The sequence below is a fragment of the Agelaius phoeniceus genome, chromosome Z (genome assembly GCF_051311805.1).
Source record: "Agelaius phoeniceus isolate bAgePho1 chromosome Z, bAgePho1.hap1, whole genome shotgun sequence".
Taxonomy (NCBI): domain Eukaryota; kingdom Metazoa; phylum Chordata; class Aves; order Passeriformes; family Icteridae; genus Agelaius; species Agelaius phoeniceus.
Genome location: NC_135303.1, coordinates 83,551,666 through 84,084,029, shown reverse-complemented (window position 1 = coordinate 84,084,029; position 532,364 = coordinate 83,551,666). Strand labels below are relative to the sequence as shown.

Genomic DNA, 532,364 nt, shown 5'->3' with positions numbered 1-532,364 from the left:
GCTGTGCTGGTTGTGTCAGAGATAAAAGACTGTTTTCTGTGAGGACTGACCACTCTGACAAATCAACAATAAATTACTCAGAAATAGGCTCTGGCACATTCATTGCAGGAAAATGAATCTCCAGGCACCCTCCATGATTACCAGAGAATGCTTCTTAATTCTATGGATGGCTGTGTGAAATGTACACGAAATTATCTAAATCTTTCAGTGTTTATTTCATGATTAATGGTACTGCTTCTGGCCTGATCCCTGCAGTGGATGGCCAGAGACTAAGGAGTTTAAGGCAGTGGTGTGGGACAGTTGCAGGGGAGAAAATCTATGACGAAAAAGAATTGTAAAAATCTCTTATTTTGAGCTTGTAAAGTGCTGAATTTCTGTTTTCAGTGATGAATGTGGGAGATTTCAGAGTCTGTCATGAACAGGCAGGAAGCAAACTGAGCATGTTGGGAAAGATAATTTTCCTGCCAGAAAAGGGGAAAATCCACATTCAGATGTCCATTTATTGAGGTGTTAATTGTTAGGATAAATACAGAATTTTGCCTTGAGAAGAACCTTTCTCTCCAAAACAAGCAATTTACATCTGGTTTGACTTCAGGCTAAAAGAGTCCTAATCCTTGCCTGTCACTGCGTGGCTGATTTGCCACAAGGAAAAATTGTGCATGCTTTACACCAATGAATCTGAGATACATTCTTTCCACATTTACCCTTTTGCAGGTCCTTTAGTACTACAAGCAGGCAGGGCTTGATCTCCTGCATCTTGCAAGAAGGTCACACAAAATGTCTGGCAGTGCCCAGTGATTCATGATGTGCATGTTCCAGGTGTCCTCAAGGAAATACACAGTGAGGTCTCTAAGGGCTTGGGGCACTGTGATAGCAGCGATCCAAGTTCTTGTGAAAGAAAAAATAAATCAATCAGGTCTATGAAAGTGCTTTACAATGTTCAGTGTCTCTCAGCAGCGGTCTGAAAGGACCAAAACACTGGAGAATTAAGTTACACTTTTCTTGTAACTCCACATGCTCTTTTGCAGTCAGAATACTGTATTTCAAAATTGTGTTTCTCTTTTTTTAACACATATCAAGCAATAGCTTTTTTCAGGTCTGTATTTCAGTCAAAAAAACCCAAAAACAAAAACAAAAAACCAAGACAAACAACAAAACCCAAAAAGCAAAAAAGGCATACATACAGAGAAAAAAAAGTATCTGTGGAGTGGTATTTGTTTAGTTTGATTTCTTAAAGAGGTGAGGGAGATCTCAATACTCCATAAAATTATGTTTCTGTATTATACCTCTGGCAGCCATTACTTACCAAAGTTAGAAAATCTATTTTTCTGTCTAAAAAATAATGGCCAGAAAAAAAGAGCAAGCAAAGGAACAATAATAATAGTAACTCATTTCCACTGAACAACAGGGGAAATTAGCAATGCATACCTTGGCACTTAGCTGAACCAAGCTGCTTTTCCTAACTGACTCTTCTTTCAGGCGTCCTGTCAAAATATTTCCTTGAAATATGTTCCTAGTGTGTGCAGGAGCTATTTATAATCTACAACACTTATTTTTGGATTAAATACATGTAGGTGGCTAGTTGCCATGAGAGCAAAGGGGGGTTCAATGAATTACAAGAATGTGTACGAAATATTACCCCTGGGACAACGCCTTTCCAAGCTGAGCAGCCCGTACAAGCAATCAGACTGTCAGACATGGTGTCAGAGCAGGCACAGCTCAGAAACTGGCCGAGGGATGCATCAGCATGGCCTCGCCCCACTGCTGCTTTCTGCCTCTCTTCCTGAGGCAACCCTCCAGATCCTGTCCCGGGTTTCAGGCCAGCACTAAGGAGCAGCCAAGGAGCAGCTCAGGAGGGTTCCTGTTTGTTCAGTACCTGCCCTGATTTTAGTCAGTGTGTCCATCAGCTGAGGTCAGGCCCATCACCAGCCCAGCGCCTCTGTAGAGGAGAAGAAATGTTTGAGGAGTGTCTGTCTGAAGACTCCCACGTGGCCTGGACAGGACAACCCTGGCCTCTATGCCATTCATTGCTGGCTTGCTGCCTTCTCCTCCAAGCATTTTTCCTCTCTGTCTTTCAACACACCCATCCATCCTAGAATTCCCACTCCCTCCCTGAGTTGGCGTGGGTGACTCTTTGTCCCCAGCAGCACTGGTTTGGAGCTGGGGTGACATTCCCCTGAGGTGTCAAGCTCCCACTCCAGGGACTGTGGCATCAGCCCCTCCACAGTGGGTATGATTAATGTGTAACCCTAACAGCACCTTCCCCCCTCAGTAGTTTAGTCAGAACAGAAGGGAAAACATCCGTTGGCTAATGGTTAGATACACCAGCTGTGCTGCTTGTGCTGTTCTCTAATGAAGAGTGGGTAATCATTAATAGCATAATGCACTGGCAAACTAGTTCATATGTGGTTACTCTTCAGTCACCCCTGATTTACTGCAGCCTTTACCAATTTCAGTAAAATAATTTGGCATTCAGCATGTATTGGGCAATCCAAGCTTGTGCTGAGAGAGCCCTTGGTGTATTTGACACTCAGATGCTGCCAAAGCCCTGGTGAGCCCTTCACAACTGAAATACAGAGCAGCAAATATGCTTTTCTGGATATGAAAGAAGCATGACACTGGTGATGAATTATCCTTCTGTCTGTCTATCTATCTATATCTATCTATCTATCTATCTATCTATCTATCTATCTATCTATCTATCTATCTATCGCTATCTACTGTCTTGGCCCAGTCACAATCACTGCTCTTAATGCTCCAGATTGTCTCATACTAGGGTTTTCATGAGAATTGGGTCTCTCTTTGCTCTGTGGACAAATTTACCTGCAAATTGGCATTTAGTAAAAGGTTTGAGCTAACCTTTGGACCCAAAGGTTGTGTGGGTGTCAGAGAAATACATCATATTCTCATACAAAACAGCCATCATTAGTGCAGCAAAGCAGCAAATATTCCTAAGGATCAATAAACTAGACTTGATTCAAGCCCACTTTTCCTCCCTCTGTATTTCTGTCATCAAAGAAAATCATTGAGGGTGAATAAGGTCAAAATAAGGCAAAAAGAGCCATAAATAGAAAATGTCCAGCTGAATTTAAGGATTTTGTTGCTTTGAAAAATTAGTTCTAAGGCTGTAAGTGAGTAGGTGAAGGGAAAAGTACAAAAAGACAGCTTTTAGTATCAGCTGCCTGCTAGAGGCTCTGGGAAGCTGCCTGCTCCCATGGATGTGGGTCAGGGGCTCAGCATAGCAGTGAGAGCCTAAACCCCTGGCTAGTCACAGCCAAGCCAAGAAGGCTGAAGGGAGGACCAAGACCAAAAGAGGACTTCCAAGATACCTGTTCAACTATGTAATATGGTGGAGTATAAAAACCTGCCCTTGTGTGAAGACTGCCTTGCAAGAACAACCAGACTGACATTGCAGCAGAGTTTTCTAAGTGTTATTTTTTGAGCAAATTACAAGAATGTGTAACCCAAAGCTTTCTTATTCAAAATATTTTGGATCCATGCAAGTGTCTGGGATGTACATATTGGTTTGAGCTGCAGAGAGCAAAGTTGGAGCAGAGGAGAGAAAGGGAAATACCAGAAACCTGTGCATGACAAAATTACTGCATGAGGATGAAACATGCAGACTTAACTGGGCACAATGGCAGTGGAAAACTGCTCATTGTATTCCAGTGTTTCTGAGGACAACAAGCCATGTAAATTAAGGGAAATATGTCTCCAAAGTGTCTTCTGTAACCCCAGCAAACAAAAATGGGAATAAACGACAAAAAGCAATAAATTAGGACTGAATACAAGAAGGATATTTTCCCCCTCCACAACTCTATAAAAATATCAGTTTAACAACTGTGAATTCTTAAGCTACATTCTCTCAGCATCCTGCCCACTTCTGTAGAGCTCTAAGTCTGAAAATCTCTATGGTAATACTATCCCTTCTTTTGCCCCTTCAGCCACTGGGGGTTGCAAATGAGCTGCTGGTGATATCTGGCCTCATCTACAGGTGGTGGCCCAAGGGAAGTGAGCATCTGCAGCTCCATGGTGAGGAAAACACCACATGGAAAACTATCTCCTCTAGAGGACCTTCAAAGCAGTTGCTTGTAACTAGGGAGGAGACACGGCCTCCTATCCCTACAGCTCATCCCACACCAGTGTATCCCAGTAGCTCAACTTTCCACCCAAACCCCTTTTCACTCCCACGCCCGTCACCATAAACACTTCAATCCTCCAAGTGCAGCGGTGGGAAGGAGAGCTCTGCTTTCAGAGTTCACAGCCCATCAGCTTCGGACAACGACCAAAACAGAACCAAAAGCTCTGCCAACTTTCTGACCCAGCTTGCTTTCTGGCTGTGAGATGTTGCTGGCCTGATTTCAGAAAGGCTCCAATGACAAAAACCACAGGGTCTTTCTCACAGGGCCTTTTTTACCCCAGAAGCATCCCAGGTTTTGCAGAAGCTCTCCTCATCTTTTCCTCACACTCATAACTTTTTACTGACCTGCCCCATTGGTGCATTGCTAAGGAGGGCCAGTTGCCAGAAACAAACAGCTGAGAGGAAGATGATGACCTAATTTCATCGCACGTGGATTTTAACAGCATTCCAGCCTCTAAATGCAATGGGAAGGGAGAGAATGGAAAAGAGAGATGAAGACCCCATTACAGGCACTCAAGCCCCAAAGGCAGGAGTAGCTCAGATAATGTGAAAAACATGATCAAGGTAAGATGAGCCCAAATAGATGAACAAATTTTTTTCCAAAAGGGACACAGAGGTTAAACTGAGGTGAGCTTAGCTTTAGCCTAGCTGCCTGAGCAAGGACACCCTTTCTTCTTCTCCCTCTGCTGGTTCTCTGCCAAGAACAGCCAAGGGCTATGCTTGGGCCACCAACCTACTAAAACCATTACTAATAATTTGTTAATCAACTCAGGACATCAGTACTGTAAGATTTAGCAAGTGCCCACAGCTTTGCTGACACTTTTGTAGTGTGTGGGCGAGAACCAAGCACACAGGATGTGGTAAGAGCCAGCAGCTGTGTGTGAATCCAGAAGAGGCTGTTGAGAACTGATCCTTTTGAGTTGTAAGCACAAGTTTTGATGATTTTTGCTGAATGGAGATTTTGCTGCTGTCTGCAGTGACTCTCACACATCACACATCTGTTGAGTGAGGAAATGGTTTTATGCAGATGGGAGCACTAAGCCTGATTGCAGGAGAGGTTTATGTATCACCTCAGGAAAGACAGAAAATTACACCAAGGGAGTAACAACATTCACCAGTAGGAAAATGTAGAGTTCCCAACTCCATTGCATTAAATTACACTTGGGTTCAAATCCATCAATCCAAATGAGCTGCTAAATTGTGAAAAGGGCAGGCAGGTAGGTAACATCACTTTTTGTTTAGTTGAGATGAAGATTTTTAAAATAATTCCTGCTGACTCACATCTGCAATGTATACAGAAAAGCTATTTGTCCCATCTTTTGCTGTCCCTTTTGTACTGGAAAAATCCCCTTGCTCTTCCTCCTGAACTGACTGCTGTTGTACTGTACAAGTACTTTAGGACATAACAAAAAACCTAATTACCAAAACAGTTACTGCATTTGAACAGCAACACTGTTCTTGCTGGAATCGGCTCAGAGGAAGACCAACCCAAAAGCAATTGAAGATCCTGCTTTAAAGTTCATCTTAGGCCAAATGCATTAAACCCTAACTGATAGCTTCCTTTACAAACACTCAGTTTAAACTACTTCCTCTGATCTCCTGTTGGCAACTGACATTTCATACAAAATGATCAAAGTTATGTGAGATTTAACTGAACTTCCTCCCTAGTAATTTCGATGCTCAAGTGAAAAATTGAATTTCCCACTTGTGTGCGCACCATCCAACACAGGGACAGAGAGCTCATTTGGGTGTAGGAGGATAAATCATTCCTAAAACAACATTGTGACCATTGGGCATGCAGGGCCTAAGCCAAAGTGACCTTGGGTGCAAATTAATTAGGACCAGGGGTGATCCTCCGTCAGGATTACCCAACTGCAAGCTTGAGGAAGCTGGAAAGAAACATGTAGGTGTAATATTGCCAGAAGCCTCCTGTCCTAGGATTTAGCCTAGGGCTCAGGCAAGCAGGCTGGTAAGAAGAGGTCATGCCTAAGAAGTTGTTTCAGCTCACTCTTTACTGGAAACCTTGCACACACTAACAAACTTCAGTCTGCGCTTCTTGTTCACTGGTCCTCTTACTGCAGAGAAGAAAACTCTCCCTTTGACCCATAACCCTTTTTTACATGCTTTCCCCAGAGCAGAGAAGAGTTTTCTTTACTATATATAACTTCCCTGTGCATATTTCCAAAGTGACTTTTTTACTGCCAGCAGTTATTTCTTTGAAGGGTGGGCAGGGTTTTGTTTCCCTAGAGGAACAAGTCCATAGCACTGATCAGTCCTGAGTCTGTAGCATTAATCAGGGATGCAGTCTATTGAACACTGACAGAGTGAACTTCAAATACTTTGAGAGTTTCCCTTGTTTCATTAAAATCATTTGTACTCACAGAGGCCGTCCTGTGCACAGTTAACCTTAGCACAATGTTATCTGTTTTCTTTAAAGAAAAGGCTTTGAATAAATATGTGAACTGTTTATATCAGAGAGTTTGAATGTGAATTTAAGTTTTCAAATCTTGAGGGAATTAAGCAAGTTAATCTCATAGCTAGACCATTTACCCAGTTGGGCCATTTCAAACATGCCTATTTCTGTAACTATTGCATTTTTAGGCAGTCATACCCTTCCCATACCCTTTTACTTAAGCCTGAGATGTGAACCATAGTAGAAGAGATACACACAGTTTTTTAAGATCATCTTTAATATATGCTTTCTGGATATCAGACATGTACACAGGTCTGCCACTGACTAGATGCAGCAGGAAAGAGAAGTTATTATTCTCTTCTTCTCCTGAAGTCATCAAGGGGAAGACAAGAAGATTATAAAGCTGCAAAGTGACCGCACAGTAGGACAGTGTGCTAGACACTTCATAGTCCACAGGGCTGCAGAGGGATTTCCAAGGAGAGGGGTTAGCATATAATCATCACTTTAAATTGATCAAGGAACAAGTCAAAAAGTGGGACCATTTCCTGGGTGGTGCAAATCTGACCAAAAAACCCCACTGCAATAATGTTTCTGTTGCAGGGCTTCTTCTACCAAGATCTCCCTTTGTGCATGGCCAGCCACACACACACACAACAGCCCGTGTGCTCTGAGTGTGCTCCTGGGATGGCGGGGTACCAACAAGGTGCATTCAGAGCATGGCTTGAGCCAGGGACACACAGACAGGGAGAAAGAGGTCAGGGGAACTGAACACACATCCAGTGAGAGAAACAGGGTGTGTAAGTGTGTTCAAAGCATCTCCACAAAGTTCTGGATGGTGCAGAAACAGAGCCAGAGCTGGGGCTGCAGAGGCCAGGGAAGACTTCTCACTGTTAACCATTTACCATTTTCCTGATCAGCTACAGAAGTAACAATCATTTTCTTGTACATAACTCAGGCAGAACTGTGCCTCCCTTTCTGTGGGATTTCCCAGGCAGGATTGTCAGAAGACTACCTTGAACAGCAGCTGTTTTGCTGACTCTGGCCAGCAGCTCATGGCTCTTAAGGCTTTACACATGGCTAAATAGCTTTTGCTGCTAATGGCAGCAAAAAGAAATCTCTTTGCTTGGTAGAAATATTTGAAGACTTGCTGGGAGCTCGTATTTTTTCTGCACTTAGAAGAAATCATGGCAAAATGCATCAGGAAGGTGGTTCTCAGCAGAGGAGGTGAGAGACATGCTGACAAACTCCCTTTTTTTCAGAGTGCCACAGGCTGCATTTATTTATTCTCTTTTACCACTAAGAGAGGTCAAGCTACTGCCAAAGGAAGACTTCTCTGAAACTGGAATGCAAAATTGTTGAACTTCTCTTTTAAGAAGCACCATTAAGTTTAATGACACAGAGTCAAGAATGTTTCAAGTTATGTGCCAGTAAAATACAAATATGGCCCTCTACTTACTTACTGATTCCTGTGACAGAACAGAGCAGGGATATGAAACACCGCAGCACCTCAAACAGTCAAAAATAGCCAAGTCTGCACACATTCTCTTCAGCATTGTAATTTAAATACACTTTTCCACATGGTAACTGAAAACCTTTTACCTTCTCTCTGAATCTAATAGGAGCCAAGCTTACTCTTGATTTCCTTTACTGTCAGCAAAGCCATTAGGTGGCAGTACATCCCAAATTATTCTTAGCCATGCCACGGTATTTTGGTGGTGCTACAATACATTTACCATCTGTTGATGGTGTCATTTGAACATCACAAACATTTAGTATGATTCATAGAAACCATTTGTCCAGATAACAGCAAATAGAATGTGAATGTCTAACAACCAACAAACAAAAGCAACCAACAAAACACATGAAAAAGGAAAGAGAAAAAAAGAAGAATTTGATCAGAAGCAGGTTTATGATAGGAACTGTGCCCTTCAGTCTGAAAATGGAATGTAGAAAACATCCAGGCTTAAAAAAAACCCAACAAACAAAAAACCCACAGTAAAGCCAAACCAATATAGAATAGACCACTTGTCACAGATATTTACTAGTGTTGCCACAGAGTCTTTGAGAAGCAATCTTGTATCAGGACACCTATTGCATGAAGGAATTTTCTAGCACAGGGTGAAGGGGCCAGAAAGCAGGAGCAGGTCCTGCCCCACAGCTGGAGCCAGTGTCTGTGCAGACAGCATCCCAGCACCGCTCCCACGGGAACCCCCAGGACCACTGCCTCGCACTCATCTGTGCTTCAGGCACATTTCATCACCAGCTACACCAATGTAAATTACCAGGATGTTTATTGCATTGCAGGGAGGAAACATTTGACCGGCAGATTTATACCACAGTGTTATCATAATTCTGTGGGAGATCACCGCAAGTTAAGCAGTCTGCCTTCTTAACCTATCCTTACAAAACATACAGTGGTGTTCATCACATTTTATGTCCATAAAAATCCCCTAAGGAGTTACTAATCATGACAAAAATGTTCCCATCCTGCCAGGCTATGAAAAGTCACTGCTAAATGTAGATTTGGTTTAGGATGTCCAGAATCCAGGAAAAAGAGACCCTTGGTCTGTTCCTGGTGCCACTGACTCTGGGGTCAATTGCAAAACTACTAATGTCAGAGAGGGAAAGGACATGGGAGACAGGACAGGGTCTTTCTCCAACTTTTCAACAGGATACACACAGACATTTCCTTGATAAGCTATTTTGTCCCTGAAAACTGTAGTTTTAATTCATCTGAAATGATTCCTAAGTTTAAGCTGTATTTTATACTTCACAGTTGAGCCAGTAAATTCATCTTTACAGAAAGAAAGAAAGAAAGAAAGAAAGAAAGAAAGAAAGAAAGAAAGAAAGAAAGAAAGAAAGAAAGAAAGAAAGAAAGAATGAATACTTTAGGTATCAATATTGAAAACACAAGCTACTGAATTCTCTAAGCTGGAGAAAGAATACTTCTCAGTGGGAGATTGGAGTCCTAGTTCTTGAAAACCTCATCGCATCTTTTATTAAAAATGCCTTCCTTCTCCCATATCCTAGATTCAGACTGAGCAGCTATTCACTTTTAAATCTTCTTATAGACTACCAATTGTTTATGATATCTCTACTTATATTAATCTGAAGGGAAACTGAAAAACCTCCTTATGGAAACTGACAAAGTGGTGTCTTATCAGCACAACCAGCCACCAGCAACAGGACTTGACCCAAGTCACTGCTACTGTGTGAAGGCAAAATTTTTGGTACAAGCTGTCCCTTTTGGTTTTTCCCCAGGTGCACAGTAGACAGGTGTGCTTTCACACACATTTAGAAAAATATCAGTGTTCAGTAAGAATACTTCATTAATATGCTAAATCACAAGGTCCATGTAGTTTATTATTGCATTAATTGGTATAAGAATGTAGGGAGTGTTTGCATTTGAGACTATATCTAAAAATGCATTAGCAAACAATGTATCACATGAATTAGGATCTCTATTACTGTAAAGATATCATACCTTTAAAATGCAGGAGGCATTTAATAATGTACTATTGTACATTAAGGAATATGCTATTACTTTGGCAAGGCTTTGGAAAGCCCATCTACTTGGTGTCATTCCAAAAATATGACATACAGACCCACATTCATCCATGTAAGTTGGGACTTTATTGCCATGCCCTTTAATTCAACATTTCCTTGCCATTTTAAAATCACGAATCTCTGAGCAAAAGCTATGTGACAAGCATCTTGAAATGCAATGCAAAGGCCAGGAAAGTCTCCATCTTGAGTTGGCTTCTAGGGGTAGATGCACTGAAAGTCAGATTTCATAGAGACAAGGCATCTGCTTATACTTTGATCTTTTCATACTTGGAACTGTGCCCCATTTTAAACTTAACCTCATTAATTAACCTTGGAAGGGGTGAAAACTCTCAGGGGCTAAGCAAGACAGCAGGGATTTGAGCAGAGACTGTGCCAGAGATGCCGGACAAGATCTAGGCATGAAACAGAATTTATAAAAAGATAAATAGATGTAAAAGACATTTTAAAGGGTGAGGTTTGGAAAGAACAGCTGATGAAAGGGGTTTTCTGAATTCTGTGAAACCCTTGAAATTCGATGCTATTTTTGTGACAATGTTTCTGTGCTGTAGAGAGCTGAGAGTTCTCCTTTGAGCTCATGCAAGGAGAGCTGCAGTGCCTAGTGCCAGACAAGGAGGGGAACAGAACCCACTGCAAGAGGCCTCCAAGGGATGCTGACAGTATCCCATCCTGCAGTTCAATGCTGAGCTTCTTCCAGCAGAAGAATTAGCTCCAGAGGAAGTTGAGAAGAATCATCCCATCCTTGACCTTATGTTACCCACCCAGCATGGCCAGTACAGAGGAGGGTTTTATGCTGCATGCCCTGCTGCTGCTGAATCACAGGGGTGATTTGCTGCCCCACGGGTGCTGTGTGCCAGGCAGGATACACAGGAGCTGCACAGTACCAGACCAGCCTGTAAAAAATTCGGTAAAGCAAACACTGACAGATCAGACTTATTTTTACATCTTAAGCCATCTCCAAACTAACAGCAATAGCAGGAAGCTAGGGGGATTTGCATTTCCCATGCAAGGTTCTCTCCTCTCCTTCTAGCACAGTATTTAACATGTGGGGATGACAGACCTTAACCCCTGTGCCAGCCCTGGGTGGAACAGCAACACGAGCACACATTTCCATAGCAGAGTCATGAAACATCCAAATCAGCTGAAATGTCACTGGCCAGAAAGCTGGGAGCCCTGTGCACAGAAATGAAAAACCACTTTTTCTTTTTCACCCAAACAGGAAAACATTTAATTCTGAGATTGCCCAATTTGGCTGAGCAGTTTGTCACTCTGCCTGCAGCCCATGTAACCTTAAACCATTATTGTATCAATGATGAACTCACCCTACCTTCACAGTCTCCTGGTAAGACCACCACCAAGAGCCATATTCATGTTTGGGCTGGTGACAACAGCTGATGAAACAGGAAAAGTGGCAAAACTGCTTATGGGAGAAATAACTGTTTTTCCTAACTGGGCACCATAGTAGGTAGATCCTGCTTGCCTACTTCTGCTTGTTACCCTACACCAATGCAGAGAGCGTGTGTAACTAACAGGAACTGCAGGCCACTAAGCAGCAGGAAAGCTATGACATAGCCATGGAAATGTGGTGGGATGACTCTCATGGCTGGAGAGCTGCAGTAGGTGGCAACAAGGTCTTCAGAAGGGACAGGGGAGCAAGGACAGGCAGTGGGGTTACTCTGTGTTTCAGGGAGTGTTTTGGCTGTAGAGCACTCAGGGATAGTGATGATGGGTAGGAATTAAGGGAAAGACTAGCAAGGCAGATATGCTGGCAGGGGGTGGTTATGGACCCTCCACCCAGGGTGAAGAGGAAGATGAACTATTCTGTAAGTGCCTGATTGATGTTTCACATTGATAGCCCTCCTTCTTGTGGGAGGCTAGGACTTGCCAGATATCTGCTGGAAACTTACAAGAGACAGGAGGGGGTCTAGGAAATTCCTGGAGAGTGTGAAAGAACTCCCTGACACAGCTGGTAAGTGAGCCTACCTGGGATGGTGACCCACTAGATCTTGAAGTTGAACATCAGGAAGAATTTGTTCACAGCAAGGGTTGTTAAATGTTGGAATGGGCTGCCCAGGGAGGTGGTGGAGTCACCATTCCTGGGGGTATTCAAGAAACCACCGGATGTGCCAGTCAGTGCCATAGTCTACTTTACAGTGTGGTGTTCAGTCAAGGGTTGGACTCAGTGATTTCAGAGGTCTGTTCTAAATGATTCTGTGATTCTGAAAACTGCCTCTTGTCACTCTTGCTCTCCAGGAACTGCACATGCCCAATAAAATCCCAGGATGTCATTCCCATTTCCCAGCCCTGTGCAAGAGATGTAGCCAGTTGGCTCATTTTCTGAGCTCCTGATGGCAGCTGCAGAGAGAAGGGAAGGCAGAGCCTATGCTGCAAAAGCAAAGACATATTTCATACACTGCTCAGCCACAGCTTTGCCCTATGGCTCATGTCCAGCCACTCACCAAGGTCCAGCTCTCTTCCAGAGAAAAGGCAGTGCTGAGACCCTCCACAGAGCCTTGACATCTTGAAAATGTTGGTACGGATAGGGAGGCCAAGGGATGCTTGAATTTGGCACATCCCCTGATCAAGTACTGCCAAGAATTCTTCTAAGGTCCTCCTGCTGGCAATTAAAGCTGTTAATTCACACAAAGGAGCTACCTGTGGAAACATGGCATAAAGCCCATCTTTTCTTGAAAGCAAATCTCCTGCCTAGCAAGGGTCTCCTTGGCAAAAGCAGATATTGTTGACACATAGGAAATTAAGCCAGGCTTGGATTTAAATGCTTTTTTCCCCCCTCCTTTTTTTATAAGTAATAGTAATAATATTGTAAGTATATGCATTCATTTGGAAAGTTTTAAGCTTAAAAAGCACTACCCAGCATTCTGAGATATCTGTGTCTGGGTATTCAGGACCGAGTCAGGCCTTATTCACAGTGTTGACATGGATCCCTGCAATATAATGTACCAGGTGACTGCTTAGAGCACTGAGAAGGCAAAGGGAATGATTTGTTTTAGTTCCTGGTGGGCTTGTTCGTGAGCTTGCCTAGCGCTTTTGAAACAAGATGAATCTTGCAGACCCACTTGCATTGAAGGCAACAGTGATTATGTGTTCCCTCATTTATTGCCAGGAAGCATCTGAATAACAAACACGTAGAAAGTATGCATGAAAAAGCAAATACAGCATTAAAAGCTATCAGCTTATTACTTGAGAATGGACAATAGGATATCCAGTCGCAATAAGGTCCAATAATAACATAAAGCTGAGGTCAAGATTTTTGGATGTCAGCTATGTTGGCATTTGTTCCTGCAAGGAAGAAGGGGGAAAAAAATGTTAAGTGAGGTTCCCACAGACCTTAAAAAGCAGAAACATCTGTTGCTGTTATGAGCAGCTCAGATGCTGAGTTCAGCAGGAGAAAGTCCAGCAGCTAGGCCAGGTCTCTACTTACCACCACATGCCTCTGTGCTCAATGGGAAATGATCAGAGACAGTTTCAAGGGACATATCAATAATTCAAAACAGCCCAAACTAGCATAAACAAATAAGAATTAGTGCTCTCTTCTTTCTCCAGCCAGCACGACTGGAAGATGTTACTGATGCCTTAAATGTGCGGTCTCAAGCACTGTTGTCAGAGCTGTCCCCAAGTGATGAGTCGCTCCACATTGTGCATTTATTTCATTTTTTTAACAAACAAGTTTGAGCTGAAACACTGAGTAGAAATTCCGAAGAAGTGAGTCTTGTTCTCAGGAATACAATCTTCTGTAGGGCTGATGGAAATGGCAAGTTCTTATGGACTCAGCTTTTCTGTTGGAGTAACTAACCCCCATTCCAATGATCCATTATTTGCTCTTTCTAAACAGATCTTCATATCTTGGGTTTATTATTTTCAGTTTACACAATAAACATATCTTCTAACATAAGGTGACATGCAAATGTCAGAGATGCTGTTTTGATAGTGTGCCGATGCAAACTGTGCTCTATGAAACTCCTTAATCAGAACCTCTTTTCTAAGCAAAACCTTTTGGCAAACTGCTCTCAGCATTTGCCCAGCAAGTAGCATGGGTAAATATTCACAAAAACAACATTGCTTCTACTCGGAAAACATCAAACTGCATCAAGGCTGTAGAGACCATGAGTACTGAAGGAAAATGCTGATGACTTGGCATTTTGTACTGCCTAATCTCTTAAATATTGCATGTGGAAGCCTCACAGAAGTAAAGTCCTGTCAAAGGAAAGAACTTCTGTATGCCAGATTTCTATGTAAAAACAGATTTCCAAACACAGTGCCATATTTTGCTTTATGGTCTTACATAAAAAAAACTTCCAGTGCTGTGCACAGCTCAAAAGCAAAGGGAAACAAAGTCAAGACCTCTGGACTTGAAGGAGTGAATCTTGGCCCTGCTTTCTCTTCACTCATGTGCTGGCATTGACCTGGAGATCTGCCTCCTTTCAACTGCCTGCACAAAGAAACCCTTCCCCAATTTCCAGGGAGAAGGGACTTAAGAGACTGCAAGATGGGGAGTTTAAAGGAGCACAGTCTTTGGAGCATGGATTTATTCCTTAATTTAGTTATTGATGTTATGGAAATACACTAGCCTGTAAGCAGACAGATTTTTTGTTTTATTAACACATTGAAGGAATGAACTTAAAGATAAGAATACGATGACCTGCAGTTTAGATTTGTGCCATAACATTTGTCAGGACATAGGGTTAAAGACAAATATGCCAAGAAATAGAGCTAACCAGATATATAGTTTGACAGTGAGACATGTATTTCTTTTGGCAACAATGACACTGTAAAAAAAAACCAACCTTTTTCCTCCTTTGCTCCCAAACCACCACCCCTTTTTGTTGTTGTTGTTGTTTAAGAGCCCCTTGCATGAACACCAGGTCAAACACATCACCACATGCAGCACCTGGTGTGGTAAAACACAGCATATCTGAGGACATCAGATGCCAGAACTGAGGAGCCAACAGAAGGCAAAGGCTGGTTCAGCCATTGCTGCAGAAAACCCAAGTTTATAAAAATTGGTTGGGGCTTCATTTTTAAGTCTTTTCCAGAAAGTGACTTCCACATTATACCAAATCTGAGATAATTCAAAGAAAACATGTCCTATGCCTGCCTACAGACCTGGCCTCCTGACAGCATCATCTCTTGCAGTACCTTCCATCTCCACCTGGTCCAAGGATGAAGAAGACAGTATATTTTAATTTTTGCAGAGCAGCTGCAAAAAGAGCAACTCCAAGAGAGCAGCCCACCTACACTCCTGTGCTCAGCACTGTTTGACAACTCTGTCTTTGCACAGCTTTGAAAGCAAGTGAAGAATCACAGGCTCTGCCAAGTGGTCTGGAGGCACTTATGTTCACACGTCTTGGGACTAGCCCTCTCAGAAGCAGATTGACATGTTGATTTCTGAGCAGTTGCTTTCCTTTGGGAAACATATGATATTCCACTTGCTCTAAACCAACTGGCTGGGGTAGTTTGGAGTGGGAAGAGAAAGACGGATAAAAAGGAGGGTCACTTAAGCATCTGAATTTAAGCATCTGAACGCAGACTAACAAGGCTGTGTTATAGCCCACCAGTGTGCTGTTTTTACTGTAAGTTATGGTTAGATGTTGCATGCATGGCTAACAGTACTGAGCCAGCAGTGTCCTGGGGGCATCAGGCACAGCATCACCAGCTGGGCAAGGGAGGGGATTGTCCTGCTCTGCTCTGCACTGGAGCGACCTCACCTCGAGTGCTGGGGGCAGTTTTGGGTGCCACAATAGAAAAAAGGTATTAACTTGTAAGACAGTGTCCAAAGGAAGGCCATAAGGATAGTGAAGAGCCTGGGGGGAAGCCATGTGAGGAGTGGCTGAGGAAATTTGGTCTGTTCAGCCAGGAGGAGACTGAGGGAGACGTCACTGTGGCCTTCAACACCCTCACAAGTGGAAACAAAGGGCCAGGCACTGATCTCTGCTCTGTGGGGACAGTGACAGGACCTGAGGGAATGGCCTAAAGTTGTGTCAGGGGAGGTTTAGGTTTGATATCAGCAAAAGGTTTTTCCCCCAGAGGGTGGCTGGGCACTGGAACTGCTCCCCAGGGAAGTGGTGACAGTACCAGCCTGGCAGAGCTCAAGAAGTGTTTGGGCAATGCTCTCGGGCCCATGATGAGACTCTTGGGGTGTCCTGTGTAGGGCCAGGACAGCCCCAAAATGAACAACCTAAACATGTTCTGACACAGCTTCATGTTGTAAATGTAACATTTTCTTTACACATATTTGCCAATCCTGGAATAGAATTGACTAAGAAATGGGAAGTCACTGCCTAGAGATCTCAGCTCAATATCAATGCAAGGTTCTCAGAAAACAACTCTATTCTAGGTAAAAAACTTCAATTAGAGACCAAAGGGGAAGACAAAATTCTCGCACCCTTTCCCCAGATCCCACTGCAGCAGGGAGCCTTGCTTTGTCCAAAATTAGCAACACACAGAGTCAGAAGTCCTGGGTAAGTTTAGACTCTTTACTTGATGTGATGCAGATACACTAGCCTCCTCTGAGAGGGTCTCTCAATCTGATCAATATAGTATCTTCTGTCCATTCCCTTTCCAAGGGGAATAGAGACATGAAGGAGTAGGGTACATCCACTTTGTTCTTCACTACAGGGACAGCAGAGACACTCACCAGCTACTGTAGCCTCCTTTACAGATGCAAGTGAATTTTGCCAAACAAGAAGAAAAAACCCCATAAAACCCAAACGAAAAATAAAATAAAAACAAAACAAAACCAAACCAAAAAATCCAAAAGAAAAACAAAACACCCAAACAACTAAGAAGAAACAAACAAGGAAGAACAGCAAAAGCGACAACTGTTTATGAGTTGATCACATGAGGAACCATTGCAGTGAGACTGCTAAACTGAAGACTGCAGATTAATCAATTATAGATCTAAGGGATGAAACTTAAGGAACTTCCCAGAATGGTCTCCCTCAGTGCTTCCAACTTTCACAGTTTCTTATTCAACTTATCAGATTTAGTGTTTCTCAAGGACCCACCTCCTGAAGGCAAATGATCTGAAATGAGAAGAGCAGGATGAAATGCTCTAAGATAGTCCATCTGTTTTAATTTCAGAGAGACACAAGATATTGTGATCTGAGCACTACCAGATGGGAACTCTCTCAAATAAGTTTTTTTTTTCCTGTTTGGAAATGCTGACTTGCTAAAATTTAAACCCATCACAAAACTCTAACAGTTTTGACAAAAGTTCTCAGATCCAGATTAGAATCATTGGTCATCAGATAAAAGGGATTCCAGAAGCAAGTAATTTGGAAAAGTTGCTTTGAGGCATGCATCTGTGGGTACAAGTTTAGACAGCCTGTAAGACCAAGATCCACCAGCACATGTCAGTTACTTGAGTTCATCAAAAAGCAAAGGAAGAACTGTAGCCCATTCATCCTTCTGGACTGGGGCTATTTTTCCATGTCAGGCTTTAGCCTGAGGCTAGCAGATAATGTTTATTTTTGAGAAAAACCTAACACACTGGGGCTGTGACTGAAACTCAACAGAAAAATAAAGTGATCATGGGGACTTTTGCATAACTAGTTTCACTTTAAAATACTTCACTTCTCTCATTTCCCTCCTTAACTTCCTCTAAAGTTCACCCACTGCCAAAATTTCTTATTTCTGGCAAGTGTCAAAGTGTTTTCCAGGAGAACTTGTTGACATACTAGTTGTGCTCCATTTTAAATTCCTCTGGTTGTTTCAATATACATGACTCCCACTTGATCTAGGCCTCTTTCTTTAGCTAATTTTTGCCCCTATGAAAATGCATATTCTGGCTTTCTCTGTTAGAACAAAGGTCACTGAAAGAGAGGGGGAAAGATTCAAAAGAAAAAAGGGTGAAAAAAAGCACTTCTAAGAAATCAAGCACTAGGAAATTAGCACTAAGAAATTAGTCACCTTCCAACATTTAACACATACAGCCTTGCCAAGCCAGAAAATGAACAAAATATTAGAGTAAAGGTCAGAAGACAGAAAAGGGGTATTCCTTTCTCTCTTGGTGCTATATTTTCTAAAACCATTATGATTAAGTGGTGTAATATTTGCTGGTTAACAGAATCACTCAGACTAATAGACTTGCAGGAATGTGTTGAGAAATCATTCTTAGAAGTTTTATAATTTGCCAGATACAGGGAAGAGACACATTTCTGCAGTAGAAAGTAGTGTCGAGCATCCCATTCTTGATCAGACCGTAATAATTATTTGTGTGATGGTTGGTATCTCAGAGGTGGAAGTAGTCATTTCGGTGAAAAAAATTCCCTTTTAAGTCTCAACTTGCCAAAGAAGTACTCAACCAAAACCAACACTACATGTGAACACCACTGGAAGCACATAGACTCCCACTATGATGCCATCAGCATCAGTCAGCATTTTTATAACTCTGGTGTCCAGACCATTTGCAGACACACAAAGTCTAGCATCAATTTAAATGGCACCAGTATTATTCTCCTGTCAAGTATTGCTTAAAAAACCCATGTAAAAAGCATGATGTATTGACTGAGACATAGACTGAAATTTGAAATTTCAGCAGGTTGTCAAAGTGGCATCAAGAAAACAAGAATTACCTTTTTGTGTGTGTGAAAGGATCAGGACAAATAAAAGGTGACTCTCAGGAGTTCATCGTCTCCTAGAGTTATGCCTTTTTGGCCAGCTGAAATAAGTAATAATGTCATATTTGGGCTGAACAGCCATGAGGAAGCCTCAGAGAATAGAAAGAGCTGGTACAAAGGAATTGGTCAGATATGATCAGGAATACTTGGGTGTAGAAAGTCTTAGGAATCTTTGTGGAAGTGGAAAGGAGGGGGCTAAAAGTAAAGTAGACATGCAGTCACAGTTTTATGAAATCAGTACAAAAAATGCTCTTCTCCCAGTGCCCCAAAAAAGGAATATTTTCTGCATACTGGCATACAGATCTCCAGAAGATCTTTATTCACTGAACAGACTTCAAGCACACAACACACATACAGCTGCAATCCCACAGTCATACTAGTATTTTAAATCCACAGCACCTAGTATAAACCAGGCTATTTAAAAATAAGCCATTACACCCCCGAGACAGTCAAAGGCACACAGCTGCCATGGGAGTGCTCTTGCAAGCAAGCAAGAGTGATCTCATTTCATTCCCATGAATTTGACTTTTTACATGAAAATAGCTTTTGCACATACACATTCAGAACTCTGAAGAGTTTCATATTGATTTCTTGTTTTAAACAAATTTATTCTGTACTCATATAGTAGAACGGCTACTGTGCTTTTTAAAGTTATTGTGAAATCTTTCAGCATCAGCTATGTTAATCTGTAACATACACTATGCAGCTTGTCACTGATAAATCAGACATGAGAATCAAACATTTTGCTCACATAAATGTGGCAATTACTGCCATGGAGATGGCAGATATTGTGAAGGAGACAGATGTCACTCATTACGTCATTACATGCACTTCTTTTCATAGAACTGCATTATTGCTTTGTGTGCTGCAGACAAGTTTGGCAACATTTCTCAGTCAATGTGGTTTGCCCATGCATAAAAACTGGGGAAAATTTCTTATTGCAGATTATCTCATTATGTAGATTTTTAACATCAGACCAAAAATAACTCCTAGGCTAGAACTGCTATTCCATATGTGAAAGATTTCTCAATACAAGTCCAGCACAATTTTCCCTTCTCACTGCCCTGGCTTTGTACTTATTTGAGGCACTAAGCTTGATCCATGCCAAGCTATGGAGCAGTCCCAAATGAAGGAATCAAAACTAACTCTGTCCCCCTGAATTTAAGAAAGGTGCAGAGATCATTTAAGATGAGCATCTACCCTAACCTTGATCTTGCTGCACCAAATCACTCCAAGAACTCTCCATCTGCAGTTGGTTGTGCTTGTAATGACCATCAAATCAACATCAAAGTGCTCATCAGTGACTGCAAGTCAATCTTTGATTCTTATATCCTAACAGAAATTAACAGCAATGATATTTTAAAGAGCCAAACAATTATTAGAGGAGAGAGTAGCAAAATCTGGCTTTTGGCAGAGTAGAAATTAATCCCTCCTACAGCTGCAGGTATATAATTTATTACCATGAAAACATGATGAGGAAATGATTTTTGGTACTCTTCTTCAGAGGTGCAAATTAGAAAAAAAGGATGAAATGACCCAATCAGTGACACACAAAGACTCTTTAGCAGATCCATGTATTGAATATCTTTTCAGCCCTTATGCAGGACTATAAAATTATTTCAGGATAAGAAGCAACATTGTAAAGACTCAAAACATCTCACTGAGTTTTTGAGAACCTTTTCATATCAGAAAAATTCTTAAGAATACAGATTATTCTGTGTAGATTTGGTGTGCATTTGATACTCCTGAGATCTAAGATACTACTTGTAGAACAGGTGTTGAAGAGCAGAGATATTTAACACAAAGGGAATTATCTATAGGTATGGAACAGAAAAAAGTTTTACCTTTTCACTGAAAAACCATATTGCAGAGGGCTGAAAATGTTACATCACGTAACAAAAAGACACCTCACTCCCCCATTGGTTGTTTTTTGGCCTTCCCTTCCCTTCCCTTCCCTTCCCTTCCCTTCCCTTCCCTTCCCTTCCCTTCCCTTCCCTTCCCTTCCCTTCCCTTCCCTTCCCTTCCCTTTCCTTTCCTTTCCTTTCCTTTCCTTTCCTTTCCTTTCCTTTCCTTTCCTTTCCTTTCCTTTCCTTTCCTTTCCTTTCCTTTCCTTTCCTTTCCTTTCCTTTCCTTTCCTTTCCTTTCCTTTCCTTTCCTTTCCTTTCCTTTCCTTTCCTTTCCTTTCCTTTCCTTTCCTTTCCTTTCCTTTCCTTTCTTTCCCTTTCCTTTCCTTTTTCTTCTTTTATTTTATTTTAATTTTTTTCTTTTCTTTTTTCTTTCCTTTCCTTTTCTTTTTCTTTTCCTGTATGATTTTCATGGTAGTTCAGGTTTAAATCAGACACCAGCCTTTTTGTTTACTTCTTAATTGGAAAACAAAAATATTACATCACAATTATACAGTCATGCTTTTTTAATTACAAAGTGGTAAAAGGCCTTGTGAAAGACAAAGTGGGAACTTTGTGTCTCTGGCAGCTCCAGTTCTCCACTCAGGGGACTTATATCTTAAGTTCAGATTCCCTACTGTGAGCAAGAGTACAGGACAGGGCATGCTCAAGGAGCACCCACGATATCTTCAAGGCAAAGGTTCACTTTCAGTCACTCCTATCTACAAAATAGCAAAAATCTGTTTGCATGTTATGCAAAATAAGCCATGGGCATCAGTGTCTGGAGATGTGAGTCTGCACACATAGTGTTGTCCCACTAAGACAGCATGCATTAAAGTTATTCAGATGAATATTTAGAATATCTGTCAGGTGGATGAGAAAACTACCAGTGTCTGTCTCTCAGTGAGAAAGTTCAAACTTTTTGCAATGAAACCCTCCCTGTCTTTCTGAAGCCTGGATGATTTGTCACCAGGTCCTGACACACAGGAAGTAGCTTACATGACAGCTTCCACAGCTCTCTCTTTCACTGATGAGCAGACACATCTGTAAGCTGCTGGTTAGCTAAGAGATCAGTGCCTCTGTGTTCCAGATGTGCATTTAGAAACACAGCCCGACCTGCCAGCCCAGGCTCTGTAAGTGTCTGATACAGAGGCTTTTGGAAGCTGTTCACTGTGCTTGTGAAAGTATGAGAAGACAGTGTGGGAACTACTCAGAAACTCAGATTTATTACAACTTGATATCCCCCAGTCAGAGAGTATCCTCCAGAAAACACACATGTTCATCTCTTGCATTCACCAATGTCTCCTACATAAGTAGAAATTAAGGCAGGGCATCCCAATCTGCTTTCTAATGAAGCCACAATCTTTTTGTGTTACCACAAATGTATCCTATAATTGAATTCCCTGTCATGATTTCTTGAAAAGATTACTGTAACACCAAGAAAAAAGCATGGGTCATTAAATTCCACACATTTATTCACAAACCACAAGAACATCTTTCTCTCTTTCTGGGACACAAGCTCTGATGTAGGCTAAGGCTACCCTCTAGTAACCATATTCTTTTTTGTCCTCCCCAAAAACCCTCTACAGAAGCAGAAAAAGGAATATAAGACACAAATGAAGAACACATGTTAAAAAAATAAAAATAAAGAAAGGGAGACCATAACCGTCATTCCTATCATCCATCTACCAGTTCAATGAATGACCCAAGATCAACCTCCTGAATTAGCCACACAACAGCACACAAAATGTTCCCCCCACAAAAATGTGCTTGAAATGAAAACATGCGGTGGAAGAGTCATTAAACCTGAATAAACTGACCCAGAGTTCAATAAACAAGCTTTAAGACATTGGTGATAAGAAGTGAAAACATCCAGTACAAACACGAATATCACTGCACAGCAAAACCCCTGAGCTACATGTACACAGCTCCTCAGCACACAGAAACACAGCAACTATTCTTCAAAAATATTTGCTGTTTATTCCCACTTATCTCATGTTCAGGTACAATACACTTATGTCATAGGGATAGTCTGACACATACATTGAGTTCTTGACATGTTCCTGATTATACAAAGATTTTGATTACAGATCTACACTGCTGCACTCTAGTCAAGGCCTCTCATTAACTCCTCTTGGCATTAATCAGTGCTGAACATCCTCAAGTAGAAACCAAATACAGTGCATTTCCAATTTTTATCTCCTAGGGGATATAAAAGTTTTCACAGCAGCTGCTTTCTAGTAGGTCTAACAGTTGAGATCGTACAGCAGTGTGCAGAGTTCAGGCTCTGAATGGACACAGCCCCAGAGAGGCATCAAAGCACAGGAACACAAACCAGAGATTAGTAGCAGAATTAGGACAGAGCATTTCCAGGGAGACCTGGGTTCTGGAGGTCCCCATTGAGGCTTCTGGTTCTACATTTTTAACCCCTTTCTGTTTTTCCCTTGTCATCCAGTGCTCCTTACAGAGTTCTTTTCCTTTATTTTCAGATGGGAAAGAAGTCCTGAAGGATGAGCCATGCAAGGCTGCAAGAGTAAGGGATCTTTCTGCTCCAAAGCACATGCATGAGTTGAACAACACAGCAGGCACTTACACCTGCTGCTATTAATCTGCAACCACAAAAATTAGGTGTGGGTGGTGTCGTGCACAGCTCAGCCCATTCCCAAGCAATGTTTCCCATTTATTTAACAAATTGAATTCATTCAGTAAGGCTGATAGTCACAGGGAGAGAGGAGGAACATCAGTTCAGACTCTTCCTTGCAGGTTTTTGCAGTGGGGCTGTACCTGTGGCCTAGAAGAGCAAGGGGGAAGAGGGTGGAGAATACCATGCCCTGTACCTCAGACGGTCACTGCTGCATGTTATGGCCTGAGAACAGTGGTTGTACAGTTTGGCTGTCTTGATGCTTCCTCAAATGACTTGATACAGCAACTTCCCATCAGCCAAGGCTGTGCAATTGAACTTCATCCTGCTGTACAAAGTGAACCCTGAGGGACCCCTTCAGGGCTGAATTTGAAATCTCTCATTTTTGTAAATCTCAATATCCCCACAGTTACTGGGGACAATTTCTGTCCCAAAGGACAGAATCCAGTACATATCAAGTGTCTCTTAGGCTGCACCACAACATCAAGACATTTTGAGAAGCAGACCTCTTCACTGACATGATGGTGATTGTCATGGGAGGAAGGAGTCTCACAGGGACATGACAGGGGACAACACCTTTTTCTACAGGACCACCAGTTTCCTAATCCACCTGCACAGCACCTAGATATTACTCCTGTGTTAGTCTAAATGTGATTTGACTGGGTTTGAGTAGCTCAATATCCCATTCAACATATGCCTTTCCAGAGACCAAGACAGAGGCAAACACCATCTTAGGAGGGTTCCTGTTACATCTGTTACAGAGCTTCCACACTAAGGGTCTCCACACTCTCCCACTGCTTTTCCCTTTACTTCTGAGGATCTTTAATGCTTCCATTTCCTGATAAATAAATCATTTCCTGATTTATGTCTAACTGGAGCAGTTGCTCTGTGGCTGCCTCCTGGCAGAGCACATGATGGGCTGTGTGCCCTGCGGAGCCCAGCCCAGGATCAGCTGCCACCCCTCTCCAGTCTCGCTTCCTATCTGATACCTCACAACGTGAAGTCTTGTGACTTCAGGCTTTTTTCTTCCTTCTCCTCCCTCCAGGTGCCTATTTTTGCGTTGTGTTTTATTGCTTTCCTGAGCTCTACCTACCAGCACCAGTTGTCCTATACATTAAGAAGGCCAGGAGTACTGTATTTCCTGCAAAAAAAAAGGAGAGCCCTTAGCTCTCTCCCTGCTCCCTAGCTGATCAGCAACAACCTTGAAGAGATCGGGATGCATTTTTTTCTCCTCTTTCTTGCAGTAACAGCACCACCTTTTGGTTCCCGGCGCAAAGCTGTGATTTCACGTCAGTAGCACAGCGATGCCTCTGCAGAACGCTGACGTATCCCCCCAAAAACCTTGTGTGCCTTAACTGTGCTCATATTTCATCTGTAGTAACCATTGCCTGGGGAAGAGAGGATCCCGCAAACCACTGGAGTGAGGAGTCATCCCCTCATCCAAACACACACCACCTGAGTACTACTTCTCCTAGCTCAATGCCTTTCAGATAAGATAACTGGGTAGCAAGGAAATCAATCTCCACCCAGCTCTGATCTCAACAAAGCAGGTAGTGGCACGGCTCACAGCACACAGACCTTTTCAGCTCTGAACGTGGATTAACATACCAATCCTTAACCCTTCCAAAACTGGCCTCCAAACATGAAGTAATCAAATGGAGAGTGCTTATAAACCCAGCTCTTGGAAACAATCAAGATGTAGTTGCCTGTCTGGGGCTGGTGGTGCATTTTGGAGAGGAAAAAATACTGGGAAGTTTTGGGGGGGGGGCAAGGCAGTAAGAATCTGACATGATAGGAGGGAAATGACAACACATATGCATTTAAAGTAAAGGCTCAAATTCAATGTTCAATGTTCATCCTGAAACCCTGGGTGTTCACCTCCTTTAGTGGTGATATCAGTCCTACAGTTACAACACAAAAACTGCCATGGATTGAAGTAACTGCTCTAACACAGTCTTCAGTCACCCACAAAATTCCCCTTTCCCTTCCAGCTCTGATAAATCAATCTGACTTTACTGAGTCCCTCCAGCTGGGCTCTGATTCTCCTGTTTGCCTTCAGGGTTAGCAACAGCAGCAGAGGTGAGGCTCTCCTAATCAGGGGTAAAGCAGAACAGATGCACCTCTTTAACGGTGTAAATTCAAACCAGTTCCAGAAAGGAAAGTGTTTTGCTCAGAATTCAGCAGAATCTGCTTTATTTCAGGGATTAACCTTTCCTCTACACTCTCTTGTAAATCCCATCCCACAGCCCCATTGCCTGTGACACCAGAACTAAACCACTTAAAGATCAATCAATAAATGCACCTGCAGCTGTCTGATGATGCAGAGCAGGTTACTGCTGTCCCTGAACTCTGAGATGAAAAACAATTATAGGTTGACTTATGTTTTCTTGGACTATGACTGTGCGTCTTGAGCTCTGCAGTGGTAAGGTAAGTAGTAGTCATATTCAAAGATAAGTAGTCAGTCATATTCAAAGATATACTCACAACTATCTACATTCTGATTTATGATGTGCTCCAGTATCTTTGAATTACATTTAGTATTTTTAAATCAAATTAATATTCATTTGCAAGACTTTTCAAAATCAAAGCATAACTATCCAGTAATTTTCCTTAGCTACTTCTCATTAGAATTCTCATCTGAATTAGAATTAATGATTCCAATATGCATTATTTTGTGTTACTTTTCTCTGATTAAGCTGAGGATCCTGATTCCACAGGAGTAACATTAAAGATAAAGCACCAGGGAATGCAGACACCATCATAAACTTGATGTGTCTATTGCCTGGGCTCAAATGCTATCAGTCTCGACAAAACTGGTACAAATGTAGATAAAAAGTCTTGTACACTTTTATCTTTCCCAATTCATCTGTTCCAATGCATCTCTCAGTGGTTTTGCAGGGTCATGGTTTTGCTAATCAACAGCCATCTCTGGAATGAAAACTAGGTTGAAATGAGTATATTAGCCTTCCTATGAGTGTACCTAATCTGAATCCAAATGAAAAATAAATATTAAAAGACCAGAACGATGTTTGTCTGTTAAACCAATCTAGATGGCCACAACATAGGAAGGAAATAGCAAAGAGTCCTGGTATACACAATAAAGTTGGCACAGCTTTTTTCATGGTCTCTCCCACCTACAAAGCTGTACCTGGACAGGAAATTTCTAAATATCCTGCACTGCTAAAACAGCAGCTCCTGAAGAAAAAAGAGAACTTTTGCAAAGGCCATTGCTAATTGTTGTCAAAAGTTTTCCTTTTGCTTCACTTACATGCGGATCCCAAACTCCTTGAGCTTATAGAAAGAGTCACATTACCTACTTTAGTCTTTCATATGGATGTAAGTCCTACTTTTCTAATGGGGCTGATATTAAAAAAAAGGGGGAGCAAATCAATGTGTCCTTTGTTTAGCACCTAATGAAGGATTTGAGTCTTGATCGTAGAATCACAGAATGGTTGAAAGGGACCTCAGAGATCATCTGGTTCCAACCACACTGCTATGAGCAGGGACAACTTTCAGCAGACCAGGTTGCTCAGAGGCCCACCCAACTTGGCTCCAGGGATGGGGCATCCACAGCTTCTCTGACAAACATAGTCTATGCTGGACTTCAAACCAGCTGGTCTTGTTCTGGGGCAAGGGAAGTTCTTAGTAAGTTTTGATCTTATTACAATACAACCAGAAAGTAACCGAGAGTGTATTTTGCACACAAACCCAACAGCATGTCAAGATTTCTCTGCTGATAGCTTGTTTTTGCCAGCAACCAGCAGCCTGAAAACTTGTGCTGACTGAACTCTTGGTTGTTCCAGCTGGAGCTGGCAGAGACCATTCAGTTCCAAAGCAGTTTAATGTATTTTATTATCTTAACTTAGTGAACAGAGTTCACTTAAAGCAGCTCTGAAATACTGATTGTTCCAATTCATCCACAGCAGAAGTGAGGCTAATAAACCAACTCACTTCAAATGCCCTGGAGGTACCTTTGATAAGATACCTAGTGGCACAGAGTCATCAGTAGTTTGTTTTCAGCCTGCAGTGGGAAGTACAACGTGATCATGAGAAGGGAAAGCCATCCCTGAATGAAAACAGAAAACCAGCAAGGCTGATAAGGAAACCAGCAAGAAAATGTTAATAGGTAGGCTAACTATCCATTAGGAGCAAACAACTCTCCTAGCAATAAGAAGTGCAAATTTACATTGTTCTTTAATTTTATATCCCGCTGCTGTTTAAGCAGTGGGAAGAAAATTAAGATCTTCCCATAAGAAACTGGAAATGTCAATCTCCCGTGAAGAAACTGAGTTACTGTGAATGTTGGCAGGGGTCTCTCTGACCCCTGCCTTGCATGACTTGTGCTGGTGAAGCTGCTGGGGGCTTGGACACCACCAGCAGAAATACAGCAAATAAATAAAAGCCAGGCACATTCTGACACAATATCTCCTGTAATTTTTATTAACTGAGAGCCCCCTTTGATTTCCCTGAAAAGCCCATCCAAATCCTTCTGTCTCAGACCAGCTCACACACACAGCAGAGGGAGCCAAGCTACTAGAAAATATCTCATGGCTGAGAAATAGGGTATATACCATGGTCAGTTCACAGGCCTAAATCTCCAATTATTCACTATAGAAGTTCCAGTGTGGTGAGGTCCTCACTTCCAACCCAAACACCCCCTGGATACACAGCTGGCAGTCAGCAGTGCATACACAGTGCTTCTGACTGCATCTCTCTGATTCTTCCCTTTTTCCAGGCATTATTTTATTTTTAGGATTTTTTATTTTTCAGATTTTCTTTTTTAAGGATTTTTTGCTTTCATCAATATGTTTTGTTCTATGGGTTGTATATAAATTCCAGTACTTTAAGGCATTGCAGCAACATTAAAAACTTTTCCTTTCTGCAGTCACTCTAACCCAGCTCCAGATTCCCTTTATCTGGCAGCAAGCCATGGAACTCTCCTGTGAATCTGTCCTCATGTGGTGCTGATCTTGACCCTATCCTAGCCTTGGTCACACCTCTCAGACACAGGAATATCATGTCATAAACCCACAATCACTGGTACTCATGGGGCAGGATGATTTGTGGAACAGCCTTATTACCACTACACTGTGTTGCAAAAAACTTCTGGATAATCTTGCAGCACTGAAAAGCAATGACACGGCAGATTTAATTAAAAGACAGGCAACTATAAAGGAGTAGACTGGGGGAGTGGGGGGAAAGAGTCCCCTGAAAAACAATTCAGCATCTGTCTCAGATGGCCAAGCCAGTTCCCCAGACAATTATCCTCTCTTTGACCCTACACAGTACTTTCTAAAAAAGCCAAGTTCCCCTAGATAATGAATATGCTTTCAGTTTCTGTCTAAGAGCCCCATGAGAACTATGAAAACACAGAAGGTATAACCCTCTTCTGTCAGCACCCCCTCTAACACCAGCAAATCCACTGCTCCTCAGTAGGTGAGCAGAGTTATTCCTATCTGAGCCTGTCTGAATGTCCCCACCAGGAGTCAGTTGTGAAGACCAAAAGGAGGCCTTAAACCCAACAACTTAACCTGAAGAGCCACATGTTGTATTAAAGGCAGTGGCATCTTGCACACCCTGCATAGCCCAAGTGGTGTTGGCCTTGACATAGTCACCTGTATAAGGACCTTCAGCCCAAAGGCCACCTACAGCAGGACAGCACCTTTGTTCCTTGTTAGTTTGGGCCCCAGAACCAACATCTGTCGGGGTAAAAAATTACCATTTATGTACCCTGTGTCAGATCAAGTTGCTTTTGTATCAGAATAGTTTGGGATGATGAACTTTTGCCTGTATGAAAATAGATATCTTGCCTTTTCCACCTCCACCTCTTAAATGTTAATCCACAGAGTCACAGAATATTAGAAAAGTTTGTATTGAAAGGAAACTTTAAAGGTTATGAGCAGAGCCATCTTCAACTCCATCAGGTGGGTCAAAACCCCATGAGCCTGACCTTGAGTGTTTCCAGGGATGGGGCATTTACCAACTCTCTCAGCAACTTGTTCTATCTAATGTTTCACCACCCTCATTATAAAACTTTTTTTCCTTTTAACTATCTGAATCTACTCGCTTTTACTTTAAAACCATTACCCCTTGTCCTATTACAACAGGTCCTGATAAAATAATCTGTTCCTGTCTTTTTTATTAAATATTAATAATTGAAAGGCCACAATAAGTTCTACCCAGAGCCTTCTCTTTCCCAGGCTGAAAAATCACAGCTCTCTCAGTCACAGCAGATCTGCTCCATCCCTCTGATCACCTTGGTGGCTCCTCTGGGCTCACCCCAGCAGGTCCCTGTCCCTCCTGTGCTGGGAGCCCAGGGCTGGATGCAGTGCTCCAGGTGGGTCTCAGCAGAGCAGAGCAGAGGGGCAGAATCCCCTCCCTGCCCTGCTGCCCACGGGGCTCTGGATGCAGCCCAGGACACGTTTGGCTCTCTGGGCTGTGAGTGCCATGGCTGGGCCATGTGCAGCCTCTCACCCACAGCACCCCCAAGCCCTTCTGGGCAGGGCTGCTCTGGGGCTGTTCATGCCCAGCCTGTGCTGATGCTTGGGATTGCCCTGACTCAGGTGCAGCACCAGCACTTGGCCTTCAAACTCATGATTTTTCTCATGGACCTCTCCACAAGCTTGTCTGAATCCCTCTGGATGACATCCTGTCCTTCAGGTGTGTCAAACCACCTCAGCTTGGTGTCACCTGCAAACTTGGTGAGGGTGCACTTGATCTCACTGACTTTTCATTGATGAGTAGTCCTGGTCTCTGTACAGACCACTGAGGGTGACGAGTGATGAGGGACCACCTGTCACTGACCTCCATCTGGACATTAAGCCATTGACCAAAACATTCTAGATGCACTCATCCAGCCAGTTTCTTATCCAGCAAATAATCCATCCATAAAATTCATGTCTTTCCAATTTAAAGACAAGGATGTTGTTGGGGACCATGTCAAAGGCTTCACAGAAATCCAGACAAATGAAACAACCCTTGTCCACTGATGTGGTCACTCTGTCATAGAAGGCCACTGGATTTGTCAAGCCAGACTTGCCCTTGGTGAAACTTTGCTGGTTGTTTCAAATCACCTCTTTGTCCTTCATGTGCCTTAGCAAAGCTTCTAGGAGGATCTGTTCCATGACATTCCCAGGCAGAGGGGTGAGGCTGACAGGTTGGTAGTTACCAAGTTGCTCCTTTCTACCCTTTTTAAAATGCTTGCCATAAAGGTGTAATTAGAAGTTTTAAACAATAAGGAGTTTTAATAATTCTTCAGCTTTAGAACATAATTCAAGTACTGAACAATATGGTCTTGATGCAGCAGGGAAGAAACCACAGGACTTCCACTATTTATGGTCAAGGGAACTGAATCACAGAAACAGTGCAATATTTTCCTGAGAAATGTTAGCCTTGCCCTTAGATGTCCTGAGTTTGAACTCACTTTGCTATAAATACAACAATGCTCCACAACCCTATTAGAGAACAGAAGTACTTGGGCTCTCAAGACCCCAAAATAGCACAGTCATTGCAGTAATTTGTTTTAAAAGACCTGTTTTCAGATTTGTACATCTGCTGTAGATGGTACCCAGGTGTGTCCAGTAGGTGTCATTCCTGTCTACCCTTGCTTGCTTTACTAAAGGTAAATGGCAGTCAGAGGTATCATTGCTTTCCTGTTTTGGAGAGAAAACTATGGCATGTGCAGAAATGATATGTTTGACCTCCAGGCTGAACAAGAGTGCTCAGAATCTGTTTGATGCCAAATTATTTCTGGATTGAAATAAAACCTGGACAGGCAGGTCCAGATTTTGCTTAAAGTCCAGTTCTGCAACATTTGGCATTTTGAAATAACTATGACCCTGTCCTTTCCATTTCTACATGTCCTCAGCCATGGTAAGCCACAGCAAACCCTCTTGGTACCTTTCCCTGCACTGCTGGGATATGAGATACACAGACCATCTACAAGGAATTTCTGGTGAAAAATGTCTTACCTCTTTCCCTGGCTACAAAGAAAACCATAAAGCACTGAAAGATAAACTTGTGCACAGGGAAGTTAGGCCATGGCTGCCAGGAATTGGAGTGAACCAGCCAGAAATGGTTTCCTGTCTGTCAGATATGCCATTTCTGTATTGCACAAACACCTGGAACAGGACATCAAGCACCAATCTCTATCATCACCCAGCATCAGGTCAACAGCCTTGACATGCAAAATCTGGCATGGCTCACTGAGGGAAAGCATAAGACATTTTATTAATTTCATTTTTTTTTTGGTAACTTCTATTAATTGTTCCCTTTGTCTGCATTCAGGAAACTTCCATCCCACAGGACAGCAAGTTAAGGAAACACATGCTTCCCAGGGACACTTTACAGCCAAGTCTGGCACTGACTGCCATAGAAACCTAGACTGGGGGTCTCAGCACTGGCTGGAGATGCTGGACCTCCAGGCAGATATGAGTCTACCTTTTACCTTTTGACTGACCCGATGGTAACCTCTGCCAAAGGGACACAGCAGCTGTGGCTGCTCCCTGATCCCAAGGGAGAACACATACAGACATGTGGGAATCAACACCCACGTGCAGGAGAACTCCTTGCTGCCTCCCACGAGGCTCGCAGATGGCGTGAAGCCCAGACACGAGATTAAATCTGCAGCAGCCACAGAGCTGCAGCTGTGTGAGGCCAGGAGAGCTGAACCCATCTGCTTCTCGTGGGCAGCTGGGGCCAGAGCTGGGGCTTGGCTGCCATGGGGACTGTGCCAACACACAGGTGCCAGGCATGTTCCTCCTCTCAGTCCCTGGCCTGCTTGGAACACCACAGCTGTGAAAACTTCACCCTGATGCTGTGAATTACTCAAGTGAGGGCAAATGACCCCCCAAATAGGCCATTTTGCATCTACTGTCCTTTCTGGTGAAGTCAGAAAATTCGTCCCTGAGTAAGCTGCAAACTACAACCATACATCTGAAATTTCCACTCAGGCACATTCATGATGTTGAAGGAGAACTTGCAGCAGTGTTGCTTTCATGCAAAATGAAACCAGTTGTCTCCAGCTCCCCACAGCTGTCCCCAGCTTCTCTACAAAGAATTGGCATCAAAAGCAAGAATTTAATTTGTTATTCTCCAATAATTGAAATTATTTCTCTTACTAAAGAATATCTGACTAAAATTAATGCCCTCTTCCATGAGCCCACACTAGCCATAAGCCATCATTTTATGCTAGGCAACAGGGAAGCAGCCAGAAAATGTAATTTTGATAGACTTAACCAGTTTCTCTGGTCAAGAAGTATCCCTAAATACAAAATCCTACTCTAAAATCAGTTTTTGAAATTCAAACATTAAAAGGCTGCTGTTGCTCCTCTCTTCTCTTGCCGAGATAAAATGCAGCTGTTTGCAAACTGCTGACCGGAATTTTTCTTTGCCTGTCTAATAGGGTGTTGCGCCTTCCTCCAAACTGAAGGAATTTTTGCTACAGTGTGAGTTTCGAAAATGTAATATTAAATTATTCATCAGGAAATACTTCTGTGAAGGGGTAAGCTGAATCTGAAGACCTCACACAGTCACACTGCAACTCAGTTTTCCAAGGTGGGATCCAGCCCCTCAAGTTATGTTGCTCAGACTCCAAGAAATGTGCTAAGCTTCTGAAGGAACCTGCTGCTTTCTCATAACTGGCTTGGAGCCCCTTCTTTCAGAGCACTTTTTTTCTCAGTAGCTGCCATTAAGTAAAAGCCTGGGTCCTGAGGCAGGCAAAACTCACCTACTCCTTGCTTTTTCAACCTGCCAGCAATGATAAAGCAAGATAAAAGACATCTGGAGAGGTCCAGACAAAGGACAGTGTTTCTTTTCAGCAGCTCATTCAGTCACATACACTCCTGACAGCAAAGGCCTTCGTAATCAGACTGCAGTGATCTTTGATTACAGCACACAATAACTATGGAAAGGAACTGCTCAGCCCACTGTACCCAGAGGAATCTGTTAGTGTAGCTGGTCAGAGAAAACAGATTTATCACCAGTCAGACAGGGCTGAACTGCAAGGTGAAGAAAACCTCAGACATCAGCAATCACATTTAATTCAAGAAGATACCTACTATGGGAAGGCTTCAAGGTGAGGGCTGAGGTTTTTCACAAAGTTATAAATAGAAGGGATTTATGTACTAGGCTTTGGGGACCTTTCAAGATATGTATTTACAGAAGCATGATATAACCTGCCAGAGGGACACAGCAGGGTGACCCATTTCACTGTGACCCATTTCACTGTGCTTTAAAGCAGGGACTTCTCAGGATTAAGCCTTTCAACCCACAAGTAATATCTGAAAACTCATCACATAGTCCAAGAATTTCAATATTAATTTTCACCCAGACTTGAAAGATTGTGTGCTTTTTTTTTTTTTTTTTTGTTGGTTTTGAGTCAGTAACTTAGGGTTTGCTTTGTAAAATGAGGCAACCGGATACACAACTCAAGCAAACCTGGAAAAAAGGTAATGAATTTTACCGGGCTGAGGGCTGCTTCAGGGGATGACTCACAGCTCTGCTGGGTGACTTCTGGCAGGCAGTGATGTGCCCACTCATGCGGAATAATAAATTAACCCCCTGCTGAAATGATGCAATACCTATTTTCTAGGTTTTACAGATTCCCTCTGAATTGTCTACTGCAAAGCTTTCATTTTCTCAGGATTTTTGTAATGCTTGGTGCAGTCTCGTCCTGTGGCCACTGGAGCTGACGGGGCCGGCTCTGGCTGACCCATATAAAATACACAATGTTACAGCTTGCGTTTTTGTTTCCATTATTTTTCCTTTCTGCAGAACAGGTCTGTGTCTCCATTCCAAGAACACAGAACAGCCCTTTCCTGGGAACTAGCCCGGGAAAATCTTTGGTAACAGCTTCCTGCTGTTGCACTGAGCTCTCTGCATCTCCTACAGATTTTGCTTTCCTAGCTGTAAGAGAGTAAGAGACCATTCAGGTTTTCATATTTCTGTTACTGCTTCCATAGGCATTGACCCCAACACATGTAAACACTTTTATCCATTACCATTTTAGCTCACACTTCTATCCTTTACCATCTCTTATACTTTTCCCTTTCACTCATTGTTTTTTCCTCCTTCATCTCGAAGCAGCTTGAAAGGCTCTGGTAACCTCAAAACTTTCAAAACTTCAAAACCACCACCCTACCCTACCTGAATCCTTCTTCATGGCGTCTTTCACTCCTAAGTGCCCAGGAAACCTACGCAGGCAGCATAACAATGGAGGTGCTACATGGCATATTCACGGGTTTCTCGGGACTGAACTGAAAAACAACCTCAGTAAGCACCCATTCTCCATCGGTTTTGAATGGTGGAAAGGGGTTTTGAGGGACTATGCTCAAGTTAAATAGAGACCACTTGTCTCCCTTCCTTCATCTGGAACCTATATAAAGGTGTCTAAACAAAGGCTGTTCGGAAACTTGTTGCACCAACATCACTGCATCAGCATTTGTCTATGCAAAGTCTGCTCACATTCCTCTGAAAATCAAGCTGTTTTCTGCCTCTTGTTAATTTCCCTTTTTAAAAATAAATGCTTTTATGTAAGCATGACTGATAATTATTATGGTCTAGCTAGTACAAGGAAGGAAACTGATTAAATTAGTTTTACCATGCAGAGGCCAAAACACAGAATTTTAAAGCCTTTTCAAGGCACTCCTTACTTACAGTGCCTTTGCTGCCCTGTTGAACAGGTTGTTCACAGTCATGAGGGTATCTTCCTCAAAAATGGGGTCAAATACGGACCATGAGTCATTTCAGGTCCTCTTTGAGTAAACCTGAATATCAGGCTTTTCAGGCCACCTCAGTGAGCAAATTATTGAAATTTTGCCAAAAGCTGTCATCTGCAGCTCCCCCATCCTGGGTCACACTGCAAACATTTTTTTGCAGATATCTAAGCAGTCCTACAATGCAAAATTATGAGGTTTTAAAAGGTAGTATACAAATATGTCATCTCCCAAAAGAAGAAAACAAAGAGAAAGGGGGGGAAAAAAAAAAAGTATGGAAGGGAGAAAGAAGGAGGAAAAAAAATGAAGAACAGAAGAAATCAAACTGGCCGTGTAGTGAAGCCTATTGCTCATGAAACTGCAACACAGAGAATTGCAACACCACTGAGAGTTCCTGTGATTATTTCACTTTCCTGCGGCTGGAGGCAGAAGCCACCGCAGAGGGTAATCCACTTCTCTGAGCAAGCAGCAATGTTTACCACCCCACCCCTCCGGGCATGCACACACACACACACAGGCACACACACGCAGGGTGGGATCTCTCAGTGCAGCTTCACTCCAGTGCCTGTTATCCCAGAAATTCGGATGGGGATTCAAGGGATCTGCGAACCAGCAGCAGAGGAGGAGGAGATGCTGCAACAGGACCAAATTACTGTGGTCATGCAGGTGGCCCACTGGAGCAGCTCTTTGAGGATATGCAGCAGTATTTTAAGTCCAGGGGAGAGCACTGGGGGAAAGGATGGTAATCAAATGATGCGAGTGTTAAACTGGGTAATTGGGTTTGTTATACTGAGGCAACAAAGGAGAAGATGATTTATCCCATTCCCTGCTCATGCATTCTTGTCACAGTGCCATGAGCCTGACTCAGTTACCAGTTCTGTGGGACAAAGATAAGAACTTAGGGAAAGGGTACAATTATTTATCTGATGATTATGTCCTTCCCTGGGGTGGCCTCTCCTTCAATTTTTGTCTTCTGCACTAATAGCTTGAAAAAAACCCCAAAACTCCCATATATATTTTGTAAAATAAATGCCAAAGGAATAAAAGAATGAGAAAATATTACCTTTTGGGGATTTCCACTGAATGGCTGTGGTTAGGCTAAAGCTCCATGACACAATGGAGAGTAGAAATTATCAACATTAAACAAAGACTAACCTTCCAGCATGCTATCTACCAATTTAGTAATGAGCAGAGCTTCTGACCCCACACAACAAGAAGTGGCTACTCCCCTGGTGTCTGTAGGAGGGAGAGAGGTAAATATAATGATTCCCATAAGGAGTCCTTGGGGGCCTTTTCCTCTTTCCCTTTTTCCCCCCAGGTTTTACATTTTAAGACTCTCTGAGAACATAATTTAATGGTCTTAATTGAGTGCAGCTTTCCCCACGGTCTTGTTCATATATATGCTTCATCAACTGTAAATATGTAAAGATTGTCCTCCCTCTAAAACTTTAAATTTATTCTTTTAAAATTGTCCCTTTTCCCGGTCACGAACATTGCCTTCAGCTAGTCTACACACAGAAGTAAAAATTCCTGATAATTCAGTGCTAAACAATCAGAGAAACACTATAAAAGGGGATTGTGGAGAGGCCCTTTTCTCTCTAACAGAGATTACTGAAGTGTGGAAACATAAATTAAGGCTAAAGCAAAGAGAAATGAATATAGATTTTAATTGTGTTGGGTACTGGCTGAAACATGTTTTAAACATGTAGTTTGAAGTTGTTCCGTTTCCTCTGTTTCAGTAAATATAAGATCTGTATAGTCCATAATTACATGGACAAGTTTTGATGATTGCTTTCCTCCTTTGCAAAACAGTTTTTCTCAGTTTTGTTCTTAAAGAGGCCCTCCCATCAGCTGATTTTTCATGCCAATGGGCATAAATGAAACAGACTAACCAAATATCCTCAGAGACAGAGCAGGCTTGGCCTAGGTTTATTTTTGTGAACATGTCTCATCATTCCTGGATTTCTGAAAGTTTACTATAGTTATCCAGCTCATGTGTCTTGCAAATGTTGTAAATCACAAATGAGTAATACTGGCAGAGCTAGAGAAAAACAATTAGGTGATAAATCAGAGCTAGAGTAACCAGGTTGCAGGTTGCTAACTCCTGTGCAGAATTTAGCCAGACAGCCAAACAGCAGAGTCCAAGTCAAAAGTGCAAACAGATTCAGAAGAAAATTTCCTCTTCTAGGATTCAATATCATTATATTTATTTAAAAAGTAGTTCTTAAACATATTAGCTGAATAAAGGAGTCCCTACTTTTCTAAATTACAAGAAACTGGTAGAATAAAATAAAAGAAATATTTCTTCATGCCCATTTTGCTTTCAGTGGTCCAAACATCTTCTTTCTAAGATGTCCCATAGCCACCACTACCAGCATGTTTGAGCTGCACCTGCCTGGCAATGCTTAATGTGCTGTGCTGATTCTCTCTCAAGCCTACAGCATGTGCTTAAATACTTTGCAACCACAGGAAAATGTACTGACCCAACTATCCCAGAGAACACAGTGACTCTGATCCTCCACACCAGTAACATTACTGTCAAATACTCCTCGACTTACTTTGAGAATTTTCTTCCCTCACATTTCACAGAATGGGTCAGGTTGGAGAGGACCACACAGGCCCATGGGGTCCAACTTCCCTGCTCAAGCAGGGCCATTCTAGGACACACTGCCAAGGATTGCATCCAGAGGGTTTTTCAATATCTCCAGTGAGGGAAACTCCACAGCCTCTCTGGGCATGTGTTCCAAAGTTCTGTAACCCCCACAGTGGTTCTTCCTCATGTTCAGGTGGAACTTTCCATGCCTCAGTTCCTGCTCATTGTCCCTTGTCCTGTTGCTCAGCACCACTGAGGAGGGCCTGGTCCCTGCTCTGACCCCTCCCTGCAGACACTGACAGACATTATGAGGTCCCCTCAGTCACCTCTTTAGAGGCTGAACATGCCCAACCCTCTCAGCCTTTCCTCATCAGAGAGATGCTCCAGGCCCTTGATCACCTTTGTAGCTCTCTGCTGGACTCACTCCAGGAGCTCCATGGTTTTTTTACTGAGGAGCCCGGAACTGGGCACAGCTCTCCAGACGCGGCCTCACCTGGGCTGAGCACAGGGGCAGGATCTCCTCCCTTGGCCTGCTGCCAGCGCTCTTCCCAGTGCATCCCAGGACACCTTTGGCCCTCCTGGCCACAAGGGCGCTGCTGGCTCATGGACAGCTTGTTGTCCACCAGAGGCCCCAGGTCCTTGTCCTTCTGCTTTCCAGCAGGTTGGGCCCAGCCTGTACCAGTGCCAGGGGTTGTTCCTCCCCGGGTGCAGGACACTGCACTTGCCTTTGTTGAACTTCAGACAATTCCTCTCTGCCCATCTCTCCAGCCTGTCCAGGTCCCTCTGAAGGGCTGCAGAGCCTCTGTGGTGTCAGCCACTCCTCAGCCTTGTGTCATCAGTGAACACCCTGAGGGGGCCTCTGCCCCTTCCTCCAAGTCGCTGAGCAGTAAAGTAAACAGTACTAGGCCCAGTAGTGAGCCTTGGGTGACACCACTAGCGACAGGCCTCCAGCTAGACCCTGTGCCACTGATCCTTTGGGATCTCCCACTCAGCCAGTTCTCAATCTGTGTCACTGCCCACTCATCCAGTCCACACTGCCTGCGTTTGCCTAGAGGATGTTGTGAGACACAGTGCTGAAGGCCTTGCCACTGGGTGTGACCATACACTGGTTGTTGGTGGGGATGGAAGAGCAGCCAGATGCATCCAGCTGGAATGACCTTAACTATTAAGAGAAGGGCACCAGAAAGTCTCTCTCCATGGCTGAGAGCATAGTGTTTCAGCAGGAGGCTGCCTTGAGCACTCCCTCAAAAAAACTCTGTTCTGAAACATGCCTTAGCACCAAATCCCTGGGACTGTGGATGAGAGCTAAGTAGACAAAAATAATATGGCAGGTAGAAAATACCTTTTTGTATGATGACTGCAATGCCTAGAGGTTTTGCTTTTATGAAACTTGCCCATTTTCTTACTCTATAGACAGCACACCATGTTCTGCTCCTGGGAGAAGTCTGTAACCATCAAGGTCTTGGTGTCTTGGTACATGGGAGGTCACTGAACAGACTCCATTTCCTGGCTGCCAATGGCTCCATTTCTCAGTTCGCATTTTTCCCGTGCCCGAGGTTTACAATCTGTTGAATTTATAGGGTCTTATGCTGTTGGTAAAATATAAAAAATAATTGAAAAATGAAATCATAGAATGGTTTGGGTTGGAAGAGACCTTAAAGATTGTCTTATTCCAAATCCCTTGCCATTGGCAGGGACACCTTCTATCAGGTTGCTCAGAGCCCCATCCAGACTTGCCTTGAACACCGTCAGGGATGGGGCACCCACAGCTTCTCTGGGCAGCCTCTGCCGGTGCCTCATCGCCCTTACAGAAAGAATTTCTTTCTAATGTCTAGTCTAACCTATTTTCTTTCAGTTTAAAGGCATCATCCCCTGTCTTATTACTACATGCCCTTGTAAAAAGTCCCTCTCCAGCTCTCTTGTGGCCCATTTAGGTACTGGAAGGTGCTAGAAGATCTGCCCAGAGACCTCTTTTCTCCAGGGTGAAGAACCCCAACTCTCTCAAGCTGTTTTCACGGAGTCATCTTCCTGACCTCCTGTGGACTGTTCCAACAGGTCCATGTCCTTATTGTGGTGGGGGTCCCAAAATTGGATACAGTACTCCAGGTGGGATCAGATTAGAATGAATGCAGGAAATCACAGTTGAGGATGTTTGCAATCTATCTCTAGGTATGAACCCTGTACTGATGAAAGAGAAGTAATACTGTTGCTCTGGTTTTAGGGGGAAGCTGGCCCTTAGAGGTTTTCAGCTTGCAGGTCACTTTGCCTATGCATCTATGAAAAAGTGCAATCTTCCTTTAAGCCCTTGTAAGTGTCGGGTGAAATGCATCAATTGGGTGATGTATACCTCACATGTATACCTACATGAATATCTCACATTTCCAAACATTATGTTATAAATTATCTGTAAATTAGTAGTGCAATTTTTCACACATTAATGAGCTTAATAATAATAATAATAATAATAATAATATCAATTTGGTGTCATGAACCAATAACCCTCACCTCAAATATCTTACAACCTAGGATAGCTAGACCAAAAATAACAACAAAAAAATTAGAAGATCAGTATGGTTACTGTTTACCAGAAGTGCTTAAATGCAATTTTTTGCTTTAATTTTTGGATGCAGTTGGTTTTTAGGATATCATTCAGAAGAAAGAGACAAACTACTGTTCAAAACCCAGAACTACTGCTCAAAACACATTACAAATTAAAAAAAATAGTTAAAAAAAGAAAAGAAGAACTTCTTCTGAAGTAAGAAAATCAGAAACAGACACTGTGAAGGATATCATGGATAGATGCAATGATTTTTAGAGATGCCAATTCAGTGTGTTGCTTATTGTACATGCATCATCATTTGGGGGATAAATTCACAAAGAGGGCTTCTAGAGATTCTCTGTGCTACCCAGAACTGAAATGGGTCATTGACTGATGGCTCTTGTGAGTCTGTTTTCACGTATACATTGTGAAGACATTTTTAACTGAGGCTTTTAAAAGCCTGACAAGATATTTCATTTGTTGTTTTGAGGGATGATGTCATTTTCCAATTTTTGACAATCACTGAGTTACCACAAAAAAGGTGGTTTTCGCAGTGAGTCAGCCCTTAGCCAAAACTGAAAGTTTACCCTATTTAATTCGACTGAGCATCCAGACTTCTGTGGGTATTTCTCATCTGAGCCTCCTGGGTTTTTAGACTTGATACTATCACTGCAAATTTTTTTTGGCCAGATCTGCAGTTCTGTGAGCCTGTGAACTCCTGGGTGGAGACCCAGATACCACAATTGCTACATATCTTGTGATTTCTGTTTCATGTGGCCTCTGCTGGGCAGCAGAAATATGCAACTCAGGGTGCAATGATACATTGCTAGTCCTGAAGCCAACTGGTCCCACGCTGTGGGACTTCAGGTAGGCTTCTCCACCTCTCACCCCTTCTCCAAGGTCCTTTGTCTCCTCCTCAGCACAGAATTTCCCTCACCTCTTCCTTTCCATCACCATGCTCTGCCATAACCACAGCAGCTTCTCCCCTGCTGGACACCTGAAAACACCTGACAAGAAAATTGCCCTGTGTTAAAACCAAAACAACACACAGAATAAAGAAGGAAACAAAACCAAAAAAAAATCCAAACAAAACAAAAAAACAAAAAAAAACCATCAAAAAACCAAAACAAAACCAAAAAGCAAAAAACACCCCCACAAAAACAAACAAAAACCCAAAACAAAAAACAAACAACCCCCCCCCAAAAAAAAGCAAAAAAAAAAAAAAGACCAACCAGAAAACCTTAAAACAACCAAACAAAAAAGAAATAACAAAAGAAACTCTGACTTCCTGTGTCTTTGCAGATTGAGAGCTCCTTCCAGATTCACAGCCTGTGTGCACTTTTCTGCAGTTGCACACACCATAGCCCACCACAAGATGATGAAATAGGCAGGGTGGATGGCATCATGACCACAAAACAGGATGCAGCCCAAGATGCTGTCATGTGAGGTCAGCTCCTACACCTGTGCCTGTGGGACACAACCCCCACTCTTGGTAAGACTGTCCCCCTTCTGTTTTCTCCTTCTGGGCACCCACACTCCTCCACTCCTCACCTGCACATGTGGAAAAGTTGGGAATGGTGACAGCCCTGACAAGGCACAGGGCACATACACACAACACCCAAACCCACAAGGGAGGCATGGAGCAGCTGGCAAAAGTCTTTCCCATAGCAATAGGGTTCAGAGAATATAAACAGGTTGTAAAGTACAAAAAATAGTTTGTTGTTAAGTGCAACCCTCTTTTTTCTGTTTCCCCTATTTACTTCTCCTTTATTCTCTTTGGAGTCAGCCGGTGCATCTGCAGAGAGGTCTCTGGTGAGGAAGAACACGGTGTCCTTACCCTTGAAGGGAGACTTGTTATTTCTCACTTTTTTGTTTGCACTCTTAATGCCAAAGGTCATCCTCCCAGCTTTGCCTCTCACACCAGAACCAACATCCCTCAGCAGCACAACCCCAGCCAAAGTGGTCACGCTGTGAGGAGACACACCTCCCACAACACAAAGTTATGGATGCATGGCAGAAGTTGGTCCCCATGTTCAGAGCCATCATGGACACGAAAAATCAGCTCTGGGCTGGTTTTGCATTCCATGATGCCACCTGGAAAAAAACACGAAGCAGGATCTCAAATGCAGGGTTCACTTAGCAAAGAGGGGATTATGCAGCTGATGGTGCTACATGGAGCTGCTCCCCCATACCAGGGCTCTCCCGAAGCCAAGATGCAGATGGATCCAATGGCTAGGTCAGCATGGTAACAGGAGCTCAGGGAGGACAGCACTCCTCTCTGCATCTGACCACCCTGTCCAACCACATCCACCATCACCCCCTCTTCTCTGAGGGCTGCTCCCACTCACAGAGAAAGCACTGGGAGCCCAAAGGGACTCCTTTCTGACAGGAAGGGACAAGCTTCCTTCCATTTCTGTGCAAGGTCATTGCCATCGACACATTTTTTCTTGCAACCCTTCATGCCCAAGGCTCCTGGGGCTTGTCTGCAGAGCAGCTGCAGGGGACTACCCATCTCCTGAGAGGCTTTTGTCTCCCGTTCAGAAAAGGCAGCAAAAGTCAGCCTCTTCTCCTCTGTGTGTGTCTGTAAAAGTAGAAACGGAAATGAGCTCATTTCAGTGCTATCAGTCATGAAGTTTAAAAGTGAAACTACCTCACAACATGGGATGTTGTCAGCACTCTCATAACTGAATTTGTTTTTAGACTAGTGATGATTCAAGTGGTCCCTCTGCCTTCACAGTTGGTTGCCACCCTATCAGCTTTCAGCAAGACACAGTTTCAGCCTGTGCCACTTCTCTACCAGCACAAGCCACAAAAGGACCTTTCGTGTAGAGGTTTCACACTGGCACAATGCAGCATGCCGACCCTGAAATGGAAATGGTCCAGGCTCCCCCAGCAATGTTCTGGTGGCAGGAGGCTTCTAGAATTCCCTGCAACCCCCTAAAATGTATCCTAAAATGGATACATAACAACAGCAGGTGTGTGTGTGTGTGTGTGTGTGTGTGTGTGTGTGTGTGTGTGCATGTTTGGAGCAGGGGAACAACCTGCTCCTATGGTTCTGCCAGATCATGAGGTCTGGACTGTGATGATCTACTCATAATAAAGTCTCATACTTTTCATTGTGCCTTTTTTTTTTCCTAAGTAGACATTTTGAAGGGAAACCTAAATCATATTTTCTTTTTTTTTACTTTACTATAGCAAGGACATGGCCTCAGGATGCACCAAACACACCTAATTCACATAAATCACAGACAATTCAAATGGTAGAGGAGATCCTATACTTATTATATTGAACATACCACCTACCTTATTCAAATGTATAGTTCTAATCTTCAGAGTGAATGAAATACCAAAACAGTTTTTAAAGCCCTAAAAATTTCAAGGGAATTTTGCTTCACAAATGATAATATATTCCACCTTGGTTCAGTCCCTGCATTCTCTTTTTAAATCTTTTTCTCTTTTGCTCTAAGTTCACAGAATCATAGAAAGGCTTGGGTTGGAAGGGACCTTAAAGATCTTTTTCCAATCCCTCTGCCATGGACAGGAACACCTCCCACCAGAGCAGATTGCTCAGAATCCCATTCAAGTTGGTCTTGAACATTTCCAGGGACGGGGCATCCGCAGCTTCTCTGGGCAGCCTGTTCCAGTTCCTCACCACCCTCACAGTAAAGAATTTCTTCCTAATATCTCATCCAAACCCACTCTCTTTCAGTCTGAAGCCATTCCCCCTTGTCCTGTTGCTACATGCCCTTATAAAAAGTCCCTTTCCGTTGTTCTTGTCAGCTCCCTTCAGCTACTGGAAGGTCAAAGTTAGGTCACTCCTAAGCCTTCTCTGCTCCACACTGAACAATTCCATCTCTCTCAGCCTTTCCTCAAAGGAGAGGTGCTCCATTTAAAACCTTTTCCACTTCATGTCTGTTTTGTAGGATTTAGGCACACTAAGGAGTTCTTTATCCAAACAGAGATTGTTCAAAAGAGGCACTTCCAAAACCCAGCTCACCCAGCTCAAAGAAATCATTGCTCACAACAGTCTGAAAATATGACCATGCAAAATAGCACCTGTCCCATCTGGAGAGCATTGGAAAGGTACAGGGGAGACACTGCAGCACTGGGGCACTGGCGCTGTGTTACACTGGGAATCCCAGATCACCATGCTGATGTCCAGAAAAGCTTGCTTGGATTCTCTAATTCTCCTGTTAGACTTCACTTTAGATTCACAGCAAGTCAGCAATAATGAGCCCTGTGGGGGTTACCAGGTTGCTGCCTCAGCTGCAAGGCAGTGGCATGCCAGCAAAGCAGCAACTGTCTCACAAATGAGATTTCCCTTTTTTTTCAACCCCACGCCTGCTGCATTGACTATATACAAAAATTATGACAAAATGCGGGGGAGGTGCAGGAAACAAGGGAACCAGAAGAACAAGGGAGCCAGAACCCGAAAAAGATCTGGTAGAGCAGGAAGCAATAAAGAATTTCAGAAATGGAGCACATTCACATTCTCAGCAAAGATAGCAAGACAGAAAACAGCCGCAGTCACGGTCCAAGGGAGGACCTCTGCAAAAACCCAGCAGTAATGGCACAGCTGTGCTAACACTATGCCTGGCGTTTGCACAGACACCTACACACATGGAGGAGAGCTCTTCAGCAAATACCAGCCTCATAAACAGTGATCAACGCCAATATTTACTTTACTAACTCCTACCTCTGGATAGCAGTCGAAAAGACTGGCTTTGAGGGTGTTGTCAGCTCCACAGGTGCTAAAACCCACTTAACAAAGTACCTTGTGAATCTTTCCATCTCTTACAACCTTTTTAGAAAGCTAGAAACCTTTTTGGTGACTACTAAGAGGATGAATTGGGAATGACTTTACAAGGAGCCACCTGCAGGAGCTCTGCTTTCTGCTTTTACAGAACATTCAGTTCACCAGATAATCTGCTCCACCTAATTTAAAACTGATCTTAGCCTAAGACCAGGAAAATTATGGCAACAAAAGTTCCTTAAAAATACTTCTTGATTAAAGAGCATAAAATATAAACTTTCTTACACTCCATCTATATCAAGGAGTCTCTCTGCTATTCAATCCCATCCTCAACCAAAAGTTACTGCTCTCAGCAGGAGTACTGGCTGGCCCATTCTGGCTTGGATGGGCACCAGATCAGACACATGTGAGTAATTCTTCAGTAGCATTTTGCAAGTAATGAATTAGTGCTGCCTGCTTTGCACAGAGGTGGTTACAGAGGACAAGGTGTGTATTTAACCCTCTGTCAGTGACAGAGCGCTGTAATATATGAGCAACTATGCAGTTCACTTTTTACTAAAAAAATTACACATTTAAGCTTTCAAGGGAAGCAGGCAAGAGAGAACAGCGTAGGAGGGAGAGTCTAAGATTAAATTGTGGGGCATTAGGTAAGATTTAAACAGCACATGAGACTTGTGCAAGTAGGGTTATATCCCAGCAGTGGATGTGCTGTTCTTCTTAGTTTCTTTTCCTGGGTGGTACGGAATCACATTGTCAAAACAAAGTCAAATTAGCTGGAGTACTTCACTTAACTACTGAAAGCTGCATTCACCTTTTCCCTCACCACAGCTGAGGTGTCAGCAGCAGTAGCTGCTGGAGGCAAAACTTAGCTGCAGTTGCCACCAGAATATTATTAACACAGAGCAAGGCCATTTCTTTGAAAAGAGAAGTTGGGATTAATGCCTAAGGCTGGAGGATTTAGGAAGCTTTACTTGTAACAGTGAGAGATCCCTGGAGGAAAGGTGCCTGAGAAGAGCAAACCAGAGAATTAGAATGATTTATGAAAAAAACTGTGGCAAAAAAACCCCCAAAAACTAAACAACCAGCAACAACAAAAACACAACAAAAGCAAAAAAAAAAAACCAAACAAAAAACCCCCCAAAAAAACCAACAACAACAACAACAAAAAAAAAACCAAAAAAACAAACAAAAAAAACCCAACCAAAAAAAAAAAAAAAAACCAAAAAAACCCAAAACCCAAAGCCAACCAAAACCACCACAAAAACAAACAAACAAAAACTTATCCATGGCTCTCATCACCCTCTCAGCATGGCCCATGGCCACATGCCACTGCACTTTCCTGAAATGACCTTGGTTTGTACTCCTGACAATAGAGCCAAGTTTCCTTGATCGGGTGCAGAGACACACACGGATCAACAGGAACTGTCGACTCTGCAGTCTGCAGAAACGGGAAAAGGGAGACAGAAAAACAAACAGCTTCTCAGTTAACACAAGAGCTGTCAACACCAGTCTTGAGAAGATGAGAAGATAAACTCCAATGATGAAGCAGTATCAGAGATTTATTTAAGATCTTAGAGGAAGGTGCAGAAACAGCTTGAAAATGATTCAGCACAAATAACTGAGTTCAGAGAAAAAAACACCTAGTTTCCTTTCTCCCTCACTCTTGATTTCGTTTCTGCAACATTCGATTTCCTTCCAGCAAGCCTGCCCACTGTTGTCATGTGTGGTGAGAATATGTCACATGCTGTCTTTTATGGACACGTTCCCGATAAAACCACATCACCCACACCAGTGAAGCTTGGGGCACATTATCTAAATATGACTTTCTTTTCTCAGCTGTGTAATTGCAATAATGGGACTAAGCAGAAATAAACTGAACAGCAGCTCCAGCAGGGCAGTGCTCCTTGGGCTGCTGCTTTGCTCCCTGCCATGGCTGTGCCCAGCTGGTGACCTGTGGTCCTGCTCAGTGTGGCTCCAGCAAGAAACAACTTTTGTGGCTGCTGGTAGAGCAGATTCCCAAGGGTCTGTGCTTTCCACATTTACACTTCTTTATTCAGGGGAATCAAAACAAGAAAACGTCAGAACTTGCCAGTGGCTTTTGAAACCACAATCTACTTCTTTTCGCTGAGCCCTATTGCACAATCCTATAATTAGCAGCAGCCCTAATGTGTTCTGTTCCTGCCAAAATGGACTGTGATTTACACATCAGTAACTCCCTCATACACCAGGAAAACCCTGCAAGGATGTGGGTGAGATCTGGAAATTGAGGCAATTCCCCTCTAAACAGCAGTGGTCTCCCTGCATTACACCACTGCACTCAGATACATGGCTCTGACTGCAGCAAGAGGGAGACAAGCAAACTTGAGGGAGGGACTTGGGCTCACAGGTTGGTCCATTAACCCATTTTGCACACTGAAGTGTGCCCTTTTTTATTACCTTTTATCCTTCTGTATTACGTTGTATCCTTTATTACCTATTATCCCATTTTTATTTAACACTACTTTAAAATAAAACAAAGAAAATAAATTAATGCTCTCAACTCAACTATCCCACTGGTTTGTGCCCAGCTGCCCTGCTAGGAAAGAATCTCTCCCGCATACACCCAAAAGAAGGGCCCATCTCTTTGTGTGGCTGCAGGAGTATAGAGGCAAGCTGCCCTTTAAGCTTATCTGCCTTCAGGGTGAGGAAGTGTTGCTGAGCAGGACAGGATTGAGGTTAATTTGGTTTTGGCTTCACTAGGAGAAGAGTAATTTAAATAATTTGCCCAAGGATTTCATCTGTCTCCAGATTCACAAAGAAGAGCAAGCCTCAGGTCATACCTGGCTCTGTCTAAACATGCAAAATAAATGTGCAAAGTCACACACACGTGCCAGCAGCACAAGAGACCAGTATGACCTCATGGCTTGAGTCTGTGGGTGCTTTGCCTGCGCTGGTCACTGCTGAGCACTGAGTAGGGCAGGTGGGGCACGTGGGGTGCCCCTTAGTAAGGGGGCAGTCCCAATAAGGCCCCAGCTCCTTGTGCTCACATTCTGGAGAGGCTTCCATGATTTGTGGAGCAGCTGTTGGAGTGTGGCTATGAGATGTAGCCCCAGGCATTGCATGCTGCAGACCACCACACCTCCTCCATGACGGATGACGCATCATGCAAACATCCTCCTGACCTGTTTACCTGCCTTGCCAGCTCCTAAAACCCAACAAACTTGTTTTGAAGACACAGTTTCTTATATAACAGAAATGATTGTCAAAGGCCAGCTCTGCCTGAACATGGCTGAGTTACTAACAGCAGTGTTCATACAGCTGAAGGGACCCCGAGCACATCGGGTCAAGGAAATTAGCCCACGTGCCATATAGGTTTTATACCAGCTGAGAGACAAAGGCAATACATCCTCAAAAACATTAGAAACTTCTCTGTGGCCAACCTGAGCTGCTCTGACACCAGGTCACAATCTGGCAGGGTGCACTGTGTGGTGCTGACAGAGCCAGTTTACTGTTTTGGCCTTGCAAAAGCCTCATCCAGCTATAGCTTTCATGTAGACATCTCACCCTGAGAAATGCCCTCTCCGTGAGCTCGCACCGCTGCCCCTCGCACATGCCACCCCTGCAGCAACACTGTGCCAGCTGCCTCCTGTCGGGCACCAAGGGGGCTAAGGTTTCCTACACAGGGAGAGAAATCAGCTGTGTTTCATGTGTGCCATCATTCTGGGAAATAGCAGGGAAAAGGTTGTCTGCACTGAGCTGATGACGATTCCCCTTTTAATGGAACTTCAAAGTCACAAGCATTTCTAGACACTTGACACAGGCTCCTATCCCAGAGAATGGAGCCTCTCAACATCCTGTTGTGGGTCTGTATAACACTGTGACATTTTGAGTTGTGTTTTGATGGGAGAGGTAGTAATTCACTGACTTTCAGCCACAAATCAGTCCTTTGTTATGTCTGACCCATCTGTGCTTTCTTTACATCAAGCAGTTTTAATTTTCCCCTAAAAGCAGAAGTCCATGGCATGTGTCACAACATGAAATATCACCTCTCTGAGAGAAGGGAGGCAGATGAGAGATCCACGTATCACTGGCAGCTCTCCCAACATTCTGCAACAATCACAAAGACTTGAGGGTGACATTTTTCCAGCTCTTGCTTCTTGCAAAAAGCAAGAGCATCTAAAATTAGCCAGCACAGGTAAGTGTGCCTGGGCATGTGTCAGCCAGAGCCATGCCATGCAGACCCTGCCCTTCCACAGGGAAGATCCAGCAGTGGCTGGGGGGGGTGGCCCCAAGCTGTTTCAAATGGTACATGAGTATGGGCTAGCTTGTTTCCCCGTGCTTGGTTTGAGGGCAAGGTCACCATCACTTTGGATTGAAAGAAGGTTTAGAGATTGGGGTTGCTCAGCCTGGTCAAAAGGAGGCTCTGGGGATTCTTTATTGCAGCCTTCCAGTACCTGGAGGAGGCCTATAAGAAAATCTGGGACAGGTATTTTAGAAGGGCCTTTTGCAATAGGACAAAGGGTAATGGTTTAAACTAGTAGTGCATTGATTAGATTAACTATAAGGAAGAAGTTTTGCATTTGTATGGTGAAGTACCAGCACAGGTTGTCCAGAGAGGTGGTGTAGGTTCCATCCTGGGAAACATCGAGGATTAGGTTGAATGGGGCTTAGAGCAACCTGATCTAGTTGAAGATCTTTCTGTCTTTGTGGCTACAAGCAGCAAAATACAATGGGGCTGATCTAGACAACCTTTAAGAAATTCCTTCCAAATCAAACTATTCTAAACTTCTGTGATAATAACACACCCTATCTGTTTCTTCTGCTTGTTCCAGCACTCTTCATCCTTCCACCTCTTCTTCCTCAGCATCATCATTGCAACCCTGTCAATCTTTCCAGAACCACCACAAGCACAGCCCACCCTCCCATCTCTCTTTGCCTAGAGCAAGGCCACCTCGCTCCTCTGCCTCTTCTTACCCAGATGACGCAAACCCCACCGTTCATCTCCCCTGACCCACCTCAAGCCCACCCCACACCTCCATCCCCTTTTCCCTTAGCACTCCCCATCCCTCCACCTCGCCAGCCCCGAGCACAGCCCATCCTCCCATCTCCTCCTGCCCCGCACACCGCATCCCTCCAGCCCTTTCCGGGCCGGCAGCGTGGGCGGTGTCCCGGCCGTGGCCCCGCGCCGCCCGGGCACGCCACCGCCTGCCCGCCGGGCGCGGGGGGAGGGATCCCCGCGCCTTTTCGCTACGTCAGGGCCGAGGGAAATCCCCGCTGGACTCGCAGCCGCCCTTTTAGGGCCGCGCTCCGCCCCCGTGCCGGCAGAGCGCTGCTGCCACCGGACCGAGAGCAGCTCGAGCGCTCCGTGCCCCGCCGAACCGGGCCGGAGCCCTCCGCGTCCCGCCGAGCCTGGGCGCTCCGTGCCCCGCCGAACCGAGCCTGGGCGCCCCGTGCCGAACCTCGCCGAGCCCCGGAGCCTCCGTGCCCCGCCGAGCCCCGTCCCGCCGCCGCGATGATGCCTGGCCGGACCCCGCGCAAAGCCGCGCCGCCTGCCGCTCCTGCAGGTACCGCAGGGTGAAGGGAAGGAGGGGGGATGGGACGGCATGGCATGGGACAGGGACGCGACAGAGCAGGGACAGAGCAGGGACAGAGCAGGGACAGCGGCAGGGACAGGGACGGGACAGAGCAGGGACAGAGCAGGGACAGGGACGGGACAGGGACGGGACAGGGACGGGACAGAGCAGGGACAGGGACGGGACAGAGCAGGGACAGGGACGGGACAGAGCAGGGACAGAGCAGGGACAGGGACGGGACAGAGCAGGGACAGGGACGGGACAGAGCAGGGACAGGGACGGGACAGGGACGGGACAGAGCAGGGACGCACCGTCCTGCGCCCGGGCGCTGCTGCCCGGCTCCAGCACCGGGTGGGCGGCCAGCGCCCGGCGCGGCTGCGGGAGCCCGTGTGGAGGCGAGAGGGATCCAGCTGCTGCTCCCAGCGAGTGGGGGGCAGAAAGGGTGCGGGGTGGGGTGTGCTTCGTGATAAGGAAAAAGTAAAACATTGGGCAAAAAGGTACCGCGCTGTGGGGATCTCATGAAAGCGCTAAGCAGGCGCGTTTCCGCAGGGCGAGAGGCGGCGGCGGAGTGCGCCCTGGAGCTGACCCGCATCGGCGACAGGTGGGACCTGCGGCAGAGGCTCCTGAACCTGCTGGCCAAGCTCTTCTGCCCCGGAACGTGGGCTGCCCGCGGACACAGCGAGCGGAACGGAGGAGGACCTTGGCTTTGTGGGTTCGGAAGAAGAGGCTCCACAGACATTGGGAGATGAAGAAACCTCAAATCTCGCTGCGCTGTATTTGGGTGACTGCAGCTGCTCGAGGATGGCTATCACATGTTTTCTCTGAAGAATGTTACAGCAATTCTGGCGTATGAATGCCAGGTGGGGAAAAAAGATAATCATGGGCTGAGCCCCTAAACTGTGCAGTGTTGACTTGGGGCGAGCTGGTGACGTGGGGAGATTTGGGACAAGACTGAACTTGCCCTTCACCGTGGTCTGAGAACGCTTTCAGGGACCCGGTTTCCCCAGTCACCCTCGGGTCCTCATGTCCCATAGCCATGTTTCACCAAGGAGCTCAGCCCACCTACAGGATGACGCAAAAAAAAAAAAGTGTCAGTCTGTTGGAACTTGGGATGAAATACCACACAGAAGAAGAAGAAGCCAGTTGCTGACCTTTGACTGCTCCTCTTCTCTGAAGTGATCTCCAGATCCTGCTGGACAGGGATCTAGTGGTGTTTATTAAAATCCGTTAAAGACAACCGCTATCTTTATTGTTACAGGATGTTGTTTTGCAGACTAAAAGTCGTAATTCTATTAATTAATACAGCGTTGCATAGTTCTAGTCTATAGTATAAATATATAGTATAAGTTTATATATATATAGTATGTATACATAAAATATAAATGTGTGCACTGCTAGTGCATGTCATGAATATTTAATAGAACTATTCACCAAAAACTGTTTGATTAATCTCAAAACACAGTATGAAAAAATGTTCAAAACATGACAAAACTAAATATAAAACGGTATTATATAAACAAAAAAAAAAGGATAATATTTTCGGATGATAAAGGAAATAAGTCATGCTTCAGAGAGGGAAGCATACTTTGGCATTATATCAGATATGTATCTGAATATATATTACACATACACAGATACATAGGTAATTGTGGAAGGATTCTTTCAATATTACAAAGAATTTCTTGATAACAGTACAATTCTGCTGTGTCTTTATAAGTAACAAAATAACTTCAATAGAAGTAGATACTAACGTTGAATCTGAAGTTTTGCTGAGAATGTTATTTATTCAAAGAAAGCAACTACCTCTCTTTGAAGAAATAATATCAATAGAATTGAGCATTTCCATTATACAAGAAAGTAGCCTTAGATTTTTGAATGTTTAATTATACTTATGGACAAAGGTTCTTACCTTGTACTTTCTTTCCATTTCATTTCATGGCCTCCTCATCTCAGTTCCAGAATGGTGGAGCTGAGGCAGCACATCCAGTGGATGGTGATGCATCATCACCACTGAGGGCTTTCGTGGGAATGACCCATCTCACTGAGGGGATATTACCTTTGGCTGGCTTCAGAGGAGCTGAATTAAACATGTTCCTTTAATTGCTGTGAAGGCAAACAGTAACTTTGCTACTCCATTCATGTCAGGCTCCATCCTAAACAGTACTTTTCATGGGTGCAAGATAGCAAGAAAAAGGCTGAAGCTGTTTCATAACTACCTCTAAGGTCACTGGTGAGAGTTCCTTCTCTTAACTACCCTTGTATATAAGCACATTTGAATTTTTAAGGCTTTATAGTTACACTTTGTTATTTGTGTCTATTCAAATTACGTCTTCTCCTGTCTTGTGGTGAATTCTTGTTTGTATTTATAATTTATTTTTCTATTATATCTTCTTAATCTGCCTTTGCAAAGTTGTCATTTTGTAACTCTGGTCACTCTCACAACCAGCTGTGCAGGGGCTGTTATATTGACACTGACTTCTGTCACTGAGCAGAAGCTGACTGACTTTGCCTTCTTTCCACGTGGAAGACTTAACCCCATCCATCCCAGTGGCATTACAGGGAGATTTGCTCTTGGCTTGAGCCACATGCATGGTTCCCTTCTCCTCTAAGCTAGCCAGTACCTTTTCAGGGAGAATACAATATTTCAAAAATAGTTGTTATTTATCTCATACTGCAAAGCAGTGCATTTTACTGACATGTACATAGGTCAGTTTTTCAGGTACTAAAAAATAAAGGCAAAGAGTTTCAGACCAGCAGAACACCAGCTCCCAGACTAGCACTGCATCCAGCTGGGCAAAACTTCATCAAAGACAGCTTCAGCTTCATAAGAAGGGTTGCTGTTGTGTATCCTGCGCTTGGTGGAGTCTTGGAATCTTCATCAAGGACACTGAACAATGACCATGCCTGTCTGGAACTCAGGAGAATTCAGCATTAGCATTCACATTAGTAGCTGAAAAGTATGTGAATAAAACTGTTCTGTTCAATGCATGCTACTTGCAAAGTCAACAGGAAATGAGGTGTGGAGTTGTAGAACCTACCCCGTTCTTCAGGCTGTAGCACATATAAATATTACCAAAAAAATATGCTCATAAATGCATTGTCATGGGGATATTCAAGTTTACTGTTAGCACAGTATTTGTCTGCCTGGTTATGCAAAGACTATTTGTTTTTTTTTGAAATGTTTTAGGTTTTTCTATGCATTGTTAAGAATGGCAGTGTTCAACAGGAACTCAGGAAAAAGGCACAGATGCAAGAGGTCAGTGCCAGTATATGACCAAGTGCTTGCTGATGTCCACCCTAGATTTCTTTTGTTACTTCTGCAAAGGATCTGCTTTTGACTTTATCAACATGAGTTTGTTTTCCTTAAGGCCTGTTTTGGATGCGTGCCAGATGTGCTGCTGTATGCCTCACACATGTATGTCTTGAGTTCTTGCTAAGATAATAAATACAAAGTGTTTACAAGAAAAATGAGTCACAAAGGTTGCTGTCACTTGGGTTTTCTTTTGTGGATTGTGAAAGCATGGGTTTATTATGCAAATTCCTTCCATGCTTCCATGTCAGCAGGCAGAAGCAGGAGGGCAAGAGCAGAGTGCCAGCAGGTATGCTTTGGTAGATTAGGCTTTGCCTTCTGCCTTTAAGAGGGAAAAAAGAAAACCATACCCATGACCTTGAACTTCAAAATGAGACACCTATTCCAGTATTTTTTGTTAACTACTGGCTGCAGAATATTTGGGTGGCACTGGGGGCCCATTACTTCTACCAGAGTAGCTGCAGCTTTGTGAAGGAGTGTTCCTTGTAAAGGATAGACATCCAAGTTAGGGGTTTTGTCCAAGATGCAGGCAGAAAGGAATACAGCATTTTGTCAGGCAAAGTTTTACTTTCTCCACAGTTCGAAGCTGGAGTTTGGGAAGAGTGGGAAATGATGCTGCTTATCACAAGAGAATTACAGGGGGATATTGCAGAGCACATTCTTCTTCCCCAATGCTGGGACCCAAAGATGTGTCTCTGCAGAGGAGAGCCTGAGGTCCTCTCCTGCTATGCCAAGCACATCAGCAGGCTCCCTGCTCACTCACTGTGCTGCTTTTTCCCAGCTTCACAGGCAAGGAGCACATCCCTGTAGCTCATGTTCAAGGAGGATTAAGAACTTCTGGGCCAAACGGACTTGTTTCTAAAAACCAGAAAAAAATCCCAAAGAGATGCAACTCCCTGTTCTTTCCCACTTAGTCACCAGCAGAAGCCAGGAAGATTTTTATTTTGGAGGGCATCAGTCCGGTGAAAAGTGCTAGCGTAGGGGCTGCACAGAGGTCTGGTTTTGCAAAGTTTCACCAGAAAATCATACTTGCATGACTGATCAGACTTGTGAAAACATTCAGACACTCTCACTTGCTTCCCAATGGAATCTGGCCCCTCTCCAGCCCTCCAGAGCAGTGTCCAGTCACCCACATAGTATGATGCTTGTGACCTGCTCCTCCCTAAAGGTCAGGGGGAAAAAAAATCCTATCACTGGGGCATGGCATTGCAATCTAAATGCACTTGACTCACCCACAAGCATCTGATATCAAAAAAGCAAAACAAACCCACCTGGCGAGCAAACTGACAGAATTGCCACCCTATAACACTCTCCATTTACCAAAGCACCTGACTGGAGTGCAGCCCTGGGTGGTGTTTGCACTGTGGTCCCCCAAGTGAAAACCAGCTTGGCCCCCTCAGCCCGCTCATGCCTTCACACATGAGACTGGATGCACAAGTGGTATTTACCAAACAAAGTGCCAGACAAGGAGATACTTCCTCTTCCCCTCATGAAATGTTTTTGCAAATCAGCTGAAAAACAATGTCTCATATGCTGCTCATTATTTTTAGTAGACACTGCTGGATTGGACTAAGTTGAATCACTTTCCTCCCATTAACACAAGAGGGTGTGAGGGCATGATGTGCATCCACAGAGGCGTAAGGAGGCCGGGCAGGAAGAGCTGGGGATATAATGCATTGCCTTTCAGTCTGGCAGGGTTTCCCCTGAAGCAGGTGACTGTCTGATGGTGGGGCTGTCAGTGAGCAATAGTCCCAAAATCTGTTACAGCTGTAAACAAGGGTCCTCACCCAAGTGCGTCAGGACATTGTCTGGCCCATGTAACAAACAGGCCACACCAAGGCTGCCCTGCCTTCTCACGCATGGGCTCTTTGCAATGCAATTCTCACCAGCCCACTGAAAGCGTGGAGGTTGGTGTAACTCCTTCAGCAACAGGAGATATCCCATGAAATAAATAAATAAATAAGTAAATAAATAAATAAATAAATCCGTTTCAGCTATTTCATCTTCAGCCATTTCATTTTTGGTGGCTTTGGTGTCATTCCCTCATCCCCATGGAAGGACGGTGGGAGCACCATGAGGTTCAGAAGCTCAGCTCCTTCATGACATGGTCATCACTTGAAGGGGCAAGGAACACTTTGAAGTGGACAGGTCAGCTTGCAAATCTGAGAAAAAAAATTACTTTCAGCAGCACCCCTGAATAAGGCCAATAATAGGATACTGGCACTACCTCTCTCAGCTCCTGGGTCCAAGCTGGGATTCCAGACCCCCACTGCATGGCAGAAATTAAGGGGAGCATTCTGCTTCCCACCTTCCCCTTTGTGCTCCTGACAGGGATGTGATGAAGCTGCAAGAAAGGCAGGAGGCCACAGTCATGTCTGCCCTGCTTGGGATCAGGAATTAGGGGGAAATTCTTGACAAGAGCAGCCGGACACTGGACATTATCCAGCACCACCATAGCACATCAAGGAAATTACTTTGGTATGTAGGGAAAAATCCAAGAAACTTCAGAACCAGGTAACTTGTTTGCTCAGTGCAACGGTATCAGACTGATTCAGCTGCACAGAGGGGTGAGGCCAGCACATATGCAACTATCAGTGGAAATGCAGGAAATTCTGCATTTAATATTGACTAACTTCACAAAATACCCTGACTGACACAAAATATCCACTTAGTCACAGCTTTACACTCTGTGGGATGGAAGGGCAACTCCTTGTTTTAGGGAATGATATTCATTTGCATGAAATGTTCTTTCATATCATCATTAAAAGTGGGGGGTTTTGTAAAGGAAAGGAACTTAATCATTGCAATCATTATTAATTTGTGAAGTCTTTTAGCTGGGTCAAGTGCTTTAATAAACAGAGCTACATGAAAGAGGAAGTCATGACTGGCTTTCCCTATAAACAGAGTCCAAAACGGGCTTTTACTAAAGGCTGATCGAGACAGTCTAGTATCAGCCATGCTCCTGGGAAGAAGAAACAACTCATTTAACAGAAGTGGTGGGGAATCAGTCCTAGATAATGCAGATAATTCGCTCCCCAGGCATCTATTGGTAAGAGGCTGCTTGACACAGGAAGGGACTGCAAAAGCAGTTACACAACCCAGTATTGCATAGAAAGGAAAAAATCAAGCACCCAAACGCTGGACCAAAAATCTCCCAGCACCAAAAATCTCCCAGCACCAGGCATGGGCCAGGCACTGGCAGCACAGAGGCAGCAGCGTGGACATGCCACCTGTGCAGCTATGGCTGGCTCTGTGCTGACCCTGCATGGCCATGGGCACCACAAAATGAGGCCGGGGCCATGGTCTGGGAAGATTTTACTTCTTTTTGTCATTTTGTCAGTGACGTGCTGCCCTGTGGCATCACTTCTCTGTGTGTGCTCATGGGCGTCATACCAGCCACCACCTGCCCTGGTCCTGGCCAGCCACAGACTCCAGGGTGGCCTGTGGGAACCTTCTCCCCAAGGGCTCTCCATTATAGCATCCCAGCCTGGGGACAGTGACCATTAGCATCTGGCCAAATGTGGTAAAGTGGCATTTTTGATACATTCCTGGAAATAGAGATGAAGGAACAGATACACCCGAATCACACACCCTATTCAGATTGCATTCAGTGATGCCAACAGGGAGCAGGAGAGCAGCAAAGCTGTAAAAAAAAGAGAAATGAAATGCAACTTTTTAGGTAGAATCATGTTTCAAGTTCCTCATTTTCCTGTGCCCTAAGGCTTTCACATCTGAGAGAAGTAAAAATTTTCTAGTACTTCACAAGTCTTGGTGGATAAATGAAGTCACATGTACTAATCCATTTACAGGTAAGTTCATTGCGTCTTCTTGCTTTTGTATTCCTCTTTACTTAGCTACTGACTTTTGCAATTAAGATTTCAATTAAAGATAATAAAGACTAATCTGACAAGATTATTAATATTAAAGAGGCAGGATGCTTGGAGGTTTGAGCCCTGCTGACCCCATCTCATGCCATGTGTTGGAGAAGTCAGGACAGACAGGAAGATGGATAAGGGGGAGTCAGTGAAAGAGAGGAGAGGAGCTGGGCTGGCCCAGCACTGGTGACAGCAGGGGGAGCGGAAAGGCAGAGGAAATCATGACTGAAAATATCTTCTTCCTTTTCACCGTGCGGCACTGGGGGAAGAAGCCAGGCTCCAGCTGGGGACAGACGTGCTGAACCAAGCTTGAGGGGACTGCACACACCATCCCACAGCTTCCCATCCATCTCCTTCCCAACCTGCTGGTTTTATGCCTTGCACACTTTCACTACACAACAGCACATCCTTCATCATCATGGCTGTGTGCAAGGGAGAGGGAGAGGGAAAAAATGGTCCCAAGGCAAATGGAAAACTGGTATACCACAGGGCTCCTCCTCTTCCCCTCCAGCCCAGGAAAGAGCCCACGTGCCCAGAGGGCAGGCTGGGAGCCAGCCACACTGGCCTTTCCCACAGGATGAGTCAGCAGAAGCTACGGGCTTATCCCTCCTCACGAGGTCCTTGCTCGCTTGCACCCTCGCAGCGTGGCACCCAGAGAAGGAAACCGAAAGCAAACCCAGCGGCTTCTGGGGCACAAACCTGGGCACGAGGGAAATGCCCTCTGCACCACTGGCATAGGAGGGCAAATGCCTTCCTTCCCCTCGCACAAAACCGCACCTGGCCCTTCCAGGCAGCACCGTGCACATTTCCTGGTGAGGCTTGCCAGGCCTGGCACAAGGTGCAGGCGAGTGCCATGGGTACAGCAGGGAAAGGTCAGGACTGCCCTGTGCCATGTGGGAGTGCTGCTGCAAGCACCCAACCCAGCAGGCAAACACAGAGCAATGCACACAGGCCTGCAGTGCAGATAGAAACACTCCAACTCACCAGGCCCTTCCTCCAGCCCAGCCTTCCCCGCAGCAACCAGCTGACGTGTCTGTGTGCTGCCAGGCAGCCGTAACCATTTGGGGCACCTCCGGCATTCCACACATCAGGGCGGCTGAGAGGAGAACTTTCTGGGCTGGCTCATCTTTCCGTGAGGAAGGCTTGCTTCTACCTGCCTGTGAAGTGACTGTGAAGTGACTTGTGTCCAAGAGTGGCCCACTTGATGCAAACCTCCCCAGTCTGGAGGCTGTGATCTCCACCTCCCACTATGAGCTCCACTTCAGCTCCACTCCATCCAGAGAGTGTCTCCAGCCCAGCCTGTTCCACCACCAGCTCACTGTGGCTTTGAAGGGAACTTTATCCCCAGAGTAGGTGGGAAACTAGAACAAATTCCAGGTTAGGCCTAGCTTTATAAAATCATTCTCTACACATAGAATCCATTCTCTTACAGCCCAGGGTCTGGGCAGGAGGTACAGTTTATAGGCAGCATGCTCCAGGGACTGCTGCTTTGATGGAAACTCCACATTTTCCTGGAACAGGGGCAGGAAAAAACAAGATACCGAAGCAGGTTTTATAAAACATCTCATACCACTTCTTAGATGCTTCAATCCTCTTCACACTGGCAGTTTTTAAGAGGGTACTATTTTCGTTCTAGCTTAGATGCACACCTGGATAGCATTTACATAGTCTTTCACTGCTTTCCCTGACATGCTTGTCCCTGTGATGCCAGTTCCAACTGTGGACCAGAAAGAGTCTGGCATAACAAATTAAATACCTAGAGGAATACTAAGGATACAATTTATTTTCAAAATCACTAAAAAACCCAAGCAAAACAGCTAATGGCAATACAGATAGACATAGAAGGGACAGAAATCAAAAAATGTACAATCTATTTCATGTTACTGCACTTACTTTTTTGTAATATACAAGACATATTAAACAGTTTTAATTAAAAGAAGTTTTATTTATATAAATAAAAGTGTAAATATACAATATTATACAATAAGTGTATCAGACTAACACACAAAATCTACCTACAGTGGGATCCCCATTTCTCTCATGAGCTAGTCTACTCTTCATCAATATTTTCACTTGTACATTTACATAACCTAAACATAGAAACAGGTAAACATTCCCATCTGGGAATACTTCCTTCAGAATTTGACAAGAACCACTGCAGAACATTTATCAGGGTTAATTTTAAGTGAGGGTCATTAGGAAATATGAATCACTTAACAATTTCTTAATATTTATCTGTCCTTCTATTGTTTTGTTTTTTTTAGCGAGAAAATGATCAAATGTTTTTCCCTCCCTAATCTCAGAGCTTTCAGTACAGATGCAGTCCCTAGAGAAGCTGGAAAGAGCTTCCAGGTACAAAAGGTTGCAGAATATGCAATGGCAGTATCTCACTGCTCTCATATCCATGATGTGCCCCTTCAGCTGCCCCAGGCCTGGATGCACCAAAGCCCTAAACCTTCTCCATCTAGGAGCAAACTCCCCTTGTCTGGAATGCCTTCAGCTCCCTGGTGAAGAAGTGCATAATTTCATCTCGATCTTTTGGTCTTCTAGGATGTAGCTGCCAAGTCACTGCTCTCCTAGAGTTTGCCCAACACTCCAGCAGGGTGAAGGATCACCATGGGAACTGATATGCAAACAGCAAGGCCAAAAATGGTTGTGATCCTACTGAATACTGATGAACTAATGCAACGTCCTCCATCATTTTAGTGCAACCAGGCTCTCAGAAAAAGAACATTTACTTTGCTAGGTGTGTAACCAAAACTTTACTACATCTGCTTGGTCTAAACATCTTGTCTGCAATAAAGCAGACACCCATACTGCATAAATCCTGGAGCTTTTTCAGGGCATGTCACCCCAAGAGAGATGTCAGGAAATGCTACTGTAATCATACCAACATCAGTGAAGATGTTGTTCTTCCACAAGGAAAAAAAAAAAGGTATTTTCAGGAACAGAAACAATCAGGGTTAAATACAATTCTTCTGCTTGCTCTAATGTTAGTAGAGAAGTGTTATCTTTCTACCCATAGTAACTATTATCAGATTTAAAACATTAAACTATCTTTTAAATTATAGCTACTACTGAATCACACACAAAAATCCCCATTTCTGTTTGCTGTTACTCAGCCAACACTTATCTACGTGCATGTAAAATAAAATACTGAACAGTATCTGATTACTGAAAAAAAAGCCTTCTAAATCACTCACAATGAACAGTACCTGCAAATAAGCATCTGAAAATACCACCACGTATCATCTTAAGACACCTCAAAGTAACTTTAATTTACAAAATGAAGACTACCTTTGAGCTCACACTGGTTTAGGAGTGAGGGAGATATATGCCTCCCTGCGATGGAACCTTCGGAATTCTAGACTGTGGACTGAAAAAAATGCCATTGCCTAAAACACAACTGTGATTTACCACATTAAAGTAGCGAAAAGTCAGTACTGCACTGCACGTATTATACGTATACAGGTATGCATTCACTACGCTGCATTAAATTCCACATGCATTTTATGTATCTATTATACACTCTATTACAGTCGGATTTTGGTCATTCCTGAACAAGGCCTCACCATTCAGCTGTCCCTGCTGAATTATCTTCTCCCTGTTTTTCAGCAAATATGCAGGGGTAACCTCTTCTATCCCATCACAGGCCTGGAATTTGTGTGGTCCTCCAGCCCTAAGAGCTGCATCCTCCTGAAGCCTCTCCCACCACAGAGGTGACTGGAGGCATGGACCAGTCCCGACAGAGTGGCTGAGCTTTGGGTTCACAGGGGACCCAACTCCACAGACATCTCACAGCACTGAACCTGAATTAGTTTCAGCAGAAATCCTGCAGGCAAAGTAGCTGTAGGAGTACATACAGTATTGCCTTTCCTGTAACCAAAAGCTGCATCTCTCCCTGGATTCACATGCTAATACGTCACTGAAAAAGAATTAAACCTATTTGTTCATTTTTAGGCAAACATTGCACAGCTTTTCTATTCATCTGGTCTCAGGTTGACTTGCAGAAAACTGAATTTTCTTCTGCTCATCATGAGCTGAAGTCTAATGAAGCTGTCACAGAGATGAACCCAAGCGAGTGCTCTACTAACCTGGAAGCAATTGCTTCAAGCACTGCTGAATAAATGTAAATAAACTGAACTACAGTATGATCTTGGGGAAGGGCCAAGTGACAAGCCCAGACCTTTTTCTAACAGCTATGCAGTGTCTTGGCTCACTGAAAACAGAGGCAGCACTTCAGACTTGGACTGGTTCCAGGCCGAGGACTCTTCACCTTGGGGATGTTGGCTGCAAGCAGTCTCCAGCCTAATGTGATGTACAACCTGAGCACTGTGGAACAAACAACTTGTTCTCAGCTGATAAGGACACTGGCCTATTTCCTCCTGTATGCATTTTATGTTGTTTAGCTATCCCAGATGTAGGAAGAGAAATAACAGAGTCTAATCTCTTGCACCCATACACTCTCCTCCCAGCACAGCAGACTAAGCAGCATGGCCCACTACTGATACCTCTTCTATGAGTAGAGGTGAGAAAATCCTAACTAAGCTCCTGTGGCATTGCAACCCTTTCTCTTTTGCTGTGCCCAACACCGTGGTTTCTCCCATCTACACAAACAGTTTTCAGTTTCACCACCAGAACCCTCAGTATCAGCCCAGTCCTGACGCAGTTGGGTGTACTTGCATCATCCACACACATATCCTCAACCCACTCTCACACAAGCAAAAATAAATACTGGACAGGAGAAACAAAAAAGACCAATTAAAAGCCACCACAAATATGGCCAGCTCAGATTTAATCTGTTATAATCCCCATTTTTAGATCACCACTTTTCAGCTTGGGTCTTTCAAGTTGGGCAGCCTTATACCTCTTGAAGATAAATAAAAGCAGCCCAACTTGAAGACGTTCTTGGCGGTCACTGAAGTGATCTGTTAGTGGGATCTGTAAGTGCTCAGCACCTGAAATTATCCCCCTTTTAAAAATATATATATTTTAAAGGTGCCTAACATTAGAAGCCTAAATTTGAAAATTCAGACCCCAGTTTTTTATCGCCCCCATTTTAATCATAACTATCAACTCAGTATACACCTTGGTGGACAATCACCTATTATATGGACATGATTTTCTTACAGACTTCTAATGCATTAACACCAAATGCCTTCAGATACAAGTTGCACCTAGAAGTAGATTCAGTTGTGGTGGATGCTGAGTTAGTTCATTAATTTTAAGAGGATTTTTCAGCTTTGCAATAAAATGCTTGTATTTTAGGCATACAAGTTGTGCAAAATTATACTCTTTTGTCATGCACTTTTAGCAAAACTGCACTTAGAAGAATAAAGTGAGATTGTTCCAGACATTCTCTTATTACAACAAAAAAAAAGGACCAGACCCTAAGGAAGTGTCCTTAAGTCTTATTACAGCTAAGTGATATAGTACAATCTAAAATCCACCCTTGTCAACAGGATGGCAACCAACAAGTTCTACTACCAACACTCTGCAAGATACTAAAAATATCAGGGACAGGCACAGTGTTATTTATCTCAGTCAAAATACTTTAAATCAAACCCAGGAGAGGTCTCGAAGTTCCAATAAAACTGCCACATAATACAAAATTGTCTCTAACTTTTGGCTTCCTTCATCCCCAATCATTAGGTGAGATCTTTGAAGCTCATCACACGCTTGCTCAGTGGTTCTCCAAGGCTCTTAGCACCTCTCTGTAAAGCATTAAGACACTTCTGTGTGGCTTTATAAACAAAGACAGCTTTTAGACAGTTATAAATGGTTTGTCTTAGCAAGTGTGATTAGACGTAGTGCTTCCATCATACTGCAGTTCGGTGTTTTCTGATTAGCAATTGAACAGGCCCCTCTGGCACAGATTTAATGATGTTCCAGGCATCATAATGCATGAGCCCAATTAATGACTTCCCACTAACAGCAAGAATTTCATCTCCAGTTTCTATGTTTCCAGATTGCTCCGCAGCACCACCTAGAAGCAAAAGTGGGGAAAACTCAGTGTTAAAAGAAGAAGTGAGCCCACAAAAATCTGCTTTCTACTGGGATGCAATAAACCATTTTTTCCAACTTCATCCAATTTCAATACAAGTCACTAATGTTCACACCAGCTCTAGCAAGCTACTCCATGCTGCATCTCACAGAAAATGTTGTTTTAACCAAGATAGTCTTGTTCTCAGAAAAGATGTCTGGTTTTGAAAGAAACAACATAAGTGTATGAAATATGGTGAATGTTATCTCTGTAGTTGTAAGAAAACCTGTTTGATAAAATAACCATGAAGGTTATATGTGGCATGGATGCACTTTCTCAACTTTAACAGGGTAATAGGCAAATAATGCAGCGGACTGTAAAACTTGAGATGAACAAACCAAACCCTGATAGCAAACTTTGGCCAAACACCACTCACAGAAAGCTTCTAGAGAGAGGCATACCCTTTACCGCTGATGAAAGTATCTTCTCTTTAATGATAATTAAACTAGCATGAGCCATCACAGGGAGGGGAAAAGGACTGTTTGTAAGGATGTAAAAGAATAAGCTCAAAAACTCAACATGCCCTTTACCCTAAGAAGCACTTTCTAGGGAGGGAAAAAACACACACACACACACACACACAAACTGATAAGTAATTCAGTAAATACGTGTTTGATTTTTTTTATCTTGATGAAGGAGTTATCACTGAAAAATAATTCTGTAAAAATTGTAAAAATGCTGTGCACATGTAGTTTCATCCAGAGTTTTCAGCCACCTTCAGAAAGGGTCTTACTTTTCACTAAACTGACACGTGACATATGAAAGTCACAGCATAGTTCTGGGATTTGTTTTCTTTCTATGTGTGTTCATGTAAGTTTAACTACCTGCTGACAAACAAAGCACTCACGACCGGCAATTTCTGACTACAGATATCCCATACTCTTAGCAAAGCCCAATAATAACACTTTAAAAGAAAACAAAAAGACAGAAATATGGTAAAATTCATAACTGGGCATAATGCAGGGTGGTGCTTCAGTACCACGCTGATTATATGCACTATGCATTTCTTAGAAAAGAGAACTGGATAATGCATGAATGTCTCAGACCACTGTATAGATGATTGCTGCTGTAGTCTAATGTCTAGAATAGTGGACCCATACTTAGCAAAGCAGATTGCTCCACACTTACTAGCAGATGCAATCCCCAGCCATTCCCGGGAGCGTTTTTCTTTTAATGACCACTTTGGCCTAGTAAGTGGCAATAAATGAGAGCCACAAAACCCACCCTTGCTTCAAAAAAATGCTGAGCACAGTAATTGAAATGTCTGTACAATGCACAGACAAAAGGAAAACTGGGATAACATCCATTGCATGCATGTAGTACCTTTAAATATCCTTTTTACAAGCAAGGGCTTATCTCCAGCAATGGAAGCTTTTCCACCATCGAGACTGAATCCCAAACCAGCAGAGGTTTTCAATAATTCAACGCAGATGACATCATTCATGTCCAGGTTTGGATCTGCAATTGAACATGCACAGCATCTTGTTATGCAGATAACAGTAAATAGCAAGTTGTGTTTGGTTGGTTTTTGCTTTTGGTGCAGTGTCAGGACAATTGAGAGTTCAGTTATTCAGACTAGGAGATGACACCAAGTTTCTCAGAAGGGAAGGTATTCTATTGTAGCTGTGAATGGGAGACAGTACAGAATGCATTTACACACAGGGACATTTTAATTTTACATGTTCAACAAAAACCTGCCAAGGCATCTTTTTTTTGGCAAAATTATAGCTAGCAAATTTAGCAAATACTCTAAATATCAACAAAATCACTGAAAAATTACAAAAATAGGGAGTAGAGAGCATTTCTTTTTCTTTCATTTGCTCCCTTTGCTTATTTAATGAACTATATCTTTTTAAGTAACAGGAATGAATGAAATGTTTATTTAAGCAAACATGTTCCATTCTCTTAAGCAAAAATCTGTAATCACTTACTAGGGGGAAAAATTGTTTCTTGTCTCCTGTCTGTGTATTTAATTATAATTAACTGTAGTTGTACCATGCCTCCTACATAGCAGATATTTCTGAAGTGAAATATTGCTGTAGCTGACTTAAAACATGATTTTGCTTAGGAGGAAATAAATCTGCAGTTTTGGAAAACAGGATCCTCTTTGCCCTGTGTGAATGTAATAATTATGTAGTCTGTGTTATCACAAATTACTGCTACTGTTATCTTGGACAACTTTAAACGTTATCTAAAACATCTGGTGATGTCCTTCACCTGGAAGGGTGGAAAGACTTTCTGAATAACCCAACACTATTTTGTTTATGAGATAATGTTGCCCCCTAGTGCCTGGACTCAGTAGATATTCTGAATTTGTCAGGGTGCAGGATGTAGGGAGTTTAGGGCAGAGAGGGATTCTGAAGTAATTACACAGATTATATCCATGGGAGCAATTCCAGAAAGGCTGATCCATTAATTAACAGAGTGCTTTTTTCTTTTATTTTTTTTAATAAGCTGTGTTACAAAGTCGCACCATAAAACCCAGTGTAAGCACAAAACAAAAGAAACTGCTACAGAAAAAGAATCCCCGTGAGAACAGTAATGATTACATCCAACAGATTAAAAAGAATTGAGTGGCAGCTCCGTGTCCTTGTTTTGGGGTGGACAGAGCTGAGTGCCTTGTGTTGCCCTGGAGGGGGAGGCCCCTGGTCTTCCCCTGCTCTCAAGCAGCACCATCCAGAGAGGTGCTCAAGGGGTTTGGGTCTTAAAAAAAAAATTTCAGAGGTCTCTTCCTAACACCCCAGGTGCAGCCTTGACACCAAATGCTGTCTTGTTCCCAAACAGGAACCTAATATTCCACTAATACATTTCCACTTAAACCATTTGTCCCTACTTTCCTATGGGATGGCTGACTTCAATAGGCTTACTTCCCTTTACTGCAACATAAAAATATTTTTTCTGTGTTTCTAGTAGAAACAGTATGAAATCTGCTTTTACAAAGAACAAGCTCAGTCCCTACACTTAATCAATGGCACGGCATGGGACTTTCTTTTTAACAGTTTTAAAAATTATTTCTGGTTGTTTTCTGTCTTGCATTGACTACTGTTATTACTTAAAAGGAGTTTATCCTGGATTGGAAGAATATGTGGAACCACTTACCTAAGTAGAAATTAGATTCAGCCCTAAATTAGGTCTTCTAAGTTTGTGCCTTGTTACAATAATTAAAAAAAAGACCAACACAAACAACCAAACCCCAAACTGTATTTAGGTTCCAAAGAGAACAAATAAAATTTAAAGGTAATTTCATTTTTTCCCTTCAATCACATAAGGCACAGACGCTCTTAATCTAAAACACATTGACATTTTTCCCTTCAGTCTGCTCTGCAAAGGAATCCTTCCAACTATTCTTGGACAAAGATCATACCTGTTCCTATTTCCATGGAAACATCCTTTCCAGACCCCACACATTTTCTGCCAGTAGCTGATATCTCAAGTCTGGAGGAATTGTTTGTTTTGTCTTTTTCCTTCTGGATGACAATGACTGCATATTTGTACAGCCTTGCCTGATGAAGAGTATTCAGGACATCCCCATGGACTGAGCTTGCCAGAGATTTGCCATTGATTGACAGAACAAGATCTCCTCGATGGATAGTCCCTTCTTGAGATGCCACTCCCTTTGAAAACACTCTGTGGACCTACAAGAAAGGTAATTTTAATAAGGACATTTTAACCTCATGACCACACACAGCGTTCTACAGGCCACACTGAACAGAGACACTCTACCAAAATTTGCAGCCAGTGTCCACTACCTGGTTACCAAGCATACAGCATTTGCACACCCTCAAAGTGACCAGACAGATCTCCATTTGGGGATGGGGGAATTCGGAGATGCTATTATAGAATGGTCATTTCTAAGACAAAGATGACCAAAGCCAGCTAGGGAATGTAATATCAAAAATCACTTATGATCTCACTAAACTCCTCACAGGCCTTCAGTTAACATATTTCAAGTGACACAGAGGTTAAATCCACGTCTGTGCCACAGCAACCACCAAGAACACTGTGGTGTGCAACACCCACTCCCCTAGTTCCCACTGGCTGGGACATGCATCCTGTGCTGTTTTCAAATGCACGTTTCTAAACATCTGTGCACAGAAAGGCTCTGACTTACTGCAGCTGTACAAGTATTTAATTGTTTGCCTCAATATGGCTGATCAAATATCATGCAAATAGATGGAAAGGGATGATTTAGCAGCTTGAAATGCATTTTTCTTGAGAAAAAAATACTCTATTCAGGGTGGATTAAACTTTGAGAAAACTTCCATCAAGTTTAGATGTGTATCATTTACAAAAGGGAACAGACTAAAAGACTCAAGACCCAGTATTTAAGGACTTGCCTATTAGGCACTCTAATTTTAGCAGCCAGAATATGGTTTCCCATGGAGACAGTACTAGGTCTGCCAAGCAAATGTTCAAGGCAGCAAATCTGTGGACACATTTCTGCATTATCTTTAGGAATTTATCCTAATATCCAGACGAGCAGCAAGGCATCAGAAGCCTTTTGGCTCCTATTCCATCTCATTGCAGGGCCATGCTGAGATGGGCACCTGTTACAACCCCACAGATCCAATGAGATAAATTTCCAGCCAGTCTAAGCCAGCATTCAAAGCTGGAATAACAGCCTCAATAACAGATGAAGGCATGCAAATGCAAGTGGAATACAGGGGTCATGCCCAAAAATCTGCTGCCTTCCCTTAGTTGCTCACCTCCTCAGTACCTTGAAGCTCATTAGGCATTTCCATTTCTTCACCCAAGTGTGGCTATAACAGCCCATCTAAGCAGCTCAGCACCCTCAAATCTAGCTAGGACCAAGAATCCCAGTAGGTCAAGAACATGATTAAGATCCCTTTACACCCTCTGAACAAAAAGCATCAGGAAAGAGCAGGAACTGAGACTCATTTGGTCCCATGCCTAGCAGAATTCAGGAAAAGGACGTCATCAATCCCTCGGTCTGAGAGAACTCAAGATCTTGTTTTTTAGGTAAAGTCACAGTCTCTAGGTAAGGAATTATCTAAGGGACGCTCTTGGGGGGACACTGTGGAGCCGTCCTCTTGCTCAGAGCTGCCACTGTTTGGAAACAGGGACAGGGAACGACTTCTATACTGAGAGAAGTAGAAGCCTGCACTCTAGATTTTGACCATATTCTAACTTAATGACACTTTAATATAAAATACATTTATTTATATGGGTCTTGTCTAAATGCAAAACCCAGAAGATTCCTGCCAGGGCTTCTGTGGGCCCCAAAATGGAGGACATACCCTTCTTTTAACCTTAGCATTTAATGGATCTCTCAGGGCAGAATTTAAATATATATTTTGTGTTAAAAAAAACATCACACAGGACATGAAGTTTTCTTGGATTTTTCTGTCTCACTGATCTGTTTTTGAATGGTCACTTTTTACATACCAGTATCTTAATAGGATGCTATCTTTGGTTCAGAACACTCCTTAAGACTTAAAAAACCCTAACCAGACAACAACCCTCATTTACTGACCACCCACACATCTTACTAACTCAAAACAAACTTGTGACATGAAATCCATAATGTTTGCTGAGGTCTGCAACAATTAGTCTTGTGATCTGAAAAATCCTTCAAAAACTTTGCTGCACAGAGTTTCCTTTCAAGGGCTGGAAATTAAGTCTCCCCTAAAATGCTGTGTGCACTGCAGCTGCATGCAGAATTTTATTTACATGCATAGATAGGATTTAGATCTAGCCCACCCCATCCAGTAACAGATTTTTAAAGCCTGAAAGCATAATTGTTATCCATCTCCAATAATAAAAATTATACTTCCCAGACACTCTGATTTCAGTAGCAGATGGTAAACTGCTGCTTCTGAGAGACACTGTGAATGACTTGCAGTGAGTCTTGATAAATGAGCACTTGATCTAATCACCAGCCTGCTTTAAAGTGAGCTTTGTAGAAAAATGACTTGCAGCCATCACTTACTGTGACTGATTTCTGTTCCAAGTCTATTCCTCCAGCAACACTAAATCCCAGGCCAGCTCCTTCTTCTTTGTGCAAGACTACAAAGTATGTGTCCTCTTTGCTCTAGCAGAAAAATGGAGGAAGGGGAAGAAAAAAACACAAAACCAAATATTAAGACCAAGTACCCACATAAATGACAAATTCCCAGTACCCACAAATTATGGCAGGTGAAAAGAGACAACTCAAGGAATCAAAACCGAGACATTAAATGCATTTCCCTTCATGTTACAGATGAAGCAGCCATCTAGGAGAACTCAGGTGACAAGGAAGGTTTCTTCAGTCAGTCCAAGGCTAGCAAACAAAGTCAAAATTAGGTAGTGAAATGGCATTAAACCTTGGGCAACCTAATTTTTACAGGTTGTAGTCAGTTTTGCATTGTTCAACATTTTGCAGTCAAAATTCAATATTTCCTACACCTTTCTGGACCAAGCACTGTACTCTTCAGCGTATTACTAATACTTTTGTTATCCAATTTCATCTTCTTTGAAGGAGTAACATAGATATAGTGCAGGGCAGTTGCATCACCCTCTTCTCAGCAAGGCTGGACAATCCTGCAAGGGGGAGTGGCTGCACTACTGAAGCTTGGGAAGGTCAGATAGGACAGCAGAAAAACCTGTTTCTCTTGGGAGATGAAAGTAAGGAGCGTGTTAGTGACCTAATCACAACTGAGCTGAGCTGTTGTAGAAATGGGAGCATCCTGCACAGGAAAAAGATTGGTGCAGGTTTGCATCCAACAAGTCTGACACTGTCACAGAGATTGCATTTTGTAGTGTAAGGGGACCTATAGAAAGGAATTTGGTGGAGCAGGCACATAGTACTTATTTGTGGGGCAGAGCATCAGATGTGGGAAGTAGAAAGCAGGTTTCTTAGTTTTTCCCCAGGATCCAATCTAACACCAGTTATTTCCAGAAATTGCCAATACTCAAAGTAACAGCAAATCATTAGAATCCAATCTCTTAATCTATTTAGCATTAAATTATATATTTAGTTCACTAAACTCAACATATTAATTCAGCATTTGCCTTTTGTTTCAGACAGCACAGGGAGCCACAGATCATTAGATTTTATGGTGAAACAACAGTCAAATTCTTGGTCTCACGGCATGTTTCTCTGCCACATAGTGTCTGTGGAAGATTTCCTACACTAGAGGCATTCCTGCAATGTCAGAAACTGATGTCATCCTGCTCCACATTACTGACCCATCAGCACTCAAGGAGAGAGGAGCAGTGAGGGCAGAATATTTTGTCCACAGTGTTTTGTAAGACCTGGCTCACCTGTACTCAAGTGAGAACAGCTTTATGTCTGTCTAGAAATAATAAAGTCAGTTAAGTAACTAGACTAGCCCCTTTCCAAGCAATGGAAGCACACATATCTTTGACTGTTAAGTACTGCAGAAGCCCTTTTTCTTCAAGAGATCAGGCTCTTCCCAACCCATGATATCTCAATTAAATTTGTTTATACTGGTGAAGGAAGGAAAGTCAGAAGTTCAGATGTTAAAAGAGTTATCCAAGGATCAGATGTGTTGGGCCAGTCAACAACACAGTCTGGATACTGGCTTCCCATTCCCAAGGTGCATTCCCTTCCTCCCCAGCCCTCAAAGCTGCTCCTTGCCAGCAGACATAATATTGGGCAGAAACCTGGCTGTAGATGCTTACTGCTTTACTTGGACACACAAAGGACCCACCAGGCCTCCAGTAATCACCTCTGTTTAGACTCTTAGCCAAAGATACCAGTCATAGAGACCTAAATAAAATTACCGTTTTTAAATTAATAGTAGTAGCATTTATTAAATGCTAGTAACAGTAAATTCAGCACTGTTTAATGCAAAGGATGGTGACAAACTCTTCCCAGAGAACCTCTCAGTCCAAATCAGGCAGTCCGTCTCATTTTTCAGCAACTGGATAACTATGAAGAACTGTTCTATTGTACATTCAAAATCCATCATTTGAATAGCATAAAATTTTCCAGAGAATGTGCCACACTGGGCTTAAATATGGATAAGAAACTATGCAGACAAGGAGTGCATTCCAAAAAGCATTCAGCTTTATAAATATTTGAGCTCTCAGGCTTTGAAAAGTGGCATAAATAAATAATCTCTCCAAAAACACATGCAAAATACTTTAGAGAACACTTAATTACCTCTGTCCAGTTGTGCAATCCAATCCTAATTTTATCAGTAAACCTAACTAGCCCTCTTGGCTCACCAAACTTTTGAGACTTGCATTCTTTAGCTATGCTGTCCCCTGGAAGGAGATAAAGCTGGATATTTTGGGGAGGTCCTTTTCCCCCCAGCCTGTTCTATGTTTGAAATTGCAATCTTTGTGAACAAAACTCAAGAACACTCTAGATGCAGCTCAGCCAGCAGTTATGCAGACCAGATGGCAGTTTCCCTTCCAGCACCGTCATTATTTTATCAACTTCTGTTCTGATTTAAAAAGGATGTGGATGTATCCCACAAACAGAAACACCAAAAGCAGGGAAGTAATGCTCTGGCAGGCACTTCACTTTGGAAGCCTTCTTTAAACACCTACATAATGAAGCAGGTTATCTTGATACAAAAACCAGTTTCCACAAAAGAGAACAAGAAAGGTCACAGAAGTCTCTAATAAACACTTCAGCAGCCGCATTCTGGTGTTCAAGTTCAGCACTGAACAATATAAATTCAATTTCTTGATTGCAGCTTCTAGCAAAAGGCACCAGCACAAAGAGGAGCAGATTCAGTTTCCCCTGCACATTGGGGAAACTGAGTCTGACCCAGATGGCTGGTGGAAAGCTAAATTCTGATATGCAGTTACTGGGGAGCCCAGATGGAGGAATCCTTTTCCACTTAAAATAGGTCTATTTATTGTGACTCACAAATGCTTTTGAACTTCCTTATACAAAAAGCCATTCAAAATTATCATAGATTTATAGCAGGCATTTAAAAACAGCATTGGTAAAAATAACATCAACTGCAGTTGATAGTAAAAGCCTGTCATGTGCCTACTGGAGGAGCCCTGAAACAGTTTGGAAAAGATTTTATCTGCCTTTAAGAAAACCCTCATAAATCCACCAATAACCCAGTTTTATCTTGTGGTTTTTACCTTTACTTGTGCTTTGACTTCTTGGAGCATAGCAGCAACATCACATTTTGGTACTACCACTGACAAAACAGATTGCAGTTTTTGCTGGTCCAGGCTTGAGATGAGCAGCTGATCCAAGCTAAAATAAACATAAAAAGACAGAAGAGCTCTATATTTCCCAATTTTGTAGAGATACATTTCATGTATACAGTATAGGCTTTATTACGATAAATGACAAAGAAGGAGTCTCAAAAACTGGTAAGAAACGGTGTATGCTGGGAAAATAGGAAGGGGCAGAGAAGATTATTTAAGAATAACTCTGAAAGTCAGTCCCTGTTCTGTTCCCCTCATCTTTCCCTAATGGTTTTAGCAACAGACATTAACAGGAGACAGCTACATCTGAAGACTACTTCTGGCAGGACAACAAGCTCGCTTGTCACCACAGGCTGTGCTGGCAGGCAGTGCTGTGCAGCCTCCTCACCACCACTACTGCTGTGCTGTAACATGGCCAAAAACTGACCAAAACCAGCTAGAGGGGCCGCAGAAAAGGAGCCCTGCCATTCCAGGATAAAATGTTTAATTCTGTACTGAAGCCAAGACACAGCAGCATGGCAGCTCCAAGGCATCAAGGTCATGAATGGCAGCCCCAGACTGTGAGGGGACAGCAGGCTGAAACGTGCTTTGGGACAGACCTGCAGCACAGTGGAAGCTTTGCCTTGGGCAGGGATGAAACAATAACAGCAAAGCTGACACCAACCTGATAGACCAGCTGTTTCCCCCATCCAGAGATCTGCCATGGGGCATGTCATCATCTGAGGCAGAACCCGGCGTCCCTGAGCCGCTGTCCCAGGGGCTGCAGGCTCTCATTCCCATCCCACCCAGCTCTGCTGGGCTGCAGCGGGCTGCTGGAGCTGCCCCGCTCTGGGCAGGTGTGCCAAGGACTCGGCGGGGCGTGATTTCCAGCTCTGTCTTGAAGCAGGCAGGCTGTGGGGGCTCTGAGAAGCCCTCTCCACACAGCTTGTCCAGGTCGGGCATACTGAGGGCTCTCAGCTCCCGCAGCCTGGAGCGGGACAGCGGCGGCCGCCCCAGGCCCCGGCTGCGGCGCACCTGCGAGGCCGAGGTGGGGAAGGCGGCCATGTCTGCCCCAGCACTGTCCTCCTCGCTCCTCTGGGGCTTTCCATCCCCTTTGCCACCCTCGGTCATACACACAGGCTCTGTGCCAAGGGGAGACTTGGCCATGGTGCTCGCTGGGCTGGGACTGCCACCGTAGGAGCTCAAGCTGCGCCGCAGTGCCCACGGAGACTCAGCAGAGCTGGATGTGGTGGCCAAGCCACCACACGACCTCCTGGCAAGGGGCAACCTTGCAGCCGAGCATATATCAATGGCCTTCACAAAGGGCCGGTCAAAATTTGCCAGGTTTTCAAAGGATTTGATCCTCTGTTTCACAGAGAAGGATGAAATCGGCTCATGGGGCCAGTTCAGCTCATAGTAATAGTAATTCCGCCTGAAGCTTCTCAGTTTATCAGCAGTGGGGTAGCTAATGTCACTGGCTGAGGAGGACACATCATGGACCTTCTGGGTACTTTTGGAGGTGTAAGCCTGCTCCTTTCCACTCTGGCTGTTAGGCAGATTCAGGTGAACCATCTTTAACACCCCCATTGCTGCCTGTGGGTATTTCTCCTCTGCAGTTTGGCCCTGAGGGCCTTGCACAGGGTGAACCTCTGTAACATGGCAGTCCTCCCTCAAGTGACCTGATAACTGGGATGGCATCGAGTAGGTCCTCGTCACAGGTTTTGATAAGCCACAGAGACGTCTGTCTCCAGCAGTATGTCCTCTTGAGAAATACTGCATGGTCCCCATCTCCTCAGTCAGCCGAGGCACTTCTGCATTCACCTCTTCTGCTTTCTCCAGCAATGGCAGCCGCAAAAATGATGCTGGTGAGGACGAGGCAGAGGAGGAGGAGGAAGGGGATGATGAGGAGGAAAGCTTCACCTCAATGAAAGTGCGTTGGATCTCCTGCCCTTCCAGCTGCTCCTGCTGAACTGAGGGGGACCCTAATGAAGAAGAGCAGACTCCAGCAGCCATTCCTACGTTTTGCAGACCTAATTGCCTAAGGTCATCTGCACTATGGATGCTTTTGATTGTGTTCAGGTCTCCTCCGGGGTTATCAGTCCTCCCTTTCACATATTCAGGTTTTGGCATCCCCTGAGGAGGTGAGGTGACTATGGACTGACTATCTCTGGCTCTGAAATCATCCACCTTAGCATCCTTACCCTGACACACCACAGCCTGCATGGAAACTTGCTTCTCTTTTGGCTTTCCCCATGATAGCTCCCCACAGCCACATTTCACTTCACCACTCATGGTTGGACTGCTGCTGCCATTCAGGAGAGGCAGAAGTGAATCTTCAGAAATCACCAGAGATGATTTATTTTCTAGCTCTGATTTCAGAGTCTTTGAGGCTGCTGAAATGCTCTTTCCAGGATCTGAGTTTGTAGGTGAGTTACGGGACAATGGTGTTTTCTTTCCCAGGAGTTTGGGGGATAGTTGTGGAGAAACAGAAGCCCTTTTCTGATCAGCTCCATTGACTTTGGTAGGAGTAACGCCAGAAGAATCTGAATTTGTCTTTGCTTTGCTTTTGATGGTGAACCCTTTTAGCTTTGGTCCTGCTTTAGATTTCTGATTATTTAAAAGGGTGTCCATTATACTTTTTTGTGCCATTGCCTTAGACTCCTGACAGGATTTTTTCTGTGAGGATGGGCTGTGCGGTACTGCAGCTCCTTTGCAGTGATTTGTGCCTGAGCTTTGGACTTTTCCATTTGAAGTCCTTCCTGAAGTCACAGAGTTAATTTTCTCATTTTTTCCTGGCAATTCATGAATTGCATTAGCCTTTGGATCTTTAGATCTAGTAGGAAAGGGTGACCTGAGTGATATTCCTCTTGTTGATGATGCATTCACATGATTGCTGTCTGTTTTAGACAAGGTGGACAAACTGTTGGTTTCTTTCTTCACTGAGCAATAATCAACAGCATGATTACAGTCATCAACTGCCATTTCACTTTCAGATTTGGATCTCTGCTCATCATGACATCCTTCTTTCTCAAACAAGCTGTTCTCCAAGACATTGACATTTCTAGCAGAGCAAAAGCTTGTCTTTTTGCAGTGCAGAGATCCTTTCTCTTCAGTGGATTCACAGCATTTCTTATGTTCATTACTGTTCCCCAAATCTATCTGTTCTTCTGTACGTAAGGCACCATTGTTACAGAAAGAGTAAACTTCAGGGATACTGACTGAATTCTTTAGGATGTCTTCTTCTGGCAGGAGAACTGAGGAAGGAGAACACAAGGATGCAGAGGACACATCTGGACACTGTGAAGGACATGGAGTGGGACCACCATGATCTTCCAAATCTAGTTTGTTGATGCTTGTCTCCAGTGACCCACACATTGCACAGCCGTCACTCTGCAAAGCTTTGCCACTGTACGGGTGCAGCAGGGACAGTGAGGATGAGCTTGTTCCAGAGATGCAATGCTGCTCCTGTGCGGGCTTCTGCGGCTCGTCGTTCATGCAACAAATCTCAATTTGCTCCTCATCTGACTCTGTTACAGTAGAGCCTGTGGGGGCATTAGCAGCAGCACATTGCCCAAGCAACACCTCACTAGCACTGTCAAAGGCTTCTGTGACAGACTCTGCATCCGAGTGAGAATCCTCCGCAGCCCCATACATTGACTTTGGAAATGGGTCACTTCTCTTCCTTTCCAGAGAGTTTGCTGCAGGTAACTCATCCTCATTTAAACTGCTAAAATTCCTAGAATAGTTATTTAGAGAGTTTTTATTCACAGTAAAAAGTTTGCCTGTGTTGATGGAGTCCAACACAGACAGCCCCAAAACCCCTTGTGCATTAGCTCCACAATTCACAGTTTTTTCCAGCAGCTCCTCCTTGGGTGCTCGTGGCTCAGAGCCGGGGCAGCCTTCGTCAGTGCCACAGCAGCACATGGTGGTGTACTCGTCCCGGAGGGGACTTTCTGCGCGCGACGGGGTGCGCGAGGCCCTGCCCTCGGGGGCACCCATCTGGCTGAGCAGGTCATCGATGTCAGTGACAGGGATGGCAGCGCAGTCCTCCTCACGGCTGGCCCTCGGGCTGCCTCTGTGCACGTCCCTGCTCGGGGCATCGGGCGGCAGTGTTGCTCTCTCCGCCGCGCAGCTGCCGACAGCAGTCTGCAGACCTGCTCTTTCTCGCTTCCCAGAGCTCTGTTCTTCCTCTGCTGTGAGGATGCTGTTGACATTGGCCTGATTTTGAGTGTCTATCCCTGGAGACAGGATGAGGTTTGTAAATCTGCTGACAGCTGCATCATGATTAAAAAAAAAAAAAAAAAAAGAAAAAAGAAAAAAAAGGCAAAATCCTGTCAAATATAAGAAGTGATATAGAAAACACCAGGTTTTATTACAAAAATAGACACCCACATAGACTACATGTTTTCATTTTGATCTGCACTCCTCCTCCTCTGTAATGATGTTTACAACAACTCAAATTAATCATAACCATGTGTATTTGAGTAGTGCACAGAAGGGAGCAATCCACTTATCCAAGGTGAGCAGTCATGATCTGTTTAACTCTCATCTTTGAAATTACAGCAGTCAAGCAGCCAACTACCAAAGCGTCAGCATGCAGTAAGTCACGCTGAGCAGCACTGCTTCTCATCACTTGTTTCATCTCTGAAGTCTCCCACAGAGACCCCAGGGAGCACAGAAAGCCCTGACATAGCAAAGGTGACCAGATAACACAGTGACAGTCTGTGCATAAATAACTTGGCTCTGACCCCTCAGCACTTTTGCAGGTGTTCAATGTGACATGCATGGGTGACGTTATGCATGCATTAAGCACATGGGCTTTACTGCATTTCTGGCACAGACCTCTCCTGGCTTCCAGAACATGTTTAACCCACTCCTGGGCAGCACACCGAGCTCTCTGTCACTGCTGCACTCTGACATATTCCTGCTGACCCATTTCTCCACATCTTCAGCTTCCAGCACTTCACTCTATGCACCAGATTCCACCTCTCTACACTGCTTCTGAGACATGCATCCCCATTCAAGCTGCCTTCCAGAGGCCAGTTACTATGACATGGAGCCCAGAAAGTGTATGAAGAAGGAGAGGCTATTCAGTATCAATGTCCTGTCCTGCTCATTTAAAGGTGCCTGCAGATCTCTGTACTTCTCACACAAACCTGCAGGATCATCCACATCACTTAACTTAGGTATCCATGTTAAGAAGTAGTGATTTCTCCTGGAGTCAACAAGGGAAAAACACCTCAGGAGGGCAATCTCAAGCAGCCAGATTAGAATTTGAAGTATTCCCTGCTTCAGCATGGTGGATTACCACCTTTTTTGACAGTGAGATAGGACAAGGGGAAGGGTAAAGTGCCTTACGAAGTGCTACCAATGTGTCCTTGCCCCAGTGCTATTGGTTTGAAAAGCCACAGCAATCTAAGGAAACAAGAACAAGATCCTGGAATTCATTGAAGAACAACTGGAAGTCAAGCATCTGGAAGCACTTTAGGTTCCCAGGTACACAAAAGTACACAGAGAGGATCATAAGCTAGAACAAAGCAAAATATTATGTTCTTCCTGAATTTGAAAAGTATGCTTTTCTTTTTCAAACACCCATTTCCACACCACATAATTTGTACAGTCTGTGGGGATTCATATCTTGCTGTAGAAGCATAAATCAGCCCTGAGCAGAAAGCAAGAAGGTATCAAGTATTTCAACTCACACTAGATAACTTTCTGTAATGAAACATAAAAATAAACGTTTTTGTAAGATTTTAGTTTTCTGTTTCATCTTCCTGCACTTTAGAGAATTCTGACATAATAAAAGGGAAGGAAAGAAAAAAAGAAAGGAAAGAGGTTGTTAGTGTCATAAAAACATTACTAGAACTTCAGATTTAAGAGAGACAGATTTGATTATAAGGGGCCTATATATTTAATGAACAGGAACAGCAATAAAATGAGTTGTCAGGATAAGAGTCACTGCCATTTTAGTTCCAGGACTGCATCAAATGACTCAGGCCTCTGCAAACACTGGCAGAAGGGACCTACTCTATGTGGGAACTTTGAATACTTCACAGAGGAGTAGGTTTTCTCCCCTTATCATGGTGCCAGACAGGACCCTGAAGCTTGACTTGGCGATGAAGTGCTTTGCTTGGCTCACCAATGCAGATACAATGTCCCACCGTCCTCTTCTCTGAATCCATGTGGAAAGCTAGGACAGCAGGTCAGGCCCAGCAGATCCAAGGACGTTTTGTTCACTTGTAGCCAGAATAAATGGTACAAAAGCAAAACTGCTTTCTCACCTGACGCTGTCTTCTGGATCTCCAGGGTTACGGATGTGGGAAGACACTGCATAAGCAAACAGATTTCCTCGTACATCATCTTGCTGACAGGGATGCTGTTGATAGTGGTAATCTCATCTCCTACAGCCATCTTGCCCATTGATCCCTGATGCAAAGAGAGATTCAAGGAAATTATAAATACACATCAGAAGCCCTGCAGAGTTTGTAGGGAAGCATTTAATAGCTTATGAGCAACATCCTCTGTTTCACGTCACTGCAGAGCACAGGTACCACTGCTGCCAGTTTGCCAGCACATAAATAAAGAACAGACTGTGTTTCTGCCAGGACGAGAATTAGAGATCAATCTAAAACAGGAAGGTCAAAAGATCTGCTGTTTTTTCCAGGAGATGAGTATCATGATGGAGGACATAGTCCTCTTAGTTAAATGAAATGGCATGGATCAGCCCTAGCTTCTTCAGGACTGGAACACTGTGTGTCATTTTTTAATTCCATGCACTTCTCAGGTGAACAGACATGATCTGAGCTCTTAAGGTAAAGGTTTGTTTCTAAATACTGCAAAAGAAATCTGAGAAAAAGGCAGGAAAAAACCCCAAATCCCCAGATCTCACAGCCCTATTCAAACTGCTATGCCATATCCCCTCTTATCCTAGCGGCCGCTAATGAGATTAAAAATGCTACAAGCCAGGTTTGTACACCAGAGTATTATTCTTCTTTCTGGACTTCTGCATCTAGCAATTCCACAACCAGCGTGAAGCACATATCCATACTGGTATGGGCATGTATGAGATGCAGAAGAGCAATGTGTTACTGGTTCTACTCCAGTTCTTGGCAAACCTGGCCAGCCCCTAAAGCCTCTTGGTTCCAGATTCCTGTCATAGGGGGACATGCGCATATAAAATAGTAAAGCATAATATACATTTGTTACCACCATCCTCTGCCACCAGGATTTACTTATTTTGTCTTTACCCACAGTTAGAACATAAATACAAAAATTGCATTCCCTCAAAATTGCAATTGCAAGAAGGGATGAGGCCATCTCAGTGGATCCGTGTCCTGCCTCTCTTAGTTTCAAATTAGCCTGGGTGCCCCTCTGAATCAGAAACAAATTATTTAGCAGCAGCTCCAGAACAACATGGGGTGGGACATTTTGCCCAGCAAAGAAAAACACCTCAGTTGTGCTTACTCTCAACAGACCACTTGCTTAATAATAACCATGAAAATAATAACAATCAGCCCCACACTGGGAAAGCACATCACTATAAGGCACTCAAATTACAAATTACCATTTCTGCTGGTCCCCCTGGCCGCATCCCTGTGACGACAACCTTTAAGGGCATGGCTTGGATTTCCAGATCCAGGCCGAATGACTCGTGCTCATTGCGAACCAGAGTGACGACTTCCACCTGGCCCTGCCCGACCACATCAGGGGCTTCACACTTCCTGCTGTGAGGGAGCATCCTGGCAACAGGCTTGTTGTAAGAGCCATGCTCCTCTGTCCTATGTCTCTGAAGGCTTCGGCACTCAGTGCTCATCATGCTTTTCACTCTGGTGACTGCTCTGTGCTCAAGTTTTGGCGATCTCTTGGATTCAAGCTGTGCTTCCCGGAGCTCCCTCAAGCTCAGGCTGCCAAGACGAACTTCAGGCACACTTGAGTAATCAAATGCTATGATGGGGAAAAAAGAAGATTCAACTTGCTCCAGCGTGCTGTCTGCAGACTCTACAGAGTTGCTGAAGACAGGGGAAGATGTCTCCATGCCACTGTATCTCGATGACTCACTGTCCTGGCTCTCATCATCGATTTCTACAGATGAGGTTGTAATGACAATGCCAGCATCCTCCTGGCTCTTGGCCCTCTGGCTTCTGTGCAAGTGGGAACTTTCATCGTCATCACTGGCGTCACCATCATAGAAAACAACCCGCCTCTGTCGGTGAAAGGGGCTGCGGGCAGATTTGGGGCTGTCGCTGAGGATGCCAGGTCGGACAGACTCCACATGCTTGTTGTGATGGCCAGATGACCTCCCACTAGCTGGAGAAGCCAAACCATTTGCTTTTGTCACTCCTGCGTCTCTAGCAGCTAGGGAAAAAAAGAGTTATACTTTAACTGTACTTACAGATGATCTTTAACACCGGGCATCTCACTGCAGCAGAATACATGTGGTCTGTTTACAGAGAAAGCTTAACTCTTCCTCACAAAGCAAAAAGCAGGCTTTTCATGTCCTCCCTCTAACTACAGTAAACATCAAGAGGACTGCAGATAACACTACAATTTATGGGTAATTCCCAAAATCAGTTCATTAGCATGTCTAGTTCTGTTTTCAGTTTACTTCTAAATTATGACTATGACTCAAAGAAGAAAGGGATGCAAATTCAAATGTGTACTTTAGTTTAAACAACAGATTTTCTATCACATTTTCCCTGAATCTAAGCTCAGGACTCCTGCATTAACTCACAGAGAGTAAAAATTGCTTTCTTGAACCAAGACTGAAATGCAAAAATCAAGTTCAAATTAGCAAGCAACAAACCCAAGAACCCTTCCCATGTTCTCCTTAGAAAAAACTGCATCTCACTTTGTGGGAAGTTAATTTGTTTTGCTTTTTTTGGTGGCTAGTCAGAAATGTAAAAATACATTTAAACATTAAATAATTTCCACAGAAAATAAGATGAGACAAAGAAATTACTTGAGAAACACAGGAAAGGGAGAACAAATTAATCCTTTGAATTTGTGATCAGGTGCACATCAGTAAGGACACACAAGCTTCTTTCAGTCAGTTATCATGGGGAGAAATATACACAAGCAAAATATCTGATATAAAATTGCACATTTGTTTGTTTTTATATGTATATTGACCTTCTCAAAGTTTCTGAGATAGCTATGAACAGTCTCCACAAATGTAATAAATAAGATGATTTGAAAAAAAAACCCAAGCTCTGCAATGCTATCAATCTAGTTTCATCCAAACCAATCAAAGTCATTTTCACACTATCAGAACAGTGTCTTGAACAAAATATCACGGAAACAGGCATTTCTGTGGATTGTTGTAAATTCCTTCAATTTTCCAGAACTCCATGAGATCAACAATGGCTTATAATACACTGCCTGGCATTTCTTCCCAGCACAGGGACCACCACAGCTCTCCTGACAGGAACCCAGCCCTCAGTGACTCTGCCCACCAGCCCAATGACCAGACACATTTGCATCACTTACTCAGGCTGCCAGGGAGAAGAGAGCCATCGTCCAGCCAGCTGTGCCTGTTCTTCTGACGGAGCTGCTCCTCATCACACGAGCCAGGGACAGCATCAGAGAAGGGGAGATGGCTCGAACCATCATGGGAGAAGTACTGGGAAAGCTCTGCCTCGGAGCTGACGGATCCCTGCTGAAGAGAAGTGACCCTGGTGACCTGCTGTCCTCGATGTATAAAGCCCCTGCCTGCATGTGAGCTCCACACAGACCAATTGCATTGCTGTATCAATAAAGTTTAAATCCTATTTTTAAAATAGAGGACTTGTCAGTATACTGAGAGCCAAACTGTTGAAATTGGATGTCTGAAACACTGCACACCAACACATTTTTAGCCAATACAATAAATAAAAAATGATTCCAAATCCCACTGCTTTACAGGGGTGGTTCAGTGCAGAAACAAGGGATGAAACTATTCAATTTTGCAGTTCCCTTTGTTCTACACTGAGAGAAGGGAAGGCTTTGTACCTCCAGACACAGTATCAATGGCTTCCATGGCTTTACCAGGAAAAACAGATTCTTCCCTGCAATGGCTATATAAAGGGACTTAGTCTCAGCCTTCTGCCCACAGGCTCAGATCCCTCCTGCTAACTTTGTGTCCCACAGAGCAGGGGTACCTTGGAGGTGGCAGGAGGTGGGACCCCATGTCCTTCTCTGCCATGCTCTGCACATCACTCCCAAAGGCTACAGTCACACAGAAAAAGAGAAGCTTGCTGCTGTCACAATTTAAATGTGTGTGACACAAGAAACAAACCCTTTTATGGAGCTCATGTGACAGGGAAGGAGCATGCAGGTTTGGTTTTGAACCCCTTGACCAAGTAAGAGCTTCAGTAAAAGCTGAATTTGAAGCAGGCTCTATTTTTATTGCCTCTAATCCTTTTACCCGGCTTGCTGGCTCCAAGAAGCGTTTCATAGTCCAGCTGAGGGGAGATGAGGTCTCTCCTTGTTTGGCCTTCACACTAGGAGATGGACTTTTTTGCACAGCTCCTGTTAAACACAGATTAGTTAGATGCCAAAAATTAAAGTTGTAGTCCATATAATCAAACAGGCTTTTCATTCATCTTCTGAGCTGGTGGCTGCATTTAATCCCACTTATTTAGTATCTAAATTGCTTTCCTAAACTGAGATTTATTCAGCATTTCATGAACTCCCCCTCAGATCAGATGGAATGTTACCACCAGCCAGGCCCAGGGCAGTGCTATGAACAAGAGAGGAGCAGGAGATGGTCTTCCCATCTGTTGGAGCACGCTGCTGACTAGGGGCAACCTCAGAAGACAAATCAGCAGCCACTGGCAAGGTCAACTTCAAAGAAGATCTTAGCTGACACACAAAAAAGGGGATCATAACAAATCTAACATTTCTGTCTGAACATCACCTTACTGGTCACTGCCATTGCCAAAAGTTTGCTTTCATCTGCCAGACTTTGGGAAATGCTGGAGTTCAAACACATCACAGATGCCAGAGTACACATCTTGACATGACTTTAAAGATCAAAATGGTGTTAAAACATATAGTCCAGTATGCAACACCTGGACTTTTTCAAATGGTCAAAATACTTTTTGGGGTTTTTTTGCCATTAAGGCCATACATGGATGGAGTAGACCCCTCTCCTGCTCTTTCCCTACTGGAACATTGTGCTTCCCCTCATCTTGAAAAAAGTTCAGAACCACCACCTCTTGATAACCCTACATTCAGGTCATGGCAGGCCAGTGAACAAAAGCAAGTTACATAAGCTGCAAAGCACAAACTGGATGTTTGTGCTAAAATTTCTGCAGTGGACAGAATGATGATACTTCCTACACTGTTCTGCTGTCTTGAGGGCTCTCAAAATATTAATGCTGGGGAACTTCAGAGCATGCCCTTAAATACTCCTGCATCTGTGAGAGAACAGGCTCTAGAGAAGAGAACATGTTGCTACCTGTGACGTGAGAGGAGCTGGAGTCCTTGCTCTCTCGGTGGGTAGTACGTGCAATTGCTTCATCCATTTCCTGCTCTGAAACCTGAAGTGGGGTGGAAGACAAAGCTCAAACAGGGTACAAGAAATTACAAGAGTCTTACCACTTATCACAAGTACATGATCCATCATATAAGCCACTATTTTTAAAGATGCAATAAAGAAGACCTAGTTGAGTGCTCCTAAGCCCTTGTCCCCCCTGACTCAGACTCTCTCGGTGCCACTTTCCTGCAAAAGCCAGGAAGCAGAAGCTTGCCAGCTGCATGAAGACTGCATCCAAGTGACACAAAATAGAAACAAATAAAACAGTCCCAGACTTAAAGAAATCAAATGAAGCTATTAGAGCCCAGTTTAAACTCAATTAAAAGCTGTGTACTGATTTGTTGAGAAAATGTGACTTTAAAATAGACAAAGACTGCTTTATGCAAGCACACATCAGAAACTTAAGCTATTCTACACTTAACCCACCGGAAGAATACCAGACTTCCCATAATATTAGCTGTCTTTTTAATTTTCTTTTCTCCTCGCTTTTCAAAAGAAAACCTAAATCAGTAATTGGAAATTAATGTTTCTCTGGTTTAAGAATAAATACTGGTTTACCATATTTGCTAATTTAGCCCATAATTACTGCCATACGTTTAATTCTTATTACTGGAAAACATATGATTTTATACAAGAACAACTAGTCTGCAGGAATATATATTTAAGAACAGAAAGCAAATTAATTCTGTCAAAAATACTTTCTATGCACATTGATTTACATGAATTAAAATTCAGCATAAATAGAGACTACAAACTTGAGTCTTCCTGAACCATGAAGATTTAAGAGATTCTGAAGCAAACTCAGCAGTTTAAACACAGCATAAATGCCATATTCAGTCAGAATAACAAGCAGAAAGAAAATTTTGTGGTATTTCTTTTGGAAGTACATGAAAACACCAAAGCAAACATACTCAGCAGCAAAATGTACTGTGGATCTTTTGTGTTATAAAATAAGAAATTAAGTATAAAAATGTTCGAAACAACATGAACCTTTGTAAAAACACATCTCTATTTCCAGCCGGTGTCATGAACTTATATCAAACCAAAAGTCCCTGGGCTCCTGGGGCACAGGGAGTTCCTGCAGAACATGGACCAGATCCTTAGACTATGATCCATCGCCTTAACACAAACCTTTGGGTAAAACATATCCCAAGAATTAAAACAGGTCCCAGGCACACTGCAGTGCATTTTTTAAGTTAACCAAAAATCCATGCTTCTGCAAACTCTGCCAGCTTTGATGTTTAGCATCCTTTATGCTCAGGCAGTTCAAAATGGAAAGGGACAAGTTAATTCTTAACTCTAATCTGCATGCTGGGGTACTATTATAAGCAAATGAAAAATAAAATAAAATAAAATACCCACACTTATTTATCAATCCCCCAGTGCTTTCAGAAAATGGGTAACAGTAACATAACAATAAATATGGGTTCCTATAGGGACACTCCTCCAGAGATCCAGCCATGAGAGATTATGGATTCAATACTGCCAGAATTATGGATTCAGTACTGGAAAAATGCTTTAGGGTCTCTCCAGCTCAACTTTTAGCTTTTCATACATTTCTTGGCAAAGGATTTGTTGTCATCTTAAATATCACTTATGGAAAACTGTAATAGGAGCCACTTAATAGTTTCCCTCTGTTACTGAGTAATACCAAGCAATTAGCTTAACTCAGTTCATCCTTTCAGCAGACACCAGGTTAGGTCACTCATCAGCTTTCAAGACCCCACCACAACAAGAAGAAGGACAGATGAGAAAGGGCAGGCTCTACAGCACGGCATTTTTATTTCATGCTTCTTACAGACAATCCAAAAAGTCTGTAAGCCTTAATAATGCAATCACATTGAACCATTGTTTTGGTTCAGCACAGCACACAGACTCACCAGAAATACTGCTATCTTAGGCTATAACCCCAATTCTTACCCTCGCCATGTTCACCTTTAATAGAAGCACAACCTCTTTCTTTCCAGCAGCACAAGGCCTTCCAACAAAGATAATAAACTCTGCAAAGCAGGCCCCTGTTTGTTGACTGTATATTTGATTTAGCAGAAAATACACTAATAATTACAAAATAAGAAACCTGAGTTCTCCTAGATATGGCTTTCTTGAGGCCATTTGTAGTTATGAGTTCAAAAGTCAGAGCTTTCTGGACCCACTAATGCAAATATTTTTACAGCTTCATTCCTGTTTAAACAGGAAGGTTTTGTACACTCATGAAATTCTTTGAAATACTGAAATAAAAGAAGCTGTTATTCCCTATAGCTTGGCTAATAGGCTTTCATCTTCTATCATCAATTTTTAAAAAATGCTTGAGAACACTTACTTTGTAAATACAGCCTTATTTCCAAACTGACCTTGCACGGATTCAGTATCAGTGTGCTCCATATTCTCTCACGTTTTAATTCCTGAAGGAAAACTTTGATCTTTGGATAGATTTTACTTTATTACAGTTGATCAATTCAAGTTGTTGATACATATATTCCTAGCCCTAAATTATATTCTACTCAAAGACAAAGTAACTGCAAAATAGCTTTTAGGAGGAAGAGGTCTTGTGCTGTATTTGCGTTGCTACTTCATCCAAGTACCAAGAAAGATGGGAACACTTCATTCAAGCAGTTCCAGGAAAATGCAATTGATCAGTGGGTGACTAAGTGAAAAGCACCAGGAACAGTCCAACATTGCTATGACTTACAAAACTGGGAAGCATCATTACAATCCTGACATCTTGCACAATACATGCCATAGCAAGAAAAAGCCATTTTCTTCATTTTCTGCTTTTCTGACAGCAAGACTCAAATTACAGTGCCAGATGAAAACAATCCAGATACACTTACTCATTTTCTCCTCACCTTTGGGTTAGGATGACGACTAATGATTAGGCTGACTGGTCCTGGTCCACACTCACTGAGGATTGCGTAGGCTTCGCTTAGTGCTGCATGACGCAGGCTCACAGAATCCGCCTCCAGAATCTGGTCACCCCGGCTGCACAGAGACACAGAGTCACCTAATCACAACCACCTTCCACGCAAAAAAAATTGTGCTTTCAACTGATGGCCCAGCTTTTTCAAAGACCTAAGTGTTCTGGAAAATACGTGACTTTCAAAGAAGGTGCTGCTAACAGTGATGTGAATGGTTTAAGTCCTCTTGAGTTCACAATGGAGGCTCAGAGATCCCTTCTGCACTTACTGTCAGTGCAAAAAAATCTCTATTGAATCAACCAAGAAAACTGCATTCAGATCAGGGTGAAAGCAAGCTTCAGTTCCAGTTCTGCATTCAGATATTTATTGAGCACAGAAGAGGAAAAATGGGATTCAGATGGGCTGTTCTCTTCACACCATACTGAATTACTTAGCAGAAACACTGATAAGAAATTCATTATTTAGATATGAGTTTATGAAATTACCCCAGGAAAAAATTGAGCCTGGTAAGCTTGTATTTGTTAAAAATTATCATAGAGAACGCATTAAAAAGGAAAAAGAAAAAACAAAACAAAACTCTCCTGAAAGAAAAACACACTGTGTGATTTAAAAGGGCATGTAGTGATACTACAAGGGAGTATGGCTTCAAACTGAAAGAGGGCAGGATTAGATCAGGTGTTAGGAAGAAATTCTTTACTGTCAGGGTAGAGAGGCACTGGAACAGGTTGCCAAGAGAAGCTCTGGAAGTGTTTGAGACCAGGACGGATGGAGCTTTGAGTAACCTGACCTAGTGGAAGATTCCCTGCCCATGGCAGGGGATTTGAAACAAGATGATCTTTAACATCTCTTCCAACCCAAACCATTTCATGATTCTATGATTGTTTAGCTCTGTTTTCTCAGTTTTGTAACTCTTGCTTATGGTGCTCAGGCATCTGGAACTATTCAAAAGAAGATATCATCAACTAGGAATATCATTAAAGCATTCTCCATAATTCCTGAAACATTTGCTTTGAACAGACCCTCTCAAGGAATCTACTACTGCCAGCTTGTGTTGGGCTACTTGTGACAATGACATTGTCGTGTGTGACACTATGAGTACACACAACAAAGGCAAAATAACAATTGCAATTCAGTAACCTGCACTTCTGGTACAGGCTCAGGAAAGTAAAGAGCGACTTATCAGTTCTGCAATCATCTCACTGCTCTGCCTATTCCTTTAGACTTGCACAAATGGAGTCACTTACACAGCCACATGACTGAGAGAGGAAGCTCAGATACAGAAGAGCTGGATTTAAACCTCCCCTGGCATTGCAAAGCCAACATTTGATTAACAATGTTTTCCAAAAATCAAAACCACCCTGTAAGTCTTGGCCTATGAAGCCATAAATCGCTGATGGGACAACAGAAGCAACGTCTCAAAGAAGCAAGCTAAAAATCTGGGAAGCATGCCTGGATATAATCAATCACATAAACCTAATAAACAATGCAGCTGTTACATACAGACATAACCAGCACTGCAATGTTTTCCAAAGGGGCCTGCAAGAAAGCAAGTTACCATTAAATGCTGTCTCCTGTAGACATTTCTATATTATAGGAACTTTCAAGGGTTTTGGCAGCAATGCCACCATAAAATTATCTTCTTCCCTTATTCCAAGAAATCAAATTTCTATTGCAGAAATTTTCCTGGTGAGCCAGGAAACAGAAGGCACTCTCTAGCAAGGCATTTGCTCAGCCTCTCTGCACCAGTGCTCACATCACACACTCAAAGAGGATCACACAGTCCCAGCACCTCTTCAGCACAATTTCCCCTCTGGAGCCATGCTCCCAGCACCCACCAACATTTATGGAGGAATGCAGAAAGTGGCAAGGTTTCCTCCAATGGTTTTCAAAAATGAAGCCTCCACAAGAGGAAAAGCAAGTTTCTGTCACTTAATCCAATGTAGGCACAAGGGAATCCTGGGAATGACTGCTTCCTAAACACATCCCTGCTCCATGACAGCGTGCTGCTGGTCAGCCTGCAGCAATCCCACCAGACTGAGAGTAAGGGCCTAACCCATGGGCACAGGCAGCAGCAGGAACATTTATCCCAGCTCTTTTGAGGAGAGTTTCAGGTGACTGAGCTTTTAGCAGAGCTCTGCAAATTTCCTCTCAGTCTGGGGTCTCTGGCTGCAGCTCTCACAAAAAAGCATGAGGCTGCACTTCTTGCTGCTCCCCTTTTTCAAAGGGTGCTATTAAGCTCAGCTTTCTGTATAGAGAATTAAAAAAAAACCAACCAAACAACCCAGACCTTAATGATCGTGCTGTTTCCAGAACAAAGAATAATGTTTCCAGGGCATTTAATACTACTTTGGAATGTCTTAACATAAATGTTTTCTTTTTGGTGAACTCTTAAATATAAATTTCCTCCCTGCTACATCAACCAATTGGTGAAAACAAAATCTCAATCGATTTTATTGTAAAACCACTCCCGCATGTTTCTGCTTTAACCAACCTTAATCTGCCATCCATTTTAGCCACTGATCCTGGGGCCAGGCTGTGAATGTATATCCCGGGTGAACTGTTTTCCAGCGTGAGACAACAGGCACCAATGCCAAGCCCGACCCCTGGCTCTGTGAAAAACAAGAAGTACAAAGAAATGTGGCAGATTGTAATCGCAAAGGACACACAAGTGTTTGTGTTCCCACATCCCATCTGAGTTCAGGACTCGTGTCATTGTTTCAGGGCTGGCCTTAGGTGCAGTCAGTCAGGAAGCTAAGACCAACAAGTGGAAATCAGGACTGAAAATAGCTGATCCTGGCTGTTTTCTGAGATTGATGTATCTCAGAAAATACTCTGGGCACCGTGGGAACCTCTTGGAAAGGTCTGATCTGGTCCAAGGCACAAAGGAGGAGAGGCAGCAATCCAATCAAGATTTCATCTAAAATTACTGCAGAAAACATGAGCACAGAAGATGCTGCCAGTTGTATTGCTCTCTTTTGTTAGATATCTGTATGGAATTCCTCAGCAAAGAAGCACTAAGGAAGGTGAGGCATTATCTCTGGTTCAATGGTCACCTCTGTCCACTTTCACCTCCACTTTCCTTCAGGTAACAACATCCCTGTTTTAGGGATCTGGACATCTTACATTCTCTCTCAAAATTTTGAATCCAACCTTTAAAATCACTGTATTATGAGTCTTAAAAATAGGCATATTTGTCTACCACATATAACATATGCTTTAAGTTTATAATGAGCAATTATTAATGAGAGCAACCCTCATGGAGGAGTTCAAACAGATTATCGGGGAGCTTTTCAACACTGTGCAGCTTTGCCTTCCCTGGAGACGCTCTTTAAGAGAAAGGCACAGCCTCCTGGGCTGCCAGGAAGTTGCCTGCTATCTCACAGCCTCCTTCTTTCAGCAGCATGGACACTGCTACCCATAAGAGGCTTCTGATTCTGGACTCTTATGACTGCTACCCATAAGAGGCTTCTGATTCTGGAAAAGCAAAATGGAGGAAGGGGAACTGTTCAGAAGTTTTTGCATTAGAGGGTACTTTTCCCCCCTCGTCCTGTGGTTCCATGTCAAATGGGCATACTTGGGTATACCAGGCATAAGAATCTCTAACCTATTCCCAAAAACTCCCTGAAGAAGCAGAGATTTGTTCTCCCGGACCGTTACGATGGACGCTCACCTTTATTGAGTGTCACATCCATGACGATCCTGTCCTTGGGGCCAGGTCCCTTGCGGCTGGAGGAGGAGCCCTCGGGCTCCTCGAGGCCGGGGACGGGCGTGGTGCCGCTGGTGCTGGGGGAGCTGGAGCGGCTCAGCAGGGTGGGGGTGACGCAGGGCGTGAGGCTGGGGCTGCGCAGCCGCGTGCGCACCGTCAGCGTCACCACGCCCTTCTTGAGTTGCTGCAGAGACAGCACAGAACCACCACCGTGAGGTGACCAACATTTGCCACTGAACCTGCACTCGGCAACTCGTGGCAGTGCAGGAGTATCAAGCTGAGGGTAGCAGGTGGCAATAAGTGAAGAGGAGCGCGAAGCTCTTCAGTGCTATATCCATGTTACCTTAAACCTCTGGATGGCCTCCTGATGGGTCAGTCCTTGCAGAGACTCTCCATTAACTTCCAGGATTTCATCCCCTGGTAAATAGATACAAAAAATGAGGTCAGCAATATAAAGACTAAAAAGATTTAAAACATCCTTCCTGAACATGAGGTGATCTACTACTATAAGGATTTCAGTTAACTATCCAATAAAAAGCCTTTTATTGTTCTCAATTTATTTCCACTTGTACTAATGTCTCTACAAGTTACTAGTGATGGATTACTAAAGCAAAAACTGTTCTCCAGCAGAGATTCTGAACTTGGCATTCCCATTCCCACAAACAAGCTGCAAATGCTGTGGATTTTAACTGAAGTCTGAAAATTATTATGACATGAAGTCCAAAGGTACTATAAAACTGCCTTTCTTTTGTAAGCTTTAACAGGAGAAATGAGGAACTAAGTGAAACACTACAGCACATCACTTCAAAGCCTGTCCGAGAAAATGAACCTTGCATCCACGTGCAGAAAGCAAATGCCTTCCCTTACTAAATGCCTGCAGACAGAGAAGCATGTAGTAGCCCACACGCTGTGACAACAAATGCCTTTTTCACCTCAAGGAACATGTCCTGTCAGATTTCTACCAGCTTCCAGGCTCTAGGTCTTACTACTTACATCCAGCTGAGCTATCTACCTTCATTTTATTAAAAAGAGGGTCAGCATGATTCAGATCCACTTCCTGTAATTTTACTTGCATCTATGCAAAATGACATGGGGCAATACTGTCAGCTAAGTCTACCCCTCCTCTCCTTTCCTAGTTTCAGTCAAGAAAAAAAAAGAAGAATTTTCAAGCTATGAATAGCCTGCAAATGATTCCTGGGTTTACGGGACAGCTGCTACTTATTGGCTTCCCACGGCAAGTGCACAACCTATGATGCAGGGATGCGAGCTTCCCTCTGGCAGCAAGTGTGAGAGTTGGCACCAAAAGCAGCCTCAAATACAACAAGTGTGATAAGACAGAAAGAGGGGAATGATGATATGAGGAGAGAAGTAACACAGGAGCAGCTTGAGAGAAGTAACACAGGAGCAGCTTTCCATAGAAGCAAAGTAACACAACCCCTGTAGAAGGGTTGTAAACCACCACTCTGAACTCATGGTCACTTTGTACTTTCAACACTAAAGAGTCTGTCTGTCAGAATGCTGTGTCACAGCACTCAGACCATGGTGCAGCACACACAGAGCAGGCTATGCATTCAGCTCAGATACTAAGATTGGAAAAGCAGTAATAAAATCTGGCTATATCTCCTTCTCTAACTAGAGCAATCTTACTGCCAATCCCATCTTTTTTTTTTTTTTTTTTTTTTTTTTGTGGTTATGATTCTTGCCCTGTCAAAATCATACCAGGAGGTTTAGAGAGTACAAGGGCTCAAAAGAGCCTCTCCCAGACTCCACGTCCCTATATATAATGCCTTCTCAGTCCAGCATCTTTAAGCCAGGTGTTGTTGGCTATCTATATTCCCCTGCTGTCACTGACCCTCTCCAACTGGAGAATTACAGCTTGCTGTTTGGGCAAATAAAGTTCATGAAAGAGAAAGGGGAAAAACAAAGCAGCCACGACTATTCTGTAGTTCCCCCTTCTCAATATGAAATACAGTCAGGTTAATTGCCATGAATGATCTTCCACAGGATGAACAAACAGGGCATTTTACATTTTCCATAGCCTATTGGTGCTGGCCAGGTGCCTAAACATAGCTGTACTTGAATTTTCCTCCTGGACTGAAATAATATCCCACTGTGGTTGTTTATGTGAGGTTGGATTCTCTCTACCATACCTTCTTTAAGCCTTCCATCAGCAGCCGCTGCTCCATTTGGGAATATAGTCTTCACAAAAATCCCCATGCGTCCACGAGCAGAATCCTGACCTCCCACAATGCTGAATCCAAGACCCTATAGAAAGAAGATATTTGAAGAGATTTTCTCTTTTCCTACAGAAAAGAGAGGAGAAGACACACAGCTGGCCCCTTACTCTGTTATCATCTGTGTGAGAAAGACTGCCAGTAATGTACAAGACAAGGGAAAGATGAAAACCTAAAATCTTCTGATGAATTGCTTGGCCAACTTACTCTCTCATCCCATTTCTCATTTACTTTCACTCCATTATCAACACACTCATCAGCCCAAAATATAGCAGCAGGCACCCTAAGCTGATATAGCAAAAACTCCGAGAATATTTTGTGTTTTGTCAAAACATGGGGTCAATAGATTTCCCAGTTTAAAAACAGTAACACATTCATTCTGAATTAACAGACAGTCAATTCCTACCCCTGAGATCTATAACCAGGATTAACTATAGGTTTCTCTTATGTCACAGATCCTACATTTCCTCAGGAAGAAGAAAAGCTTCAGAACATGACATAAGGTCAGTGCTGCAATGTAAGGAATGTAGCTGAAAGGAGAATGGCATGTGGGGGCTACCACTCACATGTACATTTTTAATTATTCTGCAGACATATATCACATTGTATTTAAATAAATCTAGATCACTAGATTCCCCAGGGCTCCATCCATTAGCTGTTACCCCTGCACTACCCCAGCAGGCTATGGGACCATCTTGCAAAGCTGACCTGAGAACTGATGAACACAGCAGAATGAACCTCTCCCCCTTCTACTGAGTTATTTCCCAGACAAATTGATTCCTTGGTCCACAACCCTTTCCCATATTTCCCCTCTTGTCACTGCTGTTCATGAATGTTAGAGAATAAAGGGAAAAGTCACCGACCAGGTGGACAAAGGATGTGGGGAACTGTTGTGCTTTAGTGATCTGAAGCCATGGACATTATTACTGCCTTGGGCAGCACTCTCCAGCTGAGGGATGCTGCCAGGGCAAGCACGGAGTTTACAATCCAACACAACAATCAGATCTTTTGTTTCACTACATGAACACAGAGCAGGCCACCACAAGTCTAGTAACTTACCAAGTCCAGTAACTTGGTACGACATTACTGATTTCTGGACAGGCAGCAACTTAGCTCCCTTGTGCAGAACAAAGTAACTCCGGTAAGTGTTCAACCCTGTGCAATTATCAACTGCAAATCAACCTACAGAAGGCAGGAGGCTCCTGGCACCCCCATGCCTGGACACAGCAGGTCTCCCCACAGCTCCATGGGAGGGTTGGGAGAAATATGTCTGCAAAGTACAGCAGTTCCTACACTAGCCCACGTTCCCAGACAAGCGCTGCCACTCCACAGCAGGAAACCACCCCTTGCAGATCTGGATGCAAACCTAAAGGCAAACCCTTGGCTCCCTGCCACCAACACTGCAACTCTGCAGAGAAATATTTCAAGTCCCAGGTCTGCACAGGGATAATAAACTGAGCACTATTGCACAAACTGTACAAGGTGCAATCCCTAACAGAGGAGATCATGAGGTGGGTGGAAGGCACATAGAATGGCAGCTGCCTTAGGTGGTTCATGATCTCTAGGGTCTGCATTCTCCCAGCTGCTTCCTAAAACCTTGGAGCTAAATGCAAAAAGGCAGGAGAGGGTGGCTTATCCCAGGGGGAGAAATAATCTAATTTAATGAGAAAAACAGAGTAAAAAAATAAGAGAAGTGAAGAAATATTTGCTCATCATAAAAGACCCACAGCTCCTAAACCAAGGGAAGTTAAAGCAACTGTGAGCCAGTCTATCCATAGAAGTAACTATTTCTAACTCTTTTTCTAACATAAAGCATAACAAGGAATTAGTTTTGTATTTGAGCTTGAAAGTCAAAACAAATCTTCTTAGTCCAAAACAAATTCATCTGATGACTTTGAAGACTATTTCACAAAAGGACATGCATATTTTTAGCATATTTAAATGACAGCTCCAATACTAGTGTGGATTTGATTAGGGAAAACAATGTATACCTGGGTTAATGCTTATCTATTTGTTCTTAGCATTCAGCCAACTGGTATCTAGCAAGTGTGTAAACACATTATTGAGGGAGAGAAGATGACTCTTTGACCCATGGAATTCAGTGCTCTCTGAGAAGCAATCAGCCAGTAACCTGTCTTCAGGTTCAATGCTTAATTTGCAGTAATTTATTTTTTTTAAAAATGCATCCAGATTCCACAGAGGGAAAATATGCTTGTCCATAAATATACATGTGAACAGGTACTGTTTTGTAGCTGCGCTGACTTTGCATAAACATACATATTTAGAGATCCATTATAAATATTTGATATCTCAGTAATGGCGAGATGCACCAAACCAGAATGAAAGCCACCCGGTGTCAAGTGGACAACATGAACATCACATCTCCTGAATTTTGCAGGTTTTACTTTGGCATTTATGTTTGGAAATGGGATTTGTTTATCATTAGCACAATTACCAGCTACCTTGGGAGCAGCTGGAAGTGCAGGAGACACCTCTTAAATGCCAGCTCTCACTACATGTGAGAAACATGCAGAAATCCTCACCTTGCCTTGCCCTTTCATCAGGACGATGTTGGAAATAATGGATGGCTGGGTCAGTCTCCATGGAGATTCCACCTGGGCAGCACTGAAGGAACGGGTGGATTTCTTCACAATATGGTAGTCCTAACATCAACAAACAAGGATAATCGCTCTGATTGCTTGGCAAAGATACTGCAGATGTCATACCGGGAAAATTGCATGTGTCAAGGAAGAGGGATACAGTATCTTAGAGATATATTCAGAGAAATGTTCAAGGGATGAAACCCCAGCTCACTACAATCAAAGTGAATCTTGCCACAGTAATTTTCCCACATTTTGCACAGTAGAATCATTTTGAAATGTATCAGTCATGATTTAGATTAAAAGGATTAAAGATATCCTCATGATATAATCAAGTCTTTATTTGCTAAAAAAAAAATGGAGAAAGGAAAGGAGAAGGAAAATGCGTACATTTTAAAATAATTGAAATAAAAAGCATTAGGGAGTTTATAAAATTATTTCTTTTAAGTCTTCAGATCTCTAGAACTGCAACTCCTAAGACGAATAGCCTTAGGACCTTGTGGCCACAAGCAAGCAGTACTCTCCTTCACAACACTCAAAGAAGCTCTTCACAGGTGGCAACACATCCCAGTTTGGTGTCCATGCCTGGTTTCAGTCCCATGATGTACCCATGTGATCCTGTTTCATGACCCTTGCCCATTTCTATGAGCTTCAGGCAGATGCCACAGGACTGAGCACCATGAGGTGCTCACAGCCAGCTCTGCCCTCCTGCTCACCTGTCTGGCTCCTGCTGACTCCAGCTGCTGGGGCAGAGAGTGCTTTCTTCCACCCCGGGAATATTTCACTGCTATTTCATAATTTGATTCACCATTTTCCACTGTCAGCTCATCGTCTTCTCCCACAGACTCCAAGCGGGATCCAGCACCTAAGAAAAACCACAGAAACACATCCTTCAACATCTGAGAGCTGCTTTAGCCTCTCTCACCAGCAGGCAATAACTACCCCCTGCAAATCCCAAATTAAAGTGCCTTAAAACAATACTACCCAGTTACCAGACAGGCAGTTGGAAACCAGTTTTGATCACACTCAACCAAGAACTTTTCCTGCTGTCATAGGTTTTCTGCAATCTTTCATTGATACTGAACTCATGGTATTAAGGAAAAGCAGAAGATAATTGAGTCGGTAGCTCAGGGACAGGAAAGAAATTCATCTGTTCACACCCAATGGCACTTGCCAGTGCACTAAGCTCTCAGGCTTCATGTATTTAAAATTAAAAGACCCGACACTGCAGCAGTATTCATTTCTGGAGGTGTCATGTCACTTTGAAGGAATTTTTTTCTGGAATGGAAAAAGTAAAAATGTGCCAAAAAATGCTATTTTCTTTCCTTTTGGCAACAATTCTCAGTTTCTTCTGTAGATCTGTCTTAAAGAGAGGAGTGCAGAGTTCATGTAAGAAACAGAATTATTTGTCTTGAAGGACATCCTGTAATTAGCCACAGAGTACCCTACTCCTCGCAACAGGGCTCCTCCAATTCTCATTTTCTCCAAGGTCCCTGCAGAATCCCCAGTCACAGCAGTTCCCGGACATTTATCCTTGTCATTTCCACACCACACCTATTTTACAGATGAAAACCCAAGACACAAGCCAAATTTGCACAAGCTGGATTTCATGATGAGGATTTCAGATTACTTTAAACCAGACTTCTGTTGGAGCTGCCACAGAGAGCAACTGACTTCCTTTCATCCTCACTGTCTGTACCCCAGGAACAGGGAGTCATGGTCTGAGGGAGATGCACTGAAAATTTGCCCAGGAGAGCCCCAAACAAATTTTCTGCCACCTCCTTCCTGCCTGGAGGCTGTGTGAGCACTGCTGCCAGTGCTAGGGAGGGATGGAGCACAGAGCTGGGGCAGCTGCTTTTTTTCACTCAGCATGAAAGCAATTCTGCTGATGCATCCATAGGCAGAATTTGTACCCACTGCCCAGAGTGCAATTTAAACCTGCTCCCTGCTTTGGGATCTGAAATTGGAATCTCTGCTTTTCAACTCCCCTTCCCCCGGCACACAGGCTGCTGCTGCTGCACACAGACAGGATAGCAATCTTGGCAGGACCAGCATCCTGGCATTCTTTCATTCCCTGGCACCTACAACTAACCCTTTCCCATCAGTTCTCCCTCTCTTCTGGAGAACAGTTGTAATTCTGTATTTTCTGCCCATCTCCCAATGCATCTTCCTTTCTCATGCTGCAGTCCAGGCTGGCGGATGCTCCAGGCTCACCCACAGCCCAAGGGCATCAGCACTCACAGCAACAGGGTCTGGATCCCCAGTGACCACCAACTCACAGCCTCAGGAACCACAGGCAGAGGACCCCCCTGAGGTATCCTAAAAATACCTTAGTAATTGGAAATTAGGGTGAACACAGGAGGGAGGGAGCCTCAGAAAGCATTAGGGTTGAGAACATGATCAAGATCTGCACACAGGTTACTGTTAAGACTTGGGGACACAGCAACACAAAATCTGGGGATAAGTCACTGTAATTGGCATTTTGATCAGAGCACACTGAAATATACAGACAATGCAAACAGTAAAAAAAAAAAAAGGAAAGAAATGCACAAACAAACAAGACACTTCTAAAATTTGCGTAATATTTCTGTTCCTACAATAGCTCAGCTCAGGAGGCTGAATGCAACTATCCTATGGATGGGATTTTTCTTCCAAAATCAACTAATATGATTTCAAAGAAATCCTATCTCACTTTTAGACAGTTAAAATAAATACACTACAATGAAAAAATCTACAGTTGCTATCTTCTATCAGTCCAGCTTTACCTTGAGATCGACTTCTGTATTTCAGTATGCCACTTGCCAGAGTTGAACTCTGATTGTTTCCTTTGGACACTTCTGCACAAGCGGGATCTTGAGACTTCTCGGTTTCCATCACCTAAAAGAAATTAAAAAAAAAAAAAAAAAGTTCTTGTAAACCAGAGATATTGATGACATTTTTTCCATTGTCTTATGGGACAGAAAATTCCATTGCATGTCATCTTTGCTTCCAAAACATGTCATTGTATTAAGTATTTTCTGTAAGTAATTTTTTGCAACACCTTCAGACATTATGGTCACGCATCCTCTGCAAGACACCACACTTATGCATCCAGCACTCTGTGGCACCTCACTTACTTGCTTCCTCATGTATTTGAACAAAATTCTAGCTTTTATTTCCATTTGTGCTGCTCTGCAGGCTTCCAGAGACATCACATCTTTACAGAGAAAACTACTTTTAAAAAGCATTATTTTACTGTTAGTGTCTGCTCTGAGCACCAATGCAAAGCTTGAGGATGAAAAGCTTATTTAACAGAAAGTTATTACAGCTAAGCACTTTAAAAGCCTGGAAATGAGCAATTAAAGTTTACAGGTGGAATCGCAACCCCACAACCCTGAGTAAATGCATCAGGACAGGAGGAGTCTCTTTACCGACTGTGTTTGCCCGGACGCCAAGTAACAAGGTAAGCAGCACGGCCACATGTCCTCTGCCTCCTGCTCTCCTGTGCTCAGGGACAAGCAGAGCTGCCCATGGGCAGGCTCTGCCCAGCCCCTGCATTTTGGAAGGTGCTGGTGAACTGCTGGAAGTCAGTTGTAAAAAAACCCCACCCAAGTAGCCAAACGCTTTCCTGTAAAAATAATTTCTGCTTCTGCTATTCAATCTTAAAAACGTCAGTCTTTCCCACAACCTGCCTCCCATCCCCCAGTCCCTCCTCCACCCAAGCCAACAAAGCCAAAGTTTATCTTTTGTGCAAAGTCTAGACTTCGTGATTTTAGTTTGAACAGTAGAAACTTCAGGAAAACATGAAACTGGCAGAAACAGGAAGCTGGAATGGGAACTGCTTTTTATTCCTTCCCCTTCAACAGGAACAGCTACACTTAATTTACACAGGGTTTGTACATCCTAGCTAGTAGTTGTTGATCTTTCAGGGCACTGCAGCAACTACTTTAGAGTCCACTTCCAGCACCAAATGCTTTGCAGCTCATAGCTCTGTGTAAATTTAGAACCATTAGATTCATTCATCAGTTTGAAAAAAAAACAGCACTCGTGATTTGGTCAACCTGAAAAGGGCCTGATTCCAGAAGATATGTAAGACATCAGATTCAAAACCCCACCTAAAAAACCCAAACCTATTCAGCACATCTTATGCCTCTACTACACGGGGTTTGAGTTTGTTTGTTGCTGATATATTGGGGTTTTTGCTGATTTTTATTTTGACTGTGCCACAGGAGAAAAGCACCAGTGCATTCTGCAACCACATACATTTTCATCTAGCGTGGTGGGAAATAAAACAGGACACAATTTCCACTTGTATTAAAACTATGCACCCCAAGCTACCTTCCCCTCATGGCAATCCTGGAGCCTGTGAGCCTACAGACAGCAAACCCCCAAACCCCATGTATGGTCCACAGAAGGTCACATGTGTGCAAACACCAATGCTAGCGAAAGCCTCAAGACATTCTCAACAGCTTCCTGAAATTAGAGTTTATCCAAATAGGCTTCAGACTACAATTAGGAAGCAAAACCATGTAAATTATCTGTGTCATTAAAAACATTTAAATTATATGTGTTTGGGTTTTCTTTTTTATTTTAGCAGAAGTATTTTTCTGACACTAGTTATAAACACATAGGGGAAGATACTAACATTTGCAATGAAGCAGATATTGTTTAAGTTGTTGAGCTTGCCTAATAAATCATCAGGAGTTTTATCCTACTCAGAAAATACTTAGAAATCTGATCTACAAAGCTTGCAAGAACTCCCCAAAGGCATGTATCTGTAATTTTTGGCTCTCTCATAACCTAGACAAGAAGAAAAACCCAGCTCCACCTTATCCTTCTGGCCATGAACATATCGCTTTACCGTCTCGAGGTGGCTGCCCAGATTTAACCATGCCATTTTAATTTTCCTCACCTTCAAGGAAATGAAGCTTATTATTTCAGTCCTGTAGGTCTCTTATTAAACTAAACCAATAAATCCCTCCCAATGCTGTCCCAGTGTTAAGGACAAGGGGAGCTTTAACACACACAGTAGTTTAAAGGGAGATCTAAAAATAGAGCCCATTTTGCCAGTTCATTAAGTAGCTCTGGGATCAAGTGACGGTGACATCTCAATTGATTTCGAAGGAAACGGCACTATCAGGGACACGCGGTCCTGGCACTGCACCAGAGCGAACAACTGCCCTCCGAGCCCTCGCCTCGGCAAAGCTCCAGCGTGACCAGGCTCTTAATTAGGCAAGATGAGGAGCAGGATTATGACAGTCTGCACTGTTTAACCGCAAACAGCTTGGCAATCCCTTGCCGATCTACAAAAACAAGGCGGCACACAGAGGTTGATACAATTTAATAAGCAAACTGCTTTTCTGCTGCCCTTGCAGAGCTCCTCAGCTGCTGCCTTTCCCCACCCAATTCCCCACGGCACAGCCTGGCTGGCTCTGACGAGGAGCGCTAGCTAGCAGCATGCAGACCAGTTTACCCTGGTGGCTTGGGAATGAAGCAGTGAGAACCGGGCTGAGAAGTCTGCAGCATGACAAATTCTGTCCTACCTGCACTGGCGAAGCGAGTCCACCAACAAGACCAGTGCCCTTCTTCAGAACAGCCACGTGAAAGAGGAACGGCTGTGCACCTGTGCAAGCTCAATGGGAAAATTCCACATCTTCTCTGGTCCCATTCACTCTGTCCTGGTCTTTGGCCATGACAACTTTTCCTCAAGCAGCACAACCCCAAACATTCAATCATTAATTGCCCCAACACCACTGTCTGTGAGGCAGCCTTCAGGAGGAACCCAAGAGGCCTCCACAAGGAGCCAGCAGAGACTCTTGAGAGCAATGCCCCAAACACCCAATGCAAACCTTCACCTGTTCCCTGCACAAAGACTTTCTTCCTAGTCCCTCGAGACAAGCTGATGCCTTAAAGCCTTTAACCTTTCAAAAAATTTTCAAGATTTTTTTTCCACAATCTGGTATAATTCTAGCTGTTTCAGTTATTTGTGCAATTACTTATTGCTTTATGGGGCACAGCATGCTTTAAGCCTTAAATGTATCTGCTAGGCAGGGAACTCCACATGCCCCTTTGCCTTGCACAGAAAATAAAATACCTTCACTTTTAAATTAGCTCTTTTTCACTTTAATTGAATCCATCTCACAGACAAATTACAAACTGCAGCACTATAATTTACGAGAATTAACATTGCAAGTGATGCAGAGGACATGGATTTTCTAATCTTGGACAGCACTGAGTTTCCCATGCCTTACTGCTTTGTTTGAGGGCATGTACAAATCTGCACAGATCCTAGAAGGAGGCTGATGAGCAGGGACACACTGCATCAGGGGCTGCAGTACCCAGGGACATTTTTCCAAAACACAGTATATCCCAAAGCCCAGGGAGCTCTCTAAACTGAGCCACGGGACTCACAAGAAGTCCAAACTAAATCCAGATGTAGCAATTTTTGGTGCAAGCTAGAGGACTAGCTTGCTCCCCTCTTCCAAGAAAGAAGCTCCCCTCTTCCAAAGGGTGCTTGCATTGCTGCTCCTCTCTTTCATGACACAGAAGCAGAGAACCACTTGGAGACAGGGATGGAGGAAAAGAGAAAGAACATCACCTTCAGGTCAGCACTAATTCAGGGTCTTGAACTGGCACCTCTATAAAAAACAGTGCCCTGGTTGCTCCCCTGGTGCAAAGCTGACAAGGCAGACAATAGTTCTGTACTTTTACCAGAGAGGCCTCGGGAGGGCTCAGATTTGGGCTGTGTTTGGCAGCACTGGTGAAACAAAGCTTCCACAACCTTCCCCAGAAGCTCACCTGGGAAATACACATGCTGGTAACACCAGGGCAACTCATACTTCCTCCTGCCCAGCCAAAGGGAACGGGAACCCAAGCCCTCCTTAACTTAATTTTAAAGAAAGTGTTGGAAAACTCTTGGTTCATGTGCAGCAAGAGATCAGGAAATCTGATAAACAGTCAAGAACTGGAGCTGCCCAGCTCTCTGAATAGGTGGAAATGCCAAATAAACAAAACAAAAGCTTTTAAAGTGGTGTCTAGTCTGCCACTTTACTAAATGCCTGCACTCAAAAGCAACCCTAAGCCTTCAGTACAATGCAGTAGTTGCTAGACAGGGAATTGCTATTCACTTCAGTAGGCACAAATTCCCAGCAGTTATTTTTGTGTCTTTTCTCAAAATCTACAGAGTAGATACACAAGAGTAGAGACAGAGTAGATATACAAGAGTAGATTCAGAGTCATACACAAACCCGCACAAGAAACAAAACCTGTCATTAACCAGCACAAAGACAGCAGCAATATCTGCCTATGCCCACTCTATAAACAGACTGGAAATGCACTGTGGCAGAGCTGAGCTACTCTCATCTTCAGTAATGTTATATTTATTTTTTACAAGACTCTCCAAAACCCTCTTGAATGTGTTTGACACCAGGAGCCACCATGTGTTGGCCACTGTTCAGAGGATGCTGGCAGGTTCTTTCTTGATGAAGCAGGGTCCCAGCTGTGCTGGCTCCAATGACTCACTGGTCAGAGCTGCAGCTAAGCAAAGCACACTCCATTTTCAGATATCCAAAGAGTCACTAAAATTATTCATAATGTTTCAAAGAGAAAAAAATTCTAAAAAATATCCTTTTAAATATGAAGAAAAGCAGGAAACGGCTAACGCAGCTACGTTTTCCAAGAAACACATATCGCAGACAACACATGCCTTGGAAACAGTAAGATGCTCCCAGCAAAACAGTTCCCAATCCTTTTTGGACAAGATTACTCTTCTTCTGCAGTATATTATGATTTTCCATTAGAAACAGCTTTTGAGCTAAAGGAAATCAAATGCACACAAACAGATCCCTGCTGTTCTCTTTTTTATGCTTTATCCTTTTTCCCCCCCAAAACATAAAAAACAAGCAGGACACATGCTTTCCATGCAGTTTAGTCACTGCCCACGAGATGTCTCTATGTGCTGCAGAGAGATCCCAGAAGACCAGTCTTAGTAAACAGCAAAGACCTAAGGGATTCCATGAGTGTATGACAAACATGGAACTCAAGCAGTGTGAAAGCTGGTTCAGCTACTCCATTATTTTGTTTAATACATGCTCAGTTCATGGCTTACCACAAATCTGGAGCCTTTACATCATAACAAACAATAAATAGCTTATCTTTTCTTCTTTCCTTTTCTTTTTTTTTAATGACAATCTTTTAATTCCCAGTGAAGGACAAAATATGCAATAATCACTCCTCAAAATAAACAGCTCTCCTGAGAATGAAACAAGACCTTAATATACTGATGTCAACCAACAGCTGCAGAGAGTGTTCCCATGACACCACTGGTGGGAGCTTTGGGTTTCAGCTGCAAACTGGCATTTTTTACCATCCTAAGTATACAAGAAGATATGGAATATGTAAGAATTGTCTTTCATACCTGGATGACGTGTCTTTCTTACCTGCATCTTCAAGGATCTGAAATCTCATACATTATGGATGCTGCACAGCACATCTCAAATTATTTTTACGTGGTTCCAACCAAGACTGGACAGTGCACACAGTCAAAAATTTGCAGATGTGGTTCTGAGACATTCACACTAACTCAAAAATTCTCGAGTGTGTATCATCCTTCTGCTAATGTATGTGAACTGCATGGCTGTGACAGCATTTCTCTTGTTCCAGTGCCATGAGGGTGTTATTTTTAGCTTGTTAAAGGCAGTTCATCTCCTTCAAAACTGGGCAGTTATCCAAACAGCCAAACGAGAGACAGGCTGTACTGTATCTGATGCTTTATGGGAAAAGCCCTCATTCACAAAAACAAAGACCATGCAGAACCTGTACCGTAGATAAACTTGTGTTTCTATTACTCTGCTGACTCGGCTTTCAAATATATCACATGGGAAGAGCAAAAATTGTAACTCTGGGCATTGTCCACGCTGTTATTTATGGTCAAGTAAGAAAGGTTATGTTCCACCAGCCCAAGCAACAGGAGGTATTCATGATTTGGAGATAGCATCACATCTACAGAGAACCCTTCAAGTACTGGACCCTGGGTGAAAGAGTGTTTTCTGGTCTTTGCCTTTAAGATGGAAACAGTAGGAAAAGGCCCAGAAAGGTTGGGAGCCAGGCAGTGGGAACGATAGGAGTGCTCCGAGGAGCTCCCTCCTGACATGAAGAACGCACTCATGTTAATGTCTCCTTGACAGGTGAATTTTACAATGTGTGAAAAACAGTAATCCAGTGATGCTGCACCCCTGGAGGCCTTTCAGCACTCTTCCTGCTCCCCCAGCTCAAGTGACACCTTCCCCCAGCCCTGACCAGTGTCACACCACCACAGCCAGCCCACTGCTGAGCAACCCCCTCTACAGCAAGTCCAACTGCAATTGCTTATTTTAATGTGATAGGGCTTCTAGAAACACTAGAAGCCCTAACACTGCGTGAACAAGATTTGGTCTCCAAGCATTTTGTCATTTTCTCTTGCCCAAATTCCTAATTACATTTACTCTGAAAACTTGCTTCTGGTGTCACTGTAGGACCCAGTGTGTCTCATCAGCCACAGCATGAAGGAAGGGCACTGCATGGGCACAGAGCCCATCGATATGCTGGACACATACTGTACCTCAGAAAGGTACAGTACAGCCAGACTTTCAACAAATTCAGCATTTACAGCTGAGCAGCAGCTGTGAGCCATGCCAAGGTACAGCTGGACCCTGCCCTTGCCTGCCCCTTCCAAGAGAGATGGGGCACAGGGCAGGATCTGCAAACATTGCCAGTCATCACCACAAAGAGGAAAAGAGTTGTTGATCCCTTCCCAGTACATAAAAAAGCCTCACACCAGGCTCTTCAATTTCTTCCCCTTCCCCTCACCCCTAAGTAAAGCCTCTCATTGCTAAGCAAATTTCTGCCAGGAAAATATTTTTCTTGCTTTTCTCTCAGCCATGCAGCGCGGTTTGAGGAGTGAGCTGTGTTTCTGCAGTCTGTGTTGAGACTGCAGTGCCCTAATGGGAACAAACACTCCAGTACTCCAAGTAACAAGGGCCCCTCTCCACGCCCTGAACACATTTAATTGTTGAGTTATGCTTCCTGTTCCTTCTCAATGCTAATGCTTTCTCTGAAATTCTCTCTCAGTGTTTCCAGAAGAACTTTTGACCCCAAGACTGTTTTTTAAAGTTATGGCATTGTTATCCTGTTCTTCATTATGCTTGCATGGCTACAGGTAATTATGTGTGGATTCCCTGGTAAGACAGAAAGGCTCATGGCAGAAAACAACTAGTCAGTCCTACAGCACAGGAAAAAAAATATGAACTGAGAGGGAGCAGAGTTAAACAAATGCAATTCTTCACACTCACCAAACAGGTTTATTTATCCCCTTTCAGCTACATGTCTTGCATGAAAACCACAAGTGGGCTTTGGCAGGGATCAGGTAACCTGGATCACACAGGGAACCTCTAGCAGCAGCCATCCTGTTTCTGTTGCTGGTAGGAGGGTGAAGACCTTGCAGGGTCATGGACGTCTCCGCATGCAACATGCCTGGCACTGACGTGAAGGCACACATCCCACACTTGAGGTCATCTCAAAATGATTAAATATGAGCAGAAAGGCCTTGATACCCCACAGCAGAGGGTCAGGCAGCTGGGGGTACTGCCAGAGGTGGTGTCCCCAGGGATTGCCTGCATGGTGAGCCTGGGCTCAGGGAGGCAAATTCCTTTCCCAGCGCCCCCTCAAAAGGAAGAGATGAGGGTGAGCTCCTTTTCTCTTTTTACAGTTCTATTCTGCATGGAACAGACTCAGCTCAGGGTCCTGCCTCCAGCATCAGGAATAGCAGATTTAAGAATCTGGGAAGAGCACAAGATTTAAGTACAGAGGAGCAGTCCCCAGTCTCCCATCCCTGCCTCCAGCAACTACAGATCCAAACCTTCTGAGGCAGACACCCTCTTGCTGTGTTTTACAAATATCTAGAAATTTCAAGCCATTAATATAAAGCTGGTCACTGAAGCTGAACATTTAAAAAATATTCAGACCATCAGATATTGAACCACACAAAGGCAAGTAACTTTTGAAGGAACTACAAATGGCACATGCTTCTGTCTAGGGACCAAAAATCCCCAAATTCATTGGACACTTTGTAAATGCTTGGCAGATGAGCCTTCTCTTTAGAGTTCACTTCCCAGGTTCATCCACCAGCCAGCAATGCAATGTCAGGTTCAATTTCAAGCAACAGAAACATTAGTAAAAGTGAACTAAAATTAAAAATAAATCATGCAACGAAAATACTATCATATTATCCTATTTTGCACTTGGACATAAATAGTGGCATTTTAGAATAGCAGTGTCAACTGCACATGGCAAAATATGGATTGGGGTGGAGGAGTTAAAAAGCCCCGAAATGTCTCGGGACTGTTCAGGATAACACAACTCTCTGGCCAGTGCTTCATATCTGAATTTAAGGAACATTTTGGACAAACTACTCCTGAAAGAATTGCACTTTAAGGACATTAATGTAATCCTTTTTCTGCCTGGCAGCACAAGTCTTAATGAAGTTAAAACTTTAAGGCATGCTTCATGTTAAACAGGGCTTTACATAAGACTGTAAAAGCAGAACTCCATTTAAATTGTATTATGTGATTTTTATTAATGAAACTTAACAAGTGGACTTTCAAGTAAGACTTAAAGTGATACTTCTCTTAAATGACAGTTTTCAAGTGTCACTAAACTCTTCTGCTGTGTTCTGCAGAAGCTGACTAGCTCAGACTCTGTTTTCCTGTCCAAAAATGCTGGAGCAGAACTTAAAAGACTTGAAAACAAATGTTCATGGGGAATTTTTTTCACGACCAGCATCTAGAAAAGATAACTATAATTTTAACTATTTTTTTCCACAGATTTTTAAAATAAGCCAGGTTGGAAGGGATCCTGGGGGGGTGTCCCATTTCGAAACAGTGACAACTTATGTCACTTTCCTTAAGAGCCTGGTCCAGCTGAGTTCTAGGTAGCTAAAAGGATGAATATTTGAATACAAACCTTCATTCCAAGTGACTGCTTTTTCTGCCTGGTTCAGACTTTAGGTAATCAGGTGCTAAAACACAAGTCCATCAGGTCTATTAATTATGGCTCTGAACACTCAGCAGTGAATTATATTCACAGAGAAGTTAATGACATAATACCTCTGACAAACCTAGAAGCTCCTGCAAGTTTTTAGTATCTTTTAGACTTTTTAAAGAATTAGATAGACATTGTTCTAGGTCAGAAAAGGGACAGTGAAGCCTCAGCTGACAATAAAACACTCTGAATTACTCATTATGACATAAGCACCTGACAGCACCCCTTTAAGTCCCTCCAGAGCCCTACAGAGTGAATAAGAAAATCCATTAACCACTTGTCAGAGGTGAGAAAGGTTAACTCCTGGACAGGGCTGAGTTGAGAGTCAGCTTCAAATCTAAGACTGACTCTTAGACTGAGATCACAGTCTCACTTACCTGGTGCAGACCTTGAGTACCACCCATCCTGAAAGTCTAATACAATTACATGTGCACTGATTAAAAATAGCCCAGCTTAGTTCCTGCTTTAATCCTCAGCCACACTGTCATCCCTTATCTACAGTACAGATATAATGGAATATATGTGAGAGAAAGAGAAGACACATGAATATCATCAAAAGCGTGAGAGCAGCACAGAGCAGTGATTTCCAGAGCAATTGTGCAATAATAAATGGGACTATACATTCATATAAATTTAAAAATAAAATTTTGTGATGCTTTGATTTCATACTGGCCTTTAAATCATCTTCTAAGCTTTGCTATGAAAAATCCCCCCCAGTCTTGCCAGGTGGAAAAAAGCCACATGAATTTTATCTTTTCCATACATTTACCTTCCTCTATGGTATGCACTATTTGCACAGCCCAGCCCAGCTCAGGCTGCCCAGACCTGAGTGGGATGGATGAGGATAAAGGTAAAAATGAGAAGTTTACACAGTACAGACTCTGCCCACCCCAAGCTGCAGAGAGGCCTGTCTGCACTCTGAGGCTGACACAGCAATTGCAAGGGGAACACAAACATATTCTGTGCTTTGGATCAGAAAAGCAATGATTTCATCTGCAGATCAAGCAAAAACAGAAGAGGTCCTGAAAGTCACTAATAACTTATTACATTTCTTTAAATTACATCCTTTCAACAAAAGAAATTACTAGAAGCAGAAAAGACAATGAAAAGAAAAAAACCCCTGCTACTACTCTTCTAAAGTGTTTATTGTACCCATATTTCTGTGATTTTCCCTCAACCTTCCAGTGATGTATTCTGAAAGCCAAGAGCTATTGCCATCAGGGGTGAGAGCGCCTGACAGGCAGGCAAATCCAGCTGGCTCTGAGTTAGTGGCCACCACCACTGCCAGCTGCAGTGGCACACGATGGACATCAGGGCAGGCTCTAAACTCAAGTCCAAGCAGAAGGGCTCTGGGAGGCTCATGCAGCTGTGTCCTCATGGTCACAAGCACCTCAACCATCTTGAGCTTCCCTGAGCACTACATTAATCCGGAAAGGAAACACTTGATGAAAAAGCCATCACTGGCAACCAGGCAGAGCCTTGCTGGAATAGACATGAGCAAACCAAGTGACAGATAACTCCCAGTGTGTGCTGAAAGAGTCAGTGGAATGCCAGGGAGCTCAATCCTGAAGCCACACATAATTAAATTTTGTCAAAATTGATTTTTATATTTAAGTGCTGCCAAGCCATAGCCTTATTAGAAATTACCAGAATAGAAAGCATGGTATATAGAAGAATTCAAAGTATTTTGATAGTTGAAAGAATGCTTAGATGCCCACTCAAGTTCACACACAAACACTACACCATCATCAGCATGCTAAGCGTCCCACATTTATTTGTTTTTCCCTTCATCCCCAAAAAAGGCACCCTCGCACATAGAAGAGAAGACAGTGAAGAAATAACAAAATTTGTCGGAGTATTAAGATGTGTGAGAGTGTTATAAACATTAACTCGAAGTAAGTCAGAGATGACAGGCATGTAGGAAGTAAACACCAGCATCATGAGACTCATTCTGGGGAACAGCCTTTTTGCTCAGGTGTAAGTGTAAAAATATAAAATCAGAACAAATCACCAAACCAATATCATATCAAAAGGTTTAACTGATTTATTTTAACAGAAAAGAGTGTGAGGGGAAGACAAGAAGGGAAAATAAGAAGTAGATAAAACCTTCAAGTGAATCCACCTGCCTTCCCTTGTCGGGAAACCAGTCCACAAGCTCTTTAGATTTAGAAACATAATTTTATTTTTTGTCTGCACCATACAAAAAAGGCCCAGAAGACCTATGAAGTTTCATAGAGCTGCTGCATTACAAATAAATAACAATAACCCACTTAATCTCTTCTTAATGCAGCCCTGAAGGGAATGCAAGTGAGATTATCAACCAGCAGCATTTATTCAGAACTTCAACTATGGTTCACCGCCAGAAATTCCTATCCCTCCTCCAAAATGTCTGTTGGCTTTGACAGAGCAAATACAAACTTCAAGACTTGGATCATAAACTGTAAAAGAAGTTTTGTTACAAAAGGAGGGGAAAGAAGAGCATGTAACTGCGTAAGCATGGCAAGAGACTTTGCATCAGATCCAACAAAAGCAGTAGAAGTGGGTGGAAAACAATCGAAGAGAAAAACAAAACCATGATTGCAACATAGGCTGGAGGCCTCAAGAGCTCCTGTTCCCTGTGCTGCTGCCTTGCTGCAGCTCAGAGGTGGCAGGGGCTGTGGTAAATGCCATCCCCTTTCCAGCTTCTCCCCCACATCCCGTGCAGAGAAGGGCTGGGTGGGATGGGATTGTCCGGTCCCAAGGATGTGCTCCTTGTCAGGCTGTAGAAGAATGTGACAGATGCAAATGGGCTTTGAGAGAGAGAGAGTAAAAATGTCACACCAAAACCACACTTACAGCAACCAGTTTTTCAGGAGACACATTCACTGCTTTCAAATCTTCCTCTTCCGGCTCTTCGTTTTCCTTATTGTCAGTGCAAGAGACAGAGTCTTGGACTGAGCAAGTGCTAAGCAAGTCTGGCAAACTGGTAGATGGATACTTCAGAAGATCCCCTTCAGAAGATTCCTACCCGAGAGACAACACAATATATTACATCACGTGCAGGAAAACACCAGTGCCACAGTAAAACTGCCCCATCTCACCTGCCCAGGGTGAGCTCCCTGGTAATCCTCCCTGTGTTACACACTTCCACATACTCAAACTTTTAATGGTCTGGTTATAAAAAGCAGGCTTGGTTTTAAAGTGTATATATAATAAACATAGGCCAATACATGCTTAAAGTATTTAGATTTCATAAAGAAGAATTTAAAATAAATGCTTCTTCGGCAGCCTGTTCCTCCCCACTTTGGATTTAGTAAATGTGAACTGAGAGTTGACAGACCTCATTACTCATTCCATTGAAACCCAAATCACACCCTGTGCTCCTGTTCCCTCCCTAAGGATGTTCCCTTTACATGTTTATCTACCTAGAGACATAAGAATAATACACTGACAATGCTAGTTAGGAAAATACAATGAAAACTGACCCACCAATCCTCTACCAACTCATTCCCGATGCTCAAGCATCTGCTTCCAGTCTTTGCCATGTTTTCTGGCAGGCAAACATGTGCCTCTGCCAAAAGCAGTGGCCAGACAGACTCACTGCTTTCAGAACAAATTCTGTGTTACTGATCACCAGACCAAAAGGCAAAGCTACATTCCTATACTAACAAATAATGAATGTCCAGAGGGAGCTACTAGGGAACACTTCACCTATCTACACCTTTTCTGGGGCTGCCAGAAATACTGGACAGGCTGTATTCCCTACTGCTTGCCTTTCCAAGTCCCCCTTCCAGGGACATGAAAACTGTCCAAGTGCACAGAGCCCAGGACAAGCAGATTCACAGCCTGATCAGGAGAGTGAAGTTTTATGCCCTAAGTTTATGCATGATGATTATTTTGATGAGGTCACCATAGGAACAAGCACTTAATTTTAAGGAGAAATAATGCAGTCTACTGCAGTGTGCTTTGGCAGAATCCAGCTGTCTAAAGGAAACACAAAATGTACCTACTTCAGGATAAAGTGTGGTGTTTCCAGAATAAACACTTGTGGGGTTAATGCCAGACTGTGACTCTGAAGAAGGTCTGCAATGAACTTCAATGTCTAACAGAAATGTTAGAGAAGTCACAGGCTCTTCACTTTGGATATGGTGGAATAGAGACTCTTCTTGAAAAACATGTGCATGCAGCATCCAGGGAAGCCTTAAGAGCATCCAGACATTAAAGTCACAGAAACCTGCTTTGGGGTGGCTGGGGAAATCTGAAGGTGAAGCTAAGAAAAAGATTTAAAATTCTGACACAGTGGCTTGCTGACACCCTGGAAATGCAGGTATATGAGTGCTCTGTTTGGGCCAAGATGTTCCTGTCACCACCTCAAAGGCCCTGGTGACCCTCACATTGCAGTCAGGTCCTAATTTGAGATACCTGGGTGCTTTTGGGAGTTGGTTGGCCATGCACCAAACACCTGCAGCAACCCAGGTCCAGGGGCAGCAGGATATGCTCCATGGAGAAGAGCAAATGGAGGTGAGCAGGATTTTCTTAAACAAAGAAGCAAAATATTATGTAATATCCCCTCAACCTCTTCTGTGATAAAGGCAGAACGAAGAGTCCAACTGATAAATGAGTTCCACTCTCATTTCCCTGAATTTTCATGTTCCTTTATCTGTAAGAGCTCCATTCCATGCTATTAACAAGGACAAAATAAGGAACTCAAACAAAGAGATAATTTTCAAGAAATCTCAGGCACACAGGACAGAGATGAGAGGTACAAAGGCTGTGCAGGCAGGAAGCAGAAGAGGCTCAGAACAGCCTGCTTTATTCAGCACGTAATTTTAAGAAAATGGTTTTGGCCAAAACTTAGGTAACGTGTGCATGAATAAATACTCATCTGCACAATGAGTGACAGTGACAGTACAAGCAAATCATTAATTTGGTCTATACTGTGCTGATTTGCCACAGATTTATGGCAGCTACTGATATATTTCCCCTCGCTGTGCATTAAATTTAGAGCAGCAAAAGCGCACACGTGATTCCCTATGGAAAATATGCCCTTTTCACGCAGCACTTGCCTAAACACTTGTGGATGTACGTTAGAGAGACCACCCAGATGTCTGTACCTTGCTAGAGACCACCAGCTGCACCAGGCCAGCGGCCGAGCGGAGGAGGGCCACGGCGTCCTGGTGGGAGAGCCCCACCAGCGACTGCCCGTTGATCATGAGGAGCTCATCGCCGGCCATCAGCCTGCCATCCCTGCAGAAACACAGTGGGAACACGGAGCTGCAGGGTGGTCCTACCACAGTGCCCAGCTCCGCTGGAACGTGGTGGGATGCGGAGGCACGGACAACGTATGATCTCACTGTGCTGAGCTTGCACTGGTCAGTGCAGTATTACTTTCTAGGAAAAGGGGCTCAAGAAAGGTGCCCACCTGAAATCATTGTTATAACCAGGGGAATTTCACCCTCTTTGCAGGGCTGAGACTCCACAAGTCCTCTCTTGCCCCACTGGATTAGGTAAGGGAACAGTAGCAAGCCCCATCTCCACCCCATCAGGAACACCAGGGCAGTCAGCAAGCACCCTGGGACTGCACAACTGATCCCATGGGAAAGGCACATCTTCCAAAAATGGACTTGGGGGAAAAGCCAAACAAGCCATCAGGCTCCTAGGTTTTCCCTCCACCACCAAGGAAGTGTTTGATCTGTCTACACTTTGGACAAAACCTTCTAGAAGAAGCTTCAGTGATCAAACACAAAAATAAATTTTTAGTCTGACAATGCCATATTCTCACCCTCACACCACGGGAGGGCAAAACCCCAAACTCCTCTCATGAACCCAGATAATAGTGATGGCTGTGGCTACCCCATCACATCCATCACCATGAAGACACCACTGTCACCTCACCTGTGTGCAGAGCCGCCTTCCTCCACGTGGGTGACGATGATGCTGTGAGGGGATCGCTTTGACCCTCTGCCTCCCGTTATCTGGATTCCCAGCCCGTCCGTCCCCTTCAGGATGTGCATCTTCCATATGCGGCAACCTTCTCGCTGAGAGAAAACGTGCAGAAAGTCCTTCAATTTGGATTTGGAACACCAGGAGAGGGCTGGGAGGGTATGGGAGGGAGCTCTTTAGCACCTTGCTGCCCATCACCACACACATGTATAGCCCAAGCTATACTGGTGTTTCTGCTGAGCTTTGCTATGTTAGCTGTGGTCCAAGCGAAGGAGGTAGAAAGGAGGAAGCAGCACAGAGCAGGGTCAGCACGTAGAAGTTTCCTTGCAGGGGTGTTTGCAGCTTTTCTGAGCCACGCAGAGGCACTGCTCTCAATGCCCTGGTCCTTCCCGGAGCAACCAGTGGCCTCAAACCCCTTTGCCAAAACTCAAGGATGAGCCATGCAGGGCTGCAGAGGACCAAGATGTGGTTCAAGGGGGACCTTGAACATCAGGTGGTGCAGCTGCTGTTGCAGCAGGGACCAGACTTGCATCACACAGCAGTGCTTCCCTCTCCAGAGGGGTTTGCAGGATTTGATATACAGGAAAAAAACCACCAACTTCAAATTATCAGCTGCCAATCAAGTATTTCTTACTGGGCAGCTGTGGCACAGATTGTAAATAATAAATTTACCCACTGTGGAGAATAATTTTCAGTATAAGCAAGGTAATAAGCAATGTTCAGGACACCTTTATTGGTTTTGGTTATTTTTAATTGCTGTAAAGATTTACCCAAAAAGCAGTTTACAAACTTCAGAGCAATATGAAATGCAAACCAGAAACTAGCTCCCATGAGTCCTACTGGCAGGACTGGGCACAAGGAAACACAAGTGTGACAGTATCAGCAGAGCAAAAAAGGAAAGAGAAAAACAAGCAAGCAAGATAAGTAAGGCAGTTGCCAGGATGCTGTCAGAGAGGGGAAGAACCAGGACTACAGGATTATGAAAAACCCTTGGAAGTTTTCAAGCTTGTAAGACAGCAAAATGCACAATTCGGAGGCAATTTTTAAGCCATGTGTTGTAGTCACCAGGCACCAGGTCAGCTATTTCTGACTGGGTGTGTTATGCACACAAGTAACATTCTCGCACTACCCAAACGCCCAAGTAGCAAAGATGATTAAAATTTCATAGCAAACTGTGAAGAGCATGCACAAATTGCTGCTTGTTTCTGAGAAGGAGAACTGCTAAATATATCGGCAAACCCAAGGGCTGAGGCAGCAACCTGCAGATTTTAGGCCACTTTTGTTTGTCAGAGTATTAAGTGAAAAAAATGTGGTTTTTTTTTTCACTTGATCCCTGAAATTTTTAAAATATTACTTTTTCAGAAAAAGGAACAAAGAGGTCAGTAGCTACAACAATATCTTAAGAATAAAGTGAAAAATAACAAGAATAATTAATTATTACCAATACTAACATTACTAATGTTAACATGAATATTAATAATAACAACATCTATGATATTAATGAATCCTAGCCCTTAGACCACAGGTAGGAGAAACAGAAAAACCAAACCAGGTTCTCTAAGAGGTGACCCAAAAGTTTGAGCCTGAAAACATACACCTGTGGGTAATTTGTTAACTTGAAAGCCTTGCAGATGGGCAATATCCCAGCAGGCTTAACTGGGATCTTCAATGCCTTTATAAAGGGCCAGTCTCCTGCTGAATAACAGGACGTGTCAGGACAGAGGATGCTTTAAAATAAATTAAAGTGACACATGAGACACTGTGTTAAATGCAGGGGCAAGAGTCAACTATATTTATCTAGCTAAAAACCAGAACTGAACTACAGCATGAAAATGCTCCAGAGAAGTTTTATTGCTGTGAAGTACCTTGCACACATAATGAAGACAGTACAGCAGAGAAATACAATCTCTCTACCTCCCCCAGCCAAGCCCAGGCTGAAAGGATGATCATCCATTCTCCTCATAAGATGCCATTTTGAATGTGCCTTTGTTAAACCCAGTTTGGAAGCAATAAAATTTAACAATGCAGTCATAAAATTGCTTTTAATGACTTGGAAAAGCTTTTTGGAACGTAAGTTACACCAAGGCCCACAATGTGCCTGGATTGCACTCCTTAGCGCTCTTCTCTATCACATATTTTATTGCAAAAATTCCCAAATTTATTCTTAACTGACCAACTCTCAAATATTCATATACATAGCACTTAATAATAGCAAATGGCAAGACTACTGCTCTTGATGCAAGTACCAATCTCATTCCTTTTGAATGCCCACTAAAATCGAAAGCTATTGCAAAGTAATCAAAAGCACTTGAGAAGTAAAGCAGTGCTCAGTGCAAACATGGGCAGAAAAACACATCCACAAAGACAACAAAACCACCTGGCACATGCCCAAACATGTATTTCTTTCACTCATTTTCAAATGCCACTGCCACCAAGTCCTGTGTAAGAAAACACTGTCCTTTCAGTCCTCGGTCAGCTGCAGGGATTTCACTGGGAATAAACAACTCAGCGTCGTCAGCTGGAAATCAGAACCCCTCACTGTTCTTTCCCTTTCCTTCATAAAACATTCATAGCTCTTCACTTAACCATGCACTGAAAGCAAACGCCCCCCACCAACACACACCTACCTCTGAGGGATGTCACTCCCAGATTTTGAAAGCTATGTATGAAGAGCAGACTGCCAGCCTTTCCTTGAGGCCTCTGGAGAAAGGGGGTGCCCAGCAGAACCCCCCTTCCCTCCCCATGAAGCTGCTCTGTTCTCTGTACAGAGCAGCATGGGATACTTCACAGCTGGCTAAAAATGGTGCTGCTTTGAACATGCATCTTAAGTGAGTCCATCACAGGAAAGCCTTAAAAGTAAAGCTCTGTGCCAATTCTAGGAATTTATAAATGCATTTAAATTTTACTTAAAGCTGGTTTTGTTGAGTTATTGGGGACTCCCAGGTTAAACTTCACAAAGCTTAAATGCTTTAAAAAATAAGAAAAGAAAAAAAAAAGTAGTAATGAATGTGTTTATTTTTGAAAATTATGAAGTATCCTATTTTCAAGCTTTCCTTCATGAACAAAAAGGCTTCAAGCTCACTTAGTGTTTAAATGAAAGCTAGGATTCTGGTGCATTCACTCCACTCCAGAGACTTGCAATACCCAAAGGAAACTTCAAGGGCAGTTAGTTTTGGCATTTTGCAGGTCTGATGTCACTGCCCTTGGAGCCTGTTTAATCCCTGCCCAGAGGATGAGTTCAAATGCCGACCGTTCTTCTTTGATCGTCTGCATGATGCCGGTTGCTGCTCAGCTGCTGTCAGTTCCAAATTTCTATTAACATCTGAATTTTCCCATCCTCTCAGAATAATTCTCACAGCTTCACTTTTAAATAACTCAGAATAACATCCCCCCAGCTTTGTTCACCAGAGACACAGGAAATCTGTACATGTGACCTCACAGCTCTTGGTGCAAAAACACTTGAAAGCACAAAGCACAGATGCGCTGATGCCAGCTCAGTCTCAAACTCCAGAAACCCTCATCAAGGACAGAGTGCAAGGTGCTAATAGCCCCTACCACAGCCAGGGACCAGGTGATATCCACCCTTGCTTACTCCTTAGGAGACTGAACTACATTCCTTAGCCTAAGGGAGGTCACAAGCACCCGGTGCAGCACATGAGGATAGGCTCATGACATAACAGGATGTTACCATCTGCTATGCAACAGTTGGCTTTTGCTACTATGTATATGCTTTTGCAAATTATTATAAATTGTAACTACTTCTGTAGATAAAGTGCAATCGTAATTGCTTTTGTGAACAGTGTAAGTGAAACTGCGCCTAAAGCAAGGCTATCACAAGATGTAAGCGTGCTTGCAAAGGATGTATCACAAGATATAACCGCTCTTGAAAACCGTATAACCAAGACAGCACAGGCAGAGAACAAAATACCATAAAAGGAGTCTAAAGTGGCATCAGAAGACCACCCTGGACTGTCCCCCGACGGACCCTTGGAGACTGTAGCTGTTGACTTACGCAATGCTGTGGCAACCAAAGGCGGAGCTGCAGTAAACTGGCTCCGAAAACATGCAAAGTCACTTGAGAAAGTAATGCAACTGCAACAGTATAAAGGATTGCTGGCTAAAAAAATTGAGTGAGCCTCTGGCTGCTGCCATGCACTCAGAGCTGCTACTTTCGCTTTATTGATCTATCCCTTATTATCCCTTATTAAACTCTTCAAATTTTGTGGAGTGTGCTTTGTTTCTCACCATGACATAAATACTTGTATAAGACAATCCCAAGAATGCCATGCAATTCACCTGAGATTTGGCGAAGATGGACATTCAGAAAGACACACTTGCTTTGAGAGTTTCAAAGCAATAAGAAGCAAAAAATTGTCAGGGACTTGAACAAACCTTAACTCTGCCCAGATGCACCCCACGGACTTTGCCTGTAATCCCAGGCAGCAGCAGCCCTGCCTACATGGATTCCTCCCAGCAAAGGATTTCATGGACATGATGAACCAACATTTGTCAAAGTCAGTCTCAGAGGATGAGATGAGATTGGGTCATCTCTTGAAATCCCTTCCAGACTTGCATTTTTTTACTTCCCTCACACAGCAAGCAGAAACACAAATGGTCAAGTCAGGCTGCAGCTGGACTAATGGCTAATTTCTGTTCTCCACAGTTACATCACTCTTAGTGACTCAACTTTCCTCCCAACTTGGCTCTTTCAAGCAGGCAGTCCTTTGGACCACAACATCATGCCTCCTCCCGCTTGAATCTGATCAACTTCAAAGTGCCTAGGTTACAAATAATTAAAATGTTTTAAAAGACAGTATGAATATTCTACTTGGATTAATTGCGAAGTGGGGGGCCCACAGGGGAAGGGTCATCTTATGTAACAGACCACAAGTGAGAATAGAGAATACAACTGGCAGCTTCCAGTGGGTCCCCACAGGCCGTTTTTTTCTCCACCATGAAGCCATTGTACATCAGGCAGCCTCTGCTGAGAGCGAGCCTACATCTGGAATAAACTAAGAGAGCTGCAGATCAGAAAGGGAGCGTGCTGCCAGCGCGACGTGGGGAAGCTCGCCTTCCGCCTGCTCCAAGTGCACACCATCAAACACTCCATTTCATAAGCACATCATTAATAAAACAAAAAGGAACGTTTTTCCTCTGAGTGTTGAGGAAAATAAATAAATAAATGAGCAAAAGACACTGGAGCCATTCTTTCCCCTGCTTCCCCTTCACTAGCTAATTGCAGGGGATTTAAAAGGGGTTTGACTTATTTTGACTGTGCTGTGTTCAAGAAGCTGCAAATCTGTATATACAAAAGAAAAAAAATTGCTTTGAAATCTTTCATAAAAGACAAACTTGGCAGGAGCAAGGTGTAAACAAATGGAAAACAGAAACACCGTAAGTAGTTAAAAAGCCAGACAGTAAAATGGAAAATGTAAAATAGTTGTCTATGAAAAAACACTTTCTGTCACAGCAGCAATTCAGACGAAGCTGATGCAAATACGTAACAATTTTAAAACAAAAATAGAGATAAGCCCTGATAAGAATATCAATAACCATGCAAAGTCTGTACGCACACACCGACTGACTGATATGGACCTGAATGCAGCCCATGGGATGACTCCCACCCTCAATTCAACGTGGATTTTTACTGTATGTCTGCAGGGACCAGTTCCCAGGGTCTCCCATTAGGAGCAGCAGAAGCAAGCAGTGAGATCTGCTTCACCAGCCACAAAGCTGCTCTGGAAACATGACACTGAACAGAAAGTTCCAAGTTCCATGCATTACAAAAATTTACTTCGATAAGCTTCACAGCAGCTGGCAACCAGCATGGTGATCACAAGAGCTGAAAACCAGCACAAAATGTCCCAAACAGAAACGCATTATATTAGACCTGTAGTGCAACAAACCCTCTCTACATGAACAGGGAGAACATTGGGATGGCCCCAGCCCACGCCACTGCCCAGCATCCTTCACTGATGTGAGACCAATTAAAAGCACTACTCCCAGCTCACCGCCCCACCTTGGATCACATCATGCCTCCTCCTCCCACTATTCCTCATTCCCCAGCAGGCAGGTGGGACAGACAGATGGGTAGCTGGGGAATTAACTTGCACCATCACATACCAGGTGAGCAGCTTGAATGCATCAGTCTTAAGATACAGTCAAAAGCCATCACTCTTCACATCTCAGATATTAATGTGAATGACTCAGCACCAGAAAATCATGCCAAAATCTGATTTTTGCAGATTCATAACAAAACAATTATTTCATTAGTGGATAATGAGTGTATTTTTCATCTGATCTTAGCCATGTTATTTTTAAGGCTGATCTGAAAGCAGGACCCCTGTTTTCATCTACTACCCTGAGTTTTGTTTTCTTTGTTGCACAAGCAAGCTAAACAACTTCAAGATAAATCAAAAGCAGGGGAGGGAAATAATCTTAAATTTCTTTATCAATAAATTATTCTAAGACTGGAGTTCTTTGTCCATCCTTACTGCCTATGAAAGTTTCTTAATGCTGAACCACTGAAGCCTTTGGCTTCTGCCTCTGGGTGATGCAAGCCATACAGTGTGTCTCCTACACTACTTAAAAGATGGGGGGGAATCCCCAAACCCAACAGGAATCACACAGTATTGACAATATAAATTCTCCATGTCCTCAAAGCCAGAAGCACAGACACAGCTGTGATTTCATTCAAGTGTTCATTTCTGATCTCACAAGTCCCCTTGTTTGGACAAACAGCCGCCAGACATTTGGCATCTTTTTACAAAAATCTGAGTACTTTCCCCATGAAAAGAGAAGTGTCCTAGGGGATGAAGTCTGGGGAACAGTAAAAAGCAAAAACATACCCCCTCTCCCCCCCCCCAAACAAAAACACATAATTAAAATACACAAAACAGGCAGCACAGCAGAGTGGATGAAAATTTCACTACTTTAAGCAAGACTGTCGCCCAGGGATCCATCTCCCGAGACAGACTGCTTGTTGACATCATTTCCTTGGCAAGGGCTTTAAACATTTTATCAGCCAGTGCAAGCACCTGAACTATACCATCACCCCTCACAAAAACCTGCTGGAATCATTTGTCATCCTGAACCACCACCATCTGGATTGCACCCCTCTGAACTGTTCCACTCTTGCCATCAGCTGAATCATTATTGAGAGATCAGACAAAGCATTTTCTCCTCTGTCTCTGACCCTAGGGGGTTTCTGCCTGGCAATTGCCCCTGAGGAGGCTCAGGTTTTTAAGGGCTACAGGTGTTTGCACTCAACTGGGTACTGAGTACCCAGTCTCGTGCTCTTGGTGGGCTTTTGGGAATGGCTGGTTGCTTAGTCTGAAGTTTCTCAGAAAACACCCTTGCAGCCTGCAGCAGATTAAAGCCCAGCCTAGGGTAGGTCACCACACACTGATGTCAGCTAAAGAGGGGTATCTCACGGGGACTGGTATTACATCTGCCCACAGCAGGAATCTTTAGGATTTGCTCAGTGCTTTCAGCACTCTGCCTCAAAAATTAAGTGTATGTAGCTTTATAATTCCAACAAATGCCTGAAACATTGCAGCACCTAAGCAGACAACAAACCCTTATTTTTAGGCATATCCACTTGGTTTCAACTACTCGCACTTAATGATTAAAACATAAAATGGTGTGAACTTGAATTTCAGCTAAAGCTAGTCATTTGCATTTCAGTTCTGGGTTTGCTGTCTTTCTAATATGGCACACAAAATATTAAGAGAAAAGGCCCAAACAGCCGCTTTCTCTGTGGGTGGGAAATGCTTTCATAGGAGGGTTTTCACCTATGGTTTATGATAGCTGAGTATGGCTGAGCCCTCCTGCAACAGAACCTCAAACATTCCTGCGCTGCCTTTGGGGATAGCTCATTTCCAAGAGTGAAGACCTCGTTTCAAGGTGACAGAGTAAAACCAACACATTGTAACTTATCCATTACCAGACTATCTCTACATCCAAGCACCCTTGGAAAATTCAGTACAAAAACAAGATAAAAGGACAGGTCGCTATTCAAAATTAAAGTCTACAGCACAACAGCTGCAGCTATCACTTAAATCACAGAAAAGGCAGGCAGAATCTTAAGTCAGTTGAAAAAATTTGGCAGCAAGTGACTTAACCCCAGAAAATCGGGATGCTTGTTGTTTTATGGCAAGGTGGAACATAACTAGCAGCAAAAAATATTAACTGTAATTTCACTGCTAGTTACATCAAAGCACTTCTTAAAACCCCAAGCAAAAACAAGGCCAAGTTTTGTCAGTGCTGTACAGCTGCAATTAAAAGACAGCCCTTGTCCCTAAGAGAGTTTACAACCCAAAACAGACAACAAAGAGGAAAGACATGCTTATCACTGTGCACATTAAAACTTCAAGACAGTAGATAGCCCCAGGATCCATGTTAATGAAAGTTGGAAGAAAACACAACAGATAAAAAGATGTTAAGAACTGAATCAGATTCTGAGGAAGGCCTTTACATGACTAAAAGTATCTACATTAACACCTAAACCCAGTGTTATTTATGTCTAAACTGTGCATCACAAGAATCCCATAAAAGCCTTGATGAAACAGTAATTACTGCTTAGGCTGCCAAAAAAAATTGATGTAAAGCAACTTAGCTTCAGTAGCTTCACTGGACTACCTTGCTCACAGCAAGCTATAAACTTTGGTACAGCAAAAGGGTGAGATTTTTTTTTTCCCATCAAGTTTAACAAAATAGTAAAATGCTTAAAGCCATTACATTATCTCAAGCCTCATGTTTTGATTCCTGTAATGTGCTATTAGCCTTCCTCTTCTGCTTGGCAAGATAAGGAACATTTTCCACTAACCAAAAGTCAAGGTAATGCTGGCATTTACCAACACTAATTGGCAAGTACTGCTGTAGAATGGCTGTCAGCCTTCCCTAACTGCAAAGTAAAATGCAATTCAAAAGCATTCATTCCTACCCAAGATGAGCCACGTCAGTAAGAAAGCAATAATGGGCCCGAAGAATGAAAAGAGCTGCTGATAAAATGTACCGTGCAGTACAAAAGCAAGTCCTGGCTGGTTCTCTACATACAGACACGTCTGTGTGCACCTGGATATGGGCTGACACGTCTGGAGAGGGTTGTGGTCCATGCAAGCTGGGCTCAGCTGGGCTGTAAGGGCAAAGCTGGCCAGGCAGGCACACTGCTCTGGGGACTGAGACCAGAGCAATGGGGTAAACAGCATGGAGCCAAGATCCTCAACTACTGCTACAACCCAGACCTGCCCAAAAATCTCTAGGAGGCAAAGCATTAACATTTCCTTGCCTTCCCCTTTCTCTCCTTTTGTTAATAGATGGCACGCTGACTTCAGAAAAGCATCGTGCACAGTTTGCAGAACCACCAGATGCTAATCTGTTTCCATTCTGGAAAGGAATCCCACCACAGCCCCACCCCACAGTGCCACCACCACCCAGGACACCCTGAACTCCTCCTGTGCCATGTATCTTTGGCACTGGAGAAATACTGAAATGCACAGCCCCAGCTCCTCTCACCTGCCTCCCTTAACTATTAGAGCATTTTCATGCTGCCTAATGTCCTTCACACAGTTTCCACTAGTCACTGATAAATTTGGATCTGGATTTCAAGACCTTAATAATTTGGATGCTTATAAAGAAGAGAATTCAAGGCCGTTCTGGGGGTGTCTTGTCTTTGCTCTTAACAGCTGGGTTTTTCAGGGCTTTCAGAGCATCCAGCTGAGGATGGAGGAAGCCAAGGTGGCTAGTCTGTTCTGGTATAACTCATCTTTGTCCAAGCTTCCTCTGGCTTCATCAGTGAAAGCCAAACCTGGCCAAACCTGAAAGCCAAACTTCTCATCATGCCAGCAAAACCTGGATCAGTTTAAGTCCCCTCTGACAAACAGACTCCAGCCCCTCATACTCCTAATCTGGTTTTTGCAAACCCCAGTCCTACTTCTAATCCCTGCCCATGTCAGCTGTATCTGGCCATCTCTGGGCACTCCTTAGGGGGCTGAAAAACAACAGAAAGCAGTCCACAGAGTCTTCTAAAAAGACCAGAACAGAGAAACTGAGAACAAAACTGAGGATTCTGTCCTACCAGTCAAGACAGCGAAACCACAGGACTGGTATATTGAGTGGAAAGTTCACAGTTTCCTTTTCTTTATAATTTTTAGTGGGCCCCAGCAGCCCCTTCCCATACTTCTCTTCCATCTGTGCCTGTATAATCACCCTGCAAAACTACACCCTGTCTCAGGCCACTGAATAGAAGAGGTAAACTTTGATATCTGCGTTTACGCTCCCAATCTTCACAGGATATGATGGGTCATTACTCCAGCACAGAGGCTGCCTAATCTTAAATCACTGCCCTTGACTCCCACTGCTGCTAGCCTGGGTCCTCTCCAAGGTCAGGTCTGCTTTCCAGATCTTAGAGATCTTGCTGTCAGGCAGATACACAGCTTTGCTGCTTTGAATCCCCACATTTTTAAAAGTCATTTAGGTTCATCCTAAAAACATTGCAGCATAACTTAACCACCTGTAAACATTAAATGCTGCCTACTAATTGACAGGTACAATATTTACTGAGGGTTACGTACCAGCAGACAGCCTAGCAGATTTGTTTATACACAGTGATAGCAATGCCAAGTGCAAGGAGAGACAGATCAAGATCTGAGAGATGAAAGCAAGCCTGAAGAAGGGGACTGGCACATGCACACAAACCAGTAACACAGGAATCTCCTGGCAGGTTCACTCGACAAACAGTATTCATCTCGCCTGTCGCCTCATGATCCAGCATTGCTGTTATGAGCAGCATGCACAGAGAAAATGGGAGACAAAATGGCAGAACAACCCCATGCTTGTGGGAGAAGCACCCTGAAAGCAAAAGGCATTGAAATGGAGCCTCAAAGGCTCTCCCAGCACAACATCCCCAACATCCCCTAGGCACTGGCCATGAGCTAGCCACTGGGATCAGCACAGCAGTGGCTGAAGACATGCAGATCAACCCAACCTCTTCTCCCCTATTTCGGTTACAACTTCATTACAACTTCATTACAACTTCCTCATTTCCTACAGAGAGGAAAAAAAAGGAATTTTCCTGGATTCCACATTTCAGTTTCAGTAAAGCTCCAATCTGCCTCCTGGGGTGGGAAAAGAGCAGTGTAGAGGAGGACCAGGGAGGTCCTCCCACATTCATGCTGGTCCCTGAATGGCTTTTCAAAGCCTTTCCTCCCACCTGCAGCCATCTAGTCTGCCGCAGGCTGGGTCTCCTCCGACCCAAATAGCTCCCCAGGGGCACAGGGCTGACAGCTGTGGATATTCAATTAACCAACATGTGGAGGAGATGGTGAGCATGGGGCAGGCAGCAGGGATGGAGCTGCTTTCCCCACGGAAAGGGTGCCCTGCCAATGCACCCTGTCCCTGCTCGGGAGGAGATAACTCATCCTGAGGCTACGGGAGGTTTGGCTTGTGCTTTGAAGCCTGGAAGGAGGCTGCAACTTCTGACAGGACATCCTGGATGCTGTTTTCAAAAGGGTCCTGACACAACTGGATCTCACATGATAGTACCAGGTCATGCTTTGAAAATGGAGCTGGAAGTGAGATCTGAGGCTCCCAAGTGTATTCCTCACCTTTTTTCTTTATTTTAACAGGAAACAAATAATTTTAAAAATTTTATTCACTGCCCCTATTCAATACTTAAGAAACTTAATTAGGCCACTCATTACTCTGATAGCAGCTACCCCACAGATGTTGTAAGTGATGGGCCTCTATAAGTCCCCCTTGTCATTAAAAAGCAAAGGATGAGCTAGGCGTGCTATTCAGGCTCCAGATATTCACATTTCTCCTCATTCAAATGTCAGGAAAATGTAATTAGTACTGACACAGACGGAGGTCATATATCCAAGCAAAATATTAGGGGGGAAGGAAATAAAAAAAAAAAAAAAAAAGAGAAGCAATTTTACTAAATGACACTAGACCACAACTGAACAGATTACAGCTCTTGAATTTTTCCAGTGCCTCAGCTATGTTTTTACATTTCACAAAGCCATCCTGTATGTGCTTTGCATTAAAAAATTATTTATTGCTCACATTGATTCATATATGTTCTGAATTTAACAATTTACTCCTCAGACCAAAATGATTCAAAATATCAAGGTAGCACTAGCACGAGATGGCTCTGGATCAAGAGTTTCTCTTTTTTTACACATATATTTTTGGCTTTCCACTTCAAAAAAAAGTCTGATCAATTTCATTTATAACATGTGTTTAGACATCTTCAGAACAGATTCAAGAAGCCTTTATACGGACCAGAACTTTCAAAATGCCAAATGATTCATTTATTTATTTTTAAGCTTTTAATGTTTTCTTTCAGAATGACTACAGTTATGAGGCTTGCAAGAAGACACACACAAACACCCTACCCTTTCTGTGGCACCATAGAATCCAGCATGTCTCACTGATGCAAAGAGCAAGCTTTTGCAATTACACTTCTTTTAAAACCAGAGGTTTTTTAAATTGCTTTTAGCTCCTACAAAGTACTTTAAATTAAATTACTGTAACTTTACAACCACAATCACCACTACCCTGGAGTAGTGCTGAGGAGCACTGATTCAGAGGGTACGTTTAATTCTCTGCTTTTCTCAACAGAATTTAGTGATGAGATGTCCACTCGCAGTGCTTTGTTACCAGCTTTGAAGTCTTAAAACCAAAACCAGCTGCTGCAGCCAGCCCCAAGCCCAGCAAAAGCAGCCTTCATCTGTTTATACTATCAGTGCCTCTGGAAAGATTGGCAGACAGCGCTTCTGGTGATAGATGCATACTGAAACCTGATCAAGGCTTGGGTTATTTTACTCCATCCAGCAATGCTGCAATTCCAGACAGGCAACCCAAGATCTCCATTAGGACAAAGAGAGAAGCAATGAAAGCCCCGATCCCACTGTCGTCCCAAACATTAACAAATTGTCTATCTCATCAACTCTGAGCAAAATCCACAATTTCTTTCATGTGGTTCCCAGACACTGGCCAAACAAGTTTCGTATCACAAATACATGCAATGTGGTCTGGTGCATCAAAAAGGGAAGCTTCAATGCCAATGTTAACATGAATTGTAAGGTGACATTAAGTCCAGGCAGAGCTAAACATGAAGCTCCAAAGGACAAAAATTACCATCTTCTACTGACATCTCCTGCTCCAGTGTTATAGGGTCATCAGTTGTCTCAACAAAAAATCCTGAGGCCAACCCTGACAGGTCAAGAGATTAAAGGACCTACCCACCATCAGAGATGGAGTATGACAGAGGTTTCCAACAATTACTATTTAACTCTCCAATCCTCCTGCTCCCCTGTTTTAGATGCCATCCCACAGCCGGGTGCCCTGACAGCTTGTCTTGTCACCTACAGGCTCAGCCCAAGGTCAGAGCATTGAAACCAGAGAATTGCTTGAGAAATCAACCCAATTTGCTTGCATACCTGCTGCTTTCTCCTCTAGAAGAATCAAATCAAACATACCTGGGCAGCCTGGTCCCCAATGTCTGGCATGCCATCATCTGACAGCCGGCCCCGGTACGGCGCCCCGGTGCCCTGGTGCTGCTCCTCCCCATTGCTCTCTGCTTCGGAGGTCTCTGGCTGAGCAACCTCCACCTCCATCGGGGTGCAGTGCCCGTTCCCGTGCTCTGAGCCCAGCTTCTCCTTGCTGTCCTTGCTGCCCGGTGTCCTGGTGATGACCCCGAACTTCCTGGTCCTTTTCCCATTTTGAGCAGCTCTGTCTCCAGGCTCAGGGCTGGGCTTGGCTTTGGGGTCGCAGCTGTTGCTGTTGTTGCCGTTGGAGGGAGGCAGAGGCGCTTTGCGCTTGATGCGGCGCAACATGATCAGGTAGACAAAGCCGCCATTCCAGCACTGCTCGGCCAGGTAACTGCAAGGAAAGGGATGTGTGAGAACCACGGACCACTCACCCTGCAGTGCCCACATCCCACCCCAACATCCCAACTTGCTGCCCTGTGATGTTCATGCACTGTCTCAGCCAGCTGATTACCTGGTGTATGGACAGGTTAGGATAACGCAAGGAATTGGCAAATACTCTTTCCTCAGTATCAGAAGAAAATACCGGGAATAATTAACAGTCCTACCAGCCACCCAGGCTGATCCCACCACAGCATAACATGACAGCTGATAAATGCCACTAGTTCACACGCCCTGACCTCCATATCTGCAGCGCAGCAACATGTAAAGGTGAAGTAAGGAAAGGAGAGCAGAGAATGTTCCCAGCAGAGTATTAAAATAAATATTTTCTAAAAAAAAATTGAAAATCAGGCAGAATTCATTTGTGCAGAAGCCCATAGAGCATCTGCATCTGAAATGAGCTTCCTTAATGAAACTAATCTTCTGCTTCAGCATATGTACATGCTTTGAAGGCCACTGGGAAAATAAAAAAATCAGCCACTAGGGTAAGCAGGCACAGCACCAATGGCCCCAGTACAGCAAGGCACAGCACTACAAGGCATCCCAGATGCTTTATAGGGATGTGGAAATCAGGTGGCTTTCCTTCATAAAAGCATATTCTAATCAAAACAGGGGCCAAGTCATCTCAGTTGTGCAAGGAGCAGCCCCCAGGTTCTCCTACCAGAGCAAAGCATCACTTCCCCTCCCAAAGTCTTGGGACATGCCTTGGAGGAATTAACATTTCTGCTTCAAACAAACCCTCTGTGACCTTACAGAAACTGCACCCACTGATGCAAAAGGGGAATCCAACTTCATGCTTCTTTTAGAAAAGGATATACCTCAACCCAAATTCTTCAAATATTTGGGTTCTGAGCCAAGGGTGTAACCAACTGAGAGTACAAACAAGCTGGAATTTGTATGTAGCAGGTTTGTATGTGCCCTTTCACACTAATTTAGGCCCCAAAACTATATTGCCTTTCTCACTAGTGAAGGTAGCATGAATTTCCCACAGCATTAAATAAGCCTGTGCTGCAGCTGCAATGAAATGAACTCTTTACTAATACAGACTAGTTGCTGAACCTACAGCTTTTAGAGGAGATGAGAAACTAGGTGTGGAGTTGAACCGCAGATCATAAGAGAAAATAGCACAGCAGACAGAGGAGGAACCACTAAGGAGTCTGCCACCAGTTTTTTCCCTCCCTGCTGCTTGTAGGCTAATTTTCCGTTTCCCTTTCTTAAAAGTTGTTTGGCCATAAAATAAATCCTTCAAACTTAATCCTGCACAGAGGTGACTTAATGGCAAAACAGGAAAAGCAGCTATGATAACCCCTGAAGCAAAGGAGTGAGGAAAGCACCCTCAACTACTTCAAGTAAGCCAGACCAGCCTGGCAGTGGCTGGAAGTAATATGATGGGTGTGTATTTCTGTCCAGGGACAAGGACTGGTATTTTCACTCTACTTCTTTGTCCCCCACAGACAACATCGGCATTCAAATCACTTATATTTAATTAGGAAGACTGATGTTTAAATGAATACCACAACTAAACCTTAAAAGCAGCCCTGGAGCCACAGATGGAAGGACAAGTATGCTTGCTGTGCCAAAGTTCCCAATGAATACAAATTGAACTTCAACTCCCTGGACAGTCCTTTCAGTTTTCACCAGGCAATCCTTTTTTTCCCCCCTTTCCCCAGACATAAAGAATATTTAAATAAAGCCCTAAACCCATATTTTTCCAAATGGCTGAAAGCAGACAGCCAACAAGCCCTGCCAGTTGGGAAGTCTCTGCAGCAAAGGTCAGCTGTCTGGGTGGCCACAAGGTGACACTTGGCTCTGGGAGACACGTGAAGCAGGCAGGACCTGAAGGGTTAGCATAGAAAAAAAATCCTTAGCTAACATGGAATTATTTCTGATTATCAAGTTAAAAGAAGAATTCTTTTAATCAACTGAAAAGGGGCAATTCTGTTCCAGAAACAATATGGGCTGCCTGTTTTTCACATTTATCTTTCAACTCAAATTTCAAGGCAGCCAGTAAAGTTGATTAAAATTCATGACTTTTGCTTGCAGCAATACCAGTGCACTCTGATCCATCACACATAAGCCTGATAGCACTGCTTCTCTTGGCACATGGAAACAGGAAAGCAGCTCCTCTTCCCATAGTCGTGTGCCTTATGTGGGTGCTGCCCACTCTGTCTTTATGCAGTGTCAACTCTGCCTGATTTGTTTCTGTGCAGGTGCATGTATATGGGGCTTTTTGAAACACCAATCTCTGAACTAATTACTGATGTATTTTTTAATGCCAGCAACCAAGTACATGCATATCAACTACTTGATTTAGGAAGTACGACAAACAAGAGGGAACTTCACATATGTCCAAATAAAGTAATTCTAAAGAGGCAAAAATAATTTACTATTTCACCTCCACTCATGGCCCATTTATTCTGTTCATAAAGTGTAAAGATGTAAGAAAAAAGGGAGGGTTTTTTTCCTATCCACTCTTCATACACAATCATCCCTCCAGTCTGGAGCAGGGTTACAGCAAGTGGTTATAGATGCAGCTGCACTGAAGTCAGCAGAGCTGTGTTGATTTACTCCACATGTTGAGATGGCCTGCATGTTCCATGCCTGCAGCCTGTAGTAACTCATGGGCTTATGTCTTGAGTACTTCTCAGCAGTTCAAAGAATACAGTAAGTCTCCACATACACACAAAAAAGTGTTCTCTGGGTCAGTGAGCAGTTACCTTTGCATGGCACCAAGTCACTGCATACACTGGATCATGTCAGGTATTTCCAGACAGGCTAAGTCCTGCTGGGAGCAGGGATGCAGTAAGTGGCACCATTATCTCAAGAGTTTCTTTCAAACCAAACACCAGGAAAACTAGCACTGATAGAACACTAAACTCATAACACAAGATAGGAGACAGGTCGAAAATAATATACTAAGAAATTGTGGTCATTTTATTGTATTGCCCTTCCAAGGTGGGGATGACAACCAAGGAGCCTGATCCACCTGCAATTTCTGCTAAGTACATGCCAGCTACTTGGCTGGATTCCTTTTCCTTCACCATTTCTTTCCTGTTTAAGTAAAAAGCAAAAAAATAAACCACAAGGGAAGCACAGCAAGCACTCAACACTGTGCAAAGAACAGGTAAGGTTGCATTAAATGAGTGAGAACCTTCATATTTTAAATTGTTTTCTATCATTCCAGGAGCATCCCATGCCAGAAGGGGGTAGTGGGACAGACTCAATAAAATGTAATTATACAGTCTCTGGACAGCAGAAAACTGCAAAAATATGGAAAGTACCTCAAATCCCCCTTCTCAAGGGGTTTGAAGTGTGCAATGCACAATGCAAGAAAGCCTTTTTTTTTTAGATTTGGTCCCTGTAGAGCACTTGCAGAGATTTTTGCAATCAATACACCAACAGTGTCTCAGGCAGGGCAGGATCAGAGCTGATGAGCATACACAACAGCTCTCAACACAGATGTGGGGAATCAACAGCAACTTCCCAGTTGTCGCTGAGTTTGAACATAGACCTCAGCTTGGATGGAGAAGGTGTGTGGACAAAAAGCATCCCTAATTCAGGTTTGATTTATATAAATTTATTGGAAAATGAGATTCTCTGTTCTCACGTTGGTTTGCAGAGGCTTTGGTGAAAGCTTTGGATCTCAAATACCAGCTAAGAAACCTTGAGCTGCCACCAAATCACAACATATAACAAATCCTATTATCACTGATTTTAAGAAGAGATTTTACTAGCTGACCATACATCTGTCAGTATCAGTTACCAAACCAGAAGAGGAGATGCAAGAGATTTTACTAGCTGACCATACATCTGTCAGAATCAGTTACCAAACCAAAACATTTTACCAGCAGAACACCCATCCACACTTTCTGTATTTTCCACTCTTTGCAAGGTAGTGTCAAATCTCCCCGGCAGAGCTGGGAGTCCCCTCAGACACTGCAGCATCATCTCCACAAACAGGATCTAAAAAAAATCACTGAAATATTGGCTTGGAAACATTTCCCACTGGCATGCTCAGAAGGAAGGACCACCCAGCTGCTCCAGCTGCTTTGATCTCACCCTGGCACCAGCGCCGGTAAAACCCCAACCCATATAAGATGTAACCCTTAAGCAGTGGGGAAGACTAGTTCTTCTCTCTAGTAGAGAAACCATGAAAATGTTAATAATCCTTAAAACCAGAAAAAAATTGTTTTAGACTTGAAACAGAGCTGGAAAGTTACCTCTTGCAAAGCTTAACCACAGGCTGGAAAATGCAACCTGTAGCTGGTATCAAGGGACATTTAATACCCTTTTTGTATCAGAGCTATAAAGACAGAGACACACATTCACTTCCTTGGGAGACTATTTTGAGTTATTCAGGCAAATCCCATTTCTCCCCTACACAGCTGAACTGACTGCTGTGATCATAAAAACTGATAAACTCACTGAGTTTATTCCAACCTCCCTGGCACACATGTGAAGTGTCAGACTCAGAAATAGTGTCTTCGACTAAGACAGTAATTTTGTCCTTTTATATATATATATATATTAAAAAAAAAAAAATATATATATATATTCGAGTGTATGCATGTATAAATATAAAGGTTTTCTGACTTGACAAGAGCATGCTGTGACAAGCTCTCTGTCACATCCTATCGCACTTTAACAAATACAGACAACCACACTTAGCCATGGAAAAATCAAAGCAGATCCAGCATCTGGAAAGAAAGCATCTGGATCCACTTTAGGGTCAGAAATATTGAAGTATGTTTATTTTACACTAATAACACTATTTAGCATTTCTCCAGAAACCTTCATCCTGACAGATCAGAAAGTGCTTTGGAAATGATACACACAGAGTATCACTGACATCTTGCCAGCCACCCCATCATGCAGCTCACCAAGACAGAAACTGAGGCAGAAACTGAGCAGAAACGACCACTTTCAGAGCCCCTGCCTAGCCCTCCCGGGACCTATAATGTCCTTTGCAGGGCAGACAGACCCTTTTTATGCTCTTCTCTAAAGGACTTTGGCGTGGTAAAATGTCTTGAAACTCAATCTTCTTCAGGCTGGAAAGATGAAGGGCAGTGCAGATCCTCGCAGAACTGAAACCTCCAGACCCAAGGGGGATTTTAAAAGCTAAACTTAACATTTCTCCATGATGTCTGCAAAGGAGCAAACTTGCTTTTCAGGTAAGGCAAATTAATGACTAACAGATAGTGACTGATGATCCTGATGAAACCCTCACCTCCCTGCTGTCACTGTGCAAGAACATCCGTCCCACTAAGGACTGATTTTGGCAAGCACCAATGGGAATTTTCCACAGATTGCCACGTCTTCAGCCAGGAGTCAGGCTTGTCTTAATGTCTGCAGGCAAAAGGGAACACCAACCCACAAAGACCAGGGCAAACCTTGCTACATATCCAAGCTTGCAAGAGGTTCCACTTCCGGAGAGCTGCAAGGACGCCTGATGACCAGCCCTCTCATGGACCTCCTTGGAGGATTAAGCTCTCCAGCCATAATTTATTTTAGCAGAAAGCAACAGTGTTGGCAAACCTGGCTGTTACTTCAACATAGTCTTGGGCACAGAACTGAAGCACACCAGGAATGAGCTTGATCCAATATCTCATCACCAGCAAGCCCTTTCCTGCCCCAGGCTCTGCAGGCAATGGCACAAACAAGGGACACAATGTTCTCTGCCTCCCTTAATAAACTTGAGGAAAGGCAGAAAGGGCAAAGGAGAAGTCAGCCATGGAGCTCAGCTACTAATCACACCCAGGGGGAGCATTCAAACAGCACAGAGAACACAGAAGGTGCTCCCATCTCCCTTTTCAGGATGAGCAACCCTCAACCCTCAGCTTGTGGCTAAGGTTAAGCAGCAACAGCCCTAAGTCTCACAGCAGCCATGGCTCTCTGTGGCACACTGTGTTTTTCTCAGGATAGCCTAATTGGCAGCTTTCTGAAAAACAAAACTGAATCCAGTGTGTCTATGGCGTGTTTTTCACAATTAAAATTATAGCACAGAATGCAACTAGATTTAGCACAATTTTGAAGAAAAAAACAACTTTGGAATATAAATTTCAAGGTATATTTAATAAGCAGGAGGCCTTAGGCACAACCTCCTTGCTCACTCTGAAATCCTGAACTCTGAGGAATGGTGGAAAGGGAGTGGAGGGAGGATTGCTGCTGTACTTCCATGGACTCCGTGTCTGTCTACAGTTTTTCCTGGAAGATGGAATTGTGACACAGAACCAAGATAAATTCTGGTGAGACACCTCACTCCACCTGGTATCAATGCAATGATGTGGCTTTGAATTTGGGAAGACTGAATTCCTTTCCTCTTCCTGTACTCTACATCCCTGACAGCAGCCCAGGCAAGTCTTTCCATGGAAAGATAGGGCCAACAACATGGCATTCCACAGAGTTACTGTAAGGTCTGAGGTGGTGAAGCCACTGGATTTAAATACTGCAGTTTCACAATCAACTTATATCTGGGATCAGCCTACACCAAATACTACTACAGCTTTCCTCCCACCCCATATCCTGCCTCTCAGGTGCTGGCAGAGTCATGTGGGCAACAGTACAAATGAACCCAAGGAGGAGAACAATCCAGCTTGAAAATAACCCAACCACAGCAAACTTTTAAAAACTCAGTCCTCAAGATGAGGATTTTAAACACAGACGACACCCTCATCTGAACACACACCCTCATCTGGTGCCAGGGACACAGAGGCAGGGAAAGGAGAAGAATGGCAGTGGCAGAGGACCACACTTCCACTCCCACCAACAGCCCTCACCTACACAGGGCTGAGACGTGTGTGGCCGCAGCCCAGGGCAAGGGAGTTGCACACACCTTGCAGACAGGAGCAGTGTCTGGCTTTGGCTGCATGGCATTCACACCTCCCATTTCTAAAACCCAAAGGACAGCCACTCTCTCCACACACAAGGAAGCCCAGCTGAATCACATCCCCACCACAGGTGGGGGAGAGAAGACCATTTCAATTATGCTGGCACCACACAAAACTCGCATACTTCTGGCCTGAACATTGATGAGATGCTTCAAAAGCATATGCAGGGCTTCAGGAGACCAACAAGCAGAGCAGGGACCCCCAGATTACACTGCACGTGGAAAAATTATGTGAATGGCCACACTGATCCCTCTCTCCTCCCAGAACAAACAACTGAACAGGATGACTTGAGGAGCTTTGTAAATTCTCCACACCTGAGGATCTCCCAAAGCTCTGACAGACACCTCAAATCTAGCAGATTTTGCAGCTGCAGGCATCATAAAGTCCTTTGGGATTTGCTGATGTATGGCTGTGCTAGCAGAGCAGAGCAGTGATGCTGCATTCCAACTGCTGAGATTTTGGACTCAAGCGTTACAGAGATCCTGATCTTAGTGAACATGCAACTTCCACATCTGCATTTACAAGTCACAGTAGACAGAAACACATGGTGCTTTTTGGGTTTGGGTCCTAGAGACAGACTAATGGGTGTTAAGGAGCCAAATTCTTTTTGTTTCTTGGTTAGTGGCAGAGTGTACAAACAGAAGTGGGCTAATCCAAAAACCATCCTGGCTCCAATTTGTTAGCTCATAGCTCTGCTGCCAACAGACATTCTGCTGGATATGCAGCCACATTCACAAATATAACTTCCAGTTACAATATACTAAGCAATTTAAAGCGGCTAGTTATCAATTTAAAAATTACAAAAACCTTGGCTATAACAGGCCAAAATGATACCAAGTTTCACGTGGGCATTATCTATCACCTGTGTTTACTGAGTGACCTATGATGTGTTACTGCTGATCAGGTACAGTCTCTCCCACCACAATGACTTCCTTTAGAAAACAAGATCCTGGAAGCTCCAAACATTGTCCTGTGCAACTCCTCCCAGTTTCCAATGGCCCCCTGTACAACTGATGTTTCACTGAGCACTTAAGAGGCAGGCTGAGTTGTACACCTCTTCTACGCTTTTACCGAAGAAGGCATCAAATTCCCTTTCTCTGGAAGCCCAGAGGTGGATCTGCTCTTTCCTGCATGACATATTGTTCCTACCAAGGTATAAGACGACTCACTCCATACTGGAAAGCCCAAACAAGCCCATTTGCAAAACATGGAGCAGAATCATAGAACACTCTGAGCTGGAAATTTCCAACTTTTTGAGTTGGAAAGGATCCAACATGGATCCCTGAGCGCAATTCCTGGTCCCGCACAGGACACAATCCCAAGAATCACACCATGTGCCTGAGTTAAGTGCCCAAAATAAACCACCCAGCTGGAAAGCATACATGCCTCACACGAAGGAAGAAGGAAGAGGGTCAAAAGCCATCCATGTGTGACCCATGTACAAAGTACCTCCAGTGTGTGATGTTGCTGCCACTTCACCCTGAATTCTCAAATCTTGTCACTGTGTTTACACCTCGCCACCCTGTTTCCAGGGCTTCCTGCCTTTCCTCCATGCTATTTTAGGATCATCCCTCTAAAACAACCGCTTTCTAAGCATCCAGCTCACATCCTTCCCTCTTCCTCCCTGCAAATCTTTTATCTAATTCTGCCCCCAGTTTCAAATCACACCAGGAAGCAGTGACAGCCAGGAATAGATTTAACCGGAGAGAAATGGTTTGTACTCAAAACTGAATGAGTTCAGCACAGACGATATTCTTTACCATAATCCAGGAATTTTGCACAGACAGAGCTGCCAGGGAGGATGCCACAAAAATTTCCATGTGTGATTTTGACAACTCCCTGATGCCAAGCTTGCTGGTGGGAGGGCTGCAAGACCATGGGGTCTGAATCTGCCCCCAGCCAGTGCTGCTACAGCAGCACAGGGAAGTGCTAGTGGCAGGTACAGGCTGTTTATGGGAGGTGAGATCACCCCTTTGCCTATTTTTCCTCATGCAGAAATTATCACAAATGCCCAAAAGGAAAGAGAACAAACACATCTCACTGAAATACCTTTTATTCCAGCAGCAAAATTTTACAATGGTATCTCAAATGGGAGGAGAAATAAAAAAAACATGAAATAAAACAAAATAACAATCTCTGCAACACTGTTTTGGCAAATCACATTATTTAGGTTTTAACATTAGTTGTAATTCCCAATGTACCTCTTTCCACTAAGAAGTGAAGGTTTGGATGTCTGCAAGCAATGAAAATGAGAGCCAGAAAATTTAATCAAGTCTACTTTACAGCAGGAAGCAGTATGCTGGGTTAGAAGAGACTTATTTCCAACGCTATTGCAGGCTCACTTGAACTCCTGAGAGGAGCCCTATTAACAGAGAGAAGCCAGGCTTCAAATAACCCTGCAACTGCTGGGGGGCAGATAGGGAAGGAACAAATTCACAGCTCTCAGATTTATTTGAGGGGGCCAATTCTAGCAGCAAGGGCTACTCGCCTTCAGAAGACTGCTTGGCTTTAAGCATTTTCCAGGATTCTTCCTAATACTGAAAATGGTAGCTACTTAAATCAACTGCTTCCTTTTTCCCGTTATTCAGCATCCCCAGATCTTGCAATTTGACCACAAAGCTAAGAAATATGTATTTGAGATGAGAAATACAGCTCTTCACTAACAGCAAAATGGAAAACTGAACACTCCATCAGAGCAGGGGAAAAGTTGGAAAGTATGATCTGACAATACTGCAAGAAACCTTAAGAGGTGGGAAAGAGCCTGAACTCATACAAATGTACCCATACATACATTACTTTTTGTGATTTCAAGACAGCTAGGCCCAAGGAAGAAAAGGAGTGAATTTTCCACAAGTGGAGAGACTCTCAACACACCCAGCAATGCCGTCACCCACGGCCACAATGCTTACAGGCTGCCCAGACTCAGCCCTCCCTACCAGCCTGTCAGCATCTCCTTTCACTTGCGCCCACTCTTGCAAACAATAATTTTGCCTTTTGAGAGCCATTGCCTGCAGGGACAGGAGGTTTATTTAGCTATTTAACTTCACTGTTTTGCTCTCTGCAGTGGGGACCGGCTGTGCACACAGTAAATTCTGGGGATGAACTGCTTTCGGCTCTGACTATGGGCTTGCTGAACCGTGCTTCCCCTGCGTGCTGGGACAGGTTTCCAACCATAATAAACCCTGCACAAAGCACCATCTCTTGCTCAACAGTTTCCGTCAGTCACACCAAACCCTTTCCCTCTCCCACTGCCTAAACACATCTTTGATATTCCTGCTGTTTGGTCAGAATAAAGGACTCGCCCTCTCTAAAACAAGCAAACCATGCTGACACTCATTCAGTTTTACAATTCCCCGTGAGAACAAACATTTCCCAGCGAGCTGCCCAGTGATGGGGCTAAGGTTACTTATGCCCAGGCAAGTGCACTGCTTGCATTCAGGCACTTCACCAATGGACGCTCGGGATTCCCATCCGGAAGCAGATCACCAACAAAAGAGCAGCATCTACCAAGTTGCTGAGGCTGTCACTGACCCAGAGGTCACACCTGCTCAGGTGACAATTGCCCCCAGGATGAAACCTCCACCAACACTGCACATCCCCAAAATCAAATGCTCAAGTAAATTTTGGGAACTACAGCAGGTCTCTGCAAAACAGTCTGCAAGGCAGGAACTGAACAATGCCAGATATACATGTGCCTATCTGCCTGTAGGGAGTTTGCCTCTTTCCATGGATCCTCACATAAACAAGCTTCTAATTACATCCTCACTTTCTGTTTTTACCACAGTGAGTTTGAACGAAGCCAAAAGGGACAAAAATTAAGGAACACACATGGCAGTAGCCATAAACATTTCCCAACTTTCACTTGGTTTTGCAACATGAACAAGCCAGACATGCCCTCCTCGGAGGGCCCATGGATTAGAGCCTGCAGATGACTTCAACCTCCCAACAAATGCTTTACACACAGTGGAGTTTCTGGATTTAATACAGATCTTGCAGGCTGTTGTAACCACACTTCCAGCTACAAAACACACAAGTATCCCTCTGGCAGGCCACGATGCAAACTAAAATCACAGAAACTGCCTTGAGACAGTCCTCACCAACACCCCTGGAAGTGAATATTATTTCAACAGTCAGGAGGGTGGATAGGACTCTGCTTTCTGCAGCTATTCACATAACTGGCTTTTCCCAGCATCAAATCAATCTTCCCCAGCTGCTTCTGCAGCCAAAACTCATCAGGATTTGCCCTAAGTTGTAGCTTCATTAGATGCTGCCAAATACAACACAGGTGCAATTCAACTTGGAACATGACAGCAGAGTTAAATGTATTTTTTAATTAAAACAAATGGGAGATAGAAAGCTCTCACACTTCATCCCATGTCAGGATACCACCCCATAGCTTTTCTGCCCAACTTTTTTCTGCCTCACACCTCTATCAAACCATGACAACAGAGAGAGTTGTTCATTGATTTGTGCTCCTCATGGACTCAAGAGGAGCTGCCTGCAGCCCCAACCTGAGCTCTGAGCAGGGGCTGATCCAAAAGGTGTCTGCAGGTGCACCAGCCCAGTGACTAAGGACAAAATCTATGACCACAGAAGCAGGTAAGGGCAGGCATCGCTGCACACCACCCCAGCTGAGCAAAGTCCCTGTCACAAGCACTGGGACACGCTCCTGCCTAAGCAGGGGGGACAGTCCCATAGGAGAGGCATCACCCAGAGCTGCAGACCCCACTGCAGTGGGGTCTGAGCACCTCCTGGCTTGTAGGAAATGCTTGGTGCTGTGGTACCAGAGGCATTAGAGTCAGAAATACTCCCGGGAGCCCAGTGAAGAGCTCTGCCAGATGGTGAGGAGGTGCAGCACCAGCCTTGATCACCTTGCACAGTGCAGAAGGGAAGATGGCCAGGGGCATCCCTTCCCCTCCAGCTGCCAGACCCTGGGGCTATGAAGGGTCTGTTTTGCTGTTGGGGCATTGCTGGCCCATGGAAAAGTCAGAGCCAAGGGAATTAAGCATACAACACTCTGCACTGTGGCTGTACTTCCCAATGCATCACGCCATCAACTTGATCATCCAAAGTGACACAAAACAAGAATGACTGCCCTCTTTTTTTTTCTTTTCCCTTTCTTTCCCTTTTTTTTTTTTTTTTTCTTTTTTTAGATTTTACAATCCACCCAGAAATCTGCAGCGCTGGCATGAGACAGACCAGCACCACGTCACAAGAAATCCCCTGTAAGCCTTTTGATGACTTTCATCTATTATTCACTTACTGCAAATCCTTGCCATTAACAAACTGCACTAAGGGAATCCGAACTTTCAAAGCCACAAATCTCCTAATAACTACGGCCGCTTTATACATGCCTAGGATTAGCCATGTCATCTGGTTAGAAACTCAAAGCTGCTCTTCATTATTGGATTCAACCTGCCTGCAAACAGGGAACAGACTGGTAATACTGCCCCTGATTTCAATGATGCAGAGGCAGTCATTACCTGACATCCCCCTCCTGGGCACATCCAGCCCAGTGGCACACATTCATGCTGTGCTACTGTGCCAAAGACCCAGAAACCTCCCTGGAGCACAGTGACACCAACCCTGGCAGACAGCGCAGGAGTAAGCCTGACTCCGAGCACACTCAGCTTCAACTGGCTCCTGGTATGCAAACTGAAGGCAGTTTTACAACTATCTGCTCTGTAAATTAAGAATGCCTTTAGTTGCTTTGAAAAATAAGAGCTTATTTAGTCAATACATCGGCTTCTTCAAAGAGCCTTCAAACTAATTAGCCATACTGAGTTACTATGAAAATACAGAGCTTGCACTCAATACTCTTGATGATAACAGAGCTGGCGCTTTGGTACTGAAGCTATAGAATTAGCACAAACTTCATCAGATGCATTTTCCTATAGGCTCCAAATTATATTTCAAACTGAATATTTTCCTTTCCTGCGGTGGATGTGGGAATTCACTTAATTCATTTGTAAGTTCAAAGCAATAATGATTTTTAGCCCATGTGCAGATCAAGAGTTTGAATATTCAACAGTGACAGCACGAGGGGATGGAAGACAGACACACAAGAGAAGACAAAGCTGCAGTAAAAAAAGTAAAGAGGGAGGGTAAAAAAAATTAGTTGCTGTGCTACAGATGAGCTGTACAGCTGTTCCAGTTCAACTTTCACAGGACAGAGAAGTGGGGATTGCTTAATTTAATGCAAAGGGCACACTAGCCAGAGGCAAACCCTCCCTCATCGATGCAGACATGCTGTCAAGCAAAACAAAGTTTACAAATCCCCACAAGATATGCAAAGGGCAGAGAAGTAGACTGCAAGGCTCACAAATTTTAATTCCAAGAGTTCTTGCCCATCCCTGCTTCTTAAAGAGCGGGTTTACTTGGCAGATAAGCCTTTGCTTCTTAAAAAAAAAATCAAAAAAGTAAAGCAAGTCAAAGGCAACAGCATCATAGGAAAAGAAATTTCCCTTTTTTCTGACTTCCATTTATCTGCTTTACATGCAGGTTTACTTACAGCAGAGACCAGCAGGGATGCATCCGAGGGCTCAGCACCACCGGCACTCCCTACAACCCCAATCCCCCCCTCCTCTCCTGCTCCTCCTCCACTCGCGGCGCCACCCAAAGCACCCAGCTCTTCCACCAGCTCTTCCAGCTCACTTCCCCTCCCCAAGGGAATCGACACTGCTTGCTCCAAAGGTGTGACAAATCGTAATTCTGAATTTCGGGGCAGAACCTGGCAGCAACTACGGGGAGGGGAAAAAAAGCAGCAAGTTCTGACAGGGGAAGCAAAAATTACCATTACAAATCATCACAACAACTTCATTATTAGTTTATAACATGTCATATAGCTGATTTCCTTCCCCTCCTCTTCCTACACTTTCACTGACTGTATTGATTGGACTTGTCAGCATGTTCTCACATAAGACTGAATTCAATTAAACAAAATACAACCAACAAGCCAGCAGGTATTGGATGTTTGCTTAAAAAAAACATCAAGTAGCAACACATGCAGACAGCCAGTGTCACCTGAAAAGAGGATGCTCCAAAATGTATTTAGTAACTGCTATCTGCACAGAAAAAGTCAGAAGCAGACTTTAACCAGCAATTCTCTGCAAGTGTCCAGACAGTACCAGAGCACAACAACTACTGAATCTTATTTCACACACCAGATCAGAGTTTAATCTGAGCAGCAGCCACATAAATCCAGAGGGGCTCTATTAAAAACCAGTGCAATGACTCATCCCACAGAGAAAAGCATAAATTCAAACTCTGGGCATCTATATATTTCTTAAGAAAGCCTTTTGTTTAGCAACAAGAATTTCTTTGTTGGACAAGAAGGGGACTGGATCACATCCTTGTAGCAGGACATTTCTGCTGCTTTAGCAACACAGAAGGGCATTAAGACAGCCCAAATGCAAAGCAGAGACTGTACATGTCTATGCCAAGTAACTCTGCCATGGGCACTTCAATACAGTGGTATTTTCACTGCAACCCTACAGCAGCCCTAAGGCTGCCCTCTGTCCTCACCCACGCCCATCTCTAGCAGTAAAACCCTGGCAAACCCTTACCCTCCCCAAAAGTCAGTTGGCATTTTGCCACCTGCCCCGCACGACCAGGATTTCCTTCCAGGAGCACAGTAATGGCTCAGAGCCACGGCTGCTCCTTCACAGCCTTTCAAAAAGCTTTGGCAATACGACCACAGTGTCTTGTTTTAGAGACCCATCCCCATTCCTCAGGAGGCACAAGACTCTCCTTCCTGCCAGCCAGGACAGGAGCCCTTAGCGCCCTGACACCCAGCACAGCAACAACTGCCCCAGGGACTTCCAGCTTCCACGTTCTTCTCACTTAATACCAACTTTCTGCAGCAAGGAGGTTTTGGGTCCACCTCCTCCCTACCAGCAATTCAGTGTAACACCAGCTTCTTTGAAGATAGAAATATTCAACACCACCACCACTTCCCCAAGGCCTCTGTGATCAATGATAAAGGCGATTTGTGGGTCCCATTTGTTGGTGTTTACTCAGATGAGAAGCAACAAAACACATGATCTCTATTGGCTGTGTTCCTGGAAGTCACACACATCAGATAATTTCAGCAAATTGCCACAGAGTACAAGAGACACTTCAGCAACCACATGGTCCTAGAAACAAAAGATCCACATCCATTTTAATCGCCATTGTGCCCTGTTTCCATGACAATTATGGCACCACCCCCATTATACATAAGGAACGAGGTATGAAAAACAAAAACAGGAAAATACCAAAACCAAAGGATGGGCACCTGTTGATTATCTCCTTTTTCTTTGGTGCTGTCTTGATGCCAAGATGCTATTAACTTCATCTGTTATATGTAAAATCTTAAAATAAGGCTGCTTCAGCCTTTACTCTGAAATATTGTGGCAGTTGTTCTCCCATGAACAATTTTTCTTTGTCTGGGATATGTGCTCTCACACTGATCAAATACAGAAATACATACCCAGACAAAAATTCTGCAGTGTGCTGGGCAATCGATTTGGTTACCAGCAGCTCAAGTGCCAGCTCAAAGTCTGGGGTCTGGATGATTAACACAATACATGTTAAATCTAAAATACTACAGGACGTAAAGCTTGACATTAAATGCAGGACAATGATATAGATATTATTAAAGTTATAGGATATTTTAAAATAGAACAAAATGTTTATCCTAACCATTACAGTTATCAAAATGATTAGCAAACTCCAAAAGTTTGATTAAATCTGACGTATTCTACTGGATTTTTCACTTTTCTTGTACATACATAAAACACACATATTCCATGCAGGTAAACACAAAGCTCTTGACTACCTTGAAGGCACTGAGCCAGTACTAGCTCTGTCTTCTCATCATGCTGTTTGCAAACTCCTGTTTCATTTGACCAGGCAGAATCACCCTGCTACAGCCGTTACTGCATTTTTCATATAAGACACTACATGTTCCCAAAACCAGAGCTGGCCTAAGCTGCCTGTGACACAGAAAGCAAGAGGGGACAAGGGCCAGTACTGTACTCACAAAGCCCTTCTTGTAGTGGCTATGACTAAAGTCCCTCACTTTGGGGAAGTTTTTGGCAAGGACTCTATGGAAATGTGCCGGCTAACAGCAGAAGAAGAGGCTGTCAGCTCTCCACATGCCCCTGGCCCTGAAAATCCCAGCCTACCTCCCAGTTTAGAGGTTATCCCCCCTCTCCAAATGTTTTTCTCCTCAATCCCCCCAGCATTTTCACTTTTTTCTGCAAGGGAAAAGAGGCACAAATTCTTCTTTCCCTTCCTAGCTCTAAATACATCAGTGGATGTCAGGGTTTCGAGGCAGCTCCTTGCTCAAGCAAGGAGAAGGCAAAGCCAAAGCATGAGGCCAACTATTTGATCAATACTCTTTGATTTAATTAGCTTTGGACCAGGCTTGAAGTTGATGCCTTAGAGGAGTTGCCATAGGCAAAATCCAGTTTGCAAGAGGGATTGCTTTCATAAAGAAAGATCTAAACCTTGGAGGGACTGAGGACAATTTACCACCTAGAGAGACTTGCCTTCAGCAAAGCAACAGACTTACTTAATAGTTGAAGTCCTATAAAGAAAAGAGTTATCATACTGAACTCACATATTTTGTGCCATTTAACTTTCATTTTTCAACTTACTTAGTACATTCCACTTATCTTCCTTCTGTACCTTCCTAAGTCAGTTCTTTGGATAGGAGGCCAGTATTGCCCAGCAGCCACCAGTGTAAAACTTCCAGCTCTCTCCAAAATGGGTCACAAAAGCCATTTGCTGTACATAAAAGCCTGTCGCCTCCTCCAGTTTATTCAGTTTTATCTGAAAATCAAGACCTTGATGCATATATGTGAAACAGAGCTGTGAACAGAGCACACCAATAGCTGCCATATTTTAAGGCCTACTTGCACTTGCCAATATACATATATTAATCCTAATGTATTGGATCTGGACCAGAAGCTAAAAGCCAGGACATAAGGCTTCAAGTAGTAGTCTGGATTCAAGTCCAAACTTGGCAGTTTAAACTTATATATGTAATCATCATTACTCAAATTCACTGAAGGGAGGGCAGACCTTAAATCCCTATTAGATTTACTGACCTATTGATTTACTCAGTTTATTAATTTCTTCTGTACCTTTACAGATCCTGTCACAAAGAATTCAAAATGGAGCTTCTTAACCTAAGGAAATTATGACTGCAGCTGAACACTTGCTTTATATCATGACACCTCCAAGATGGGTCAAGCACCTCCGCAGACTTGAGTGCCAGATCCTGCATTTCATCCCCAGATGAGCAGTGAAGCCTGCAGTGGAAACTTAGTGGAAGTCAGGAGCTGGCAAGTGTCTCCCCACCCACCCCATCATACCCCTTTACACACTATTCAATGTCTGCTAACACATCCTTGGCACCCACATCACAGTTTGCTCACTGCTGGTCAAAAATATGCATGACAGAGAGCAGTTAATGAGTTCAATGTGAAATAAATTAAATCAAATCACGACCTCACAGCATTGACAGTGCATTAATCTCTAACACCAAAGCTGTGCAAGGATACAGCTGCAAGACCGGAGCTCTACAGGCACTTGCTGTGAATCCCCCCCCTACAGACACTGAGGGCAAGCCCATCTTTTGGATGTGCTCCACCCTGTAGCAGCCAGGACCACACACACCCTGCATCCCTGAAACTCAGCTCCGTCTTCTGTCCATGAGAGGAGCACCAGCAGCAGACCCGCAGCTCCCAGCACCCAGGGCTGACCTTTAATCTTCTCACAGGAGGGCAGGCAAGGTGTGAGTACAGCCCTGTGAACAGCTCTGGTCTCGAACACATGCAGAGATGCACAGATGCAAAGATGGACAGAAAAAACATAGGGACATCTGCAGCTCTGCCAGGGTCCTGACTGCCAGCCCTCCTTCCAAGTGATCACGGGGAAAACTCCCAGATCCCACATGCTATGTCAAGTGTGTTACTGGAGTAGCTGCCAGTTTAAGTCCGACCAAAGTCTTCAGTGTTTGGAAAATGAGAAGCTCTTAAGCACCTGAAGCTCATCTGACCAGGGCTAGTGTAGGTAGGCTGTGGGTCAGCTGGGCTATGCCCTCACCAAATCCAACAGCAGGAGAGCTCTGCCAGGCAGCCAACAAGGACCCACCATGGCCACTGCTGCCTCAACATGCCTGTGGTACAAGAGCAGACCAGGAAAGAATGATTCACCTTCCATTTTCAGGGTCACACATCATCTTTACTGCCAAGCAGGTGGTAAGGTCAAACTACAACTAGGGAAAAGGCAATTAAAGGAAAGCAAAAAAAGGAGAAAGATGCCCCCCCCCCCTCCCCAGTAACTAAATAAAGGTAATAAAAACAGTAACTGATACATAAAGTGAGAAATGGGGCTACTGGAGGAGGAGTGGAAGGCCACTAATCACAGCCAAACTCAAGTCCAGAGAACGTGGGAAAACCTGACAATTTCAAACTTGCCTAGCACATAAGAATTGCTTTTGTCTGCATTAAATGCTGCACTGCTTTCACCACCAATGTGACCAGCAGTTACAAAGGAGAAATCTCAACAATAAAATGCTGAACTATGCCATGTCAAAAGGCCGCCATCCCACGCCAGCAATATTCAGAGCTGGACCATGTTGCCCGCTCACAGCCACCGTCCGCAGGACAGAACAAAAGCTGTGTCACTACCCTGTATGCAGAAGAACTGACAATAGCTCCCATAGAAAGCTATGCAAAGCTTTTTAGTGAGATTTCTGGTCTGGGATCTAATCTGATCCACCTCGTAAAGCTTTAATCAGCTGTGCAGTCAGTTGGCACACCACCCTTTTAATATTAACCCTTTTTATTATCTATTTGAGCACTCTTCCCTAACCCCAGGAAGAAGGGCACTAACCCCACACTCTGTCCTGTATTTCTACAACACATGAAGACATTTTGGTACAAGGTATCATGTCTGTATGGGAAATCAGCAGAAACTGCCTTCATCTCATGTCTTCAGGCTTTTCTGTATGCCTATTTTTACTCCACAGATCTCTTCAGAGCCTTGCTAGCAGCCAAGAAAGCTGCTTGACCACAGCAGCTGGGCAGGATGAGTCAGGGCACATGCATGCCTTTTAACCCCCCTGCACCTGTGCACTGAGAGTATTGGCTGCTCAGCTGAACACAGCTGGGATTAGCTCTCTCCCATGGAGGAAAACTCATGTGCTCCCAGCAAGGTCAAACCTTCCTAATTCTCAATACCCTTCAGCAAGGTTTAAGAGAAAAAATTTTAAAAAAGACAGAGAGGGAGAGAGTCAGACAGACAAGCTCCAAACACAAGGTACACTCTCCAAATGACTGACAAGTCAAAGAAATGCAGCCATCAGAGCACAAAACATGTTGTGATAGCACAGCACATAATACGATATAAATCGAGCACACATCAGAGCCTCAGCCTGCTTTATGCTTTGCAGAGCCCACAACTTTTGAATTCAATAAAATAATAAGCACCCTGACCTTAATGCAGTCATCAATGCTAAATAAAGCCAAGCACAGTTGCGCTCCTTTGATCAGTCTTTTCATAAAGGCAGTATAAATAGTGTTGCTGCTTTTCCATATCCTAAGAGGCTTTTACATTTGGAAAGTGTTACATGGGCACACCAGGAAAATAAGTAGTGTTTTGTTTCTTTTTCCTTTTGGGCCTTTTTTGTTGTTGTTGTTACTTTTCAAACTGTAGAGAGAAAAGTTAAACAATCAACTCCCAGTGATCCAAACAATGTGTTTACATAAGGGTTTACAAAATGAAAAAGCAAGTTACTCCACATCCAGATATTCTGTGGTCCTGCCAAGTGTCTCTACAGACTAATGTCCTCTGAGACACAGACTTGTGCTATAACATTTCTGGCCAAAGCATTTGAATTTTAAAAGCCAAATACAAAGACAGAGAACCACAGCCAGCTGTACAGCAGTGATCCCTGGTGTGAAGCAAACTGAGTTTGCTTGGGTCAATGTTTCTGTTTCCTTGCCATCACTAGGAAGGCAGGGATGGACCTGACCATTTCTGTAGCCTCAAGGATTTTAGCAGCCTTCTCCATCACCTGGCCCACATTAGCTCAAGGAGCATCCTGCATATCCCTGCGGCTGTCAGCCAAGCAGGACTCCCATGCTAACCTGGCCCCTTAGCCATGTTTAGCACAGTGTCTGCATACTTTTGGCAACTCCAGCCTCTCCAGAAACACCAACCCACAGCAATGCCAGTCAGCTTAGGTCCTTGAGCCAAGCTGCTTTCGTTCCATGTAGTCTTTCCACAGGTTTTCACAATGCCCCAGTAATTCAATTAGCATTGGCAATTAGAAAGGCATTCAACTTCTAGTTTTGCATTTTAAAACCAAATGTGGATATGTGTGTTTTAGCCAAGGGTTATAGCATGGCCTTAACATGCTGCGCAGTAGTGTGACCCAGCTTTACCTCATTTAACTCATTTCTGCTAATAAGTGAAAAAAAAAATTTTTTCTGTAACAATTAATATTTCAGCCATTACCCTTCTAGTTGATGCAGACATCCTCGGGAAAGAAGCTGTTATCATGAAGGTGGTATTTTAATATACTACCATGAACAGAAAAGAAATTTAATCACAAAATGGAGATGTTTTACACTTGCCATACTAAATACACTGGCCCTTACCAGGGAGTACTGAAGCCTGTGACACTGCTTCACGCTTTGATCCAAGTCAAACACAGGCAACTCAGAGACCCAATAGAGCACTACAGTGAAAAATCTTCAGATGCTGCAATACCACTGATCTTTAGAAAGTTAGGTAAATAATACAAGTAATCCTTGGTAAATCACACAAAAAGAGCAAGGAAACAAATCTGGGTTTACACATCTTACGTACCTGAGTGGCCTGTCTACTTGGGCTAACTTGACAGCACATCAAGAGTCTGAAATGAACATTTGAATCCTTTCCTGACCTAATGGCTTAAGGCAGCACCAAGGGAATATGGAAAGAAGGAAGGTATTTCCCCTCATTCATCAAACAGATCTGTGTTTCCATATTCTCCATTTCATTTTCTCCACCCCAGGCATGACTCCCCAAAGCCCAGCAACCTCGCGGAGGCAGCCTGACCTCTCCTCTATCTGCAAAAAATACCTTCAAGCCTCAACAAAGATAGAAGGAGAGATCTTTTTACACAAAATGTGAGGGTCCAAAATGCAGTGACAGTAAAGATAACCAACAAAATATTTGAAGTCCCCAGTCACAGACTCAGATTAGAGCAGCTACATCGCTGAGAGTAGCCCTATACAACAGCAACTCAGACACCAGTTTGGTGAGAAAAATTCTCTCAGGAGCAGAATTTCGGAGATGCACAGCCCTGAGAGCTGCCTGTCATACCTTTTGGGAGCTCACTTCACCCTCTACTTGTGGGGAATAATGCTTTCAAAATGCAAGTCACAAGAGGTTTTTTTCCCCTAAGAGCGATTTTTCCATTGTGAGTCCTTTAACAATGCTATTTTTTAACTTTTTTTATTTTTTTACAAAAGCTTTATAATCCTCTTCTTTTTCATCTGAGTGGAAACCACTATATGACAGCTTTAAACTTTTCTTTCTTTAAACCCAGCACTCCCTCCTCAGCTATAATCCTCCTATTGGAAAGATCAGTTTGTAAGTCCTTGCCTCCAGGCAGCCACATCACAGCAGCGATTACAGACCCAAAAATCCAATCAAACCCCCTCATCTTTTAGCTCAATGGCCATGACATTAATTGCATGACAATAACAACAAGAAAATTAAGTGACAATTTGAAGTTATAAACTGCTCGAAACCCACGCCATTCATTTTGGCTCCAGGATCCTTGAACTCCGAGCATGGCACATCTTAAAGCACCAAAATGGCTTTGACATCAGTGTCCCATTTTTATACTCTCCCAGGCACACTGGCTTCTGAGACCTTTTGGACTTTTGATCACCCTCTGGCTCAGTCTGGCTTTTCCTCCTCCTTCCAATTTTATCCCCAATGGCAAACATTTAATAACTACAGAGACACACTGAAGTTCTTACATTTTCTTTGCAGCATGATATGAACAGTGCCTGTATAACTAAAATGGTAGAATTTAAGCTCTAAAATTAGAACTAAATTTTACCTCCAATTCTGTGAAATCAGAACTGAATAATTTTTTGTGGGGAATAAAAAGATAGCAAGTTAGCAATGCCTGAACTAAAGCTGGATTGGTTTTTCCTCAACAAAAATCAGGGGCATTTATTATTTGCATTTCAGGGACAATGCAGTCAACACAATTTTGCTGTGGATTTGCTTTGTTTTGGATGAAAAACACAAACCTCTCCTTTTTTAAAAACTGCAGTGAAGTCAGAGGAATTGCCACCATCCAGAACAAATCAATGACACACCCTGAAATCAGCCAGTTCCGAGAGCAGAGCTTCGGTCAGTCTGCTGCGATCACAGGGGAAAGCTGCAAAGTTCAGCTCAGGATCCCATTAGTCGCAGCTACGCTTCAGGTCTGCTTTTCTCTTGTAGAAAATACAGGGCAGAAAAAAGCCCCTGTGGAGTTCCCTGCCTACTCCCTCCTTCACGGTACATTCCAGGCCCAGAAATTTTCACTTCTGTAGCACAAATAATCTCCCATCAGTGCAGTGTCATTTCTAGAAGCACCTGGCACAGTTGTGCTGCACAACTGCAGCAGCACATACACAGGCAAGGCTCTCCCAGGTGTGTTCTTCCCTGCATCCTTGAATATCCAGGTATCAGGGCTTCCCATGACTGGAGGTCCATGGTAGCCCCAAGCTGTACACCCAGCCTGCAAAAGCCCTAAAATCACTTTAGGTTGGAAGCAAAAGTTAATCCCTACCATCCAAATCCTTAAAATTACAGTTTTTCAAATACTTTTTTTTTTTTTTAATTGAGCTACTGATTCTCACTGATGTTTTCCTCACAGAAAACAGTAATTAAGCAAAGAGGGAAAAGAAAACATTCCTTTGAAAAAAAGGTAAAATTCTGGAAAGGAAGAGCATGAGATACCGAGGCAGTTTTTTGAAAGCTCTCTCCCAATACACATAACACAGAAGCCAACTCTTACTTTCACAGTACTGCCCATTTGGAACAACACCCCCAAAAATGGGGAATTCTTTTGCTTTCTTATTTTTACTTCTCTCCTTGTTCTAAACTCTTATTTTTTTCCTCTCCTAGACAATAAAGTCTAAATCTGCACCGCTGACCCGACTCATTCTAACTATATGGCAGACAGCTGCCTGCCTTGTTGGATCTCTTCCAGACATCACAACACACAGCACCAGCACCACTCCCCGAACACACCCCCGCCCCGGCAATTTGTTTTGCAAATTATTAATCTGTCTTCAGAACAGACAGTAATCAATGATATGTAATCAACATACACAAACCCCATACATCACAGCCTTTTGTCAAAAAGGCACCCTGACAACACAAACAGGGGCTGGGAACATCATGATACAGACATCTTGGATGCACTTGTGCTCAGGCTGGCTTTGTACACTCCAGCCACAAGCGTATGGCCTTGCCCACAGCATCACTAATTCTGCTGCCTCAGGCCACAGCTTAGCAAGAAGTCCTATGAAATAAGTCCTATAAAATAAGCATAAAATTATGCCAACCACTCTATGCAAAGGGCCAGGTTACTGCAGCTACAGAGCCCAAGTCTTCATTTTCAAGTGTCATAAAGCAATCCAAATGCTGCACTGGGTTTACTTGCACATCATCATTTAAGTAATCTCTTGCGTACATTTTCATGTCTTTTACACAGCAAATTCAAATTTAATTGAAAATGAAGCTAGTAAATAACTATTTGAATCTAGTTCCAAAAGCAGCTTCCATGAGGAGAAGGTATGGAAGAAGGAAACAGTTCAGAAATCCTGAACAAGAACAGCATCCAAGTGGGAAGAGATGTCTGTATTTCTTTATCCATGAAATGAAGCATTATTTGTAGTGCCTTCAAATTTTGTTTAGTACATCGAAGTCATCAAGCATCATGCATAAAGCCCCACAAGACTTCAAGTTCTTCAATTCAGCTCCTTGTCACATCATCATCCCCTACACCTACACTTAGCAACTGCAAAGCACCCTTCAGGTAAGATGCAGTGGCTGATTTAAAAGCTTTCACCATCAAACAAAGGACATGAAATGAATACAGAAGTGGGGAAGCAATTAGTATTGCTGAAGACATGTTGAAACTTCCAGCTTTTTATTTGATTGTCAAATGGGGTCTAGGCAGCTTTAGTCAAAACATCTTGGTGCTTGTACTCTAAATATCAAGTACATGTAACTAAGTCTAACACTTAAAAAAACCCTCCCTATACTTAGAGGTAAAAGTATAATCACAGTGCATCTGGCATTTAAATAAAATAACCATTAGCACAGGAAACACACAGCATAAAAGCACAGGTCAAGAAAAGACAGACGAACAGAGAGAAGCAGCATGGGATTGGATTTAATGCCATGTTTACTAGAGATCTGCTGCGTTGAGAAATGTAGAGGACTTACTCTGGCAGGCAGGATTAAAAATGCTGGCTATGACTAAAAAAGGGAGATTTAATTATCTGACTTAATTGGAGAAGGAGGAAAACCAGCTCCAACTTCAAGAAAGCAGCAAACTAAGAGCAGCTAGGACACCTACAGAGCTCTCAAGGTTTGAAGGGTTTTTTGTATTTCCCATTAAAACATGCAGGTTATCTATTTGTTAACTAAAGCAATAGAAAGGAGCACCAGGATTTAAAAGGAGAAACATGTTACTCAAGATGAATTGGATTAAACCATACCAAGACTACAGATTAGCATGAATTAACCTCTACTGTCAGCAAGTCCTGGCAATGCTCCGACCCACCATCAACAAACAACTCCATAAAATTTCAAGTCACATTCACAATTATTAATCAAATCACATCCGCAGACACAAACCAATCACAGGAAAACTATCCTCCTCAAAGAAGACATCATGCCCAACCCCACTGATTCATGAAATGCCCTGCCCTGCAGCAGGTTGTTTGAGGGTTTTGTGCCTCAATAAAGTAAGAACAATATTTTTGTGCCTTCATACTAATTGCCACTTTAGATCTATAGATGACAACCACTATGGAAGTGACTACTAATAAATCACATCATGATATTCACAGCCCAAAATTCACTTTGCTCATCACTCAGCAGTGAATAAGAGCACTTTCCTCTCAAGTGTAATCCAATTTGTTGTGTCTATTTTCACAGCAGCTACACTTACTTTCACAGTCAGGTAGGGTTTCCATGATGTCTTCTCATCACTGCACACCATTCACACAATCCCATGTCCTGGGTCCCCTATAAGAACATAACTGATAGCCCAAGCTGTTTCAGCTTTCATCAGCCCCTGCACTGGGATGTAATGTGAATGTATGTCCCACACAGATGTGGGCTTACCCATGGCCCCAGAGCCATGAGGAGGTAAGAAACAAACAAGTATTTCACCAACAAACTGGGCTCAGCTCTCTGCCCTTATTAGTCCACATGCTAAACTGGATTAACTAAAGCTGGATACATCCCTCTGCTCCACACAGGTCACTAGCATTAGACTTGTCATGGAGAAACCTGTGATGGATTACAGTCACTGCCTGAGGCCACTCAGCAAACCCAGAGCAGAAGCAAGATTATGACAAGCAGAATCAGTGCCACCATGGTGGTGTGCCTTTTGCATTCCCATCCATGTGCCACAGTCACGCAGCTGCTCCATCAGCAAGCCAGGGATATGATGCAATTTAAAAAAGCAGCCTCCCAGGGATGTGGGAGAGTCCATATTGCTGGAGGTTTCTAGGATGTGAGCATGCAGAGTGCTAGATAGAAAAGCCCATCCAGTCTCCTATTCCCGCAAAACGTTTGACCAGATGATGTCTCAAGTTCACTTCCAGACTGGGCTGATGTATGAAAAACCAACCTGGGAGTGTAAGCACAAAGAATTTGTTTTCAACAGCACTAGTCCCTTGACCTGTTTGACCATCCACCCATGCCAAGAGTGGCATCAGCACAAGGGCAGGGTGAGAAAGCATGGCAGTGATCAAGGGAAAGGGAGGAAAAACACGATAGTCCTGTTTCCCTCTGAAAGAGTTCTCAGGAGGCTCCAGGAAGAACATCATGTGCTAATCCGTCCCCAAGTTTCTACAGGAAAATAGTAAGTGTGCTAAGAGGCCTGAACATTGCTTTCACCAAACAACTGCTCTCCCACTTGTTGTGCTGCTTGCAGAGATGAATCACCACCTCCCGACAGCTGTAATTTACTGGGACATCAGCCGGCTCTTTGTGGTAGGCAGGGGAAACTGATGCCTCCCCACTTAATTGCCTGTTTTTCTTCAAACTCAAACCTGGTTGACTAGTAGCATCTCACAAAGATTTCCAAACTCAAGAGACAGATTTAGTAACACCTTGCCTTGCTAAAACACTGCCCAATTAAGAACAAGGCACCACTGGAGGCGTTCCTTAAATTCAAAAGCCTTGTTTTGCTTCATTTCCTAGCTGATCTCAATGACCCGATTCCCAAGAAATAAGATCTTCTCTTTACCAAAGGTCTGAAATTTGCGTTGAGAAAGCATGAGTCAGATCAGATGCAATGAAACATCCACAGCTAATTAATAGGATGCATCTAGCTTTCCTCTCATTAAAAAAAAATAAAATCCAACAAAAAAGCAAAATCTACACCATGAAAGAGAAAACATTTGGATTAAGGCTTTAACAAGGTCCTTCTATGCAATTGCCCATGAGCAACTGCCCCAGTCCCAGAGACCCAACCCCAACAAAGCCAGGCGTGGCCTCCTCTAACCACTTTTAAACTATTTTTTTATAATTAAAGAGCGGCCACAAGAGCTCATCTGCACACTGTGCCTATTGTGCATATGCACATGACTGGCTGGCACACCCAGAGATCACCTCACTGATCAGACCTGCGGGGAATTAGGTCTAACTAAGAACACACAGTTCACAAGTCACTGCAGCATGTCCAGGCATGAGGATCAGCACTGAGCTTCCTGACCCAGCCACGAGGGCAGTGGCATCGAGCACGTGGTGCTGCAAAGATGCCCTGGAAAACACAGCCCGAATCCAGGCCATGTGGGTAAGTCACTGTGGAGCACACCCAGTGCCAGGGCAGGACAGAGGTCTGTGCTGGCAGACCACACAAGCCCTTGTTGGTGCTTACAGACATTTTAAATGTGACTCTCACTCAAACTGAGCAGTTCCCAGGGGAACGGGAGTAGGGGACACTGCGCCTTATTTCCTAGATTGTAAAGGAGATCAAAAGCACTTCCTTGGTTTAATTTCTGCATCTCATTAATCCACCGTGAATAATCGGGTGCTGCGATGTTGAGAGCCATGCAGATGGATATCTGAGCTGCTTATGGAATTGGAACTGAGAGCAAAATCCCATCCCAAAGCTTGGACTAAGTGATTATATGTTTCAAACGTCACTCAAGAAGGTCTACAGCTACTTTTTATACACAAGGTCAGACTAAATGGAAACAACTGCCCTTCAGACCTGACAATCTCTCTTTTTGCATACCCTATAATTTCTATCCCATTCTCCTTACAATTTTCCTCTGTTTCCACTATTGGTTCAGACAGTAAAAATAATCAGGATATTTAGGACAATTCAGCTTAGATCAGCTAATTCATTGTATCCTCCAGGCTAGAGGAATCACTAAAGACTAGAAAATTCAGAGATGTCATTTGTCAAAGGCACTTCAAGTCGATTTATTGTATAGATACAATGAGCTTATCGGGTGTTTCCCAATGGAGAGGCTATGATTGGAGATTGATTTTCCCATCACAATACAATGCCATTTAATGTAAGTGTATGAAGTGTCTGTGTCACATCATCACACATTTAGCAAAAGAAATTAAGGACACAAAGGAGAGAAGAGGCATGAATTCTCCAAATGCAGTGCTGTCCAGACAGTAGGAAACACTGAAAATACTGTCTCGTGCATTTGGAGCTGAGCCTTTCTGAATAAATTAGCATTCAGCCAGTGAGGACACATGGAAAGAAACTTTGCAAAGTGCCAAAAACGACTTGTCTGAAAAGAATTCAGTAAATAAATTCCAGTGTCTGACAAGTGTAAGCTGCACGGAGTATTATCAGAGAGCAGTACCTCTTAACCACGTGGACTGATTTGCTAAATGGCAGCTCCTACCAGATGAAGTCCAGGAAAGATAATCTGAAGGGTCCCAACAAGGCGAGACAGGAATGATCACAATGACAGATGCTGCCCAAGCAGGGTACTCAGAAGTCAATGCATGAACCATACCAATGTGTTATTTATTTTCATAGACTTGTTCCAGATTGTATTTCTGGCACAAGGGGTAAGATCAAGAGCATTTCTCTCAAGAAACTAAGCTAATGAGGATAATTAACGCAACTCCTAAATATATAAACTGTGCAGATAACGAGTCTCATTTGAATTTTGCTTTTCTAGCAAAAAAGCAGATGGATTGATCTGACCTGTTTCATGAGACTTTTGCCTTGCCAAAAAAAGACACTCTCCCTTTAGCTAAAAAGCCATAACCAGGCCAAAAGTCCTCTCCAGCGCTTTGAGGACATTTCAGGCTCCACTTTAGCTTACTCCTTGACTTCTCCTTCTTCTGCCAAGCAGCTGGCAGCTGAGGGAGAAGGAGACCCCTCCACCCTGCTCTCGCTGGCAGCAGCATCCACACTGTGTGCCCAGCCCAGGTCCCACAGAAACACAGGTTTCATCCCTTGAACAAAGAAGCAATGTAATGGGACTTTGATTCAAAATTCTGGATTAAGGCCAAGTTAGCACTTCAGCTGTGAGGTCTTCAGAGTGCAGGACTTCAAAAGATCAGGAGATACTAGACAACCATGTAATGCAGGGGAAAAAATGAATAATGCAGTATTTCATTTTTCTGCATGGATGAGAAAAAGATCCAGGAAAATAATGTAGTACTTATGATCAATAATGTTTCAATTTTAACCAATTTTTCTATAGGCCCGGAACCAAATAAATGCTACATGAATAGGGCTCCTCTCACAGGGCCAATAAAGAATCATAGAATTAATTAGGTTGAAAAAGCCCTCTGAGTCCAACCATTAATGCAGGACTGCCAAGCCCAACACTCAATCATAGCCCTGAATGCTGCATCTAAATTTCTTTCAAACACCTCCATCCAGGATGGTGACTCCACACTTCCCTGGGGAGCCAGTGCTTGACAACTCTTTTGGCAAAGAACTTTTTTCCTAATATCCAATCTAAACCTCTTCTGGAACAACTTGAGGCTGTTTCCTCTTGTCCTGTCACATGTTACTTGAGATAAGAGACCGAACCCCACCTGGCTACACCCTCCTCTCAGGTAGTTACAGAGAGGGATCAGGTTCCTCCCTGATGCCTCCCTTTCTTCAGGTTAAACAACCCCAGCTCCCTCAGTCACTTCTTATCGGGCCTTCACCCGCTCCACTGCACTTCTTCAGAAATGCTAAAGCAAGAGGGCAGAGGAGCAGCCAAACTGTCACAGCACAGATCGAATCCTTTTTGATCGCAATGATCAAAACCTCAACCAGCAACTGTTAAGCAGATCTCAGAGTCCACCCTCAGGAGACAGGCACCCAAAACTTGCCTGTCTACACAGACACACACACACACACATTTTTGGACTCCTTTCTCATATGTATTTGCTAAGTGGCCCAGAATCTTCACTATTGTCATGTCTGAAAATTTTGTTCCAGCCATCACCCATCAAGCTCTCCCCAGCCTCCAGTAATGGTCACCAAGCTCACACACACCAAATGCTGGCCATCCCTGCAAGTCACCCTTGCATGCAGGTCTTCCAACACCCAAAAGGAAGAAAGTGGTGATGGGGGAGACATGCCTGTGTTACTGCTCATCTCTTCCAGTCAGAGCAATCTATCATGCTGCAAACATAAAGGATTTACAGCACCCACAGGAATATCACATCCTGCACCGAAACTGCTCTGAACCCCCTGACCACCAAGAAAACATCCAAAAGCCTCATCTGCTAACAAATTTTGGCATCTGATGGGAGGCAGCCCACGGAATGCTCCCCAAGTGTACTCTCTCTCTTCTCAGTGCTTTTTAAAAAGGCATCCGTACAATCAAATTAATATGGATTATATTTAAACGGTTTTTAAAATGCTTTCAGTGCACACAGAAAAAAGAATCTATCATGTGGAATCCCTGCCATTTAAAAGATATATTAAACAGAACAATATAGACTGCAACTGTCTTTATAATACAAAGAGTAATTCTGTCCAGTGGTTCCAGCAAGGCAAGTGATCCCCGCCAAGTTCACACCTGGCACGCACATGGGTCTGATCTTCGCACACAAACCTGTGACTGTATTTACAAAGCAGGTACATATCCATGCATACCTGGAGCAGCACATGCTGGCAAGAAACAGAAGCCAGGCCACACTAAATGCACTGCTTGTACTTCCCTGCTGCCATAGTAGATCTTTAAACACTTAGAAGAGGTCACATCTTTTTCTCAGTTTAATATTAAAATGGACAAAGATGTAACTATTTTGAATGGGGATTCCTAGAGTTGGTTGCCACAGCCTAGGTTTGGGGACACAATCTCAGATGCTCAGGCCCAAACAGGTAAAACCCAGTCCCTCACCCACTTCTATTATCAGGGCACACAGTCACCACTTTCATCTTTTCCCCTTGCTAACAGATAAGAGGACTGCTGTACCTGCCTAGTCTGAACTCAGTCCTGCCAGCAGAATCTGGGTTGAATGAAGGAGCAGACCGAAGCTCAGTATCGTCACCAGTCTGGGTACCAGACACCACAGGATCACAGACACTTTCTGGTGCAAAAAGCTCTCACTCAGCAGCCTTGCCTTGGAAGTCCAGACTGAGTCAGCCCTATTTAAAGTCCAAGCAGCCTTTGTTCATTTTTCTCCCATATGTCAGCCAAAGACTGCAACTGGCCTATCCTTGTGGGGTTTTTTCCATTCCCCTTTTCTCTCAAAGTATAAAATGCTTTTCGTCATTCTTCCTCCTATGCATCATTCCACCCATTTCAAGTCCTCCTCTCTGCTCATTTCTTACATGATGCCCCAAAGTTATAAATCTACAGTGCTTTCTCACAGACGACACTTTCACAAACAATGACATTGCAGTTATTTCCTCTCTGGAGTTCTCTGGTGCATCCTGTTTATTCCATATCTCTCTTGTTTGCATTGCAAACTCTTTAGAATAAGGACTTTCCATATTTTGTGTCCTATTCTGCTAGAAACATGACTAGAGCTACTCAATTCAAGGCTTTCAAGGCCAGGAGAGATCATTGCAATTATTGAGACTGGCCTTTGGCCTACCACACAACAAACTCCATCAAGTGACTTCTGCATTAAACCCCTGATAGCCCTCATAGAGGCATGCTACTAATGGATGATGATCACTGCACCATTTTTTATTTTACATTTTCAACCAATTTTGTTACATAGTCACTGTTACTCTCCTTCATACTCAAATCTTTCCTATACTTTCAGCAATTATCCCATGGTCAAATTTTAGGAAACATTCTAAAATACACATGTATGTTATTTCTATGATGTCTCCACTAAAACAATTGTCATTAATTACTTATCATATTTTTAATTTCCCCACTTTTTCTTTAGCGTGCTTTTGCCAAGATGAGATATATAAAGAAAATAGAACTTTATTACAAATTATAGACTTAAAATCTTCCTTGTAAGGAGGTACATCTGTAAAAGATTAAAGAACTGAAATGGTCTGAGAACAAGGTAAAGAGAGAGAATAAGCTGATGGCATTGCTGGCATGCAAGGTATTTTTATGTTAAAAATGGATGTACAAAAAACCTTTCATACACTCTGAATACCTGTATTAACTTTAATGTTCAACATGCTATAAAATGATCATCTTCTGAAGAAAAAAAAGATTAAATTCCTTTGAGCCAAGTATTAAAAGCATTCTTAAAGCAAACAGACACAAGAAGAATGCTCACAAAAAATCTGGTTTTCATCTGCCTAAAATACATACTGGCTTCAGCTAAAAGTCAATCAATCAATATGCAAAGAATAAAAAAAAAGTTCTAGCCACTTACAAATTTTTTTTTCACTACAATCATCTGGCAGTGGAGCACCACTGACCTAACTTCATGCACATCTGTCAGCTGGTGATGGCCATGGTGCTGTCAGGAGAAGAAAATGGAGACATTTTGCTCATTTAACTGAGCAGACTAGAAGTGACCCACCACAAATCACAGCAAGTGGTACAATCTGGAGGGGAAATTACCCAAAACAAATGTTCAAGGAAACCAAAGAAACCTGCCCTGCCCAGTGCACCCAGAGCTCTGGGAGGTTGTGAGGCACCAAAAAGCTGCAAACATGAAGTGCAACAGCTCCATCACCACAAGGTGGTTATCCATCAGATTCTAATTTCATTATTTCTCCTAAAATTATATTATCCTACTCAGAGCTGAAGTTTCTATGAACATGGCATCACACAAGGCATTATACAAGAACGACAAAAGTTCTTCTACAGTTTTCTTTTAATTGCCATGGCAACTCTGTTTATTTGGATTTAAGCATCACCCTGGGATGTTCATAACGCCAACAGCACAACACAGTGAGGCAGAACGGGAAAGGGAGAGTCAGTGAGACACTCATGTGGCCAGCTCTTGTCCAAACCAAGTAATTCAAAACCCCACAGGCAACAGCTGTAGTGAAAAATACAGGGGGATTATGAATCAAACAGAGGCAAGCACTTTTTTGTAGAGGTGGCAGTCCTCTTGCAACTCCAGCAGCTTAGAGAACAGAGAGCTCTACCAACCTGCCCAGGTGCCTTCCTGCATTTTCACCTGCCTGCAAAAGTGGGGTTTTAGGTTGTGGAACCATACTGCCTGCTCTGCACATGGCATCATACAGCCTGCTCTGCACATGGGCTTTTAGGCTCATAGAAGGCCCACCGGTTACCTGAAGATCCACTGCACCCACCGTAACAAATTCCACTTGGACTTTGTCCTGGGCTCATAAACAGGACAGCCTAACAGGACACCAGCACTACCTGCAGCATGCTTAAACCCCATCCCCCCACAAAATTAGGCCAAAATGATACAAGCAACACCCAAGATCCCAGTGAAACTCATGTAGCAGCACTTAACTTTAACTACCTGAACTGATTTGAGCTCAGGATGCCCTATTTGTGGGTTATGCTGAATAGACAGGAAGTTCACAGAAGTACCAGCCTGTAATATCACAAGATATCTACAAGTACGTGCAAATCCTAGCAAGCATAAGTTAAAGTAAACAAAGAATCACAGAACATTTCAATGTGGAAGGGGCCCATACAGATCACCAAGCTCCTCACAGAACTGCCTTAGTTTTAACTAAATGTAGTGGCTCCTTGGACTCTGAGAGACATGGTGCCATGACCACTTCCCTGGGGTGCCTGTTCCAGAGATCAGCCACAGGGGAAGCAGAATTACCAACTTCCACCAGATTTATGACTCAACAAGGCAGGAAAAAAAGAAAAGAAAAGGGAAAAAAAAAAAAAAAAAAGAAGAAGAAAAAAGCCAAACAAAACAAACAAACAAAAAAAAATCACCAACCAACCAAAAGACCCCCAACAAACCAACCCAAACAAAAAGAAAAGAAGCATGCAACCTAATTTACAGTCTTGCCATGGTTAAAATGAAGAACTGAGCAATTGTTTTCAGACACAATAGGGAATTGATGAACGAAATCAAGAGAAGATCCTGCAATCCACCTTGGAGACTGCCCAATAGCTTGGAAAATGGACTGTCACTTCATCCATCAGGAATTTCTACCACCTAACTGGCTACAACATGACCCTGGCTGGCAGGGAGCTGGACTGATGTCTCTAGGATTCTGGGAATCAAATAGTTTTACCCTTCTAAACACATACCAATTTTCCAGAATTACCAGCACAAGGAAACTCCTTTCAGTCAAATACTCTGCAAGCAAAGAAAGTTCATCCAAAGTAGTGCAGAGAATTGGCAGAGATTAGCTGATTGCCCCAAGCACAATTTTTTCTCCTGCACCAGGGGCTGGCTACTATCCTACCTTCAACCTCTCCAAGCTTTTGATGAAGGAAGGATGTTTGTTCCACCCACACTGATGACTTTTATTACCTTGGAAGAGCTGCAGAAATGTTTTGTATGCACCAGTGAGCTCACGCACCAGATGGGGAGTACGGCAGAGGTATGGTGGGGTCCAGCCCGCAATGAGCACGGTCTGAAACAGCCTCTGCACCAGGATTCATACATACAGAGTTTAGACGCCTCTGCATAAACCACACAGGTGCTATCCCCACCCACACACGAAAGAAAGTTTATTCAAGTGACCCTTATTCCCTCAGTGCAGCAGAAAGGAGTCTGGATAGTCTCCAAGCACAGCAACAAACATGGGAAGTACTGAACCTGCAATTACAGCAGCCCATGGGGACAACAGAAGCACCACTACTCCAGGAAGATGAGAAACCACAGAGGAGTTCCAGCTCAGCCTCCCAGTGTACCCAGGGGCACAAAATCCATCATCACAACTGTAATGTCTTGCTTGCTTAACTACCCACACAGAACCAGTTCTGTTAGGAATGCATGGAGGGACGAGTCATACAGGCCAAACACAAATGTCTAAAAACAGCAGCAGGGTGGGGATTATATTTTTAATTATTTTGGAACTGAAGTACTGCAGCAGCCTTTCTGACACTAAAAAAAAAAGTTTTACTCAGCAAGCAGTATTCTTAAAAGAAGTATGCAGAAGTAACATACAACAGGTACAGGTGCATTAAAAAATACCATTAGCTTCCAAAGTGATTTTTTGTTACTGGTCAGGCTTGGACTTAGCAGTAAATTGCAGCACTCCTTTCTAAAGAAGAAATCACCTCTGACTGCATCTGTGAAACAAACATACAGAGATTAGAACTGCATGGAAAACCTCTTCTCTGACAAACCACCCCAAATATTTTAAACGGTGTATTCCATTTTAGCCCCATCTCTGCAGAACATGGTTAGTTATTCTCACATTTAACCCTTTGTGCCAACATTTGCACAGTTTCTGTTGCCGTGCTGGAATCTGCACATAATGTCATCTGGCTCAGTGCTCATGGTGCTCCAGGGATCAATTACATTTTATACATCAGTGTTTCATTACTGAGCCGTGAATGTCCTCCAGCCAATCAGACCCTCAGCTCCGCGCTCCAGGACTCTAATCTTTGAAAATTAGGTATTTGGCAAGATACACTGTAAGAAAGAAAAATTGCTGCACTCATGCTGTTTTGAATACATCCAGCCTCCATTCACAAATACTGCCATTGCAGTGGCCACTCAATGTTTCCAGTGATGTGATTAAAAAGGAAGCGATGATAATTGTGGAGTGGAAATGCACTCTCATCTGTCACTTCTCTTGGAAAATAATGAGCTCTCTTCCTTGTTATGTTCACTGCAATATATCTTTGGAAAAGTCTTATAGAGATTAATGCTCAATTGCTCTAAATGAGCTTAGCTTTATTTATTCTAGGAGAGGATCTGGTCCCAAAGTCCCAATAAGCAATTACTTCACTATCCTCATTAAAGGAAAATCCTATATGGTAGCTAAGACAGGACTTTGGCCCTGTGTCTCCCCTGTAAATTCAGCAAGGGAGATTTGGCATGCTTTACATCAACAAGCCATGCCTAAGTGCGTACTTTAAATGAGGCTAAGATACACAACAGCAAACACTGTAAATCTTTGCACAATAAGGCAAACTCAACATTTCTGCTGCTCATCTTCAGCTTTGCTGCCTCCTCCCCATGTGCTGCCACAGGACCAGGAGCCTCACTGAGCTGGCAGCAGAGGAAACTCATGTGCAGCACTATAAATACTTGAAACAGTTAATTTTTGAGCAGCAGCTCTATAGTGGAGACTTTAGGGAACAGAAGCACTGCATGCCCAGACACATTGCCTGGGCCCCTGCTGGACTGGAGGTAGCAAGAAGGGAGCTTTGCCACTAGGAGGAAAACCCTGGGGAAAAAGCAAGTGTGCTCTTAAAAACCACTGCAATTCCAGTCATCTGTTTTGAAACTGCAAGTGCTGTAAAGTGACAACACACAAGCCACAACCACATGTTGGAGAGTTTGTTTTAAATCACGAGGTGAAAATAAGAATCTATTATAACTCTGTTTAACATTCCCGGGCTGGTATGCAGCTATGCAGCCCACGCAACGCCACAGCTGTGGTAGTGAGGTCTCAAAAATCTGTTCCAATAGGAGAAAGCACCAGAACCAAAAATTAGGACAATGCCAAAAGTTTCAGACAGACAGCTGCAGTCATCCCCATGCAGCCTTTCCTCTTCCATTACCTCTAACAAACCAGGTGTATCCAGGTGGTAGGACAAAAACTGGCTCATGTTTGGAAAGTACTTTTTGCACAAGTTTCACAGTTCAGCAGATCTAAGGATCAAAGCCTCTTATACTGGCCACCCAAAGTACAAACATTCCCTCAAATAACCCCTGTAGAGAACTGGGGCTTTCCACACCTTGTGGAAAGTAATTGAACTTCAAGCAGAAAATTTTTGAACTAAGTGATAAAAACCCTCTGTCATGCAACTTAAAGGGATCAGTCCCCATAAAGGCTTCAAGAACCATTAAAAAGAAAAAAAAAGGAAACCGAACACTGTACAACTGACACACAACTGACTAAATAGTAACAACCACTCATATGACATTTCCATTACTTTAACGGAGATTCTGTGAACCCAATGCTGGCATTCTGATGAGCAAATATGTGCAGAACAGCAGCAGGGAACATACTGGAACAGGAACTGAAAAAATATAAATTTTTTAACCCTACCTTTAGATAATTCTTTAAAAGAAAAAGATCTGTTTGGGATGTGATCTGTCCTCCTCCAGATACTAATACAAGGACAAAACTCTAAATTATCTCTTCAAATACACCCACAGAGAGCAAGTTGTCACATATGGATTTTTGTGGCTGGACGGCAAATGCTGTTCATTTTCAAACTAGTGTAGTCCAGACACTCACTGCATCAGCTGAACATCTCACAGATGCCACAGAGTTCCTAATCCCACTCTGGGTCCAGGAATGGCCTGCTTGCTCCTTTTATGTGCTAGAATTCTCCAGGTGTGCTTTAAAGCCACTGAACAAAGAAAACATAGCAGTTAAGAGTCGGTTTGTAGTACTTCACCTTCCTCAAACACTGGTTTTAGTGAATATCATGCAAGTACAGACCTCTCTCTGACACATGTACTCACAAAATGTATAAAGCTAATGCCCTAGATTGTGTCCTCCATTAATAATTTAGATTGTTGGCCAATTTAGGCATATATAATATATGCTTCAAAATATAGCTTTGCTTCCCCCCCCCCCCCCCCCCCCCCATTCTATAATGACCCCTTGGTGCATTTGATGTTTTTAGAAACGGCTGTGCTGCTTGCTCAAAGCTCTGGGAGACCACAGTAATCCTCTCCCAACTTGAACTGGGCTTCTGTGAGGCTCACAGAGATGATCTATTCTGGTCTTTTGGCACTAACCATAAAGAAAGACATAGATCAAGATTTTCAAGACCGTTTCTGCCAGAGACAGACTCAAATAAGCAAGTGAGACAGTGACAATTCTATTTCAGTTACGCCTTCAATGCTTAGAGATGACACAATTGGTATTTTCAGCTCTGGTCATTCCTACAGTTAATAAGAGTATAAATTCAAAATGCCATTCCTACTATATATTAAAATCATTGCTTACATGTATCTATTATTTTTCTGAGTTTGTGTGGGGTTTTTCTAGGGTGGGTTTTTTTGTTGGTTTTTTTTTTTTTTCTAAGATGAAAATAAACCTTCTCCAGGAACTGCTAAGTGTTGATAATAACAGACTAGAACACAAAGCCATTTTTCTCTGCCCAAGAGGAAATATTTACCATCATGGCCCTGACACATGTACTCTTGCTGCCAACACTCCACACGCCTGTCTGCGTGTGGATCACCCACCAGCCCAGCTCCAGAATGCATCCTGTTTACTATTTAGGACCAGAGTTAAAGCCAAACCAAGCTCCACCTCCCAAAAGGCAGAAGAAGGGCAGCTTGTGCAGATGTTGAAATTCTGGTGAGAAAGACAAACTATAAACAGATTTCCTAAAAGATCCGCCTTGGGACAGTCTTATCTAGCAATTCCACTAATTCCCTTGATAGGAAAAGTAGGGGACTGTGAATGAAATCTGCAGACAACATATAGCTGAGAAAGTCTGTCAACTCAGAGGATGGGCAGAAGTGTATTCAGAGCATTTGAGGACTAAAACAACTGACAGGAGGTACAGCTTGTAATAAAGCCAAGTGCAGTCATGCACTTCAGGATTAAAGAAATATGTTCTGCAGCTTGAAAGCTCAACAGTTGGAAGTGATATAGAAAGGAGAAGATTTGGATGGTTTAGTGGTACATGGCAAGAGTATAAAAAAGACAGATGTTGTTCGAGGTCTCACTGAGGAATGGGAAAATATGCAAAACACTAGTAAGGTCTCAGCTGGAACAATATTGCAATTTCAGGTTACAGAGTTCAAGAAAGGTTATGTGACACTGGAATAGTGCAAGGAAAGGTCAGCAGGATGACCTCTCCCATGAGACACAAAGGCAATGGCTTTGCTACTAGAGTGAACAAAGGTTCTTTTTGAGGTGGCGAAAAAGGAAAGATACAGCAGTACAAACCACCTAAGAAGAGGCTTAGGCCGGAACCTGAAAAGAGGCTCGCAAAAAAAAGAAAAAAAACTATTAGGCAGGTAGGATACTGACTGTTCAGTACCTGAAACTCCACAGGATGGTTGTTGAAGACAGCCAAAAACATGGCCAACCATGCAAGAAATGCAACGTTGGTCCTGATAATATACATCCTCACCACAGCCCAGTGTGCTCACCAAACAAGGTTCAGGAGCTGCTTTGCTACCCTAGAACCTCCCAGACCTTTTGCTACCCCAGAACCTCCCAGACCTTCCCCAACCTGCCACCAGGTCTTGTGCTGTCATCACAGAGACACGGTGTGTAAGTGTATGGAGAGTCCACACTCATGACACAGACATGGTAGAAGCTACTTTGGCTTCCCAAATCTCTACAGAGTTGAAAAGGGGATGACTTCTTTCCAGAAAACTTGAGGTTATGCCCAAATCAAGTAAAAAAAAAAAAAGTCAACAAAGGGATGCTGGTGAAAAGCACAGCAGGTCTCTCAAAAGTAGTTAGAAGAGACACACTTCTAAAGGAAAGGAGGTGGTTGGTGGCTGAGGGCTTTAGAAACCATCACTGTGATGGCAAATGATTCACCCTCATGGCTGAACTCCCTCACTATACCCCAACACTGCCCAACAAAATTAAGAGTGCAGGCAGGTTCAAATAAGGGCAGTTGACTATCTTGCTACTCCAAACTAATCTCTGTTTCAAAGGAAAAACATGAAGTTAAAAAGGGGACAAGGGTGAGAGGAGGAAAACATAGAGGCTAATTAATGTCAATCAGTATAAAGACCCATGACTGATGCTTTTGACATTACCCTTCCAGACAGTGTTCCTGCAGACACTCGAGTGAGCGTGAGGCGAGTGCACGAGCACTGCATCAGAAGTGGGATTAGGGAGGAGGTGCCTGGAAAATCCACACAACACAAAAACATCTTTCTCAAATATTTATATAAAAATACCTTCTCCATATGTTGCAGTATAGAGACCTGTGGATGTTCTCTGCAGCATCTCAAAGGCTCAAAATGCCTCTGTAGCAGGATAGAAATTAGACTCCACACCACTTCCATTACCTACTGCCTCTGCCACAGGAGATGTGCAAGGAAGGAGAACTACCCCTACAAGCTAGCTTTTCTTCTGTGAATTTACCATCCCACCACCACCTTAGATTTAGAAAAGACACAAACAGAACAACTAGCTCATTTCAAATTTTTTTCCTATAGCCATATACTCTGCCCACAGAGGGGCTTCATGTATATACATATATTTGCAGTTACTGTACTCTACTCAAGCTTCAAACCTTACAATAAAACATAGGTTATTTTTAGGTCACCTAAACTCCCTATCTATGAGAATAAAATGAGTCATTAGTCAATTACACAGTTTGTACAAACAGAAATTACCAATTTCCCTCTATTATTCAGATCACAATCTGGTACTTTCACTGTCCTGCATCTTTGGGACTGGCAGATCCAACATTCTCTTCATTAGACAGAATTCTGAAAGTCATCATTGCAACACCAAAGACAACAACTTCCTACTCTTAACCAAGCACTAGCAGGAGGTTTTGCTAAGCAATGGGAACACAGAGTGGAAACTATTTGTATATCGTAGCTTTTGAGTTCCAAATTAAATGATAATCAATTATTTGAAGTGTCCTTAAAACTATTAGTATGTGTTCCCATGTTCTCTGAGCACTCTCTTGCAATTCACCTGAAACACAAATAACTGCCTTTGGCCAATTCTGCACTGTTTTCACAGGGCAGCTGAGCTCCTGCAAGACAATATAAAATTATTTTCCCCTGTTCCTCCAGAAGGGCCCTGGCTGCTCAAGCCAGCTGCTGCACTTTGCAGGCACCTGCACTCTCTTACATTTTAGTTTTAACGGCAAAACTAATTTTTCAGCCATGAAAAGTTCAGCTTTCTACATCCCCAGTAGTTGTTTCTGGAAGGCTGCTTAGGTATCATGGCTGAGTGGCAGATTCTTTAGAAGTTTCTTTGCTGGAGGATAACCTCAAAGACCATCTTGGCTGGTCTAAACTTCTGATTCATGGAAGGCACATCATGGTTTTTAAGTGAAAGCAACACTTTTAAAGGATTGCAGCAGCTGGACATGAGAAGAGATAAGACACTATCCAAAGCTTAAAACAGAGCCTACAGCTAGGAAAGAGCAGACACATTCTTACGGATTGGTGTAAATCACAAATAATTTAAGTCCAGCTGGAGAGTGAGTGCCCTATAAAGAGCTTTCCCTTTGAAGCCCCATAACTTCTGAGCTCCCTTGGAAGAGCCCAGCAATATCTCAAGTAGACAGAAAATGCTGCTGCAAGGACATACACCTGCTCTGTCAACAAGACACATCCTACCTGTCTCAGTTTCCTTGCACTGCTAGCAGGCACTTTTCAGAGCTTCTCCTTTGCTTTCTCTCACAGATGTGTCCACCCCCCTAGAGGCATGTTCCATTCCCAAGCCCTTTTCCACTCTTTGCTCCCTACTCTGCTATTCAGACATCAGCACTGGGAATTCAGCAGGGCAGCACAGTTTTAGGTCTTGCATCATTGTTGGGTCTTGTTAAGCAGGTGGCACCTACCAAAAGCATTTTACTTTTTACACCTACATTTCATGAACAACATGAAAAAGCTGAAGTGATTTCATGCACAAAGCATTTCTACATCCTTCACAGCCTTCTTCCCAGAAGAGATACAGGAAATAACTTCCTTTTGCTTAAGAAAGCAACTTTCCCCAATTTCTTACCAGTTGGCTCGTCATCAACCAAGCAATGGGGAATTTACACCGGAGATGTCACTCAGTCAATAAACAAATCTGTTTTGTACTCAACCACAAAAAGCCTGAGCATCAGCTCAGCATGTCACACTTCTCCCTAGGTCACTGGTCAAGACCTACAGAATCAAGACATCAATTTCAATAAATATTTTCACATTAAAGAATCTGGGAAAAAGCCAGGAACTTCAGCCAATAGGATGAATATACAGTACAAGCCAAGCAGTCCCCTATGGTTATCCTGTCTCTGGAAACTGGCATCTTAGCAAGTCGTTTACATCTCACGCTCATTCATATTTTAAAAAGGTCTTTTAAAAGCTGTTTCCTACATGTCAGTGTGTTTAAGGATCTCAATAACTTTTTGCTTTCATTGCTGTATTCCCCCCCCCTTTCAGCTTTGACCTAGAAGAGCACCAGAGCTATAACTGGATCAACCCACATCGCAAAATATCCTGTCCCAAAAGAGGAAGGTCAGTGTTCAAAGACAAAGGACAAAGGTCTTTTGCCTGGTATCATTAGTTGACTGCAAGATAATCTGTGAACAAACAGCACATAAGTCTGACCCCACCAAAGCATTCTTGACCATCCTTATGGACAAGAACTTGAAAATAAGCTTCCTTCCTGTTCAGTAGGACAAGATTCCTGTTCCTCTCTACAATTCCTGTGTCAGCAACATCAACACTGCCCTTGCTGCTTTCCCAGTTCACCAGCAGCTGCAAGGATTTGCAGATACATTCCCTGTCTATTTTGTATATACTCACAGTAGTACTTGGAAGCCACAACACGGTTTCTTGAGACAAAAGGTCAAATTCTGCAAATTACTGCAAATTTCAGCTCTTTGCAGAATTCATCTGCAGCCAAGAGCTTCTTCATGCTCTTGGGACATGTGGGACAAACCAAGATGTTGTGGGACAAGTGAACTACACCAGTGTGGATCTAAATTTTCAGAAAGCAAAGCTGGCAGCCACACTAACAGCCTTCCCTTTGCAGTGCTCAACTTATGTTTCAGATTTACACTGGATTTACATAACATTAGTTTCAGTCAATCACTAATTGTCAGGAGAAGATTTGTATATGAAAAAATAAAACATGACATAGGTATGACATGCCCCAAAGCCAGCACACCTGGGCCAGCTCACTCCAGTGCAGGGCTAAGCAAACACAGCCACACTGCATCCCATGCAGGTCTAGGGGTAGCAGAGCCACCTTCTCCTAAGGCTTTAGGGATCTACTGGACCTGAGCTGAGACAACACAGAGTGCTGTGATCACCTTCCCACAACCACTAGTCCTGCAGATCTGCCTCTGAGACATTAGATGGACTGAGGTTGTGTCCTCAAGTGTTTCTATACATCCCAATTCTCTACAGTTCTGAAAAACAGACCAGGATCTGTGCCAGGTTGTGGCTCATGTGACTTCAACCACTGATCACTATCAACATTCACAAAGCACTCTGCAGAAAAGACAACATTTTCCCTGAATCCTGGACTAAGCTCTTCATAATTTACTACATTTTGGCCTATAATAATAGAATTCCACTGTGTATTTTAACTGAATATATTATTCCTCATTAGCAGTCTCAGGCTGTTACAAGTCTTTAGCCTAGCAAAACACTGAGTGCAACTACTCCATGAGTGATAACATTCCCATGATGAGCAAAATGTTTCTTGCTCATCAGGTAGAGCAGAGGTACCAAATCCAGCTCCACAAGTTGTGAACCATTTCACAGGCAGTGCAGGCTCTACTGCAAACCCAGCCTCTACACTAGAGATACCACAGGGCAAGGTTGTGGGGAGGAGAAAGAGGAAGAGGGAAGAAGAAAAATTACAAGACTCTGAAGAACTCTCGGCCTACACTGAATGAAAGTGCATGTGTCTGAGTCTGTGTGTGAAGTCAGGGCATATTCAGGTAACTTAAACCTAACTAGGATGCTTGCAGCCTGTATTTTCAGCATTCCTCAGGGGCTGCTGCCTTTCTGCAGTCCCTAGCAAACACGCAGTACTCACAGCAACATCCATTTCTACCCACACATGTCAAACAGGCTACCACCTCAAGTTCCCCACAATCACAGTTCTACCAAGACTGTGGACCTTAAATTACCTTACAGAACCAGCCAGAGAGAAGAAAACTTGACTGTTGTATCCCAAGGCTAGGAGAGTGTAGAAAAAAACCTAACACCCAAACCAGCCAACAACCCTGCACACCAAATGAGCAATTTTATTAAGGAAATAACATCTGAACAAGGCTTGCGGCACACACACACATTCTGCAGCTGGAATCTCTTGAGCTGATGCATCTCTTTGTGATACATAAGTCAGAAAATAATTCAGCTCAGCCTTGGAGGGCTGGTGTTAGTGGCTCTGTGATCCTATCAAGCACAAAGGTTGGTAAAAAGCTAAGCACAGACATTAAATGATAGAGCTAATCGGCTGAGAATCATCTTTCCCCCCCCACCCAGTGCATTCTACAGACAAAAGATTATTTCAGAGAGTCACCAATGTTCAGCCTCAAGGGAAGGGTTCTGGATGACCAGAGAGAAGCTGTGAGCCACCAGAGCTCATGGGAGCTATCTATCCCCTTCCTTGAGCCCCCCTGCTGCCAGAGTGCATGTGTTAGAAGGAATGTCTCTGCATGCAGAGAGGGGACACCCTGCCCCACGGCAGAGAGAACTGCTGTCCATTGGTACAATTAGAAACACCTCTACTGAGAGTGCCCCACAAACAAAATAACACAGGCAGCACCCAGACCACACCATGCTGTCTTTGTAAATTCTTACTGTAAACCCACATGACTTATCATGCTTTAGGCAATAACAGCGAAGCACTACATGGCACTGACACACTGTTTGGCACCTGCTGGAACACAGAGCTCATCTAAACAGAAACAAGAGAGATCTTCCCAATTTCATATAGCGGGCCAGCTCCAGGAAGTTATACCTTATTGCTTTGCTATCCCCACGAGCACCTCAAACACTAAGCATCCATCAGTGACAGAACAGCCCAACACCTTCCCCTTTCAGTTCAGGGTACAGTGGGTGGATACAGAAATCTGGATGTCAAAAGCAGGACAAGCACCCTGGTTCTACAGTCTGGCTAAGGCTCTTTCCCTCCTTTCTCTGGCATTTGAAGGAAGCCGTTCTCCACCAAAGAGAGGGCACACAAAAGATGCTCCACAAAGGAAAGTTCCTTCCATCTCACTGTACTTGCAGAATAGGATTCCTTCTGCTCACACACAAAGTCAATCATAGTCATACATCTGCTAAATCACAGCAAGATCCTTCCACAGCACCACAGGTTTTCTATTTCAAGTGGATTAATAATTTGCAGGCAAGACACTTTCCTGACCATGCAGAAAAATCATGACATAAAGGATATATCATTAACACATTTCCACTAAAAGATCACACAGAGAGATGTATCAGGAGAGATGACTAACCCTTCTGTTGAGAGCAGATCCATGAGAGGAAAGAAATTCTAAATGATGATTTTCTAAATACCATGATAATATTTAGTCACTAAGTGAAAAATCTTTCCAAGACATAAGAAGTATCATAAGAGACATGCTCTCTTTTCAGGAAATAGAAGTGAGAACCTAATTTCCAGCTTCCAATAGAGTGGAGGGACCTTGCTGTAACAGATCCCAAGGCCACGCAGTTCAAGATGAAGAAAAAGCCTTCATCAGCCTTTTCACTCACTTTTTACCAATATCACCCAGGCTTCCCATCTCTCCATACCTTCTCAATGAAAGGGGATCCTCTTTTTGAGCCAGGAGATGGAGCCAAAGGGACACTCCCTACTGTGAAGAAAGGGTGCGATGCAGGGATAAAGAAATTGGGATAGCGAGCCTCAATTTCTATTGTTGAGGGTGTTACTATCAGTCTATTGCTATCAGTCAGTATGAAACGGCAATTCACAGGTGCTGTACAATACAAGGGACAGCTGCATAACTCACAAAACAGCTCTTAAAAAGTTGAGCCACCACCCACCTGAGCTTGCAAACACCAGTCATCCCTCTTAATCACAATTAAATAATATCTCAGAATTCAAAAATTAGGACATAGACAAATTTCTAAGAAACATGCTGACCAGAGGTGCCAGGCACCAAAACTACTGTCAGGAGAGAGATGAATTAACCTTTATCATCAGCACTGCTGCTGTTTCAGACACTAATGCATGATATTTCTGAACAAGCACAGGGTCCAGTTCAGATTGTGGATGCACTCACAAACCCCAGTTCTGGGAGCCAAATGCACACACAGCTCACTGTTGTGCAACACAATACTTAAGAGGCTTCCCATCTGCACTCCATTTCAAAGCATATTTTATTTGTTAGCTTCATTTAGAAGGTCCCCCAGTTCCGCTGCAAGCGAGGACCCTGCCAAAACTCAGCTGAGCAGAAGCACTGGATTTGTATCACCACAAACTATGAAATAAGAATGAAGTACAGCTCTGACCTACATGTACCAAACACACTAAACACCAACAGACTTTTGTTTGCTCGGGGATTAGGAGATATTTAAGGAACATGATGGTTGTGGCACTTGAACGCCACCAAAAGCTCTCCTAACTGAAAGCCAGGAATCATGATAGATTTAGGAAGTAATAATTCAGCTCTATTTTTTGCATCCAGTTGAAAGACTATATTTTCCTTATTAAAAGCCTTCAGTACGCTGGCTTGCCAAGAGAAGCTCCTCTGCAAGGCTTTCAGCAGCGCTTTCATTTTAAAAATCTGGTGCTCGTGTGTCTTACAGGAAAGCAGTTTGTGCCTGGGGTTGTAAAGATTTCCTCCAAACGAACTGTTTAGTGGTTTTGAACCGAGTCCTGTCCCCACGGGAACGCGTACCCTCCTGCCAGATCCCAAATGAAGTTTCTGCCCAGCCCCGAGCCCGAGGCCCCTAGCACGGGGTGGGGAGAGTCCCGCAGCCCGCGGGTCACCGCGGCTCCCGCCGCCCGCTCGGACCCTCCGGACCGCGGCAGCCGCAGCCGGGTCCCCCCGGGCCGCCGCACACCCGCCCCGCTCCAGCCGCCGGCACAACTTGCGGCTCCGCGCTGCTGTCCGCCTCGCCTCCCGTCCTTCCGCCGGGCTCAGCCTCGCCGCTACCGCGGGCGGCACGGCTGGTGCCCGCACCCGCCCCCCCAGCTCATCCGCTCCATCACCTGCCGGCGCCGAGCCGCGGAGCCGGTGCGCGCCGGCGGCGGCGGCGGTGCCCGTGCTGGTGCCTGTGCCCGTGCTGGTGCCCGTGCTGTGCTGGTGCCCGTGCTGGTGCCTGCGCTGTGCTGGTGCCTGTGCCTGTGCCGGTGGCTGCTGCTGCTGCTGCTGCTGGCAGTGCTGCCGCTCCCGCTGCCGCTGCTGCCGGCGGGGAGGCACCTTCGTCGGCAGCGCCGCCGCCTCCCGGGCGCGGGGCGCGGCTGCAGGCGGCCACGCACGGCCCGAGCCGCCGCCCCGCCCCGCCCCGCCCGCCGCGCAGGTGGGAGCGGTGACCCCCGGGCGCGGCCACCCCCCTGCCCGGTGCCTGGGGACAGAGCCGGGCCCTCGCCCCAGGCGCCCACCCCTCCCGCAGCTCCAGCCGCGCCCGCCGGGGGGATGCGCCGAGCAGCCTTGCGCTGCCTTCGGGCACCTTCACAGGTCGCTTTCCAGCGGGACCTGCTCTAGACACGGTGCTTTTCACACTTGCTCCACCCAAACCAGGCTCCTGTTGAGAGGCGTCCTGGGTATCCACACCCCACCCCCCCCCCACCCCGCGTTGAAAATATTTCTCACTCTCGGCATCCAAATTAAAATCCCCACTGCTGCTTCCACAAACCTGCCAGGAGCTGTTTCCTTCCCTAGAGCCTGGCCTGTTGTGCCAAAGCCAAGTGTCCTTATCACAGGCTGTCATTTAACATCTCACGGCCATTTTCCAGGTGTGTGGCAGCCGATTCCCGGCAGACCTAACAGCAGCCAATATTACATTTTCTACTTCTGCCATCTAAACTATACAGCTGTGGACAAGGCCATCTCCTGATACAGAAGTTTTGGCCATATACAGGTAGAAAACACACTGCTATAACTGGGGGAGGGGAAAAAAGGTATAACTATTTTTGCCCAAGGAGTGAGCAGATCAAAACTGTAATCAAGATGGACAGGGATTAAATTCTTCCGCTGAGTCCCATGCTGTACTCAAGCCATCTTTTAACAGCTTAGCTTTGCCCACAGCAGTTCTGGCTCCCTGAAGTACTACCCTGCAGAGAAATAACTGTCCCTCCTGTTTTTCAGGATTTTCAGCGTGATTTTCAGCCTTCTATGAGTTTAGAGGGAGACAGGAGCTCAGAAGGAGACAGAAGAGCCCCTAACCTGTGTTCCTTGGAGCAAAATGCATGGCCTGATGTCAGTGCCTCTGCTCCCCGGGAGCACAGGCAGTTAAATAGGTGCCAAAATGAAACACACCGATAGTTAACATACCCAGAGCTAACCCAAAGGGAAGCTTTCAATCCTTGGATTGTGCAACTTTCTGGGGCTCAACACTGCTAACCAGGAAATGCCTCCCTTCCCACCATGATTCATGGCTGACATCTCCCGAGGAAACAAAAAAAAATACCAAAAAACCCCTCATAAGCCCCTTCATTTAAAAAGCAGAGACCAGATTTTGAGCACAGTGAGAGGAGGCTGTGATGGCTGCATGCATCCTCTGAGCAGCAGAGGGGCTGGGAAATTCATCCAGGATATGGACAGCAAATTCCATAGCCTCTGTTCAAGAGGAGAGAAATGCTGACCAGCATTATTTTCCTAGGAAAATAAGTAGCTCCCAGATGACTCCTGCCCAAGGCCTCCCCATCACCTCCTCTTTACATATATTCCTCTGTGCAAAACAGAATCCAAAATTCAGGATATTAATGTGGGAGGAGAGGTTGTTCTGAGTCCCCACCCAAAAACTGTTTGTGTTTTGCCCATGACCTGGTTATTATAATAATACAAAAGAGTTTTGGAGTAGGAATCAAACCCTCCTTTGTGCCTCCTTTGGTGTCACTACCTATTTATGCTATAGTCATAAACAGAAAAGAGACCACAGCAGTTATTCTGCACAATCTCCTATCGTACTTGGAAGTCCAGAAGGATCCAGTAAACGTTTATCCTATGGGCCACAAAATAAGTAAAATGCAAAGTCCTCCCTGGTAAAACCCTGGCAGAAGCAGCCCAGGGAGTGAGAAGGTGGTTTCTCCTTTTGACTGGCCTGAGGAGGCACAGTGGAGAGGGAAATGGCATACAGGGTCCCCAAGGCACAAGGAGACAGATGAGCTGCTCAGGCTCAGGCAAGACTGAAGCGCCCTGGAAGAGAGCACCTGAAAGAGAAACTGCCTCTTGGGCATCAGGAAAGTCTAGAACTATTAGACATCTCCCAGCTTGGTGACAGCTGTGCAGGGCTTTTCTAGGTCTGTTTAGGAGCCAACATCCCACTGAAATTTGGGGGATTGGACCCTAAATCTTCTCAGCTTTTATTTTAAAGAATATTGATAGCATTTCCATATTTTATGCACATACACGCAGCTGTGCATTTCAAAGTAATCTGTTGTGCTATAAGCCAAAACAGGATTTGAGTCATACGGTTCTATAAAGATAAAGCATTGATTTGTCTAAAGAAATCTGTCTAAAGAAAATTGGCTTCATACATATGCAAGAAGAACTACTTAGCACAGATCATTCTCTTCTGCCCCACAGAGTTGGGCATCATATTAATTTCTAGCTTGAATTTCAGGAGTACAAAAATGAAAAATTAAGAAAATTAAGGATGGTGGACTGATGAAACCATTTTCCAAGGCAGTCAAAAGAATGCTACAGAAAATGCCACTTCAGTGCTTAGCTAATAAAGGTGCAGTTGGATCCCACGCCACACCACAGGGGCAATACTGCATGGCATTTCTGAGACTGCCATTATTTTTGGCTCTTTCCTTATGATTGTCTCTGTACAAATAAAATTCTTGATTCACATTCAAAAAAACAACAAATAGCACAAATCACCACAGGGCCACATTAGTACAAACTAAATGTCACTAAAATCAGTTTCACTAATGTCTGAGTATGAGAAGTTAACATTTCGAGGAAAAAACTGAGGAAAGTTCTTAAGTATTAGCTCTGTTCCGAAGTACCTTAAATGGCACAATTTTTAAGCCTTGCCTTATCTCAAGCATGATCTGCAGAAGCTGGAAGCACTAGAAACATTTGTTCTTTACAGCAGTCATAGACATTTGCATTCTCACAATATTGCTGTGTCCTGGGCACTAGATGTCTGCCATCCCTGATACACAACACACAAAGTAAAGTTAATTATACAGCAACTTCCCAGGTTCCAAGACTTTTGTGGATCTAATGGGCATCAAAATGAATGTGCATATTTAAAAGAAATTCCTTCAAAAACACAATAAGCATCCACCAGGACCACATTTAAGCCAGGACAACAACATGATGTTCCATTTTTTTCCTAAGACAAAACAACAAACTTCAGGACTCAGCCAAAAACCACAAAAATGACACAAAAGAGGGTTAATACTGCATGGCCATCCAGCATGCCAGGGCAGAGTCAAGGACTGCAAAAGCCACGATCTGCTCCCAGCTGTGAGAGTGTAAATACAAAAATCCCTTCCCTGATCTCTGTGTGGCTCTCCTCACAGTTCACTCGGCCAATCTGTGGCATTCAGGCCACTGAATTTCCCCAGCCTCTGAAACCACCACCTCCAGAAAGCCCCATTTCTGCACCACATGCTCTCACACTGTGAGAGGACTGCCACAGAGAAAACCTTTCCCTCTCCATTTCTTCTGCACACAAGCAAAACAAAAGTAGTTTGGGTTGGTTTGTGTTTTTTAAAAAATGCAAGTTTAAAAGCTCCAACACACAACTACTATAAACAGCCCTGGAGAGCTGAAAACCACAGCCCACAGCCAACATGCCCCTAGAGCCACCCAGAGCTCGGCTGGGAGTTACACCCTCGTCTTTTTGTGCTGGCGGCAAGTTCATGGGGTGTGCAGAACAATTTCAGTGGCCAAAAAAATTCCAAGTAGCTCCAGGTTTGGCTGAAAACAACCCAGTCCTTAATCTTTAGTGGGGTTTTATGTGCAAATTGCAGGCGGACAGGCCTTTACAAGACCTAAACTAGAATTATTTGTAAACACTCACTTATTCCTGCCGCCATACAAATAGTAGGAAATTAGATGCTTTTTCACTGATTTTTGAGAGATATTCTGATGCCCTGTCTCTGCATGTCAGCAAGCTTTTCATCTGTGCTCCTTACTTACATGGGCTACAGTCAGAGATGTTTTCTACAACAGAACGCAGGGATTTTTAGGTAAAATCCTAAAAGGAAAGCAATCCATAGGAAACCGAGAATGGGAGTCCATTGAGAGTTGTCAAGAAATTGACACTCTCAATTTTATTTTTCTATTCACTTGTCCATAATCATTATTTTTATAGCACTCAAAATACAGTCAGTAGTTTTTAATGAAAACACAGACATAGGGTCTTTGCCCCAGAGGGCTGACACTGTGACTTCCTATGTTAAGGCTAATTGTTATTTAAAATGTTATTTAAGATCACTAGTCTCCAGTAGACTCTTTTTCTTTTCTTTTTTTGCTTGCTAGTTTCCTTGCAGTGATGTAAGGTAAGATGACTGTGTTGATAACCCCCTCCCACTGCTCCCCACAAGCCCCTTTCTGCAATAGGATCTTCAAAATATGCTCCATTAGCCAGAGGTTGAGCTCTGAGGGTAGAGAGCTGTTTGTGGAAATATTTATATTTAGTAAGCAATCATATTAGAGCTGATTTTATGCATTTGCAGTTTATTTATAAGCTGGTATTTTTAAAAATCAATTACATAAATTAAAAAATACTCACTTTTAGAGAATATTCCATGAAACTCCAAGCAATGATGCAATGTATCTATACTATATAGCTCTGACCTCACTTTTTAATTATTTTCCTTATGTGCTTGTAGAATTTATTTAGAGGCTTCTATACATTTAGATAAAGCCTTCTCGCTCAGCAGTTCTCTAATTCAGGTAAATTTGTAGCACCAGAACAATACGATATCACAGAGTTCAAAACAGTGGTGATTTACATGGCATTAAGTATACTGTATTTAATTTCAAAACACAAAGCAGTAGCTCAGGTTGGAGAGCAGAAAACAGATATAATGAAATGTACTGGTATTGCTGAAGTAAAACAGAGAGCAATAAGCCAGAAATCATACGGCCTTTAAGCAATTTACCTTATCTGCTACATTTAACTCCAGCTACAGTTATTAGAATGAAAAAAATCATCAAGCTGTCTGTCACATTGCAATCCCTATTTACTGTATGCATTTTTCTCAGTAATGTCCTCTGTTTTAATTTAAATTTCTGTTCATTTAATACATTTACTTCTTTACAGTGTATGGCCCAGTTCTGAGAAACATGCATTTGCTCAAAACAATCTGTTATCACTAAGAGTGTTTTTTTTTTCCAGGGTGGAAACACGCATCTAAGCTTGTTTTAGAAATTATAACTTGCAGGCCAAATTTAGAATTACATTACCCTCTAAAATCAAATAAAAAGTGAAAAGCCAGGCTTTACCGTGCCTTGAATTCAAAGACTCACAGCAAGACGTTCATCCACTACACATAGTCAGACATTTTCTTCCAGATAAACTTTCAAGCACCGAAGGAAAAAATACTTAACAAAGATATAGTATCTTACATTACATACTCACCCTTAGATATCCATTTAAATTCCATTCTTCCCCTCCCCAAGGTGATGCACTATTCTCTGCTCCTAAACTTTCTCCCATATTGCGCAATTAGGACAAACTCCTTTTTTTTCAGCATTAAAGACTATGTTCTGATTTCTCCTTACCCTGTTATGTCCAAAGATTACCACTTCACGAAGTATACTAAGGACATTTTTACCACCAAGAAATATTTTGACAACAAGAACTATTTTTAACTCTACTAAGCTCTGCTGAGTGTAAAATGTTGCACGGGGTGCTCAGGAGCCTAGGGGAATGCAGCTATCAGGGTGGTTTATTTCCTTTGCACAAGAACAGCAATCTGAATAGTCTCTGTACACACAGAACATGATGTACATCTCATTATATCCCAAAGGGTCAACAGAGAGGAGAAAAATGTACCTCAGACCCACTAACCCCAATCTGGAGGTAGCAAGGTGCTGCTTCAGACTGGAAGGGTTCTGCACACCTGGGACTGGAAATTCCCATCTCATACTGGGATTTCCAAAACTACCAGAGGAAATTGATTTGGGCAAGAGAGCAACTAGCCCATCAAGGTGTTACTGGCAATCTGGTGTAAGAATGGTGCCAGGATGGTGCCTCCAGGTGCTCACCTTGCTTTCCCCCTCACTTGCAGTGTTGGAAGTGATTTAGCCATGACACCAAATGGAACATGACCACACATCCCAGAAAAAGCATAAGGGAGATTAAGCATGAGATAAAGACAAGAGTGGGAAGGGCCATGGAGAGGAGGGCTGGTGCCAGTCTCCAGCCCCTGTCACTACCTTGACTGCAAGATAATGCTGGGCCAGGGGTAGCAAGGCCAGACCCTCTGCTCAAGAAGGCTGCCAGCAGTGCACCGACTCTCAAGCACATCTCAAGGTGAGTAACACAAGTTCTGCACTGTGTGTTTTCAGAGCAGACCAGGGAGTGTCTTACCCCCTGGGTAAGAACAGAGTGTCTTACCCCCTTCCAAACACCCAGTAGGATGCTTAGGCTCTACTTGCACTGCCAGCACCCCAGCTAGCAGGACTTGTGTAGCAGGTAGGGCTACACAAGCTCCCAGTTCAGGAATTAACTTTCCCTAGTTCCCAATCCATTGGCCATATGTGCTTGCTCACTAGGATTTCCTGTGAGAGCAATACTTTTCCCTTCTCTTTAACTACAAAAGTAATGTAGGTTACAACAGAGGCTGTCCCCTCCAGCAACCTGTGCTCCACCCTGGAGTTATTTTATATTACCCTCCCCAGTGTCCTAGACCAGGGCTGCAGAGATTGTGGCTTTCATTTTATGCTAGAATAGCCTCCATTAATGTAATATGCTGTGATCCTTATGATATTCCAAGTGGAAGCCCAGATTTTGTCTGCTTTTTAAACATTGCAAACCATCCTGCATTTCATCTGTGCATACTTTCCAGCACATATCAGAATATGCCATCCACTCACCACTTATTAATGTTTCAAAGAGTCTTCCTTAAAACACACATAAAATTTAGGGGGGGTCTTGTTCTAGGAGTCTTCTGACCATTCTGTGCAGAGAGAGTAGCTTTATTTCACAGACTGGATTTAATGTACAGAAACATACTGCATCTGTTTCCAAATATTTTCTTTCTAAAACCGTTACGAAAACTGGTGCCAAAATGTGCTCATTCCTCTTTAAGGAGGAAACCTAATTTGGGTTTCTTGATCCAGATCATCTTAACACCCAGGCTCAATTTTGCTTGCAAAAGCAATCTACAGGCTCCAACTAATACAAATTTAATCTGCAAGGCTTCCTGCTTGGGCTGAATGGGTCCAGCATTTCTTTGTTACAAGATCCACATCACATATCAGTAGCATCTGGTACTGATTGCAGATCTCAGACACTGTGCCTATGGGCTCCATGGGCAGGATCCTTCTTGCATTTCTGATCCCTTTTGGATTTTTCCTAAGCTATCTCTTAATCTTTTTGGATTGAAGATTTATTACTTATCCTTAGCTTTTTTTTTTTTGACGTGTGATATTTTCTTTTGAAACAATCTGTGGTAGCTGACCATATTTCAGAATGCATCCTGCAGGTTTAATTCTCCTTTTACATGGTCATAAACCAAGAGTCACCTCTTAAGTTAATCAATCTGCCTTGCCATATTGCTTACACATATGAAAATCAGGAACTGCTCCTCTATCTCCTACACTTGGGATTCACCTCCTTCGCCCTGAATGAATATGTAACCATTTTACAAGGGATGAAAAATAGTTTGCCTTTTGATTGCACTAAGAAAGAAGGGGTATTCCAAACAACAAATGCTCTTCTTTGGCTTCAGGTTTTCATTTGGTAAGGTTCCAAGCCCTCCTCCTAAGTCAGAAGCAGATTTTGCCATCAGTTGAAAGAGAAGAAAAATAAAAATCAAGCTTTAGTAATGACACATGAACATTTTGATCAATTGGCACAATCTAAAGGTTAAAAGTTCCAAATGCAGGCAACCTGGGGAAAAATAAGAGCAATGCTAAGTTTAAAACTTATGTATTCAATCAAGCTACTTCTCCAGGACACAATTTCCAGGCTACTTTGATAAATGCCACTGAAAGAGTGTGCAGCAAAATGTGACAAAAAAGGAAACTCACATTCAGCCCAACCTCACGTTCACTTTTTTGTCCCATTCCATGCACCAAGTTAGACCTCAGAGAAGGAGCCTGGGGAACCCCAGAAACAGTATTCCATGGACTACATAGAAACTTCCTCCCTGTGTCTGCACCTGAAACTCCCACAACACTCCTCCCCATACCTCATGGGCTCCTTGACTGGCAAACTGAGGACCACAAAGCAAGGGGGACATGTGAAATGACCATGAGAGAGAGGGTAAAGTTAGGGAGCTGGGGTAGCAGAATGGCCCCTGCATTACCGGGCTGCTCCCAGTATGTGTCTGCCATGAATGAATTAATATGGTTATATTTAATCCTGTTCTTCTCTTTCTCACACACTTACCTTTTGGTACCGGCTCCTCCTCAGCTTCCCAATTAGCCTGCTCATACTTGCAAGGAAGTTCTCACAAAATAAGACTTGTGTTAAACAGGAAACTATTAAAAGACATTTTCCCCAATAAAACCAGAGAGTGGCCCCTTTTTCCTTAATAAAACCCCATCCAAAGTCTTCAGCCTTGTGAAACTTTTTCACTGTTTCAGCTCTAAAAGATAACACAGTAAGGTATAGTATGCAAAGTTTTATAAACTGGAGCAAGCACTCCAACCAGGTAACTGGCAGCTCCAGCAGGATTGGCTTCAGACCTTCTCAGTTCACCACAAATCTCAAATACTGTATATGGAAATCAGACTTCAGCTGTGTGTTGGCTAGATCACCATGACAAAAACAAGGCTATGGGGATTTTTTGGTTTTGTTTTTGGAATTTTTTTTTTCCCCACATAGCAAGCAGTAGGCACAGGAAAGGACAGGGTTTTGGCTTCAAGGCCTCAGAAAAACAGAATTGAGTTTTTCCATTCTGTCATTACTCGAGGAAACTCTACATGTAAATAAATCTCTCTCTTGTACACAGACACCTCTTGGAGATAGTTGGGAAGACTGGATAATAGCTAAATTCATAACCAGGCAGGTATCTCCTAAGCTAGAGTTTACTGGTATTGCTCAAATGTACTTCTGCAGAAACAGGTATTTCAAAGAATTTTAGCCCTTGTGAAGGTACTCTGACTTTATAACCCTGCACCAGACAAGCAAGTACCTGGAAAGAAACTCTCTGCCATAAAACCCAGCATTTAATAAAGTGCTTTTCCCCCTGAGAGCTCAAGCACCTGCAGAAAGTGAGCTGCTGTCATCACCTCCCTGTCACCGAGGCCATGACTTGTTCACAGTGTGGGGAAAAGGCTTGACCAGGACCCAACACTTCTTAAGTCCACACATGCTATCCATTAGGCTGTAAGACCCTGACAGGAGGTAGATACATAGCTCTAAGTCATATACAGTTTATGAAACCATAACTTACAAGTCAATGATGTAAAATAGAAGCATGTGGAAGAGAAATGGAAGGTGAAGATGGAACCAGCATGGGCCTACTGTAGACAGCAGCATGAGCTCCAAGCAAATAGCAAATGCCAGTAAAATGTGAAGAAGTCAAAACTTTACATGAAATTTAAACTAGTTCTTTACAATGGGTTCGTGCTGGATTCTTACACCAGCTTATGACTCCATATATAGCATGGTATATGACATTTTTTAATCTAGAGGAGATCTCCACTTGGCTTCGCAAAGTCACGCATGATTCCCCTGATGTAGGACATGGACAGTGAATCCCAGGTGTGCTGCTCTGCATGTTGAAGATTATATAAAAGGGAGACTATTACTTTTCATATTCTTTAATGCTATTATTGATACTATCATTAAATAAGAGAATGTCCCTGAGGCCGGGAAAACCTCAGGGAGTGTGGGAACTAACACCTGGACTCAGGATTGGTTTCCTTGGTTATTAGAGCTGGCTGAATGGTTTTAACAGATAATGATATCTAATTTAATTACATATCAGACAAAACACTTCTGATTATTATTCATACAGCCAGGATTAATGAATTTCTAAGTGCTCCTTCCATCCTAAATTTTTTCTACCTTCTTGTCATTTACCTCATTTGTTTTGAACCTCATCTGAAATCTACCTGTTTGAAGAGAGATGTTCACTTCTCTAACTTGCATGATTCTTTTCTTAGCAAGGATGCTCCCTAAATTCATTTCCACAGCTTACAATTTGCTTCTCAGGTCATCAGAGAAAACATTTAAGCCACAAAATCATTCTTATAAAGCACTGATATTCTGCCTTTCTCATCCGCTATATAATATAGAGTCCTTCCAAAGGCACAGCCGTGTAGTAAACCCTTGTTGATTTAGAATTCCATACACCAGCCATTAACTTCTAATCCATTTGGCATCTGTACACCTTTTTTAACTATTATTTCTTTCTTCACAGCATAACTGGTGAACTATTGAAATCCGATTTATTTTAACCACATAGTTCATCATGATAAAACTGGATTACTAAATAATTTTCTGCTCTGCTGTATACACCACTTACTTTCCAAATGCAGGCCACAACAGAATACCAGATCGGGGATTAGACTATTTAGCGTATAGCTGGGACAGATATGCAGTGGCAGGAGGAAATTTGGAAGGCAAATTGGAGTGTGAAGGCATTCCAGCAAAGCCCACGGTGTTATGGAATTGTCAGAGAGGTTGAGCATAGCAGCAAGAGAGCTGCACCGCAGAGCACTCACCAGCAAGGAAGGCAGAGGGGGCGAGGAGAAGACAAAGCTGTGAGCCTTGGTGGTGTGACAGCAGCCATGCAGGTGTGACATTCCCTGGGCTACCCATGAACAGGATCCCAGCCCAGAGTGAACAACCTCCCCACACACCTACAGCCCCAAACATAGCTCCTTTCAGCCAGGCAAGGAATAATCCCCCTGTGATTAAGCATTAAGCTGCCAACTAATTTAGAGAGAGTGAGATCTAAACACAAGCCCTAAATGAAGGTGGTGATGAATATAAGGTTTAAACACAAAGCTTCTCATGCAGCAGGAGAAATGAAACTAAGAATATTTACTTTCCTCTAAGGTCTCAAAAAATTTTTCCCAGGAACTTAACATTTGCAAGCTGCTTATCATACTTCTGTTAAGGCAGAATTTAGGAAAATTCCTGCCTGGCCAGCAGCAATAATTTCAAAGCAATTTTCACCTATTTAAGCTTTTAAAACCTATGAAAGACCTCAGATTTTTCTTAGAGTTGCTATTACTCAGAAGTAGACGGCAAATCTTACTTTGGTACCTAATGCCTGCAGGCTTTGAAGCTAATGCAAATACTGCTTTTTTATTCACAGGCCATTGTTTTCAAAATAAAGCACTTTGGGGAATAAGTATTTTACTTCAATTAATTGTGTTTCCTGTTTGGGGAAAAACAAACTAACAGGTTTATTCATTTAGAGAACCTGACAACTGCAGATTGCCTTCTTCTACTTCGGAAAAAATATTTTATCAAGAATGTTAACACACAAATTCAGTAAATGTATGGGATTTGCAAGACAATCCAGTAAAGCCATTATGGTGAATCTCCAAAGGACTAGTGGCCATCAGGAGAGGAAAGGAGACAAAACTGTAAAAGGATTTCCCAAAGGCCATTTTCATGTTGCAATTTCAAGAGCAAATTTTCCTTTTCCTCATGTCAGTGTGGGAGAAGGAAGGAAGATAATGATACAAGTGACAGAAAATAAATTTATGCCCATGGAAATATCTTTCAAATCCTACGCCTGAGCATTAAGGAAAAACAGCCTTTATCTACAGTTACCATTTTTATACTACAGTGACTAAAAATGTCCCTTAAATTAAATTACTAAGGTCCAGAGTCACCACCTTTGAGTCATACTAATTTTAGCAGCTGTTTATGTGGACAAACAATTTGGAAATTGTGCTGTTACCAGCATCCATCAAACAAGCAATATAGTTAGTAACCCGGGAATATACACATAAATTTTTAGGGGAATAAATAACACAATAACTTTCTGTTTCCTAGGTCTTATGAACCTAATCTTAGATTTGGTATTTAGATTTATCCTCTGCTCTGAAGTTCCAGCTACAGACATAAACTACAACAACTGATAACTTCATTCTTAGACAACTGGATTATAATCTTTTTTACAATTGTCACATAAGGGACAGTTCCTAGAAGTCCTTGAAGCTGCACAGGTATAGAAGAGAGTCAAATCTTCATCAGCAGTTCCTTCTTCACATTCCAGAATAGCCAAATCTACCCAAAATGCACAACATATTTATTGCTTCTTAAAGAGATTAGCTACTGCACTCTACAAGCCCAAGAATCAGATTACATTACGTATATACACATCTTAAAAGCATGTAAAGAAACAATTTTCACTGCTGTCTTGCAAATTCCTGGATAAGACAGGCTAAAATTCCCGGTTGACAGAACCAAGAAATTGCTTAAAATATTTATATGACATTGCCCTCTAGAGGAAACCGAGAAAAATCTGTTTTAGTAGAACTCTTCCAGAGATGAAAACACGAAATGTCATTTTCAGCAGAACAATTAGTGTTTGTTAGAAACCATTTTCACTGAGAACATCACACACTGGTTTGGCTCCATTTGTCATCCACAAGTTTTCAAGACAGAATTCCCCAACCTCTAGCCAAGGGCTCTGTATTCAGAGAGATGGTACCACAGAGCTTACTGGCTACCACATGTCTGATTTTTTCTCTTTGCTACCAGAATAAAAATAGCTCAGTCTATGAAAAATTGACAAGCACTTAGTAATTCTTTATTTATGATGGCAAAAAGAGACACTGGTCAAAGTGTAGAAGGATGGGCAGGAAGACTTCCCTAACTTCTGTTTCATCAAATTATTACCCTGCTAGCCTGAACCTATTCCAGTGGTCAAATAATGGCATAGGAAACATAGGTCAAAGTTATTACTACATTAATCAAATATTTATTTTGCAAGTTGTTTGTTTGTTTGTTTGTTTGGGGTTTTCTTTTAAGATCATCTGGTCATCTATAGTACCAACTATGGAGAAGGGTTAAAACCAGACCTTGACACCTTTTTAAACAATAGAAATGAGTCTTAGGCATCAGCTGTAACAGTAACCTCTTTCAGTCATGTTTCAACAATACTGTTTTATTTTGAAAAAGCCTGAATCCATTTTCCATCTACCTCTAGTTTCTCACATTCTTGTTAGAGAGGCTTCAGTTGGATGGGATTCCTGAGTCTTGGATGCTCAAGGGTGAATTTTGCTGCTAATAGTCACCATTTGCCTTACTCTTGTCTGTTTTGGAAGGTACAAGTATTCTTGAACTGCCCCAAATCTTGTCACAGTAGCTGCCAACTTATCTTTTTCCTGTTACTGGTCTGTTAAACATGTTTTCCTTCGGAGGCTCACATGATCTTGCTGAACATCATACATTTTACCCAGAGAAAGAAGCAAGAACAGTGAGCAGTACTGCAGAGTCTGCAGCTGATACATATCCCCTTTGCCTCTTAGCCCACATCTGATAAAAAGGAGACAGAAAAATAAGTTTCAAGGAGCATGTGATACTGCTTGGAGCTGGAGGCAAGTGTCACATGAGCTAAAAAAAGCAATGAGCTTTCCATGTTTAAAAAAAATCCTATCCCAAAAGCCATCCACTACAACAGCTGTCTCTGTGATTATATACCTGTCTCTTTGCTGATCTCACCTCTGTTTATTGTACTTATGCTCTCACTTATGTCCCTAGATGGCAGGTTCATGTTGACAAACCATCTCTCTGAGGCTGATGTTGAGCCTCTGACCATAGAACTGTCTCTGAAAAATGTTCACCATTTTTCAACCCTCCCTGCTCCTGTCCTTTCCAGTCCAGGCCAGATTTCCAGTGACAGGGGATAAGTGGGTTTTAAGCTGCCATCGCTGTTAATGCTTTTAGCTCTGGAGGATCACAGTTCAGTTCTAGTCCATCTTTCAGGACAGCAAGAGTCATACCCAGAGGTTGCCATGAGGGTATGATCACGTCCTGCTTTGTGGAGCAGCTGCAAAACACATCTAAGAATGAGAATGCTGCTCACTTAGACCATGCTGTAAGAAAAACTATTTGAATAAGGACTGGAGAAGCTGTGCCTTTGCAGGGCTCATGGCACATCAGTCAGTACAGGTGGAAAAGGACAACCTCCCAGGATTCTCACTGCCACTCAGTAGCCTGGCTCCAGCCACCTCCTACTTTTGCAGCAGCTCAGAGCTTCCGTCTCAAGAAAATCAATCTTTAGCCCACAGCCTGCTTTGTGAAAAATTCTGGACTCCCAGAATAAGAAGTGAAAGTCACATTTACAGTTTAGCAGATGCTGTGAATGACTGCACATGGCAAACTGGTGTGTTTGGGCACAAGCATTATAGAAAGAATAGGAATAATGGGCACAGAATGTTCCTTGCCTGTGTCTTTGAACATCTGTATTTTTAATTATTGATGGCTGAAGCACTGTTCTGTGCTAGCAAACGCACTGCTGGAGAGGCTGTGAAAGTGACTGATGCTGTGGCTGAAGGCCTCACCTGTTACTTGGCTGAGCAGTGGAAAAAAGCAACTCTTATTTTGCACATTCCAGCAGTTTGCCAATTAGCTACGTTCTGCTGCGCCCTGACTGTACTTCCAGATGACCTGAGAGCATGAGATGCTTGCTGTGTGTCAGGCTGAAAATCCCACTCAGGATGTAAAAGGGATCCTGCTGGCACTTTGGTATCAAGGTAAATGACAAGGCACAAGGCTGACTCACCAAAACAGGCTGTTCCCACAGAGGATGAGCAGGGAGGGAAGAGCAGGGAGGGCAGAGCTCCCTCTCAAATACTGGGCTTGTTCTCTTGTAATTACAGCGTGGTCAGAACAGCAAATTAAATGCAGAGGCACAGCCATACATTGGGCAGCAAAGTACAGATTTCTAATCAGAACTTTCACACCTCATTAAAACAAAAACAAAGCACAGAAAAAGCCGTCTCTATAACCTCTGAAGTTTTTACACCTCCTAAGGCAACTACTGTCCAAGTCTTTTCAAGCCTGATGCAATGCTTCTGAAAAGCAAGCATGCAGAGGAAGGGCTGGGAGCAATTTTGGCAGATGACCTGAGGATGTTGTCTAGTTACACATGCATGCTCCTGGGGAATCACGATTTCTAGAGAGAGGCCAGCTCTGTTGTTCAGTGCTGACACTATGTAGGAGGCAGTGATGGGCATATCGATCCCTAAATTTTTGGAGAAACATGCAAATACATAGAGGAAGTGAGCTATTTAAATCAGTGGAAGTCTTTCCATCATTTTAAATGGGGTTTAGATAAAACTTGTCTGAGCAAGAAGATAAGTAAGATGAAAATTTGAGGCAGATGAGGGGTTCAGAAAGTCTGTTAACGAGGCAGTTGTGGTAATGGGATTGTTGCTAATGGCCACTCTTACAAGGGAATGAGTTGTGCCTCCACAGATATCCCTGGCCTGGGGAAATTGAGAGGGATGGCAGGAACTGGAGGGTGAGGAGGGGAAACCGAGTGAACACACACTCAGATTAATAAAGCAAAGAGGACAAACCAGCTAAATGATCTCTGCTGAGTCTGGGGATTAGTGACCTTCTATTTAAGACTTTGGCTCTTAAGAGAGGATTTGGAATAAAGCTCACTTCTTCAGAGCAATTTATTTCTCAACACGTGTGGCTAAGTCTGCTCATACCTTCCAGGAAACATAAAAGAAAGGAAGAAAAACATCTCTTTCTTAGTTTCTTAGTCCTGCTATATTTAAAGGGAGGGGAGAGGGAGGAATTTATATCCACTATCAAGTAGGGGATTTATATCCACTATCAGTGTAAAATACAGCAGCCATGCTTCAGAGGGGACTGCATGCTCCAGACTTCAGGAGCACAGTGAGACTTGGGCTGTGCCTTGCAAATGTTTGACACCCATAGGTTTTCTCTCATTTTGTGCAGGTTCAGCACACACTTACTGTATCCCAGCTCACAGCAGCTCAACAGGATGAGAAAAAACTCAGCCAAAATCCCTTTGTGCTGCTTATTTTCCATCCTCAGGACTCATGCACCAGGCAGCTTGGAAGGCACATCAGCACAGGCTTCTCATCCTTGCCCATGATAACAAGGCCCAGGTTTCACCTCTGTGCCCTGATCCATCACTTAACAGTATGAAGATTGGTAATATGATATAAAAAAGGAAACTAATTCAATTCCATAACAGGTTGGGGGTATCTTTTAGGTCAGTTATGAGAACTCTATTCCCTGAGAGTGCATTTGGAGGCTGCAGTCTCCAGGAGCACTGTATTTATTTTTCGCTGTGTAGTCAGTGCTGTTAATATTTTAACAAGGAATTCACACAGAAATGTTTCCCCCTTGGCCAAGGGCAAGGGGACAGGATAAATTTTCATTATTTTTCCTATTAAAACAAAAATATTTTCTTGTGGACATAACCAAGAGAAGGCCCTACTAACACCAGGAAAAGCAGCTGCTTATACGGAGCAGCACTTTGTGTTGGCAGCACTTTTGCTTTAGGAAGAAGGTGAGGAAACACAGTAAAGCAGAGCAATCAATCCATGCAACCTGATGTGCCTGGGAGATGGGGGTGCTATTAGACAAAGCTTTCTGTGATGACCAGTGATGGTTTTCCTGGGGTGATTTTTCTGTTACAAAAAGGATGTATAAAGGAGATTGCACTGCTAGGAAGATAAATCCCCAAAAACTCCAGTGAAACACAATCCCATCATAGGCAGAGAGACCTGAACTACCCCCTTCCACCATAACACAGGCATTCACACACCCCAACAGCCAACCCAGCTAAGGAATGGATTTGTTACCCAAAACATGTCTTGAGGGCTGCAGCTGTTGGGCTGAGGGGTTCCCACAGTATCCCATCCCCACACATCAGCAGGGGCACATGGATGCATTTTGAACACACTGACGAGTAACAGAGTGCAACAAAATCTTGCAGATGCTCCAGAGACAACTGCAGCTGCCAGGACAGGGACAAAGTAGTCATGGCAAGGACAGCCAGCCTCCTGAGGCAGTGACAGTGCCTCAACACAGCATGGCAGGAAGCAGTGCCCATGGAAAATGCAAAACTGGAGCACTTGAATATCAAAGAATGACCACATTTGGAGGGGAAGGATGTTTCTCCCAGCAAGAAAATATTTCTATTGCAGGAGCAAAGCAGTTCCTTTTTTAAAAATAATCCCATTCAAACTTCTGAGGAAAGGGGATCTCAATAAAAAAGTGCCTTGAAAAGCATTTGTCTTCAGACAAAACAATTTTCAAATTACATTCAGATTTTTGAGCAGCTCTTCTCAGACACAGCAAATACTTCACTGCTCCAGCCCCACAGCACATGCACTGCTCTGCAGGTACAGGTCTGCTCCTTGTCTGCAGTGCTCACAGCACAGGAACAAAGAAGACTGCCTTCATGAAGACCCCTGTTCAGGGCAGAATCTGTCTCTAATTACAGCCAAGAACTGCATTATTTGTTTCCAGCACCAGCAAGAACCCTTATTTTGACAAAGAACATCAAGATTTCACCCAGCAGAGTCCAGGACTGTTAATGACTGCCACAGCAGGCAGCACAAAATGCTATGCACATTTTGAGACCTGTAATTTTTTTTGGACATTTTGAATTGTCCTCTGTAATCAGCTGCTAGCACTTACAGAGAGACAGGACTGTGCTTAGAATGTCCATATATCACACACCTACTAATGGTACTGACGTGTGAGGAGGAGCAGGACTTTATCTTCATAGTTCCAGCTATCCTGGAGATATGAACTTAAGATGTGCAGCAGCAGCAAGCATTCAGGAAAGACCCTGGCTCTACTGAAAACCCTCAGCTGTTGCAGTGTGATGCCATTTCCTGTTTCACCTATCCCAACCCCTCAGGTGTGCCAACCTTTCCTTTCCCCTTTTGCCCTCCTGCTAAGAGCTGTCCATCAATCTTAACATTCCAGCAAGGGCGTCGCGTGGTTGGCAGAAGTTCAAAAGATGCCCCTCAGGTCTGGGTTCATTGGCCTGTCCAAGTGTCTTTATATCCCCTGAGCCTTCCCCTCCTCCCTCACACCTGGTTGGCCCTCACCTGTCCCTCCCCCTCCCCCTGTCCCCGGGGCTTAAAAGGACATGAGACCATGCGGCCCGGAGTTCTATTGCGAGCTGTTACCACATTCAGAGGCCTACCACCCGGAAATAAAACTCTGGATTAAGAATCCTCTCCTTTCTCTTCATCGTCATCTGAACCTTTTCCACCAGAGGTAAACTGAGTTCCTGCTTTGCCTGGATTTGTTCTGAGTGCCCAGCTGCAGCATCCAGCCAGCCAAAGGCATCTCTGGGGTGAAACGCCACAGCTGCCGCCTTTGGTCCAGCAGCAAGGGTCAGGCGAGGCCAGGCACGACACACCCGGAAATATTGGGATTAATATTCCATACTCAGCATCAGGTAAAGTTAAAAATTTGCCTTCAGTAGTGGCACTTGAAGCTCCCTCTCCATTGCAGACCTGATTCCTGAAGGTCTTTCTCAGCATCTCCGAAAATAAAATTAATTCCCTGAAATTTGGCATGCCATATCTTTTCTGAGGAGGAGTCTTAGCAACTCCCCCCTGGACACTGACTGAAGAGGAGAGACTAAGAAAGCACTGTGCAAAGGTATGGCTGTCAAAATATTTCTCTCTTCGTTTTTTTGGAAGTAATTCCAGTTTGTGGGTTAAAAAGAAGCCAGCCACTTCTCTGACTGTATTCCCACATATGGCAATGTTTGGTAATTTTTGGCAATGAGAAAGATGATATCTTGAAGGAGAGGTTGGGTTTTCTCAGTGACAAAATTATAATAATAACTCATGTTTCTACTACACTGTCAACACTGGTAATGTATCTTACTCTGCTTTTTACAAGCATGCATTTGAAAATCTACTTAACACTGATTTTAAAGATTAAGTGTATATGGTAGCTGTGTCCAAGCACTGCAGCTATGCTTGATGAAATTCATAATCAAATATTTCAAACTCCATGAATTATATTCATGGAAAAACATTTTTTTTTGCAGTGCTCCAAGGACTTGCTCAATGAAGCTCCATTCAGTTATGTTCAAGAAATGAAGGATTCATCTGTCATCTATAGAAATACTAACAGCCTCCCTTCAGTAAGTGAGTAATAGCCCAAAATGAGTAGAGAAGATCCAAAATACATAGGAAGTTGTTGTCTGGGGGAACATAACCCACATATTTTGGAGATACAGTTGTATAGACAGAAGATAAAATAAAAATAGGCAGAGTTTTGACTAACCTTTGTTCAGTATTCCAATACAGCTCATTTCCCTGCAATTGTGTTTGATAGACACACAATTTGCTAACTCTAAAGAGAGCAATAATTTTCCCTCAATCACTAACATCACCAAAAATGACACCACCTACATTATTCCTCTCTAATGTAATAATACACCGTTAAGCAAAGAGCTTTGATGATTTTATTACTGCATAATGTTTCTCTAAATGAAAAGAAAGAAAAAAAAATAAAAGAAACAAGTTCAGCAATAATCAACCCGTCTCTGCTGTTTACATGGAAATCAGGTGGAATTTAAATAAATAACTTTTCTTTAAAGAAGTCATATTCAGCTTTCCTAGCAAGGAGAGACAGATGAGTGGTACTCACAGCTGGCTCCTCCCGGAAGTGTTGTGCTGCTCTTACTGTGTCTGACCCCATCACCACTCTGAGATGGGAGGACCTGTGGGCACACCAGGCAGGTGCCGAAACAGCCCCGTCTGTCCAGGGCTGCCCAATCTGTTCCAGCTTCAATCATCTGCCTCTGCATCCTCTAGAGACTGACCATATCCGTAGGAGAGCCAGCAGAAGGGACTGTGTGCCCTCACCTCTTCTCTCTTGTTTTCTGGTGTATTAGTTTAGCCCCTTGGAAAGGGGAGGGTTTGGACGGCAGGCTGGAGCTAGAGCTGAGGTTACATGAAGCCCAGGGTATGTGAGAACACTTCTGCAAACCCTGCTGCAGAGGTGGGAAATGGCAGAGCTGTGAGACCCCCAGGCCAAATCCTCCACTGTTAAGGGAATAAATGAGAAGATTCCCCATAGCATCAGTGTAAAAAGCTCCTTCATCAGGCAAGATGGGGGCTGCCCTGGGATGCTTGGCAGGTGTGGAATAAACACACAAGCAGTGATTTTGCTTGCCCAGTCCAACCTGGTGCTGCAGGAGCTCAGGCAGTATTTTACTTTCACTGACCACGTGCAGCCTCCACTGAGTAAATCACACCACAAATCACAGCACCCACAGCCCCTTGTATCGACCTGGAAGTGCTTCTCACTCAGCCAAGGAATAATTAGACAGTCAGAAACTGAGTCAGAACTACTATTTAGTGCGCTGTCCTGCCCCAACAACACCGTGAAAAAACAAGGGGAAAAGGGCTCTGCTACTTCCACCATAGCAGCAATATGGAATTCCCTAGGAAAGCTTCTTCTTGGAAGCAGTCTTTCCAGAAGGCAAGCTGATGTTGTCTTTCAGCCTATTGTAAAGCTAGACAGAATTATGTCCCTTCTGAGCACCCCAGTGGGGAAAATTACTGAAAGACTATCAAAGCATCCTCAAGCACTCCAGACACACAGTGTGGGAACATGGGGCTGGAGCTGCCAGCCAGCTCCCTGATAGCAGAAAGCCAGCTCTCCAAACTGGGAGCATCCTCAAGGTCCCAAACTGTCATCCATCAACATCACCCTTGTCAAATAGCAGTCAACAGCAAGTTAGGCAAGGATGCTTCGGATGCTGAAAATAAAACAGGAAATGTCCTAAATTTTGGCCTAAATTGGATGTTGAATATTCTAAAACAGGATTTTAAGAACAACACTAGCTCCACACTACCAAAACTCTGCCTTTGTAATGGCCAAAAAAAGTAAGGAAAATGGAGCACTTAGTTCCCATTAGCTGCAGTCACAGATTGCTGGTTTAATAACAGAGCTTTCCAAAAGGAACAAGCCCTAAATTAAGCCTTCAGAGACAGGCCAAAAAGGACAGATCTCCAAATATTTTCAACTTCATTGGCTATTATCTCTCATTTTGCATTATTAATAAGATAACATTATTGCTGCCCACTGCAAGCAATTCCCTTGCATTTAGAAACAGTGACATCTGACAAAGGGGAAACAGCAAACTAACTGCCTTTTGCCATAAACCCTCTCAAATTTGGAGGTGCCACTGATCAATAATGCCACAGTACCAATATGTACACGCATTTTGAATCACAAGCTAGGAATTACAGAGGGTTGTTGTCATACCTGTGAAACCATAGAAGGTTGAGCTGCCCAGCACCCACAGACTGAGGAGTCACTGTTTTTATTCTGCCACGTGTCAGAATTGGGAGTGATGGTCAGCCCAAACTCCTGCCACATTCATGTGAAGTGATCCTGCCTGCTGGGTTTCCAAAAGTGTCCACCCCCAAAATAAATTCCCTTTTGGCAAAAGGGGGAGGATTTCATGCCCTCAGGTACATTGTAACCTCAGGTATGAATGAACATTAACATCCTCATCTACAACAGAGAGAGGGTTTTGCCTTTGCAAAAGGTAATGTGAGAAAGTCTACCAGCCCACAAAGAGCAAAACTGGGACAATAACTGATTTTACAGCATGGAATAGCTGAATTAAAAAAAAAAAAAAAAAAACCCAAAAAAAAAAAAAAAAAAAAAAAAACCACAACCAAAACACCACAAGAATAATCTGTATCATTGCAAGAATCCTAATTTTTGATTTGAACTCTTAAAGATTTCAAGTTTTCTGGGTCAGGAGACATCAGAAGAGAGCAAATGTATTAGAATCAAAAGGAATTTATTAAAATGAAGTTGTCCCAAACTGGAAAACACAAAAATGTCTTGCTTTGAGAAAGTCTCAGACAACATTTAGCTGTCAAAAATGCTTCCCTCAACTGAAATAATTCAACAAAAATATGAGCACCTGTAAAAATATCTTCCAGTGCTGCTGCCTCTGTGTTCATTTTTGCTTAAGAAAACAGTTTTATACAAACCCAGGAAGGCTCCTGCTTTAGTGCAGCCCCTCTGGTGATTATGACTTATAATTTTTTGACCCAGTGACCCCTAAACATTTTCCAGCAGAAGTGTGAGTAGCACGTGTGGGCTAATTACCAATTTGATTTTTGTTATTTATTTTTTTAAAAATCTTAAGAACGAACCCAGGGCTCTCTCAGGGCCTGGAAAGCAAAGGTCAAAACCTCTTCTGGACTTCCATCAGTATCAACTGTGCCTTGCACCATGTGGCAGCTGCTGCTGCTGGTGGCTCTGCCACCCTTACCTCGCTCCGGTGACATCCACACCGACCATCAGCTGCCCGTTCAGAGAAAGGATCTCGTCTTTCAGGCGCACTCTCCCGCACTTCCCGGCCGGGCTGTTCTTCTTCAAGTCTGTCACCCAGATGCACCCGACATCGAGGACAGGCCCCTTATGTGCCTTCCTCTTCTTTCCTCCCCGACGCTTCTCCCCATAGTCCCCCAGAGCAGGGATATTACCAAAGCTCAAGCCCAGGACTTCATTTTTCCGCATCTCTTGGGCCAGGTACATGGTGCAGATCTCCGTATCCAAAGTCCCACAGCTCCCTGGCTGCAGGTTGCTCTCATCCACGGAGAAGTTGAGCTGGATGTACTCGCTCAGCTTCTGGACGGCCGAGCGGCAGAGCTGCTGCTCGGCTCCCTCGGCCCCCTCCCGCCGGCTGTTCTGCAGCCACTGGCACAGGAGGGGGAGGAAGACCCCCGCGTTGTCCTGTGTGATGGGCATCGCTGTCCCTCCCTGGGCATCCCCTCACGGCCTCAGCCCCAGCCCCACTCGGCTCCCTTGTCGTCTGCCGCGGCGCCCCGCAGCCCCTGGGGACATGCCGGAGTGGGGCTGCAGGTCCAAAGCAAGCCCCATCTAGTCTCACGGAGATTTCTGGGGGGTTCCAGCTGACCAAAAACACAGTCAAGGAAGGATGTTTGGTGTCCAGGCACTGCACCGGCCCTGTGAACAGGCTGGTGGGTCAAGTTTGTGAGTGTCTGTGGCTGTCCAGGCCTGCCTGCCGCCGGTGTCCCCGCTCCGTCGGGAACAAAGCGTCTTTCCCACCACGATCACCACGGCGTCTCGTCCTGCAAGGATAAAACAGCGTGGTTAGAAGTGCCCGAGCAGCTGCAGGCGCCCCGCAGCCCTGGCCCGGGGGCCCAGGGCCGGCTCGCACGGCCTGGCCGTTCTCCTCCTGCGATTTACCACTTGAGGGCACCAGCTGCTCTCCGCAGCAAGGGAATAAAAGGTCACCATTAGCTCCTGACCTTGGCGGTGAAACGCGGGCTGCAGAGCCCAGGCGATGCTCCTGCCGCAGCTCCGGGGCTCTGACCAGAGCGGGGGAGACACTCCGGCCAAGGGCCGCTGGAGGGGCACCGGCCTCACCAGCGACTGAAGCTGACAGCCCTGCCGTCCATGCCAGTGATTCTGGGCTGGGAAAGGCTTAAACCGGTCTCTTCCCGGATTTAGCTCCCCACCAAGCTGGACGAGGGATGGGCAGCAGCAAACACAAACGGTGAGGACGCCAATGGGGTCCCTCCCTTCGGGCAGCAGTGGCTCACAGCCACCTTGTGAGTAAAGCATCTAAGAGAAGTGACTGTCCAGTTTCCTGGGAAAAGAGGTGAATTCAGGTGAATTCCCCCATTTCGTGCAGTTTGGAGAGGGAGGCGCACAGACAGCCACGAGTCAGTGGGAGCCGGGGGTTAGCAGGCAACAGGGTGAGACAGGGGTTTTTTTTGCCAGGGTCATTAGGATCTATGAAGCAAGAAAAACCCCTGACATGAGTGAAGTCTGGTTGACCAGATTCTTTCAGGGCTTTATTTTCTAGCAGTGGATGATGCTCAGTGAGCTGTGCACCAGGAAAACTGAAGAAAGTAGCAGCTTTGAGCTTGCAGCCTGCAGGTCTGCTCTTGCAGATGTGCATGAGAGGCTTGTGTTAGGTAGAAAATCTGTGGGAAGAGCTTATAACCCCAAAAGAATGAGTGTAGAGGAAGGCTCTTGCAAAATGCTGCTGCCTAGAAGCTGTATCCAAAGTTCTGCCACCTCCTTGGCTGTGGGGCAATACCAAGATTGACAGAACCCCAAGAAAGCTCAGGCAGGGACAACAACAGCTCAGGACCATGTGATGCTTGTACAGGAGGACACCAGCATCTTCACCAAGAGGCTGGAGTTACACCAATGGCTCAACAGGGATAGACATCAGCTTGGGAAAGGAGGAACTGGCCCCCTGCTTAGTGAGAGGGACTTCTGAGTTAGGCTCAGGGCAGGCAAAACAGGGAAGAAAAGGGGAAGAATAAAGACAGAAACTGCTCAGGCACATGTCTAAAACAAGAGGTTTTAGACACAGACTGATCAGGAGACAAGGTTAAATCCTCTGAACATTTTAGATACTTAATGCAACACTGGTGAATATGTGGGGTTTTTACCACAGAACTTAAGTCTTATTTAAGATCTCATATTTAAGACAAAAGCAATTATTTAATTGACATAACTGGAACTTACTGTAGTAAGACCTAGATCTGTAATATTGATCTAAAAATGCATAGCTTATATGTGGACCAACAAAGAAAAAGTAGAGGCAGAATCTCTTGGCATACTGAGGATGATGTGTATATTTGCTCTGAGGTCCAGAACAAGGGGGAGTAAGAACTGCTAAATTATCTGGTTAATAATAAAGGCAGAGAGCACAAAACAAACACCGGGGAAGGCACAACAAACCCTAAACCAAGAACCTGATAACAGCTGACTCAATGGTAATGGGAAAGTAGAAATATAAGATATCTACTACGAATGGAAAATAGAAAGAAATAGAAAGTCCTGGTGCCTTCAGAGCAACATTCTCACATAATGGACGGGGTCAAGGAATTAGCAGGGAAGTGCCTCCAAAGAGAGATGTTGGGGGTAAGAAGGTGGAAAGAAACTCATGTAAGAATGCCTGTAAAATCAAGGGATTGAGAACAGCAAAACAGAAATTCCTGGTTTCAGTACATTAAAAAAAAACCTGCTAGGAGAGAATTCATGGAGAAGAGTTGAAAGGAAAAAGAAATCAAGGTGAGCTGTAGTTTCTCGAAGAAACAATATTTTGTGCTTAAAAGGCACAAGCACAATAGCATCTCAATGAAGAAGGATCAGAAGACTTGGCAGCATCACGAGCTTTTTATTTTCCTCAAAGACAAGAAGAAAGAACACTAAAAGGTTACTGAGCACAAGTGAAAAAAAATAGTGTGAACACATAGGCAAAAATAATAGAAATATCAGGGTATAAAAATGAAATGAAACTTGCAGAAGATAAAAAAAAGTTACCCTTTATATGCATATTAATACCAAGAAGGCAATCCTTAAAAATGTTGCTCAGAGAGAAAGTTATTGAAAAATGACACCAAAAGAGGCAACACTGGTTTGAGGTTTTCCTTTAGTCCTTGTTAAAATTACCAACTATGCACGAGGGATTAGTACACAGTGTGACACAATATCAGTACAGAGGCATACTATCCTCTTCTCTGCCTGTAACAGAGTAAGACATTAGTTCAATTCAGGCATTTCCAGTCCAGCAGAGTGGGAAAAAACACCATTTACATTTCCTACAAAACCAGCTAAAACCATCTCAGATGGCTGGTCACTTGTCAGTACTCAGACAGTGAGGGGGTTAGTCACTTGTGAGAACTCAAACAGGTAAGGGGCCAGAATTAAGGATGACAGCAAATGCAGTGGCTGTCTTCAAGGGTAGAAAGAGAAGCAGCAGAAAAATGTGACATCAGTCAATCTAGCATCAATCATCCTTAAAACTCCCAATCAAACAGAGAAATAGTTTGCATGTATGTGGAAGAGAACAAAAATATAAGCAGTAGCAAACACAGGAGAGGCAAGAATAAAATCATGTGAAATCAAATTAATTTCTTTTCATAATGGAGAAGTTGTTGAATAACATTTATCTGGGCTTTATTATAGCTTTTGTCACTGTCTCAACTTTCTCATAAATATACTAGGGAAATATGATTAAATGAGACTTCTATAAATCCATACCCAGGGAGTAGTTATTAATGACATTCTGTGAAACAGAAGGACACTGAAAGTGGAGCTCTGCTGGATCTATATAGTCTAGTTCTGCTCAGCACATTCATTAGTGACCTGGACAATGAAAGCGAGTACACATATTAAATCTGCAGATTACATGAAGCTGGGTGTGTCTGCAGACACACTGGAGAACAGGATTAGCATCTAAAATATCTCAGCAGAAATCAGAAAAGCATAATCTAAAAATTAGGGTAAGCTTCATCAAGGACAAATGCAGAGTACTACAAAAGGAATATCATATCATATTGGCTATGTGGCAAATCTTTGGCAAGAGATGCAGTATTTTCACAGAATCACAGAATGGATTGGGTTAGAAAGGAATGTGGTCCCAAGCCCCCCTGCCATGGGTAGGCACACCTTCCACTACAGAGCCCCACCCACCTTGGCTTTGAACATTTTCCAGGGTTTATAGGGAATCATTCTTGTCAATCTCCTGCTGTTGGAGGAAAAAAAGGGTCATTGTCCCAGGATGTGTCAATGGGGATAAAGGTAACATGGCATATTAAGTATTTCTGTAGCCTCACACAGGGCTGGGAAGGTCTCAGCAGCAAAACTGCCCCTTAGGAACAGAGTTCTGACATGACTTGCCAGTCTTGGAACTGTGAATTACTAGAAAATACTGAAAAAAATTAGGGCCTGCTAAAAAGCAAAAAGTATTGCAGGAAGGGTGTGAGAGGACAAGTTAAAGGTCTTCATGTATTTCACAATGCCCCACAGTGACCATGAGGAGAAAAGCAGTCTGTTCCTCGTGTCCATGATGGAGTAATGTATGTGAATCATGTCCAGGTAGATTTAGGATAGTGGTTAGGTAACACTCAGAAGGATGAAGAAAATCAAGACCCTGGGGAGCACCATCTCAGGTTCTGGAGTCTCCAACACTCATGGTCTCTGCAGAAGGTCAGAGATCTGCTATGAACAATGATTGGAGCCAATATCTCTTGGGTTGTGGGAGACATTAGATCTCTCCATTTCAATCCCTCTTACTTTTACTTCCTTCAACATCATTTTCTGTCCTAGTGAGAGTACAGTAAGAGGTCATTTAATGGATATCATCCTGTGAGTTATGACAATGACACCTTTGTGACAATGACACCCTTTGCTTTAACAGCAAACTTGGGTACAGCTCTCACTGACCAGACAGGGTTCAAAACCATTCAAGCTCTAGAGAAGATTGGACCAGATCATTCTTTGAGGCCCCTTTTGCCTAATAATTTAAGAAGTTTTGTTTTCAGCTGTTTATCGGTTTTGACATTGGGTAGACATGTTACGGACTGTCTTTTGCCAACTATCCCCAGATCAAAAGCACTGCCAGGGTCCCTGGAGACCTTGGGGCTCCTTGAAAGCAGCTCAGAGTTGTAGCTCAAGTCTCCAAATCTCCTCTGCATTGGCAAAGGGCACTGATGTTGACTTCAGCTTCAATCCTGCAGTTAGCCGTCTGGAGCGTTCAAAGGCATCTGCATTCCACGCAAAACTCATCCATCATTCATTTAGCAGCATTGCTGGAGGGCTCTCCCCCTCCTTGCATACACATCCCTCCAGAGATAGAGGAGGACAGCCCCCTCCACGCCGCCAGAGGCAGGCAGCCTTCAAAACCCCATTTCTTCTCCCCACAGGAAAAGCTGCGGGCATCGATACGCTGCGGGTTGCCTGTCTACACCCCTGAGCTCACTGCAGAGCCATGGCAGACATTTAAATTAATCATGTAGATAATTATACAGTACTTTCAAGGGATTTGATATTCTCAAACAAAACCTTCTGGCTTTGGAAAAATTACTCCAGACAAGCATAAATAGGAAATACTCCTTCCAGATGTAACAGACAACACAGCACTGAGCTGAACTCCTCTTGCTGGTGAGAAGAGCAGCTCAGGTGTCCATTGCCAATGGAAGCAAAAAATAGAAAGGTGGTAAGCTGTTCATCAAGGTAAAAAATAGACCTGTCTGATAAAAATGGAAACCTCAATGCTAAGAAGAAATTTATTTTTACTCTTGACTTCCACAAAATAGACTCAAGACCCATGTGAGAAAATTTCATGGAGTCACCACCATCTTGCTTACTTCCTGTAGGTGACAGATCTGCCAGACCACCCCACCTGCCTTGCATAGAGAACAGACCTATATACAAAATACTCTAGTTTTATGCCCACATTGGAATTGTCTGGAGTAAAACAAGCCAGAACTAGGAACGGGCAGCCCCCTGGGCCCAAAGTCCCCTGTCTTGTGAAAAGGAGTCCCTGTTCCTGGGGACAACTTTCCACCAAAGAGATTTTGTCCTGGTTGCTCTGAATCCCTGTGAGGCTACTGATTAACACTCTCTGGTAATTAAATCTCCCATCTTACCTACATCTCAGTAGTGTGGTCTGTTGAGATTTTTCATTAGCAGTTTCAAGGATAAAGTGAACTAAGATTTTGCAGAGAGGATGTTTGCAAGCACAGAACATCTCAGCTGGGAAAGTACTGGGGTGGGAAATGTCAATTAATATACTGAGTGTGATATGGAAACAATATTAATCCTGTTCAAATAGAAGGATCATGATGGTGTAGTGACAGCATGACCACTCAGTTTGAGGAAGACTCACAAAGGCGATCATCCTTTCATGGGATTTAATCTTAAAAAGACTCTCACCGTGCTAAATACTGGTTTTAGGGCTCAGGCTTACACTGCACTGCTGTGGCAGCCCATGGACTGAACCCAGAGCCAACCCACAGCACAAGACAGGTGCTCTTCTTTGCAAGAAGAGAAGCTTTTGCACCAGATGTTCTCAGAGGATCAAAAAGATGCTGCAAAAACCTTGATAGAAGCATGGTCCCCTCTCACTAAGCAGTGCCAACAGCCAAGTCCTACTCCTTTCCATCCAATCACAAAACAACCAGCCACTTTGCATGGCTGCAGCCTGGGCACATGCCTCTTCCTGAAGGTGTGCCACCAGCACCTGGTGAGCAGAGCTGCTTGGTCCCCTTCCTTGTGCCACCAGCCACAAAGATCCTCCTGGGCATCATCAAATCCAGACCCCAGCTATCACAGCAACTTTTTCACACTCTAATCAATAAAACTCATTGAATTTCAAATAGAAGTAAAGAACACTTACATCTCTGATATTTTGCTGGAAAGCTGCCCCAACACTTTGCATAGTTGGAAATGGTCTGTTTTCTGGCTTAAATGTATTCATAATCAGTTTATACCCACAGACATGCAGCTTCTACAGCCCTCTCTGCTCTTCTTAGTGTTTATCAGCTCTTCTCACCTTCATCCCTGGAGTATTTACAGCCAGAAAAATCAGCTCTTACCTGCCCTTGTTCCACCCAGCACGTCCACATAAGATGTGCTTTCAAAGGCTGAAATACCACCCACATAAATAAACTGGCTATCTCCTTCTCCATTCCTCACTGAAAGTTTTTAGTTATGGCACTTTCTTCCTTCATCTCCAGCCTTTTAGTTCAAAATACCAAGCTAAACATACGTTATGTAGGTGAAGAGAGGCTCCTTCTTTGAGGCTTTCTTAAGGCAGCACAAAAGCTGTCTTAAATGACTGCTTATGGAAAAATAAGAATATTTTGTTTAAATAAGTTGAGACTGGAACTGTCAAAAAGCATATGTGGATATTCAGTGCATAAACAATAAGCTTTTTTCTTTTCTGACAAATTGAGCTTTTTCTTCCTATGTTGTCCTCAAAGGAATGATGTAAAGAGCTCCTATAATCACTGTCTCATTGGGGGAAACAGAAATGTAGAGGGTCATTAAAATGTCCCATTACTGATTTTTAAAAGGTGATTTGTGCAAATGGCCAAGACTCAATCCTCCAGGATAACCCCTTTGGCATTTCCAGCCTGGCCAAAACTTCCAGAAAAACATACATACAGTTATTCCAAAAATTGTTTTCATCCCCTGAGTGAGATGACTTTATAATTGCTTTAAAGGTTATGTTTGACATATACCGTAAATCTTTTTATATATATAGATGAAGGCATTGTACTTGTTTTCCTAAAGTCATCTGGGCATTTCAGCACCAGAGAAATAAATCCACTACCAGCAAAAGACATTAATGTACTAATTTCTATTCAAGTGTAACTTCTACTTATTAGTTAGAAACTAATAGGGAAAAAAAAAAGCATCAATAGGAAGAAAACCACTTTGGAACTGAATCAGGGTTTTCACTAAAAGACACACTGTTATTTAAAGATAGTTTTGCTGTGATGGTCTGAGGTCTTAAATCCTTCAGGACACCAGCAAATCTGTTTTATTCTGGATTACCCAGTGGTACAAATCAGATCCAGGCACACGGTTATGTTTCTGCTGAATTAGCCAGAGTGCACATTTACAGGTCAGCTTTATGCTAGCCATAGGAAGACTTCTGATATTTGACCTGGCAATAAAAATTTAAATCTTATGCTGGGAGGCTTTGAGAGATTTTGAACAAATTTGAATTGACAGGAAGTTTTATAGCAGTCAGCATTTTATATTTCATGGCCTCAATGCTTTTAGTACAGCTGTAGGAGCCCTAAAGCTGGATTTTCTGTGCAGTCAAACCACAGCCTCAGGTTTGACCTCCCCACAAGTAAACAACAGGAATACAGGAATATTAAAACTGGGATTTTTGTTCTTTAACATCACCTGAATCCTCATCTGAGATTGTCACCATGGGCTCCACTTCTGGCCAAAGGAGAAGAACAGGCCCTCTAAGGAGAAAATAGTTATCTGGTCTCTTGTAGGTCTTTATTTTCAGGCTAGATGCTTGACATCTTTCAAGTGGGCTTTCTGCTCCATTGCCTAAAAAATGTGTGGCCAAGTAAAGTAGAGGTATCTGAATATGATCAGGTGAAACCTGCTTTAAACCAGTTAACCAGGCAAACTGAGCACAGAAAAAAATCTAATATAGCATAGCTAAATAAAAGCAGTGGTGAAACCGTATCAGTTCTTGCAGACAGGTTCCCTGCAATGCTTTCTTAACTGCTTTGATTTTCAAGTATTTATGTCCACTATATTAAAGATCAAAAGGCCCGTGCAAACATCTAGACTTACTAAATCAAACCTAGTAATTGCCAGGGCATTTACAGTATCAGCCCAAGCAAGCCCTGAGAACAAAGAACAGTTCACCAAGAGGGCACAGAAACAGCCAAGCATGGAAATGCGAAATTCTTGCAGGAAACCTTGCCCTCTAAAGGGGGGCACAACAGTTAGGTAAAAACCTAACCATATACTTGGATTTGTTTTGAAAACCTTGCCACCAAATAGCTCTCTAGAGGAGTTCTTTATTTCCAGGTGCTCTCACAGTACCCATAACACTGGCAATTAGCAAAATCTTTCCTTAAGGAAATGAGATTGTGCCCATTTTTGCAAAGAGGGAATGGAGCTACAAGAAAGTAGGCATGCCATACAGCCTCATCTGAAGCTTTCCTGTAGGCACAGGGCCACTGGAAAATTTCATAAGGACGATATGTGCCCCCACTACTAGGCATCACGGGAAGAGAGCAAGGTTTTCCTCATTCCTTCTACCCTTGCTCCAGATTGTCTGAGTCCACTGCAGGACTGGATCACTCTCAGCCCAGGGACAGTGTGAAGTCCATAGGAGCTTTCACCACCAGTATTACCCCAAAGGCCATAGGGTATGTCCTTGTCAGCAGCGCTGCTCGGGAGGAGCTGCCTCTGTTCCCACAAAACCAACCAGTGCCTCCTGGCTTATTCCTTCTATAGCTCTGAAGCCATCCGCTTCCTCCTTCCTCTTTATGTCCATACAACATAAGCAAGCTCATAAAAAGAGACACATTTCCAAAACATATCAAATGAAATTATACCAGAAATCAGGGATCATGATATCCTAGAAAGCATTTCCCACTGGTCCAGGAACATGGTGGGATTTCAATGATATTACTAAAAATAAAATGAACAGGTGAAAGCTGAAGAACACATCTGCTGTATGTCAGCAGTTAACAGTGAAACTCTGAACCCTGGTGTTGACCAAAAGCTCCAATTCCCACCCCAGGTCAGGCAGCACAAGCCCTTCCATCACTGCATGTCCTTGCAGTCTTGCCTATGCTTAAGAGGCTGGTGTCCTCTGGGGACAGCAAATATGATGCATTTTGGGATGGTGAGTAGTCACGCAGGCAGCCCTGCTCTGAAAGCAGGGATAACCAAAGCCAGTTGGGTTGCAGATGGCAATAAAATGCTGAGCCAGGGCTGCAATGATACAGCTTCACAGTTTTAGGTCTTTTGTGTATGAAATAACTAGGTTGTTTGACCTGCTTGGTTTGGTAAGGAAACCTCCCAAGTGCACTTTTCAACATACCAAAACTGCTGTGTTGCAAGAGGAGATTCAGAGACAGACACAGTGGGCTTTTAAACTGGAGAGACAGCTGGGCTCAAACCACTGGGATGATTTTCCACCATCATTCAGATGAATTAAAAAGACACAGCAGAGGAGGAAGCATCCATCTGGCCATCCATTATTAACGAGAGGATCAAATCTAAAACTCTTTCTGATACTGATACAGAAGCCCTTTAGCACAATCAAATTATTCTCTTTCGTCCTCACCCTCTTTATACACAAACTGTCTTTAGCAGCCTCTTCTCCAAGTCCAGGTCAGGTGGGAAAATGAAGAAGCTTTGCAATTTCTAAGTGATTTTCTAAATCTTTCCAATATTCTTATTCTCAATGTAATTTTGAGTATTGAAGTAAGACAGGCTTGCCTTTTTGCATTCATTTAAACCAGAATGAAACAACTTACTTCAGACAAGAGTGAAAATCACCTAATTCTCACATGATCTAGTGTCCCAGACTATATCAAAGCAAACTTCTTTAGCTGTCAGATCATTAAAACTACTTATCTACCTCTAAGCCCTTAAAGACTATTCAGTTTGATAGCAGAAAAAAAAGCATGTTTAAGGAACCAAGTTATTGCAAGCTTTTTCAATGATGAAAGAACTGTATTTAAAGAGTTTCTTGAAGAATGGTACCCATCCAGTTCTGCAATTATTCAGCCTCCTCTGTACATCAACATGCCTAATCATCCTTTGGATCTCTTCCACTTGCTGAAGAGTTCAGAGCTGATTCTGGGAAGCACCATTATGAATTTTCAGAGTACTCAGAATTCATTTCTGACATAATTTATAGAAGTAAAAATCTGCAGTAACATAATTAGTCAGAGATGCTTTTCTGGATTTACTCTACAATTGTGTAACCACAGAGGAAATCTAATTTTAAGTATGCAGATTCCAAGAAACATCCCTTTTCCAAGTTTGAAAATAGCACAGTTCTATCTCTCTCTCTATCTCTCTCTCTCTCTCTCTCTCACACACACACACACATTTTCACACAGAAAACTAGTCACAACTATAGGCATAAGGATATAAGTAACAGAGTTAGACTTCAAATTTACATTTAGGCGCCTAAATAAGTCACACAGTTTTTAAAGGCCCTTGCTAATGTCACCTAATCCTGTATGACTTTGAAACAAACCCCTATTTACCTATACCTTTATAGCAAAACCCCAAATATCTCAACTGCAAGGCTTCCTGAGGGACTGGCTTTCCATGTTTTGAACACTCTATAGAAATTTACAGTACACTCCAGTTCTTTCTGAAAACAATACTTATATTAAAATAGGCACAAAAGTAGATCTGTAATTATTTTTAAATGCTTCCACTCTTAAGATCTTCCTGTGGGAAAGATCTCTGCACTAATTATTCATAAAACAAGAAAATGTAAATAACATGTTAAATTTGGACTGCATTGTCTGCAGGAGTCATGCATCTAGTATTACAAACAAACCACAAACATCTCATGTTCCAATACTGTGATTCTATATTAAACAAACAAATGTCCCCAACAAACTGTTTAAATTGAATGCTGATAAGCACCAAGAAAACAAATAGCTTACAACACTGCAAAATGAATGCACTTGGAAGGTGGACTGATGGGATGTCACCGTGTTACTGGAAAGGCTTAAATTTTAGATAAATAAATAAATAAATAGTTTTCCATTTTCCCATAAGTTTGAATTAAGACAAACAATATTATTATTAGTATTAGTACCAGATATAACAAGGCATATTTCCACATCACTATTCCCAAAATCCATTCATCATCTCTAATCTGATGACCTGAGCACTGGAAATAATTAACAGCCTGCTGTGAGTGCTCCCAAGCAAGTGTGCCAAGCAGAGCTTAGGAAAGGACTTTCAGAGAAGATCCTCTCCATCTTGGCTTTGGCAGTGTCCTGGGGTGACTTCATGATGCTGAATTCACCATATCCCCACTTCATGATACTTCATATCACTTCATGATACTGAATTCACCATATCCCCATTCACCTGTTTAGCCCAGCAATAAGTTCTGCACCTTTACAGCAGGTTCTGAGAGCAAAGGAGAGAGAAGAAGTGCTTGGTTTGTCTGCAGAAACTGCACTCACTCTCCTGCATTCCTGCTCACAGACTGCACTGTCTGCAGCACGGATAGACAGGGGGACAGAGCTCTCCTTTGCTTTTAGTCAGTTTTCTGCTGGCTTAGGTAGAGAAGTTCCCTGGATTGTGGCTTTTCCTTTTTTTGGAACTGATCAGCCCTGCTCAGGCCTGAATACCCAGAATGGCACCAGAGCTCACACCGGGGCCAGGACGCTGCATTCCAGCACCTCAGGGATGGATGAGAGACTGAGCAAGCCCAGCTACAGCCCATGACAAGCACTCTCTCTGAGTTTGACATCTCTTCAGACAGGGAGAGGTTCTATTGTTTAATGCTGTTCATTTTTTCATGTTTGTGAGTACTTTGCCTGTTAAATAAACAGTTTTTTCCACTGTCTTGAAGAGGGACAGGTTGAATTTGCTTTCCAGAGACCACTTCAGAAGTTTCCTCCCAAAACTTACCCTAGACAATGACAGGCAGATCCCGTAACACTCTTCACTTACTCATCATCACCAATGTTCTTTCACTTCCCACTCAGCCAGTAGGTGAAAAACCAAAGGACTTTCAGGTAACAGTTTACATTTTTACCACTAATATCTACCTGGAGGCAAAACCTGCATTTCCCTTCAACACTGCATACACTTCACTCCTTCTCCATGAATGGTTGGTTCAGGTGTGAAGACATCAACAGAGCTCAGCTTTCCTTCATATAGCCCTGACAGACTAGAGCACACATGAAGCTGACTGTTCATCACGTCCTCTAGGGAATGCAGCTCCTGAACCAGGACATGACTTCGACCACAGCCAACAGCAGGATTTCCACAGATGGAGGCTCAGTCTCTGCAGTTTTAATTTAGTTCCCATTCCTGCTCTCAGATCAATGCAGAGGTTCTTGAGGCACAAAGGGTTCATCTGTGACCTCTGAAGGACACAGACCACTGAACCATAACACAGTCATTGCTGATCTGTTCTCTTAACCTCCAGCTGAACTCCCTACAGCAGCCTCCCAAAGCATGCATACCAGACTGAATTTTTCTTTCCCAAATTGAAGGTTAACCCTGCGGGTAGAAACTCACCGGAAACAAGAGCTATCACCTCTCAGAGAATAGATGCTGCAGATGCTGACTACAGCATCCATTTCTTTCATAGAATCATAGAATCATTTAGGTTGGAAAAGACCTCCAAGGTCATTGAGTCCAACTTCAGCACCTCAGTGTCTCTCCTGCACTGCAGGACTCAAAACTGAGCAGTGCCCAGCACAGAGGGGCAGTCACTGCCCTGGTCCTGCTGGCCACACCATTGCTGATACATTCAGGATGTCCTTGGCCCTCTTGGCCACCTGGGCACACCCTGGCTCATGTTCAGCCACTGCTGACCAGCACCCCCAGGGCCTTTCCCACTGGTCAGTTTTCCAGCCACTGTCCCAGCCTGGAGCTGCAGGGGGTTGTTGTGACCCTGGGACAGGACCCAGCACTTGGCCTGCTTGAACCTCACACAATTGGCCCTGGCCCATGGATCCAGCCCGTGCAGATCCCTCTGCAGAGCCCCCCTGCCCTCCAGCAGATCAGCACTCACACCCAGCTTGGTGCCATCTGCAAACTGGCTGAGGGTGCTCTTGATTCCCCTTGTCCAGATCATTGATTAAGATATCACACAGGACCTGCCCCAGTACTGACCACAGCAGCAATGTCTTTCTGCACCCATATCTCTTGGAAGATGGATCTAGAAGCCTCCTAAGCCTCTTCTGACCTTTCTCGGGCAATGTGTGATCGTGCTTTTGGAGGTAGCTGAATTTTATGGCTGTTTCTGAAGTTCCACACAAGCAAGCCCAGGATGGTACTCTGGTTCCAGAAATAACTAGATGAGGTAATCACTGCAATCTTTGGTCTAGTGCCTTTCAACAGAGTTTTTTGCCTAAATGAAAATGATCTGTCAAAAAAAAGGAGGGGAGAGTGCAGCTAGAGATAGAGCAAGCTTCTTAGAATGGAAGGGGGATTTTACCTAGCCTTGGTAATTGAGAATTATTTGCTGACGTAAGAGTAGGACCTACCCCCAGCCAGCAGAGCCTGTGCTCTCAGGGGAAATTCAGAAGATGCTTGCCTTCCTGGAAGTCTGCACACACCATTCATCAGAGCCCAGATACTGCAGCCCAGACATGCAGAGTCTTCACGAACACTGTCACCACCATGTATTGTTCAGGACACTCATTCTCTACACATTTACACCACATACCATCTCACTAAATCTGCACAAAGTCCGGGACAAAGGTTTCACACACAGAAGTTGCTGTCGTGGTAGTTCTTTTGTATCTCTTTGCTGCTTTAGAAGACTTCAGTGCTGAATTGAGCCTCAATTAAAAATACATAAATAAATGTTATGCTCTATAAATAATGATTCAATGCTTCATCTAATCATGTGCTTTTATGCAGTCATCATCTCGACAAAGACAAGAAGCGAAGCCTGGAAAGCAAAGTCTTGCCTTTAGGCATCTTAAATATTCAAGTTTCTGAGTCAATGTTCTTACTGGCCTGAAGGAACAAAAGAGGGAGTCCATTCAGAGCAAACACACACAATAATCTTTGCTATCCCAAACAGTATTGGTGTATTAATCACACATTGGACTTAAAGACACATCATATGCACTTTCATATATTATGTTGTTCAGATGGGTGTAACTGCAGATCATATCTGAAAGAAGCTAGGCAGGCTTTCAGAGACATGCCAACAAGATGACTCCCCCACACAAGCTATCATCAGAATCATAGGATAAAACCACTAAAAGAAAAGACACAAAACAGAACTACCACACACCCCCAATTTTCCCCCAAATTTGCCATTAAGCTCAAGCTTCAAAGTGAGCCTTATTTAAACCAAACAGACTTTTTAAAACTAAATATAGTGCTACTACAATATTGTACTCATATATTATAAATTAAATACACATTTGGGGATATTTTTAAGAAAAAAGCAAGTGCAGCATAGGCAAAAGTCCAGTTATCAAAAACTAAAGTATTAATCATTCAAACACTTAAGGAACTATGTAATATTGCTCATATCAACAGACTTACAATGTATCTGTTTTTTCATGTGCTTAGAAACATGCTTGGGATTGGGAGCTGAAATAGGTATATGTTGTCACCAGAATATTCCCAAAGACCATATTATATATATCAATGTTCAGCATATATTTCAGCATTAGAAAATTCAACCCAACTCTTTGTATTGGAAAATACTTTTCCTAAACACTTTCAGCTTCAAAGTCATCACAGCATCCCAAGCAACATATTAAGATGCTGTCAAAGAAAGTTGTTTCATAGCCATATCACTGCACTATGTATCTATGAAAAAAAAATCAGTTTTACTGGTGACTAATGTTTTACTATGAGCAACCTGCAGGCAGGGGAGATTCAGAGCCAACAAGAAAAACAACCAAGAAAAGGAAATACTCTGAAATTGCAGAAAGAACCACTCTTCCCAAGCAGGAAAGCTCACAAAGAGTTGCCAGCAAGCATTCACAACCCAGCAGCCAGGAAAGCCAGAGCATGACAAAGTGTAATTCTTTCCACCCAGTGCCAGAGAAAGCAGGTACAACCTTCCCTGCTTTGCTAGTCCCACATTCTCCTGTTCTGGCAACAAGCAAGCACGGACCTGATTAAACAGCATCTCTTTTGCAATAGCTGCTAGTGTGGTTCAATTTGGGCAGGGTGGATAAAGAGAGGAGGAGCAGGGTGTCACACCCAACTTTAAAAAGACCCCATAAAACCTGAGCAATCCCCTCCACCAAAATGAAAACGGAGGAGAGGTGACAAACCCAGAAATCACCTTCACACTGATGGCAGTGAGTGGCAGGAGAAGATTTGCTCCACTGAACCTGATCCGCCCATAGAGGTGCCAGTGAAAGGTGTAGCAGCCTCTGTCCCTCACTGGATTATTCAGTCATCTTCGAAGATCTTCCTCAGCTGGCTCCAAGTCCAGTGGAAACTGTGATATGTGGAGGCATTTCCCCAAGGAGAGAGGCAACAGCACAATGGACACCCTGCACTGTCCCTGCTCTCCCAGGCGCCCTCCAGGGCAAACCTGCAGCCCCTGGAGATCAGACTGTCCAGAGCTCCACCCAGGTGCTAAACCAGGACTGAAACACCTCAAACTCAAATGCAAACTAATGACGTGGCAGCACTGAGAAACCGTGTGGCAACAGCAGCTTTATCAGCAGCCTCAAAAGCAGCTGGGCTGACCCCTCCAACCCCAACCTCAGCAGTGCAAGGTCCTCTTCTGTCTGTCTTCACCTACTTTTCTTGCATTATTCTACTAAAACATGCAAGACTCCCTTCAGATTACTGCATTTCTTCATATTTTTGCTGACAGTTTGGATGATACCCAGAGCAGGAGCCTTCCTACAGCTGTGCTGTGTGCAGGGAGGCAGAGACACACCACAATCCAAACTTCACCCCTGAAATTATTTCATAGGAAAATGTGCTGAACTAGACTATGAAAGATAAATCAGAAATTATAATTACAAATTATATTGAGAACAGTGATCGTATTTCCTGGAAAAGAGTATTCTTCTTTAATTCCCTTTTTGATTTTACCAGAGCCATCAGAGCCCTTGTATGAACTCCTGTTGTTACAAAGCATAGAAGCTCATTCAATTATCTACACATCATCTGGAAAACAACAACACAACAGTCTTGTAACTCTGGGCTTTGTCAGGTGAGCCAATTTGGTATCATAGCATTTATTTAGCATATTATAATACAATAGTTTGTAACTTTGGTTTCACTTTCTTTGTTCTGTCCCATGATGAAACACTGAGTAAGTATGTATATGTCAGCACAGCACTTTGTTTCTAAAAGCTGATTAAAAATGCATTCTTTAAAAAGGAAATATATGGAAGTGACTTTGGAGGCCTAGATTTTAAGCTTCTTTCATTTTTTTTGACATCTGTTTGCTGAGCGCATATAATTTCTCCCTTGAATTATTTAAATGTCCCAGTGCTTTTTTCATAAAACAAAAACTGAACCCAGATGCCCAGCCTCAAGATGGAAAACCTTAAAAATACAATAAAGTAGAGTTAGTAAAAAATTGGAATCCTCATCCACTGGGAAAACCCAGTATTTTAAAGAGACATATTCACTGGAATATCATATTTAAATTCCTGTGAAATTTCCAGGGAACTATACTAAGAAATCCCCAAATATTTTCTTTTCTCTTGCCTTTTTCTCTACCTTCAGCCTTAAAAATCTGAAGAGTTTGGGTGTCTGATACTGTTCTTGCAGACAAGGCTGATGACCGCACATCCTCATCCTGCCGGTCCTCAGCCCAATGTAAAAAGCCCAACATGCATTGCAGGAGCCAAGCCTGAAAAGGAGATGTTTCCCCTTGAGAGGAACAATGTCCCACAGGAATTGCCACTGCAGGCTTTCCTATAAGGAACAGCTAATTTATGGACCCTCTATTCCCCACAGACAAAACACACAGACAGAAATTTAGCCCTGCTTCTACAGAAAGCCTAAAATTGTAAACCGTAACAGGAATCCATTAAGGAAAGAAGCAGAATTAAATGGGATTTCTTAAAACCCTAATCTGCCAAGAGATATTTTGGATTATTTTGAATAGACTTGACACACCAGGTAATAGTGTTTTTCAAAGAAAAAATTAAGCCCTTGTTTAACCCATTTCAGCTACTCATCTCTGGGGTTTCCAGCCTTGCAGTTCTCCTGGGGATAGGCAGGTTGCTCACAGCTTCTCTTCTCCCATTAGAACACCATATTCTTACACTTGTATTTTGAAACTGCTAACCTTTAGTCGGAAATTAATTGTACTTAGGGAAAAAATTTTAAAAAGGGGATGAATGCAAGCTTTCTGGACCATCATATAACAGGCATAAATACAAAGCAGAGTTATTTCCAAAGCAGAAGTACAACACTTGGAGAGGAAAAGGGAAGAAAATGCTGAAAATGGTCAGATAAATTATGTTGCACTTCATAATTTTAAGATGAACAGAGATGTGGGAGATTTAGTTTCTGCCTCATTATCCATATGCCCACAGCTCATTAGGGCACCAGTTCACCCCACAGGCCTTAACCAGCCCCTTGGGGCAGCAGGGACTTGCAGGAGTGGAATCTCCTTCCATGAGACCTCAACCTGGGAGTGCAGGACAACAAACAAGGGACTACAGCTTGGCCACAACCCAGAACAGCTCCAGTACACTCAGGTAAAACCACTGAAATGCACCTTAATGAAGATCAAGCGAGCGGTCACCAGTCTGCTTCAGACATCTCAGGACTGTGAGCTGTGATGCCAATCTTTACATTTAAGGCAGAAAATGCTTCAGAGAGCAGAGATTTCTTTAAGGCAGAAATCCAGCTGGGCGGCCCTTTTCAACTGGCATGTAGTGATTCAAGAGCAGGACCACACCCTAAAGAGGGGTTTTGATTTCTTCCTCCAGCAAAGAAGACCCAGTCTTCCCTCTTTCTCCCTCCCTCTCTCTCTCTCTCTCTCTCTCTCTCTCTCTCTCTCTCTCTCTCACACACACACACACACACAAACCAGACACTGTCTTTCCACACATCTTCTCCCTCCTCTGCCCTCTTCCACCCTCCCTTCCTACCATCATTACTTTGAGATGCTGCTATCAAAATCTATTCTGCTCCACTTTACATCACTGAACAGCCTCACCAGTCTGAACCATAGCAGTGGTTTGGGAGGCTGAAGGCAGAATTTTCAACCCCCTCAAAGGGCTTTTAGAAACCAAACTCATCATGCTAAAAGCAATGGTTTCTAAAAACCATAAGCAGCCTCAGCAAACTTCAGACTTACTTTACGAGTCACTAGAGTAGAAGCAAACCTCATCTGGCACCAAGAAGCAATTTTTTTCTGTCTTGGAAGCTACACAAAACATTTATTGTCATGAGAGTGGTGAGAAAGTAGAAATTCAAAATCTGACAATCTTTCTAGAAAAAAAGCTCAGAGCCCAAGCCAGTCATCACGGCTGAGCAAGCTCCTTGCTGCATGTTTGGGAAGGCACAGTGTCCTCATATGCTCTCTCATCCCAAGGATTCAGAGGGTAGCTGGTCTGGGGCAGGACCCCTGCCACTGCCCCAGGGAATCAGCCAGGCTGGAGACCTGGCCACAGAGCCATTAGTGCTTGTGAAAGGGAAGGTGCAGCACCATGCCCTGGCAGCGAGCAGGGCAGGAGCCCCACAACAGCCTGGTTCTGACCTCTTGTTGTCTGCCAGAGGCAATCACTGAGCCCCAGTCACCACAGGTCTGCTGACCTATATGAATTGTTACCCAGTGCAAACTCCACTGTGTGCCTGAGCCTGAGTTTTCCTCCAAACACAATGTAATGGCTCACTTTCAAGTCACCTCTAATTTTTATTGCCTGCTATGAACTAGGTTGCATGCAGTGCTGTGAACTGTCTCTTGGGGATATTAGGTTTCAAGGTCTCATTAATCAGCTTTCCATTGAATAATGAATTAAAAAAAAATCTTTGGTTTTACTTACATATATACCACTTGTTGGACAAGAGTGACTCAACAGTGGAAGGAAATATCTCATTTACAGTTCTGTACAAATATGTACAACCAGGTGCTAAAGAGTATGAGACCTCAAAAGTCATCTGTGTTTTGGAGATAAGAGATATCTTGGGCAGTAATAAATAGAAAAATCTTCCTGAAGCACCAAATAGCACTTTTGTTCACCGTCTACTGAACAAAAAAATCTTACAAAGCCAAAGAATAAATGCTGTTTTAACATCACAGAAAACAGTTACTTTTTGAAGCTTACGACCTGCTTAGGGTCAGGGCATTCCAGTGCAGCTGTAAATGTGTTATCACGATTACTACATGTCTTCTTGGACTTACATTCAGCAGAAAAAATATAAAATTAATCTCAAGACCTGCCAGCTTTAGACTACCCATTTTCTGAAGAGCCCTTAGGCAGAGAACTTGCTGCTAAGAAACCCAAAGGTCTGGAAAAAAATCAAAGCGACTTTTTGCAGCCATGGGGATCTGGATCTTATTCTGCTCTGGTTGTACATAATTTTTTAATGTCAAATATTCTTTGCATTAACACGCTTTTCTATCTTGTGCAAGGACAAAGGAAGGTAAGACTTCTGCTTTCTTGATTTTACCCTGGTATAACCATCGTCAAAGGCTGACTGCCCTTTTTCTGTCACAGAAAGCACACTAACCTAGTTTGCAAAGTACCTCAGTGGGCCTCTGCTCAACCTCCCTGCTTGAAATAGTGTTGGACAGAGATGGCACATCCCTGCAAATTCCTGCACAGCAAAGTGGATTCCCCAGCCTGTCTGGCTAAGTGACCCCAACCCTTACAGTCAGAATTTTCTTCTCTAATATCTGAATTATCCCTCCTTTTGCTGCAAGCTTATGTCCATGGGCCATTTTCCATTTGGCGTTAGAAAGGGAGGGGGTATGAAAGCTTGTGTCTTTCTCATCTTTAAAATTCTTAGAAAATCACAGGCACAGAGTAAAGGAGAGAGAGGACGAAATGATGCAGACTGAGCAGAATTTCTGTGTTAGTTTTATTCTCACATTAGACAAATTTGTCATTTTTATTTTATTCTAAATGCTAATGTGTGGCAACACCAGCTGCCAATTTAGAGAGACATACTTGGCATGCCAAGATTTATGTCAAAAAGCTTTGCATCCCTTACTTAATTCTCCTGATAGTCACCAACCCTTCCAGAAAGACAGATTTACTTGGCACTCTTTAAAAAGCACTTACTTGATGAATGATGCTACCTCAAATCATGAGACTCCCAAATTCGAAGCTCTTTGTCTAATGAAAACTATTACTGCTTTTTAATAAGTTCTTCAGCATTTAAAAATAGCACTCCTAATTTCCTGCTCCACCGAGCACCACCTTGACTTCAAGTCAAATTATTCACAACCTCTTCTCCGACAGCCCTGGGGGATACAAGTCTTGCATTTTGGGGCTAAGTACTTCTCTCAACAGCTGTGAGAAGCTCTCTGAAGCAGGAAAGAGCAACTCACTCCTAACAGTATCAGACATCAAAGCTAAGCCACCCTTTTTTCCCTGCTCATTTTAACTCAAATGTTGTAGAGTAACAAGCAGCAACACCAGCAGGATTTCTTTGAAGCAACTTATACTCAACTAAATTATATTGTGGGAGAGCAGTAGCCCATGAAAGAGATAACATTACCACGCAAGCAAGCTTTAGCAGTTTTGGCTTGCTCTAGTTCTCACCAGGCACATTTCTCTCACGAAGACACTAGAGGCATAATATTCACAACACAAACCCAAACAGAAGTGTGTTACTGTGCCACAGTGTCACAAACCTCAGCACTGATATTTAAAGCAGCTCTTTCATCCACAAAACCACAGAGCCCTTCAGAGAACAAGAGATCTCCTTGCAGGTGTCATCCCAAGATCCAGGCATGCAAGGCTCCAGAAACTCACAGAGCCTTCACATGGGTGGAAACTTCACCCTTCACCTTGGCACGAGCAGCATCAGGACCAAGTGCACCCAGAGGGCACAAACATCACCTAAACCAATGATCTCTACATTCCATTGTCTTGCCCTTCTTCAGAAATTGTCACTAAATACTTCTTCCACTGCTTCCTGAATTGTGTCAGACCTCCAAACCCACTAAATTTCTTTATATGTTTCTGTAAATCACTTTTTGAGTTACTTTGCTTTTTCTTGTTGACAGTTCAAGCATTTCAGATATTCTTAAAAGTCTGGTCCTTTCCCAAACTGCCAGACTTCCTGGAAAACTGACATTCCCCAAATATTTTTACAAATCTTCCTGTTAATTGCTTCATTAGAACATCCTTCTGTGATTACATTTTTGTCTGTAAGACACAAAAAGAAACAGTGCACCCTAGTGTGACCTACTTTTCTATAAAACTGGAAAAGATGTTTTTAGCAAACATGGCAGATAAATTCTGCACAATATCTGCCTTTTTAAGTTCAAACAGATTTTTTCTAAGGACTTGAAGGAAAGCGCCATTTTTCTGGAAAAAATGGAAAACATGCTGTAACTGAGGGCTTGGTCAAATGGTTAATGAGATCTTGCCAGCTTTCTCCTAACGATCACTTTATATTATTTCTGATTCTGCAGCCTGTACAATAGGAGAAAAAAACAGTAAAATACAAGCTGTCTGCATTTTCTGAGTCAGTTATCCAACAGCTCTGATAAGATTTTTTGCCCTGATGCTGTGGATCTGTGAAAAAAATACCAGCAGATTCTTTCTCTGCAACATTTTTATTAGGGCTATTGACCCATTGAGTTCATGTAAACTGCTTTTTCCTGAGTATACAAGTTGCTTATCTTGAGGAGGAAAAAAAATAAAATCCAAAGCAAACTCCTGGTTTTCCACGTGGCTAAAACTCTACTGGCTCCAAGAGAACTACTTGTAAAGGTTATAATGCAAAGCCAAAGCAAAATCCAGAAGACACTGCTAGAAGAAGGCACATGAATACAGTGAGATCACGTACTCATAAAACATGAAAATATTCATTTGCAATATATAATGCTTGACCTTCAAAATACATTAAAAAGTCCATTAGAAGCTTTTAATCCAAAAGCTAAAAAAACCCCTATTCCATTACATTGAACTGTAGTGTTTGTCCAAATCTCCCAGCAAGCTCAATTGCAGCTTCTCCTTAATTTTTCCCTTTGCAATGGAAACAACCTTTATTACACATGTACATGCAACTTTCCTGTGCTAAGAACACAAGTTTTATAGAGACTTATTTCAAGCATGACATGAGTTTCTCTAAAAGAAACAGGGCACAAGGATGCCGTGCCTAACAGCACTTGCCTTCATTCCCTGTGTTACAAATCTTCCTGGAGGACTACTTATGCTATAAACAGTCTTGCTGGACGCAGATGGATGGAAAAAACAAAATAAAAATCTGTTGATATTTTCCTTAAGATTTTTTGACACTGTGTTTAAGTGTTTATATACTTTTACATATACACAGAAAAACCAGACACAGGACAACTTATTCTCCTATATAAAAACTATTAAAAGAGCTAACAGTTCCAAAATAAAGCTAAAATTGTGACTGCAGGGAATTTTTTTTTTTTCCACTAGACCTTCTTGGGAAATGACTTGTGATAATAATAACAGGTATATGAATTCCTGAAGTAAACATCATGCTATCGTTTTGTGCTAACGCTGCCTTGGCCTTATTATATATGCAGAAGGATCTGGACTTTGGCCATAGAGCATTTTTGTACTGCCTTTAACCAGAGCTTTCTGAAATCAATAGCATCCATACGCTCCAGTGCACCCAGCTCGTTTCTCCAGGGACAGGAAAGAGGCCCAGTTTAATATACACTTAATTCAATTAAGAGCTACACAGCGATAGCCTTTAGTAAATTTTAACCTCCTCTCCATGCATCGTTTACTCACCCACCATTAATTAAACACAGTTATTAAACTAGCATGTTTATAATTACTGCATTTTCAATGAATGAACAAAAGCTATTTATGGGGCCCAACCAAACGGCGCCCCTGCCTTCGCGGCGCGGGACTGAGCGCGGGTGCCCGGAGCCAGCTGGCATTTCGACAGCACAAACAGCAGGCCACAGACACACAGAGGCAGGTCGGCACAAATGTCTTCTGCCCAGAAGGAAACACTGCACTGGAATGCTTTAAATTCCTGCTTTGAACATTTACTGCTGAAAAACACACCACTGCCAGGTGCCTGGATACCCAGAGGACCCACTAACCCCAGCTCGCCAGCACAGCCCTTCTGCAGATCCAACAGGTTGTGATCCACTGTCTTCATGAGTGCCTTTCAAACAGCTTGGCACAAAGTGCCTTTAGATACTAGGAAATATTAAATACTAGTGTTACCACCACCTTCAAGCTCATGTCTCTCATCGAACAAACCTCTGGAAAGAATCTGCTCTGGGTAGAAAGGCGTGCTCATGGATGGTTGACTGACAACTACTCTGTGCAGCTGGTGGCGTGATGCCATGAAATACACAAGCCTGCAGAAGTGGACAGGGATACAGGATGTGCAGCCCACACCTTCCCACTGAATCACGTTCAGCACCTTCAGGTAAAAAGATTAAGGTTCTTCAGATGAGGCAGGGTAGGATTGACCTTGTATGGGGTCTAAGGCAGCAGCAACGCCCAGATTACCCACAGGCCTTTCATCGTGCATTATCAAATTCAAACAAACTAGACAAGTGACAGCAAAGGTAGAGAAACAAAGGATTTCTAACTTACACCACTAATCCAGAAATTTGTAACAAATGCATAAAAACTCAAGCACAGATTTGAACTTTTAAAAAGGGAAAGGAAAGGAGTTTTGCCTGTCTTTATAAAATAAAATGCTAAATGTTTGTGCATGTGGCTTTTCATTCATAAATAAGTGTATGACCCAACCCTCCTACATTTTTCTATCCGGGAATGTTTTTAGCATAAGTGGAGCAATGGGAAACTTAGTTTAAACTTAGCTCACAAAATCAGCAAAAAAACTGACAGTCTTTCTCCTAGAAATATAGTGAATAGGGCATCTTGAGAGGCAATATGACACATTTGTTACACTGTTTTCAAATAGCTCACAGGCAGGGGATTATACCGTGGCCACGTGCCTTTTGGATAGTTTCCATTAACATTTTCTTTTTCATATCAGATACCTGTGATGTTTGGCAGAGATGGCTCTGCAAGGCAGGTGAGGGCAAGACCTGGGCTGCAGCTCCCTGCTGCAACGAACACTGAGCTGCAGTAGGGAAGAGAACCTTCAACACTGAAAGAACCATTACAATTCTGTCCCCTTGGGTGATGGTGTCCTCAAAGTGGAAAGGAGGGAACTGGGTGAACAGTCTCAGTGGCAAGTGCTGATGCTGAATGCAGACCCTGCACCCTGAGTGCAGGAGGGTTGTTCAGCAAACTGAGAGGCAGCTCTTCCCACAAAGTCACACCTTGCAATGGATAAACAGCTCACTGTTGAAATGGAGATCAGTGATGAGTGGTGTCCCTCAGGGGGCTGTACTAGGACCAGGACTATTTAATATCATCATTGACAGCATGGACAGTGAGATCAAGTGCACCCTCAGCAAGCTTGTGGGTGATACCAAGCTGAGGTGGTTTGATAGGATGCCATCCAGAGAGACCCTGACACACTCGAGGAGTGGCCCATGGGAACATCATGAGGTTTAACAAGGCCAAGTGCTGGTGCTGCACCTGGGCTGGGACAAGCCCTGGTGCCAGCACAGGCTGGGCATGAACAGCCCCAGAGCAGCCCTGCCCAGAAGGGCTTGGGGGTGCTGTGGGTGAGAGGCTGCACATGGCCCAGCCATGGCACTCACAGCCCAGAGAGCCAAACGTGTCCTGGGCTGCATCCAGAGCCCCGTGGGCAGCAGGGCAGGGAGGGGATTCTGCCCCTCTGCTCTGCTCTGCTGAGACCCACCTGGAGCACTGCATCCAGCCCTGGGCTCCCAGCACAGGAGGGACAGGGACCTGCTGGAGAGAGCCCAGAGGAGCCACCAAGATGATCAGAGGGATGGAGCAGCTCTGCTGTAAGGACAGACTGAGGGAGATGGGACTGTTCAGCCTAGAGAAGAGAAGACTCCAGTGAGACCTCATTGTGGCTTTTCAGTAATGGGGGGCAGACTTTTTAATTAGTTTAGTTTTTTAGTTTTCTTTTTAGTTAAAAAGATGGGGATAGACTTTATAGGAGGGCCTGTTGTGACAGGACAAGTGGTAGAGATTTTAAACTAAATGAGTGTAGATTCAGACCAGATGTAAGAAATCAATTTTTTTTGTTATGACAGTGACACAGGTTGCCCAGAGAGGTGGTAGATGTCACATCCCTGGAGACATTCAAAGTCAGACTTGGGCTGTGAGCAATCTATCTAGTGAAAGGTGACCCTTGCCCATGGCAAGTGGGTGGGAACCAGATTATCTTCAGAGAACCCAGCCTATCTTACAATTACATAATTTGCCAAAAACCAGCAGAAAGGCTACTACATAGAACAGGACCACAGGACCATGATGTCTGTAGACCTCATCCTTCAGTCTCTGCTTTAACAAATGTGCATGGTTCAGAAAATAAGTTGGATAAGAAGCACAAAAACTTTCCTCTTAGTCATTATTTTAAAATTATTATTAAATCCTTCTCTTATTTTACTTCATGGTCAAAAAGAAGCACCATTTTGCTTTGCCAGCAGCATTAAAAAGCTTTCACACCTGTTCCCAACAGCATTGCTACACAACCTCTGTTCACTGAACACATTTGCAACTCAGGAGCAATTACTCCTGAAGCATATTGCAGTTTAGCCTGCTCATTTGTCTTCTAACAATTATTCTGCTTTTCAAAGAAGAAACTCCTCCCCTCACATGAGCAGATGGGGAAATGTCATTTCTCGTTCTTATAGAAGCTTTGACCAATATTCTGACTTGGGCATTAAATAGAGCAGAAGTCTGCAGAGCTACCTATGCTTTATGGCATACATTTTTTTATGCATGAGCTCTGCTGTCAACAATGTCAGCAGGAATATGCATGATGTTACATGCCGTGTTTGTCAGCTGGTCGCTTACTATGCAGCAAGGGCCCGGGAGCAGCAGAGAGTGGAAAATCAGAGCCCTCTTCATTTAAATTTATAATCTGCAAAATCAGGACAATGAAGGAAAATACCAGAAACTGGCCCAAGCAGTAGGATTCAGACCAGGATTCAAGATGCTGAAAGTGCAGGAGTGCTCAGGAGCTGTAGTGATGACTCAGCCCATGAAAAAATGTGAGAGGCAGAGAGGCACACAACTGCATCAGCTGGAGCACACTGACAGCCAAGAGGCAGCAGGGCCTGCCCCAGACCAGAGCAGGACAAAAGCAGCTGAGTGACAAGGAGCACAGGGAAAGAGGAGGTGTCTCTGCTCAGGCAGCACCCCAGGAATGTGAGTGGCAGTGGTGGGGACTTGTTCTTGGGGACAGCTAAGAGGGGTGTGAGGGATGCACTTGGCACCATTCAGAGCATCACTGGAGACAACAGTGTGAGGAGGGCACACAACAGCACTCTGTTGTGGCCAACAGCTGGCAATGGCCACTACACTGCAAATCAGTTTGCATTATAATCTCGTGGGTGTGCATGCTCGAATCATGTCATATTTGGTTTCCAGAAAAAGATCTGTCATTGTATTTTTCAATTTTTTTTTGTGGAGGAGAAGGAGTAAAAATTAGTTTTCATTAAAAACTACTGACTTTTGTACTGCAGTGAAGATGAGTGGAAAAAGTAAGGTTGCCAAAATAAAGAAGAAATGTAACTGCATTTCACTGAACAAATTTCCTTTGAAACCTGGGATAGGCATTATTCTTCTCAGGGAAGCAAGTCAGTGACAGTGGGGAAGGAGGAGGCAAGCAGCTATGGGAGAGGTGAGCTGCACATGGCACAAAAAAATCTCCAAAGCAATATGTAACAGTGAAACATGCATAAGATTCCGCTGTGCTCACCATCAGGAGGTACCAACACTTCCAATATTTAGCTGCTCTTTACAACTAAGCTACCAACACTGCTTAAGACTGTGTCTAACAGTCGTTGGAAAGAGAATGGAGCAGCCACATTTAGTTCCAATAAACTACTTATCTGCAGGTTTTCATCCTGCTAACTATTTGCTAAAGATGTATTTTATAAACTCCATATATAATAAAGCAAACTGTGGCATGCAGGTCACTATTGTTACCTATGAACTTTGCCATCCCATTTAGAGGCTGGAGGGGTTTATTTGATTTTTACATCAAGCATCAAGCAGCGAGGGTAAAACAAACAGCACAAAGCAGTTAGTCAGCCAAGTTTCAGTGCCGCTGATGGGACCCAAGCAGACATCTCAGTGATGTGCTTTGGCTCTCAAACCAGACTACTGGGAGCACAAAAGAATTGATAAAACAGTGAGTAATTATGCATAACAATGGCTGAAGGATGCAGTTGCAGATGCAGCTGCTAACACATCTTTAAACTGTTGTTCTGTTGGCAAAACGAGTGCTTACAAAAAGTAAAAATTACTGCAAGTACCAGGAAGATTGTGCTGCATACCCTTTCTTGTCTCCAGAGGGAACAAAGACTTAAGTGTTGGTATGGTTGAGGACCCTTCTTGCGTGTATTTTGTTTCTATTTTGAGTTGTTCTTATAGCATAATTGTTCTCCTTTGCATACCCTAAGGGTCAATGTGAGGTTGTGTTCCACTTTTCTGGAAGAGCTATCAGAATGCTGGTTGCAAACTTGCCCTCTTTCTGACCTGTTCTGAACTGAGTGTTTACATATGCAACTATTTCTCCCCTTATTTCCAGACCTTCATTCAGGGATCTGCTTAGAGACTTCCCCTTTTAACCACACATTTCAAAAGAGCATTTATGTCCCCAGTGATGCCTGTGCTAGATTTGGACGTCTGAAATCCTGTCTTCTCTTCCAAAGTCAGGAAAGGTTTTTGGCTGTTTTCAGCAGCACACTGAGTACCTCTCCTGGTGCAAAGGAGGGGACAGATCTGTGCAGCTGGGGACACACCAGTGTGCCACCAGCCCACAGGGCTGGGCTGCACCTGAAATTCCAACAGGATCCAGGGCATGCCACCAAAAGCTTTTGCAGCAGACAGAACAAGAGTCTGCTCACTCTCACCCCCAAAGAGTCTGGAGCATAAAATATCTTGTCTGATATTCCTCTATCAGACAAGAATAGGAGACTGTGGGGAGGTTGGTGAGACAGACACAGACTTAATTTGAGAAGTTAAGCCATTTTATTCATGGAACTGCTCTGCAACACTTACAGTATTGACATGAGCAGACTGTAATTGCCAGGATTGTTTTCTGCTGAGTTCTCACTTTCCAAAAAGTCATTACCCAATCAGTATGGAAAGTCATTAGCTAATCCCCTTAGGATCAGACTGTTAACAGAATTTGGTGGGCTGCCTGGACACTAGCTGAAAATGTTATATATCAACACAGAAACGAAGGAAACATCTTAAGGATTACTCAGCTGCACTGGACAGAGCCCCTGCTCAAAGGCTGGGTGCTTTTCTGTGCCAACTTCAATCCAGCCAATTGCCCAACTCCGTTCTGGGAGAATTCCTGACCTGTCGTAAATTGTGCCAGTCTACAGTCCCCACGGTCACTGCTGCACTTCTGACAGCATGTTTCCTGTGCCAACGAGAGGAGCTGCAGAGGTGGCTCTGCACTGGTGGAGAAGGTGACCATCAGTGGGCAACCCACTGTGTTGCAAGATAAAGCAGGCATGTGCAAAACCCAGATTAACTAATGCAAAACTGCGGGCTAAAGAAGAAAAACAACCTAAGGATTAAAGATTAGAGTGTAGAGAATTGGCTGAGGCACAGGGAATATATAGCTGGCAAGGGATATCAAGGATACCTGGATTTAGCAAAATCAGGGAAACTGGGGAAAGAGAAAATTGCAGTTTGAGATGAGGATTTGCAAGGACTACTTCTTAAGAAAAATTCCAGGCAGAGCCCTGTGGTTTGGTGGGAGACTATTGCTGGCCAGGGTGAAGGCAGCTGGGTGCCAGCTTGGCTAAACAACTTTTCTAGAAGTAATGATTTAGCTAAGGCACATCTTGTCTCTAAATGCATGACAGCTCTGCTTTTTTTTTACCAGTTAATTTTCCATTAAAAATGTGTCTTCTGATGAAAGACAGCCATTCGTGCTGAGCAAAAACTGGTGGTTACCATGGGAGAGAAAATAAAATTCAATTCCCAGTCGGTCTGCAAGTTCCAAGTACTTCCCTAAATGAGCTGCATGCATGCAAAACATCCCCCATGGGATCCTGACACAGAGGAAGGTGCCCTGCTGCACAGGCAGGAATATGATGATGATTTGATGACCATCTGCACCTGGTAGCATCCATAATATGTTGGTGATGGAAACATGTAGAGGTAGAAAAGAAAAAAAATCCACCCTGATTTATAAAGTAGAATTTCACATTTCTAAAGAGATGGCAATACAAAACTATGTCAAGACACCAAGTGCCCCTTGGAAAATATTGTGGGTTTTTTGGTTTTACTCTCCAGAGTTCAGCCCTTACAGAAAACAGAAGCCTTCACCCAAAACTGTGAGCACCCCAGCTGTTTTGAAGAATTCTCCCAGCATCTGTGGGCAGCAGAAGTCCTAGCATACAAAGCACTTTGTCTTGGATGCAGATATCTTGTTCTCTGCATATAAGTCATTATACCAACTGTGCTGCTGTCACAGGCACTTTTGTCAAGCCCAGGCAGAGCGCATCAACCCTCTTCAACAACATACTTATTGTCTGCAACAAAGCACTTGAATGTTTTGCAGAAAAGTGGTTGAAAAAGGAAAAAGAAAATCCCCTGCCTTCTGCAGATGCACATCCTTAGGTTAGGCTTTGCTTTGTTATACCCAAAGCACTAAAACCTGTCTTAGCTGGAGGAGCAGCTCCAGCCTGCACACGTGTGTGATGGCCAGACCCAGAGGCTGTTCCTTGCATGGCTGCTCAGTGTTTCCAGCCTGTTGACACAGGCACCCACGAGGGACTGGCACATCCTTCCACACCAGTGCCCAGCTCTCTCCACGGGCAGCAGCAGCAGCAGCCCAGGCAGGCAGATGCTCACACCATATTGTTCATGGTAGCCCAAACTTTGGAGTGTGTAGCATGGGAAACTGCCCAAAAGGCCAGGCCAGGAGCAGGCTGCAGCCTGGCATCACACTGGCAATTAACTTTGGCTGTCTATAATCTGAGGGGAGGACACGCCATGCCACATCACATGGCACAAAAATCCCTCCCAGTGATACCAACTGCGCTTTTTATAAACTAAGTACCAGTTTCTGCTGCAACACTTCTTCCAAGAAACTGAAGCAGAGTGCAAAATAATGCTTGGAACACACTGATTTTGTACATGTTGAGAATCAGGACAGCTACATCACAATATTTTGCTGAAGAGAAATATTAATTGCAGGTCTGTGGCACTACCTCCTTTCTTTGTGCAAAATATTAGTGATATAATCTGTATCCATGGTACAGAAACTGTGATCTGTTGAATAAATTTGGAACTGTAATTTACTTAGTGTTTTCTTCCCCCCTGTTTTTTCATTGCTTTTAGGAGAAAACCCTCCCACACAGTCAAATATTCAGCTGCAAGAAAATACTCTGAAGTCATTCAAATCCACAAAGTAACTCAAGCTCTGGTTGTCCCCACATTTACAAAATTGCCCTGTGGTATTATGGAAGATGCACAATTTTTGCAGCAGGGTTTTAAGGTAAGAAGGAAGAATAAATGCCCATGATTCCCTAAATCTTTCTATCCTATATTTTGAAAGGAAGTAAGAAGCATTTAAATTGTTGCTGTATAAAAAGGAACTTCAGTAATATTTTGTGTTAAAGAAAATTTTTTTTCTTGATTACATGTGCTCATATCTGCTAAAGTCATCTTTATAAAGAGGTTCAAAAAAACCTTAGAAATAAAGATAGCCATGACAGATTATAACCAGCATTTTTCCATGAATCATCTCCACTGCATACAGTAAGAAAAATTCCCAGACAACCTAGTAGGTGACCAAGAGAAATAGTCCAGATTTTGGATATTTTACTGCAGAGGTGGTGTCCCTCTGTGGAAAGGCTCAAAGAAAGGAATATATGTATGCTCAGAAAGAGAGGTCTGAACACATTAAGTCTTCAAAGCTGTGCAAGGCTGCAAAAAGGACAGCAGTGAATTGTACTATGTGTCCACTGAGAGTAAACCAAAACTTAATCAGCTTAATTGCCAACAAGGGTTTTTCTAGGGTACAAAGTAGAAAAACCTGCAAGGAGAGGGCAGTGGAGCAAACTACTAGAAGATGATTTTGCCTTAGGCTTTTTGAAGAATAGGCTAAATAAGCTAGGACTCACCCATCAGGGATGGCCTAAGCATATTGTTCTTTTCTAAGATGGGCAGCTGGATTCCACAACTCCCATTATCCCTCTGGACCTACATTTTGTTGACTTTCTGGTCCAGAAATCTCCTCAAAACAAAAATAGTCACCCATCAGAAGACAGACAAAAATCCCTAAAGGCTGAGAGCACTCCCACAGAATACTGTGCTCTCTCTAAGAACAAAGACATATTTTTTTTTCCATACTGACCCCAAAGCACATTGCAGAAAAACAGATATTCACAGAGTTGAAGTCAATACCCATCTAACAGCAGCTAGGCACGGGTACAGCAAACATCAGTGGAAGAAAAGTTTCAGCTCTGATTTCAAGATCAAAGCAGACACTTTCAATCACCAAGCAAAACAGAGATCGTGTCATTCAGCCAGAGACAATCATTCCCAAAGTACCATCAGAAAGAAAATCCATGAGTGAAACAGGACAGGCAGCTCCACTAGTGACAACGAGTGCCATTACCTTGGTTACAGACTCACAGGAAATTCAAATAATTTGCAGTAGCAGTGCACTGGAGATGATGAGTCAGAGACATGTCTGGTCACGGAGCTTCAGATCAAGACCAAAGATCCCCTGGCTTCCTACTGAGCTCTGGATGTACAAGAGCACCAGTTCAGTGTCCACAGGCAGCGCAAATGTTTGGGATCCCTCTAAGTTTCTGCAGTTTGTGCAGCAGCAGATCTCACCAGAAGGGTGAGTATTTTCAAAGATATTCCCCTGAGGCAGAGGAAAACATCTGGCACCCCCCTAAGAAGCGTTCCCTGCCACCCACACTTGGGCTGGACACCACATTGTGCTGTCAAAAACCTCAATCTGTTTTTAACAACTAAGGAAAAACATTTCCGGCAAAACGAAACTTAACCTAAATGTTTCTCTGCCAAGTGATGCCGCCTCCTTTCTGGTTACATTTAGAGGGGTGGAAATTCACGAGTTAGAAAAACAAATCAGTAAATCAGTGGACACTGTCCTCCCCCTGCCAAAAAAAAACCCAAAAAAAACCCCACCAAAAAAAAAAAAAAACCCAAAACAAACCAAACAAATAAAAACAAAACAAACAAAAAAACAAAAAAAAAACCAAAACCAAAAAACAAACAAACAAACAAAACAACAAAAAAAAAAAAAGAAAAAAAAACCCAAAAAACCCCAGAGAAAATTAAAAAAAAAAAAAACACACACCAAAAAAAACCAAACAAACAAAAAAACCCCCTCTCAAATGAATCTAAGTTCTACCTTGTCTTGGTTTCTAGTTGATCTAAAACTCACAAGCCTCCCATGTGAAAATGCCAGAAAGGAAGCAGGACACCGACTGCCTCCCCCTGGGATACACACATGCACAAGGAGGCAGCAGCAGAGGATTTTCAGCCAAACCCCAGGGAAACCAGCTGTGAGAGTGAGCAGCTCTTCCCCAGAGAACCATGGAGCAGAAGCCAACAACTCCCAGTTGCAGACAGATTTCAATTTTCAGGGCTGAGCTCAGTAAGCCAGTGTTTAAATCAGAGACTTACTCTTTTCTTGCATCTAATTAACAAAGAGGAAAGAAAAAGCGAATTGCCTTTGAGAAGGTGATGGTTCTGGTGTGCTGGCCAACTGATGAGGTTTGTCAGGACTCAGCAGTATTTGCTCTCTGCAGTCTTTTATTGCATCCCCATCCTGTAATGTCTAAATGCTGCATCTAACACCATATACCCAAATGCACCCTATTTTGTATTCCCGGGGTATAGATGGGGTTATTTGCTGCTTGCTGCAGCTCCTTTGTGTGCCTTCTCCAGGCAGCATATTTCTGGAGTTTGAGGATGTGGAGCTGAACCATTCCAACCATCAAGTCCCACCCCCAACACCATCTCTGGCCTCAGTGCCTCTCCATTAAGCCTCCTCTTTCAGTTTCACAATTGGCACACACTTTCCAATAATATTTAAGGAAAATTATGATAAAAAATATGCAATCTACCCCTGATATTTGCCAAAACAAAGATGCAGGATTCTAGCATTCAAAATCATGCAGGCATCTTAATCCCAGTCCAGGGTTTCCAGGACCTACCCTGGTCATGGGAGATCAGACTGGTTTGAAGAGTTTCTTGACATCCTGCCTTCCTGTCCTACTTTTTCCAGCTACCCGAAAAGAGTTTAATTAAGCCCTTCTAAAGGACATAAGAAGCACTGACTTACTTAAGAAGCTTACAAATGAACAATCAAATTACTGAGTTTTGGGCTTCATACTTAGATGACAATTGAAGATACATGGACAAGCATGAAAGAGAAGGGCAGTGCACAAGCCTGCTGTTCATACAGATGCATGGTAACACCAGGCACAATATTGTCATTCCCTCTAAATTCATGATTTCATGTACCTCAGACAGGGATCTCTGCATATCTGACCCCATAGATACAACTTGATATTGCATGTCCTCATTGCATTAATTCCCTTTTATTGAAAGGATCTGATGTTATTAATTTTTACATCCATTCAATTTCATGTGCTTTTTCCCTGACAAATACTTCTAAGACAAAATAATTAAAAAATCACTGCAATTAAACCCTTTGTGATGGCTCCCATTTAAAAAAATAATAGCCAAAGCCATGAAAGAGAGCCAGACATTAATTAATAAATGCATTTACAAAGCAAGCTCTAAACACCTGACAAGACTTTGCCAGAAATACTCAATAGCTCCAAGTTTCTGTTCAAAGCCTCACTAAGTCAGGTGGTAAATCAATTCCAGCTTGTCCTCTGACACTCAAAAAAGTCTTAGGTGCTTCCAGAATTTGAAGAGGGGGACAGGCAGGCCAAGGCCATAAAGCAGAGGAGTCTCACACCAGATTTCCTTAGAGCTATTATGGTGTCTATCATGATTTAGCTTAAAAACCCTACACAATATAGGCCAGCTCAACAATGATCATCATCATGAGTCCTTTTGTAGGAAAGGTGCTTCTCAAAGCAGAAGTAAATGGACAGTAGTTTGTTCATGGCCAAAACAAGCCTTTTAAAGTCTGACAAGGGTGAACCCAGGACCACTCTGCAAGCTGAGGTTTTCCTGTTTGTTTTTTTGTTCAGCCTGATCAGCTGGTGGTGGCCCCTCCAGACAAGTATTTTGTTTAGATAAATTGAACATTACACTTCAGGACACAACATTTCAGCCATCAAGGCCCCACACAGGAGCTGCAGATGGAGCAGAGGATGGAGCAGAGCCTGGCTGCCTCCAGCAGCCCCTTCCTGAGCATGCAGAAGCCAGGCACGTTCTAATGACCCAAAGCCCCGCAGTGGTACCTCTCCAGTGCTGGCAAACACTGAGGAGGCACATACAGACTTCAAAGAGGGAAGGGAGTATTTCATAGGAGATATTTTTAAGTTAGACAGAAAAGAAGATTCTCTTTTACTTACATTACACACAAATATTCAGTTCCCCTCTATCTTATTTTCCCTTTCTGTGTGTGTTTGCAACATTTCTGTAGATGCTGTCTCTGGTTAAACAAAACATACTTAATTGTCCTGTTGCATGCTCAGCTTTTGAAGCCAACAGTTCTTTGTACCAAGGCATAAAATATAGTCCTATAGCCAGAGTTAAATAAATTACTTAAGAAATCATCCAGCTGAAATAGGTTTTCCACGATTACAATAAATTATAGATGTGATTTGTTGGCATATTAGTTACAGATGCATGTGTACCAGTCTGCTGGCCAAAACATTCTAAGATCAAAGGAGAAGCTGAAAGTGGACAAGATTATTTATTATCGTGATGAATACCATGCTCAAGAAGTCATCATCACAGCCGTGGGCTGTGCAAGTCCAGAACAAACAGACACTGTCCTCAAAAACTGCGTGCTGAAGCAGAGATCATGAAACAGATCCAGGGACAAGTCAAGGATGAATTAATGCATCAACTACTCACTTTTAATTTCACTGTATTAAAAAAGTGTACTTAAATCGCTTTCTCTGCCTCTGTCATCGTGTAACCATTATGTAAGACAGTATAATTAAAAATAAACTTTTCACTCCCCAGCAGCACTTATGCAATAACTTTTAATTAACTAAGATCCTTCATGTTCAAGAGAACATTTAAGGAGTTTAAGTTATAATTCATTGCCCTTCTTCATAGCTTCACATTCAAATCCTCTAACATAAAGTATCTGCACTTTTCCTCTCATCTCTCCACTACAAAGACGGTTTGTCAGATTTTATTTGGTTTTATCTGCTTGCAAGATGCTGTCTCGGGGTCCTAAAAATGCAGGGACATATTTTGTGCAATCTGTCAGCAACTGTCTTCAGATGCAAGGCTACAGGGAGTTGATGAGCTCTTTTCTTATCAGAATGAGTCACAAAAATGGATTATCCACTCTTAATCCTCCCTACACTGGCAAATTTCTTTATTTGTTTTGTACAATAAAAATAAAATAAAAGTTAAAATTGGCTTGATGAAACCATATAAGAACAGCTTTCCCTTGGAATGCTCTGGCAGAAGAGAACATCACTCTGCCATTTTAGAAAGCCACAGAGTTTCCAGCACCTGTTCCATTCTTCTCCAAAATCAAGCATTCCCCTGCTTCCAGGACCCATTCTGGCCCTATGGATGGTGTCCCCCATCACTCTGGGTTTTTGTCATATCTTCTTCCCCCCCACATGATATTCTATATTTTTGGGGATTCTTTAATGCTTTTTTTGAAAAGTCATCTTCTCTCCACAAACTTAACAAACAAGACATCATTTAACCTGTTTTTTTAACAAAACCATAAAAGTCTTTTTCACCGTAAAAGTCTTACTAATCTGCATTCGCTTGAAATGCAAATATTTTTCACAAAATTGTTCTGCTAATGTTCATGAAAGCCAGCACCTTACAGGATCACAACCCCCTCACTGAAACTCTCTTTCAGTTAAATCTCAAAAGAACAAAACCTGAGCTTGGGTAACCTTCCATCCATTTTGAAGGGGGATTTAGGAAGAGAAGTGTGAGTTTTGCTGCTGTTTGCTAATCCAAACAGAGAGAAAAAGGAATCCAAACTGCCTGAGAGCTCATCCCTGAAAATAATGTGATTTTCCTATAGGATTTTAAAAAATGCATCTCTTCATAGATTTGAGCTTAAAGAGGAAAAAAGTAGGAAAAAAAGAGGTCTTCATACTTCTAACATATGGTCCATGGCCAAATTTTAGTGCAAAGCTGCCCCATCAGGCAGCAAGCTGATGGACAGAATGGTTACCAGGGCTTCTTCTTTATGGTTATTTCCTTGCTTATTGGATTTGGATTTTTAGCTTCACTCTGAAATGCTGCCATGCTACACTGAGTACAGAGTAGCTGGCATCACTTTAAAGGCCCCGGCAGATCTCAGTCAGCAAACCAGATTAGTTACACCATGCAGGAAGGAGGGCTTGTGTGTTTTGGGGAGCGATGGGGAAGCAGGAAGACATCCTGTTGTGCTGGTGAAAGGGGCACTGGGGCAGGGAGAGGGAGGGGAGGGAAACAAGCCTGCTCTGAGATTCGACTTTCATCTCAGCCAGCGTGCTCCACTAAACTGCACAAGGCCATTACACACGGGCACGGCTCGCGCGTCCTGGGAGAGCCTGGCAGGCTGCACCGCACGTGAACAGCCTTGCTGCCAGAGCAGAACTCGGTGTCCTGTCATGCCACATCAAACCCAGGTTAGTGAGCGCTGCCAAGGCCGTGGAGCAGCACGGTCAGTGTCAGCACCAGCGCAGGAAGCATCCCAGAGTGCCTAGGCAGCGCTGGGCAACGTCCCTGTGCTCCAGAAAACATCCCACACCTCAAGGGCTCATCTCCCACCCACATGAAAGAGGCTTCACCCACTGCCACTGTGCCATACCTAGTTTGCCTGTCACTTGGAAGGGGGTTTGGGGCCAAGAGCTTCCTGTAAATTACTCCTTTCTCTTCTTTCCTTTCTGGAATTAATTAAATGAAGGATCTGTTTGGCCCATGGAGTAGGTGAAGTGCAGAATTAGATTTTATCTCAGTCCGTTACAGAAAGTTTCAAAATGGAGACAAATTTTCAGTCATAGGTTGATAAAAGTTATTATAAAAAATACAGTGTGAAAGTGTGAAAGGATTTTTTCCTTCTACAAACCATTTTGAAATACATGGTAAATTCAAAGCATGTACATCATTAATGAATTATAAATGACAACTACAGATGAACTGAATAAGGAGAAAACTTTAATTATTTTAAGATTTTCTTTTCCAGTTTTTCAGACAGACAAAGAAAAATATTAAAGCAGAATCATAAATATTACTCTGCAAGGAGAAACAAAAAAGTCCCTCACATGCTACCTAAGACACCAAACAAAGTTAAACATATTTGACAATCTTCCATTCATTAAAATATAAATTTGGCTAATCCCCTTGGGCTTAAGAATTTCCAAAATTTAGCCTAATGTGTCCTGGGCTGCATCCAGAGCCCCGTGGGCAGCAGGGCAGGGAGGGGATTCTGCCCCTCTGCTCTGCTCTGCTGAGACCCACCTGGAGCACTGCATCCAGCCCTGGGCTCCCAGCACAGGAGGGACAGGGACCTGCTGGGGTGAGCCCAGAGGAGGCCACCAAGATGATCAGAGGGATGGAGCAGCTCTGCTGTGAGAAAAGGCTGAGAGAATTGGGGTTTATCAGCCAGGAAAGGAGAATATTTCAGGGTGACCTAATTGCAGCCTTCCAGGACCTGAAGGAAGCCAACAAGATGGAGGAGGACTATTTACAACAGCCTGGAATGACAGGACAAATGGAAATGGTTCAAACTGAAAGACAAGATTTAATTTAAATTAGGTATTAGGAAAAAACAGTACAGTGAGAGTAGTGAGGCACCTAGCACAGGTTGCCCACAGAAGTTCTGGGTGCCCCATCCCTCGAAGTGTCCAAGGCTGGAAGGGGCCTTGAGCAACCTGCTCTTGGGAAAGGTGTCCCTGCCTATGGCAGAGGGGTTGGAATGAGATGATTTTTAAGGTCCATTCCAACTCACCAAACTATGATCTCTAACCTAAAGTTAAGGTACCATCTTTTCCCCTCTATCCTCTCACTTTTTTTAAAATATTTTGGCACTTTTTCCACTATCAAAAGAATCAAAAGAAGAGAAAGTTATTTTATTATTTGGGACCTACCCCTTGGAAATGCTGCATCCTCAGTAGCCAGATTTTGCTTAGGGCACGACTCCCTTCCCAGTCAAAGAATTGTACCCTGCAGCAGAGGAGATAAAGGAATAGCAAAACAATTGCATGAAATGTTATGTATATCTGGGAATTACACAACCTTATCAATACAAAAAAAGCATGTAAAAGGATGAAAACATATTAGGTCATGCCCTGGTCACCAACCACTAGTTCCCTTTCCACTGTGATCCTCCTATCTTTGCCTGCACCACCTCTGACAACGCTCCTGATGCCCTCACTGACCATCACTCAAGGGCTGGGTGACAATCTTTGCTGCATGCCTGTCACCTCTGGCTTGCACCTTACCTCCCCAGGAAGAGACACATGCAGTGCATAAAGATGGTCTTTCAGAACCATAAGATTATTTTAACATGACATGCGCACAGAGTGCCATCTTGGGGCAACCTGCTATGAAGTTTTCCAGACATTTTCTCACTGTAGGAACTACAGACTGGATTAATTTCAGCTCAGTTCTGCTGCATGTATTATATATCTGAGTGCATGTCTGAGCTGCTTGGAAAGAAAGGTGGCTTTTTGAAGGGACAATTGATTGGATTTTTCTATTCATCAGTGTGAAGGCTACCTGAGCTGCCCAGAGCACTGCTAGATTCTATGCCCTGAATTCAGGAGCAAAAGCTCTGACAGCATTTATTTTTGGTCAGGCGACTGCACATATATACACACACCTGTATAATGATTAAATTAATAAAACCACAGAAAACACAGCCTGCAAGAAATCAAGACTTTGCTTTTAAGAAGTCAACCATTGCACAGGGGGAAAAAAATATGAACAGCCGATTCTTGGAGAAATTACTAAAAATTAAAGCACTAGCACACTGGCAGAAGAGCTGAGCTGCTCCTACTATTCTCTTCTGCTGTGGAGGCAGTGCAAAGCAGCTGGTCTCAGGGCTTGGCTCTGCTTGAGTCCATGCAGGATCAGTCCAAAATCAGCACCATGTCTTACCTCTGATGTTCAGCCTTAGCCCCACACGACTCTCAAACCTGTGTGACAAACACGCAAACCCCACTGATAATCCCTCGGGTGGAGCAATGTGGTGGCACAGAGGGGTTTCCAAGACCTGTGCCTAGACCACAGGAGAGCAATGATCCAAAAATGACCATACAACATCAGTATCACACAGAGTTGTTACACAGCAGAGAATAAATGCTCTGAGGAGATGAAGAACTGTATTGTAGTAACACTTCTATCCTTCTTACCATAATTTAACACCAACAGGAAAAAATACCAGCCCTTTCTATAAATATACTTAAAGTATTACTACCATGTGTGTGGAGAAGGGTTTTTGCACTCACTTTCATTGCAGAGCTTAAATCCTGGCACGATCTCAAGTGAAAGATGAAGCCAGGGGTCTGCTGAGAGCCTGTGTGTGTACCACAAACCACCAGGCGCCCTGGTGCAGCCCAGCCCTGCCAGCAGCTCAGCTCCTGAGGGCCAGGACCAAAATAACCCTGTGGGAAAACTTCCAGAGCCACTACCTACCCACTTTAACAAATACAACTCACACTAATATTCAGAAGCTCCCTGTTTTATTCACTGAATAACAAATATGCATGAGAAAAACAGCAATGGAATTTAGAAGAAAGAGGTCTAATTTTAAAATTAGCCGCTATGAAGATGTATGAGAAGACAATGGAAAGGCAAAAAGAGAGGTTACAAAATAAGAATACATCATCTGTAGAACAGATACAAAAGCACTTTCTGCTTTAATACACAGGGATGCTATCTCCTGCACACAACTGTCCATACAGAGAGCATGAGCAGCAAAGCACTCCTATGGCAAATGCCCTAGGTTGGAACAAGCTGGTTTCTACCTGACAGCCATCAGGCAGACCCAGAAGTCCATCTTTCTGTGCCATTTCCTACAGGGCCGAGTGCTTGGACCTGAATAAGCATTTAGGAGAAGGAGGGATAGGCTATGAACAGTCTCTGCAGTGTGGCCACAAACCAAGCAACAGTGTGCAGAAGGGTGAGACCACGAGTGCTATCAGAAGGGCAGCTACAAGGAGTCCCCATCTGGGTGACCTCCTGCCCACATGATTGAACCTACCAGCCATGAAAAAGCATGGCAAAGTATGGTAAGTACAGCAAAGGAAACACAAAGGCTGCCACAGCACCAGACCAGATTTGTATTGAAGACCCTCTGATACCCCAAAGAATGTCTACACAAGTAGATTCACCCAGGATGAAGTAAATCTGGATGCAAGCCAAAATTACTCTTCTTGGAACATGGGATGAAATAAAATCAATTTGCAGTAAAAGCTCCAAAAAGTAAACTGTCAGGGAATTCATCACGAACAGCATCTCATGAGGACAGATCCTTATTTTCCTCCTACACACCTGAGATCCTTCAGCCAGGCAGGAAACCACCAAATACCAACAAAAACCATGAAAACAAATGTTCTCATGCTTTTCCTGTAGGCCTTTGCAGTAACAAGTGGGGCCAGTGCCAAGCAGAGAGAATGGATACTGGCAGCCTTGTGGTAAATCACTCCCGACCCAGACTCCAGCTTTTGGGAGAGAAGTTTCTGCAGCCTGCAAAGACAAAGTCAGGCCCCAGGCTTGCGTCACCCCACCCCTGAGTCATCCCACCACACAGATCCTCTCCCGTACCATCACTCCTCAGCCTGGCTCATGTAATTATTACTGCAGAGCTGCAATCATCCCTGTGCAGTCGGAGCAAAGCCGGCATCCCCACCCACACACAGAGAAAAGAGCCACAAATTCAGCACCTGAACACGAAACTGAGACCCCAGGATAAAAAGGGAGGCAGGGAGGGCTCCCCTCAGGCTCCTCAAGGGATTCAGGCAGGGGATGCTGCCTGAGATACAGGATGCCCTACATAAAGGGGACAGGAGAGGGGACAGAGAAGTGGTGGGGGATGGATAATCTGCCTGGCTCATGTCTGTGACCAGGTTATGTCAGGTGCTATTAAGGCACAAAGTGTGAGCACGCGTGTCTGAAACCCCGCTGCAGACTGCACCAGCAGCCTTGAAATGAAACCTCCTTTAAAAAAATAAAAATATTTTAAAAAGAAACAAGAAAACACCGACAACCAAACAGAAAACAGCACGCCATATGCAGCAGCTAAGAGAGAAAAACACGCACCCAGAGGTGCCCAGGGGAGCAGACCAAGGAGACCCACACCTCCAAAAGCACCCTCCTCCCCTGGGCTGAGGGCTCCCGCTCCGTTCCGCCTGCTCAGCTCCGCCGCCCATCCCCGTGCCCCCAAGGCAGAGCCGCAGCCGCCGGGGAGCTCTGCCGTGCCTTCAAAGAGCCTAAACTGGGTCAGCAGAACGGAGAGAAAAAACCTGATTAAAGCATGAAGAAAGCTAGCAGACCTGCTGGCTGAGAGACAGCAGAAGGCAGGGAAAGGCACTCACAGGCTCTGCATCTCCTTGGAGGCACAGAAAGACAAGGGCTGCTGGTCCCCCATTCCACAGCTGCAGGGAGGGAAATGTGTTTCTCAAATCTGTAATGGGATGCAGGCAACAGAAACACATTTGGGGATGGGGGAGTATAAGTAGATAAGTGTGTCCCTCTGTCCTCCATGCAGCATTCTGCCTGGGGCCTCCCTCACCCACATTTCCAGTCAATTTATTCTGACTTAAACCAAGTGAAACAATTTAAATCCATGCAAATCTAAAATCTTTCATGAGCCTTATGGCTACAACTTGCACAATCCTTTCTTGTGCCTGAATAAACCCAGAGATGTTGGAGGAAGAGCCCCAACAGCTGCCAAACTCAAGCAGCATCTTTTGGATGCAATTAAAAATGCTAACAGGATAAACAGGAGAGCATAAGGAGGAAGATTTGTTTCTCTGACTGAGTCTTCTGACCTTAAAATAAAACAAGCCAAAACCACTTCTGCATCTGCAGGTGAAGTGCAGCAAAAGGTTTGGGGGCTGCCAAGTTCCAGGAGGGAGGTGGATCCTTAAGAAGCACATGACTGCTGGAACTATAATTCGGGCGACATTTGGACAGAAAGTTTTGCAAACCACGGAACTCAGAGCAGCTGAGAGCTCTTGCAGTGACCAAGGCTTTACTGATGTCCAAACCAGGTGCTGGTGGACAACAGAGATGTTGTTATCCCCTGGTACTACCAAAACCTCCAGAATCACACACCCCATCTCCCTGAAACCTGGCATAAATCGAACCTCACTCTGGAAAACACCTTCCCCAAGCCTCATCGCTGAAAAGACAAACAGGTTTTTCTCCACAGATCCTGGGAAACCAGCTCCAGATCCTTCTGTGGAGCTGCACACCCACCACCCCTGTGGTCTGTGGGCCCACACAAAGCCATTGCACCCTCGTCCTGACCGCTGGCTCCAGGGTGGGCTGTGTATTTGCTCAAAGTCGTCCAATGAAAATATCAGCTTAAGAAATCACAGCAGCACGGGATGGGTGGGGAGAACATTCTCTGCTAGAAAGAATCCGAGCTCTGCAATTGCACATGCCATATCTAGATGTTGTTGTAAAGACCTCTGTCTACAGAAGGAATAGGAGATTTGATCTAGTACGCAAATAAAAATCAGAAATCTCTCCTGTCAGCCATGGAAAAGGCTATCAATAATTCATTTTAACAAAAAAGGAGATCAAAGAAAAATGCTGTGTTAGTTTGACATTTTGATACGTTGGTTCAGGATTCTTCTTTAATGTAATATGTAACAAACAGCACAGTTCATCTATAAATGCCAGACACGCTTGCAAATTGTTGAATATAGCAGGTCCTATTAATATTCACTTAGACTTTTCAAATTAATTCATTTTCACTGCCTTTATATCACTTTTACTGCCTCTACCCAGCAGTTGTAGGTCAAGTGGAGCTCTCAAAAATGCTACACAGAGTTTCGAAAGATAAAGTTTCAAATTTGTAACCACATTTCCATTTATTTCTTCATGTTACCCACCACATAGCTTAATGTCCAATCCAACTTATTTGACTATTACGTACTTGCTGTGAATTGCTTCTGAAAATTGTACAGTCAGGAGCCAGAATGAGATGCTTTTGTCCTAAATTGACTGTCTGTGCAAGTTGACTCTCATATATTGTGGTTTAATTTCACTTACAATTTCCTTATGGACATTTGGTGGAGTGGATGAAGTATATTATACTCCAGAAAGCAGAGACTTGCAATCAACAGATTTCAGTGTTATGTTGCAAGAGGTATTTATTGCAGTGGAGAACTGCTGGCAAATTTAACATGTATTGCTCAAGCTCAGTCTGTATTGCCTTTGCTGTGCAGAAGACACAAGGGGACTCACATCTTCTAAATTTAAGTAGGGTAGGGCAAATTTCTTGCAAGATAAAATCCCCTCTAAAATGCAGAGAATGGTTAACTCTCTGTGACTTATCTCTTCCAGGGTCGAGTAGAAAAGTAAATACTCCTGTTGTTACATCACTTTGATTAAGGATTCTCTTTAAAGTATATTTTTAGGCAATATTGAGGCAGTTCTTTTAAAAGCTATTTCCCTAGAGTAAAGTCCTTGATGGTAACAACCTTTGTTAGAGCCTGACACAGTATTGTGCTGTCTTTGGAGGAAAAGCAGTGGTCACTCATGTCCTGAGCATGGCTGGACAGTAGAGACTCTTGGATACAAACTTGTAAATCCATGGTTTTTCTAGGTATTGTAGCTTTAAATTACTATTTACACTGGCAGCTCTATCTAGAAAAGAGCTGTAGTTTGCTGGAGGGGGCAACAATTACTGAATGTGATGACACTCCAGATGGGAAAGCTGTTACCTGATCCAGGTGATAAAGTTGTATCATCCTTGTTACTTCCAGTCCATTGAGAACAGGAAGAGCCAAAATTACAGATTTTTTTTCCCCACCAAGTGTCTGCAGAGTGCCATGATGACATTTGCATCTACTGGAATCCTATGGCACTGCCATATCTCCAGGAACAGCACTCACAAGACTGAACTGCTTTTACCCATTTGGAACCAGGTGGGTCAGCCTCCCTGCCAGGGGAAAAACTGCCAGAGGAATGCCTTTTCCTCACACACTTCAACCCAAGGACTCCCATCCCCAGAAAATCCAATCCCCAAAACTCCACATACAGTGCCTCTTGGATCAGTGCTGTTTGCAAGGAAGCAGAGCCAAGAACAGGATCTTAAAGCCCGGGCCACCCACATCTCTGTGTCTGCCTGACTGTCTCCTGGGCATCTCTGAGACCATGCAGGTGTTGCCCCATTCTGAGGAAAGCAAGTCCTGGCCATGCCTGCAGATGATATACCTGCAGGTGGGACCAGCTAGTCCCAAAGGTGGCCTTGGGTCTTCCCTTAATTACATGTGGAATAGGCACAGGGAGTAGAAGAAAAATGTTCAAGCTAAATACAGCTCTCAAGTCTTCCTTAGTCTTGTTTTCACACATGCCAATAAATTTGTTAAATCACTTAGATGCTTTTGAAAATTTTAGTCACTGTTGGAATAATCCCCAAAAAAATCCCCAAAGAATCTCAAAAAAGACACTGCCACTCACTCAGAGGGCTGCAGTGAGAACTACAAACCTCTGAAACCTGTTTAGAAAAGCCACTCTGGAGCAGGAAGTAAGGAATGGCCACAGCCAGCCAGTGACAGACTAACATGCAGCAGGGTCCCATCTGGCAGCATGAATTTTATTTCTGATTACAAAAAACACAGCCCAGAGGCACAGCAGCTGGACAAGGATCTGGCAGCTCAGACTGTGACCCCCCACTAACATGACAGCTCCCAGCTCCTGGGATAGAGGTCTGAAGCAGGTACCCTGCCCTGGTCCCAGCAACACCACAAAATGGAGAACAGAGCACTGAGCTGAATTTAGGGGGGATTAAAGCACAAGACACAACTTTACATGAGCCTGACCACTCTCAGATCTTCACTGGTATCATGAAATCAGGAGCGGGGGGGAATCCTTCCCTGACATGCAGTATGAGCACAAACAAGTTATTATTTGAAAGGCTGTACAAAGGTTAAGTCTTTAATCCCCTTAATCCAGACGACAAACAAACAAAACCCCAAGAATGGGATCCTGGAGCGCAGCTGAGGGCTGCCAGGTCTCTTGTGGGGGCTCTCTATTCACATTGCTGCAGCCAGATGAGCCTCCAGCTAAAAAGTTGCTGCAATGAAAATAGATGCAGGCATGGTTTTATTCCCAGTTCTTTAAAGCTTATCATGGGCAATTTGGCAGCCTGGGCTCATGTTTCAGTGAGCAGGGTTTAATCCTGAGGTCAGTGGTACCAGGGTTACTGGATTTCCAGGTCTGGCTGCCGTTGCCCTCCTACCGACTCTCGAGTGCAGCGACTCCTCCTGCTTGTTACTCCTGCACAGGGAAGATGCAGATTCTGCTGAATGAAATCAAGAGTGGTGAAGGCAGGGGAGGAATCACATAGTGAACAGAGCAGCGTCAGAAGATGAACTGCAGTGTGTTTGGGGGCTGAGGAGAGCTCCTCTTTTGGTGCACCTTACAGAAAAAATTCAGGTCAATGCAATGCATGCCAGCATTTGTATCCCTCCCAAACCATGACACTGTGGTAAGCAGACAGCAGAGGAGGCACTCAAAGGGTTAAGCGGATTTAGGACCTGACCTGGGTTTATAGAATACTGGGAAATTCTTCCACTTATTTCAGCAGGAATTGGGTCAGCTGCAACCATGCATCCTAAATGAACCGCAGGAAGAGTGTCGCTAATTTCAGTAGTAGTATTCATGCAATTCAAAGTAGATGTGTGGTTATTTACCTTGCTGAATCAAGTCTACAGGAAAGGTCTAAGCCAGTGAAATAAGCAGCACATTTTAAATGGCACTATCCTCTCTGCCATACAGCCCATCACAAGCTGATGAGCTACCAAAGATGAGGTGCCGGAGACTGTAATTAAAAAACACATTTCCTCTTAAAGTTTTTCTCATGTTTTCTGTATCTGTCTTACCAAGTATAAGCCATTCAGTGCAGAGTCTGTCAATTTAAAGAGAAGAATGGGTGGACATGATCTAAAAGGTCACAACTTCAGCAGTACTTAGATAAGCCAGAAGAGTTAACAGCACTGGTTCAGCGCAACCCTTGACAAGAATTTCTAAGTGTCTTTTTGGAAATAAAAAGTCCCCTTTCTCCTCATTTTGGAGACTCTTCAGGTTGTTGCAACAGCTCCCTAGGCCTCTCCCCACATTGCTAGAAGTTGAATTGGACCCAATCTCTCACTCTGAGGAGAGGTCAGACCAGTCACACTGGCAGAGCAGCAGAGCACGTGGAGGCTGGAGGGCTGCAAGATATTCTCTGGTTGTTGAGCAGTTGCTCTGGTGACTATTAAGCACACCAGATCCACATCATCCCTGCAGTCCTGCTCACTGTGTCCCCACCACAGCCACAGCTGCAGGTCACACACAGAAAAGAAAATGCAAAAGGCAATTGCACGATGCAGACAGCAATTATGGGATCCAGACTCCAAATGCCAGCACACAGGGCTAGAAAAAGAACACAAAGGCCCCTACCTGAGCTGATGGGACCAACACTAACCAGATCCAAAGGGATGTGCAATGGCACAGTTGTTCTCCACACAACTCTCTGTCTCTGGTCTCAGCAAATTCTACTACAGCATGTTATCCATTTGAGATTATATGTGCAGTGAGAGGAAAAACTAGATGGGAGGAGGTAAAGAAAAAGATACTCAGCACTGATCCCAATTTGTAACTGGGCCCTGAATTACTGTTGGAACAAGGCTGTCTCTGCCATGAGGATGGCAAGTGTCTGATCTCATTTTGTAAAACTGCAAAGGTCACTGCGAAATTACAGTTCAGTTCTGGTTTCATTTGGAAAGAAAAAAATTCCATGGCTCATTTAGATCATTTGGGAGCAGTCAGTCTTCTCCCAGCACAGAATCCCATCTGCCCAGTCTTTCACCCCACTTTTGCAGAGCCCAACAGTTGTGTTTCAAGATGCATTACAAAATCGAAAGGAAAGGGGCAATGACTGTAGAGCCCAGAAGGGGTGAAAAGGACTATGAAGGGCAATAAAACCCCTTATTTACATGGAGACTGCTCATGCCATCCACTATCAGGCTGCCAGGCCCCCTGCCTGCCTGAGTGCTGACAGCCTTTCCATCCCTGACAGTTCACAAGGTCGTGGTCCCTGCTGACATTTCATGCCACTTACCAGCCTGGTTTTCCTTAGCCCCAACAATTCCAGGTCTGATCTCACAGCCAGTAGCTCAAGAATATGATAATTAAAGATTAATGTTGTAAGTGCATGGGAAGTTGAAAAATCCGGATTTTTTTTAATGTCAGGCCAGACCTATTCGCTTTTAAACCTTACCCTTGTGCTTCAAGACACCAGGCCAGGAGTGTCACTTTTCCCCAGCAGACTGCAAATGCATTCTTCCTTTCAGCTGCCAACTAGTTTTGTGGGCTAATATATTTTTCTTTATTTAATTATTCACTGCAATACATGAAACATTAAGCAGCTTCTTTCCATGAAGAAATGAGTGCTGTTTCCCAATGACAATATGCTAAGTATCCTTAATAACAGGAATAAGGAAATGAGTTTACTAGAACAAAGGGGGAAAGGGCAGGGAAAGCTCAGAGCAACTAGAATTTACTAAAATTTAAAAAACACCAAGACTTAATTTCTAAGAAAATGGTCACAATTAGCTGATCTGGGAAATGAAAGCAAAAAGAAACAGACTTTTAAAGTGAAAAAAAAAAATGTTTTCTGATATGACTTCTGGGCTACAATTCTTCTCTTTCTCAACATCGATGGCAACGGGTCAGTGAGAAAGAAGCCACAGATGCGATGTTACAATATGTAACAGTTGTGTTTTCTTAATGGCGCTAAACCCCTGATAGCTGTGAGAAATGTGTGTTCTTCCAAAGAACAGAAAGTTAAAGGCTGAAGTCATCAACAAAAGCCTATCCAAGCCACAGTTTTTCCTGTGAAAGCAGGACCGCAAACACAACTTCCAGTCTATGCCCTACTCATTTAATGTCTTTTGCAGCAGCAAGAGATGGTCTCATCAGGTTACAGAGCATCATGACCTCCTGAGAGCACCCCACACCACAGCACTGCCAGCTCACCATCGATCCAGGCTGGGACAAACCTGGTGACCTTGACACCTCTGCGGCCTCTGACAAAACTCCTCACTCTGCCCTTGAAAGCCTGGGTAGGATTGTGTGGGTGAAAGGATTTTTCCTGATTCTGGTGTTTATTTGTTGGGTCACAGAGGTAAAATTATCTCTGTTTGATTACTTAAAGCTGTTGGCTGTGGAGATAATCTGTGCATTAGCAGCTGTACGGTGGGTGGTTTGCAGTTCTGAATCTGTGGCTGGAAGCAAAGAAGTCATTTTGCACAGCACTTTAAAACCGAAAATTGAGCACACAGGACAAAAAGCCCTCCACGACACCATGCAGAAATTGCTTTCTGCAAGGAGAAATCCTCTCATTTTCTGGAGATGAGGAGGGTGAGTGTCCAGTGTGTCCTCCTGAACTCCCCCACCTCCCATGGCAGCACCCATGGAGAAAGAACACCTCGAGCAAACACTCAGCGGAGCCTTAACTCCTGCATTGCAACATCTGTCTCTTTATGCTTTCACAAAAGCAGACTGATTACCAGCAGCATCGCTTAAAACAGTCCTTCTCAGCAACTTTGTTTAAGAGCCACAAACTTGCTATCACAAATCTAAATCCCATTACCCTTGGGAGGAAGGGGGGCTCAAACCTCCTACCTGAGCACAGCTTCTCTGGAAAGGTGGAACAATGCTCCTGTGCACAGTGGATAAATATTTAGAGCGCAAACACTGCTGGAAACAATGATCTAAACTCTCCATTTGCTAATCCACCAAGCACTTGTAGACACAAGTAGAAGAACCATAGCAAGCTGCCCCTTCCCAAGGCAGCATAACTTTGCTTTGCACATTTTTCTCCGAGGATTTGCAATTTTTCTCCTCTTACCTTCATTTTGTCTGCAGCTGCTGAGCTTTAGTCCTGCCAAGAAGGAGTGGGGGCAGTTCTGGGCAGATTTCAGGCTGGAAGATTTATAAAGAACAGACATCAAAACCAAAGAGCAGAAAACTGATAGAAGATAGCAAGGGACATGAAACTTCCCAGGGACAGGAATGACAAGAAGCAGAGATGCATACTTGTTTTATTAAAAATCTGCATATGAAAGCAGAGAGGAGCATCCTCACACACAACAGCCCTGCTCCTTGCTATCTCTTCACTTTGGCATGGCCTGAGACAAAGCAGAGACACACAGCTCATGTTAAAGTTTAAAGTATCACCTACAGGGAGTTTTTGGTTATTTGGGACTTTTTTAGGTGGGAGGGGGTAGCAGTTTTGCCAGCACTCTATATGCAAGTGCCTTACTGTGGTACACAGACACACACAACCTCCACACAGCCACAACTGCACCAAAGATCTGTAGGCACAACTTATAATATCTGGAACACATTAAAAAATTAGAATATATAGTTCCCTGAGCAGCTGTACTACTTTTCTCACAGTCTACTAATTAACATACATTGAGGAGCTCCCAACAATCACAGGCCCAAGGTCGTGTTTAGCTTTCTTTCTAAACAAGGCACAGAAAAATACCTTCAGCATTGGCAACGCTGCAGTCTCACATGTCACAGAAATAAAACTTCAAAGAGTTTCTTTGCCATAAGCCCCCATTTTTTTGTTTGTTTGTTTTTAATTTTAAATCACATAAATTAATCAATATGGCATATCCGTGGATTGGTCTACCACCTCTCTTTTTCCAACCTCACCCATTAAATCCTGCGTGACTTTGTGAGCAAAACTGGAGTAAATTCATCCCTGTGTATTTTATAATGCAAATTATCACACTGAAAAATGCACCTCAAGGAAGACAGCCAACAGACAACTCATTTTTGTGAAAAGGGTGGGAATGGAGGACAGGGAGGCAGCCAAGGCAAGAAACTGCTCAGGTTTGCAGATCCCAAAGGCAAGCATTAAAACACATTTTGAGGCACTCCCAAAATTTCCACTGCCATCCTTCCTGCACTTTAAATGCTATCTCCTCTGTGGCACCAATTTTTATATCTTTTAGCAAATAATTTAAGATAGTTTTATCTGCTCATTACCATAAAGAGTTAAAAGTGACATGGTCTGTATTGTCTCAGGATGAGAAAAGGGACAGACAAAGCAAATGTTTTATTTACGCTTTAAAATTGGATGTGGAAAGATTTATAAATGGATTAATTTTAATTAGTGTCCTCATTTTATTAACAAAAAAAAAAGCATGCCTTAAAATTAATGCATTGCTACCCTGAGTATTAACAAATATGTCAAGTCTTTGCTTCTTTTAAAGCTCCTTTGTTGCTTAGAGTTTTTTTATTATATATCAAAAGCAGCCTCTGATGAGGTTAATTTTCAAAAACCATGATGGAATACAGCATGGCACAAACATTTTCCTTGTTTTTTAACAAGGCAGGCCCAATAACCATCGTTCTTTGGGGTGAGTGTTTGCACTGTGGCTTTCGTGCCCCTCCTCCCTGCCTGGTGGAGGCAGGTCCACCCCCCAAACTCATCCCAAAGAACCTCTTTGCTGTTTGAGAAGTTAAAACTAGCTACCCACCCCAGAGCAGAGGCATTTGAACAGTGGCTTTAACATTTGTGTTTCCTTGAACTGTTTCTCTAGTGGCTGCAGGAACGGGATTCCTCGCAGATAAAGCACAAGTGTGGTACCTGGGAAGATTTTTAGAAGCCCACATGAGATGCCTTGGCATTTGTGCTGTATTTCATTAAGGCACCAAGCAAAATGGAGTCACAGCAAGGCCAGAAGTAAAGATTTCACTTCTCTGGGGTTCAATAACCCAAACCCTGCCTACCTGAGTTTCTTCTGCAGATGCCAGGACCACAGACAGCAGAGATGCCAACCATCAGCCTTTGTCCCCACCTTCTCCACACTGACTTACGACAAGCACAGGGAGGTGTCTACCTTAAGGGGTTTACTTGCAGTACAAACCACAAAAGAAAGTCTCATGCTGTTTGCTATCTCCACGATACCAAAGCTCAACCACCTCATACACAAGTTCACCTGCAATATTCGCTTGTAGTATTTTTCACGTTTTAGGACCATGTCTGAAGGCATCCCCTCTCCTAAACACAGAGTCCCATGAGTAAGCTCTCTCATCTGAGCTGTTTCTTCTTGTGGAAGTTCCATCAGATTCAGCCTTCCTCCCCACCCACACCACTTGCACCCAGCATTGAAGTTCTCTTCAATTTCCACTTGGTCACTGCAGCCTCTTCCCTCCACATAGTTAATCTGACTTGCCTCCTCTACAGCCAGCACCACAAATGAATTAATTAATTTTAAAAATTAACACCACTCTATTCCTGCTTTCTTTTTCCTTCTTCAGCTCCTTGCTCCAAGAATCTTCCAGTGCTGAACTTGAAATGTGCTTTGACTCTGCACACGAGGAGGGCTTGGCCCCCTCAGTCACAGCAGCCCTTTTCTCACTCAAGCCACTGAAATTATTTCCTGTGCTGGAAGAGGCTGGAGAGGAGTTCCCATCAAACATTCCTACATCTCCAATGCCTCCATAGCCACCACGTGCTGCCTATGCCACGCCAGGTGGAGGGGACCAGCACATGACACAATGCCCACACCCACACAAACTGGGCCGTCTCTTCATTGTCTTCTTCTCTTCCACATTTCTCCTGTCAGCACCCTGCCCTCTCTGCACTGCCCAAACATGTGGATGTGACTGCTCTCTAGCTCCTGGCAGCCTGTCTTCAGACTCCTGCTCCTATTCTGGCAGTCCAAGGTGGCATGAAATAAAACCCCTGGCTGTTCTGGAGGGCGTGCTGCTGTTGTAACAGCCCCAACAGAACCCACCTGAGCATTTTAGGGTATCACAGCTGTGAATGACTGGCTTATGAAGGATGAAGTCTGGCACCTTCCAGATTTGTTTTGCTCCAGCCAAACAAAAGGGAGGAGGAAGAGAGAAACGTGACACTTTCCACTCAATGAAAGCAAAATCTGATGGAGGCATGAGGGGGGAGAAACAGTCTGGGGCACTAAGCCCCTTATTAATTAATGCATGTTTTGAAAAAAAGAAATGCAACAGTGCACTCATTTCAGCTGGTTTCTAGGAGCTTTTGTGACCTTAATAATTCATGTTTATGCAAGCTGCTTATAATGTTAAGCAGTTGGGTTTTCTAGATTTTGTCCATTGCATTTAACTGAGATGAATATATCTAGCTGTGAAATGAGGTTGGTCATAATACTCACAGGGAAGCTTTAAAAAAAATTAGAGTGTTTTTAGAAAGGCTAACAAAATTCACAGCTTTGTCTGAAATAATTTTGCATCTATTAATAATACACATAATACAAGAAACAGAAAATAACTTTTTACCCAGACTTGTCCTTTCCCTTTGCTTTTCATGTTTTGGCAGCATTTCCAACACCATTTAATTGCTTCTCAAGCACATAATCAGCGTCTCCTGCCTGTTTTGCCTTTCTTCATAGCAACAGGAGCGTAAAAGGGGGATTACAAGTACTAAAGTGGTCAGGAAAACTAAGGGGCAGGTGGAACTCATATTTTGGATATCAGTTTGGGCTCCTGCAATGCAGAGCAATGAGCAGCAAGAGCTTTGCTAGCACAGGGAGAGGGTTTACTATTCCAGGCTTGTCACCTGTGGACACACAGCTCCTCTGGGACACCACTTCAGACAGTGGCCTGGACTGAGCAGCAGCTTACACCTGACACACCAGGGAGACAGAAAAAAGCATGCCAGCACCCAGAGTAAGCAGCTGCTTATTGTCCTGAATATCTTTATAAGCCTTTCCCAACACACCAGATATGATTATTCCTACACACTCTTCACTGAAACAAGCACGTTTCTGAAAAAAATCTGCATTCACTTTTTATCAACACAAGATAGGCCACTTTTCTCACAATCCCTTCAAAATTTGGTGATATTTAAGGGAAATTGAGAACCTGGTCTTTCCTGAGCACCTTCGACAAGGAGACAGGGACACTGCTGTAAAGGGTCACCTCTCTGAAATGCTGGCAGGCTTGTGCACGTCCCTGCCAGGCCATGTTTAAACTGGAAGCTCTTCCATAAAGACTCTTAGTTGGTTTTTAACCTGACTTTATTTAAACAAGTTCTTATTTAAGAGAAGCAGTGTTCATTTAAACTGAAATCACAGCTTGCTCCCCAATGCAAACTGCCAAGGGCACCTCCCAGCAAACAGAAAGTTTCCAAGTGCAGCTGAGGAAGAGCAAACTGTCCCTGCAGTGCCAACAGCATCATGAAATAAATGGAAGTGGGAGCTAAAAGAAAAAGATGACTGCAAAAGACATGGGGTTTTACTCCAGGATTGCTCTGGCTTTATTAGAAATGGGCCCCAATGGATCTTCGCTCCCCCCGTCCCCAAATAAGGGATGTTGACTCTCGACACAACCTACACACACTGACCCTCAGAGCCCACACAATGGCCTTGAAATACCAACCATTTTCAGCAGTCAGCTCAGGCAGGTGAACTCCAGGCAATTACAGACCAAAATGAAACCTGGTGATTTTAAGGCAAGTATTAGGTCTTCCATAGAAAACCTCAAGTTCAGTTTTAACAGACTAACTACTGTGTTAAAAATAAAAAAATAGTAATGTAATCAGTTTTAGTAGCTTACAGTAGTTCTTGGAAGAGCCACCTCCCTCCCCCCCACAAGAAAAAACAATGGATCCAGAGATCCCTATGAGTATGAGCCCATGGCAGTATCACTGCCAGTAGCTAATGTAATGTCCACTGTCTGGACTATCTAATAGTACATAAAGTTCAAAATATATTTCCTTGCATACTTACATGACTCAGACTAATAGTTTTACTCATTATGGATTAGATACCTAAATCAGTTGGCATCTAATCCAAGCTCCATCAAATTTAAGGCCATCCCTAACCCCAAGGTAGGATTAGCCCCTATGAACACTGAAGATGTCATATCATGCCTTCCAAACAGCAGGACTTCCTGCCTCCCATCAGAGAGATCACTCCTGAGCTATCCTCCCATCTATAGGAGGTATTAAAAGGCCACAGACAAAATCATTAATCTCAAAGCAGGCTCTCTCCAGTCAAGGCTTCCTACTCACAGGCTCCATTTTTCCAGTGTCTGTATGTACTGAAAAGTGATTCCATTAGAGGACCACTCCAAACAAGAAACACCAATTCTAAACAGTTTCCCCATGTTTCTCAAGCTGAGCTACCATTTTTGATGCTTGCCCACACCCACAAGAGTCATGTAGGACAAACTGCTCTTCAGACTGACAAACTTGAAAAAGCAGTTCATTTAAGAAACTTGCAGCTGTGACACGTAAACCTTTCCCTACCTCCCAATCCCAGGTGCACATGAAAAGAGGGCAGCTGCCTCCTCTTTGGCTGTGATTTCACAGTGATCACAACCAGTGATTTCACATCCATCAGACTGGAGCACTCAGGCTGCCTCCATGCTGGGAGCACCACAGCCAGCCAGAAGACTCTGACAATGAATGTTCTTTCTGCAACTGTAACTACAGGCCATTACCTTTCACATGGAATGCATTTAAATGTAAATAAATGTACAAAGTACCAAATTATTTACTGGGATGCTCTGCAGAAAAACAATGCTATCTACCCTGAAGAATCAAAATTAATTGAAGGAGGAAGAATCTTTTAATTGATACAGCTCTATATTGTAAAATGGCACTTGAGTGACAGGCAATTACTCTTCAAGCAATTTCTATGATATAGTGTCTAACAGAACAGATACAGCAGGAAGTAAAAAACCAGCAAGCCTAAATACCACAAGAAATAAAATTTGTGTGCACTCTTTGTGTGATCAATGCAAACATAACCACAAACATTTGCATTACAATAGTGCAGTAAATAACAGCCTCACAGCTGAGACATTTACAGGCACATGAGTAAATCCACTTTCACATCTCACAGAGAGGACAGCAATTTATTCAACCACCCAAATAAGACACCTTGCAATCACAAGTCATGCTTTAATTAGGAAGGATCCTCCTGAAAGTAAAGCACAGGTGACCCAGCAGGTCCTTTCCACCCTACACCTCCAGGAGCTGTGAGCTCACCACATTTCAGACTACTCACTGCACAGAGGTTTAAATCCTTTGATGAGCATGTGGATGTGGCTGGAAAGACGAGGCTGCAGGCCAAGCTGAGCCCATCACAGTCTGCTCCCCAGAGCCCACACCTCTCAGCAGCCGTGGCGCACTAACCTGAATAACTGTGCATTCTGGAATGGTGCCACCCATTTCTTTGCTGCATTTATTTATTTCCAGCTGAGCTATGGGACAGATTTCCCAGGCAGAAATGCTCATAGTTTTATTCAGAAGATAAATAGGAGGATGTTTTCTACTCCATAATGGATTCCTGCTGGAATAGGACGTGTCACATGTCATCTTGCAGCCCAAACCCCATCATAGCAATGAAGACATTTCTCTGCTCAGCTCCTCACCCCAAGAAGATGAGGATTGAAATACAACCCATATGGAGGAAGGTTCCTCTATGGTACAGAACAATAAAGGATGGGGAAGATGATTAGGAGAAGGGGAATATAATCTATGCTGCTGAGAGCCTGGGAGGAAAACTGAAAGCTGGCCTGAATTCAGCATATTTGTATTTCCAGATAAACATGGTGAGCATGTTCCCAGCAGAAACACCTGTGAGGAAGGCTTGAAAATTGGAAACTGACACTGCAGATCTGGGATGACCACAAGATAGGCAGTCATCACTTGTGAAACTCCTTCAAACCCAGGCACACTGGGAAAACAGGTAAGAGCATAAGAACAGGATTAATATTTTAAAGATGAACGGCTGGTTAAAGTTTAATACCTGTCCCACTTGTCATCTGAAATCCCTCATGAAGGGAACTGAGTTCAGATGAGACAGGGACTTTAGTCTTTAACACGAGGTCAGTTGCCACTGAAGCTCCTGCCAGCCTTGATTAAAGCTGATGTGCTGACAGCCAGGCACAACAATGAGCAGAGGTGGCTGCCAGGGGTCCCATCCACCCTCCTCCCCAGCACAGGGGACACAAAGGAGCTGCACCGTGTGCTTCAGAGCGTTGGGGTGCCAGTAAGTAAGCAGAGCCTTTGGGGTTTGTGTTCTGCTGCAGACTCTGGACAGAAGCTTTCTCAAAATCCATGGATGCCAAGTGTCTCTTTGATCTTTGTATTGAGAAATGCACACCCCAACAGATCTCAGTCATCAGTTTTCATTGGCACCCTATCTTCCCACATCCTTCAAGTGGATGGACAGCAGGATGGAGACTGTGGGGGACCAAACTCCCTCCCACTTTAAGTAGAGATCAGGTCTGGGACCACCTGAATACATAATGTAAATAAGGCACCACCACGTGGGTAAGCCCACAGGACCCAGTGAGGTGCATCCCAGAGCCCTAAGGGAGTTGGCTGGTGTGGTTTGCAAGACACTCTCCATGATATTTGAAAAGTCATGGCAGCCAGGTGAAATCCCAGGCACCTGGAGAAGAGGAAACATTGTACCCATCTTTGAAAGGGGAAGAAAAGAGAACTCCAGGAATCATCGGCCGCCCTCACCTCTGTGCCTGGGAAGATCATGGAACAGAATCTCCTGGAGACTGTACTGAGGCACTTGGAGAACACGGAGATGATTTGGGACAACCAGCACAGCTTCACCAAGGGTAAATCCTGCCTGACCAGCCCAGGGACCTTCTGTGATGGAATGACCACATCAGCAGACAAAGGAAGGACTACAGATGTCATTTATCTGGACTTCTGTAAAGCCTTTGACATGATCCCCCACAACATCCTTCTCTTTAAATTGGAGGGAGAGGGATGTGATGGGTGGACTGTTAGATGGATAAGAAGCTGGTCAGAGGGTTGCATCCAGAGAGTATTGGTCAGTGGCTCAGAGTCCTGATGAACATCAGTGACAAGTGGAGTCCCTCAGTGGTCTGCACTGGGACCAGTGTGATTTATTATCTTTATTTATGACACAGATGAAGGGATCGAGTGCACCCTCACCAAGGTTGCAGATGACACCAAGCTGAGGTTGTCTGACACACCTGAAGGACAGGATGCCATCCAGAGAGACCCTGACACACTCGAGGAGTGGCCCATGGGAGCATCATGAGGTTTAACAAGGCCAAGTGCTGGTGCTGCCCCTGGGCTGGGACAAGCCCTGGTGCCAGCACAGGCTGGGCATGAACAGCCCCAGAGCAGCCCTGCCCAGAAGGGCTTGGGGGTGCTGTGGGTGAGAGGCTGCACATGGCCCAGCCATGGCACTCACAGCCCAGAGAGCCAAACGTGTCCTGGGCTGCATCCAGAGCCCCGTGGGCAGCAGGGCAGGGAGGGGATTCTGCCCCTCTGCTCTGCTCTGCTGAGACCCACCTGGAGCTCTGCATCCAGCCCTGGGCTCCCAGCACAGGAGGGACAGGGACCTGCTGGGGTGAGCCCAGGGGAGGCCACCAAGGTGATCAGAGGGATGGAGCAGCTCTGCTGTGAGGAAAGACAGAAAGACTTGGAATTGTTCAGCCTGGGAAAGAGAAGGCTTTGGGGTGGGACCTAATTGTGGCCTTCCAGGACCTGAAGGGAGCCTGCAAGAAAAATTGAAAGAGACTTTAGTGGTATCCTGTAGTAACAGGACAAGGGGGAATTCCATCAAACTGAAAGAGAGAAGATTTCGATTACTTATTAGGAAAAAATTCTTTGCTGTGAGGTTGGCAAGGCACTAGAATAGTTTGCCCAGAGAAGCTGTGTTCAGAGCCAGGTTGGATGGAATTGGAAGCAACCTGATCTAGCGCAAGATGTCCCCATTCATAGCAGGCAGGTTGGAATTCCATAACCTTTAAGGTTCTTTCCAATCTTGGCCATTCTATGATACTAAGACCAGCACATCCAGTAAAATACACAGCTCAGTATTAAAGCTAGACTTTCCCCACACCACCAGGCAACCGCTTTTGCCCTGTAAGCAGAGAGAGAATCAGGATTGTGCTTCTTCAGTCAGATCACAGTTAGTGACATACAAGTGTTGTATTTGCATACAGCTGGAGGAGCGGAAAAACCCTGCTCCAGCAGGAAACAAGCTGTCTTTCACCCACCTGGGAAGAGGAGAGCATTGCTGAACTTACAGACAACATGCAACAGGATGGTGGCACGGGTGAGAGGACCCCTAGTGAGGTCCAAAGCATTTACAGGAGACCAAGCAGCTGGGCTGCTCTCATGCAGATCTGTAATACCAGGAGGCAAAAGCAGGATGTTTTCCCTGGAAGGCATCAGTGAACACAGCGGGTTTGGCATCTGTTTCAGGAGGTCCTACCTCTGTTGTAATTCTGGACAAAGCCTGTTTGTCTGAGAATTTGCAAAGAGTGGAGGAAGCATCAAAGGTCTCCTTCGTTTTGTAGGTCAGGAAGGCTTTGGGTTTGGCAGGGTGTCAGCTCATGTGTATTCTGTAAAATGCACTTTAATTTTTCATTGTAGCAGCACCTACGGACTTTGATTGAAATAAATAATGAACCAATTTGTATCACGAATCTAGGAATCACTCTCTTCTGGTCCCCATCATGGAGAGGATTTTCTTCCCAGTGACAAGTGTTAATGCATTTATGCCCTAGTTTCCCACAGTGGGTGTCACTATTGAAGTGTCAGGAAGGAAGGTTAGAGCTGCTTTTTCAGACTGTTCCTGTCAGCCTCAGCAGTCCGTTTTGGATGAAAACATCCCGGCAGAACACAGCCTGAAAGAAAGCTGGATTTTAAACAGCACAGCAAAAGTCTTTGTGTTGTATATGATTAAAATGTAACATTGAATAGGTCTTTTTCCCAGTCTGAGTCAGGGAGGACAGCTCCACTGTGTAAAAATTACAGGGTTTTTTTTGCAGAATGACAGAAGTTTCACAAATGTTTAATGTAGTTAAGAGACCATTTTCCATGGTTTTCTCATTTTTCAATGTTGTTCTTTCTGACAAGTCCCCCAGCACAAATCCTGGCAGGTACTGTTCCACTTGTGAGAGCTGACAGGGGACAGCTGGCCATCCACCATGGCGAGGCTCCAAAGCAGTGCCTACCTTCACCTCCCACATAGCAAAAATGGCCAGAACCAACATCCAGTGAGATCCAGACACTCTGTTTGATTTGAACCATTCTGTGTGAGGTCATGATTATTTTAATAAACACAGTTTGGGGGGGGGACGGGACGGGATGGGGACGGACTCAATTATCAAAAGCAGCCTTACTGTAATTTCAAAGTTTTACCAAATTACTTTAATACAATTCCATTTTGAGAGAAATTTAGATTACGTGCACACAGTAAGTGCTGTCACCCACCCAGCTCCTAACTCCCTTTGCAAATTGTCTAACACTGCAGAGAAAGTGAACAAAACGCTGGCCAAATCGAACAATAATGAAATTAAAGCTCAACAGCATGGCTTACAATGCTCCAGCAGCATCCTTGGGAGGCTGCTCTGAAGAGGAGGTGCCATTAGGCAAGTATCAGAGGAGAAGTATTAGATTGCAGTATTACAGCTGCTCCCACCTCCCTTGCAGAGCTTTACAATGTCACAGCAAGGCAGCAATATCATTGTGCTGATACTGATTAGGAGCCCTTTTTAGACAGAAAAGGATGATTGTTTCCTCCTGGAGAGGACCCGTAAATTAATTTTATTCACCCAGACCACCTCTGTCATTGCTGGAAGCTGCTGCTGAAGGACCACAGACTCTGCCCTAGATGACACCACATTGCATGCAAATCTCCAGCTCAGAGCAGTGGTAACTGCACAAGATATAATGTCTTGTGACATGGTGAAGGTCATATTAGACTATTTGACCTTCAGGCTAAATTTATCAATTCAGTGAAATATATTAATAACACAGTCTTTAATTAAGACAACATCATAGAAAGAGCAATACTGCTTGGTCCATTGCAGATCTGTATTAAAGTACAATATTCATTTAATCACTTTGGTACATGATCTAGTTAAAATTAGCCGGGAGAGCTGTTACTATAACACGTGGGTAATAGAAGCAGAAAGCTGAGGCTCACCAAAGCAAAGCCACTGCACTTCATTACAACCACAGCAGCCTCAGCAGGGCCAGGCATGCCAGTGGGGAGAGGCACAAGATGGAACGCTCAAGCATCATACATGCTGCAACTCAGACCTTAAAGAACAAAATGCAGTTCATTACCCTGCTATTGTTTTGACAGAAACAGACCCCAAATTACTCATTTGCTGCTGCTATTCTCACCCCAGCAGCAGTCGGGTATGCCTGAGTCAGCGATGGACACGCTGCCCAGCCTGGTGTGAGGCAGTGCCAGGCTTTCCCAGGCTCTGTGCAAGACTCAGCTGTCACAGGGACAAGGGGGGCAAATCCATAAAAACACTCTTTTCTTTTCATAAAAACACTCCTTCTCTGCATACGTTAATCTACGTGCTTATTCCTGTTTACATTATGAGGTGTATGTCATGAAAGAGCTTACAGGATGTGTACCGCAGCCAAGTTAATATTGCTGCTGGAGCCTCAGCCTCTGTATTTCCTGACTTAACATGGCCCAGTTAAAATTACTTCTTTTCTTTTTTGTTTTTTAAATTCTACACTTGTCTAATGGAGTTTATGAGGGCTTGAAACTCATTTCAGGTAAGAATGCTACACAGAGCACTCACAAACACCTGCAGGAAACCCAGCAAGAGAGCAAGTTCCATACTGGAGACAATTAATAATATATGCAGAAATATTAGCTATTATAGAAACGTGTACAAATATAGTAAAGAAGCTACTTTTAGCAACAACATTCAGAGCAGTTTAGAAATGCGTCTGCACTATAAGACCTTTTCACGTATTACTGTGGTGAAACCCAGACCTTTTAATTTAGGGCACCTCAGCTGTCCTTTCAGGACACAAAGTGTGCAGTGTACAAGAACTATAATATTTTTTTTTAAAAGAGTTTTTTTCCACAGATGTAATGACTTGGATTTTAAAGGCAGGAAGCATTTCCCAATGCTTGTGCAGATGAGCTAAGGCAGATGGACCTCATATTAAAGCCTTCCCTACCTCCCAACACAAGCATGCACTCTTGCACCCAGCCAAAATCCTGCCCAGAGATGTTCCCTGTTTCACAAAGCTATTGAAAAGCTAGTAAAACACCCATGGCAATATCATGAAGATACGCAATAGCTTTTAAATTTGACCCTTACAACATTAAGGTTTGATGTCACCATCATTGCCAAATAACCCCTGCAGCAGATACCTGCCACACAAGATAGCTGCAGCTCTCTGCATTCCTAGGAAATCCTTTGCAATACCACTTAGACTCTGACCTTCTCTCCCTACTTCAACTCATTTGAGACAATCAGTGCCTTGATTTCTACCCTGGGGAAGCCTGGGCATCCCTGGCTGGACCCAGCTCTGCTGTGCTGCTGGCAGAGCTGCTGGCAGCTGCATTTGCCAGCTCAGGAGCTGGTACACCAGACTAAACATCTACTCACACATCAAGATTTTTACACTAGCATTCCCCTGTCAACATTTCAAAGGGAACATAGAAAAGACCTCATGTCATGAAAACCAAAATACTTTAAAAAATAAATAAAAAAAGAAAAGAAAAGAAAAATAAATCCTTCCCACTTCTGTAAAATGTTCATAAGTTTTATAAAAGTTTTAAAAAATAGGTTTCCTCCAGGCTAGGCACTGAATAATTTTAAAGAAAAAAAAAAAGACTTCAAAGACACATTTTCCATTCTATTTGCGTTCAGGCATTTTGTTTTTCAGAAAATTATTAACCCAGTAATATCGGTAATATCACAGGCTATGCTTCCACTTGGCATGAGCTTTGGCTACCCAGATAATTCATCGAGTGCAAAGACCCAAGCAAGAGAGGGAGAAGGCACTCTACAAAAGTTTGTGAGTCATCCCAAGGGCTTAGCACGGCATTTGCAAGGACATGCACCCTGCACACGAAGGTGAGAGCTGCAGAGGGTGTACAGGCATTGCAGTATGCCTTAAAATGAAGGCAGAGGAACCTGCACCAAGGCAGCTGAGCACTCTGGTAACACCTGCTCATAGCCACTCTGCCAGCAGTAAAACGAAGCCCCAGCCCTGATGTCTCCACTAAAACCATGAGGCTGGTGCAGGGACAGTGCTTGAACCCGCTGCCCCTGCTCTGGCCAGAGCGCACCAGCATCTTGTGTCAGTGCCCCACAAACTCCCGCAGCCCCCAGGGACGAGGGACTGAAGGCAGTTCTGGGACCATTCCTCTCCCAAGGCTTCACAGCGTTCTTTCCCAGCCAGAAGCAGAGAAGGTTTGACAGCCCGTTGAGAGAAATTCACGAGCATTGCTGTTCATTAAAAGGATACCGAGAGAAAGCACTGAGGTTAACGGGATGGGCTATATTAAGCCCATTTGCAGCTTTATGGCGCCTTCAAAGGGGCATCAGAGCTTTTTACGGCCACGTGGAATGGTCAGATAGCTACAAACTGAGACAGGTTTAATAGAGTACCCCAGGCCACCCGAAGGAGAGGCAGCACAGTTAACTTCAGAGTTTGAGGTCAGCTCTTGATGTTTTCCTGTTACATATCTCATCCACAACTGCTCCCCGGCTTACAATACTGCATATATCACAGCCTGCTTTGTGCTAACAGGAGTATTTAATGACATAGAGAACCACCTTCTGATGATTGGGGGGGAAAAAATCGGCCACATGCTTCATGCTGTCTGATTTTATTAAACTGCTCTGTACATGGAAGGGGGGTGGTTGCTGCTTTTTCTGCAACAGCAGCCCCTCTTCCTCACATCTCCGGGTCCTGTGCACTGCAAGACAGTAACAGGCACTGTCACAACATGACCTAATCCATGCCGGGAGACAGGACAAAGTGTCACAGCAGGGATGGAGTTGCCCCTCGCCCCCCAGGCAGGCATGCGGGAAATAGCAGAGCGAGGGCTGGTCAGAGACCCTACAAGCACCCCCCGATCAAGGGATATGGCCACCGACCCCCAGAGGAATGAAACCCCACCAACCCCGGCAGGACGGACCCTGTCAACACCTGTCCCATTGACCTATAGAGCAATGGAACCCACTGGCCCCTGAGCATGGACTCCAGCAACTCACCAGCCCCCTAGGGATGGAGCCCCCAACGTGATGGGGTACGCATTCCCGAAGGGATGCGACCCTCAGCCCCCCTGGCCATGGAGCCCCAGGGATCACGCGGGAGGCATCCCACTGACACAGGGAGGAGGGGCTGCTAACCCGCACAAACAACTCTGGGTAAGATGAAGAGCCTCAGCCCTGGGGTGGGAGAGGTGCCCTGCCCTCCCGCAGGACACAGAGCCCCCAGGCAACCGGGGCAGGCACCCACGACTCCCGGCAGACGCAGCCCCGGTGGCAGCGGCGAGGAGGCTGCACCTCACCGTCCGCCGGGGCACGCAGCCCCCGGTGCCGATGCCGGGATGACCACAGCGACCGCCGGGCGATGCAGCCCCCTCGTCCCGCTGCGGCAGCGCGGGGGGAGCGCCCAGCCCAGCCCAGCCCGGCTCCGCGGGAGCGAAGCCGCCGCCGGGGCAGCCCCGGCCCCGCCGCCCCCGCCGCCCCCGCCGCCCCCGCGCCGCGCTCCGCACTCACCTCGGCGGGACGGGGCCCGACACCTGCCCGGCGTGCCCGGGGCAGGCGCTCCCGGCCCGGCGCCGCTGCCTCGCCCGTGGAGCGCCCGGCCCGGCCCGCGGAGCGCGGGGGCGGCCCCGGCGGGGCGGGAGCGGGGGATGCCGCGAGGGGCGGCCCGACGGGGCGGGCGGGGCTCCCTCCGCCTGCCGGGGCTCCCTCCCGCCTGCCTTCCCTGCGCGGGACACCTGGGCCGGGCACGGACCGCGCTGCGGGGGCCGGCCGGCGCTGCGGGAGCTGCCTGGCATCTGCGGCCCCCGCCGAGCAGGCGTTGCTCTCTGCCAGGGTTTTAATGTTTTAGGGCACATCGGGGTTTTTTTTTTCAAATCTTTTAAACGTTTTCCTTGTATCGCTTTTATCTTCGTTTCTCGCTCAGCGGGCAGTGCTAGTTCCAAGGATGATTTAAATGAACAGTGAATTACACTTTTTTTTTTTTTTTAATCTAAGCTGATCCTTTCTAATATTTTTAATAAAGTTCTTTTTCTTCCTTTAATAGAAACCTCAAGATTATCCAAATGAAAATGCATTCTAAAGTGTTTAGTTGCTTTTTCAGGTTCACGTTCCTTAAGCACTGCAAAAGGGAATGGTCAGTGTCTCTGCTTTCTTTCAAGCCAGAATCCTCTCCTGACTCATGGCCCTGTAAAAGGCTCAGGGAGTATGTTTCCAGCACTGCTGTTCTAAAATTAAATTTGGAAAAAAAAAAAAAAAAAAAGAAGAATTCAGATCAACCAAAGTGTCTCTAAAGTATTGTCTTTATTAAAGACTCTGTCAGGTAATCACGTTACAATTTGGCCCAGATGCTCTGCCTATCACTTCTTTGAAGATGATTGCTCGTGATGGCAATGTCTGCGCTGATAACTAAATCAAGCTCAGCGTTTAGAGCAGAGGGTTGTCTACAGGCACTTGTTGCAGTGACAGGCTCACCACAAGACACCAGGCAGTGCCTTAGGACTCCTCAGCACGGGAAGGACGCTGCGAGCTGAGCTGAATTGTTCTGTGAATGCATAATGCTTCCATGCAAACAGAACAGTACTGCAGAGCACACCCCGAGCACCCTCTGTGCGGAGCAGCGAGGTTTGCCTGGTGGCGCCGAGGCCATGGCATGCAGCGAGAGAAGAAACCCAACCCCTTTCACACGGGTGAGCTCCACGATGAGGTGTGAAAAACCAGGTGTGTGATTCCTGTCGGTGACTTTGTTTCCACGAGGGAATCCCAGGCACACGGAGCGAGCCATTACTGCTGGGACTGGCGGCAGAGCAGCTCCCAGCGAGGGGAGGTGTTCCCACCAACACTCCCGGCAAACAGGCTGACACCTCGCCAGACCCCATTAACCCACAGCACTCAGGCGGGCCTCGTCCCACCCTGGTTTTCCCCTGCGTCTTCACTCTGCAGTGTGAGCCCGTTAGGTGCTTCCCTGTGAGGCCAGGGTTAATCCCGCACACAATTCAATGAAATGTCAGTGGCAACAGATTTGGGCGTGCAACAAATTCTGCCACTGCCCAAGACCCCATGTGGCCAGTGCTGCCCTGTGCCCCTGCCAGTGCAAAGTCACAGGGTATGAAGGCCTCTCTAAAAGCACTGCAACAGGAAACTAATTCAGCCCCTATTTGTGACTTTCCCCCCCTGTTTCTAGGAACCTGCCTCTGAATGATGCTCAGTTCATTATTTATCCCCATGAGAACAGACATGCTTGCTAATCACTCCTCTGTGCTGCCAGGTAGCTCTCTGGAAATGGTGCTGGCTCACAACAGCAAGATGGATGATGAGGTGAAGCAGGGTAACTCTGAGAATTATACCTTTTGACTCTTCAGTTCAAAACTGTGATTATATCCCAGTGGGACATGAAAAATTTCCAGAGGGCCCATGGCAACCAGAGTGCTGACCCCTTATTTCAGAGCACAACTTTTCCTTGTGATCAGTTCTGCTGCAAAATAATATCCAATAGCCATGCAAATGTTATGATTAACTTTAGCTGCAGTGTATGGATCAGAATCACCAATATACACATACACTAACTACTGATGACTCATTATCTTAATTTTTTAAAGATACATAAGTCCAGCCTATTTGTACAGCTCACTAAGGCAAAAGAGCAGATTATGCCTGAATCACTTCTTATTCAAATCAGAGGAATTCTGTTCATTTCAGGGATTACACCAACAGAGAAGTGGCATGGAAAGGGACAGCCTTATCTTTCTTTCCTCCCATATAACAGCATCATTTAAATCTCTCTAAAGTCAGTGGTGTCCGTTTCCCCCATTTTCTGCATCAATTACAAGACAACAATATAAAACACTGAAGGCTGGGTGCTCCTGCTGCAGAGCATTTGGCCTCTGGCAGGATTACACACAGGAGTCAAAGCTAATGCTCATAAACAACATCTTTTACTAAGCTTTCATAGGCAGCTGTTGGCCTTTGGCTTTGTGATGTAAATCAATCACCACTTACATCTTCTGATTTCAGGCCAAAAGGTGGAAAAATATATTGTGCTATATGTGTTGGGTTTATTCTGCAGATCTCTATGGAAAGGTCAGCTTTATCTACCACCAGAACCAGTCATTCTGCAGGCTGACAGCAATATTTTACATTCTCCTGTTATACATCTGGTAACACTGCTTTTCCTGCTGCTCTTCCTGAAGGTTATGCACCTCTTAAGCAATAAGAGCATCAAAATCCTAATTAAATGGGCTTTCAGGAGTATGGATCTCCCAATGCTGATATATAAGAATTGCAGTAATTGTATTTTGCAGCCTAGTCAGATGTTGATAGCATCAGTAGCATTCTGTGTTTTTCTCAGGCACCAGCTGAGCAGAGATTTAATATATCCCTCAATGTCTTTCATACTTCACCCCCAGAGAGTGCCCAAAGTCTCATTTTGAATTGCTTTAGATAAGGGAAGAATGCTGAAACTAAAACAGTTATCTGGAAGCCAGAGGAACCTTAAAGAGGTTCTGGAGCCCAAGGAAAAAGAGAGAACCCAGAAAGCGGAGAGTAAGGTCAGATTAGGCCAATGAAATAATATTCAGCTTTTGAGATCCAAATGCTCCTGAGATCATATAAGGTTGCGTGGCTCTATCAGCAGGACTAAACTTCAGTAGCATATTTTCAGAAACATGGAGTACTTTCAGAGTGGCTACACAGCAGAATTTTGTCATCCTAACAACATTTTATCCCAATGCCATCTTCGGCAATCTGTAATTTTGTCACATTTTCCAAGAGCAAGCAGGATTTTCTGCCCCTGACCCATGCCACCCTGGCAGTGTCCATCTTCTGCTGAGCTCTGGGGATGGCTGGACAGCATCCAGCAATTCAGGCAGATCGCCTGAGCTGTGACCTGCTCTCAGCTCTCCCTGAAGTCCCCAGATGTGAGGGGTTTACATTATTCTGAAGTTTTCCTGTGGCTGACTTGATAGGTCTTTTTTAGAGGCTTGGGGACAGACTGTCTAGCAGTAGGTACAGAGTAAGGTGTAAATGAAAAAGCACAGCATCATCATATCCAGGTAGGGTGTACATAATGCTGCCACCACTGACAGCAAAAAGTGGGGCAATAAGTATCTGGGACTGATTAACCTGAATTATGACTTTCCCCCAGCAGCTTCCAAATTTCAGGCTGTGATTTAAAAACCTCAGCGTGAGTCCTGACACATTGTGAGCTCCACTGGCAAGATTTGTGCTTTGCTGTGTTTATGGAACAAAACTGGTACTCTTCATTTTTATTATGATATAATAATCTTCTCTCTCATCTTATATCTGCCCTTTACACAGACTCCCCCATGGACATAGCTGGTATGAAATAGACCAAGGATGAGCCACCACTGGCTGTGCTATTGTAAATTCCATTCACAAGGAGGCTGAAATGAACTATTCTACATGGAAAATTTAACCAGCGTGATTACAGTAATAACCCAGACTTATCATGGTCCTCAGGTGGGCACACTGTTCCAATTTTATTTGGAAATAATTACTTCAAAAGAAGAGCAATTTTTCCAGGATGCTGTCTTACTTTGAAGGAATGTATCCATGCTGCTTCCTCTGCAGCAGCAGTGACAGTGATTTTCTTTGCATAAGCAAAGCCCAAGAGAGGGAACGCATTACATATGTCTCCTCCATAATGTGCTGGAGTAAATATGACACTAAAAGGGCTGAAAAAGAAATCTTGGAAGTTGGATAGAGCCTTGCACAGAAAATGAAGAGTCACACCAGGCTGGGAGTCACAGTCACAATTTGGCTCTGCACAGCCTTGTGTCACTTGAAGCAGTGACATTCCACTTTGTTCCAGCTTTGATTTGGATCATCAGCCACAAACAGGAACAGCAATAATGAAAAAACAATGATCCTGATCCAAAATTTTTTCACTCCTTTCTGAAACCCTACATCTTTACAGCAAGGGGGAAAAACAAGCAAAGAGCTGTGAATCCATCAGCAGGGATTTCTCTCCATTTATGCCTCTCCTGGATTTTCATAGACAAACCACAAGCCTAACTAGGATGTAAAATTCCGCAGATACAATGGGTTTCCCTCAGAGCACAAAAGTGGTCAACCCCTAAGAAGTATTTAGTTTTGATTAGTGTGAAACAAAAGCATAACTGCTCTGAACATACAGGGTGGAGAGGTAAAGGCAGGAAGCAAAAGGGCCATTATCAACAAGATTTAAATTTTAAAATGGGAAAATATACACTAGATACATTTGCTATATATTGTTTGTGGATATCATACATTAAATTTTCATTTTCTGTGAAGCTCTAAGATATGTACTCTATATAAATACTTTAAGGCACCAAAGTCAATATTACTACTCAAAGAGTCTCAGATTCAAACATGCAGCTACAACTCTACATAGAAATATTATTTTTCCAAGCCCCTGAGGGTAAAAGCCTTAGATTATTTTGGTATATATAAGACACAGTTCTCTAAAGACCTTCTTCCATGGAATTCCAAGATCAACACTTGTTTCAGTTTCAGAGGACAAATGCACCCACAAGATGATTTTGACTGTAGACAAGAGACCAAAGAAATAGATAAATCCTAAGGTTAAAATAAATCAGTCACTAGAGATCTTAGAGCTTCTCATCAAGGTAAGACTTTTTGCTAATTCCTTCAGCAAATTAGTCATCCCCCTCTTTATATGGCGCAGTGTTTATCAAGTCTACTCTGACACCATGTTTGTTTTTCTTTGATTTCTGTTATTAGGTAATCAATTCCTCCCTTTGCCTACAGCAATGCCTCTGTGTGTCATAGAATTCATTAGATTTCATGGTTAAATATATATAGAACCACGGTCACATATATAGAACCATTTACCATTTCAAAGGCACCTTCTTCAATTTGAACTTCATCTCTGCACAAAAATCTTTATGTGCTCATACCTGTAGGAGAAACCAGAATGTTTTATTTACAATAGTTGAGTGTGTGCTGTCTCGACAGGATGATAAGGAAAGCCCTGACTGAAGCCTTTCTGCAGAGCTCCGGCACCAAGGAGTTATCAAGTAACTCTGCAATAGATACCAAGCCTTGCTTAAACATTTCTGAAGCAATCTGTCAGCAGGGAATGTCCACAGCCTTAATGCACAAATAGCAGAGGCAGTGCCTAGTCAGTATCACATTAATCAGGGGCTGTGCAAAGAGAAGTGTTTTAAGAGATTAAGGAGTTCTGGAGAGGCACTGCCCCAAGGGTACCCAGCCGCCAGCACTTCCCTGCTCCTGGGTATTGGCACTGCTCCTGCTTTCCCCTTGCTTTATCCAACATGGGCTACAGTCCACCAGAACCAAAGGGATCATCCTGATTTCATAACACAAACAACCAGTCTGATGTCCTGTCCTTGCAGGAAGCACTTGCTGCAGACAAATCCCTTAAACAGTCTGCCCGTTGTTCAATAAAATGCTTGTCACACATGTTCATCATTATAATCCTTTGCAGTCAGATAGTACCATTCTTCTGATGAGCTCAGCCTACAAATTTAGCTTGAATCTGGTCTGACATCTGCCTCCAAGTATGCTTTGATTTGAAAAATCACATTAAAACCCAGCCTAGAGTTGTCTCTGCTCATGCATGTGGGTCTCTGTGTGCCTGGACACATGGATAGAAATTCCTAATATTTCAGTGCTGTTTGAATGAGTGCTGAGCACTGCAGGCCATCTGCCAGTAACTATTTTTCTAAACTTGGAAAAAAATAAGAAAGGAAGAGATATTTTAAAGCTTTTGCTCATAACAGCAGTGATTTTTCTGGAAATTCAAGCAGCTCTGAAAGGGATGTACCATTTCCAAAGGCAGCTCTCACTCAACAGGTTTTTTTGAGTTCTCCATATCTATATGTCTTCATATTCTACCATGTCAAATAAGGACAAAAAATTACATCTTCATCCCCAAGGTCCATATGGCAGATGCCTGTCCAAGGCATTTGGAATCTCAGATGTAAAGTGTTGAAGAAAGGAAAAATCATCTTGTTAAATCAGGGTAGGCAGAAATTAGGTGCACTGTCGGAATGTCTGAGTGGATCAGGAAGGTCTCTGTAATACTGCATATATATGTTCAGTATTCATGAGAGACTTTTTAGTTTAATCTGTCAGTTTTTAACAGTATAGTATATGCAACATCCTTTTTTGTTTATATTTTCCTACAGGTTTGTCCCAAAATTTCATTTGTTACAGTTAGAAATCCTCCATAAAAACTTTTCTTGGAAAAAAACATAATAAAAAACACCCAGAAGAACAAGAATATCACTAACTGCGTGGGCTGCAGTTAGTATTTATCAGACTCCCATTGCACAGGCACAGCAACCTTTCTGAATATCTTTTAATTGAGGCATTTGCACTGTAACATTTTGCTTTTGTATTTATTCTACGTCATTGTTAAAAATAAACAAACAAACAGAATTCCTAAAAATAAACATGTGGGGGAAAAAAGAGAGATCCAGGGCTAGCAAAATACTAACTGGCTAGTGAAAAAAACTGCATGTTTGAATTCTGTAGTCCTCAGAGCATATGATATGGAGACCTATGAAGCAGCAAAAATCTCTCAGAGCTCCCAGATCTTCCCTCAGTGGTCATTTCTAGCAACCAATATTTGGTTTCCTTTTTTGGGTCAAACATGTTGTTATTCAGCTTGAACTACCTGGGGTCTAGCATTCTGAAAAAGTTAATAAAAAATGTTTTCTACACAGTTCTATTTTTGTATCATATCCAAAGCCCTTCAAGCCAGAGCTGTTACTTCAAATAAATGTTTTTCTGTGCCGTTGGGACACAGGTGCGCTGTAACATAAGAAATCCAAAGGACCTGTGAATCAAATAAATCTGCAGAAATCCTGATAGAGAGGAAGAGACAAAAAGACAGACCTAGAAAATTAAACTGCTACACTGCTCCTGAAGGAGTGCAATTTACAGTGATGAAAAATGTCCTTGCAAATAACGTCATCAAAAAACTTCCAAGAGATGAAATGTCAAATACTAATGCAATATTGCTAAATATCCCCCATACAAATCCCATTTTAGTGACATTAAAGAGTCAGAAGGCAGAGAATTGCCATCCAGAGAAGGGAGGAGTGAAGATATGCCTGAACAGAGATGGGTCCAGCTGTGGGTCAGAATCAGCAGCACATTAGGCTCCCCAGCCTGGTGAATTCCCACATGGAAATGAATCAGCACAAAAGATGTTTATATGCCTATTTCTTTCTGAGAGTGGGAAATGAACGAGCCTTCTCCTTATAATGAATCTGCCAGGTTTAATGGAAGTCTTAGACTGATTTTGAGTTAATTTGCTTGGAGTAAAGAAGCGTAAGTGCCATAAACACCATGAGTATCAAAGGGGTCTAAGTGACACTTGTGTGATCCAAGTGGCTGTTATGCAGGCAGCCAAAGGTCTTGCATCAGCTCATTTTTTTTTTTTTTAAGACTTCCTTGCCAATGTCAATCTGAGCAAGTACCTGGTGCCAAAGGGATCCAGGGACACCCAGGTGCAAAGCCATCACTCCCCACCTGCACAGCGCAGCTCAGCGAGCAGCTGCTCCTGCTCCACTCCTTTAGGGAGCTGCTGCACCACAGATCTGCCCACAGGGGAGGAAAAGGCAGCACAGCACCGGGTTGGTAACTCCCAGGTTATGTCCCATATACCCAGTTTGCAAGCTGGGAATGGGGCAGAGGCACTCCTGCCTCTCACTTGGTCCCCCAGTTGGAGGCCAGCAGAGAAATAGTCTCCATCAGGTCTTTATTTCAAGGGGCCAGGCCTGCTTGGGAACACCTACAGCCTTGGCCTCTGGGGTCTTGTGTGACAGCCTGGGCTCTGCCAAGTTTCTGTCTTACAAACCAGACAGGTTCCTGTCTGCATAGAGACCACTGGACCGTGGGCCATGTCTGGGTACAGATACAACTTTTAAAAATTATATCGATTGCAGTATTTTTGAGGTTGTAATTACAGGGCTGGTGGAACGTCATTGAGCAAATGCCATTTCTGATGGTGCCAGATTACGTACTGGTAGACCTACTTCTGACAACTTCCATCAGTCACTTTTATATTCCTCCCTAGCCCAAGATGTAAAGTGCCAGAGTCCTTCACATCCCCTCCTGGCCTGGCCTCCTGTCTGCTCTGGGACACCTGTGTGACTGGGGCTGCTGAGCACACGTATATGCCCAGCCTCATCTCATCCTTTTCCTGTGCAGTCACTCCTGCCTGTACCCATCTGGATGGTGCTGGAGAAAGCTCACACAGCCCCAGGACCATGGTTCACCAGCTTAGATCAACACAGGTACAGCGATGAGGACAGCTGGCATTCATTCACAGCACTGCAGAATCATTAGGGTTGGAAAGACCCCCAGTGTCATCAAAGACAGCCTTTGGCAAACACCACCACGCCAACCAATAACCAAGTACCGCAACCAGTCATTAAATATTGTACCTGTGAGTGTAAACTTCCAAAGTCACAGAGCTGCAAACCACATCTGTCTAGGAGATCAATAATGGTTTTGCACTCTGCATTTCTGCATGGTGCCCAGACATAGAGGATAAGGCACCAAGGCAAGGAGCCTGCTGTGGGCCACCATCCTGACTGAAATGCCAATCCAACTGTGATTCAGAACTCTTGTTCAGCTGTGATGAAAAAGTGATACTTTTGCCAAGAAAAATCTCATTGAGAGCAACACCAAAGCTATTGCTGGGGGCAGAACCCACCTGCTGTGGCAGGCACAAGGCTTCCCAGCTGAAGTGGAGGAGCCCACATCTGCTTCACTTTTCTCTACAGCTGAGCTCCCTGTAATGCAAAAAGGAAAAATATGCCATGTTGCTTCTTGGACAGAGAACTTCAAGAGGAATTCACAGCTCGACAGCTGAGCTCTGCCCATCCTCTGTTTCTGCTGGCATTTCTTTGAGCTGCTGCAGCTCTGTGTAGACTAAGTGGGGACTGTGAAGCCCTGACAAAGGAGAGGGAACCAGTGGGATATTTCTATTTCTGGAATTGCCCATTAGAGAAGCTATTCTATGGTACGCAGCATGCCAGCACACTTTAAAAAAATAAATAGGAAGAAGAATATTAGCAGAGGAGAGGAAGCATATGTGGCCTCAAGACCATGACTCATCAGGTTAAATCAACCAGCTGAGGTCAGTACTTCTATTTATCAGCTTTTAGTTGCAAGAATGGCAATGGGGACAGTGATTCTATTACTTAAATTTTACATGCTGTGAAAAATACAGCAGTGATTAATGTCTGTAACAGGCAGCTAGATGTGCTGCTTTTAGAATCTAGAAGCTATTTCAAGGTCAAGAGTTTTAGTTTTCTTTCTAAAGTGGGTTTTCAACCGGTAAAGGGAACTTCCCACAGATTTCAGGGTCTGTATTTATGGGCAATTAAAGTATTTTTTGTTCTCATCATCATCCAAAACCAGCTGAACTAGAGCTTGATAAGAAAAGCCCCACTAATTGCGCTTCTGGAGTCACCCATCATTCATGAACTCTGGGACCATGAAAGCATTGACTGTAAACTGATTGACAAACATGAGGCTATCTTAACAAATACAGAAAACATTTCTGTGATGTGCTGTTGAATTTCTCTCTGATGCCACAGAATTTGGCTACCTAGAATCCTCACTTTAGCCAGTCTGTACCCTGGTCATTTATACCATCAGTGTGGGGGGCTCTGGACTTGATGCTGCAGGGACAGAGCCCCTCACTTTGGTCTGCTCATGGGCTGCTGCATCAGGGCACACTGAAACTCAGGCTTGAATAGGTGGGGAAAAACACCTGTCTGAGGAAGGTCCACTTCTGCTGCCAGGGTACAAACAGCCTTACATTACTGCTGTCTTATATGTGAGCTGTTACCATTTTTGCTGTGAAATTATCCCATTCTGGTCCTTAGTGTCAATTTAAAAAAAAGAAATAAACCAGAGGTGTTGCTGATGGGAGGACAGAAGTCTGTAGACACGTCTGGGTACCATGTGATTGTGCAGGAGGAGAGATGCCCTGCTCTCTTCCCTTTAACCATGAAAGCACAGGACAATGAGAGGGCAAGCCCAGAGTTGGAGAGTAACTGCATTATCTGCAGTTATCTCCGATTCCCAGCAGAGAAGCAGAGGTAAGTTAAAACCGAGTGACTCATGGCTCTGATTCACCTCCCGCTGCTGCTGCCCTTCATCCACGCCGCTGCCGCACGGGCAAACAGGAGCTGGGCAGATCTGCCCAGTGAAACCCAAACTGATTCAGCAGGGGAGCTCACCTCGGGCTGGCGTGGCAGCCAGAGACTGAGGCTCAGTCTGGTGTCTGTGGGTAAAAACCCAGAGCAGCAGCCCAGGGGAGCCCAGCCCAGCAGCTGTGCAGAGCAGCCGGAGGCAGGCCGGGCCTGGCCCTGGGCAGCATGGCCAGGCAAACACCAAAGGAAACACACTGGGATGCAAACACACCAAAGGAAACACACTGGGCTGTGAACACACCGATGGAAACACACTGGGATGCAAACACACCGATGGAAACACACTGGGCTGCAAACACACCGATGGAAACACCCCCAGGACAGACAGGCCAGAGCGGGCCCAAGGCCTGGCCCACACACGGGGGAGCTCCCCGGCTGCCAGCCCAGCAAGGAGCAGGCTGAGGGGTCTGTTAGCTTATTAGCCAGCCCCTCCAGGCATTTGTGATGGTGCTCCTGTGTCCCCTTCCCAGGCAGGTGTTGGAATGCCAGGAGTCTGAGTTCCAGCAGGCATTCCTGTTGGGAGTACCAGGAGTCAGAGTTCCAGCAGGCATTCCTGTTGGACTACCAGGAGTCAGAGTTCCAGCAGGCATTCTCCTCACTGGAGCCCTGCTCCTGCAGGGCTGCTCCGGGGACAAGCCCCGTCCCTGCAGCGCTGCCCAGCCCCGCACACCCGCGGCTGTGTCTGCCCACAGCCTCCCAGCAGCCAGACACAGCCACCGGAACACAAACCTTCCATGGTAATTACAGCAAACGGTGGGGCCGGTTGGGCCTGTGCTGCAATTGCCGGCAGCAGAGATAAAACCTCAGTGCAGGCTCTCAGAGCCACTTGGATGATAACCCCACTCAGCTCAGGGCTCTCCGCAGCAACATCCCTCTTTCAGCAATGTCAGCCGGTGTCCGTGCAGGGATTTGTGCAGAGCTACCTGCTCTCTCATTCTTCAGGTGCTTTGTTTGTTTGTTGAATTTTTCTTTCTGTTTTCTCTTGAGGCTAACTTCCAAATGAGGTACTTTGGTAAGATTTTCTCCCATAAAGCTCTCACTAGGCACCACTTCCAAGGTTCACACTCATGAATTTCATTATTTCTGATGGAAACTGCATGCATCCCAGGTCCCTAGAGCATTGGGAGGAGGTGATTTAACTACTAATGTCAGTCTGATAATTCTCTACCTGGGTTTGGAGGCATCCGCTGTGGCTGGTTCTCCACTAAGTGCTTGGTGTGTTGAATTTTTCATGGGTAAGACCTCTATGACTAAGGCATCTAGAAAGATTATTCTTTTTAAATACAGGTTAGCTACTCTTTTATTTGATTTGTGTGGGTGTTATTTCACTCAGTGCTTGTGTCTTGTGACCCACTTACAGGCTGAAACAGGCTCTAGTGAACTTTCATGCCTGTATATTCCTGTTGCTCTTAACTTACCTCAAAAAACCAAAATAAAAACAACTTTAAAAAAAAATAAAAACCAAACCTAAACCAACCTCTGAGGCAGCTATCTTTGAGGTATAAATTAGAGGCTCTTCTGTATAAGTGATTGTAGAAGTGTTCAACTTGTGTGTCTCATGGGCTATGACAGTGAAGTGGGGTCCCAGCAGGTCTTGGGGTGCTGGGCTTTTCTAGAAGGATAACTAGTGGCAGGGACTGTCATGAGCTTTTGTCAGCCCTTGTAAAAATTCATGTCCCACATCCAAGATGATCACGGACCCAGGGCATGTCCTGATTTATGTGTGGCATTTGGGGTGAAGCCATGGCAAAGGCTCAGGTGCTCCTCACCTACCTCCAAATCTTCCCCCAGGCAGGAGAGAGCACTGGGAGAGCTTCCAAGATCCCTTTGGAAGAAGTTTAAAAGAAAAGGAAAAGAAAGCCTATTTCTACTCCAAAACAACAGTGCCCTTGTGGGGAGCTGTGTTGGTGCCTAGCACTTTATTTTACTGGTATAATTGTGCCAGGAGAATGTGTGTGCTCTTCTGCACAGACATGTTCTTAAGCAGTTCAGTCTGTCTTTGAAGAAGTTCTGAATTTACTTCATTTCAATGCCAATGCATCTTCAGAGGGAAAATATCTCAATGTAATGGCTGGAAGACACAGTCAGGATACTTGCCTTGGAAATGTAGAGCCCTTGCACAGTATGAGCACCACAATAATCTCATCTAAATGAAGTTAGTGAACATGAAAAAGAAGTGTAAGGCTCTCAGTTTCCTGCCATCTCCTTTTCTGGTGAGACATCATGGCAGGATGTCTCACCAGAAAACCTGATGTAGCCAAAACCCATGATACACAGTGGGTAACAGATACAGGGTTTGGTGAAGAGATGGGACTTGATTTACTGACAGTCTCTCCTCACCTTCAAAGCAGCATTCTTAACAGCCATGGCACAAGCTCCTGGAGCTTCAAGGAGCGGCTTATCCATCTCAGAGCATGCCGAGTGATGATGTAGATATGTAGTGACTCTTTACAACTTGGAATACCTGACTTGTGTGAAATACTGTGCATTTTACTTTGGTTTGGGTTGGGTTTTTAGGAACCACGTGATACAGCAGATCATGAAGGAAAGCTAACAGGAAAGCAAAGTGACTCATTTGAGAAAACACAGAGTGGAGACTAAGAATTGTCCCTTCAGTCCCAGAAGTAAGAGGCACCTAAGTAAGGTGCATTTAATGTAAAAATTTGAGAAGTTCAGCTCACGCATTAGAGAACGCAGAAACTTAAATGTTGGGTGTTTACTGAAACATCCACATGGTCTGTCCTGTGATAGAAGCTGGAGACATCACGTCCACATAAACAGAGGCAACAAGGACAAGAATTGAACCAATATAACATTTTTACAATCACTTACAAATAGAGGCAACATGAACAAGAATTGTCATGGTGTAACATTTTTACAGTCACACAGAACAAACTGTCTTCCAAAGGCAACAAATGCTTTCAGAGCCACTGATTTCCCTGGGCACTGGGGTCAGCCTGTGCTTCCAGTGAGTTCAGTTAAAAGCTCTACCCCTTCCTTTCTGTTCCATCCTGTCTCTGGCACATCCCACTGTGTACCCAGGGATCCAGTTTCCAGTGGCTGCTGTAAAACACTCTTTTTGAAAACTTGGAGCACCTGTTTTAAAACTTCCCCTTCCTTTTCCCAAAGATTTGGAAAAGTTGGTTCACATGCCCTCTGGCTTAAAGCAGACAGCAAGACTGAAAGTGATGGGTAGTTTCTAAAGAAATCTGGAACGCCTACATGCTTTTTAATTATATAGCTATGTGCACACTTAATTTAATTAAAAAACAATTACCACAATTTATGATGTGAGTACAACTGTTTAGCAAACCAGAATTGCAGCTGAGTTTGCTTTTAAAGTTTTCTTTTTTGTTGTTGTTTTTGAGTGTAAGTGATCCTGGCTCATGTTTCTCCTTATGGAATAATGAAAGTTTGTTAGACAGGTGCTCTGGCTGCTAATTTCTGAAGTGGCATTAGCCTTTTTCTCTTCCTGAGGCAGGTTGGACAGAGGTGGCAATTTCTTATTGGACTTCAATGATGTTGAATTGAAAAACAGGAGACTACAAGAACCTATGCTGAACATTATGCTGTAAATGAAAGAGTCTCTTACTGTGCAGAGCAGTACAGCAGGAGTGATCCCTGCAGGGAATACAAGTTCATGCTACACCACTAAATTCCTTGATATTCATTCATAGAAATGAATGTGCATTAATTAGGAAAGGCAAGTATTTCACCAGTGCAGATATGCTATCCTGTCTTTGAAGAAAGCAATATGTGTATGTATTTGCTGAAAATATCCCATAAATTCATGTTCTGAAAAATAATTTCTCACCTCCCTTTATTTAACAGAAGTATCCACAATTTTCGTCATGAAGAAGCGAAAATAACTAGAAACAACACCCATGGATTTGAGGGACATTGCAAAAGCTCAAAAAACTTCTCAGCTCTGCTATTCTCACAGTAGTGGGCAGAAGTGCAGCGTTTCTGCCTCTCCCCACATACCTCATGCCAAACTACAGGCAGGTGCCTTCCTTGGGGTTTGCTGCCTGGATGAGACCTCTTGGTGCATTATCTGCCTGATACTGTCACCATCTTGCAAAAGAAATATTGATTGTGGCAGTTTGGCTGGCAATAACTCCAGTTTATCTGTCAAATTAGACATTGAAAATCTGCATCTAAATCCAGTCCCATGAAAGAACTGAGCAAAGCTTCTGGTACATGTGAAAATTAGGGGCATTCAGGGCAAAGCTGAATAATATTGTGAGGACTGAATTTCTGCTGCTCTAAGAAAATGAGCAGACCACCCTCTGTTTCCCCGCTATTTGACCAACCTTTTGAGCAGGAAGCTTGTTGGAGTATCCAACTTAGCAGCCGCAGTCCAAGCAATGCAACTGATCACAGGATTACAGAAATATTAGCTGAGAAGGACCTTTGGAGGTCATCCAGCTCAACCTCCCACTTGGAGAAGGATTTTTGCCAGCACTGGATCTGGTCAGCTGTGGCTTTGTCTAGACCAGTGCATAAGACCTCCAAGGATGGAGCTACCACAGCGCCTCTGGTTGGTCTATTTCAGGGCTGTAGCACCCTCCCAGGGAAGAAATTTTCCTGAAGTTCAATCTGAAACTCTGAAAGTGCAGTTTGATGTTATTACCCGCTAGTGTATTATCTGCTGCTACTGAGATGAGTTGATGCCTGCTAGTTTTTTAATTCCCCTACCAAGCGGTTGTGGACCCCTAGTCCTTCTCTTCCCTCGATTAAAATATCCCAGCTCTTTCTACCTCTTCTTGTAACCATGTCCCCCAGGCCCAGGATCATCCTGACTGCCCCTTGCTGGACCTTATTTCCTCAACTTTCTTTCTGAACCAGGGTACCCCAAGCCACACCTCACATGGTATTACTAATGTTGATAAGCTCTTCCACAATTTCTTTCCCAAAAATGATGAGATGGTGTTGAAAGCCTCTCTGAAGCCAAACAGCCATTGTTACTCCCCTCCCAGTCCCCACAGGAGGCATTTCATCACAAAAGGCAATTTTGTCAGTCAGGCCAAGCTGGATTTAATGAATCTTGGACCATTCCCGAGTGCCTTCCTGCCCTATTACATTTTTGGAGTGGCCTCAAGAAGCTGCATTACCTGCACCTCCACAGGATTCGAGATAAGGCTGACTGTAACCTGGTCTCCACCTCAGACAGGCACAACACTGGTCCAGTCCCCAAGACCTTCTCTGAGTCACTGGTTATTCCCAGCTGAATCTGTCCATCACTGTCAGCTTGGGGTGAATCCCATCCAGCTGTATGGATCTGTACATCCAACCTCCCTGAGCAGTCCCTGATGCTGGCTGCCCGCCTCCATCCCAAGCTCTTGGGGCACACCCTGAGCTCTGGGGCAGGCAGAGGAGAGCACACATCAGTGTTTCCTCATCTCTCATGCCACTTGGTTGTGTCCCTCACTTTCAGACTCACAGTGCTCACTATGGGCTGCCTCATCTGGGAACACCACACGTGGTGCTGCCTTGTGAACCTGACAGATCCCCAGGGCTGAGAGAAGGAAGCCCAGGGACATCAGGCTCCTATTCTTGGAGAGAGGAAGAGCCTGGGAGCAGAGCAGCTCCCACAGCAGCCTTGACAGTTGGCTGCAGATCTGAAACAGGCAAGTGGCAAATCTGCAGAGCCCTGGGCAGCTCAGAGACATTGACGTGGGAGAGCTGGGACTCATTTGACTGTATAAGCGAAGAGCTAGGACCAAGCAGAACTAAACCTCATTCATTACTGCAACCCCACAGGGTTTCTGAACTCCTTTCTGTGCTGCTGATGAACAGAGCCTGCAAGACACACTAAGAAGAGCATAGTAACCAAACTGCTTGTACCTCTAGTTATCTCTGAAGCAATTACCTTCAGAGGACATACTTCAATTAAGGCTGCTGCTTCTCTCTATTGCTGTGCAGAGAAATTGAAAATGTGCCAGACGTATCTGCCATGTGTGGCTCACAAATCCTTAACCCTTGTGCTGACTGTCAGCCATATGTGATCTTGGCAGAAAGTCCTGTCCAAGAAGAAAAAACTTAAAATTTTAAAAAAAGGATACTTCAGTACAATCAAAAGACAACTTTGTCTCCTCTTAAAAGATAATGCTAGGAGGTGGTTCAAATGTCTACAAATGCTGTGTGCAAATTTCTTTGCATATCAGTACTGCTTGTACATTCTGATGTTTTTTGATGAGCATCTCAGATTTGGGTATATTAAAATGTCTGCAAATCTTCAGCTGGATCTCAGAAGGAAGCTCCCCATAGCTAGAGCCTAACATCAGGCAATATCCTTGCAGCGAGGCATCTACTAATGCAGCGAATTTAGCTCCGTTTCCTGTTTGCAACATATCCAACAAACAGACCCCAGCTGTTATTACGTGTTTATAATTGCATTTTATTTCAGGCCTGTTTTATTTGTACGTATTCCAGCCTGAGGAAGGTCACGTGCACTCCCTTGTTTCAAGCAGAGCCGCTCGCCCGCGTGGTGTGGCGCTTTCCGGGCTGAGTGGGACCTTGGTGAGCAGCTGCTGCTCCCTCCCACGCAGGCACAGGCACAGCCCCAGACACATCTGCAGCGTGGGCACAGCCAGACTCTCACTGCACAGCTCCCCTGCCTCCTCTGCTGTGCTCCAGGGATAAATCCCCACCACAGAGGTCTCCCTGGCACACAGAGTTGGACTGCTGGGGGAGCAGGCTCCAGGGGAGGACGCTCAGGTCTGCCATGGATGTGAAGTTCATGGCGTGCCAGGATGGAGACTGGCTCCCACATCACCTGAGAGAGTGTTCCCAGCCTCTGGCCCACAGCCAATGCCAAATGCACTAGGAGTGAAGAGAAATGAAGCATGTATCCATGCAAGATTTTAGGAACACTGAGGAAGGGTAATGACCAGAGGAATCCCAAATCTTTCCAGGACAGGAAGCTCCCTTGGACCAGTTTTTGTTCAGACAACAGTGTGACTTCTCTGCCAAGGACTTGGCTTACTGCCACTGCTGAGTGGGTTACCATAAGATTCCTGCTTGAAAAAATGATCTGGCTTTGATAAATTTCTTCTGCAAATTCTCTGAAAACAGGTTTGAGATTTTTAATAGTGTGTAGAAGTTGTTCTGTTTAGCACTGCAAAACCTATTCATGACTTAAATTGTATTTTTCAGAAGTGTCTGAAGTCCTGAGAAGTTTAAGGAGTCAAAGCAGGATTCCAAAAACTGGTTGAGACATGATTTGGTTTCATTTGAACAGTCAGGAAACAAAGAAGGACCTATAAAGATGCCCTGGCAGTAGCAAAGAAAGCTTATAAACTGCCTGTCATTGCACTTTACAACCACCAAAGTCTTAACATCTAACTTCAAGATCAATCCCATGTCAAAGGGACAAAAAAGCCAATATTTAAATAAATGTAAAAAAGCAAGGGGCAGCAGAATACAAATCTTGAAGGATAGTGCATTAGATGATGGCAAATCCTTCTTGAGCAGACATCAGATGCACTAGATGAGAATTAACTGAATGATGAATTGGTAATCAAAAAAACAAATGAAAGACCAAAACATTTTAGTACATCATGCCACAGAAATGGCTCATTCCATCACACTGTTAGTGTAATTATACCCTTCTCCCACTCATCCCTTTTAATCACGTAATATACACATAAAGAAACCTTGTAAATAATGTGTGTCTACACCTTTGGAAAAATAAATACCCAAACAGAGCTGCTTCTTTGACCCGCAGCACAAACTCAACTCTTTTAACAAGCAGAGAGCCCAAAAGAGAAAATTATTGTTGTATAGAATACTCTCACTGTAGGAAAAGCTTGAGTCAGAGATAGCAAGTCCTTGAAGCGCTGGCTCACAAAATCTACTTATATTAGAGAACTAGTAAAATCATCACTCTCAGCTGCAAGTTCTCCATGCTGCATGGACTATAACTTGCTTTAGAAGCTGGCAAAGAGAAGTTTCAAGGTAAATTAGCACCAGGTTGTGCTCACCTTAACAAACCAGGTGTTATGAGTTGTAGCAGGCCACCAGCTGCTTCAGTTCAGCCATCAAGGCAGCTACTTTTGACAAACCCATTTGCTGAAAATGAGGAGGCTCCTTGAGGCTTTGATGGGGAATCAACTCAGGTGCTTTAATTAAGCTACGACCTTCCAATTTACTAGACAGATGGGCTTTGATCCCATGATACTATAGTAAACAGCTATATGCCCTAACCAACAGGCCTCTGCCTAAGGCTCCGGTACATAACTAATGCACACCAATGAGCTTGCAATTCACTATGATCCTAAAACACAGGACTATGTGCCACATCCACTTGTTTCTTGAACACTTCCAGGAATGGTGACTCCACCACCTCCCCGGGCAGCCCATTCCAGTGCTTAACCACCCTTTGAATAAAAAAATTCTTCCCAATGTCCAACTTGAACCTCCTGTGGCACAACTTGAGGCTATTTACCCTTGTCCTGTCACTTTTTCCCTGGGAGAAGAGCCTGAGGCCCACCTGGCTACACTCTCAGGGAATTGCAGAGAGTGACAAGGTCCCCCCTGCAGCTCCTTTTCTCCAGGATAAACATCCCCAGCTCCCTCAGCTGCTCCTCAGAGAATTTATATCCCAGACACTTCCCCAGCTGTGTTCCCCTCCTCTGGTAAAACTCCAGCACCTCAAATGTTTCCACTGGATTACGGGGCCCAGAACTGGACACAGAACTCCAAGTCTGGCCTCACCAGTGCTGACTACAGGGGGACAATCACTGCCCTGGCACTTCTGGCCACATTGTTGCTGAAGTCACCAAGCAACAAGCCAAGAAACAAAAACCAGAGTCCAGAGTCAGGGGAGAAAAAAGTTGAAACAGCAAATTATCTGGAAGTACAGAAAGGTGGAGGTTAGGGGGAAAGCCAAAGGCTACTATTTATCAGCATTTCTTTCCCTAGTTTTGTCTGCTGTCCTGGGACCCATGTTTTCCTGTGTTTCTACAGCAGCTTTCTTCAGGGTCAGAAGACATTTCTTACCATCAGCTTTCCACAGGGTTCATGCTGCTGCTCTGTGGGCAGGAGAAAGCAAGATCCACTGTGAGGAAACTCCAGATCTTACTCATAAATTAACATGGACAGCAGCTTTGACCAGGCTTCTTCCCCAACCACTGCCCCAAGGCAGTCACCCCATACACACGCCTGAGATCTCACTTTATATTTAATACTTACAAAGCACCTGACAGTGTAATTGTTAATGCATTAAGCATTTTCACAGAGTAAACTTACTTTTTCCAAAATTCTTTTCAAAAATAAATTACTTAAAAAAAAATTCATACTTCTCTGAAGCTGAAAACCCCCCTCCATAGAAAAAGGTGGACAATAGGGATAACTGGGACATAACAGAATTAGGCTGCCTCAACTGCCTAGAGCCCAGCTGAAGGAGAGCTAAGGCTTTGATGAAAACCTTTAAAAAAAGTTCTTTCTCACACTGGTGAATAATGCAGCCCGAGGAAAAACTGGAAATTACTTAGCAAATGAAAATATATATCCTTTAGGTATTGCATGCATGTGATACACAGTAACCACCTGCAGCTGATAGCATGAAAGAGTGCTTTATTTTGTTACAGTACAGATTCAGTCCAGTTCACAGAGAACACATCAGTTAATACATATCTTCACCTTGTAGGAGAAATGGGCATGAACACACGAGCACACAGTCAGCAGCCTTTTACCGCCACTTATGCAAATTTTGCCTCAAAAGCATCATTTATAGTACACACGTTTCACTACCAGTCCATGTAACAGCACTGTAATGCCAGCTCTAGAAACACAGGAAAGGACAATGTCAATCTCAAGGACTGTGAAAATGTGTGTGTGTGTGTGTGTGTGTGTATACACTGCTTAATGATTTAACTTTCAAAATCCTGGTTTTGACTTGAAAGTTTGTTTTAAAAAAATGTGTCCCTGAATAATACATGCTGTTCCTTGAGGCATGTGTTCAAGTTCAGGCTTTGGGTAAGAATCTTCACTTGAGCAGCCACTGAGAGCTGAGGGTTTGGAGCAGACAGAACTGTCTGGAAACCAGGTAGGTCTCCGTGAGCTGCAGTAGCAGCCCAGGTAGAAGGGTACCTGGATCTCATCAACACAGTCTCCCATGTTTAGCCATTTTTTAAAACCTGAAATAGCAACAAAGGCAACAATGTCAGCCAAATCAGTTCCTATTAACCTACCAAACTTACCTTCCTGGAGGTTTTGGGCTTTTTGAAGCACAATTTTAGGACTCAGGACTCCAAAAGCTCATCTATTTCCCCTGCACATCCAGGTTTACACCAGGTGGTCCAGCAAAAGACACTGTTGTTCTTCCCAAACCCTTCCTCACTTACATCCAATTTCTTTGACATGTCCAGCACAGACTCTCCCCATCATGGTCAGAGGTCCTATCTAACCAAAATAAAGCTGATAAATACTGTGTGCAGTTATCCTCTGTGTGGACAAAAAAAAAAAACAAACCCAAAAAACACAAAACCCCAAATAATCTTTCAAGGGGGGGATTAAAAAAGAATTCTAAACCATCGATTTCTTCTAAACCATGTAGACCATAAGGGTACTAAAACTCCAATATCCCCCACAACCAAACATGAAACCAGCAGGAAAATGGAAAATACTCACAGGATGAAGAGAGGCCAGAAAAAGGGCTGTGAAGGATACTTTCAGTCTGAAGCATGCTTCAAGTAGCTTAGATTTTCAAAGCCATTTTAAAAGTTTTGTGCACATAACTTGCTCCTGCACACTCCACCATTTTTCTGACCTTTCTGCCTAATTACTTTCTCCTCCTCTCAAAGAGCAACAGAAAATGAGAAAACAGATCACATGAGAGAGACAATGAAAGCTGTGAGCTGCATCTACTAGCAAGTATACAGAAAGTATTCCATAAGCTGTCAAATATAAGAGCAACACAGCAATTTTCATTTTCCTTCCACTTAAAAGCAATCACAGCTTGAAATGTTTAAAAGACGATGTCCCAAGTTCATGCCCAAGCCACTCAAAGTTTTCAACACAGCATCTTACAAGTGAGAAAATACTGTTTGTCTTTTTATTTGTAAACCAGAGTTTGAAATACTTTACAATATACTTTTAATTTCATTTGTCTAAAGAAATAGCATTAAGAACTGAAAGAACAGTGTGCCATTAAATGTCAAGGACCATATTTTTAAAAACCTTTCTTAAAAAAGGTTCTAGAGGTACGATGAATTTAAGTTGCATTTTAAAGTCAACTACTCAAGCATATCAATGATTGAAAATGAAGTGCAAAATTGGAAATCCAGTCACAGATGAGGCTGTAGAGCTGTGCTCAAGACTGAAGAGGTCTACCTAGGGCAGGCACAGTTGCACACTCCCCAAATTAATTCAGCCTGTCCCAGCAATGAATCCTGCAGATCTGAGCAACACCACTGATTAAGTCAGTTTGAACTACTTAATATAAATTCTCCCTTTCTAATAAGAAGGATATAAACTAAAGCTTTCAGTTAGGAAATAAAACCTTTCTAATTAGCAACAAAAAAGTATAAGTGACATGCTTACTCTGTTTCAGGCACTTTCAAGATCATAGTTTATTTACTGTAGGTAAAAAGCTAGTATACAGATTAAGGGATCTCTTAAATTTCAACTCTACAGTTATACACCATCTAGTATTCTTGTACTGAATATTAACCAAAAGGTTTCTAAACACCTGTAAGCCCCACTATAAATCTGCATTGGTATGATGAAAAAAGTATAGAAATCAATGCTTAATTCTTTCAATGCATAATATTTACACTGTGAAATCAATGGGAAATAACAACCAGCGGCAAAGAGGCAATAAATTTTAAAAAGCCAGGGTTTTATATAGGTTTTGGGTTTTTTACAATAGTGTGCTAATCAGCATAATTGTATATATAAAAATTAAAATATAGCCGAGCATCCCATTACAGAAATCTGAATTCTCTGAACTGCTGCCATTACTTGCTAACCATTTACATGCAACACCTGCTAGGACTGACTTTTTGTTTTTGAAGTGTAAAATAGTTCAAGGTTTATGAGACAAACATTAATTTGTGTACAAAACCAAAAACTGCACTCAAGAATTGTACTGGTCATGAGTCTTTTCCATACAGAAGTGGAGGGAAAGAAGAAAGTACCAATGATAAAAAGCAGTCTCTTTCCATTCACTAATTTTCAAAGGCAATGCATAGACTGAGAATACCTGGATGGCAAACTCCAGAGACTCTGGAAAAAAACAGCTTTCACACACAGGACCTCTGCAGGAGGCCTTTCTTTGCATCAGATGGCAATGGCTGACAGCAAATAAGGGGCACCAGGTGTACAAGTAAGTAGATCTTGCAAAATACTAAGATGGGGCAGTTGTTAATATACAATTTGAACTATATATACACAATATAATGGAATGTATCCCCTCCCAAAACCAGTTTATGAAACAATTGGACCTTTCTATACTAGCGTTATGACTCAGCTATCATTCTAATGAAAATATAAGTACACAAGAGACCTGCGTGAAAATTAAAATTTATGGGGCATTTTACAGGAACTATTGACAAAGCTGCTTAATGGCATTTCTGCTTTTTAAGTAATTTTGTTATATGTAATTGAAAATATCTGTGTATAAAATGTCCTGACAGACACTTCAACATGGAGCTTTGGTGACAAACCACTTCAATAACAATGAGGTGAAAAATTAAACAAAGTATTTAAGGTAACTCAAACTGAATAGGAAATGGAATGCCAATATGGCAGTTTACCCTTCTTCTGTTGTTTTAAACAGGAAAGTCTCTTGTACCAGCAAAATCCTGTATACAGATAGAGAAGTAGGGAATACACCACTTACAATTCCCATTAAACAAAAGCCGATTCATCATGTGAGAAGGTACAAATTACAGAAAACATGAATAGTCAATAAAAGAGAAAAAAAACTGGTTTACATGAAAGAAGAGAGAACGCTTCAGTCTGAATGCAGTTACTTTGTGAAAGCTGCTACAACAGCCCACAGAACCTCATTCGTGTTGGTTTTCATACATTCAACCTCAGGGTCTAAATCCAGGAGCTGCCGCACTCTCTTTGTGGCTAAATCATACTGCTCATCCAGGAGGGGGGCAAAAGCGTTCTCCAGGACGTCTGAGGCGTGGGCTAAGTACACGAGCGCCAGCAAGCGCTTGTCCATGCGGTGGGGGTCGTTCACCCACTTGTCAAGAACTGCCTCCTGAACCTTCTTGATGAGGCGCTGTTTGATGTTGTTGTTGGTGAGAGGGTGCGTGGTCATGTCAAAAAGAAGGAAGTTCTGTTTCTCTGTTGTCAGTACACCTTTTTCCACTAGATTTTTAGCTAACCGCTCACGGACATTTCGTAGTTGGTAGTGCAACTTCAGTGGGTTCCATGTTTCACCTGAAACAGCAAGAAAACCACACAACAGTCAGACAAAGTTTAAGCTGCACTGCTGCAGTGATTTTTCTTTTTCCCTCTGTGGTACAGAATGGGCTGTCAAAATCATATAGCAGACTACAAGACACTGTGCTCCTGTCAGCATTTCTCTGATCCCTGCCATGGAGGCAGAGACCAGGAGAACCTCCTTGGAGCAGGTCTGGGGTACTGTGACAGTTTGGATGAAACGACAGCTAAGCCATGTCTTGATTGCAGATATGAAAAATAAACAAAAACCTTGTATTGTAAAATAAAAAAAAAACAATCAGTTGTGCAGAATTTATTTATGTAACAATAAAAATAAAGTACAATTAAGCACCTTTCTACAGTCTTTTACCATGTCAGAGACCAGAAGAAGTGTTACTGCTTTTCTTCTGCCATAGAGACAAGCTAATGCACAGTTATCCAGTGAATTTCTTTATTTCTGCAGGTTTCCACTCCTCTCCCCCTTCCTGCCTCCACCATACAAAACTGTGACCATGCACTGTGAGAATGTGTGTGGCACAGGTGTGCCCACATGAACCACATATTAGACAGAGTCTTTAATGCTTCTATATAAATTATTTCTAATGCCTTTTGTTACAGCAGCAGAACTGGGCCCTCCAGAGTGTGTGACTGTATGCAGAGAGGAAATTGACAAAGGACAAAGTCAGCATCAACAGCTCCAACTAAAACTGTTTATCACTGAGAATTCTACCTTTGCTTAAGAGCTTATTTAACAGGCTAAAAATTTTAATTCCAGCTTACTAAAGAATTTATCATAATCCCCTCCTGATGTCAAAGACTATGCATTTTAAGAGGCAAGAAAAGGAACAACTTTAAGTATTTCTTACATAGATGGAGGTTTTCCATAAATGATATGAGAATTTCTGTATCAAACTTTAAAACATTTATTGGTTAGCATAAAATAATAACAACAACAACAGTAAGCCACAGGTGACTTTGAGGTTTCTCCCACTGCGATGGAGGGTGACACACACTGTATCCAAGTAACAGCCAAGATAAGCAAACAAATGAGGTGACTCCAGCTGCAGAGTGAAAGGCAGAAAACCCAACCAGGACTGAACTACACAAGTCCAACTACACATCACTGAATGCGATTCCCCAGTTTATCATAAATGAAACTATCACACAAACACAAAAAAGCGTTTTCCTTACTACCTTTCACAGGGCAAAGGCTACTTCCTAGATTTTTGTGCAGTTGCTATGTGGCTGAAGTCAGTGCTGTGGTGACACCTTGTGACCAAGCTCTTCAACTACACAGACACTTTGCAGACACGGAGAGAGATGTTTGCTACATCTGCAGGAAACCTGATATTTTGGCCCAAACGTCTATATTCCCTACCTTTGCTTTCTTTAGGGGCTACATTATAAACATCAGCCTGGCAAACATCACCTTACATGTCCACATATTTATTCACATGATGGCTTTGAACTCATATGTACTGTAACTCCAAGCAGCACTCTGCATCACTGATAACCATGGATAGATTTTTTCCAGGATCGACCTGGTCTCCAAGGCAAAATTCTAACAGAGTTTATGAATTTATTAAATAAAGCAAAATAAAGCAAAACCAACCAACCAATAAAAATAAAAACCCCCACCAAGACCCATTGAAATATTTTTTCTTCAGAAGGACAGATCTCTAAACCATGGGAACCGAAGAACACTAATGCCATCCAAGAATTAGTAATTAATAAACATATGTCAGTAAAAATTATTGATTCAAGCCTTAGCCACAGCACTGATGATAACTATCTTCACAGAGCCAAAGCTCAGCACAGTCAGGAAAGCCTTAGCTTTCCTCAAAGAAAACCTACAACACTAGTTCATTCATTAGCTGACCTTTCTTGAGCCAGTCCTAACTTGATGTGCATTGCACTGGGAAAGGAGGTGAAATGTCAGCACAAATTATGTATTTGGGACAAGAAAAATGAATTGTTTTTGCTGGCTGTAAGAGGGAAGGGGAGCTGAGTGAGAACTGAACTGCATGGCTCCGCAGCAGCCATGGCCCTCCTGACATGTAGTCCAGGCTCCCCCCTGCCTGACAGCCAAGGAGCAGGAGAGGGGGGATGGCAAGGACCTGAGAATGAATGGTGTGCAAGGAAGGCTGTTTAAGGTGGTGCAGAATGAATGGCAAGAACAAAGAAAACAGGAAAGCAGAGAAAGGCAAAGAGATTTTGCTCATTTCTGCAGCTTATCGGTTTTAAGAAGTAGCAGATTTTACACAGGCAACTTCCAAATCTCATTACCCCCAACCTCACAGGCACATTGTTGACAATGAGGGTCAACAGTGCAGGGTTTTTTCCTGCACTGTTTGCACAAATGAAGTACAGCTCTGATCTACTCCAAGGGAGCTGCATTTATGTGCTTTGTGAAAACAGACGAAGGCTAGTGATCAATTCTGTCTGCAGCTCAGCCTGGAGAGGAGAAGGCTCTAAGGAAATCTTTCTGCAGCCTTTCTGGGCTTAAAGGGGGACTGCAAGAAAGCTGGGGTCAGACACTTTAGCAGAGCCTGGGACATGAATAATGGTTTCAAAGTGAAGGAGAGTTGGCTGACATTAGATACAAGGAAGAAGTTTTTCACAATCAGACACCAGAATGGATTGCCCAGAGAGGTGGTGGATGCCTTATCCCTGGAAGCATCCAATGTCCAGTTGGATGGTCTAGTGGAAGGTGTCCCGGCTGACTGCAGAGGGGCTGGACTAGATGGCCTGTAAAAGTCCCTGCCAACCAAACCTGTTCAAAATTCTATGATCACTGACATTTCATTCTTTCTCAACTATTTACTAGCTTTACAGGGAAAGCTGTGTGCAAAGTACTCGCCTTGAAGACTTTGTTTTGATCAACAAGAAGTATTTAACATTTAAAAATATTTATTACATTTCTTCAGTTAATAAAAAAATAAACTCCTAACGCTTTATTTTTTCTTTATGATTAATGGCCAAATCACCCTCAAGTTTTATGTGTGAGCTATGAGCTCTTCACCTCCTTTCTTTATTGAAAGATCTGAATACTCAGTGCATACACTCAGGCTCCAAACTTCCACCAACCATCATTTCCAAACACAGAGAAAGGCAATTACATCTCCAGGGTGCAGTCCTGATTTACTTCAGAGTCAGCAGAAGGCACCTCTTCCACTGAGTTGAGATGTCCTCTGACACTTCCATACAGATCCTTTCTGTACCAAGTTAAGTCAAAAGCAACAGTTACTTATATTTGATTAAAGGCTACAATCAACAAGAGACTACCCTAGAGGACAGACTAATTAACTTTTTTGCATATTTTCTCTCAAAAAACCTTGCAATATAATCTCTAGTGATGCCAGATAATTAGCTTTATTTGGGTAAAAAAAGCAAATACGTTATGTGCAAGGCTTACCACTAAGCAGTTCAATCCAATTTTGTACTGTTTCAGGAGGCTGGGTCTCTTTTATGTGTTTCAGAGCTTCATCAAGCAGAACATCCCCTGTAGGAGCATCTGACTTGCAAATCACCTAAGAATGAATAAAACACAGTCAGTATTTTGACAGAATTCATATATGACAAACACACCCATCAATAAAAAACCTACCTGTTAGGAAAACCAAAATAATTTTTTTTAAAAATAACAAACTCTCTTAAGAATATGCAACATTGAAAAAGGTAAATTTTCATTATTAAAAAAAAGCAGTATGTGTTTTAATTCAAAATACCTTAAGTCTGAGGTTAATCTGTAACTTAAATTAACCTTAATGGACAAAATTGTAGTATTAATAACAAACTTAAAAGCTGTATTTTGAAGGAAAATAACTCACTTATCTAGCCAGGTCCGTTGCTACCTCCCAAGAACAAAGTACATTGCACTAAATTAGTTTCTGAATACAGTCTATTCTACTGCTTCAAGTCAATTTATTCAAAATACTGAGTTAAGCAATAAGGTTGCATGAAAATAACAACAAAAAAAAGGTACAAAAACTAGTTTTCTTCAATATACGAACAGATAAAAATAGATTCATGACAACATCTGTAAGTTTTCCAGCTCTGAAGAACACACTGCCAACTAATAGAGTTTAATTTAATTACAGTTAAACCACACGTACTAGGGAAAATACACATGTACTAATAAACCCCTTAACATGCAACAATAAATGCAATACAATATAAGTCTCTTATTTAATAACTTCTAAAATTATTTGAATTCTTCACTCAGGAAAGCACAACAAAAAAACTGATTCAGAGGAACATAATAAAATTCAAAAACGTAACTGCTTGTTTACCAGTATAAGTAGTTACAGAAACCATGCAAAAAAATACAATTTTTTTTCAGGAGACAAAATCAAGAGCACCGAATGAAAACTTACAGATTAAACTAGCTCAAGTCAGTATGTTTAAAATCCATCTTTATTTATAGAAGAATTACTACAGTTGTTAGTGATAATAATAATAATAGTTGTTATTATTGTTGTTGTTACTATTATATCTGGCAATTTAAATAGTTTACAAACTAGCACTTTACAAGCATCAGAGAAAAGGTACCAGGTGATTGACAGAAAAACGAATACATCAACACAATTCCATATATATACACATATAAAAAGCAGGAAATGAAAGCTCCTATCTTTCTTAACACTTTAGAGTAGTCCGAAAGGTGTTCTGGAAATGTCATACTGTTCCATAGTTCAGGGAACATCCTGTTTCTTCAGAGATGCTGGTCCTTAGCCTGATTGTAAAAAAATATTCTTTATTCCAATTTTTCAGTGATGAATCAGGTACTAGATTTGCCTCGTACTTATCAACTAAGGAAATTTCAATTATACAGAATATTTAATTTGCATTTTTCACAATGCAGCTCTGTAATTAAGCAAAGCTAAAAGATTAAGCACAGATTTTTAAGTAAACTTCATTTTCTAGTTTTAATACAAAAATTCACTCTTGCATGAATTGCTCAGAATTGTTAGCAATAAATACTGAAGAAAATCTGCCAAGGATTTTTTGGGATTCCTTTTGATTCTAATAACTCTATCAATTTGGTTTGCTCTCTGAGCCTGTAAGGCAATGTACAGTACCATCTTCTATTCTCAATAACCATTTGCAAACCTCAAAATTCATTTATTTGTTTCTAATATTGATGCCAGTAGACAGAATCCAAAATGGTGTGACAATTACATATTCTTAAGCCAAATTTACAAGGATGTTGCCATGTGTAACACATCATATCCACTTACAAAATCTCACTAAGGTCCATCAAGTCCTTGTCCACTCTTTTCTCAGTCTCATTTGACTCTCTATGGCATTCAATCATAGATTTAATGCATCTTGATCCATTCTGAAGTACAAAATATTGCCCGGTTCGGCTCTCTGTCTCTGCCTGGACACGGGTAGGGTGGTTCTTGGGTGGCCCGCGTTTCAAAGGACGAGTCTGGACTCTTCAGCTTTTCGATCTTCAGATTGTTTATTGTTTCTTATCTACAAAATTTTCTGTCTACCCAACAGAGGTCTGACCTGCAAGGCAGCCAAAGGCACTCTGACCACCCATGGGGCGGTCATGTCTTTTTATACTAAAATCTACGTACATTATATTTACCTTTATTTTCCAATACTTTTCACCCATGTTAGCAAGTGCACCTTCACCATAAACCAATCCCCAAGTGCCAACATCACCACGGAAGATGGAAGACAAGAAGAAGAAAGAAGAAGGACGAGACACGCCCTGATCCCTCCATCTTGTCTCCATAACCCCCCTGTACCAAAAACCTTAAAGTTTATATTTCACCCTCTAAATGTGTCCCTTTTACACCCTTCACTCTAAAGTGATTCTCATGTCCTCAAACTGCTGTCACTTCTGTGGATGGATCAAAATCAAGCCACCAAACACTCCTGGCAACATTCCAGGATTTCCGAGACCCCCAAGGGTTCTCTCGGTAACTCTGGACATCCGGAGTGATGTGCTGAGTTCCCACAAAATATTATCAGCAGAGATCAACCTGATTTAAGGCTTTAAGTGAAAATCATTGTAGCTATCATTCTTTCAAGTTAATTATATTAAAGCCACACTTAACTGGTTATAAATCTGTGCTACTGCCCAAAAAACTGGAGTTTACCCTCCTTCACCTCACCTTATCACTTGTGCCCCACCCGATGACAAGATCAAGAGAGTGGTTCCATTAAAAACTAAACTGATCAAAGTAAATAATTTCACCCCTGAATTACAACCTTGGATGTATTATTTGACAGCTCTTTCCACTTATTAGGCACAGTATTTATTTCACAGCCAAAGCTAAGGGCATGGGGAGCAAAGCCTGCAGAAGCAGGACAAGGAGGACAATTGACAGAGTATAGAGACTTACATCTGGCCAACACAGAAACAAAACTGAAATTTAGTGTTAATGGAAAACTTCAAATAAGGTGCAAAATAACATAAGTCATTCATAAGACTGATTTCTAAATTGATGGAGGTGCTGTGTTTAGGGATTTCATTTGCAGGGAAGTAGTTAAGCAGAAAACAACCTTCATCTAAATTTTAAATTAATGCCTATTTTTATAGAACCCTCGTGCCTGAAAACTGAAAGGTATCTCAAATACTTTACAACAGCAGAATAAGAAAACCTCTAAATTGCGTAGATTTTAGATCACTTTAGACAAACCACATGATAAAATTTAACAAAAAACATGCAACCACAATCAAACAAAACCCAATCACAACTCAGACAAATAATTTTGCTTGTATTCTTTAGTGAATATACATACAGATTATTTTTCCATTTTCTTTAAAAACCCAGCAACCTCACAGTTAATATTTCAAGTAGATAGAACTGACAAGGTTTTCACAGAATGAAAATAACTCCTGACTGAATGCCTAAGAAGATTACTGAATGCCTAAGAAGCCAAAAGCTCTGGAGGAAAAAAAAATGTGCGAACTAATCAATGCTGAATATGCTTAAACGAGGCTAAAAGAAGTAGGGACTGTTTGTCGGAACAGAGGTTCGATTTTTCTGAAGTGAAGGGAGCTGTGAGAAGGTTAGGGAATTCACAAGCTTGCCTTAAAATTTAGAAAAGATAATATTGACAGAGAAATGTGCCATAAGAGAATTTATTTGTGGTGGACAGACAACATTTGACCAGGTTTTCAATAGGCTTATTTTACAAGTGTCCTCTAATGCTGATGAAGTAAAAATTCTTCCAAGAGCATGACTTCGCACATTTTGTACAAAGGGAAAATTCAGTGGTAAAAGTAAAAAACTAAGGCCTCAAATCTTCAGCCCAATTCTATAAAGGACCGTAGAGATGTGGCCATCTTGAAGGTGAGAGAGCACAACCCATTTAACTCACCAGCCTCATGCTTGAACTAGACAGTTGTATGTTCTCAGGGGTCCCAAGAACAATGATGGTTTCCTTCCCATGCAATGCAAGCACAACTGCAGCGCTGTGTACACCCAGAAGTAAACTGGTGGCTTGCAGGACACATCTGGTGTCTGGCAGTTATCCGTTCCTTTCAGCCTGAGCCCACATCCCACTGGCATTGCAAAATCCAGCTCCTTTGGCAGATTGTGGCTGGTGCCACTGGCTGTAACTGCTGCCACCACGCCCCAGCCAAAGCCACTGCCAACGGCTGGTCAGCAACAGCACCAGCAACACATCCAAGGAACAAACACGGGCACAGAACAGGTACCAGAGATGTCCCAAGGCATTTCATCTCACCACCCAAACACCTTTTAACTTTGCACTTCTGCCTTAGGTCATTACTCAGAATCATCATCTTCACATAAAGAAAAAAAACCCCAGGCTTTTTCTTAGAACCAGTTGTAATTTATAGCTCCTGTATTGCGTGGAGCCTGACGAGTGAATGTGACCATTTTCCTGCACTTACCTTTCTTGTTAGCAGACTTTTGCGCCTCATTCCACAGGCCTCCAGCTGGAGACGCCCCCGCAATGCCAATTCAATTAACATGCAGCCGCGCAATCCTGACGAGATGCAATCATTCCAGAACGATGTGTAACCCTGTGAAGAAGGAAAGACAGTTAAGATATCTCCATCTCCACCTGAAAAAGAACAGAAAAAGGGCCTTGCTGTGTTCTCTGAGCAGTTCTCCTGCTTTCACACTTTTGAAGTAGCATCACTAGTCACTATCATTCCTGCCCTGAAAACATGAAAGAGAAACAGTCTCATCCTGTTAGTTTTGACACTCAGTCTCTGCCTTGTGAAGAACTGGGAATCCTCAGGAAAATGATACAGAATGAAAGAGGGCAATACCAAGAGCCGTGAGGTATAAAGTGTAGTTTTATACACAGTCAAAATAAACTTAAGATACTTTTAAGACATCAAGCATTTAGCATTACTGACATCACACGGCTTTATGAGTGACCAAGAAACATTAGTGTGATTTTACATGCATAAACAATGTAGCACTGAGAAAGCAATAATAAACTAAAAGTGGATATAACTATGGAGTATACTGGAAAACACAAACATGGCAATCAACACAAATCACAGTACAAATTATTTTGGCTTGAACATAATAAACTAAAAGAAAAAAGCTTTCAAATAAATATTTATAACAGCTACCACTTTGTCATTTAAATCCCTTGAAAATATGTGCTTTTACAGCTTGAAGCATAGTTCTTATACAAACTGCAAAACTGCAAACCACATTTATTCCACTAAGCACACCTCACCTACTGTGATTTCTCTATATTTCTGCATTGACAGCTGTCTGCTTAAATGGTAGAGCAGACCATTTGACCCAATACATTTACTCATCAGTATCTAGAAACAACTATTGACTTTTGTACTCCATTGTTCAACAATTATGATCAAAAAAAATTTTACAAAAATAATTATTTTATACAGAGTAGCCAACAATGTTCTTGAATATTTTTAATATCTGAATATCTAAGATAAAAGTAAAATCATTGAGAACTGTTCTGAGAAATGTTTGATATGATTCATAAAGATCTTCCCAAAGTGTTCTAGTGAAGCACTTCTGGAAATACCAACTTTGGGATACTTTACAGAAAGATGCTGTACACAAGACAAGGTGGGGAAAGAGCAGAAGAATGTTCTGCTTTTCATAAAATTGTCATAACCAAGAACAAAGACTAGCTTAAAATAAGAACAAGCCAATTTTATTATTTTTGCAGATGAAAGCTGCCAACATATAAAGATATAAGGGGCATATATTTTAAGTCCACTAAATTTACAAACCAGTCCCTAACTAATTACATAAATTACAGCTTTCCATGAATGTGAGAATACTTGTTTCAATTTTGCACTCAGCTATTTTCAAGAGCTGTATTATACAGATGACCAATACTTATGAAAAGTCTACAAAAGCCCCGAATCTCTAAGGTAGTTACCAAAACAGGTCCAATATATTTACTTAAAACACCATAAATATGAGTTTGGAAAGGCATTTGAGAAGTTATCTAATCAGTCTTCTACTCTAGAGCTGATACTTTGCAGGTATCAGCTACTTCTACAATGCCATTCTGCAATTAAGATTTTGTTTGGCACCAGACATTTTTTGCCAAATAACACACATGATAAAGTGCAGTATTTGCTTGAGCGGGAAGAGATATGACTCCTACATTCTATTTCCAGTCAGGCTCTTTACATAATAATTTTTTAAGTCAGACAATACATATGCAAACTAAAAATCTACAGCACAAACCCACAATTACAATAAATTTACACTTCTTTATATTCATAGAAAGTTTCAGATTACTACGTAAACAATTAAAGTGTGGATGCTTGTTTCCTTTTTTTAGCAATGAAACTGAATTTATTTTTAAAATTACTATTTTTCAACGAAGTGACTTTAACTACACCACTCCCAGCACCAATTACCAGATGTAAACTCCTCTGTTCCAGTAGTAGTTAACACAGATGGCCATAGGCTGAGGGTTGCAGAGAAATGCAGGCTCGCTCATGAGATAAAGTCAGGTCAAAAATGACTACATGAGTCTCTAGTCCAACCTCCTGCTGCAAGCAGGCTCAGTTATGAAGTCAGGTCAAGTTGCTCAGGGCTCTATTCAAGCATGTCTCAAAAGCTTCCAAGGATGGAGACTGCACAACCACCCAAAGGTTTTTAACCAAATAGTCCTGAAAGCCAGTTGAAAAAGATTACATCCTTCATAAATGGAGCTGCTTGTTTCGGTGGGGTAGATGACAGTGAAGCCATGAGAACGGATCCTGTTGTCACCAACTTCTTATTTTCCTTCTGCCCCCCAGACTCAGCTCACAGGTGATCCTCTAGAGAAGGAACATTGTATTTCCACACACAGAAATTGTACACCTATTAACAGAGTCAGGAAAGGGATTCTTTTCAATCCATTAAACTGATCTTTCCAGATCATTCTGGTAGATGAATGGGTTGGTTTTGACACCTAATGCAAAGATACCAGACAATCGAAGGAACTTTCACAGAATATCAGTTCAGCACTCAACAATCTAACTAAATCATCCTTTAAATTAACTCAGTCTTCCTGGAGTAACTAGAAATGAATGGGAAACATTTATCTTTGATATTTCAAACACCCTCTTGACACCTACTTTAATTGGTATATAGCATAACTGGAAAAGATGCTCAAAAAAGAAACAAAGGGGTGGAGATTAATAATTTATGGGGAGGTGGAATGGCAAAATAGAATAATGCACTATTTGTAAGGAAACAAGGTCTAAAAGATGATAAACCAACTTAGCTCACAGGTTAGTAGTCAGTAGCCAATTTCTTTTCTGGTTTTCCACTCAATTGCTTTAACAGGAAGGCAGAAGTTTTAAAAAAAATTAAAAACTTCTTTAAAAAACAAGAACAATAATGAATTTTGACAGACAGCAACCAATCTGTAAACCACACATAGACCAGGATGAAGTCAATGTTCACTGGGGGAATTGTCATCCTGATCCCACCTCTCCCTGAGAATGTAACCTGTCCACTGCTCATTACAGCGCACAGAACAAGACAGGGACATGGTTTTTAAAACTGTTCATTTTTTCCAATTCCTAGCAGTCTCAAAACACTTGACTGAAGATCAAACACCACTATGCAGAAATGCAACTCATTCTACTATTTAATGCTCTTAAACAGCATTAGTTTTCTCACAAATACAATACCAAGTATTTTTATTTCATCCCTCTTCCTGCAAGCCTTACAGCTTTACAAACTCTCTAACTCAAAGTAATACTTATTTCATTAAAGTTACTAAGCAGCGGGGGGTAAGACTTACAAAGCAGGAGATTATTTTTATCTGACAGCAATCACACTAGAATAGCACTTTAAGCTATGAATAGCTTGCAAGACAAAATTTTAAATCTACAATGACTCAAAGATCAAAAAACTGTTTACAACTGTCATGTTTATTTACACAAACACAGAACAAAAGCATTTTTTGTCAGGCCTGACCTAGAAACTTTCAGCTAAAAACTAGTTTTGCTAGACAAGCAAAAAGGGAAATTAGAATAAAGTTTACACCAAATACTTGTTTCCATATTAACTTTGAAAGTTCAGCTTTCCACCCAGATATGGCAAAGCACAGAGCTGAGACTAAGATCCTCTTTCCACTTTAAGAATAAGTTATTTAAAATCCATGTTCATTAGGCCATTTCTTTCCCACCAGCTCCTGTGGCATTTATTCACTTTCTCCTATTCACTTGCCTTCTACCCACTTCTAGCTCACACAGGTATTCCTGTTTAATTATTCATTAATCACTTGAAACTGCCAACTATTAAACAGTCCATTGTATAACAGAGGCCAGTTCCCAAAACTACCTTACTTTCCACTTCCGGCTTCTACTTAGTCTCTTTAGAGACACTGTTACCCAAGAGATTTTAAAATTCATAAGGTTGTTTGTAATTTTTCTTTTCTTTAAAGAAGATTGCTAACACTTTATCTGTGATCCAACAGGGCACTGCAACCATGACCACTATAATTTCATAAGTATGTAAAAAAATCAGAGTGAGAAGACAAAAAATTATCAGATGTGTCTCAAGATACTTGGTGCCATGTTAGTGATTTCTACACAATTAAGGCTGCTTTAAGACTTGCACAAAACTTCAAAATCATTTCACTTAAGCACAAAACAGCCAACCTTCACAGATCAACGACTCTCACAGCTTCCAGGCTACTGTCACACTAACTCTATTTGAAACAAACAAACAAACAAAAAATAACTAAAAAACTAAAACCAAAACAGAAAGACCCCACTGAATCAACATCACTATTTTCTGTCTCCCAAGTGCAATTTTAAGTAACCCAGCAGTAACAGTGCAAAAAATGCAATTAAGCTGTAGATGTCATCTCATGTTCATGTAGAAGTACTCCCTAATGTAGTACAAAGTTAAAAAAAAAAAAAAAAGAAAACTTTCTTAATAAAACATAGAACAAAAGACTCAGAAAGGACTGGGTAATCTTTTACTCAAGAATGCTTTGTTTTATTTATCAGAGTTGTTAAAAATCTCTTCCCACTACAGAAATATATATTCTTTCTCCACTTCTTCAGATAACTCGGAATAGGTGAATAGCAGTTCTACCATACCTGGCACAGACAAGAAAGGAGGAGGGCACAGTAAAAAATCCATGGAAATACCTCAGATTCAAGAGAAGGAAAGCAAAATGCTTGCAGAATTACAACTCTGAGGCTTCAAAATACACACATGGTAATATAAATAAATATGAAGTGTTTAACTCGTGGTTAAGGGCAGCTGTTTGCAGAACACAGACTGCAGCTGCCAATGCATTCTAATCCAAAGAGTCTCAAGCTATCGCAGATTACTTTGCAGATCACAGAGCCACTGCAATTGGAAATCAGCAGCTTTTAAAAAAGCATCATAAAGTCATGTAACAGTATGTGAAGGTAAATTGTGGGTTACTAACACCTACTCTCCAAAAACATAAAGTATTTCTTTATTTTAACTTAACAGGTCCCTCAGGCCCTTCCTCAGATCCACACAGCCTCATATTTATTATCACAGGTCAGTGTTAGGTCGAAGTTTTGGCCCTGACTCAGACTCCATTTACATTTATGAGGAACCACAACAGAAGTTTCTCTGGGATAATGCACATAACACCACCCAGTCTATACTTCTCTTACTAAAAGCCTTTTCATTTTAAATTCAAACTTAATAGTACTCCTTAGACCCTCAGCTAGCACCCTCTACGAAAACACAGAACTAAAACATCTATAATAAACAACTAAAATAAACCAAACAATCAAAGGGAATCTTCTAAAGGAGAAACATCACTACAGCTACCCAAACCCTTGAATTCCTGTTCTCAGGAAATTCCAAATTTTTCTATTACGAAAGACTCAAACAAAAAGACTTTGAAATTTGGTAAACAATACAATTTCTGAAACTTCTTGTATAGATAAAACAAACAAAATATTGATTAAACTCTTTCCAGACATGGCAGCTCAATCAGAAGGGAAGCTGGCCAACTAACAGAAAGCAGAAGTGAACAACTACAACTCCTGAGGAGTTTGGGAGTCCCAGCTCTGAGGTACTACACTTTAGAGTCTTGTCAGAAGACATCAAATCCTTAGATTCTGGGTTTCTCAGCTAGGAGGCGCAATCCAGTTAAAGAAAGCTTTCACATTAGTAAACAGTAAATTCTGAATTTACAGGTACCCTGTTCTCTATTAGAATAGTATTTCAGTCAAAAAAATTGCAAAAAGCTCTACCTAGATGATAAAAAATAAAAATCAGACTTCCCAAACTTGCTGGAGTTTGCTGTTACTTTCCTTACTTCTGCATAGATGGCACTCAAACACTCTGTTGGGGGTAGCAACATAAAATCTCTGAGACACAAAACTGTGGGTTTGTTTATGTACAAACAAGTGTTGAGCTTTCCTAAACAGGTGTTTCTTCCTTGCTACCTATTCTTTCCAGAATGCAGCAGACTATTTTTATGTTCTCACAAATCACAGATGACAAACACAGTGGAAAATTACCTTCAGGTCCAATTACAGGCTCTTGCCAAATGCACATGCCAGAATAATAAATATATAGTTTGGGAACAGATAAAACCACAATGTTCAGTTCTACCATTCAGATGAGCATATGAGGAAACAGTTGTCAAGAAATCTAAGCCTGAGATGGACTAACTAAAGTGAATGTGGAACTTGGAAAAAAAAACTTTTCAAAGTCAGTTCATATTACCTGTAGGACTAGAAAAGGTAAATTGAGTCATCTGCTCGTATAAATTTTATATGAGCTGCTTTTCATTTTGAATACCACAATTAGCAAAGAGTCTACTTACATCTAGCATTTATACAGCAGTGTCATGGAAGAAAAATGTACCTGCATGCTCACTGTGTGTAGTTAATTCTGAGAAAGATTAATATTTTATATATACACACATATTCATATATATATATATATATATATATATATGTATAAATAAATGTATATGTATAGTCAAATTTCTTTTTTTCTTAGAGGTACTAAGAGTGGCAGGGAGAAACACCAGGGGAAAAACAGTAGGAAAAGAAACAAAACAAAATGATACCCCAGAGTTCAATTACTTTCCCAGCACAAGCAACCCTTGTGAATCATTACTTTTTACCTTGGAGAGATTAATTTCGGTTTTACTGACCTTTAAAATCAATGTCACCACATCTCATTTTAGCCTTGCACAAAACCTTGCATGTTACTGGAGAAGGTACGTCCTTCGCCATATCTTAATTTTTAGCCATTTGAGAACTAAACCAAGGAAGCAGTCCAAAGCCTGAACAGCTGTTGAAGACAAATCAGCTCTTCACTCCATGGACGCACGCTCCATGCTGTTCTCTCGCCTGAGCCCACGGCAGCATTTGTGTAGCCAGCCAGGTGAGCAAGTGGTCCTTCTGAGAGCTAAGTGACATTTTCGTCACCTGATTCACCATGCAGGTGAGCAAACTTCAGAGACAGTGTGGAGAAGGGAAAGAATGTGGTTGGGACAGACAGCAAAATGTAACAGCATCCCCTTCCATGACAACCCACACTTCAATAGATAAACTGCATTCAAACCCTGAATAGTTTTTATAACCTGAATAGTTTCAGCTAGAACTTAGTCTTTGGGACAAAGAACAGAGGAAAAAAATTGTATATTATTGGGATACCTGTGCTGAAGCCATTCATGACCAAAATATGCTCAGAAAAGACAAAAAGCACCTCCCCATTTTGGACTTCAGCAATGACTACCCTGATGATCATAAATTGGAAGTTATATTATTTAAATCTGACAAAGCAGCAATAGCATCCCTTTCTGGTTCTCTGAAGAAAGAGCAAGTTCTTTCAGAGGCACCTACTAGACTATTATTAACCAACACAAAGCACAGAGAGAACATAATAATAATAATAATAATAATAATAAAATCATCATCTGTCACCCACTTGAAACCTACTGCAAAACACAAGCAAAGAAAATTTATCTTGAAGTACAACTGTGGCAAGTTGTATTTCATAATGGACTTAATCACAATTGTGACAGAATTGTCACTTTTTTAGTCAACAAGTTCCTCCCTCAACTAGTAGTTTTGTGATGACAGAAAGACAGCTGGGGAGAAAAGAAGGGAAAGGATTAACATCATACACTGTCCAGGTGGTCTGGAGCAGGTGAAGAGTTGTTAGGAACTTTGGTCTGCAACAATTTTCACGTCTGAGATGTCTGCTTTCTTCCCCCTACATCCTATCTCCAATATAAGAATTGGTCATAAGCAATTTTACAATTTTAATCTGCTTCACAGCTATGATTGCTTATGAAACAAACACTGCCTAAAAGTATTTCAATTTTTAATGAAGAGTACAAGTGAAGTGGAAGGCATTGGGCTATCATAGTCTCAAAAAAGACAACCATCTTAATACACTGTTTCCCTTATGAAGTCTATCAACAACTACTAATATTGCTTTGGATTTTCAAAAGCACTTACACCTCCTGAAGAACTTCTACAACACATTTCCTTAGAGCTGCTCCCAAATCCAAATAATGCAAAGTACAAAATATAAGCAGCACATAGAGAGAAAGGCTAACAACAGTACTTTGTTTATTACAAATTCATTCTGGTGACCCAAAAGCCTAATTTTAAGCATTCCAAATGCATCTATCACCAGCATTCTTCTATAACAGAAACACTATGTCCTCTTGTATTAAATGGAGATACCATCTGACAGCACTAGGAGAGGACAAAGAACAGTATGTCTTCTAACACCTCTACATGATTCTGTTCCTATCCTTTCTAGGCGAAGGTGAAACTGCTGACTGGAACTGCTGATTGCAGAAACATAAATGGTCTGACACTGCTGCAGGTAAGCAAACCTCTTCTTTGTGATAACACAAATACAGGCAGAGATCTCAGACAAATCAAAGTCAGTAACTGAGTTACTGGGCAAAGAAACAGCAATAAGTTTATGGATTCTTTAGATATGGAAAGCTGTTAAAAGTCAGTAATTTATTTAGGAATGTCATCGCTCTATAAGGAACAACTGATACAGTTTTGCATCTCTTGAATGGGGTCAGAGTCAGCAAGACTGATGCTATAGATGCTTAACTTAATACTGAGTATGTTTCGTAAAGTATTTGTCCAACAAATCTGACACCTGACTTTTTCAGTCAAAAACTTCAATTACATAAATTTTAGATTATCTTAGAAATAAGGAACCCTTTTAAAAAAGCAAACAAAAAAAAAAGGAAGTCTTTCCTTCCAGCATGCTGTTACCAGCTTCACAGCCTAATAGAGGCAAACTGGTCTTGGAATGCAAGAACACAAAATTCAAAAAGATCTACAAACCTTTCCAAGTTTTCAATGACAAACAGAAATGCTGGTCAATGCTAGAACTCCTCTTCTGCAGCCAGCCACCATTTGCTCCACCTCAGCTAATGTCCTTATATGGACCTCTGTGAACCTCTGACTTAACTTCAGGAGCCTTAGATGGAATAAACATATAAACAAAGTCCAGCAAGAACCAATTAAAAGTGTTTCTGCCAGCCTAACTAAACATATTTATTGGAATGTGGGGAAAATGCAAAACGGAAAACAATTACAGAAGATGAGGAAAAGGAAAAACTATTGCAACATAGGCTGGAATGTCCAAAATTTAATTCTCAAGGTAAAGGAAGACTGCTCTCACCAAAGGTATCTTACAGAACTGATCCATTTTCATCTTCAGGGAACCAAAAAGATATGTTATTTTCTTTCCAATGCAGATTACTGTAATTTATATCAACCTGAATGTAATCACAGCACAGAAGCTGCAGCAGGCAATAAGTCTCAAACAATACAAGTTGACACTGTCAAATTATGCATATGCTTTAATGACCCAGCATTTCTTACTTTCTAATATACATTCAAAATACATATTTCAGTTTATTAGCTCTTAAAAGCTATAAACTTATTATCTCTAAGAAAATCTCATACTCCATGACACTACGGGCCTGCACAATGGCAGACAGATTTAAACAGAAAACCAATTCCAGCTTCTCTGGCAGCATTCTTTTGCAAGTTCCAAATCAGCTTCTTTTGGCAAAGAACTGTGTGGCCTTAGACCAAAAAAAAAATAAAATGTTCAGGGTTAGGGTGTCTTACTTGAACAACTCTTCAATAATAGCTTCAATCTTTTCCCCCGTCAATGGACTTATCACACAGGACAGACAAAAAACACCCTGAACAAAATGATTCTGGAATACAAGAATGATAGTTAAGCTGAGAACACATTCATTTCTTTCCCCCTGCTTAGATTCCAAGACACTAAGCAATCCTGAAACACAAAACTGAATTTTGGTTCAGACAACAATATGTTTCAATAAAATTCTTAATTATTAGCAAATTCTAAGACTAACCCTCCATTTTCCTTACTAAATGGTTTTCACACCTACTGTCTATCATATATTGATTTTCACTGTTTCTACAGACAAACCTGTTTTAAAACATTTGGTTAAATACATGACCCAGATTCATTTGATATGGGTACATTCAGAGAGGGCTATTTTCTATGTATTATATAGACAAACAACAGATTAAATTACCAAAAGTGTGAGTTTCATTTTTCAGATATCTCTAAAATGGGTAACAAAGGAATTTCAGACACAGTAAAAGAAATAGCTGGAAAAAAAACATTTTGAAGACATTCTGAAAACAAAATAATTTTAGGAGACATTCATCCCTTTTACCAGTCATCCCTCAGAAATCACAGCATCATAATCTATCATATCCTGTATCCATAACCTTAGGTGGAAGGGAATCTTAAGATCATCAAGCCCAACTCCTAACCCTGCACAGGACACCCCAAACAATCCTGCCATGCACCTGAGGCATCTCCAGAATCTCACTCCTCCCCACATCTGGGGTTGCCCCATCCCAGCTGCAGAATCTGGCACTTGCCCTCATTAAACTTCACGCAGCTGGTGGTATCAAACCCTCTGATTTGTCAAGGTCTCTCTGCTGGGCCTCTATGACTTCAAGGGGTCAACAGCTCCTCTCAAGTTGGTGCCGTCAGGAAACATAGTAATAATACTAAAAAGATAAAAACAAGATGCCCGAAATGTGTAAATACTAAAAAAGTATTCAAGTAAGACACTGTTATAGGAATACTCTGGATTTTCTCATGTGTCAAATGAAAAATATTCAAACTTCAATCATGTGCAATTTAAATAAACTGGATTCCTCTTCACATTACATTAGGTCTTTTTCAGCCTATACTACAGAGCTCTTTCCTGCAAATCTGACCTTTCAAGTAAGCCACCACCTTCTCAACCCAGAAACTTGCAAGAACATCTAATGGTACATTCTAACCTATGAAACTTTTGAAAATTAAGAAGAAAAACTCAAGCCAGAGTGCAGGAGTGTTTATTACTAGAATACTACAAGGCAAGGACTTTGATGTTTTACTCCAGTCCCTCTTGATTACCTCTTTTAATGCAAATGAAATCATTAGCCATTTACTGGAACATAAATTGTACTCTAGTTATAAATAGATAAGTTAGTGGGGGAAATCTCTGAAATGTTCTGACAGTCAAACATGGAAATACTTTAGGAAAGCATGCTTACATATTCTACAAAGCACAGTACTCTTGACAAGTAACTTGTCAGGTATTTGATTAACCTGCCACTGCATTTAGGAATAAGTAACACACAGCAGCTGCTGTCAGGTACTGAAAGAGCTAAAGCCAGATGTTACTGCCACGTTTTCAAGCCCATACACACACACGTTACACAGGCACATCTCTCATTAAAATGGAGATAATAAAAAACCATAGATTTTCTGAAAAGGAGGCAACTAGCACACACACACTGCTGAACCCTTATGAGACCTCTGATTAAATCAACATTTAAGAGTCTGACTGCTTATTTAGAAATGAAAAGACAAACTTAGAAGCCTAACTTTCTTCATGATTAACTGTATACACACGTAGATAATGACTTCAAATATTTGCATGACTCTTGCAAAGCCATCTTCCATCAGTATCCAATCTCTGCTCTTCCATATTGGTGCAAAATTAAGACGTAATTAGTTTGTTCAATAACCTTTGAATTCAACAAACTAATTTCTACTCGACCTCCTATTGTCACTAAACATAAAATCTAACATTTATATGAAAGAAATGTTTCATTAGAATTTAGTGTCCCCTAGTGCTGGGCTGAGCCTGGGTGGCAGCTAAGTCCCATAAAACTCCCATAAAAAAACCTCAGTCACTTTGGCATGGGGGGAGAGGAAAGGAAGACCTTAAGTGAAAAAACAAAAGTAAGCGATGCCAAATGCTTACTACCTACCACAAGCAGACTGATGCCCAGGTGGTCCCTTGGCTATGACCACCCACCCCGCTCTCTCCACTCTCTTTTTATTGCTGACCATGGCACTGCACAGCCTGAGGTACCCCTCTGGTCAGCTGGGGTCTGCAGTCTTGGCTGTGCCCCCTCCCAGCCTCTTGCACCCCCCACTGAAGGGCTGGGTAGAGTGAGAAACAGAGGTGGGCATGCTGCTGTGCAAACACTGCTCAGCAACAGAAAGCACAGGGTGTGTGTTATCACCACTGTTTTCTGTTATCAACATTGTTTTGGTCAAAAACAAAAACCATGGCACCATACTGACTGCTGTGATGAAAATAAACTCTACCGCAGACAGGTCCAGTACACTTCTCTTAAAAACAAAAGGAAAAACCTGCATCTAGTGTTCTTTCTGATACAGACGAAGCAGGCCCTTTACAGGCCAACTAAATAAGAGGTGGAGGTTTCACTAATTTGACTAAGCAGGCCACATTTATTAAAATTGTAATTCTGTCCTCCAGGTTTATAAATAGAGTGTATCTGCACCCAAATAAACTATCTACACTTTCCCTCTCTTCTACCTCTTCTTTTACAGCAGCCACATTTAAAAACACTGTGTAAAACACTGTATTGTTTCAAACTACGGAGGTGCACAATGCTGAATTTTTATTAATACGGACCTGGTCATTAATGTGGATGGAATTCTAGAGTTGTGTTTGGGTCTTTAAAAAAGCATGTACATAATGGAGAGAGATTCCTCTATTCTTAGTCTAAGTATCATCCATCTTCCTTTCAGTTCTTTTCAGAACAAGCTTCTAGTTCCTCACTTGTTTCACTTGTCCAGGTGCAAGCAATCTTCAAGAAACGGAGTAACTCATAATAATGCCATGTCAACATCTTTGTTATGAGGTTAAATAAAAAGTACACCCACTGCACTGTTCTCACACTGAAAGGAACAAGTTCCTCCATTTAGCATTTAACATATACTAACTGAGAGTCTCAGGCATAGTTTGCAGAAGCTGCTAAGGCAGGAGTTCCATTTAAATATCCAGCTCAAGCAGAGTAGTTGCAGTTGGCCTTCCCTGAGTGATTCATACTGACAGAATATCCACCTGACATTTACCTCAAGCTACACAATGGGTGTCATATATTTGCCTGGTCACTGTGCACTGCAGAAGATAGAATACTGAAATGACAACATAATACATACAGAACGCTTCTCTCGCGGTAGAGACTGCCCAGTGTGGAAGTGCCACAGTAAAATCAAGGTCTATTGAAACAAAAAAAATGGAAGTGCAATGTGCTGTGCTGTACAAGAATGACAAGCTAAACACAAACCTCCCAGTATAAACCATGCACAAAAGACAGTCTGGCAGCTAAGGACTCTAAATAACACAACTACATTATGCTATTTAGTAAGACCTTAAAGGCAGATGACTAGAAAGTATGTAGCAAAAAGCAGCTTACAAGTGCTTAAAAGAGTATCAGCAACAGAAAGATATGCAAAAAGCCTGACAACTAATTTCCCAGTGCGATGAATAAATCCTGTAACATCCACAAATAAAAAGAGCTTTGAAAATAACACCTCTCCCTTTATAAAGACCTTGCTTGTAGAGTGTATTATCTCAACAGTCCACCACAAACATGGGAAGAAAAAAGAAAAAAAAAAAAGTGAAACGTGGTAGTTTAGTACAGGTTTTACTGGGGGAGGTGGGAAAGCCTTGGCATGCACAACGCTGGTTCACGCTCAGACCAACAGCACAGTGATTTTGTGCTGTTACTCACTTGTGCTTCTACTCATCCAGGCTTACACACAGTGTACTTGGAGGAAGAGAGCAGTTGAGAACTATTTTATGTGCAATCTCATAATTCTTATGTCTGAAAAGCGCATGTGAAATCATTCTGCAGTAACATTTTATCAATATTTCTGAGAGAAAGCAAGTTACTGAAATTGATCTAAGACCTGTTTGCAATCCAGAAAAAAACCCAAACAGTTAAAAGTGGCACATGGCTAGTGAACTAATTCTTCTCTTCTTTTGCTAAAACTTATTAAAGAATGGACTGAAAATGTTGTTCAGAGGAAACCAAGCACATTTACTCCAGACTAGTTTCCCCTCTTTCCAGTAATGCAACACAGAGATGAGTATGTGCTGTAGTAATTATTTGATCTGTAAGAAAGTAATTCTTAAATATATTATCTACAACACTTAGTCTGGTCAATTTATCCTTGCAAAGAAGTCCATTACATGGACCTCGACTAATTTCAATAAATGCTACTTAATAGCACTAAATTTTAGCTACATTAGGATTAAAGAATACCTGAAAAAAAACCACTACTTCTTTAACATAAAATATTATTTTCAGTTTCATGATTATTTATCTTCTAGCAGTAAAGAGCAAAATTTTCTTATATATACACTTTATTCAAAATGTTTAATAAAAGCAGCTTGCTAAAGGGAGAGAAAGAATAGTTATGGCATGTTTTTAAGAGCGCTTAAGTTAAAGCTCTGTTTGAGAGCACTTAAAAAACTGGAAAGCACTACCAAAAATGCCCAGACAATGTTTTTGTCTTTGCCCTACACCAGACATCTTGTCATAAAAAAGGGACTTTCCACACTCAAAGTTATCCACAGAAAAATAGTATCAATTACAGATTAACCATGCTATGAAAGCAGGGATAACCACACCAACTGCATGCAAATGATTCAAAATCAGCATATCCTCAAAAGAGCCTAAAAGCAGGATTTATTCAGCAGCATGGTAAAGAGGCACCTTACTCATCTTGTAGCAAAAAGAATTGGGGTACTCCTCCTCCCACACCTCCTATCTTCTTCTCCTAGTCTGTCATTTATCTATAGACATGAAATACAAAAATAAAAAAGACCAAAAAGGTAAGCAACTATGAAAGAAAGAATTTTTCACCACAGACATTACACACTTTGTCGTTATTAGGCCCTGAACATTTGAGAAAAAGCATGCCTTTGTCCAGGTTTCAACACATTCATACATCACTCTTCAACTGCAACGCGAATGAATTCCCAGTGGACGCCTCTTCGAGTTACACTTGTTTGTCTCAGAAATTTTCCAGCAAAACTTGGGCGCTTCTAAGTTGACATTCAGCCTCTTGCTGAAACTGTTTTCAAGAGACAAAAAAAGACTAAAAGGATACAAAGAAGACTTTTCAAAACCTGTTAATTTCGTACAAAGGCAAATCCTCCCAAGACTTCTGCATCACAGTATCCATTTCACTAAGTCAATCCTTAAGAGCAGGAAAAACACCACCCACGTCTTGAATGTTTTCAAAATTCCTATGCTACCTTTCACAAAAGTACTTTTAGGATTAAAATATAAAATTCAGAAACCAATTGAGACACTCATATTTGTAAGAATAATAAGGAAACTACATTTTAATACTAATCTGGTCAATACAAAATAGCCCATCTGAAGCAGGCACACTACTTCCCTAAAAGCTTACTTCAACACAATGAAAAATATAAGCTGGAGACCTTCATGTGACCTATCTGGACACAAAGCTATGATGCGAAACCAAATTTTCAACAATAAATGAAATTTTTGAAGGCCAAACATAAGTAACAAAGATCCAAGATAATTTCTGTACCTAATGAAGTGATTTAACTTTACTTCATTCCCACAAATGACATTTTAGTCTTCAGCTAAGAAAGGGTAAAAAATCTAAGAAATATTTAATGTTGCAGTAGACTGCAGTAGCCAGGTATTTTTCAGCATACTTTACCTGAGTATTCTCCCAGCAAGTAAGGAATTAGTTACAGACCAAATAAATATTTTATCTTGGTGGGTGCTAGGTCTCTCTCTCTGCTTCAATTTGTTTAGTTGTGGCAATTGTACAGAGGATAAAAGCAGTTGAGTGCACTGCTATATTTGAATAGATTCCCAACAACTACCAAAAGAAAATTTCAAAAAGGAGGAAAAAAGAAAAGACAACCCAAATCCATAACCAGAAGAAACCCTACAAGGATGAAATTAGTGGAGCAAGTTACATAGCAGGACCACCTCACAACCTCTCCATTTTTATGAGACTGAATTACAAGATACTGGGAGGACCTGTCATGAAACAGCTATCCTGAACTCACCTCTTAGCTATCATTTTTAAATAAGTTATAATATAACTTCCGATATTTATTACTCCCTTCTTTTGCTTCAGTAGTTCTAGACTCTAACTCCCTTTTGCTGTGGCTTTGACCCATCCTATCATAATACTGTTTTTTTTACCTAATACAGCTCTGGTTTACTTCAGTGCATGCTTTTCATTCCTATAGCTATTGCTCTGCTTTAAATGGATGAACCTGACTCTCTTTTCCAGATATGTTTCTGAAGGATTTCCAAATACATGCAGGTGTTGTGAAGGCTCCCTGAAAAATTTTAGTAATGTATTTTCTTCCAGTTTATTACCTGCTCCTCCAAGGACACCGCACCTGTCATGTTATGCAAGCATGCACATATTTCAGCTCATATCCCTTATAACCTATCTTGACTTTGGAATACAAAAATAGTTATGTGTACACAGAAAATACAGATTGAAAAAGAACTGTTGGTGGAAAAGAGCAATCAGAACACATACATTAGGTACAACTTAATTAGGCTAAACTGGTGGGGGACGCAACATTAACAAACAAGAAGGCCACATCCAAGAAGCATGTACAAATACGGGTAATTGTGTTCAGATGTCAGGAATAGGATTGAGGGGTGGTGTGTTTGTTCTACAGCTGCCAGAAATTCCCATCACTGAATCCATACTGCAGCAGCAACCAGACAACAACTCAAAAGTCTTGCTGTGGTTGTTTACAACCATCACACCACCCTGGAAACAAGATTCACATTAGTGTCTAACAATCTCCTGGAAACGCTGAACTCATCAATGCATCACTAAATATCTTCCTATCACTAAAAACTGTCTCCTAGTAGCAAAGACTCTTCCATGCACACTTAGAAATTATAAAAGTAGCTCTGTACATGTAAGCTATTTTGTATACAATTCATATAAAGTTAAGCCACATCACTAGTGTTTAAAATTACCTAAAAATCTAAAAGCTATGTTATCAATGCATGTACCAGTGAGTATTCTGAGGAAGCTCCTATTTATAGGGAAATATGTTCTTCGGCCAAAACAGAGTTCTTGTTTTTATATTTTTTATTTATATGTTCTTTGGCCAATCCAGTCTACTTCTTGTATTTTTTTTAATTTTAAAGTAAACATTAAATTCTTTTCTCCTGTTGGAATAAACAGGAAGGATATTCTCAGCTTTAAATTTACAGACTTTCAATCAAGCTTGTATCTCATAAACTTGCCTTTGCTTGTCCCTTAGACTTCATATAGTTTCAAAATTACACTTTACAGACTCTATATTGCTCTGCTTTGCTTGCTCTCTTGAGAAAGTCTCACTCAAATGCTACAGTAAATCAGTTCTACTGGAAGTAAAGACTTTGTAAAAAAACATTTCCAGATGTGTAAAGTAAGCTGGTTCTGCTTGCTTATCATTAGAACAACAGAGAACAAAAATATTCATATTGGAAAATGAGCCTGTAGTTTTATTTCCAGTTTTGGAAGGAAAACACATGACAAATGGTTTAAATTGTATACCCTGTACACAGGGGCACAAGCAGGCCCAAAACCAAAGTCTAAATCCCAATGCTTCATGTCTAACAAAGCTCACAAAGAGGGTATGCTACAGCTCCTGCATTTAAGCCCCCTGCCCTAGAGCTGAAATTACAATTCTTTGTGTCTGACATCTCCACTGCAAAATCTCAAGGGACTTAGGGATATCCATGCCACTGTAACCATTCAGTTCCCTTTTCTCTACAAAAGAATAAGACATCCCCTTCAAAGTATGTCACTCCTGTGCTTACCAAAATCAGGTAATTTATAACTTGGATGCACACCATTGCAAAGGCAGACTTTTAGACCCAATGTTAACTTTGATGCACCACGAAGACTTGTGCCACATATTCCTCCTGGCAGACACAATGCTCCCTACCTTGAGATCTTTACAGCATAATACCCACCAATTTGGCAGATTTAGCACATAATCCTGGTCAAAAACAGGCTGAAAGATCACCCAGTTTATACCACCTTCTTCAAGATAAGGTATCCTAAGCCAATCCTGCCAGCAATTGTTGTTGCCACTCCTAACTTACTTTCCCCCAACTATTCAGGCATGTAGAAAGAAAAATGCTCATATGCATTCAATTCAACAAGCCTTCAATTTCACACGTAGAAGGAGAGATCACTATCTACAGAGGTTATCAGGACACCATGGCAAGGTCTACCTGAAATGATGGGATTACAAGAATATGCTCTGAAACACACAGTCTGAGAGAGAAACACAATGCTACTGTAGCAGGTACGTACACAGCTCACAGAGTTACAGAATAAACTGGGTTGGAAGGGACCCACAAGGATCATTGCGTCCAACTCCTGGCCCTGCACAGCATCATCCCCAAGAGTCACACTGTGTGCCCAAGAGTACTGTCCAAACGTGGCTTGAACTCAGACAGGCTTGGTGCTGTGATATGTGCTAAAAAGTGAACATTAATCAAGAAAACCACTCTTTATTCGCTATCAGTCAGTAAATTTATTGCAGATGCAATGCCCTGTCAAAGAACATATAACTTACCAGCTTCTCTCCCATACTGAAAAGGCAGAGTTTCAAGAGACTTCCATTCAAATCAGTGAACCGGATTAAATTATTTACTTGTCACACAAATTAAAAAACAAAAGCAAGTTTACTTGACAAAAAAAAAGAAAACCTGGTCACTTAAGCAAATCCATACTGTATCTCATATCTAAAATAAGGGTGTATCACCCTTTAATCACACACCACATCAAATTAAACTGCTTCCCTGATAGAACTCTCATTCCACAGCATGTGTGCTTTCTATATTGACTGCCTTTTTCAAACAAAAAAAAAAATCCAACACAGTGGTGGAAGTACACCTTCCTCAATGACTTACTCACAGTATCATGGCAAACTATTAAGCAATGAAATCAGTAAAAATACAGAATTATATAATAATGCCACTTCTTCATTTTGACACACTTCTCATTACTCACAGCCCATTTCTCTCATATAACCCTCCCCCCAGTTTTAAGATATTTTTAACATGCATTACTCTGCAAAGTCTTAGCAGAAAAGGGCTGCTCAGCACCCTAGAGCAGTTGAGGACCTCGTATGTACCAGAGTTCTGACTGACAAAACCCACAGGAGCAGAGCTATCTCCCTCCCACATTGGAGGCACGGATAAGTTGAAGGAGGATAAATGTGCCAGGTTCACCCAGGCCCTCAAGTCCAAGGCTGGCCTGAAGCCCTGGTCCCCATATCCAGGTCCTCCCGGGTCCTCTATATTCCCTCTCATGTGCACTCATATGACAGCCCCTCTGTGAACCCCGCAACCAAACGGCAGCGCCACAAACTCTGCCGGGCTCCCCCTCCCCAAAATCCGTGCACCTTTTCCCCACCTCCTCCAAAACACCAAGCCTGCTCCAGGCACATCACGTCCCCCATCTCCTCTGCCCCAAGCCCCCAGCCACACTCACTCTGCAGCGCCCTTGACTCCATCCCACCACCAGACTCCTCTTCCCCACAGCACCCCCAAAAGCCGGCGTCCCCTCGGGCACCCCCAGCGCCCCCGGCCGCACCTCACGGTCCTTGAGGCCCAGCAGCAGCACCTCCTCCATGAGGGTGAGCCGCGTTTCCTTGGAATCGCCCTTCTCGTCATCACCGGACTCGTCCCGGCGCCCTTCATCCTCGGGGCCACCGCCGGCGCCCCGCTCCTTATCGGCGGCGGCGGCGCTGCGGGAGGCCTCGGTCCGGCGCTGCACCAGCCCGGAGCTGCGCTGGGTCAGGGAAGTCATGGTGGTGGGAAGAGAGCGGGGCTCGGCGGCGGCTCGGGGAGGGGACGGGCCGGGCTAGAGCCGCTCCGCCCTACGCGCCCCGGCCGGGGGCAGTCATGGGGAGCGGGCCGGTCCCGGGGCGGCCGCGCTGGCGGCGGCGGCGGCTCAATATGGCGGCGCGGGCTGATGTCAGCGGAGGATGTGGCAGCGCCGGGCGGGGCGGCGCCGGAAAGGGACCCGCGGCTGAGGGAGCGCGGCCGTGACCCGGGGCGGGCACTGCGCTGCCTTCGGGATCGGGGTGCCCTTCCACGAGTGCCTCGTTTGCACAGCCGCAAGTCCGCTTGGTTTCATACAATCATTAAACTTGGAAGAGACCTTCGAGACAATCCAGTACAACCGTCCGCCCAGAACTGCCCCTGTAACCCCTAAACCACATCACCGGCGCCGGATCCAGACGGCTCTTGACCTCCAGGGATGGTGACTCCAGCACGTCCCTGGGCAGCCTGTTCCCATGACTGAGCCATCGAGTTCAGCCAGAAAACGGGGCCCGACTGCTGGGGTGGATGTGGCGACCTGTGAGCAGCCTGGGCTGTGGAAGGTGTGCGGGCCCAGGACCGGGGCAGTGACCGTACCCCTGCGTTCGGCACTGGTGAGGCCACACTTGGAGTGTCCTGTGAGCCGTCCTGGGCCCCTGACAAAACACTGAGGAGTTTAGAGAAGGGTCAAGGAGCTGGGGAAGAGTCTGGAGCACAAGGCTGATGAGGAGTAGCTGGGGGTGTCTGCAGAAAAGGAGGCTCAAGGCCTTCCTTATCACTCGATGCAAACTCCCTGAAAGCCCGTCGGGGTTTGGCCTCTTGTCTTGGCAGGACAAGAGGATACAGCCTCAAGCTGTGCCAGAGAAAGTTCAGGCTGAACATTAGGAAGCATTTCTTCATAGAAGGGGTGATTAGACATTGGACTGGACAGCCCAGGGAGGTGGTGGAGTCACCATCCCTGGAGGTGTCTGAGGAAAGCCTGGATGAGGCACTCAGTGCCATGGTCTGGTTGGCACAGTGGTGTTCTGTCACAGGCTGGACTCAAAGATCTCAGAGATCTTTTCCAGCCTGGTTGATTCTGTGATTCTGTGTCCCTGTTCATGGCAGAGGTTGGAACAAGATGATCTCTTCCAACCCAAATGTCGTGATTCCATTATTTAATCTATATATACATGTACCTGTCAGGTGAACTCAGGTGAGCTCTCAACAGTTTTCAGTTCAGATTTTGGAGATGGAATACCTCAGTTCTGCTGTTGATCGGCACCTTTTCAAAGCTTAAGCCCTTTTGTATGTGGCATACCAAAAAATAAAAAAATTCCTATCAAGGATAAATCCCATGTAAGTTTTCCAGCAGTGTAATTTATTGCAGAAGAAAGGTGGTCATGCTGTGGGCAAGGATGGCTTACACTTTTTAGTTCACAGTTAGAATATTGCATTTAACCAATATTGTATTTATGAGATACATAAATATAAAGATATGGAAAATAGGTATTTAATGTTTAATATATTATATATAACAATTTAATTATATTATAATAATATATAATTATATATATTAAATTATATATAATTAATTATTAATTATATATATAATTAAATTATATATATAATTTAATATATATTTAATATATAACTAAAATATCTAATAATAAATTATATATAATAATATATTAATAAATAGAGAATTGGTTTTAATGGGTTGTTTGTTTGGTATTTTAATTCGTTGGGTTTTTTTGATTTTTTTTTTTCTAACTGGACCCTGTTTACCAAGAGCTCTGAGTCACTCTGAAAGTGACTTTAGCTTTCATTATTTTCCACACCCCCAGTTCTTGCATCCCTTCCTATTGTGACTCGGTGACAATTTGGTGCAGCATAAGAAGCAGTAGCAGATGGACAATCCTGATCCCCAGAGGATCTGGATCACTCACACAAATGTTTGCTGATTGTTCCTCTTCTGGTTTTTGAGGCCTGCTGATTATTCACAGTCCATTTACTGTGCAACATTCTGATTTTTTTTTTTCATTTTTCTGGGTTTTTTGTTAATTAAAATGTCTTACTGTACCAACTCAAATGCCAAACCAAAGCTGAAGGATATAGCATCACTGTTATTTTTATCAAATTAACGTTTGCTCAAAGAAGAGATACAACAATAGCACTACAAGATGTGTTTCCTGGAAATGTCATTTCTGAGTTGTAATTAAACTCAAACATTTATTCACTTAGTCCTCTCTGAGGAACTTGGATATTTTCCTGAGGATTACAGTCCAGATGACAGTCATGTAATTAACCTGGGTCATTCCCTTTGCCTTCTTTTAACATAGTCACTGTATTAACTTTTTTCCTGTTCTTTGGAGCTCACAAGGTTTTATTGAGAGCCATATTTAGAGATCAAAAAGAGGTTCCAAAAAGATATTTCAAAAACCTGTATGCAAGCTATCCTGGCTTACTGATACAAATTACTTAGCTGTGGTGCTGCAGTTTAATTATTTTTTCATGTACTGTTACTGGAAAGAATTTAATCTTTGTCAAGCCTGATAATATTTACCTATTCTCCCAGAATGTAAAGCTATTTTTTAAACATTTTCTGACAGGAATGTTAACAATTCTTACATTTCACTTTAGTAATATCATTGGTATAATTTGCCTTGTGCCTACATTCAATTCACATTCAAGCACGAATTTTCTCTAATTACTTTAATTCCTGTCTTAAAGCAATTTTATCATCTCCATTTTTATCAATAGAATGCACTGTTTGGGCTGTTACATTTATTTTCACTTTCCCACTAGATTACTGTGGCATTTAAGTACGTTTTCATTTTGTCCTGATTGCATTTTAAAGGTTAACTAATGGAATGTCCATTATCAGCTCATAATTTTTTCTTTTGTTTTTTTTGTCTTTTTAATCCTTTCCTGAAGGGCCTCGAAGGACTCATCATTACTTCAGTTTTGTGAAAATCAGTCTTTTAAAATAGTTGGTTTAATAGTCTTTAAAAAGTTGCTAATTGTATCATTGATTTGCCCTCTTTTCTGTATTTCGTTAAAAAAGCTAACAAATTAGGATCACTAATGGGTTAATAACTTTCGTTGATCAATTTAGTTTTTATTATGTTGAGGTGTCCAGTGAAGTTCCTTATACTTAACAGTCACTTTTTTCACCTAGAAACTCAGATGTTTGCACAAATTGAATAGTGTCATTTCAAACAAATGTATTTCTTTATTAATTTCAATTCTGACTCATTACCTGATGGACATATACTAAGAAGTTCAACGTGAATCAAATCAAGAACACAAATACTTGAATTTTGAGCCAATTAATTTTTTTTTACACCATTGCAACATTGATATACAAAACCAAAATCTGAATGAAAAGGATAGCAAACAAGACATATTTCAGCATATGCTTTTGTTGGTGTTGATCCTTTCTACACAGCAGAGAGAGAGCACTCTGGATACTCACCTAGGAGATCTTTGTCATGACCTTCATATGTGTGATTTATTTTACAGTGCCAAGCAGTATTTGAAAAATATTTCTGAGTCCTGCATGGCTTTATCAGGAGTTCAGAAGGCTGTAATCCCCATCACCGTGTTGGCTGTTGATTGTTTGGGTTGCCACTGGGCACCTTGTTGGGTACAGACTCCCCTTCCTCCCCCATCCCAATGCCCGTGTTATCCAGAGAGCTGAGGCCCAAAATCTTCAAAACACTCTGTTAAGAAGAAATAATAAGAAAGTACAGGCTGTGGTCTATAAATAGTTTTGTTCCTCTTGCAGTAAATTGACCTTGTAATGCATCCTAGTTTATCCTTAAGCCCATCTCTGGCAGAATGCAGTAGTCTTCTGAAGTAGATAGGATATTTTTAATCACTGCTAGCCACCTGGGAGGTTGAAATAAAAGGGAGAAGAGCAAAGCCATGAATCTGAGAGTGTTACTTTCTGCTGTGCTAGTTGCAGTTGCCATGATTTGCTTCTCCATGGGAGCAGGGATTACGTCAATGATGTCAGCAGGAAAAGTGAGTGGAAAACTGATTCCAAGTGTGTATTGGGACAGCAGGTCCCAAAAAAGTAACTTTATTTAACACCTGAGGTAGGAGCTCACAATCTTGTAACTACAAACAAATGTTTCACAACTTGAACGTCAGGAGCATGACACACATCTGTTTGAAGCGAGAAATTGCAGACACCTCAGCTTAACAGAGGTACCAGGCTCTGGAGCTTCAGATGCAAAGGGTGAATCCTACTGCTCCTGCCACAGTACTATCACAAGACATAGGTGGGCAGATTTTCTCCTGAAGAACAGTTAGATTAATAGGATGTGCATGTTTTGAAGCTGACAGCAAGAGAACAGGAGTTGTTTTCCAGAAGAAGGCTGCTGGCTCTGTTATGGCTCCACTATCCAGCAGTTTCACCAGTCAAGCTTGTTTACATTCCTGCCTGTATCTTCCATTCCCTCCCAGTGAAAGTTTGACACTCCCACTTAAGCCAGTAAAAGCACGTGTCAGGTGGAGCCATGGCCTGAATCCATGTGAGAATCTGACTTAAAAAGAACAGCCAAGAAAAAGGCCATGTTCCCCTGTATGGTTTCAGGGATCTATTGACAGGACAGTCTCATATATAGGCACAGGATCATTGCTGAAGGAGCACTGTGCTGGATACAAAGTATGGAAACCCAAGGACCAGGACCAAATGTGATAGGAATTCCTTAAGGCCAAAAAGTCTTCAATATAATGCTGATTACAGACATGCTTCTTGAGTGCTAGACTAGACATTAATGCCAGCAAATATTTGAAAACAAACTGTTGTGAGATTTGTTCTATCCAATATTATCAGTGTGATCTTCAAGAACGGGATTTTCACTGCCAAGAAGAAATAAGATGCTGAAAGGTACAGAGTGATGAAAGAAGGAGAAGATCAGAGATAAGAGACAAGACAAGTGAGCAGGCTTGTGTGTGATACTGTATGTGGGAAGAAACCAGAGTCAATGGTCAGCTGACCATAGAAGTTGTGTCTGGTACACAGTGATCATGTCATATTGTCTCTTTCAGACATTATTCTCCGTTTCAGCTGCACCTGTTTTACTTTTGCTGTTTTTTTGGTTACTAAATAAATCCTTCGGTAGACAGGGTTGACCACCTGGGCTTTTCTTCTTGGTTTTAGGAATGGGTTTTCCAAAACTAACAGCAAATTATTCTAAGTAAAAAAACACTTACTGATGACTCTTTCTAGCTGTACAACAAACTCTAATTTCACTTTAAATGCCCAACTGCTTGGACATTGTTTAAATTGTTAATTTATAAAGTCAAAATTTGCCAGTGTAACTTTTCCAATACTCATTTTTTATGCTTCTCCCTTAGGATGATTCAAGGACAATGTTCTAGGCTTCTCAGAAATTTGTGTATGTAATTACTACTTTCAGCAGCATAAATGCCAGTATTGAACACTGAGCTAATAAAAAATCAGATGCAGCCACTCAGTAATAAAATTTATCTTCAAAGAACTTTGAGTTAAAAACCAGCACATGCTGCTTTTAGGTTTTTTATCTGCAATTACAATAATTTGTGGATTTTTAGAAAAAGAATGACTGGCATTTTAGGAAGACCAAAGGTAGACATGAGAAAGTGCTGTGCGCATTTGCTCATTTAAAAAGCATTCTTTAATTTTGAGTATTTCCAGATACTCTCATTTTCTTATCTCCAGGAGAGTTGAAATGATTGCTAGTTCCTGAAATCTTTGTATTGTAATAGCATCTTCCTTCTTGTATCTGAGTGAAATTCTTTGGCAGCAAGGATCTGTACTGGTTATTTTACTATTACAATTACAGTAGTGAAATCATAATGACAAAATTATTAGTCGAAGTGCTGTTTGTAATTGAGAAGTCTTTTAATTTCTACACAGGGGTCCTGTTCAACCAGCATTCCTAGGAAAAATGTGCAGTTTTCTTGACAGATATTCATTGTGCAAAATGAGCCCTATGAAATCTTCACCAAAACTGTCTTTGGTATTTCGGCAAAATTGAAAATGTTTAATGCAGTGAATTTTTTACAAGTTCAGCTTTGAAAAATCTTTACTTCACATCCTAATGCAACAAATGCTTTACTATCTGCGCCTTGTAACGTAGAAAAATACTCATCAACTGATTAAAAAATACATCAAGCCAGATGGCGCAAAGAAAATGTTTCCACAGAGTTGTAATTTACAAGATAAATAGTGATTAGAGCAGCATTCATGTTGTCTAAATAGAGAGTACTTGTGTGCATTCGGAGTGTGTGTAGAATAAACGTCGAATACTCTTGGTAGGTTTACACCCTCTGGTTATGACCAAAGACCCATGCAGAGAGAGTCAAACAATGAGTGGTAATTTTAGAACTGTAAATATGAGGCAAACAGAGCCATGGGGTCAGTGAGGGAGAACAGTACAGATTCCAGGAACTAGTAGTCACATTAACTCAGAAAAGGTGTGTGAGCAGCTGGGAAATAGAGGAAAAATCTAGAAGCATTTGGTAGCAGCCACCTCTGACCATCTATAAAATTGTTGTAAGGGAGATAAAGCTGCATTTCCAAGTTACCTTTCTCCTGAGAAATCAGCCAAGTGCATTGCACTCTCTGTGCTGCTCCTGGCAGAGGTGGCACACCCTGCTTGTGTGGGGTGGTTTGTACTCCTGATGGCAGACAGGAGGTTGTGATCACAGGGAATGCCAGAAGGTTTTTAAGTCTGGCACAGATGTCAATACCTTCTGTAGTACCTTCTACCCAGGGAGCAGAAAACACTGATAAACATTTGTAGATTAAGTATACTGGCAGCTCTGGAAGCATGTCTAGTTAGTTTGCTGAAGTTAGCTTTGAAAACGTGGGAGAATAAAATCCAAATCAAGCCCTAGGGAGCACTCTGTCTCGCCCTCTTGCTGTGAACTGCCTCACATGGTTGACTATGACAATGGGAGAAAATTCCAGATGTTTTTTGGAGGGGATGTACTTGCCCTTAGCTGGGGAAGTTCAGAAGTGAGGCTCAGCATCAGAGCACTCCACAGCACTGTCACCTTCCTGTGCTGACCTGTAATCCAGGTGCCTCTGCAGACTGCAAGGTAGAGAGCTTCAGAGTATTATCCTGTGAACTGATCCCCAAAGGATTAAAACAAGTCAAACATGGATTAATATTTTGGGGGTTAATTCTGCACTGGATCATATCTATGAAAAAACATCTATCTTCTGTACTGTAAAATGGTATTATTGCTATATCATTGTATGGGATGGCTTTTAAAGCAATTTCACTGGCAAGCACTTAACCATCTATGCAAATATATAAATCTGCTGCAAAAGAGCTGCTATTCAAACAGAAATGTCTTCATAGGGGATCTGCAAAGAATTTTTTAAGTGAATCTAGACTGCAGACCACATTCCTAATTAAAATTGGCCCGATAATTTGAATGGTTGGCACAAAGGCTGTTTAGGACATTAACTGCATAATAGAGATTGATGAGCATTTTAGCATTGTTTCTAAGGTTAGCCAGTTATTAAAAATGTATTGCTGTTCAGTTGAATAAGTACATTTTCGTAAGTTTTGATTGCATTTAAGAGTTCATTAATGAGCTACAAATGTGTAAGGACTCCTGCTATGTACTAATATAGCACCAAACATAAGGCTACATACAGAACTAAGTAAAGATCACATTATCACAGGATATTCTGTGTTGGAAGGGACCCACAAGGACCATCAAGTGAATGGCCCATATGGAGATCAAACCCACAACCCTGGCATTATTAACACCATGCTCTGATCAACTGAGCTCATCTCAGGATTGAGAAGTACAATATTTAACTATGACACACAGAGTGAGGTGATTCTAGAATGTCTCCTGTTTTTTAAAATTAGTATTTGTAGCTATCACAGTGAATTCAAACAGAGCAGAGACCTGACTAGTAGTCAGAAAACTCAGAAAAAAGGATAGTTTTGCCATCAGCCTTGTACCTCCATAGAATGCTCATGTTTCTGCCTGTTAGTGTATTTTTTTCTCTCCCTGAAAACTAGATTGAAGAAGAAGATAGGGAACTGGAAACTTCACTGTTGAAGGCAAAGACAGCTGAAACAACACCAGAAATACACAACAAAGCTGGAAAGGTTACAGGACTCTTTTTCTAGGGATGCTGGTATGGGGAAGGAGGACTCCCTATCCAGAAGCCTCGCTGGCTGCAGAGTGAACTGGCAGCTTGGTGCATTTCCCTGCATGCCCAGACATGCAGCAGCAGTGAGCCTGACAAAAACAGTCTAGAAAAACTTGACGAGAGAGTGGTTCCCCAAAACTCTTTCCTGTATCTGGGAGGAAAAGGAAAGGAAGTGTGAAAAAGTGCTTGCATCATTTGTTCAGTTTGGTGCACTGGTGTCTCACAGAGGGACATTTACTTCGGGATCATTGTATTTATTTTTTTCTAAAGGTACTAAGTTCTTTCAAATGCTACCTTGATCTGGCCAGAAGAAGCTTTCCTTTGCTCTTGAATCCACTTACATTAAAACTCCAAGCCAGAGCAATGGTATCTGTCTGCCTCAGAGCCTCAGGCTTAGAGCAGCAGCAGTGTGTGGCAGGTGACCCTCAGATCACTTTCCTGTGCAGCTTCAGGGCTGGATACACAACACAGCCTCCCAAAAATCTGCCTCCTACAGCTCCTGGGGGCAGTGGGATGCTCACAGCAATAAGCTACATCAGTGGAGCCAGGATTAGACCTTCAGGGCTCGAATGATTTCCCCTGGGAGGAGAGATGGAAAAGGAATGCAGCTAAATTATCACTGGTTTCAAGTTAAGATGGAAGTTGGAAACAAAATCTTAGTGGAGAAACTCAGCTGATAACTGGTAATAAAAATACATCCAGCAGCCTAAAAAGGTGGCCCTGGTGTGGTGCAGGAACCTCCACATAACAGGAATGCATCTGTGAGGGAGGCACTTGGCTGCAGCAGAGGAATGAGAAGAGCTGCACAGTGTATCAGTGTTTTCACCTGCATAGACAGTAAATCAAGATCTCTGACTGGTTTACAAGGCATCTTTGGAAGAAAAAATTATATATATATCTTTCTGCTCTTGCTGAGGTACAACAAATAATATCTGAGCTTTCCATATTTAACACAGACTATGTCACACTGATGAGTCAGTCATCTGCATCAAGGTGTCCTACTTTGGTATGTATGGCCTTTTCTCACTAAGTGCTTTCCCTAATATTTACTTAGGTACCAGCTTAATTCTCTTTGCTAAGGGATAAAACAGTGGTTTTAATTAACATCTGTTTACTACACAGTTAAGCCCTTCAGAAAGAAAATTTTAGAAAACCGCAACCCAAGCAACAAATGCAGAAGCAGAATAAATACATGAGCAGAAGACACTAGATTTTACTGGCCTTAATGGTCAGAACACACCTGTGGCTGAAAGCCAGCAAGGTGATCTCACACTGCTCAGAGCAGGAGAGCAGGACCAGACACTGTGCCAAAGCAAAGCAAGCACTCCTTACCCTGGAAGCATGGTCCCACTCTGAAACACAGCTCTGCAAAAAAACCCCTAAACCAAACAATTCCAAACCCAAAATTAGGACTTTCCCTCTTCTTTAAATCAAATGTATTCTGTTTCCCTCCATGCAAACTCACCCTGGAACTGGAGAACCACCTTGGCCCATTTTACCATCAGTCATAAACATCCTGCAGCCAAAACCAAAGCATTACTTACATCTGCATGACCCCAAGTTTATAATTTGCCCTCAGATATGAATGTCACGTTTGGATATGTGTTTGTTCATCATTATTAACACTAGGCTAATACAAAGTGCTAAGTGTTTCTGACATCCTGTTTTATGACTATTTTTGATGCTTTGCAAGGCCATGTTGCTCTTAGCTATACTACTGCAAAGGAAGTAAAACTTCAGTAAATGGTTTTTATGAAGCTGTGCTTGAAGCAGACTGTAGCAGGGACTTCATTTTGCCATTAACATGAGGAAATATAGCACAGAATATGAAGGACCAACACTGTTTAGGGAAGAAGATTACATTTTTACCACTTTCATTTGGCATGTTTGTTTTGGAAAGTTGTTGTTGCACAGAAATTTGAAAATACATAGACAGATAAAATTATTTCAAAGTAGACTTTTTGCTATGGCTCTTTAGCCCAGCTGACAAAAGTAAAAAAAAAAAAATCAAATTCCTAATTCTCCTTCATCTGCCAGTTTCCCTTCTGCAGGAAGACTGGGCAGTTGGCCAGCTTAGTGTCCAATACGTTACTTCAGTTAGGAATAAAGCTTCTTTGATGCAGTTTGGTTTATTTACAAAAATGTAAGAAGCCCTGCTGCTTTGAGCACAGGATAAATCAAACAGCTGGGCACAGCTTCTTTAACACAGGTCTTTGAGCCAGCACCTGACCCAAGCACCATTTTGAAAGGCTTCTCCTCTACCAGTTCTCCACAGAGCAGTCCTTCTCCTCATGCTCCTCACTGCCATCAGATACATCTCAAAAATCTGATAGAACTGGCCCACCAAAGTGGCCATTGAGTGGTGGCACAGCTACTCCCTGCCCCATGTGAGGCAGACTGCTTAGACTGCCACAGCTCATCAGTGAGGACTGGCCCAGGGAGACCTTCAGGAGGCTTGGGAGACCTGAATCAGTGGGTGATTCTCACTGAGCAAGCTCATCCTGCAAGCGTGGCTGCCCGTACTGGAGGACCAACAGTTAAACAAATTGAACAAATAATAGAGACATATGAAATACGTGGTCAACACCTCTTAAACTCAGCTGTTGGAATCCAAAATGCAGGGAATTCTCAGAACTTTGAGCCTGTAAGCTAAAGCTTAGAATTAAAAACAGGATTTGATTTGAGACCTTGGAAAAGGCTTCCAAACTTAGGTACTAGAAGCAAGAATGTGGATTTATGGTTTGAAGCAGAGACATGTTGAATTAAGGAGAAGAAGGTTTAGAATTTTGGAGTTTAGGATATAGAAAAAATAAAAGTAGTTACAAAGGTAAACAAGAAGTTTAGAATGCAGTACTGTAGGTTTGTGTATTATACATGATTGACTAAGAAAGCTTACACTGTAACATGAGTCTGTAAGATGAAATATTGAAGCATTGAGTCAAAAACATAAATATCCTTTTTAACAGCGTTTTATTGGTCAATAAATCCTTAAAATGTCTTACAGCTAAGGGTCTTTTGACCTTCTGAGCCATACAGTAAGAATGTGGGCCAAACTTACCCTTCCTGTCTATGTAAAAGATAAAAAAATTAAATTACTTCATCTAAAAAGCTCAGATATCTCTAACTCATTCAAAATTCCTTCAAAAATCTCCATACTCAGCCATACCTAAAGGGACTGAAAATCCTGCTATAAATGTTTTCAAAAAGCTCACACAGCTGTTAAGGGGTGAAGTTGTGTTTAAGTGTTTGGACACTGCCTGCCAAGGCCACTCTGTCACTCCTCTCCTCAACAGGGCAGGGGTAGAACATAAAATTAAAGGTTTGTGGGTTGGGATAAGGACAGGGAGAGGTGACTCACCAGTTACCACCACTGGTGATGGTAAATGGGTTAATACCCACAGATGTTAATTTAACTTACTGCCAATTAAATCAGAGTTGATTAACAAGAAGAAAGAATGAATCTTAAAAAGGCTTCTCCTTTTTAAGGAGGGCATGCCCCCCTCTTTTCCAAGGCTCAGCTTCATTCATGGTTTCCCTGCCTCAGCTTCATTCATGGTTTCACTCCCCCCATGACACAAGGGGACAGGGAATTGAGGATGAAATCAGTTCATCACATTTTGTCCCTGCTGCTCCTTTATCACTGGGAGGACTCTTCAGACTCTTCCACTGCTCCAGTGTGGGGTTCCTTCCAGTGAGACAGTCCTCCATGGACTTCTCCAAGGTCCTTCCCAGAGACTGCTGGAACATTCTTCATGGAATGTTCCAGCACGGGTCTCTCCACAGGTTGCAGTCCCTCAGGAACAGGCTGCTCCACTGTGGGCCCACACTGGGGCCACAGCTCCTGCCAGGAGCCTGCTCCAGTGAGGGCTGCTCTGCACAGGCCACAGCTCCTGCCAGGAGCCTGCTCCAGTGAGGGGCTGCTCTGCACAGGCCACAGCTCCTGCCAGGAGCCTGCTCCAGTGAGGGCTGCTCTGCACAGGCCACAGCTCCTGCCAGGAGCCTGCTCCAGTGAGGGCTGCTCTGCACAGGCCACAGCTCCTGCCAGGAGCCTGCTCCAGTGAGGGCTCCTCTCCACAGCTCCTGCCAGGAGCCTGCTCCAGCACAGGCTTCCCATGGGGTCACAGCCTCCTTCAGGCACATCCACCTGCTCTGCTGTGGCTCCTCCAGGGGCTGCAGGTGGATCTCTGCTCCCCCCTGGGCCTGCAGGGCCTGCAGGGGCACAGCCGACCAGTGTGTCTTTTCCCCCACCTGTCCATGGAAAGAGTTAATTCTTCTTTCCTTTCTTCAGTTCAGGTGTATTAAAGAATTCCTTTTCAGTCCTATAATTACATTTACCTTTTTTCAACTCTAGTTTGGCACGTTCGGGTGTTATTTTACTGACTAAATGTAACTTTTCAAAAGAAATTTCTTGGCAGGAAACACCGATTTACAATGCTTCCCTAACAAATGCAAAGATGTCAGTCAACTTTTCCCTCCTTCGTGTGTTGCAGATGAGGAGACATTTTCCTTCTGAGGCTGGAGCTGAAAGGCAGCAAGCTGTATATTAATAACTGAGAGGGAAAATGTCCAAGGAGGAGAAGGATGTCCATCAACCTAGACAGAATATTAATGTCTGCAACCAGCACAAGAAATACTATTACTACTTTAATAAGACCCAAAGATTATAAAAAAAGTTTATGTTCAGTCATTTCCTGCTGCCTAAATCATTCTGGACCCCTGGTAATTGTATTTCAGCTGTTTCTAGCATTCATTATTGCCTGCAGAACTCCAGACATTTGCCATATTCATGCAGCCTCCACTTAATTCCAAGTCATTGAGTAATGGTTTTCCTATTACTGTATTTCTTTTCTCTTACTTGCCCTTTTTATCATCATTTCTGCCAGACAGCTATTCAGCTGCAATTTGAATCATAAAAAGGACCATTGCTTTCAGAACAACATTAGGCAGATAAATTTTCATGGAAAATTAGGGAAAGTACTAAATTCTACAACTGAGAGAGATAATGGGCAGATTATAGACAGAGCAGATCACCTGCATTAAACCTAAATACAAATGAGAAGTAAGTAAGTGAAATATGCTAAAGAAGTGTGGGGGAGTAACCAGCCAGCTCACCTATGTGTGGCTGAAGCTCTGAAGAGAACAGCAGGAACGCACCAGGAATCCAAAACCACCTTCTGAGCAATGGCTGTTTTTAGATTACAAGTCAGAACACGATATTTGCTTTTCAGCAGCTGCCCTCAATCACTGCTTGCTCACAGCCCAGGCAGCAAAATGGTATTTAAGACTCTGCCAGCCCAACCAAAGCACAGCCTAAGGAACTACAGGCCTGAAGAGCATCAGAACGTGTTTGATGGCCATAAGCTGAGTTCACTGGGTTTGCTCACCTTACTTACAGGTGAGATCCAATGCAGCTTTAAATCATCCTGTAATGCTTCTACAGGCAACCTCAAAACACAGCTGGTTTGGACTGTGCTTCTTTCTTCCCTGTCTTTTTGTTTTCCCTCAGAAGTGTTACATAGTTGGAGTTGGCCATGCGTGCTGTTTACAGCATTTCAGCTCGCTGCACATTAGAGGTGGTTCCCAGGATTTATCTCTTTTCCAGCACTACAGCAGCTGGAGAGTGACTTTTCCAGCACCTGTGGTTCCACCTTTCACCTCATCTGCTCTGACTGGGGGCTGCCAAGTCAGAGGGGCATCCTCAAACTGTCTGCTCCTCTTGTTTCCCCCTGCATCCCCACGGGGTGATTTGGATCAAGGAGCTGATCTGATGGAAAGCTAATCCACAAAAGGAAAACACTGATTTCCATAAAATCTGATGGCAAGCAGCAGCATGAGGGCACTGCTGGGCAGTGATTAGCAGGACTCCCTCTGGCAGCTCCTTGCATTTGCTGCAGATCGGATGTAACCCAGCAGCAAACCTGCTGGGAGAACAGACCATTGTTCTGCTGTCACTTGTGCAGGCACCATCACAACAAAGCCCTGAATTTACAGGAGATATGCTGCCCTAGAAAACATTTTTCTTTCATGCAGTTTTTGTTTGTGAAAAAGTGCTGTGCAGGAGGATTTTACTCACTCTAAATAATAACAATAATAAAATAATAATAATGACAATAATAACAATAAAATAAAAATACAACTTCCCGAACAACCATGCTCAGTATTGGCAGCGAAGTAAGAGACCTTGTACTTTGAGAACTGCTTAAGTCATCTGTAGTACTTCTGATCTGGCTTTCAAATATTCCCACCACCTCCTGCAAAAGGAAAAGCTAAGTGCAGCGGGTGGGTATAAAACCAATATTTTCCAAAGTTAAATGAACAACCATGAGAAAAGGAAGACATATTTTCTAATGGTGAATCCACTGTGGAAAGTCTGGGATGGGAAACTGGAAAATACAGTAAGTGGCTTGTAGGAAACTAACTGGGTTCATGTGTACAGTGAACTCAAGGAGGGTGGTGAGGAGCATTCTGTTTTGATTTATGAATTGGGGTCAGAGTGAGAGTGGAAATATATTCTTGCATCACCAAAACATAAAGCAAGGGCACTTACACCCTCTACATGAAATTAGCATCTCTGTCATCACATTCATGCATAAACATACTTTCAATTAATGTCTCTGAAACAAAAGGAAATTAGTCCCACTGATTGCAAAGTGAGCCCACAGAGTTCTGACTTTTAAAAGTCTTAAGAAGACTTGAAGGTTTACACTCTATTAGCAAAACTGTACATTATTTCTAGTAGCATTAGCTGTTCTTAATTGGAAATTTTCTTCAAATAGCAATAAAGTTTGTAAGTTTCAGAACTTGTAGAAATATCATCTGGTTTCCAGGAAATAAACTGAATTTTGGCTTCTACAGTATAATGAAAATTTTATTTCAGGACCCAGAAACAGACAAAATGCAAGATTAAAAAAAATTGAAGAGAAAACTGGGATACCTGACTTGACTGTAAATGAGCAGATTTTCCTATTTGAGAGAAGCATTGCTTTCAGCTTGAGAACTTCAGATTTGGATCAAGCCTGAGCTGCAGGTACAGACGTTTCTGTTGCAGTCTCCTACCCTGATTTCCTTACTAACAACACCAGGCATCTCATCAACGTTTCATCCATCACCAGCTTTGAAAACCAGTAAATAATTTTGATGGCATTTGACAAAAAAATTATTTCATAAGTTGGTAGATTCCAACAGGCAATCTGGAGGCTACATGACCAGGCCATGTCAAGTCATGAGCATTACCTGGCCCCCCAGAACCTGAGTCACAGCTTTTGAATTGTCCAGCAAATCGGCAGCGGTGACAAACCTGTGAACTGCTGGAACAGCACATGATTTAGGAACAGGGAGGAGATGGACGGAGACCGAAGATGTTCTGGCATGGGCAAGGGCAGGAAATGTCAGAAGAAAGGACAAAATTGAGTGGTCTGGCCATAAAGTCAAGACCACAGGAAATCAGTCTTGCTAGGTCTGCAAAATTTTGCATGAGAAAAATTTACAAATGCATTTCCTAGGCATGTCTTATTCACCTGCTTAAAGCGAGGTATAACATTAAGGTAAGTGCCTATTTGTTTTACTGGGTTGCTACATGAAAACCAGGGAAAACAAATGCTTGCTGAAAGCAGAGAAACATGCTATGATTGAACACCAGCAGGGCTCCACAGCAGCCAAACCAGGGCAGCACTGAGTATCCATGCCCCTCCAAACACTTGCCAAGATAGTAGCAGTCCTCTATTACATCTTCTCAGCCTCCACAGCACTTTTAAAGCTGTGACCCCAGTCAAACTGACCACCCAAGCAGAGGGAGCCCTTTGGGGCTCAGAACTGTGTGTAAATGTCTAGCCATGCCCTGCTAACACATGCTGAAGAACCCCATTGCCTTTGTACTTAACATGGTGGTGCCCTCCCCATGTAACTGTCTCTCCAGCTCAAGCATCAGCTCTCCTTATCTTCTGTGTCCACTCCTCTCCAAGTTAAGTCTATTATCCAACCAAGTTATGTCATCCTGCAAATGCTGGCAAAAAGCATTTGTCACGTTGACTTTACTACAAACCAAGAAAAAGGAAGCAAGACACCCTAAAAAGGGTTTTTTCGCCCCTTCCACTCCTCACCCTCTCCAATTTACCCTGGAAAAGCAGGTATAGTTCTGTACACGGAATGCTTTTTTCAGACTCAGCTAAGCTCACTTCTCAAAACTCCTTCCTATCCCAGAAAATTAAGTCCTTCACACAATTTTTAGAGATTTATGCAAAACCTAGCTCTTTGTGAAGGAGCACCCAGCCGTAAATACTGCATGAGGTCTCCAGGTAGTTTAGAGTGAAGGTGACCTCTGCTGTGACAAAACAAATCCATTGTAAGAAATCATCATCAGAAAGTATTCACCTGCCTCTGGATAAATTATGCTTCTGTGCTTCAGGCACAAATGGAAAAAGCTTCAGCTGAAGCAAAAAATCAGGAGAGCAAGCTGGCTGTAAACTCCTTAATGAAGTACATGTTTGCATTCCTTTATGCTACACATCAATAGCTGAGCCTTTTCAATAGTGAATGCAGCCCTAAATCAAAGCCAAGCGGTCAAAGTACAATTGCTGGTCCTTAGCAGCTGTGGGTGAGGCAGAGGCACACCTTGTGGTACAACATGACCCACAGCTACTGCTGTGTGGGGCTTCAAGGACAAAGCTGGCACAGTCCTGTAATGTTCATGGGGTTTTAATCTGTGATTTGTACTAGTGCTGCCTTTGACCAGGGGCTAGCAATTTGTAGAGTCTTGAAAAAAGTGGAATTTTAAAATCACAAGTACAAGCTGTACTCCACAGCTTACTGTGGCCACCTTAGTCCACATCAAACACACATCTTGTTTGAGAAATACCCCCCTGTGGCAACTTCAAGTGGCTTAGTGTAACAATGCAAGAACAAATTTCACCCTGGATGTGGGGGAAGTATATTGCTAAGACAACAACACTAAGCAATTATATTGCTAAGAAACAAACACTCTTTAATAATGCCCCCAATACAGACAATCAGCAGTCAATTTCTAGATCACCTTTAACTTCCCACAGCCATCCTGCTTCATTGCACTGAACTGCCCTCTCTCCTGCATTGGGGGCATCAGAAGTACAGCCAGATCAAAACTGGACAGCTTCCCCATAATAGTCTGTAAAAATCAGGATATAACCAGAAAAGCCTTGCCACTGTAGATTGTCAAGTCTGCTGTATTTAGTGCATCACTTGCAATGTGGACCTTAAACATACATTCTTATCTCACGATGAATAGTTCAAAGTATATTTTATTGACACTCTTCAAACAGCCTGGAGAGAAGTAACAATATTTAATCAAAAGAAGGAAAAAGAAGATAGAAACCTGAAAAACTGCTAGCTTGCATTCAGTGTTAAAACTTGGAGGTATAAACAAAAGCCTGGAGTATAAATATGAAGTATATTTCCAATCCTTCAGTGCAGAAAACCAGCAACAATGGTATTTACTCTACATTAGAAGTGTTTCCATGTTCAATTCCAGATATATACTTCTCTTCTATATATATTTCTGATAACTTATGTACAAATAAGATGTCCAACATCTGTTTTTTAATACAAGTATGTAATCTTCATAACTGAAACATTACAACAGTTTGATCAAAAGTATAGAAAATCATTTTAATATTTTTTTTTATGGCAGTGTTTAAAAAACTCCACCCTTGAACCCAAATGACCTTAGAAGGACAAGTATTTCTTCACTGTAATAATACACTGCTCATTCAACATGCAAAGTGTTATTGCATACATGAGTCACATGAATTACAACTAAGTCTGAAGGAAATGTGCTGTACAGCCCATTCTAGCAAGTGCTAGCTGTAAATATCACAGAAGAAAGCATAGTACTACTGTATTTTTAAATAAAATGCTACAAACTCAAGTATTGTCCTCGCACTAAGACTTTAAGGCAATTAAGAGCTGGAAAGCTTCAGTTTGGCATAGCTGCATTAAGCTCTCCCCTTTCCCAGTTATGAGAATTTGTTTTTAGAGGGCTGCTGATGAATTGTTGCTGTATATTAATACAACTCAGTATGAAGTGATAAGTCAGTAACAAAAGTTTAATATCCCCAAGTTTCACTGAGCTGATCAAATTTAAGCAACAGTTTATCCACCAGCTAAGTTTTCCAGCATGGATTTCTAAATTGTTATGAGAACAGAGAAAAATATTCAATGTGTAACCTCTCAGTGTAACTGATTTTACGACTTCAATCCATTCTTGGGGTATTACAGAATTTAAGGGTTAAAACAGATCTGACAGTCAAATATTCAGCTTTACAAAGGATAATTATTTGCTGTAAAAATTTGTATAAACATACACACAGTAGATCCAAGTCAACAGGCATTTCTTTATGGCTTCTTTCACTGAGGTACTGTTATTACATCCAGCAACAGGACACGAGTGTTCTATAAACACCACATTCATAAGCTGTACCACCAACTCATGACAAGTGGTAACAGACTGCAAATCCTGCCTCACTGCAGAACTACAGGAAAAGAGTCTTCCCTGCTATGTGGAGAGTCTCAGTGCAAGCTACAGAAAGCCTTAAAGGCAACGGGCATCAGTGGGGGAAAAGTTCCAATGAAAGTCTCCCTCTACTTAAAGGAGAAAACATACTCATGGCAAATTGAAATCTCATTCGTTAAAGTTAAGAGCAAACATAAAATTCCAAGGCAGCAAGGGCATGTAGAACAGCAGCCATACATTACGACTTGAAATGTGTCATTAAGCTCTTGCATCTGACCCTTGAGCTAAGTGCATGCACAGGCTCAGAGCAGCCAACCTGTGACCATGACACCACACAGACCAACACTGACAAAGGGGAAGGGGCAAGCACACGACTTCTGTTGATCCAACAGCAGACAGAAAACCCCTGGTGACCACAAGAGTATTCCTCAGCTGTCAAAAGCTGACTTGTGAGTGCACAGTTAGTTGCATCTTTCACTGTTTACATGTGGGGGGAATTTGCAAATCACAGTACTCCACTCCCAGTACGGGGAAAGGGATGTTAAGATAGCATGCTTGTTGCCATGTGCATTTATCATTCTACCTTTACAGCAGAGAGTATTCTTTTGCTGTTTTTCTTTTTTTTTTTTTTTAACAGAGTGGCCATGTTGCTACTACAGCCAACACTCCCATTTTTATTTCACCTATGCTAAAAATATGGTTCTGCAATAAATATTGTTAGAAATGGAAGTTCAAAACATGCTCAGTTAATTATAGCAACTAGTTCTTTCCAATCAAGGATTTTTAACCCCACAAACCCATTAAACAGTTTGCAGATGCTCAAGTTCCTTATATGAAGATACAGCAAAACATTTAAAACTCAGTGCTTAGCCACATACAATCCATACTGTAATCTATATACATGTTATAACATATCCCCACTTAGATCAACAAATTCATCATCCCTCTTGACCAAGTCATCTTCATCTTCCAAGTCCTTCCAGGTGCTAGTAGGTAAAGCTGGTTTGACAGACTGTCTCTGCAGTAAAGCAAATGGAAACAAGGATGACAAACGGGCAGAATTTCTCAGCAAGGGAACAGAATGTACATCTCCAGAAACAGCCTGACTGTGTTCTTCATCCATTTTCACCTGCAGGCTTTGCACTTCCTCCATCAAGTCCAGAATCTTGGCAGCTGTAGCTATTGTTCCACCACCATGGAGCTGGGCCTCAGGAATCCATCGTAGGTAACGCTGTGCCCAGACTTTGATTTCGGGGCCATCGATGCGCGGCAGCAGAAGACCATGGTAGTCGACAGGTTTGCTATGCCAGCTATCATAAAACTCCCTTAAGCTGTTAGGGGGCTCATCTGAAGAATTTATGAACTTGCCAATTCTTTTACCCAGAATGTTTTTAATTAAATGATCTGTTTCCTCCCTGAAAAATCCTCTCTTCGTGGAAGGCTTTGCCTGTGTCAGTGGCAAAGAAAGTTGCCGTTGATGCTTTAAGAGAGGAAAAAAAGGCAAAATACTCAGATAATATTAATGCAATGGGACTTCAGAAAGCAGTTTTAAGAGGAAGAAAAACGAAGTTGTATTCAGGAAACTCTTGCAAGCAATAGTCACTTGATCTATATAGAAAAGCAGTGGCTGTGTTTAAATTGTTATTTTTCAGTACCTCAAGTACTTTACAGAGCATACTGAGTGTTGCCAGCTTCCTTCCCTGCTAACCAAAAGTAACACCACTAAAGCAATTGTCTTTGAAAAAGCCAAACCCTTTGCTTACATTTAAGTATTGCCAGTGTCCATGTTTAGTTTAAGCTAGTTATAAATAAAGTGCTCTCTGATTTCTAGGTTTTTATCCAGTTGGTCCCTCACTGTATCTCAGATAAACGCTGTAGATCATACTGGCAGTGTCTCACAAGAGAATGCTTTATACAGGACAGAATTTACCAATGAATTGCAATTGAAAGAGGCTAGTCCAAAAATTTTTCCCTGAGTTTGAGCTATGTGCCAGTAATGAGGTGGTCCATCCATAATCCTCCATACTCCAGACAGTTTTTTTGCTGTTGTTGGTCCCCCTCCCACTCCAAGTGCACACACACACTCCAGTTAAAATTAGGGAGGCAATCACAAACCTCTGTATTTCAGTCAGGGACTCCATGGAACAACTAAATTAACTCCCTTCAAACACATCATTGCAACTCACCTGAATATTAAATCTCATGACTTACCAACAGACTTGCATAGAAGTATGAAGAAAAAGAATCCCTAACTTCATGGCTATGAACTATAAAAGAGTTATTTACAATTCTAGTGCATGCAAACTGAGTTCTTAAATCCAGGTGGCTCTGAGGTATACGTGTATTTTGTCAATTTAAAAAAGTCTGCACCAATACTTTCACTGTGAGAACATTTGAAATAAGATGTGCAAAATATTTCTAGAACTGAAAAAACAGTTCAGCAGCACATATCTTACTTTGAACCGTGCAGTCTTCCGTTGACTTCTATCTGGTTTTGGTTTCTCTGCATAAAGAGGGTTGTTCAGGAAAGCCAGGGCCTTGGGGTCAAACTGCACAGACCAGTCCCACACAGTAAGGAATCTGAAAGGACCACTTTGTGTCTTGAGGCTTTCCCCACTCTGCCAAAACAAACAGGTCACATTTAATACTGCTAGAAGGGAATTCTGACTAAGTCAAGGTGAAATAAAGAAACTGGCTTTTTAGAAAAAAGGCCACAGAGTTGCAACAACACTTTTGCTTTCTATGTGTTCAATAACTGAACAACAGCGCAATCAGACTTTCACAGATGAAAATAAAGTTAAATATTCTCAGAAAAAAAGACATTTTGAAACTTGGACAAGAGACAGACAGTTGGATTCCTCAAACACAGGCGGCACATTACGATTCCAAACACCAAAAGCTGGAACTGCAGTCATGCAGTGCTACTGGTCTAGATTTTGCGATCAACAATTTATTTGTATGAAAGACAGTAATCTTCACTTTTTCCTTTAGTCTCTGTGCAGCCTTGCAGAGGATACTCCCATTGCTCCCAGCTTCTTAGGCTAGAGAAGAGCATGAACCAAATATAAATGAACATTCAGGAGATGTTGATTTTGGAATACAACAGAATATACTATACAAGAATTTCATATATAACTTATTCTTCCAGACAGCTGGATATTCCTTGTAGGTTAAGGAGCTCCAATTTCACTGAAGGGCATTAAACATACAACTGCAGCTACATATTACAGGTAATGTATTCCTTCTGTCATCATAAACTCCTATGTCCCGAACTTGCCTCCCTATAGCCAAAATTGCACTTGTTCACCCCTCAAGGCAGTTCAATAAGTAAGGAAAAAGGTGCTGTTGGGAATTGCTTTTTTTTGAGTGTTTCTTGTTTTTTGGTCAAACTCATTCTCCAACACACCACATCCACAAAATACCAAACCCTTACCTTATTAGTGTCTCTTTGATGTTGAGAGTTGAAGAAGAAAGTGCTAAAAATAGGCACATAGAGGCTGTCTGACAAGACAGTTAAGTAAGTTTCTGTGAACTCAAATGCTGGAGGATACTGTTGTACCAGCTGCCAAACACAATTTAGCAGGAGCAGAAAAACAGGAGCCTAAGTAAACAAAATATTTCATCAGTTTCAGAAAAAGTTTAAATTGTTCCACCATGAAAACTATTTATTTTATAGTATCAAGTGTATCCAAATACAAATCTTAAGGCAAGAAGCCTGATTAACTACAGAACTGCTGCATGTACATTTGGCTGAAATTTGAAGAATCTGAGCTATCCTTGGCCAATTATTGACAGAAGAGATGAGCATTTTCTACTCTGAATTTAAAAGTTACCACTATGCAGCCTTTTAAAGGTGGCAAAGCAAAACTAGTTTATATCAACTCTTGATCAGAATAAGTCAGTTTACACCTATTTGAATAGCAATCTAAACTAGTCCCAAAGCAAGACAGTAAAAAGTTGATCTCCAGATGTGACAGGAATAGGCAATTAACTCGAGTTATTTCCATGGATGCTTCTACCATTTAACACAAGTCTCCAAGAGCACAGGATACATGACTTTCAAAAGATTCCAAGACTGGGAAATTTTTCATTTGTTCTCTTTAATAATAAAGCCATTGCTGGCCTCTAAACAGCAAAAACAGTGACACTGTAGAAACATCAACCCATAAAACAAAAGAGAAGATCCTCAGAGTAACTGGAACTTCTGGACTAACAGGTAAATCCCTCTTCATGCTGAGTAAGCTTATAAATAGTAAGTAAGGAAAGCAATTAAAAAATTTTTACCTCCTCTTTCTCACTTTTGTGTAAGTGGTTACAGCGATCCAAAAAGCTATGTCCTCCAATCACCCACTCCTTCTGAATAAGGCTCTGAAACCCTGACTTTGTTCTGCTGTATGAATCCATCATCACTTGAACCAGACTCGAGATTACACAGCACAGATCAGTAGCACTCTCTTCTACAAAGGAGAACAGAAACCACATTCTACACTGAGTCATTCCTCAAACATTATGTAAGAAAGCAAGGCATTGCCATGTTCACATAAACAAAATTGTATTTCAGGATCAGAGCAGCACAGACATTTTTGCAAGTCAGAGAAGTTAATCCACGATTCCAAATTTAAGGTTACTTACACACTTATCCTAGGAAAGTACTTTGACAATAAAACCTGCAAGCCCCAACACTTACTGCTGTAACTTGCCTATGCCCTTCAGTCTCCCACAAGCACACACTGCCCCCTCAGCCCAGCCATGTGTCCTTACCCTTCCTACACTCCACACCTCTTTTCAGAAGGTGTGAAACTGCCTCCTCATGCAACATACAGTCTTCACCTTTCCAAAAGGTGCCTCCAGAAAACGCCTCTTGCCTGTGCTAGGTTTCTCAAATGGCAATATGTGTGAAAAACTCAACTAAATTACCAATCCAGGAGTCACTTAATGGTTAACTTGAGATTTGGTTTTACATGTGATTACTCAGTCTAGGAGAATAAACTGCTCAACATGTTTACAATAAGTATATTATTCCATGTATTTTTAATAAAGAGTCTGCAGAATATCCAACGTGTATCTAGAAAATATAAAGGTTATTTTTCAAAGTTTTCATATTACCGGTCCTTTGTGTGGATATGGTTCCCGTGCCCCTTAAAATACAGCAAAGGGCCTAAGAGACCTTAAATAAAATAAACTGGGAAACAGGAATGTTACCTCTTCTTTATGCAAGACTCTCCTGCCAATTTATCAGCAGCTTTTTCATTCATATCCTGGAATTGTGCTTACCACATTTTCTTTAACTACAGGAAGCATTTCCAGAAATGTAGGAGATAAAGGTGTCTTACTTGAGTGCTCTAAGAATTTTGGCAAGTCTCTACCATAATTAGACAGCTTAGTCCTATATACTGATTTGTTTAAATTCATTTTGAAGTAGATTATCTCATTAAATTCTTACCTATGAGGAGAACATTTGTATGCTGTATTTCCAGACACTCAGCAACTTCTATGGCTTTCTTCAAGACTCTCCTGTTTTGGTACAGGAAAAGTTGAGTGAAGTTTCTTATATTAGTTTCCCCTAGACAGGGTTAGAATGCCATAATTGAAACTTCACTAGTTCTTTAAAACACAATACCCATGCTCAGTTTGTGTAAACTAAGAACTGCTCAGCTTCAAGAACATTTTATCTGGCCATTAACCATGCATTTTCAGTTGCTATGATACACTGTGTTATTCTGGATCAACAGCAGGCATCACACACCAAAGTATTACAATTGCTAAGAACCAGATCTTTTTCCTGGAAAGAGCCAACATCGCCATATTTATGTTCTAACATACTACATTCTACATTTCTTCCAAAATCTGCTTTCAAGAGAGAGAGGGAAGGATGAGCAATCAGCTCTTGTAAACATTCTGACAGAAGTTATACAGAGAACATTATTACACAAGGAAGACTGAGTGGAATTACAGATCACATAAAACCAGATGTAACATTGTTGGTTTCTAGATCTAAATTTTCATGAAATTAGTTATTCTTAGCAAAAGCCTGTACACAAATTTGGATTCTTGCAATATCTTAGGTCACTAAGAAAAGTGGACAGTTTATTTCTTAAGTGTGGAATTGTCAGATTCTTCTTTGTTCTATCATCCAGAACATGCGACAAAGCATTCCTACTAACTACAAAAGCCAAGAACAGGCTGACCCAGGAACCAGCTGGATCCAAGTATGGAAATGACCAGTCTCAAAACAACCTAAGGATAGGAACCCAGCCTGGCTTTTACTTTAAACTACCTGTGATCGTCATTATGTCAATGAATTTCTCAACATATATGGTCTTCACTAGAACCTTTCAATAAATACATTTAAATTCTGGATTAACAAGTTAATAACTATCAATATCTATGGATTGTTATTAAGACCAGAGGGACTGGACCTGACTGCAGAAGCACTCCATGGTAATTAGCTGATTACAGAAAAAACTGACAAGACAAAAGAGTTAGCACAAAGTAACATTGAAAACAAAACTCCTCAACATTCCACTAGAACAAGCCTCAAGTTAGCCAACACCATTCCAACACTTACTCACTGTGGACTGCTGAAAGAAGAAAAGAGAACTTAAGGAACAATCAGCACAAAAAGGGGACAAAACTGAGAAGACATGTCATTTTATAAATCTTTGGTGGACTAACATCTTGAACACTGCACTTCATCTCACCCTAAAGGACATTACAGAAGTAGAGAGTACAGAGAAGAATGGCAAGGCCAGTCAGAGACATAGAATAGTTTCACACAACAAACAAACAGGATTCTTGAGTTTGGAAAGAAGGTGACAATGCAGGATGGAAATTATTGGATATGTATTTTTAACTGGCTCTCTGGAAGAATTATAATTGGAATGATCTGCTACTTCTCATATCCTTTAAAGTGGAACACTTAACACAAATCTGCACTGTTAAAAACACTGTCTCAAGTTGCAGAAATAAGATATATAAATGGGACCATAAGCCTGTCTTAATTTTTTTTTCCTACTGGCAGTAAAGAATTCCATTTCAAGAAACTAGCTAAAAAACCCACTACAAATGCAATTACCAACAATTTGAAACACAGAAAGCTGAAGATACAGCAAACCTGATTATTTCTAGCCAGTTTGTGCTCTCCAGTAATGAAAACCATTTCACATCAGTTGCCCAGAAGTCTGTACTGTTATCTGAAAAAAAAAAAAAAGAAAAAAAATATAAAGCAACCAATACTAAGGAGTCAGCAAATCTCAATCACTATTAAAGTTGACACCTTATGACTAAATAAGGAAGCGAAGTAATCCTACAAACACCAGCAGAGTTTTATAGCACCACAGCCTTTTAGAAAAAGTAAGTTGAAGGTTCATGGCACTCAAACCAGGTAAATAAATCTGTTGACAAAATGGAAAAGTAATAAAGTTTAATCAGAGATGATGATCTACATAAAGCTTAACCTAAAGACACTGGATTTTGAAAATCATTACCATCAGAGCCAGAGACACCAATGGGTTTTAGAAGTAGGTTATAAAAATTTATGGAATGTAAGACTACCTGAAAAATGTTTTAAACAGTTTTTGCTGTGACTAAAAAAAGGCATTAAAATACATAAACAGGGAGGCCAAGTTCAATACCGCAAAGTCATTAAACACCTATGAATTTCACTAGGACTTTTGTTGATTTTTTCAAATGCCACCTAAGTGTCCACTGCTTTTATTTCTTTCAAAGCCAGTCAACAAATACTGGAAAGCTTTCACAAGCTGATATAATCAATTAAAACCAGAATATATTAAATTTCCTGCATGAGACAAACCTTGAAGCACAAGGCCTGCAATGGTTCTACTAGTGAGAAACCAGATACACAGAAACTTGAGGAATTGAAGCTGTTCTGGAAAGGGTGGGGGACGAGGGAATTTTGTGTAACTGCCCACCTTCCCAGAGTCTCTCAAACACTTCCAGTGTTCGATTCCAGGACATTTACACACTACTGTGTCTGCTGCATCTTGCACCTATGCCTCAAATGCACAGGCATACACGTGTTTTATTCCTGTAGCTGTGCTGCCTCCATGCAGCACAGCTACAGGAGCAGCACCTCATCCTGTTCATTGCACAATTTAAACTCCTCTCCCAATTTCTTTCACCCTGGCCATAGAAACTAGTTCTCCACAAAAGCTCTGTTCTCTTAGACATAGTTTTCACCAAATCCCATCACCCTCACAGTAAAGAATTTTTCCCCAATACCTGATCCAAAGCTGCTCATTTTCCCTTGTCCTGTCATTTCATGCTCTCATCTAAAGTCCCTCTCCAGTTCTCTTGTAGCCTCTATAGGAAGTGGAAGGTTCCATAAGGTCTCCCTGAAGCCTTCTCTTCTGCAGGCTGAAAAATCCTAATTCTGTCAGCCTTTCCTTGCAGCAGAGCTGCTCCATCCCTCTGATCACCTTGGTGGCTCCTCTGGGCTCACCCCAGCAGGTCCCTGTCCCTCCTGTGCTGGGAGCCCAGGGCTGGATGCAGTGCTCCAGGTGGGTCTCAGCAGAGCAGAGCAGAGGGGCAGAATCCCCTCCCTGCCCTGCTGCCCATGGGGCTCTGGATGCAGCCCTGGACACGTTTGGCTCTCTGGGCTGTGAGTGCCATAGCCAGGACAAGCTGCCTAAACCATATTAACGAGGCATGTACAGGACAAAAGTTACGGTTAATGTGTTCAGACTTTAAAATATGGTAATAAGGTCATACATTTCTCTAAGATCTTAGTACTTCTGCAAAAGTTACCTGAATGTTTTTCTCAGACTGAAAGTGCATAGTGCTATACTCAGTGAGGTACAGTCTACTGTCAAAACTCATTTAACAAACTGCAAGAACACTTACTAGATGGGAGTTTCAACACATTCCCTTTTGCATAAATATAGGACAATGATGCAATTACTTCATTGAAATACACAGTATTTCATGACACAGGTTAAATGACTAAATTCAAGCTTAGGTTTTTTTCCTACATAGGGTGACTTGCCAGAAATCACATGAAAAAGTAATTCTTTTTAGCTCTTAAGATTCACTGTCAATTTGACAGTGTATTCTAGACAAAATCTTCAGTGTGAAACTCAAATACCTTGTATTAGAAGTGGAGTGGAGCTTTTTTCATCTCAAGAGGTGAGGTCAAAGTGTTTCATGACAGCAAAATAGTTGGAAAGTCTCAGAAGAAAGAAGTCTGAAAGCCTAGATCATACTTTCACATGGCTCCCATCTGACTGCTTTCTAAAGGACAGAATTTAAGCAGCTTCATATGTTTTGAGATGTGACTAGTGTGTAATAAAACCAAGGGCAAAAATTAATTAGCAGTCTCTACTCTTGACAGAGCCCAAAGGCTGAAAGTTTGGCCACAGAAGACTGAAAATCTTCCCCACAAACTTCATTCCAGTTAGTGTAAGCCAACTAACACATAAGACTTCATTCCTTCAAAAGTAATTTTGAGATACTGTGACAGCTTAGCAAGAGGTGGTTAAGTCAAAGAACTACAAACCTTCATTCACATCCCAGACGTAAGCACAGTCTTCAATTACATATTTTAAAACCTGCTTTTGACCACCCTCAAAATCAAGGCACCAATCAAGAAAATTACTGCACTCAGGAGTCACAGCACATCATTGTTATGCTTTGCTTTAAAGTCTGACTTACCTATCAAAAACAGCTGTTTGAATCTTGTGTATGCAGTCTGGATATCTTGCAGAGATGGAAGGCTGCTTGACAAGTCATCCATCCTCAGGAGCTCATAGGGAGGTTTGCTAATTGTCTTATAGATTCTAAATCAAACCATCAAGAGATTAAAGCTTTCTGCTTCACAAGTCAAATAACGCATCAACTATTATCTGAAGACAAAGTTAATAGGCATGATTTCTCAAAGAGCTGTAATACCAGAAGATAGACACTCTGGAAAGCTAGTGACCTCCATGCATTTCTAAGTACCAACTGGAAGCTTGCCTACAGGGTTACAACACTATTTGATGCTTTTAACCATGACACCAATAAAATTACACTTGTGCCTATTTGTGCAGTTATCAATATTACAAGCACTACTTGATTTTTACTACTGTTTCTTTAGTATTTTCTTCACTAGACACACCAAAATCACTTTACTAGGAGGCTGCTAGAGCCGTATCCTAAAAGAAGAGATGGATAGAAACACCCCAAACCCCCAACAGAAGCTTACAATTTCTCTTGACTTTTGCCAACCAGATTCTGATGCCTAGCTGCTAGGTCTTCTAATGAAATACACAAGCAAAGGAAATTATTTGGGTTCAAACAAGACAATGTATCTTGCACTTCCCTATATATCTACAGATTTTTTTTGCCTTGAAGGAGAGGAAAAAATACCAGGCCAGATGATGCTTTGGCTTGGACCCAGAGCATTCCCTCTCATTCAGGTTCCAGAGCTCAGATGAACATCAATGTAGTAACTACATCTGCTGTCACACTGTCCTCTCTATTATCAAGACCTGGGAAAAGTTGCTCTAACTCATACTTCAGAAGTGAGGTCTTGTGGGCAGTTTTCCAGGCAGGACAGAGGGCTTTGCTTCCTGCAGGTTATAGCACAGAAACCTGCTTTAAGTGAGAACTACAGGAGTCCACATCAGAAACATGAGTTACCAGATCTACTGGAAGATGCATCAGATCAGAGAAGTGAGGGAGAGCAATTGCTGGTCAGATACAGTACTTTTTCTAAATGACACAGCAAAGAACTTAGGCTGCAAGATCAGGCTCTGAACAGCTTTTATAAAAATACAAAGTGCTGATTGTAAACATCTGCTCTGCGCCTGAGTTCAGACTATTACTGTAATGGCACTTGAACACACCCTGATGGCCAATTTGTAGATATATTTTAGACTCCAGTGATTAAACACCAGTACTGCACAGCGAAGAAAAACAGCAATACTGCCCCAATTTGAAATGGCCACAGAGAAGGGATCAAAATATCAGGGGATACCTTGTTACAGCTTACTGCTAGTTTTATTTACTTTCACATCACAAAATAGCATTAAAGACAGTTCTAAGTCATATAATCTTTCCCATTTCAGGGTAGAAATATTAGAGAACCTGCAGGAAGGGCCACAACTCTTTCCTATGCAAGTATAATTAATTTTATAAACAAAAGCAGTTTTTAGAGCCCAATCAAGCTGTTTTCTGTTCGTTCTGTGTGATTAACAGGTCTCCATCTATGAGGAGCAAGAAGCCAATGTTCAATGTACAGATTGTACCTATGAGTCTGATCTAACAGGTGGCTGCTGAGAGAGAAGTTCTGTCTCAGACAAACAACAGTTTAAAAAATTAAGGTGGAAAAAGTCATTGCCATAACAGACAGCTGTGCTCCTTCCCTTAAGTTACACTTGTTCATTTTTTAAACTGCTGAACTAAGTCAGTTCACTACCCCATGTGAAAAAGTGCTGTCTGCCTTCACACCTGAAAGCTGCAGTGGTGAATTGCTCAGGCTGCCTCAGACATTTTAGGCTACCTTATCTCAAGTTATTTAAGAACATGAACCCAGCTCTCAGAAGGTGGCAGTCTTAAAAACTCAGTTTGTAAATGCACATTTACAGACAGAGTCTACATTTCTCTTACTTGCAAAACAATTAAGCCATTAAACCCTACAAGCTCTGCTGCTGTTTTACCTAAAAAATACAGCACAGGTAGTACAGATTCCTCAGAAATATATGTGTATGCAGCTCCACAGAAAAGCCCTTTGGTGAAGTTCCAACCCTGCACAAGTGACCAGTGCCATTGGGTCAAGGGCTTTAACACATTCCACTACAGCAAACTACTTTCAGATACAGAACTTGTTTCCTGATGTGTGAAAGCTTAAAAGATATAGCATATATGGAAAAAAGAGAAGCAAGGTCCATACCAAGCAAAGTGTTGTGGACAGAATAGCTATTACTGACCCATCCAAGAAGGCTTTTTGCATTTGTGAAGTGCTGTCATCCTGTTCTTTGGGAAACGAAGACATTTTGAGAAGAGCAGCACCGTTATGGCAAGACCAACACCAAATCTGCAGAAAGACATTTATCAGATGAGAAAAATATGTAAAGTCTCCTATACAAGATATTTGCTCAAGTGATTGAGTGATTTCAAAATTTCTCTGTGCTTTTCCTTCATTGAATTTTTAGCATATTTAATAACACCATCAACAGAAGCAAACTCCTACACCTGCACCAAAATTACATGCCTGAGTACACTATGCTACCACTTGCAAGTTTACACAGGCACAGGGAAATATAAAATGACAGATTATGCCAAAACATTACTTTCTCAACTTCCCTCACAGGTAAAAAAAAAAAAAATTTTGATCAAAAAGTCTATGGCCAAATTATGTTGGAATATATGCCACAGCAAAGTAGAACTTGTAAGTAACTATGTAAGTTACTTACAAGTAACTTATATACTTATATACTTACAAGTAACTTATAACAAGTTGGAATATATATTATCCATCAGTTTCTCCACTATTGGATTTTTCTAATAGCTCAGCCTTGAGATAACTCACAATACATGCACTGATAATTTTCCATGTGAACTATGCATAAAGAGTAATCAAGGCATATGAAATAATGTATTAAACACTCCACAGCTAAATCAGATTGCATGGTCACAGGTATTTCTTGTGGCAAAACAAGTCCTCAAAGCTTCTTACTTCCCTTTACACCTAATTTCCTCATGAATACTTCTTATTCCTTGAAGCTCTCAAGATGATCTGTAAACTTGCATTGAAACAGAGAGTAAGAATCATTTTCATCAGGAGTATTACACAAATGAAATCAGGAAATAGAAGTTCTGCTACCAATTTACAGAAACCAAGAGGTGCACCTCAGAAGGATACAGAAACCTCACAATCATCAAGAGTGGAAAAAATTACTACACTGTCCTTCCATTACCTTCTAAAACCAATTCAATATGGCCCAGCTAATCTGACACTACCTTCCCAGAAACAGTTTGGAAATAATTAGAAGAGTTCTACAAGGCCTCTGAACAGTGGACAGCTACAGATGTTATCATCTATCTGCACATCTGTAAGGCCTTTTACATGGTTACACACAACACCCTTCTCTCAAAACTGGGGAGACAGAGGTTTGATGCATGGACTGTTCAGGGATGAGGAACTGGTTGAATGGTCCCATCCAGAGAGTAGTGGTCAACTACCTAATGTCCAGATGGAGATCAGTGATGAGTGGTGTCCCTCAGGGGGCTGTACTAGGGCCAGGACTATTTAATACCTTTATCAATGACACAGTCAGTGAGATTAAGTGCACTCTCAAATTTCCAGACAATACCAAGATGAGGTGGTTTGATAGGATGCCATCCAGAGGGACCCTGACAAGCTCAAGAAGCAGGGCCATGGGAACATCATGAGGTTTGACAAGGCCAAGTGCAGGTGCTGCCCCTGGGCTGGGACAAGCCCTGGTGCCAGCACAGGCTGGGCATGAACAGCCCCAGAGCAGCCCTGCCCAGAAGGGCTTGGGGGTGCTGTGGGTGAGAGGCTGCACATGGCCCAGCCATGGCACTCACAGCCCAGAGAGCCAAACGTGTCCTGGGCTGCATCCAGAGCCCCGTGGGCAGCAGGGCAGGGAGGGGATTCTGCCCCTCTGCTCTGCTCTGCTGAGACCCACCTGGAGCACTGCATCCAGCCCTGGGCTCCCAGCACAGGAGGGACAGGGACCTGCTGGAGCCAGCCCAGAGCAGAGACACAAAAATGGTCACAGGGCTGCAGCACCTCTCCTGTGAGGATACACTGAAGAGCTGGGGTTGCTCAGCCTGGAGAAAGCTTTGGGGACATCTTTTTGTGGCATTTCATTACTTAAAGAGGACTTATAAGAAAGGTGGGGAAAGACTTTTTTAGTAGGTCTTGCTGTGATAGGACAAGGGGTAATGGTTTGAAACTAAAAGAGGGTAGATTTAGAACTACATATATGGAAGAAAGTTTTTACAAGGAGGGTGCTGGAACACTGGATGGAACAGGATGCCCACAAAGGTGGCAGAAGCCCCAGAAACATTCAAGGTCAGGTTGGACAGGGCTCTGCACAATCTGATGTAGAAGAAGATGCTTCAGTCATTCCAGAGGGGGGTTAGACTAGATCCTGCTTAAAGGTCCAAACTATTCTACAGTTCTGTGAACGCAAGATGGAATAAAAAAATCCCAAACACTTCTGTTTCTGTGTAAGAGCCAGTATAATAGGTCTCTGACTCTCTGAGAAAAAGTCTACCACACTACTTTGACTTTTAGGCAGGACAGTACAGTACCATCTCCTCCGATTAACTTAAGAGCACAAAATGAACATGGTTTTCCTTGGCAAATTTAATGGACACCTAAGTTAAGACCTCACAAGTGAGATAACTTTGCTCCTTGTTTCCATCTTCTCTGTCTCACTGGTTCTTGAACTAAAAGGCAGGAAGCCAGACCCAGCTTGCTACAGGTTGCAAACTAGTGTATTTAACTTTATTTTCTGTTGGACTTGTAGAACTAGTTTTTCAGTTGTGCTACCTGACTTTGTAAAAACGCTGCATCATCACAGCCACAGCACTTACCAGAACCCAAGCCAGGTAACTGGAGGTGTTCAGCTACACCTTACATGCACCATCTTCACCTCAATATCCAAATAGCACTTCAAGGCCTACATCTTGCCCCAGCCAGATGCCACTCAGCACAGTCTCATGAAAAACAGGCTGATGGACAGACAGGCTAGTAATATATGTAGGCTATGAGACATTAGTAAATGGGAACTGTGAACAGTAAATACGTATCTTGCTGTTATGCACATGTTAAATGTATTATTTTCCTACATATTACACTGTTCAGTGAAATACAGAATGTATCAAGCACTTCTCCTTCCAACATCTGTTTCCCTTCTGTAGATAACCAGGTATACATGTAAACTGTTAAAAAAAAGTTCTGAAAACAATATGCAGTAACATCTGAAATGTTAATTAAAATTCTGCCATCTCAGTGAGAGTCTTACCCTCAGCCATGCATATATACTTACAGGAATGCCTCTGCCTTCATACTTCAAGATACTCTCTTCAGAAATGCATATGGGAACAACAAAATACAAAGGCAGCCTAAGACAACAAAAAAGAGTATCTTGGTCTCAAAAACTGAACAAAGAACAATCTCAAAGTTCCTTTTAACGATGGTGAGTGTTCTAACTCAAATTCTAACTATATATTCACCTTGCTACAATAATCTTTCCTACTAGATAATTCTATTACCCTCAAAGCTGTGCCTTTATTTTCAGCTTGAATAAGGCTTTTTTCCCAGCCTTGAGGTCTTAACTATTTTCATTGCAACACTCCCCTGCCTTCACAAAGGTGCAATTAATTCCAAGCTCTAAGACTGATTTCTAAGTCTACCTTGGTTCTCTCATGCTTTGCTGCTTCAAAAGATACCCTTGCAGTATAAAATGACTAGTTCTGTTTCCATACCTGTTAAGCAGTTCACATCCTAATTCAAGAATGTTATTTAATTTATCAAGGATTTCCAGCATCAACCAACACTATTTATGTTCCCAGTTCAGAGAAGCAATGTAAGTTGGCTTGAAGTACTTAAACTCAATTTGGGTGTCCCAAGACAGAGTTCTAGAATAAATAGTTAAGGCTCTGAAATACAAATTTCCAAGGTCTGTGAAATCTTTCAAGATTTGACTATGAAACAACAGTAGAAGTATACAATACCTTGTATACATCCTAAAGGGCTCACCACTAAATGCTACTCTGCTAAACTGGCGGCCAAGCTCAGCTAAACTTTGCTAACCTTCTCCTAAAGGCAACATAACTTCCACCAGTACATTTTGCAGATTTACTTTAAACCAGTTACTTTTTCCCCATCTAGCCCCCTCCCAACAAAAACAGTGAAAAATCTCCAGTGCATGTAACTTGAAATTTTACCACAGTAAAGGTACAGCACTGAGAAAGTGTCATCCTAACGAGTATGACAGAAGTGTAGGTCCCAGACATATGTATTTTCTATTCTCCACTTCTAGATATACTCAAACCTTGATTTAACCAACGTCCTGAATAGTTGAAGTTAACCCTGCTTGAATCAGAGGTTGTGCAGGATCACCTCCTGAGATTACAAACAAAATTATTCCCTAAATAAAAATGGAAACCATATCCTAAAAAGACTCCTAAAAACCTGTATAATCCCCAGCATCAAAGGTAGCACTGATTTTCACACATCCAAAGCTCACTATTAACCAGGGCAATCTTACTTTTCAGAGACTCTGTAGCCTTCGTTGGTGGTCACTGCTTTGTATTTCACATTCCCTTTGGTCCGCTCCAGCTCATCACGCCAGTCCTCGAGGGTTTCAAACATCACCGTTTGGTTCCTCCCATCTGTCAGACATCAATAAAATTAATTTTGCAGACTGTCAGGAGTTCTAACACAAAAGCAATCCTAAGTAAACCTGTTAGTCGCCATTAAGGTAAGCAAGCAGAACCTCTTGTGTACCAAAAATCTAGAGTCAAAGACAAAATGCCTTTGTACACCACACTGCCTCAGTCTGATTGTCAACAACAGCAATATCAGATACAGCTGTTACTAATAACTTCAGGAACAGTTTCTCCTGCAGAAATGAAAAATTTGTTACAGAACTTCCACACAGCTGGGGCTGTCCTCACACCCAGCCTAAAATGCAGCAAATATCATTTTATACTAATGCAGCTGACTGGCATCTAATCCTGTGTTTTAAATGCAGAATTAACAATCATACAAAAAACCTTTCTACAAGAATTTCAGATATTGCACTTCATTTAAGGTTCATTTTTTTTCCTCATGAATAGTTTTGCACTGAATAGAACATCTCAGGCACTCAGTAAGAGCAGAAAATTAATTACAGCAATTCAGTCTCAATACTTTCAACTTGGACTCTTCCCTGTAATTCTACTTAGCCACCTCAGAAACAGATAAGACAGCAGCTTGATTCAGCCTCAAATCTTGTACAGTAACCATATAATATCTGGAGTAATGTCAATTGTTTTAGGCACACATCCTAATTGACTAACATTCTACAATATCAGCTAAACCTGAAAGAGCAAAGAGAGCTATAATTTCCATGGAAGATACAATGGTAACTTGAAACTTTTCACTGTAAGAAGATAAGGTAGATGAAAAATTTACAGCTCAGAACAGAACATTATTGATGAGCTCTTGGAAACAGGATTTTGGAGGTATCAGACTGTGAAAGGCATAAAAACCAATATCTACAGTCTATTTGTCTTATCCTGTACTAATTTTATGAAGAATGACACTGAGCCACTTAGTACTGAACACAGCTATTAAAATAGGAAAGAATTGTGGGACAGCACTTTGATGTTGCTTTAAAGAGTAGGCTTCTCCCACGCTCTGCCTCTACCTGGAAAAGCTTGCAGTCTTTTCCATTGTTTGTAGCTGAAACAGAACACCAGTTTCAGGTGAAGCCTGCAGGAACTACCAGAGCCAGCAATGTGCCTTCCTTGCAGCAAACAGGCAGGGTGCTCCTGGGCTGCATTTAGCAAAGCCACTGTGTACCAGCTGAATGAAGCCACCACTGCTCTCAGCTGGAGGACTGTGCCAGTGCTGGGCTCCTGTTTGAAGGCTCCTGGACCAGTGAAGGCCCTGTGTGATCATTAAAGGGCTCAAAACATCTGATATGAGGAGAGACAGAGCTGGGGTCACTCAGAAAAGAAGGCTCAGGAGGGGCCAATCTCCCTTTGTATATAAACACTGGGGGTGGAACAGGGGAGGAGAGTACAGAAGATGGATCCAGACTCAGTGACTTGACAAGAGGCAGTTATGCACAAGCTGAACTACAGCAAATCCCACATATACATAACAGTAATGTTCTCCACTACAAAGGAGGGTCTAACAATGAAACTGACTCTCCAGAAAGCCTAGTGGAGTCTCAATACTTGGAGAAACTCAAAACCCAACGGGACATGACTAAGCTTGATGCAGTTAACCCTACTCTGAAGAGGGGCATATGGACAAGAACATGACTGGATAATCTCCAGAGGCTTCTTCTAACCTCAATGATCCTGAAATTCCTTGACATATTTTGGTGTTTGACTAATACCTTGCATACATCAAAACCTTCCTCTGTGAAGGGAATTGGTGCTGCTGGTGCATTAAGGGTCAGGTTCCTAATTCAAAACGGCACTATTATATCCACTAAAGTCTGAATTACAGAATGCCAGAAAGTACACCGACATTTTTTTGTCCTGAATTTTGCAGCCTAATGTATTATTCAGCCAAGTTTGATCAAGTGGGAAGATTATGTAATAAGTCAGATATAAAAGGAAGTCAGATGCCTTGCAAACCTATGCTTTTCTTGCAATTGCCTGGAAGAAGCGTATTGGTTGCAAATAAGAGCAAAAGGGGAAATACTTTCTCATAGGATGCCACTGCAAATGCTGTAAGTTCAGAATGAAGAGCAGGAAGTCTGGTTCACAGCAGTTATACAGAAAAACCACACTGACGGAGCAAGCAAAGTATTTTCTAGATGAACCACATGAAAAGCATTTGCACATTTTAATCACAATAAGTTTTCAATCTAGGGATGCTACTTTTGCTTGGAAAATTTCTGTGCAACTTCCTGAAGGACACTAAAACCAACAGGAGACAATTCAGAGGTTTTTAGCAACATGCTTAACAATGTAAAACAAAAGAAAAATTAATCTTTTGAAGCTACCTGCCAGTAGGACAGAGCCATAAGTTGAGCACAAACTCAACTGTAGGCTTCCCAGACTGCTTAACAAACTAACTATGCAACAAACAGATCAAAAAAACCATTTACCTGTGTTGTTTGGAGCAGCTGATGCATAAGAGAACAGAAACAAACGTTTAAGCAGCTTAGGAGTCTGGCTATGATGAACTATACCACTGACGATCTAAAAAAGGACCAAAAATTAACACCCAAACACACACCAAGATTTCAGTGTAGAAAAAAAAAAGGTTGTTTTATTTTTTTTTTTACCAACCCCTGCATCCAGGTTTTAAACAAAACTGATGGGTTCTATCCTCAACAGCTGAAACCTGACTTTTTGGAAAGTTTCTATGTTTTCTGCAAGACACTGTACCTACTTTGTCTAAGTAACATTATATATGTTTAACCTCCAGAATTACTCTTATTTAAATAAAGTTAGTTGACTCTTAGTTTGGAGTAGAGACTAATTTCTCAAAAAAACCTAAAGTTATCAGGAAAGTAACATTATATTGAAGTATAAAATAAAATGAAATTATATGTCATGAATAGAACAACTTTACAGCTTGTCTGAGTTGGAGCTAATTTCCTGTAGCACTCCCAAGTTCCACTTTTCCTTAAAGAGCCACTGCACCTGTCTTTTAACTGCTATGCACAATGAAATGTTTAATAAAATCAATCTTTTACTTTCTGTCTTAGCTGGAAATGATCAGAAAACACTTCCAAGTTTCAGGGTGAATTTCATCCTTCCCTCATCCTCACAACACCCAACACCAAGCTAAAAATAGAAAAGCAAATTAAGTTACTATACGTACTCTTTTCACTTCCTCTTCTTTTGTGTATCTCAGGCAGAAGTTAAATACTCTAAGGTCTTTACAGTAGATAATTAACGTCTCTGGGTACTTTCTTAGCTGTCCTGTTAGAAGTTTCTTTTTCTCATCATAAACTGCAAAATTAAGAAGGAAAGTAAACATCAAAAAGGGACTTGTAATGTTGATAAAGTTGTCCTCGACTGACTTTCCAGAATTCTCAAGAAACTAATTCAAGCCCAAGTTTTCTCAAGACAAAACAAGCATCCTACAACACAGGCTGGCAAGCCTCAAACTTTTCTTTTAAAACCCATCAAATTACTTCATACAAGGTAAAAGGCAAATTTGCAGCAAACCAGCTGCTCAGTGGCTGTATCTATTCACATTCTGATTGCACACCAAGTTTAAAGTTTCAAGATATATAAAGAACAATTAAGTAGTTTTACCCAAGGGGAAGTCCCCAGACATCTGAGATCATTCTAAGTTCCTTAATTTTTTTTTTTAACCACCAGGAAGTCCCCAAGGCAAACCTCTGCTCATTTCTCTTTGAGGATGTACCATTTCACAACTTCAAGTGCTGCCAGCTCGGCCACTGGACATAAAACTAAAGTGTCTCATAACCATCACTGGTCTGCCCCAGTCCACTCTTTCAGAAATCAACACCACCATTTATAAACACTCTGAATACTCATAATTAGTCCAAGAACAGGATTCTCAATAAAGCCTTCCCATACTTAAAATGATCCACCCCATTCTCATTTATCTTTTTTTAGTAATACTGGCACATCTCTAAGCCCCCATGCGAAGCACTTGATTTATCTGGCAATTAAAACCACCTTTTCTATCTCCTTTAATATGGTGAAGATATCATGCATCTCATAAGACAAAGCTCCCTTAGACAAACAAAAGGAATTGTTTGAGAATTCGGTACCTGTACTGCTATTGCTCAAATGAAGTGAATATATCCATATTTATAGAAATAGTTGACACATTGGAAGATCCTTGTCTACCAAATTTAGGGACTTTTCACAGCACACTCTCTGCTTTGAACAACTGCATTTTGAAGGAATCATTTTGTCTGTTCCAGTGGACAATTAATCAAATAAATTAAAATTATTTTGACAAGCTTGAGGGATAAGACTGGGTTCTGATAAATTTCTTATGTGATTTCATTATTAAAGATAACTGCAGCTGCTTTTTAATAATATATTGGTTTTCTAAAAAGGATGTATTTGTACAAAGAGCACCAGCACTCTAAGTCCCCCAGGGGTAAAAAGCTGACTTACCTCCATATATTTGATCTACACACTGCAGAGTTATGTCATTTTCTCCTACAATCTTATTCTTAAATTGTGGCTCCTAAAAACGTGAAGGAAATCACAGAAACATTACACTACAGTACCACCTTCTGCCAGGTAAAGGCTTTCCATGGACTGTTTTACTATCAGCATTACTCCTTATTCTTAGAAGCTGCATAAGGCAGGACACTGAACAACAGTTATTAAAATGCAAGTTACACACACAATATAGCTTTATTGAAGTCTCAGCCATGCTTAAATGTAGATACAGTTTTTACTTTTCAAATAGCTTCAAAGCATACATTTCTACTGAGAGTCACTTTTCCAACTCAAATCACTGCAGTAAACAGGAAATACAGTAGCTTCATGTAATCCAAGCCCTTTTATGACAAGTTTCCTTGCTATGGGAACCTGGCAGGAAATACAAAGTCTCTTAAAAGAACAAGTATCCCAAGAACACACTAACATTAAAATCAGATTTATGACCAGGAAAAGTGAAGACACACACACAACCCAATTACCTAATCTACTGTGTAACCAAACTTGAAGTGATTTGGAGTTCCCTTCACTTCTACCTTTCCATTCGTACAGTTAAAATTGGCATTTTTAGCAATGCCACAATTAAACAGTTTCAATATTGTTACCAAACAGCTGATGTACACTACATCAGCAAATTATATTTTACTGTGAAGAGAGTTAACCTTATTCAAGTTACTTCCAGGTCTGCAGTACTCTGAAGCAGGTAGCTAATCCTAAACTTTTGTTAAAAGAAATATAGTTGACTTGGCATGTTATAAACCCAAGGTTCAAAGCCAGCAACAGAAATTATCATGGTTATTACCAACTTTCCACAGATCACTTGAGATTTACGTCAAAAGATTCTGCAGCTTTGTGTTAATTAATTCCAGAAGGTCCAATAGTCTGTACTTGGCTGCAGAAACCTTAGTTTAATGTTTAAACTTTGTGAAATTTAACCCCAATAAACTTCTGACTACAATCAATATGTGTCAAGTCATATTATTCTCATTGTCCTTAACTGTCAAGATCACCTTGAACGTGGGAGCCACTAGAGTCTCTTTTCACTTCTAGCACCTAAATGGACTAAACTATTTCAATCCTTAAGCTCATCAAAAGCATGTGGCACTGTGGCATTACCATTCTCCTCTGACAGCTAAATCTGAGCACCTAAACCAAAAGAAAAAAGATTGCAATAATTTTTAAGATTTGGGGAGCTTTTAGCTTTCTCAGTGTTTGCAAGCTCAACAGCACTAGGTTTTAAAATCTTTTCAGCAAACATTGGACTTTGAATGAAATAATTCAGAGTTTCACTGAGCCACATAAATTTTCAGAGCATTTCCGCTGAGTATTAGCTTACTCAGTCTTGTACAGCCTGAAATGATTCTGCAGATGTAGCCCAAAGTCAAATCAGGCAGATGTTTTCCACCATCAGAAACATTCACACTTCCACAAATGCTACCAAGACAGAGTCAGAAATCAGCTTTAAACAAACTGTTGATTAGTTTTCAAAACAATGGATTCTTTTAACTTACACTTCATCAACTCACAAAATATAAAGAGTTATAAACTATGTCTAATCTAAGTGTCCACATAAATGCTTGCACTGCTGCTGCTTAAAATAGTCATTAGAGATTGAGAAAGGATCAAGCAGATGCAGACTGATTCAAATTATTCTGCACCCATTAGCAAATTTTACACATTTATGCTCATTCTGCATCTTTATATAAGGGAAAGATTTATGCAGAGCCTGTTTAGTCATAATTAGAAGACTTGTTTTCTTACATTATCATCTGAAGCAGAATCATCATCAAGGAAAGAAATCTTAAAGTTTGTGCACACAAGTTTCCCGTAAGTGCCACGATTTGACCCATCTTCTTGCACATACTTGTACACTGTGCTGGCTTCACAAAGCAGCAGTTCACCTGTGGAGAAGAAACACTGACTTGCAACATTAACTGACATTTACAATTGAATTATTTCAATTGTAATCTCAATCGCAGCAATAACTTCCTGGCAGTTTCTCAGAACTGTATGCCTAAAGATAGTTCATCACTGTTACACAAACCCACTACGAGGCAGCTGCTGGAATCAGCTGTAATCTTAGTTGTAATCTTCCAGGTTACGAATGTCATTCCAGAAGGCCTGAATTGCAGATGTTTGGGAGTTCTGCAACCACAGGTACCTGTGTCATTTGGCCTACTCCAAATGGCAGAAAAATAGCAATCATTCGAGGGTGTAATTGAAAAAAAACCAAAATCCAGCAAGAGGAGTTTATACAGTCAATAAACAAGTAGAAAATTATTCCAATCTTCCTTACTGTTAAACTTTAAGAATGCTGAAACATTTGAATTTGTTATTTCAAGTTCAATGTAGTTATTTTTTCATAGCTTTGACTATTTTACAGGTCCCAAGGCTATTTCGGAAGTCTCAAACACAGGTTTGCATAAATAACAGTCAATTAAGTTCTCTTGCTAGAATTCACAGGAACTGAACTTCAAATTTAAAAAGTAAAGTTTTAATACATGTGATCAGACAGACTCTAGGTCTTTCCTAAAAAGTGTAGGAAACCCAACAGAAGAACACTAGTTTATTGTCAACTTTTACATGTATTTGGTCTTTCCTTATCCTAGAAAATATTTTTAAACAAGAAGTAATTGTAAATTACAAAAGAAAATATTAACAGTAAAAGAAACATTGGAAGGCCCAAGTAACTCACACCAGAGACAAAGCCATTAGAAGGTAAATTTCCTCTAGTTCTTGTCTTAAGTTCCAAACAAACAAAACTCACCCAACTTTAACTTCTAAGAAACAGGGCAAACTCAAGTATTGACTGTTCTCCACATGCAGCTTACCTGAGGATACTGAACTCTGTAAAAAACTTGGTTTTATAGAGTTTGACATCGCATGCAGATAGAGATGATAAAAACATTTCAACCTGCATGGGCTGTTAAACCAAACCCTGTATTTTACTAGTTGTGACACTGATGTTACATAAGTGTTTGCTGCAGACATGAAAATATTTAAGTATTATTCATTAATCACTAATTTTTATTACTTAAATTTAGTAATATACAACAGTTACCTGGCAATAAGCGAGGATTTACTTCCTTTTCTATGGGTTCCTTTATGTGTATTTCCTAAAGGGAGAAAGAGTAATTATTACTTTGCAAAGATCATACCTTCAACACAGGCTGCAAAGAACTACACCTTCCCACTTTAATTCCTCATATCCTGGCAAATAAAAATTAAGGAAAATAACGTCCTAAATGAAAGGAGTTTGCATCTGCAATTTGATCTTTCCACTTAATGTCAGAAGTCTATTTGCTAAGTAATTGTTTTGACATCCACAGTGTCAGTTACATGCATTTGTGAACACACAAAAAATGCACTATTTGTGCAACAGACAGAAATAAAACATTACTAATATTTTTTAAGTTCTCTCAGCACACCTAAATGGATAAGCATAAACTTAGTATTACAGCACCATCTCCCAGATCATTCATAAGCTGTTCCATGTATAACTTGCTATTCTTTCTAATGTACCCTTCAGTTTTTCAAGTTTCATCCATGACTCCCTGTTTCTGATTTTTTACACACAAGTACAAAAGTTAATTAAACAGCACTAACATGACTATATGGAAAGGTATTTCAGGATCTCGGAGCTAAGGGGTAAAACCTGGTGACAGGAGATCCTTCAGTTTGGACCCAAACTGCACAAAGCCAACATATTAAATTCTCTGTGTCCCTTATTCTAGCCTTTAGGCACTGACAGTTGGGCTAAAATCTCCAGCCAAAAGACTATTAAACTAGAGGAGATGCTACACCCTTCCTGCTCAGCCTGTTCAGAACTTCCTCCTCCAAGCCCAAATCACTTTGCATGCATTGGAGTCTTTCTGGAAAACCATTAGTTAACTGGAAACCCCCCCGGGGGCACAGCAGTAAGCAAGCTAATTTTAGTTTGTCACCAGCATCCAGTCAGTTACTGCAATTCAAGGCAAGGAATCAAAAGAAGATATAAGCAATAATAATTTTGCTGGATTAAATACAGAGAAACAAAAGCCCCTGAGAGTACAAAAATAAACAGCCTCCCCCTGCCATTCATATAAACACTTGCACTCCATATTCAGAAGACCTAGAACTAAGTTTGAAGGCTGCACAGCAAAACCACCAGGAAACCACGTCATGAGAACAGCAGAGATGTTCAAGATAGGCCAAAAAGAGAAAAAGATTATAAAATGAAAGTAGTAGTGGTGTGAAGAAAGAAATCCGTAACTACAGCTGACAGCTAATAGAGAAAACAAATCCCAGTTTGCTGCCTTTGCTGTCTAAGTGTGGATGCTGCAGAAGTAATATTACTCAAAGCTCAAGTTTGTCAAGTAAAAAGTTAGCTAAAATGCTACTATGACTTATGCTGAATACTTCTGCATTCAGAGGAGGAATATATACACCTTTTCTTGCCGCAGCATTGTCTCTTCACCAATGGTAGCTTTAAACTAAACTTTGGGTTTAAAAGTGCCTTTAATAGCTCTGCCTTATACAATCACTCTTTGTGTCCAACTACATGCAACACTGCTCAGAAAACTGCATGCCAACAATCACGCCCACGGAACAGTAACAGTTATACCAGCCAGGTGCTTTTCCAGCACCTCTGACTTTGGGAGACGCCAGAAAGAATGTAGTACCTACTGTTCTGCACACACACTGTTCGTACTTACTGCCATGACTACCACTTTAGGCTAGTGTTGGAAGAACTGAACCAAAGGAAAAAAAAATAATCTGACCCAAAAGAAGTTCTTTGAGCTCACACCCATTTGTTAAAATGTAATGAAGCTTTTATAACGGGTTTCAACAACAAATAATTTTGAACAAGTGGTTACAAGTTTTTGGTTGCAAGTTAAAATTGGTTGTCTTCTGAGTGGAGTTAGAAATTTAATCAAATTGCATCACAGCAGATTAGAGACCACAAACACTGAGATCACCTTGTAAAATCCAGTTTCACTTTCTTGAAAAAAGCCTACACACTGAAGGGCTTATAATAGGCAGAATTCCTATAACATTCAACAGACTCCATGAGTTAAGTCTCCAGAAGAGTTCTATTTGAAATTCAACATTTACATTCTCGCAGTAAATTAACAAACATATTAAAGGTGGTTTTGATACATGTAGATAGAGATAGCTAGACCTCAAACCATGAGTGCTGCTGAAGAATCCACGCTGCTGCACTCATTTTCCTAGGAAGGGTATGAAAATACATTAGATTTTACTACTGTCACATTTTGTATTTGCTCTTTTCAGTGAGAAGGTAAAGATCTGCAAGGAAAATTAACTCACCATGAGTCAGTTCAAGTTGTGTAGGAACGCACATGTAAATTCAGCTGCCATCTCTGCTCTGTTTCAGTTTTATTTTTATAATGAATATAAGTTTTGGGGCAACACAGATCTTACCACTAACTGAAGAGCCCGTTTCAATTCATTATGCTCAACACCCCTTTAATCAGTCACACGTTCACAGTCACCCACCCACTCCTTTATCCCTGGGTTTGTCTGACAACACAGTGAGGTAATTTAATTTGTAAAATCAGCTGGGAAGTATATACTTGTCCTACATTTGGTTTTATTGTTAGTGCTTATTGTTAGCAGAACTGGCTCATCAGCAGGTCAGATGAGCACATAAACAAAAGAAAGGGAAGCATCAGAGACGTAAGTCTGCCCGTTTCTGCAAGCTACTGAACACATCTGGACCTCAGAAATCTTCACCCTCTGACCATTTGTTGAGCTAAGCATGCAAGTACTTTCCATATGTGACCAATGAAAGCCATGCAAACCTCCAGACAGAGCCTTTCACCTGTAGCTCCCATGTTCTGAATGCCCCAAGCAGCATTTTGTCACTTATTTAAGACACGACATGGGAAGCCCTACTACCAGCCACACTTAAAAGCAGTCACCCACAGGACACCATGCAAATGAGGAAAATTAACTTTGTTTCTGACATTTCTGATACAAGAACCTCAGCCTCTAAAGGCTTTAGAAACTTCTAAGAGATGCTTCTCACCTGTGCACTTACCTTGTGCTATATTCCTTATTCCAGGTTCTCAAACTGTGGTAGGAAATATGGCAATGTCCTTTAATTATCAATTTTAACAGTAGAGAGTACCAAATTATGCCAAAACTTCAAGCTGACATGTCACACCAAATTAATTCATAATACATCCCCCTTCTTGCTAACAGAAAACAAAAAAACTTCTTTCCTTAAGGAAGGTTCTCTTCTTGTTTTTTACCCAAATATAAGGAGCAACTGCACAGTTTGCTATACCCAGGGACTACAGTCAGCTCTCCTCCAAAAAGTATATTTAAAGGGGTTAAAGTATTTTCCTTAAGCCATCTGGGGAGACAAGTCTTCCCCAAGTGCTGAAGGCATGAGTGAGGCAACAGAGTTTAGGGCAAGAAAGTCAAGTTATGTTTATTAACAGGGTCCTTATGGTTGGAGCAGGAAAGGAATCCCAAATTACTTCTGCTTTTTGTCCTACAGTGTGACCACAACTGAAAGCAATTCCTCTCACTCCACAGGGAGGTAAACAACTGTGTACTGGAAATAAGTAAAGAGAGAAAAACATGCCCTGCATGCCAGAATCCAGGTGTTGATAAGGAATCTCTTTGGGGTTTTTTTCATCATTACTGACATACAGATATACATATATGTACCTACTGATACTGGATGTTGCTCATCAGCCCCAGCAGAGACACCATGCACACAGTCTGCTGCTTCAAACTAAACTCTGAACCTACCTCACCCCACAGTAATGCTTCCACTGATCCACAGCTGGACATTTGCACTACAGGTAATTCCACAAATGAAAAACAAGACTTACTAAATATGCTGAGAAAATATGTTTGAAAGATTCAAATAATGAAGGAACAAGTGATCACTTCCAGGCTATCAAGGGTACTGTTTGAAAAAGCTGACAGCTTTCAAAGGTGACAGCAAATAGTGCTGCAAGAACACTGAACACTTTGATGCTTTTATATAGTTTTACACAGGTAAGTTCTGCACAGGGAAGATCTACATCCTGGTGGGGTTTGCTACGAGCCTCTGGGGGTTTTTTTTGTGTTTACTTCACTAAAAAGATGGGTGAGATAAAGATAAATATATACTTAAGAAAGTTATCAGTTGTCAAAGTCAAACTGTGTACCAAAAGACCTGCAAATCAGTTGTGGTGTTCCAAGTGAATACAGTGCTCCTGAGTAAAATAAACTTTTGTGGAACAGTTCCACTCGAATTCCATGCAAAAGAGGAAACACCCATGCAAATGCTGAGTATCTACTTTGCATCCAGAAACAAACCACATTACATAGCTGGTACTTTCTGAAGGACTCTTTGTTGGTCAAACAAGCCTATTCCCATGCTGTATGCCATACAACCCACAGCACATGCTTACTACACTTGAATAGCATTGCTGAGAATAACCTCTAACTGCTTGTTTTCCTTCCTTTCACAGCTCCCTTATCCAGAAGTCTGTTAGATCATAGCACGTGTTTTCCCCAACTGTTTCATCTCTTATCCTTTCCTCTTTCCTTACATTGTCCTGTCCATCTCCTCTGACATCAACACCTGGTTTCCCCCATGTCAGCCCAGCTGTTCACCAACTCTATTCCTTATTTCCCCCTTCAACTCCACCACCCCAATTTTGAAGGAGGGATGTATGTTTTTAAGACTGATCACAATACCGTACTGGGATTTACAAGCCAGAAGTATTCACAGTGTTTATGAGCTAAGAACAGTGCTGGATCTGAGAGACAAAGCACACGAGGCACGAAAGTTACCCTCAGGAGTTTGTGGTGTACCCCAGATTTCAGAGACAAGCAGCATGAAGCAGAAGAACCTCTTCCATAGCTTAAAGGCTAACACAGGAAAAAACATCCCATAAGAATGAATATGAAGGATTTAGCTTTAAAGAATACATGCAAAAAATACCAACTTGGAGCTTGAAATCAAATTTGAAATCTAATTTTTTATGCAAATTAAGTTTTTTTGGAAAATACAATCCAGCTTGTTTGACCTGTAAATAACTTCAGTTTTCAAGGTCTGAAAGAATTAGAAATCATGAAGTAATTCACTGGTCCTTGTTTCACTGTCTCCACAGACACATATTCTAAGCCTGTGATCTGAAATGTCAAAACACTGACTTTATACCCTAGTATTCACCCCACTTCCTGCAGGGTAGCCAAGTCTGTCCTGAGGGGAAGTGTGTCATTAATATCAACATCCTACGGTCTCACTTTCAACAGACCACTGATTGATTTGCAGTTCCATACAGCAGAGCCTAACTAGGTTATATTTAGTCAGATGTTAAAAACTCTGTTTTTTCCAGATATTTTGGGGTTTCACAGCAAAAATTACTTCTGTTTCTTTAAAAAAACAGCATTTTCTTTTCACTCCTTGCCTCCATCTGGTCATATATTAACAGGAATAGAGCTCCTGATTCATTTCATATTCAAATTAGCACACATAGCAGCTTAAAGCCGACTTCATTTTATTTTTCAGAATATTGCCTACTGCGTCCCTCAGGTATCTGAAGATGGGACTAAACAAGGTGGGGCTAAACCAAAACTCAGCTCTACCTGTTAATTTCCCTTTTGCAGGGCTCCCCTAACCTGGAAGCAGCAGTTTAAGGCCTTAAAACAGCTTCCCAAGCAAACCTGGACAAGACCACAGAAGCTGGAGGCTGCAAGCAAGGGAGGGCTGCAACTCACAGGACTCTACTGCTCTGAGCTGCAGAGTGGTTGATTGGAAATCTTGCCTCAGGCTCGAAGTACAAAAAGATTCAAGGCAAGGCTCTGCAAATTCATGGAGAAGTCCACCATTAACTCCAATCCTACACAGCTGAAATCTCAAGCTCATCAAGTCCCTGAACTGCTGTTTCCCACCTTCTGACATGGCCTGCCAGAGGAAGCATCACACCTGTTGACAGTAATTTTTCCCTAAGCAGCTGGAAGTTAAAATGCCTTGATGAAAGCTCCCAGTTAACCCAACTATGTTCCAGATAAAAGGAATTAGAATTTCCACTGTTTTACCATGGGAGTTAACTTGCACAGGAAACCTGAGTTCACAAAGTTGTTTTTCCCTCACACAGCACTGTGACAGATGCTCACTTCTGCTTCCTTTAGGATATTTAATAAACATGCTTTTTCTAGACACCAAAATAGCCTCACAGGTTTCATCATATACCTAAAATTTTATTTTTAATCCTCATAAAAGCCAGTAAAGTCTTCAGTTTCCTGTGCAACCATTAAGGCAGTCAACAGCTGTCAACAGCAGAGTCAGACTTGCTTTACTTGCTAATCACATCAAACCTCAGTTTCACTGTGTCTTTGAAGAAACAAAAGGGACATCCATCCTATGGCAGAAGTCACATCTATAACACAAACCTCTTGCTGCCAGAGTAAATAAAATTCTTAAATTCAAGTGTAACATGGAGAGGCTTAAAAGCAGCAAGAACATGTAAAGAGTTAATGACACCAATGTCTAATGAATCAGGGTATTTCATTAAGAGCCTCATCTTCCAGTGTTACATAGCTTAGTTACTCTTCCTGCAGCCATCGGATCATATTTGAAGCATTACATCACTGCACTTAAAATCAAATTAAAGTATTCTTTATTGTTTGGTATCTTGCTGCACTATGTATATATTTACTTGTGCTCTTTTCAACCAGCCATTTTTTCTAGCAAGCTTTCGTCATACACCACACTTATTTAAATGGTGAAATGTCCTCCAGTAAGCCCAACAAGTGAAGTTGTTTCCTTCACAAAATCCAGTTCCCTGTATATTTGTATGAGGTACTTTCCAAAGGTGAAAAAGTGACCTCGTCAGGGATGTATTTGCTGACTCCAGAAATACTTGTACCTATCATTTCCATCTGCTTGCACTTGGAAATACAAGAAGAGATAAAACTTTCAAAGTAAACTGATGAAACTACAAGACACAGGGTGTGAAAAACACGTAAAAAACTGGATTTGCTATCACCAACTAAGGACATAAGTTTTAAATACCACAGCTGAATTTGGCCATAACAACTCTGAATGTTCTTTCAGATCAAATGCAAAATAAAACCACCAGATTCACCAAGGTCCTATCAGTGACAGACTCTGCACTAACTAACAAGATCGACAAAAATCTTTTCCTTAAGAAGTTCTCAAGAGAATTAACAATTAAGAAGAATCAGGTTGGGACAGATTACAAAGAGCTATGAGGGGAAAAATCCTAACACTGATGGCTAATAGCCATCAAATGTTTTTCCTAGAAAACAGCTGTTTACCAGGAATAAGAATGCTGGGATACAGAAAAACAATACTGACCTAATATCATGCGCTAACAAGATGACCACAGTAAACTGAGCCTAAGGTAACTTTGTCAAACTGTCAACATAAGTTTCGACAAATAAGTGAAAGGACAACAAGCAGAACAATACCAAAGATACACAAAGAAATATACACACTCCCAAGAATTCAACACCGAGCTGCTAAGGAAGGCTATCCAGTGCTTTCCATTGGCGGGACTGAGAGCAAGGAGCTCACCGAGCAGAACGCTAAGTGATGCTGCTCAGGGACAATAAGAACAACAGGTTCGGAAAGTCCCACCTTAGGGGCCGAACAGCCGCAGCCCCACACCTGGCCGCGGCTTACAGAAACAACTCCGCTGACCACCCAGCTCTATTTTTTAAGTTCTTCTCCACGCCGCTCACCCTCGGGGCAGCCCAGGCAGGCTGAGCCCCGCAGCACCCGGCGGCAGCCCTGGCCCCGGCCCCGCTCCGCCCGCCCCGCGCTCCCAGCCGGGGTGCCCGAGCCGCCCGCCCGCCCGCCCGGCCCCGCACCTCAGGGCTGATGTAGGACACGAAGGACGGCTTGGACGCCCTGGCCCCGCCGCCCAACATGGCCCCGGCCCGCGGCGGCTGCGGCGGCGGCGGCGGTTCCCAACGCTCGTCCCGAGCGGGGAGGCAGCGGAAGGAGCGATCCCGCGGCAGCGCGGCGACGCCGAGCCGCATCACGGAGCCGGCACCGCCCATGCCCGCCCCCAGCCACAGCCCCGGCCGCGGCCCCGCTCGGCGCCGGCCATTTCTGGGCACCGCCTCCCAGCCTCACCCGCCCTCATGGGGCGTGGCCCGCGCCCTCAGCGGCCGCCGGGCTCTGGGGTGTCGGGGGTGCCCGGGTAATGCCCCGCAAATGTCCCGCAAATGTCCCGCATAGCTCTGCCCTCGGCCTGCAGGGCTGAGGGCAGAGCCAACAGGGCTCTGGAGCCAACGGGGATCCCCCGCCGCTCTCTCAGTTTCGGGGTAACCACGTACCTTTTTGTGTAGCTGTAGGGACCTCCCGCTCCTGGCCTGTTCCTTGACCCAGCCGTCACTTCCACAGAGTCATAACATCGCAGAATGGTTTGAGTTGTAAAGGACCTTAAAGCTCATCTGGATCCACTCCCCTGCTATGGGCAGGGACACCTTCCACCAGGTTGCTCCAAGCCCCATCCAGCCGGGCCTTGAGCCCTGCCAGGGACGCGGCATCCACAGCTTCTTTGGGCAGCCTGTGCCACTGCCTCACCTCCCTCACGGTGAAGACTTTATTCCTAGCATCGCATATAAACTCCGTTTAACTCATCTATTGCACGGCTTCTCACTCAGCTACCAAACGCCTGTGTTGTATCTGTGCACACTCAAAGGCAACTCGGCATCAAGGAAAATCTAAACAAGGCATCGAGATGCAGAGTGTTACTTATGGCAGGAGAAGTGCAAGAAAAATTACATAAAGCACGCTTTCCATTAAATAATCCCCAAAACACTCTAGAATGTGACTGCTGATACACCTCGAGAAGTCGTCTGCCCAATGCCTACTTAATGTGTTACAGCCACAGCCTCCCTGGAATGTCATCTTTGAACACTGTATAATCAGAGCTGTAAATATACACCAGGTGCAACTGGTATGTAGGTTACTTTTAAAAGCCTCATTTTTATATGGACACAGAACAATGTAAACGGCCTGTGGCAATGCAGCAAGACTACCCAGCAATTCAAATGGCAAATGGTAACCCAGGCGACAATTCGTGCAGAGTTGACTTTATGGAAATATTTTTACAAAAATAAAACATACAAACATACCATAGGACGTGAATATCAACAGCTCCTTCAAATATTAGTGATAAGCACTTTTCCTATCATTTCCCCCCGCTTTTTGTTGTAATACTTCACTTTATTTACCTTGCTCCAAACCCAGACCTAGGAAAACTACAGCAGGAAGAAAAAAGATTGCACATTTATAAGACAGCATTTATGAAAGTTAAATAGAGGGATTGTTTCAATTCAGAAATAAAGTTATTTCCCTGTTTTCAGAGTCAACAAATGAGAAGTCTTTTGGATTTAATCACCTTCTCTCTGGAAAAAAAGCTCAAAACAACTCAGAGATTAGCTTTCATTAATAATTTTACAACAAAGGCTATCCTGGTATGGGATCCCATGCTGAAGAGCTCTCATGTTTCTCTCCACAGCTGCTTCCACATCATTCCTTATGTCACATCTGACCTCAGCTGCAAAGGTCAAAAGTACACCCCATGGGATTCAACTGGTGCAAATCCAGGGTGAGGGGAAATGTGGGACACCACCTCTGTGCTCTCCAGTTTATTAGGTACTTAAAGAAAGAGAATAATATATTAAAAATGTCTTTTAAAATACCTGAATTTAGAGTGTGAATAATGTGAATACCTCAGCACGCCTTGAAGTTTACAGCACACTAAAGCAAAAATCAGCTACTTACTGACATAGCAGTTTTCAAAGAGGAAGGGATGTTTTGACACTAGGCCAGAGTCTTAACTCTGATCGGAAGTGCAAAAGGAGCCTTAATTCCCACACAGCACATGGGAATTCATTCTTCATCTTGTCATGAAAAAAAGCCATACATAAAAAAAAAAAATCTGAGTGAACTGCTATTCTCTATCAGCAAAATACCCACGTGCTCAGCATGGGATAAACAGGCTTCATCCTGGGGTTTGCTCTCCAGGATGCAAAATGTGTGGGACTGAACCCATTGCAGAAGGGATTTGAAGCCTTTTTGCTAGAATTTGGGGGCCGGATTTGGATCCCCCCTTAGTTCATCTTTTCTGGCATGGAAGAAATAAAGCTATCGCAAGTTAACTTAATTCAGGGAAGAACGTTAGCATCTGAAAGGGCCAACTGCAACCCTGACTCTGTGAACCACCAAGGGCTTCCACGTTCTTCCCTCTCCCCAGGAAGAATGATATATTCTCACTTTCTAAAATCTGGAGCATCTGTGAGGAGTACTCACAAAAGCCGACTTCAGCCCAGCCACCTCATCTCTGTAGATTCCTCCTGCAGACACTGGAGGGAAATAGGTTCCTTCTAAAGGCAATGGGGGCAGCAAGTAAATTCCTTGTTAAGAAACAGCCTCAAGAGACTGTCCAGTGCTCAGAGCACCTCAGGAATTCAGCCTGGCCAGGCTGAAGTTGGCCTTTCAAAGTGCCCTCCTTCCCCCCTCTTCTATTTACACTCCCCTCATAGTCCTCTACTGCCTCTCACTTATGTATTTACATACTTACTTTTTTGTCATTTTAATATGGTCCCTCTTCAGCATTGTCATTCTGTGTTGTTCCAAATTGCTCCATGCCAACGAGGAAATAAGACAGTTCAACGATGTTCAATTATTTGGGATTGTTCTCTACACTCATAAAGACTTCTAAAATAAAATTTCTACAACAAACTGAAGTTCCTGGAATGGTGTATTAATAGGATAGGTCTTCCCATGTTTCTTCTAAATGGGAAGTGTTATTCCACACTGCCAATGACTTCAATCCATTAAAAAGAAAAGGAGCTTATCAAATAATGTAATTTACTTTTGTTCAATTTTATATGTAAATCAATGACAATCATGCAAATGTAGAATAGTAAAACTTTTCAAAGCCAAGTTCTAGATTGTCTGTAGTGGGTGAAGAATATATGGCATTTAATTGTTGCCATTTCGTCCTGATACTTTTCACTTTCTAGAAGTATAATCACAGAATTTAATGCTGCCTGCAGGAGGGAAACTCACAGACCAGCTCTGCTCTTTCTATAAAGAGAGGTTGTTTAAGAAATTCACAGACTATTAATTTGAATAATTCTTTGGGCTGAATTCTCAGCTGTGCCCAGGCTCGGTGGCACAGCAGCTGATGGAAGGGAGACACAAGGAGCTGTTTGCAGCTTCTCTAACAGTTTTCTTTCAGTGATCCTCTTAACTGCAAGTGGTATCTCATATTTTCCTTTGTGGCAGTCCTCCTTGTCAGCATTTCCTTGGCTATGGGAAATATACTGGATAAGGATATCCTAGGCAGGATCTGGAGCACAGTTGGTGAAGATCACTGAACACAGCTCTTTGTATCACATTTCAGCTTTTCTGAGCCTGGGCCTTTGTAAATCTCAGTGCCTTGGGGAGTGCAAAGGGTGCCTGGATACTCAGGGGTTGCAGGCTGCTGTGTGTTGTGGGTGCTTTGGTATAGGTAGGACAGATGTAATGAATTTTTAAAGCCATTCATGAGTGTTGAGCAAACTTGCATGACTATGTCTAATTTCTACTCCCCATTTCCTCTTTTTGAAGAAATAGAGGGAGTCTTTGCTGTGAAGCAGAGCTGCAAAGTCACAGGTGTGCATAACTCCCATTCCAGAGTGGTAAATCAGAGGCAGGAATCTGCAGCTGTGCTCCCCTTTGAACTCTCATCATGGCTGGATCCAGGTCTGGACACTACTTTGAGTACATGCAACTCCAGTGGTGACAGAGGTAGAGAATTTGAAGTACCATCTCAAAAGAGGATCTCAAACAATTGCTATTTGTCAAGGTTTCATGATCTTTCTATTTGGAAAATCTACTTGTGTGTACAATTTGATTTTTCTTATTTTCACATTTGTGGAGGCCTTACCAGAGGAACTGCACTTAGGTGTGCAAATCTGGGTATTTCTGTTGTACCCATACAGTTACTCTGACATTTCACAGAGCCTTGCAGAGGCTTGTGTGCAGCTCAGAAGGGAGGAGCTGTCCCAAAAGTGTTGGATTTACCTTGAGTATACAGAGATCTGCCATGCATGCTGGGTCTGATATTTATACTGTTCAATTAAGTAACTCAGTTTAGGACTTTACCATTTTAAGACAACACACTAAAGTGGCTGAAATCAGTATCCGAGAAATAAAGAAGACTTAAGATGAGGCTGGAAGTCAGATAACTGGGAGCTAGCAGGGAAAAAAATCAGAAATGAGGAACGTACTGAGATGTCCTCTGGGAGAAGGTCACCAAATCAGTCTACAGACAGCCAGCAGCTACCTCTGCTTTATACAGGCTAAGAGAATTTTGTGAAAAGTCATGAATGTTAGCTTTCTACAAATTAAGACAATTCTAAAAGAAGAAAACGACAACAAAAACCACAAAAGGGGTCCGCTCTAAGATACTACTTCTAATACTGTACTCACAGTGACATTCTCATTTTCCAGTACTTTCAGTGTCCTTCAAGAATTATTTTCTGAACTTGGTTTGGATTACAATCTGTCACCTTTGCGATGAGCCCATTTTTGAAGTATATGGTCAGAGATTGTGTAATGCTGTCCTATATAAACCTTATATGTTTTATCTTTGTTGCAGTGGCCTTTCTCTACTGGATGTTCTGTGATTAAATTTCTTAAGCAGTTTCCTACTCCTCATTGTGAGAACCTAATCACTCTGAGTAAAGGGAAAGCAGATCTACTCTAGCTCTCCTCAGCTGAAATATCTGGCTCTGATTCCTGTTCCATCCCACGTCTCAGTCCTGAGACACTATGTGCCCAGTTCCTGCAGAAGGTAGTTGAAGAGATGCAATTTTTTTCTTAAGTAAAGCCATCTGGGATGTCCCACACAGCCACACATCGTGACTCAGATGGCAAACAGCACTTCCTTCAGCGGTAGTAATACAGACCAGCACCATTTTGTGTCCATCCCTTAATTACTGAGTGTTTTTGTTCTACCAGGGCCTTCCAGAGCTAACCTTCCTAACCATTCTAACCAGGGAGGTTCATCTGCCATTTGGAACATACAGTTCCAAAATATCCACACAGAAGAGCGCAAGACCAAATTAACAACTACACCATGGAGAGCGGGACAGAGGCATTAACTGCTGAGAACACACCATGGACCAGAGTGTTTACTTTAGCCATAGAGATGCAGCTGGGAATTACATGTCCTAAACTTGAAGATGGAAAACAAAATATTGCTGTGAGAGTTGTGAAAACTCAGGGAACAAAGCACCTCACATCGAATAACAAAATCACCTTCTCTTAATAGCTACAAGTGAGAGAAAAGGAAGTGAGTAATTTTTTAATAACTCTAACTCACCCAGGAAAGCATGGGTGTCACAAACAAGAATACAAGGGTTAGGGAAGTTCCCTACCTTTTTTAGCTATTTTGAGGCAAACACAATTACTTGTTTGTGGGCACACACACAAACTTCTTTGTCACGTGGTGAACTTCATTCTCCAAAATGCTGTGAACAGAAATTACTTCAGACTGGGTATTTCTTATCCTTAGCAGTACACAAAGGGTGAGCCAAACCCCATCTGCATCAGGAAAAAGCCTACACCATGGCTGGATGTGAGGCAAAATTACATCAGGGCTCTCCTCTCACCCTTGTTTCTTCTAAACCTGCAGTGCAAAGGGAGGTCCAAGGATCATGAGCTTGTAAATAACAAGATCGATAAATTTAAGTGTGGCCCTTCTGATATCAAAGGATGTGAATTGACCCTTCTGTCTTGGAATTAATCCCACAAAAAAAAAAAACAAACCTTCAGCTTCCAACTGATGGCAGTCCCTAAGCTGGGTGGAGGAAAAAATCTGCCAAGGTGTCCTTGGGCAGCCCTGGTTCTTTCTTCCCAAGTAACTTCTCCAAATCTAATGCCGATGAAAAGTCCGTAGGAAAGATGTCCAGCTGTCTGTAACTAACTAGGAATCTGGTCCATCTAGTTAAATAGTTGCTCATGTGCAGGACTCTTCCTGCTGGCCATGAGGAGAAGCAAAGCAAAACTAGTGAGACCCATCCAGTGTCCAAATTACAGGGCACAGGATGGGTCAGTTCCAGCATATCCATGGGGAGAAATATTCATTATGAGGCCTACACAGTTACCTCTTCTCTTTGGGAAGGACACCTACAGACTTGAAAGCTTTTAGGAGAGCCTGGCTGTGTCCTGGCTCTTCTGTTCTTTCCTTTATCAGTGAAAATTGTATCCAGTGCATGACTGCAGTGAGAAAATGTGCTGGTTTTAATTTGCCCACCAGGCCCTCAACTTACTCTTGGCTTTGATTTCCTAATGCAAAATGCATGTGTGTGTCAGTAATCATGGATGTCAGGTAATGAAAGAAGCGATCCAGCTCATGCTGTCATCCCCACCTCCCATACAACTGCTGCAACTAAAAAATCCAGCCCGGATAATCTGAGAAGCAGGCACAAACCTACCCCTGCAGGAAGGCTACATGCTCTTTAGCAGAAACTCATGGCAAAACACAAACATGAGTCTAGAAGCTTCCCTTTACTGTCCCTGACTTCAAAAACGCCGTTGTCTAAGCAAGGCACACTTCTATTTGGCTAAGACAAACAAGTCTTTGAAGCAGCAAACTTTATAGAAGCAGTAAATCTTGTAAAAGAAATCTCATAAATCCGTGTATTCTTCCCTGTTAGCAAATGCTTCTGATTTAATAGAATATTTTTCTTTGCAATTGCTGTGGTTTTTATATTCGGGCTCTTGGAAAGTTTCTTGACCAAACTTTCTAGAGTCAAAATGTATTTATGCTAGAATTACAATATTCATGCTGATATCCTTATGGCAATGTCATGCCTGAATGTCAGAGGGGTATTTGGAAACATTTTTTTTGAGGATTTCAGAAATCACCTGCACTTCCAGAACTCCAGGTTTTTCTGTGGAAATAAGTTATTTTAAATTTATTTTTTCCTGGTGTGTGGGTGAAATTTGTAGAGGCACTTTTCCTCAGGGAGAATATATAAACCAGCAGAGGACTGGCAGAATTTTATTGCGTGGACTTTGTCCCAAACCATTGGTTTTAAGATCTGTGTTCTCTGAATGCATCACTGTTTCTTGGAAAACAGTTCAGCCCTGGCTACTCCTGTAACAGGAGCTCTGAACTGGTCCCATAGCTTGTAAATTGGCTCATCTTATGCCTTTGGATACGCTGGAGAACTTGCTGGGGACGTTAGTTAAAGCATCCAGAATCCTGATTTATGATTTACCACTGTCATGTAAGGAATGCTTATCCTGAATCTATTGCCCTGAAATCACCCCTGACAGCAGCTGCTAGAAATTTCTTCGGAAATGGATACAAGGAAGGAAAACCACACACTACCCCCTCACACAAGATTTTTATCTGAGGTGCCCCTCTCCTCCTGTTCTCAATAATTTGCCAGATATAGTCTTTTGACACACATTTTATCAACTCTCCCTTTATAACCTCTTTCTCAGGTTGCCTTCCTCAGTGGGAATCCTTCCTTTGCAAAATTTCTTCTTTGCAGCCCTCAGTGACTCAAAATCGAGTCTCTCTTCTTCCTTCTGCTATGCCTACTCTGTCTTGTGTAATTTCTTTACACCCCTAAAGTATTTACTTCTAATTTATTCAGGATATAGTCCTGGCTGTTTCTAACCACTGCTGTCTTCTAAATCACTAGCAGATTTTATTTGGGGTTTTGCTGCCACGATGACTTAGGTGCATCGTTAAAGAATTATTTTAAAATTTTTTAAAATGCATACTTTAGCAATAGAGAGGAACGCTGTAATAGCTAAAACATCACAGTTTTCCCTTCGTGCTTGTCACAGAAAGGTGAGAACGAGCTCTGGCTTTCCAGTGGGAGCTGCTGCTGAGAACACAGCGCTCTCTGCTGCTGGGAGCGCACAGGGACACTTCAGACAGCCCTGAGGATTTGGCGCATAAAGCTGCACTTTTCTTTTTGGCTGTGGAGCATTCACTTAGGTTTGCAAGTGTGTGGGGAAGTGTCCTCACTCACTCTTTAACACTCTCCATTCACAGGCAAGGGAGCAAGGCATGGACTCCAGATGTGGTTTTGTCTGTGAAGCAGGAGAGATGCATGGAAAGTCAGTAAAAACCCTTCAGCTTTTCCTCCACCTTTTCCCACAGCTCACTTGCTGTACATGGAATGTAACATATTTAACACCTCAGTTCCACTGGCCTAAACCACTTCAGTCTTAAACTCCTTAATCACCTGGTGCTTCTTTTTTCTTCTATGTTTTTGTGGAGTGCTGCAGATGCTGCTTGAGTGGCCAGTCATGCTCTCTGATGAAACAGAGCCTTTCTCTTTGATTTTCTACACTATTTTTGGAGCTGATTGTTGTTGAGTATTGATGGGTTTTTTTTTCCTCTTTATTTTACTTTTGATTTGTAGCTCTCTAATGGCCTTCCCCATCTTATTTCTTGAGTTGGACCTATTTAATTAGTTCGGTTTTTCTGTTGCCATTTTTCTTGTTTGGTTTTTTGGTTTTCTTCCCCCCCTGCCTTTTTTAATGGAAGGAAATTTACCAAGTTCAAATGCTGGATTCTGCACCTGGGATGGGGTGATGCCAAGCACAGGGATGAAGTGGGAGAGGAGTGGCTGGACAGCTGCAGAGGGAGTGGGGCTGGCTGGTGCTGGGCTCAGGGTGGGTCAGCAGTGCCCGGGCAGCCCCGAGGACAAAGCGCATCCCAGAGCACGGAGCAGGGCACAGCCAAAGCCCATCCCAGAGCACGGAGCAGGGCACAGCCAAAGCCCATCCCAGAGCACGGAGCAGGGCACAGCCAAAGCCCATCCCAGAGCACCGAGCAGGGCACAGCCAAAGCCCATCCCAGAGCACGGAGCAGGGCACAGCCAAAGCCCATCCCAGAGCACTGAGCAGGGCACAGCCAAAGCCCATCCCAGAGCACTGAGCGGGGCACAGCCAAAGCCCATCCCAGAGCACCGAGCGGGGCACAGCCAAAGCCCATCCCAGAGCACCGAGCGGGGCACAGCCAAAGCCCATCCCAGAGCACCGAGCAGGGCACAGCCAAAGCCCATCCCAGAGCACCGAGCAGGGCACAGCCAAAGCCCATCCCAGAGCACTGAGCAGGGCACAGCCAAAGCCCATCCCAGAGCACCGAGCAGGGCACAGCCAGAGCCCATCCCAGAGCACGGAGCAGGGCACAGCCAAAGCCCATCCCAGAGCACTGAGCAGGGCACAGCCAAAGCCCATCCCAGAGCACCGAGCAGGGCACAGCCAGAGCCCATCCCAGAGCACCGAGCAGGGCACAGCCAAAGCCCATCCCAGAGCACGGAGCAGGGCACAGCCGGCCCAGGGAGGGGTTGGGCCCGCTGGGCTCAGCCTCGGGGCGGCCTCACCTGGGGCCTGCTGGGCCCTGCAGGTGGAGAAGGAGGGGAAGGTCCTTCAGTGCATCCTGAGGAGGGAAACAAAGCCGGTGGGAAGGCTGGAAGGAACTTTCTGTGAGGAGCAACTGAGGAACTTGGGCTTGTCCAGTTTGGGGAAAGGGAGGCTGAAGGGTGACCCCACTGCTCTCTGCAGCTTCCTGAAGAGGGGAAGGGCACAGGGAGGTGCTGAGCTCTCCCCCCTGTAATCCTGGGACAGGACAGGAGGGAGCAGTTCACAGCTGCACCAGGAGAGCCTTCCTGGCCATTAGGAGGCATTTCTATAAAGAGAGGGTGGTCAAGCATGGGAACAGCTTCCTAGGGAAGTGGTCGATGCCCAGTCCTGTCAGTGTTCATCTGGACAGTGCCCTTAGCAACGTGCTGGAACTTGGCCAGCCCTGAGAGGGGAGGCAAGTGACTGGATAATGGACTGTAGGTCCCTTTCTGACAATACAGAAAAGTGTTCTATTGTATTTTGTTCCCTTTCCACTTACAAATAAAATAAATTATTGAAGTTATTGGTAGAAAGTAGGAAGGCATTTAATTATCACAGACACTTTTCTTGTGACAAGCACCCACTGCTGTTGATACCACCATGATTATCCCACCTTCCTGAAGCTGCAGTTTCACATGACTGTAGTGGCAACATCCTGGATCACTCTGGCTCCAGTTCTTAGATGTATGTGGCTTTTCTCTCATGAAGTAGTTACCTAAGCATGACATTCACAACATCCTAAGCCATGCTGAGGTATCCATGTAGGACTGGCAACTGTGGGCCTGCACCGCTGATGAAATCCATCCCCTTTTGTAGCAGCACATAGCCCAGGAGTGTGTAACATGTAGTAAACTCCTGTATTCAGGCACCTTCATCTCTCCCACAGTGTTCATTAACTTTTATAACCAGAAAATTACTGTCAAACTTAAATGTGTGCCAGAAGTAAAGTCTGTGATAGGGCTGTCTTATGTAGTTTGATTATATATGCATACTATTGATACAAACACAATACAGCATGCAGAAAAGGAAACAAAAGAAGTGATATAAGGAGCAAGGTTTGTGATTCTTGTATCAAAACAAGAGGCCTTTTGTCTCACTTTTAATGCTAAAGTAACTTTTTTACTGTAGAAAAAAACATTCATTTTGTCTTGGTCAGTTACTCTGTTCTGCAGTCTCAGATTTTTAATTACAGAAAACTTACAAAATCCACAAAGGTTTCTTGATGCCATCCTATGTTTATTGTGATTCAAGGTATCAACCTCAAAAGGACTGATGCAGAATGTATATGAAAGTATTTAAGCTAGTGGCTGAGCCTCTGCAAGCTGGTATGCTTTAAGCTACCCTGCAATAAATACTGGTGGCCATGGCTTTGCGAAAGTTTAAGAAAACATAGGTGTTAAAGATCTTTCCAAATGATGACCCTTACTAATACAGGTATGTAAGGACCATGTGGGAAGGACATGTGGGAAGGTGTGCACTGTGCAGGGTCAACATCTCCAGCAAGAGCTTCCAGTCCCTGAAGAACAGTGACTTTTGCCCTCAGTAGCAGCTGGACACTTGCTGAGTATTATTAGGACAGTGTTTCTTAAAATGCAAACTGTAAACAATCAGAAAGTTCAATAAACAACAGCAAGCTTCTCTCAGACTTTCATAATGCAAGCAAAAAAGGTGGAAGAAAATGTAAGAATACACATATTTAGAGAATGGAAGTCTGATTTTCATTTGGATATAAATCAAAAGTGCTGTAGTTAGTCCATAGAGAACATTCCTTGGATTTTTTTTTCTTTCCCAAAAAGACCAGCTATCTCTTTAATTTTGAAAGTCTAAGAAATACCACACTGAAGGACAAAAAGATCTTCTGAGATCTATAGAAGAATCTCTCAGGAGAAATTTAATTTGCTAGCCTTTTGGCTAGAAAGCTCTTGGGCTTACAGCTATCATAAAAAAAATTGAAGGAAAACAGATGTTTTTCCTGACTCTATCATTGTACTTTGTAAAACTGAAATATAAATGGAAGAAACCACTGCAAACTTTGTCTATTGCCCATCACTATTAATGCTACGCTATTCAAATCTGTTTGAATATGAATTTGGCATTGTGTGACTACTTAGCAGACTAATGATCAGCAGATATTCAACCAGCAATAAGAATGTTAAATATGCATGCACATTTTTGCAGGAATATTTAAAGTTGATTCCAACTGCTGCAAGTTTTCTAGGCAGAAAAATTTTAAGTACTAAAAGGTCTAAAAATAGAAGCTGCAAATGAACCCATCATACTCAATAGTTCTGCAAGTTTCACTGTTCATCTAGAATTTCATAAAAGGGCAAGAAGTCGATGGACTATGTCTAACAGACTTTAATTTCTACCAGTGCCTGTATGCACAGATCCTTCTGAAACCACACTGCTCACAGACAGGACACACTTATGGACTAGGAAGACACGTCAAAATTCAAAAAAGCTTTGAAACAGAACAGCTCACATGTTCACAAACTGTTCCTCTGAAGTGAGCATGGGGGGGAATATCCTTTCTGTGTACATTTCCCTTTTGTGAATTATGTCTACAGTGTTTGTAATTGTGGGATTTAACACACAGCACTGCTGAATAAAAAATGTAAATAGTGCTTATTAGTAAACTGCCAGTATTACAAAAACACAGGATATTTAAAATGCTCATTTAGTCAGTTTTGCCTTCCGAAGCGCACAGTGTAGTATTTAAGTCAAAGCTAGCTCTGTACTTTCGAAAACCTTGTTTTTACATTCATGGATTTGTTAACAAGTGTCAGAAGTTATCAATTAAAATGGGCATGAACACCAGAAACAAACTGCAAATTCACCTTTCACCACACAGCACAAAAATCATGGTCACAGCTTCATATTTAATGTGGAATCACTTTAAGTATACAATATTTCAAAAGATCCAGAAACTGGTTAGGAGCTAAAAGCCAGTAGAACAGAAAATACAGAAAATCTAAAATACATCTTTGACCTTTTTAATCCTATATTTTAGGGTCACATTCCTGAATAGACAAGTTTGCCTTATGAGGAAAGAAACTTTGGTATGGAGTTGAACTAGCCACATGAATAGCACCTGTAGCTTTCAAAATAAATAGTAATGGCTAACTAGACACGATGGCAGCAAGATATCCCCTAGAACAAGCATATGCTTGGAGCTATGCATGAAGGCTGGACAACAAAATGAGTGTAATTTTTTTAAGTAACGTCAAAGCATTTCTGCTTTTTGTATTTCTAATTATTTAGAAAGCTTTCCTACAATGAGAAAGCTTTACTTTTATATGCTAACCCCTTATAATCACTCCCTTGAAAATTGCACTCTGATGCTCGCAGAACATTTTTATTAAGTGTTTTTCTTTTTTAAGTCTTTAGATTCCCTCTATTTTTCTAAAATACTGTATTTTTATTCCATAGGCCCACACTGGTTAGCAGTAGATGCTGGGAACAGAAACATGCCCCCTGCTCCAAGAGTTGCTAATTAAAAAGGTCAAAGATAAATTCGACCTTGAAATGGAACAGAAGTTGGGCTTTTCTTAATAAATGGTATCAGAAATAACAAATTATCTTTGTCACATGTGACACTCTCCTACAGCCATCAATAAAGTAGCTACCGGAATGTTAGTCTATGTTAATCTGTGTTTTATGGGTTTGCAACAAAGCATAATACACATTTAACAGAGTAAGTGAAACTTCAGTTTCCAGTGTATAATGAATTTTAGTCGTTTAATAAATTTTAACTTTTATTTGTGTATTCCACTGTAGTGCTGTGACAACAAATCACACCTGTGTACCAGAGCATACATCAACAGTATGATGTAACTTTACTTACACCACTGCTATATTTAGATTTTTGAAAGAGACATAAGCATACACTATGGCCACAGCAAATAAATTTCTGGGTTTTTTTCTTTGATAACCTTCACTTTTTAAGTAATACTTCACTTTTAAAATTTGAATTATTGAAAAAAATCACAGAAAGTTTATACAGGAACAGATATAAGGAATAACCTCACAGGCACTGATATGACAAACATTTATTTTAAGGGCTGAGAGGCATTAGTACCATATTGACAAAGTTGACTGAAAAGAATGACTAACTTTGTCTAAATGGAAAATGCCCACCTTTGCTTGTTGAGAAAAGAAATTCAGAAAGTTATTTTTGGCCTTGCTATGTCACGAAGTCAGTCATACAAAGACCTAAGCATTTAACCTAAGATAATAGTTTTTAAAGCCCTTCTATTAAAAAAAAAAACCAAAACCCATCATGCAAATCTTTGATCAATTATGCAGCGGCTTTAAAACTGTTGCAAGACCATACTGTATATATTAGCTTTTATACTGCTAATGCACAACTAACAGCAAACTCGATTAGATTAACACAAATTTGTCTTAATTACACCGTTATATCACACTAAGGAGACAAATGCCACAAGATTGGCAAAAACATTTAATTCTGAGCACTCAAATGGCAGGACAATTATGTGTTGTAACCCCTTCACATTTAGAAAAAAACATGATCCTGCAGTCTCACTTTACAAAAAAGGAAAAAAAAAAACTTCTGTAAAATATTAATTGGGAGGGGAACTGTTTTACTACCTAACACAAAGTAACTCATACAACTAGTGTCAAAGGCAAACAAAAATACTTCTAAATAAAAAGTCAAAATACACATAGCAACAGAAGCACAAATGCTGCGTTAAATACAGTCAAGATAGGAAGACAATGCACTTGTTAATAAAAAAGACAAAAAAAAAGAAGAAAAGATACTAAACTTAGCAACACATTTAAAGAAAATGCAATGAGGGAAAACTGTGTTTTCCTATGACAAGTTTCCATTTGCAGTCTTTCCATCCATAATTTGTCTGGTACAGTACATCCAATTAAAATATTCAGAATCTCACAGAAGAGCCAAGTTGTTCTCTTCCAAATCTAATTCAGAAGCTGGTTTTGGATGTTTTAAACAGACATCATTATGAATGAAGTAGAAGCAAGGCAACAAATGGACTTTTCATTACCATCAATATTAGCAATGATGACCAACATTTTTAGAAGTTATCATAATCTTTTTTGTCCTTCTTTCCCTCTGCTTCAAACCCATCAACCCCATCACTGTCCCTTCTCCTTTTACGATTATTATGGATGTTGAAGCGTTGATTCATCTGTGGTAACGGATCCATTCCTAGAACTTTGTGTATCTGACGGAACGCAAGGAGTCTCAGTGCAAACTAGAAAAACAGTACAGAAAATCACTTGTGTTACAAACAAACGTCCATTTTGAGCACTTTATCAAACAATTAGGGAAGAATATCAATGATGTGTGATATTACCCTTAGCTCTAATTATTCCATCTTTCTATCTCCCAACAAAATCAATACAATAAAATGTGTATGTCACTTTTGCTGCTTCTGTAAGTGCAGCATCTTAGTTTAATGTACTAGTGTTTGGGCTTCTGGGCTTGCAGAGAAGCAGCCAAGGCTTGTCACATGTCATGTTAGGTGACAAGTGATCAGGAATCATTAGCAAAAGGATCAGATGAAGAGGCAGAGGCAGTAACCTCTTTAACTGCAAGCATGAATGGTCATAATATTGTACGAATCTTATACAGATGTATTTATAAAATTTCCAATCTAGTAACATACTGCTGTAGAGTAAGCCTGTTTACAGATCTACATCTAGATATATAGATGTAGATGAGAATGCTATAAATTGTTCAGGAAAATACATTTATTTCAGTGCAAAAACGAGCACTATGAACACCCTCTCCTGTGATATGTTCAATGCTTAGCTTAAGACTGGTAAGATCTGACTGCATTCTGTGAAAAAAAATTCATGTATAATATAAAGCTACATTAAAAAAAACCCCAGAACCAATACAAAACCATCCATCAAATTTAGTTACTTCACAACTACATTCCCTTACCTGTGCACTTGAAGTAATATCCTCGCGTTGCTGATCTGTCATTACAGCAAGTGTATCAAAAGGATCTTTTTCACAGGGATCCAGAAGGCCAGGCCCACCTACAATAATCAGGCTAATTAGTAACATATTTACCTTATTACAAGCAGGATTAGTTAAGTGTACGTATACATAAAAGGCAACTTGCCTTTAAGGATGATTCCTGAAGATATACACTCAAAAACCCTTCTCAGTGCATCTCCAGGACTCTGTGGTCCAGTCGCGCTGCTAATTGCTTTTTCCACAAGCAGCTCCATAGCCTAGACCAAAACAGGAGGATTTAGCCAAATTAGAAGATGGACTAAGACAGAATAAAGCTGTTACTGTTCCTCAGTAGAGAATTTTGAATCCTGAATTTTGAAGAACATTACACATCACAGAACACTTTCAGTTAAAATGGAAAGAAACCCCAGTTATTTTATAAAGATGAATAAAAAGAAAGGTGGTGCCAGATGAACAATGAGTACTGATACTGGCAGCTGGTCACTGCTGGTGTCCTGAGGGCTCAGTGCTGGGTCCAGTTCTGTTTATTCATGATCTGGGTGAGGGAATTGAGAGCACCCTCAGCCAGTTTGCAGATGGCACCAAGCTGGGTGTGAGTGCTGATCTGCTGGAGGGCAGGGGGGCTCTGCAGAGGGATCTGCACAGGCTGGATCCATGGGCCAGGGCCAATTGTGTGAGGTTCAACCAGGCCAAGTGCTGGGTCCTGTCCCAGGGTCACAACAACCCCCTGCAGCTCCAGGCTGGGACAGTGGCTGGAAAACTGCCCAGTGGGAAAGGCCCTGGGGGTGCTGGTCAGCAGTGGCTGAACATGAGCCAGGGTGTGCCCAGGTGGCCAAGAGGGCCAAGGACATCCTGAATGTATCAGCAATGGTGTGGCCAGCAGGACCAGGGCAGTGACTGCCCCTCTGTGCTGGGCACTGCTGAGGCCACACCTCAAGTCCTGGGCTCAGTTTTGGGCCCCTCACAAGAAAGAGACTGAGGTGCTGGAATGTGTCCAGAGAAGGGGAACAGAGCTGGGGAAGGATCTGGAGCACAAGGTTCTGCTACCAACTGCAGAGGGAGCTGGTGGTGTTTATCCTGGACAAAAAGAGGCTCAGGAGTGACATTATTGTTCTGTATAACCACCTAAAAGGAGGGTGTAGCCAGGTGGGGGGTGGTCTCTTCTCCCACATAAATGATGACAGGACAAGAGGAAATGGCCTCAAGTTGTACCAGGAAAGGTTTAGATTGGATATTAGGAAAAAAAGTTTTGACTGAAGGGGTTGTAAAGCATTGGAACAGCGTGCCCAGGGAGTTGACAGAGTTACTATCCCAGGAAGTGTTCACAAAACATGTGGATTTGGCAATTAAGGACATGGTTTAGTGGTGCTGGGTTAACAACTGGACTTGATGATCTTCAAGGTCTTTTCCGACCTGAACAATTCAGTGATTCTATGATGGGCTTCTTCCCATCACAAGTTTTTCAGGAATTTTGTAGAAATTTATACAGTAGTAGCCTACATATACAGGTAGACAACTTGTCCAGCCATTTTTGAGACTATGAAACACTCTGGGATACTTGATTCTGTCAGCCCCATGAATACAGTACACAGTATACCTAATGAAACAGGATGCTTTAGAAAAATAGAAATAGTTTTTTCTACAAGACTACAGAAACTTATAATATCAAACATTTAATGTCCTTAAAATGCTTAGTATCGTCATTAGTCCTTCAGTTTAGAAAAACTGAAGCATACAGCAATTTTTCTCCTGGTAAGCAAGCAACACTAATTCAGATGTTAAACAAGTATAAAAAAACCTCTATATAACCTTATATATCAATATAAATATATTTTCTGAATGTATACATTTCATTTTCGGAATGTATACATTCTGAAATGTATACATTATTTGATGTTAGTTAAAATGGCTTAAATCTTTAGCTGTGTTTTAAGTACTGTTTTTTTTCCATTATTATTTCCATTGCTCGCTTTTATTAGACATTATTTTTTCCCAGAAGAACCTATAAAAGTATTTGCAAAAGAAAGAACTAACTTCTCCTAGATCTCTTTCCCGGAATTAGATAGATGTTTCACTTGTTCTTTGGCAAGTTTAATTCTCAAACAATAGTTTTTGATAAGTTTTTTGGAGGCACGTGTTTGTACCTTGTCCTCCTCACCACATCTACAGTTGCTCAAACGCTACCTTTTCTTCTTCCTTTCAAGGTGTAAATATTTATTCTGATGTATACAAGTAACTACAGGCAGTGCTAATCACTAAGGCTGCCCATTTCTTCCTATTTTAGCTCCATTTAACTGACAGATTTCAATTCTTGAGCATGTTATTTCCATACTCCTACTGTATCAGTCAGGATTTGGCAACAGTAATTAAGATGTTTTCAAGCAGGAAACAAAGTACATCAGTAAAGAGAAAAAAGCAGATCTTGGATTTGCATATATTAAAATCTAGTTCTTTTGGATCCCCATATAATACACTGAGGTCTATAACTCAGTCCTAGGAAAATGTGAATTATGATGTCCTGGTGTTTATGTCCACAAAAGGTTGGATTTCAAATTTAAATAATGTGTAGGAACCTGACGTACACATTATTCTTTATGTGAACCTAAAATTCTTTTAATTTAGTTTCTACTTTTAGGTACATGAAATGCTACTACTGTGAGCATTCAGGCTTCCTATTAACTTATATTTTTACAACTACTTATGTTTTTTTTAAACCAGCTCTGTCATCTCTTTCATTTGTAAAAGGTTCCTACCCTACAGAGGGTAGGAGAATATCTGTATTCAGAAATCTGTATTACTCCAATCTGTGAAATTCCATCTGTACTGGCTGAAATCACCACTTTCATTTTGTCATTGTTTTTATCAGTAAGACTTTTCCTACAGGCCAAAAGAACAGCTGACTACAGTTCAGTGCTGCTCCATGTCTCTGAGAATGCATCAGGAACAAATCAGGAATCACTTTTGGAGAGAACTGAGACACAGCAAGGTCTGACACACTACTTCATATCTCTCTTCCCTTCTGGATGTTCCTTGGAACACATAATATGAGAGTTAAGAAGCCACATTCCTTGTTCTTCACCCATATCCCTCCTCTGTGTTGCAACAGTTGTAAGGATACTTTTCTGAAAGTAAGCCAAGGGTCATTCTCTGGCAACTCAGTATCACAGTGTTACTAAGAGAGCACTTAGCATCTTTTGAGCTGTATTTGTTTAGTGTACTTTTCATGAAATGCAGTACTGAAACTGGCACTAGTTTTTTCCATTTAAATATTTAAAAAACAGACATTACTGCTCCACTTGCCTTCCAGAAGCAACAAATATTATTAGAAGTAATTTAATAAAACTGTCTGCAAACTTAGTGGAGTTGTAAAGTATTTCTCATCTAAATAAAGTCAACTGATCAAAACACTGTTAGTGCTCTTCCTGTCAAAACGGAGAAGGAAGCAGCACAGTGCAAATGGATTTGGTCTGCAAAACACAGCAGTCAGGGCTAGGTTTACTTCCACATGATGCATGTTTCAGGTATTTGCTTCAGAATAACTTAATCCAATCCACAGATTGTATATCTGTTGGTATTTGGAGCATTTGTAAGGTAGTCAATACAAAAAGAATGCTCCAAGAACACTCAACTGAATTAAGAAAGGTGACCTGATACAACCCAGAGATTTAAGTGACACTGACTAAAATACAACGATGACACAACCACAGGCTGTACTGAAGTACTGTGGTATTTCACCTTATGAAAGAGACATAATAAACATAAGAATTCCTGTGATTTTTTCTTTTTACTTCTTTCTGTTATCACATAACTATCTGGGCACAGCCGGCATTATTTTAAGTACGTTTCAGCAAACTCCAAGCAATTCAGAGTTGGTGGTTAGGAAAAAATAGGTTCTTTCATAGAGAGTAAAGGAAAAAAATGCTAAAACTTAGAATAGGGATCTACCCACAAAGAATAGAAAAGAACAAGAAAATTTCTTTTGGAAAAAAACCAGTAACTTCCAGCTTCAAATGAAAAACCTTAGAAAACTGTATTTTAAGAGGGTAATCTGGAGTACATGTTAACAAAACACCCCAAAATCCCAAACAAAACCCTACACTACGTGTTGAAAATGTCTGAATTTAAAAACTGTACTAACACTTCACTATAAGTTCCTTGTAGTAACATCTTTATTAAGAAGACTCATTATAAAAACATTACTTACCCAGCTTGGAAAATCAGACCAAGTAGGAACCCGCTGACAGAGGTCACGAAGAATACGTATGATAATCACACAGGACTGCAGACCATTAGCTCTAGCCTTGAGAGCAATACAAAATCCAATTAATTAACCCCTGCACCCATAGCAAAAAGGAGTTGTTGAAAGACTAAAACACCACTGTTCAATGGAAGCTCAGATACAAATTGAAACAAATCATTCTACAGCATTATTCCGTGAGCTGCCATTTACAGCAGTATTTTATACAGGGTTAGTAATTTAAGGTGGTAGAAGTCAAAGTGCACAGGTTATACAAGAATAACATTTCTTGATCCCCTATACACTTTGACCCACGTTCATTTGAAACAATAAATACAGTATCTTTCTATATTAGAAATAAAAAGGATAAAGTCAAGATCTAAGAAATAGGTATAGAGACTGAAAGGTCAAGGGAATCTGTTTGGTTTCTTTATTGTGCCTTTGCCAGAATGCAAAGTCACTAAACCAAACAGTTGCTTCTCACCTTTCATTCCCTACACTTAATGCACTAAAAGAAATAGAAAAAAAAGTCTTAAATCTAAACACAAAGCTTTAGACACATATCCCATTATTTAAAGCGAAGTTACTCTGCAGCCTTATGGAATATATAACAAATATACAACATATGATCACCCCAAGCGAGTCAAGCTTTCAACATCGCCTTCTCAATGACTGGAAAAAAAAAAGTCAAATGTGCAATAACTGCATAAAGCAGCTCCTCCATACTCAACCTCCTACAGTTAAATTTAGGGACCAGAGAAATATTAAGTATTATTAGCATGAACAACGCTGAGTGTTTTCACACAGTTAAACATTCATATTGCAACTGAACTAATCTCTCATAAGGCTACAAGAAGAAAGTAAAATGATGTTCCGAACCTGGAACCACTTAGCGTGGCGTAGAGCAGCCAGAGCGTCAAGGCATTTTTGCCTGTCCAAGACGTCCGGTGGGTCTTTCACCATACCCGAGGTTACATCTAAAATGGATTGAATTGGCAAAATGCAGTGAGGAATGGGTGTTTGACCAGGTGAGCAAGACACTTCCTTAAATAGCTTCAATGTCACACATGCCATTTAAAGTTTAAACCCTTGAACGAGAAATGTAAATGTTCAGCGGTAGTTGCTCAATTGGGATTAGGGCATCAACCCAGTAGAAAGATCAAGAGCATAATGCACTTCAGCTCTGAAGTTATTTTCATCTGCATTGCTGATTATGCAATGCATAGTACTTCTTTATTTCAGCTAACAGTGGAAAAATACATATCCCCTAAAATTAAATACTGAAGGAAGGATGGTTGGACACAGTGCACCAGCACAGAGAACACAAGACAGAAGGAACACAAAAATCCACTTTAACCAAGTAGAAACATTCAAACTTAGTTTCTTTTAAATTTTAATTGTCAGGTGTTATTTGGGACCTATTCTTGAAAGAAAAACTAAGTATTACAAATCTTAAAAGCACTGAATGTTTAGTAATCATGTTATTTTTATCATATCTTAAAATTATTTTACTTTAAAAACCTGACTAAAGGAATGTGATATGCTCTTCAATATTACAGAGTTCCTTGTTTTCTAGCACTTTCTCTCTTACCATATAAATAAAATTCCTCAGCCCATAATAGATATGTTCCAGCAACACTTAGGATGCAAGGAAGGATCTGAAAAGGGACTGCTTTACCAAAGACTCACCAAGATAAAGAAAAGCAAGGAATAGTCTAAAAAACAAAGCAAAATGTCTGAAAGATGAAGAAAACATAGCAGACATTGCCTATTTGAATGTTCAGAAAATAATTTGATTACCAAGCTGACTGCTTGCCTACCAAAAATGAAGATACTACAGAAGTGGTTTAATCAGTGAAAATGGAACCACTAAACAATATGAAATGGTATCCTTGAGTTACTTGAAAACTATATAGATATAATCAGATCAGTGATCACCATTAAAAGTTACTTTTTTACTCATTCTGAAAATGGCTATGGTGACTAGTCACAAAATATGTTGCTAGCATAACCGGTGATACACCAAATAAGATGAAGCAAAAAGCCCTCACTCAATGGCACACATCTCACAGGAGCTAGCTGTTTGGAACAGTAGTTTACTCCTTCAAGATCTAAATTTAGGTTAAGCCAGAAAATAAAATAAAACAAAAAATAATGAGGCTCATGAAACATGCCTGCAACAAGAAGCTTTTAGATATGTTGCAGAAATAGTGCCCTGAAACCACAAATGTAAACTAGTAGGATTCTTTAGTCTATAGAGCTAAAAGGCCATGAATTAAAATGACATAGCTTTTCAGTACAGTAACTAAATTTAATGTGAAGTACTATATTCAGATTCGAGCATTTTGATAGGATAGTCCCATTGCTCTGTATCAGGATAAAAAGCTGAAGACTTCATAACAGCAAAGTTGAGAAGAACATAGGTAACTTCTCACACTTACTTGAACTTACAAACTATATATTAAGGTGGAAAAATAAAAGTCTTCACAATGCAATTACAGAGCAAATGAAGATGTCTGAAGTGATGTTTCTTTCAAAGCAAAAACAGTAACAAAAACTCCCCTCCAAACCTATACAAGAGGGGTGCCAGCTAAAGCTAAATGATTAAAGGAGTACAACCCGGATATATGAGACAAGGAGTACATCCTGAGAAGACACACCACAGGAAAAAGTGGCAAAATAAGGTTGAGAAATTAAAAATGCAAATATGTGCTGTGGGGCCAATAGTCTAATCAGTCAATTATATACACTCTTCTAAAACTAACATACAAATAGGTGACACTGTGCAAACTTTTAGCCCAATAATTCATTAATAATTTGAAATTTCTACCTCTGAAAATCTTCAACTTCTAAAATAGTTTTACTGAGAAGAATTGCAATTTAAATGTACAGGAAAGAATCTTACTCAGTGCTGGAAATGTTCATCTAAAATGGGTTCCTAATAGCTGTCATAAGAATACCCTTGGAACTTAAAAAGACTCTGAAAGTCAGAAGTTGCTGAGGCAGGTACTACATTGATGAAACACTGACTAAAAAAATGTATAAAGGGAACTCCTGTAATATTTATTCTGTGGATTTTTGCATATGTTTCACATTTCTGGATTAACCCCTTAAAGACTGTGTAACTAAAATCAGATGCCTAACCTACCACCCTACTAAACTAGGACAAAAATGGAATTAATTTACAAAACACGGGCATGAATTCTTACCCTGTATAACTTATTACTAGCCTAAACATAAGGGGTTAATCTTTAATTAGACGTGCTGTGTCCACACTACCTCTTCATTAAAAGTTAACAGGTATGTCAATTTAGGTAAGTTTTATTATGTAAAATGCATTTTATCCAGTCAACTATTATAAGACTAGTGTGAACACTGCTTCATTCTAGGAGAGAGACAAAGACGAAAGGAAAAAAACAAAACAAAAACCAAACACAAAGTAACAGCAGATGCTAGGACTATGCATCCAAACCCCTCCTTTGTAAAGCATGGCAGGTGTGACACTGAGCTTTAGAAAACCTTGGTCAAAAATCCTTCCGATGTCTTGGCAGCAACCCCTGACAGGAATCAAGTCCCTCTGCTAGAAGGCTTTGGACCGGTGCTGTTAGCTAAGGATAAAAGAGACACACGCGCACACGCAGAGGTGTTTGTAAGTATGTACACTTTGTTTGCCGAAGGAAGACTCCACAGCTGGGTTAGAGCTCTTGGAATGTATCAGATTCGGTTAACTGTCAAACGCACAATACTGTCAGGAACAGTACCTATGCGGTTAACAATTTCATTTCACTGTTTGGTTTTTTTTTTTAGCCTTTTACTTAATAACACATCAAACATGATTCTACTCCATGTGCAAGACTCAAGTTGCATCTTTACTCCAACTGGTTCTTCCGGTAAAGCCTTCCTTAACACCTGAACTAGCTCCCCAAGCGGGCTAAGGAAAATGAAAACTTCAAACCAATGTAAGACACAGAGCATGAGAAGCTGCAGTAAGAAAAACACAAACACATACTGTTACTCTGCAGCAAATAAGCAGCAGTCTTCGGAATAAGGAACTTCTTTACTGCAATAATTGGCAATTCAGTCTTCTATTTGCTCCAGTTTCAAAAGTGAACTTTTCTGCACATCCATTTTATACTGCTCAGTGTCTTGAAGAGAAATCTAACTTGATTTTGTTTGCCTAGAGGCAGTACTGCATTCAGCAGTGAATAAACTCACAAAGATAATTTAACTCAAGTGTGGGTCAGACAAAAATACAGATTTGTTTCCTTTTGGCGGCGTAACTTAGGGGACTGATGGTAGTAATTTGAAATTTGTTTTACTTTTAGTCCACATCACAGAATTTTGGGCCAGAAACCACTTAGTTGAATTGAGTATAGTGGCAGGAATCAATACTGCACTTCTGCACAGTAAATCAAGAAATACACATTGTGTTTAAGGTTCATTTCATTAAATGGTTAGTCTAATTTAATGATAAAATGCTTTTTTTTAGTAAACTTGATTAATACGGAAAGTTGGATTCAGCCCAGAGTCATGTTATACTCAGATTGTCCAAAACCAAGTAAAATTGGTTGGGTGTGACAGTACACATACAAAGCCTTTATAGCTAGGATAAAATGAACAGCTTAAAACAAAAGCACTCTAAGACTCTTTGGAAGTCATCCAAACCACAAAATACATGTTGAAAATTTTTCTTTCTTATTATGTAGGATGACTTTGTTAACATAGCTTGCTTATAAATGCACTAGTCACAGCTACAGGACACTTAGTTAATGCAATATAAAAACCTCAAGTGTTTTAGAGGACATGTAGTGATGAGATGAAATCTAAAAAAAAAACCTCAGTGGCTTATATAAATACGTATATACACAAGCACATGTATACATACACACATAAAATTTCTTTCAACCTGTATATGAGAAGTGTTAAAACAGCCTTGGATTTCCTATTTGTAGGTTCACTGTCAAACACCAGAACCCTGTTTGCTATGATCTCTTTCAACTATGAAAATACAGGATTAAAAGGAAACAAAAGTTAATTTTATCTGACCCGTAAATAAAAAGAACCAATGTACTGCAGACATTAATCATGCTTGTTGGCTTAAAAGCTTTTGGAGCTTTGAAAGTGTTACAGAACAGACCCTAAAGCAACACTGCTGGCACCAGAGAAACTGTGGACTTCAAAAACGTAAATTGATTCCCAAGCTCCACCTTCTGCTTCAGCTCAACGACAAAGCCATTTCTTATTGTACTAGTTGGGTTTGCCAGTTGGATAGAAGAGTGATTGTAATACCAGGAGCCTAAATATACTCAAAAAGCACTCCAGACCAAAAAACAACCTCAGAGAGCTGGAAAAAATCGCATTATCTTTTAAAGTTAAAAGCACTGTTACTGTCAAAAGTACTGTAAAAGTGCATTTTCAGTGGCACTGTTCAGAATGTCTAAGTGATGGTAATACTGACCCAGTTCAAACCCAAAAACCTCTGATTTGATTTTCTAAATCCATACAATCTTTCTCTTAAGGCAAGACTGCTCTAGAAAGCCAGTTTATAGCCACTTGCTATAAAATACTTAGTTTTCCACATGATTTTAAAAGGGGGAAAAAAATCAAGCTTGTACCTTTTCCAGAAAGCTGAGGTTGGACATAAAGTTAGAAATTTCAAAAATTAAATAAAAGCATCATATACACATTTATTTTAACCAACTGTTTTCTACTGAGACTGGTTGTTGAAAAACAAAGTTTTGATCAAATATGTGTGCCAGCATGTTGCCTTCCAGGACCTTAGTGCCATCTTAAGCAGAATAGATAAACATAAAAACACAGGTGAGAAATAAATAACATCTTTAACAACTTCCCAACCTCCATCCCTCATGTTCTCTTCCCGAATGACTGGAGATGTCAGTGTGATTGTAACTTGCATTTTGGGTTCCACACATGAATTTAAAATTATTGCTGCTTCTGGGACTGCACACTTGATATCGTATTTCTCTGGACTTATTACCTAAATATCGAGAAACAGAAATTTCTGTTAGCGTGTGGCCATTAAAAGTATCAGGAAGAAGAAAAAGGATTCCAACATATTCTTTTTTCAGCAGAAAGACAGAAACACAATATAATTATATGAAACAGATACCTATGTAGTCATAAAACCACACTACACAATATAAAGATATGTAGACTTGCATATTGTTTCCAAATTATTAATGAAAATACGTAACCAAGCAGTTAGAATTTTAAAAAACTGCCCAGAAAGGAAATTAATAGACGTTATATAACAAGAATCTTGATGGTGTTTGAAATAAAGCCTCAGAGCCAATTAAAATGTCAGCAGGGTGTTTCTCACTGAAACACAGAAGTCTTTGAAAAGCAAAGATGCTTATTTTTCAAGATCACAATTACAAATGGGTATTGCTAGGTATATTCTGTGCTTTGGTGTCACAACATGCTAAGAAAAAGGGGCAAGATAAGCACCAGGGAAAAAGTGTAAGTTTAACTAATAAAGTGTTTATTTTGAATTGCTTTTTGCAACTTTATTTAATAATTCTAAATAGTCCCAAAAGAAAGCTGTAGGCTCCTCTGTGACCTTCTACATACTTGGTGAACATTTCCACAAAGACAGACCAAGATGTCCATTTGTTAAATTTACTTCTGTTCTGTTACTTCAAAGAAGAGCAAACTTCAGACTATTTTTTCATTATTCCTGCTACAGCTTCTATCATGCCAGTGATTCTGTGAAGCATTTTACTAGATTGCATTGAAATACTGATGCTGCGACAAGCATTCTACAGTGACAGGCTTTGTTCAACAGAGAGCAGAGACTTTATACTTTCTTGTGGAAATACAAAGGTTTTATATTTCACTGAATGGTCTAAGACTGCATATTTACTTTTTTAAACAGTCTACATCCTAAAAATCCCACGCTAGATTTAGCTGGCTAATTTTGAACAATAAAGCACTGACACATACAATAAGGAAACAAGATATCAGTACAAAAAATGGCATTAATGGAGAACTTTGACTTGAGGCAGCAGATGTGCTGTAACATGTAATGTGCTGTAATTATCTCTATTGCTAGTAACTGATTAATGGTCTTTCTTGCGCTCATTTCTATTTCCCAAATAAAAGAAATCTGTTAAATGGTGATTGATACTACGCTGCTAGAGCACGCTCTTGTATGGTCACAATATGGAGGAAGCAGAACATGCAGCAGTCTCTGAATTCAGTTGAAAACACTCAGAAAATGGAAAGAAACTGAACCTGAGCTATGTCACGTAGGAGCACAGTGAGTCCTGCTGACATTTAACTTGAGGACAGATTTTCACAGTACTTTTACAAAAACTCAAATCCAAAAATCTAAATTCTACTTACTGCAAGTTGCTTAGGGAGGCTTTCAGCAATACGACTGAGTAATGTCTTGGAGGGCTTCTCAGCACACAACAAAACAAGATTGACATTTCGGTCTCCACGGAGCAGCAAACCTTTAGCCAAAACGCCCACCCGTAAAACGCCTTTCAAAGCTCTGTGAATTGTAGTTGAAAGTTGCATTTAAAATAATAATGTAAAAATCATAAAAATAATCCTGAATATAGAAAAGTAAAATAAAATTGTACTCCACATCTTTCTGAGACTTCAAAAAACTGCATAAAAGCCCAAAGAAATGAGATCCTGAAAACACTGATAACAGGGTAAGGAAAAACCATAAAATGCTTAGAAAGTAATTTAAAAATACCTGTCTTTACTGCCATCCTTTTTGTCATCACCCTCTTTGTTCTTGCTTTTTTCATGATCAGTCATGCTGTCAGAAACCAGCTTCAAAGCACGCTCAGTAATAGAAACAATTTTTTGGACTGCCTGAAGTTCCTCCTCAGTTGGATATATAGCAGCATGCTTGGTCATCACGTAGCGGTCGTCAGAGGAGTCAGGGCGGCGCAGAGGCTGAACAGACAGAAAAGTGTTCTTCTGAAACCTGGGGGCACTTCCAAGTTCACAAATGGGACAAAACACCAAAACCCAAACATGTGGCTAAGGAACAGAATATTCAAACCTCACATCACTGAAATGTAATAAAACATGAAGTTTCCTCAACAGCCTACACTGTCACAATGAATCACATCTGAAAAGACATGAAGTGTATCAAAATTAAACTAAGGGCAAATCCCAAGATCAGAGGTACTCCTCAACGGGAAAATACTTGGATATTGCTGCAAAATAGAGTACCCATGATTTCTTTTGTACAATCAAAGGATTGTACAGGATGACTTCAGAAGGTCATCTAGTCCAATCTCCTGTTCAAAACATGGTCAGCTGTAGACCACATCATGTTGCTCAGGGCTTTAGCCCATTAGTTTTTGAAAACCTTCAAAGATGGTGGCTGCGTAACACCTGTAAAAAAAAGATTTCCTGTATTCAGTCTAAATCTCCTTTGTGTTTGCTTAAGCTGGATGCATCTCACCCTCTCATGACTATAAAAAGCCCGGCTCCTTTATAAAGCACAGCTATTAGAAGGCTACTCTGAAACTCTCTTTTCTCCAGGCTGAACAGTCTCAGATGCCTCAGTCTCTCCTCACAGGGCAAGTGCTCCAGACCTCTGAACATCTAGCACCACACTGAGCCCATTATAGTTTATGTATCTTCTACTGGAAAGCCCACAATTAAATGCAGCATTGAAGTCAGGGTCTTATGAAAGCTGATCACTTCCCTTAATCAACTAACTGTGCTCCTCTTAAAGCCCAGGTAGCTGCTGGCCCTGCTGCCAGGGCACACTGCTGACACATGCCCAGCCTGCTGTTTGCCAGGACCCCCAGATCCCTTTCAGCAGAGCTGCTACCCAGCCTCAATCAATGCAAAGGGTTCTTCCTTTCTGAGTGCAGCATTAGGCACTTGTACTTGCAGAATGCCATAAAGTTCCACTCCTACAGCCCACCTAGGTGCCTCTGGATGGTTGGCCTTGCCATCCAAGGTATCAGCTATTCTCCCCGTCCCAGTGTGATTCAGGTTCACGCCAGCTGCAAACCTCAGCAATGTGCACTCACTCCATCACCTTTCAGATCCCTGATAAGGTGCTTTTCAGTCTAATACCAGAATCAACCCATGGCCAGTGGTACTGCACTCCACACTGCTAGAATATGATGCACCATTAACCGTTATTCTCCAAGTCTGATGACCCAGATACCTTTTATCCATACACTTGTCCACAATTAGGTAAATAATGTTGTATAACACAATCAAATAAAATAAAAAATAGAAAAATTCAGTATGACTTGTGTTTCATAAGAAGCAATATTTAAAGCATCCTCTTGTCATTTCATTGGACTTATTTTGGAGGACTAGTACACCTACACCATTTCATTAGCATATAATTTCTTCCTCCCTTTTCCAAATCCTTTATTAAGAAACACCGGAGACAAGTGCAGTAGCACTGAGTAATTTTATATTTCTTAACTGTGCCTCCTGGTAAGAATGGTTTAATTTTTTTTCCTCAAGGTAAGAAACTCACTGCTGGTCCTTGAGGTTGAGGAGGCATTCCAGGTCTAACTCCCAGGAGACCTAGTGGTCCTGGAGGGCCATGAGGATATCCTCCATCTGGTATTCTGCGACGGTCATCCCAGTGATGCTGCTCTTCCTCCATTCTCCTCCAGTACATGTCCTCTTCATAACGCCTGAAGTGCATCAATCAAAGTATTCTTTTTATACAGCAGTTAATACTTGACACTGCTCTAGACAGATCCTTCTCTGTCTTCAACAACTTTTAGCAGTCATGAGCAAATACCAATGAAGAGACAGTGGCAACATGAATTATTGTTGTAAAAGTAGGTCTGCATTTATGGCAAAGTAATTCTACTAACTCTGCATTACTCAGAAGGATTGAAGAATAGCAAACAAAAATCCCACTGAGAGAATGACAATTTAAAACACGACAGTATGGAGTTCCCTAAAGTATTTAAAATAAGTAACTATGGCGTTTAGTTTCAGACAATCTGACAGCAGGTTGTCACATTCATTCATGAAACATAATGCATTACCTCATTTCCATCCTCCAGCGTTCCTCCTCTTCTCGCCTTCTCCAGTATTCTTCTTTCTGCATCTGTTTTCTCATCTTCTCTTCCTGAATTTTTCTTGCTCGAATACTGGGCTTCACTTCTACTTGTAAGTCTGGGTTTACTTTTTTCTAGATCAGAAAAGTAATGAATTAAATGTTGCATTCCTGTCCTCATCTCAAGGTTATGGAGTAGTTCTGACATATTTAACATACACTACTCATCTACAATAAAATCAAAAGGAGCCGAATGCAGTTTCAGAACTTCACAAATGCAGTTATCATTAAAAAGTCTGCAACACAAAGAGTGTGTGCTGTTTATCCTACCAAAAACACTGAGCAATACTATTTCATACTCTTTAAACTTCATGGTAAAGAACATAAAGAACCTATTGTTGCTTCACTTCACTAAGCATCGCTTAGACTACAAGCAACATTCAAAACATTTTAAAAAGCCTCAACCAAAATGTAATTTCACAGTTTGCATTATGCTTTTAAGACTACACTGCCTATAAAATATATTTCTCTTTTTTTACATGCTGTTTACTCAGAGTGCCTACTTTTGTCTGGTCTTTAAACCTAAGAGCAGGTGACCAGACCAGTTAGCTGATATCTGGTCGATTTTCAGAGAGAAGCATTAGCATTTTTACCTTGTACTGAAGTCTGTGCCGCCGCCCTTTCAAATGCATCTCCTTGGCATTAGGATCATTGAAACTGCATTCACAGAGTTTACAGTGAAAGCGGATCACCTTTCCTTCATCATTCCTTACCTGGAAAATAAAGTTATAACACATTTGGTCATTTCTTTTTTATTTTATAAGGCTGATATAAAATTAAATTATCCATTAATCAAATTATCCAGTGCCACTGGATAATGTCTACGTGTCCTAAAACATGTTAAGAAGTTCACACAATAACTGAAAGAAGGCAAAGTAGAAAAAAAGAACCTTCATTTCTGACAGACACACCACTGTGCTTGGTAATGAGCAGGGAACAAGGTCCTTCCATTTCAAAGAGTACACAGCTTTAAATTCAAACCTGAACATAGTGAGCTAATAAATCACAGACCTGTGTATCATGCAAAATTCACATCGTCAGTCTTATCTTCAAGGAGAACCCAGAGAATTACAGTCAACCCCATCCTGACCTCTGGGAAGGCAATGGAGCAGCTAATCCTGGAAACCATTTCCAGGTACAATGAGGGCAAGAAAACCATCAGGGGCAGTCAGAATGACTTCACCAAGGTGAAGGCCTGGCAGATGAAGGCAGAGCAGTCAAGATTGTCCCTGTGGACTTCAATAAAACCTTGGACACAGTCTCACCACAATATCCTCCAACACAAGCTGCCAATGCATAGGCTGGATAAGTATAGAGTGAGCTGGACTGAAAGCTGTCTGAACAGCCTGGCCAAGGGTAGTGATCTGCAGAATGAAGCTCAGTTGGAGGCCAGGAGCCAGCAACACAGCCCCTGGATCAATACAGTCCTGTAACATCTTCAGTAATGCTCTGGATTGATCCTCAGCTAGTATCCTCAGCTAGTTTGCCAATGACATAAAAAACTAAGAGGAGGGGACGATATACCAAAGGGTTGCATTGACGTCCAGAGGGACTTCAACTGTCTCACCTGGTGAAGAGAAGGCTGAGTTGGGATCATATCAGTGCATATGAATACCTGGAGGAGGGGTGCAGAGAGGACACAGCCAGACTTTTTTCAATGGTGCCCAGTGCCAGGACCAGAGCCAATTAGCACCAAGTGAAAAACAGCTGAACATCAGAACACTCTGTTTTATTGTGACTGACTGTGCTCTTGCACAACTGCTCAGGGAAGTTATGGAGTCTCCATCCTTTGACATTCTCAAAAAACATCTGGACATGGTCCTGGGTGACTGGCTGTAGGTGGTCCTTCTTAAGCAGGGTGACTGAACCAGGTGATCTAAAGAAGTCCCTGCCAACCTCAATCGCTCCATGATTACATTCTCTATAACAGTTAAAAAATAATACATATTTTCATATTAATACCTCCTCCACATAGTCATGGCCCACTGGTTGGACATCACTTTGCAAGGCAGCAAGAGTTGTGGGAGTCACTGGTTCAGCTGCTGTGTCAGGCTTTACTTCCTGTGTTTGCACTGTAGCAGCAGGAGGTGTTTTAACATTTTCAGCTGATTTCATTTCTTCCATTTTACTTCCTGTTGTCTGAAGCTTATTACCACCTACAAATCAAAACCAAAAGTTAAATTATTGCTCCTCATAAAATGAGAATGTGATTAACTATAGTGTGCAAACTGAAGATTTTATTAGCAAATATCTATGATTTGGGCAAAGAATTATAGGTCTTTTAAAATCTATTGGATTTTAAAATCAACCAAAACTTAAGTATATTTTCAATACAATTAAATATTTTAACAGTAAATTTAACAACATTCAGGTTACTTAAACACTGAAGTTGTTTACTCTAATAAGAAAAACTTCTGCTTTAAAAAAATCACCATTTTTGTTATTTGTTTTCCTGCTTTTTCAAGGGACAGGACTGAATAGGAAACAACTCAGAAAATGTATTTTAATAATCTTTTTTTTTTTTTTTGTTATTTTGAAAATTTATATATTTAAAAAATGTACTTCAAAACTTTATAATGTTTGTACTAGTAAAGGTAGTATACTCCTAGCGTTGCAACTGTATAGGTCTTTCCTTGAAGAGCAGGATAGCTTATTGTGGAACAGCTGCTTCCCATCTCTGTTATACTCAGTTCAAAGTTTACATGGTTAGTTTTCCACTGAAAAAGGATGTTTCAGTTGCCCATCACAAACTGCCAATCTACTGGATGTACATTAATAGCCCAGGCTGTGAGCTGAAACTAGGACTATAAACTGCAATACTCCAGCAGCTACTACGTAAGAAACAAAAGGTGGGAGGCTTCTTATGAAGGTGGGAAAAATATTCAGGAGGGGCCAGGTGGAGACAACTGGGCAGAAAACACCAACATCAATTTTGAAGCAAAACTTTTATAGAAATTCTCACTTATCAGTAATTCCCTTAAACACAGCAGAGTAACTCATGCATGGAGTTACCTAAATATATTTGTGTCTGCTGAACTAGTTCTTAAGAAAAATTTACAGAATAGGTTAGGTTTCAAAATAAAGACTGACTTCTGTACTTGCCAACAAAGTTTATTTTCGGAGTAGATATTTTCTTTACTGCTATGTTAGCAGCAGTTGAAGATGTTTTGTTGTTGGATGCAGTGTTAAGTGTGGTGTTTGCCGTGGGAGTAAGAACTTTCACTGCAGAGGATGCAACAGAGGAGTTCACTGTACTGCTGCTAGTTGCTATATTTGAAGCAGAGGCCGTTGGTTTGGAAGCAGATGTGGATGTTGAGGAAGTAGCTTGGGTAACCACATTTGGTTCAGTTGAAGGAATGGGTTTGCCAAGTTTTGTATGCAACTTTACTACCTGTAAGTAGGAAGAGAAATTAATAACATTATCTCCCTGAGATACATTATTTTTACAGCTATCACAAGCAAAAATATCAATATCTAAAAAATCAATATAAATAGTTAGCTTGTTTTTTTGCAAAAAGTGGCCTTAGTAAAGAAAAAAGATGGATGCGTAAAAGCTCTTGTCATCTATAACAGGGAAATAGGCACTTGCTATCTCACATTGCTTACTTGCTTTAGAAATTCAGGCATTTACTCCCACAACTGTTTAGATAATAAACACAACAAGCTTACAACTCAAGATAAATTCAAGCATACATTTTGCTCCTAATGTTTCAATGTATCTGTTTTGTCGCCTCCTTGCTTTTTAGTCTCCTTCAAAGGGGCAGAACATTAAACTGTTTTGGTTCCAAACAATATTTGTAACTAAGAATTATTTAACTCAGATTCAGCAACACTGTGTCTTTTGATTGCTACATTTCAAGAGTCTTCATATTGAAAGACTTTACACGTTATTTAGCCAAGCTGAAGAGAATCCCTTAGGCAAATGCCTTCCGTTTTTCCCTTTTTTTCTAATGTTTAGAAATAGTTAAGGAGGATTCAAGAGGTATTTCAGAGCTCTTTAGTATCTCACAGAAAGTAAAGAGGTACATGCTTATTAGAATTAATAAGCACAGGCCTTTCTATAATATGTCTCTCATGGAATAATACTTCTTTTTGGTGTCTGCTGACCACCATCTGAAAAAGCAATGCAAGTAATCCATATGAAAAAAATATGCAAGTTCAAAACTAAAGACTGAGTGTTGAAAACAGCAGTAAAAAAAATACAAACCTGTGAGACATGCCTTAAACATGAACATGTACACAATCATGACATGCACACAACTATCCAAATTAATTTCTTAGCCTTTTGTTCTTATTTTTTATGTTCCCTATCAGAATACTGACATGTTAATGTCACACAATAGTATAAATTTAAACTCAAGCAACTGTTCAAAATTACTTTTTTCCAATAGAATGAACACAGTTGTTTAGTTACCACAGCAATGGAGTCTTATGTGATACCATTTTCACACTGGTAAGAACCTAAACCCAGCAATGGCTTGCAACTATCACAAAGAGAAAGCTATATCCGAATATGAAAGGATAATATATAATACACTCTATATACCTATGGAGTTATGGAGCACAACCCAAGAAAGTAATGGCTCAGTTTACTAAAGGAAGAACACTGGACAAGTTCTCTAAAGTCTCTCTAAATTTTGATTTTTGCTCTTGAAGGAAGATAATTTTAAACATGCTATGAGATTTATGTATTTTAGTAGGAACAATGTTACTGATGCCTGTGTACTGAGATGTAAAGAACTATAAAAGCAGAGTATTAATACTTTGTACTTGTTAGTGGTATTAATCTTTCCAGAGTTATAAGGAAAATCTGTAATTTCTAAACACATATCCTACCTATCATTGCACTTAGTATTGTATGGCCAAGTTTAAAACATAGGTCACAGCATTTCACAGTGCAGCCCACAGTTTTTATTCCAGGATGCCCACAAAAGAGCACCCAAACAATAAGAACAACACATGTACCAGAAGTCTTCTAAACATAGTCATTATAAAGTCTACTACAGGACATTGTTCCTTGCTTCCAGAGGACAGTTTTCTTCACAGGAACCATCAAAGAATGATGCCTGTTCTTTGCACTGGCTTAGGTTACAATGTTTCAAAGTGCATTGGAAGATTTACTGTCCCAGACAGACAAGTAAGATGAATCTCAAGAACAGTCTTGAGAAGAATTAGGGGGCACAAGCATACAAATCCTCAATGGTACCTTTCCCATATCTCACTCCACACCTTCTTCCTATGATGTGGGTGATAGCCCAATATATCCTCTTTTCATTGATGCCATGGCAATATTTTCCCCCTTTTTTTTCAACAATGCCCTTCTCATAGTGAGCCTAAAGACAAATTTGAAAGGAAAAGAAGAACTAAAATTTTTAAATAAAATAATTTAAATTATACTGTTTTGCATATTTTCTCCTTCCTTAAAACGATAAAAATGATGGGGAGAAATGTATATAACTGACTTGCATGGTAAGAACAAGAGAAACTTCTTACTTTCTGATGCTTGGCTCCACGGATATGGGCAGCATAAGCATCTGCCCCAGTACAAGACACATCACAGAGCTCACAGCGCAACTGATTCTGAGTTCCACGAGCAGAAGTACTGTTGTTGGTGGTGTTCTGGGAAGCTTTCAATGCTGCTTCTTTCTTTTTGTGTTTCTGGCCTTCTAAGTGTTCTTTGTAAGTCTGTTTAAATAAACAAAATGCACAGTAAGCTGTCTTTGTACTGCTGGTTCATCATTCCCGTGAATACATCTAATACAGAACATGGCAGAAAACACACATTTTGCCTAGGAAATACCTCCTACACTGAACATTTCTGTGGTATGGCATGCATTAACAGGCCACTTCTAAGACCAGAACATTTTCTTCTCCAGCATCAGGATCCCACACTTAGGTAAAACAATACAGGTTTTTCTCCTCTAACTTCTTAACTTCTCAATCAAGTAGTGGTCAAACAGTATCACCACTGAAAATTTGACAGGATCAGAAACTGCGGTTTCCTCATTGCATTAAATTATTTTTGATTTCCAGCGTCCCTCAAACTTTAAGTGTATCCAGATAAACAGAAAAATCAATTTAAAAGAAGGTAGTGCACAAATAAAGCTGTACTGAAAATGAAATGCAGAAGTTGATATTAGTTTCTATATCAACATTGGCAATCTAGAGCAGACAGGGTAGGAAATAATGACAAATTTACCTAAAGAACTGTTTAGCCAGACTCAGATATAAACATTCTGCATGACTTTGTATCTATTTTCTAGGCACTTTTACCCACTATGACACTAAACTGGGAAATTGGAATATAATGAAGACGTCTCCCTCAGTCTCCTTCAAAGGGACAGGTTTCCCATTCACTAAACTTGTGTAATTCCATAGCTTTCAAAACAGTATTTTCTAAGAAGTTTCCTATGCTGAAGAAACAAATCACATGCAAAGTTTCAAATAATTCTGAAGTGAGGTGAAGCTCCTCTGTACAAGCTCAGGGGGTGTATCTTTATGTCTTCCAACAGGAACTCTTTCTATAGTAGTACGCATTTTTATTTCATTATTCCTTTAGTACAAGTATAGAATCAGATCTAAAAATTAACAAATACTCTTAATTAGAGGGATAGAGAACCCCTCCTTTGAGGAAAGGCTAAGACAATTTGGTTTGTTCAGCCTGGAAAAGGTTCTGGGGTGACCTAAGTGGGACCTGCCAGTACGTAAAGGAAGTTTGTAAGGAAGATGGACAGAGACTTTTACAAAAGCATGGAGTGACAGGACAAGAGGCAATGGCTTCAAACTGAAAGAAAGTTTAGGTATTAAGAAGAAATTCTTTATGGTAAGGATGATGATGCACTGGCACAGCTGCCCAGAGAAGCTGTGGGTGCCCCATCCCTGGAAGTGCTCAAGGCCAAGCTGGATGGGGCTCTGAGCAACCTGCTCTGGTGAAGGTGTCCTTGCCTACAGCACAGAGCTTGGACCAGATGGTCTTCAAGGTCCTTTCCAATCCAGGCCATTCTGCAATTCCATGACTCTTAAGAGGGAAAGGTTTTTTAGCTGAAGAAATTATGAATAAAGTATAGTAGAATAAAGCACAGTAGAATAATACATAATACAGATACCTGTGGTCCAGCACAGCTGATCTTGCAAACGTCACAGTAGTGGATCTGGGGTGGTTTGGGAGGCTGTTTTGGTTTCAGTTGCTTATTTTGGAATGGTGCCTTTTTAGTAAAGGTGGTCCCTGTCCAAGCAGCTGTCGCAGCAGCAGCAGCAGCTGCCGCTGCCGCCTGTTTCTGTTGTTGCTGCTGCTGCTGTTGGTAATAGGACGATGCAGCTGAATACACTGCAGCTTCATAGCCAGAATAGGAGGTACCTGAAAAATTAAAAGAAAAACAAATGTTACATCACCATATATAATGTATCAATTACATAATGCACTAATTCAAATCATGTTGCATAACAGTTGAGGGGCAAGGCAAGATGTAAGTAATTCACTGAGATCTTGTCAGGCAGTCTTGAATTTGGCTTCATGTTTCACAGTAGACAAATATACAGCCAACAATTGTGTGGGAATATATTAAATTCTAGACACATCTTTGCAGATGCACAGTTAAGTTAGATATAACAAAGCATCCCTAGAGAACATACGAAATTTCCTGGTACATCTGGTAAGATTGGGTATGATGAAACAAGAATTTTAATGAAAGATTTAGAAAAGGCCACATGAAGCAAACAATCTTCTAGAATCTGATTTGCTGTCCATGTTTCCAAATGGCAAGGACTGATAATATGGAGAGGAAGGGGGAAAAATGAAGATAAAAGACAGAACATCTAGTGCTATTACATCCTGTTTCAGTGATTTAAGTTGTTTTGGTATAGAGAAGATGTTTCACTCACTAAAATCTGGCTATACAGTCCCTGACTTCTAGCTGAGTAAATCAAGGAAACTAGGCTCTGTGTCAAGGACGTACTAAAATCCCTTTTTAAGCAAGAAACAAAAGAAAACAAAAAGTTCAGGGTAGGTATAACATGCCAGTTAATTACCATCTATGGCTATGAAGTTACCATATTTTCATCTTTAACTATGTTTTGGATTCCTAATGGTTGAATAAAGTCTTTCCAGCACACATTTCTCATTCCATTTTGGGTCAGGACAGCCCAAACTTAAAAGATTTATACTGAACTGTTCCTCCCTGTCTCTGTAACTGCATGCACCCTTCCCATTTCCTGGGAGTAACATTTGTGTGGATGCATTTTGTTATATTTTGTATTCCCTGTTTTTTCCTTTTCATCTTACAATGAATCACTGCTTGGTAGCTATGTAAGCACTCTGTATATTCTCATATCTAACAAAATAGGTATGTAAGACATCAAAACTGTTTTGAAGATGACACAAAACATTCTGGTATAGCAATGACTGAACTGGTTGCTACCTCTCAGCAGACTACAATGTAATTGAGCATGAAGTGCTAAACTTCTGAGCGCTGAAAGCCTCTTCTGCAGCAACTTCAAAGATCCCAGCAAGAAAATATGCAAAATTCTTACCAGAGTAAGTTACTGCTGTTGTGCTGTACGTCGCACTCTGAGTATAGGATGGAACAACAGTGGCTGCAGCTGCCACTGGCTGCACAGTCGAGGACACCGGATATATGGAAAATGTCGTTGTTGCTGGACTTGGGGTTGCAGGTTTTATAGCTGTCACTTGCCGTGTTTGCTGGGCTTGAGTGTACTGAGTTGCCCCTTGGCTATATCCTGCTTTTGGAGCTAATGAAGAGAGAAAATACAAGTGTAGAAACATTGACATGTTTTAGTTGAGTGAAATGGAAACCATACTAAGGGAACATTAACAACATGTTTGTGAACAAATGTGTAAGAAGTGGGGGTTTGTTTTGGGAGTTTTGTTTCATTTGTTTTGCTTTTTAGTGTTGTACATTTGGTTGCTTTACTGTCATAGCTATGCATTTCATATCATGTATCTCAATCAAGTCACAGCTCACAGAAGTAAGCCTTAAATTTATTTATTTGTTTTTAACTGTGCTACCATGTTTTTAACATGGTTTTAAACAACCTTCTTATGTAACAGTTTTACTAGAATACTCCAAACCAAAGCACACCTAAACTTTCCTCTTAATTCTACATAAAAAAATACTAAGCAGGATTCATGCTTTGTAGCAATCATGATATGAATAATTAGAGAATTATATACATGAAGAACCTAGAGAATCAAAAGAGTATTTCTAACTGAGTTATCATATGAACACAACACTGATTATCTCAACTACTTCAGCAAGGTTTCTAGACAAATCAGTAAAAACTTTGCCTAAAAGTATGTTTCGAGTATATTTAGTGGCAGTCCAAAACTCAGAGGCAGCTACTCATGGCAATGTCACAAGTGTTGAAGTTCTAGGCACAGAAAAACTTTCCATGCAGTGACAGAGATTACGTGACAAAAATTAAAACAGAAAAAGATAATGTGAAGCAGTCAAACAACTATTTTTAAGGCTTAAAGTAGTCGACAAGACTGTGAGTAACAAGAGTAGTTTGAATCATGCCACCCACCTGTCTGGTAGTAGGACTCAGCCACCGAGGGCTGTGGCTGGGCAGCAGCAGCCACGGCTGCGGCAGTCGCGGTTGGCTGCTGATAATATTGTTTGCTGTCATACGCCACCGCTGGGGCGGTGGATCGAACGTAAGAGTAGGAATCCTAAGGATTGAAAACAGAGAAACCACCTGTAAGTATATGGCTAGAGTAATAGCAATGATCAGCAGAGTCAAATTAACAATGTACTGTCTTCTGGCCTACTCAAGTAGAATAAAAACTCCCCATCTACACGTACAGTATATACAAATAAATGCACTAGAGAAATTAAGTTTACTTTCATAGATACTTCAGGCCTGAAACAGCCCTAACTGCCTTTTACAGACTCAATACTGTAATCATCCTCATGCTATTAATCCCTTTCTCTACCAAACTTTTTTGAAAAGCCTCTACTCTCAATAGCTTTTAATGACAGTATCAGATTATATTTTGGTAAAATATTAAGAAAAAGTCCACCACAGATCTCTACAAAACATGAATTTCTACAAGGCCCAATAAATTCTCAGGGGTAGAAACATAAGCCTGTATTTTCTTTAAAAATCTTATCATTAACAACATTTTTCTTGGTTACATTTTTTAGAGTATGAAAGTAGTATTTTTAAAGCCTTCCTTAGTTTTTGGTGTATCAACTAGTTCATTAGAGAAACATAACTGGTCTTCAAAGGGAAGGCAAGTAGCTCATTTGATACCTTTACCACACAGTAGATCTCTAATAAGCTTAGAAGGGGATGCCTGGAAGCCACTACATGCATGTAGACACATTCTCCCATCCTCTCTGAGTTTATGGTAAAACACAAAGAAAGAGTTGATCAACTGAAGGGGAACAAGGCATGACCTACTAGAGCCGAAATACACTAATGTATTAAAATCCTTTTTAATTCCAAGAAATACAACAACAAAATCTTTTTTCGTCCAACCTGTGTAAACAGAAATTATTTTATTTAGTTTAGGGGGACTCTCTTTTTTTCCAAAGGAATCTAATAACTGACCTCATAATATATAACGAGTTGCAGAAGCTACACCAAAGAACTGAGAACATGCAGCAATAATATAGTCCTTTTAAACAAACTAAAATGCTAATTAGAATCTAGATAATGCCCTGATAAGTTCAGAATTAGAAAGGTGAAAAACTATTGCAAGAAACATAGTATTTCAAGATGAAAGGGGACAGAGAGTAAAAGCCCTTTTGCAAGAGCCTGTATCCACAGATGGTTAGGCAGGGATCTCAGAAGACGATATCCAAAAAAACTACCCACAGGGTAGTTTATCTCCTAGGGCAATCTTCTGTCCTCACAGGCTTGGTACTAGACTCCAGTGGCACCCAGGAATCTGACAAAGGAATTATTTCTACCTCTACTGAAATTTTTTACTAGAACAGTCTTTTCAGTTCCATGACCCAGTTTACTGCACACCAAGCCAACATCTAAGCTAACAGAAGACAGTGCTTTTCTTTACAGCAGCAGTTGCGCAAAATCACGTTTTCTTTTCCAAACAGGCCTCCTCCTCTCAAAGCACCTCTTAAAAATCACGCAGCAGGAACCTACCTGGTAATTCTGTGTGGTGACAGGAGGTGGTGGCGGCGGAGCCTCTTGCTGGCGCTGCGTGTAGCCGTAGTCTGTAGCAGTGTGTGCCGTGGGATAGCCGCCGTAGGCCGCAGCTGTGGCAGCAGCTGCCACGGCCACCGGGGCAGGCCTGGCCACCGCCACCGTGGCTGCGGCCGGGGCATAGGCTGCAGTGACCGTGTGCGCCGCCACCGGCGCCTGGTGGACAGTGTAGCTGGCAACTGTGGTTGGATGGGAATAGGCTACACCCGAAGCTGGCTGCTGGCTGTATTGGCAGAAGACAGTAAGTAATTAATCCGACGCACAAAGCTAATGCCTACACATTTCAAAATCCCAGATTTGATTAATACTTTTCCTGTTCTACAGACAGATCTGGAGCAGCCTTCTATCTGTGCATACTCTTACTTAATGGCTTTTATTAACCATCTTCCATCCCCGTGAAAAAGGCTGTATCATTCTTTAATTTCTGTGGATGGACACATAGAACACAATCACAGAATGTTAACACACAGGAAGGTACATTAAAGACTATCTAGTCCCAACCTCCACGCCAACTCCTACTCAACCAGATCACTCAAGGCCAATGCTACCAGGGTTGGGACACCCACAACCTCCCCGGGCAACCTGTTCCAGCTGCGTTGCCACTTTTAGAGTAAGGAATGTCTTCCCAACACCTAACCGAAATGTCCCCTCCTTCAATTTGTACCCATTACTTTGTGTTCTATCTCTACAGTTCCTCATATTTCATGTAGATGATTATTTGCTTCATAAAGGGGGGGTGTTTGTGTTGAGTTTTCTCCAAGCAGTGGAACACAAGTCTTTCATTCAAAATAATGCAGTAGTCCCAAGCTGATAGCTTTTCCAGACTAGTAAATTTTAAATACTTTAGTAGTTCTTCAGTAAAGTGACACACCCATCAAATTAAGAAGAATGCTACTTTTGTGTGAGAGCTCATTACTGACCTGTACTAACATGAAGTTTTTCATTACACCGTATTCAAGCAATTAAATTCTAAAGACAGCCATGAAAATCAGCTCAGAACTGCTGTATTTACTTAGACACACAGAGCTGATAGGGGACTTCTCCAACAGATGGTTAGAATTTTAGGAGCTGGTCCCACTTGCCCAAGCAGAAGTCCACTGACGCAACACAAAGCATCACAAGTGCAGACAATCACACTGAGCAAGAAAACCACTCTGGCAATCTCCCAGGCACCTGCTGAGACTAATCTGCCTCTCTAAAATTTGCAGGTAGGACGCTAATATGTAGCAATTTACTAAAAATCCATAAATACTAACAGCAGAAATAAAAACTGATTGCTTCAAAGGTTTAATTACTTGAACAGAAATTAGAATTACTGTCCTATACTGATATGTAACTGTGCATGATGTTGTCCTATTATGATGCGTAACTGTGGATTATGATGAGAAGGTGGGGATAGTTATTTTGATTTTTAAGCAAATAGTGAAGCAGGTAAAATATAGGTAAAATATCACTATCTGGAATAATGACATCAAGTGGGGACTCAGTGATAATTCTGATTATTTTTGTACATTTCCTACACTGCTGTTCAATAATAGCTATATCTATACACTTTTAATTTCACAAAAGTAATTTCCACAACTCCCTTGTGTTCAGTAATTTTTTCTTACTTATTTTTAGAAAACCTGATTTTGTCATTTCAATTACAGCAGAACCCACTTACTTTAATAAATTAAAAAAACACATACAGGCAGCCCCCTCCCCCTCCCAACCATTCTCAAAGCAGAAACAGAGAAAATTTTACTACTGATGGACTTACATGCCTGGACTCCACCTTCTTCCCACCACATGTCCCTCACTGCTTAAAGACTACTTGCATTCTATCCAATTTTACTTCAGTTGTGAATTGTACATACAATAATGTTTTATGTTATTTTCAATTATTAGCCTAAGAGCAAAATGAAAAGACCTAAACCACTTTGATGTACATCACATTGCTGCTTGCAACTCCTCCTCCATGATGTTCACAGGAGAATTCTGTTTACTTAACATGAGAAACTGGACTCCATCACAAAATTCAGGAAGACTGTTTTATGATGGTAGAAATGAAAGATAGTCTATAAAATTAGGTCTCATTATCTACATAACTAACAGTACAGAAGTGTAAAATAGTCACCAAATCTGAGGTAATTATCATGGCAATATATATCTACTAAAATCACGTTAAACTGAAGGAACAGACAGCGGTCTGCTTAACTGACTGCAGTTGAACACATCAAGAGTCTAATACTGCCAACAAGGTAAGTCTTGCTTCACACTTTTCCCACTCTTGGTCTTCCTTTCTCCCAAACACGAATCCTGGCTAAGCCATCTTATTCCATCCCTAGTGCTATTTCTGCTACTTGTCAAGCCATTCAGTGCACTGATTTAACTCATTAATCTAGCAGAAAACAATGTGAGGATTTCTTGTTGGGGTCACATTCTAGCATGGCAGAAATGTTAAGAAACACAGCAGCTTACAAAATAGGTCTGCTGAGAGTCAGAACCCATATTAATTATATATATACAGGGAAACAGAGCAAAAAGGGAGCAGAAGACTTGTGCAGAAGCGCTAGCGTGGTTTTTCCACGTTTCATGAAACTATTTGTTACTGTTACAAAACAAGATACAGTGCTCACAACACGCTACAAAGTAACAGAACCACTCAGTTAAGCAAAGAAAATGCTTTTGTTCTTAGGATAGGTATGATTAAAGATAGCCGATAGTTTTCAGTATTTAAAATCGTGAAGAGATTACAAACATTACCAGCAGAACTATTAACAAGATTATGGTACAGACAACTTCATTTCTTGTGCAACTAAGCAGCAAAATTCCTTGTCACGGCATAGAATTAACAGCCCAAATAATTAGATTTCTAAGGCTAATACAGGTTCTATGGCCATGTTTATTTTAGCAAACCTGTTCCCCTTGCTTCTGCAACATCATGCAGAGCTAGTGATCGAGTTTGCAAGATTGCAGGAAAAGTATTCTATAACTGACTGCTTCTTTCTTTCTAAAAGTTGTGTTACATTATGTAACAGAAATTAATGGTGACATCTCCTCTAAATTTGTGACATTCTTCTCCTCCATGGTCTTACTGAAAGTCTTTAACATTAAGATGAGCAGACATTTCAATGTAATTAATTTACATAAAAATATCTTTGTGCCAACTTCTTTAATTAACTGACAAGAGTTCTTATCCTGATTTGGTGATTAGTGCTTTACCACGTTTGCTGAGATGAACTTAGCTCCTCCTAGATTATTCTGCCAAACTCCCTATTCCACTCTTCCTTCATCTGTGCACCTATCTTAATATTATCTGTTTTTCTTTGACTACAGATGGCAAGAACCTCATGCGTCATTTCATGCGAAGTTTCAGCTGTGCCACCCACTCTACTCCAGACAACTGCTTTCTCTCCCGGCAGTCTAGCTTCCTCAGAGCAGATTCTTGTAAAGTTACCTGTGTACTGACTCTATTTTCCTCACATCAAATAGCACCGTATGCCACACTAGTAGAAATACTAAAGTCATAACCAACCCCTAGTGAACTCCACTGCAATTACTGCTATTTGATAATAGTTCTTCTAATTCTACTAATGACCTCTATCAGCTCCTTCTCTACAATTATTTTACTAATCTCTACCTTAAGCAGTCATTTTTCATACTGCACCACATCAAGTATTTCTTCTTAGTCTTGATAAGTAAGTCTCCCAAAAGATCTAGGCATATAATCAAGTTATTAGAACACCAATGAAATACAGTATGGGGAAAAGCTGAATTTATACAAATTACTCTGTAGGTTCTATGAGTTAAGAATACACCAATAGGTATGGCAGGACTGCAGAGAAAGCAGCTAAACTCATTGATGCAGCCACTTCTCTTTGTAGATCAATTCTTCTCTTCCCCAAAATAAATTCTAATATACCTTACTAGCATTTTTGAGTCCAAGCTCTCTTCCAAATACACTTGATTCAGTTTGCTTTATTAACTTGGAGGAGTTTAAAACTCACAGAATAATTTAGGTTTAAACAAGGATTTGGAAGTCACCTATTCTTATCCAATTCTCAAAAGACAGTTTATTTCAAACCCAGAATTTTCTCAGGGCCTTGTCTGCTCAGGGGCTGATCACCTCCAAGAACGGAGACTCCAAGGCTGCTCTACACAACCTCTTCCAGTGTGTCATGGTTTAACCTCAGCCCCACACAGCTACTTGCTCTTTCCCCCACAGTGGAAGCAGGGAGAGAACTGGAAGAATAAAAGTGAGAAAGCTTGTGGGTTGAGATAGACAGTTTGATATGAAAGACAAAGGCCACACACACAGGCAAAACAAGGGGATTTGGATAGGATGGATTAATGGGCCAAAGCCAATCATATGAGGCACAACAAGGCCAGGTGCTGGGTCCTGTCCTTAGGTCACAACAACCCCGGGCTGCATTACAGACTTGGGGAAGAATGCCTGGAAAACTGCCCAGTGGGAAAGGACCTGGGGGTGCTGGTCAACAGTGGCTGAACATGAGCCAGTGTATGCTCAGGTGGCCAAGAAGACCAACGGAATCCTGGCCTGTATCAGGAATGTGGCCAGCAGGACAAGGGCACTGACTTCTCCCCTGTACTCAGGCACTGGTGAGGCCACACCCTGAATCCTGTGTCCAGTTCTGGGCCCCACACGAAACACTGAGGTGTGGCACTATGCCCAAAAAAGAGGAAGGTGTTCAGCCATCTCAGGAAAGCCAGGCTCCATCACAGAAAAAGTTACTTGGGAAGACAAATACCATCACTCTGAAGATCACCTCCTTCCTCCTTCTCTCCCTAGTTTTATCATTGAGCATGATGCTATACAGTATGGAATGTCCCTTTGGTCAGTTGAGGTCACTGTCCTGGCTGTGTCCCCTTCCACCTTCTTGTGCACCACTGGGCCCCTCACTGGTGGGTGGGGTGAGGAGCAGAAAAGGCCTTGCTTGACTCTCTGTGAGCACTGCTCAACAATAAAGAACACATCTCTGTATTATCAACACTGTTTTCAGCACAAATCCAAAGCACAGCCTAATATCAACTGCTATGAAGAAAATTAACTCCACCCCAGCCAAAACCAGCACACAATGTTTGAGCATCCTGTCAAGAATTTTTTCCTTAGTTTATTAAAGCTCCAATTTCAAAAGCAAATGTGCTCTAAACCAACACCTACAAAGGCAGAACCAGTTTCTGACCACTCAATTCAATGCACTTTCCTGTAACAATTCTTGGAGTGTTTAAATTAACTTTCAGAATAAACTATTCTTTAATTTAGGAAGTTACGAGTAGCTTCCAATTGTACTCTGCTGTACTACTGTTATACCGTATCTTCCACAAGAAATTTTCATTCAAAAAGAATGTATTTTACTGATACTGATACCTATTTCTTTAGGTCTTTCTGACTGTAATACAAATAGTGCTTCCCTACAAAGCTGACTTAATTTCTGTTTTCTGGGAACAATATACTCTTCCATGCTCATCTTCCTGTTCAGGCGCCTGCGTTACTGCATTTCCCTATCCCGTCCAGAGCCAGTCTGCAGTGCACATGATGCCCTCAGTTTTTTTGCTCCAGATTCTGCAGGTATATATTTCAGTCAACTACAGAAGGTCATTTGCAGGACCTTACCTAAAGTGTTTTGTCTCTCCTTACCTGTTTTTAAACTTCCACATCTATAATAATATTTCCTCATTCTCTTTATTTCCTCTTCTCAAACAAGGTCACCTCTCTTCAGTAGTTTTACCACAGTATATACTTAACTTGTCCTCATCATTCACATTCTAACTGAATAACTCCAAGAAAATGAGAGGTTAACTCTTTATCAGCAATACTGTATTACTGTGTAAAAGTATTTTTTCTGAAACACCTTTGACTCAAATCTTTGAATAACATCTATTATAATTCCTACTGACACTAACGATGGGAAATACCAATCTTTCTGTTGCATTAGTATCAGCACAAGTGCCACATATTGCAAAATACCACTATGATATTAAACCTGCTAGATAAGACTGACTGCAGAGAGTTGTGACCATGTATGTTTCTCCACAGCATGCTTCTCTAATTCCATGATAATCTGATTTTCTAGGGGTGGGGATGAGGGGCCACCCTGTCTCTCAATCTTGTATAATTTATCCCAGAGCAAAGGCCAAAGCAAAAACTGGCCTTATCCACACTGCTGTCTTGTGCACAAATCTCCTTTCATCAAATACAAGTACCTTTTCTCAAAGCAGGTGCACGTTTTGCCCTGATACCTCTTAAGTTGGATATAAGAGTAATACAGTGGCTGTTTGCATGGTTCGACATTGGACCCAGTTGTGTAAACCCAGAACTCATTCTGAAATAAATCAGTATTTTAAAATACTTTTCTTGTTTGCAAAGTCTCCATGGCAATCACTGAGGCACCAGATCTCAAAGATCTCCTTGCCCAATTCTACACCACAAAATCAAATGAGCTACAGCAAAGATTTACAAAAACTGGTGTAATGCTAGGTAGATACTTAGCCTGGAAAACTCTACCCTTTGGCCAACTTGTATTAAAGCATCAGCAGCGGAAAGTCTACACCTTGAGAACAAGCTCTCAAAACAGAAGGTGTTAGTAATCACTGCTCCGTATTTCTTATTAAAATAACTAGATTAATGCTATAATTCTGTTTCTAACTTCTACTTCTCTTGTCAAAAAGCAGAATATTCAAGCAGCAATTAATAACCTTTTCTGAACTGCCTGAAGACCTTCAGCAAGAACACTGTAGCAGTGCTTTTGATACAAAAAAAGAAACACCGACTTTCAAAGCAAAAGAAAAAAAAAAAAAAAAGCTGGCAGCACACTTAAACTGTCAGAAGTTGTACAGAGCAGAAATTGCTGGTCAACAGCAATTAATGAGGTACAGGTGTCCATTTGGCAAAACAATGTTCTTCAGCTCCACAACCATGTGTTTGCCTCCCTTAAACAGCCATATAAGGTAGGTTTGCAATTAAGCAGCATTATTCCCCAAAAAAGCTTAGATAAGAGCTTGCTAGATGGAATACAGGAAAACTTTTGTTAGTTACTTCCCAACAGCAACACTGAAAGAAGATCTGGATTTCCAAAGAATGACACAGTATTAAGAGCAAATTTGAAACAAATATTGAATTCTCTTCTGCAAAACACTTATGTCATGTCTTTTTTCATTTCCAGCTACTGCCCTGTTCTAGAAAAAATTGTGGAGGCTTTTTTGTTTTAAACTAAATGGGAAGTAGAAAACTTTATGTATTTTTTCATGTTAGTAATGTAAAGAAAATACAACATTTTGATATAACGCTATCTATTTTGCCAGATGAATGAAGATTGTAAGATACTTTATTTTCCACATTAAGGTATTTGCTGAGTAAGTCATGCATTAAGAAATGGGATAATCCATCTGTGGCAGTTACTGTCAGAGGAATAATACATTTTCAGGAAAAGGCAGCCTACTTCCAAGTAAGATATATAGCACATAAAGGGTATGTATATAGGAAGCACAGAAAACATTCCCTATAAGCCCTGCTTTTTATCACACTTGATTTACTTATTTGAATAAAAAAGAAGAAATTAATAGTTACTCGTGCACATAACATGCTTATCGTCAGCACACTGCTGTATTAACAAGCAACACATGCACACAAACACCACTCATATGCTCCTGTAAGTTCTGTTTATCTTGCTGAACACTGAAAACTCTCATCCAAGAGGCAAAGAACATCACCGATTTTTCAGTTTCAGTTTTCTGACAAGTGCTGTTTTGATAGACAGTTAGCATCTGGCCTAAAACCAAGTATGTCTCTACCCAAAAGACAGTATTCCTCAGAAATTACAATTTTTAAAATATATTTCTTCCAGGGGTTTATTTTTTTTTTTTATTTCCATGCACAACATTTAAGATGAGTTCTAAAATAGTTTTTAAAATATGAGTATCTTGAATGAAACCTTCCACTAATTAGGATGTATTTTTTGATTTGTACCTTTTAAGAACATTGGAACACATTAGCATTAAGGAACCATATTTGGTGAAATCTAAGTGCCAGGTTTCTCGAAGTTTCACAGATAAGTCTATTAATAGCAGAATAGCAAAAACACAGTTCTGCAGTTCTTTCAGGAACATGATGATTGAAACAAGTATGTTCTAGTTCTGTAAAAACTGTTAGAAGCATTGCAATCTGCTACTGCTTCAGTTCCTAACCTAGGAAGAGGCACTCCTGAATAACTGGTCAGATGAAGTTTCGGATGTGCTAATGGAACATGGACAGAGCAAGACAAACCAAAATTACAATTAACAAGAAAAAAAAGGTGAGCTTTATTCTCCTAAACAAACTTGACAATAAACAGCGTAAAATGGTGAAATGAAATATCACACTACAGTAGGTTACACTTTAGGAGTGACTTTGCCCCTGTATTTCTGGAGCCTGTCACTCACTACAGGCATAAGATTTTCAATATTTGAATATCTTCTTAGAACTTTAGGGAAAATTACTTTTTTCCTATTCTAATGCACTAGGAATCCAGAAAGGCCTGAAGGCATTCAAATGTGCTATACTCTCATGAATTCTGCTAAATTTCTGCTAAATTTCAGCAGTAATACATAAAGCCTCAAAAAGACAGGGTTTTGTAGCCATTTCAAGTTTTCCCTTCCCTTTCCTTGTTCTAAAAACTTGCTTGCATCATGCCATTACAAATTACTGACTGCCACTAGATAGCTAAACCATATACTTATCAATAACTCACCTCAAAGATAAACAGCTACATGTTTTCAAAACAACCTTTCTTCTTTGATAATCTCTACATTTATTCTCACAACCTGATTTCAATCTTATCAAATTCTGCCATGTTTTGTTCCCCGTATACACTGCAGGTGTCTGTAACAGTGATGTGATATATGCTCTGTATCAACCTCTCCTTGCTTGGCTACACACAACAGACAGCCCACTGTCCATATTGCTTTCTTTAAAAAGTTCATTTTTTCATGAAATGGTAATATGCAAAACAAAAAGAACTGAGCTTCAGAGATTACATCTATTTTAAAAAGGAGCAAATACTAACATCATCCCAGTCAAAATCTCGAAATGGCAGAGATTTGGAAGGGACCTCTGGAGGTCATCAGGGTCCAATCCCACTTAGGTAGCATCACCTACAGCCAAACACCCAGGACTATATCCAGACAGCTTCTGAGCATCTCTGAGGATGGAGACTCCAACTTACCTAGGCCTCATGCACGAGGACTCAGTCATTCTTGTATTCACAAAGTGCTTTTTCAGGTTCAGAGGGAAACTCCTGTGCTCCAGTTTATGCCCATTGACTATGGTCCTGGCACTGTGCGCCTCTGAGAAGAAGCCTGACTCTGCCCTCTCTGCAGCCTTCCTTCAGGTATTTATACTTATTAAGATCCTCCTCACCCTCCTCCAGGCTGACTAGTCCCAGCTCTCCCAGCCTTTTCTCATTAAAGAAATGCTGCAGACTCCTCAGCAGCTTTGGTGGGCCTCTTGGGCTCTCTCCAGTACATCTATATCTCTCCTGTACTGAAGCCCAAAAACAGACACAGGATTCCAGGTGTGGCCTCATTGGTACTGTGTAAGAGGGGAATGATCACGTCCCTCACCCACCTGGTAATACTTTATCTAATGTATCCCAGGATGGCATTCTCCCTCTTTGCTGCAAGGACCCTCTGCTGGCTCACATTCAAGTCTGGCATCCACCAGGACCCCCAGGTCCTCTTCCTTTCCAGCTGGGTGGCCCACAGCATATACTAATGCATGGAGTTGTTCTTTCATACTGAACTTTGCACTTCCCCTTGTTGAACTTCCCCAGATTCTTGGCAGCCTTTTTCTCCAGATTTTTGAAGTCCCTCTGGATGTCACTGTAACCCTCTGGCACGTAAGTCACTCCTCATCATTTTCTGTCATGAGCAAGCTTGCTTAGAGTACACTCTGCCCTAACATCTGGACCATTAATGAAGATGCTAAACAGAAAAAATGCTGAAATTGGCAAGTTCTCCAAAATAGGAAGGAAACTTCACTAGTATGGAAAATTGTACTAAATTGTTAAAACATTCTGTATTTCCTGCCTTAAGCCACTACTTTGCTTTTCTAACATCAATAATGTAACAATGCTCTAAGCTACCATTGTTGTATTTTAGTAGCATACAAAATATCACACATAATTTAACACCCCACAGTTAAGCCTATAACCACCAACCCATTCTGAGGATACAAAGGACACAGCTATAGCATTAACAGAAAATCTTCCCAAAGTGGTCAGTTCCTAAGGACAAGCACCTGCTGCAAATTTCAACTAGTTGGCAGGCTTGCCCTCCTTAAAATGACAACAGCTTCTTTAACTCAAGGCACCTTTCCCCCTGATTTACCACCTTCTCTGTCTTCCTGTTATAGCCTATTACAATACTGCCATACAACCTATGTTAACAAACCCAGAGCCACTTATTGCCTTTCTCATGTTAACATATCTCCTTTGAGAGTGGGACTTCACTGATTTGAAAAGAAGTGCATCAAAATCCTTTCACAAACAAAAGTACTGGAGGCTTCTTGTGTACATTGAGGTAGAACAGCATGTTTAACTACAGCACTAAACACTAGCATTCACTGACCAAAAGAGGATCAGCTCCACACAGCTCTACCATATTCAGTGAAGTCTCTTCTGCTAAGAATTATGTATGGGTCAAGATGTGATGGAACTCAAGAGAGCATGGGCATTAAGTACACAGAGCAAGCATTCTGAGTTTTTAGCTTCATCCTGTGGTAAAACTGAATTACTTTCACTGCTCAAGGCTAGCAGTACATCCTGTCTGCAGAAGAAGTCCTAACCACTGTTGTCCTCACCACCCCAATTTCACCAAGAGAAGACTGAATTATGTTTAGTGATACCTTAAGCTTGGTCTGGTATGCCTGGGTGAAATACAGCCCTAAAATCTTTGAAAGACTCAATCCTTTTTAAACCAGTATCTAGATGAAGAAGAGTTAACTGGGGCAGGATACTGAAGACAAAAGTGATTAGAAATACTAGCAATTGTGAAAAGAACACTCCACCCCCAATCAATTCTCAACAGCCAACTCATCCATGCGTAGCAATTCACTTTCTTTTGTTTTGCACCACTTGAATATGCTGTAATATGGTGCACTACATTTGAATTCCAAACCAGCTGTAATTGCAAGAGCTTACTTCCATACTGCTGCCTAGAAGATTGCATCTTAACCTGGACTCACAGGCATTGTGGTCTGCTCTGAACCTGCACTGCTAAAATTGCCTTTATCTGTGACAGCTCACCACACTCAGTAATATTCAAGCTGCTTCAAGGCAATTCAAAGTTAACAAATCATTCCTAACCACCCAAGCATCTCCCATCAGTGTTCTGTCTCGTTAGAGCAAGACACAGTATGAATACCACCAAGACGAAACTCACAACACTTAAGAGATTCGTCACCTTTTTAACAGAAACCAAAACCATAATACAAGATTAATTAAATGAAGCAATCACATATGCACACTTCTCTGTCCAAACATTATTCAATGCCCCTATCTCTCCATCAGCATTTTAACCAGCCAATTTGAGATTAGAAGCATAATTATACCTCTCTCCAGCACCGAACCAAGAATGCTAATATTATTTTACATTGGAAAGACAAGCAATATTAGGCTGTTAATTTCAAACTGAGTAGTGACACAGTGGCTCTGGTGAGGTACACAGCATGCACACACACACAAAGAAGTCTAGTACCACCAAATTCCACATTTATTTTAGGCTCCTAAACAGATGGATTAGTACAGTCACCGCAATAAGTAACAAATGAGGTTTGCATTGCATGCAGGTTTATAACCTTAGGCCCTAATGCCACCACTAGCAAAAAGCACAAACTGTAAAGGTCCTGTAATGTTCAGAGAAATTTCCTGCATTACTATTTGCATAATCTAATGTTTTCCTCAGTAAATCACAATATTATTATTGGGTAGAGCACACAAAGAATTTTAAATTAGTAGGGTAGCAGGAAATTTCACGCAGCAAAAACACTGAAAGGAACAAGAATGCTTCTAATACATTATTTACAGGTTTAAAGGGCACTTAGCTCTTTTGCTGTCTTTGATTAAATATGAAACAAGATTTCAAGTATGTTTTATGAAAATTAGTATTTATGAACTAATAAATACAGTAATCTATTCCTCTTCTTTGAAGGAACTTTACTGATTATACTGTCACAACAGTAAATATTATCAAGTTCTGCATGCCCATCCTGATTTTGGCCGGGGTAAAGTTAATTTTCTTCTTAGTAGCTGGTTCAATTCTGTGTTTTGGATTTAGTAAGAGAATTATGCTGGTAACACAGAGATGGTTTAGTTGTTCCTAGTAGGGCTCACTCCCAGTCAAGAACTTTTCAATTTCTTGTGTTCTTCCAGTGAGCAGGTGCACAAGAAGCAGGGTGGGAGCACAGCCAGGAGAGCTGACCCAGACTGGCCAAAGGGCCATTCCATGCCATAGAACATCATGAGTGCAAGTATAAACCAGGGCAACTTGGCCAGGAGCTGCTGATTGTTTCTGGAGAACAGGCTGAACATTAGGCAGCAGGGGATAAACAACTGTGTTGTGCATTACCTCCTCCTCTAGGGTTTTATTCCCCCTAATCCTTTCATTACTACTATTACTTTTATTAGTATTACTGCTATAATTCATATTATTATACTTTATTTTCTTTCAACTATGAACAGTTCCTATCTCAGTCCAGGAAGAATTCTCTGATTCTCCTCCCCACCAGGGTGGGTAGGAAGTGAGCAAGAGACTGTGCAGTACTTAGTTGCTGGTTGGGGCTAAACAGCAATAACCCAGTACTCCTGAATTTTCCAAATCCAAAGTCTACCACCTAAGCATCTATCAACCTGGCCTTTAAAACCACTTAAAATATCAGTACTTAATGTCAAGACTTGGACAAATTTTAACTTCTTCTTCATGAGAAGGATGACAGAGTATTTAAATGATCCACCATGGCCATGGATAAGTTGGAATTCTAGGAAGACACAGTGACTTCTATGTTCCACAGTCTTCTTAGTTTAAATTCTGCATCTGGGACAGGGCACCCCTGGATGTGTGGACAGACTGGGGAAGGAGAGGCTGGACAGCTGTGTCACAGAAAGGGACCTAGGGCTCCAGGTCGATGGCAAGTTGAGTCAGCAGTGCCCTGGCAGCCAGGAGGGCCAACCCTGTCCTGGGGGCATCAGGCACAGCATCACCAGCTGGGCAAGGGAAGGGATTGTCCTGCTCTGCTCTGCACTGGGGTGGCCTCAAGTGCTGGGGGCAGCTTTGGGTGCCACAATAGAAAAAAGGTAATGACCTGTAAGACAGTGTCCAAAGGAGGGCCATAACAATGGTGAAGGGCCCGGAAGGGAAGCCATGTGAGGAGTGGATGAGGTCATTTGGTTCAGGCAGGAGGAGACTGAGGGAGACGTTGCTGTGGCCTTCAAGACCCTCACAAGTGGAAGCAAAGGGCCAGGCACTGATCTCTGCTCTGTGGGGACAGTGACAGGACCTGAGGGAATGGCCTAAAGTTGTGTCAGGGGAGGTTTAGGTTTGATATCAGCAAAAGGTTTTTCCACCCAGAAGGTGGCTGGGCACTGGAACTGCTCCCCAGGGAAGTGGTGACAGTACCAGCCTGGCAGAGTTACAGAAATGTTTAGACAATATTCTCAGGCATGTGGTGTGATTCTTGAGGATGTCCTGTGTAGGGCCAGGAGCTGGACTTTGATGTTCCCTGTGGGTCCTTTCTAATTCAGGATATTCTGTGATCCTATGATTCACTACTAATAACACAAATTAGAATACTGTCATTTTGAGGAACTGCAATTCAGAAAGAGTTTATACCAGTCTGCAATAAGTCTAGAATTAAATACAGAAAATTTCCTTAAAAGCACCTTTCAGCTATCACTCAATAGAGCAGATTTGTTCCTTTGAGTCTTCTGAGTGGGAGATCCACAACTGTGAATACTCAAATTCTGAGGGACCAGCTTATAAACTGAATGTTCCCACATCTCTGTGGGCCCTGATGGGATTCACCCCAGAGTACTGAATGGGCCTGCAGCTGTTATAGCAAGACCTCTCAATCATCTGCTGGAGGCCTTAGGAGTCTGGGCAGGTCACTGCTAACTGGAAGCTTGCCAGTGTAATTCCCATTTACAAAGGTGTGAGGCAAGAAACGGGAGACTTATTCGTGTAACCTCAGCTCCTGGAAAAACTATGGAGATACTAAGTGCTACTGGAAGGTGAAAGAATTGTTAAAGAACAATGCAGTAATCTCCCACAGTCAACAGTTTCACAAAGGAAAGTTCTCTTTAACCAACCTATCCTTCTATCATAAGGTCACCTGCCTCCTGGATAAAGGGATGGCAGTGGATGCAGTTCCAGTTTGACTAAAGCTGCTAAGACTGTCCCTCACAGTATCCTTTTCCAACAAGTTGCCAGCTGTGGGATGAGCAGGTTCACAGTGCTCTGGCTGGATGGCAGCACTCAAAGGGCTATATTGAATGGGGCTTCATCTGGCAACCAAGAGTTGGGTGCACCATTAGCAATTTGGCTAATAATTCAAACTGGGAGGTGCTGTGGATGCTCTTTAGGGACAAGAGGCCTTGATGAGGGACCTAGTTAGATTGGAGCATTGGGCAGTCATTAATGGAGTGAAATTTACCAAGTTCAAATGCTGGATTCTGCACCTGGGATGGGGTGATGCCAAGCACAGGGATGAAGTGGGAGAGGAGTGGCTGGACAGTGGCAGAGGGAGTGGGGCTGGCTGGTGCTGGGCTCAGGGTGGGTCAGCAGTGCCTGGGCAGCCCCGAGGACAAAGCCCATGCCAGAGCACCGAGCAGGGCACAGCCAGAGCCCATCCCAGAGCACGGAGCAGGGCACAGCCAAAGCCCATCCCAGAGCACCGAGCAGGGCACAGCCAAAGCCCATCCCAGAGCACCGAGCAGGGCACAGCCAAAGCCCATCCCAGAGCACTGAGCAGGGCACAGCCGGCCCAGGGAGGGGTTGGGCTCCCTGGGCTCAGCCTCGGGGCGGCCTCACCTGGGGCCTGCTGGGCCCTGCAGGTGGAGAAGGAGGGGATGGTCCTTCAGTGCATCCTGAGGAGGGAAACAAAGCCGGTGGGAAGGCTGGAAGGAACTTCCTGTGAGGAGCAACTGAGGAACTTGGGCTTGTCCAGTTTGGGGAAAGGGAGGCTGAAGGGTGACCCCACTGCTCTCTGCAGCTTCCTGAAGAGGGGAAGGGCACAGGGAGGTGCTGAGCTCTCCCCCCTGTAATCCTGGGACAGGACAGGAGGGAGCAGTTCACAGCTGCACCAGGAGAGCTTTCCTGGCCATTAGGAGGCATTTCTATAAAGAGAGGGTGGTCAAGCATGGGAACAGCTTCCTAGGGAAGTGGTCGATGCCCAGTCCTGTCAGTGTTCAGAAGCATCTGGACAGTGCCCTTAGCAACGTGCTGGAACTTGGCCAGCCCTGAGTGGGCAGGCAAACTGGACAGTGACTATAGGTCCAACTGGAAGAGACTCTTCTATTCCTTGAAACTGAACAGAATCTACTTAGACTCTCTTCTTTCTGATGCAAAGTTTAGGCTTTTTATTTTCTCTGCATGTTTCCAGATGAAGACTTGATATATTTTGAGATATTCATACTTTAAGTTATTACAAGAAAGGTATGTATGATAAAAAGATTTGCACAAATTTTTGAACTAAGTGCTGAAATCAATAAAATTCTGATTATAATCATTAGGGAGCATTGAGTCATCTAAAATTGAAGACTAATATTCTTCCAACATACCCGAATTTTTCACAGCCATTTTGGCAAGAGAGAACCTTTAAAAATGTGACCAATATTGTGTTTATTATGAAAATTTCTGTTTGTTGCTATAAAAACTACAGTGTCAGAACTTCCAAATGGTGTATGTATAAAGAACTAAAGACTTCAACTGCAATGTGATTTTTTTTCTCATAAAACAACTTGTTACTTTGAGCAACTTTTTAAGAATCCATAGGTTAGCTCAGCATCCAGAAACACCTTTTATTTTTCAAGATTTATGGGGCTCACCTATGCATTCAGTAGGTAAAAAACCATTTGTTTGTTTATTTATTGCCCTGGTTTCCAAGAAGACGATTTTTTTATTCTGTGAACTGTCTTTTCAAATACTGGAAAAAAACTTAAAGACTTGCTGTAAAATCAAATCTCACCACCTTCCTCTGCCACCATCATCTTTTTCTCAAATATACTGGAGTGGAATACATGATTTGTAGCACTCTGTAAGCACACCAGTAAGGACCTAACAAGTCTGCTTGGTAAAAGTAAGCTCCCTCAGACATTTTAAGTGACTCTTGTGTTCAGCTCAAAATATTAAACTCCTTCTTATGAAAAGACTACTTAAACACTGATCGCTGTGTGTCTTCACCTTCAGATGCGGTAAACACACAAATCGTTTATAGGATGTAGAGTCTTTAACCAATAGCAAACTTAAGAGTATCTTAAACTCATGATAGCAAAGGAAAAAGGTTCTTTTGATCTGTTTTCCATTTTCTCAAAAACACACTTAGGATCAGCTATTAAACTTGAATGTTATTCCAATTATATAACTTCAAAGGAATTGTTCAGGATCTTTAGTCTAAAGATCCCCTCAGCCCTGCAATAAAAGATGATTTTAAAAATTCATCTGCACTTCAAAACTGCAGACATACAGATCTTGGTTTATCATTCACTTAACCTTTATACTTAAAAAGAAATTCTATATATATGTCCTAAATATTCACTATAATCGTCATGTAAAATGTAAACACATATATGCACTGTGAACACCCAAAGGAACTAGAAGATTAGCTAAATTTAATCTTCTATTAAACACTGGAGTAAATTAAATTCAGTGTACTTCACATACATTTTCAGGAAAAAAATCAATGTAAAAAACGGAATTATTCCAACACTTCCACAAAAGTGTACATTCCTAAAACTACATTAGGTATGCAATTTTTATTAGCTCCTAGCACAGCTCTGCATTTATTTGCTAATAATCTCTGATATATTTGCTTTATTCTTTTGGGTTTTATCTTATTCACCACAACTTAGGCATTGAGGAAGGTCCTTATTACAGATTTATGGAATGAGCAACATAAGATTCAAATGTGGACTTTAAGATGTCACTCCAATACAAGCCAAAATTGCAAAGATGTTCCTGAATGTATTTAGCAAATTAAGTATTATAATGTCAGAAACTGTGATATAATAGATAATACCAATTACTTTTTAACATGCTGGCCGCAATTTAGATGAACAAAAACTACAAAGATACAAAGACTTGTGGCAGTGTGTCTGTCTGTATGAGATCTGTATTGATAGATCTATCCAGACACGTAAGACACAGGTATGTATGTATACTGTCTAACACAGTCACAGGTCCTCAAGTTCCACTACAACACTGCTCCTGGTCTTAGAAATCAGAGCAGGACATTTTTTTTTTAAAGGGTACCTGTCCATGAAAGTACCTCCTCTACTTTCTTAGACACATTACTTCAATTGGATTAAGTCCTCTGCTATCTTCCGGTGCTCCATCTCTCCCTGATCCATCCAGCCTCCCTTAGGTTGGTTTTCAACCCATGTTAGAAGGGATTCTGGGCTCCCACAGTGACAGCAAAGCCTTGGGGAGCAAGGCCGGTGCTCCCCGAAGCTGAGGCAGGAGACGGGCCTGGGGGCGGCACACGGTGACTCGCCGCTGATGCTGACTGACTGCAAGTGGCCATTTTAATCTAAGGGCCTGGGGACCCGATGCTGTCGCTGATCATCCTCCTCCTCCTGCTCGGCGGTGCTCAGCCCCACCTCCCAGCCCCCGGCACACGAGGAGATAAGAACACACAGCCGCGGGCGCGGCGGGAGGGTCCGAGCACAGCCCACGGCACGGGGCAAGGGGCGGGAGTTGCCCGGGGTCCCGGCCGGGGAGAGGGGCCCTGGCGGGGTCCCGGGGGGTCGCGGCGGTGCTCACCTGTACTGGGCAGCAGCCCCGCTGTGGGTGAATCCAAAGTAGTTGCCGGTGGCCATTTTGGCATCTTCCCCCAGCCGGCTGGGCACTGCGGCGGCGGCGACCGAGGGGCGGCGGCGGCGGGGGCCATGACAGGAGGCCCGGCGAGAGGAGGCGGTGGGGAAAGAACGGGACACACAGAGGGAGAAGGGAGAGAGAGAGCGCGGGAGCGCCGGGTCAGACTCGGCGCCTCAGGACCGACCCCCGCCCGCCGCCCTCTCCCCAAGCACGGACACGCCGAGCACCGCTACTCACCATAGGTGAACGAAACTACCGGGCATATGGGAATCATGAGTCCGGCCTGGCAGCGACGGCGGCGGGTGAACTCTCAACTCTCCCCCCCCTCCCTCCTCCTCCTCCTCCCGCTCGCTCCCTTCCCCCACCCACCCACCGACGGCGACAACGGCGGAGTGCGGCCGGGCCGGCTCCGCCTGCGCAGGCGCGGGATGTGCGCGGGGGCCGCTGGGAGATGTAGTCCGGCCGCAGCCGGGTTCCCGCTTAAGGAACGGGGAGCCGCCTCCACCCCGGGGACCGTGTGCGCAGGCGCGGGATGTGCGCGGGAGCCGCTGGGAGATGTAGTCCCGCAGGCCGGCCATGGGGAGGCGCGCTGGCGGCGCTCCTGGAACACGCTCACACACGCAGACGCGCATATGGATGGATATACGGTGTGAAGGGTCCCGCCATGGCTCCCGTGTGCTTACTGCAACCCTGCTACAGCCTCGCCCACACAGCGCCCGTTCCCGTGGCTGTTCCAGAAGCCAGCAGTCCGCCAGATCACTCCTGAAACGCGCTGGGCGGCACATTGCGGCCAGTGCAGCGCCCTCCCGATCAAAGGCACTGAATGAACGTCCGTTCCTCACGGCTCTGCCGCTCCTTCCGGCAAATCCTTCCTTCTGAGCATCAGCTGTCCCCCAAATCTCTGAACAAAGCAAAACTTGAATGCTTAAATACTTTCATCCCATTTATGTACTTTGCATGTGCTCCAGTGTGCATTATTCATAAACTAATCAAGGCTTATAAAACGATTAATAAACACTGGATTCAGTATAATGTATAATTTCTGATATAATTTTGTGGACTGTAAGCTAAGCCTCCTGAAAACACACCTGTTTGGGATGCCCTCCTGCAGTCCTAACAAAAGCAGGGATTCCCACATCCCACAGTGGCTGTGGTCATAGGCAGTAGGACTGCAAGGATATTATTGTTAATAAAATGAGAAGAGGAAAGTACTTTCTCATCTTATAGCTAACATTATTGCAGCTGCATATGAAGTACAGCCATTCCCAATGCCAAACATCCTTCCCAATTCACTGAACATAATTTATTGGTCATCATTATTAATTTTGCATAGGAACTGAATATTATTGTACCTCCTGTTCATTCTTACCCTAATCAAGCACAACAGTAAAAGAAATCTCCTTGGTTCTGCTCAAAGTGCTTTTCTGGGAAGAAAGTGGCTACTGAGTGAATATTCAATTGCTATAGATTAGGAAAGAAAAGCCTTAATCCACAGTTCCATGGGAGAGTACTCAAGGAGAAGGCTCTACAAAAACCTTCTGTAGAAGAACTTAGAGAATATGACCCCTGTCATGAAAATATCAATTGACTCAGGAGATACAAATTATAAATAGATTAATGATTTATATAGATGTTTATATCTATCCTCAGTTCTATTAAAAATTGTTCATAATCAAACCACTGGATCATGCTGCTTGGACAAGAAGACAACACAAGTTTTTTTTTGTTCCACTGTCTTTCAAGCTTTTCCAGTTATAAGCCTCCCAATATCCTGATAAACAGACAATATTCAATACACATTTCATTTAAAATATAAGCATCTATACATACACACAGACATACCTTTTATCAGTGCATCACTAAAGCTATTTTTGCAAAGTAGGTAGGCCTGTCATTGCTATTCATTTATGAGATGAACTTCATAGAATGACGGAATCAGACTGGCTGTGCTTGGAAGGGATTTTAAAGACCATCTGATTCCAACTCCCCTACCATAGATAGGGAGGCTTTTCACTAGTCCCGTTTGCTCAGAGCCCCATCCAACCTGCCCTGAGTTTGTCACGGATGAGGCACCCACACCTTCTCTGGGCAACCTTTGCCAGTGCATCATCACCCTCACAGTAAAGATGTTCTTCCCAATATCTAAGCTAAACCTACTCCCTTTTCAGTTTGAAGCCATTCCCCCTTGTCCTGTCGCTCCAGGCTCCTGTAAACAGCCTCTCTCCATTGTTTCTGTAGCCTCCCTTTGGGTACTGGAAGGCCCCATTCAGGTCAGCCCAAAGCCTTCCCTTCTCCATGCTGAACAAACCCAATTCACTCACCCTTTCCTCATAGGAGTGGTGCCCAATTCCTCTCATCAACTCAGTGATGCTCCTGTGGACTCTCTCCACAGATGTATTATCAATATATACTTCTATTGATATGTATTATATTATAATGTTCCAAATAAACTTGGAATATTTACCCTCTTTTTAACTTAGTCTCCATGAAAAACAAACAGAAAAAAAACCCAAGGCTTTCTTACTCATAGCTGAGATTTTTGACTTAGAAATAGAAACGATTTCTTCATCCAAATAGTTTCTAGTAGTTAAAATTCAAATACTACACCCTTTATGTTGTGATTTCAGCCCTGCATATTTCTGAGCATAAGCTCCCATCTGGTAGCCCAATTCAGCTGCAATTTCAGAAGAAGTTTCAAATTACTTTCCTGTGTGAATTTTGCATTTTGAGTGCATACATAACTTTAAAAAGACTATAACATAGTTTATGAGAAGTCATACTTTTTAAATGTGACAAAAAAAAAAACAAAAAACCCAAGGTTTCCTTTCTCCTTGGGAAAAAAGCTCCAAACCACTAGTATTATACAGGTATTTCCCTGAGCAGTTTCCTAATAGGAACCTGATGCTTCCTGGTGACTTTGTGAACCATTACATAACACCTATTTATGCTACTACTAGCTTGCAGGATCAGATTCATGGTCTATACTCAAAAACATCAGGATTATAAAACAAGATTCTATCTCTTTAAGACATGTATCAGATTACTTCAAAATAAAACAGTAATAAATTCAGATTAGATCCTTAAGGGCATTTTGACCTTTACTGATTTCTATATCTTTAACTGGAAGGATAATACATGGAGTGATAAAGTGCAAGTTGTGGCACAGGGAGAAAGACAGAAAAGCTTTAGTGAAACATGGAAAAGGTATTTTTTAAATAGGAAAAAGAAACTTCTCTATCCCCAGTCCTAATAAGATTACAGAAGAACAGCCAAGAAGTTCCAGAATGAAAACATATGTTGGAACACGAATCTTTAATTTGGGATTATATACAGCAGATACTTTATCTGTGTAAAGTTCAAAGTGTCTAAAAATATCACAGACAAAAATGGCAAGCAAGCTGGCATTCAGGAAAACACATTTTTGACCTTCATTTCAACCGTTTGAGGAGAGATCGCCAAAATATGGTGAGAAGAAGAAAGCAATACAATAACAGGCAAGTGTCATCAATCCTACTATTTAATTTAATATCCCAAGATGCATGTGATAATGTTTCTGCTGCTGCCACAGGACTGCAAAACTGAGACTGAGCACAGTGGGGAAAACTAAATAACTAAATGTTTTTAATTCTCAAGATTTGCAAGATTAGGTAAGATTTCTTAGAGGCAACCTTCCGGTTTCTGTAAAAGCGGGCTCTCAGCCAACCTTTGCGTGCCCACCAGAGGGCAGGGCCACGCAGCAGAAGGTGAAAGCTTTCCAACACAGTGCAGACCATGTTAACAAAAGCTGCTTTTATTTCCTGAAAAGGTAATTTAATACTTAGTGCTCTCTTTGTAAATGCTCTAGATAGAAAGAGATTTGCAATCAGCATATGGAGACCATATCTTCTATGGTGCTATCTTCTCACCTGGAAATTATTTCAGATAGCCAGAAAGACAAGACATTTACCAGTTTATCAACCTTATTGTACAGTGAAATTACATTTTTTTAAGCAGTGAAGACCCTACATTTTTCAATTATTAAAGCAAAATGTGTTACTTTTAACAACAGGGTTTAGATATTGTACAGTGACCATAACAACAGACCTTTAAAACTATTTATGGAAGTTATTACTGTTTAGGTTACTAAATAAAAAAATCCCCACTTCCCAAGCATAATAGAAAGTTATGCAAGTATTGATGCAAATTACATGATACACATGGGAAATGAACCACTACCAGTTCCACAAACAAAACAACTGTGTAGTATCGTCCCTTACTCTTTCTTTCCTGACACTTTAATAAAAGTACTGCCAATATTATAAACTAACCTACCCTTTCATGGCAGATTTCTTCTTCCACCTTTTAAACTAGTAAGCAGAAACACCAAAGCTTTAAAGGCTGTCCCACTTCAAGTTTGCCCCAAAATGCTTTTCTTGCTAGCTCTACTATTTCTAACTAGAGGAGTCATCCTTTGCAGTAATTGCTATGTGATCAGAAGCACTAATGTGTATTTTTCAGCATTCCCATTCAAATCTGCATGCTGAAATCTGTTACTGAAGAAAAAACAAATGCTTGAATATTCTTCTCTGCCAAAGACATGTGGGATATGAAATGAGGCAATCAGGCAGTAACTAGAAGAATTTAAGCCCTTTTAAGGCAGCTACAGAAGGAAAGTGTCTGATGAAGGAACAAACCCATTACAAAAGTCTATTTTAAGAGCTCAGAAAGTGAACTATACCCCTTGGGGGGATGGATGACTCACTCAGAAGGTAACAGCAGAGATTTACCTTGGAAAAATTATGGCTCCTTTCCCACTGTTCTAAAGACAGCATTTTTTCTTAGTAGGTTCTTTCTTCTTTTCTAAATACAATAAAATATCGTGAAGGTAATTTACCAGAAGCTCAAACTGCCGCTACACTCAGTAACCAGAATATTTCTCAAAGAGATGTATCATTCCTGAAAAGCAGAACATGAAATCCCAGTTGCAGCAAGCCTTCCCTTCCTCTTACTGACCTGCTATTTAGGAATTCTGCTATAAAAATAAACTTGGTGCTTGCTTTGGAGGAAATACTCCAGGTGGGAGAAATTAACTCATTAAGAGCCAGCAGAAAATGTTTCTTTTAGTCATTTTGATTTATGTAAAGACTGAAAGAATTGATTAGAAATTCATAAAGAATTGTTGACTTGAATAAACAATTCCTTGCTGATTTGATTTAAACCTGAACATTCTTTGTGTGCAAAGTGTTGAAAAAAGCAAAGCATATACAGATTACAAACACCTGAACTCTCATTATGCCTCTAACTAATGAAAAATTAGCGTGAATCACTTGGAAAGAGTAACTATGTTTTTTACAATTTAATAGTCCTTATTTTGAGATGATCTTGTTGTTGGAGTTAAACATTAAGTGTTACATTTTATCTGTTCATCTTCCACAATTACATGGCTTGACAAGCCAGGTGTTGCTGCAGTGGTGATAATTACTATGTTACCTGCATATCATTTACTGCGCTTTGACCCTTGCTTGTCTAAACAACTATTTTTATCTTCCAAAGGTCAGAGATGTAGTAAGAATTGTATTTTTTTCTATTTTTCTTTTCGTTTTGCGGTCTACATGACACTGTGAAACTGCAAGTTACCAAGGATTATTTAGATGAGTAAGATGAGTAGGCTTCCTATTTCTGGTATTTCCTTACTGTTTTCCTGCTATTAAAGTGAAGAAGTGAAAGCCACTTCTCACAGCATAAGCCAGTTTACTTCATGATGAGGCCTCTAAGGACTTCATAGATCCCCTCTGAAAACCTTTTTGTCCACCTCCTTTAAGTACTTTTTCAGAAACTGCTTAGAACTTGCAGCTGCTCATGCTGATTTTGGATGATTATTCCTTCTAGAAACATGTTGTTTGCCTTTCTGGCCCATATTAATAAACAGAGATGTTTGCAATTAAAACAAAACAAAAAAAAAGCCAAAGACTTTTGCTTTTCAACACTTTATTAATAGGTGTTTGTTATTGGAATTATGAAGGCTGATCAACCACTACCTCACTCAGCATGTATCAATTTTATCTGGAAGCTAGGACTGGGATTATAGTCCACTTCCTATTTTTTATAGTTTGCTTGCACTTTTTACAAAAATCTTGTACTCATGTGTTAGCAAAAGCATAAGTCTAGAGTTAGTAAGAATGAGAAAAAGAGTCAGCTGGTACTGGGTGTCTGAAGAATTGTCATTGCTCACAACACAAGTACCTGACCCATTGCTGCAAACAGTGATCAGCAAATAGGAGCAAGCTGTGTTAGTTCTGTGTGAATCATGACCGTATTTTAATGTCAGTAATAGCATTAAATTTATTATATTCAGTATACATTCATAGAATTACATTCATCATAAACTGAAACATTACATTCATCATTAACAGGTAACACAGAAGACTCAACATGATGCCACTTCGTGCTCTGACAGCATGCCTGGCCCATCGCAGTCTGCAAAGGCTGCTAAAAGTCGCCTCTTACAAAGCTGAGGGCAGAGGGCCCTTTCTTCACCTCCCTTCCATCTTGGTGTGTCTCAGAAGCAGAACTCATCTAGGTGAACTCAGCCCTGTCAAGCCCTCCTCAGCAGGGCAGTCCGGGACGCATCACCGTGTGAACACACTACAGAAAAAAAACAGTACTGTCAGTACCTTTTCAAGGCTATGCTTGGACAGCTTTTAAAATGTAGGTGTTTTAAAGAGGCGCTGAGACAGCTTTAACCTTCTATACACGGTGCTCCAGCCCCCGGACAGGTGCCCTCATGCTCCCTAGCTGCAGAGCCCCGCGGTAAGAGAAGGAAAACCGGGGCACCAGTAGTAGAAGGGGGATCCGGTGGCAGAAGGGGAAGCATCAGGAGGGGAAGCATCAGGAGGGGTTGCCGAGCGGCGCCCCAGGTGTGGCGGGGCCGTGGTTTCGCTATGCAAAGCCACCCACCGCAGCCGCACCCCGCCTCACGCCGCTGCCCGGGCGGCTCCGAGCGGCATCGAGGAACCGCTGCAGAGCGTGAAAAAAACCCTGCTATTTATGAATTATTGTAGGGTTTTTTTCTACCTTGAGAAGACTGAGGGGATACTTCAGAGAACGACAGAATCAATTTGGAAAAGACCTTGGAGACAACCGAGTCCAACTTGCGACTCAATACCACCACGTCAACCAGACCATCGCACCAAGTGCCATTTCCAGTCTTTCCTTAAACATCTCCAGGGACAATGACTCCACCACCCCTCTGGGCAGCCCATTCCAATGTCTAATCGTTTCTGTGAAGAAATTCTTCCTAATGTCCATGGCAGTCTCCAGCTCCCTCACGAGGGGAAGCGGAGGGGCAGGTACCGATCTTTTCACCCTCACTGCCAAGCGACAGGATTCCATGGCGAGTCAGGGGAGGTTTAGGATGGGTACCAGAAAGTTTTTCACTCAGAAGATAGTAAGCACTAAAAGAGTCTCCCCAGAGAGGTGGTCACAGCATCAAGAAGTGCTCGGACAACGCTCTCAGGCACAGGGTATGACTCTTGGAGTGTCCTGTGCACGGCCAGGAGCTCGAGTCGTCGTCCTCTGTGAGTCTCTGCCAACTCAGGACTTCCTGTGATCCCGTAAAAATTTCCTTTCCAGCACTACGACTTTTTCCCGCCCCTCAGGGGAGGCGGGAACGAGTGACGACGGGGACAAAGGGCGCGTCCCCTTTAAAGCCTCCCTCAGCCGCCCCACGTGAGTAGCCCAGGGCGGTCGTTCCGAGACGCGTCAGTTCCGCTTGTGTCGCGCTGCGGAGGAGCCACGCGCGGAGCAGGACGTGAGTGCTGGGTCCCCTCGCGCGCCCCCGCCACGCCGCCATTTTCTCCCGGGCACCCCTTCCCACGACCCCCACTGCCACCGCCGCGGCACCTCCTGGCCCGATCGGGGCAGCCGCGGACGGGTGGCTGCGAGGCGAGGCTTCTTCTCGTTCCTCGAGTGCCCGCGGTGCCCAGCGGGAGGGATACCCCGCTGTGGAGCGGGAGGAGCGAGCCGCCGCTGCCGAGGGGGAGCTGCCATGTTGGGGGGTACAGAGTCTGATAGAGGGATAAGATGGCGCCTGGCCGCGCTCCCCCCCGCGCCGGGGGCCGGGGGTAAACCTGGTCCGCTGGCGACCCTATGCCCGCTAGTTTCCGTGCTGTCCTTTTCGTCCGCTCAGCCGCGGGTAACCCGCAATCCCTCGCTGCCGCCCTGCCCAGGGAAGAATTGGACTTTCTCGCCCGCCCATCCCCTTGCCCCCCATCCTTGTTCGGGTCTCGACTCTTATCTTCGGGGGGCGACACGAGCCGTGGAAAAGAGGAATAGGGGAGGAAAATGGCGGCTGGGATCCGCCTACCTGGAGTTCCCGACTCGTTTTCCTTTCCTTACCTTTCCCTGGTCTCCTTTGGCTTGGCTCGTCCCGTCCCCCTCGCCGGCGCTGCGGTGTCTCCTCACGCTCGGCCTCTCCCGGGGGGCACCCAACACCCGCTATCCCCTTTTCCCCCAGTTTCGGCCCACACCTTCCTCCATATTGTCCCTTTCTCCGTCCCATGCGGACCCCAGGGTCACCCCCCGAAACATCGTTTGGCTCGCCGACTCAGTGTCATCCATTTGCTTATTTTCACATTGTCCCATTCCAGCGCTCCTCTGCCTCCATCCTAGAGCGTGGCTTGTGTGTGCTTCCTCACACCCTGTATCCTGTGCAGTGCTGCAGCTTCCGTCCTTGTGCTACAAGCTATTACCACAGGTCTTGCCCTACTTTGGAACTACGTTGATCCATTAGCATTATTTGGACTCTGGTTTGGTTGTTTTGTTTTGTTGGTTTTGTTGTTTTTTTTTTTTTTATTTGCATATGTGGGGGTTTTTTTCACTGCCCGTTTAAGACCGCTGTTTCTCCTTTTTCTCTTTCCTGAGATACTCTGTAATGCTATCTTGGCCTTTCCTAGCTGATGTTTGTGTTGTACAGTTTCAGGGATGCTTAATTTTACTCTAAAAGACCGAATGAGCGGTATATTTGTTACAAAGAGTTCCTGGCAGCACGGACGATGTGTAACCGCTATACCTAACCACATGTTTGCATACTAGGGTGACGTGCGAGGACACCTGGCAGCACGCACTCAAGGAATGCTGAATGTCTGCTTGCCTGGCAAATTAATAGTCTCCAGTGACTGATGTGTTGAAGTTGCAGTGAAAATATTAATTGCAGTGCTGTAGCTCTCTGCGGCTGAGGTGTATTTAAGACTGTTAGATTATAGGTGGGAGCTCAAGCGTCACGTGTGAGACAATTGTGCAGCATGTTGCTTGCAAATCCAACTGGGTGAAATGCCTGAGCCAGAATATAAATACTGCTAGAGTGTTAATAATGTAATAGAAAGGATTCAGCTGGAGGGCACTATTGTATTGTGTTTTACATTGTGGGTTTTGCCATGTGCAGGGATATATGAAAATCGTGAAAAATCATTCTGCTGTAGACAGTTCAGAAGCCAAACCACTGTATTTAATGTGCTCTAAATGTGTTTTAATGCAGTTGCAGCAAAAAGAGGAAAAGATATAAGAGGGAAGACTGCTTGATATTGCATCTGCAGTGCATATTAAAGCTTAAATGAAAGGGCAGGAAAATCTTTAGGAGGGCTTGAAGAAGATGAGCCAGTACAAACAGGTTTGAAGATTGCTTTCCAGCCAAAATGGAATGTCATTCCTTATATAGTGTTTTCATGTTATTTTTCTTTTCCCAGAATGCCTAAATCAAAGGAACTTGTATCTTCAAGCTCATCTGCCAGTGATTCAGATAGTGAAGTTGACAAAAAGGTGAACAATACATACAATTCATTACTGTATTAACTCTTTTGTTTTAGACTGGGGTTAAGGAATTAGGTGAGCATTATGCCACAACATGCATGTCATTCCATATCATTTATCAGACACCTTAAGAAACTTTCTTTCCCACCCACTCATCTCAACAACTGCAACAACATAAACCAAACAATCCACCTTCCAAGTATGGGTGGATTGCATAATTTTTCCCTGAAGAAAAGTTTTTTTTCTTTAGTTGCACTTTGTTTTCTTCATGCCATTCCATATGATAATTGCAAATTCCCTGTGATTCTTTGCTGCTTTGTGGCAAGCTTCTGAACGCTTCTGTATCAACTGCTTTGGTGGAAAGAATTTGAACTTGAGAACATGCCTACAGCCACCCTCTGCCATTTTAATATGTGGATTACTTCTCCATAACAAAAATATGCACTTGCTCTGTGCTCCTTGTGTCACTTGCTTACTTGTTTGCATGGGTTTTTTTCTCTGCTTCATTTTCTTTTATTTGCTATTACACCATCTGCTGGTTTCTCACTCAAAAGCTGACCCAACCTGAGTGTCTTTGAGTTGATAAATTTTAAGGTGATTGTTGTAAATGTATAAATCAAATGTTTCTGTTTAATTTAAATAGTTATTTAAGTTAGAAATTTGTGTAGATGTACCAGTCATTTTGAACAAAAGCAAAATTATTGTAGTAATCAAAGTGATTTAGGAAAAAATAGTTAATTTATTTTTTTTAAGAAATGATAGATGGTAACACAGACACCAGGTCTTTTAGTGTAGTACAGTACATCGAGAGATCTGGTCTCCTATTTTTACATGAGTAGAAATAGTAACTATGTAGCTTCTCTGTGTAATCTGATTTACAGGTGATATGGTCTGAATGCTTTTAAAAAGTTGCATAATTTATCATGCTGTGGGCAACGATTAGATGCTTAGTAAAAAAAAAATGGTCTCTGGTAGAGGTGGTTTCCAGATTTTTTATTTTCTTACTAATTATCTTAATAAATATTTTTTCTAGATTATTTATTATCTATGTGTTTGCAAGTTAAGCTGTTCTGTACTTTTTGTTCCATTTAGGGGAAAAGAGGGTGCCATTTTCATCAGACTTAATTTTTTTATTAGAACTACTGAATTGACAGTGTTACTGTGCAAAAAGAGAAGGATTTTTGAAATGTATTTTGATGTGATTAAATACTCTTCAAAGCCAAAGCATTACTTAACTGAGAACAGAATCAGGCTCATTTTGAAGTTTTTAAATTCCAGCCTAAATGTACAGTATTGAATTCCTGCCTTCACAGTAAGAAGGTGATAAAGTGCATTGCTTGGCAGTAGGCTGTGATATACAGTGTAAACTTATCTGTAGCATACAGAGTGATTGTGGCTCATGCTTTTGTTTTTTGTTGTTGTTTTTTTTTGTTTGTTTGGTTTTTTTTTTTGGTTGGTTTTTTTTTTTTTGTTGTGCTCCAAGGCAAAGCGGAAAAAGCAAGTAACTCCAGAGAAGACTGTAAAGAAACAAAAGACTGGTGAAAGTTCAAAAGGTGCAGCTTCTTCTAAGCAAAGCAGTAACAGAGATGAGAATATGTTTCAGGTAAAATTGATGACTCATAGAGCCTGGTTAAGGTAACATGTTACATCATACGCTATATAAATTTTACGAGGTGATCTGAACTTTCTGACAGGGTAGTGCTTGGCCTCCTGGAATCCTTGGCCGAAGGGGATTATGAGGCTGGCGTTCAGATGAGATGCTCAGAAAAGCCTGGTCGGGTTTCAACAAGAGTAAAAGAATCTGTGTTGTATCAATTGATCTAATTCTCATGACTTTGTTCCTGGTGTCTGTGGGTAGTCATTTTGTCAGTAAATACAGCACTTGCTATCAGTATAATTGAAATATTAGATCAGGTGTTTCTCTACATGGAAATGTTTTTTTAATTAGGGCTCTTGAACAACATGTTCTTGGAAACCAAAATGTTGACTCTTCGTTCCTATTTAACTAGGTCAAGGGCAGCTTGGCCTCCTGTGTTATTACAGCATCTTGAAATAAGATTTGTTTGTTCCTTTATGTTATGATGTAGAATCTTATCACTGAACATCTATAAAGATAGTAACTTGTGGTATTGCCTTGTTTTTAAGATTGGATGGATGTCTGTTTTTCAGTAGAAAGATGCATTTGTGAATTCAAGGTATTGCAGTTCCCAGGGCTAGCCAAGGCAGTAGCAGTGTGTGCTGAGGGTTGATACACAGCTCAGAATTAGCTGTTTTGGGGATGTGGATCAAGATCTATTAAAGGTCTCTGACTAGCTGGCTGGAAAGGAACTTAAATTCTTGAGGCTTTGAGTCTCAAGTTTGTGAAAGGGTATGGGAAAAGTGCCTAGTGAGATGACCCAAGCGCAGAGTAATGTAAATGAAATGGTTCTGGGCTATAGCAGTGTGAAGCAGTACAGGGGAAGAAAAGTCTCTTCTAGAGAAAAGACCCGCTTAACTGATACTGCCATACGGAGCCATTATTTTTAATGTCCAGGTTCTTACTTTTTCAGTTATGTTTAGAAGGGAGAAATTCACTTGAAGGCTGTGTCTGGACTTCTGTATTGAAGGAAGTGTATAATATTTTTAGTTCTGCTTGGGCATGCTTTGAACTCCATAGGAAAAATGAAATAGTGAATTCTACAACTTAGGAAGTGAACTGCAGGTGGAACTCTAAAGAACTGTGTATAAACTTAAAGCTATGTTTGTAGTAAGTTTAGAAATTCTAGTTGCTATGGTTGTAGTAAGTTCAGAAATTCCAGCCTTGGAGAAAACTTAAAATCTTTTAGTGCCCCTGATGCAAAAATGCACCCAGATCCTTTCAAATAAAAGCAAAAGTATGCATGCTCTGGTTTCTTGAAACCTCTTCGACCTAAGATAATAAAAAGTTACTAAAAACAGACAGTAGAGGATTCACATTACTCTGATAAGAACAAGGTTCTTCTGGTGTCGAGTGGAATACAGATCTTTAAATATCACCTTGACCTAAAATACCAGCGTTACCCAGTCCATGCCTGTCTTTGAAGTAATTAATAATAAAATATTTTTTAGATTACTCATTGTGTTTTGGTGAAGCATTGTCAGTTTTTGTAGTCTACATAAACTTGTTAAACTATAGAAATAAAACCACAGTGGGTCTGAGGCTACTCCCCCTTCTTCCCCCCCTACTCAGGAGGGCATGCTCGTTAATTTTTTAGATCTAGTTTTGTTTGTTCTAGGCATCTTAATGATACTAGAAACCTTTCTGGAGAGCTTCTTTCTCAAGGCAGTAAAATGATCTCTGATGTGGAAGTGACTTTGCAGTATAGCTTTACAAGAGTGGCTTTAGCTGATGGAAATTGGGCTGTAAAGCATTCATAGGATAGTCACAAGTTCTGTGGTGTGTGGGAGTGGCTGCAAATGATGTGAAACCAAGAGTCTTCTTGTTCTACACCCTCAGGCTATGTTCTTGAAGCATACAGATTCCCTTAATATAGAGCTTATTGTGACTTCTGTAGTCAGAAGATTCATAGTTTTCATAAATATGTACATTTTATTTTTTTTGTTTGAAATTGGTGGTGTAATTTTTTTTTTTCAACTACTTACAAAGAAGGTTTTAGTGTAAGGAGAAGACAATTTGTTCAGTGTAAGAGACAAGGTGTATTCTATGTATTTGCATGTCTTGGCCTTATTAGGTTTTATAGGGAACGTGGTATACTCTGCAACTTGATGAAGGATTTGTGTGCTGTTAGGATGCAGAAATTTATTGTTATTCCCATGTGTGATGTATTACTTGAGGCCCTAAGGACAGGCATTATTTGTGTTAACGTGGAAGGGTTTAGCCTTGCTGCATTAGATTCCTGTCTGTGGCTTCAAGCCAACCTGAGCTCTGCACCATGTGCTTTGGTTAGTTTGACTAATCCTATCATCTACCTATGCCTGATTTGGATAAGGTTTGTCAGGATTCATTAATGGCTACCCAGAGCAGAACCAGAGGGATGATTATGCATTTAACTGAAATTGTTATTTCAGAAGTTGTCTCTGTGTTGTCTGTCCACTTCCCAACCCCTATTTTTGGGTTTTTTTGAGTTTTCACCATATTTGGGCTTTGACTTTTGAGGCGTAAGTTCTTCAATTTTTTCAGTATAATCTCCCAATGTCCTTATCACAGACTCCTGAAAGAAGGTAAACATAGAAATTTATGATGCTCTGAAACTGTTACTGGTTTAGCACAATAATTACGAAACTTAGGTGGTCACCGATGCATTTCACAATTTGCTTTGCTGCAGATGTCACTGTTCACAGGACTCCTGTGCTCCTTACATATGGTTATTGGCTAGGGGAGAGGATTTTTTGCTGTTTATGCTTGCTCTTTGGGTGTACAGCTTAATCCAGAGAAACTGGAAATATGAAAAAGGATGAAGAAGGTGCTTGCTGAAACTCACAGAGGAAGTCAATTGCATATCTCTGAAAGGAACAGAGATACATTTCAGTGCTTTTTATTCTAAGAAACAGAAACCAGGAAATAATGGTTTTAATGTTTACTGATTTATTTAAGTCAATAGGGTAATATAATCTAAGGATCTGTACTATTTAATAAAAAGTATATGAACTTCTCTGTGAAGTTTGAACTGCACTAAGTACTCAGCTATAAATCATGATAACTGTCTTGGTTTAACTGCAGCCAGCAGCCAAGCCCCAGGTAGCTACTTGCTCACACCCCCACCAGAGAAAATTGGCAGGGTAAAAGCTGGAAAACTCAAGGGTTGAGATAAAGAGAGTTTGATAGGGAAAGCAGAAGCCACACATGCAAGCAAAACAAAACAAGGAGTTAATTCATCATTTCCCACGGGCAGGCAGGAGTTCAGCCATCTCCAGGAGAGCAGTGCCCGCCACATCTAGATGTCACTTGGGAAGACAAGAGTCATCATGCCCAGCATGCCTCCTTCCCTCTTCTTCCCTCCCCTTTATATCCTAAGGTGATGTGACAAGGTCTGGAATAGGCCTTTGGTCAGTTGGGGTCACCTTTCCCCCCTGTGTCTCCTCCCACTCTCCCAAGCACCCCCAGCTTCCCCACCAGCGTGGCGGGGGAGAAGCAAAGAGGCTTTGGCTCTATGTAAGCTCTGCTCAGCAGTAACTAAAACATCTCTGTGTTACCATCACTGTGCTCAGCACAAAGCCAAAACACAGCCACGTATCAGCCAGTGTGAAGAAAACTAATTCTTCTCAGTACAGCAACTCTTAAAATGCTGCCGCTCTAGTTATAGAGACAGAAAAATACCTTCAATCTCTGGAATTATTCTTGACATTTTCAGCAGGTGCATGAAAAAAGAAATATTCAGAAATTAACCTGTATCAGAATTACAAGTAGCTAAGTATCAAGGAACATCAATTTACTTACTTAACAAGTTAAGTCTAAATTTTGTTTAAATGTAGGTGTTTGTTTGAACTGTACTTTAGAAGCCTGCTTAATAATTTTAGTAGTGGCAGCTTTTGCATAGAGTTCAACTCAATATCTGAAATAAAATGGGAACATTAATCTGAAACCTCGATGTGATGTGAAATCTAACTTAATTTCAGCATTTACATAGAGAAGTGCTTTTATTTAAGATAGACTTCACTGACTGAGTGAAAGTAAATTTTGCATTATTGCCCCTCACCTTACTGTAGTTGAATTAAGACATAAAATCTTTCTTATCCTTGAAAATCATATTCTAAACCCTTCTACTGTACTTGCAGCTGTAATCTGTCTGCTATATTGAATTAGATTTTATTTCTTATGACAAATCTGGCAAGGCACTAATATTCTTCAATAGCCATGAAAAAAAAGGGTGCTGCAGAGTGCTACTGGTTGAAGCTGTTCCTGGAGGTGACCTTAAAAGTTACTGGAGCATTAAAGGGTAAAACTAAGAAATGTTGTCCACATAGACTATTTTAGGGTATTCTTTGCCAGGAATGCAGATGGACTTGGGCATGGTACCAGGTTTGCTCTGCAAGAGCTAAGCTGCCATAACATTATAGTTTTATTTTTGAATTTTAAATCTGTATTGTAACTTTATACATTAAAAATACTGTCTTATGAACAGTAATGTCTTATTAATTTTAAAGGATGCTTTGGAGTAGGAAAAGTGCTTCAGACTTACATTATCTTAATTGTTCTAAAATCAATTTTAGATGTTACGTAGCATCTGCAGAAAAAGAAAAATTCATGTAAGCAAAGATAAAGTATTCATGGTTGTATCTGTTTTGTGAAATGAGAGGATATGACTCAAACATCTGCGAATTATTGTAGTTGATTGGACAGTTCTTCAGTCTTATGGGTCAAACTTAATTCTAGTGTTTTTGGGCCAGAAGTGTAGGGCCCATCCTTAAATTGTATCAAAATGCAACATGGAGAGATAAAGGAAGTTGAAATTGAAAGTTAGGGTTTTACCAGGAAGGAATGCTTTATTTTAAAATTGTGTACTTTAGAATCTGTTCTTTTGTTATATAAAATGTATCCAGAAGATACATGCAGAATTCAAAGGATTTCTTAGAATTACAAGAAGTTTTATTTGATTATGTTTTAATTATATATTTTCTGGTTCTCAGATTCAGATTGTACTTGGAATTTATCTGAATAGATAGATTTTGATCATGTTTGGGAAGATAGCAAATAAGCCCAAATTCAGAGTGTATTGCATAGTTGGTAGTATGATTCTTCCCCAGTTTCTCACCACTCCCCGCCCTCCTGACAAAAAAAAGATACTCATGTAATTCAGTTGTGACACTGATTTGAAAATTATGGAATTCCAAAATTTTGTACTATGCTACATACTGGTAAACTTAAAAGATTTGACTGTTCTTTTGAAGAGCTGGTGGTAGAGTCAGATGCCCATGAGGACTTGGGAGTAAGTGTGGGACAGTTGGTGGCTAATTTTCATTTCCATCTGTATTTACTGTGTTTAAAAAAAAAAAAAGGAAGGTATCACATGTGAACATCTTAATTTGCTTTCTGTACTTGTGGAATGGACCAAAATTTAGATTTAAAAGTAGCGTTCCCTTTTTCCTTCTTTGTTTAGAACTTTTGCAAAGAAAGGAAATAAATTTTTTCAGAAAACAATAAATTCACGACTTGCTAGAAGCAAGTATGTAAAGAATACATGTATTTTTATTCTAGGAGAGCTACTTGCATTGAGCATTGCCTGCCCAACCAGTTTTAAGTCGTTACTTATTAGCCTACTGACTACTCTGAATTAAGCTTTTAATCTAGTTGTTTCTGTGGTTTCTAAAATAAGCTGCAGTGTGACATGTCAGAGTCTAATGCTGCTGGGGAAAGTGAATGCTCTAATATGTAAAATACCTAATAGACCCTTATATGTTTTGACAGATTGGCAAAATGAGGTATGTCAGTGTTCGGGATTTTAAAGGGAAAGTCTTAATTGATATTAGAGAATACTGGATGGATCAAGAAGGTGAAATGAAGCCTGGCAGAAAAGGTATTGTTCTGCTTCATGTTACTTTGTATTGAAATGTGGTCTGCACTTTGCAGTAGAACTTCCTATATAATATTTTTCTCCTTTGTTGCTGTGTTATACTTATTGAGTATTATTTTCACTTTCTTATGATTTGTATTTTTACAAAGGATTAGTTTTATCTGTAGGTTATGGATAAAATCTTAAGTGAGTCTGTTTTCCTAAAGAGATCCTCCATGATTTATGGAAAGCAAGATGTCAAATACAAGCAAATTGGTAGGGGAGTTATAAACATATTTATACCATTGCCATATTTCTTCTCCCCCCCACCCCCAGTGATTAACTTAATGAACTGAATTTCCTCTTATGGTTGGATTTCTTTTTTCAGAATTAGCTAAAAATATTTAATCATTTTATAAGATTTTTAATTTATTAAACCAACCATGTCCTTCAGTTTCTACTAAATTTTAGATTAAAACAACCTAAACATTTCATGTGACTAATTATGAAAAAAATTGGTAAAAAGTATTTTAGTAGAGGGAGAAATATCTCAAATGTCCCAAGTTTGTAATCTGTAGCACAGCACAAGCCATTGTACTTCTAGTTGTCACTTGCACAGTTGCTTTTCATGGCAAGGCTTCACTGTGTACCATTTTCAGAACTTCCACATCTCAAGATGGGAATTATAGGATAGTTGGCGGTGGTGGTGCTCTGCTTAATGTTATATTGCTTCTCTTTGAAAAGCCTACTTTTTATCCATTTTCATATAGCATCAGTGCAAGAGGTAAGTATGAAATGTTCTGCCCTGGCGATTCATAGAACCACAGAATGGTTTGAGTTGGAAGGGACCTTGGAGATCATCTCGTTCAGCCCCACTCCCTGCTGTAGGCAGGAACTCCTTCCACTAGACAAGGTTCCTCAGAGCCTCATCCAGCCTGGCCTTGAGCACTTCCAGGCATGCGTCATCCACATTTTCTGGGCAGCCTGTGCCAGTGCATCGTCACACTCAGAGTACAGAATTTCTTCCTAATACCCACTCTAAATCTACCCACTTCCATTCTATGCACCCCCATTCCTCCCTGTCATGTCACTACATGCTGTTGCAAAAAGTCCTTCCCCAGCCTTGTGTACTGGCAGGCTGCTAAGTTTAAAGAAATCTAATGTACAATCACTGTAAGGTTTGTTACATTCTTTTGGTGTGTTCAGGAGCAACTCAGTAAGCAGTCATTTAGAAAGTTTGAGAAGCATTTTCAACATTGCTTAAATAACCACTGAGAATAGGTTTGCGTTAACAGCTATACTGGTGCTCTGCAGGAAAATTGCTGGGTTTGGATTTGTTGCTAGTTAACGGAAAAGGTTACTCTTAACTTCTAAGGACTTCGTGTTCTGTGTTTCAAGGTAGAATTCAATAGTATGTGCACTTAGAATGGCAAACAACAACAGGATTTGATGGGTGGACTAAGTGACAAAAATGAGAGGATGTAGATAGAAGTGTTCATCACTGCAGCAAGGCTCTGAATTTTGTTATGACAAAAATAATCTTACACAATATGTGAGTCTAATGTTTCCTTGATGCACTCATAAGCTGCTTATCTATGTATCTATCCTGAAACCAGTATAAGCAGTCAAAATTTTGTAATAAAACAAAAATAAACCCAGCAGTTTAAATTACTGTCAGTGTCTTAAATAGCAGGTCTGAATTTTGTTTGGTTCACTTGGTCTGTGATTGAGGGACATCTTCATGACATTTAATCCCCTAATAATGGTTAGCACACCTGACCTGTTTTCAGATGAAACCTGCCCTCCATGGACTGGTGGAAGACTGCTTAGAGAAGCCCCATGTACACTACTTGCTGTTTTAAATTGTGGTGGTGCTCTGATAAGACAGTGATGGAAAAGAAAAGGCTATGTGCTCTGAAAATAGAATCCAAAGTTTCAGCTGTTTTTAGGTCCTGCTCTACCTTCAGGCAGAAAGCAATGAAGGAAAGCTATCACTGGGAGAGGACAGTAGGAATAATTAGTTGGAAGAGCTTGACAGGAGAAAGTATGAGATGACTGGGAACTCTGGGAGCCTGCACTTTCCACAGAGTGGTTGTAGAAATTTTTGGGTAAGAATGAGTATACCAAAGCACAAATGAAACACGTGCCTGTACTCAAGCTTGAGGGAAGATGAGATCAAATTTAGAACTGAAGTGATGGTTTGTGGAGTACTGAATGATTATTGGTTGAATGTCACTAGAAGCTGTAGAGAACTTGAAGTAAAAAGTAACTTTGGTGTTGGTTTGTGAGTTCTAGGGAGTGATAGAGTCTCTCCAAAAGGCTCCTTACAGCACCTGCTATTTGTAGTACTTTACAAAACAAAAAGGGGAAAATCCCCCCAGAATTACAGTACTAGAAAAGTGTGCAGCAGACCTGTCTGCATAGGTACAGCTTTTAGGAGCCAACAGGAATAGAAATTATTTCCTACTTATCACCCAGGACATTTGTACTGCCTTCTGTCAAGGCCAGAGTTGTGTTTCACTTCTTGTGTTTAGCCTAGTACTTGTACAGTTATGTTACACACATTTTCTTTGTAAACTGGTTTAGAAATGACCTGAAGCGCAGTTGAAGCTTTGGAAGTGGGTAGTTTCACTTTGTAACTAAGATGGTTGCTGAAGTAACTCAAGTATTAATATTATAACAGATGCTTAGTGTATGAAAACAGCCTTTATAATAATTGCACAAGATCCTGCACCACAATTTTCTTTTTGTCTTAAGTGTTTATTTTTAATGCTTTTCAGGTATTTCTTTAAATCCAGAACAGTGGAACCAGCTGAAGGAACAGATTTCTGATATTGATGATGCAGTAAGAAAACTCTAAAGACAGAGCCATACAAAAACTTATATCATTTAGTTGTATTAAGCAGTCTTTTTACATTGGCTTTAATTTTCTAAAATATTGTTTTCCAAGCTATTGTATATTTGGATTGCAAAACAATTTGTAAGATGAATACTTTTTTTATGTGCATTAAAAGTGTATTCTGAGTGAGGCTATTTGTGTATACTTTACTAAAAGGAATTGTGTTGCTTTCACCCCATGGTGTAAAATAAACAAATTAAGTAATATGTAAAGCATACTTGTTTATGGCCTTTTGATTCAAGGTATTTGCTGATAAGGCCACCTAATAGCTTTAGCCATTGTTTTAATTTCAGTTTAGTTTACAGTAAATATTCATTTGTTTTATGAGGGGATTTCTTGAAATGTCTCAAGTTCACTTTTTCTTTTATTCCATTTTCTTTGGTATTGCCCTGCAGCTTTCTGCTTTAAGACTTGATACAAACAGTGAATACTTGGAAAAACACATTTTTGTAGATAATTTTCAATACTGTGTTTGCTAATTTACCCTATTTATTCAGATGTTAACAGTCTTGAATATATAGCTTTTTTTTTGCATTACTTGCATGAAGCATTCTGCTAAACAATAACACTTGACCACAAAACACATGCTCTCTCTTCCCATTTTTCTATAGCTTGCTTGATCTAGAATATACAAGTAGCCTTTTCTTTGGACTTTAGATGTGAAGCATTAGCTTCTACAGTAATAGACATATACCTCAGAGTAAGACAGTATTTAAAGGCTCCAAACGTGGTTATTAGTTAACGCTCTTTAAGGTTTGCATGTTCATTCTGGAACGCATAATCAGTTATGGAAAAGGAGTGGTTTACCTGTCTGTAGGGTTTTTGTTCATTTGAAAGTATTGCATAAACAATGATGCTTAATTAGACTGTAACACAGGTTAAACAATCAAACGGGGTTAAAGCTGCTGCAGCCAAAATGTCTGTCTGTCATGTTTCTGCCTCATGCACGCTCTGCCCAGACCTCGGGGTGCTCCCTGTGGCTCCAGTGTGCAGGGCTGGTTTATCTCTGCGCGGAAGGCGCTTAGCGCGCGCAGGGGGATTACCCGGTACACGGCGCACCATGACCCAGCAAGCTTGGCTGGTCAGCCTCGCTACCCTGGACAGAAAAGCCTCTGCCCCATGGAAGCTCTGTTACACAAGATGCTGCCCTAGAGGAAGGGCTTCTGGGTGATGCCGAGTCACAAACAACGGAAGGGAGAAGGGAGAAAGTGATGGAGAACTTGGAGATGTAAGGGGCACACCAGGGTGGAAGTTAATGGTGCAAGATCAAAGTTTGCTGGCACAAAATAACTACAGTGAAGAAATGGAAGCAGAATTGGAGTTCATTTTCTGACATAATTAAGCAAAGCAAGAAGATAAAACAACTTTATGAAAAAGAACATTTCAAAACTGGTGAACGTCCAACTTAATTAGTTTATGTGTAATTTTCCCATTTGATGATAACATAGTCTCTAAATTTTGTATAGATAAACAAGATTTACTGTTTGTTTAGTTACAGAACATTTTGATATATTTGTTTATATTGCAGACATGATTGTAAGTGCCATACACTGTCTGTTTATGTGCTGCAGAGTTCATAATTCAATGCAAATAGGTATTAAAGGCTGAGGAAGAGAGACTTCATCAAATTAAGTGCATGTTGCTTAGTTTAAATATGTCACATATCTTCAACTGCTTTTTAATTAGCCACTGTTGATCTATTACAAATAAAATTTAAATCTGTTTTTGTATAGCTCAAGAAATCTTATGTTTTTAAGAACTGGTTGAGGGTGAATAAAAGGGTGAGGAGATGTTTGTGATAGCAGATGTGGTTTTGGGCACAGCGTTCTTTTTTGAGTGACTCTTAACAACTTATAGGGCTATTTGGACCAAATAGAATAAATATGAAATAGCTGCTAAAATTTCACAGATGAGTGAAATAAATTGCTTCAGATCCCTATAGACAGGTTCTAGGTGTTTTTTATTGCAATATATATATATAATATGATTTTGTTCCTTTAGATCTGAGATTTTGCAACCAGATTTCATGCATTTTACCTCAGAACTTTGAAGTGGCTACTTAAAAGTGCGTAGTTATATTAGAGGGAAGATTGTCCTCACTTAGATTACTGTGCTAATAGGTCAATTGTGTTCAGGAAGGTGGGAAATTAAAATAATTCATCTGGGGAGATTGAGTGAAAAGGTTTAATATAGTGATTAGTTTTCATGTGGAAATTGATGGTAGAGGTATTCAAAGAAATTAGTATTAGTTAACCACAAACTGTGAGTTATTAGTAGGTATCAAAAGAGACAACTCAGTTTCACAAATGAACTCAAAATGGGATGACTTGATCAGGCGACTGATGTGCTTGTAAGATGGTAATATGCAAGCAACCTCAATAAGAGTGACACATTCAGTATTGTTTTGAAATAAATGCTAATGATTTTGTCATGTAATCATCTGTAGCTTCTCTTAATTTGAGAAGAAAATTCAAATCGTTTTTGACTAAAGGTTATTTTTTGCAGACAGTGTTAGCTAGGATGTGTGTTGAAGTGTCCATGGAAGAAAATTGTGCATGTATGACGAGGCTGTCAAATGCAAGATAAAAGCACTGCTCCCTTCCCATTTAGGTGATGAAAGATACATTTGATTCTTGGTGTTTATGCAGGGCATATTAGCAATATGTTTTATAAATGAGGCCTACTGTGGAGCTTAGGGGAAAAAACACATCACAGAACTGCCAAAGTACTGTATATGTGATGATCAAACTGTCATGTACCATGTTGCTCGTATGTATAGGTGTTCATATTGAAAATAAACAAATGAGGTACTAATTCTGGTATTTCTTCTAAAGAAGATGGCCCTGGTTATGTATGTATGTGATCTGTTAGCAAAAAAAAAAGTTGATGATTGTAATTCTGGTAACTCAAATGTCTTATTGTTAGCCGTGTGGAATGTTTCATGTTTTGTTCTGGTGGTGTCCAATGCAGAGAGGACACTGGAAATAGAGCCCTTCAACTGTAATTACCTTAATGTTAAATAAAAAATGGTTAAATGGCATATGTGTAGTAACAATTTGAACACTTGGAAATAAAAAGACTTCTGTTGACATAGTGTTATTTTTAATAGAATTTTAGCTGCATTATAATGTTATGGTACTTGCTGTTTGTTTCTTGCAGCTGTTGTAATTTGAAAATTTGGAAACTTCATTATCTTATATTTGGTCTGTGTTTGCGGGTAGGAAACTGATTGTGTAGCCCAGAGGGATAGAAATTTTTCACTAGGATATGAAAAAAAAACTATCATGTAAATACAGAAGCAGCAGATGAAAACACATTTTCAAACATCAGCTAGGAGGAAAGTGCCTGGTAAGTTGTTACTGTTACAAGATTGGCTGATTATCTTTTTTCAGTGGAGTTTCTCTTTGAATGTAAATGTTGCCACAGATGAGGTAGAGAAATCTCATGCATTTATTATCATTGGTCAGTTACGTCTGCATAGGCTTCTTCAGGAAGATTATTTATTTTTCACACACTTGAAGCAATTGATCTGTGGGGGTGGATTAATTAGTGGGCTATAGCCTTGAACCTATCAGACTTTTCTTCAAGTAATTTTGCATAGTTTAGCCAGAGAAACAGAAGTAACTCTGGCTCAAAGGGAAGAAACGGTGTGAGGGACTCAAAGGAGGGTCATCATGTCCTCCCTAATGTTCACTCACTGCCCTCCCCTTACTGATGGGGCTCATCTCTGTAGCTCCAGTGACTGCATGGAAGAGCATTCCAGTAGGCACTGCTTGTCCTCTGGTGAATCAAGGCTGCGTGTCCCCTGCTTGCAGTTACATAGAAGTGTGAAAACGTCTCTGGGGAAACACAAGTAGATGGTCCTTGGCTTAATGACGGTTTGTCAGGGAAGCTTAATTCTGCCATCAGGTGAGCAGAAGGACATGCTGCCAATCATGGGGGTACTCTAAGAGCCTGGTGTCTGTGCCCTTGGTATTATTGCACTTAATATTTAACAAAAATGTAATAATTTTTTGTAAGATCTACCTGATTGGGGTTTTTTTTTGTACTTCCATTCTGGTTTCAGTGATTTCATATGCTCATCATTGATCAGATGTCTAATGAGGTAGGGATTGAGGTTGTGTTGAGGACTCAGGTTTTTAAAAGTTACCTGTTCGAAGGAGGTGAGCTCTCAATCTTAAAGGTTAAAGGAGCTTACTGTAGAATGGCAAGCTGGTGCATTTAGCAGACTGTTCCAGGAAATCTCTAGCTGTATTTGATAAGGCTAAAAAAGAAGAACATGGCTGCTTGGTCAGCATGCCTGGTAGACTGCTGTTAAGTTATCAGCACTCACTTGCGGAGGAATTAATGAGATGCAAACTGTTGAAGTAAAGAAATGGTAAGATTTTACATAACGCTGTTTATTCATGTTATCTAAAAAAGCTGTTTCACACCTTAAGAAATTAAATGCTTTATGTTTTCACTAATAACCTAATGTGTCAGGATGATTTTTACACTGTTGAAAACAAAGCTCATTTCATCTTAGTTCATCTTAAACCTCAGTTTATCTATTCATCAAAATACCCTCGCACCCCGGATCTGAGAGAGAGGTGAATGATGGTATATTAAGAACAAATCTGAGGTTGTCATTACCCTAACAACTGGCTGCTTGAAATTGAAGCTAGGCAGTGTATATTGCAATCTACTTTTCAGTGTGCGTGGCATTGATTTTATGTAACGTTTTAAGGTTTTTGCTAGCTGTATCAATGTGAAATGGCTTTGCTGTTTCCTCTGCTTTACATTTGCCATCCCTTGCTGAGATCTGCAGCTCCTTTTGTATTTACTCTTTATATTCTGACTGGAGTCATCCATCTGCCTCTTGGAAGACAGATGTCTCTGGCTAAACTCAAGCTATCACAAGACAAGGAATATCTCCAAGATTGTATCCTAGTGGTAATTGGCAGATAAAGCTGCTATTGCTAAATAAAGGTGAATGTGTGTGTTTATAAATTTTAGCACTGTGATAAAGTGTCCTTAAAATAATTGACCTACTCATGCTAACATGCATACTTCCCAAAGGAAGTAATTTTCTTCATACTTGGATTATTGTCTACAGTGAAAGTACTGGACAAGTGCTTTTTCCCATGAAGTGATCATGAGCAGCTTGGAAAATACCAGTAAGATAGTTCTTGGGGAAAAAGTGATGAGAGCTGTCACATGAATGGATATCCTTGCCATGAGCGAGGGTGATTGTGATTGCAATGGTTTGGTCACTGGAAAGAAAGCTTGTCTGTGTGGGTTGCCTGAAAAGTTCCTAAAGTGACCTGTAGTACATGAGTATCTTCTATGATGATGTAAAGATTGGCCTCCTATCCAAAGAAACCATTTAACAATTTGCCGTAGGCCTGTTTCTACATAACTCAATAAATAAGTTACCTAGGTGTTTCCATCATTCCTATAAAAGTCCTATAAATGTGTTTGTGCCTTGATTTTTGGCACTTTATTTCAGGAAACTGAACTTCTGTCCTTGTGATCCTTAAGGAACTATGAAAATCCTTATTTTTAACTAAGCACTACAGTTTTGGATTTTGAAAATCAGCTTGCAGAGGTCATGTTTGGATGCATTTTCTGCTAGATTACTAGATTGTTACCTACGGCTGTTTGCTTTGTAGTCTGAGTAACTGTTGAAAAGAGTCTGTTAAACTGCAAGCTTGTGGTAATGCTGTGTGAGAAGGTGAGGAGAGGAAAATTTATAGATAAATTAGTTATCTAAATTAGAACCTTTTCAGAATGTGATCTAGAAACAGTATGTTTGCATTTGGAAGGCAAAAACTAACTCCAAAACCACTAAAAAGCATTCCATTTAACTTCGGAACTGCTTTGGAACTTGTGTTCAAACACAAATTCATCAAATGTTTTCTTTTTATGAAATGCTATTGAAAAACCTAATAGCAATGTTTGAAGAAATCTTCAAAGAAATCTTCATAGATAAACACTACATTTACCAATACAAAATGGTTAAAGCTAAGTGAATTTATACCAAGATACAATTTTTATTGGTTTTGACATTTTGAAACAATTATCTTAACTAAATAGGTAAATTTCTAGGAAGCCTTGTGAAAACTTTGAGAACTTTCCACAAGTGGATGTCACATCTTTGGTTGAAGGAAGAGACCTGTTAACTTATTGTGTGGAAGTTTTGGGACAAAGTGGCTGCTGAGTGCTCTGGGCAAGGAGTTTGATCTGCTTTAGGTCAGTATCACCTCAAAGCCTTGGTACTATTGGTCTGGTGTATCAAATGAAGGGTACAATAGACTTGTTTTAAGAATTTTTTGTGTATTCCACCAAAGTAAAATTTGTATGTATATTTAGCATTATTAATTAACATTCTTTTTTTTTTGTGGTTTTGTCTTCAAGAAGATTGAGATTAGCACCTGATCAAGAAATTCCTAATTCTGCAATTGATAGTATAGTTTAGATAATGTTCAGATATATTTTGCACTTGGTTTCTGCTTGAGTCATTGGTAATGTACTTTCATTGGCATCGTCAATCCATGCAGCATTTAGGATGGGAGTCCTCATGCAAGGGAGAGAAATACTTTTCTATTTCCAAACAGATTTATTTTTTCATTATGGATCTTTTGAATGCGGGATGTATGGAAAGGGTAGAGAAGTAGAATGAAATAACTCATATCGCTGCTTTTTACTTCAATGCATGCAAGATCTGAATTGAAATCCTTCATGTGAAAGAGCATGGCAACCTGTTGGCAAACCTTCAGCAATGTATGTAACAGTTCGGACAAGTGAGATATTTTTTCTTTTTCATCAATAAACCTCAATAATGATTTTTGAGTAACCTATATGTTTTCTAAGAAATATTCAGACAAACATTTGTATAAGGGGCTACTACATGCAAGTTCTCTGCTGACAGCAATACTTAAGTAATAAGTTAATGCAGCAAATATGTGTTTATCACCAACTGGCGAGGTTGGTGATGGGCCTGAGCGGTGCCTGGGCTCCGGCCGGGCTGATCCTGGTGAGAGCCATGCGGGGCCGCATCTCCTCAGGGACCGAGGCTGCTGGGCCATGTCTTGTCAGGGCCTAACAGCAGCAGCCCGAGCTGGGACCAGACAGAGCTAAAGCTGCCACAGCCACACAGGTGCACAAGGGCCAGGCAGGGTTTGGCTGCAAGTCCCTCACTCTGCCCTCCGAGTACCTGTGGCTGCCTTCAGCCACTGAGCTCTGCTGCTCTCCTGCAGCCAGGCCCTGATGTCCCTGGCAGCAGGAACAGCTCTCCAGGTCACTCCTCAGGGCTGAGAGACACTTTACCAGTGTCTGATCTCTACAGCGAGGTAAGGAGTATTTTACTTTCAGCCTAAAGGTATATTGTGTGCTAATGACATTAATATATATCCATCTATTTATTTATTACAATATCCACTTATTTATTACAACTCTGTTAAATAGTACAGCATTTGACATCTGTCTGAATTGCTAAGTCATCATCTAGGTCTTTGTCAGATCACCCATTAATTACTCTCAAGTGATCACTTAATCACCCTTTGATTAGTATCTAATTTCTAGTCAATCATCAATTACTTATCATTTGATCATAATTAAATAATTAATCTAATTCTTTTCATTAACAACAATGACTTGATAAATCACCATGCACTTGGATTTCTTGGCTGTGGAGTTGTAGAGTAGAAAATGTCACTGCAAATATTTATTGTAGAACTGGAGAGCTGTTTGTGTATGGCCTATAGTAACACTGCATTACTGTGTAGGAAAATGTTTCTCAACATTCCAGATACTTTCTTATCTTTTAGAGGCAGCCTCCTCCATGTTCTGTGGAGGACTTTGTTGAGAAAACATTATACTCACCTCAGAGGGAGTATTGGGTAAGGCTGTGAATAAAGCTAGTTGAGTTCTTTGTACTGTTGGCTGCCAGTAGTGCCAAAGCATTTGCAGCACTCAGAAATGAAACATCTGTGGGAGGCCTTTTTTCCACTTCTTGACACATGAATCTTCAGTAAATACTGTGAATTTGGTTGGACAAGGATTTGAGTCATTGTTTTCTAAGTAATGAGAGTTGAAATGAAGAACATTGTCTTAAATAACACCTTCTTACTGTGATAATGATGGGACTGGGGATTTAAAGAGCAGTTCTTGCTAGTGCTCAGAAAAAAGTTCCTGTGTCAATTCCTTGAGTTGAGTTAATGGCCCAATGTTTTGCATATATATTTTTGTCTTGTTATGCAATTTCTTAAGCCAATGTTCATTGTTCAAGATATTTAGAATAATGTATCTACTGTTGCTAAGAATTCTGTTTCAGCCTGTAGGAAAGCTGTCTGAGCAATGAGATGAAAACCAGCACAGATCACATGGATCACATAGTGCCTCTGTTGCCTTAGGACTTTGCTATTTCATATAACACTAACCATTTACTGCTCTTAGATACTTGAAATTTACAATTTTGATGAAGATGGATGGCTACATCTGGACTTCTTGGCTTGTCATCTGATGAGATGGGCTCAGCTCGTGTCTGTTTTTCTGGTACTGATACAGTATTTTCTTGTGCCATGAAGTGTGAATTCATATCTCTACTCTGTGCTGGCTTTCCTGAATGATCAGTAACCTTGGTATAGTCCTACTTCTTGGGATCCTCCCTGAACTATCTTTCATCCCAGTCAGCTTTTCGGGGCCAGTCTGCATACTTGCTGGGATAGCAGGAGCGATGACACCTGTGAGATCCTGCTTTCTGCTTTGCTACCTGTTCTCTCCAGCAGTCCCTGGCACCTGGAAGAAGTAGCCACTAGCCTTCCTAAAGCAAAGTCTGATCTGAAAGGAAACTAGGTACTGTGGCAAAGTACAGCAAGTCTCTCTGGACTTTTCTTGATGGGGAAAAAAGTAATGCAACAGGTGTATGAAGTGTATTTCATAGAATCACAGAATGAGTTGGGTTGGAAGGAACCTTAAAGATCACCTAATTCCAACTCCCCTGCCGTGGACATCTTCTATTAGACCAGGTTGTTCAGAGCCCTATGCTGGCCTGGAACAATTCCAGGGATGGGAATCCACAGCTTCTCTGCACAGCCTGTGCCAGTGTCTTACCACCTACCCACAGGGTAAAGAGCTTATTCCTAACACCTAATCTAAACCTGCCATCTCTCAGTTTAAAGCCATTTACCCTTGTTCTATCTCTACGTGCCCTTGTAAAAAGTGCCTCTCCAGCTCTCTTGTAGCCCTTTAGGGGCTGTAAAGTGCTGTAATGTCTCCCTGGTGCCTTCTTTGCTTCAGCATGAGCCACCCCAGCTCTCTCAGTTGGTCTTCATAGGAGGGGTGCTACACCTCTCTTGATCTTCACGTCCCCTTTGGACTCTAACAGATCCAAGACATTCACATGTTGTTCACCTCAGAGCTGGGCACAGTACTCCAGATGGGTGTCCATTTCCTACTCCAGTAACATGTTTGCAGATGAACATGCACCTCCCGCCATGAGAAAATGGCACAGTTGCAATTTGGGCATGAGAAAGGCTGGCTTGCTCATCTCTGGGTTGTGTGTTTTACTCCTGCACCAGGAGAGAGGCAGGATCATCCTGTGCTCTTCTTAAAAACTGATATTTTTTTTAAATCTCAGATATGCTTTGCATAACTCTGAAGAGAGGGAACTGCCTCACAGTTTAGTCAGCATGTGAATATACAAATATTTTCAGTCTTTTCTTCAAGGACCAGATATTTCAGTTATTGTGGAAAATCTAAATGTGCTGCTGCATAAGGAAGATACATCTTGCTTTCTGATCAGAAGGCAAATGCAGTGAGGGAGAGGTGTATGAGCAGTGATCATCATTTGTAGGAGACATATCTATAAGATTTTTACAGTTTTCTGGCAGTTAAAGTGAGCAGAACTGCTGTATGGGGCCAAAATGAGATATGTACAGTTTTTCTTTGCAGGACTTAAGAAAGAGGTTCAACCTTGTACAGTTTTACTTCATTTGCAGCCTACAGGTCTCTCAACAGAAAGCTCACTGTACAGATAAGACAGGACAAGACACTTAATCTTCGCCCAGGCCATGTTTCAGGTTTCTCTTTGGCTGTCTTTGGTGTTTCTCAAAGTCTGGTTTCTTCTGCCTGTGTTCTCTTTGTGTATGGGTCACTTCAGACACTTCAGCCCAGGAATCTCCTCCCTGGCCAGTGGAGGAGCAGCAGTTTTCTCAGTTGACAGTGAGGATGGGGTAGGGTTAGTGCTCAATGTGCCTCGCTCCAGATCATCAAATCTCACTATTTTCCCAGACTGGGAAAGTCTGGTCTCTTCTTAATTTTCTTCAGCTTCAGCTGGCAGCAGTTTTGACTCCATTATCTTTTAATCATCTGCCTTCTAATTTCTTTTATTACATGGTAATTTCCAACAACAAAATAAGGGGAATGCTTTTTTTCCCTGACTGTATTTTTTTTTTTAATTTAGCTTATGTTCTGTGCAGAACTATGCATTTTCTTTGTTTGAATAGTGCACAGTTAGAATAGCTGGGATAGATGTGACATTTCCAGCTGGAGCCTCTTTAGTCTCCAAAGGGTGGCTAATGACACTCATGAAGCTTTCAGACCTGCTCAGACCTCTGTGAGTACTGCCAGCCACTAGATGTCAGCATTATTTTAAAAATAAACAGCTGTGCTACCTATTGGCCGTTCCTGCTTTAAATGTGCTGATGTGAAGTTGATGAGACTTGGTGACTAGTGCCTAGGGGCTACAGGCTTTCATATTTATGAGATGCTCAGTGACACCTGTGTGGCTAGCAGCATATCAGCGTTAATCTTAGTAATAATTTCCCACATTTTTAGACATTGTGAAAAAGACACCAGTACCTTCTAAAATGGGTGAGAACAAAGTAAGATTTCATAATAAGACTTCTGAAGTTCAATTGTGCTTGCATTCAATTGTGCTTGCATTCACTATCAATGGAGTGAGTGAGGCAGCTCCCTGTCAGAAAAAAATGCTTTTACATCCTGGAGGCCCTGAGGAAGGGCTGAAGAACTTTTGTGTGCACATTAGGGCTGCATTTAGGGGGGAGCTGGCTAAACTGATTTAGTGACTCACTGGTGTAGGCAAGATAAACAGTTTTTTTAATATTCTCTCCATTGTCTTCAAGTGGCTAATTTGATAGAAAATAAGCCAACAGGAACAAGCAAGTAGTTTTCTTTTGGGAAGATGATCCCTCTCTCATCACATGAGTGCCTGTGTCAGCCCAAGGGTGAGACTGTGCAGCTGAGGGCAAGATTAAAGAAAGGCAGAGGGACAACCCTGTGACAAATGTGAGTCATTAGGTTTTTTCCTATTTTCTGTTTGCATTCTTTGCCTGGGAGGCACAATATCTACCTGTCCTGTAGACTCAATTTCCATTCTCTTGCTCCTTTTGCTTTGACAGCTATTCCTTCCTATTTCCTGGGTAGAGCTCGAGTGTTCTCTGCAGTTCTCTGTGCCAATTTTCCTGTCCTCAAGAGAGGACTAATCTATTGTTTTACTAATCCATCTCTTCCCATTCACATCACTCTTAAACATTTCCTTTTTCTCTATTTCCCACAGTAAGTAATTTGTAAAAGTGCAGTTAACTCTTTCTCCATTTCAAGGCTTGTATTGTTGCTTCAATGTAGTTTTTTGTGCAGTCATTGGGTTTGTCTTGGCAGATCTCTTTATCCATCTTGACATTAGGGGTTTGAGAGGAGTTAAGAGTTGGCTGGAACAAATGGCAGAGGGCCTGCAACTGTAAATCCAATAGCACAAGGGCTCTCTGGTGAAGAGCTGAATAAAATGTCAGTGCTTAACAACTAATAAAGAATAACATGATAATAGCTCATTTCAGGCTCTGCTTCGTGTCAGCATTGAAACTACATCTGCTGACTCACAAAGGACATATAAACTCACATTCTCATCTTTTTTGGTGGGTTCCTGTGGTTCCCATGCTGCATGGTTACTATGTACTGCATAATTTTGGTGCTTTATAACATTTTTGGGTTTCTGTAGGTTTTTGAACATTTCTTCTAAGTATAGGTCTTGCTGAATTCCTATTTTATCTCTTACTATTATTCACTTGGGGTAAATCCCACTTGACTTTCTGGAGGAGGAAAAGAAGTTAGCCCCCATGGGTTATGAATCTCTTTGTCTCAAATGTGTCTGATATGAAGAGGTTTTGAGTTGTGATTAAATCCTATACTCCCTGAAGCTCTTGCATGTTTGCAAAATTGTTATGTTTGCTAGAATTCAGTAAATACCAGACGTATACTTTATTCTGAGTTGGGAAATTCATATCCCCCTGGAACTAAATACTTTATTTCCCACAGGTTTGGACTACATTGTATTGGCGCCATTCATGTCACTCCACTGAAAATTGTGTCAGCATTCTCATTATAAGTTGTTTTTCAGAGGTTATAACTTGGACATGAAAATTTGCTTCCACTTAAAAACTTGGTCTTAGCCCAAGAAGTAATTAAAAAACCACCAACATTTTCTTTCAATATAATTTGTGTTATTATGGGAAGAGAAGAGAGAATAAAAAAACTAACACTGAAAAATGGCAAAGTGTGGGTTACAATTTGTTCAACTTTGGTCAACTAAATGATGGAAAAAATCAGAATTTGTCAATCTTGTTAAACTGTAAAACACTTCAATATCTTTTTAGTTTTATCAGTTTGTTAGGTGGAAAGGTGGAGAGAAATAGGTCTGAATATGCATGAAGGGATGAATTTACCCTGCATGTAGGGTGTGCAGGTACTTTCCCTTCAGTATTTATCAAAAGCTGAGAGTGCCCATCCTGAACTTTAATATCCTGAGCTCTGAACTTTAAATCCTATCAATCTGGAAGTCCCACTGTCCCTGACTTTGTTAAATCTCTTATGTGTCTCAGAAGTTATGATGCATAACACCTTTCTTTGGGGTGCAGGTTTACACAGAACCAAGGAATGGTAAAAGTGAGCTACTCCATTTTTTGTGGTAGGTGCATGTGGACCATGTTCCTAGGCAGAGCAAATTGACAGAAAGGAGTTGGGATGCCCCAGGTGGGGCCTCTCTTTGGGTGAATTGTGGTCCTGTTTGTTTGTAGGGTCTCAAAGTACCTCTGTTTGGTGAGTGATAAATGGTTGTTATGGCTTAACCACAGCCAGCAGCCAAGCCCCAGGCAGCCACTTGCTCACACTCCCAACAATGGGACTGGGAGAGAATTGGCAGGGTAAAAGCTGGAAAACTCAAGGGTTGAGATAAAGAGAGTTTGATAGGGAAAGCAGAAGCCACACATGCAAGCAAAACAAAACAAGGAGTTAATTCATCATTTCCCACGGGCAGGCAGGAGTTCAGCCATCTCCAGGAGAGCAGTGCCCGCCACATCTAGATGTCACTTGGGAAGACAAGAGTCATCATGCCCAGCATGCCTCCTTCCCTCTTCTTCCCTCCCCTTTATATCCTAAGGTGATGTGACAAGGTCTGGAATAGGCCTTTGGTCAGTTGGGGTCACCTTTCCCGCCTGTGTCTCCTCCCACTCTCCCAAGCACCCCCAGCTTCCCCACCAGCGTGGCGGGGGAGAAGCAAAGAGGCTTTGGCTCTATGTAAGCTCTGCTCAGCAGTAACTAAAACATCTCTGTGTTACCATCACTGTGCTCAGCACAAAGCCAAAACACAGCCACGTATCAGCCAGTGTGAAGAAAACTAGCTCTGCCCCAGCCAAAACCAGCACACTGGGTTTACTGGAGTTGCAGTGATTCTTGGGTTTTGTAGGATCGAAGACAGGAAAAATGAGCAAAAAGGGTTGTTTTGGTGTTTGGATTTGTTGAAAAGTTCCTGTAGGAGTCCACCTTAATCAGTGTACCTCTTACCATGTACACTTATAGAAAACTTCAGGGAAAGGCTTGTTGTAGAATAAATGGGGAGACCAGGTGATAGGATTCTTATAGTACAAGTGGGAAGACATGTTTCATTAATAAATCTGCTGCTGAAGTTATCTTTTACTATGAAGGGGGACTTGAGTAGCCAACTTTAACTGCCTATTATATGTGGGCCTATGTCAAAGATACATTTCAGTGAGGGGGTATTCTATGTAGTTAGGAGTTTTAGATGTGGTAATTGCTGAGAATAACTGTGCTAATACTTCTACTGACCAACAGAGATTTTAGGTCAAAAAAATTATGTCTATCTTTTTACAGTAAAATGTGAAGAAATAAAACAGTCTCTCCTCACATTTAAAACCCAATGACTGTGAAATATTTTAGGCTTTTCACCCTGTACAGAATTTTGTGATACAAAGGGAGACCTCACATTCAGTGTAAGCTTTCAGAAAATACTGGTCCTTATGAAAGATTAAACAAATATAAATTTCTGCATAATAAATTGTTTCCAGCAACAGGTCTTTTGAATCAGAACAAACCAGCCTGAATCTTATCATCGCAATCAACAACAAATGAAGTGAAAACTAGGCTCAGAAACCATGGAGACTCAGTACAATCCTCAATACTGCCAGCAGTTTTTCAAGTTTGATCTTGGAATAAAATATTCAAAATGAAGTCTAATATACAAGGCTTCAAAGGAGAGAAAATCAAATAGCTTTTCTTTAGAAATGCATTTTATAGGATTTAATACAAACAAATATTTTTTACATTCAAAAACAACTCCTAAATAAGTTTATTCTGGAATAGAATTTGACCATAAATACATGTCTCCAAAGAGTCAGGTCCTGGTCTGGAGAATCTTTTATCATGAGTGTCCTCTAGTTCAAGAAAATGCCAGCTATGATTCTGAGCTGTCTTTGTGAGTGAAGTTATCATGAGCTGAGGCTGACTCTAGGCCGGTCTGTTTTAATGGGGAGTAAAGGGGTGGCTGGTAATGAGGAAAATAAAAAATGAGGAGTGGAGTATATTGCCCTTGGGGTAAAAAGATGGAGTGCAAGAATGTCTGGACTTCAGCACAGAGAAACTTGGGATATGAGCCTTGACTGACTGAGCTGGAGAGGAGGGATGTCTTAGGAGGAGAGGTAACTAAGGCCCAGCTGCAGGCAGGAGAGAGAGTTGAACATGCACTTAAGTGCAGTCTCTTAGGCTTTGATTTTGCAAACTGATCTGTTCAGGCAAACCCTTACACCCACGCAAAGCCCTGTTGAAGATAATAGGATTTTGTGCAGGCTCACAAGAATCAACTTGCAGGAATGAGGCCCTGAGTCCTCTGGAGGAGTTTACACTGAGCGCGAGTAACACAAGGAATAGTTGGAAATGACACATCTCAGCAGTTCCCCATCTTGAATCAGGAACTGAGAGTGAGCTGGTCTTGTGGGGCACCCAAGGTTGACAGAGTTATATTTATATTGCTCTGCTCTCAGTGCTTCTGTTATAAACCCCAGTGGAATTTACACTTGGTATCTTTTCCCCCATCCCTCAATACCTTTCAGGCTAAAATCTGGCAGATGAGAGCCCAGCTTGGAAGGCTGATGACTTCTGAAATGTGAGTGCAATTTCTTTAGATGCTTGGCTTTGCAGGGCAGCTGGAAGGGGAAAAAATATCAGCTGGTTTTCCCTTTGTTTTAAAAAATAGTATTTCATGCTAGAAAAACTAGGTGATGTGGAGAATGTTGTTTAGGCTTGTCAATAAGATAAACTGGATTTTTGCTTACCGCAGAGCCTGTCAGAACTTTGTGATGTGTTTTACAATTACTGTGGACTTCATTCCTTGTCAGTCCCTATAATGTACATATGAAACTCACTGACAATTTCTAAATGGTAATTGCAGTTAGAGGACCTTTATATACTTCATTTTACTGTGATTACTTTACCTAGCAGGGCCTGACCATTCTGAGTGCCTTGTTAGACCCAGCTGCAAAGGCCTAATGTGACAGGGTGATGACAGAGATCTTAAGTATAGCTTGGTTGTTCCCAGGGCAAGGCTATTATTTGGGCTTCATCTTCTTTGAGAGCATAATTCAGCTCCAGGTAGGCATTCTAATCTACCACTGCTGGCTGTTTTGTGGTCACAGGTTTCACAGAGTTTCTATAGGAGGTGCTTTACCCTCCTATTTTAGCTAAATCCATCTTGTCTGTGCCTAAGAGCAATACTGGTATCTTTAGTATGAGTCCCTAAACATGAGTGATGAATTCCTTTCTATGCTAGTAGAAAAAAATATTTCAAAGACTGAATGGAATCTTGAATATTTACCTTTCAAACCTTATTCTCCATCTGGGTTTCATCCTGAATATGTATTTACTGAATAAATGGCAATTCCTGCCTATTTCTTTTTTGCCATAAACTAAGAAGTTCACTAGCTTAATTCAGATGCAGAAACTCTTGGACAACTGGATAGATCCATACCTGTGTGAGGCCCCAGCAAACACTGGGACTGTCCAGACCATGGGGAGGTGGCTGAGGAGATTTGCAACTTAGTTTAGGAAACACAGAAGGTGGTGGATAAATTAAATGGAGGGTTGCTGTTCTCACAACTCCCACAACACAAGAAGTAGGTGGCACTGGAGGAAGCTAGTTGGAAACAGTTTTAGGAAAAGGAAAACACTTTGGGATCCTATTGTAACAGGGGATGGTGGGGGCAGGTTCAAAGGATGTGACAAAGGCATGTGCATAAAGGGATCAGGAAGAAACCAAGGAGAAATGTAGCCACTAACATCCCTGGTTCTGGACACTGGGAAAGGACAGGGGAATGGACACCAGGAAGTACCATTCTCGTGAGGCCATGTGTCTCATTTGCTACTGCCAGATATGTAAAAGTGGATGAAATGAACCATTGGTCTGACTCAAGGGCAGTTTTATAACAGAGTCAGGACTCTTACAGATCCTGTCTCACATTTTCACTAATTAATGAAGCAGAGAGACATGGTCCTCATGTGTAAGAATCACAGAATTGTTAAGGCTGGAAAAAACCTCTGACTCCAACCATTAATCCAGTGCTGCCAAACCCACCGCTAAATCCTGTCCCTAAGTTCCTTATCTGCATGTCTTTTAAATATCTCCAGGGATGGTGACTCAACCATTTCTGAGGGCAGCCTGTTCCAGTGCTTGGCAACTCTTTCTGTGGAGAAACTTTTCCTGATGTCCAGACGAAACCTCCCCGGGTGCAACTCAAGGCCATCTCCCCTTGTCCTGTCACTCGTTCCCTGGGAGAACAGGTCGATCCCCACCTGGCTGCACCCTCCTGTCAGGCAGAGAGTGATCAGAGAGTGATCAGGTCTCCCCTGAGCCTCCTCTTCTCCAGGCTAAACACCCCCAGCTCCCTCAGCTGCTCCTCACAGGGCCTCTGCTCCACACCCTGCCCCAGCTCTTGTTGCCCTTCTGATAACTGGCAGTTCTGACCCATGCAGTGACAGAACTGAAAGGCAAAGTTTCCTTCTGAGTGGCTATGACAGCAAGTGAACTTTCAGGATAGTGAATAGAACCAGAAATGTGTCCTGTTGGATTAGTTCCTAGTTTTGCAAGATGTGGATACATGGCTGGCAAGGCTAAAGCAGAAGTTTCCAAATGTGATTCTGTTGTGGTCAGTGTGATGGCAACAGAGATTAATTTGGCCCCGGGGTATCTTTTCTTAGCTTATTGAAATATAATTCAAAAATATTTTATTTCAGCTTTTAAAAATATTTTTCTTATTTTTGGAAGATCTGCAAATTAAGCAACATATGACTGATAAAAAGTGGCTGTATCTAGAGAGCAATTTCTTAGTTCATTCTTAAAAAATATTACCGAACAAGTATCAAAATCTATCTTAAACATGTAGATAGAATAATGTTTAGATACACATGTGCCTTTCTGTGGCACTTGACTTTCCTTAGAGTCGGTTTCAAGTTAAATTTCTTTTTCATTTTTCCAAGTCTGCCTGAATCCTTTTAGTCTGCTTCCTGTGCAGAGCTGATCCACAGAACCTGTAGAATCATCTCTAATTTGTGATTTTTCTTATATGTTTTCTCAATAAGTTATTTCTTGTTCTATCCACCTGGTCCATGTGGATCTCTTGTATCCATTTTTAGAGCACTTACTTCCTCTCTTCAGTTATGCAAAATACCTCATTAAATACCCTGGGTCCTTGAGTGTCACTGGGAAAAGCAAGCATTTAGGTGTAAGTTTCTAATCCATTATGATTTTCTATGTTCCCACTTGGAATCCTACAGACTACACTTATATTGCTATTAATGCACTTTCTTGATGTAGCCAGAGGGGGGGAAAACCCAAAGGAATGAAATAATATATTCTGATTTGGGAATAAGTGATTGCATTAATAAAATGCAAGATAAGGAGGCCTTGTAACATCTTAAAAAATGATAAATGTTTTTTTAGGAAACACACACTTAGTGTGACAATGGCACAGTCAATTCTCTTCCAGATTTGAATGTTACTGAACATACAGTATGTGCTCTTTCTTCACAGAATCACACAAATGGTACAAACAAGTCTGTTCATGGGGGAAATAAACTCACAAAAAATCTTTCTTCCAAGGCCTAGCAGAGACCTTTTTTTAATTTTTTTTTTCAGGCTTTCTACAACTGTTCTGCTACCTCTGTTTTCCATGGTCTGGCAACACCTTTCACTCTTGAGTGTGTTGAGTAACTTTTTTCTTAACTATGATGTTACTTGTCCCAAATGGTGAATATGAATTAAGGGAAAAGGAGAAAGAATTTAGTCTAAGTGGCAGTATCTTTTTTATCTCTTAATAATACAAATTATATTCTCTTCTTTCCTAAAATCAATCAACCTGGAGGTAGAACCTCTCCTTTCAGCACCACTTTATTTATATTCCTGTATTTCTTTAAAAGGTTTTTTTGGCCATCAGTATTCAAAAGCAAAAGCAAACAACGAGGAGTATTCAATGACAAAAATGCTGTTAATTTCAATCTTATTGGCTCAGTCAGGTCATAATCTTAATTAGCAAAATACCCAGGAGCATCTTTTCTTCTGGACAAAACTAAAAATTTGAGCACTAATCCTTGCTTAGTATGTTTCAGTGTATTCTTTTGAGGAAGCACAGAGAATATCATCCTCTGCCTATAAAAAATTTAACAGGTATAGAGTGCATTAATCAATATTTAGCACATCCTCATTTCTTTTATTAACTAGTAAATTGTATCTGCTGCAAATGGCTTTTTCTGGCTCTTCCTCACCTCTTCTGTTGTGAGGAGTTATGCTGACTGCTTTTCTCCACTTCTGCTTCTTGTGCATCCAGCACAGAAGCTGGATTTCTGTGCATGTAGTGCATAGCTCCCTGCTGCGTCCTCAGGGCAGGTTATTTCCCTTTATTTTGTGTTCCTGTCCTCACCTGTTCTTGCTCTCAGTTTGCATCTCGATCTCTCATTCTTTCTTTTCTCAGCTCTCCGAGTCTGGTGTGATAAATATTCCCATCCATCTTCATCCCCAGTGTGTTGTGTGTCCTGGTCTCTGGGAGTGCTGGTCCCGCAGCGCCGCGTCCCTGCTGTCACAGGATCAACAGGGGCTCCCGGGCTGTAGGGGTGACCCAGGGACAAATACAGGACAATGCCTTAAGATCAGCTTCAGGTGATTATTTTTGTGGGTTTTGGGGTGGGATGGGTTAGTATTCACGTATTTCAGTGCACATCTTCCTCTCTGTATGGCCGTGGAGGCTGAGAGGAAAGAGCAGGAACTTGGAGCAGGGCATTGGGTGAAGAGTGAGCTCACTCTTTCTGGTGATGGTGTAGGCATAGTTCAGCTCAATCTGGTTTTTAAAACTACACCCTGACACTCAATCAGTTTAAAGAATATGAATGAGAGGTAAAATCTGGTTTATCCTAGCATATTTTGAATAGTTAAGGGACTGAAGTCCTTTGGAAGGAATGAGGTAACCTGGAAATAAAGTCTCAGGACTGTTTATATCTGACTAAAGCTCTGTTGCACCCCATGAAAATGTGTATCTGGACATCTCACAATCTTTTGTCATGTATTTATGCACATGACATATATTAAAAAAAAAAAAAAACCACATAGAAAGAACTGAGTGCTCTCTTTTACTTCCTCTTCTGCACAGTAGGTAAGTGACCTCCAGCACATCTTGTGTGTGTCAGAACGTCTCTTGGGCTCAAGTGGGGATGAGAAAGAAAACAACTTTTTCAGGAAGATTACTTTGGTGTAATATGAACCACATAACACCACCTACCCTGTTTTAAAAGGGGGGTCCTTAGGTCAGATAATACACAGAGTTTAAATGCTAATCTCCATCTCTCTTATCACATCATCCTTTTCATCCAAATCCTTCTGGTGCTCACTGGGAAACCAGCATCCAGTTCACAGTCTGGTTTGAAAATCACAGCCCTCATTTGCTATTAGCTTTGCTGAAGTAACTGACTCATGTTGCCTTTTTTGAGCCCTAGATATGGGCTACTTAAATCTGGTTCATCATTGCAAGCAGGAATCAGGAATAGTTTAGGCAGCTTCTTGTGTCTGGAGTGTGTATCCCAACGGAATGATTTATCCTACTTATTGCTCTGCAAAGAAAGGCAATTAGTTCTCTTAATTTGTTCCAAAGTAAAAACTGATGGGATCAGAGATTTTCCCATTGCTAAAAATGAATCTTCAACTGCTTGATTTCCTGCTGATGCTGCTCATAATATTATCCCTCAATATAAATCAGCAAAGTCAGCACACAGGAGTGCTGCATTGGACATACCCAGCTCCTCACTACCTACCCTGCACTACTGCAGCAGCTCCTCAGTGATCAGAGATGTTTGTTCATCTTCTGGCAACAAGTGTTATATTACTCTCTTTGAAAATAGGTCCTATTTCAGCCTATTGCTTTACATAAACAAAAACCAAAAAAATCTGCTGCAGTTCCTCGGGGAAAGGCCAAAGCCAGTGTCTGATCAGCTATTCCAGTCAAACACTCTTGAAACATGACCTTGTTTTCTCAGTTGCAGCAGTTTTTAGCGTAATCTCTAGGGGCTGCATGAATCTTCTGGAGGCAGTGACTGATGGTGTCTCACGTGGGTTGTTACTTTATTTTCTCTGGACTTCAGGGCTGCTTTGGGCACAGTAAACCAGGCCCTTTGGAAAAATGTCTGCAAGGGTACAAGGTTGTCTGCAATGCTGTTCTAGTGGCTTTCAGTTTTCCTTAGGAAAGGTTACACTGAACTTTAACTGTGTCCAAACTGTGTTAATTGTTTTTTCTCCTAGCTGAAGAGGCTCAAGATGGATTTTTATTTTGGAATCTGAGACCTAATCAGAAGTTAAGCTTATTCAAACACCTTTCTTTGGCTCACATTTACATAATAAAATTTTATGCTTTCTGAAGTAGTGGCTGTGTTGTGCCTGTCTGATGTGGAGATAACTGGCTATGTGGCACATGCCAATTATTTAGAAAATACTAGTGTTAAATGTATGAGAGAATAACTCAGTGATAGGGGCCAGAAGTGCCGAATGCTGTCTTTCCTTTGATATGCCTTTCACAGTCTACCAAACTGTCTTCAAAACATGGTTTTATTCTTCTTATTTAACATAAATTACTGAGAGACTATAGCTGTTTGGTGATTGATACTGTGCTTTGTCTAATTTTAAGGCTCAGCACGTGAAATACTTCACATATACTAACATGCAACAAAATGTACTTTGTTTCCATAAACATGCTAACACAGTTAAGAGAGTCATCATTGGACCACAGGGACATTAAGTGATATACTGAGTAATCTGAGTTGTCAGAAGAATGTAAATACTAAACTTCAGACTCACATTGCTGCTGCTGAGAGCACTTTCTTGGCTCTCCTTAGTGTGTGAGTGTGAGTAACATTGCCTTGCAGATAGGATTAGAGTTAATGCACTGAAATTGCATTGCATTCCCATTAAAGAAACACAGACAGGTCTAATTTCCTTTTATTCCTGAGCTCAGGCTTCAGTATCTTTGATTCTCCCTGGGGACCAGGCTGTCAGGTTGTGTTTGGCTCAGGGAATGCAGAAGCCCTTTTGAACTCTGACACATAGGTGTGCACATTTTGCACTTCTCAAGTCTGCACAGGGCAAGGCCCAAACTTTGTGGCCAAAATCTGAATGCTCCAGCCAGATCTGTCTCGATGAGCCAAGAAGAAACCAGAAAACTAAGACGTGTTTCAATGCACCCTCCACCACCTGCTCTTGCACAGGCTGCTACATTTGCCTGGAGAGGGGCAGATGAGACTTAGATGAGATTAGCAATGCATGCACAGCAATCCTGGCTAATGTAGTCCAGCAGCCTGCCAGTGCAGAGACCCTGGCACCATTGCCACACCTCGCCTGGGTTTGCAGACACCTTGCAGGTGCACTGACACGTGCAGCTGATGCAGCAGTGACACTGTGCCCTGAGCAGGGGGAGCTGCCCTCTTGTGTGGCTGTGATCCCAAAGCATGCAGAGATGCAGAGACTGGTGGCCTTCAAATCCCCCAAATCCTCTAAACAGTGCAAATAAATTTCAAATTATGTGTGCAGTGATCGGCTTGTTTTCCTTTCCCATCCTTTCTCTTTCCTGCTGAATGATGGTGAGTGGAGAAGGGTCTTTGTTCATGTCTTCAAATTTATGAAAAGAGGAAAAGAGCAGTAGGTGAACAATCATTTTGGTGGGACACCTTCCTGTAGGGAAGGTCAGGCCACAGCTCTTCCACCAACTCCTTCTGCTGTTCCCACTTCAGTACCTCCTGCCAATAAAGAGGTGGAAAGAGGGAGTGCAGAAGAAGTAGAGACAAAGGAATGGTATTTGGGAGGAGAATTTAGAAGCACAAGAGGTTTTCTGGAAAATTGCATCTTCACACTACTTTCCCTGTCATCTCTGTCAGTGTGCCAGGCAGCTCCCACCAGGTAACCTGTCTGTGGGCAACTCAAGCCTGGCTTGATTCACATTAGGGAAAATCAGTTTTGGGGATAGGGTGAGCATCTGCTTCTCCCCCCAGATTTATGACTGTGGTGGAAGTTCCTGTCAGCCCTCACTCTGCACCTGTGCTTCCAGCCACTTCTCCATTGTTGTTATTTCCAAGTGATGACGGATTGAATCTCTGCTAATGCAGCAAGCAGGCTGGGGCTGCTCCAGGTGCATGCTCCAACTCTTCAAAATGTCCACTGGCCCCACAGAGGACCCACTGTTGCAGACCTAGACATGTCTGGTTAAGAAGGGATCTGCCAGGAAGTATGTTGTTCTGTGTTGTTGGAGTGTTTGTGTTCTATTTTTTCCTAAGAGTTCCTGCCAAATAGCAAGATAGCACAGATGGAGAGCTACTGCTCAGGTTGTGGAAGAGGAAGCTGCTTCTTAGCTACAGTTGAAGGTGAGAGCCTTACAGATCTTGTTCTGGCACCTCCCTCAGTCCAAGCTCAGTTAGATGGTGTGAATTTTACTGGATGTGTGATGTTGCACTAGCACAGCTCTTGTGTATCTGGCTGTAACTGCACTGCCTGCAGTCTTGGGTCAGTGCAGGGCTCGCTCACCCTTCAAGGCTGCACCTCTGCTCTTCTCCTTGCCAGCTCGAATATCCGAACAGGACAACCCCTGTGGCAGGGAGAAATGATGAGGAGGACTCCATCTTACCAGAAGGCTAATTAATTACTTTATTATGCTACATTATTCTACACTATATTACATTATATTACATTACATCTAAACTGAATCTGCCAAGCACTCCCCTGCACAGCATCTATCAGTGACAGTCCTGACACACACACCTGGATTCAATTGGTCAGTGAATCAAAACACTCACACCAGAATCCAATTATCAATTCCCTTCAGGTAAACAATCTTCCACAGTGCATTCCACTTGTGAACAAACACAGGTGCAGCAAATGAGATAAGAATTGTTTTTCCTTTTCCTGAGGTTCAGAGAACATGAATCCCAGAAATTTTTTGGGAAGTTGTGCCTTGCTTTTCTCTGCGAAGAGAATTGTGGCGACACCCGAGCAGTGAAACTCACAGCGCAAACCACCCTCCAGTGATCCCTTTCCTCAGTTCTGCTGCAGTGTAATTGTTGCTCCAGTAGGGATAATCACCACCTGAACAAGGAGCCCTCTGCCCTTTTCAGTCGTTCAAGCCCCAGAGCTCTGCCCTGTGCCCATGGTCACCGAGGGGCTTCCAGCCCACACAGCTCAGTGGCCAGCTGGAACTTGTGTGAGGGGGCTCAGAGCCACCCTGAGAGCCTTGAGACACAGATCAGCTTTGAGGAGACATCCTGAGAAAGCCACCAAGTCCTCCAAAAGACAATTCAATAGCAATCCCATGGCAGACCACTTGATACTCATTTTTGTTGTTAATGTAAAGGCTTAGGTATTTTGATAAATCTGATACCATCTACACATTCCACCTGAGTTTACAATTACTTTTTATTTTGTAGCACTATTTCTATTTCAATTAGTCTGCCATTTCACCTTAAGGGTCACTCCCACCCTCCAAGTAAAAGTTCGGCCAAGGCTGAGGCCAGAACAGCCCAGGTGAAGAGCAGGGATTGTAGCTGAATCCCTTCACTCCATGAGCCTCTGTCCTGCAGTAAACAACTAATAAAAGCAGGAAATTAGGGAATTCCACAGAATTAAATGAACTGTTAAGAACCTATTTACAAAATATGTCAGAAATGCATCGTGCAAAGCAAAACCCTTTTCCTTGCAGCCTCTGCCAAATAACCTAGATACATGATGCTAAAACCTGAGGTTTAGGAGATGATAACCCATGTCCCTGAATTTTGTATAGCTGTTAAAATCTTTTATGTAAATGTTCACTATAATGTGCTGTAAAACCCTGGAGAATGCTCTTGCTTTTTGGGAGGTCAGATAAATAACCTAACTCATCTGTGCCCATCTAAGCTTGCTCAATGAGTAGGTTCTGAATGTATCAAAAGATGAATCACCACCAGCTCCAGAGTTAGGCTTTTAAATGTTCTTAAAGACAAGGGCTAAAATGTCTGATTATTTGGGCTGGTGTGGGGCTCAGCCTTCCTGCAAGTCAGAGTCATACTAGTAAGAATTTCTAATTCATGTGTGTATTTATATACTGTCTCATGCAGAGACCAGTAGTTGAACCAGAGCTGTGTAACCAGGGCATTATAACATCCAAACTTGCAGGTTTCCCTCTGGCTGGGGTAGGACATGAGGGCTCCTCCCTGAGACAACCTGGATGCTACCTTCCCATGATGAGTTTTCCTCCTGGGTGAATGGTCTCTGAACCAAGCAGCACCCTGTGAGCTCTGCAGGACCACTGGAAAATGGGACTTTTTTGTGCTGCCAGGCAGACACAGGCTCTTTTTCTCCAGTGAGAGGGCATTTCAGAGGAAATTACTACACACTGCACAGGACAAAACATTTTTCCCACGAGCGGGGAAACTACACTTAGGATATGGAAAAAGGGGGAAATAACAACATGGGGTTGTCTGCAGTGCAGTAAGGGAAGAAAAACACCAGGAGAGGCATCCTGAAGTATGCTTCCTGCATATATTGAATGCTTTAAAACATGATGCTTTTCCTTTCAAAAACAGTGAACACACTGGCATTACAATCCCTTATTTTTTTGAGTTGAATGATACATTCCAGTCTTTGTAGGACACTTTTTTCAGCTGAGATGGCATTTGGCTGTAGTTACTATGACAAACAGAGAAGAATTGGCATGTGGCATGCTTCAATAAATACGCAACCAGGTTCTGTAGAGAAAAATATCTACAAAAATGAATCAGATACTTAATTGTCATCTATTGCATGTTCAGAGGTCCATGGTACTGAAAATAAACAATATTTATAAGCATTTCATAGGCCACTATAAAAACACACTGCATTTTACTTTGTAACTTTATAGGATGTTTTTCAGCTTGTGTTCCTTCACAAAAGAGCTTTCTTTATTAATTATTTATTTTCTTTTAGTGTGGAAAATAGTTTCAGGCTCACCAAAGATGAGAACACAATACAATTTTTGATTAATATTCTTTATTATTGTATCTTGTTTCTCCAAGATGAAAAATGTGCTGTTATTCCCAGAACTTGGTTAGAATAGCAAACCAGGCTCTGCAGGGTAACCCTGAATCAAGCATCTTCTTTCATATGCCCAGTCATCGGTCAAAAGGAGGGGACAAAAACAGGACACACAGTGGGGCACATGGAATTAATGAGGTTTCTGAGGACAATTCATTATTCTATTATCCTAAGTAATAATATTTTTATTTCTTTATGTTTAGAGGCCTTGGGCTGGAGAACTGAGGGCACAGTAGGTACATTCCTTACATGAAAAAAGAGACAATCCCTGTCTGAAGAATTTTGGACTGTGTAAAGGAGAAAATATTCAGGAAAGAAGAGTTAAGAGCGTTAAGAATGCAGAAGAAGACAAAGAGGTCTGAAACACATTGGCCCTAAGTGCCTGAAAACAAAGTTCTTAGCTTTTTTTTATATGTCTTATAAGTTATCTTATCTGTGAAGTTATCTTAGGGTCTTTTAAGGATGAAGTAGCAGTTCTTGATTTCTGCAGAGACTGTCAATTGCCACTTGATTTCAAACATTTTGCTGCTCTTTCTGGGAGCAATTAGGGACAAAATGCTGCAGCACAGAGCATTGCTCTTCATGAACAGCATAGGTCAGGGAGGTGTTACAGCTCTGACACCTCATAGGTACACGGCTGAATGGCATGCCATAAAAACAGCATTTCACAGATAGTTACTTACCTGGAAATTTAGTGCATACCCAATGAGTAATCACCAGAAAACACTGCAGAAATGTTATAGACCATTTTTAGGGAGAGAAAAGCTGAAGGAAAATTATAGACCACTCATTCAGTCTGCTACTTTTGGCACATCATTAGTCACATTGATAATTGTCTAATAAGGCTGGTGCATTGTCCAGCCCAACATTTTATAGCATGATGTGTTTCACCATGATTTAATACCACAGGCAATATCTACCTTCTCACTACTGATCTCAGCAATGTATTAACCCACTAATTTCTCCTAAATAGGATTTGGTGTAGGATATGAGGCTCTGTGCGTGACACACGTGGGTGTTTTCAGCATCCATTTGTGTGTGACAGAGCCAGACACCTCACTGTCCAGATCACTCACACCCAATCCACACTGCAAGCTGTCAACCAGCTGGTACCCACCACAGGGGCTTTCTCAAGGGAAGAAAAGGAGGACAAAGCAATTTTAATCTGCAGCCGTGTCAGTGTCCATGCCTTTGAGATGGAAAAGGTCAGTGGATGGAGCAAAGATGGTAAATTCCATGGCATTTACTTGTGTCCAACTACAAGTGTAGGCAAGCAATATGTTACTGCTGCAAACAATAGGTAGCAACCACGATTGATATCTCAAATGATGAGAGGACGGAGCAAATTAAGAACATGTAAGAGTTCAGAACATGTAAAAGAAAAGGAGAAGAAAGTGTCTTGGAAAAATACATAAAGTAATAGAGCAGCTGAGAGAGGAAAAACAACTGCTGAAACAAGCAAGAACACTACCAGCTTTAAGCAGGACCTTGAAAAAGCTGTGAAAAGTGAGCATAACAAAGAATCTGTGAACATTTTGTATGCATGAACCTAAGAGTTGAAATTGCAGCAATTCCTCCCATTGCCAAGACCTGCCTAGTCCTGAGGCTGGATCTCCCTGCCCCCTTTTGCATAGCTGTGTGTGTATCCAGGACAGCTGCTTTGTTAGATGGACTGTTTGGATGATCTTGGCTGCTGATTGTTGCCCTGGACTCACCACTTCAGCAATCACAGGCCCACATTTTGAAGGGTCCTGGTTGAGGCATTTGCAATATTGCCAAGGTGCCATCTGAAATCACTGCTCAGAAACGGATCAATAATAGTGGGCAATAGTTAAAGTCTTTTTCTATTGTAAAACCTAGATACGATCCCAGCCTGCAAACAGAACATTATTATTTATTTGTGTCAGCATCTGGCACATGATGGGCATTTTATAGACAAGAAATGATAAAATTTTGGTTAGACAGAGAAGCAGACAGATGCAAGGGTGGGGCAATAACAACAGATTATTTCAGTGTAAAGTTAGCACCAGCCTCTTAAAGTGAAAAGATTGGAGTGTATTTTCTAAAACTGCTTGGAAAGAGTTGCACAGATAGCAGCTGAAGAGATGATAAAGGAACTTGAAAGATGGGGAGACATTGACTAGACAGTGGGATTCCTTTGAGTGCTGTGTGTGCAGGAAGGATGTGACCATAAATGAAAGGCATTCCGAAAGTAGATAATCAGCTTTTTTTGGTTTTGGTTCTGCAAACCTGGGATGGAAGCACCTTGTTTAGATGTGGACAGATTTTGGTGTTGCCAGCTACACTAACAGGAGAGACCATTCAGAGTTTACACTCCTCTGCAAACATTCGTCCATTTGGGAGTCACATCTAGTGGGACATTTGGTCAGATCTGAACCTAGCTTAAGCTAAATTAGAATTGTAAATACAGATAAATATGCTTTGGAATTCAAACTCATCCACCGTCCTTTTCTAATGGAAACAGAATATCTTACGTGAAACAGTGGTCCTACGTGATTCACTGACTTATCCCCACCCTTAGAAAAAATATATTTTGGATGCCTCTCTCTTAACCTGACTTTAATCTTCATGAAAACATGTCTGATAGCTTTGGAGACAATATTGGTATGTTCTGTACAGAAATTTTACTAGCTGCTTTTTTACTTTTTTTTCCTTTGGCATCAACTTGAAAGAATTGTTGGAAGATGATGCCTGCTGGAAACATTTATCCATTTCATTTTAAGAATGTGAGTAATTGTGCAGTGCATGTCATGCATTTTAAATGTTTCACTATGAAAACAAATTTTACTCATTATTGCTTCTTATGACATTCCAATATGTTCTCTTAGAATATGCTCTGCTCTCTGCCATCTGCCCATTTCTGGAATTAGGATGCAGAAGACCGATCCAATACTTTGTACAAATCTCAATGGTTTTAAGATTAGGCTTTGCAAGAATGCATTCCACTGGCTCTCCAGCCTGGAACCAACAACAAAATAACTATGTGATGGCAGGAAAGGACACAGCCTGCTGGAAGCTTTGCATCGCGTGATCAAGTGATGGAGGAGTGTTGTAAAATATATTCCCTGGCAGACAGGTTGTCAGTGAGGCTGAGTTTTGGTAGAACATCCTTTTTCATTGAAATCCTACACCGTTTTAGTTCCTGTGAAGGTCTTGCTCTGAGCATGAACAAGTAGGCCTAATAAAGCAGACTCTGTACAAGGTTTTAATTCAGACTATACAATGAAATAGTTCAGAGGTCCCAAACACAGAGTGACAGAAAGCACCCTTGCAGGTGCTGTGCCATGCAAGAATCATAGAAATAATGGTGTGGAGACTCCTATGTAACCCAAAGATCCAATCTGCTTAGGTCAGAGCTATTGCCAACACTGAATATTAATTCCATACATCTGCCTGAATCTCTGTGGATGGAGAATCCACTGGACGGCAACTAACAAAGTAGCAGTGAGAGAAATGCTGGGCATTAGGAAAAGAACATACCATCCCAACCTGGGGTTAAACTAGTCAAAAAAGTCGGTGAAACTTACAGATAAAAGATGTGAGAGGAGTCATTACTTGGAATGATACAGAGGGGAGTTGCTAACCAAAGACAAAGTGAAAAACAAGGGTATAAAAGAAGCAAAGCTAGGATCGCAGGTTCACAGGTGACTGTTTGAAGCAGGATGGGTTGTTTACTCAGGAGTGAGAGAAAATAACTGAGGCAAAGCAAATCAGCTGTGCAGGGACATCCCCCTCATTTGCATCTGTGAATGAACACTGCAGTCTGGAGTGGGACACTCAACCAAGTTGTCCTGACCTGCACAGTCCATTTGCTCTGCTGGAGCAATCCACAGACCTGGGGTGAGACCAAGGGGTGTGATTTGGGATAGACCCATGGTGCTGTTCAGAGAGGAGGAATGTGAAACAGAGAGGCACAGTGTGGAGAAGAGGCTTTCAACAGTGTTACCATGAGGGGAAACAGCAGCATGCAAAGGGATTTTTTCTGGGTTGTGACAAATGCAATTTCTGCCATAAAAAATATGGTATGTTTTGATGTGGCTGCAGTTTTGGGAAAGGAGGAAAGTACCTCACTCCGCCCTCTTTCTCACTCCAGTCCCTCACAGTCTGTGACCAAAACACATTGAAATGCGTGAGCCCTTGAGGAAAACAGCAAAGAAATATGAAGCTCAATTATGAGCTTTTAATGAAGCTTCAGCTCCTTATAATCCCGTGAAAGCAGTGGAAAGTACAGTGGGTCACAAGGTGCTGGAGAATACATTGTGGTTCCCTGTGTGCAGCACGAGAGGCTTTGGAAGGGCTGGGATGCCTTATGCCAGGCCTTGGGGGTGGACAGACAAAGCAGTCTTGCTTTATGTTCCCTGAAACAACTTCTGACAAGGCTGGTGAGATGTCAGCAGGCAAGGCAGAAAGACTGCCAAGGTACAATCCAGAATCCCACAGTCTGGATAACTGCTGGAATAGGAGAGACCTGTGGGAACACGTGCCAGCTGGACATCCACAAGACTGGCCCTGCTGTCATGTACCCAGCAATGACGAGGTACCTGATTTTGGAGCCCAGGCCCAGTATATGCAGTTTGATAGCTGAATAAACCAGTCCATCACATGCCTTTTCTGGGAAGGTTGAGGTCCGGAATGAATTTCAAGCATGAGACTGTCTCAGTTAATAAATAGTGTGATTATACTAGAGTAAAATTAGGTGTCTAAAAGCTGGATGTGGAATGGGGAAGCAAAACAGATTTGTCAGCTATCATAGCTAGATCTCAAAAGCATGAAAAACATAACTTAATGATATAATAAATCAACCGGATTCGGAGTCATCAGGTTTCAAATACCATTCCCAAATCTCACCAGACATCAGCTGTGTGCAAAAAAACCCCAACTCCAGCTAATGGCAGATCTTGCTTTAGCTTCAATAGGAGCTGAACACAGTGGTATGAATGTGCAATCCTGGCTCTGTGCCTGCTCATTTCAACAAGACTTTGGCAAATGTTGATTTTGGAAAGTAACTTGAATTGAAGTTAAAGGTCTGATGTCCCTATCTCCATCCAAGTTCAGATGAATTAATATAGCTGTCAGTGTAGATAGTTGCTGCTTGGGACTGTTGCTTAGAATCATAGAGTCACAGAATCATTTAGGTTGGAAAAGGACTTTAGATCATGAAGTACAACCATTAGCCCGGCACTGCCAACTCCACCACTTAGCCATGTCCCTAAGTGTCATTTCTACACAACTTTTAAATTCCTCCAGACACAGTGACCCCACCACTTCCCTGGGCAGCCTGTTCTAGTGCTTGACAAGCATATCAGAGAATAACCTTTTCCTAATATCTGATCTAAACAAACCCTGACAGAAATTGAGGCCATTTCCTTTTGTTCTTTTGCTTATTTACCTGGGAGAAGAGACCAGCCCCCACCTGTCTACATCCTCCTTTCAGGTCATTTGTAGAGAGTTACAAGGTTCCTCCTAAGCTGCTTTTTGTCCAGGATAAACACCCCCATCTCCCTCGGCTGCTCCTCACAGGACTTGTGCTCCAGACCCTTCTCCAGCTCCACTGCCCTTCTCTGGACTCACTTGAGCACCTCCATGTCTCTCCTGCAGTGAAGGGCTCAAAACTGGACACAGCACTTGCAGTGTGGCCTCACCAGTGCCCAGCACAGAGGGGCAGTCACTGCCCTGGTCCTGCTGGCCACACCATTGCTGATACATTCAGGATGTCCTTGGCCCTCTTGGCCACCTGGGCACACCCTGGCTCATGTTCAGCCACTGCTGACCAGCACCCCCAGGGCCTTTCCCACTGGGCAGTTTTCCAGCCACTGTCCCAGCCTGGAGCTGCAGGAGGTTGTTGTGACCCTGGGACAGGACCCAGCACTTGGCCTGGTTGAACTTCACACAATTGGCCCTGGCCCATGGATCCAGCCTGTGCAGATCCCTCTGCAGAGCCCCCCTGCCCTCCAGCAGATCAGCACTCACACCCAGCTTGGTGCCATCTGCAAACTGGCTGAGGGTGCTCTTGATTCCCTCACCCAGATCATCAATAAAGATAAACAGGACTGGGCCAGCACTGACCTCTGGGGACACCTCTGGTGACCAGCCACCAACCAGCAGCACCATCCACCACCACTCCCTGGGCCTGGCCATCCAAGCAGCTTTCACCCAGTGAACAGTGAGTAGCCATGAGCAGCCAGATTTATCCAAGAGATGCTGTGGGAGATGGTGTCAAAGGCTTGGCTGAAGTCCAAGCAGACACATTCCCAGCTTTTCCCTCACTCACCACGTGGGTCACCTTGTCACAGGAGGTGGTCAGGTGGGTCAAGCAGGACCTGCCTTTCACAAACCCATCCTGGCTGGGCCTGATCCCCTGGTTTCCTGTGTGTGTCCATGATGGCACTTGGGATCATCTGCCCCATGACCTTCCACAGCACTGAGGTCAGGCTGCCAGGCCTGTAGTTCCCTGGCTCTTTCTTTTGGCCCTGCTGGTAGAGGGGCTCTGTTTTTGCCAAGCTCCACTCAGCTGGAGCCTCGCTGGTGAGCCAGGGCTGCTGGTAAATGATGGGAGAGGTCTGGTGAGCACTTCCACCAGCTCCCTCATGCCCTTGGGTGCATCCCATCTGCCCCACAGACCTGTGTGCATCCAGGTGCTGCAGCAGGTCACTGACCATTTATTTCCTTTGGATCATGGGGGCTTCATTCTGCTCCCCATTCCTGTCTTCCAGCTCACAGGGCTGTGTACCCCGAGAACAACTGGGGTTACTATTACAGACTGAGGCAAAGAAGGCATAAAGCACCTCAGCCTCTCTTATCCTTTGTTGCTATGTTGCTATGTTTCCACCATGTCCAGTAATGGATATAAATTCTCCTTAGACCTCTTTTTGTTGCTGTTGTATTTATAGAAACATTTTTTATTGCCTTTTACAGCAGTAGCCAGATTAAGTTGTAGTTGGGTTCTGGCCCTTCTGGTTTTCTCCCTGCATAATTTCAGGGAGAAATAAGAAATTATCTTTTTAGTCCTCCTGAGTCACCTGCCCCTTCTTCTAGACATGAACTCTCCTTTTTCCCCTGACTGTCAGCCAAAGCTCTCTGTTCAGCCAAGCCAATCTTCTCCCCTGCTGGCTCAATTTTCAGCACATGTGGGCTTTTCTGTACCTTTAGGTTTTCCTCCTTGCAAGATATCCAGCACTCCCAGGCTTCCAGCTCCCCCTATTTTTTGCACATGCTGTATGAATTGGTGTAAATGCATTCAATTGGGATATTGATCCCACAGCCTTTTTGTGGGAAGAAGCTCTAATTCCTGTCAGACCATTCTTAGGTTCTTCTGTGGTTTCTAATACATTGGTAGTCCTCAGATGTTTGCTGCTGTGTGGCTCTCCATTCCCTACCCTCACTGAGAGGGCAGATCACTGGGCCTCACTCATATCCCTCAAAGATGAAATCACCCTTTTCTGGATAATAATTATCACAAGGTATATGTGTTTTACTCTGTGGCATATTTTAATGATTTTTAGGCTTCTTCCTTTGTTGCTTTGCCAAGATCCCACTTAGTGTCCAACACTAAGAAGTGGCTTTAAAGGCTTATGAAAAGGATCATAAACATGATTTCTACTCGTAGAATCATATCTTGTTAGAAAGAAAACAAAAAGCCTTCACATTAAATCTCCCTATGTCCCATGCCCAGCTGGCCCTGCAAGTGTAACTGTGCACTCTTCCACTTGTTGTCTATGTGTTGGTAAATTCCTTTGTTAATCTTTATTTTTGTAATGAAGTCACTCATGGGCTTTGCACCCTTTCTTCATCCAAAACCAGCATGAACCTTACTTTACCTTAATATTTCCTTCTCTTCTAGACTTTATAATTGTAGATCTGGGTTTGTACTTAGTAAGGAAAGGAAACAAATACTTTTAATATGTGCTGGTCAAAATATAAAAGAATTAAGTCAACTGTATTTAAATCCTTACCCATGCCTGTCTAATTTTTTTCCTGTATTAATGGGGTGCTGTGTAGGCACAGACTGTGCTCTGTTCAATACATTTTATTTTTTTTCTTCTCCATGGAACGGCTGTTTTGTTTTCATCCAAGAAGAGTAGAGAAGGGGTCCCTGATCTTTATAAGCGCAGTGTTAAATTTTTGACTCATCCTGATGATGTTAAGTGCCCTTACTAAAGATAAAGTTTTATATTTCTTTTCCCAAATACTGCAGTTCTGCTCAGGTGATTTCTTCAAATGCTCAGACTGCTTTATCAGCTTCCTGCCTGGTACTGTAGGGCTCCCCATCATAGATTGTCCTCAACCTTCTTGGCACCAAATGGCTTGCTGAGCCTTTCTCAGGTGGTTTCATTGCCAGCTGCCAGCCCTCTCAGCCTTGCTTTCCTGGCCTCAGGGGTGTCTCACACTCCTCTGCTGCATGTTTGCCCTCATCCTTGATCATCCACTTTGATTTACTGCTAGTCTTCTTGAGTCCCTGTTGCAGGGACCACAGTTGAGGAGTGATTTAAATTTAAAGGCACTTTCAAAGACCCCTTCATCCAGCCTCCATTCTAAGCCAATCTAATTAGATCAGGTTGTCAGGGACATGAGTAATCAAGTCTTGGAGGGTGGTAAGGACAAGGATGTGCCTCCTCAGCTGGAAGATGAAATGCTCAAACCAAGCAACCAAGAACAAGAACCTTGGGCAGAAGCTGCTGAGAAACTGCAGCCAGTTTCTGGCAAAACCAGCACGGCCTCAAGGGCCAAAAGGACAAAGATCATTCAGATGCAGGGACCCCAGGTGCTGTCCCACAGGGTGACATGTTTGAAATCAGGTATTTCTTACCTGGACATTTACTGCATGCTGAGGCTGGTTTTAAATGGGGAAAACAGGATGCACAAGAAGGTGTCAAGGGCCAGAATGGCAGTGTGAAAGACAATGAATTCCACTTTGGCAGCAGGAAGAAAACTTTCTGCGGTTCTAATGCAGGAGGAAAATTTGGCTTTGAGGGAAGTGGGAAAATGGGAAGCGGGTCAGGAAAAAGGAATTTGTCTGTAACTGAGTCATAGCTTGGAAATGGCCTTGGTGGCACACATTGTGGCAATTCCATGGCTCTGAAGCTACAAATGACTCTACAGGGATGGTGGCTTTGCCATTAGGTGGACAGATGTGATGTCACAGGGCTGCTGTGCCTGCAAAGGCAGGGAAGCAGCAAGTCTTCCTACATCCCCAGCAGCAGGTCACTCCTGGAACCAGGCACACAGCTGTGCAAAACTCAGACCTTGTCCTCAGGAGCTCCCCAAGGTGGCCTTCATGGGGTCAGTCAGAGGCCTCTCAGTTCTGTGAGCACTGTGCCATGTATGCTCAGGGTCAGGCAGGCTGGAGGCCTGCCTTGTCATTTGGGAATAGAGCCAATGGAAGGGCTGATATTTGAGGATGGGGCCCCACTCTGTGTTTGTGTGTCAGGAACCCAATCATCAGTACATGTAACTGCACTTTTAAAAGTTTAGTCTTGAAATACAGAAGCTCCTGGGAAGTCCTGATGGTACTGGAAACCCACCCAAAGCCTTACATGTACATCTTCCTCTGTTTCAATTCTATTCTCCTAAGTTAGGTTACTTTTTTTTTTTTAACTTACATTATTGTGACTGCCTGCACACGTTCTTCTTTGGGAGCACATAAATGATGTACTTTCTGGCTCCAGAGAGTTAAAATCTGCTGTGGTTGCTCCTGCTATACCTCCTGCAAGCTTCTGAACACAGAGATCCCAAAGTATTGCTGTGTGTGTCAGCGTCCCAGCATCACTCCCCAGGTTATTGCAGGTGAAAAGCATAGACTGAAGATGAACAGAACTGGACAGTCTGTGTGATAAGATAATGGTGAGGTGATACTCTGAAGAGGCTCATTGCATGAGGCTTTTTCTGCAGTGCTCAACCAGCCTCCTTTGTAGGCTCCAACTGCACAGAGCAGTTCTGCCCTGAGGTCCTGCATTAGAGGGAGCAGCACTGAGCCTCCAGAAAAAAAAAACAAAACAGCTTGAAATCCTGTGGATGGTAATGTTCTCCCTTGGCTGCAATAAGACTTAAGTCCCTTCACATTCCGAATTCCTCTTATCTGTATCTCAAGTCTGCAAGGTCAGAACCAGTATTTCTTTCTTTCACCGACCTCTGCAAAAACATTTGGATAAATGTTATTAATCTCCTTGGTGCCCTGCATGCCTAGGAGATGTCAACAAAACAGCACACAAGCAGTGCTTGGAATGAACATAATGAGGCAGGTTTGATCCAAATAACAACAGAAACCTGTCACACCTAAATAAACAGGGGAGCATGCCAATGAACACAGCAGTTTGCTGGGAGATGGGGTAGGAGCAGGTCATTGCTGAGGGGATAGGCAGGCTGAAGGCTCTTCCACACAAAATGGCATGGGTTGTTCTGCTGGGCACAGCCACCAGGCTCTGGTTTTACTCAGAGCACTGAGGGAGAGCTGTGGGTTTGGTCCTCTTCATCCTCTCCATGCACTGCAGAAACAGTGGCCTCTGCTCTTTCTTCCGTGAGATGCTGGGTCATTTCCTGTTCTGCAGGTGTGGCAAGGAAGCACAGCTAGGCTGGCTGCTCTGTGAGCACAGCAAAAATCCCGGAAAGAACCCCAATAGCTCTAAGGTGGACCTAGGGTAAAGTATCCAGGATGAGCAGTGGGAAGTCAGCAGCTGTGCCACAGCAGGCCACAGGCTATGGAACCTTAGGCATGTGTTTCTTGTAACTCTCCCTGTGCTGAAGTGGAGACCTCCCAGACAGTGACCTGAGGGGATCAGGACAGCAGAGGTATCTGCAATTCAGCTGAGGAGCTGAATCCTGGTTTTGTCAGGACTTACCTGAGAAGCTTTGGACATAGGGTGCCAACTTGAATTGATTGGAGTAGGAGAAATGGGTAAAGATAAGGGCAGGGCTTGGGTGCCCTGTTGCACACAGCCAGCAGAGGGGAGCAGCAGCAGGGGACACCATGCCTGCTAGTCCCCAGTACATCTGGCTCCTTGGCAAAGCCTGGGACAATCTGGTGGCAGAGTAAAACCACCAGCACTCTGCTTTGCTGCTGGGCCATGTGCAGAACACAGATGTGTGATTAAAAGATCCGCATGCATTTGCATTGTGTCCAGGCAGCTGCTTTGGAGGAGATGAGGGTCTACTATAAACTGTCCAAGTAAAAGCTTCATACCATCCTTTCTGTCTCATGATGTAAAATCGTGCCTGTCTGTGTCTAGATGGCTCTGTAAGCTGTTATGTCAAAGCCATGGGGGGATCCAAAGGAAGCCAGGAGATGATGGCAGTGAACCTTGTGAGGGTGTCTTTGGTGCCCAGCAATTCCATTTTGGCTGTATAAATGAAAGAGCCAACTATTGTGAGAAAGCACTGGAAAAGCAGTAAGAAATATAAATGAAAGAGCCAATTATTGTGAGAAAGCATTGCTAAAGGTGAACCTTAAATTGATCAATTAAAAAACCTGTCTCTTTAAATTTGAAAGTGCTGTGTGTTGCTATCACCTCAAAAGCAGCTCTTGTCTGCAGCTGTACATTGAGTTAAGGACTTCATCTCTAATAACTCAATCTTATGTCCCTGGTCAATCAGATACAGCACCTGCATTTTAAACTTGTATTTTCTGTTGTGAATTTTTGCTTCCAGCCTTATTGTCCCTCAGTTATGTCTTCTGGACTATGTTTGATAGCTGCTTGTTCCAAAATCTTGTAGAGGCTTTTACATATTTTTGTATCTGAGTAGAGATTTGCCAAGTCTAAACAGGAAACCTGGAAACCTTGCTTTTACATTTGTCTTGTTTAGTTACACAAATCAAGAAGCCAGGACATCTTAGAGGTTCTGTACTGCCCTTTGGTACTCTTATTTCATCTCCAAATCCTCTCTGTTAATCTGTATAATTTAGGCAACACTGACTTCTGCCTTCACTCCTGAAAGGCTTCAGGCAGACTTACTTGTATGACAGCTGCACATCTCCAGGCGGGCATTTAAACCAGATTCCCTGAAATGTCTTTAGAAATTTTCAGCTTTGAACAGCTAAGGCAACACAGCTAGAAGGGATATGGTTTTAAAAATACCCCATCTGCAAGGCATAAACCCTTAGCACATTTTATAAGCGTTCTGTCACAAGTTAAATCAAATTAATCCTTTCATTTCCCACTGCATTAATGCTACTGGGAAAATGAGTTTGTTTACCTAGTTCTCAACAACTTTTACAGTGGCTATGAAATCAGTAATTTATTCAATTTTCGTGCTTTTTCAACACCTTCCTTTCCAGGATCACAATGTGTCCCCTGGCTGGGCTCAGGAAACTTCCTGTATTACTTGCATTAAATTAAATTACTTGCTCACCGTGTGCAAATAGGAAGGCAGACCCTGTCACTTTATTCCTGTGCTCTTCTGACAAGGGATTCAACAATGTCCAGGAGTTTCCAAGCCTTCCAGAGCAAATTAATTTGGAAACTGGTTGTATACATCTTTAATTAGTTAATAAGCATTTCATATCAGGTATTCCTTGATTATTTTTGCAATTTAGAAAGAGCCCTGTTTTTCCTGCTGTGTGCAACTGCATAAAATCCATGTACCAGGACTCAAACTCTCAGCACCTGGATGTGTTTCACATTTCTCCCTGCCCATTGCCCTCTGAAGCCGTGGCTCACTCTCCCGGTGTGGAAGCAGCAGAGGACACAGCCTGAGGCCCTTTTCCATTCTCTTCCATTTCTCTAGGGCTCTTTCTGCCCACATGAGGCTCCCACATATCTCATTCCCAGCTGTGTGCTGATCTGCTGGAGTTAATGGTCCCGCTGAGCTTTGGACCGCGGGAGTCAGGATTTCCTGGTGCTGGCTGTGGACACAGATTCCTGACGCTGCAGCACTCTAGTGTGAGAATAGGGGAAATCGATGACTTCTGAGGGATAAGTTATTGCTTTTTGTTGACTTTGGCCTTTGTTTGTAAGCCACGCAATGCACTCTGCGTTTCTTTAACTCTCCCATCACAACCTTTCCGGGTACATGGAAGGTGCTCACGTCTCCCCAAGTGCCTGTTCCTCATTCCTGATGGGATGTCGCTCCAGTCCTGCGGGTGAAGGACTCTGCCAGGAGCCCCTGAGGCCTGAATTTGGGCACGCACACGGGACCCAACCTTTCCAGCCTGGTGCTCAGTGCCTCTCCCTGGTACCCCAAGCTCCTCCGAGGGGACCAAGCCTGTGTGGTCCTGCAGCCCTCTTTGCAGCCCCTGAGCCCCAGAGCAACCAAAATCCCACAGGAATCACTCTCTTCACCCCCCACCCCTCCTCTCTCTGCAAATCTCTTATCTCTACAAACACTTCCTGGACTGCCTGAGTTCTCATACTGCCCCAGTGCTCGAACACAATTTGACTGAACAGATTACTGAACTGGGAGATTTATGCTGTTTGTGAGTGGGACTGTAGGTTGTTTTTGTTCCAATTAAACAATGGGAATAAGGAAAAACAAATGCTGCTGTTAAAATAATCACAGAATCTATGTGATGTAGGCAACAAAAATGAAGTTCACTGCTACCTTGTATATGTGTGCGCGCTCCTGCATATAGATGAATTATCAATGAAACAAAAGTAAATGTATTGCTTAATTATCCAATACCTGGGGTTACACTACTTGCTTTGACCTTAATCTAAGTTCTAAATCCTGGTTTTTGAAAGAGAACCCAAATGCAGTGAAAATGTTTGGATTTAAGCTTTATTGTAGTGCTCAAAAGATCACAGAGCCATCCTAGGTTTGGGGAAAATAAAATTCAAGGCCATCCTCCACTGTACTACAATAAGGACTTTCAGTTACAATTAAATGGAAATTGGGCCAAGCTTTGAATGTTCACTTAATACTTACATTTCCCCTAACTTTTTTCCCTGGCCTGTGAGTGGCTGTGAGAGACTGCTTGTGCTATTTCTTTTTTCCAGCTGTTTTGCAGATATCTTCTGATGTCTTCTGGCCAACTGGGTGCAGACAGCTCCAGCTGGGGCATGCTGTGCTGGGCCACTTGCAGACAGATTTTGAATATTTAGAGGTTTTGTTTAGCTTGTCCCTAATGAAGTTTGTTTATTTGGGCACAGATACCTGCCATATCAGGCAAAGCAATAAAAGACAGCAAAAGGGACTCTGAGATCACTCACAGGGCCAAGCCTGTTTAGAATTTACCTGTCATATACAGGAGATAATGTAGCAGCATAGAAAAATGTATCTGCAAAAAAATTATCATCTGACTTAATGACTTATGCAACAAACCAGAACATTTGTCTGAACAAAGGATAAGTTTTCACATATCTAAGGATTGTTTTTATGAAGAATACTACTACATGCATCCTCCAAGGAGATTTTTACAGCAGGAGTCAAATTACTTGTCCAGTTTTGCAATTATTTGAGAAATAAGATATTTAAACTTTTATCTGTAATTCTTGAAGAGAAAGGGACTTTGCAAATTTTTTTTAATTATCTTTTTTTTGCATTAGGACTGGAAACAACATTATGAGAGAGACTGATCCTACATAACCACAGGATTCTGAGGGAATGGTCTTTGGGTCATGAATGAAGGAAGATGACTTTCGGCCAAGCCTTTCACTGAGGTTCTTCTATGCAGGGAGTCTGAATCACTCCTAGTCTAAAAGGGATAAAATTGATCCTTTAGTGCGACTTGTGTGTTCATCAAAGCAGCTGTCCTGGGTCAGACCAAGGTCTCCTCCAGCTCAGTATCCTGTCTCCAGCAGTGGCTGTGATAAACAGTGAGAGGGAAAGCCAGGAAAAGCAAATGGGATGCTTCCCTGGAGCATCCTCCCAAACCTCTGCCTTCAGCTTGGGAATTTCTTCAGCTGCTTGGGTTTTCTGCACATTTAGTAACCCTCAATAGATTTCTCTCCTAATTGCTAGCCTGATCTCCCCTTAAGCTGAGCTATATTTCACAATTGTCACAGCATGTGCTGGTAGGGACACCAAGTGCCTCCGCCATGTGGGTGTTTCAAACCTCACTGACAGGAGATTCTCTGAGGTCTTTAATAACCCAGGGATGTATGGGAACACAGTCAACACCACTCAGTTCCTTCCATCCCAGGAAGAAGCTGGAAAGGTTTCAAGTCACACATGTTGCCAAAGCCCTGTGCACACCCAGGGGTTTGTGCTGCCAGGCTCCTTGGCCAGCACTCACTTCATACAAACGAGCGCTTTCCCAGGATACTGAGAAAACAGTAATTGTGAAAGAGCAGTGGGAATCCTGGCTGAGGTCTCCTCTGCTTTGCCCATCAGCTCCAGAAAAGCACAGGCCATTGGTGCCATTCTGAGCTGTGTTGTGGAAATGCCAGTGTCCAGCCTTGCACCCTGCTCATTGTCACCCTAAACCACTGATTTGCCTTCGTAGCTTGGCCTCTGCTCTGCTTCATCACTGTGGACCTGTCTGACAATCATAAAGTCATAGAATGGTTTGGGTTGGAAGGAGACCTTAAAGATCATTTTGTTCCAATCCCTCTGCCATGGGCAGGGACGTCTTCCACTAGACCAGGTTGCTCAGAGATCCATCCAACCTTGCCTTGAACACTGCCAGGGATGGGGCATCCACAGCTTATCTTGGCAACCTCTACCAGTGCTTCAGAACCCTAGAGTAAAGAGCTTTTCCCAAAGTTCTAATCTAAGCCTGCCCTATTTCAGTTTAAAGCCATTCCCCCTTGTCTTATCACTACTAGCCCTAGTGAAAAGGGCTTTGGCTCACCCTGAGCACCCTGAGGACTTGAGCAATGGCGCTTTTGGTGTCATCTCCCTCATGGCCCTGCAGAGCATCTGGCTCCTGCCATTTCCTGACGTGCCTTGTGGTCCCCCCAGTGCATTACCAAGTTGTCATGTCACTCTGGATTGACAAAAAAATCTAGGTATATTGCAGCATTGTCCCTCCTTCTCTCCAGCTCTACTGCAGCCACAACACCTGCACATCAGCAGCTGGTCAAGCTGGCAGTTTCAGTCCTTGGCCAGACTCTGTCCTTCATCCACTGCACCTTCTGTGTGAATGGCACAGCCTGACTCATACAACTTGGCTGTGAACAAGCCTGATCTCTTCTAGGCATAAAATAAGGAAGTTTTAAAAGGCATATATACTTTCAGTTTCAGCATGTCAGAGAAGATAAGAGAATGATGACTTTGAAGACATGTGAGAAATGCCAGAGAATTATGGATCTGTTAATGTTTGCAGTGACATTGTTACATTATTTTATCAGTTCTCACTTGTGGAAATTAAAAGCATGATAATGTCCTTAAGGGCATGATAATGATCTTACTGTCTGCATGGAAATATATGCAAAGCAATCAGTCTTTCAAAAAATGTATTTTGAAATGGTGTTGAAAGTGTATTTTCTTATATTTCTATAGTTTCTATTAGAAACTATAGTTTCTAATAGTTCTAAGCATCTGAGTTTCTGGAGTTATTTTACAGTTATTGGATTAGGAGAGACATGCTTTTTTATCTTATTACAAGTTCTTGCCTACAGTGCAATGAAGGGATGAGATTTATTTGCTTGTTTGAGTTGCTCTGTCCTGCTCACCCTGCTTGCTCCCTGTTACAAATCCTCTGGCCAGGTTGCTAGGCAGAAGGGAAATAGTGTCATTTGTTAAACAAAGCAGACAATGTCTTTCTTTGTAGGCTTTGAACATTCTTTCAGGGGTGTGAAATCCGTGTTAATAATCAGCTCACAGTGAAAAGGTCCCAGTTAAACATTACCACAAGAGCTGTGAAGTTTGTGTACTATCTGAGGACACGAAAGATGCCATTTCCTGAAAATTTACCTGGATCCTTCAACTGGTCAAGGAGCTTGTTGCCAAGGTTTTCTGACAAGGAGAAGCAGAAACATGAACAATGGTGTGTGCAGGAGAGGAGGGCACAGGACAGACATCTGGCAGCAAGTGTGACACAGATCCAGATTTTTTGTTCCTTTGCCCTCTGCATTTTTCTGATATTTTTTTCCTGGTAATTTTAGATTATTTTCATTCCATTACATCTAGGAATAAGGAGAAATACAGTTTGCTTAAGGAGAAATCTCCTTATGAGCTGGCCTACAATAGTTCCCCTGTGCCCTCTAAGCTCCACTTACTGCTGGGGTGCCCTGTGCAGTCTCAGGTCATAGACGGGTTTTGTGTTTTGCTGAAAGCCATCTTCAGGGACTGATGGAGAGGAAGACACTAGGAAATGCTTTTTTATAAAGACCTGTGTTTTGAGTGGCCTTTTCTTGCTGAAGCTTTGCCTTTTCCCTGCCTGGACTGCATTCGAGGGAGGCAGATCTTTGCCTTTTAAGGGGATGACTGCAGGATAGACACAGCTGTTCAAAGGACTCATATCTCACCTTTCAGAAGGGAAAGAATGCAGATCTCTCCTGTGCTCAGCCCTATCTGACCATGTACAGGGAATGTTGTACCTCTCCAACAGCCTGGGCCAGGGTGTGACAGAGGAAAGGAATTTGAATAAACCCTCCCTTTCCACCTACATGACTTCTTAACACCTAAGCCACAGCTTCAAAGACGCTACTTAAACTTCAAGCATTAGGAACTAAATAGGCCACTTAAACCCAAGAACAGCAGCCTCTCTGCTGCTGCATACTTGTTGCAAATTTCTAGGACCAGAAAGTCTTTTAGACATGATTTAGTTTGATCTGTTTAGAATTCCCTGTGTTAACCACTGTTTTGAGCATATGTTCTTGAGTTAGGGATATTTTTAAAGAAAATTCTGATTTGCGTTAGTATACACCTCACCAATACACTGCTTTGGTAAATAGCTGTATTGATCATTAAATCTTTATTCAATTTCCAGTTAAGTAACTTAACACCTATTTTCAGTAAGTGGAAATATGTCAGTCTGATGCCATTGTTCTAGTTTTTAAATCCAACCAGTCAGTCTCATTGACCTCAAATTTGCACTATGAGAAATGATTGGTCTATTGGCTAAAGGGAGCTTCCCTTTTTGTTTTAAATAGTTTCTTGTCAGAAGAGTTTATATATTGATAGAAATACAGATATTTGCATATATGTATATTTAGCTAGCTAGCTCTGATGTCCTGAAAGGAAGATTTATTTATATTGGAGTAAAATTAAATCCATGACAACTTGTTCATCTTAAATCACCAGGCTAAACACCATTCCCTCCAAAATGCTTTCCCAAGGGCTTGGTCTTGTACCATCTTTGGGTTTCCACACATCACTGTTAGGAAGCCATGATGTACAAATTAAATCACTGGAAGAAGCACTGCAGATCACCTGCAGTGCTGCTGTACAGTTATTCTCTACTGTGACCATTTCAGTGACCAGTGAACTCACTCATGTGTTTGCAGCTGTGGGACTTTCCCTCTCAAATTCTTTAATTTCTCTAAGTTCTGACATTGAGCAAGCCTTTAAAATAAAAAGCTGTAGTTCAGAGCAGGATATTAAAGTGGCTTTTACACATTTATTCTGTGGGATCAGTGACTGCTTCTTCTCATCATGGCAGGGCTGCAGCTTCTCTAGCTGAGATGTGTGGATGCAGTCCAGACTTGGCCAGATCACTCCATTCTCTGAGATAGTCACAGCCACTGTGTTTTATTCTTTGAAGTTGGCTTTGGCTTTGGCTTTCCTTGGAGTGTGAAAAGAGCTCTAACACTGCTGCTACTGCCTCCCAGGAGAGTCACATACACCCATGTTTTTCTCAGCTGGAACTGCAGCAGAAGAGCAGCCCCATCCTGGTCCCCTTTGTTATCCCCCTGGCACGGATCAGGGAATGGGACAGTCTGTGCACAAAGCCGGCAATTAGGCCCTGACAGTCTTCTGGGACATTAATGGGACAACTCGATCATCAAAGTCAACTACTCACCAGAGGAGAAACAAATAATAAAAGCAAATTGAGAACAGAAAGGCAGAGCAGGTGTGAGCAGCCACTGCAGATTTCCTGGCCCTGTCCAGTAGGGTCACAGCAAGGTTGAGCTCCACCACACTCAGCATCTACATTTTGTGTGTTTGCAGCCACCAGAGTGTCTGCGTTCTTTCTTACAGGCAACATCAGGAAAACAGACTATTCTGGGGAAAGTTTGTAAGAACTTCAAGTACCCTTTTGTGTTGAAATATTCCCCAGGAACCTGGGTGGTATGTGCCAGGTGCAGGTGTAATGGGTGCTGTGAGGGAGCTGCTGTGCCCCCCCTTCAGCAGAACCATGCCAGCCATGTCTCCCAGCACAGATTCACCTGGGCTTTGCTGGGAGGTGGCATTTCAGTTTTTTGCTCCAGATAAACCCAGCTCAGTCGTGGACACAGCAAAGAAGGGCCACCTTAAAGAGCACAAGAGCTAAAGATTTGACATACATGCTCAAAGAGCAGAGAGATCGTCAGCACCACAGCAAAACCCCTCCAGATATCCAGCTGCCCATCCTCAGCATCCAAACCAAAGGGTAGCCTTTGAAACCTGGGAATGCCAGACTGGAATGAGGATCAGGAACACCAGCACTTTCATCTCATTTTTGATGGAGGAGCTTTGAACTGATGTGGAAGTAATTTGATCTGTCTGACCTTTAAGAGAATTAATTGCTGGCTTAGAATTTAAAGTTAATAATTTGTTTCTAGACAAGGTGCTCCAACAGCAAGGCAATGTTGGAGAAAGGGGAGGGTTGGGTTTGAAATGGGAAACACGTCTGCCAAGAGTGGAGTTATTTTGGATTCCTTTGGAGAAGAGCAAACTGGATTAAGGAAGGCAAAATAAAAGGAGTCATTCTCCTCCACTCTCAATTGATTTCTACAAGCCAATTCACTCTGAATCTTTTTAGGATCTGGAAACAGTATGGCCCACTTTGAATCAAAAGAAATTATTCTGGTTTCCAAGCTGATCTCATGGTATTTTCTGTTAGCAGAGGAAATTCTGAAAATCTTGTAAGACATCCTGTTCTCATAAAATGCCCAGCCCAATTTTGTAAATTCAGGAGGTTTTGGCTAAGCCAGATAAGCTTTGGAGAAGCATTTGAATATTCACTCAAGCTGAACCCACACTCCAGACAGTGGTGTGAATAGTTTCCTGCATTTCTGAGCTTCTGATACTTTGAAAAAATTTTACTGATTCTAGAAGCATGAGGGCAGTGAGAAAAAAACTCAAACAACCAACCTGTTGTCTATCTATAGTTAGTATATTGGATAAAGAAAAGCATGTTTTCTTGCTCAAAGGGTGAGGGATGAGATAAATTCAGCATGGTAAATGTCCTCTCCCCAGTGGCATGGAAATAAGTGACTGTGAAACCTTCCCAGCTCCAGACATCTCTTGGGAAATAATAGTTATAGGGGCTGCTTTGGTGGTGATGGTTTAGGGTAAAAATTGCTTAATAATTACTGCCACTACTGCATATATAAGATGTATCTCCCACAAGAAAAAATGTGTCCCATTCAGCCCCAGTGCTTATGCACCTCCCAGCACAGCAGCAAGGAGCTGAGAGTATTATTGCTGCAAGGGAAGCTGCTGGAGGTAGCAGGGCTTGTTGGAGGTCCCTCTCCAGACAGGAGTTTTACGTCCAGTCATTGAGTAGACACACAAACATCCCTGCAGTCACACAATGAGGAAGTCTCCTGCACATGACTTCAACAACAGTAAAAGTCCAGGTTTTCCCTTTGTTATAGAGCCAATCCTTTAGCACCAAACATGCGCTGTGCTGTCAGCACTCCAGTGTTAACAAGCTCTTGCCATTAGCCTGGTCCCAACAAGTTTGGGTTATGTGCTTGTCCTTAGCATCCCCTGTCCCTGTTTTAGCAAACAGGGTGGGTGCCTGTGACAGAGCTGTGAGCATTCATGCAATACACTACAAAGAACTTCAGGAAAACGTGCTGAGGGCTGCAATGCTTCCTTTTGTCAGCACAAACCTGTTGATGCATCAAAAGTTCTTTTCTGAAATTGTTAGTCAAAGTTCTAAAATTATTTTTAGTTTGCGGGAGTCTGGACATTTTCTAGTAGAAATGAAAGCTCCTATGAAGTGAATTTAAATCTAATGATATGATGTAGACATGCATCTTTCACATGTACTTTTCTCAGTATCCTTGACAAAAACTGTTAGAAGAAAATGCAATGTAGAGAAGGAGAGATTCTCAGGATCACTTCCTCCTCTGAAATAACCATCTCTTTTCTTCAGTCCAGATCAGCCTTCCAGAAGATACAGTCCAGTCTTGCCTGCCTTTCCGGAAACCTTGTGCCACAGATTTTTCATCTCCATCCCAACACCAGATCCCAGGTTTCATTGCTATCTATGCTCGCTGTTGTTCCACTTCCATTTTGAAGTAGAAGCTGGCAGTCAGTACTTGTGGACAATGACAGCACTGACAGTAAAATTAGACAGTAAAGGAAAGGCAACATTGCAAGTATATCACATGACTTTGATATCTCAACAGTAAACAGCTAAGGAAACACTGGAATTAAAGTTAGCTGTGGAATTTCAACTCTGTCCTCTGCTGTAAAACACCTTTTCATTATGTCTTCCTATTCATGCTTTTTCTCTAAATAGCTATTGATTTCTAATGTACTTTTCTTCCCATGATATTTTGCATTATAGTCAAGTTCTCAGAAATAATTAGCTGTTACAGCATCATTCAAATGTGAAGGAAATGAGTCCCTTTCACTCACCAGCTGTGAAGATTAATGGAAAGAATACATATTAACTTTGGTGTCTGGGCTGAGGCTGTGCATTTCACATATTAGATGTGGCAGGCAAAAATTCTGACTCCAGGCTCTGCAGTTTGTTCCAAGGAACCAAGGTCCCAGGTGAGAAAAGACTTGTCTGGGCTCCTCCTCTCCCCTCTGGCTTCATTTCCCCCTGCTCTCCACTGCTACCACATCCTTGTGCCTCCCACTACAGCCCTGCCTTGCACCCCACACTGCCCATCACATCCCCAGGCCATCCCCAGCCTTGTCCTTCTGCTTGTCTTCTTGGGAGAATTCCTGAGTCTTCACTCCCCCATCACCACCCACACATCTGGCTCTTGTCCCTTCTGCATTTGAATCCAGGAATTTTTCTCCTCCATGTTGTCTCACCCCAATGATCATCACCAAAAGTGCAAGAGACAGACTCCTGGCTCTCCTTCCTCAGGTGCTTGGCCTTGCCATGGGCTGTGAAAGTCTGCAGCTGAAACTGCAAGGGCAGTCCTGCTTGAACTGCAGTTGGAACCTGCTCAGGGAGCATGAAAACTTCAGGAGTTCAATTGCTAAAATGAAAGGAATCTCATAGTTATCCCCTGAGCATGTTCAAATTCAGCTTCCTAAAGGCATATAACATAGCCAGATTTGGGCAGGTTTTCAGGAGGGCCAAGGGGATATCTCTGATGAAAGGAAACCCTCTCCAAGGAAGAGAGATGCCAGACCTTTTCAAAGGAAAGGTCACAATTGCTTTCTAACTTGGACAAAACATTGAATTTTTCCTTACCCTCATTATTGGAAACGGCTAAGTTTGTGGACATTTTCCAAAAACTTCAGCCTGAGGCAGATACCTGGCATGGAAAATTTCATTCCAAATGGTTATAGTTTGGCAACATTGTAAGTGCCTGAAAATAGGCTCTTACAGTCTGAAGGATCAAGCTTTCACTGCAATGTGAAAGGCTGAGCCACTGGCCCTACCTGCAGTCACAGCCCAACATTTTGCCTCATGGCTTTCCATCCTGTCCAGAAGGAAATTGCTGTGATTGATACTGAAGAAATTGGTTAGGATGAACATTTGGTAATACAAAGGAATTTCTAGCATAGAGGAGCTTTGGACAGCACGGGTTACAGACCCCCCCTTCTGAGTTCTGCCAGTCTGCAGGACTTGTCTACATTCATTCATACGCTTCACATAAATGAGGTTTTCAGTCTTCTGACAAATGTGTTAGCAACAGTTTATCCACACAGTGCTGGTTTCCAGCTTGCTCGACTTGGTCTGTCCTCAACTCAGCCATCCATTTCCTTCTTTTCTCACACCACCTCCACCACCTCTGCCTTGTCATGCTCTGCAGTAATGAATGCACAGACACAGACAACACCCAAGCAAAATTAGAGCAGCTGTGCTGATGTTGCACAGCATGGGATTTTTCAGGGAGAAGCCATCAGCCCCTTCCCAAGGGATCCTTTCCTGAGTGTCATGCACAGTCCCTGGCTTTTTGGCTGTATTTCTCACACCATGGCAGATGCTTGGGTCACATTCTGCAGGCACAGACCAGTTCCTGGAACAGGCAGAGGGGTAATGAGTGGCTAATGAGCACCAGCTGGTTACAGGTATTTGACATCTACCCTCTACAGCTGGCCAGGTTGCTGGCAGCTCAGAGTACCTCAGGACAAAGGAGCTGTGGCAGAAACATGGCCATCCTCTGGTGCTTCTGTGAGACCTGAGATCAATTCATGTCAGTTTTTCACCAGGTAGGTGCACTGTCATCCCTGGGCAGCACTGCATGGGTTCCCCTTGGAACGATGTGAGCCCAGCACAGGGATGCTGTGGCAGGGCACACTGCCTGTGCAACACCAGCTCTGTTTGCACAGCTGTTGGATGGCTTTGAAGCCTGGATCCATTGATGATGGGAGTGTCCAGGAGGTCTCCTGTGGCTCACGAGTCTGCTGTGAAGTGAACACCTTCACAATTAAATCCTCTTTAGAACTGCTGACACTTTCAAGAGTAACAGTACTCATCTGCATGGAAAGGTTTTCTTATTGCCGTTATTTCACTTTTTTTTTCTCCCCCTGAATAGTGGTAGAGAAATAAAAATCTGAATAGATAATATCTTCTTTATTGTCAGCTTATTGGGATATCAGAGAGGGGCTGATAGTTTGCAGGTGGAGGAGAGGGGGCAATATTTCTTTCTTTGTAGAAAGAGGTTTAGGGGCAATCACAGTAGCATCTGACTAAAACCAGAACTGACTGAAATCAGAAGAAAGGCGAGAAGCAGGATGAATAAAACATGAACGGGCTGAAGGTGCAGTAAAACACAACTTGCCAGAAACACCGGCCTTTTATCAGATGCCTCGAGTGAAAACAAAGATGTTTTCTAGCGGAAGGGATAACAGCCAGACTCTGTTTCGGCAAGGCTGGAGCAGGCTGCCGGGATCAGGAGCATCCCCGGCAGCTAGAGGGCACCGCCGGCCGCGCTATGGGAGCTGAACACTGCAGGGGACTGGAAAAACAGCGAAGTAAATTTTGCTCAGAAGGTTCATCAGGAATAAAATACTACTGATACCTGAGAGCTCACCTGAGAGGTCTGTGTTTCCAGGCTTTGCTGAGTAATCTATCTCAGTGCTTTCTGAACCACACATGTCTTTCTGGAAGAGTTACAATGTTTAAAAAGAGACAGCACCACTGTGAAAAATGTTTCATTTTTACTTTTGTTTCCCCTGTGCTGCTATATATAAGGCCAAAACATTGTTTTTGTTAGCTGGCTGGAGGAGGTTCAGTGTTGCTACATAAGCAGAGCAACAGCACCAGGGTGACCCCTCTGGCCATTAAATTCCTGCCTTGGCCCTCTGAGGTGGGTACAGTCACATTCCTCAGAACTGTGTGCAGTTTGTTGCTGGTGATCATTTTAATACTGCTTTCCACCCAAGCACCCTTTTAATCCCTCTGAGCTACAGACCTGAGATCTGGGAGCTTTCCCAGATCATGTCCTGACCCTGTCTGTGACATGATGGTTTATCTAACTACCTCCATAACAGTAAATTCTGCTGGAATGAGAAGAAAAGAGGGAGAGGGGATTTCTGTTCCATGTTGCATTTGCAATAATCAGAAAAGCACCGTTTGCTGTGCTTTTACATTCCCTACTGTTCTAGGTTGACTATATGATGATTTTATCCCCAATCATCTTGTTCTGTTTATGCTGAATAATAAGTTTTGCACCTCTAACACTTGTTCCAGAGCGTGAAGGGGGGAGAGAAGAAGCAGCAGTTTGTTTTCAGACACCCTACTCACTCCTCCACATTCCTGCTCCTGGACTGTATTGTATGTGGATGGACAGACAGCAGGACCGTGCTCTCCTTTGCTTTTAGTTAGTTTTAGCTAGCTGAGGCAAAGAAGTTCCCTGACTGTGTTTTTTTTCCTTTTTCTTTGGACCTGTTCAAACCTGCTCTGGCCTGAACACCCAGGGGAGCACCAGCAGCTCCACCTGTGGCCACCGGGCCAGGCCTGGCCTGTGACGTTTCCAGCACAGGAGGGACTGACCAGAGACTGAGTGAGCTCAGCTGCAGCCCGGGGAGGGGGTTTCTCAGTTTGTCATCTCTTTTGGAGCAGCAAGGGGTTTTGTTGTTCAATATTGTTTAGGTTTTATTGTTTAACAAACAGTTTTTTTCCACTTTTCTCCAAGGAGGTATTTTCTCCTGGACTGGCTGGGGGGGGGGGGGGCAATTGAATCTGCTTTCCTAGAGGAGCCCTTTGGGGGTTCTCTCCCAAATTTGCCCTGAACCAGGACACCTACAAATCTCTTCAGCAATTTCTTCTGGTTACATTCCCCCTGGTTTTCACTCATCCCCTGCATGCATTTCTGGTTGTGAGCTAAGCAGAATGATACCAGAGGAATGGCTTCATCTTTGTCTTCATCCATCCCCTGACTTGTCTCAGGGTGCTCTGTGTGTCAGGGAGGCCCTGTGGGATGTTGGTCAGGGTCAGTAAGGTTTACTGGTGCCCTCAGGGCCTTGACAGCAGCTTTAAAGTGTCAGCTTCTGCCTACAGATCTAGCTGCAGCAAAATACCCACATGGACAAATGGGAGCGAAAAAACCCACAAAACCCAAACCCCCAAAAATCCCCCAAAGAAACCATAAACCACCAAACCCCCAAAACAACTTTGCTTTTGGGACTTTGTTCAATTTTAACTTGACAAATTCCAGCCACAGCACGAGTTTCAGAGCCAACTGATGTGTCACCCACCCTTGACTTTTAGAGAAAGGGGCAAAAAGTTAACAATGGGCTGAATGAAGCCAAAATGAGACCCCAATGGTCTCTGAGTCACTATATATTAAGTGTTGTGAAAAAAAATGTAACATTCTCCCTCTCCCACAGCTCTGTGCTCTTGAAAAAACCCTTGTGGTAGAAGATACCTGCTCTGCAGGAGGGGTCCTGCTCTGCCAGTTGTCAGGCAATGATCCAAAATGCAAACCCATCCCTCCAAGACAGGTCCAGGGCTGTTACCCAAGTGGAATAAAATACAACTGAGCTCCAACAGAGGGACAATCTGGATGTAATCTGGTCCAATACCACGCAAATAATGATTTCTTATTGTATTGGGCTTGCAGGGCGAGGTTTTGCTAACAGAGAGGCTAGAGGGGTGGCTTCTGTGAGAGGCTGCCAGAAGCTTCCCCTGAGCCAATGCCAGATGGATCCAAGATAGACCCACTCTGGCCAAGGCCGAGCCAAACAGTGACATTGACAACACCTCTGGGATATCAGATTTAAGAAGGGGGAAGAAACTTGAACACAGAGAGGAACAGCTCTGCAGACACAGGGTCAGTGAAGAAGGAGGGGCAGGAGCTGCTCCAGGAGCCAGAGCAGAGATTCCCCTGCAGCCCCTGGTGCAGCCCTTGGTGAGGCAGCTGTGCCCCTGCAGGCCCAGGGGGGAGCAGAGATCCACCTGCAGCCCCTGGAGGAGCCACAGCAGAGCAGGTGGGTGTGCCTGAAGGAGGCTGTGACCCCATGGGAAGCCTGTGCTGGAGCAGGCTCCTGGCAGGGGCTGTGGAGAGGAGCCCTCACTGGAGCAGGGTCCTGGCAGGGGCTGTGGCCCATGCAGAGAGCCCCTCACTGGAGCAGGCTCCTGGCAGGAGCTGTGGCCTGTGCAGAGAGCAGCCCCTCACTGGAGCAGGCTCCTGGCAGGAGCTGTGGCCTGTGCAGAGCAGCCCTCACTGGAGCAGGCTCCTGGCAGGAGCTGTGGCCTGTGCAGAGCAGCCCCTCACTGGAGCAGGCTCCTGGCAGGAGCTGTGGCCTGTGCAGAGCAGCCCTCACTGGAGCAGGGTCCTGGCAGGAGCTGTGGCCTGTGCAGAGCAGCCCTCACTGGAGCAGGCTCCTGGCAGGAGCTGTGGCCTGTGCAGAGCAGCCCTCACTGGAGCAGGCTCCTGGCAGGGGCTGTGGCCTGTGCAGAGAGCAGCCCCTCACTGGAGCAGGCTCCTGGCAGGGCCTGTGCAGAGCAGCCCTCACTGGAGCAGGCTCCTGGCAGGAGCTGTGGCCTGTGCAGAGCAGCCCCTCACTGGAGCAGGTTCCCTGCCAGAAGCTGTGGCCTGTGGAGAGGAGCCCGTGCTGGAGCAGGTTTGCAGATAGGACTTGTGACCCTGTGGGGAGCCACACTGAAGCACCCTGCTCCTGAGGGACTGTACCCTGTAGAGGGGACACAGGATGGAGCAGTTCATGGAGAGCTGCAGTCTGTGGGAAAGAGTCACATTGTAACTCACATTTGTGGAGGACTGCCTTCTGTGGGAGATCCTTGTATGTGCCCCCAAATCCCCTCTGAACAAGCCCAAATTCATCAGTTGCAGGCTGCAGAAGCACCACAGGGAACAATACATCTGGAGAAGCTCTGCTCAGCTCTGGTCAGGAGACCTGGAGAAGAAATTTTGCAACTGTGACATTCCTTGCCAAGACTCTCTTGCTTTTCTCTGAGGCTTCCAGGCAAAATTAATGATCAGTGGTGAGCCAGAAAACAGTGTCATTTTAAAAGAAAAAAACATACCAAGCAGTTAATCTCAAATAGAGATGGTAAAATATCTCTGCAGTGGGATCTTTTACTCCTGATGTTTTACTTGCTGTGACTACCTCACATTTGGAGGGAGCTGTGTAAGCCATGGTGTGAAATCCAAAGAGCAGAGAGTGTTTTTATGTGTTTGTTGCTCCTACTCTTGCTTCACATGTGACCAGTTCCCCTTACCAACTTGCTCTTTCACCCTGACCCTTCCCTCTCAACACAACTCATTTCCCTTCTGTCTCAGAAACATTTCCCTCAGTGTCTCTACAGTTTACCACAGCTCACTTTTCTCCCATGCCTGTCCTCCAACTCAACCATTCTTTATGGAAGGAGAAGAAACTCTCCTGCACATGCTAAAAAACATCCTCTAATCTAGGCTAAAATCCTTCCCTGATCCTGGCTGTATACAAACTCAAACCCTTGGCCCAGCAGGCCATCCTGCAGGCCTCCTGTATCCCTGCCCGTGGTTGCAGCCCCAGCAGAGCTCATAAGCCCCCAGCCAGGACTGACCCCACAGCCTGTTGTCCCACCAGCCCCAGGTGGTGACACCTGCCATGCAGTGACGTCCCTAGCCCAGGGACATCCTGTGGCTTGAGCTGGAAACCAGAACACAGCTTCTTACCAGAAACCCTGTGTGTCATGCTCCTATTACATACTTAAATCGTAGGGAAGTTTTATCACTGTTGGTTGATGGACAAAAAAACTGTTCATTTTAAAACACCCTGGAGATGTGGTACAGGCAGTTTTGCATGAGAATGTGAATAAGCAATTTTTGGAACAACACAAGTAGCAGCTCTTTCCTCATCCTGCACCTTGACTCCTTACTTAAAATTGCTTGTTAGAAACTTCTGTTTCTGCTAACAAGCTCTTGTAGTGATAATCTCTTTACAGAAATACTTAAACCCTGGACTCCTTGGTCACTCTGTTAACTAGGCCAGAGAGACACTGAACAAATTCCCCTCAAGAAGGGGAACTCCCCACTGCTGGCCGTGGCTCAAGCATTTACTACAAGGGGAAAAGGGTGCACATCTGTGCTGTGCTGGGGGCAGCAAGGACTGTAGCCAAACCCAAATCTACGTGCTCAGCCCTCCAAGGTCGCAGCTGTGCCTTGCTCCGATGACACAACACTCTCCAAGCACAGCAGTGGGATGGTGAAACTTGCCACAGCAGCCCTTAAGCACTCTGAGCTCCAAGGCTCGCTGTTTTTCTCCAACAATTGTTGAAATAGCTCCAAATTTAACATAAGAAGTGATGTTGCATCAGTTTAGACAAAGTGATTTGAGTGTAAATGTTATTTTTGCATTTAGCATTTACGCTGGTTTGGAAAACATGTTTTTGTTGTTTTTTTTTTTTCAAGTGTGGGCCCAGGGTGAAAAATAGCTTTCTATGGTTACTGAATGAAAAATCTCTTAATATCAAGGGGTTTCCAATACGTGTAGGTCAGGGTTAACATTGTGTAATTCTAAACTAGGCTACTTAATGACTATGATATGCAAAGAATTTGTGTTTCCAAACCAATCCAAGCCAAAGGTTCTCCTTAGCAGCATCATAAAATCACTATGACGTCCCTTAGAGAAGAAAAGTGATAAATGTGCACATATACTTTATTAGTTATAAATCTTTGCCTCTCACTATGATTTTCTTACTTTTTTCATACTGACTGGGAAGAAAGGCAAGGTCTCTCTTTGTCCAATCACCCTGTACAGAAATGACACCATGCTGAGGCCATGGCAACAAAACTCTGAATTTGTTTTCGGTATTGACAAAATCATGTCTCTTGCCTTCAAGAGTGACCAGCCTGAGGAAGAACCCACAGATGTTTAACATCCAGTTCTGCTTTACTGTGCCATTCTGACAACTCCATTAAATATTTTTCTGGTTTTTTTGTTTTGTTTTGCTTAGGTTTGTTTTTGTTTGTTTGTTTGTTTGTTTTGCTTTGTTTGTTTGTCAGTTTTTTTTGTAGATAAGCCATTTTCCATTTGCTCAAATGACATTTTGCCTCTTAGTCTTTTCCCAGATGCTACCAGTGCAGTACACGTTTAAAAAAACGCAACAAAACAAGAAGTCCTCTCACCTGAGTAGTAATCCATCCCATTCGCTGAGATGCTCACCTTTCCCGTCACCTTCTTAATACTCACCAAAGAGCCAAAAGGAAGAGCGTGGAGGGAAAATGGCAATGAATCTGCTCTGTTTGTCCCAGGCCCTGTGAGTTGCAGGAGCTGTGGTTTGATGGTGGTGAGGTGGCCAGCACCACAGAGGATGGATCTGTAATGAGGAAACATTCAAGCATGGCTGGTTATGGTCACTAAAATTCCAGCACTGACTTTGGAGGTCTCAGCACCCCTGGACAGAACCACAAGATGCAGAATGACTGGCCAGCATTTTTCTGTGGAAAGGTCATCAGTGAAAACTTGCTGTGAGGGCTCCTGTGGGTTGATTTTATTTTTTCTTTTTTGTGCATATATTGCACAAATGTGTATTTCACAGTTTTCTGTACAAAGGCAAGAAAACCTGTGCAATGGAGGAAAATGGATAGACTGAAACCAACAAGAATTTTGTATGCCTGCTGAAGAGATGTAGGCCTAATTCTCAAGCAGTGGATAAGGACCAGTGGAGAAGGGAAGTGGAAGGACCACTTTTTTTTTTTTTTTTTTGTATTTCTAGCATAAATGTGGGCTGAACAAAAGCATTTAGTAACATTTCTGAGCAATTGTTTCCAAGATGAATCTGTGGTGTAATGTGCTTTTCTCCTGTACTTTTCCTCATTTGAACCTGAAAGTTTGTTTGGAGGTAATCACCACTGCACTCAGTTTCCTTGGGAGTGAGGAGGAATAGGTAAACACATTTCTCAGGCTAACACAAGGTTGGGAAAGGAATGGGAATATGGTAGGATATTGGCTATAGCTCCATGGGTAAATGTCCACTGGCTGCAGAAACTGCTCTTGACTTCAATTATCTGCTCCAGAGCCATTGGTACAACAGGATTTGATGCCAGAGGAACAGGACGAGTTACATGGAATTTTACACTTCCACTTTAAAAGAAATTAAAGTTGCCCCCCCTTTTCTCAGTGGAATTCTTTTCATGCCATCTGCAGTGGGTCACTCTGTTGGGGCACCTCAGTGCAGCTCTGGGCAGGCTGCACAGCACCTGTGGCTGCAAGAGGAGGAAAACAGGGAAAGGAGCTGTGAGTGTAGAACAGGGACTGAAATGTTTTCAAGCTGGATAGTTAAGGCAGATGTGCTGCACCTGGAGATGAGAAACTCCTCGAGGAGAAGCATATTGCAGGCAGCTTGCTGGGAGATTTCTAGGAATTGCACAGAAATGTGAAAGACCATGCATAAGGAAATGGTATCAGGACTGTCCGTGGAGGAAAGAAGGCTTTTCCATTCAAGTCACTGAGGTATTTCAGAATCAAAGGAAGATTAGTCACACAGTTTGTACATTCCAGGACAAAAAAGAGCAAATTCCCTGGGACAGAAACTCTTCCTCTGCTCCTCACTTCTGCTAAAGCATAAAGTGACCTTTGTTTTTCCCTTCAGGAGGGAGATTTCAGAGTTCCTAACTGAAGCAAAGCTTACTGCAGTATTTGGATTATATCACTGAACATCATGAAAACTTTCTCTTTAAAATAATAGCAGCCCAAAACTTTCATTGAAATAGACACCGTATTGTTGGCAAAAGTTTATTTTATTCTCTCAAAATTTATTTTGAATGCTTAGGTTTGTGGTTTTGTTTAGTTTCAGTGAAATGCATTTTGGCTGTTTTGCTGGCCTACCGTAGCCAGTCAGACTGCTGCCCAGAGGCCATAGGTCAGTCTTCTTTAAAGGCTTCAAAGTGTTTGTGACAGAAATTATTTTCCTTTAGAAACCATACCTTTGTTTACCCCCCCCCCCCAAAAAATAATTCTATTTTAAAGGATGATGCGTCTTGGCACTGTGGATATAAGAAAGGTATAATTGTGTAATGCTGCAGTTTGTGACCCTTCCTTCCCCTCTGGACCTGCTGTGGCACCATGGGGTCTTGTTCTCATCCCACCGTGCCCATGGTCACCAAGAGTTTGCAATACCAATACCCAATGCAATGACTGAAGTGAAACGCAGAAATGTGAAAGTGGCGTAAATAATTGCCAATAATTTGGTTTTTACATGGACAACTCCAAAAGAGATGTATCATCTGCTGCTTGCTGGAAGATGCTGGCTTCAAAAGCAAAGAGAAGTGCTGCTTTCCTTCACAAAGAAAATTCTTTTCCCTAGATGGAAGGGATAAACCACTATGTAGTAAATAAACCACCTGCCTAATTCTGATCCCTGTCTCTCCCAGGTGGATTGGAAGTATTTTTTCTGCTTAGCTAACTTCTTGGGCTTTGATGTTCCAGTGGGATGAGAGAAGCAAAGTCCATGAGGAACAGAAAAAGATTCATAAGGTGCCATCGGGTCAAGTCAGTCTCCCCCTGCTAATTACTGGTACTTGTGTGGATTAGGAATGAAATTAGAAGGTGAGAGAGCCTTTCAGGATGGCTGCCCTAGCAGGACAGTGGCTGCACTTGTTGGGAGAGGCTGACTCTGACCTTTAGGCATGATGTGTGGACCAGCAGAGTGCTTTTGAAGGCAATGTCCTGTTCTCACTTCCCAGGGTTTGTTTTACATCCTGGACCAGTGTCAAGGTGTATGAACTGAGCTCTCTTTTTGGTGCTACAAGGATGGAAGTACACCAGGAGAACTGGAGGCACAAGTGGGCTTTTGGTCCCTGGGACCAAACCAGAGCTAGGCCTGGAAAGACAAGACACCCAGAAGGGTGCACAGGGCACCCAGCACAGATATGGCCAGTGTAAACTTCTCTCCTTAGCTATTATTATTCCCTGCACTCAAAACCACAGCTGTCATAGGGGCCTGGAGACTGGAGCATGACTCAGAGCTGAGCCTGCCAGGAGAGCTCTCTTGGAGGCTGCTGTCCCTCTGGGAGAGATGTAGCTGGGGCTAGAGAGAGCCTGGCATGTGGCTATGGTTTGACTTCTTACCAAAACCTGTTGCTGGTGGATGCTGAGTAAGCTCACGGCCTTGGTGATCCCATTTGCAGAGGGCAATGGCTAATTAAAGATCTTTTCCTTGTCCTTGACCATTTTTTTCATGATCTAGCCATGGTCTAGGGACATAGAAATGAGATGTAGAAGGTCTTTAAATAGCCACTGATTTGACAGACTGACAGGCCTCAATCTCTCCATGAACATGTTTGTGGTCTCTTTGCCAGAAAGGCAGGTCCTCTCTCCCTCCCTGGTGAAAATGAATTAATGAACTTCTAACCTTCTGAACAATCACCAGCTGAGAGGGATGAACTTAATCCATTCCACATATTTTCAAAGACTGAGTTTAGCAGAAGGTAACAAACTTGAGAGAGGGGAGCTGTAAGAGCTGCAGAAATTCCTAACCGTTCCACCAAGACTGGAGAAATTTCACGAAGTATAGTGAATTTGTGAATAGCTCATTAAGTATAGTGAATTTGTCAGTATTTGTACTGACAAATACATTTCAAGAGCTTCTACATTTCTCCTTCACAACATGGAAGTCAGATTTTCACGAAGGAACTAATTACCCATATTAAGATGCCTAAAAAATTACCCTGTACCCAAAAGGGACCCATTTACATGTGAAGAAAGTCCTTTTCTCATCTAAACAGAGGAAAGGTATCTGCTGTATTTCTACACAACCCATGCTAGCATGGAGGGCAGTGATATTCATGGTACCTAGAAAATACTTTCAAGAGTTTGGATTATGTCCAATGCACTTATGAGAGAATTATTACATCTCAAAAAAGGGCCATAAAACTTTATGTGACAGCTTCACAGATGGTTAGAGAACCACAAAAACACTCGACTTTTCTGCTTGGATATGCTTTCACTGAAAATTCCCCTTGGAAGTTTAGTTGCTTAATTTTGGCAAAGAGGATTAATTTTACGTCTTTCAGTTTGTCCTTGGAGAAAAGAAATGACGGAGAAGCAATATTTTCATTAAAATTATTATTAATTATTAGTTCTCACACTTTATTGTACATTTATGATCTCTTTCATAACACTTTACTGGCTAATGGAAAATTTGTCGCATAGAAAATAATGATTAGGATAAATAAAACCAAATCTGAAATCAAACATTTAAACTCAGGTTCATGGCTAATTTTTATTTGAGAAGGAAGAGGGGTACCTATAAATCAGTGAGTTTTATGACATATTTCACACAGAGATTAACAACAACTGATGGGAATCAGTTAAATGTATCAACCTTTCAATATTTTTGGTTGAAATAAAGGAGAGGGTTCTGTGCTTATGGAGGAACCTGATATCCCATGTAGCAGCCAACTCATGCATAAGTCTGTAGCATCACATGCATAAATGTCCTCAGCACATTTTTCTTTGGCTTTAAATTAAGCTTCAACCTACAAATAATTTCTGCCAGGATCACATCCTGCTTTTTAGTCATAGCTGTGGCAGACATGCACAGAGAATACGCAAGGAATTAATGTTACAGTAAATCCTTTGCTGGGTTTTTGTGGCTGCTTCCTCTCCACAGGAATTTGTGTGCAATTGGTTTGTGTGCAATTTGTGTTCTCCCCTTTTTGTGTGCAGGGATGTCCTTTCTTGATTTAGGCATAAAATAGTTTGAACTACCAAATAAACAACACTTCCATTTGTTTCTGCTTTCTTTTGTAATAGCACATTCTGTAAGCTGTATCTTTTGTTGTGCCATCCAGAAAATCATGTCAGTAAATAGTAGTCAGCAGGGAAAATACTGAGGTTATGTTTGCTTGACACCAAACAGAAACCATAGTGCAGTCCAAGAGCTGCTTGAAAGCTTCCTGGCAAGATATTATGATTTGGACTTTTGATACTACCACGAACGTCACATCATTTAGCAAATGGTAGAACTGCACACTGACAAAAATATTTATGATTCTCTCAGGAAGGTTGCAATCAAGAATTTATTGCTATTGCTGAAATACTGAGGCTTAGCATTTGAGAATCCTTCCTTACTTAGAAATCAGCAAGTTTGGTGCCATGTTTATTGTTTGAAAAGTTTCCTATGAACTTGAAATGGGTGAATATATAGAAGAGTTCAGAAATAAATAACTCAAATTTACCAGCCAAGTACACACTAAGAAATTCTTATTCAGAAAAAGCAATTTTCTGCAAGTGAACAATTACTCTAAACCAGTGCAAATTAGTTATTTCTTCCCAGAAAGCCTGAAATTCCAAAAGAATACACAGCAATTTTTTTTTTTCTTTTTGCACGTATTGTCTCTATGGGGTATTTCTTCTGCTTGGGAGTTCCTATTCAGGCAGTAATGCAAAAAAATCAAACAAACAAAACAAAACAAACCCCCAAAAAACAAAAACACAAACAAAACCCCAAAAAACAACCAACCAAAAGAAAAACCCAACAAAAAAAATCCAAACAAAAAACCTTCCTATTTTCTGTCTTGAGAGAAGTAAGAAGTAACCAGAGGAGGTGCTGCTAGTTAGATACTATATGTTTGCAACCTATATTTCAACTTCTCTAGGCTGTTAGACCCTTCAAATGAAATTTTCTATTTAGGCCATAATATTTATGGTTATGATACTTTAAAATAAACATGAGGCTTGTTTAACAAAAGAGGAATACAGTTTTCCTGTGTTTAAAGAAGACGTCTGCTCCTTGGCAGCAGCTGCAACAGTAGGTTCTCTCTCATGATCCCAACTGATATCCTTCAGATTCAAAACCAAAAAAGTGGAATCAGAGAAATGGTAAAAGCCTGAGCTTGGCTTGAAAAGTTTGACATCCACTCACAGGAAAATTTCTTCTCAAGCAGGATGTGAAGAAGGGGATGAACTCCCCAGCTAAAGATTATGATTCTCCAAAGAGTCCTTTAAGCTGTCAGAAATTCTGGGAAAGTATTAGCTTTTCCAAACATCAGAGTGATCAGGAACCTCTCCTTCTCCAAGAGCTTCCCTACACTCCTTCTGACCAGCTCCCCACAGACACGTGGGGAGCTGGTGTGCTAATGGAGTCCACCCAGCTGGCTCAGAGTCAGAGAAATCAGACAAATCAATGCTTCTTGCTTCAGATTCCACAAGGGATCCTCTGAGTTTCAAAAGAAATACATATGTATTCTTGATGGGAAAAAAGTAGCTTTTTAGAATAAAGAAAAGATGAAATTCCAACCTTTGCTCAACAAACCCAGAACCTGTTTGTGCAGCAAATCCAATGTGAGCAATACTCTCTCTCCTGTTTTGTAACATTATTGTATTGATCTCTTTGGATGAAATTACATTAATTGAACTTTTGCAATGAGAAAATATTCAGCTACATTGGTAAACAGAAGTACCCCATAGCCTTGAGCAGAAATTGTTATATGACATTATCTTTGTATTCCTAGCATTAGTCTTATGACAGGATTTCCTTAGAGGAGCCCTAAAAGCTATTTTTAATTATTTAATAATAGCAATATTGAGATTTTAAGCAATTACCATAATAGTTTTTAAGCATTTGAGTTTTTTCTTTATTCTAAGAGATCTGAATATGAAATTGCATCTGGTTTTGCTCTTCTTGAGTTGAATTTTACTTGAAATTCCTTGTAGTCCTTTGGCAAAATTTCACAATCACATTTACCAGTTAAGCATGTTAGTAGTCATGATAATTGACTTTATGATTAGTCTACTTCATTCATAAATATGTGAATTTAATTTTGGGCTCTAAGCAACTGACTACTATTTACTGTCTTCACTGAAGACTCTGATATTGCTGACTGGTAGTCATTGCCAAAATAAAAATAATAGAGTTGTACATAATCAAATACTTTTCAACACATTATTCAATTGTTTCCCTTTGTTCATGTGCATAACTCAGCATATTTTTTACTGGCTTTGTTGGAATCAGTAAGCCATCCAGTTAAAAGTAAAGAAATCCTTTGGCAGTCCTCAAATGTATTAAAGGGCAAAGTGGGAATGTGAATTTTGTTTTGTAGTAACTATTGATAACTCAGTTGTTTACTTAAGGTTTCCATCATAGCTGAGGGGCAATTATTTGAATCAATATAATTTTCACTGATTATGAACATTGAAATTTTCGTTCAGCAGTTTGTATCACATTAAGTGATGCTCAACAGCCTTGTGAAATATTCTGTTGCTCCTAGACCTGTCCCAGTAGAAATTCTACTTTAAAGACCTCATAGTCATAGGAGAAAAGTGTGTGCCTGTGTGAGAAGATTAGGAAGCACTGCCTGGTTTGTTTCAGCACTTGCTGATCCACAGGGGCTGTAGTGTATTCCTGTGGATTCAGAGCAATGCCATCCTTTCCTGGTGTGTAGGTGGCACTTTGCTGGCAGCAGCCCTAACCCTGTGATGTGCTCTTTGTTTAAAGGCTATGAAAATCTGTAGGAAAGACATTTTGTGCTGTTCTTGTGAGCCAGCAAAGGCTTCCTGAAGATAAGGAAAGCCTCGTATCTCTCTCGAGGAAGGTACCAAGGCCATCACCATGACAACGTGAAGAAAGAGAGAAAGATAAAAGATATGGACTTTAGTTGGCTCAGAGTGACGTGCCTCCTTTTCACCTATTGAGAGTTTTGTTTCTTTGTCATGACCAATGGGCAGTGTATGTGTTTGTTAAGCAAATGTAAATATCCTGTAAAACTGTAAGGGCAACATGTTGCTTTAATAAATAGCCCTATACAGCTATTTCTGATCTGAGTCCTGGTGCTTGTGCTGTGTCACGCTCTATAGTGACAATCATCTGTTTGTACTCGTAGGTTAAAACCTTCAACAAAACATTTTAAAAACATTTCAGGAGAGCCTCTGCTTCCCTCTCTTGCACAATGTTGCTGCTTACCCCAGGAGTTTCCAGCAAGCCAGGCCTCTGCACATATAGTGCCTATGTATATGAAATAAAGGGAGGGGGAAAAAGCCTTGAAGAGAGCCCTCAAATGCCCTCTTTTGAAAGGCACTGAAATGCTCTGTCTGCCATCTCATCATCCACCTTCTCCCTGCTGCAGCCTGCTGGAGGGCATGCCCTCACCATGATAATGAAACATATTCAGCTCAAAATGACCTGCCCTGGTTTCCTGCCTGCTTCTCTGCCAGGAACTTTCTGCTCCTGGGAGTAGAGGTCAGCCACCCCATGACCCCCAGGATGGGGTAGAACAAGGAGGATCATTCTCCCACTCCATGGGCTGACTCACGTTTCTCAAAGACCAGGATGCAAAGTGATTTACATTCCTAAGCAGCAAGTCATGTTTCTTGAAACTAGGATGTGGGCTTCTAGCTTGGGAGCAATTTTAAGAAAAGGCCAGATTTGTGCAGCTTCTGAGAAAGGAAGAAACAGTTCACTGGGAACAGTGTGAGCACAGACATTGCTCATTCCCAAGTGTCTTGCAAAGGGGCTGGAAGCAGACCTGTGACAGGAGTGAGCACAACCCAGCTGTAAAAATCAACCTCTTTGACTACATGTGCTCTGCCAGGAAATTATTTTATTTTAGGGGTTAAATCTGCCCATATAATATAATCAAGTAGCTGTGCTTTCTTCTAGACATTCTGGTCCCTTGTTCAGTGTTTATTTTCAGATGCCAGGTTCTTTGAAGATGGTCTATTTGGCTTGCAACCTATGCGCCATGTCCAGGGCGGAGGACACATCTTATAAAAAATGTACTTACACATCTACTACTTTGCCTCCAAAAGATTAAAAACTTTGATATTTAAATATAAATGCAATGAAGAGGTGCCATTTCTCATACAAGTAGTTTCAGTATCTGTTGTGAACAGAATCATCTTCCTGCCAAAAGCTTCAGCTCCAGTATTATCTCATGAGTCAATCTCTTCCATTTCTCATTCAAATGTTCTTCTAAGATGTTAAACAAGATCAACATTTTCACTGATTTCACATTTCCAAATTTTCCGTGATTTTGAATGTAGCTGCATTCTAGAGTATTCTGTCTCCCTGTTGTTGATCAGAATCCAATTCTTCACTGAGCAGCCTGAGAAAGCTTAATCTGCTCTGTCAGTGCTACCACATCACGATAGCACAGAACCTGTAATGATTACTTAAATTTCTGTGATTGATGGAACCTTACACAAGCTTTACAGGCTGGGGATTTTTAGCAGCAATAATGAAACTACAATTTTGTTTTGTTTTTACGTGTACTGACTTCACTGCCTAATTATTCTTGCCACAAAATACTCCAGAAATTGTTCAAGCCATTTTCTAAACACCCTTTGAGCTGCAAGTCCTTTCCAAAGCTTTAATTGCACAAGCACAGATTCTTTGACAACTTTAAAACATAAAAATTAGCAAGTTTAATCTTGTTTGAGTCCAGGCATTGTTCTGCATTTCTCACAGTTGGTTTCTCTTTTCCAAATAGTGAGTTAAATGAAATGGCAAACTGGGCCCTGAGCTGACAGGAATCCTTCCTGCTTGCCCACAGGCAGTGGATTCTACCCAGCAATAAGTAGCCTGCTGGGAGAAAAAAATGCGATTTACTTCCAGGTGCACGCTATGATAGTGACATAATTACTGAAATTCACATATTTTACTGCATCTGTCGCTTATGTCCTTATAAAAAGTTTCATTCTATTCTTCCCACAATAGGAACTCTTCCAGTATGATGCAAAACACTATAGATATAATTTCTTAGCCAGGAGCTCACTCACTGCCCAATAAGCTGTGTTGGAAATCTGATGGACACCATGGCTTGTCTCATGCAGCCCAATCCATGTACAACATGAGTGCCTCTAAAGAATACAAACTTGGTTCTAAGCCTTTGAGTTAATTCAGGCTCTACTGATTCAACTGCTTGATCTCAGTGTGCAATGACTTCTGTTTCAGTATCCTTACAAACAGCCTGCATACCGCATTTTATACCCCTTAGGAGATGAAAAAAAAAAGCCATCAGACAAATGTTAAAACCTAGGAGTTATAACTGAAATCTTACAAGCTTCACAGAGGTCTCTGCCGTTTCCAGATTTGAGCCTAGAAGCTCATTTGTTCAGGTGTTGGGTTAATAACATGTTCTCCATGTGTTTTTTCCAGGAAGGAATGATAGGATGCTACCGGAGGCAAGGTAGGATTTTAAATAAGGTAAGAAAATGAATTCTTATACTGAAAAATCAAGAAAACTTACTTTTTTTTTTTAAATTCTAATATGTAATTTCATGACAGCTTAGCTGCTTCTTTGTGTAACATGGTGCCATCCTTTTTAAAGTGAAAGTTGATATGTATGGCCATCAGGAAAGGTTCGTCTCTTGTAAAGAAGGAGGCATGCAAGGGGCCAGTGAGCAAGAAACCAGTATCTGTGCTGCAGCCAACAAGAAAAAGAGGAAATCTGATCTAACCCATCTCTGCAGCTCCTGTACCAGCTGCACTGTGCCAGTGCTGTCAGTAAACCTGCAAGGTATACCTCTCACAGTACCTCTGTATTTGCTGTGTGTCTCATTCCTCCACGTTTGTTCTAGGGTTTTGTATGTACATTTCAGAAATCTAAGGCACCGTGTATCCTGGTAAGGTATTAGGTATGCAGGCTCTCCATATTATCATCTGACTTTATCTCTCCCAACAAAATATGCATATTTAGTTACTTCTTGTGACACAGTAATGATTTCTGCGTCTCAGACACCCCTTAGTCTGTCAATAAACCCAAGGTCAGCAACAGTGGGATGTTAGCTCACAGTTATGTAGGACAAATGCTTGGTATACCAGTCTTTTGAATTTATAAAAGTCATACTTGAACCCAGCTAGTTAAACAAATTCAATCCAGAACTTACTCCAAATAAATGATAACGATAACTGACTTCTCTCCATAATGTAATGTAATGTCTGCAATGTCTGTTGCAGATTTTAGTTTATACCATTGTTGATATCAAAACCACCTAAAAACATTAGACTAAAAATCTGAAACTAATTAAGATATAGGTCAAGAGTTGATATTTCATATCTTCATTATTGTTGCTTGTTGCTGTTTGGACTTACTGAAGCTTTTTGTATAAAGCCCTTTACTACTTTATGCATCTGTTAAAAGATTTAGAATGGAAAAATCCAAGGTGTGTCTTGTGTGGAAAAGCCCAATAATAAATTCCTGCTGCTTCAGCACATTGTTTGAACAAATATATTGAGTGGAAAGACTGGCTGAAGATTTAACGTGGTACTTAAATTCTTACCACCATTATTTTCTGAACTTTCAAATAAAAGCCGTGCAATATGTATGGATGGATTTTGAAATATCTGTTGTTGGTTCAGGTGTTCAAATTAAGCTTTCCCTTCAATCAAGGCTTGGCACTTAATCCAAACTTCCAAATGTGAACTAAAAGAGATTTTTCTCTCATTTTAATAGAAGTATGTGTATATACATATATAGTCACATCACAAAACACTTTACATAATGCAAATATAACTTATTTTACTTTGCTCTAGGGCAACTTCCATTCTGTAGCAAGAGTTATTTTATCATTAGAAAAGTATGGTGAAAACTGTTACAGAGCCAAAATCCTGAAATGATGTGTGTATTCCCAGCACAAAATTGTGACTTTCAAAATTATTACTTTTCTTTAAGAATTTCCCTTGCATATAAAAGAATTTCAAATAAAGATGAATAAGGTAAGTCCCAACAAGGTGACCACAGGGCCTAGAAAGGAGAAGAAGGTGTTAGACTGTAAGGAAAGGGTGGTTTGAAGAATTTCTTGTATGCTGTGAGCACTGATCCAGTTCAAGGTCTGGTTCTTGATGTGATACTGCCATAGCCACTTCTGGGGGAGGCTTTGCAGATTGTTGCTTCCACAGATAAGTAATTCCCATCCAAAAAAACAGAGTCTTATTTTTTGCAAATATGAAATTCAAACAGTGAGGTCGGAGTGGACTGTCTTAACAGTCTCTAACTTGCAGCTTCGAAGGAACCTGTTTATCTGTCCCCTTTTATTTTTAAATATTTTACTTTCCTACACTGGGATGAAAACAAGACCATTTGAAGTCTTTTTGAGAGAAAGAGAAAGAAGAAAACACCCCATTCCATTCCTGTTCCATGCTGCAGCTTACAAGGCCTCTTGCTTGTAGGATGCTTCTCCTCCTTTGGACAAAGCCATGTCTGGAGAAGAGTAACTACATTTTCAAGAGAGGAAATGGAGGTTTGCTCCACCATTTTCCCCAGGAAAAATGCAATTTCTCACCCTTTGTGTCTGCTGGACAGAAAGTTCCAAACTCCAGGGATGGTTCTTCGGGTATTTACCTTGTCCCAGTACCTAGTGGAATCTGGAGATACATGTGAGCATGTCCCACTTAGAAATAAGTGGCCTCTGCTTCCAGCAGATCTTCAGAGATGCTTTCTGTGAGGGGAAAATATGTAATAATATGTTTATAATATGAATTTAATATTTAGTATTCAACTGATATCAGCTTGCTCGATATGTCGGGACCTTCTCACAAGCCCATACTGAGAATGGTCTCTTTTTTCCTGTAAATTGTTATTTGAATAATTTGCCCCCCATTTCATTATCTGAATAATTCGGCCCATTTCAGTTTTGTCCCTTAAAAAAAATGAACAAAGACAATAATTCTTCTTAGCCACAGAGAGGTTATGATGGAGGTAGTTCTGATTTCCAAAGGGCACAGGAGAGGCAAATCCTAAATGTTGAAGTCAAGAAGATGAGGCAAAAGGCAGCTTGGCTGAACAGGGTCCTTCTCTTGGAATTAAGATGAAAAAGGAAGGTTTATTGAAAGAGGGAGTGTCATAGAAAAGAACACAGAGAGGCTGCTTGCTGCTGTAGGGAGAAAATTCATGTAGCCAAAGCTCAGTTTGAAGTGAAGTTGACCAGAACTGTGGGGGAAAATAAAAAGTTTCTTCAAATACACGGATAGCAAAAGGCTGTGATGAAATGACATAAGCCCATTACCAGATGAGGGTGGTCACCTCACCAAGAGGGACACAGACAAGGCAGATATGTTAACTACTGCCTTTGCTTCTGTCTTCCCCATGAAAAATGGACCAAGAGTGTCCTAGTGGCCTGCGAGAATGATCAACCCCCCTTTGACTCTGAACACGTGTGGGATCTGCTAACCCATCTGGATCCCTACAAATCTGTTGAGGGATTCATCAGAAAATGCCTAGAAAGCTGGCTGGTGTCACTGCAAAGCCTCTCTGGATGATTTTTGAGAAGTCTTGGGAATCTGGAAAGGTCCTGATTTTCAGGAATGGCAAGAAGGAGGACCCTACAGGGAGGAAACTACAGGCCTGTCAGTCCCACTGCCTTGTAAAATCAGAGAAAAGGTTCTTCTGGAAGGTATTGAAAAACACCTGGGGAACAATGCAGTCATTGATCATAGCCAATGAGACTTCATAAGTAGAAGGTTGTGCTTATCAAACCTGATTTCCTTCTACAATAGGGTAACCCACTGCATTGGTCTAGGAAATCCATTTAATGCCCTCTTTTTGCATTTCAGCAAAGCTTTTGATACTGTCTCTCAAAGGATCCTTCTGGACAAAATGCCCCGTTCACAGCTGGATAAACATATCCTGTGATGGCTGAGCAGCTGGCTCATGGGTGGGGCACAAATGGTTACAGTGACTGGTGTGACATCAGGCTGCTGACCCATCACTAGTGGGGTTCCACAGTGTATTTGTGGGTTATTTCTACCTCAGCATGTTCTATGATTATATAAATTAAATTATCCCAGTTCTCAGAAAGAGTTTGTCAGGTTTGGCCTGGGAAATTAGTTCCTCTCTTCAGACATAAAGGTAAGTATTGCAAAATTTGACATAGGTAAAGTACGCTGGACCAAACTTTTCTATATAATAAAATGAAAAGATGATGTTGGAAAAATCTGTATTGCAATGTGACTGTCAGGCACTGCTCTGAAATAAGTCAAAGCATTATGGCTGCGTAGCAAAGGCTGTGTGATCTTATTTCCTCTTGTTACTCTCACAAGAAGCTGTGAAGATGAGATGACGCTATCTCTAAAGGTTTCTGGGTTTTCACTGCCAAGAAGGGAGAGATAAATGTTCAAAGAATTCCTGTGCAGAGAGGCTCTTCATGCGCTGGGCAGGGCAGAAAGGCTGTTTGGAGGCCGGCTACAGCCCTGCCATGTCCTGTGAGATCTCAGTGCTAGCAGTGGGAGTAATGTCTCCCGCTTCCTCCTGAATCCAGGCAAGAAAGACATTTTGAGCTAAAGGATTGAAATATAACCACTTCATCTGACAGGAGTTCAACACGAGCACCATGAAGAGCTCATGTCAGCACCCAGGGGACCTGTGAATACAAGGAGGGGCTGAGAAGGCAAAATGAAGCAGAGAAGCACTGTTGGTAAAGTAACAACTTTTATTATCACCAAAATTTGTCTACATCAAATCCTAAATGGGTCTATAACTCTCATCATCTAACCCCTCCCCTTTTCCAGGTCTCTCTGTTCTTCTGCCTGCTCCTTTGGTCTTGTTGTTCCACAGATCTTGCTGTTCTTTAGCCTGCAATCCTTGGACCACAAGCATAGCCTTGCTTAGTATCTCGCTTCTGATCTCCTGGGCTGTGTCCAGCAGATCCCCGGCATCGGCTCTTGGCTCCTGCTTCTGCCTCTCTCCTGTGCCGCAGTTTAAGGGCACGGCTCAGCCATCCCTCATGAGGGGTGTTGAGGACAGTAGAGGCAAGAAGGCTGTAGCCACATCCTGCCAGTCTTGCAATCGCTTCATCTGGGCTTTGTTTCTGGTCCTGCTGCTCTTTCACCTCTTGGAAAGATCTCTGGACCAAATGATGGGCCTTCTTTAGAATCTCTGCTCTGATGCACTTGGCCATGTCCAGCAGAGCTGGGTTATCGACTGTGGGGGTGTGTGGGGCATGTGCTGGGCTCTCTGGCCCCTCTGCTCTGGCTGTTGCTGTTGTCACCTTGTCTCTGCTTCCTTCCTGCTCCCACTTTTCTTCTGGCTGCTGGACAGGTTCCTGGATCATAAGCCAGGCCCTCTTAACAGCGTCAGTCCTGATGTAGTCAGCCATGTCCAGCAGAGGTGGGGTATCAACTGTGGGGCTGTGCGGGCTGTGTGCTGGGCTCTCTGGCCCCTCTGTTCTGGCTGTTGCTGCTGTTGCCTCATCCATGCTTCTTTCCTGCTCCCTCTCTTCTTCTAGCTCCTGGACAGGCTCCTGGATCATAAGCCAGGCCCTCTTAATGATCTCAGTTCTGATGTAATCAGCAGAGTCCAGCAGTAGCGCTGCATCGGTTGTGGGCCTCTGCAGGCCAACTTCCAGATTCTCTGCCCCTTCTGCTGTGACTTTGTCTCCTGCCACCTTGTCCTTGCTTTGTTCCTGGCCCCATATTTCTCTTGGTGGCTTGTCAAGCTCTTGGACTACAAGCACAGACCTGTCCAGGCCCTCAGCCTCCATGGACTGGGCTGTGTCCAGCTGAGCTGGGCCATTGGCTGTAGGGCCATGTGGAGCAGGTGCCTGGTTCTCTGCCCCTGCTACTCTCGCTGCCTCCATGGGGGCAGAAGAAGCTGGTGGCTCTGCCTTCTCATGTTTGAGAGGTGTATGGTGCTCCTCTTCCTTGGGAGCTACAAGTGGGGCAGCATCAGCCAGCTGGGCATCTGCTGGATGCACTGGGGCAGGAGATGCTTTCAGCAGTTTGTGAGCTGCCTCTCCTGCAACCTCTCTGTCCACACTGATGGGGAAGCTGAGACCCTCCCTGGGATCAGTGTTGTCCTCCAGGCCCAAGGAACTGACCCAGTGGTGGACAGGAGGTGACCCAAGAGCATCTGTTCCTTGGGACAGCTCTGTGGCGATTGCATCTTGCCAGTCCTCCTCCTCTGACATCTCAGTGTCAATGGCATCTTCCCATTCCTCTTTCTCTGAGAGCTCTGTGTCCATGGCATCTGCCCATTCCTCTTCCTCAGACAGCTCTGCATCAGTGGCATTTTCACACTCCCACTCCCTGATCAAGGCCACTGGCTTGATGACTGGAGCTTGAGCTCCCAGCTGCTCTTGCATCACCTGCTTATTCAAGATACCATTCATGAACTCCCCTGTAACCTGTGGTGAGGGGCAGCCAGCCACCCAGGAGAGGCTTGTGCCCCTGTCCTATCCCATCTCAGGCCATCCCATTCTGTCTTTGGCACTCACCTGCCCAGGTGTGTCATGGAGTCCCCCACAGCACCTCAGAGAGAAACTCTGTCCTTGGATTTCTGGCTGTTGTACCTCCCTGCCCTCCAGGCCATCCTGCTGGGTGGCTTTCCAGAGGGGGGCCTGTCTGCATGTGCTTCTGGCTGGGCAGCTCCCATCCAGGTCCTCGGGAGGGATCCTCTTAAAGGACACAATGATCTCCCTCACAAAAGGCCCCTGCTTCTTGTGCCCCCACCGCCAGGTAGTGCTTTGGTAGCACTCAATGCACACTGACAGCCCTGGTGGCTCCTGCTGTGCTGCTTGTTGCTGGTGGTCCATCCCTGCATCGGCATCCCTGCTCAGGGAAGCTGACAGAGCGAAGCCACGTGCCTGTGCCGGCCATGCTCCCAGCTGCTTCTCCTTCTCCATGGTTGCCTTTGGCATCTTCTGTCACAGACTTACCAGTGTTGCCCTGGGAGCTGCTGCTTCCAGGGGGAGAAGCTCTTCTAGGGCACTGCATCACAAACAGCCACTGTCACACCAGACCACTGTCACAAAGGGCCATACCCCAGCACCACCCTTGAGGGCAGGGCAGATCCCTGTGATGCTGGCTGGGTCCTGTGAACTGCCACTGCTTAGGCCATGGCACAAAGGACGGCAAAAGGGAGAAGCCAGCTGGTTGCTTTCCCTGCCTGAGAGCCCAAGCTGGCTGGATCCCCCTGAGAGCTGGGGAAGGTCAAGCTCCAGACCTTGGCCATTGGGCACTGTTGGCAGGTCTGGGCAGGGCAGGACATCTTAGATGGAAAAGTTAGTTGAGAGACCATAGCTTTTAGTATTTAAAATCTTGTATGATGATTAGAGAAAGAGATGAAGTTGGGAACTGAGCCTCTGAGGAGTCCTAGCATGCCCTGGTTGGACTAGATATTGCATTGGGCTGAACCAGGCGCTGTGGAATGCTGACCATAGAAGTGTAGTATCCCAAAAAGCAGGGGTTTTGTAGGCCTCCCTGGCTCCAGCTGGCTACAAGGTTCCCATTCCTTTTGAAATGGTTCAATTTGCCAATATTACATCAGTTCAAGGAGATTTTGTCTCCTGACATCATAAACATTGCCAATCTTACATTTCTCATAGCCACAAAGTTCTGTTCCGTCACTGAACAGGAAAAATAAGTGGAAGTTTTTCCTTGTTCACAAATCTCTGACCAGAGGCAGTGCAGGTGATGACATGAGATCACACCAAGGAGCAACAATCTCGATGACAACCAGAGTACCAAGAGTAGTGACTGCCTCATACAGGATGACTTGACTGGATGCTCCTAAAATGCCACAGGCAGTTGGTGAGATTTGCAAGCCAACAGTGTCTGTCATAGAAAAAATAGAGATGTGCACAACTGTATGGCTTCCTGAGGAATGTGTTTCGCCCAGCTCCTACTTTTTTCTTGTCTTGGCTTGAGGGCCACAAACACTCTCTGATGCTGCCTTTCCATCCTGAGGAATGCTGGTTATATACCACACTCATCTGATGCAGCCTTTTGGATGTGTGTCTTGCATGCCAAAATATTAGATGGCTTCATTTCACTTCAGGTTCATAGAACAAAAATTTGTCATCAGGCCATCCTTGCCAGTTCAGTTATCACTTGCATTTTTCATGGAGGCTCCTCTTGTCATTTGGATTGTCCAGAAACAGAAATGTCAGCTGTGGTACCATTCCTCTTACATCCCCTTCAGTCATTGCATATTGGCAGTAAGCCTTACAACCTTATATCAGGAAGGTTCAGAAAACACTCAGCTGCATCATAAAAATCCAAGGATCGATAAAATATGTTTTTAAAGCCTTTCTTTACTTTGTGGCACTCCCAAATCTCTATTTACAAAACTCTGGCCCAATTTTCATTGCACACTCCTGTGTGTGTTAATGTAATCACACAAGTGTTGAAGAAGCCAGAAGTTGCCCCTTCAAGTTTTCTGTTCCTAATCTCAGCCTGAAGCAGAAGTAGCAATGCAATTTTAAACCACTGAACTCTCATTTTTAAAAGCTTCTACTTTCTGTAATAGGAAGATGGTGGTCATCCCACCAAGAGGGACATAGACAAAGCAGGTGTGTTTACTGCAGTCTTTCCATCTTACCTATGGATGATGGACTGAGAGGGTCTCAGCAGCCTGAGCTGCAGGACCATAGCTGTGAGAATGATAACTCCCCTTTGACTCTGAATACATGTGGGATCTGAACACGTGTGCTCCATCTGGATCCCTACAAATCTGTTGAGGGATTCATCTGAGAATGCCCAGAAAGCTGGCTGGTGTCATTGCAAAGCCTCTCTGGATGATTTTTGAGCAGTCTTGGGACTCTGGAAAGGTTCTGATTTTCAAGAAGGGTGAGGAGGAGGAGCCTGGAAACTACAGGCCTGTCAAACTCACTTCCAGTGCTTGGTAAAATCAGAGAAAAGATTCTTCTTGGAGGTACTGAAAAACACCTGGAGGACAATGCAGGTCATGGCTTCATGGGGGGAAAGTCCTGCTTGTCAAACCTCACTTCTTTTCATGACAAAGTAGCCCACATAGCTGATCAAGGGAAGGCAGTGCGCATTATTTTTATCTTTTTGCATTTCATCAAAGCTTTTGGTACTGTCTCTTAGAGGATCCTTCTGGACAAAACACCCAGTTCACAGCTGGATAAACACATCCTCTGATGGCTGAGCACCTGGCTTATAGGTGGGACACAAAGGGTTACAGTGACTGGGGTGACTTGTCCCCTGACTTGGGCAGGGTTCCACAGGGCTCCATCCTTGGCCCTGTGTTCCTCAACATCTTCATAAATCACTTGTACTCAGGACTGGAAAGAATGCTAAGTAAATTCACACATGATACAAAACTGGGAGGAGCTGGTGAGTCCCTCGAAGGAGAGAGGTCCTGGAAAGACACCTTGACAGATTAGAGAAATGGGAAATTATCAACTGTATGAAATACAGCACAGATATGTGCTGGCTCCTGCACCTGGGATTGGGCAACCCTTGTTGTGTGTATAGACTGGGGAGGGTGGTGCTGGAGACCAGTGCCACAGAAAGGGACCTGGGGCTCCTGGCTGATGGCAAGTTGAACATGAGCCAGCAGTGCCCTGGCAGCCAACCTGGAGGGCCAACCCTGTCCTGGGGGCATCAGGTCCAGCATCACCAGCCAGGCAAGGGAGGGGATTGTCCTGCTCTGCTCTGCACTGGGGCAGCCTCACCTCGAGTGCTAGGGGCAGGTTTGGGTGCCACAGGGTAAGAAAGACATTTAACCATTAAAAAGCATCCAAATGATGGCCATGAGGATGATGAAGGGTCAAGAGGAGAAGCAGTGTGATGAGTGGTCGTTTGGTCTGTTCAGCCTGAGAAGAGATGACAGGGGAGACCTCACTGCAGTTACAACTCCTTCATGAGGGGAAGAGGAGGGCAGAGACTGAGCAGCAGATGAGGGAGATGGGGTTGTTTAGCCCAGAAAAAAAGAGGCTCAGTGGGGACCTTAATACTCTCTACAACTCCCTGACAGGAGAGTGTAGCCAGGTGGGGGTCGGTCTCTTCTCCCAGGCAACAAGCAGTACAATCACAGAATCCTAAGCTGTGCCTGGGGAGGTTCAGGTTGGACATTAGGAAGAATTTCTTCACTGAAAGGCTGGTTAGGCATTGGAATGGGCTGCCCAAGAAGAGTTGTTGTCCTTGGAGACACTTACAGAAAGACTGGATGTGTCACTCAGTGCCATGGTCTGGTTGACACGATGGTGTTCTGTCACAGGTTGGACTTGATGATCTCAGAGGTCGTTTCCAATCTGATTGATTCTGTGATTCTGTAATTTTTCTTTGTGGTGACCAGTGACAGAACCCAACAGAAGTACCTGAAGTTGTGTTAGGTCAGATTTTAGGAAAAGGTTCTTCAGCCAGAGGGTGGCTGGGAACTGGAACAGCTCCCCAGGAGAGTGATCACAGCACCAGCCTGACAGAGTTCCAGGAGTGCTTGGACAACGCTCTCAGGGACATGGTGTGACTCTTGGGGTGGTCCTGTGCAGGGCCAGGAGTTACACATGAGGATCCTTGTGGGTTCCTTCCAACTCAGCAAATTCAGTGATTCTGTGACTTCTCTCTTTTTAGATGGATTTTCTTTGTTTACTCATTGGTGTAAAAAAATATCTGCTGCTCTCAAATGGGTCCCAGTAAAAAAATTGCCATTAAAAGTTGTGAGTGTATACCAATGAATGACAGCTAGAATCTTTTCTAAATCTTGATCAAATTTTCTAGAATTTTGAAAAGGCTGAAATTCCACATATTCTACAGTTTGCCTCTTGTAATAGCAGCCAGCAGAACTTTGATGCAGCATTTTTGTCCAGTAAATATAATTATGGAATGAAAATATTTGTTTAGCAAAAGGACTGAAGTAATGAGATTTTGAATAAAATGAAAAAAAAAACAACAAACAAGTTTTTTCCATTATTAGAATATTTTGATTAGAAATATTAAAAATCATCTTAGTGAAAGTAAAAAGTTAAACTTTATAAACCACTCAGATGTAAAGTATGGACCAGCTTGCAATCCAGACATGTCTTTCCCCTATCAACCCCAAATAGTTAATTTTGTTTTGAAACAATCAATCTGAAATATTTGCATGATTCATTGTGAAACCTGATCTTGTGTTAAAATTTGAAATTAAATTTTAATATGTTCTCTGTTCATTTTACTAATCAGCCTCCAGATGGTAATAGTCCAAGCTAAATGTCTGTAGACTTTTTTACGTATTTACCTCTTATTTTACCTTCGTTTTTTTACAGCTTACGGAAGAATTCCATTGCGACTAAATCAGAAACTACAGAGCTAAGAGGGAGGTGAGTGTTGTGCTACCAGGCAGTATCAATTGCCCACAAATGCTCGTCTGACCTAGACAGCCATAAGCCATAGCCAGCTTTGCCTGTGCTGAAGTTTAAGGAGAACAGGTTCTGCCCTCCTGCTCTGCATTTACATTTCATGTATTTGAAGACAATTGCTATGTTTCAGCTGGTCTTCCTTTCCTCTGGACAAGCAACCCTTTTCCCTTCTTCCTTTCCTCTGGACAAGCAACCCTTTTCCCTTCTTTGTATGATCCGCTACCCTTACCTATGGAAATTCCTTAGGGCCACCCTTCCTCCCAGCCAGCAGCTATTTAATAAGAGTAATATTTCATATCCTGCTGGCTAAATCATTCATGAAAATGCTAAACTGGTCCCCATTTAGGGCAAATTGACCAGGATTCCTGTTTGATTTTTTCCTTGTAGTGAAAAACTGAATTGTATCTTGTCTCGTTTCTACCTGTTTAGCATCCATTTAATTGTTGATCCATCTAGAAAATGTTTCTTTGATTAATTTCTGAGAAAGTCTAGTAAGGGTTTGTGTAAATTAATACAAATGACATTTCCAGTTTCTCTTCACCCAATGACTGGTTTGGCCACAAAGAAAACTGGAGTGGTTTCATGTCATTTGCTTTCAACAAAACCATGTGTCCTTTAATTTAGGATGTGCCTCCTTATCTTGGGGACAGTTGCCTGTTTTACTTTACAATTTTTAGTAACTGGAATGAAGTAACTAACAGTTTAATTTTCTTCCCCTTCTCCTTTTTCCATTTTCCTCTCTGCTAAAATACTGCATTTCTGCTTTTTGCAGCTTTTGGGAATACTTTTTGCGGGAGGGGACCACAGGGAGGAGGGGCAAAGATGTCCTGGGAGGAGACTTCAGCCTGACTGTCAATCAACCGTGGTCCACTCCCCGATTCTAGAAGGTTCTCTGCTCTTCCTTTCCCGGTTGGGTCTCATCATAGGACCACCCTCGCCACCCTCTCTCATTGGGGTACCCCTTGTCACCCCACCTCAACTCCTCCCCTGACTCCCCTTCCCATTGGATACATGTATCCTAACCCCGCCTACCTTCCCCCAGTTATAAACCCTGGCCCCACCCTTGTTCTGGGCTCTGCCACTGGCTTCCCTTCGGCAGTGGTTGTGTCCCTGCCCCTCTCCTTGCCCTCACCTTACCTGGACCCTCTGACCTTCCTGCAATAAACCCTGTTGGACCCACAGCCATGTTCAGAGCCCTCCTTCATCGTCTGGTCATGTGTCTGTCTCGTCTTCCGGGCCTGAGAGCAAAGTGGGCTGGGGGAGCTGGTCACTCAGACCAAGAGGAGACAGCTCTCAACTGCACCTGCTCAGGAACAACACCACGTTCCTGCAACTTTTTTGTCCATCAGGCATTTTCTTCATGCCAGAACTGTTAGTGGCTCTGCAGCTGAACCACACTGATATCTCATATGAATTTCACTAGACCAGTGCATTTAAAAATCATGTATTTAATTCTTACCCTAACCAAAAACTAACTCTGAATCCCCTAATGCATTAATAATAAGTTGAGTTGGTGGGCCACAGAGAACAGTGACACTGTTCTGACAGCTCTGCTTTGACTTCTGCCTGTAGGGTTGATGCCTTGCTGACTTGTATGGCACTTCATCCTTTCCCATTAGAATGTCTAAGGCATCCTGTCTTTCATAAAGGCCTCTAGCTTTGATGGAAAAAGCGTTGTATTCTCTGGTTGTTTCTGTATATTACAAGCTCAAGCAGACTGGGAACTTTTTTTTCCCAAATCCAATGAAGATCCAAAGAAAACTCCAGAAATACTGTATTTCCCTTTAAGTAATGCCTGTAAAGTACTTCGAAGTGTTTTAGCCATTGCTGTTGTATGTATGTAAATACGGTGAAAATCAGAATTGGGTTGCATCTTCATCAAAGATCTAAGACCACCTGCTGCTTGAGGTATGTCTTTGGTGAAAATCTTGGTGCTGAAATGGAGAAGTTCTGAGTGATGTGAAGTATATCCTCAAGCTCGTGCTCTAAGGCAGAGCATTGCAAGGCTTCTTAGAATTGTGAGCTGGTGATAAAGCATTGCAAGGCTTCTCAGAGTTGTGAGCTGGTGACAGATTTTTTTGCATAAGTATTGTTTTTCTAGGCCATTTCTGCAGGGTCTCTGCAGCATTTGCTGGCTGCAATGAGTGAAGGGCTATGCTGAGAGAAAGAAAGATAAACAAACTTAGCAAGTGCAGGGAGAGGAAGCTGTACTTCCTCCAAACCATTCTCAGCACTGTTTCTAAGCTGTTTACTTCCTATTTTGATACCTAGAGCAACAAGAGACAAGGTCTCCAAGCAGACTTCAATGGGCCTTAAGCACTGTTTAGCTTCACTTCCTTTTAGGAAGCAATTGTGATAAGGTCTGAGGCTTTGTTCTGGGAGGTTTTTTCATCTATAATGTTGGGAACACACAACCTTTGTTGTGGTTTGATTCGGTTCTTTATTTGGTTAATTCTTTATTGTACTATTTTGGAAAATGGTTTGTTCCATGCACCCATGCTCAGTTCTCAGAATGGGTTTTCCTAAGTTGTGTACACCCCTCTCTCTGTCAATCCTGCTTTGCATTTATCCCTATTTCTAGACCCTTTGCTGTCAATCCTCTAAACCCTGCCCTACAGCATGTCTATCATTATTTGCTACGCCCTCCTATCCAGAAACTTCTGTGTCAGTTATGCTATCCCACCTCTCCCATTGGTCAATTATGTATGCACTCCTCCCTTCTCCTCCATCATTGGTTGTCTTGTAATGTTACTCCCTCCTCATGCTCCTCCCTTGAGTTAGCCCATTGGTTGTTAGGCTGTCTCCTCCCTGGAGCCAACCCCCCTTTATAAGTTGTTGCAAAGGCCTGTGAGGGGCTCTTCTATGCCTGCTCCCTTTTGGCTTGTTACTGTGTCTCTTCTCCCCTCCGGGAAGGAATAAACAGCTTGGAACTCAGAGCCAGAGAGCCCCTCTCTTTCTCATTCACCACTCCACCATGACGAGGAACCTCTCTGGATGCCTGCTTGGCCCAGGCCAGCTAAAGGAGGGGTTTCTTGCCAGTGGCCGAACTGCTACCCTTAGCCCTAGCTTGTGACTAGAAGTGGGGAGCGGCCACTCCGTGATGCTGTGCCAAGGTAGGTCCAGGAGTGGGGGCTAGCCAGCAGAAGAGTCCCTCCTGGCACCTGTGATCTGCAACTGGTGGTGTCAGCTTGGCACCAGTTGCTGATCACAGATGCCAGGAGGGACTCTTCTGTCACCTGCTGCTCAGCACCACCACTGGACCTACCTTGGCACAGCTGCACCCAACGTGCGGCTTCTGGGCAGTTTCTAGTGGACATTTCGGTCCTGGACATCTGTTTCAGCAAGACCTCACGAAAAGACTGCTGTGGAACACGTGGGCATTTTCGTCTGCTCAGTCTCAGCCTGTCAAGCACCCCCAGTGAGCCTGTGTGCGTTCTAGCTCTGCGGCTCCTGAAGGATTGGAAGGCCAACCTACCCATTTGTCTGTGTCTGAAATGTGAGGTGGAACCTTCTGTGGCTTGCACTGCGGCCACAGGAGCAGAGAGATGCTGGCTGGCTGCTCCTCAAGTGACCGGAGGGGGCCATAAGAGTGGCCACTCCCAGGCTCTCATGGAGACTGCCCAGGTAGTGGTGAAGGCTGTGGCGTGGGTGACGCAGACAAGTGCAGGCTGTGAGGGTCCAAGATGAAGGAATGAGAGAGAGGACACTTGTATACATACCAAGGAGGCTTTATTCTTCAGTGAGACCAGGGACAAGTGCCATAGAAAAGGGGTCTGGGCAACTCTTCTAAAGGGAGTGGGTGTGAGGGGTGGAAACACAAGGCAACCAATGAGTGAAGGGGAGGGGTATAACATGTAGTAGAACCAATGGGAATTACACAGAGGAGGGAAGAAGCCTCAGAGTGGAATCATCTACTGAATTGGGGATGATTGATACAAAACCTTCTTGAAAGAAAGGGGGGTGGTTATGATGACCGGCAGGAGCAGTGAGTAGAACTACTGATATTGACATGGGCATTTAAGGACATAAAGGGAGGAGGCGGGGATCAGTCACTTTGAGGGACAGTCAGGTGGCAAGAAGAGCAGGGAGTAACCATTAGGAAGAAACCATTCTGAGGGACTGAAATGGGGTACAGAGGATTAAACCATTTTTTTAACTAACAGAAAATAACTGTCTTTTGTAACAGAACCAACAATAACACTTAAAAAACACACAATTCCACATATCCCCCTCTTTTGTTTAAAAAAGAGAAGAGCGGTGCAGGGAAAAACAGTTTAGTTCTTTACACTTCAGTGCCATTCTCTCTGTCGTTTTTCCACCATCCATCTTTTTTGGTGGCAGCTGCAGTGACTATGACCTTTGATGTGGAGGTTGATCTCACAGTGGAGGTAGTAATAATTCTTTTTAGAACTCCAAAACATAAAGACACTACAAAAACAACAATGAAGTAATCAATGTCTTTTATAATGGACGACATCCACCCTGAGAGGCCCCAGTTTTTAAACACGTCCTTAAACCAGTCTTCATTTTCTTGTTGCACGCTGCCTATAAGGCCCTTCATTTCCTGGATGGACACTTGAACTGACTGGCTTTTGGATGACAAATTAAAACAACACAGCTCCTCAAACTCCTGGCACCCATGCCCATGTGCCAGCACCAGAAAATCTATTGCGGCTCTGTTCTGCAATGTCACCTTTCTGATGATCTCTTCATCCTCTAGGAGGTCATTCAAGGCCCTAGATGTTAAATTCGCCTTGCAGGTCACCCAAAGTTCTTCACTTAGGGACTTGGCTGCTGCTACCCAAAGTAGGAAGACAGAAACAGCAATATGCTTTGATTTGGCCCAATGGTAAATTTCACTATCACAATTGTTCATCTTTTGACAACTTTGGAATTTCTTTTAGCCTTCCTTTAGCCTTCAATTGCTGAATTGGAATTTGGGTCCTGTTGGGTGATATGTGCCCCAGAGTGCATGGGCCTCCGAGAAGGCGAGAAGGGATTCCTGGGTATGCCCTGTCTCCACAAATAAGGAAGACTCCTTTGTCTAATTTTCATGCATACCCATCATTGGTGGATGGAGCTCTAGTTTTTACCAAATGTGTGCACCAATGTCTGCCCTAAATTCAACCTTGTGTTGTCTAACCTTTTCATATAAATCACCACAGGTGCTTGGTTCAAACTCAAAGTGCACACAATAATCTGCTTTTGCTGAGACCAGTAGTTCAAATTTCTCGGGCTTGGCATCAGTATATGGTATATTGTATACCCACTTTCTCCACAGGACTAGAGGGTTAGTCACTGGTGTTCCAGTGTAGTTCACCACCCCCCAGTACCTGAAACTCTCAGCCCATTGACTGGCTGGATTATCTTTATTAAATTTGTCTTGAACATTATGAATGGAGCCTGGATATTGTGTTAATTTTGGAGGAATCCCTACGACAAGTTGACATTAGATTTTCTGCTGCTGTGGTGGAGAGGCACAGGTGACTCTGGTTCAGGGCATGGGCCAGGGTTACCCAGACATTCTTTCGGGGCTGTGGGATGATCCATGCACCTGTCAGGGACTGGTCTAAAGCCATGAACTGGAGCCAGTAGCTGATGGTAAATATCCATCAGCTGTGAGCATGGTGGATGTCTGAAATAAAATAGAAACAGAACACATAATGAATATGGAATAAAAGGTGACAGTCAAGAGACCCGGGGTGGAGGTAAACAAAGGAGATAACATTAAGGATTTTTTCTTTCTCTGTGTCATTTCCTGTTCTGTGCAAAGGCACCATTTCAGGGGTATTCCTGGCCATCGGGGGTGACAACTTGTGGTGTAGTGACTTCTTTTGTTGGCACATAGGGTTTGACCGATTTTCTAGGGATCCATCTAATCCCTGAAGGCATAGACATGCAGGCATATCCACACCCCCAGGTAGTAAGATAGACTGGACCCTGGATTTCTCCTGAGTCCAGGTCCCTAATGAGAACTGCTGGTCTTTCTTTAATTTCCAACTGTTGGTTTTGACAAAAATGCCCTAGGACTGGTGGCTCAGGTCTATCAAAAGAACAATTTAAAGAGTTAATAGTAAAAAGCACCTCACAGAGCCTGAGATGTGGGGTCAGAGTCTGGACATCTCCCCGCTGCTGGGTGAGGACTTGCTTTAAAGTCTGGTGTGTGCACTCTTTTACAGCCTGACTAGTGGGGGAGTGTGGAATCCCCGTCCAATGTTGAAGCTCCCAACTCTGCAAAAACTCGCCAAATGCCTTGGAAGTATAGGGGCCATTATCTCTCTTAATAATTGATGGAATCCCTAAGACTGCAAAAGCTTGCACCAGATGTTTTTGAGCATCTGTGGCCTTTTCACCAGTGTGGGCCAAGGCAAAGACTGGTCTCGAGAAGGTATCTACTGATACGTGAACATACTTAACTCATCAAAACTCTGGAATGTGGGTAACATCAGTCTGCCATACCTTGCAAGTGTAGAGCCCCCTGGGGTTCACTCTGGAACCCAGTGATGGCAAAAGTGAACTCCTGACAGCTGGGGCATGTGGCCATGATGGCCCTGGCTTGGTCATGCTGCAGGTGGAATTGGCGGACCAGCCCTGGGGCATTTTGGTGGAACTGTTGATGGCTTAACTTGGCCTGTTGGAAGATATTAGGCTGGCCAGCCAGCTGCAGAGGTGTGGCCAGGGTGTCCGCCCTGCTGTTTCCTTCCACGATAAACCCGGGAAGCGGAAGCGACCTCACATACAGTATAAAAAAGGGTTGCTCTCCGTGGGAAACCAGGTATATCAGCTGCAAAAGCAAGCCAAAAATGATGGAATTGGAGACCTCTTTGAGTACTGCGTGTTCTGCTCTGGATACCACACCCGCCACGTAGGCCAAATTAAAAGGTTCTGAGAACCTCTCAAAAGCCTTGATGACTGTATCTAACGCAGTGACCTGTGGAGAGCCCTCCACAATTCTCTCATCAGCTTCTCACTGCTGAATCTGAGGGTCCTTCCAAGTTACTGCTGACTTGTGGGACCCTCCGGGTGCGTCAGTAAAAACTGTCAGTGCTTTCAGTGGACAACGACTTCGGATATCCTTTGGAATCACATTAAACTCAGTACTAAATAATTTGTGGTCAGGATGGTAAGTTGAAATTTGTCCGGTGTAGCTGTCCAGAGAGAACTGTAAACTTTCATTCTTTCAGAGCAAATGCTCCAGAGTCTCCTTGGTCATCCTCCCCGTGGACGCTTTGATGGGGAATTGAGTGCAAGTCACACCCTGCTAGCAGTCGCAGGTGCGCCCTAGCTCTTACAATCAGCTGGGCCATCAACTCTTGTGGCTTGGTGATACTCTTGGACAATTGATGACCAAGGAACATCTACTCCATGATTAAGAGGGAATCCCATTGGATCCCCTCTTATATCCCGTTGGATATTGGAGTGTCAGCCTGTGGAGGTGCGACAGCTTACCCAAGATGATGAATCTAAATGGCAGGTCTTCATGGCACTGATGGGCTTGCCGTCTTGCTATGATGGACTGAACCTTCTCAAGTGCAGTCCTGGCTTCCTGGGTCAGGGCCTTTGGGGAATCCAACCCCTCTCCCCCCTTCAATAAATTGAAGAGAGGGGACAGATCCCCCTTGGTGAGCCCCAGCCAGGGCCTGATCCGGTTTAAGGACCCACATAGCTGATGAAGATCTCTTACTGTCCTCAGGTTCTCATTGATCAGCAGTCTCTGGGGCACGATGGTATGCTGGCTGATCTCAAGGGCCAGAAACTTCCAAGGCAGCAGGCATTGGACCTTCTCTTTTTGCAACTCAAATCCTGCCACCGATAGGGCTGTAATAGTGTCCTCAAGAACGCATGCAAGTATGTTGCTGCTAGGGGCACAGACAAGGACATCGTCCATATAATGATACATGATACACTCTCTCCCCCTGGCGCGCACTGGAAACAAAACTTTTACAACATACCACTGGCAGGTGGTAGGGCTGTTCTTCCTCCCTTGTGGGAGAACATGCCAATGGTAGTGCTTCAGGGGAGCCTCTCTGTTGATGGAGGGCACAGAGAAAGCAAACCGCGGCGCATTAGCTGGGTGAAGAGAAATATGGAAAAACAATCTTTTATATCAATTACTGTCAATTGCTAATTTTGTGGGAGCATAGATGGAAGGCATCCCTGGTTAGAGGGATCCCATGTCGTTGATGACATTGTTTATTTTTCTCACCTGTCTTTCCCTGGCTTCTTGATAATGAAAACTGGAGAATTCCAGGGGCTGTTGGTCTCGACTACATGGCCTTTGGCCAATCCTTCCTCCAAAATCCGAGTGAGCTCGCTTAATTTTTGCTTGCTCAGTGGCCACTGTTCTACCCAGACTGGTATATCTGTGAGCCAATTAAGTCTTAGGGCTAGGCGCCCTTCAGTGGCCGTGCCTAAAAATCCTGAGGGGCAGGCAGGTCCAATTTTGCCCCCCATTGGAACATGGCATCTCTCCCCCACAGGTTGAATTTGGAATTTAAAACAAATGGGTGTACAGACGCCAACTGCCCATTCGACCCCATAATTTGCACTATGCTCTTAGAAGGTCTCACCAATTGGAAATCTCCAACCCCCAGAACCAAGTTGCTCACTTTCTGCAACTCCCATTGGGATGGCCATTTGTGTGGGGGAATGACTGTCACATCTGCCCCCGTGTCCATCATCCCCTGGAGCTGAACTTAATGTCCCTTACTCTTAAGGCCATACCACACGAGAGGCTTCTCCTCTCCCAAGACTTCAGTGTCAAAAATGGAAAGGTCCACATCATCACACATGAAACAAGGTATTGGAATGGCCTGTGTGATAATCTGGCCTTCTGGGAGGAAGAGGAGGGGTGGACACAGCGTGTCATGAGAGTGAAGCACTCCGGGTCAAGTGTTAGGACTGCACGAACAACTTCAGTCTCAAGGGGAGTGTATTTAGTGTCCCTGACAATGAGATACTTGCAGTTAAAGGCTGTAATCGATCTATATGTCTCTGCCTGCTGGATCCTGGGGAGAAGTTCAGGCTCCACACCAATCTCGTGCCTGTTCTGATCTCAAAAAAAAATAGGTTGAGTTAGTCTCAGTCTATATGGTTCTTGTGAATCATTGGTGGTTATTTGGCTGCTGATTTTATGACCAGCATTCCCCCGGCAGTTTACCCTATTTTTATCACAGTGCGGGGTAGATTCACGCTCAACAATCAGTTTTTTTGTGCCTGGTGGCAAGAGGCTTCACCCCCTGTGCTCGTCTCCCACTTGGAGACGCCTTCCCTAAGGAATAACAGCTGATACAATGATTTTCTCGCCCGCAATGGAAACACCGATGTCCTGGTGGCGGTGGGTTTCTTGGAGAAAATGGAGGTCCTCTTGAAGCAATGGAAGCTGCTGCCACTGACTTTTCCTGAGGTGGGTTTGTCCTGACGATTCCTTCTACAATTATCATTGCCTTGCGCAATGATTGATCCTCAATCACTTGATCTAGTGTTGGTGGTAGGGATGCAGGAAGACCTAGGGTAACTCTTTGACACGCTTCATTAGTGTTGGTGGTCACAATTTCTAGGATCAACTGCTCTTGCAACTGCTGACACTCCACTTTCTTTTTCATGGCTGCTCTGACCTGCTCAACAAAGTCTAAAAAAGATTCTGAAAAAGACTGCTTGATGGCAGTATAAGGCAACTACTGGTTCCTTGGAGGGCATACCAAGGAAAGCACATTTCTGCCACACCCCTGACTATATCCAGAACTTCTTTAGGAATCCCCCCAGCTTGTTTTTGTGCCAGGTTCCAGTCACCTTCACCCATAAGGTGGTCCATGGTAATTGAATTTTCTTCAGCATTGGTAACATAGTCGTCGTTTTGTAAGATCTCTAGGAGGAGGTCCCCTGCTAACCTCCTCCAAGTTCTCTCCCGTAATTTATATTCTGATGGGGGAGGCAGGCAACTAAACAACTATTCAGTATTGTCAGGGACTAATGTTTTGGAAAAGGTTGCCTTTAAAAGGCTCCGTAAAAATTTGCTTTTAGGGCTGAATTTGCATTTTGATTTGCAGAGATCTCTAATACTACATTATAAAAGGGCTCCCATCTTGAGTGTTGCCCTTTTGCATTGTAGGTGACAGGAGCCAGGAACAAAGGATTGTTATTACTTACTGTGTCCTGTTTTCCAGGCTCTTTCCCCCCGGTCATGACACTACCGTGGGAACCAGAAGGCAGGATGTGGGAAACAGGAAGTTGGGGGGCAGAGCCCTGAGGCTGAGGGGCAGAACTTTGGGTGGTGGCAGTGCATAGGGTGGGTGGAGCTGATGGTAACATTGTGGGAGAATGGGAGCGATCAGCTAACATTGGAGGAGACAGAGATGGAGGAGAAGGAGGAGTGACAGGTGGAACCATGCAATGACATGTAGAAGAAACTAGGTTTAACACCGCAGCGGAAGAGGAGGGATTTGGGAGAGGAGAGGCGGAACTTGGGGAAAGTGTGGGAAGGAAGGGATTCTGGGGAGGAGAAGCCTTTGCCATGAGGTGACAGCCATCTTGAGGTGGTGGAATGGTTGTCATGATGTGGCGGCCATTTTGTGGCACCTCTCCGGGATGGACAAAGAATGGATTTTGGGGAGCAAAACAACCATGGATTCTATTGGGATCATCTGTGGGAACGAAGGAATTGGGAAGAGGGTTAAGGGTAGGATCCCTAACAGTGTGGCCACCACTGTCAGGTGGTGAAGGTACCGAGGGGACTTGGGGGGGGCCAGGGAGACGGTGGCAGCCCTGCATCTGCTCCTTCAGCCACCTGAGCTGAGGGGTGGTTAGAACCTGCCTGAGTTAGAGGTAATACTGGGGGGGGAGGTGTGGCAGGTGGAGAGAGTCTCTCACTTTTGCTTTGTTTGCTAAGGGCTTGTTGGAGCCCTTGATGAGTGAGGTTCAGAGGTTCGGACAAGCCAAAAGTCCTCCAACTGCTCCTCAGGAAGTGCTGAGTAGAAAACACCGCATAGCGACCGCTCAGTTGGGCAAGTGGCTCGCTGCAGCCATTTTGTATTTTGTTGGGTGAATGATTTGCAGCAGCTATTTTATATGGTGTTACGTGAGTGCCTTAAGGAGACCATGTTGCCTTCTTGTGAAGGCCGTGATGACCTGGTTTCAGGGCCCAGCACTTCGATCTCCTTTGCGGGATCCCTTGTGGCCAATAACGGACGCTGACACCAATGTGGTGGACGGTTAAAGGCGTTTATTGAGAGATCTTTAGGGTATTTATGGACTAAGGGGTCTCTCTACGTCAGACAGGGGTTTGGCTATACTTTCTAGGGTTAGTGTGGAGTGGAAAGTTACTGGCATGCATAGGTTAGGGGGGCTACACGTCTGGCTACATTCCAAGGGTGATCCTTATCTATGGGGAGGGGGATAGAAGGATTCCTGTAACTTTCCGTTACAGCCCGAAATCTTCCGAGCGCCTGTCCCTGGCCTACCACACTTCCCCCCCCTCTTTCACAAATGAACGAGGTAGTCTTATACATAGGCACTAAAATGAGGTAGGAAGTTGAGATCTGATTAGGGAAAAGGGTCTTGGGAAACCTGAGTAAGTTTCTGCCAGGCAAGTCTCTCGTGACTGGCAGCGTCTCCTGTTGAATTCACAGGAATTGTGGCTGTCCCAGGAACAGGATGTTAGCCCGTTCTATGCGGGCCTGAACGAATGAGACCAGCTTGTTTAGCAGGCATGGTCCGAAGGTAACAGCTAAAAGCAGTATTGCCAATGGACCTATTAGGGTAGAGATGAGGGTGGTTAACCATGGTGATTGGTTGAACCAGGATTCGAACCAGTTCTGTTGGGCTTCCCTGTCTTTCTGTCTCTGAGCCAGTCTGTTTCGGAGTTCTGCCATGGAGTCTCTAACGACTCCTGTATGGTCAGCGTAGAAGCAGCATTCTTCTTTCAAGGCAGCACACAGGCCCCCTTGCTGCATGAACAGGAGATCCAGTCCTCGCCTGTTCTGCAGGACCACTTCTGAGAGTGAAGAGACTGACTTTTCTAGGAAGGAAATGGATTTCTCGATCCTCTGCAGGTCCTCATCGATGGTCATCTGCAGCTGGGACAGTCCTTGGTGTTGGGTTGCTAGGGCTGAGACGCCTGTTGCCGTTCCAGCCGCTCCTAGGCCGAGCAGCATTGCGATAGTTATACCTGTTAATATTTCTCTCTTGTGGAGCCGGTTGTTATTTTCGGAAAGGTGATACACCTCTTCGTCTGAGTGGTACAGGATCCTAGGGATGATCAGAACTTGAACACAAAAATCGTTAGAGTTATCGAATTTGGCAAGAGACACACAGGGACTTACTCCAGATCTCTGGCAAACCCACATCCCAGATGTGGATGGGACTACCCACTTATTATTTTTTCTGTCGGGCTCGACTACTTCGGTGCAGACGTCGCCTTTCCGCTTAGCTAGGGTTGCATTGCCAAAGCATCTGCCCTGACCTGTGACTTGACTCAGGGTAATTCCTTTGCGGGGCGTGTCCCATCTGCACTGGCGAGGGGCATCGGCTGTGGAATAGCTAAAGGGGGTATCTAAAGCGACTCCTTCGTAAAAGGGGGGTTTAACATCGTAACAAAGCCAGCAGGACTCAGTTAGGTTCGGGTTAGATTCATTTAGGGATAAAAAGGTAGCTTCTAACATGCGAAGGATTGGGTTCGAGCCTGAACTGGCTGATTGGCCTATCTGGAAGGCTTCCTCATCGCCGGTCAGGACATCGGTAACCCTTGTGGGTAAGGGTTTGGGGTAGGTCATATTTTTCCCTTTCTGTGTGCTTTTGATCACTTTGTTGGGCCCGACTGCTCTGGGTGCTGACGGTGGGAATCTGGTAATTCGCACATTCACCCACTTTTCTGACCCTTGAAGGACTACTGTCCATGCTTTGCCCACGGCCCAGCTAGGGTGATTCGGCTGTAGAACTGTCATGTTATAGTGAGTGCATTTCCGAAATTTGGGGACTTTATGTTGGTTTCGATAGAAACTTCCCTGGAGGAAGACAGGTGTTTTGCA

General features: G+C 42.5%; 6 protein-coding genes, 2 long non-coding RNA genes and 1 other non-coding gene across 19 annotated transcripts; 4 read left to right on the top strand and 5 right to left on the bottom strand.

Moving 5' to 3' along the window:
• The first annotated feature begins 50,110 nt into the window (after positions 1-50,110).
• On the top strand, positions 50,111-53,911 carry PMAIP1 (phorbol-12-myristate-13-acetate-induced protein 1). The gene is made up of 2 exons (XM_054651914.2): positions 50,111-50,423; positions 50,982-53,911. The coding sequence occupies exons 1-2, from the start codon at positions 50,372-50,374 to the stop codon at positions 51,179-51,181; spliced, it is 252 nt and encodes an 83-aa protein (XP_054507889.1). The 5' UTR covers positions 50,111-50,371; the 3' UTR covers positions 51,182-53,911.
• Positions 53,912-59,866: 5,955 nt separating this feature from the next.
• PDZD2 (PDZ domain containing 2) lies at positions 59,867-261,626 on the bottom strand. 8 transcript variants are annotated; one of them, XM_077171342.1, is made up of 28 exons: positions 261,396-261,626; positions 257,828-257,943; positions 246,736-246,809; positions 235,751-235,826; positions 196,571-197,393; positions 127,214-127,616; positions 113,682-113,824; positions 112,901-113,033; positions 110,643-110,810; positions 98,519-98,630; positions 96,470-96,618; positions 95,697-95,816; positions 93,070-93,184; positions 91,263-91,336; positions 90,884-91,103; positions 89,705-89,822; positions 87,145-87,277; positions 84,221-84,302; positions 83,186-83,289; positions 82,270-82,438; positions 80,348-81,138; positions 79,065-79,209; positions 73,469-77,057; positions 72,733-72,850; positions 69,611-69,712; positions 67,025-67,295; positions 64,984-65,118; positions 59,867-63,603 (listed from the first exon to the last, which is right to left on the bottom strand). In XM_077171342.1, the coding sequence occupies exons 5-28, from the start codon at positions 197,047-197,049 to the stop codon at positions 63,437-63,439; spliced, it is 8,040 nt and encodes a 2,679-aa protein (XP_077027457.1). In that variant the 5' UTR covers positions 197,050-197,393; positions 235,751-235,826; positions 246,736-246,809; positions 257,828-257,943; positions 261,396-261,626; the 3' UTR covers positions 59,867-63,436. The 8 variants fall into 8 exon arrangements, with proteins under 8 accessions (XP_077027457.1, XP_077027456.1, XP_077027460.1 ...); XM_077171341.1 differs by lacking the exon at positions 257,828-257,943; XM_077171345.1 differs by lacking the exon at positions 257,828-257,943 and having other exon boundaries at positions 82,270-82,435.
• Positions 261,627-281,660: 20,034 nt separating this feature from the next.
• GOLPH3 (golgi phosphoprotein 3) lies at positions 281,661-313,343 on the bottom strand. Its single transcript, XM_054651960.2, has 4 exons — positions 312,931-313,343; positions 293,388-293,519; positions 288,921-289,035; positions 281,661-285,502 (listed from the first exon to the last, which is right to left on the bottom strand). Exons 1-4 carry the CDS (start codon positions 313,144-313,146, stop codon positions 285,078-285,080), a joined length of 888 nt encoding a protein of 295 aa, XP_054507935.1. The 5' UTR covers positions 313,147-313,343; the 3' UTR covers positions 281,661-285,077.
• A 17,226-nt stretch (positions 313,344-330,569) lies between these two features.
• Positions 330,570-363,691, bottom strand: MTMR12 (myotubularin related protein 12). Its single transcript, XM_054652125.2, has 16 exons — positions 363,506-363,691; positions 355,719-355,773; positions 354,419-354,558; positions 352,607-352,679; positions 351,327-351,457; positions 350,605-350,698; positions 348,043-348,166; positions 346,819-346,894; positions 343,726-343,832; positions 341,468-341,592; positions 338,913-338,991; positions 337,242-337,312; positions 336,083-336,255; positions 335,232-335,399; positions 334,255-334,416; positions 330,570-333,278 (listed from the first exon to the last, which is right to left on the bottom strand). The coding sequence occupies exons 1-16, from the start codon at positions 363,674-363,676 to the stop codon at positions 332,703-332,705; spliced, it is 2,325 nt and encodes a 774-aa protein (XP_054508100.1). The 5' UTR covers positions 363,677-363,691; the 3' UTR covers positions 330,570-332,702.
• Positions 363,692-375,935: 12,244 nt separating this feature from the next.
• On the bottom strand, positions 375,936-423,010 carry ZFR (zinc finger RNA binding protein). 3 transcript variants are annotated; one of them, XM_054651587.2, is made up of 20 exons: positions 422,865-423,010; positions 422,574-422,658; positions 404,505-404,787; positions 402,921-403,065; positions 401,907-402,125; positions 400,484-400,734; positions 398,871-399,062; positions 396,468-396,768; positions 395,340-395,533; positions 393,971-394,090; positions 393,307-393,452; positions 392,781-392,943; positions 391,014-391,219; positions 390,653-390,803; positions 389,144-389,285; positions 384,167-384,264; positions 383,255-383,350; positions 379,196-379,307; positions 379,012-379,109; positions 375,936-378,316 (listed from the first exon to the last, which is right to left on the bottom strand). In XM_054651587.2, the coding sequence occupies exons 1-20, from the start codon at positions 422,899-422,901 to the stop codon at positions 378,137-378,139; spliced, it is 3,219 nt and encodes a 1,072-aa protein (XP_054507562.1). In that variant the 5' UTR covers positions 422,902-423,010; the 3' UTR covers positions 375,936-378,136. The 3 variants fall into 3 exon arrangements, with proteins under 3 accessions (XP_054507562.1, XP_054507563.1, XP_077028449.1); XM_054651588.2 differs by having other exon boundaries at positions 396,480-396,768; XM_077172334.1 differs by lacking the exons at positions 375,936-378,316; positions 379,012-379,109; positions 379,196-379,307; positions 384,167-384,264.
• On the bottom strand, positions 407,377-407,514 carry LOC129133252 (small nucleolar RNA SNORA66). The gene has a single exon (XR_008535936.1). It is a non-coding gene; the product is annotated as a small nucleolar RNA SNORA66 (small nucleolar RNA).
• Positions 423,011-430,275: 7,265 nt separating the features above from the next.
• SUB1 (SUB1 regulator of transcription) lies at positions 430,276-445,870 on the top strand. 2 transcript variants are annotated; one of them, XM_077171015.1, is made up of 6 exons: positions 430,367-430,416; positions 431,255-431,361; positions 432,350-432,422; positions 433,897-434,016; positions 439,798-439,906; positions 442,663-445,870. In XM_077171015.1, the coding sequence occupies exons 3-6, from the start codon at positions 432,351-432,353 to the stop codon at positions 442,740-442,742; spliced, it is 381 nt and encodes a 126-aa protein (XP_077027130.1). In that variant the 5' UTR covers positions 430,367-430,416; positions 431,255-431,361; position 432,350; the 3' UTR covers positions 442,743-445,870. The 2 variants fall into 2 exon arrangements, with proteins under 2 accessions (XP_054508199.1, XP_077027130.1); XM_054652224.2 differs by lacking the exon at positions 431,255-431,361 and having other exon boundaries at positions 430,276-430,416.
• An 8,160-nt stretch (positions 445,871-454,030) lies between these two features.
• On the top strand, positions 454,031-508,439 carry LOC143692029 (uncharacterized). Its single transcript, XR_013179888.1, has 3 exons — positions 454,031-454,070; positions 458,183-458,235; positions 508,418-508,439. It is a non-coding gene; the product is annotated as an uncharacterized LOC143692029 (long non-coding RNA).
• Positions 508,440-511,985: 3,546 nt separating this feature from the next.
• Positions 511,986-520,479, top strand: LOC143692028 (uncharacterized). Its single transcript, XR_013179887.1, has 3 exons — positions 511,986-512,673; positions 519,247-519,300; positions 520,112-520,479. It is a non-coding gene; the product is annotated as an uncharacterized LOC143692028 (long non-coding RNA).
• The last annotated feature ends 11,885 nt before the right edge of the window (positions 520,480-532,364 follow it).

Coding starts and splice junctions, on each gene's coding strand:
- PMAIP1 (XM_054651914.2), top strand. CDS start 50,372: ATGATGCCTGGCCGGACCCCGCGCAAAGCCGCGCCGCCTGCCGCTCCT. Junction 50,424..50,981: donor GCCGCCTGCCGCTCCTGCAG/GTACCGCAGGGT, acceptor GCGTTTCCGCAG/GGCGAGAGGCGGCGGCGGAG.
- PDZD2 (XM_077171342.1), bottom strand. CDS start 197,049: ATGCCCATCACACAGGACAACGCGGGGGTCTTCCTCCCCCTCCTGTGC. Junction 95,817..96,469: donor AGTCAGCAGGAGCCAGACAG/GTGAGCAGGAGG, acceptor TGTTGATGTTAG/GACTACCATATTGTGAAGAA. Junction 89,823..90,883: donor GGATGTGACACTCAATAAAG/GTGAGCGTCCAT, acceptor TGTTTTTCACAG/AGCCAGGGGTCGGGCTTGGC.
- GOLPH3 (XM_054651960.2), bottom strand. CDS start 313,146: ATGACTTCCCTGACCCAGCGCAGCTCCGGGCTGGTGCAGCGCCGGACC. Junction 289,036..293,387: donor AAAGTCTGCTAACAAGAAAG/GTAAGTGCAGGA, acceptor ATTCATTCTTAG/GTGATTTGCAAGTCAGATGC. Junction 285,503..288,920: donor TTGGATTGAACTGCTTAGTG/GTAAGCCTTGCA, acceptor TTGCTGTTTCAG/GTGAAACATGGAACCCACTG.
- MTMR12 (XM_054652125.2), bottom strand. CDS start 363,676: ATGCGGCTCGGCGTCGCCGCGCTGCCGCGGGATCGCTCCTTCCGCTGC. Junction 355,774..363,505: donor TGTCCTACATCAGCCCTGAG/GTGCGGGGCCGG, acceptor TTCTCCCTTTAG/GAAATACACATAAAGGAACC. Junction 341,593..343,725: donor CAAAAAGCCTTCTTGGATGG/GTCAGTAATAGC, acceptor GGTTTGATTTAG/AATCTATAAGACAATTAGCA.
- ZFR (XM_054651587.2), bottom strand. CDS start 422,901: ATGATTCCCATATGCCCGGTAGTTTCGTTCACCTATG. Junction 403,066..404,504: donor TCACCACACAGAATTACCAG/GTAGGTTCCTGC, acceptor TTCAATCCTTAG/GATTCCTACTCTTACGTTCG. Junction 391,220..392,780: donor CTCAACCTCAAGGACCAGCA/GTGAGTTTCTTA, acceptor CTGTCTGTTCAG/CCTCTGCGCCGCCCTGACTC.
- SUB1 (XM_054652224.2), top strand. CDS start 432,351: ATGCCTAAATCAAAGGAACTTGTATCTTCAAGCTCATCTGCCAGTGAT. Junction 434,017..439,797: donor GAGATGAGAATATGTTTCAG/GTAAAATTGATG, acceptor ATGTTTTGACAG/ATTGGCAAAATGAGGTATGT. Junction 439,907..442,662: donor AATGAAGCCTGGCAGAAAAG/GTATTGTTCTGC, acceptor AATGCTTTTCAG/GTATTTCTTTAAATCCAGAA.